The sequence below is a fragment of the Neopelma chrysocephalum genome, unplaced genomic scaffold, assembly GCF_003984885.1.
Source record: "Neopelma chrysocephalum unplaced genomic scaffold, ASM398488v2 Primary Assembly neopelma1_81, whole genome shotgun sequence".
In the NCBI taxonomy this organism is placed as follows: domain Eukaryota; kingdom Metazoa; phylum Chordata; class Aves; order Passeriformes; family Pipridae; genus Neopelma; species Neopelma chrysocephalum.
In genome coordinates this window covers 906,350-1,402,272 of record NW_020897743.1, presented here as the reverse complement: position 1 = coordinate 1,402,272, position 495,923 = coordinate 906,350, and the positions used below count along the sequence as shown (strand labels likewise).

The window sequence follows — 495,923 nt, the reverse complement described above, 5'->3', positions numbered from 1 at the left end:
AAGGGAACGGGAGAGTGCAGGGCTGGGAAAGGGAAGGGAACGGGAGAGTGCAGGGCTGGGAAAGGGAACGGGAGGGTGCAGGGCTGGGAAAGGGAACGGAGAGGGGGACAGCGACAACTCGTGTTCCCGGCGGACACCACCAGCTGATTGCTGGGGGTTGTCATGTGGTGGGAGCCGGCGGCGAGGGGGATGTGAGCTCGGGTTTCCGAAGAGAATGGGAAAACGGAGACGTCTCCCTTGGCGTTGTCCCCTACGGACATCTAACCCCCTGGCTGAAACAAGATGAGGCAGCTTACGGAGGATGGCAGGTGTTCTATAAAAACACTGTCTTTTTCCAGTTTTGCAGGTCACGGGAATGGGGATGGAGGATGAAATAAAGGATATGACTAAATGCAGATATATTTAGGCCTAGTTTTGGGATAAGCCAAGGTTAACATATGCAGGTACTTAGACCTTTAGTTCCGTAGGATCTAAATGAGTGCTTCAGCATAGGATTAACAAAAATTTGCATGAAACACTGACATTTGAAGAGTAGATCCTCTGCAGATCTCAGGGCTAGCATGTAGTTGCCTCCTATCAGTTTCAGTGTTGCTGGTGACTACCTTCAGCTTCCCAAAGCATCCTGAAACCAGTATCAGCTTTCCCTTAAAATATGAACTGGACCAGTACAATTGGGATAGCTCACTTGCAGGAAAGAAATCTGGCAACTGTGAGGAGTACATTTTGAAAGCTCAAAACCCCAATGACATACAGAAAGAATTTATTTCCTTTTAAAAAACTCAGGAATTTAAAGCAAAATTTCACAACTTGGGATGCACCGTTTTGACTCATCCATTCTCTGATGTTTAGGTTTGACAACACTGCTACACATTCTGCTCATGGTGGTGACTTTTACCTAATCCAGCAGTATATTAGCCAAAGTTCAGTGCTGTTGTATGTTTTACTGGGGAATCTTCTCCATTGGTCTTTAATACTTCTTTAAATGCTATTTGTTTCATAAAACATGTGGTACAATTTTTTAAAATTTGGTTAGAATATTAATAGTTCAAGTAGAAGGGACCTACGTTGCCATCCAGACTTGTAGAATTGATTGCTGTAGCTGGGGTGATTACCTAGTGGAAAAAAAAATCATTCTTGCAGTTGGAATTGTTCTGAACTAGATTTGTTGTCACAATGATGAAGTGTGTGGACTGATGTTAGACTGTTAAATGGAAGCAGCTAGTTTTTTTATGCACAAAAATGCAATCCTGTGCTCAATGAAGTAGGGTAGTATTTTAGCATTAATTTCATTCTGCATAATACTGCAACTTGTTTTGAAATTTATCCGCTTGTTACCTGTTGGTTTAGAAAAGATCAAATAGAAACAAGGTTGAATTTTTCAGGATCATGTGAAATATTTTTTCAATGCCATTTTTGTGCTTAAGTCTGAAGCTTTCTTTGAAAATCTAATCTGTGAGCTGGGAAAAACTGATCGTTATTTGGATCACACATATCAAAGTTTATAAATAGCAGCGGAATAAACAATACACATCAGTGTGGTGATTTTGGATCATGTAAAGAACTGTCAGACCCACTTTGTATACAAGGAAAATTGAAACACAGACATTAAAACACTTGACCGAAGCCATGAGGCATAAGTTGAATGCTACCAATTTGTATGTGCTTGAACTACAAGTATCAAACTTTGTAACCACTTTGAAATATGGAGATGTAATATTTTTCTGTCCTTTTTTTAAACATGGATAGAAAAATAATTGTTAATGCGTGTGGGTAGGTTTACTTCCTAACAACTTCCAGCTAAGGTATAACACCATGGATTGGTTTTCTTTATGTCATTCAAAGCAGAGTAAAGTAACAAGTTGAATTTGCATTTTCATTTTCTGTACTCAGCATTTTAGTTTAGCCTGTAAAACCAGAAATTAAAAAATAGGATAAACAGGATAAACAGTGCAAAAGTAGACTGCCCTCCTGTTCGAGGGCATTTTCCTTCTCTCCCTCTCATGTCCTCACCCTACCAGCTCTCATTCCCTCACTGTCTTAGCATCAAGATTCACTGACTGACTATAGCTAACTTGTCTTCTACCCCCTCAAACCAATTAGTTCATCTATTTAAGTCATGCATCAAAGAAGCCTGCCCCCTCTGAGCACACAGCTCACTTAGGGCTCAATCCGACAGCCTTCAATTTTTAAGGCAGCAAGAGTTTGCAATTGACTCAAATTATATGAGGATCAGGCTTTTTAAGTTCTGATTTCTTTACAAAAACTGTGGCATGGTGAAGAGGGTGCTGATGCCTATCACCATTTTCCTTCATCTTCCTTTAACTGAAAAACACAACAACATGGGCCAAAGTCCTTAAATAATGGAGAAAATAACTCCTCGTTATTTCATACTCTAGTTTGCTGGCTTTCTGGGCACAGGTGTTCATACATGAGGGGGACCACTTGCCCTTAGTCTGCAACTGTAGAAGCAATTGGCTCAGGACATTCAGCTCTGTGACTGGGAGCCCTAACTCAAGCAGAGCTACCACTTGCCATGTAAATATGTCCATACTGTCTTGTATTTAGCCATCTTTTGTGTTCCCCAAAAATCTTATCATTTTCATTGCTCTCCTTTGCATTCTGTCCACTTTAATTTTTCACTTCCTTTTCAGAGCCTCAGACGAGACACCAGCAAGTTTCATCAGTGCTGAGTAGAAGTTAAATACTTCCAGTGCCTTCCATATAACATTTCTATAATACATTTCAGAAAAATTACCCTGTTCTCATCAGCCTCATGCTACTGATGAGTGTGGTCTGTTATATTTGCTAAGACTATGGTACTGCTGCTTATACATTTTTAGCACACAAGTTTATGTTTGCAGAATCCAGTTTCCCTACAGATTGTCAAGACCTTGAGCTTAACATTCATTCTAATGCGCTGATGCTTCAGCTCAGCATGAGCATGAGAGCTGGGAAACCCCAGATTAAATGCTTGGACATACAGGTCATGATTGTGAATTTACACCATGGATCTCTTATGACAGATCCTGGAAGAGACCTTTCAAAGTGTGGAGATACAACTGTTACCTTCATAATTTAAAACACAGTGCTTAGGATGTTACAGAAGGCAGAGAGGAATAATTACCTGGCTAAGGAATGACTGAAGGTCTATTCAGCAAGCTCTATAAAGTGCTCTGTTATTCTTGGCTAGAATGTCTGTAGAAAGACAAATAGTCACCTTCCTCAATCTAACAGTTTTATTTGCATTGGGTTTGTTTAGGGTTTTTTTCCATTTTGTTTTGATTTGGTTTGGGGTTGTTGTTTTTTTTTTTAATAATTACAAGTACTATGTATAGTAGCAGAAAAAGAAAGAAAAACCTAAAGAACAAAATACCTACTTTCTGAACTCCAAACAGTTGCATCACTGAGAGTGTCCAATACAAAACAGCATGATAGTAATTATGACTACAGCTTACCTTTGTGTCCAAATTTTTAATCAAAATCATGAACCCATTCAACAGTCTTTTAGTGCCTATTTTAATGAAAAGCTAAACATTGCACAGATCTCAGAAGGAAGCCTTCTCCTCTTTTTGCACTCCTAACAACCTTTAACATAATGAGGTTTGACAAATCGATTTAAAATGTAGTTGCAGGAAGAAGGGCAGGCAGGCTCTGCTCTGCCTTGTGGGTGTTGTAGTCTCTCTGCAGCCTCTTTGCCTCGGCAGCAGTAGGGAGCTGGACTCTAATTCCCATATCTCCCACTAGAGTCTCCTGCACAGGCTCAGAGCCCATATGCGAGGAGGGGGTGACCACATTGTGTCTATTGTATGTTTTTTCTTCTTTTTTTTTTTTTTTTAATTTTCCCTCGGCATTTTTTACGTTTCACAGGAGATTTAAATCGGGAGTGAAAAGCATGGCAGATGAGCAAGAAATAATGTGCAAACTCGAGAGCATTAAGGAGATCAGGTATGTTTGCTTTGTGCCTCATCAGTTACACGAAGCAGCTTTTTCCTCGGGGGAGCGGAGGACATGCATCAATCTGAAACTAGCTATTGTGCTACTGAGGGAAAGAAAACTACCACTGGATTTACGATGAGAGCTCAAAATACATTTTTCTAAGCAGGGAAGGAGCATCTGCTGCTGGTAATTACCGCTGGAATGCGTAGTGAAGGACGGTAACGCTCGTGCATTTCCAGAGAAATTTCCCTGAGTGATGAGAAGGCGGAGTGATGGGAAGCACGGAGCAGCCCTAACGCAGCTGGGGGGAGTGATGTCGGGTCGCGGGTGTTGTGGTGGTTTGTTTGTTTGTTTGTTTGTAGGTTCTTTGACTTATTATTTAATACTCCCGAGGCTCTGTCTTGAATCTCTTATTTTGCCCGGACGCCCGGGCAGGAGCCTTGACGGGCTGCGAAAGGAAGGGCATGGCACGGAAAGCAGAGTCTGACACCAAAAGCCGAGGGCGGACGTGCCTTTGGTCAGGGCCGGGCCGGGCAGCACTGCGGGCACCGGCGGAGCTCCCCGAGTGGGGCAGCCGCTCATCCCCCCCGGCGGGCGGTGCCCGGGCCAGCTCTGCCCGCCGGGCATCCGTGCGAGGGATCCGTCTGGGGGACGAGAGGGAGCAGCTGAACCTTGGCGGCTTCTCTCTGCCCTGCCTTACGCTCCCGCTCGCCCGAGGGCCTGGAGGCGGCCAGGAGAGCCCCGGGGAGATCTCCCTACCTGCTGCTTTTGGCCGCCGCCCCGGGGCGCTGGGGATGGGGACACAGCGGACCGAGGCTTTTCTGCCGTTCCCTCCTGCCACTGGGCCGGAGTTGCCTCGCTCTGCGGTTCGTGCAAGGCGATACACCAGGGATTTGTATATCGCGTCCTTCGCAGGGGGAGTCACAGGATGCTGTGGAAGAGGGGGCTCCTGAACAGCCAGGCATGGTACCACACGTTCCCGCATCGGGGACGTTTTTCGTAGCTTTAGGTAGGGCATTGCCACTCTTTGGCTAAGGCCACAGATTCTGAGGTTTAGGCCTGAGTTGCCTATATTTAGTAGGAATTCATGCATCCAAAAGCCAAAACACACTACAGAGGACAGTGATTTTGAAAGTAGCTGAGGGGTGGAAGGCATGCCGACTATGGGTAACCTCAGGGTGATGAGAAGTGTTTTTGGACATTACCACTGGAGAGGGGCTATCAGGGAGAGAGGAGAGAGGGCTGGGGATGAAGGCTTTACCACCGGCAGTATATGCAGGTGGTCACAGAGACTTCTGGCTGGTAACAGCATCTCTAAGAAGCACACTTTACGCATGGAAAAAGTGAATTAGGCAGCAAAGTGTAGGCCTCAGCCTTCTTTACGCAATACCACAAAGGTGAACAAAGATCAGGCAGAAATATTTGTCTAGAATCCCCAAACTATTTGTAGAAAGACAACAAATACTTTACAGTCTAAGAAGAATGCTTTTCTACTCAACTGTTAGGCAGGCTCTGTTTTAAAATACTGATCTCGGTATGGCCTGCTACAGTTTGTGGTCCAATTATTGTAACACTTCATTTAAATTATTTTTTTCAGAGTGGTATCCTGTATTTGGAAATTCACAGTGCTCTCAGTTTTCTGATAGTATATTCAAAGGTGATATGTAAACTGCAATTAACAGATTTTTGTTATTACTTTGTGGCATAAGGTAGTGTAAAGGTGATGTTACTAGCTTAAGTGTACAAGGAAATATCAAGAAAGTTGCTTGAATGTATGTTAAATAAAAAAAAATCAATGTCAGAAGGTCAAACCTACTTGCAATATTGATGTCTATTTTGAGTCACCTTAAACAAAATCTGATCCAATTAACCTATTTATTCATCCCCAAATCTTTAAAAGGAGCTTGCATTCTGCGAAGAATTTTCTTCAAAATAAACATGAGAATTTCTTATGTTTACCAACTCACCTTTGATAGATTTAGCAGACTTTATTTTGTTCTGCTTTCCATGTATTCTACATACAGAGGAAAAAAAGTCTTTACAATCAAAATCAAAGAACTCATCCATTCCTAGGCACATTGATCTCCGTCTCTTATTAAAGGCAGCTTAGCTGGGTTTTTGAAGGGATTCAGGAATCTGATTTTGAATCTGAGATCTGATTTTGAAGACCTATATCTATATCTGTATCTATAGATAAATACATATAATTTGTAGTCAAGGGAATACTGTTTTCAGTAAATGTGTTTCATGCCCACAATGCAAATATATATGCACATGCTTATTTATATGCATTAAATACTTCCACAGAAATAACCCCAGTCATAAAATCAAACAAATGCCTGAAGACTCAGTGTTCTGGCTGGGAGGAGCTAAAAGAGAATGAGAATGACTATATTGATGGGAGATGCTAGTTTCACTCTTTAATGCCCTATTGGGACACACTTAGTGACTATTGTCATTAATGCAGTATAAGAACTTAAATAGAAGGGAAAAAATATGAGGGCAAAATTCATTAGGCAGTCTAGAGATCACACTTATGGTTCCTGTTTTAAAAATTACTGCATGTTGCCTGATGCTAACAGGAAGAGTTGTAATTTGTGTGCACTTTTTCTTTCCTAATGTCAAAAGCTGATCATTTGGACTGAAACAAGCCCCTGCAACTCATTTGTTGTAGCAATCTGGCAGAGCATGGCACCAGTGACTAGTAACAGTGAGGAAATAGATCTATTTCCATTGTCTTTAGGTGAACACATGTAATAAATACAGGAGAGGAAACGGGAAATAAATTGAGGACAATTACTCCCAGTTTCAGTAATCAAAGCTGCCGTTACTAAATAAGTGTTTTAAGTAAATGAGAACAATGAGATTTGATGAAAAGAGGGGTAGATGTTAGGTTAGTGGGATACTGCCACATGTAAAGTGGAGGGTAGAGGAGATCTCTTTTTACTGGTTTAAGTTCAATATTTACATTCAGACTCATATATGTCATTGTGTAGTAAGTGACACAGCAACTCCAATGACATTAAATAATATGATGTTGTAGCTACATACTTGAATTCTATCTACAGTTCATTTTACATTTCTCAGAATCCTGTCTAAACCTAAATTTTCTGCATTTCTCTATTTTGGAACTAGGGTCAACTGATGCAGTAGAATTCTATTGGTACCAATTCTCTGAATCTACAGTAACTTTTAAAATCTGACAAGGTTCTATTAATTTCATAATTCAGTACAAGAATTCTCATAGCATTGAAAAGCTCAGCAAAAGAGCTGGGATTAGAATTCAGTACTCTCGTTGTACCTAACCTTTCTCAGACATATTTAGTTTCACCCTTGCCTGTTGCTGCTATTGCCTTCTTCCATCTATCTAATCACATATAAAGTGACACCTCACAAAAATATGTTTCAGTGACTTACTGTTGTCTCTCTATTTTTAATTACTACTGGGATTTAGGAATAAGACTTTGCAGATGGAAAAAATAAAGGCACGGCTGAAAGCAGAATTTGAAGCCCTGGAGTCTGAGGAGAGGCACCTGAAGGAATATAAACAGGAAATGGACCTGCTGCTGCAAGAGAAGATGGCCCATGTGGAGGAGCTGCGACTGATCCACGCTGATATTAATGTGGTATGCAACAGTCCAGCTGCAGACAGTCTGACTAAGGCACAGTGGCATATGAATCATTCCACAGGCTGTGGAATTGTGCACATCAGTGAACTATCACTGGTTCAATAATCTGGACTTTACAGCACCATCCTAGGATCCTACAGAGTGCAAAGTAAATTTACTGCAGGGTAATTGTTTTTTTCCTGTGTTGGGCAGGATATTTTGTAATGTTGGCATAGTAAGCACTTGCACCAAGAGGAAAGATAACCAAGCCTATTGTGGCTATGACTTTACCAGTATCCACAATAACATCACTCCAGCAGCCCCATAGAAAACTGTTCTTCCTGTTAGGCTTTTCTCATTGAGCACCCAGAAATAGAGAAACTTTAGCAGCTAGGTGGGACTTTTGACTGGAGGTTTTGGGAAGAAAGATTTTGAGAAAATGCATGGTATTTGTTAAGTTCTTAGTAAGAACTGAGCTTCATCACTGAGTGGAACCGCCAAACAACAAGAAGCACCAGCCTGAAGGGAATTAATACAAAGAAGAGGAAAACAATTTGTAAACAGGGAAGATGAGCCAATTAGAGGGGCTAAATAGGGGATATCTTTTTAAATGTGCATTTTTTATGTCAGGTCACTTGCATGATTGCTTAGTGCCTTCTAGCTCTGAAGGTATCTCTACTTTGCACCAGAGCAAAACAGCTCCCACATTGTAAACAAGTACAAGCTGTATACTGGATGTGCAGACTGCATTTCTTTATCTCTTGAAATGTCCATTCCCCTATCCAGCTGCATAACCTCAACCTCTGTTTCATCCTCCCTTCTTTTTCCAGGCAGATTGTCTTTTTCTCTGCTGTTTTTCCCATTTACTGCAGTAAGAGAAACAGGAACCTTTCCTTGTTTGTTTGTTAACTTCTGACAGTTGGTGTTCAGATATCTTAGAAACACAGAAAATTAGTTTTGTTCTACCTTAATTTCTTTTTTAATGTCTGCTGAGAGTTTTCCATCAGTCCTCACTTGCCGACTTTATCTGTAGCCTGTCTACCTGCTTCTTCTTTGTTCAGAAGGTCATATAGGTTGAGTGCACCTTTTTTAAATGAAAATGCATCTCATATGTCACTTTCTGTTGCTTCTTCCTTGCCCAATTTTCATCCTCCCAATACCTTAACTGTTTGCTCTACTATTGCATTGTCTCCAATCTCTTCCAGCTTGTGTGAAAAAAATCCCTTATTTCTGATACAGTCTCTTACTCAATCAGAGAGGGACAGTTCTTTACAAGCATGCCCATCCTCCTGTTTCAGATGGAGAATACTATCAAGCAGTCTGAGAATGATCTTAACAAGCTCTTGGAATCTACTCGTCGCCTGCATGAGGAATACAAGCCCCTAAAGGAGCACGTAGATGCTTTGCGAATGACTCTGGGATTGCAGAGGCTGCCAGATTTATGTGAGGAGGAGGAGAAACTGTCCCTTGAGTAAGTCTCCAAAGTAAACATCTGGCTTTATACTTTCTCTCAATTCTACTGGTCACTTTCTCATTTTACTTTTGTTGGTAGGTGGAAAAAAGAACTCAAGAGGTAAGCATGAAAAACAAAAGTTAACCAAAAAGGAATGTGGGAAGACATGTATTTGATAACGTTCAGTCTGAACTTGTTGCAAGGCAAATTTAGATTACTTCAAGCTGCAAAGTCTACATATGACATGAAAAAATTCATGGTTGGCTGTCTAGATTTTTATACTGTATGTTGCATTTTCTAGCAACTTTTTTTTCCCCCTGAGAATTACTTGTTTAGCAAGCAATAGTAGGAGGTGATACAAGAGAAGGATAAAAAACAGGTATTCTTCAGTCAGTTTGTGCTGCTGCTAGTCAGAATTTTACTTTTTGCTGCCTGCTCAGGGCAATGGCATTTAACCCTAACCCTAAGACTGTCAACAAGTAAGTTTATCCAAGCTGTGGAAAAGATTTGGATAATAAATTACAGTTTCATTTTTAGGTATAAACTAGGTGGGGGAGAGTGACAGAATTAGCTACTATTCAAAGAACAATGTCCTTTGTTTAACAGATCAGTTTTAAATGCAAGGGATGTTTTAAGAAGCTTGTATTTCTCTTAATGCCCAGCATAATTAAAATAATTTTCACAGACGCACAGTTTTCAAGATTTCCTTTGTATTTCTTTAAAAATGTTTTACATTCCAAACACCCTGACACTACAAAGAATGTATTAATTTACTGCCTACAAAAGTTATTCATTTTAACAGAATAAAACAGAAAAACCATTTGACAGATTTGCATCTGAGGCTGTTAAATATATGTGTTGTCTATTTTTGATTGGATTAGATTTATATCCAGTTGTACATCAAGATACCTTAGAAGCTGACCATCTGGAATCTGGCTGAAGTGTACAAATGCAGAGAAAAATACTACTGATTCTATTTATGAACTAGTCTTAAGTGTAGGCAATTTGACTCCAGAGGAACATCATAGGGAAATGTGATCCATTGTATTTTAACACAAAATATCCTTTACAGACTAATGAAATACCCCAGAAGGCAGTTACATTTTTTCTTTGTTATTCTTCCGTCTAGCTACTTTGAAAAGCAGAAGGCAGAATGGCAGACAGAGCCACAGGAGCCTCCCATCCCAGAGTCTCTGGCTGCAGCTGCAGCAGCTGCCCAACAGCTGCAAGTGGCTAGAAAACAAGATACCAGACAGACAGCAACTTTCAGACAACAGCCACCTCCAATGAAGGTCAGGAGACAAATGTGCTGGGTTTTCTGTTTTGCCATCGGAACACATTATGTTTATGAAGTTGATTGGTATTTGCAAAAAGGAAAAATTATGTGTCCTGATTCTGATTTCCTCTGCAGTGGTTCAAATCAAGAACAACCAGTAGACTTAAAGTAGTAGCATCAGTCATCCAGGGTTAAGGACAAGAATCTTTTATGACTTAGGAGTCTCCATCAGCAGAGGTGTTAGGCAATTCCTACTTCTCTTGGGTTTCACGTGGGAGAAAGTCATGTAAGAAAGAAAAAAAAGCTTGGCAAGAGGAAAACAAGTAGCTGTTAGTTAATGCCATACGGAGTCATATTAGAAGCAATGCACATATTTTATGAGGGAAATTACTGATGGTATATATTACCAGAAAAGATTATTGTTTCTGCACTTGGGATCTTCAAGACTAACACTGAGATTAACTTAAACTAACCACAGGCACTTAAGTGACAGTTTTACTCTGCTCCTTCTGTAGTAAGAAGAGCTAAATAATTCCACAGAGGTACTCATCCTGCCAAGGTTCCAAAGAGTCACTAAGTAGGCAAACTGATGTAGATACATTCCATAGTTATATCCTTACTATCTGTAGTTAGGCAATTGCAAAGCTTTTCTGCAAGTAGTATGCTTCAGTCAAATGGAAGTTAAAGGGCTTAGTATGGAGCAAATAGGCAGAGTTCTGTACCTTGTGTTAAATAGGTGGAAATCATCTTATCACTTGCTCCTGCCTGAAATTCTATGACGTCACAATTAACCTTCACTGTAACTTCTCTGACTCAATGAGCTATTATGCATGTGAACACCTCATTGGAACATTTAACACAAAATAGAGTTTACTGATAGATGTATGAACCACATGTCTGTGGAATTGTAGTTTTAATTCAATTAAATACTCCAGTTTTTCACTTGGCCTGAAATTACTGTACAATCCAGATACCTAGATTGTATAGAATGTAGCAGTGGTTTGCCTTTGAAGGCAAGAAGACTTATTTTTGCCTGTACTGTAACTTAGAATATGGTACTCAATAACTCATGTAACAATGCCACTTAAATGTTTGTAACAAGAGGCTGCAATGTTGCATTTCAGGCATGTTTATCGTGCCACCAACAAATTCATCGGAATGCGCCCATATGTCCACTCTGCAAAGCAAAGAGTCGATCCCGGAATCCCAAAAAGCCCAAGAGGAAACAGGACGAATGAAATGGAGAAGATTGCCAAGCTGTGTGACCTGTTCCAATAATCTTCCAGTAAACTGCAAATGTGCCCAGACTTTACTGAAGTGCAGACTCAAGTGTGACCGTCTTATTGTTTTCTATTTAATGCAATATAAGCACAATGTTCCTGTTCTGTCTTAAGTTCCTTCCAGTCCTTAGGATTTGGTTTTAGGAAAGTAAGTATTACTGGTGCTACAGTTTAACTTTTCAGTTGTTCCATCTTTTGGACTCCTAAACAAACTGGAATTCTTTGTGCAAGTCAGGCTATTTCTGTTGGCCAAATGTGATGACCACAAATGCTTTTATGTTCTTTCTTTAAAAACCAGATGTTACTAAAATTTTTTTTCTGTTTTCTCCTGATAACAGGAGACTATTTGAAGTGCTGAAATAGCAGTCTGTTTGTTTCACTGAAAAATAAACAATTTGTTTTCCAGGCTGGTAAGACTGCATAGGTTTGTGTAGCCAGTAGAACTCTTTTATACAGGAAATGTTTAGGGAAAACAAGATTGGTTATACAGAAAACCAGTGCATTAAGGACACACATGAATTTTGATTTACTGGAGTTTGATTGAACCATTCCCTGAAACTTGACTTGAAACTTGGAAAGTTGATGGCTATGTGTGAATTTCTAAAAATTATGTGATTTGTCATGCTTCAGCATCTTCATAGGTTATTATTTTCAGCAGTCAAAAGACCGACTGACTTAAGAACAAGGCTCAAGTGAACTGTATTAGAGGTCCTCCTAGGCTCTATGGCCAACTTGTACATTGTGGTTCTGTAGGGAACATGCATGAAATATCCCAGATCTCTGTGTGCACAGACTGCAGCATCAGCTATTCTGCTGTCTTCCTGGCTTCTGCAGCCAAAATCTCCCTTGGCAGACTTATCCTCCACAGGAGCATAGGAAAGTTCAGTAACATGCACAGGGAACAGCATCAACTAAAAATTATGTATTTCACCAGAACCACTGGGCTTTGGTGTCGTCGTCCTCCCTTAACCAGAACTTTCTATTTTTGTGTCTTTTAATAGTCATTTGCAAGTAATCTTTACTTCAGGCCAGTGTTTTTCCTGCTTCTATGTGTGCCAAAAGAACCCTGACTAGGGCATCCAGAGTAGACCCCTCTCTGGATCCATGTCTTCACTTTGTTTCACCCAATGTAACAACAGTTCCTCCAATGGGGCGGATAACAGTGACCCACTTACAGAAACAGGGCTTAACATTTACTCATCTCCAATCCCAGTTTTGTCACTACCTTTGTTGTCTAAATTGATCTTGAGTATTAATATTCTTTTCACTAACTTCAGGAAGCAGGAACTGCTTGTCCACATTCTGCTCTCTTCAGCTCAAGTTCTTCTCTACTATTATGCTAGAGTGGTTATATTGAAAATTTGGCTTGTTAAACAGGAAGAACAGGGCACTGGCAACTGTAATAAATCCACATAATCCATTTTTGCTGGCCAAATCACGTGTGCCATCATTAATTTCCCAAATCTGCCACAAAGTACATGAGTGATTTATTGAATATAGTCCTGTAACTTATGCCAAGTTCATGAGGTATTCTCTCATTTTAATGTTTCATAGCCATATGAACATCTGTCAACAGCAGAGACAGAATGTGGACCACGTCCCCCTGAAATTATGTGAAGAGCAGATTCTGCCAGCTGAATTACTGGGATTTGGTCTCTCTGAGATAGCAATAATGGAAGATAGTCTGACTCCATGCTCCAAATGGCAATAGTGCATTATGCATGTCTTGTAGCACAGATAGTGGATTCTGCTGTTGAGTGTCAGAGTGATCACGTGCTGTGCGCCCTGTTCAGAGCAGTTCCTAGCAAGTTGAAGGGAAAATGTCCACTAAGATAAAAGTACATGGACTCCCCCAAAGTACATGCATGAGAGCAGCATTCTTTGATGGTAGTTGTACATAAATTTAAGAAGTAGTGACAATGGAGCAGGCAAATGGTCTGCAATGAAGTAGTGTGAATAGAAGGATTGATTTGTAGTAACTTCGAGTTCTGAAATAAATAGGGTTAGTCATGGTTGCTCTCATTTCACTGTTAATTTACCAGGTTCTTTCTTTCTTGGGGGATCTCTAAACTGAAGTATGCTTAAGGATGCACCACTTAACTGATTTAGTACAACAGCTTTGTATTTTTACTTTTTTAAACTAGTCTCTTGTGCTCTTGTCTTTAAGAAGGTTAGGGTTTTTTAAAACAATAGAGTACTGTGTTTGCATCAATCACGTACTAGTATTTACAGATTTGTTTGCACATCCTTTACAAAGTTCTGCCATATGAATAGCATGCATTGCTGAAAACGAGCATAACTGAAGATGAGTCAGCAGTGCCCTGGCAGCCAGAAGGGCCAGCTGTGTCCTGGGGTGCATCAGGCACAGCATCACCAGCTGGTTGAGAGAGCTGATTGTCTCACTCTACACTGCACTGGTGAGGCCTTGAGTACTGTCTGCAGTTTTGGATGCCTCAGTGCAAGAACAACATCAGACTATTATAGTGTTCTGGAGGAGGAGGGTGACCAAGATTGCAAAAGGTCTCAAGGACAAGACCTCTGAGGAGCGGCTCAAGTCACTTGGCTGGTTCAGTTTTGAGCAGAGAAGGCTGGGGGGTGTCCTCATCACAGCCTACAGCTTCCTCAAGGGGGAAGCAGAGGAGGAGGTGCTGATCTCCACCCTCTGATGACCAGCCACAGGACATGAGAAATAGAATGAAGCTGCATTAGGGGAAGTTCAGATTGGACGTTAGGAAAAGGCTCTTCTTTGGGAGAGTGGTTGGTCCCTGGTACAGCGACCCAGGGAAGTGGTCGAGGCACCAAGCCTGTCAGAGTTCAAGGAGCACGTGGATGACACTCTTAGTCATAGAGTTTAATGCCAGGTAGTCCTGCAAGGAGTGGGGTATTGGACTTGATGATCCTTATGGGTCCCTTCAAACGTGAGATGACCCTAACTATTTCAAGGAGACAGAATATGTATTAAGGGATCATGGGGGTGGGAGCAGGGAGGGAGGTAGTGTCTTTCATAAGGCAAGAGTATTCTTTTCTCTCACAGAATAATGACATAAGTTTAAGTGAAGAGCTCTTCTTGTGACAGCCCTGGGCTCTTTTCTCCCAGGCAAATTTCTCCAGAGACTAGAGGAATAATTATGAAATATTGATTTCTTCTTTTTTAGACAGAGGAGGAAGCTGTCTGAAGTACAGTTCTCACCACAAGTCTACTGCATTTTTGCTCCATGGATTTTTTGCTCTTCCTTTGTAGCTAAGGTCTCAGAGGATACTTCTTTGCTTGGCTTAAATTTATTCTAGCTTGGGTTCAATTCTCTTAATAGTCACAATGCAATCCTCCACAAAGCTTGCAAGACTTTTATATTTACTAAAATCTTGTTTAACCCTGTCTTTGTTATTCCTTTTTTAAATGGGTATTAAAGTGACAACAAAATAACTGGATTCTCTTGGTACAGATGGTTTTCCAGGATCTCATCCTGATTCCTCACTTGCCTCAAATGATAGTTCTGTTGTTCTGCAACCAGACACCACAAAACCCCCCCAAACAAAACAACAAAATAAAAACCAAAAAAACCCCAAGGGTTTCACCCTGCCACCACTTTGAGCTCATGATAATAGGATGTGAACACTGTACTGTGTCTAAATACTTTGTTGTAGAAATTTTCATACCCAAGCTGGGATACATCAGCTTTTTAAACTTTGGTGCCAAGGACCCCACTAACTATAGAGAAAATATAAGGCAAATTTTAATACTTGCACTTCCTGAATTCCACTTTCACTTTCTAAACAGGACCTGACCTAACCTGACGGTGGCTTCAAGTTACAGAAACTAAATTTGAAAGAATAGACATGGATGTATTATCTAAACAGCATGCTATTAAAAAAAATAAGACTTCACTAGCACTTTAAGTAAAGTGCTTTATTCCTTTATTTTGCAGTTTTTCAAATTCCTCCAGCATAGGTTTACATTTTAGAATTTATGTGTTTTAGCAATATCTGATGTTTTCATTGGCTTCTGTGTTTTAAATATTTTACTCCTGTGCCTTGTGGGAGTAACTGTTTAATTTGTCTGTACAGTCCTTTTTAATAAATGTTTGTTTCATGTCATGCTTTCTTCCTGCGCATCTGTTATTCACTTATGCTACCAAGAAGCAGCCATATCCCAAATGGTAAGATTCAGCTGTCTTAATTTTACAGGATGCAATTAGCCACAATTCTGTTATACCTTTATAGAAACTTTGTGAACATAAATATGCAGAAAGATCCCTTCTAGTGAGCTTTAGAAAACAGAAAGGAAAAGGAGATAGTACAACAGGTTTTAACATAGCCAAACTTCTCAGTTTTGCCTTCTAAAGTTAAATTGAAAGCAGCAATTCCCTCTCCAACATAAGGCAGAGGATAGCTGCCTTCCCAAGAGTCCTGCTTTGCCATTAGGAGATTATATCAACCAGTGCTTGCTTGAAGTTGCTTCTTGCATCAGACTGGTGACTGAGGAGTTTATGGCAGCACTCCTTAATCCAACTCTATCAGGAATGCCCACATAGGCTGTACACTGCTAGCAAAGGAGGTAACCTACTGCATGGGAATGAAAACAGTTTTGAGAAAAAATGTAATCCATTGACATAGCTGGATTCAGAGAGGAATGTCTATCCCAGACCTCACAGAGCTCAGAACCTGAGATTGGTTAAATAAAGGAAGCAGGATTTTTTTTTTCCATAGGTAATGTCTTCAACTACAGATAAACCACAAAATCTAACAACCACCATAATCTTTCCTTGTACCATAGTTATTCCAAGACAAAACAAATAATTTTGACTTCTGTTCATTTTGTTTAGCAATCTGAATTGTTCAGATTTTGAAACATCCCTCAATAATTTCTGTTCATCCAGATGCTTTTTTCAGTTCCTTAATCCTAATCCCAGCTGTAACATTACTTAGAACAGTGGTCACAAAGCTAATACACATTCATACCTTCCTAAGAACTAACTCTGAAATATTTCCTGTAACTGACATCAGCTTCAGTCATATTTGCCCGAGCTTAGCACGATCCTGCCATAAAATGAGCTGCAAAACCCTGGATCCTCCGCAATCTAATATTAAAGTGTAGCATTAAAAATCATCTAATATATTATAATTTAAGGGGGAAAAAAACCCAAAACAACAAAGCCCCAAAGCTTGTCCCATCCTATACTTGGATGCTTCCCCCACGTGTGTGGGGGAACCCCAGGGAGCCGAAAAAGCGGAGGGGGAGCCGCGAAATGTCAGGGTGGGACCCCAGAGAAGCGGGTGAGGCGCGCGCAGGAAGAGAGCGAAGCCGGGTGCTGAGGCGGTGGGGGGGGCAGCCGAGGTGGCGACGTCGGCGCATGCGCAGTCACGAGCGAGACGCCGGCGATACCGTGGTCATTTCAGGGCGGCCAGGAGCGGGACCGGCGACACATGCGCAGTGGCTCTCGTAGCGCTGCAGCGCTCCCTGCTCAACCTAAGGGCCGGTTCCCGCTGCAGGACGGGACTCGTGGTCTCCCGTCTCTCCCGAGGTGTGTGCGAGGGGAATAAAATGAAGATTTTCGAGGCGAAAGCACAGAAATTAGCGAGGGACGTTCTCCGGGGGGCACCGGAAGTGAGAGCGACCGGACTGTTTTCGACGGCGCACCACCCAAGATGGCCACCTCCCGGACCGGAAGTCTTTCGTGCGAGGCCGCACAGAAAGATGGCGGCGCCCTTACCGGAAGTCCTCCAAGGCCGCACACAAAGATGGCGGCCCCGGCCCGGAAGTTCGCCGGGGCCACACTAAAGATGGCGCCGCCAGGACCGGAACTTAGCCCACCCCACGCTAAAGATGGCGGCGAGAGGTCTCCTTGCCTCAGAGAGGCGTCAATCCTGTTGCCTGACCTCCGCCCCGACCCGGACCCCCACCCCGCGCTAGCAGCGCCGTCTCGCCGCGCTGTTTCCCGGTGCGGGGACAGAGCGGCGCGGGCGGCAGGTTCGTGGGCGGCGGCAGGCACCAGCGCGGGCAGCCGGCCTCGGGGCCGCGGCGCGCGGCTCGGGCGCGAGGACCCCAGGCAGACAGCGGGGCCCGGCGCGCCGCCCGCCCCGTTCCGCCCCGCTCCCGTTCCCGCCCCGCTCGGTCCCGCTGTGCCCCGGAGATGCTGTCGGGGCTGCGCCGCCGCCTTCCCCCCCCGGAAGCGACCCACGGCGGCAGATCCGACGTCGGGCTCTCCAGGAGATCGTCCCCGGGGTAAGCGGGGCCCGGCGGGGGCGCGGCCGCTCTTCTGCCTCTCCCGCGGCCATCGGGGACTGCAGGCAGGGGAAGCGACAGGCAAGTTTCTCGCCTCTGCGGAGAAACTTGCACCTGCGTGCCGCCGCCAGGAGAAGGGGCGGAGAGAGCGGCAGGCGACAGGGCCGGGTTCGGATGTGCCCTGGCATTGCAGTTCCCCGGGGAGGCTCTGTGCTGCCTCAGGGACCCTGTCTGTGCTGCCAGGAGAGAGAAATCCTTTGGGAAGCTGGGATGGAAACAGCAACTCTGTGAATTGCTCAGCTTTTCCTAGGTGAGGGCAGGTTTTAGGGAAGAAAGGCCCGTACTTGCGAAAGGCGCCGCGGGTCTTGCAAGGGTGGGGGGGTCCCGCGGCTGCAGTGCCGCTCCCGGCCGTGTCCGCCAGGCGGCGGCTGCGAGGCCTCAGGGCCCGGCGGTCGGGGCGGGCTCGGAAGCGGTGCCCGTGGGCAGCTGGAGTGTTTTGTCACTCACGGGCTTCTCAGAGCTTAAATCCAGAGTTCGAGACGTCCTAAGGATGCCTTGTGGTCGAGGGAGTGTGTTCCTGCTGAATTCAGCAGGCGTTCGGTGAATTTGGGCTTCTGCAGTTGAATTCAGTCTGGTGGTGTGGTTTTTTTGTTTGTTTTCGTCCTCGGGACAGCGAACCAAATGTTCTTTTTCCCCTCACCGTGGGCGCTCTGAGGAGACCAAACGTCCATAATTCTGCCGGTGACTTGGCTTGTGTTGCCGGTCTGACTCCCAGAATTGAACACGGACGAAGGTTCCTCCCGGACAAAAGCTGTTGCTGCCCCGGGAGTGCCCAGGCTGGCCCAGCCCCTGGCAATCTCTTAGTGAAAAGGGGAGGAACAACTGCGGTTGTTCTACCATTTCTTTAGCCAGGTACTAGAACGCAGACAAAACCAAGATTGTCTTTGACCTGTGCAGGGTCCGAGCATTTTCCAGCCTTCCTTAGCAGGGCATTCTCACACTCTGAAAAGCTTAAAGACTTTAACATCTGGATACACACCTGCAGCTGTGCAGATTAATGTAGTTTCTTTTATGAAATGAAGATGAAGGTTTCCTGTTGTGAGCCTAAATACCAAGTATACTCTGCTTTTTCAATTAGGTGATGAAGCTTCTGGAAAAAAGACAAAATGCATCGAGGTGAGTACATTCTACTGAGTTCTGCTTTTCTGGGATCAGTTTGGGAAAATCATGTGAAATTCTGAAAAGCTTCTCTCCATGTCTTCTAGTTGTTTTTTCAGCCTTGGTCTAAGTTTCATGTAGAAAAGGGCATAGAATTAGAACAGATAAAATAGACCTTCTTGGGAGAGATGGAAGAAAAGTCTGCTGATTACAGTTCTGCTTTTCTTGTCTTCCATTAGACTGTCATTTTCTCTCACCTACTGTTCAAAGAGGCAGCAATTAATTCTTCTTCTGAAGAGTTTGCTGTACTAAGTGTCTGTCAAATTGATGCCTTCAACTCAAGATAGCACATACTTCTTAGTAACGATTTTCTCACAGGAGATTTTCAAGCGTGCCCATAAATCTCATCACTGTTTGGGAGAAGGTTTTATCATCTGTACCAGACTAGTCACGTCATTTGCTATTGAATGCTGGTGGTAATCTAGTCAGAACAGGACCCCGTGCTTCACTAATTTTCCCTTTTTGTTGTTGGGGGTGACTTCTTACCAGGGATGTTATTCTTGACACCCCAGGGCAGATGGAGGTATTCGCCTGGTCAGCGTCAGGAACCATCCTAACTGAGGCCTCGGTGAGTGCTTTTTGTCTGACTGGCCAGTGAAGCTGTGTGTGTGAATGACCTGGCTATTGCTCAGTGTACTCCTAATTAAAGTGTCTTTTGCTCTGTGTTCCCAGGCTTCCTCTTTTCCTTCGGTTGCTCTGTGTGTGCCGGACACCTCTGGCAGGACTAACCCAATGGCTTTTATGTCCAACGTGCTGTATGCCTGCAGGTAAGAAAAGCTGGAAGTGCAGTCCCTCTGCTTTGATTGCTGTGTCTCTTTGGTAGTTCTTTTGGAGGGGAATCACAGAGTGATTTGGTTTGAAGGGGGCCTTTAAAGGCCACCCTGTCTTCCGTGGGCAGGGACACCTTCCACTATCCCCGGTTGCTCCAAGTCCCATCCAGCCTGGCCTGGAACACCTCCAGGGATGGGGCAGCCTCAGCTTCCCTGTGCAGTGTGCTCTAATATCTCTCCACTGCCATCATGAAAAATTTTGTCAGTATGTCCCTTTCAGTTGAAAACAATTATCCCTTGTCCTATCACTACAAGACTTGGTAAAAAGTCTCTCTCCATTTTTCTTATAAATCCCTTTATTTACTGGAAAGCTGCAGTAAAACTTCCCTGAAGTCTTCTCCAGGCTGAATTGCCTGTATGTTGAGAGGGTCTGACATTTCATTTACTAGTCGTACTCACTGTGGGAAAACTCCTGTCCTGAAGGAGTCCACCATTTGCCTTTTTTTCCTAGATGTGGTGGAGCATGTCTTTACAAAAATAAAGATTTTGTAAAACAGATGTTGTTCACTGTTTTAGTGCTAATATTTGAGCTAATTGTGAGAAAATTATTTGGGAAATAAGGTTGTGTCTTCCATTCAGATGGATAGAGAGTTCTTAAAAATAAATTTCCAAAGGGATTTGTTGAGACTATCCCTGTATCTTCCTGCACCAGTGAAGAGTACTAGTTTGACTTAGACAGTAAGAAAGACTGAATTGCAGTGCCAAAATCAGTAATTCTGCTCACCTTGAGTTCTGGCTGTCCAAACGACAGTTCTCTGCAGGCACAGCTACACAGAGTTTGGCTTCCTGGTGCTGCTGAAAATGTCCTAGAATCCCACCATACTGGAGGTTGTTTTCCATGCTTAGTCAGAAGTTCTGTGTAACCTTAGTTGAAATGTAAGACCTGCATAGTGACTTCTGCTCTCTGACTGGGGGACAGACGGCTGGGTTTGAGTGAGGTTTGTCTTCTCCTGATGTTTTAAATGTTCTCAGAATCCACATGTAAAACTTTATCTACAGAAGGAAGCTCAAAATAAACAAAAGAGAGAGCAGCTGGAACACTTGTGGAAGGACATGGGCAGTGTGTGTGTGCAGGGCAGCACACTGGCAGGTACCTCCCCAGGAAGATAAAGGTTACTGCAGAAGTTTTCTGAAGAGTTTGCCTTGTGAAGTAATACAGTGCTTTTTTGTCCTCACAGCAGAAGTGTGAAAGCAGCTCCATGTTAGAGGAGTGGGACTTTAGTTCCTGTGGGATCGGTCACACTTAGCTCTTCCTGTGTCAGTCATAGGTTTGGAAGAAACCCCGCGGTGTAGCTAAAGCAGTGGACCTACTAGAAATAATGAAATACTTTAGAAAAGGTGAAACAGTCAGATTAGAATATGAGAAAGCTCTGCTGTTGGGTGTGCTGTTCCTTATATGAGGCGAGTAGGTGCCTGGAGTCTGTCCTGTGTCTGGGATCCACAAGCAGCTTTCTGTCCCCTTAGGGCAGGTGTTAATTGCTCTGTTTCTGTGCAGATAGAAACCTTACCTTTAGCAAGCTGGTTTGTGTACAGCCGTTTCTGTTCCCTTCAAGGACCTGATGCTTCTGCAGTGGGTCCCTCTGAGCTAATACTAACACGAGGAACTCTCAATGATGAGCAAGAAGACAGGGAGAGTGACACTGATGACATTGACCATGAAGGTAAGGGAATGAGATCTAAAAGCTGCCTGTCTAGTCAAGAAATCCCCTCTATATTTCATGACCTGGATGGACTGTAAGGAGAGCCTAGAAAACAAGCAAACATTCAGTCACCTGACATGTCAGAATCTGTAGCAGAAGCTCAGCTGCAATGGTCAGTCTAGGGATATCACTCTAGCTTTTTTCACTTGTAATGGAGTTAAAACTGAAGGAACGGCATAAACTTGCACGGAACCATGCATGAAGACTTTTATCTGTGAACAACTTCCTCTGATAGATTTTTATTTTTCTTTCTGCAGTAACTGTTGGTCCGATGAGTTAAAGGTCTCGCAGCCAACTGACTGCACATCTGGCCATCTGCCACTGTGGCTTCCTGAAGCTGAAGGAACCAGAAAGCAGTTTCTTTTCCTGCAAATTCTTCAGATCTCTCTGTTGAGAGCTTAGATTTAGAGCTCTGACAGCATTAGCATCCAGAGTACTCACTGGTCCCCAGAGGCATCTTCCGTTTGCTGAGTGCAGTCAGGCATCTGCTGCAGCCAGGGCACAACTTGATCGATCCGCCGTTTGATGTTTTGGTTTTCATTAAGTAGATTTTACGTACTTTACGTACCTGGGCGCAGATCAGCTTCATCATCAGCGGGCACTGCGCAGAAGGTGGGCAGCGGGCCTGGGGGCGGGCAGGGGATAGGGGTGGGGGCGGGCACTTAAAAGATTTCGGCCAGGGAGCTGATCTCAGCCAGCACCCAGTCGGGGCAGTCTAAGTCCCCGTAGAAGCAGAACTGCTGCGTGGGGAGAGGCGGTCAGAGGCGCACTGCCGCTCTGCGTCCTCCCCGCTCCCGGCCGCCGACTCCCGGCCCAACACGTCGCCGCTGCTCCCCGGTCCCCCATGCCGCACAGTTCGCCTTCGCGACCTGGAACCGTCCCGTGTGCCGGTGGGGGGCTCCCCGAGGGGCTCTGCAGGGGCCTTGGGGCCGGGACCCCGGGAGTGCGGCCCGACCAAGGGCAGGGCCCCTCCGACACGGCCCTCGTCCCTCCGCCCGACCACCCGAGCACTTCCCGCCACCCGCGGCCGAGGCCCCGCGGGCTCCAAGCCCCGCCAATCCCGGCCCGAGGCAGCGTCCGGCCCGCCAATCCCGGCCCGCCTTTCTCGGCACCATCCAATCCCGGCCCGCCTTTCTCGGCGCCGTCCAATCACGGCCCGCCTTTTCAATCCGGCAGCGGTCCCGCAAGCTCTGCCCGCTCAGCCGCGGCGCGGCCCGTCCGCGCGGCACCGCCCCCCCGTTCCCCTCAGGCGCTGCTGGGACCACGGAAGGGCGGTGGGAGCTCCGCGGTCACGTCCCATCCGGGAGCTCTCCCAGGAGAAGGGGAGGGAGGCGGGGAGCGGCCCGAGGAGCGGCCCCGGGAGCGGGGCTTGCGGGGATAGCGGGGTTCTCGGGAACGGGCGGGCGGGGATTGGCTGGGCTGGCACGGGGGGCGGGGCTGTGCGGGCCGCGGGCTATAAATAGCGGCAGGGGGGCGCAATTTTTGATTTCAGTGTGCCAAAACCTCAGGACAGACACAGGACTAGTGATACCAACTGTGGTTTTGGGAATATTTACAGAAGGGGTTTTGCTGTAACTCAGTAACTTTGATTCCAAAATTGCTCTTAGGAGGTCAGCAGTGTCTGTGTTTGTGTACATGGTGAAAATTTACATAAGGCAGTTCCACTAACAAGTGTAGTGGGCTCCTGAGAGTAATAAAGAGTTGATTTATATTTCAAAGGTAAATATTACTACAAGGTAATACTCTTAGAAAGAGCCAGGATTCTCTAAAAATTGTCACATAGCACCATCTTCTGAGCAGCCCCTGAATGGCAGCTGAGCTCATGGGTTTCACTGTACACTCAAGCAATAGGAGCAAACTTGGGTACTCAAAACCTGACTTTCCAAGCACTACATGATGAGAAAATGCCGCGGTCCGCGGGGGGAAGGGAAATGGGACCGGGCACTGCAATAAGGGTTCTAACACAGTTGAGGTCTCGTACAGCAATGCCGTTTATTTGGGGGAAACAAGGGTTTAAATAACGTAGGTTTGAGGGGTGGATTCTAACCTGGGGAGGCGCAAGAGATTGACAACTCAGGGAAGAGTGTGATAGGGGGACAGGGGAAAGGTGGGCGGAACTCTCGGGTCTCTGAGGAAATGAGCCAATGGTAGCTCTCTCTGCATGGTGGCAGGTTGTGACCAATGAGCAGCAGAGGAGCGGGAAAACTGGGGAGACAGGGTGACAAACAACTTTTGGAGGGAAAATCTGAGGGAGAAAGGGAGACAATATGGAGGTAGGACAGAATTCATAACATTTAACAATAAACTGAGGTGCATAAGAATTCATAAACACACAACAATAGACTGGAGAAAAACTGTCAGTCTGGTAGGTAAATTATCAAGTAACAGGTCCCTTTAGATCCCATTTATGCTTTTCCAGGCAACATATCTTTCCCAGTCTGTCTTCTTATCCAGCACAAGAAAAGTTGTATCCAACTTGCTGAGGAAGAGCACTTGGATTATTAAGATGTGGGTCTGTGTTTAAAAGGTTCGTCTCTGCCTTGATTGAAAAGTTCCAATAATATTGAATGTAAGCCATTCAGCCCTTGGTTTATGCAATTCTAAAATATCTAGCACTGATCAGTTGAGACTGTGGTTTAGCAAAACTGTTTTATGCAAGAAATTAAAAATTATACACTATATTTTTGCCTATTTTATTTTTGTTCCTCTTTTATGCATTAATTTTATTATTAAAAAATGTTTTCTGGGTAATATCTGTGGTGATACCTTTGGCTATACCTTACAGGGATATTGCAATTTTGCATAAATTATTTGGTCTAAACCTTAGAGTATTTTCTTACAATTCATGTAAACTGAGCCTTTATTGGACTTTGACTTAGATTAAAACAGATTCATTCTCTCACCAAAAAGAAGTGGAACTAAAAGTTTCTAGTATTAAACTTCCTACTGGAATAATACACTTTCAGATATATTTTTTTTAATATTAACTGTAAAAGATTAATCTGTATTTAAAATAGCATATTTAAAAGATCATTCCTGGACAATCATTCCCAAGTGAGTAGTCCAAGCAATAAGTGATGGATATATTTTCTTAGTCATGTATGGTTGGCTGGTGAAGTTAGTACCGTCCTCTTCTCTACATTTCATAAGTATTCATGTACAAGAGGACAAGTTTCTTAGTTATTCTTGCATATTTAGAGTTGCAATGGAGCAAAAAGTCCTCAGGGCTGTGGGTCTGAGGAAGAAAAGGTGTGGAGCCTTTAAGGACTCTGTGTGTGAATGATGTAGTGGAGCTTTACTGAAAAGCAGGAGTGGTTGAACGCAGCACTTTGCTGTCGGGTTTCTTTGGCAGGAGAGGAGGTCAGAAGGGATTTCAGAGATAAAAAGAATACAGCTTTACTGGGGGAAAAGAAAAAGCAGACCTGCCTCTTTCTGTGAGGAAGTGCAGAGGAACTATTTCTGTTCTCATAAAACGCCCCCCTTTCCTTGTAAGAAGAGATGGGGAGTAAGAGGTGAGGCTCAAATAGCAACTGCAGGTGCTCTCAGCATACAACCTGTTAGAAATGCTACATCATTGTGACCATTACAGAAATTCAGTTTAATCTCTTCAGCAATTAATTGTAATCAATAAGAAAATTCACCATGGGAAGGACTCACTCTTAAATGTGCAAATAAATTCATTGCAATTTATTTAACTGAGGTCAGAGAAAATGAGGTAATTTCAGTGAACCATTTTGTTTTTGAGGAGTCAGATACTGAAACCCAGGTATTTAGTATCTATTCAGCATCATGCACCCCATCTCTGAGTCTGGGGTCACGTGGGAAGCCAAGAAATGACATAGTGTGATGACACTGTACAGAAACACATGGAGGAAGAGACAGGATTAGCCTCACATGGCACTTTATTGCTTTCCTTCCAGGAAATTACCTTGGACATTCCTTCCAGACACAAACAACAAATTGTCCCTTTTCACGTTAAAAGTTTTTTTTCACTCTTAGAATTGTTAGAGTTGGAAAGGACCTTAAAGATCTCTTGTTCCAATTCAACCAGTTGAGCCTGTACTGTAGAAAAGCTGGTTTTGTAAGTTCCTCAGCCAAGAAGGCAGAAAAAAGAGAAGGTGGCAGCCAAAACTTGTTGATTGGGGAGATCAAATATGCTTCAAATTTCTATGTATCTTGTTGACTTAGTGAAGAGAGTATCCAGAACAGTCTTAACTTATTAACTAATCTGTGTGTTGAAATAACTAGGCCTAAATATTTCCCTAATATGTTTATTCTACTGTGGCATCAGGGAAATAATTTATTTTTTCTGTGACAGCTGTAAGTAGCTCTAGCAGAGTTTTCCTGCCTTGTAGCTGTGTTATGAGGAATGCTCCAGTTGCAGTGCTGAAAGTATCATTGGTAAAGGGATTTTTCTGGGCTAGTTGGTTCTTATGCTCTTGGCCTAAATATCTCCTACTGGTAGATAGAGACATGACAATGGTTAAGCTGCATCTTTAATCTTTTCCAGAATTGATTTCTCAGGTAAGTGGTGTCCCTGCTCCCCATTGTGTTATATAAAGTATCATTGCTGGTGCAGTTCATGTAGAGATCACCCAGACCAAAGAGGAAAAAAGTTGTTTTAAGGCCCAGGACTTAAAAGGCAAGAAAATACAATGGGCAAAGAAGATTGGGGCTCAAATCTTCTTTGGGCAAAGATTTGGGCAAAGAAGAAATAGCACAACTGATATCATTGTTCCAGTAAGAGTCCTGATAAGAGGCCCAGAGCAGTGCAAGGTTGGGATGAGAGGGGATGGCTCCCTCTGGGAATGGCTCCCTCTGGGAATGGCTCCCTCTGGGAATGGCTCCCTGCCACCCTGTCAAACCAGCCAGATGTGCTGCAGCTGTCAGGGATCCACTGAGCAAAGATGCTGCACAACTATTGCACCCACTCATGTTTGCAGAACCAGGAAACAGGAAGGCAGGACACCTCATCAGAGAATATCTCCAGCACTTCCGCTCACCTAATAATGTCTAAGCATCTTCAAATTCTCTCCAGTTTGCTTGTTTTCCATCTTCCTGTTAGGTGTCTAATTTCCTTTTTTGGATTGCTAGTTTCCTTTCACGTGATTTTTCACTGTTGTACAAATAATATACGTAAAACCCCCCAAAACCTTAAACAAACTTCAGTACTAAAACCACCAAGGAACTTCTTTCTGTAGAAAATTCAATTGTGTCACTTTGTTGCTTAAATTCAAATATCTGCTCAAATTTTATGTTTATGTTTTCTAACACTCAATATTTCATCTTATGATAGTTCTTGTCAAGGTTTCATCCTAAAATAGATTATTTTGAATTAATTCATGTTTGGAGTGTGAAATATTCCTCTGATTCTTTACAAGCTGAAATGAAGTTTAATATCAACAGCTTCAAACAGCATGTGCACAACCTGATTCCCAGCTGGCACTTCCAGACTCCCAGTGTCTGTTTTGATGTGCCTCTTGCAAGTATCTTGACATTAGTTGTACATTGTTTGTATAATTTGTGTTTTAGAGTCTTAAAAATGGGCATTTGATGTCAGGGCTTTCCAAACAAGAGTAGAATGTATGAGGTTGCACTGGTTCCTGGCAGCAGGGATGTGCTTTTATAGGAGAACAGGAGAAAAGCAGGATTTAGAGGCTGAGTGATAAATAATAGTGACCCTCTCTCTCTGTCCATACAAATCCCTATTTCTATAGAAGGGTGCACATGGCTGTTGCATGATCAAAGCAGGATGGCAGCGAAGAGAGAAAAAATGATGGAATTTTTATTAATAATGTTAGAAGTTAATAATGTTTGCTGCAAAAAGATGTTCTAAGTAGGGGGTCAGACAGGATGAGGGAGAGAGAAATTTAACATCCATCCTACATTCCCAAAGCTCTTATTGTGCAGGTTCACTGTCAGTTTGGTGGTTGGCCCCTTGTGTTTGCTTCAGATTATTGATTTAATGGGAAATTAAAGTGTCTTCCTTCTCTGATGGGAATTCTGGAACCCATGACCCACGAGCTGGCTTAGGGTTTGTTCCCCATTTGGTTGGTAGAGGTTTTTATGGATCTTTTGCTCTTTTAAAGTACAAAATGAGATTGATCCTTCTGTGTTTTCTGGTTTTGAAAGGATGGAAAAAAACCCCCACAACGTTGTTAAAATATAGTCTAAATTTTCTTAGCAGAGAAAGTAAATTTTATTTGAATGTAGCATGCTATATATAAACATAATTCATTTTTAAAGTTAAAAATGTTCTTCCTTTTATAAATATGCTTATGACATTTCATCTTTAGAGGCATTCAATAGGCTTAATACTATAAAGTTTTTAAAATAGCATATTGCTGAATTCTGATAACACAGTATTCTATCAGGAAAGTTACTCTACACATTCAAAGACTTTTCATCTCTGTCTTGAATTTTCTGACAAAAGAACAACATAACAAACACTAAGGTGGGTACTGACCAAGTATTGTGCTTTACAGCATAGAATATCTTACATACATTCTTTTTCTAAAATACACTTTCAGCATTTGAAATTATATATATATAAAAAATGAAATTAATGCAAAACAAATCAAAACCTTCATTAGAAATTGGCACACAAAAAGAAAATATCATGCATGTGGAACATCATGTGGTGTTTTCCCGTTTAATCTTGATTCTTAGCATTCCCCTAATTTCAGATAAAACATAAACATGTTTATCTAAATGGTATATAATGTCACACAGTGGATGTGGTTTTTTCCTTACCATATTTCTACTGTACATGAGAGAAAGCTGGTAATCTTCAGCTGAGGTCAAAGATTGTCATATCAATATGATATAAAAATTTCATTTTGTAAGTTATATTCAAGGAATGCAATTATATGATTGTTTTAAAGTTTAATGCATGATTATTATCCCAAGAATAGTCAAATTAGTTCAGCACATACTGACAGATGGTTGTGGGCAAAGAGAAATCCAGGAATAACCTGACACCCAGAACAGCATTAAAATATCACATATCTGTGCACTGTGAAAATAATTTTAAATTATATCAGCATTGTGTTTTGACAAAAGAGATTTCTTTCTCTTGGCACATATTTAATAGCATGAAGGTACCTTAGCCCTACTATTTCTTAACTTGCATTATTCAATTCAATATACTGCTAAAAATGGATATTTTGTACACAGTACTACCAAAGCTGGATTGTAAATAACAACCAATTCTCTGCTTCTCTGATTTGATCTTAAAGTTAATTTAGTAGTTTTATTTCTGAATATAGAAATTAAGCTGCTCTGTAGAGGATATTCTGTTGCCAGTGATATTTATGAGCAAATATTTCCTTCTGTGCAGTTCTCTGCTGAATGTGTTTCTTAGTCATTTTCATTTGCTTAAAATACAAAAGCTCTTTTTATAAACATTTTCATTCCTGCCAACATAGAAAGGAAAAATGTTTATGAAACCTTTTACACCTGTTTCTCACTTTACTACTGCATTTTATAAATAACAGATACACTTTTTTAACAAACAGGAACCATTTAAACATGTTACTGTATTTTGTGTTTTAGGCATAATAAAATAATTCAGTTATGCAGAACTGTCCAATTTTTGTGATGCAGGAAGACACTTTTGTGCTCTAATAGATGGCTCAGTTATTGTCTGTGACAGAGGGTTACTGAGATGTGTGTAGTCTGTGCTGCTCTCTGGAAATGTTTCTTCTGAAACTCCATTCACTTTAGCTTTGGGATATTTATAATCCTCAGGGCAACTTCACCACAACAACACATGCTCCAGCCCTTCCAATGTTGACAGGAACTTCCTAAAAATGGAAAGAGAAAATAAAATAAAAAGGAGGAAACATTTGGATAGGACTGAAGAAGAAATTACTTCTGGGAAAACAATTTGTTTATTCGAACTGATGTAATGCTAAAAAAATTAAGATTTTCCCAGGGCTCTAAAAAACACAATTTGGGCTTTTTGACAAAATTCAGTAGCTGCTGAGAGTTACAGGAGTGTAGGGTGGTGGTGTTGCTCTTAACACGTGTAAAAGACCTTCATGTCTTTTACAACAGACTGTGCGGCTACAAAAATACCTGAAACCACAAAAGTGTTAGGTATTTCCTCATGGTCTCAGTTGTGACAATCATAAATATGAAAACTTGAAAGTGCCTCCAGAAGACAAACACACACCAGCTCCAGCCATGGCAAATTTAAACACTTAAAGCCCAAAATGATTTGTGCACCAGGGTTCACTCACCCAGGCACAGCCTCCACCCCTCAGTCTGAGAAGTTTTATTCAATTCTTTCACAAGACAGGCAATGATATTTGGTTCAAGCCCAATGTGGTATTGCAGCCTGACATGTCATTTTTCTCAACACCAGCGATAACTTTGCGTTGTAGTTTTGTTGGTTATTTGGACAGAATTATTCCTTGCTGCAGGAGGATTTCCTACTATTTCTGAGGTGATTCTCCCCATTACCTCTGTCCACTCGTTGTTCTGGGCATCGTAGGACTCCACAGTGTCCAGGTAGGTGTGGCCATCGTAGCCCCCCACGGCGTATAACCTGTCCCCCAGAGGGCAGATCCCAACTGCATCCCGAGGGACACTCAAGGGGGCCACTGTTGTCCAAGCATCTGTTTTAGGATCATACCTAGGAATGTTTGATGATCAAATGTAGAGAAATACATCATAAAAACGCATTTGAAATTTAAATTACTGATATTTGCTTATTTTCTCCTATATTGCAGTTCAGTTTATACCGGGAACTAGTAAATTGTTATGTGAGTCGATATTTAATTCGGCCACTAGAGGGGTCTTCAAGCCCATGGAAAATGTCCATGCTTTCACTTTTTGCTCTGCAGTCTCTCCATTTCGATCCCATTAAGCAATCAATACATTTTAAACATAAATGGGACCCGAGGGAATGATAACATGGCCACCAGTTGAGTCAGCAAAGTTAATTTCAATATATTATTTTTCCTTCTTCCATAAAGCTTTAGGTTTTCTCTTTCTTGTCAGAGCTAATTTTTTCAGAAAATTTCACTGCAAAAGAAGTTAAACACCTCGTATAATGGATCTAAGTTTGCCACACAAAATGCATGGCAGGATCTTACATCAATGTGGATTTTATTTCTGATCTACTCAGTCAACTTCCAGTGTCAATTGAAGTGAATTCCAGAGTAGTTCCTGCTTTACACCATCTAACTGAGAACAGAATCCACTGTTATTCTCACCAGGGGGTTGGATACTCTCTCAGTTTTCCTCTTTTGTCCCCAGATGACACAGGAGTGTCAGTGGATACCCCTGGCCCATTGAGAGCCAGAAGAGTTGCCCTCACTCATCCTGTTCCCTTCTCACCCAGGACTCAAGTGTTCTCTGTCCTACAATGTGCCAAAGCAACATTTAAAACACAACACTTCCAAAAAGAAATGTCCAGAATTTGCATTTTCTTAAGAACTCATCAGTCTCCTCATCAGAAAATATCTGTGTAGTGAGTACTCCCTGTTTCAGTTATGTGATATTGATTTTATTTTAAAATTTACCGTCAATATCAGCAAATTATTGGAGGAAGACACAACTGGAAAGCATTTAACTCTTACAATATAGGGCACACTGGGTTTAGGCTGGTTTTGGCATTTTCTATTGAGAAATAGAAAGGTCACATGTTGAGCTTTTCTTAACATTTAAGTTGCCTTTACCTGGCTCTTGGTCAGCTCAAGCAGAAGGGGGGATTTGAGGGGAATTTGCTTCTGAGGTTTAATTCTTTTGTTCTCACAACAGTATTGGAAACCAGTCATTCTGCTCCAAATATTGTTTTTAAAGAGCAGGATATATTTTGCACACATAGCATTCCAATTGTGAAGAGGTTTTATTCTATATTTCCTTCCTGGAATGTAAAAAAACCCCCAAAACAAACAAAACATTCCTTACCTTTCCACACAGTCGGAAAGGCGGGAGCAGTGGTTGGAAGCAGGTGCATCATGACCTCCCACAGCATATAGGAACCCATTGTAGGTTGCAACACCAACTCCACCTCTTCTCTTGGACATGGGGGCACATAAACTCCACTTGTTTGTATGTGGATCAAAACATTCCATGGACTTTAGGCAGGAGCTCCCATCTCGTCCTCCAACAGCATAGAGCCTGGGATAAGAACACACAAACAGGCAAACAACTTTAGTCTTCAGCCTCTTATTTTAATAGGAATTTTATTTGGTTAAATTCATTCAGAACACTTTCTAATCGTCATTATCCCCATTATTTGCTCTCCAACAGCTACGCTCTGAACTTTCTTTGGAAAAGTTTTTTGCTATTTGAACTAAGTTATGTTCTCCATTTTCTGTCCAAATGTTCAAGCAAATTAAGCTTAAAAATGCATGTCAGCTTCTTTAAAAGTGAGCCATAATAGGAACTGAATTGAAAGACACTACATATGCTTGAAATATAAGGATAATATTCCTCAGCATGGGCTCGTGGAATATTTGACATCTTAGTGTCACATTAAGTGTTTTTTCCTGTGCTGTTAAATGATAAGAATAGATCTCAAAAACATATATAAAAAATATATTAAATATGTTTTCCCCAAAGTTTATATTTAAGAAAAGCTACTGGACAGGAAGTACCATCCAGGTACCATCTTGTCTGTTCAGCCCAAAGACACTTGGCAAACAACTGGAGATTTAAAATGCTGATTCCTACAACAGGTAGGAGTGAATTGTGGAAATCCACATTATGAAATATGGGGGGGTTGTGGCTTTCTGTCAATGAATTTTACAAGGCCTTAATTTCTTTGTGGTTTCAAGGTGTCTTGGATGCTGCTGGACTGTGATAGGATGTAATAGTAGATGTGTTCAGATGTGCTGGTTTTTCTGCTCCCTTTCAAACCCTGGTTATTATTTTCTGCCATTAAATTGAATTTACTTATTGCAACTACTTAGAGACCTGGGCAACAGTGGACTTGCCCAGAAAAAGTCATCTAAACCAGATCAGCTGAATTTTCCTTCAGAAGTGCCTGTTTCATTCCAGTGACTGAAAAAGGTTTTAAATCGCTCTGTTCCATATTTTAACTGGAAGATTCTTGACCACTGCTGGAATAATACAAAATTCCCAGCTCTCTCTCCTGATGTTCCGTTGATTAAATTGAGTTTGGTTGTGCAGTTTGTTGCCTGATTAATACAAAACTTGAGGCTTTTATTTGTTTTCTTTTCACATCATGCCATTAGATACTGACTGCTTGTTTACACAGCTTTCGCAGGGAGAGGAAGTCACTGTATATACAAACAGATTGGTTGAGTTTCTTTGTTTTCTGTAGTGTGTCTATAAATATGGTATTGTTTCCCCTTCTCTAAGGAAAAGCCCAAATATAACATTATTGACTGATGTTCTCAATGAACCACTAATTGATCCAAAAGTGCTGCTCCACAGAAATGTAAAGCCTTTTCTGGTGGGGTTGAATAGAAAAAGACTTAGGGAAACAGGAAAAGGAGATTCTGCCTGGTTAGACCACTGAGTGATGGACATTTGATCTCCTGGTATGCCAGAAATGACATCACTAGACTAACAGACGTGATTTCAGCCAGGCTGGAGACAGCTTTGTATCAGGAATGATTGAGAACAGAGTCAAGCTTGGGCTGGATTTCCTCTTTGACAAAGAGGCTTCCTGCATGTTGCTGTGGAAGGTACCAACAGGAGTTTCTGGTGGAGTCTCTGCTGAGAACATTTCCTCTGAGGTACAGCAGGGACTTGGAGAGGCAGTTCTGCTCTCTTGGACTTGGGAGTTAATGATTTAAGTCATGCCCTGTTTGAATGCAGAATCCTGATGTGTATGTGAAGAAGTTTTGCATTTACAAATATCCCTTTGCTGACATCTCTGTTTCTGCTGTTTATCCTCCTCTTTCTCTGGAATTTACAGTGATCAGGGAAGCCAGTGAAAGATGTTCTAAGTAAATGTAATTCTCTGTCTGTATCTGTGGGGTTCCTGACCCCTACAAACTGTCATTCCTAAAAGCTTCCCACAGATTTAAATAAGAAAGGTTGGTTCAAGCCATGTTTTCTGATATAGGGGTATTTCACAAGGCTTTTGTATTTCCAGCACGAGACTGTGCTACTGAAGAAGGAAAATAGAATTTTGATAGGCATTCATTTGGGAATTGTTCTTCCTCACTCTGAAATACAACTGCATTCAAATAGGGATTTACAACAAGGTGTACCACTGTTCAGTACAGGTTGCACAGTAGATTCACACAGGTGTCTGTTCCCATGCAGAAGTGCTTGAAAGGCTTTAGCATCTCAGGAGAATGTTTAAATACATTAACACATGATTTCAGTGTGTTTAACAGAGGGAAGAACAAATCTGGGTAGGATAAGACTTACAGAGGGCTGTTTATTCCATACCTAATTAATAAACTTGTCTTCTTTCCCTTAAACACACCATACAGCTTTAACATTTTAAAAATTATTCTCGACTGTGAATTTGTATATAAAAGTTGTAGATGCATGCAGGAGGTGCAAAATGACAGAGGAATGACTTCATTTCTGTACATGTTCTTTCAAGTGGCACTTCCTTAGACATTCTGATTTTAAAGTGTAAATATAAATTTGGAATATTTTTTAAAGTAGCTGATTCTGTATCTCCATAAGTTATGTTCTAGGTAAAGCTCTGATATGCATGTAATAACATTTTCACATTGCTGTAACTTAAAAGGTCTGAAATATGTTTAAAACATGACTGCAAGCTTGAAATCAATTTACCATGCAGCAGAGGAAAAGCTTTCCTCTCTTATTTCAGTGCATTGTGTTTTCTCTTTGTTTTCCTGAGGTCATTAATTACCATAAGATGGAAAAGCAAATTGAAGAGGCTGTGTTTCCAAGGAAGGAAGGAAGTGAAAATGCAAAGAGAGGTTTTCCTGTTGCCATACTTGCTGTTTAATGCTGCAACCCCCACGGTGCTCCTGGGGGTTGACATGCTGGCCACGTAATTCCACTGCCGTGCCTGGGGGTCCCATCGCTCCACAGTGTTGAGGTAACTCCACCCATCGTGGCCACCAACAGCATACATTGGTCCTTCAAGCATTGCTACTCCTTAAAAGATAGAATTAGGGACAAGTTATCTCGTAATTTCAGTGGCCAATAGCGTCTTCATACTTCAATCCCCTGTGTGCAGATAAGCAACTGCAGCTGGTATTAAACTATCTGAAAGCTGCCTTTTCATTTGGCAGAATAAACAAAGATAAAATACTTCGTGTTTTCTAAATAACCATTATCTTTTGCCAAAAGATTAGAGGAAAGCTGCTTTAGTTCTGATGTTCTCTTGGACTTTTATCTCTTTCGCTTCTGCTGACCTTGTTCTGAAACAAATTTGAGACCCTAAATGAGAAACCATGCTATTCATTTAAAGGAAGGCAAAAATTGAGTCAGGCAATGAAAAACATGCCCAAAACCAACGACTTGTCCTAATTCTGAGCCTGCTGAAGCTCTGTAGTCCTGCCAGCACAAAGCCTGAGTGGGTGGGTGGCTGGCTGTCCTTGCCAGCTAAAGGACCATAACACTCTAATGCCTTTAAGGGGAGCACACTTTTGGATAAGAGCTGGTTGGTGTCTGCTGCCCTTGAGGCCCAGGAGAGTGAACTTGGCTGTGTCTGCAAAGCTCTGTGTGGACATATCCTGTGCCATTGTGCTTCTCCAGAGAGAAGGGCTTTGGTGCCTCCCCTTTGGGAGCTGCTGCCCTGCTGTTTGTTCCCTTTGTTAGCTAAGGCAAAATGTTGGAATCTGGCTGCTTAAAAGTTTTCTAAATCTGTCTTTCAGGCCTAAATATACATGTCCTGATTTTTTTCAAAAGCTCTAACTCTCCCCAGAATCACACTGAAGTTAATAGGGGCTGTGAGTGCGAGGGAGCTTTGCAAACCAGGCTGATGCACAAAGAGAAGCCAAGCTTTGGACATTCAAATTTACTGACCTACTTGTTGAGTAGAATTTTTTCCCTGAAGTTGATAATTGTAAAGACTTCAATGAAAATTATTTAATCTGTTTTGTCTTCTTTCCCTTTGCTACCTACTAGTATTTGGTTTTATAAATTTTGTGGACTAGCTGTTAAGAACCCTATGCTACACTTACCCCATCAAGAAGTGGAGAAGGTGATACAGGCCACAAGGGTTTACCAAATAATTCTGGGTCAATCTTTCTCTACTATTCATGAAAATATTCCATGTCGTTTGAACTTATCAATGATTTCTGTAAACTTTAAAGAACCCAGCTTTTTCATAAGAACTCTGATATATAAATCCTTCAGAAATCATCATATTCCCTCCATTAGTCTCCTCAACTGTAAACTTGGCCTTATTTTTTATAGTTCCAGAAATAAATTCTAGATTTCGTATTCATAGTATTCCTTCATTCTGAATCATAATAAGGATTATTGTGCACTAAAGACCCACAGATACTAAGCCATGGCAGAGCTCTGTAAAACTCCTTGTAATTACAACATTAAAACTGGTGAAGTTGTACTTATTTCCATGCTGCAGTGTTTTCTTCAGTGTGGGCAACGCCCTGACCCGAATTACAGGTGCTTGATACCTATGGGCTTACCTCAAATCATAATTGAAAAAATAATTAAAATCAGGTTGTTATTGTATTGTAAATGTATCTCTTGACCATTAAATCATGTGAAGAGCTGATTATTTTCATTATTGCTTATCTTTTGGAATTTTCTACAAGCGAAATTAACTCTGGAAAACCAATGCCAGTTTGGTGAATACTAATTAATATCACTGTCATAAAATTATGGTAATGGACAGCTCTGTCTTTGAAAAATATCTTCTACAAATATTTCTGCATGTTATTCAAGGCTTTAAAAAGTTGTGTCAGCAGCGTTTGTGTCAACCAAAATTCATTTGTATGTGCTGTAAGGCATTTGCAAAGAGCACCTCTTACCTAGGCCGTGTCTGTGTGTGGACATAGGAGGCATTATAGTCCAAGCTTTGGTGATGGGGTTGAAACATTCCACAATGTTGGAAGTTTTCAGCCCATCTCTCCCTCCCACAATATAGAGCTTGTTGTCAATCACTGCCACCCCGAACTGCAGCCGCCTGCCGTTCATGGTGCCAATTTGTATCCAGCTGTTAGTCCTGAGGTCGTATTTCTCAATTGTAGTGGTACCTGTTAAAGATAAAAGTACTATGGGATAGCCATGGGGGGAACTATAGCCAGCAGTCAGTACAACAAAATTATGATTAAATTGCAAAATATGGAAATTCTGTGTGTGGAATTTTACTGTCGCTCCCTGGGAACTTCAGTTCTCATGTGAACCTAGTAAGGAAGAAGCATTAATTGCATGCATACAAGATGGGAAAATCTATGAGAGTATGCTGGGACAAGAAGATGGAGAATTAAGTTTTGGCAATTTTTTGTAGCAATTTCAGAGATAAGTTAAATCTGTTATTCATTTAGATACAATGAGAGTAGGGATTTTGTGATTTGGTTTGGGGTTTTTTTTAATATTCCTTTTGAATATGGTACCTCACAACAGTTTACTCTTTTACCACATTTGTGCCTAAACCATTACTGGTATTAGGATTAGATATTAGGAAAAAGTTCTTTATTGTGAGGGTGGCAAGAGACTGGAATAGGTGTCCCAGGGAAGTTGTGGATTACCAATTGAGGGTGTTTAAGGCCAGGTTGAATGGGGTCCTGGTCTAGTGGAAAGTGTCCCTCCTCATGGCAGGAGGTCAGAACTGGGTGATCTTCAAGGTCCCTTCCAACCCAAACTATTCTGTGATTCTATGATCTCCAAACCAGAAAAGGTTTGTATCTCTCTGTCTGAGGAACTGGACATGCATCTTCAGTAACAGGTTGGGTATTTTTCCTTTCCTGATGGAGTCAGGCAGAGCTGTGTGTGAGTACACATATTGTTCCCACTGGTGACTTCCCTGAGGTTCCCCTTTGCAGCAGCCCTGCAGTAGCTGCTTGTCTGCTGTAACATATAAGCTGTATTTTCCATTTCTTCAGGTCACTGAACTTCTAATAATGCCTTCACAAGGCACCAGGTCCCTGCCATTCAGAACTGATGCTTTCCCATGCACTGGCTCCCATCATCACCCAGCAGCTGTAATTGCTCCTCTGAGAGCTGAGAGAGCCCAGCAGGGACAGGGCTGAGTCAGATCCCAGGCACAAGAGGCAATTCCCAGTGGCACATCCAGTGCACCCTGGGGCTCAAATTCAGCTCAACCAAAGGCAACTAGATGAGGAAAATAGGTTTTCTGATTTCCTGTTCTTTGACTGGGATTTGAGACTAGAGAAGTAGTATTTTGAAGATAACAATAGGCAGTTAGTGGCTAAGAAATTATTTACAGCAATAAAACAACCATGCAATAAAGCTGGAAAAAAAAGGTAGTGTTTGGTTTAGAGATCTGTCAGAGATCACTTGCTAAACTCCAGAAATATCTGATATCTCATGATATCTTTTCTCTATTCTACATGCTTTTGAACATGCATAAACTGGAAAAGAAACTACCAACTCTATCTGCAGTAGAAGAAAGTTCTACTTTTTCCCCTTTCCTGTCATCTTTTATTCTGAGCTGCTGGATTCCTTTGACTGTGCTTTCCATCCTGTTAGTCTGTTTGCTCCTCTTCGCTTTGATTCCTTCTCATTTATTCTATGCTAATGTGAGAGTGCCCCAAAGTTCTCCACTTCAAAGGAAATATCTCACACACTAACTGAAAAACAGGAGAAATGCAGTAAGGTATAAGTGTGTTCAGACATACCCTGTGGGCTGTAAATTTTACAGAGGCTGGAAGATTGGAAAGTTTCAAAACTTAATGTGGTTCAGGCACATCCACATTTTTCAAAATTCCAGCCCAAAAGTAGCTCTTTGATCTTCTTTTGATCATTTGAATTTGAGATTTGACTTCACATACCACCTGAGATAAGCACAAAGCCTGGCATTGCCTGGAACACCCAAGCTGGTGTGTCTGCCTTTATCACAGACAGCGTGCTATTGCCAGAGGTGGACGTTGCTCCTCCTCAGAGCTGTTTTTCCAGTGCATCCCGGTCTCTTTAGCTGCTGTTTCCTCTATCTTACAATCCAGGACAGGCTCAAAGTGTGAGTCAGAGCTGTAGAGGACAGCAGGGAGGAGAGGAAGTGCTGTTCATCCTACCCATCAAAAGGCAAAAGTTCAAACAATTGGCTTTATTCCAAGGTAAGGAGTAAAAGAGGCACCAACAGGAAGTGCAGATGTTGACTGAAATAGTCCTTTCTTTACACAGCCTTAACTAAGAAAAGGCTATTAGAAAATATTACTCTTATTTTGGTAGAATTTATCTTAAAGATTACTTTGAACTCATGGTTGTTTTATTCCTAAATACTCAGTATCACTAATGAATCTCCACTAATTGCTCCAGTTAACTTCATTTTGCTAAATTGTCCTAGGAATTAGTGTTTTTCTGTTGTGGTGGTTGTGAATGTGTATTTCACACTTTATTTGATTGCATGGAGATAGTGAGGCAGCTCTGTAAGATCTCATATGGGAAAATCCAGTCGTCAGCAGCTTTTTGCAAACCATGAAATGGATTAACTTCTTTGTGATTCTATTAAAAGTGAACTCACACAGCTAAAAGTAATACTGTTCAGCAAGCTGCAAGACTTTAAACTAATTACAGGTCTCTGGCTCCAAGCTCTGGGTTTGAAGTTAAGGTTCCTGGAGAAAATGATTTAATATTCTGCCTTCTAAAGAGAATAGTGCAATGTGTAAAGCTGTAATCTGATTGCAGTTGTGAAAATCAAATCATAAAAACTGGAATACAATTATTATATTTAACTTTCAGCTACAAACCTGAAAAAAAAAGCTGTGTATGAAGTCTTGAAGAAAAGCTGCAAATATTGTTCCGCTCATGAAAAATGCAAGTCTTTCCATCTTAATTTTTATAATAAGGATTGATAAGCATTAGCTGAGTTCTCTGTAGTTTAGTTATGCTTATTGGTTTTATTTTTTTTCTTCTTTAAAAGTTTTTCCAGCCTTCTAACTTTGTCAGAAAATAGACCACCGGTTTCAGCATTAAATTCTTCTTGAAATATTTAATTTTTCTTCGGAATCATAAAGTCAACTATATGCACAAATTCCTACAAAACTTTATTTTAAAATCACCATCTGAATCAGACTTCTTTAGTCTGCACTTCAAGATATATTATATCATTTACAAACTTCAGATTTTTGCAAGGGGAAAGAACTTCTAGCACTAAGGATGCTGTTTTGTGATTTGCTTTTTCCTCTTTTTGATCCCTAAATTGCTGCTTCATGAAGAGAAATATTTGCATAATTGTCATATATTCTCTGGATGTCTGTAACACAATTAATTAATACAATGGCACTAAGTCCTGAACTTACCTTTAGTGGCATCCATACCTCCCACAGCATAGAGTGCACCCACGGTGGATTTTCTAGGCTTGGTGCGAGGACTCTGCATCATGGAGCGTCTCTCTGGCAGCAGATGGTACTTCATGGCCTCCATGAGAAGTTTCTGACACTCAAGGTCGTCTGCAAACATTGGACTATTTTCTAGATCGGCCAGTAACTAAGGGGTGAAAAGCGAGGATCTTGACATAGATTAAATCATTAAAATTGCATGTATTTCAGTAATAGAAGTATTGGTAGCTTGAAATACTCATTTTAAGTTTGTCACTCAAGCTTTGCTGGAAACTCTGCTTTAATGAAGTAAAACTATGTAAAGGTAGGGGGGAAAGGTCTTTGAGTACGATGTCTTTGTTTAATTTTTTCCTACCTCTTTCTTTTAACTTTTAAAAAGAGTTAAAATTGCAACTGTAGTATTGCACCCTCTGAATGCAGAACTCCTCTTGATGTGAGTAAGCAAGTCTAACACAGAGTGCTGGACATCTCTGTGAATATTAGAAGATACTATTTGTATTTAAAATTAAGTGCATATAGTACTTTTTTACTTTATCCAAAGTAGAATATTTGCAGCTTCAGTCCAACCATTCCTCCTTTCTCCAGTCATGGAGATTCATAAAATGGCTGTAGTGACCTTACTGACAGTCTTGATATTACTGGATGTCTTTCTGATGAGATTTAAAAATTCTTCTATGACACAGATACTTTAGTGACACCTTTCTATAAAATAGTATGTCCATCTCTGGAACTTCACTGCTGAAATGTCTCATTCAGTCTGAAGGGATAAGTAATGTCAGTGCTCAGAATAGTCAGCAATAATTTAGGCCCTTTTATATTTGTATTGCCACTTTCTGTGGCAATAAAGAAATAAGCACTGGGTTTTATTTGTCCTGCAGTTTGATAAATCTAAATAGTTTTCTTTGCATGGTATCTAAGTTGATGTGTTATTAGAAGAAAACTATTATCGTTGCTACCCAACAAAGAAAAACTGCTTTTGGAATACAATGACATTTTTTAGAGGTAATTACACTGGCATTGTGGGATTTCTCTTTACCTGTGTTTAAAAATAATAAAGACATACACTATGCAGTTTAAAAAAAAAAAAGATAAAAAAAAGGCCACCAAAAAACTCCAGCCCTTCGTGTTCATACCTGGGGTGGAAGCAGGGGCAGTCTAATGTAGGAAAGAAGCATTCCCAGGTCTCGTTGCCGGTTTTCCAAGTCGTGCCTCACCCACATCATCAGTGCCTGGAATATGGCTTCTTCATCTGGCACGTTGATGTCATCACTAGACAAGAGCTTTGCAATTTCATTAGCTGGGAGCAAAAGAAATTCCTGGTTTTTTATTACTTCTATGAAGTGCTCCTAAAAATAGAAGAAGATTTCAATGCACTGATGATTTTCACACATAGAAATAGCTTTTTCTAAGATAATGTAGGCTTTGCATATATTTCATTCCTGTTCCACTTCACAGTATAGAGAAGTGCAATATCTAAATGTCCTTCTATGATTTAAGGGAGATCTTGGTTGCTTTTTGCTGCCTTACTCTTGCAGGACTGAAGAATGATGTTCATTTCCACACTACCATGCTGTAGTTGTGTTTGTCAGGCTTCTTGTCAGTGTGTCCTGGCTTAGGGATTTGCCACTGGCAGGTTTGTCTGTCAATATGATCTTAACATGCAGCTTTTGAACACATAATGTGTATTTTAAGAATGAATGCCAAGTGGGCATTCAAAGAACTGTGTACCCTCTATTACAGATTCAAAGGGTTTGAGCCAATTACATTGAAACCTTTCAATCCTTTTGGAATGAGCTGTGCCAGCTGTTGACTGTAGGATCTGCTCTTAGTAGCAGGAAATACAGCAAAGGAAATGCAACTTACTGTTCTAAGAGTACTATTTGGGCAATAAAAAGTTGGAAAGTCCCAACAAAGAGCTCTCTTAGCTAATGCTATGATAAAAGTCACCACCTCCAGAAATGGCCATGTATATTAAATCCCCCGAGCTTTCAAAGAATTATTTTCCATAAAAATAGTGTATTATAGAGTTGAGTTACAACAACATTAGAGTTGATATTAACATTTATTAAGTGTGCTTGCTTTTCTAATTCCAAAGGCAAAAAAGAAATTTGGTGAAGAGAGATGGGGGTTTAAGTTACTTGCAAAAAAATACATATAGGAACTCACGTCTGCCTTTGAAATATAATTTCTATTTCTGTGCCTGGAATTAATATATCTTCTTTGGAAATCAGATTGAAATAGGGCAGGTGAAGAAATTCTAGTAATTGATAACGTGTTGTTTGTTTTCAGTAGTTTCTTTGCTTTCTGTATCTCTTCGAGGATGTAAATACAGAAGTGATTAAAGGAGATGTCAACTTTGCTCTGTTATGCACATCCTGCTTTAATATTTTGTGACATTCAGAGAATAGGGACAGGAAGGCCAGTCCATTCTTAGTTACAAATATAGCACAAGATGTTTATCAGAACCAGCTCTATCTGCACAAAAAGAGACCAGGCAGGAAACTGTTAATACTTTGCATCAGTGGTCAAAGTGGTTGAAGGGGAAGGTCTCCATTGTGTCTGGTTTTGTTGAATGGGTCTGGTGTTTATAGCTCATCATCTTCTGAAAATGTACCAGTCTCTATATTTACAGTACAACTTTCCCTAAGGTACACATTTTCAAGTGGTTGAGGTTGACATGAGACAAAACAGAATGTTTTATTTATCCTCCTCCACAACACTTGTGTGTTTATGCACTATGATCTCTCATTCTCCAAAGTTATTTGTAATTTCGCTTCAAGGCTTTGAAAGAAAATTTTCTTTACATTTATTTCAGAGGTGCAGATTTCCTCTTCTGTCTCTAAGCTGTCAGGAGCTGCAAACTTGGTAGGTGGGCTTGTGGCACACAAGGTCCTGTTTCATGGCAGCATCCTTGGTCTGTGTTGCATGAAAGGTGCAGGAGGTGGTTCTAGAGGTGGTAGAAGTTGATTTCAGGAAGAAGCAGTATAAAGCTTATGCAGAGTGCTGCTGAGTGTCATAGATTCATCCTGCTCCTTCATACTAGAGAGTTCTTACAGACCCAACTGTCATTTCTCTGACACCCTCTTTCAAAGCATAGTAAAGGTTTGATTCCTGGGAAAGACTGGAGGATCCAAAGGGTTAAAAAAAAAAGGAACAAAAAAGGATCTCTTATTAAGTTATTAGGTTATTAAGTCTAAGCATATGATTTTATTTCAGCTTTGCAGAAATCTGACCCATCAATTTTAAATGCTTACAGCTGACACTCGTGCTGGGGCTGCTGGGGGAAGAGAGGCAACAGTAAAGGGGGGAAGTTTCTGATTTTGGCTGGTATAAAAAGGTGTGGAGCTGCAAGGACAACACCGTTATGGACAGGCTGAGTGAACATCTATCTTACATGCCCTTTTACAAATTTTAAAATATAAAAGAAATATGGGTTGCTGCTAAACAAACCATTCATTACTGTGACAGGAAGGAGGACAACCAGCGACCTCGATCCCCACACACCACTCTCACTCACTGCAGCATGTGGACGTGTACAATCTCTTGCTGGAGAGCACTGCACATTATTGAGCCTCTAAACTTGTTTTGACATACTACACTAATATTCCAAGCATAAAGCTGCCATGTGTCTCCTAACAAGTAGTTCTTTTTATATCTATTTAGCTGTAGCAGTTGCTATTCTTTTTGTGTTTGAAGCTGTGATAGCACATCTTGTTGCCCTGAATATTTATCCCTCGATTTGGTTTCACAGCAAGTTATCTCACTTTTCTGTTTCCCACGCTCTGAATATTCATTTCTTGCTTTGAGCCAGAGGAGGATTATGTTCCAGTCAAGGATGTGCTGCTTTTTAGCACTCCAAATCTTTCCAATACGTTCTTTATTTTGACTTTTTTATGTCTGTCTCACCTTAAAATCAGCTTTAGAATTTTCTTGGTGTGGAATAAAGAGCGTAAGAATGGCCCATTGCTGTTTGACTCTAGAAAATAGCCATGTGAAGGCCCCTATTACATTTTTTGGCAGAAATAGGTACCACTCATACTGCAAATTAAAGTTCACTAAGTATGTCTTTCTACAAGGCAAATTTTGAAAAGGGAAACAAGAGAAGTGAATATTTCTTTTCCTAATTATAATTGGAAAGCAATCAGCCTGTTCCCCTTACCATAGTGTATGTGTGTGCCACCTTCAGGAGCTCCGTGCAGCCCTGGGCATCTCCAAAGGAGCGGATCCCCAGGCAGTTGGAAGGATGGAGCTGCTTCATGAGGAAGTTGCAGCACACCTCAATAACCGGGGACAGCTGGAGAAGGCACGCTGCAGACAGCAAACTTTCTATAGTGTCTTCTTTTAACTCCAGGATACCTGTGCAGTTTCCATACAGCAAAAAAAAAATTAAAATGTTAAGTCATTTTCCTTGTATTTTCATTATTTGAAAGTTTGTCTCTCCCCAGTTCTTCTCTGGAAAGAAATGTCCCGTGGTTCACAAATTTATTTTCCTTTCTTGCTGAAGGGTTCTCTAAACATGTGTTTTAACAGACTTACAGGATTTGGTGGATTTTTCAATACAGCAGTTGGAAGTTTTTTGTTGGAACTTTAACAGTGTTAGATCTAATTTGGTTGAACAAAAAAAAGAAGTAAAAAAAAGTAAAGGTGTGATTAGAGAAAAACCTTTCCCAAAATGGGGCCCTGAGTAACCTGATCTAGTAGAGGGTGTCCCTGCCCACAGCAGGGCATTGGAACCAGATGATCTTTAAGGTCTCTTCCAACCCAAACTATTCTATGAAAACTTGTATATTAATTCATAAAAATATATGTAATAAGTCTGTATAACTTCAGAACCAGAAGCTGGGAGATCCCAGTGAGGGAGGCAGAATTACCTGTGTAGGCGTAGCGCACCAGAGCTTTCAGTGCCTCGGGATCCACTCCCTCCATCTTGATCTCCTCCTGCTTTGCTTCTCTCACATCATTAGTGAACATGGCAGCAAAGTAATCAGAAACTGCACTGAGAACCAGCCTGGAAATAGAGCAGTTTGGGACAGCAAATGACATCCTAATCTCAATAGCAGGCAGAAAATTCAGTGTCGTTATGTCATAAATAGTGCGTGCAATAGAAACATATTTAGCATAGTATTCAAGTCTTATAGCAGCAAGTAATAAAGTTAAGAGAGTAATTAGTAATCTAATTTTCTCCCAAAGTGCTTGTTCAGGCAGATTTTCTTCACTGATCTTGCTGTAGTGTGACAGCAGCAAGAAGGGAAGATGGACAATGTCAGCGGTTTGTACTTGAATTTCTTTCCATTGAAAATAAGAGGTATGAAACGTTGATTACATCAGATTATTCCACACTAGTTGATGTCCTAATTATAGCAACTGTTCACTCACAGCTAAGCAGGCAAGGCATAAACTAAGGTTGGAGATATCATGGAGATATATGGAGTTCTGGGCCCCTCAGTTCAGGAAGGATGTTGAGGTCCTGGAGCAGGTGCAGAGGAGAGCAATGATGCTGGGGAAGGGACTCGAGCACAAGTCCTATGAGGAGAGGCTGAGGGAGCTGGGGCTGTTCAGCCTGGAGAAGAGGAGGCTCAGGGGAGACCTCATCACTCTCTACAACTACCTGACAGGAGGGTGTAGCCAGGTTGGGGTTGGTCTCTTCTCCCGGGCAACTTCTCAGCAAGACAAGAGGGCTCCGTCTTAAGCTGTGCCAGGGAGGTTTAGGTTGGATATTAGGAATAATTTCTTTACAGAGAGAGTAATCAGCCATTGGAATGGGCTGCCCAGGGAAGTGGATTCTCTGTCCCTGGAGGTTTTTAAGCTGAGACTGGATGTGGCATCAGTGCCATGGGCTGGGAACCGCAGCGGTACTGGATCAAGGGTTGGACTTGATGATCTCTCTTGATGGTCCCTTCCAACCCAGCTGATTCTATGATTCTATGATCATCAAGCCACACCACCCATCCTGAGGAAGGTACCTGTGAGCTGGAATCTTCTGGTCTCCGGCGATGAGCAGCACGTCACAGAGCTGCTTCTGCTGCAGGTAATTCTCCATCTTGCGGAATGTTTGCTCGGCGTGGTTCGTGCACTGGAAATACTCATCAGAGCCATTGGAGGACATTCCCAGGGAGCTGCTGGTCGTGGACAGCCTGCCAGGGACAGAGGCCGTGAGTGCAGCACTATAAGTGCTCATTGCGTTGATTTTTGTTCAAAAGGCAGTACAGAAATCATTAAAATTATAAAGCACTCGTGATTCTGGTCTTACCGTCCCTTCTTCCAACTATTTCTGCTTCATGACTGGAAGTTTTCATTCACAAGGCTGCACATAAACTGTAGTTTACTACACTTATCTGTAGTAGGTTGTTCCACTGACTTATTTTAAGAGTTTTGCATCAATGATCATTCACAAACAGAACACATCAAAACCAAACCTGTTTTCCTGTGGTACTAAAAGCTAAAATATCTTTTGGTAGGAAATACTGGATATTACATGTCTTTGGGTCTTATTTCTCTTTCTCTTCTTACTTTGTACATTAAATTACATCACTAAATAACAATGAATCTAAAGATAATTTCATGAGGAGCATATAATTCTAGACAAATCACCAAGCTAAAGGCTGATGGAATCAGTTCATTGTATGGCCTTTAGTATCTGAATGTAAATAATGAAGACAAAGTAAGTTCTCTGCCTTTCATGGAAATGTGCAATATAAATATATTCCTCCCACTCCAGAATTCTGTTAGCTCTTCCATTTATAAATGCTCATATTATTTTTTTCCAAACACGATTCCTTACTGCCTTTTAATATGGATTGGGTTGCAGATTGAAACACCTTTTTGACATTCTCTTAGAAAAATATTTCTTTTCTATTGATCTGTTTTTAGTAAATAATGCATTTTTTGTATAAATGTATATCACACATCTTGAAAATGCTGCAATATTCACTCTATTTTAGCTAAAGATTATTTAGAAAAACATTTTCTCAGTTTAATATTGTATTTAATTCAAATGTAAAGCACCCGTATTTTTTAAATTTCCAAGCCCAAATAGGAAATAATGGCAGCTGGTTGACTAAATTTCCTGGTTGTCTTTGATACTGTAAATGCAAATTCATAAGTGATTAGAAAAGATCTCTTAATGAAATTAATGTATTAAATTTAGCAGAATATTGGATTACATCCACCATTGAACATCTAGTTCAGAAAGCAGAGAAAAAAAATTGGTAAATAAAAGGGCTAAATCAGGTTGAATCAGTATTATACTTTTAATTGCAAATACATTAAGATAGACCAAATCAGAGCTAGAAACTCACTGTCTTTCTTTTGAAGCTCTTTATTAGCAATTTCAAACCCATTTTATTTTACTTTATTTTTAAAGAAAAAGGGGCAAACCAAGTTCACCTATAATGTGTTTCCTTTGTAGTTTATGGCTTACAAAAATTAATTTGTCTCAGTGTGTTTAATGACTCTACTTTCTTATTTGTTTTCCTTCAATGCTTCATTGAAAATGAAGAAGCTGCAAAATTGGATTATATGCTCATTAGTTTTGCATCAGCTACTTGATGCCAAATTCATACTCTGTAACATTCTTGTTTTGCTATTTTTCTCTTAAGTTTTCTGTAATGGTTCTCAGAAAATTATTTTTCTAAAAAATATCTTTCAGATTCATTATATCCACTCCTAAGTGTTGTATCTAAGCCTTGATGTTTGCAGAAATCAACTAAAATAATACTCAACCATCCCTATTGCAACTAGACAGGACTAGTTGTGTGAAATCAATAATTCCCCATAGTCTGTATATATTTGTGGTTAGAGAATCATTTTCAGGGGCCTGTAAGTTTAATTATTTCATTTAGTCCTGGGTACTTTTTTCACATGTTTTGTAGAGTCACATTTAACTACAGCAGAAATACCACCAATATAATTAATTATTTCAAAGGCAATGGTCTTCAGAGACTGAAAAATACTGGAAGCAAAAGAAAGTGCTCGATTAATATTAATAAATATTAATATTATAATTGCTAGTTTATCTTCAGCAGCTGGTTCAAAATGGTAGGTAAAATATATTATGGAAGGGGAAATTAAATTCAAAGATAAATATTTATTCTCCTTAGTGTATGACTGTCAAACTCAAATATTGACCTTCAGAATGTAGTAGTGGGTACCAGTGAACTAAGGAAGTCAGAGATTAAAGTGTCTTAAAGGGAGAAGCCAGGAAATGTATCCTTGACTTTTTATGTTGAATTTTATTAGTGGATGTAGCACAAAGACAGGCAAGGGAGCTCCAAGTGGGCAGGTAGGAATCCCTTTGCCTGTCAGATCCTGTTCTGTGTGGGATGGATTAATGTGCTGGGAATGACATGTTAAGAGAACTCAAGGTTTCCTACTCAGAAAGGAATTGTGTGGCAGGTAGAGAAATATCTCTTTCTATAAAATGTGTACAAGTTTGGACAAGCAAAATCTGAATAATCTGAAGAATAAAAGTTTCCAACAGTGCATTAGCGGTATGATGACGAAAGAATTAGTTTTCCACTTAATCAGGAGGGAAAATTATCAATGAATTGCTCTGAAGAATCAGGAACCCAAATTTCTTAATGTCATTTTTGCATTAGTGTTCACTAGGACATGGAGTTGTGATAACACCATCAGCATTGGTAATAATGGCTTAAAACATGGTTTAGCCTAGAGAGAGAAATCTATATTTAGATTATTCCAAAGTAGCCAAGTTCTACGAATTTCATTTTAGGTAGAGAGCCAAGTGAAACAGTTTCAGAGTTTTCCTGTAAGGATCTGTGACGGTCTCATTTTTAAAAAGCAACATGGATTTTTGGAACAGATGATATAAACTGAAAACTTGAAGGGATACTCAAAAAGCATTAAGCATCTAGATGATAAGAGGGACATAAATACTAGCCAGCATGGCTGGTCAGAATGAATCATGTCAGAACATTGTAGGGTTTTTTATACAAGATACCAAAGCTTACTGGGAGAAAAAAAGGAGTTGTCAAAAGTCATCCTGCCTTTTGGATGACTCCTGACACTATTTCACATGACATTTTCAAAATCGAGCTGGGATGGCATGTTTTAAGTGTAATAAGTATGAGAGGGATGAATAACTTGTTTATCCACGCTTGAAATTTCTCAGGGATTCACTTCCAAAGGCAGACAGAGTGCTGAAAGCATTCCAGGCAAATCCTGCTCCTGATGCTGCTCCATAGTTTTATTGCAGAAAATCATATGATAGAAACAGGGTATAGTTGTTACATGGATATATGATAGTAAGGCATTTAAATTCAGAGGCACATATTTGCCTTTGCCTCATTGACCTTTAGGCAAATTTTTACTTTTCCAAGACCTGCTCCCACCTGTGTGTGTGTGTGAATAATTACCTAAATGAAACACAGGTGAAGAAATGACAGGTAACTGAGATTACACTGGACCCTGAGCAAGCTGGGACTCAAAAGTGATGTGCAGAGGTAAAATTTCACCTTTTCTTTAGTCAGAAGAATTAATGTAATAAGTTTTGTGATTCATTCCAGGCCTACAATTCTTTAAGTTTCTGAATTATGTAAAATTTATCTTCTGTCTTGGTGAAGTACTCTTCATTAACCAGCAGAGCACTCTTCTTTAATCAGTCTATAAAGGATAAATTCACATTTCCTCATTATTTAATTAGAACATGATAAAACATAAATGCCATTTATTTGCCATGTCCTTTTTAAAATTCAGTACGTTCTAAAGTGCCTCATTCAGTGCGACTGGGGCCAAAACCAGAAATTAAACCTTAAATAAGGGAGCTTAGAAGCCTAATATGGCATGAAAACTGGGTGATTTATTGGAGTGTTTTAATTTTGTTGTTGTTATTTATGTTTCTACGGTGATCACTTCTGCTCTTGGATGTTTGTTGAATGGGTATTTGTTGAATGTAGCTATTTAACCTCCTATGATGTTTGTGAAATTCACTGTGATCAAATAACAGTTCAGTTACTGGTGTCACTTACAGATTTGGGGTTTGGGTCACCTTCCCTCTGCACTGTCAATCCCATCAGCCACCAGCAGCAAATGGGTACCAGTGAGGGACATCAGACATCCTCCGGACTTTATCACAGCTGGAAATCCAATGTGACTCCAGCACTGTGGGGCACTGTTTGTGCTTCAGCTGTGACAAGGCCTGAGAAAAAACTGCAGCTTCATCAATTCAGTTTGTTTGTGCAGCAATATTTACAATGCAACTCATCATTTTCCTTTTCTCTCGTTTATTTTTGCTTATTTAAGAAAAGTACAGCCTCCAGACAGACAGCTCTGTCTGTGCAGCTGTGTGAGCTCTGACCCTCTGTCTGCTGGGCAATGTTGTGGGGCTGGAGACTCAGAGAGTCTGTTTTGCTACATCAATGATAGAGCTGCAGTATATGTTAGACACAAACCAGCAGCTAGCTGAGAAATTAAATATTCCAGTTAGGAAGCCATTTCTGAACACAGGAAAAACAGTGGGATAGTTGATGCACCCGTATTAATTGATGCTGATAAAATTTTACCACATCAGTAACTGTCCCAAACTCTGCCTTGACATTTCTACTGCAATTGTCTCCTTTATTATTTACTCATTGCAGTGTGAAGGTTTTAGGGTACAGGCAAAAAAACTTTGACCAAAAGAGTGTGGGAAATTGTACAATGTGTTGACAACTGATTTAACCACTTCCTGTAGAAGCCAGAAGTGTTCCCCTGCATGGTAAGATTCTGTGTCTGGCATGGTGAATCAATATTAAGTCACTTTACACTGGAATTTACCATGCAAGAAATGGTATAACGTGAACCCTGAGGAATACTCATTGTCTTGGTTAGCACAGATTCCAACAGCACAACAGCAGTCATCACTGCAGTGCATGATTTCCAATTTCACATTTGTATGACATGAGCGTGTTGGAGGAAAATTAAAAGTCATGAGGTAGAAATTCAGTAAGGCTGAGTCCTTCTTGCTCAACTTCCTTGTAGCCAGTGATAATCTTTCTAAAGAACAAAACAAATGATGTGACCAGAAGGCATGATATAGCACTATTTGGAACTGTCAAAATGTGCAAAATGAAAAATAATGGCTAAATGCTGCATAGGAGCCTGTGGCATTTTTATTTAGAGGACATAGGAAACAAAATACAAGCCAATGGCAAAAAAAACTTTGGTTTTCACTCCGAGCCTGACTATTGACAGATGAAACTAATTAACTCTGAGTTTCTTACTTCATTAAGCACCTTTCAGAAAGACTCCTGATGGGAGAGATTTTGGGGAAGAAGACCTGCTTTATGCTCTCCCCTTTTACTGCTGTTGGCTAAAATGGAACAAAGGGGAGCTTGAGAGATACATTAAATGTATCCCCACCAGTTGAAGGCACCACTTCAGGTTTTACTTTGTGACACTTACACAGTCATGCAAAATTTCAAGGGCTTGTTCCAAAATATCTCCTCACCTGATTCAGCTGATCTGTACCTTATTCCAGGCTAAACACTACTGCAATGGGGGGGGAAATGTGATTTTTAACCTACTCAGCCAGTGTGCCCTCTCCTAATTACAGATTTATTAGAAAAGAGTGACAGAGATGTATAAAGGTCTGCTCAGCCTCACAGGTAGAAAGAACATGTGAGAGGTAAATGAAGTGTTCTATTCTGCAAGGTTTTGTTTGCTACATAATTTTATCTGTGATAAATTCCTTCTTTCTCCTATTTGTGTAATTATATCCTAGTTTCCCTCTGTTATAGCCAAACATTTCTATGTGTTCATAGGTACAGACAACCTGATACCAAAGTATCCTCCAGCTCATTGTTACCTTCTTGTTTTCTGTCTCAGAAAACATAACTCAAATATAAATCTGGGAAGATATTTGAATAACTTATGCTGTTGTATTCATTTGTGGCTCAAATGAGGGGATTTTCTTTCAAGTCAGTACAATCCAACCAAAATTCAGTGAATGCCCTTCCATATTTACTGGGAGAAATTGTTACTGTTATAAACTATAAAGACTATTGTGCTTTATCTCTTCTTCTTACCCCTTGTCACTGACCTTCACTTTTTTTACTACCTGAGAATACTCATTATTATGTGCATTTTTGCTAATGTCAGGAATTAATATCCACTGAACATCTATTGTTCTTGCTCAGAAAAATAAGTTTTTGAGACAGCAGCTTACAGAAATTTTTTAGTGAGGAAACCTCTGTTCGTGAATCCTCAGCACCTTTCTAAGACTGAAGGAGAATTGTCTTTGCCACCTTTACAGATGGGATTTAAGTCTGCTTTTATTTGACAATATCAAGTGTATTTAACACTATTTCTGACAACATGTCTTAGTAAAACCTGTATTCTTGATGCCATTAGTGGCACTTATCCAATAATAGTGATAACTGCTCCAAGGAGCCAGATCTGTGTCAGCCTCAGCTCACTGAAATTGAATTGGAATAAAAACATGAAATCTAAATAAAAGTCATACACTAAATCAAAAGAAAAATAAAGGCTGAAAGTCTGTTACTGATATGAATTGTGGAAAATATTTTTTATAGTATTATTCTGACAGATTTTTTTCCTGGAGTGGTATTCATTATTCTAGGCCGGAGAGAGGCAAAATTGCATTGTAATGTGATCTTGCAGAAAATAACAGAGCAACTTCATTGCATTTATTCAATAAAATATGTCTTACAGCTTTGCTGAGGTTGTAATATAGCAATAACCAAATGAAGCATGTGATAATATGCTATAATATCTAGTCTGGAGAGAAGACACAAATCTTCCCTTAGATTGGTTTTCTGCCTCCTGAAGAAGGAATTGATTATTTAGTCTGCTTGCAATCTGTGTTGTTTCAGTGAAAATATGTTGCAAGCTATGCCTCACACTGTTCCCACGTTGTGTGATCTCCATCCTTAGAGGGTTATCAAGACCCAACTGGATAAAGCCCAGGGCAACCTGGGCTGATATCACAGCTGGCTGTGCTGTGAGCAGGGGTTGGGCTGGAGACCTCCTGAGATCCCTTCCAGCCCCAATTTTCCTATGATCCTATGGTCATGTGACTCCCAAAAATTTAAAATCTGAATGAAGGTAGTAATAAACTTAATGAGGGTTTGAAATCTAAAGGAAAAAGTCTTTAAGTAGATTAAGGTAAACACTTATCTGTTCCTGTCTCAATGCTTTAAGGGTGGTCTGAAAGCACTGATGCTCCTTTCTCTGGAAATTATTATGTTCCAGCTTCTCCTTTGGGAAGTTTCTGACACAGTTTTCTCTTATGGCTGTAAGAAACTACTAATAGTTATTTAATCTTTGTGCAATATCATATTTCTATTTTGTTGCCACTGACTGTGTTTCCCCTGGCAAGATGAAATGAGAGCTAATCAAATATCTTAGGGGTACTCAGCCTTTCCTGCCACCTTTTGCTAAAAAGTGTCCTCTGAGAACTTCTTTATTGAATAAAATTGATTTTCCCTCCAAATTCAATATGAAATTCAATTATTAAATTGAACAGGCAAAGCTGTAACTGTATTTATGTTACTTCTGGGTCAAGACCCTTTTTTGCTGGGGTTTTACCTTTCTGTCTTGCCATGAGTGTACAGACCACTTACTGCATTGCAAGTCCTTCCTCCAAGTAATTTACATTAGAAATTGGTCTTCCATTAGAGAGAGTACTTGGGGTATAGGAAAACTGAAAGGACCTCAGCAACAGTTTATAGAATAAAAAAGTAACAGATGAGAAAATTGTAAATCTATAAATTAGAAGTTTCACATTTAAGCTATTTTATTCTCCAAAATTATTTTAAATTATGGTTATGATTGAAAGCTACTCATTAGAAAAGGTAAAAAACAGTAGTTTTTACCATCAATTGATTTACAAATTGTCATAGCAGTAGCCAGTAAAAGTGGAATAACAGCCTTTATTTAATGACTTGACATATGAGGAACAAAAAAAGATGGTTTAGGAACTGTAGATACTCAAAACAACCTGTGAAAATTTCAAGGTGACATATCAGCCTGATGCATTTTGTTTAAATATGTAAGGAAATTATTTCAGACGGAGAACGAAAGCTCAGTAGTGTGTTAGTAAACACAGCAGAGCTCTCCTGCTCCATTGAATAGGCCAAACTGTCCCTCCAATCCTGATTTTGTTCTTTTATTAGTTGTGGTAAATTCAGCTTTGGATTCATTCATAACACCAAGTGGAAAAGTGTAAGGAAACTTTGAACAGCCCACGAGTAATTGAGCTCCATTGGAGTGAAGCAATAAGAGACACACAAATCTCCTGCCCTGTGGCATCCCATGGGAGCTTCATGCTGAGCGACTTTCTCAGCATATTGTACCAACAAGCCATCCTAAATTTCGTTTATAGGTGAATTTGGGATCCTTCCAGTGAATGAAAAAACGAATAAGATGAAAAAAATTAGTCCTGAGTTACAACTTTGTTCCGTGCTGTGCTTATCTCACTGATTCAGTGAGTTCTGATGGAACAGCCTGGCTCCTGCAGGATCACCAGGCTGGAGCTTCCCAGGAATCTGTCTTGCACTGCTCCTAAATCCACTGTGACAAGCTCTACCAGGAGACTGTGTTGGCTGCACTGCTGGGGGATTTTACTGGGTCAGACATCTCAGACAGAAAGATCAAAAGTCCATCCTAAGCCTCTGTCCCAGCACACAGAAGGGGGTGGGGGTAACTTATGGCACAGGAGGGAATTTCTGCCTTTACAGGGAGTTTTCTGTAAACTGAATAATGAGCTGGACAGACTGGAGACAGTTTTCTGTGAGTGACTCCTGTGAGACAGTCCTGAAAATCATGACCCAGAACAAGCATTTTCATCTTTAAATGCTTTTTACAAAGTATTGTTCTAACAGTACATTTGGTTTAAAACTCTTGATATAATCATAGTACAGCATTTGCACATGGTTTGATTTGCATTTCAGGACCCAGAAAAGCACAAAATTCCCTGGTGTAATGGACAAAATAAAGAACTTTCTGCAGAAAGCTGTAGTTGGGGTCTCAGCCCTCCCACCCTCTCGAAAAAGGGGCAGGTGCATCCCTGATCCCAACAGGCTGCAGCTGCCCCCCATGCTGGCACCTAGCTGGGCACTGAGGAGATAAAGCAGGGCACTGTGACAGTAAACCCTGCATGGAGCAGGTTACAGGATATGTTTTGGCAAGTCACATCTGCCCTAGGGTCAAAAGGGTGGCCAGGAATTGTGGTATCAGAGCTGACCTTTCTCCTTGTACTTTCACTGCGTAGATGGCAAAGGCAAATCTCTTGCTCTAGGTAGATGACTGTCTAAAACATGAACTCAAATGCAAAAACACAAAAGTAATGTTTGAACAAATATCTTCAGTCTAAAAACAGGGGTTCAATCACAAAGCTTTTGATTTATCACCGTAGTCACATCACAAACAGAAAAAACAAGCTTCCGCCAAAGACACTGAACATGACTAAGATAGAATTACAGAGATATTTTTGTCTGCCTCTGTGTATATGTGCATCTCTATTTCTTCACCTTCTGCAGTGCTCTGAAATGGTATGACATGGAGACACAGAGCTTTCCTGAGCATCTGTGCTAAATGAACACTGTAAAAGAGGTTTCCCTAGCAACACAAACCATATGTAATAGCTTAAAATAGCTTTTCTCCAACTCCTAGGATTTCTTAGTGGTTTGCTCACAATTTCCATTTAAATCAAGGTGTATTTGCCCAGTTCAAAAAGGTTCTTCATTTTCTCAACTTCTATTAAAACGAACAGGCTTTGAAAATCCTCATTTCTTGCAAGAATGCCTCCCTTCCTCTTGACTTCTAATTTGTCAGGTAAACTGAAGCATGGCAAATGGTGACAGTTGTAGTCCACTTTCTCAAACCTATTGCCTTTGTTTGCTGTACAAAACATTTTATTATAAGGATATTGATGTCTACTTAGTGTAGCAGGAAAGTTCTAGTTAAAGTCGTAGACTGATTTTTGTGATATTAGTATGAGAAAAGTGTGCAACTATATAATATAATGAGTCAGTCATACTGTACCTGAATTCCACTTTGCATCTGTGTAGCAGTTTGCAGTCAAATTCAGATAACTGAAAACCCTGCTCAGTTCTTACTGTGTCCCTTGGAAAATACTCTCTTTAACATGTGTAAACAGTGATACCAAATGGTTGAGTGATTTCTCTGAGTTAATAGAAGAAGCAGGTGAAAATTTAGAGATATAATCCATGGATACTGATTTTCAGATCCTTGTCATAAAGTTTAAAGGGTAGAAATTAAATCAAGTGTTAATATACAGGTGAGAAATCTAGATTTTTGTCCCGAGGTTTTCAAACTGAAGGAAGGATCAGGTATAAGGTATCACTTCGTTTTCCACTAAATATGTTTATTTAGCCTAAATGTGTTTTAGTTGAAAAAGCAAAAGAGCAAACTTTTAATCCTGTACGCTCCATGTGCTGTTTCAGAGCTGAATTAAGGCAGCCTCGTGCAACTGCAAATCACAGCATGAGAATACACTGCCCATTTCCTGCCAAGTATTTTTAAACTCCAGTCATTTAGATGTTATATCACATATTTCAACCTCTAATGAAGGCAGGGTGTTCCTTTAAATATTTTTAGTTCTCCTCCTTGTTCCCTGTGAGCAGCAGGCAGGTTTTGGTGGAACATTCTGATTTGTCCTAGAGAATGGAAACAGTCACTACAATGAAGTCAAAGGTGTTTTATGCTCATAATTGTTGGATGGGCAGAATTGCTGTAAAGAGCCAGGCTCTCTGCTCTTGTTCTATCTATTCTAATTCATTTTGAACTGAATTCTCCCTGTTAAGTGTTTGCTTCCAAAAGGAGGGAAGGGGGTGGGCTGGGAGCAGATTTGCTGTCAGAGCTGTGTGGGACATTCCTGTGCTGGTGCATCTGTTGGTGGAGTCACTGAGGTGGAGTCTGATGTCACAGAGGAGGAAATTTGGGTAGAACTTTGTTTTAGAGTTTTTTTTCTGAAGTTTTTCCTGTACTTATCTTAAGCTCTTTCTGTGAACTCCAACAGTACTTGAGCTTCGTTTTTGTATCTATTTTACCTGCATATCAATAGGTATGCCCTACATAAGCCATATTCTTTATGTTATCACCTGATATAGTAATTCCCTAAATATAATATCATTATTTTATCCTAGCAGAATGAAAGGAGCTAAACCAAACTGGTCTATATTGTGTTAACTTTGTTGTTTGACGGTAACTAACAAATCCCTTTAATTTTTAAAAGTGAAAGATTTCAGTAATGTTCATCATTACAGTATTTCAAAGCAAACAATTCAGCTCTTCCAAGGGTGAAAAGAAGCAGTTCCTTTCTTTCAGAACTGTCTGGCTACAAATTTCAAACCCAGCAAACCCTGTCCCCCTTTTCCAAGAATGCTTCAACAGCCATAGATTTCTTGTTGATCTTTCAATTGCATGTGCTCAGTATGTCTGTAAAAATTTCTCTGCATGGGGCACATGTGTTTAATCATCTCCTTAACTTTTTCTGGAGACATTAAGAAGTGATTTTAAGACCAGTAATAACTCTTTAAAAAGTAATTTAACAGCTGTCTTTGCTGAGAGGGAGCTCTATGGAGTGAAAATGAGAAGATAATTGAATCATAAAAAAATTGTTTTGAAATGAATGGAATTGTCCTAGTTTCTTAAATTACTATTAAATGGTATTTTTTTCCCTTGCCTGTAATAACTCATCTTTGAAAGCTAGGCATGTTAAATGTAGGCCTGTAAAATATTGTGTGTTTCTAGTAAGCCATATTATTTCTCATTTTAGCTTTCTTGGTGGGTGAATAGAGTTAGACTTGATGACATCCAGAGGTTCTTTTCAGCTTACATTTTTCTCTTATTCTATTTATGCAGCTATGAAAAAATATTTTGAATAAATATCCACTCCTTCCGCAGGGTGAATATAACATTAATTTCAAAATACAAACCTACTTATCCCTTTTATCTTTAATAGTGTTTCAGCCCACTTAGATTTCACATACTTTTTGCTTTTTCAAGTTCTTCAGAAAATGTCATAATAGAAGATGAGAGTAGGAATAAAATCTGAGGATACCTTTGAGACATATTGATTCTAATTTCTGTAGCAAAAGCTCTTGTATGAGGCCAAAGAGTTTGTTAAGTCAGAATCAATTCATTGGTCACTGTTCATTGATTACTAACTGCTGGGAAAAATGTGATTCTCCTCTTAGATTTTAACCCTGCATCAAATATCATTTACTATAACTTTATAGATTTTCTACAGTTAGCAAACATTAGATAACAAATTTTCTTGGTTACTCTCACCTATAATTTTCAACCAGTTGGGAGTGAATTTCCATATTTAATTCTATTAAAACTCAGCTTGATGTTCACTGAGTATCTCGTGTGCTACACGTGCCTTAGTTCAGTTCATACCTACAACCAAAGGGATCTCTGGCACTTGCACATGCAGCACCACAGTGATGCCAGTGGCTGTTCCCCAACCACCATTCCCTGGAATGTTCCCTCAATCCCTGCTGCCATCAGCTCTTCCACCCCACTAAATCCTTGCAGGGCCACGTGGGCTGTTCTAGCAGCACCTCTGAGAGATCCGCTACAAAATCTTGAATAATCCATTTCAAATGTCTCCAATTTCAAATTCATATTTTGACCTTCAGCTAAAGATCATTCCTAGAAGACAATTAGTTTTTCCTTGTCCCCCGGGTAGCATTGAAGCATTTTGGTTATCCACAACAGACTTGCATAAAGTCACCTTTTATAAATATACTCCTGAAATAGGTATTAAATTGCTATAAGTGCTAAAGAAACTGCAAAATTTTCCTCAAGACACAAACATAATTTCTTTTTTCTAGTTGTTAACTCTTGCCAAATTCTACAGTTAAAAGTAATTATTATTTCTAAGCACTGAGAAATAAGAGAGAAGATTAACAGTCAGCAGAATTTGCCAAGAACAACATGTCCAAGCAAAGTGAAGTGCCTCATTAATAGGTTTTAGTAGACATTATGGAGAACAGAAAAGAAGTGGTTGCCATTTATATCTTGGACATGAGAATATTATTTGACACTGTCTCAGACAGTACTAAGTTCAACCTGAAGGACTGTTTGGAGTAAACCATTATGGAATGAGTGAGAAACTAGTTTAAAATCATGCTACTAAAGTAATTATCAATGGTTCATTGATAAATAAGAAGGTAAATCAAATGGGGTTCCTAAGGAACTTAGCACTGAAGTTCCACTACAACTTCTCATAATGTTTCTAAATTACTTGAAGGGAGGAAGAAATAAAGAGAAATCTCTGATAGGAACAGTATTACAATGGAAGATCCTGCCAAGCTGAGAAGAGCTGCAAGTGTATTTGGGCATAGGATCAGAACTGAATGTTAAATCAGTAAATAAGAACTGAATATTAACTCAGCCAGTTGGAGACATTATCTGAAACATGAAATGGAATGTATTTGTGCAAAGTACTGTTTTTGGGAACAATAATTGCAAAAATGTACAGATGGTTTGGGAACAGGTCTTTGGTACATGGGCAGGAGTTTCACATGAATCATAAGCCAGTCATGAGCCATAGCAGCATGTTGTTGAGAAAAAAACCCAGAACAACAACCGAACAGGATATTCAAACAGATTTTTAGTCAGGATGACACATAAGTAATCCAGCTCTGCACTAGAATTGCCAGACTCCAACAGGAACACATCCAGATCTGTCCCCAGTACTGCAAGTGCAGACAGACAGGCTGGGGACACACAGCACAGCAATGAAAATGTCGTGCCTGTCAGACACAGGGCTTCTGAAAAAAGACTGCAAGAATTGCAGCTCTTTAGACTTACAGATATTTTCAAACATATGAACAAATTGTGTAAAGAAGGATAGTGTGGGAATAAAAGGCATAAGGGGAACAATATGCTACCTATATCCATCAGTGAAAGATCAAGGAAATAAGGAGCTTAAATTGTATTACAGATAACCAAGGAAGCACCTAAACATAGCTGATCCAACTTTGTCACAGTGCTATCTGACTAGATGTCCAACATTCTTTACATTTCTAAATCTTTTATTTGTTAAAGTTGAGATTTTTTGAAAGCTTTCTTTCAAAATGCTGGAGGTTCAGTGAAAATAAAACTGAAGTAATTTTGTTTTAGCAATAAAGGCTGCTGTGCTGTGAGATTAGGAATCATCAGTTCCAAACTTTTATTTTGTGCATCAGAGATGGTTCATGGAACTGAATTCTTACTCATGAGGGGGAAATAGTGTCATGATGTACCACTGAATGCAGCACTCTGTCATCTCCTCTGCACAGGGCACATCACAGTCCTTCCAGTCCCCGGGGCCTTGTGATTCATTGTCAGTCATTCTCATGTGTAGGTGGTAGGACTGTTTATTTGGATACCCAGAACTGTACTCTTAGTGCCAAAAACCTGCTTTGACCAGCGGTTTCATAGAATAATTCATACATTCCATTCTCACCAGGAAAATTATCACCTGTTTTCTTTTTTGGAAACTGTCTTTTGGATTGAAAAATTAGGCAGGCGTCATTTCAATGAGCATCTGCTGCAAACTTCGGAGGACTTGGTGCATGTGGAGTGTATTGGATCTCCCCAGTAAAATGCTCAAGAGAAAAAAAAACCATGACAACATCTGTCCCTGACATGTGCCACATTAGCTAACCAAAAAACCAGCAGCCTAGGAGCAAGAAACTGGGGTCAGGTACTGCACACTGAGTTTTTTTCATCTCCTCCTTTTCAGTATCTTCTAGGATATTGCAACAACTAAAAGGGTATTTTTCCCCATGGTACCTTCATTTCACACTAGAACGTGAGCCAAGACTGTCATCTGCTGCTGGAATTAAAAATAGAACTCAAGGGAGAACCCTCACATAGGGGATAACACCCAAAATAGTCACATACACGTATGTGTGTGTGCATGTCTGTGAGAGACAGTGAGGGATATAGTCTGATAGATATTTTCATATGGCTAAAAAAAAATAAAAAACAAGAGTTTTCAAGTCTTAAAGTGAACTATCAAATAGCTGTACATCAAAAATACTCACCACAGAAAAGCATTGCCTTTGGGAGGATACTCCTCCCAAGTTATCTCTTTCCATGTGCATCAGTACCAGCTGCTTGGATTATGACACCAAAAGATTCTATGACAATTAATTAGAAGTACATTTTGTCTCATATGGGAAATTAGAAACCATGTGTCTTTAACAAAACTAGAGTTTGTCCCAAACTAGAGTTTGTCAGCAATTTTTCAGCCATAAAATTAGGGGGAAAAAATGCCTAAGAGAAAAATGATGAATGGATAATCCATTCATTAGTGAAATCTAACTGCCTTTGGGCAAAGAGGAAATGAGCCTCACACATACTTCACCAGCACACATGGTGTACAATAGTACAGTTATGGAATCACAAGCCTAGCAGGGACACAGAAATGGATGTGGCAGAGTAGCATAATGTAATAAACGCTGGGCACACTCTCACATGCAAAGGTCAATACAGTCAGGCCTGTGAGTCCAGACTTTATCTAGGGGAGTAATCAAAGTAATTCATTTTCATGATTCTTCTTGTCAGGAGGCTCCAGTTCTCTGTCAGTTTGTGTGTTCAGTGTGTGTTCAAGTGTTGCACACAAGAGCAAAGTTTTTGTCGACTGTCAAGCAAAATTTAACAGTCAAATCCTCCCAGCTCGTGCTGATGTCTCTGGACACTGCCAGATCACTTTCTTTGAAAGAAGTGGGAATGCTTCAAGGTCTCCCTGATAGAGGAGCCTGAACCTCAAAAGGTTCCATCCAGAGATGGTCCTCAACAGCTAAAATGCACAATCCCCCACAGCCTGGCCTTTTAAACAAGCAGCAATTCACAGGTTATCTCCCATGTTTTCTTTCAGAGTTCACTAAGCTCCTTCTTTAAGCCAAATCTGAAATCTTTGAAGGTGTTCACTCTTCATTGACATGGCCATACTCTGCAGGTTTAGCTTTCTGATCATCCCAGTAACACCAGAAAATTTTATAGTGGGAAATACACTCTACAAATAAACAAAATTACTTGATAGCTGTTCAGGTTTTAGGCAGTTTCTGTGGTTTTCACCTGTGTAGAGGTCCCAATCCTCATTCAAGGAATAGATTGGTGAGAATCAGGCAGTAAACATATCTTGTCCACTGCTCATCTTTTTTCCAAACTATAGATGCAACTTCCATAAGGAGGCAGGTCCTATCATTTTAGGTGCTTCTAGTCTGGTGCCTGTTGAGCCTGTTCCCTGAGCATCACTGCCAAGACAGTCCCCAGGCACACTGGAAGCCTGTCCTTACCCTTGTGCCAATAAGACATTTATTCATATATTATGACCTAGCAGGTATTGGTTGGTCACAACTGGCTGCTGTTTGGACAAAACTAAGGAGTTTTGATCACTTAAGCCCTCATTTATTTGTTATTTGTCATGGGATATTATTCATGAGCAAGCCTATGGGTCAGAAGGGTTCCTTTAAGTCTTGCACTATTTAATTTGGGTACAGGAATACCAAACTGGATTGAAGAAAGCAGAAACAAGCATATTGATGATCACATATGCAAAATGGAACTGTTGTCTGGGACTTCTTCCTCCTCAATCAACAACCCTTATTTCATCAAACCCTGGGGTGCTCTCTCTGTATCACTGACAGCATTAAATCCTGGGGCTTTTAGAGAAAGACATCTCAGGTTTTCTGAAGAAATTCAGAATACTGGTTTTGTGTTTTCAAAGTTTTTTCCTAGGAAACATTAAGCTGTTAGTATAAATTGCTTTCATACTCTGCTCAAGTTGAGGAATTGGCCAGATTTTCTCTCCTTTTCTACTATTTTCAGTGTCCAAGTGACACATAGCAGTGTCCTGCTGTAGAGTCCACCTGAAAATGAGACTTCCAGAGGCAGAGGCCACCTGTCTGTATTGGAGACAACCCCTTTGAAGGTACAGTGCTTTTATGGCATAAAAGGCAAATATGTCTTTCTTGCCCTCAGGTCTGGAAGCGAAAGAGCATCTGGCTGCAATACCTGTAATAACTCATTCTGTGGTGGCTTTAGTGGTGACAGAAGAAGGATTCAGGGGATCCTGCAAATGCCTGATAGTTCAGGTGTGTTTTAACGTACAACACACACAGAAAGCTTTTACTGAAAACTTCAAAACACCCCTTATTTGAATAGAACAGTATATGATATACATATTCCCCAAAACTATTCTAAGAGCTGCACATTTAAACAGCTCAAGAGCAGAACTTTAATTTGGATGAATATGAAGGCACAAAACTTAAGGAGGTCTAAGCAGAAACTTTATATATAGCTGGAGAAAATGTCACATCTTACTTTAGAAGACTGGTTTATTATTACCTCCAAACTGAATTGATTAGGCTTTTTATACCTCCTTCTTCACCTGATATAGAACCTTATTTTGATCAATAAGTGTTCCTTATTTTTCTTCAAATTAAACTGACTTTCTTTCTAAAATGTGGCTAAAATTACCTTTTTTCAGGGAATTTTTACTATCATCCAGAATGGTGTACTATGAGAATGCTGCTTACACATTCCAAACTAGTACTCCTGTAAACATACAGAACTCCCACAGTCCCACCTCACTGCTTTTATTCTGTAATGATTTTATCCAGCACATATTGACTGTTAGGACTGTTTTCCAAATGACATTTTGGAATGCAGATTTTTCTGTTCAGTCTGCAGATGTTCCCTACAGCAGATGCACAACTTGAAAAATAATAACTGCTAAAAATACACAAGCTGCCAGCTTGGTTTGCAATGAGAGAAACTGTAACTTCAACAAAGATAGCTTTGTATTTAAATGCAATGTAAGAAATTTGAATTATTCCCAAAGACTAATGGCAATCTCATCAAATGGTGCAAATAATCACATCATAAATGCTTAATTTGAGTCCAAGGTGGGGTGAAGGTGGGGTAAAGTTGTTGATGTATAAGCTAAAAATGCCAACATAATTTTGTAAAAGAAATCATAAAAAATGCTTAATCAAACAGCTGGTGTTAATATTTTATTCTCTGGTATTCACTACTTAAAAATAACTCTTCCTTTGTGCTTTACACCTTTAAGGTCTCACAGCTGTAATGTTTTTTCACCTGACCTTGCAGAAAATATTTGTCTTAGTATACTAAACAAGCTGCGAAAGTACTGGGATTTCAAACAAACCTTTAAAAAAAGCAAATAATGATGCTTCCTTTCCACTTAGTTCAAGGTTAATTTTACTTGTCAGGAAGGCAGTGAAATAAAAGCGGTGAGAATTTTGAGAGATGGTTGGCAACCACACACCCTGTGCACCTCCAGCAGCTCCCATTTGTCAAAGTTGTACCCATTGATAAAGTCAGAATGAGGACAGGATTTCAGGAGGCTCCTTTTTTCATTGCACTTACACATAATATATCAAGAGAAAAAATTAGTATGCTAATTTGACAAACTGGCAGATTATATTTTTATGGCAGAGTTATGAAATGAGGTACCTTAAGCGAAGATCAAAATTTCATGACAATGTTTCCGTTCTTTTTTTTTAACATGAAAGTGTTCCTATTCATTTGAGTGTGGGTGTGCACATACATAAAGTGAGATTAATGCAGTAAGGAACTCTGGCTAAAAACAAAGACAGTTGCAGGGAATAACTTGGATACGAGTCTGTCTTTCTAAGAGCAGACTTTAAAACTCCTACCTCTCTGCAGATTCATCTGTATTTTCTTCTGTGATCATCTGCAACTCCTGTGAGGTTTTACTTGAATCTTCTTTACCACAGTTTTCCTCTGTGCTCGTTTTGGGAATATCCTCATTTGCTCGGAGCTGTTCTATGAGGTTTTGTTGATGCCAGGCTTGAATAGATCGGTGGTGCACCGGGGTCGGACCTGGCACGGGGGCCAGGATGTTGTGGTGGACAGGGCTGCTGCTCTTCTTCAGCCCATTTCTGTCCCGAGAGTGGTTCTTCAACCTGTTCTGCACCGGTGTCCCTCTGTGCTCATATCCTTCCTGCTGATGGCAGCCCCCCGTGCCTGTGGAGCCTTGCGAGGGGTGACTGAACCACCTCCAGCGGAGCCTCAGGATCTGCTTCACATCAAACTCTTTCTTTCCAGATACTGACATTTTTTTCAAGGAAGGAAAAAAAAAGACAAAAGCCTATTCTTTTAGGAAGGAAATGGATTCTTTGTTATCTCTTGTGTTTCAACTCCTCTTCTTAAGAAAAGGCAACAAAAGAACAAATACCGGTAGCTCTCTCCCTCTCTCTTCTGATTAATACACTGCAAGCTCTCCCAGGCGATGCTGAGCTGCTGCTAACTGTATAGGTGGGAATCCATACTGACAGGATGATGAGGTCAGACCTTAAACAAGTAAATCAGCTTAGCACAGGAAAGCAGCAACCATAACACTACCCAGCTGCCAGGCTTACACACTCCCAGCACTATAGCGCGGCTCTAATATATAACCCAGCCTCACATGATCCTCAGGGATCCGGAGCTGCAACTTAAGATGCAGGGAAGCACATCCAAATAAAGTGACAAGACTTTCTATCTACCTCGCAGCGTTTTCCATCAAGCCTGCTAATGAGCAATGCTGCATTCCACAGAAGATTTGGAGAGGATCCTTTCAGGCAGATTTTTGGTAACGAGTCACTGTGGAACTATCCTGCGGCTCGTTTCCTTAAGGGTTTGCATTTGTTTGTCTTGCTATGTAAAATTCCTACAAATGGCCTCAGTGTGGTAGCACTTACCTAAAGGAGAGGCAGCGTTTGAATACATGGTGCAGAACTGGATGTATTTTGTCACCTACAGAAAGATTTCTCAATATAATTGCAGGGGGATGAGAACAGAGGGAGGGAGCTCAGGAAAATCGGAGATGTGCTCCCTGAATGACTGTATCTGTGGAAAACACAGTTTCCTGGCTAAGTGCCTGTGTAAACACCCTTTCCCATCCTGCTCTCAATTTCTCACGGACACTGAAATGCTTGTGATACTTTTTGAAAATACCTTTCTTTGCTTTCTTTTGATAGTGTACTCTGTAACATGTTTTCAGCAAATTTACTAGAGGATATGTATTCCTTCCCATCCCTTGGTTACTAGGCAGGGCTCTGAGAACTGTTCCCGTTGTGTTTGGAAATAATGTACACAGAATGTTTGCACGTGCAAATTGAAGATAAATAAATGAACTGGGTTTTTTTATTATGTTATATTCTCCAAGGTTTACTACTGATGACCTACCCAGCTGCAAGCAGCAATAGAAAAAACTGCAACACAGAGTCAATAGAACAAGGATTCAGAGCTAAAGGAGGGTACCCCTTTCTAAGATATCTTCTTAGTTCTCCTCTTCAGACCTTTTCATATTAACTTCCTTTTTCTCTGTCTTTGCTGTGGATTTTTCTTCTTTTTTTTGCCTCAGCTCTACTGATGGCATGTTGAACCTTCAAATAGTAAAATGTACCTTTCTTTTCTTTTGTGGCTGCATATAATACAAACAGAGAAATGTGAAGTAGAGTTTTGAGGGGAAAAAAAGAGAGTATAGGACTAAGGAATCATCAGCCTTTATGCTGGGCTCTCCAGCTCCTGTCCTATTCATGGTTTTCAAGCAAATGATATGCAGCATTATGGACTGGATGCATGTGAGAGAAATTGCAGGATGAGGGAAGAACAGTAAAATAATTGACAGGTATTATACTATATAGATACATAGAGGGAAAGACTTTGTACAAAAGAAAACCTCTTTGAAGCAGTTGCCCATAAAAGGCAGAAAGGAAGAAGTTGAGGAAAGATTTGACAGACGTAGTCAATGCATATTTGTTGCTAGAGAGAACACTGAGGCTGAGCTGTGGCAATTAAATGTACATTACCCACACTTCAGTTTAGGTGTTATGGGAATAGATAGAAACTAGAAAACTTGTTCAACTTCTAATAAGTCATATTAAGAAGAAGGTACATAAAAGCCTGTTCATGCATTTCGTAGGGGGTTTCAATTTAAGCTTGTTGAGAATATAAGTTAATAAAGAAGCTGCTCCCAAACTTCAGGGATTTAAGAGAATTTATATGGAGTGAATGGATAAATAAAAAGTCTGGACACTGAGTTAGAGAGATTACCATATGTCCAGTAGTCAGTGTAAAATGTTTTTGAGACATAAGTGTTTCAGGTATTTTTTCTTGCATTACGACTGTAGGTATTTAATGCAATGTTCCTTGACTTTTCAATCTCAACCTACACACCTATGGAGGTTATTCTTTTCAATTTCATACAAGTAATGAGACAGTGGTATCTATATATACTCCTCAGGATTGCCTACCTGGCAATTTGACATCTATTTTAAGAAGGGAATCTCTATATACCAAGTTAATGAAATAATTTATGATGAAGTCTTGTAGAGGTGGACAGAGAACACGGTTTCTCGCTCCTATTTAATCAGGTCATTGAGCTATCTCAGCAGCTCTGTCAGCTCCTCTTAGCAACAGCTCTGATACATTTAATCCATATTTTTTCACCATGTCACAAAGCTTCTGTCATTTTCCTTTCCTTAAATCCCTTTTGCAGAAGTCATCTTTTACTCCAAGATATCATCAAAAGTGTTATTTCCTGAATTATACTGGAGAATGTACAAGCAGCACTTCTTTTTGTTGGATTCCTGCTAACTCAGTACATGTTTTAGCAGATGTAAAGTGTGTTTAGCTAAAATTAATATGGTAAAACTGGACATTTGCTGAAGAGACTGTCTTACTCAAACAGTCAGCTTGAGTCAGCACAGAATATGTTTCAGGTAAGGCATAAGTAGATTATTTTTCACCCAGCTTTTTACTTTTCTGGCTAAAATTTCAATGTGCTATACTAGGACAGTATAAGTGATTTGATACCCCAAAACTTCAGGCCTGAAATTATTAGAAGTGGGTATGTGGCATATGTATGTAGAAAGCTGGTGCAGCTTTATGCCACACACCCGCTTTTAATCATTTAGGTCTATGTTCTGGTGAGCAAATGAATTCCCTGCAAACTGAATTCAATGTGAGTGTTTTACTTCTTGGCAATCTTATAAATCTCTGTCATACTTTTAGGTGTATCTCTGACTGGGTTCAAGCTGCTAAATGGGAAAATTTATATGATTTTTCTGTTTTTATTATTCCTAATTTAATAACTTTGGTCTCATTTAGATGAATAGCGACCATAACAGCATTAATTTTTCCCCTTATGATTGGAAGTTTCCAAAGAACAATATTTTTCAGGGCTACGGCAAATCTAGCCAAGGCCACCAAGAGGGTGAGGCAGCTGGAGCATATGATGGATGAGGGGAGGCAGCTACAACAGGATTTGTTCAACCTTATGAAGAAAAGGCTCAGGGGCATTTTATTGTTGCCTCCAGGTACCTGATGGGAGAGCAGAGAGCTGACAGAATCAGGCTGGTTTGGAGGTGCCCACTGACAGGACTACAGACAACAGACATGTGTCTGAGTAGGTAGAAGAAAACTTTCTACCTGTGAGGGGGTCAAGCAGGTGGGAGGAGGTTGCCAAGAGAGGCTGTGGTATCTCCTTCGGAGAAAGAAGGATCTATTTAGAGTGGTGAGGCACAGGCACAGATAAAAGCTGTGGTTGCCCCACACCTGGAAGTATCCAAGGCCAGGTTGGACGGGGCTTGGAGCAACCTGGGATAGTGGAAGGTGTCCCTGCTGTCAGGGGGTTGGAATGAGATGATCTTTAAGGTCCCTTCCAACCCAAACAGTTCTATGATTCTATGATCCCAAGTGGACTTGGTTACCAAGTTATCCAAGTTAATTGGTGTAGTTGCTCTAACTGGGCTTTCTTTGAGTAGGTGTTCAGATTAGATGAACTCCAGAGGTCTTTTCCAACCTGTTCTTCAGAGACTGTGTGACACATCAGGGAGTCTTGGAGATGTTCATCTCATGGCTCTGGTAGAGCCAAGTAAAACCATTGTCAGCTGTGAAAAAGAAATACATCTCTAGAAGTCTCAGCTCCAGCTGGGGATCAAGGCAGCAAAGCATCACCACCCACCAATTGTTCATCCCACTCCTGGCAGTCTGAGGAAAAATAAGTCTTTGTTCTCTGAAAACCCTCCATTCAATGGGTACAAGCTCTTGAGGGAGATCTTTGCTCACATTAGGAAAACACATTAAATATGATGGTAGACTGGCACCCAGCAGGAAAGTGGGAATAGTTTTTAAAGGTTTCTGTAAACATGTTGAACTTCCAGATAATTTGAATGATGTGTATTAAAAGTAAAGGTCTGAATACGATTTTATAATCATTTTAATATTGCAAATGTAAATACCTAATGCTTCCCTTGGTTTAGCAAATTATAAAAGTATTTTTGTCATAAACCACCTATTGAGAATTCTGTGACAAATCATGTTTTAAACAGGCTTCAAAATTTACTTTTAGCTGCAGCTGCCTCCCAAGTACTTCTGCCACCAAAACACCTGACAGAAAGAAGTTCCCTCTCTACCCAAACCTTTTGTTCCACAGTTTGTGTACTGAGCCTCTGCACTCACGCTGCATGTCTGGCCAGACACAGAGAACAAGAAGTCGAGTATTTTTATTACCCTGTTTTGAAAATAATGCTTCAGGAGAACTCCCATTAGTCCATCCTTTGTGAAAGAGATATTCCAGGAAACATCTGCATAGCACAGCACCAGCATTACAGGAGTCAAAGTTAAATGGAAAGGAACACGAGAAAAACAAAAACAAAGTTATATTTAAAACCTGCAGGAAAGTCCAACTTTCTTTTAAGAGAAAACTTTGAATTCTACAAACACAAATGAGTTTAAGACAATCAGTTCCTTCAGATAACTCCAAACTAAAGGAGGCAGGAGAGATGATCCATTTAAGGGAAAGTGTTGACACGTTTAAATGCAGTTGCTTCCTCAAATAACTGGGAACTGTACTACAGATTGCAACCCACCTACAAAGCTGGATGCCAAAATTGGGAAAAAATCACAGCATTTCCATAAGATCCAAGGAAAAAGAATGTGAGACACGAGCCTGGTATAAGTAAGTCTGATTAACAGGAGCAATATCATCACCCTGAAAAGGAAGCCAGAATGTTAGAGTGAAATAAGAAAGAGAAAATATCCATTTTACAGCCAGCTGAGAAGGATCTCCCATGAGCAGGGGCTTGAAAGTGATGCCAGTAATGCAGCAAAAATAAGTTTAAACACAACTTGAAATACCTGTCACAGGTCGAGAACAAGATATAAAATGATAGAAAAAATGTGGATTGATGTAAAGATGTATAAAAATAGTTTGTACTGATTTTTATTCTGTTTAATAAAATTTGAGACATCTTTCTTGATCTTTTTCGAAACAGATGTGCTCAAGAAGAGTCAATTGTTACATTAATTATTTCATTGCCTACTGGTAAAAACCAGGACCACAACACAACATTTTAAAATTGGACACATTAAAAAAACATAATAATAATTAAGAATTTATTTGGGGTGTGGGAAATAACCTTTTATCATACTTGTTCTGCTGTATACAAAAATATTAAATCAGTTGCCCAAGCTGTCAAGTGTTTTCAACCCACCAAAACACACCTTTTTTTGGCTGTCAGGGACTAAGGCAGATGAGAGAGAAAAGATAATTGCTGAGAGATTTGAATAATGAACAAAGGTGTCAAAGGGTTAGAGGCAGGATTTCTCACAATTATTGCTTATTCTGGATGCCTTATTGGAGAGATATGAGAAACACAAACAGCACCTCCTAAAACACAGTTATTTAAGGGATATTGTGTTGAACAGCTAAAAATACTGTTCAGCTTAGGAAATCTTGTTTAAATTTCATCTTTTCCCTTTTTACCACGGACCAGTTGAACCTTCCAACCTCATCCCTTCTGTGATTCCGACCCTGTCCAACACTAACAAGGAAAATGAACTGAAAACCTGCTGTCAGTTTGCAGCATCCATCTTTCCCACCTGCAGGGAGGTGGGACAGCTGTACCCAGCCCTTCTGCTGGAGCAGGGACTGTTCCAAATCCCTGCCAGTTGGGAGGAGAGTTTGGAAGCAGCTCTGCTGGAGGCGGTTTTCCTTCAGCACCTTCCCTGGCTCCTTAGGAAGTCTGCAGACTGTCTTGATACAGCACATGGATCAGCACATGGAATTTTTATTGGGAGGAATTATGTAGAAGTACTGATTTTATAGAAAATCTGCCCCTTATGAAGAGCAATACTCTCAACTATCAAGAAAGATTAGCAGAGGCAGAAAAAGGCAATGTGTAATTTTGCATGTATTATATGTGGAGCAGAAACCCAGTAGGGGCATTTTGACTTCCTAAGAGCCCATTTCTAAGAAATAAACTTTTCAAGTGGGTTAAACAAGCAACTTTTCTTTCAAAATAAATTTAAATGTACTCAAGATGAAAAAATTCTTACAACCTTTCCAAAGTGAAATTTCAAACTTAATATTGATTTTCTTTTGAGGCATAAAATTACGTCCCTTTACCCCTATTAGCCCTGAATAGCACACAAACATCACACCTCCTAGAAATAAGTGCAGAGTCGAATCATAATGTATCTACTGCTGAGTCAGAAAGGGTCTGTTTGCTTTTGGTTTCTTGGTGTTTTTGGGGGTGTATTTATTTCATTGTTCTTGAAGTATCCTACTAGTGCAAGTACTCCAGAACAAGTTATTTTCATTCTTCTCTCTCTGGCCCTTTGTTCTCTTCTGCAAAGCATTTTCTATAGAGTTTGGAGTAAGCTAAGCCTTTCTACTTTAAGAAAACTGATCTGAGCGGGTCATTGGCAAGTAGCATGAACAAACTTGTTAGTCCCTCATTGCAATAACCTTTAACCTAAACCTCAAACCCAAGGTAGGCAGCTGTGATCTAAATGTAGTTTGTCTTTGTTACTGCTCATGTAAAATGCCATTTCTCAGTAAAAAAAAACAAACAAAAAACAAACCAAAACCAAAATACACTAACTAGGCAATTGGAAATGTAGAGATACACTGTGAAATATAAACTGTTGTATGTTTTAATTTGAATGCCATTCTCCTTTCTGATGGCACATATGAGGTCAGAGTAAGTCACTCTAAGTTTTATCTACTTTTGTCCTGAAAACCTCTAGGACAGAGATGTTGGAACACCTCTGGAAAACTTGTTCCAGTGCTCGACTGTCCCAGTAGTAAAAACATTTTTCTTATAACTGGTCTGAAACTGCCTTGTTTTGATTTATGCCCACTGCCTGATGCATTTCCTCCTCCTCCCAAGCTCTGTGAAGAGCCTTGCTTGGTCTTCTTGATGCCCTTCTTGTAGACACTGGGAGGCTGCTGGAACTGCCCCTTCTCCAGGCTGAGCAAGCCCTGTTCCCTCAGATTTTATTCTCTGGGAGAGTGTTTCAGTCCTTAACCACCTTGGGGACCTTCTGCTGAACTCACTTCAATTTATCAACATCTTTCTTGTGCTGTTGGGGCAGGACTGTGCAAACCCAGCAGTATTTAGATGTTTACACATATAACATATTTTTATATGCTCTGCTTACCTAATAAGCAGCAGAATGGTTGATGCAACTTGCATTTATTACATGTAACAGCTCTATCAAACAATAACTGATTCCTAGCATATGATGACATATTCTGTAACTGTAAAAGGATCATGATAGTTATGTTCTTATAGGAAATACTTGAGTTTTCTGCTTACTCACTGATAATAACTCCTATTTAACCATCAATTATTATTATTGGATATGAAAGAGAATGGAAAGGATCTGGCATACCCTCAACAAAACCCAGTATTTAGATTTGACACTTGTCAGTATAGGTCTGGATCATCTGCCATCTCAAAGCCTTGACAGAATAAGGACTTATGCCCAAGGTCAGTCTTCTCTGGTAAGTTTTTGAATGTTACTCTTGTTCATTGTCTCCTAAAAGTAATAAATGATGCCTTTAATTTCAAGAGAGGGAAATCCTTGAGGCATTTCTGTGGATCGTAGACTATAATGGTTCTTGAAAGTGGTTTTTAATCCCACAAATGTGTTCTGAGGCTCATGAAAGGTGCTGTATGTCAATAAAGGCTCATGAAAGGTGCTGTATGTCAATAAAGCCCCCTCAGAAAGTGTGGTCCTGCATCTCCCCTGAATCATTGACACCAGGGGTTAGAGAGCATTTCGATTATTCGTGAGGAAATGACCAGCCTGGGGCAGGTGTTGGAGAGGGTTGAGACAATCATTTCATGTCCTTCTCCTTAATGACTTATCTAACTTCCAGTGCACATATTGATTGGAACACAGACACACACCCAACTTCACACAACGGGGCTTGTTGTATCTGCAAGGGTGGAAACAGGCATTCTGGAATCCTTGTGTACCTGCACATTAACACAGGGAAGAGTGTAATCTTTTCCCAAGTTGAGGCTCTTACTGTTAGAGTTTATAATAATCCGTCAACCTTTTCCCTACCTTCAGTTTTCCTCCGGTTGTCATCACTTTCCCTACCAATTTTCCCAGATGTTTATCCCTCCTTTGTAATTCTGTAAGAATACAAGGGGCAGAACACTTTTTAAAATCATACTTTATAAGTGTCACAATGAAAGCTCATCTGAAAAAGTGCTGTGAACCAATATCCTGGTGATCAAACTGTCTCATAGCATCCTAACACTGTCCTTTTGGTCATGTCACCTGTAAAAGCACACAATAACTCCATTTCCACTTTGACAAAAAGCCATACAGATCCACATCACAATATTATTGTTGTTCAGCCTGGCTCTGGCTGCTGTCAGCTGCCAAAATGCCTTGAGGCTGCACTTTTACTCTGTGATACCAGCCCAGAATATAAAAACACAAACCCACATTTAAACCACTCTAGTCCTATCCTTCTCATGCACAAAACTTTGGTTCTGTCATGTTTGCAATTTTTAGAATAGTCAGACTCAGCATCTCTATTTTGGTGTGTAAGAAATTTTGAGGAAGTGTTTTCATATTTTCTGCAGAAAAAATATAAGTGTAGGTATGAGTACTGCACCACGAGATGAAAACTGAAGAGTAGATATTATAACATAGTATGTGTTGTCTTCATATGCATTTCATAATAATAAAAAAGGTACTGAATAACACAGGGATTGGATTTACAAGTGAGAGAAAATTTCAGGGAGAGAGGAATGACACGAAACCTCCAAAAAACACAGATTACTGAATAGAACATACATTATTCTGAGGCAAAGCCTATTAATGACAGAGTCCCCATGGACAAGAGATACACAGCCTGCTGAAGGGAAACAGAAGAACAGAACCCAACACATTAAATCTGATTATTAAGTGTCAAATGGTTGAAAAATCCAGTTATGGCCTAGGAGAGGGGTGTGACTGAGAATAGCATCTCTTGTTTTAGTACAGATTATGTTGTATTAATGTTTTTCAGAACTTCACCCAATTGTCTTATTTGACCCAGTCTCATATCTCCTAATCTTGAACCTGAATTTTGCTGTTATTTATGCCTCCCCAAACACCAGTGATGTGAGAGGAGTTTCTGTAGGTGTAACAGTCAGGGTTTCTGTGTTAGAACTCGTAGACAAAAACTTTAATTCCATTTTAAGTCTGCAGCTGAGTTTTGGGTGTTGGAGTGAGATGCAGATAGCCAGTCCTGCCTGGCTGGGAATGGAACAGCACTGAATTGGTCAGCAGGAATTTCTGGCACTTGGGTGATAATGTCAAGTAACACCATTTCCTGCAAGGTCCGTTGATGAACAGTAGAAATGGATGCAGGAGAGAAACACCCATCACTGCTGGGTAGGTGTGTACTGATGAGATCTGGCAATGCAAGGTGGCCCTTTCCTCTTTGATTAAGGAAAATACAGCTGCATACATTAGCTATAGAAATTCTATAGCAAAGACAGCTCTGCTGTGATAAATTAAATCATTTTGCAAATACACTACCAGAGAGCTGTTTCAGAAGAAATTAAGCCTAGCAAGCCTCCTGAAATTAAGCTTCTGCTGAAATAAATTGGTAATATCTAACTAATATAGTGCAGCATGTGTCACAAACAAGAGAGATGCTCTTGGTTGATTGTGCCAATTTAAAAGGCTATTTCATCAAATAATTTTGAGGTCTCAATTTGTACATCAGGGGTTATAAAGTACTTTACTTTAGAACGCATTTTAAGGTGCTTGGACTTACAGAGTTTGGCATTTTGTTTTACTGAGTTTCCTAAATTAAGTTACTGCTTATACCTCTTGTTAGTGAGTGGCTCATGGCTTTATGCTTTCTTAACACTTAGGAATACTGGATGCTACCACCATTTTCATGTAAAATACAGTTGGCTTTAAAGAAAAAAGTCTCTAATTGAAATGGTGTTAATGTGGAATTAATGATCACAGGCAAAATATACCTGCCAAATTCCACTGCTTTAAAATACAAGATTCAGCTAACCATGGAAACATGCAGAAAAGCCTTGGACATGTGACTATGTCTTAATCACTGTTAGCAGTTGACTATTTTTAGTGCTTTATTTCATAATTTTATGTCTCACATTAATGAAAATGTTATGGGAGGAAGCAGTGGGAAATGAAAAGCTGTTTGCCTGTCCTTACTTACTAACTCCTTCTTGCTGATCCATTGAGGTATTTTTTTCCCCTCTGAAATTGCTCTCTGTATGCTGGAACACACCTCATTGTTCTCCTGGTGACAGTCTAATCATTCTGGCTTGCAGACCCCTCAATAACATACCAGCAAGTACATGCCACAGAAAAGGCATTGCTGTATTACTGGGACATATAGTCCTCTTGAAAATAACACATATTTTATCTCTGAAAGGAAACTATACAGAAATTCTGAGAATTTGTGGTGTGATTCACATCACTTATATATTAGGATCTTTAATCACATTCTTTTCAGGGACTCGTAAAGTCCAAGGAGATTTAATAAACAATTGAAGATTACTGTGCCTGTTTTTTTTTAATACCACTACAAGAATTATTTTCTTTCTGCAACAATTGCAAAATTACAGTTGCCTTTTCAGCTCAAAAATGGAGAATTCTTTAACTCAAGTATCTTAGTCAATATTTTGATTAACACTGCAGAAAACTTTGGGTAACACTGTCGATATTTTTTTCAAGTTTTCTTTTAGTTTTTAAGTTTTACATATAATGATACCCTTATAACCCATTCATATGAAGCTTTAAATGATCACAGAATCATTAATGTTGGAAACAACCTCTTAGATCACCAAGTCCAACCATCAACCTTGCACCACTGCCATGTTCCCCATTAAACACATCCTCAAGCTCCATATCCAGATGTTTTTGGAACACTTACAGGGATGGTGACCCCAACACCGTCCTGGGCAACCTGTTCAAATGCTTGACAACTCTTTCCATGGAGACTTTTTCCTAATATCTAATTGAAACCTGAATCTAAATCTAATATTTAAATGTTGAAGAGACTTGTCCCCTCTTGGTAAGGTTCTGTGACCTGTGTCCACCTTGCTCTCCCCAGACATTAGTGACTGGGCTGATGCTTTGGCATGACCCCAGGTGTGTTCTTTTAGATTTTATTACACATCTGAGCCTGACATCATCCAGCTGAGGCCTTGTGGCTGGACCAGCCATTGCCTTGCTGCCCAGAGCCCTCCAGTGCAGGGAGTGTGTGACAGCCTCGCTGCCCCCACACAGAGGGAGGAAAAGAGGCTTCTCTACTCCTGCAAAAACCTCTCTCTGTACCACACACCACTCCCTGCCAACACACGGGTGACTCATTAATCTGGACACACAAATCAGCTTTGCAGGACCGAGAGCTGAACCACGAGAAGCTGCATCCTCGTCTCCGTGCATGAGCAGGGACGCCGCGAGGGCTTTAGTGTCAGAGGTTGCCTCCTGAAAGCCAAACTGCAGAGTCCTTGCCTGCAGGGTTGGAGCAGGACAAAGAAGGATATATTTAGAACAAATACAGTATTTGAATTCTCAGCGTGCAGGAACTAATAGTTTTACTCGGTGCTACCGTGATATTTAAGGAGAGGCTTTGCTTTTGTCACCCTTCTTAAAGCTGTTCTCAGAGCTGTTTGGAGACATTATTCACGTGTGACGCTGGTATACGTCAGCAATATATAAAAGTAAAGAGGGAATGAGGCAAAACAATAGGTCTGCACTAGTTTTTACAGATTTTAATTAGTGTTCATCAACTGCTGCTGGTCCTCAGCTCAGCTCAGGTTTTGTGAATTAGCCCACAACACCCACAGAGAGCTTTGCAGTCAAGGACACATCCCAGCTGAGCCTCTCAGAAGGAGGGAGGTGGGTTTGAATGGCACAATAAAGACTTTTCAAACCATTGGGCACGGTTTGTGTGGCACCTGAAGCCGTCACCATGCAAACAGGCTGTGCCTGGGGGAATAAATTGTGTTAGAAGCGCTGCCTGGGCCCCGCCAGGGGAGCTGTGAGGAACAGGTTTGGAACCCTTTCAGCCCAAGGATTAAAAAAACATGCTTAGAAAACAAGAAATGAAAAAGAAGAATCGGATTTTTCTGTTGCTGTTGAAGCCTGTTTAAAATGCTGTCAGCAGTGTAAAATGGTGCAAAATGGATAAGAGCTACCACCTCAATCTTTAATGAGATAATCTGAAATGGGAAGATCTCAGGCACCTAGTCCAGGTCAGTGCAAAATTGTCCTTATGTGACGTTCTCTTTAGTGAGCTTTAAAGTACTTGGAATAGATCACCCATTTCCCTGTAAAAGAGACAGTATTGAAGTAATTTTCTTCGTTTTCTGTGAACAGGCCAGCTTTAACTGCAAACTAAACTTTCTTCTTTTTTTCTGTGCACAGTTGTGCTGCCATTGCTATAAAGAATTCAGTGCTGACTTCCATAACATGACTAAAGCCTTTCCCCACTTTATTTTGTTTTAGCTAAAGGTACTTTATTTTATTCTTTATTTTCCCTCTCCCTGGTTTTCCTCAAAGCCAGTTTTTCTGTTTTCCCTGTATTATGTACCCCTAGGCTGAATGCACATTTCCCACCTTTTTAATTTAGCAGAGGAATAGAAACACAGGTAGCTGGAAATTCCTGTGTTGTGTTATAGAACCCACATAGTTCCTTCCACAGCCTACCTAATATAAATAGGACCATTTTGAGTTTGGGAGTCTCCTGAGTTCCTTGTTTTTAAAGCAAATAAACATAATATAAAAACGTTTTTAAAAAATACCTTATTCAGGAAATCATATGATCCACCAGTAGAGTCAATAAGTTTGGTCAATTCTTGTTCAGTCCTGACAAAAACCTATTAGGTTTCAGTGGGTTCTCCCCAACACATAACTCTTACCAGACATCTTATTTCCTAATTACACAGCTCAGACTGTCAGTTTGCAGATGCTGTACAGTAAATTAAATTGTCAGGAATATACAGTTAATATTTGTGCTGCTGAAGCTGTGGTACTACACTGTAAGTGCTTTTTTGGCTACTTTTTGGTACAGCTTTCATTACAGTTGTGCAAACACTTTTGGGTGGAGAGAAATAAGCATATTCAACAACTATAGAGTACAATTTGCTCTGTTTTATCAGCCATAAAAGTAAAGATAATGAGATACTTCCCATACTTCCTGGTGTTTTTAAGTATTTGGGGTAGATTTCAAAGTCACTCTTGTCTCCTTGTACCAGTACAAAATCGGGTTTGTGAGTGTGGGCAGCTAGAGATAAGAAACAATTCAATTCCTATTAAGCAGAAGCAATCTGTCTTAAAAAATGGGATTTTTCTGACAAAAAATGTCACAGTATTGTCTAGAAGTTACAATGAGATTATGTATTGGGTAATTTTTCCTTATCTTTGATCTAAAGCTCCAAGAACTTCTTCAGAAATCTTTAAATGATTTCTTAGAAAAGCAATATTCCACTGCCTTTGTTTTACCATATATAAATTAACTTCATGCTCTCTATGACTCTTCTCTCCTTAAAGCAGGGAACAGAGAGCAGATTAACTCAATAATTAATTTGGCTTCACCATTTTCCAGATCCAAGTGTGGGTGTTATCCAGAAGGAGTTATCTGGGACAGATAATATACTGACCATACCAAAAAGTGTCCTTGCTCTCATTCCAGATTCACATTCCAAAGCCAACCCTTCTCCATTCTGCTTCACTGGGTAATCAATATCCAGCAAGGCTACACCCCTGAGTAGAATAATATCTCAAAAGAAAGGAATGCAATGCAATGTTTCTGTCTCATCAGTACACTTTGGTCGTGGCACTGGGGAGAGTGACTTCAGTGGAAAGGTCTTTGGGCAGGATATTTGATTTACTGGAAAATAATGCAATGAACCAGAACAGATGAGTGCAACTGTTAAGCTACTTAAATTTTGTTCTTAAAATAAGATACTCAAAGAACTGTTCATTGCTTTTCTTTGACTAGAGTATATTTACCTAATAGACTTTTGTATTTCAGAAAATTTTGTTGTCAATCAATTCATCTGGGTAAATATCTTCCCTTATAAAAACATGTGTTCAGGTATTTTTTTTTTTTTTTGTAGTGAAATGTCAGAAAGTTGTGCAGCTTGTCAGGCTCTGTGTGTGCTTTCAGAGATGCCAATGGGAAACACAGTTCTTTAACGCTGATTTAAAGTCACTCTGAGCTATGAGAGAGCAGAAACTCAAAGGTTTTGTGTATTTTCATCAACTATTGAACTGATTCAAGTAGATAAGTGGCTACATTGAGTAACTATTGAGGATCTGAGATGCATTTCCGTTGTCTTAAGATCAGAACCACAAAAATAGAAGAGGTATTATTTTGTGTTTGTACTAAAAAAAAATAAATCTAATTTCTTTTTAAATCTCCAAAGTTAGAAGATGCTTATTTCCTTTTGGAAATGTGCCTTTCTCCAGCACTTATACTGCATATAATCTATGTGTATTTTAAAACTCTATATCTTAATCATTGCTATGCTTTGTCAGTGAGACACTGGCAGCTGATTGCATCAGTCATGGGAGAATTTTCAAAAATGCCACAATTTTAGTTCTGTGATAGGAGAGAATGGAGAGGTTTTTGCTTTGTAAAGCCAAGAATGAAATTGCTGAAATTTCTACTGATCTCTGCTCTGGAATTAATTTTTTAAATGACACTGCAGGAAATTTTTTTTGCTTGAACTCCAGATTATACTCTGGGAGTTTTTCACAGAACCATAGAATATCCTGAGTTGGAAGGGATCCATAAGGATCATCATTGTCCAAACCCTCCTGGAGCTCTGGCAGCCTTGGGGCCGTGACCACTGCCCTGGGGAGCCTGTTCAGTACCCAACCACCCTCTGGGGAAGGACCTTTTCCTAATATTCAACCTAACCTTCCACAGAGACCAAAACAAGCCTGTATTTACGGTCACACTAGTTTGCTAAAACACTCAAGCTGAAACCCCACTGTCTTTGAGAGAATTTGGCATAATTTCACCATTTTGCTGAATATTTCCAGCCTGCTAAACTGGGACAGACTCCAGTAGCACTTGGGATAATTTTTTTAACTTGGTGTGTGTCAATTTAAAACTTTCTCAAGAAGATTTAAGAAATAAAGAGGAGAGGAGAGAAGAGCAATTTAGGTTTTTTTGTGAATCTGTTCTTAAAAGTTCATTGGTTTTGAGCATCCCAGGGCTCCTCTCAGCCCCTCTGCAAAACCAGGCCCAGACTCTTCCTCCAAGATCCTGAAAACCCACCAGAGCTGTGAGAAGGATGGAGGTGGAAAAGGGATGCCCTTGGTGGGGGATTTACATCAATCTGTCCCAAAGACATTTCATTGCTGATCTAAATCTATAATTAAATCTAATAATTAATTATTTAATCTATAATTAAATCTATACTCTAAATGCTCAAAAACTTGCAGGAACCTGTGAAACTTGTGAGCGCCCCTTTGTCATTGGGATTTATAAGCATCTAAATATTTTACAAAGGTATTAAAGAAGGTATTATTTCTTTAAATTACTGCAAACAATGGGTCTTAAAAAGTCTTCTGTCATGTTGCTTGTGCATGTGGAATGTTATCCATGAACTTTCCCCCAACAATTCCAGCGTGTTCTATAATTTGTTCACAATAAGCACATTTGCAGATGTGCAGACATATAATGATAGGAAGTACAAACAAGACCTCTGTGTAAAGCACAGCACAACAGGGAGCCAGGAAGGTTTATGATTCAAGTAGTTTAAAGACTTTTTAATAGCAGATGAAGGAGATTCAGTTTGCTTTAGGAGAGTACATATAATAATAATGCATGCACTTAGTGCAGAGAGAGATGAAACAAAGCAATTATTCTGCTCTTAGCTGATGTTATTTGTATTATAAACCACCTAGATGAGGTATTTTACCAAGATACTTGTTTAAAATATTTTGTCAGGCAATCTGAATTGTAATTTATGCATGAATCAGCCAGACTTGATGAGCTTTATGGTTTTTTTCTCTCCCAATACATTGCTTTTGCGAGATCTCTCAAACATTTGCAGAAAGCTTTATGTCTCAACATGAAAACCTTAAAGGCATCTTCTTCATACTTCTTAGGATTTCATCATTCATGTAGTGACTAAATTGAATTTATCACAACCAGAACACGATACTGGCCTGTGCAGGAGGATTTCCTGGGTGCTGAGCAGTGCAAAGGTGTAATACAAGTATTTCATTTCTAGCGCGGAGAAGTGAGATGTGCAAGGCAGACCCTGTGTATTGAAATTCTGCTTGACATAGAGAGTATTACACTTGCTTGGCAGAGAACATTTTGAGAAGATCCATAGGCATGTCCATCACTTGGAGAGGTTTTGAAGATCTTTCTTATCTGAAGTGCCAGGGACTGTTAAACTGCATCTCTTATTTTTAGCTGATTCCAAGTGTGGGTCCTTTTTGAAGACAAAGTGGAAAGAGATTGACATTCTTAGGGAAAAAAACCTTATGTACTGTATCTCCTGGCATTCCCTCTCTGCACAGGATGTGTGAGTTGGTGCAGATTCCTGGTTTTTTTTTCATTGTGATGCAGTTTAAATATATTTTATCTGTTTGAGAACTTAAAGCTGGGAGTTGGAAACTCAGATTCAAATGCTTTACCAGTTGGACTATAATGCTAGAATTGTGCCATCACTGCAGTTTGTGAATGGCATTCAAGCTCTCTTATAAATTTAACTCATTCCTGTGTTACCTTCTGTATTATTAAAACCTGTTTGTTAGGTCTAGAGTTTTTTCACACTGCCCTAAGTTTCAGAAAATTAGGGCAACCATTTCTACTGCTGTTTCAGATCCTCCAGGGAGCTGGCAATTAGTTATTGTGAAAGTCCTGGTTTGAGTTCTGCTGAGGTTCACAGGGCAGTGACCAAAGGTGATTTGAAAACCCACGGTAAGAGAACTGCCTTTTAAACTCTGCTGCTTGCCTAAGAAAAGGCATTATTATCCTCTACATGTTTGAGCAGAAGTATATAAATATTGTATGCTTGATCTTAAGCCAGGCAAATTCATAGTGGAAATATAACATTTTAATATAAGAGGAGCCAATGCTGAGGTCAGAAGGGCTCTGGAAGTAAATGCCAAGAGCAAGGACTGCCTCCTTTTATATGTGGGATGGGTTTCTTTGAGAGGAATATGGTGGTGTGTTTGCTTTTCTTAATAAGAGCTTAGAGATTTTTTGGAAAAGGACCTTGGTTTGAGATCAGCTTTTAAACTTGAGCTCCAGAATTTGGCAGCAGGCAGGAATGTTGCCACGGCAACCCATTATCTAAGGCAGTGTTACTGAACCTCCTGCCAGTTCATCCACAGTTGAATGCTGAAGGCAACCTTAGAGGGTATTATATGTTCTGTCCTGAAACAGTTCAGCAGGGCCTTCCAAAAATAGACTGGGACTTGAGAACAGCTATCTGGAAAGAAGAGAGGGGAAGACTTTTCCCTTTAAAAGCTGAATGAATACATTCTATCTTGATGGTGAGTTTTCGTCATCTCAGTGAAAGTGTTGGGTGTTTTAGGGTGAGTGGAGGCAGTTCACAGGCATTCTAAGTTAGGAGGGTGACTATGAATTTTGTTCTAGAATAGCCTCTGAATTCAGGATGCTGTCATCTTCATTTCTCCTACATTGAGAGCGCTGAGCTGGGAAGTGCTGTCCTTAAGGAAGTGCATCCAGACCCCTCTCAGGGTGCCAAGCAGGTGTGGAAGATGCTCCCTGAGTTACATGTGCCTTAAAGGCTGTGTGTTGGCCACCCCTTTGGTACTGTAACTAAGTTCTGTTTATAAAATCAGCCAGCTGGTTTCAGGGAAGCATCCTCAATCCAGCCAATTTTTAACATCTACAGGCCTCAGTGTCATCTGTTCATTCTTACATTTTTTCACAGATAAAAACAATGCTGGTCACCAAAAAACTCTATAAAATATAGAATGAATTGCATGACTTGGGCTCATATCCTCATATCCTCAGGTTCCAAACATTCTGTGAACTGTTTCCTGTGTATTTGTTATTGCTTGGGAAATATTTGCCTCAATTTTGGCATTCCACTCTCCAGACTTCTGCGTGAAATTAGCCCAAACACCTTTCTGCTCTGCGTTTCTCTGACTGCTTCCCAAACTGTTTCTAAACTGAAATACTTGTACTGTGATACACTTGTCAAAATGTGCTTAGAAAATAACCCCCACTAGAAATACATGTCAAATAATGCAAAACTGACAGTTTCAGTCAAATTAATGATGACTGATATCATTTGCCACAAGCATCCAAGCTTCCAATAACATTTTCTTGCTGGCAGCCAGAAAAAAAACCTTTTTTATTTAATTATTTTTTTTCCACTTGGTGGTATGAAATGAAAAAGGTTTTGTTCGTGTTTCCACAAATTCTTTTGTTATTTATCTCATGATCTAGTTAATATTCTACTTAATCTGTTTAACAAAATATTACATTCCTCATGACAGAAACTTGTCTATTCTATGTCTGGCAAGCTGAAATATTTATATGTTTATGATATCTATAATATGTATATTAACACATTAAATATTACATTATATATATATAAAAAAATCATATAAATATATGTTTCAGACATGTCCATATCTATAAATTTCAATGTTTTAAGGTAACTTTGTGGGTGCTTTGTGTGTGGAGGAGTAGTGTTGGGAATTTATCCTTCAATCCCTACTACAAGATCACTGCTTAAAGCTGAGAGAGAGCTGTGTTATGTGTCTGAGACTGGAGCAGAGATACCAACCACAAATTACTGTCAGAATTCCTGTTTGATTACAGATACTGTTCACAAGAAGTCCGAATAAACCTTGACTTTTGATGTGAAGGTATTGCAGTAGTAGGAGAGATAGGAAATTTCATTGGATTTCACCCTTCTAAAAACTTTTAAACTAATGAAATATGAATTCCACCTGAAGTTCATTCTCGATTTCCTTCTGCTACTTGGAAGCTGAAAACCTCAGTGATGAGCACTCCTTGCCAAAACTGGAATATTTTCTCTGAGCTATTGAAGAGCAGGTGTGTTTAGTGTTTTCTTAGTTTTAGATCCTTCCTTCTGCGGGAAAAACAAAAACTGGAAGAAACATTTTATTGGTTTTTGGTGGTTTTTTTTAATGTGTTCTGGAAAATAGTGTGAAAATAGAACTTTATCTGCCTCTAAGGTATAGAGCTGCACCTCAGCTCTGCTCAAACAGTGCTGAGGAGAGGCATTAAATCCCCCTGTGGCTGCAGGGGTTTGAGCCTGCTCAAAGCTCAGTCTCCTGCTCTGGATTTGGCCAGGCTCTGTGAGATCCCAGCAGTCCGAGGGACACGCTGCCATCCTGTGACATCCACACTGAGAGTGAGGGGCTCAACAGCCAGAGCTGCTTATCCAACATCAAGGGATCTCCAGCTGACCCAGTAAGGCTTCTTACACTAAAGAAAGCAGCCAAAAGAGAAGCCAAGGGCTGGCAGGGTATAAATCACATCACACTGCTCACATCAGCCTTGCTTTATTTTTTTTTCCCTTTTTTCAAATGATTTTTAAAATGGGCTGTTTACTACCCAGGTGGAGTGGCTCAACTACCAACTACCCTCTCATAAATTCTGTTTATGTCTGTTAGGAAACTGGATGTATGGATTTTTCTTGCTCCTTTGGGCAGCTGGGGATCTAAAAGAAAGCGACAATCCGTTGTAAGCTTGTCTTCCTTTAGCCTCTCTTGAGAGAGAGGTCTTTTGTCTTAGTGAGGATTATCATATAGAGGAATACATGGAAAAAATAAATGGACTTACTGCCCCATGGGAACCAATGCAAGCCTGCCAAATTCAGCAGCTTTCATAATAAATTTAATGTATGTATGGTAAAATACAATATAAACCCCACCAGGTATTTTATCTTTTAAAAATTTACTCTTTCAGATTCTGTAGCAGTTTCGATAGCTCTGGATTTATACCCAGGGCACAGCATGTGGTGTTTGGTCTGGGAGAGTCACAGCTGCACAGATGGAAAGTAAAGGACATCTCAGTAATTGCCAAGGAGCAAAGAGCTTTCCCTCTGCACTGGGGGTGAGTAAAACACTCTGAAATACCAGCTTCTGTGTTAGAGGGTGTCCTCCACACAGCCCCCTCCAATTCCGTGGAATCACATGGAATCACACAAAAGAGGTGCTGAGTTCTGCTGGTCATGGGCAGTTTGACACATCCCACCCCTCCCTGTGCAGTTCCTGGCTCCTCGTTTTTGGAGTAACAAAAAGGAATTTTGCTGTTTCCCTGCTGAGGGGCTGAGCCAGCTCTGACACAGGGAGGATTTTCAGGTGCAATAACAGCTTTTAGAGGAGGGAAAGGTTGAGGAAAACTTTCCTCTCCTCTTGCCCACTAAGGCAGAGGGATTGTGTATTGGTGTAATATTTGCATTTCATTGTTTGAATAAATTCATATTTTAACCCAAATGCCCGAGGATATTTCAATTATTTCTGCAATTCTTACATTTATTCAGTACCTATCAGGAAAACTCCTATTAAAGACAGGAGTTAATCCAGGGTAAATGTCAATTACTGCTGGGCTACTTTAGGTCTATTATTTGATGCATTTGTAATACATTTTAATATTTAGCATCTGAAAATTAGATTGTCAGGTTTTTAATGATGTTATTGCTAGTTCAGCTGTTTTCCTGTTGTCAAAAATTAAAAACATTTCAATATTTATAATAACTATACTGTTCATTTTCGGGCATATGTTACTGCATATGTTTGTAGCTCTGTTTTTCTGAATGTGTAAGATTTTTTGGCATATATTGGTATTTCATTCTGAACCTGGGGGAATTAATGTTTATAGTCATGGTTTGAATTCATTTTAGGTCTGATTGTTAAGAGCTCCTCTGGGAGTAAGTGAAGGAATCCCAAGGAGGTATAAATGGAAACAAAGGTAGGAGAAGAAAGAAAGGCAGATGGTGGAAACAATAGCACATCTTTTTTTAGATCATTGATCTAGTACAGAGGAGACTGTGTGTTATAAATCCTTTATATACTCCATACTCATTTTTAGTAATAAAAATACCATATTTTCAAATTTTGAGCCATGAAATTTAGCTAATATAAAAATTGAATTAATTACTCCAGTTAAAATTGTCTTTCATCGTCTTATAAAAACATGAGCATCTGAAACTCCATGAAGCTGCAAAAGTAAACTGAAAGTTTTTCTGCACCAGCAGCAAATTTGTGGTGCCTTTGAGAGACCTTAGATTATTTTGTTTATTTATTTATTTATTTATTCATAGCATCTTTCATTTCTGTGGCTTGTTATTAAATTGATTCTCTTTATGTGTTTGAAACGTATCAAGTTTTCTTTCCCAAATGAACAATAGTCAACAAGCTCAGAAAGGAAGAAAAATAAGCATCCTTAATGGTCAATTGGTGAGCACTGAACGAATTGGTTTGGTTTTGTCCTGGCTCCAGTATTTTGTCACCTGTTAAATTCTGGTCAGCAGCAGTAAATCATATGGTGATGTCTTAAAACCAAATTATCAATGCACTTAACAATTTGTGTAATAAATATTTTCACCATCTTTTCCAAGTCACCTGACATGGGATCACTACTCGAAAGAGAAAGTGCCCTGTAATTAATTCAATAGGGAATTATTCCTTCTTACACCCCTCCAGAACAGAATTAAAATTTAAAACATGTACGTCTAGCAAAAATATTTTTATGTCAATGTGCCACTCAACATTCTTTGCCTGTTAATTGTATTTTTTCCAAGAAAAAAGAGAAAATCTCATAGATAGCCTTTAGCATTTAAAAAACAGATTTCAGTTTTACTTTTGCAAGCCACTTAAATGACTAAATTCCATTTTCAACAACTACATCTATATTCTGACAGGCAGAAAAGCTGTAGGTTTGTGTTATTTTTTTTCCCAAATTCTGTCTGTTCAATCAAAGGAACTCATTACTGAAGTTGATATAGAGTGGTTATTAATACTAAATGTGTCCATTTCATATTAAATGTATTATTCTGGCACAAGAGTATTTTCATCTCCAGATCACAGCAGAAGCAATTAAAATTCAAGGCATTAATTATACTTTAATTAAACCAAACCATATTTCATAGGATTGTTTTGGCAGTGTGAGGAAGAAGTCTGTCTCCTCAAGAGCTCGTGAGCTGGTTATGACAAATTATAAAGTCACTGAAGCCAAGTAGAATTGTTCCAGTCAATTAAGTGTGTCTGTGAAGGAATATCTGCACTGTGTAAGCAGAGGGAAGAATATAGTGGTATTTTAAAGTTTTTTCACTTTAAAGCAGCCATTGTTTAAAATCACAAATATTGAAATTTATTCTCATTTCTCTCCATACTTCTTAAACTTCTCATACTTCCTAAAACTGTTAAGAAGTCCATTGGTTTTGGTTGGGCCATTAATTCTGTTACCTGCTAGACATTAATGACACATTAAGTGATCTGTTAATTTAGGTTTCTCTAAATTACAATGGCTCAAAGCTCTGTTTCTCTGTATGAGAAAATGTGTTTAAAAGCAGAGAATGTGCCAAAACTTATGGCACACGCCGCTTTGAAACTTAATGGCCCTCTATTTTATTCTTCTTTGCCTTCATTGCTTTCTTTTTAAATATTTTTGCATCCAGATGTAGATGTGATCTATAAATGTCTGTGATTTTGTGATTAGAATTGAAATTATAAGTTTCATTATACCTTCAAAAATATTACTTAGTTTTGGGAGGCTTTAGGGAGGGTTTTTTTTTGGTCATTTGGGGGTTTCCTTAGGGATTTTTTTTCCAGAATGTAAGCAAGTGCTAATTGCAAAGCTTTATTATTATTATTATAGGCCAGATAACACAGCAGGCAGACAGATTTCCCAGGTCTCCTGCCATGACATAGAGGATGGGAGCAGAGTTATGGTATGTGCTGCATACAGACAGATGCTTTAAGTGCTTTCTCAGGTGCCTCTCACCTCCATCTTTTCAAGTGTAAACTTTAGGGAGCAAGAGATATAAATATATGAATTTTTTTGTTGAGATTTGTACTCTCTTTGGTTAGTTGTGATCTTTGTTTTTAAAAGACTCTTGTAATGGTTGGTACACAAATAATAGTGGGGACAGTGAGCATACTTTGGTACGGGCTGCTGGGAATTTTTAGTCAGTAGTGCAGCATTTCATGTCTTTGCAACAGGCTTAAATATTTGCAGACAAGACTTGGGATCTGGTAGTTATCCACCTTCTATCTTTACTGAATTAGTGAGGGGCATAATTAATACTCAGGGGCTACTTAAGGGGAATATCTTTCTCTTGCATATTAAAGAAATTAGATGTTACCAAAGCAAATGTTAAAATGGCAGGTTATGCAAAATTGTTTGAAGTGTGTGGAAAGTATTGACCAGGTATTGGTCAGGTCGTGCTTGAAAATCTGAGTTTAACTTCAGTAAATAGGAATATTTGAGTCAGCATGGGGCTGTTGGGGCATATCCAGCATATTTCAGCTCTCTTTCTCTGTGGTGACAGTGAAGTTATGGAGCTCAGTTTGGTGCAAATGATTTTTTTTAGTCATGTGGATGATGCTTCCTGCAAATTAGTTTTTCATGGGAAAAAGAACTGGGCACTGCCAAAGGTATTTCTTATCAGATTGGCATGGATATTTTGGAACTCTATATAAAATGATTTGAAGGTGTATCAGCCACATGTGCAGCCTAATATAGCTGTATGGAACAGCTCAAGTCACATCTGAACTTTAGTCTTCAGTGCATGATCCAAATGGATCCATCTCAGGGATCCTCCTGTAGCTGCATCAGAATAAATGCTGTCAGAAAGTCATGGGGGAGAAGGACAAGTGGCTTAGCAGAGTGTTTATCACAGCTCACTGAACACTTCCTGTTCCTAAAACTTCCGAGAAATTTCTAATTAACATTTGCATACAAGTTCATTAGAAGCCCTGCATGATGTATGACAACGGCTGCAGAGGGATTTGAGCACTGATGCTCAGTAATATGAAAGATCCCATATTATGTCATTGTAATTTTTCATATTAGTCTCAGTTATTTCCCAAGTTTCTCATACCTGAGAGTACTTAATGAGTCAATCTTGACTCTGTTCAGTGGAACGAGCTTTTTAAGTGGAAATTGCACAAAAGATGCAAATTGAAGTAAAGCTTCGGAATCTGATATGTTTTTTTTTTCTGTGAACCTACCATGTTTGTTGAACTTTGATTCAGTCCTCTTGTATGAGACCCGGATTCTTAGTTTTTAAAAAAATCTATTTTTATTTTGGAAAAGGAATTAATTAGCTCAGAAAGGCCAACATATGCTTTGCAAATTGATCAGTTAATTAATCTGTTATGTTTTAAGCTATACAGCATGGAAAAAATCATTATATTACATAATATAAATGCCTTCTCACTGCCATTCCATCCTGCTGTGTTAATTTAGAGTATAGTTAGTGAACATTTAGTATCATAGAATCACTAAGGTTGAAAAAGACCTCCAAGATGACCAAGTACAATCTTTGCCTGAATGCCCCATTACCCACTAAACGACGTGAAGTACCACGTCCCCTCATTTTTTGAACCCCTCCAGGGATGGTGACTCCACCATCAGATTAAAACCACCCAGTTTGAAAGTCCTGGTTATAGAAAATTCTCATAGACTTAGAAATATTAACAGAGAGAAAATCAAAATACACAGGCTGATTGAATATTAAGACTTTTGAGTGAAGCTTTTTAATCACGAAGAGTAATTATGGGAATGAACTTTTAAGTTTAATATTTGGTGGCTTAGTTTACTATTGCTGGCTGCTACTCTTTCATGTGCTTTTCATCTGCTGGAGATAACTCTGTATTTATCACTGACTTTTAACAACTTTTCCATTAATAATGTTACTTGTACAATGGAAACACACTTAGTGGATTAATTTAGCTTAGGACTAGTTATTCTGTTTAAATCCTGGGCTTTTTTCCTTTCAAAATCTTACATCTCCCATTTAATTCGTACACAGAACACAGAAGTTCCCATGGAAGAAAACGTTCGAGGTTGCTCTTCAAGTCTATGTGAAATATTGAACTGAGGGTTAAAGGGGAATCCTCAAAAAAGAAGCGCAGAGAGGGCTGTGAGGTCTTTGGCCACGTGAGAACAGATAAAAGGCTATTTTAAAGTGAAAGCCTTTCCAACACGTGTGTGAGAGTGTGGTAGCAGGACTGCAATGCCTCCTTGGGTATGACTCACAAAGCTGTTTCTATTTAATTAGACAGGAAAATTGTAAGGCTTTGCCTTAGAATAACAGGAGTGTGGAGCAATTTGCATTGAATATGAGAGCTGTTGCAGAAGGGAAAGTGAAGCATAAACATGAAATTATTTATTTTTTATCAGAAAATAGCTTTTTTTCCTTTTTTTCTTATAGTATGTGAACCTTTACTATTTGTTCTACCATTATTTCGGTCCTTTCCTTCCTTCTGGTTGTCTCTTTCTGGCCAAAGATAAAACCGCCTGTGAAGTCAGGAAAGCCTGTTAAATAAGCTGTCAAAACACGAACCTGGGAGCTCAGTAAGGAGGACAATTTTATACAACTTAAAATTAAAGTCTTTCAGTGTCACCTTGTCGCAAAGCCTGGAGATAGATTGCATGGAGCTCCTGTTCATTATGATGCACCTGTAGGCTATTCAATTCAAATAAGAAATGGGGAGAGAAACATCAGAGTAATAGCAAAGCCAGCGTGATAAAAAGGGAGGGTTTTTCTTCAGGAACATGTTTTAAATTAAAATGAAAAGATTACAAATGGGGTTCATAGTGTTATAGCAGGATTTGGGTAGAATCGTGTCAGGCATCTCTTGGTGTGGTAGAGAATCCTGAGTTTCAGATATGTGAGAAAATAGCACTTTGAGTGAAAACTCATGTACTTCAGAGCAAGTGTTCGACTTGCTATCTTAGCACTTCTAGCAAGGGCTCTCATCTGAAGTCTGACTAAAGTTAACTTCTTATTTGATGAGAATTTCATGTTAAATCAACTCCATGTGTAAGCTGCATTTCATTTGCACACATGATAGTGTGAGAACTGACTGAAAGGTACAAAAATTAAATACTGGTTGTAACTAGAAGAAGCAGGTCTTATATTTATTTCAGTAGGAATAGTTCCATCTTAAAGCTAAGAGCCCTGACCTTCATTTTCTTTAAAATTCAGCTATTAAAATCTAACCCTGGTCACATGGAAGTCGAAGGGCAAACTGAGAATAAGGCTGTCCTGAGTTCTTATTTACATATTTGATTTGAACAAGTTTGCTTGAATGCCTCCAAGCCAGAGAATATTAACAGGAGGTGATTTGTAAATATGTTTCTAGATCGGTAGTTCCTATGACCAAAGGAAACTGTTTGGATAATGAAATACTTGCAAAAGCATTATCACTTGGAACTGTGATAGCTGGAGCAGTCTGTCTTTGCTGAAGCACTAATGAGTACTGACATCTTAGAAATTATCTATTTATAGAGCAGGGATTCCTTGTAGAAGTTTTGACATTTGTAAATACAAATAATGTCATTTGGAGTAAAAATGCAAATGGTATTGACTTCTTCAAAACAAACTTCTCAATAGAAATCGATATTGATTTTTAGGACCGATGTCTAATACAGGAAAAAAAAAACTTGCTGTTGGCTACTCAAGGGAATGGCAGCAGAGAATAAGGGACAAAGCTGGAAAAGAAATAATGAACATTAACCCTGTGGTTAGGAAGTGGAGCAACTCAGCTTCCTAAAAGAGGGGCATCATAGCACTGAAAACTACTCCCTTTTTGTAGTTTTGTCAGATATCTGGATGCCAGAATTAGGTATCATCAAAACAAATGTGGCAAATGCTCAAATGTGGCAGGTTTTTTTCCGGAATATTTTTCAAGGAAAGGCCTAGGTAGGCTTTACAAAGCAGCAGGACCTGATTCAAGATTAGATTTGCTTTGGAAAGACATTAATCTGATGTTCCATCTGAGGTGAGAAAAATTATAATGTGACTGATGAACAGCATTGAAAGTCTTATCTTCCATCTCTAACCAGAGGAGCCTCATTTCCCATGTTTTCTTATCTGCTCTGATCTGTCATGCAGCACAGTGTCTGATTGATTACTCATTCTATCCTTACATTAAGCATGCACACAAGCACCAATAATTATTGAATCCCTGTGTTTTCAGCTCCTGCTGTTTGTTCCCAAGTGCCTCATCTGGATGTTTCCTGGTCTGCACATCCTCTTGTGACACGTGATGAGAAGGAAGGTACATAAATGGATAAATAATTGGCTAAAGTGAGAAACCAGAGGTAGGAGTGCAAGGTCATCTTTAACCTTGAGGGAAATCATTAGTAGAGTTACATGAGGCTGCGTGCTCGAAACTTTGTGTCCAGCATATTCATAGCAATCAGGTAAAGGATGGAATTATAAATTGGTAACATTTCCTGATGATGCTGAGCAGCAGGATAACAGAGTCAGGACCTGGCAGTGGAGATTTGAGCAGAAAATCAGCAAAGCCCAGTAACTGGGCAGTAAAATGGCCTGTGAGATTCAATACAGAGAAATGTCAAATTATGCAGTGATGGAATGATGGGGTCTGAGTTGTGTGTAACTGCTCAGGAGTGAGATCATGGGTTAGGATTACAGTCTCATAAAAATGTAAAAATTACCCCCCCCAAAAGATTAAATCTCTAAGTAGTTCTGAGGATGTTCAGCTGTGTACTTGCTCTTCTTTTCCAAGCTTTCCAACCTTTGGTCAGTGTGGGAAGCAACCTTTGGTCTCCCCCCAGTGACCACCCTCATGTTCTCCCACTGACAGTCCTTGCTTTGAAGGTAGGCTTGAATACAAGAACTCTAAAGCAGTGTAAGACGAATGAAAAAGAGTGTAAGAATACAAGTAAATGAACAAGTCTTACGTTTCTATCTCATTTCAGACTGAATTTATGGAGTGAAAAGAGGAACTCGCAGCAGATTTCTCTGTGCAGAGCTATTCATTTAACAACCAAAAAAAACCCCCAAACACATGTTGAATTCTTGTTTAAAAAAAATGGACCTTGTAGTTCTGAGATCCCTGGGTGTAAGCCATTTACATTTTGTGAATGCACACTCTGACAGAAAAAGTAATTAGATTGAGCATAAAGATCTATGCACAGCCTCAGTAATACATCCTAAAGCAAGAAATATATATTAAAAAACCACACACAACATGGCAAAGGAAATATCACAGGTTTCTTTATTTTTTTAAACCCTTCCCTCCTTGACTTCACAAATAGCCTTTATAAATAATTTCCCAGTTACATTGACATTGTTCCAGCCAACAAAACCAAATGAAATAGAAGGGTGGCAAACAGAATAGCTTGGAGTACTAATGCAAGAATTCCTGCTATTTTTTTATGCCTTTCAGCTGAGTTCAAAGATTAATGCTGTAAGCACAGCTAAAATGTATCAACTGGTGGAAAATTAATTATGAATGTATTTTAGTAGAGATTATTGAACTTCAGCAGTTTTTAATACTGAATCAACAGTTATGAAAATTATTATCATCATGGATGCCACAAAAAGAAAGACATTTAAAGGACCTGAAAACAGTCCACGGCTGTGACATGTTCTGTGGGTTTGCCTAAGAAAATGAGAGCCTTTTATTTCTTTTCAGGAGTAGAAAGCCATTGGTCCCTCATGGAGCTAAAAGTAGATGGGACTTTAAAGGCAGTATTTTCACTCTGAGAGGTTTTTTTTAAGTTAAATTTAGTTTTCAGTTTAGGTTCTGAGCATCACCTGTAGTTGATCTGCTAGTTGGCCTTGGTCAAACCCCTTAGGGTTGAGATTTTATTGATCTTCTTGATGAATGTCCTCCACTATAGGGTGAATTGCTGTTTAACGAATAAATACCTTTAAAAATATATTCCCTATAGTGAGGGAAGAGTGACTTTAGGGAAGACTAAAAAACTTGACAGCTTGAATGAATTTGCAAGCATTTGTTGCTATGGCTGTAATTAAAATCCTGAATGATAATCAAGCTTTTAGGCCAACTCATGCCATCCATAAAAAAACAAATACCAATTTATTTAAAAAAATAGTCTTCAGCACATTTAGTTGTTTATCAAAACAAATACTGATGTAAATACTGCATTGATTTCGTTAATTATATTCCCACCAATATACCAGAGAACATTCTCTCAGAATATTAATTTCTTTATGTAAATTAGGAGAGGGATTTAGAAATAACTTTGCTGTTGCAAACCATTAATCTGTTCTGTGGTGTACAGAGATCCAATTTCAACTGATTTCAGGACGATAATCTTGGGTACTACCAATATTAACTGATTCTTTAGAAGGGAATAAGTTTTGTGGCTTGCAAGACTTGTATTTTCAAATGGAAAATTTTTGTGTGGACCTCATTCAATAAACACTTAGAATTTCCAATCAGAACCAATTCTCATTCTTGCTTTCAGCAGTCCTGTGCTCACAGGACTCATTGTTGGGCTTACCATGCACTTTCCCATTCACATTCTCTTCATAAAAAGAGAGCTTTTGGGTTTTTTTTGACCAAAATGGAGAGGTGGCAAAAACATGATCTGATGAACAGTTCTTTTGTTCTCTGAGAAACAGTTTTTATTCCATCACTGGGGCTTTCTGTGGGCATTCATCTTGTGGGCTTATGGACTGGCATTTGTTTAGCCCATCAAATTCACCATGGTGAGGGGAGGTTTTGCTGGTCCATTGCCAGGCCTCTTCCCAGACCAAAATATTCCTAAATGACTTTAAGGTAGAAACCAGAAGAAAATGTCAGCTTCTCTGTCCCCAAACAGGTTACTTTATAGGAAATTCTACAACTCCTGCAACTATCTTTCTTTTGGTCTTTATGTGGCAACAAAGGCCTTTCTATTTAAGGATCTCTTGAACTGGAGGCTCCTGGAGCTCCACGGGCAGCACTGGCCACCTCCCGGTGTGGGAATTGGATGAAATAGGGGACAGAAGGGGATGGGGATGTAATGACTGAACAGTCCTGGGTTTTCATCTGGTTCTCATAAGGATCCTTTTGCTATATTTGTAGTACTGAAATATTTCCCAAAGTCTTAAGTATTTAAGGAGGAAAGTGTGTCGTTACCCAGAATGTCCCTAAGCAGAAGACCAGAGGTGGACATTTCATATCCATATGGATAAAACAGATAAAATTATAAAGAACAATTAGATCTCTGCACCTATTTGTTAGCATTTGCAACAAGGAAGCAAACTGTTCTCTTGGCTTCACTCCAGTGACAGATACAAACAGATTTTAGCTCTACTGTGCATTTCAAAACAATAACCTGCAGATGCTTCATCTTAATAACTGTACCCTGGCTTATAAACAGAGTTTCTTGAGGATTATGTGGCTCTCTACATAGGAAACACTGTAAGATCAACTTGAAGAATTTTTAAAAACAAAAAAAATATAATCTAGCTGTTAGTATTTGTATTCATGCCTTTGGAACAAATATAAAAGCTTGTCTAAGTTTCTAGAAGTAATTAAATAGATAGTAAGTAAAATGGGGAAAAATAGTTTTTAAAATGCAATATTTATCTAAGTTATTACATTATATTCCAAAAATTATTTATCTCTGACATGAAGGAAATAGCAGTCTATTTTCACATAGTTTAGGTTAATCTTTCCAAGTTCAAAGGTGTATAGTGGACGATACGTTGTAGAGAAATTGTTGCCAGGTTTGCGCTTTCAACACAGTGATGATGTTTGTTGTGTAAGATTTGGTGGAAAGCAAATCTATCCAATGAAACGTTCTTGTTTGAAGTATCTGTATTGCATAGCAATACAATCAGTTCAGAAATAAACCTACAAAGCTGCTGAGACAAAATTGGAGGAAGCAGAAAATTGTTCTAAACCAGCCGTCAGGAAGCTGTCGTGGAGCCTTCGAGGGAAAGTGTAAGAAACACCTCGAAGGGCCACTGAAGCACGGCTTTGGCTCTAAAAACAGGCCTGGAGGAGGCACAGAAACTCCATCAGCTTAGAGACAGGCAGGAGGAGATTTTAGGGAAAAGGATCTCCAAGGTGCAGGATGAGGTTAAGTTATTGTTGTATTGATGCTTTACATCCTTTGCCAAAGCAAGGGTGAGGGCACAGCGGGGTTGTGTTTGCACTGCAAACAGCAGCGCGGCTGAAAGGCTGGATTTATGAGCTCAGCCATGAGCTGCTCACAGAGCTTTGTGTGCAGCACATTGTGCTGTGAGCTCAGCAGAACAGAGCACATTAATTCTGGGGGATGGTAATGAACTCTCCGAGCAGGGCAGGAATGGGATGAGGGGAACCTTGGGACACACGGTAATGGTTTCCTAACCGTGGCTTTCCCGGGTCTGCGCTGTGTGTCACAAAGACATTAAAAGAGATTGGTTCTCAACAATGAGCTTTTTGAAGTGAGCGGATCTCTTTGAATATAAACTAATTTTTTTCCTTTTACAACTTAATAATACTAACAAACCTATTGACCCCTCTTAAAATATAGTTAAAACATTTATAAAGCTATTGTGACTTAACGCTTCCCCACAGCAGGAACAGCACTGGCAGTCAATTAAAAAGCTGAAGGAGAAATTAACTGTGGGAGCAGATGAACCAAACAGATGAAAGATATGTAATTATTTCTTATCTAGGAAATACTTCTTCAAACAAAATAGATTTGAAAGAAGTCACTGAGATGTTTACATGGAGAAAAAATGGTTCCTTAAATGACTGACTTCTTATTTCTTGGATTTTAAAATAAGGCCTCCAACTGTTTGATTCCCCTTGGAAGCTAATTCTCTTTCAGCAATTCAGCAAGAGATACCAGGAAAATAATTTTCAGTATCTATTTAAGCAACACCATACTTAAATCTTCTTTATGAATGTGCTTCTAAACACTAAATTATAAGAATGGAGTAAATTTCACATAAAATAGACTCCTTCTACTTCTGTCTTTTGGTGAATAAGGAAAGACAGCTATATTTTCATCATTCTTTAATTGCTGTAATTTTTATCTGACTTTGTATGCATAGAGCTAATGGCTTAACAAAACAATTCTGGGATGAGAATAAGTATCCAAGAGCCAAGGATAATTGTTCCTAACTTGCTGTTAAAGCATTTAGTGACTTTAGTAGGTTACATTATGACATGATTTATGTATTTGATCTCACTTCTAGGAGGAGAATTTTTGTTACTAGGAATGAAAATGGAGACAGATAGTGGTTTCATTTCCTGTGTTTTCCATTCTACCAGTTCTGTCCAGTCCCAATTCTGTCCTTTTGCATAAGTCTTTGTGACCAAATAAGTGAGCTCTTGCCCTGTGCATAGTAAGAGATCTCACTTTGTATACAGCTTTTCTAGTACATTAAAAGCATGTTTAATAATTAATTATTTCAAGTTGGCATATTTAAAAATACCTGTCATCAAATTATATCGGTAATACCAAATAAATTTTCATGGCCCTTTTTTCCTGACCATCTCAGATAATACTCCAAAATGCATTAGGATTTAAAGGAATTCAGTTTTAAGCTTTTTGAGGTCACGTATTTACTATTATTAGACAAATACTCAAGTTAGACTTCATAACTTAATTGCTGAAATAACTTCTTTGAAGCGTGACCTGAGTTTACTTCAATGTATGAATATTATATGAAAGGATTAAGACTGGCCTTTGGAAAGCAATCCTAGTTCTCTTACAAGACACCATCCTTTTTTCAGGCAGCTTTGATCTGCTATTCTTAAAAAGCTTTATCTTTCTTTAATGGAGGTTTTGTACTGGATATCTGCTTAGGAAACTAAGTGATATATTCAAATTCTTAATTAACATTTAGTGAAAGACTCTAATCCATAGAAGATGTATAAACAACCACATATGAATAACTTAGAATAACTCATAATGATAATAACTAACTCAGAATACTGAGTAAAAGATGAATAATAAATGCTGTGCTCCAAATGGTACAAATATTGCTGTCAGCAAAGAAGAAGAGAATTTCTGAAAAACTACTGAAACCATGTTTCAAAAAAAGCCTCCAGACGTTTTCTAGGGTTATGTAAGAATTCCTGCTTCTGTATTTCTCCCTCTGCTCAACCTTACTGTCACATGGCAAACCACTCTCATCATCTCCATTCCCTTCACTCACATCAAAGGCTTTACTGTGGCCAGGAGTTTGTAAAACTCTGAAGTGAGCAGAAAACGTGGGCTCTCTCCTGACTCTCTACTCCTCTGCAAGCTGCTTGTTCTCACTGAGGGGCAGCTGGAAAGAAGGAAAGATTTTGCAGGACTGGAAGAGAGTGGGGCAGGTAAACAGAGAAAGGCAGCAAATTGAAAGGTGTGACAGTCAGGCGTGTTGAGGGAAGGGATGCACCCAGGGATTTGGGATGACAAGGTTCTGAGCCAGTGGAATGGAAAGAATTTTTGTAAAGTCGGAATGAAGAACAGTTAGTGAAATGCTGAGAAAAAGGAAACAGTTTAACTAGTTAGGGAGAAAGAAATAAATAGGTGTATCATTGTGACTTTTACCCCACAAAGCATTTGAGTGTGTTTAGCCCAAGTCCCACTGAACAGTCATGTAGATAAAATGAAAAAGCACTTTGATGACTTACTGACGGGTGGATTAACTCAACACTCAAAAGTGCCATAGGGAAAAATTTCTAATATTCTAAGATACTTTTTCTTTATGCCTTCCAAAGCAATAATGGAAATTAAGACAGGATATAAATGTATTTCAAATTACTTGCAGGGTACATCCTCAAAGGGGCAAAAGTTCTTATAGCCATCCCAGATTATTTATCTGCTATGGGTTATCCTGTCTGCTCTACACCATTATCTCTGCCTATCACTGCTCCCTGCTTTATGACCTACAGCACAGAGTTTGCTTGCTGGATTACACGAGTAGCTTCAACATTCTCCTGGTATCTCTAGAGACTCACTGTGTGTGATATCAGCTCTCACAAGCTGATAACGGTGTCACATGTTCTTTTCCATTTTGATGGAGTGTAATACAAGCTGTTATACAAGTTTTCATGTCTCAGGCTTTTTGATACAGTACATTTATTTTGTAATTCTAAGGGTTCTCAGACACCAAAATGAACCAGAGAAGTGTTGACAGCATGAACAGTAGGCACAGGGAAAAAAAGCAAAAGCTGGAACTGAAAGAGAGAATTGGATTATAATTACAGTTTTTAGTATCTGATTTTTTTAAAGAAGACATTTTTATGAAGTTAAGATACTTAAATCCCTCAAACTGAAAGTCGAACTATTATCTGCAATGCAGCTGGGGTTTCTCTTTGGATTTTGCTGGGGTTGGGAGGTGTTGGTGGTCCTTTGTACCAAACCATTTCAGGCAGTAAATCCACACCAAATCCTCGTGTGCCAGGTTGCCTGTGAGTCACAAACTGTTTTCCTTTCCCAAATGCATGACCTGTGGTCGTTCAAAGAACAGGGAGAGCATTTCCCTCTGGTAGAAATTTCTATCAGTCTTGTCAGCCCACATCCAAATTGTGATGTTGTCTAGCTACTTTCTCCACTGTTGATAAACCAGATTCTGCAGGTATGTGTCTGGATCAGACATACAAACCTTGATGGACTAAGACCTCCAGAGGACGTTCCCAAACTGAATTATTCTGTAATTCCAAATTGTTACACATGTAATTGCAAAGATCCATGGAATAGACTGTGACAATCCAAGTTTGCCCCAAGAGACAGGACCTGCAGAACTGGTGCAGTTAAAGGGGTTTATTCCTTTTTTGGAAACTTTTGAATCCACTCATTTATGAATATTGTTATTGTTTAACAGTAAAGTTTGAAAAGAGCCTTAAAGATTCTGCAATCTTTAGTCATGCTTTGTTTACTTTTTTTATTTGTATTGATCCAGCCAACTTTAAATTGAGTTACAGAGTAAAATTAGCCCACTGCTCAGTTCAGAGCATAAGAATTCCTAGAGTTTCACCAAACCTAAGCAGACGGCTGCCTTAAGATGCTGACTTTTTATTTGCTGCATATATTTGCAGGTTATTTATAGTACAGTTATTTGTGGTGTACACTCAGAGAAGGTGCTATGTTGCATTTGCATACAGGGAAAAATGACAGCACCAGCCAGACTCTGCTGCTCTGCCAGATGTGTGTCCATGTGCTTTGGGAAGAGAGAAGGGAGAGAGGTGCCAGTTTTTCCATCCCATTGACCTTGTTCACTGAGCCTCATCTAGATCATGCTATACCAGTCATCATCCACTTGGATCTGGTTGTAAATATGATATGACATGCAGACTTTGATGGAGCTGATTTCCCTTTCTGGGTGTTTACACTCCAGTCTGTGGGCTAAATTTGGGGGCCTTTCTGTCTAAAAATTCTCTACACAGGATATGCAGTGGAGAGAGAGGAAAAAAACCCACCAAAACTCCTCCAAGGGGTGGTGTTTCTTGATATTATTATTCCTTGGACATTTTCCATGTAATTTATAGTATCTTCAGCTAGCTAATGGAACAGAACTGACACTGTGTTATTATTTGACAAGCTAATTATCCAGCATGTAGTAAACAAGATTTTACGTAAGGACTTCATATTTTCTTAAAAAAAATAGAAGTAGACAGCCCTGTTTCTTTTCTGAGCAAAATGTTCAAATGTTACACACTTAAGACTATGTAATTTTATTTCTTGATATTGTAATCAAATAATTAGGTCCTGCCTTTGAAGACCTGTTGCATCACCCTTTTGAATATAGCTGCTGAGCACATAGTAACCATAAGGATTAATTTATCCTGGTATGTTTTGTGGCCAAGTAGGTACTGCTAAACTTGTATAATAATATATAAATTTATAATAGCTATATATCATATATGTGTGTGTTATACAGAGATAAGTCACCTTTTCTGTGCCCCAGGAGTAAGTTGGGTTTTGTTCTCTAAAATGGACCCCTGTGGATTCAGTTGTTTCACATATTGTGGCCTCACTGCCTATTTTTATCTTCCATATTTACAGAGAGTATACTTGACCCCATACAGCTTTAAATCAATTATGTCTCAGCAGAAGAGGCAGAGTGTTAAGCAACCTTATTCTGCATGGCTGTAACTGTGTTAACAAGCAGCTTCCAAATGAAAACTGGACAATTCCCCAGGAGTTAGACACTTGGTTCCTGTTTCCCTGCCTCAGAGCATACTCTGTGAGTACAGAATACTTAGCAGACATGGTGTTTGCAAAAATCATACTTAAAATGATGCATTATCTTGCTCTGTGCTGAGTATTTTCTGAGGAGTACTTTTTGTTTGGTAGTTTTTTGACAGTAAACTCTAAGAGTGAGTAAAGGCAATATGTTCTTGTTGCAGTCTGAAATTGGTCAGATTTTAACAAAAATAGTTAAATCTCTTAATTCTAGGACTAAAATGCAATAAATATATTGGCTGTTTTTCAGTAGGTGGCACAATATATCTACCAATAATGATAAGTAGAAATCATGAACTGCTTAAAAACAAATAAAATACCCAGACTGGTGGTTCTTACAATCAAACCCCAACCTTCTAGATATTAATGAAATATCTAGGAAGAGGAGGAGGATTAAAGACTTCCTCATCACTGTGATATTCCCAAACTTATCCTCCAAACCTGATCCAAAGGGGGTCAGGTCTACTACATAAGGGAATTAGGTAAGATTAGCGCTTTTTATTTATGCTGCCAGCAGGGTGGTGGAGGTTTTTGAAATGAACTCTCCTGAAGAAATCATCTGAATCTGATCTCTCACTTCACACCTGTTTAGTCAGCTGTCATCACTGCCTACATAGCTGTAGGATACCCAGTGCTTTAAAAAAAGAATAAAACTATCTAATTATATATAAAAGTCATAAAAGTCGGAAGTAACTGAATTGTTCTCTACATGTATAAAGCTTCTCCCTATTTTAACTCCTTCCTCTCTGCCAAGCCATTTGACTTATCTAATAAAAAAAAGCACAGTATAACAATTACTTCAGCATCCTTTTCATTCATCCTTTTCATCCAAGCAGAGCTGTGATACATGTTGGCACCAGAGGCTGAATCCAGGCTTTGGAGCAGCCCCTGGGGCTGTCTCTCACCACGCTGCTCTCCAGGCATACTGCTTCCCTATGGCAGGAAACTGTGAGGTGTCCTGCTCCACTGTGCACTCAGGTTTCCTTTCAAGGGAGCTGTTGGAAAATAAGCTGGAACTATGGTAGTTCAGTCAGTCCCCACCATGTGCAGTGGGCAGGTTCAGGTCTCTCAGTTCTGCTTTTGAGGCGCCTCCAGGATGTGTGTCCTGGAACCAGGACTGCCAAGCCCTCTGCAGAATATCCAAACAGGACCAGTGCGTGCCAGAGATCCAGCTCAGGGAACTCCTCCCACTATTGCAGAGTGGAGCACAATGAATTACAGAAATAAGACCAAACCTACTGAGAACATCTTTAATGCTTTCTGATGTGATCACATCTCCCAACGAATTCATGCAATGTCTTTTCTCTTTCAACCAAACCCCGTCGAAATGTCTTCTGTACTTGTGTCCTGCTCTGCAATTCTGTTGCATTCTCACTGTTTTACTGTCGCATTTATCTGCATCAACCGTGGTCACTTTACCACTCTTATTGTTATCAAGCTTTTTGAATGAGATACTTTTAAACTGTTTTTCCTCACTGAAGAGACACTTTGTAAAGATCCACTTCCTCTGCTCACTTACAATAAATTAAAGCCTACTTCAGAAATGTTGTAAGCATTTAGGCATGTGAGTACACTATCTAGATGAATCCTTCTTGGTGAAGTCATTTATTTATCTACATTATAAATTAAGGAAATGGTGAGGAACACATGGTGCAGTAGTTTAAACCAGAAAGTAGTGTGAGGGGAAAGATATGGAGAGAGAACAATGGAGACAGGAGAGCAGGTAGACAAAGACAAGCACCCAACTGAGAGCAAGATTGCAATCATGCTGATTATTTTCCTTGTGTATTGCTTCTTCCTGGCTTGAAATTTTTTTATATACTCTCTTCACCAGCCCCTGTAGGACACACTCACTGTGACTGGTACCATGAGCCCTCTGAGGGCAATCAGAACTATGGCTCTAATTTGGTTGTCCCAAATCACCCTCTGGAGGAGCCTCTCTTTTCTGTTGAAGCATCTAGAGAGTATTGTTTCATAATACTGATATCTGGAATTAAACAGTGTGAATAGTCCATATAAATGAACTTCTCTCTCTTTCCCACTGTGTTTTCAGACAAGCCTGGAAAGCATCTCTCAAACCGAGGGCATTACTTTAGTGTCAGCAATATTTGATTGAATAAGAACTCAAAGGTGCCAGAGTGCAAAGGATAATGCAACACTAATTGCAGCAGTTATGATTTCTAATGTTCATTTTTAACTTTGAGAAAGTTGTTTGTTTTTTGTTTTAATCAATATGAAGGGTATAAGATATGGCTGAAGGAAGGATTGTTAATATATTCCCCCGTATAAGGACTTACTGTTGTATTCATTTGGCATATATTATTATGATAAAAATATCAGTAGTTAAATGTTAATAAACATCTATTTTTCACTCATGTAAGCAGCTTTATGACATGTAATGAAGGTATTCTTGTGATTAAGTACCCGTATAGCCAAGTATTTCGAGGTTAAAAATGCAATGTTCAGAGCACAATCTCTTTTTCTTCCCCCATACAATTTCAGTGTTGCATATGAGCAGTAGGTTTCCTCGTTGGTCCCAAAAGCTCTGCTCCACCCCTTGTCCAAACCCTGGCAGGCTCAGAGGTGACACCCTCCACAGAGGTGGACTCTGTCCTTCTGAGACTCCTCAAAAATTTTGGCTGAATCACTGGTATTTTTCTGCAGACTTTAAAAAGCCCCAAAGTCAACTGCTACAACATTTCTGAGATGTATTGTTTCCGTGATAAGCTCATGGTTTTCCTATGAGTTATTCCAAAGGCTCAAATAATAAACATGCAAATGATAGGTCAAGATAAGAACAAAATTAAGCTTTTTATCCTACCTTTAAGAAGTTTGGATTGGAAGTAGCCAGCTTTCAGATAATGGCACAATGCTGCAAACGGATCTTGACTTGTAGAAGGCTTTAAAATAAAAGAAAAGCCAACACACGAGTCTGTTTTCTCACATTTCAGTGACAGATTATTTCAGAGAACTCTCTAGCCCATTTCCTATTTCCTTTGCCCTTGGTGTGCTGAGTAATATTTGCATTTTTCCCTAAAACAGCACATCTCCTCTCTGGACGGAAATTTCTGATAAATGTTTTCTGTTGAACTTCCTTCAGCATCTACATTAAACAAGGCCTTTGCCAAGGACCATTTCCTGAGGCCTCTGCTTTCTCCTTGCTGAACAACACGTGGCCTCAAGATTGTGTTGTGCCTATCACTACCACTGTGGGGTACTTGGCATTGCAGGGAATTCTCCAATCTTTAAATATATTTATTTCAAATATCACTCTGGAAATTTTTACCTCCCTATTCTTTGAGTCTAACTAATTGTAACTGTAATGTCATTTTAATTTGCACTTTTAAATAATCCTATAATACTGAATGAAAAACCAGTGGCAATTTGGGAACTAACAATGGAGATACTTATATTGGAAAATGCTGAAAAAAGATGATGCCAGAAGGAAACTTCCACTTATTTTTTTGTTGCATGTTTCCAGTTTGGTTGGAAGCATGTTCCACGAGGATACGCTGATGTAAAAATTTATCCAGCTAGTTTTGATCTTTGGAATACTGGGCTGTAGAGGTTTTGACATCATCACTGTGACTAAATTTCTCCATGAGAATATGACACCACTTTTCCCTTGCTTCCTGTGTGAGGGCTGTAGTGTTGGTGTGCTCTGTAAATTAGTGTGGCTTTTTTTCAGGAGCAGAGGCGATTGTATTAGAAATGTGATAGAAAACTGTGTGTACCTCTGACCTTTTATACCTGTTTATTTAAAATGTCTTCTAGATTAACAGATGAGAAAGGTAAATATAGCCTTGAATTTCATCTCCCTGCTTTCTGCAAAGTATAAATCAAAAAAGTAAAGCAGCACTGGTCAAGCTCAGGGTGCCAGATACCTTAGTTTAAAATTATCAGACACAAAACTGGATTAGAAAATCTTACTGGAGCTTGTAGTTTGTTTATTTATTCCTAAAATTGTACCCAGAAGCCTAGTGAGATGAGGATTCTTTCCACAAATTTTTATTCTAAAGCTTCACGTGTAAACTGAATTTTGCAAGAGAAAATTGGTGGAAATCAGCATTTAAGGAAATTTTCATTTCCTTAAAATGTGAAGAGAATTTAAATCTTTAAAGTGAGAAACCATCAATTCCACCAGTTATTGAGTTTTGAAACTGGGATGTATATGTCTAAGCTCTGTCGATTTTTATTCACACTTTTATTTTCCAGAAATCTGAAAATTTTGATTCTGCTTTCCCTCATTTGATGTCAATACTGACTTATAATCAAGTCTCAAAGCAGAAGAGACTTTCATTAAACTCTCACCTTTTGGAGGGTATATTTTGGGGATATTTCTTTGGTGTAGTCTTTACGTTTGCAAGGAAAAAGTCAGTAAGCTCTTGGATTTGGACTTGAGGGATCCTTGTCTGGATTGAACCCACATTCAGTGTTGAGAGGAAACCTTGAAGAAATGTTAAAATCTTGGTAGAACATGAAGCTTTCTGTCAGAGGAGCATTTGCACATTCCATGGCAGTTCAGAATATTAGGATGACATCTGTGTCCAGGGGAGTTCCTGTGCAGGGAGCTGACGTGGAAAAACTCACGGCACAGCCACTGACTCCTCTATGGACCCTCCTGGTGTGCACTGGGGAGCCTTGGGAAAGGTCACACAACCCCTTTGAAAGGTTGGCCAGGTTCTGCCATCATCACATTATCCAGAAATTTATCCAGGAAAAGTTGAATTGAGCCATGAGATGTGTGAAGTACAACATTACCCTGTGTGAGTGGGAGAATTCAGTTTTCAGGTGAAATGGCAAAACACCTTAGCAAGGTACTTCCAGTCTCCTTGAAATGATAAAAATATTTCCTACCAGATAGTTGCAAATGTAAGAAAGAATAATTCTTGAGAGTTACAGATGGACTTTTTTATTTTTTGGAAACTAAGAATGTCCTTTGAGGAGCAAGGTGAAGGTAAGATGTTCTGTTATTTTATGCCTTGTTATTGGTGGGTGATTTAGTATTTTAGGAGACCAGTGAACACACTGAGATGAATTATAGTGAGGCTGTTTGATAGCACTTCCATTTATTTTACAAAATAATATTCAGCAATATCCCACCATTTCCAGCCTCCTGGAACCACTTTCTGTTTAGGCTCATTGTCCTCTGAGTCAAAAGGTTTAATAACATTTCATTTATAACATTTAAGATTCAGATTTTTATGGACATGTTTCAATGGCAGTTAATGATTCATTAGAGTTTTACTGTGAAAATAAAGTTGCTAAGTGAGCCACATCCATAATGGAATTAACTTTAAATTTCAGAATCTTTTAAAGTAATCTTTTCAAGATGACATATAAAATAATTAATATTAAGGTGGATCTTGCCTGTACTGTAATATTCACTAAAAAGGCCTGTCTTGAAAAGCTATTTTTTGCTAAAAAAGAAGCATTGCCTACAGAATAACTTTTTCCTGTTCCTAAATTTCTCATTTCTCTATATACTGCCCAAGTTTTGGAGTGTCATCGATGAATTTTATCATGAAACTTGCATCATTTTCTTCTGCAGAAAAAAAATATGAAAAATTCACTTTTAAATGTTGTCTGTGAGCACATTTTTCATTGAAGACTTTTACAAAGAATGACTCCCAGTGTAATGTATTTTAGCTCATATATTGATGCACATATTCCCTCAAATTTGTGAAAACTGATAAAAAAAATCTGTAGTGCTGGCTTACCAAGAATTGGTTTTAAATCTCGGTAATTTATCTTGAAAGACTCTATAATCAATATTATATAGCACTGTGAGCTTGCTGCTTTATTATCTTTTTTATTCAAGTGTGGAAAGATAAAGTATTGATTTTTGTTTGCTTTGTGTGCTGTAAAAACAAAGGAGAAATGTCATTTCTGAATGCCAAGGGTATGTGAGTATTGTTTTATTGATTTCAAATTAAATAAAAGTTATGTAAGGCAGCAGCTGACATTGCTTTGGGGAAAAAGAAATGCCATTGAAATAAATTTTAAAAAAGTCAAGCAATACTATTGAAAATAATTTATCGAAAGTTCACCTCCCCAGCTGATCTTTCAAACATTGTTTTGCCATCAGACTCAGAGTAGTGTAGTCCAGGTAATACTGCACAAACCTTAACATCAGTAGGGGTTGACACTACCAAAAAAGAACAGTAAACTCTCTATTTTGGTTTTTATGGTTTTGATGCCTTATTGTGATGACACAAAACATTGCAACTGACTTCTCCAAGAAGCAAACTCAGATTTCATATTTCCTCTACCCCGTTTTTCACTCCAGTATTAATAATTTATTCTAATACTTTATTTGCTAGTTAAAGCAAATTCTATCCATTCAGAAAGGCCAATTGTTGAAATCCTTGGTGTCTTGTAGGATTTAGCTCTTGAATTTTGAATACAGGAGGAAGGAAGCCACCTGCTGATGAAAGATAGAAAGTAGTGTTCTTGTGTAAAGGCTTTATAGAAAGGACAGCTTTATAGTAAAGATAATGTACAGGGAGAAATGCTATATTTAAATGCATTTGGAAGTAAATTTGTTATGCCTGTGCTATAGGAGCACAGTGTTTGATATGGTCTCCAAGCACCCTGATGTACTGTGAGTTCAGCTTTTAGCAAATGAGATATTTTCTATGTCATATTTTCTGTATCATAGAACTATTCCAGATCTGAAATGTTCAGCACTGAAGTGCAGTCAGACCATAAGCTTTAAAAAATGAGATTTTTTTTTTGGACCTATTGCTCTGAATTTGTATTTTCCTCTCTTTAACTGTGCACTCCAGAAATGTCACGTACATTTAAATTACTAGGGAGGAGTTTCTGTAACCCCAAAATGCCAAGAATTTAGCTGCTTTTACAATGGAAGCGATGTAAAACTTCAAGAAGTAGAAATGTGGATGGACACTCTTACATATATATAGTTATATATATATTTACATAGTGAGATATATGTATATATGTATGTATATATATATATATATGCACTATTTAGAGATCTTCAACTTTCAAGTTTTGCTGACCATATGCTTTCTTCTCAGCAAATTCTGGTCATCTAATGAGGTTTTCAAAGTAACTTACAAGTTATAGTGCTTTTCCCTACATGGTGATCAAAAACTCACCGTGTGTCAGCTGGATGGGAAGTAGCATTTTCCATCTGTCTTGAGGGGGGGAAAAATTCCTATATTGTGCTTGTAGATACAATTGGATTTCATTTCTTTCTAGCAGTGCTTTGGAACAGGATACAAAAAGTATTAGAAATGTGAAAAACAGAGACTGAGAGAGCCTGTGAATAAAGAACATTTATTTTTAATGTTTTAGTTTTGGTGAAACACTAAATGAAAATTTTATCCTGACAAATTATCAGAACTGTCCTGTCATAAAATAACTCTCTGCAGGCTGTTTTCTCTTATTTCCCATGTTGCTGTTCTGATACACTTATAAACTTCTCCATCTTGGCACATGTAATTAAAAAAATATTTCCCTAAGGGATTTTTTAACTCCAAGTAAATTTTTATATGTCCATCAAAAGTTATGAGAACTTGAAAGAAGTAAAATCCTTTATTCTGACATCCTGACAATCACTTTATGCTGCAAGGCCATGCAAGTGTAAGAATGTTTGAAGGAGAACTTGAGTTCTTCAGGTGACATAAGGGAATGAGTGAGAATTGCAGGTAGAGAAGGAAGGAGCTTCAAAACAGCCTGAAGAGGAAGGAGAGGAATTTTTAGACAAAGGGCACAGTGAAAGTATTATTTTGTGTGCAGGGAAATGGCTTCCCTGTGTTTGCTGTTATTGTAATATCACTGTTACATTAACAAAAATTGGGGGTTTTGTATCCTCATTTATAAACAGGTTCAAAGATACACCTGCCATCAGTTCTCTGTCTAATCACAGTAGTTACTGGATCGGGGATTTTGTCCAAAGAGGCACAAATGTAAAGGTGAGAGTTTAACCTTTTGCTGTGCAAACACCATTTAGGAAACATTAATAATGATTGTAATACTTTTTCCCACAGCTATTTTGTTTCTCAAAACCTTATTGAGTGTTACTAGGACATAGCAAAGAAATACAACCTGGTTAAATTTGTAATGAGTAGAACCTGATTTACTTTTCAATCTTGCTGTAGTACCAGAGCTGTGCTACTGCCCATGAGGTAAAATGGCCTTTTACATGTAATTAGTACCTTAGAGCATTGTAAAGCACTGGGAAGCAGACAGCACAATAAGCTCTTTTCTGAATTTGCCTTTCCAGAATGCAAATTCTGGAATTCAGCTTTATCTCATAGCTTACCATTTTTTTTTTTAGAATAAATGTTCTAGAAGCTTGGGGGTTTTGTCATATCTCAGCGTGAATAAGCATTGGTTACAATGGTTTTACCACTTATGAATAGGTAGAAATAATATTCTGGGAGTTCACAGAATCAAAGAATAAAAAGCAGAAAGTTATACAATACCAAGTTCCTGTGAAAAATTAATTGTTTCTACAACAGCATGACTGGGTAAGCTGCCATGGCAACAATTGGAAAAGACACACTCCCTGATCACATTTTCCCTCAAATTCAAGATGCATTTAGGAAATGTTTGCTGCAGAACTGTACTTTCTAAATATATGTGTTTCAGCACCAGTCACTGACAGGCTTCAATTCCAGTGTTACAGGATGAATTCAGACATTCTCCTCGGTTTGACATTGTTCTCGTATGGTCAAATTCCCATAGGCCTCCTGTTTAATTCTGAGGAAGGCAATGGTTTAAATAAGGAAGAGACATTTTGTGGGATAAGTTTTTGCTCCTGACACAGCCCTGTTTCCTGTTTTACTCTCAGGTAACATGGTACAATATGACTAGATCATTTTCTAAACTCTAATACTGACATAGTGGTATTTAGTAACTTGGGGACAGTGCTACCAGTCAGACTAAATAATGTGTAATGAATGGTAATCTTAAAATATCACAGCTTATCCTTTTATCGGAAATAAGAACACAAAAAGATATTTCATTATTGTTTTTAACCTCTCTGTCTTGTATCGGAAATATTGCTAATTTGTGTGCTCTTACTGCTTAGACATTATCTGGGACTGTGCCTAAATAAAACCCTTGTGGGTTTTGATTCAAGGGTTGTTTTTTTGGATGATTTTTAATTTTTGACAGAAGGAGTCCCTCTGCTGGCTCGTTTCATAATTCCCTGCAAAGGTTTGGAGGAGTTGGCATTATGTTTAAAATATAAGTGCACCATAAGTGACATAAAGCATTTTCTAATGATGCAAACAAATATTAAATAGTGAATACAGCTGTCTTCACGTGCTTTTAGAAATTTAATTTTATGAAGACATTTGCAAGAAAAAGAGTGGGTTTTTTCTAATGATATTTTAATGATAAATAAAATATACTATGATAAATAAAATACACTATACCTATATTTGAAGAAAAATATAAGGAGGATATTGTCTCTCTTTTAAATGTTAATGATTTTTTAGTATTCTTTTAAAAAAATCTATATTGGAAGCAAAAAAAAGAGTTTACCTGAGTGAAGTAATATCCCTGTCCTTGTTTCGAGCCTAATGCCATTTATGAGTTAGATTGCCTAAAAATCTGTCAAAGATATTTAGAAGAGTAACACACAAAATTTTAGTGTTTATCCATATTATTTAGATTTTCAGTGAATATGAGAGGTCTGTTCCAAATATGAATATTAGCACTGGGCTGGGATTTGAAGATGTAAGTTCGATTTTCAGTGGGTTTGATCAGAATTTCTGTAAAAAGCACTGAAACACCAATAATAATGCTTGAAATTATAGATAATTAGATACTGCTTCAATAACATAAGGTTATTGTGACTTCTTTAACAGTTTTATGGGTTCCCATATTAAGAATTTGAGTACAACTGCTTATAATGGAAGCGAACTAACTTTTCTTGAAAAATAGGATTATGGAATTTTGACTGAATCACATAGCAGTTTCATTCTATGTATGAAACATATTCAGGTAAAAAAAAATATTTTTCTATTTAGCTCAGCAAATTGAGCCCTAATTGCTGTTATCCATAAATGTTCAGCCAGCAATTAAAGTGGTGCAGTTCTAAAAAATTATATTCTGGCTCCATCCACAGAGTTCATTGGGACAATCACACACTGTCCCTCTGCAAAGACTTATCTTCCTGCAAGCAGGTTCTCTAATCCCCTTCCATCCAGTTTGACAGCCCGGTGTGTTATAAACCTGCCATTCCCTGATGGAGCACCCGGAGCTGTGTGTGCTCAGGACACCCAATTCCTGGCTCCATCCCTGGGGGTTCAGCTGGGCCTTTGTGCAGTTTCCTTGTCAGAGCTGCCACTTCCCCAGCAAATGATCACTCCCCAGCCATCACTCTTCTCTTTGGAGGTTTGATGTAGAGTCTCAGGAGTGTGTCAGATATATACAATTATATCCTCCTCCGCTGATGAGAACACTCACAGTGAACACATTTGTCAGAGCTCAGACGTCTCCTCAGACAAGCAATTGGATCAGGTCACAGGGCTTTGAGTAGTGTTTCCTTCACATCAGGGTGTTCACACTTTGTTATGTCCATAGTGGCTGTGAGGTTCTCCTGAATAACCACGCAGAGATGATCACAGACATTTCCACCATCATTTATTACTAAACTAATAAGGGAAAGCAAGTTCATTCGAGTCTGCTGAGAAGACAAGCTATGAGTGTAAAATGTCACCAGCAAAGCCCAGTTCTAATCAATTCCCATACTCATCTCTTCCAACCCTCCTGGGAGCAGTTGCAACAGGAATCCATGTCCATGTGAGCAGGTCTCTCCCACAGCTCACACAATTAGTCAGTCTGCTATAGGTTTGTTTGCCCCCAGGATCAAAACTAGGTGTCACAGACCTTACTAAAACACAGGGTCAGGAATTTCCATCAGATGCCATTCTGGATGAAAAAAATTTGAAAAATATCTGCATGTTTTCCCTTGGTTCTCTCTCTTTTGCAGATATGAAATATGTACAAATTGAGGGTGCATATGACGATTGGTTTTGTTTCTGCATCCCAGCCTAGAAATACTTTACAATACCATGGCAAATAATCTGCTCGTTACTGTAGAACATATGTTTCAAGATATCATTTTGCATGGATAATCTTCAAACTGAAATTACTTATTATACTCAATATCATAAATATGTAATAGGAATCCAAACTTGGTGTTTTTACTGCTCACTGCTTGATTACAATTTCAGTCAGGAGCGATGCTTTAGAGTCAGTTGTAAACGTAATCATTAAAGATAAATCAGAATAAATCTTGAATAATCATTAATTAATACTATATATATATTAACTACTACTATCATTTTCTTCACAATTGGAAAAGAAACCTAAGCCATTGTAGCACTTAGGAAAAACTTACTTTGGCTCGAAACTTCCAGGAGGAAAGTGCTGATCTGCCTTTGTTTAATCCCAATCACAAATACTTGGTTCCCCCAGTTTTAAGTGTTTGTACCTGAATTTACTGGCAGGGCAGGAACATACAAGAGGAAACAGCATCTGATTGCACAGCTGCACCTGAATCCCATTCTCTTAAGTCTCCTATGAGTTTAGATTTAGAGCTGGATCTCAAGAACTAGTTGATACTCATTAAAATGCTCCTTTGAACACTCAGCAAGGTATTGTGTGTGTAAAGATTCCTCAGCACTGTTCAGTTACACAGGAAAATGCTGCCTTTTGGGGGAGAAGCTGGGCTGGAACATCGCAGAGTACTTCTGCAAACCTTTTTGCTTGGGTATTTCAAGCAAAAAGGTGTACAAGTACCAAGGAAAATTTGTAAATATAGTAGATACTGCCTGACAGCATTTCCTCCAGCTTACCAGTGAGCAAACCAGACTCGAGAGAGGGAAAAATAATTTACTTTATCAGCAATTACAGTAGATTTTTGTAGTGTGAAACAAAGGCAGTGCAGAACAACACTTTCCTCTCACACTCAGGCACACCCAGGCTCAGCCTCACTCCTTCATTTCCAGCCCTTCTACTTTCCCCCACTCTCTTAGTGGGGCAGAGGCAATGAGGGGTTGCAGTCAGTCCATATTAGTTCCTCTCTGCTGCTCCCTTCTCCTCACACCTTTCCCCTGTGCTGCAGTCCCTGTGAGGAAATATCCACCTGCTGTGGCACAGGATCTTCTCCAGGCTGCAGTGTGGGTATCTGCTGCCCCATGGTCCCTCCACGTCTCCAAGAGCTGCTATGGACCTGCAACACCTTCTCTTCCTCCTCCTTCTCCCACCTTGCTGTTCTTCCCAGAGCTGTTCCACACACTTTTCCCCTCACTCACAGCACCTTTCCCCCATTCAGAGGGACACAGCAGCTGAGAGGGTGTTTATTTATAATCCTGCCTGCAGTGGGGAGAACATTTCTCCTCCAGCTCTGCCAGGTTGGGTTCAGCACTGGGGGTGAGCAGAGTCTGCTTGTGCTCCAGAGGATGGGAGAACTGTGCTGAATAGAGACAGCTCTAGGAAGAAGACTTTTGAGCGAGTACCAGTCCTCTTTGTGAGATATTTATTAATTGTTGGATCCCTCAAGTTTTTTCTCTTGTCCTTCTCCCTGCTGCTACAGTTTTATTGTTTAAAGTTTTGGTGATGTTGGGGTTTAGTAGTGAGTTTTGTCTGTGGGGCTTCAGGGAAGCAATTTAGTTTTCTCAGACTTCTGAGAAGATCTCTGAAATCCTAAAGGGAATTGTTAAACCCTTTACATTGTCATTTCTGTAGCCAAGGTCACGTAGCAGAGGCATCTGAGGGGATGGGGAGTGGGGATATAGAAACTGTCTTTTTAGAGACTTATGGTTCTCATTAGACTTTGCAAAGCAGGTAATTACATAAGGAATGGCAAAGAGTGACTAACAAACTGCATTGTGTGGGTTTGCCTTTGATGCAATGATTTTTGCCCAATTAACTGAATTTAAAGGGGCCTCTCTGGAGCCTCAGTACAATGAAGAACTTGTTTAGCTTCAATCATGTTCTTCAGTCCCTTTGCTGTTTGTGTATGTCAAAGTGCTGGTTTCAAACAGAGTTTCAGCACCCCATTTCAGACTTGAGCATTATGTAAAATATAAAAATGGTCTGGTATATGCCTCGCAATCCCAGGCTTTTGTCACCCCCTAAAGAAGCTGGGCACTTGAGGCAAACTGCTTCCATTATCCAATGGCATTGTCCTTGCCTTAGTCCTCTTTTGCTGACAAAAGAATAACAAACTCTGACCCAGAGAGGCAAATAGGTTTATACGTCTGAATCAATACACCTAAGTAAAATATTGGCATTTAGATTGAGAAAGTAATTCATAGTAAGTTTGGACTGAAGCTTTAAGTACTCTATAATGAGTTGCCATTTATCTGTCACTCTTGTAATTGAAAGTAGTGACACTTGTTTTCTTCTATATTATGCAGGTGGAATTGTTGTCATTTCCACAAGGACAAAATTATTGAGCAGAAAAAATATGGCAGAAAAGTTGTTGTACAGAATCAAAGTTGTATCTTTGCATAAACTACAACAGGAATAAAATTGCTGGGGATAAACTACTTCTGAGATCCAAGGTTATTGTGGTGTCTCATTTCTGTTAGTAGCTTCATTTTACACAGAGAGTTGAAGTTGTAAAAAAGTTATCTGAAACCATTCAGTACTTTGCTTCCATTAGAATATGGTGTGTGATCCTACAGTAACGGATGGGATTTGATAAAGCAATTTCAGCACTTGCTGCTCCACGGTTACTATTTTATAGGGGGTGGAATCCCCCTAAAAGTAAGTTAAAATTGAATAGTTCATGTTGCTTGAAAAGACAACTTTCTCTTAACGTTGCCCATTATATGAACAGTGGGAAGCTTTTAGGGACTTGAGCAATTTAAAGACTGCAGGTTATCACTGGCTGCAGCTTGTCAGGACAATATTCATTAGTTGTATTGGAAGTTGTTTGCAGGTACACACCCTCTAAGTTCAGTAGTGTCTTTTTGCCATGAAATATATTATACCTGCTTGAATTTCCTTGAAAAAAAACAGAAATGTTGATGAAGTGAATCTGTTGTGAAAAGTTGGTAAGTGAGGAAGTGTGAAGGTCAGGAGTGAGGAAAAAGAGGGAGCAGTGGCCCAGTCACTGAGTGCAGAAGTTGTTGGAGGAACAGCAGAGCATCACAAAGATGCAAAATGAGAAACTGTCCTTTTTTTCCCAGAGTGGCCAAGTCTAGAGAGCCTCAGAGCAAGGAGTTCTGTCTTTGAAGAATTGACCTTGTCAACTATTTGCAGGTATGTGCTGAGAGTTGACGAACAATTTGTAAAATGCAGCCCCTAACAGAAATTATATACCATAGTAATCAAATAACTCCATGATTTTCCTTGTTTTTTTGATGTTCTGTTTTGTTTGGATTTTTTTCCATTTCAACTACGGCAAGAAAATTTTATGTGACAAAAAAAATACAGTTCAATACAAAACATATAATGAAGGAGGAAATGTGAGGAATGTGAGGAAATGAGCAGCTGACAGAAGTAGTTTACTGTGATTGAGAGGAAACATTTATCTGCTTGTGAGAAGAGCAGGTTTGTAGTCATATGTCTCAACAGAAGGAGAGCAATAGCGGAATATCCCCCGGAGCAGGGGCATTGGAGCATTTTGAGGAAAGGAAGTATGGTCTTCCCCAGAGAAGTGAACACTTGTTTCTTGGCCATTTCACAGCCTGGGTTGAAAGTGATACAGATGTTCAGCACAGCTGAACGATAAATTAATAAACTGCAAAGCAAACAGGTTTTATTCGAGACAGTCTCAAATATCTCTGTGTCTTCTGTGTCCCTGGACTCTTGCAGCACCAAGGCAGTGCAGTTCTGGCCAGGCTTTGTGTCTCAATTCCCTGTACTGAGCTGCAAGAACACCACAGAGACCCTTCAGTCTGTGCCCTACTGTTGAGCACATTCACTGGCTTCATCTGGGGATTCCTCAGACGTCTGACCTGGTTCTGCAACCTTTTGGCATTAGGTGGCTTTCCCTTTAATTTTCTGAGCTCTGAACTGTTTTGGGGAGATTTGAAAGCAGATGGAGAAATACCTTTACACCCTGAAAATTCTTTCAGTTCTTGTTCATCTCACGTTCGCCACTAGAGGGGGGTAAAATATTTTCAACTTTTCCTCCTCTTATTTTCCTTTTTATTTTTCTTTTTAATGTTTGAGCTGCTGTTAAAACATATACCGATTTTTAAAAAGGCGATTTACACAGTACCCTATTCTTTATCTCCAGATTTTATAAGTTATAAGGATTTTTCCTTTTTGTTAGTAGGTCTCTCTTTGCTGCCCTTGTGTATAGGAACTTGTGGTCGTGGCAGAGGGAGGAAAAGAGGCCATAGCTGATGGGCAAACATTTATTAAGCTTTCCACGGTGGAAAATCTTTGATGATACCATTGAAAGTGATGTATTGGCATGGACAGGTGTCAGCTCCCACTAGAGGATTTAAAAAAAAAAGAAATCTTTTTACATACCGTGTTTCTATTGATGATTTTGTCTCTAAACACTGTCTGTCTTCCTTAAATATGCTGTTCCTTGAACAGTAAAAAGGACTGTGCTCTGACCATGCCCCCATCTGCTAAAGACTGGATGAAGTAGTAGCTCTCCTTCAAGTAGGTTTGTGGTGCTCCTGTAATGTTTCCCACCAAAACCACACAGCACAGCAGCTTTCAGTGGTGGGTGCTCAGCAATTCAGAGTCTCCAGGAAACCAAGCCCAATTAAGATACCTCAAAGTGGGTCTAAGAAAAGGAAGACATTGAAAAATCACAACAGTCTCTCCCAAAAATCTACAGCATGCCTATATTTAGGTTCCTGTGTGTCTGAGCATTCTGATTTTCATTAAGTGTCAGAGGATTAATTTGGGAATGTATCTTTAGAAAGTGGTATTCAATTATTCTGGCTATTACTGCAAGGGTATCCAACATGCCTTTAAGTGAGCTTAATGTCCCACTTAACTATTTTATAAAGGTAAATAATAACATCATTGAAGAAAGCATATATTGTAAACTATGTGATATTCATATTTTACTTATATTTTAGTTGAAAAAATATGGAAGTATGACTTGATGGATAGTTTTAGCTCCAGTAATTGCAAGCTGTAAGGTACTATCTGATTTTTCACTTCTCTTGGATCTTCTGTATCTGCATTTAATATCAATTATTCAAGTAAGAGAAGGAGTCCACTTCCAAAAATATTAGATTTCTTAAATTGCATGTAAAATCTTGTACACTCATGAAAAATATTTTGACTGTTGTAATGAGTTTACATTGAAGTCTTGGGTAATATGAAGGGCACTTGCATCTAAGAAGAAACATTCCACCACTCAGGTGTAATTAATCTGTTTACAGCACGCAGGAAGAAACACTCTGTGGTTCTTGAGCATTTTTTGTTACCATTTCTGTGGGGTTTGGTAGCTGGGCACAGAAGCAGAATATTCTTGTATTGTAAATTAACTTACCCTTTTTTAACCTTCACCTGCCAGAATTAGTTGTTTGGGCTTTGCTTTTTTGTTTTGTTGACTGACCGAATTTTCTTTTCTCAATGACTTCTGAATTATTTTGCAAAGCTTTTTTGACTGCTTTATCTCCCCTTTCATTTCCTTTAATATCTGCACCGGCTGGAATCCATACAAAAATGACATTGTTGCTGTGACATATTACCTTATTATAGACATCAATAATTTCCAAAGCTATTCCTACTCTAGTGATTGAAATTTCTAGGATGATATCTACGGCACTTAAAAGATCTGGAGAAGTGACAGATTGTAAAGGTTGTACTTCAGCAATCTAATTCAGTGCCATCAGGGTAGCAAATAACTCCACAGTATAACCAGGTAACTAATCTAACTGGCTTCTTCAACCTAAGTCTGCACATAGGAGGCTCCTAAATCCCACCTCACTGCAATATCTAGGATGAAAATGGAAAACAAATTAGGGAAGATTAAGTTTTAAAAAACCACATTCATTAAAATTAAATTATTGCAGTGAAATTTTTAGCCGAGGAAGGTTTTGCAGAGAAGGCAAAACAGTGCAGCAAAACTTCAAAATAAAATTAAACTCAAAAGTTTGGAGGCCTGGTTGTGCTGATGTGGTGTTTTCACATCACCAGTTCTAAGAACCCTTAAAAGTTGGGCTGAATGCTGTTTTTACTTCTTGTTTCGGCTAAGAAAAAGTACTGTAGAACTTCTACTTTATGGTCTTCAGAAATTAAAGTCTTAAGTGCTGTTAAAAGCAGTTCAGATTCTGGCCAACTCAAAAATTGGACTCTTATACAGCAACTATTGTTAAGAATTCCAGGAATTGCTTGTCAGATGAGCAAATTTCAAGTCTTGAATTCCTCCCCCCATATTACTCACATGGGACATGGTGAACATGGTGGTGGTGCTCTGTTGACAGTTGGACTTGATGATCTCAAAGGTCTTTTCCAATCTTAAGGATTCTATGGCTGCTTTCTCCGCAATTGTTCCAAATCCTACCAAACTGATCAATGGCCCCTCATCTCTTCCTATTTTTTCCCTGCACTCTCTCAATCTTTGAACTGCCAACAATGAAATTTCTAATTTCCTTCAGAGCGTGGAACCTGCAGCTGCTCAGATCACTTTATTTGTCCTGCCAAGATTTTCTGAATCCTTTAAGTATCTGATTTTCCACCATATGAGGTTCAAAATCCATTTTTATAGTATTACAAGGAGCTCTGGATGGTTCACTCCTACAGGGAAAGTCTCTGCTCAATAAGGAAAATGTCTATGCTTTCATGGCACGATCTATAAACTCCAACCCATATTCCTATCCCTGCAAATATTAAACAGACATGATCATGACAGTTACTTAGGAAGTTCTGAGGAATTCTTTGTTTTACTGCTATTTAAACATTTATTTTAATGCTATTTCTTTAAGCTCTTCCTTAGTACCCAACCTCTACTCAAGAAGTGATAATCAAATGGCATGTCCAAATCATGAAGATCAACAGAGATCAGCTTGCTAAATATTTGACATTTGCAAGTAATTTAAGTCCAAATTTTAGGTTTTAGGAAGTGAATTCTTTCTCTATGTCCCAGAAGCCTCCTGATGTACTTCTAATTCTTTTTTCCTTCATTGTTCAATTACAAAACTGAATTTGATGACCAAAAGTCATTACTCAGTCATTCCTCTAAATATTTAAATTCTGCAGTAAATGTCATTTTTCCTTATTATTGGAGATATGGAGGTAATGAATTTTCAGGAGCTTGAAAGAATTCATAGATAATTTAAATTACCCACTTCTGTGAATACCTGACCTGAAAATTATCCTGTGCTTGTGCTGAAGTTCGACTGGGCAATGTTGTGTGTTCTGCAGGCCTGACATTTCATTATCTTGTCATATTATGATATATACAATGGAAGAAGAAGAAGCAGTTTTAAAGCAAGGCTTAACTATATATGCTGTTCCACATTAATCCTTCCCTTTTTGTCCTTGTAATCTAAATTGCTGTCTTTGGCTTATGTAGGAACATTAGGATATAGAGGTATGCTAATTTTCAAAGTGAAATACCATAATTAATTTACACCATGTCCATTACTTGGTCTGCACCTTCAGTTGACCATTGTCCTCCTCACTTGGTCCCTTTATTTGAAAAAGCATTTCCAGCAAACTGTTGCTCTCTTGCACATAAAATATACTGGAGAATCAAGAAACTCATGGCTATGTATGTTAAACTTTATTTTAAAACAATGTCACAGGCAAGATTGTCCCCTTTTAAACAGGACATTATAGTATTTCTCTGTCTATAAATACAACACATAAAGCTCCTTATTACCAAATGCTTTATTAACATCAGCAGACAGTCTTATGACATGATCTATGGTTGATTGATTTGCCTGAAAGCCACTTTAATACTGAGGAAGAAGATTATTCATCTCCAGAAAGAATGACAGTCAACAATAAATCATTTCCTCCATTTTCTTACACAGTGATGAAGTTAAGGCTATCAGATGATAAGAACCTAAATCAAAGCATGATCTGTTTGTTTTTTTTTTTTAAATAGGAAACGCATAAGATTGCTTTCTTATTTTTTGATCAACCTAATGCTACAAACACAATCACTGCATATTTGATGAGCTATCAGAAATTTAACACTTAACAAGACAAACATGAGATTTTTCAACCTTTATTTTAATTTTTACTTGATCTTTAAGGTCATTTTAACATCTTTTATAATCTAACATACTTATGAAATTAAATATATTTAAGAGTTTTTCTATAATATCAAGGTTGAAAGTATGGTTTAGTAGGGATTTGGGAGTTCCACAGATCTCCTTCTCAAATATTTTGCTGATTCAATAGTTGGAATGTTTATGGAGAGGTTTTATTCCTTTGTTCTTATGGTGTTTTCCCACATGTGTATTTTTCCCTTTCTATACTTGTAACACTGAGTTGTGGCATCTCATAAATTGCCAAAGCAGGAAAGCTGCAGCAACAAGATGTTTTCCAAGAACATCTAATGGCAGGGATAAGTCAGCAGAGTCCCCTACTTTGCCTGTCCTCAGGACAAGTGGTCAATGGTGATTGAAATCCTGAATTTCAAATGGATTCAGGATTTTTAGGTCTCACACAAAAGCAGGAATATTCAGTTTTGAACACTTTGATACCTGACTGGCCGTGAGTGTGTGCAAACAACGAAGGGATGAGATCCAAGAGCAGGAAGCAAGTTCACTGATTGAATGGGAATTTTCTAGACCATGAAGATCCCTTGGGTAAATCTGTTCATGCCCTGTTGGGGTTTGGGGAATTTACAACGTGGATTGTATAAGAGACAAAGAGAAATATTGTAGTAATATTAAAAAAAATATATATTTAGATGTTTCTGGCAAAATTGTGCCTTTGATACTTCTATTTCTATTTTTTTGTTAGGCCTTTCCCCTTGCTCTGGAGTTTAGATAATCCAATGAATTGGGGACTTCTTGTTCTGGTTTGCTTTTTAATAAATCCTTATTGGTTTCAGCATTCTGGAAGCATTATTGAGGTTTTGATTTTTCCTCCTCTGCTGCTGTAAACCCGCTTTAGCATTGCCTTACCAAGTGCAACTAATTAACATCAAAGGGATATTGTTATTCATTATCACTCTATGATCAGTCATGTATACCCTATATGCTGAATTGGCTCTTTGGAATCTCATTCAGTATGCTTGCTTTAAGTTTCTTATAGATTGCCTTCTTCATTTGCACAGTATTACACAAGTTAATATGCATATGCATTTAAGTGGAAAATTACCTTTTCCTGAAGGACCAGCAGACCTGTCTGTTGGCATTTTCTATAAAATAATACTCAAATATTTCACTGCTAAGGGGCAAAGCTTGCCTATGCTTCTTTATTTCTCCCTTCCCTCTTGACTAACAAGGTCCATGATCAAAACACAACCTGCAGATTTCTGGTAGATTTAAATTAATCTCAAGGGGTCTGGTTTCTTTATACACGTGAGAACCCACAGGTGGACAAAGGGCTACAGAGATACCCTGGCCATTTTCTATTTTCCTGCCATCACAGTCTTCTATTGCCATTCTATCTGCACAGAAAATGCTGGAATGAGGAGGGAATTCCATCAATATTGCAGAAAACATTGCAGAGCTGTGGGCATCTTGAACCCATCCTTTCCTGTTTGGAGACATTTTCTTACAGTTTCCCTTTGCCATCTGCTTTTGGTGTCATGGTGTTAAATTCCTCTTGAATATTCAGAAAAAAAATAAGATTTATTGTATTATTTACCTAGCAGTATCCTCCTTAAGACATCATTTCTTTATCAAGTATTGTTTAATTGGCTTTAATTATGTTAGGTCAATCTACCTGGTGTGTATGTTGTGTAAGTCATTACTTTTTTTAACACCCTGTATGTCTATATAGGAGGTGTTTGAAGTAAAACACTGGAATAAGTTTAGAATTCATGTCAAATCATTGCTATATTAGACTCACATTCTTATTTTTCATATCAAATCTTCTTACAAGTTGGTCATACATGTGAGTGTAATCACATGTTCTGGGAAAACAGATGAACCAGAAACAATTTGTGACATATAAATGCCTGTTCCTTAGGCAAGCTGAGTTCATAAAACAAAAATAAACAGAGAGGAAATGGACAAGGAAAACAAATTTATAGCAAATCCAGCACTCAGGTTTAGAACCAGCATGAAGGTTGGATTTGGAAGTGTAAAGTCATATAAAAGACTGCAGGTGACTTTTGTGACATTATTGCAGCTCCTCAGGAAATGCACACAAGGACTAGTACATCTATGACAAGTTTGAACATCTGCAGGAATTCTACATCATTATCCCTGGAAGTGTTCCCTCCTGAAGGAGTATGGAAAGGTCAGGATGTAAAAGAGACGTTTCCCTAAAGAGGGATAAAAGCTGGTGTGATTTTGGAGAGGCTCACGGAGAGAACGAACACGTGTGTCCCCAGCTGAACATTTCAGTGGCACTGAACAGCCTGGGCAAATGTGGGAGAGGAAAATGGAGGAGATGCACGTTTACCTGGCAGGGTTGGGAAGATGTGCCATGACTGGAAGTGCAGCGGGGACCAAAGGAATCAGACTTTGTTGCTAAAACCACATGAATATTTGGTTTAATGGCTTTTCAGTAGTAAAATATGAAACTAAGCAGAGAGCAGCCCCTGTTCATATATAAATATGTATTTATACATACCTACATATATGTCTCCAAACTTTCAAAGTACTAATGTTCTGCTTAGGCATCTAAACCTAATGTCTGATTTTCCATTAACTCCCTATTTTCTCATCTTTTAAACAGCCTTAATCAAAGGCCTGGGCTTTGGATACATGCAAATCTTTGGAATACAATGGGCTTTCTGAATTGGATGAGGGTGTTTCATAAAATTCAATGCTTGTTTAAAAATACATGTTTTCAGTGGCTGTTTTATTGAATTGTTTTATTTTCTGTATTTCTATAATTTCAAAATGGTCTAGATAAGGCTTGAAAAAATAACATACAGGAAAGTGTTACTGGAATTATGGAGATTTGTACATGATGACCTTTTCTTGTTAGAGCTGTCCACCTTTGCCAAATTTCATCCCTTATAAAAATCGATATTTAATACAGCTTAGTCTAAAAGTGTCACTTAGTAATGCTTATTAACATGAATATAATGACTCCCTTTGGCTAATATATTCTTTTGCAAAAAGGTAGCATCTCACAGCAAAATTGAAAGATAGTAGAAAACTCATCTCTGTTAGAAAGTGTTTTAAATACATGAACAAAACCATTGTGAACTGTCTTCTTGTAGATCAGCTCACCTAATAGTGTCTGGGGGTGGAAATAAAGAGGCATAAAGAGGAAAAAAATATCAATTTCTTTTTATTCAGTGTAAATTTTACTTAATTTTTATATATATAAATATAAACTATCAGAACCTGCACTGGAATTTTAATAGATTACAATAAGAGTGGACATGTGAAACAGCACATGTGGCACCCCTCGTGGTCACCTCCTCTGTTTAAGGCCAGATAGACCTTTTTACACTTAAAACCAAAATACCTTCCTGATTCCTAATTTGGTAACTGTTTCACTTTAGTCATGCAGAGTCTGACTGTATTGTTTTTTGTAATTGTTGAGTTGAAATAATTCTTAATAGATGACAAGAACTCCTCCACACCAACACTGTAAACACCTGTACCTTTGTACTTGGTCCACTCACAACCTGTGCAGGGACTGCTGCTGCTTAATATGGGAGAAAGAAAAAAGTGAATCAGTTCCCTTAAAGATAAAAATCTTTTATGAAACCTGGTGCCTGTTTAGTCTTTTTGGGTTTTCCTGAAATTTGGAATAAGTCATCTTGTGTTTGGTACCGACTGAAAAATGTAATTTGACGTTTTTAAAATTAAAACCGTCATGGTATTTAAAGATGAACTTAAGCTCTGCTAATTCTATTAAACTGCAGGCTGCCAATGAGTTATAAAGTATAATTAATCATTTTGTCAGCTTTGCCTTCTGAAGCTAGTCAATATAAATTTGAATAAATAGGAAGCTGTTGACCCAGGCACCTCTGGATGTTCTGAATAAAGATGTGCCAGTAGTAAAATACTCTAACTATTACCTACTTTGACTGCAGAAATGTGGAAAGGAATTATGTCCTAACCACAGGCGTGGTGTTAGTCTTAATTTAAATTATTTATTTGTGGTGATAAATAAAGGAATATGTGTAGTCATTTCTCATGTGTTTTGTCTAGACAGTGGTTTTAAAGATAAAAACTTTTTAGCCCAAGTTTGTCGCTGACACTGCAGTGTGACATGTCACATCAGGTTGCATCAATAGAGCCATGTTATGTAAAAGTAATGAAATGTGACTGATAGAACCCAAGATACTGTAACATACTGTAACATAATGTGTCAGCATTTCTTTAATGGAGCCTTTCAGGAATGCTTTTTTTGGTAAAACACCTTAAAAAATCAGTTACAAAAAGTGATGAGGAGCTAGAAAATATCTGCACTCAGTTACTGCAACGACCACATAAGCTAAATAAAAATTATTTCCAGTCATTTCTTAAGATATGTATCTGATCTGTAAAGTTACAGTAGTGAAGCATATGCATCATCCCAAATAATTCTGTAACTGTATTGTATGAAGCTGTTTTCCTGATCCAGCACAAGAATAAATATCTGCCTGTGTTTGACACTGGATTATCAAGATGTTCTGCCCATGGTCTTGAAAGTTGTCCCTATCTAGTTAAAAAAACTTACGTTTCCCTAATATATTCTAATGATCTGGAAAACCTCATTTTCATTTAAAAAACCCTCTTTTCCTAAAAATAAAATGATTATTTACACTTACAGGGGTCGGATTGCATCCGTTTCTCAGTACCTCACTATGCTTTTGAACCTGAAAGCAGAATTGCACCGTGTGAAGGATGTGACAGATAAACCACCATTGCCACAGACATCCTTCTTCGGGGGAGGAGAGACAGTGAACTGTTTGTCTTCAGCAGATTAACAGGGAAGGTTGTTTTTGTTTGTCTGACTGGTCAAGGACAATTTACAGTTCAGTTACTCTGAAGGAAAGACTTGTTGATTTGAGAGCACTCCTATTATAGCTCCAGGTAGAGGGTGATGGATTCAGCCGTCACCGTGATAAACTGCAGCCTGTGAGCCTGCAATGCACAAAATAAATAAAACACTGGTACATCTGGTTGGTTCAGCTACTTAACAGCAAGGGCTGGCATGGAGGTGTCGTTTCTTTAGTGAGGGCAACAAGGATTTCAACATTCCCTTTAGTCCAAACATGTCTTGGGTTTTCTGAAAATATATAGACTTACTAAGAGGAAAAATAAGAAAACTAAAAAAACCCCCCAACTTTCTTTATGACTCTTCAATCCCAGTAGGTCAAAAGTAAATTTTATACTTTCTACAAAATGCTCTTACTCTCTTTACACAGTTAAGCACTTGTTTTCTCAATTTTTTTTCCTTATCTTTGGATTTCTGAGACAGGAGTTGTTACAAATCTGATTCATCCTTTGGCTGTGGAAGACTGTTCTGTGTAGAATATCCTCTCTTGGAACAACCACTGTGACAGAGAGTGCACAAATTTTCTCATAAGTTTAATTGATCTGTTAGTTCAGTTGCTTATTATCTGGTTGGCCATTATCCTTGATAGCCATTATCATTCCATTAGAGCAGTTTTGTCAATTTTTAATTGCTTATCCTTTCTTTTAAGGTATATTCAATACAGAGAGCAACTCCTGTTTTATTCAGCAATGGGAATTGTTCACTATGCTACTAAGCTTTTAACTAAAAGGAATTTTTCTGCTATGTATTTTTCTCTTGGTGACATGAGATGAATCACTGCTAGCAGTACTAATTCCACCATATCCTAGTCAATTATACCACTACAAAATTATGTTTAAAATTAAAAATCTTACACCTAAAAAAACCCTATTAAAACTGTAGAAATAAATCAATAAAAAACTATATTTACCCTCCACTTTCCTGCACATTGAATTCCTTGCTCTCTACTGCAGGGGTGCTGTATAGGCTGATTTTGAATTTTGCAGTGTATTGTGGTGCAAAAACACTAATACTGAGATATATTGTACCTACAGACCTGCTGATTTTTAATTCAGAAAATTGGGAAAAATGTATGTCTCAAACCAAAAATTCAAGGTCCATTTTCCATTAAAAGCTGATGCTGAGTGCTGCCTGTGATAGCTGAGTGTGTTTGTTCCATGTAGTGGTTACATCAAGGGTTGTCATATTCACATTTCATATTATTTTCATCTTGCAGTTGAAGCAGCAAAGCTGAGATGTAGACTGAGAGGTCGTATGTCCAGTGTCAGTACACTTTACTTCCAAAAGCAGTTCCACAGTTTTTTGTTTTTCAAGATAAGTTTGGCTTTTTTTGAGCACTCAGGTTGGCCAAAAGACCTCAGAGGTTGATGAGAGCACCTAAAGTTTCCTTCTGTAAAAACACTGCACAGATCTTTCGTTATCTTGTGTCCTTCCCATGGTGTGAATGTTATTCTTGAGGTGCACTTTTATCTATTGAAATACTGTGAAATAACGAGTGTCTGAATAGGACCTTTAAAATACAGGGAACTGGTGATGCTGCATGAAAGACTTTGACACACGAAAGGCATGTGGCATTCACCTCTTCTGTCCTCCAGAAAGGAATAAGAGCAGAAAACAACCCTTCTGCTTTGTTCCTGTCTGAGCCTTGAATGGAGCAGATAACATTATTAAAGGAAATACTACAGAGTCATGTTGGACAGTTCTTTCAGCCAGGACTCTTTGTTGGTCCTCTGAGATTATTCTCTGCTTAATATTGATATTGCATTGGTGCTCACAAAATACAATTTGATGAGTCTTCTTTTCTTTGTTATCACAAGGACCCACATGGAAAAACACCTGTCACTTGTAATAATAGTGACTATTTTAGGGAAAAGGAGGAAGGGGTTATATTGCAAGTCAGTCAGTTTGACAGTGAAGAGTAAAACCAGTGTTAATGTTGTTTTTCAGTGTGTGGTTTGTTTTTGTTTTTTAAACAAGTGTTTATAAATTGAAGCAGTCAAATTAAGAAAGCATTAGGTCTATATAACAAATTAATAATTAATAATCTGATATAAATATAACAGTAGCAGGCAATAATATAGGAGATGTAAATGCTCCCAAAAGGGCTTCAGTGAAGATGAGCTCAGCTCTGGTACACAGAAGTGTGACAATGGTTCTGATTTCTGCAGGTGATTTTGGTGCCCTATGGCATTTATTACAAGGAGGGAAATGAGGACCCAACACTGCAACTTTTTATTTATCAGCCAATCCCTACTCTTTCAAATCAAAATTTTGTGTGTAGAACACTTAGTTTTAATACTGGCAAATTTAACCTTTTCTTCAGCAAGTTTTACACAACTCTCTTCTTCTTTTTGTATAGCTTGATTTTTTTTTACCTTTTCTCTGTTTTTTAAACTATTTTTGGCTTATTTCATTGAGTTCTTAAAGTTTTACTTATCTGTGCTCAAAGTAAGCTTAATATGTTGCACTTGCTCTCCACAACAGGACAGTAATTACTGAAACTGCCAATGAAAAACACAGCTACAAAACAATAAAATGCATACTATAAATAAGGTATTGAGTTCTATTTGACTGCACAGGGCAATAAACTAAAAATTGCTGAAGAGTCCAATAAACAAGGTAAATGATGTTACTTGAAGGTGGTGTGTCTGTACAAATGTGCACAGAAACACTCACAAGTTGCTTTGTATGAATGTGAAACGAGGGGAGGTTTTAAACTTCCAAGTATTTAATAAATACATTATGATTGTTCTGATAGTAATACAAGGGAAACACCAGGGACAGTCCAAAAATGGACTTTTTCTTGACCATGTCCTTCTTCTTTATAGTGAGAATGCACACAGAGGAATTTTTAAGTAAATTACACAGTTCACACATGAGCCATTGCCTATCAGATATTCTTAATGACTTTCTTGACCAGTACCTCAAGTTTTAATGACAATGTTGAAGAATGGAAACGGTGAATAAGGATTGTGAGTGGGTCTAGAATGTGTGACTAAGCTTTGTCTCTCTGCAGTTCAGCTGCCAAACACGTATTTAAGTATCTGACTCATAAAATAAATGTTCTGAGCAGCCCTGAGTGTCAATTCCAAATTTTTCAAGGCATTTTTCCCACGGAAAATTTTATTTCATTTAAATTAGGAGACAGCTGAAAACCAGGTAGTCCAAATGCCATTTAAAACAGAGGAATTTCTAGATGTGTGAGAATCATCCTTGAGAGTTCAAAAGCAAATCAGTGTGCAGTTGGTGATAGTCAGGCAGGTTTCTCCCAATGCAGCTGACACTGGAGAATTCCCAGTGTACAGTGAGACATTTTGATTGCCCCTCCAAAAGCAAAACCTGTACAAATGATAAGATTTGAGAACAAGGCGAATTGGTCACACTGATGTGATTTTAATGGAAGGATTAGCCAGAAATGCACGTGCTGTACGAATTGCATGAAGAGACTGTGAATGCATTCTGCCTGTATATAATTTATTGCTTTTTCCTCTGTGATTAGAGAAAGCAAACAAGCCCATCCCTGCACTCAAGGATATTAAGGAATCAATTTCATGGAAGAGGCAACAACAAACAAACAGAGCCTCTACATTAGTGCAGGAATATTCACATTTACAAAGTTGTGCAGGTTAAGCAAAAAAGTTTCTTCTTTTTGTACAGCGATTTTTCATTTTGCCCTACAGGCTTTTAGTGTTATTAAATGTCTAGGTTTTAAAGTGTATTTCATCAACCAAAGCAGAATAGAGGAGCCAAATTTGGGTTTTTGATACGCAAGCAACACTCTCACTAATTTCATTATGAACTTCTCATTTATATTCAAGAAAGCATTGTTTGCCTCTCCAGTGGTCTGTTGTATAAAATGGAATAACCACTGGAATTCTAAATTTTTCAAAATAATTTTAATGTCCAGAGTCTCTGGAAAAACTCTTTCTCCCTAAAGAAAAAAAAATTAGTTATTAGCTAACCAAGACAATCTATACACTTCCAAAAAGGGATCCAAAAGCATCTACAGGGCACAACATGTTCCAAACAAGACCTGCAAATTGTAGAGAGAAAATGGAACTCAAAGCAAATCTCTCAAGTCTATGAAACATATTCCTGCCATCCCTGGACCAGCCATGAGTTACTTGCAGTGCGTGTCCTGGAGCGTGTCCTACACAGATCCAGATTCTGATCACCTCCGTGGGACAGCAGGGAAAATAGTCCATAAGTGAACAGAATTTTGTTGTTGGTGTGGAGGAAAGGAAGCAGAAGGAACCTGTTGTGAATGATGGGGCATCATCTGGCATCTGCCTTAATAATTCCAATCCCTTCCCGCCCTTTTGGAGATGCCAATCCCCAAACTTCCTGCAGGTTCTCCAGGCTCTCCTGTTCTTCATTCACATCTGGAAATGCCATCCTTAGACTGAAGCTGGTCTTGCAGGTCTCAAGCCTTTTCTGTATGACCACAGAAGACTTTTTATGCTTTCCCAGGGCATGTTACTGATTTTACAGCACAGCAAGAGGTGCAGCCATTGACCTTTCCCGGAGGAGCAGCACTTTGCTGGTGCTTGGCTTGTGGCCTGTGAAACCTCCTGCTTTGTTTCCAGATTGGTATTTATCTTATTTATCTACTTGACCATTTCTCTTGGGTATAAAATCTCAGTCACTTCCTGAATTGGAGGAGAGGACTCAGATATTTCCCCTGTTTCTCAGCATTTTAAATACCAAGTTTCTCTCTCCATAAACTTGCGGGCACCTACCAACTTTTTCTTACTTGCAGATAAAGTGAGTTTTTTCTATCTTCCGTTGCAGTGTTGTGCATGCTTTCTCTCTAATATATTAGCATATTTGGAAGAAAAATTATAAGAAAACATCCTGTTTTCTTGCTGCTGGTTTTTTTTCATACTTCATATTTTCAAAGGGACAATTTAAAAAAGAAATAGATGATACAAGCAGCCTTTGGTCACCTCTTTAAATCTCCTTTACTGTTTCAGTTTTCTCCATGGTGACTGACTGTCACAGGTTTGATATTAATTTGAAGTTGAAATAATCTTGCAGCACAGCTTTCAAGAATGCAAAAAGAAGCAGTTGCATTTGGGTCTGTGATTCTGTCGGTTTGAAGTTTTGGTTTAAAAACCAAACCAAATGACAAAAGAAAAGAGAAACAGGAAAAAAAAACAAGGAGGAGGAACTGGACAACTTACAAAATAAATTGGCAAAAGGGCATCAGCAGGTAACTGGGTACAGGTCTTAGTTCACTTGGTGCAAATGATGTTATGTCCCTGTATTTATTCGGTTTTATTGCAATTCCTGACTTGCCCAAAGCAAATATAAACAACTGGGATTTTAAATTGTTGTCACACATCATCAGTTTATTAATCCATGGTCTCTCCTCTTCTGAAGGCAAATAATGCCACCTGTGAATTTCAATAGGGAGGTTTGATCCATGATGTGAAAAGGTGTTTTTCTAGATGAAATTGTAGCTTTAAATGTCTAAATACCCTAAACTGATGTTGCAAATAGTTATAAGTAAATGTATGTTCCCATACTTACTTAAATTTTCAGTTTTGCACCTCAGAAATGAGGGCCATGTGACACTGGGTCAGACCTTCTTCTCAGTAACTGAAATTTCCTTATAGCTCAAAACTTACAAATAATTGGTCTTTGGCGCTTTTTCTCCCTCTTGCTCTTCTTAACCTTGAAATTGTGTTTGATCTCCACTAGGGAGCAGCAAATGACATAGAAATGTCTTTACTTTGTGTAATCCCACTGAAAGTAAGTGTAGAAAACTGGACTAAGACTTTTTAATTGAATAATCTGGCAGGTTTTTAATTTATTCACTTTCAATTCTTGTTTGAACAGTTGTGGGGTTTTTTTAAAGCTACATAGTAGCCTCATCTCTTTTTATTTTTTACCTCTGTTCTTTTTAATTCCTCCTGTATAGCTTATATTTCAGTGGATAAAATGGGTTTTCTTTCATGTTCAAGATGCTGTACAAGGGTTAACGATGGACCTGGATGCTTTAATTTGCCTCAGATGGAAGCTCAGTGTGATTTCTCCTTTACTAGATAATTTTTTAAGTAGTATCTTTGTTACAAAACAGTTTGAATTAAGGAATATATACATATATGTATTGTGAATATTTAAAATTTAATTTTTTATGTTATTCAATTCCTTATCTCCTTACTTGTCTTTGCACCCTGAAAAAGAAAATGAATATTCATTTGAGAGTGCACTAAAAAGAAGTAGATCACATTCACCATTTTTGGGCTGGTTAAAGACCAAACACATGAGATAATATAAGTAGAGTCTATATACATGAATTAAAAGAGCAAGTATCTGAGTTGGCACAGAGTTTCACCTGGAGTAATGGGATAAAACTTAGGAAAAATTAATTTTTTTTTTGTGGCTGTCAGCCACTAAACTAGGGAATCATTTTCCAATAAAAGTGATGAATGCTCTTTTTTAGAGTCGTTAAGAGTGGACAGAGAAAAGGTCTAAACAATATACTGCAGAAAATATTGCAGTGACAGCAAGAGAGGCTCAATGACCGTATTTCCTTCTCTGATCTGTTCTTCCTTCTTCTGCCACTTAACTGGAATATGTAAATGATGGATATTGAAAACGGGAGATTTGTGGAACAGGTGTGTGACTTAAGTTTTCATGTGATTCCTTGGTTTGAGAAAGACATCACTTTGAAGAAATGACAAAGGCATGAGTATATAACCAGTGCTCTTTATGGATTTACTTTTGCAGTGGATATTCCTGGATGTTAAAAAGTGCCTCCAAAAACTGACCATCTTCCCAGAAAAGCATGAAATGCTACTTTTGAAAGATAGAATTTTTTTGTCTTTTATCGAATATATAAGAAGGAGGGAAAAAAACCCCACAATAACTTTGGAAACTGCTTCCTTTTAATTCTTTGTGGACTGGAAAAACCCCGTGGAATGCATGTTTTGAGTATCAGCACTTCAAAGGTGACATACCAGTCCATGAGGCAGCGCTGATGGCACATTTTGTCCTGTCTCTTTGGTACATTAGGCAGCCCTAAGGCAACTGAAAAGCCACTTAGGATCTCATCCACTTCACCTTCCTGTTTCTGCTCCTTTCTCGTGGCTGTCATACACCCAGGAAAATCAGATCATTTAAATGTTCCAAAGCAATTCCAAACCTCCCTCTGTTTCTATCCTTTTCTGCCCAGCTTAACTACTTTGACTTAACTAGAGTCCACGTCTTTAAAATTGCTGAACATATGGCAGGAGCTATATGTAGAGATCTATTTTGTCTCTGAGTAACGAGCTGCCCACCAAAACGAGAGCGCTCAAGTAGTGAGGATGCAGCCAGTTTTACAGAGGGTGCAGACAGGGATCACAGCTTGGAGACTGTCAGCTGAAGTCCCCTGGGAAAATCTTAATCAGCCAGATTGAATCCAGCCCAGAGCATCATCTCCCTTAATGGCACAGCTCCTCTCAGCCCCCACAGCTGTGTGCTTCACTTTCTTCTGCAGGAGAGCTTTGCACAGCATGTGAACCACGAGTGGGAACTCCAGGGTTGGGTCTATAGGATGAGCGTTATCCAGAGCACATTTCCTTGGGTGCCTCCACCTTGGATGTGGAGAAAGAATGTGCTGCAGCGTCACTGCTTTGTCTGCTGCGAGCTTGTTTGTGTGCAGGCTGGGGAAAGGGACAGATAACAGAAAATGAGAGTACTGGGAGTGAAAAAAAGAAGTAATGAGAAGTTAGTGAAAGTATTATCAGTTGATTCTTCACTGACAGGAAAAAGACATTGGAATTTCTCAGTTTTCATAAGCTACGCAGGAAAGTGATTGGGATAATTTACGTTCACACTTATTTTGATAGACAGTGACTAGATGGGTAGTGAATTAAACTTTTTCTCTCCAGCCATCTGTATCCAAAAGCAGGAGCTTTAGGAGCATGGCAGATGATTCTATTTGGGATGCACCTGTATTGCAATAGAAAGGTAAATACCTGGAAAATACCTGGAAACTGACCTTAAATTTGAGGATTCATTAGGACTGCAGTGAATATAAGCTGTTGAATTCCATTTAGTCCATTGAATTATTTATGGAGTTCCAGGACATAAGATTTCTGTCATTCTGTTGACTGTGTTATAATTAGAATAACTCTGGCATCAGCTTCAAGTTGCACACAAACCAAAAATAAATAAGATCAATCATAAGATCATGATATGGAGTGAAAGAGCTAAAGTATGAGTCCCTAATATATGAAAAAAAAAAAAAACAAACCAAACTTCAGCTGCTCTGTTAAGACAGAATGTTGAAGGTGTTGGAATTTTTCACTGACACAATGGTACAGATTTCATAACATATTTAAATATTTTATGCTTCTTCCTTGTAAATCTAACATGGAATCATCAGTGGTTATTTTGGTCAAACTTACACATTTCTCAGTGCCTCTGAGTCTCCTCCATTACTAAGCTGCTCAATCTGATTAAAAGCAGTCTGGACTCTCAGGTTCTTCAGTAGTAATCTGCTTTAGTCTCTTGGACCTTACTCTGTAACTAAGGGTAGAATTTTACCCCAGCACACCTAGTAAAAGCAATCTGCCATCACCTTTTTTTTAATGGTTTCTAAGTTTCTTTAAGTTTAGAAACTAATCTTGTCAAAAGCTTTTCTAATGCAAACCTCTGGCCTCAAGAATTTGAATGGATTTTTCATCCCTCTTAAGTAGTCATCAGTTTTCCTACAACCAGTCTCTGTGTTTTCCAGGATTACTTAGTGTCAGCAAATTTCCATTCTTTTGATTTGCTTTCCTAAGTAGAACTCCTAGTAGAAATAAATTACTCTATAACTAATCCAGCTTGCATATTTTATCAGCATTCTTTCCATCATTTGTTTTCCTTGCATTTATTTTAATCTTGCCTGTTAGAAATAATGTAGTGATTTAAGGATCCATCCTGTGCAGAATTATTTGTGCTACTGAAAGGTAATATCTGTCAGAATATGGAAGCAGGATGGGAGCCTTTTATGCTTCATTTTACCTGAGGTTATTCCCTTTAAAAAAAGAGCATGAAAAATAATTTGTGATACACACCAATGAACCAAACCCCAGTTCCTTTTTGCACCCTGTAATCGGTTATTGTTGTTTCATATTCTAAAGAAGAGAAAACATGGAGACCTTAAACTGGGATTTTTAGAAGTGCTTTATTTTGCCCCAGTCCTATTTAGGACCCCAGTGAGGTGCCTGCAGTGGTATGACCGTGCTCTGAGTACTTATATGAACTCAATATTTTTGTCCACATAATGAACATCTGGTGACAAGACGCTCAGAGCAACAACAACAAAAAAGAAAAGGGGAGGAAAAAGAAGAGGAGAAGGAAAAGCAAAAGGCAGTAAAATCTTTTGCATGCCTGCTACTTTTATGGCTTAAAATATTTTTCCTTCAATCTGTGCATCTAGGGAAACTTTTTTTGATGTAACAATCAATTTTTAACAAGGAAAAAAGTCTGAACTCATAAATATTGTATGTATTAATTGTGAAGCTTAATGGAACACTTTGTGTTTCTGAACAACTCGTTTACATAATTAAAATCTCCTTTGATCTGTGAGTAAATGATTTAATCTTAATGCTCATTAGGCTAAATGGGTCTTCTATTCAATTGTATCAAGATGGTATGGAAAATTCTCAGACCTTTAGAAAATATTTGTTAGTTGTTAGGTAAACAGCAACCTATCTGTGAACAGATATCTTTTATCTCTACAAAAGAATTTGACTCTAAAACTAATTCAGATTAAAGCTTTTTTTTTCTTTTATCTGACATTTTGGTTTCAAGAGCAGTTCAATGAAATATGGGAAGGGGTTGTTCAATTTATATTCATTAACCACTTCACTACAGAAAGAATTTAGTGCTTGAAAATAAAAAATGACATTAAAACAAAACAAGTACACCTCCAGCTGAGGTATGAATTTTTGTAACTATAGATCACTTCAGGGAAACCGATATTTTCTTGTGGGTCTTGCTCAGAATTCCCTGTGGGTGCAGCAAAGCTCAGTAACATCTGGGAAATACTCAACAAGATTTTTCATCTTCTTTAGGATTCGTGCAACAACTGTAATGCCATGACAGTCTTTATCTGCCAAAGGTTGTCACCTTTAAGTGTTCAAGATGCACAGGATCCTTTCTTCCAATCCTTTCTCTCTTAAATACTGAGTACAAAAGCTCTCACCCAGTACAAGGTGCTGGGGAACTTCTTGGAACTTCAGGCCCTTGTCTGACAAACCCATTTCCTTATGTCCTAATTCAGACAAAGAAAGCATTCAAATTGGACACCAGTGTCACTACACTCATTTTCTTCCTCAAAAACCCTAAACCAAATAATTTATTTTGAAAATAGTCTTTTTTCATTATCCCATCTGTAATTTTTTTTTTTAAAACCACTTCTCATTCCCACAGGGAGCTTTTTTCTTTTTTAAAAAGGTAAGAATTTTAATTAGCTCAGGTGGTGCAATAAACACAAACATCTGTGTCCCTTTATTAAAGGCTGTTCTCAGTCCCTTCCCTCTCTCAAGAACAAATGTATGGCACAAAAATACTCCAGAGTCACCTTGCTGAGAGTGGAATGACTGGTGTCCATGGGCTCTGCCACTGGGTCGCACCAGCCTTTCCCTCCAGCACTTGGACTAGAGGGGATGTCTTGGAATACTTTAAAAAGCAAAACAAGCACACAGACACTCCTGCCTTGTCCCCAGGGACACTTCTAGCAATCTGCAGTTTAGGGACATCTTGAGCCAGAAGGTTGTATCCATATTTAATTTCTCTTGAAAGTGTTATTTTCCGTGAAGTAATCCATGGAAGACACATTAATTGTGCTATTACACAGATGCAAAGGCAGTTGGGATGAAATGCACTATATTTAAATATTGGAAATGAATGTTTGTTTAATATTTCCTGTGTAAAATTTGTTTGATTTTCCTCTAATAGGGTTTGAGCTGCTGTATTATTTGTTTCATTTACTAAAAGAAGTAACCCAACCCCCCCAAAAAAAACCCTGTCAGGATTTCATTTGGAATTTCATTTTCACAGTGTTGTCTTAAATTACAATTGCCTGTTTTCAAGAGTCACCTTATAGCAAAGTGAAATTTTGGGTTTATGATACTAATTCAGTCTTTAACAAAAAACCAAAATCCGTCTTGGCTATAACCTTGAGTTAATTGCACTGTTACAGAGCTGAGTTCAGTATTTAATCTGGATTATGTTCTACTGAAATTTCAGATTTAATATTTTATAATTCTAGAAAATGTGACATGTCACTTTACCCAGTATTATCTCATTAGAATTCTTTCGTATTTGTAAAAACTACGGGCTACAATTCAGTCTATACACAAGCAAAATACCTATAATTTAGTGCAACTTCTGCTTATGTAAATAATTAAGGCTCGGGTTTAACAACTGAATTTTTTTTTTTATAATCAAAACAAAAATTATCCCTGTGATATCAATTTCAGCTGAAAGAAACAGGTTGTTGGCTGTGAGAATTTGTTGAGAATTTACACAGCCAAGTGCAAACATCCCAGAAAACACACCTCTGTCCCTGGAAGGATTGGTGTAATATATGTGCAAACAGAGCAGGAAACACGGATTTGGCACGGTTTGCTTTGGCATCGCCGGGAGGATGTGCAGCATTTTGGGAATCACCCAAGGGATTTGGGCTCTTGAGAGCTCGCTGTGGAAAAGAGCACCAGTGATGTGTGTGGATCTGCAGCAGCCAGGGCTGCTTTGCGGCTGACAGAACCCAGGGCATATTTTGGCTGTTACTTGCTTTTAAATTTGAAACAGACAAAGAATTTTAATGTGGAAAATCGACGTGAAAGAGGGTTTTTTTTTTCCCTTTCATGTTTTTGTAGCTTGATTAAGTCTTTCCTCTCTCACTCTATTATCAGTAGTTTAAAAAAATGTGAAAAAACCGCTTGAGCGTCCCTCAAATCATCGTGTGGACTATGGGGTGGGTATTTCATTTTAGAAATATAAATACAAAAGTAGCCACAAATACGGATGAAGTTCAGTTATCCCAAGTTACTGCCTAGGATTTACTTGCAGGGGTTTATAATATGATAATATGATCATCATGTAACTTTGGGAAGAAAACTAAAGAATTTGAACTCTATTAGACTGATTAAAAAAAAAGTGAAAAAGGCTTTTCAGCAATAGTTGGTCGGTTCTTAATTTTTGTGCAAGTAAGTGGGGTGCAGTGCTTTTTGACTGATTTTTTGTTGGTCAGAGGATTTTGCAGTAAGACATCTGGGGTGATGAAATGTTTTTGAATAATGACATTGAAGTTTAGATTTCTGTGTGTGGCTCAGTCTCCGTTTCAGATGCCAAGTTACAGCACATCTCCCATAAAACCAGCCTAATGCTTGTTTTAAATGCTATAAATGCTGTAAAAATGTTACAGAATTAACACACAGGCATTTACAATCAGCCAATTGAAACATTATCTTGACTGATTTGGATCATGGAGAGGTTATTCTGGAGTATATTTGTGCTGAAGTCTGGTGACCAGACCAGAATATGTTTCACACTTTAAATAAGTGCATAATAAGTAGTGAATTTTAGTAATGCTGTATTGATGCAACATCCACGAGTTTTCACTTCTAGCAATTATTTTTCAAATCATATTTCTTCTTTTAGTCTCAATGAAAAGTTAAATGCACTTAAAATTAAATGCACTTTGTAAAAATATTCTGAGTGAAGTTCCACTCAGTCCACACTGCAGAGATGGAATTCATGGAGCACAGATTAAAGAAATGCATGTTTCAGTAAAATAATAATGTATTTTCACTCTGATTATATTGGTCTTAAATGAAGTCAGTTATATTTGTAAAGAATTTTAAATATTTCCACTATTTTACTGATTTTTACTTACCTAAATGTCTTGAACAACCTTACTACGTGATGGATGATTGTCAGAATAATGGTTTGCTTTATTGAAAATCATGTGAAAGATAGGCATGCACGTTATTTCTGTGTACCGGATGCTGGATTTACTTTGAAAGAGCAAATTAGAAATTTTCATTTCTGAAAAACTGTCTGTTGGCCAAGCTGTAGACACACCAGTAGTTTTAAAAAATTATTAAATTTATTTTATAAAATTATTACGGTTCCATCAGCAAAAGAAAAGATAACTGGAGAAAATCATCCAGTCCCTCAAAATAAATTAGTATTTCTACATTTTAAGAAAAAAATGTGTAAGAATGGGCAAATATGACAATATAAAGGAATAGGTAGAATTTAGAAACTGAGCTGCTCCAGAGGTTATAGTCAAAGAGTGCCTTGTAGATAAAGTTGGAGATTAAAGGTGTTCTTGTCCAAATTTGAAGGATTTTTGCAATAAACTTACTTTCTGAAGTATTGAAGCTAAAGTGTTTTGGACTTTAGGAAAATATTTTCACAGGAGATTATGACAAATACAATTTTTATACTATTTTATAAGCAGTCATTTGAATACTTGCTCTTTGGAGATCTAAGGCCAGGGTTTTTCCCTGAAGAACCAGAAAAACAAAGTGGCCCTTTATGTAAGAACACTGGTTCATTCAGGAAGAAACTAAATATCACAGGGAAGAGTGTCAGCAAGCTGGCCAGTAGTCACAAGGAAAATAGGAATAGTAGCAGAGAAATACCTTTTATCTGCCTTCACAATTAATGTTTAGAGGGGTTGAGACACATATTCTTAGTTTAAAAAAAACTTAATCATTGTCACTAAAATTTCTGCTTTCCCTCAGGATTTTCCTGTTTCAGAACAGGTTTGTTTTTGGCAACTGAAGGGCACTTTGGAAGGTTGGAGCAGTGTCCATAGTGAGACTACAGCAAGCCCACACTGACACTTCTCCAGAGTATTTTCATGTACCAGAAACTGACTGTGTCAGATCCACGTTGTACCAAATTCTCATAGCATGGTATATCCCACATTCCTGATCTGCATCATTCCCAAATTGCAATGCCAGCCTTATTTTCTAACATATCATTAGAATATCTCATTATGTTACCTATTGCTGTTTACATTAAAGTCCAAATTCTGATTAATTATATCAATATTCTAATTGCTAAATCTGAATTTAATGCTTACTGAAGGAGCTAAAGAAAAATGAAGTTGCTCAGCTTCAATAACCAGAAGAATATTGGAATTTAGTATTAGGAAAAAATTGTTCCAGTCATTATTTCTTTACATTATTTCTTTACATAATTTTAATGTAAATTTTGGACTGCAGTTATGGAGCAGATGTTCAGCAGAGCAACTGGTAAATATTAGAGAAGGAATGTTTTAACTTGCTACTCATCATTCCCTCAAGAATGTTGGAGATCTAACAAGGTACTTCAGATGCTCTCACCTCAGTGGGCCCAGGTAAGGTACCTGCTATACTGATGGCCCACCAGGTCATCTGATATCCAGAGAAAACCTCTAAATTGGCCCCTGAAGTCATTGCAATTCCTAAATATTCCTAACTATGTGCTTTCCTGCTTGCACCCTACAAGGTCTGTCCTTTCATCCCTCCATCCACCCCTTATTTTCCTTTAATTACTCGTAGAAGCTTATTTTGGCAAGATAAGAAAGGATCTTCTAACAGTATTTTAAGGTTTCTAATTCCCCATTCAGAATTAAAAATCATAATTAACATTCTGAAGTAATTTTTATGGCTCCTGATATATTAAAATTAGTGATCAAACTGTGCTTGTACACTGCACTGTCAGCCAGATTTTGTCTCTGGTAAACAGCTCAGTAATTAGGACTTCATGGATCACAATAAGTCCCAGATTTTACTTACGCATTTTGAGGCTGATATTTCTTCCTTTGGTTATAAACTTATGTGAAAGGAAAGTGTGGCATTACAGGTATAAAATTGAAATGGGAAATCAAATTTCCTAAGACTGCAGAGTCAGGTGTCGAACCCTGACTCAAATACAGGAGGTCCTGACTCCCACCTTTGATGATTCCACAGGCTGCCTCATGATCCAATTGTTCCTTATAAACTGTTTAGAAGTTGGAATTGCAGACTAGAATTTTCTCTATTCACTTGCATTTCAAAGCTGATCAAATATATACATAAAGGTTTTCTTTTATTACCTCATGAGCTGCATTTTGGTCTCCAGACTGTGGTGTTCCAATAGTTTTATTATGGAAAAGAAAATTTTTTCTTTGTATTTTTTTCATATTAATGTGGTTTCTAAAGCTCTTTAAACTCCCTTATATTAGAATTTCAAAGTCTCTTGTCTTCTTCAAAATACCAAGGACACCAAGAAAACTTTGAATGTAACTGAAATGGAACTATGTATTTTTCTAATGCATAGCACACTATTAAATGAACTTGCAATTTTTTGGGGGATATTATGATAAAGTATGGACTATTTTAGATAAATTACTGACATATCAACAACTGAAACACTGAATTTCAGATTGCTTTTGAATATACAACTATCTTTAATCCATAAAGGCAGGGATTATGAAGGACAAATAGCTCTAGTTGACACTGTATCATCATAGGTTGCTCCTATTACCTCTCCTAATAATTCATTCTTTTACAAATGACACCTCAGACCACAACATGTCTATCAGTCAACTTGACCAGCAAGGTTCATTTCTCATGTATGGATGGAAAAACAGGAATTAGATTACAAAATGGTGGTAGGAAATGTTTTGCTAATATGAGAACCTTATAAAAGCAGCTGCCTGGTAAAAGCAGCAGTGACAAATCACAAAATAGAAAATGGGCGATAATTTGCCATAAACGAATGGGAATGTGTTGAGACACTTCAGGAACACACTGCAAGATTTGTAGCAAAATTACACTAACACTTTTAGCTAGCAGGGGATGTTGTTTAAAATGTGACAGATCGAGGGTATAACCAAGAGGGTTTGGGGCTTTTTTATGAAACCAATATATTTGTAATCACTTCCCCTTTTTTTAAATTTAGTCACAGTAACACGATTTCTTTTCCAGGCAAGTTTGCAAGGGGATAGAGTGCTGTAAGTCCCTGGAAATATTCAGAATAGTGTTGGTGCAGGTTCTGTTTGTAGTGACAAAGCAAGCCTTTCCCTTTGCCACTGGAATACCTGGAATCCCTCGTTCCTGAGCCCCTCAGCTCCCACCCAGGTCCTGTGTGTAACACAGCTGTCAGTGCTGGCAGAGGGATGAATCACCTTGACACTTCCACTTTACTACAAACCCTAAATCAAAGGCATCTGTAAGGGGAGGCTGTAAACTGTGTGTCACCTCCTCGGGAGAGATGGGCAGTGAGGGATGCAGATGGCACTGACATTTCCTTCCTAAGAAAAAGGAACCCAGGTAGACCATGTTTAAACCAACATGTGGGTGAGACCTCACCCAAGTTTCCTGCCAGGATTCCTGCCTGCTGAACAGCTGCATTTCTCCAAAACTCCTGCCTCTTTTGATTCATCTTAATGCTTAAATAAGACTTCATTATAATGGCTAATCTGTAAATTACTTCAATTCAATACCTACCATTTTACTTAAATCAGAAAAAGGAGCCAAAGGAAAAGAACATCAATATTTTAACAGGCGTAGAGCACAGAAATTTCATAAATAAATGACCCCTCGGTACACAACAAATCCCTACAGACTGTATGCTGGTGTACAGCTTTACAATTTAAATAATTGACTAAAAGAGCGTTCCTAAAATAAAACAACCTTGCTTAGAGGAGTCTAGAAGCAGAGATTGAATAAAAAAAAAACCGAAGTTTGACTACAAGCTGTTTAATTTAAAAAGAAAATTTCTATTCAATCAGGCTTCAGAGACACATTGAATTCCAGTCTAGGTTTATTATGTAAGACTGACTGTGCAAATTCATATAGTACGGGATGTATTTCTTTTAACTGTGAAGTATTTTAATGTTAGGATCAGTATGGGAGAACATTTATATCAAATCTGTGTTTGTTTCTTAAGAACTGCTTTAAAGCTGAGAAAGTTGTTTCATCTAAAGCAAAAATATTTTGTCACTTGGATATCTACCAATTCTGCTTAGGAAAATCTTTTTTTGCAGGAGACCAGGTAGACTACAATTTTCTTTTTAATTCTTATTAGCCTGTGGAGATTCACTTCTTTTGTATTTGTCAAGTGATTGAAAGAAACTCATTACTATTTACCCAGATTCACAGGAGCTTTTATGTGATAAAAAATGAAACACCTTTCAAAATAGAAACTTTGGAGCTTTCCCTTGTAACAAAGGTATCAATAGAGGTTCTGTAGGAAATTTGAATTTTTAAAGAAATTAAATGGGCTTTTTTGTTTGTTTTATTAGAATTCTCCCTATCAGGCTATAATTCTTTCTTTCTAATATTTTATCCCCAGGACAACAGAATCAAACCAGAACCACCTGTGCAAAAGAAGGAAATATATAACCATTCCCTAATCCTCTTTAACAAAGGAGACCTCGGAAATTTTGTCAGTCTGTATCAGGGAACTCTAAAAACCCACAGTTCATCCCTGTGGAGGGAACAGCGCTGTGTGATGGCTCAGGAGGAAAGATGTGCATAGTATGGTCGTGGGAAACCTGTTTGATTGAAAAACAAAGAGGGTTGGAACCACAATGAATTTTCCTGGACTTCACAATTTGAGAATCTGTTTCCATTATCAAATTTAGCATCTAGCTACAGGGAACAACACGTAGGAAATTTACTGGAGCACTCAAAATATTCAACAGATTAGTATCAATCCTCATTATGTGCCGTAGCATTTTTCACCTCCTAGTAAGAGTCTGTCAGAAAGAAGGAATTACTGATTGTCTTAGTTTATGCAAAGAGAGTTTAGTTCCTTTGAAAACTGGAGGAACCATTTAAAGTCTTAGAATCATAGAATCATAAAGGACCTCAGAGTCCACCCTTTGATCTCATATGCTTTTGAAGGTTTTGCACTGAAGCTGCTGCTGGGCTGAACTTGCTTCAGGGCTGTGCCCCGGCATGTTCATCACAGCACAGAGTGTGTGGGTCCAGGTTGGCACTTCACCAGGTAACCATGGCAAGAGAAAAGAAAATTACAGAGAACAAGCCCCCAGACAAGGTAAGGAAAAGTCCACGGAGTGGGGAGAGGGTTAGAAGACCTTATTTTATCTCTACATTGATTAAATCTTCCCATCAATGCTATTGACCAAGCAGCAGGTATAGCCTCTTTTACTGCACAGTCTCTTTTTAGTTCTTTGAGGTCACATGAAAAAGAAAAATCAGCTTCACTGGTGCATGTTATTAGACACACAAAGCACTTGTTAACAGAAAATATGAGATAGCTCACATTTATCAAAATTATCCCTGACATTTCCTTTTGCTCAGCTAAAAACAATATCTTAAGCTCCCAGAGCAACATGTAATGTGTGAGGGAGGGAAGAACAAACCCACAACAATGCTTATTTCTTATAAAGGACACCCAAAGGAATATGTGGTGAATAAGTTGTGTTCATGGTAAACACCAGAGTTGTCCAAAGAGCCATATTTTATACGTGTTTATTATAATGAAGTGGATTTAAAAATTTTTTATCTCTACTTCTAATATATTGATAGCTAGAGACTCTCATACTTCTGCAAACATGAAAATCATAATCCTGAAAACTACTCTCCTATTAGTGACAGAGTAGACATTGTGCCATAGGCAAGGGAAATACAAACGTGGCCATTATTCTCCCATCTGTGATATCAGCCCTGTGGCAAAAGAGGCTGCTTTTAGGTATGAACAATCCAACCTCAGTCAATTAGAGGTCCATGTGCTAAAACTCCAAATAGACGTGTGCTTTAGCAACAGTTTCGTAGATTGTTTTGTCTGTTAATTATTTACTGAAAATTCGGTCTGAAAGAGACTTTTTTCCTCCCTTGAGACCGCTATTGTGATGCTAATAAGTATCTGTATGTACTTTGTTTGTGTGTTAATTAAATGCTGTCACTACAAAATTTAACTTGGATAGCTCATTCTCAAGATGATGTGTATCAATAAATAAAATATGGTACCTAAAACAAAAGCAGTTTTAATTGCAGAGAAAAAGAGAAGACGAGCTTTAAAAAGAAGTCATTTAGTAATTGCATGATTTATTAAGGCTAATAAATCTGCTTAATTGTCACATTTGCCTTAAATTAATAATTTATATCAACATTTGGTGTGGGCAGATATGATGAATATTTTTATGTTGCGATAATCCTGGAAAGTGGCACTTTGAACATTTTAAAAACCAATTAATTGCAAGTCCTGTCTGGTTTTACACATTTGTAGTAGTAACTGAATAAACAAAGGTGAGAAAATTTCACAGAAACCAGTAGGCAGGACAGAGCTTAAATCCATTAAAACCCTCCAGTATATTCGTGGCAGTGATAAGAGGGATGAGTTAATAACGTGACAGGTTGGGACCTGCTATGGCTGATCATCAACACGGACTCTTCACCTGGAGAACCTGACCACCTGTGGGCTTCTTGGTGGCCAGGTCCATGTGCTGCAGGAAAGAGGAAATCTTCTCTATTTGACACCAGTGTGTCTTTGGGAGCTGGTTAAATTCACTCCTTTAGCTGCAGTGATGCCCCCGTTACACCCAAACCTCCTTGCACTCTCTCCCCGTCTCCTGCACTCACCACAAACATGCTGCAGGTCCTTCTTTCATGTTTACATATCATTTAACATAAAGTAAGTGCAATACTTCAAAAATAGTAGTTTGTTTATCACGGGTTTACTCAAAACCTGGTTTGACTGGTTTGTGCGTCCCTGCCCTTCCTCGGTGCTGCCCCACGGAAACTCGTGGCTCCTCTGCTAAATGGCCTGACTCTTCTCCTGCTGTTCCCATCCTCCTCCACCTCACTTTACATCTTAATGGTGTACATCTGTTACTGGACAGATTGCACAAGATGAACATAAGGCACTCTTTTCCAGGGTCAGCTAAATTGCCAAGCTAGGTCCACTTAGGCTATTGAAATGTATGTGCAAAATTCCAGAAATTCTACTAATGACAGATATCTCTGTCATATTTTGCTGCATAATAATTATACTTATGCAGGCCTGTGTGAGGTGAGAATAAAAACATTGTTTCAGCATCGGCTATATATTGTTGTGCCTTAGTAATGTGTGTAATAACGTGGTTTTTCTTGTGATTTCAAAACTGGAGATTTTAAAATTTTCATGTTCAAACTTTGCTTTAGAATAACATGAAGTTTGGGAAGTTTGGAAACAGTAGTTTTGGGTTTGGGGTATGTATTTCTTGAAGCGTTAGTCTCCAATGCTCTGTATAAAGAGTCAACAGATGTTAACAATTAGGAAAAGACAAAAAAACCTGTGGTACCTCTTGGCCCATGTTGTTGTTCTTTGTATACATGGGTTTTCTAGGATTTTTTTTTTTAACTGTGGGATTAGTGTATAGTAACAAGGCACTGATTTCTCTTGATTCTGCTCACTATGGAGTCGGACAAGGAACTGTCGCAACACATGGCTTTCAAATGAGTTGATTGTAGACATATTGTCTGTCAGTCAAAACTACAATATTGTAATTAGAGCAGGCCCTGTCTCTCCATACGTGCTTCAGATGGCAATGAAATAATCTCAGGAGTGAGCTATGTGGATGTGCTGTTCAAAGCTTATATCCTCCTGCACTGTAAGTTTTGACTAATTCACAGTTAGAATTACGAAAATCATATTTCATCCTCTCATTTCTGAGTCTTCGTATTTTTGAAAGCTAAAGAATCAAAGGTATGATCTTTCTCAATAGCAATATATTAAATACATGTGCTGGAAAAGCCTGAGATGTTGAAGAAAGCAAAGTCCTCTCTGCCTCTGATTCTTGCAACTGATTTAGTTGGTCAGTCTACATTAGATGGAATTTGGTGCTGGTGCTGCTGAAAAACTGATTTTTCATACTACAGTTTATATACTGGAAGGGAGAAAGCTTACACGAGTCTATTCCAAACGTGGAGGGGTAGGATATTCAGAATTGTCAATGCAATACACTAAATATGTAAGAGAAAAGTATTGTCTGGATGGCCCAGAAAAGAAGCAAACTTTGGAGAAGAGAGGAAATTCTGATATCACAAAATGAGGCTCTCTGATTACAGATGTTATCTGTTTTATTCATTGTTTGGTGATTTATTATGAAAAGCAGATTCACTTCCAAATTCTGTCTGACTCTGGACCCTGTGAGAATGGAGATGGAAGGAAAATTTTTAATTTAAATAATGTCATCTTACTTAAGCAATTGGTACTTGACCAATAGAAAGTAGGAGTGAAACAGCAGCATTGCACTGGTACAGCTGATGCTGGTGATGTCCCCATTCCTTTGCATAAAACTTACAGAAAAATGCCTAGATTGGATATTTACTGGATCTTGTACTCAAGTGGCAAAGAGCCAGCAGGGAGCCAAGGAGTTCCAGAAAAGACATACAAAATAAAAGCAACCCCTTGAGAAACTGAGAAAAACAGAGGGAAAAAGGGGGGACACAGAAGGAGAATTGAGTTGCTCCCAGTTTACACTGGGCACTTAATGGGACATGGTACCTTCTTTGGTTCTGAGAGGAGCCTGAATTCATGTCATGGACACAGTCAGTGGCATTGCTGATGAGTCAGACTTTTGAGATTTGTGATTTACAGGGAAGTTGTTTGAAAAGTACTGCCATATGGGATGATGCTTGATTTGTAATTCTAAAAGTTAACGATTCAGTCTCCTGCAAATCCTGAGTCTGTCAGGGATTTCTCAAGTGATGTGCAGCATCGAAAATGTCCACTTTCATTTTTCCATTCTGAGGTGCTTTATAGAAATCAGCCCTGGGCTTACTGGTAGAGGACATAAAAGAGCAGGGAGGTACCAAGGAGGTAAAAGCTGTCTCATTCATTGTCAGCACACCTATTCCCAGGGTGTTCTCCCAACACAGCTCCATCCCCACTGATCAGGGTTGCACCCACCCCTGCAAGCCAAAGCATTAGTAATATATTTTTTAATCCTTGTATGATACTTATGCTTCAATGTTACCACATTCTGCATGTCTACATGCATTATTAAAGAGTCAAACCTTGATTTAATACCTCTGCAATAACACCCTTTTTTCTCTGTGTTTCCTATGGTAGGGCAAGGCCTCCATCAAACACTGCAATGAAAGGAAATTCTGTTTTCTCCATAAAGGCAATCATTTCAAAAGCAGTTTTAGGCAGCCAATATTTCTTTTTTTAAGATATTTTTGAAAACAGAAAGCACTTGAAGACTTCTTGTTTTGTTTTAATACACTTATTAAAGTTAAAATTTTAAGTTTAAACTTTTCTTGGCCAGATAATTGACTTGGAAATCCAGCTTCTCCTAACAGTCTTTTTCTTGGTGAGAAAGAATCCTTAGTCATTTTTAGTCATTAAAATTGCGTGAATAGGGGTTCTTTAGCCCTGCACTTACAAAATAGATGTCATCTCTGGTACTCTGAAAGTATATTTGATGTCAGAACTAAAACTGTGGCTCTGCCAGAGTGTGGTGGCCATGAAGCAGGTGGTGGATGATGATGAGGCAATCTCCATCCCAGTAAAAGCTCAAGCTTCCATATTTGTTTTGTATAGATATATGCCTGCATGCTTTAATGTATTTAGCTATCTAAAAATACAATTTTGATCTAAGGAATGAAACCTTGTGTCCCCAGCCTGACTCAGTGTGTCCTATGTCCACAGCAAAAAGCATCTGCTGCTGAATTCCCTACTGGCTTCTGTTGCCTAAAGACACTGCAGAGAAAAAAAGACTCCAGGCCAATTTAGTGTATAAGGTAAGATAAAAAGAGCAGGTCCTTTAATCAGGCCTCAGGCCTAGGGGAATACACCCGACATACACCCCAGACAGTGGGTGTACTATATGACTTTATAGGAAGGTCCATCCAATCCCAGATCTGTCCACCCCCCAGTTCTGCCCATTTCTGACATGCCCCTTCGGGAATCGGGTTTAGAGTCTTTGAGACCCCTTCTTCCTCATCTTCATCTTCTTCACAGCACTTACAGTCCTTGGACCTTCTCCAAAGTTCTGGGCTTGTAGGTTGCTGTGTCTGTGTGGTATCTTCTGTTCCAGGCCTAGGGTGCCATGTTCTTAAGCAGAGGTGTTTTTCTGCAATTCTACCTCGAAAAGAAGACTAAACACGCCAATGGAATTTAGAGGAACTGATATGAAATGGGGTAATAGGCTTGGGTATGTGAAACTATTATGCTAAAGGGTAAGGGACATAATGCAGCTATATTAAAATTTACGTTTACTACACAACTACTTCTAAAATCTACTAAAGTTAAAAAGTCGAAAAAGCTCTCAGGCATCACTTTCCATCCCTGTGGTGGTTTACTCCTGGAGTGATAAGAACCATTTCGAGCCATTATCGGTTGTCCTAATTGTTCCAGCCTTGTGGAGTACTAAGTTTCATTGCCTGTTAAAGCTGCCTCTTTTGCTGCTTTGCCAGGATTAACCCCTGGTAATTCCCTACCAGCACAGCGGGAGGAGATCAGAGGTGGAGCAGACACTGCCACTGCCACTGGAACAGCCACAGCTCTTCACAAGGGCATTTTCCAACCTTTATCAGTGCTGCCAAATAACCATTTCTAATTCTCTCTCTTCTCTCTTATGTTTTTTTTCCATCTGATAAGCATTGATTTGTTGTCTTCTTTCTCATGGAGCTTGAAATTACCACTGGTAATGCCAGTGCAGAACAGGAAATGCTCATGTACACCTTGGTGATACAACTCCATTGCCATCCTGGAAAAGCATTCCTTAATAATGCTGAGGGTAGAAATTATGGGGGGAAATCCTTGACAGTGTTTTAGAAGAAGATTTCTATCATCAATTATGTAATCAAAATAGGACATTTATGCTTTTCTCTCCTAAATTCATAGTTGGCTTAAGAGTTTCTGCGTTACCTGAAATCACTCCTTTCACTGCATCTTAGCCATTAATACTTGTTCACAAGGGAAATGCAGAGGTTCTTCTCAATCTCAGCATAGAAACCTTACCTCAATTTCAAAGTCAACAAGAATTTAACTATTTTTTAAAAGTATCTTTTTTCTTACAGCTATTTTTTCAGCTCTCTCCAGTTGGGCTTTATGTGATGGTTTTAGACATAACAGCTTAAGTTAGACTTGCCTCCCTTCAAAGATTTGAAAATGTGCACAGATCCTGATCAACATAAATTAGCATGGCTATGCCTTCTGTTATCAGTTATTTCAACTATATGAAACAATCTGTTTCTGTCTTAATATAAAATAAGATGGTGTACACGTTTACAATACATATCACCACCAGACATAAGCGGGAATACCTGTTGAAGGGCCCTGTGAGTAAAGACAGCCTGTTAAGGATCTTTTTTATGCATGAGAGGAACATCCATATAGTCACTGCATTTGCAGGAACGTGTGTTACTGGTTGGGAATGCAAAACAATATTTCTGCACTGTGACATAACCATTTATTCATCTATTTATTTATTTATTTATTTATTGCCGGGGGGAAAGGTTGAAGTGGTGGTACCATGTAATTATAATCCACAGGATTTTGACTGGAATTCAAGGGATTCATATTAAGGCTTACACTGGAAACAACACAAATGGAAAGGTAACCAAGAAGTGTGTATGTGGCTACATTGGAATTGTCTGTCCCTTTTCTTTATAGAAGTCTTGGGAAAGGACTTCTGCCACTATTATTAATCTTTATCTTGTCTTGGCTCTTAGCTATCAGGATGCCTCTGACATTTGATGGGGTCTGGAACAAATTCTTTTGTTGTAATAGAATTTTTATGTCTCTGACTAGTCAAGGAAAGAAAGAATGAATTTTGTGAGCACAGAGTAAATATAAACCAGAACTTTTATTTTTCTCCAAGTTTTATTTTGCTTTTATTTTTGCTTTATAGCTAGAGGATGTCAGCAGCTCAGAGCACACTTTTCCATCACTATTTTTCACTTTGTTTCAAATCTTTACTTCTGCCTGTGGTACAAAATTGTTACTCCATGAGGTGGTGTTACTGATCACTCTCTGCTTCACAACTGAAGAAGTGAGGTCTGGAAGAAGCTGTACTTTCTTAAGATATGCCAGGATGCAAACTAGACTTTGCCACTGCAGGTGGGAGACAAGGATGTGGGAGCAGAGGGAATACTTTCCTTTTCTTCTCCTTTTTCATGCCCACATGTAGTTAAGCCCCAGGAACGCACCCCAAGAGGGTTTCACAGTAACTGAGTGCAAATCTGGGAGAATGATGGGAGAACGACTCAGGATGAAGGGAAAACACAGATCCTGTCTGTTGGTGGAGGACTTAAAGCCTTGTGTGGGGAAAGAGGTACGAGTATGGTGGGCACAAGATTCTGAAAATTAGGCCATGTGAGTGCAAGGAGAACACAGAGGTTCTTTCTCCTGGATCACCTGCTTTATCCTCATCAGAAACAGCACATCTCCCGTCACTAAACAGGTGATGTTACAACAATTGACAACTATTAATAGAGAATAATGTAGACTTATAGACTGTTCTATAGATGAATATAGCCATTAGTAGAGTCAACTGACTATGTTACAAGGTTTTCTAAGGCAGATGTACATAATGGTTTAAGGAATGCTCTAAGGTCATGCAGAATAGGCTGTAATGGTGAGGGAGAGGATAATCCACACCCACTGCTCCACCAGCCTGTGCCAAGGACAGAGTGAAGCCCATTCACCTCCCTCCCCCACCCCAGCCTGTGACTGGGCCTATTTCTGTCACATTGCTGGAGAAATGCAGTATGGAAATCATTGGATAAACCCAAGGGAATTGGTGGGGAATATAGTTGGTAGGACTGAAACACTGCTGTAGCTACTATGAGAACAAGGAAAATAAATGTAGTTGAAGTAAGGGTAGAACATTGTGAACATTGTGTGAACATTGTGAACATTGTAGTATTGTGAGTAGAAGAGAATCTTTTCCAGAGTAATAAAGATGTATATTATTGCTATAATTAGGTCAGTGTGTGAATTCCTAAACAAAAAGGAGGATGCATGGGTTTGTATGCCTACACATTCCTGTCTAGATGTAAGGGGTTATGTTGATTGTTCATTAGTTTGGGTATTTTTAATATTCCATACAGGAGAAGTGTTGAGACATGATATGACTTGAGCTCTGTTGGTAAATGAGTGCACAAAAGGATCTTTGTGCTTAATTTTTTTTCCTTCTCCATTTATTTTTACACCAGGCCCCAGTGGAGGCACCTGGAATATTACAGTTAAAGGCAGCCACAAAAATCTGATTATGTTTAGCAAATCATTGCTATGCAGTAACAAGGTAAATTGGGTCCACAGAAATAATTTTCCTGGTATTTAGGAAATCTATTGGTAGAGCAAAACACAAAAGAATAATCTGCAAGGTCTGTAATTTTGATGCTTTATAGTAGCTGAGGTATGTGAATAGATAAATTATCTACTGAGACATCAAAGACAAAGGTATTTGTGAGTGGGTAGTGGCTTGGGAAAGAGGAAAGTGATTAGTGGAGTGCTACAGGACATCAGTATTAGGACCAATTTTGTTCATTTTATAAGCCAATGGTCTGGAAAAAAGAAAAGACCATGCAGCCAAGGGATAGCACAGGCTTTGGTTCCTCTGTTGTAGGGGAGTGGGAGGCCATGAAAAGGTCATGCAGCCAAATTCACAAAGATTTATACAAGATACAGAGAGATAAGCAGCTATCATTTCAGTTGAATGTATGGAATTAGTGTGGAAAGATATGGGAAAAGCAAGGAAACGAGGCACAAAAAGGCTGCAGAAGGATGTTGTGTCACTAGGCAGTGTGGGTTAAGGGAAATATTTAAAATCATTTTAGTACTTTTTAGTGATTATGATTTCTTTTTGGTTTATTTCACTTGTTCAGTCAGGAAATCAGTTGCTTTAAATTCCATAGATTTAAAAGCATGGGGAAAAACTAGATTGAAATGTGTTCCTATAATACAGTATCTTCAGCTTTCAATTTGATTTCCATAGACAGAGCCTGGGAAAATGGATAGGGAATCCATAAACAGGGGACTGTAATATTGCTGGGAATCACCAGCCAGGACTAATGCACTATCCCAAACTCTGTACTGCTGAACTAACCATTCCAGCAGCTGGATGGTCTGCACTGAGTCATTGAGAAGTGTTTATTTTCTTGTAATTGCCCGAACAATGGTAAAAATATTTCCCTGCCCATGTCTGTTTGACTGTGGTAGGTTCTGTGGTAGGTGCAGAATTTCTTTTCTATGCCACACAATAAAGGAAAACTCAACCAGTGGATTGTTTTGGAAGGCTTTGCACAGGCAGGGGAAAGTCAAGGATCCTTTAATGCTTGTAGGAAAAAGCAAAGCAGCCAGAATTGTTCACTTTAGAAACATGAAGACACTTCAAACAGATCTTGTAATGCTGCTCCCAAAGAGTATTAACAAATGTCTGCAGAAGGGAAACTGCTTTACAGGTCACTTTCATAGTAAATATTGCATTTAGGGACTAATAACTTTCAATTATTATGCTGTTGAACAATTTATAGTATATACCAAATACAAATCCTGTCAAGTTACACATAACAGACTTGTATACTTTCAGGTTGTTTGTAGATTAGTACTGCTTAGTAACTGTCTAAGGAAATGCTACAGAATTGTTGTTGTCATATTCAAAGGCAATATACCCAATTTGGTCTCTGTGTGTTCACTAACCAGAATATTTTGACGTTCTGGAGCTAATTTAATACGAGATTTACTTTTTAAAATTATATATTATATATTGTTATAAATACCATATATTTATGTATACATTTGAAAGATTAAACAAGTGGCATGTAAGAGCTTAGAAATAACTAGAAGGCAGACCCTGGGTGTTTACTGTCACCTCTTGTCTCATCCAAGCCCACGGGACCACGGAGACAAGGTCATGCTGCAGAAGGGGCAGGAAGGAAGGAATGGCTCTGAAGGGTATGTGTGATGTAAATACTGAAATATGGATAACTGTAGCGGAAAATAAGGTATTTGTGGGTATTTTAGAGAGATAAAAAACAGAAGTGAGGTATATTATGGAGTGAAACCAGACTCAGCTGAAAGGGAGTCTGAGCCCTGCCCTGCTCCTCAGCGGGACCACACGGCACATCCCTGGCGCGCCTCGTGTTTCTGTGGCCGTGGCTGAGTTTAATTCATCGTTAGTTGAGTTTAACTGTCTCCCCGCTGTCGCGCTGTCGCGATAGGGGCACGACACGGGCAGCGCTCCCGCCGCAGTTCCCCGGCCCGCCGCCAGGTGGAGCCCTCGGGGGGTCCGTTTTCGGTTCGTTGCCTGAAAACTTAATTCAATTTATTGTTAATTTTGAAATTTCAGTCTTCAGCTTACTCAAGGGCTTTAGGAGGTTCCAGAACCCAAAGCGTGTTTACTTTTACTCGAACATTAGTGAAAATGGCATTTGCCAAAGAGCACAAATGTCTCTGTTTCAATTAAATAACAGAGCCGTCATTAGAGAAATATTAAACTCTGAGCCTACGACATTTCTTCGCTGAAATAACATCATCTACAAGCTACTGCTGTAATATTTTGCTTTAATCTATGCAAGAGTTTATTATAACAGAAATTCAATTTAAAAAATAATCTCTAAGCCAAGTACCCTAGTAAGACTCCACCATACTACTTGAGGAGATAAAATAAAACTAACACTGTCTGAAATAAGGACAGTTTAACAGAAATCTCCTCCTGAGAACTAAAAAATCTCAGCAGTTATTCCATATTTTTCCATTTTTATAACTCTTCCCCCAAAAGCTTCACTTTTGGTTTAGAAAGAAATATTTATCTTGGGTAACTCATGGGTGATGGGTGATCTGCTCTTATTAAGCTCTTAGAAGCACAGAGTCACATGCATTTTACTCTGCCTTTGATTTTTCTGATAATTAAACATTTACATAACTTTTTCAAATTACTTGCTTCAACACAGGATTTCTTCTTGTATTTATAAGCTTGAGGTATATATATTAATGCCTGGAAAGATTTCAGTCATAAGGAAACTCAAACATGAAAATTAAGCTCATGCTTTGGAGAATATTGAAAATTTGATCGTGAGAATTACTGCTTATTCAGTTGTGTTAATTCCTTTTTAAATCAGTACGAATGGGAAATGCCTTAATTATTAACATAGTTATTATTTTTTGGAAATGAGAAAAATATTAGCTCACTTTATATTGCATGTCTCTCATAGTGAATAAAGAAGAATCCACAGAACTAAATAGGAACAAATACAGTTGCCATGTTCTGTGAGTTCCAGTGCCAATGTCCAATTATTTAATGAGTGTTATTGAATATTGACTGGTAGTGAAGAGTCATTGCAGGTGACAACGTCATGACAAGTCATTTCATCTTTGTCCAAATAATGGTGCATTTTGGTTTGGGTGATATCTGCCTCTGGAGGACAATAAATGCCTTTCCTGGTGGGTGGATGTTTTATGTGAGACCGTGTATTCTCCTTGAGTTATGTGGTATTATCAAAGAAAACCAGAAAAGTGTATATTTTCCAGAGAGGCGTGTAAAGGTTTGTAATTGTTTTCATCTTTTTTTTATATTTTTTCTTCACCTTTGGAGCACTATAAACTGTGATGGTCTTCCTTCAGCAGAGGTTGAAGGGATCTGATTCATTTTTAAACTGTTTTATTTCTTATTTCCTATCGGAGCAGGGGATCAAATGGGGCTGTTATGGGATATTTTTCCTGGTGGCATTCACTGCCTTTGAACTCCCGGTGAGATGAGTGGGCTTGAGGAGCTGGAGGGTGCAGTCCTAGTCCTGTATGGCTGAAGGCAGTGAGAATCCTAATTATGAGTGGATTAGCAGGGATCTCCTGAAGGAGGGAAGTTAATCCATAGAGTGTCTCTAGTTAAAATATGTAGTGTCTTCAAAATGCAATTTTGTACAGGTCTTTCTCAACTTGACCAACATACAGCATCTTTAATATCTGTGTTTAAAAATTTGGAGGGTTATTTTTAAAAATTTTTTCTATGCATTTTAAATTCACTCCTGTGCCTTTGGGAGTGTGAAACAACCTTCTGAGAGTTGCATAACCCCATGACAGTCATTGCATAGTTCGTGCAATGTTAGTTGTATATTAACCTAATTAATATGAATATTAATTAGACAATATTAACACGAAATTCTTTTTTTTTTTTTGAGAGGAGAACTCACTGCAGTAGACTACAGGCATATTTTGTTGTAGAAGATGATTCTGAACAGTTAACACTACACAGTGGAACTGCCATGAAGAAAAGGCATCACTCCCAAAGGATGTCTGTGGCTTTTATACTCCAGGACTTTTCTCCAGCCGTGTTTCCCACTGCTGTCATTCCCAGTGTGCTGTTTGGCCAGAGCTGCCCAGGAGATGGGCTCAGCACCAGGGACTGCTGGGGGAGTAGACCAGGATCCTGTTTCTAGACTTCCTGATCCACAGTCACATTCTTCACCCTTCCTTGAAAGTATTTAGTATCTGAAGGTTGCTGTTGATTCCAACAGTAGAAGGTGGATATACTGGATCCCATCTATCACCTCTTCTCTTTTCCCACCATCCTTCTCTCTCCCCTAAATATGGGAGCTCCAGGAATGTCAATGTTGTGCCAACAGACAGAACCCTTACAACCAGGGAACGCTCTTCTGGCCATTGTAGGTCTCCACTCGAATTCCAAACACTTGTGCCAACCTGGAGAGCAAGGAATCCAGGGCCAGTTTGAGAAGGTGACCTTGGTTTTGTTTTTGGCATGTTGCCATTTTCTCATGTATTTCCTTTTATGGAGTTTAAGATGGGGAATAAAAAAGCTGTCTACATGTAGGTTCAATTCTGTTAACAGTGTCACACTGAGGGACAGGTACTAAAATATAGAAGTGCTTTGCGAGAGAAACGTTCTGGGTTTAATAAATACCTGAATAATTATCTTTATAATGAAAGATACCCATGAAAGTATGTGAAAGTGGCAGGATTTCACTGTAATTCTTTTGAGTTAGATATGTTTGCATTTGTTATTTGAGTACTTGGAGGTGTTGTGTATGAGAGTAACAACATAAAAATAATTTGACTCGCTTGTTCCAATCATTATTGTGCTTTCCAATTTTCCTAGGTCAGATTTTGCTCAGGTTTAATATGTACAGTGTGGTTTGGTTTAATTTGCCATAATCTGTGACTTGCAGATGAATTATTTAATTTTCCCTTGTGAAATAAAGCAGGAAAGTGTATGTTGACAAATAAAACCTGTGAGGTAAAGCCAAACAATCCCGATGTACTTGTGCTATCTGGCAAGGTGCACGTGCTGCCTTTCACTGGTATCCTACGAAATATTGGGCAAAACACAACAGTTAGTGATTTAAAGAAAAATGCCCCCAGTCTGCATGTCCTGCTTTGAGATCCGGAGTGAGATATCTGGAACTGGGTCTTTGATTTTTCGTATGTTCACAGCGCCCCAGATACAAAATAAAACAGCATTTCAGGGTGTGGAAATCAAGCTTGGTTTAAAATTAGTTAGCAGCTGCTTTCTCTGTTGTCTTTGCTACTTCCTTTTCCCTATTCTAAATCATAATTTGTGCACTCTGAGGCCAGCTCTGTTCAGAGCACTGGTTTAGACATCTTTATTAGCTGGGAAATGCTATTGATTCTGGTTTTCTCTAAAACATCCAGCACTCGGCATTCAGGTTTCTCATTGGCAATGAGATCTATATTATCTGCAGTGTTGCAGCATCAGAGTTTGGTGAAACAGTTGTTTTGTAGCGTTGCAAGAACCGTGGAAAATTAGATGTTTATTACGGAGTGAGGCAACACTATTACTCATTTTATAGTGGGATGAGGCAATGCAACCTTCTGATTTTGATGCAGAGTTATGGAGTCTAAAAATAACTCATCCCCAGTACAGAAAAATATGAGAAAATATACAGTCTATCCCTTAAATCCACAGCATTAGGTTAAATTAATAGAAGAACTTGTACAGTATGTGATTGAATCCATGAGGGATATAGTGTGATATTGTATATTTGCCTAAAAGCTCACTCTGACAGCAAAAACAATGTACCACAGTATGTTTCTTTCTTATCTAATGGAAAGAATAACACACAGAGGCTCAGTTCTTGTAATGAAAACCCCCACATTAATTTTATTTTTTGATGTGTCATTGTAATTCAAGAGATGCTTTTAATCTCAGGATTGCTAGGGCACAATAAACCATTTAAAAAGTATTTGGCAAAGATCCCTGTGCTTAGCAACAGCTCCTTTCATTTAAAACTGTTTTTTGAACCAAGCTATTCAAAGCTTTGTTCCACTTATTAAAATAAAGTATCTTACTTCAAACAAGTATTTCAGAGAACATAATCAAGAGGACAGCATTCACATACAATGCACAGAAAACATAAAAGGTAGCAGCATGAAAAACTCAAATATTTTGTGCATGTTTCCTTGTTTTTCATTAAGAAAAACTGTATAAAAATATACTCACAATCTGATTTCTCTTTGTGCCATTATGGGATACTTAATACTACATTTCTTACCACGTTCTGAAATTCATTACTAGATCTAAAGCAAAATGAGCTGTGAAGTATTTTAGTGAATGAGATATTGAATTAAGGGTGTAGTTTTTAGTAATCCAGGTGATATAAAACAGCAACAGAGAAGCTAAATATAGAATAATATCTATTCATTCTGTCTTGGTTTTCCTCTACTGTGAACTATGGTGTTAGTCCATGGTGCAGTAGAACTGTAGAAACTCTGCTTTCCAATAAGGTATAGAATTGTTCAGCTTCATTATACAACTGTACATTGACAATTTATTTCAGATTTTTGTGAATATCATTTTCACTTTGGTTTAGTTCTGCCTTAATTTTGTTCGTTTTTCATAGCAAAAGCATTACCAAGACAATAATGGCTCTAGGAACAATGCAAATGCAGTTTCCCTTTATCAGTGAATGGAGATGGTTCCTTCCTCAGTGTTTCCTATTTCACCTGCATGCTTTGGAAAACAAGGAGGGATGCACCATGCCAGGATCCCTTTCTCTGAAGAGATTCCCAAGTAGGGTTCTATAGGATGCCAGGTGCTTTTTAGAGTGACCTAAGTGTCCTCAGTTTTCTCTGAAGTTCAGAGAAGTTCAAGTGAGGGCAAGAGAGGGCTGAGCATAAAGAATCATTTTGCTTTGTGGATTTTGCTATGATCAAATTATTTTTTACTTAGAAATGAAAACCCCAGACCTGAAAAATTTCCAGTCAAGAGAAGGCTCTGGACCTGTAGCTCTGGCTTGAGTTCTGACCTGGTTCCCCAGGCTGTGGTTCTTACGGTTACATAGCCAACAAAACCTCTACCCTGGGTTCTGCCACATGGGTTCACAGGAAACTCTCTTGGCCACTGCAGATGTAACTGATAAAATTCTCATAATGCACCAGAAGTTTGGGGGTAAATACCTGAAAAGGAGCTCTGATAGTGGTAACTCTGCATAGATCATGCTGGATAGCTTTTTCAAGATGGCAGTGACTGTAACACCAGTGCAATTTTTAATCTCCCGTTGTGTGGGCAGAAAAATGGTTATTTCCAAGATGTTAAAAAGCTAATCTATTCTGTTAAGTTTTTGTATCTTGCATAGATATAGCTTCTTTCTGTTTTGTTTTTTTTTTCTTTTAATTTTACAGACCAAGTTGGGAGCCTTGACATTTATTGGGCCCCCATATTTTTCATTTATATTCTCTCTAGTCTTCACCATCTGTTATGACAGTAAATAAGTTTCAAATAAGCCATATCTTCCTCAGCATGAGTTGCTTTTTCTGCAAAAAAAAAAATTAAAGTTGCAGTTGGATGTGATATTTGAAGTCACAGCTTGTCTTCAAATATTTAGTAGCGTATTCCTGTGCCAAGGGATATCAATCTGCCATTTGCCTTGCTTACAGTATAATAAAGATTATCCAGTCCCTTCTTTCATAGATATGTGAAGGCTTTTAATTACTATAGTTCAGGAAGTAGCTCTTTCCACTATTTTTTCCATTTTTCTTTGGCTTCATATTGTTCCTTCTTATCTTTTTGTACATTTAATTCCAAAAGAAGAATATAGGGTCTGACTTTGGTGGGTTGAGATGTGATCTTCTCTTACAAGTAAATTCCCTGGCTACAACAACAACACTTTTGCTGTTGTAAAAGTCAGTGGTTGATGGATATTGCAGATGTTGGTACCCAACCTCAGGAAATTTTGCAGATAAGTTTTTATTTTTTGTCTAATATGTGTAGGTTGAGGGTAAATTTGAGGTAAATTTATTTTTTTATCTTTCTTTCAGGCCATACAAGAACACTCCAGTGAGAAGGGATGTGACTCAGAAGTCACCTTTGTGCCAGCATGCCACTTTGATTCCCTAATTTATGTTTCCTTGATTATGAATGTCACGTCACATGGAGGAATTTTTTTGTCCTTTGAGATTTTTTGAGATTTTTATGACAGTTTGTGATTTTCATTCATTGTCTAGTAAACTACAACAAAGGTTTCCTTGAAACTTGCCCAAAGGAGCTTCTCTAACAAGGAAATGCCCAAAATTGAAAGTATTGCTAAGGACTAAACATTGATGTTTCTTATAGACTGTCTTTTTTTTATAGTTTCTTAAACAGTTCTCCAGGTAATTTCCACCCCACGAGCTGCCCAGATGTGATTGCAGGTATCCTATGATAAATCCAAAGTCAGAATCACAGAATCACAGAGTGGTTTGTGTTGGAAGGGACCTGAAAATCTTCCCATTCCTGTGGGTAGGGACACCTTCCACTAGCCCAGGTTGCTCCAAGCCCCGTCCAACCTGGCCTTGGACACTTCCAGGGATGGGGCAGCCACAGTTTCTCTGGGCAACCTGTGCCAGGGCCTCCCCACCCTCACAGGGAGGAATTTCTTCCCAATATCCATCTAACCCTGCCCTCTGGAAGTTTGAAGCCATTCCCCCTTGTCCTGTCACTACACTGCTCCTTCTTCCTTCCATCCCTCCCATTTAAAACTCTGTGGTTCCAGCCATCCCCATACCAAAGGATCTTATTTGCCCCCTCCTTTGGTACTTCTGAAGGCTGTACATGTATTTAGTACATGATTTTAAAATCTGCATCTTCCATCAGTGCCAATTGGTACTTCCAGAATGGGCATCCAAGAAAATATTGTGACTGAACATCAGCTCTGCAAAACAAAAGCAGGTTGGCAGCAGTGTGATTTATGGGATAATACTCAGGCAACTTCTGCAACAGCCATGGCATTCATTATGCAAAGGTACTTTTGAGTAAAGAAAGAGGTTTTATAGCATTAAAATAATGTCCATACTATAGTCAAAACTGATGCACGATTAAGATTAACCCTTTTGTTTGGAAGGGGATTTTGCTTTCATTTTGATATTCATAAGCTTCTTACTATAACAGTAAAGCTTTTATTTTTATGTGTGCAATTGTTTTTCCTTTTCACCTGTAAATAGAGTAATTGCACTTTTTTATGATTTTCCAGTATTAGATTAATTTTATAGCATGTTCTGAAATTTCATTCTCTTTCAGCATCAATCTTTGTTTTGTTTTTATTACAGAATTATGCTTACGAATAACACCATTTCATAACAATAAACGTAAAAATATAATGCAATATAGCAGTTACAGGTTTATAGAGTAAACATTTCATTTGGAAGAAAACTGTACTTGCTTATGCTACTATTTCACAAAACCAGCAAGGACAGAAACTCTGAGAGTTAATAACAAAGCTGTTTATAAAGTAAAAAGGGGGGACAAATATTCAGGCATCAATGACTACACTTGTGAAAAACATAGAAAGAAGATATTTTGTCTACAGCTTAATTTTTTTGGAGAAGGGGTCTTGGATAAAGAACTGATTTTCAATTTAGAGTTAGTGTACAATGTAGGGTAAATTGTATCAAAGCCAAATGATATTCCACAAAATTAAATTTCCTTCACCTTGGGTTGCTCAGTGCCAGGTATTTCAAGAGAATTAAAAATTTTCCATGCTACTTTTGCAGACTAAGCACACTTCCAGATAGCACAGAAAGATGGCAAATATGGAGCCAGAAGATTAGTGCGAAGAAGGAGTTGTTTAAGAAAAATGTATTTTACTTAGAAAAAGAATTAGGAGAATTTCCAAAGGTGCAGAAGGGAATTTGTGATCAAAGTACAAAAGGAAATAACCATCAGGAGATTCAGAGGTAATTTGGACTAGGGAAGGGTTTTGCCTTAGATGAAGACGTGTGTGATCTGGTCCCTTACCAAATCCTCTGTTCACTGCATATAGATTTACTTACCATAAAACACTGTGCTGGACCAGGATCTTTCTCTGGCTTTCTTTTATAGCAGTTGTAATATTAAATTAGAAAGATTTTGGAATTATATCAATGTCAAAAGGTTTTGTCACTTTGCAATGTAAAATGCAGGAAAATTTATGCTGAAAATCTTTTAGAATTACACAAGTCTTAAATGAGTTTTGTCTCATGGTGCAAGCAAATGTTGAAAAGTTAAGACATTTTCCAAGAAAATAACTACAGTTGCCAGCTCCACTTCCTATAAACAGAGCATTTTTTGTAGTACCTCCTTGAGCTGCAAAAGCTGTCACTGCTCCTTTCTAAGAATTTGGAGACCAATTCGTGTTTTATTTCTTTTACAACACACTCGAGTGTGTAAAATCTCCTTGTTTTGGCAAACTCTTTTTGAGTGATTCTACCAGCATCTCACAAAAAAAAAGCCTCACCCATCCAATTTTCTTCCTCTGGTATTCTGTAGTAGAGAGTTATCATGATAAATGCACGTGTTCTTTATGGTTGTATGCAATTTTGCTCTTTGCATTGCTGATCTTGAAGTAAATACATAAAGTGTTGTCTTTTAACAGAGAAAAATGATGCAAGAGAAGAGGCCAGTTGGGGCAGAACTCTGGAGTGCTATCCTTCAAAGTCGGGCTCTTGGAGGCTTAATTCAGCTGTAGGAGCAGAGAGGGCAACCTTATAATATTTGCCCTTTGAAATGCTATCTTTCATGGCTGACCTTTAAGCTAACTTGGGAGTCTGACAACCTGGGTCCTCAGCACGAGACCCTTCTCCCTGTCAGCCTCTCACAGTTGATATCTTCTCTGCTTTTGTTCAAAATAGTATCTCCTTCCCATTTTGCCTGCCTTGCTTCATAACTCTCTCCCAGCCCAGGCTATCATTCAAGTCAAATACAGTTAGCAGACTGTTCCCTTTCTCTTCCAGGTACTTCTCTGAGTTTATAGTTCTGTTGTGTTCTTTACAGACTTTATTCCTTCCACACTAAGTATTCTTCTCTCCAGTAACAAAACCATTCAAGAACATTGTAGTACTGTGGGAAGATCTGCAGTTCCACAGCACTGCAGTCTCATTTTGGAACTTAAGCAAATGTGAACTGTGAAGTTAACCAGGAAAGAGCTCAGACACTCCCCTAACCTGGCAGTAGTAAAATAATAATGTGACAGCACAAAAACTTAGGCAAAACTATATTAAATTATATGGATGCTCCAAGAACAGAAGAGTCCCCACGATTATCAAATCATCTTTAGCCATGACCATTGTCCAGGTGTGCTCATGTTTGTCCAGGCTGTGACTGATGCAGGTGTTTCTAATAGCAGCTTTTAAGAATTCATGCATCCATTTCCATAGCTTTCGGAGTGCTGGTCCAAAGTCATCCATTTTAATATACGAGCTACAGAACTTAGAAGGCAGATTCTTACATCTGTAGTTGAAAATTCAGTAAGGATTTTTGTGATAGACCAGATCCATATTACATGTTTCAGTAGTTATTTTTAATTTCTTTAAAAATGTCGAAAAATTAGTTTTGTCCATCAGTCACATCCACACTGCTCCTAAGGGCTGCTTCACGGAAAACTCCTCAAAGGATCCTGCTTTGAGCTCACACCTTAACCCCTGAAGACACTTTCCTGGTGCATCAGAAGTGCACGTGTGTGTGGGATGGAGCTGTCCAGGGCACGATGCTTTTCCCTACAACTCTGGCTGCCAAGGCCCTTCTTCTACTCTCTTTCCCTTGATTCATCTGCACTGTGCAAAAGCCATGACCTGAGATGTGCCCCTGGTTCCTGAGAGCTTGTACATCTTTATCAATGAGACAATCATGGAAGGAAGGGCCTGGAAAACCCTCTGGGATTTTCAGCTTTGCCTCCTGCATTTCTCCAGTGCATTGCTAGGCCCTGTCAGCACTTTGTCCCTGGTTATCTGGGAAGCTGATGGAATATCACTGCTATCTCTGTACTTCTCCACACTTTTTTGTGGTGTATTGTGTTCTTGCCTTGTCAGTGTTTTGGGTTTTTTTTTAATCTGTACAATTGTTTCCTTGGTTGACTCTGGTGTGTTTGTTTTTCCAAATGATAGCAAAGCTGGTATTTGGGTGTACTTCCATATTACTCCATCAATCACTGGAAGAGGACGTTGACACAGTGTTAGGTTCTTTTGAGTAAAACAAGGCTGGTTTTATTATTTTGTTGTGTATTATTTTCCACTATTCCCAATGGATGGGGAAAATTGAGTTTTCATAGGCCTAATCTTCTCAGCTAATGTTATGAGCTAAATCTAAGTAGCATTTGTTGGAAAACAAGAAGTTCATTTTGTGCTCAGCTCATTCTTTTGTTTGGCAGAGATGTAACAGATAATGTGTATGAATTCAAACTTGGGGTTTTTTTCACTGTATGACTCAGGTTCTATTTAGATGGTTATTAGTTAACTATATTTAAAATGTTATGTTTATTTTTTTTATGAGAAAATGGGTAAATTTTGACTCAATATCTATAGTTGAAGTAGTGCCATGTAATGCAGAGAAAAAATTTGTAAGAGTTGTGCAAGATGACATGAAGATGAGATAACAGGAAAGGGAAGCAGAGGATTTACACAAGATAAGAACAGAAAGAACCTCTACTTTGGCCAGGAATCGGTCTCTGACCATCAGATATGAATTAATTTGTTAAATGGATTAAAGGCTATGTGAGGGTGAAAAGAAAGTGGGTGAGATGAAGTCAAAACGCTGTTCTGTGGAAGTTAATTCCACTGTTTAACATGCTGGAGATGGGCAGTAAGTTTATAAACTGAAAGGTGATGCTGGGGTTGTAATTAATAGTATGAGCAGTATTTAGAGAAAAGAAGTACAGGGAGTTTGTGGTTTCTGTTCTGGGAAAGAAAGAAAGCTGCCAGAGGAGAGGATTGCTGGATGTGTGAGACCATGGATGGAGGCTGGAGAAAAGTGGGCAGGTGCAGACTGACACATTCAGAGTAACTGTAGATTCCCGGCAGGGTTAAATACCAATAAATAGGAAAGAATACACGAAGAAATGGGTTCTGTTCCCCAAAACTGACATAGATATATCTGAGAGAATTTGAAGTGCTGAAGGGTTATGATGATATTACGTAATAATAATATCATAATAATCTGACTGTATTATGATGTAGAAGAGAGATGAGACAGGATGTCTGTTTGGGAAATCCAAAACAAGGGAACAGAGGTACTAAGTCTGTCACACAGATGATGTAGGCAAGATCAGCAACTCAGTGGAAAGGAACAATGTCATATTTGGATATTCTTCCTGAACACACAGGAAAGAACTCTACTTGTTCTATACTCACCATTAGGGAGTGTGAGTTTGGTGTGATGCATCCTTATTCATGGCTTTCTGAATTAGACTTTCTAGTCTTTTCAAATTCTCATCAGGTAGGAATTTTTAAATGCTTCTCAAATTTTTACAACATCTTTCTGAGACCGTTGTTACAGACAAGAGCAGAACCTTTTTAGGAAATAGCGTACACATGTCAGCACTACAGTTTCACCTTTCTCCTCCATCATTCTATAATAACATTTTTTTCTTGAATACACCTGTGCAGTTGTGTTGGATCTGCCTCCTGACAATTATAAATCCCTTGATGCAGCTGATAGCATTAATTTAGAATTGGGTAAAATCTATGAGTGGAACTTGCTTTTTGTTATAAAAATATTAGGATAGCTAGCTAAAATAGGGGATACTTATACAAATGTAGTAGATTGCAGATTTAATGTATTTTATATGCCTTAGCACCAAACCATGGTGAGAATTGACCATTTGCTTCTAACAAACATTTCCAACTCCTTAGACAGTCTTAACACTTGTAAAGAAACTTTCCCACTTATTCATCAGTATTTTCTTTAGTACATGCTGATGAAAACTCACAATTTTTTAAACCCTATCTGACTATCACAATCCATGCAACTGCCGCAACAACTGTTGAAAAATTAACAAAATTTGTGGGGATTTAGTGCAATGCCCAGTGAAGGGTATCTAAAAGTCTGACTTTATTCTTATACAGACAGATCTGGTCATGGAAAGCTCAGGTACCTCTAGTTCTGAACCAGGGGAAGCCCCAGAGTGCTGTGGAAACACTGCGTGGCAGGAGTTTTGGGTAGATTTTGTCCCCTGGGATCCGTCTGGTGTTCCTCGCGCGCAGCCAACTCCCTCGGCTGCTCCGGGGACGTGGGGGGACTTCGCTCGCTGAACAAAGATTATTCTTCATGAGTAATTTTCTTGCCTGTCGTTTTTTGGATAAGAAGCAATTTTTAAAATGTGTTGTCAGAAATCCATCCCTTATGCAATAAAAAACTCAAAAGCTGTGCCTGATGACATACAAGATGTCCAGATCCGCATTGGCTCCTTCTCTGCAATCTGTTTACAAAAGTTAAAAAATGCAGCAGAATGAGTTGGTTTGTAAAGGTGCTTTTTTGAATGCTAAATCATATCTGCAAAATTGAAACGCTCAAATTTGTCTCGTTTCACTCCGTGAGAGTTTTCTGAAACAAGTTTCAATTTAAATTAAACTAAGATGACACAAATAGAACAGAAGAATAAATTACTTAGAGCCAATTTTTCTCTCTGTCAATGGAAAGAATTCTATGAATTGAAGAAATATCATATTTATATGAGGTTTCTATAGTAGTTTATGTTTTTTTTTAAAAAAATTAATCTGAAAATTACGTGTGCAATTATTATTATCTTTTCCAGTAGTATTTATATTAAACTGTCATGTTGTAATGTTTGTCTGATTAAAATCCCCATCAAAATGCTTTTGAATTTACCCAAATATTAATCACTAATACATTTTGGATTTTTAAAATGCTTTTGCCAGATATTTCAAAGCTGCATTTTGATCCTGAATGAGTAATCTGCTTTTTAGAGATGTGATGTACCTCATTTACCATTGATTTAATGCGAGCTAAAAGGCTTAGCATATCTGAAAACTAATTCAATAATTTTATGCTTTTCTTGAGATTTCTCTAAGCCTGCAGGGAGTTGGAAATTCCCAAATAGTGGTTAGGAAATACTGCAAAAGAAATAATTCCTTCTGCCTGAGGTTTGCAGAAATTCCAGTTATTAGAGTGTGTGGAGTCATATATCTGCTCCCTCCAACCACTAGGAAGGGTTTTAGCCACGCTAAAAAGCTCTGAATTTCTGGAACTATATGGCAGTTGAGCTCACTCCATCATTTTTAGTGGATTTGGGTAGTTTACCTTTGAAGGACAGTCCCTGTTTCCCTCCAGCGTCCACAGGGAACATCCGGGCACCAGGATACGCAGCCCATGAAACGCCTCAGGATAAACTCCTGGAGATCCCTCAAGGAATCAGCTGCTGAGGTGCTGTGCTCATGCCTATCCTGAACTCCTGGAGATTCCTCAAGGAATCAGCTGCTGAGGTGCTGTGCTCATGCCTATCCTGCTGATTAATAGTGCCTTGATATTTCCTCAGAAGTCCCTGTCTGGCTGTGTTTCTGTGCAATCCCAGTCGGAATCACTCCCTGCTGCTGGTTCTGTTTGTCAGCACTGAGAGCCTCCCCTACACCAGGGCAATAAAATAATAATAATTCTGATTACCTGGACGTGTTAAACAGTTACCATGATTTTTAAAAATTATTTTTTAAATATTTTAAGGGCTTCTAAGGCTTTCTGTTCTGCTTCCTGCCCCGAGTGAGGATTTGCAGGCAAGTTTAAGCTTCTGAGAAATACCTTCAGTCTCACTGTGCTCCATCCAGCCCTTCTGGTGGGTGAACAAGTGCCTGCAGGTGGGCTGTGCTCCTCTGCCTGACACTGTCACTTGTCCCCAACTTCATTCTCGTACTGCTTGTCTGCAGTCTGTGTCACAGGAAACACAGGCTCTAAACTTCTGTCTCCTTATTTGTCACATTTGTGTCCAACTCTGAGACATAAAGAAAAATTCCCCTTCTTTATTATCTCAGTAATAATGTAATTACTGGTCTGTGAGGGGTTTTTTGGGTTTGTTTGGGTTTTTTCTAAATGTTGCATGACATAGTGCTATTAGTGTTTCTATGGGGTAACTATGATGAAAGAGGAAACTGCATTCCAGTGGCAGGTCACCTCTAGGTTAACAGAGGAAAAAATAAATGTTCTCTGTCATAATTGCCTACCATGAAAGCAATAGGACCTAAAGATTAATGTCAAGCATTTTGTACTGAGTTGTCATCCAAAATATACCCGGTACAAGCCCAAAAGTGCACAGCAGGGTACAATGCAAAATTACTTACACAAAGATAAAAGTATATGTGGAGGTAAATGAGTCATAGACTCTGGGCTACAGATACATATAAATTCTGTGTCCTGTTTGAGACTTAAAGTTTACATTATTACATCTGCTAATATTCATATGCAGCTGTCATGATTTTGTGAGCATTATGATATCAAGATAAGTTTCACAATCAATGATGTACAAGTCAGTAATAATTTTTTATTTTATAAACAAGTACCATATATTTTCACCATATTCTTCTACAAGTGTATAAAAATGTGGGCACAATGTTGACATACATAGAAACATGATTTTTTTCTTTAAGGCAGCTAACCTTTCTAATGTTTTTTGAGAGGCTGTCTAGAGAACACTATGAGCAGGAAATTATCATTTCTACATATCTGGCATTGTATAATTTAATCCTGTCTTCTCTTGACTCACATAAAGTACACAGTAATGGCAAAGGTTACCTGTGTGATCCAATCTATTGAAAAAAATAATTTCTATTTTGCTCCCTTAGCCCAGGATGCTCTTGCTTGTTTGTAAATGACCACATTTCAACTCATCATTAATGAAAATATTTAAAAAGCTGAAAACAATTATATTAGTCTCATTAAGGTAACTTTCAAGTTCTAGGCATGTGGACTGAATTAGGGAAGAGTATTTTTGTACTTCTGGATCTCAAAGGAAATGAGTTACACTCGACTGGGCACTAAAATGATCTTCAGAGAGCAGTATTAGGCTGAAAATATAAAGATCATTAATAAAATTTTAAAGAAAAGAGCTCAATCAGTTGGTTCAGGTTTGATTTTGTACCAGAAGAAACCTTCACTTTAAACAGGAAACACTTTGAAACATTTCTCTGTTTTCTAAAGAGCTTGAATTCTCACAGGTCTAGTTCAGATTCATCACATGTTCTGCTGGTTGTCTGAATCAAATTCCTCCAAAAATGCAGGTGTGAACTTGGAAAAAAAAGAGTTTCTATGCAAAATGTGTAGTCTTTGGTGTTAGAAATGAGTTCAAGGAGCCTGTCTCTCAGTCTTTGATGGTTTCCAGCTCCATCTGGGCCTACGGGGGCAGCTCCATTGATTCATACAATTATGCCTTTTTGAGTGATTGTTTATTTGATGGGGCACTGAAAACACGTGTATCAGCTAATGCAGCTTGGGGAAGGAGTAGTGAATGACTCTTGTGAATTTTTAATATACCTGAAATATTTGGTGCATTGTATCTTCATGAATTAGAATATTTTAGTTTTGAAGATGACATTTGTAGCGTCTTCATTATGTTCCATACAATATTACCTTCTCCAGAAGCAATATCACTCAAAAAGATAAAAATTAATTTACTTGCGCTAATATTTAGTTCTTTTCAGCTCTAAATGTTTCATTTCTTCAACTAAAATTTAATTTATCATAAGAAGAACTTTAAACAAGCTAAAATTGCTATTGACAAAAATAACCACCCTGATTAGATTAAAATCAGAATTTCCCAATTTGCCTGTGGAAACATATTAATGTAATAGATTCTGTTCCAAGCTGGATGATAGACAGATTGATGTGTCAACAGAGAAAAGAGTTATAACCATCAACGTGTCTCTCATTGTTTGACAGTGATTTGCTACTGTCCAAAAGTCTGTTAGCTCAACTTTCAGACTGAGTTATTCAGACTTATTCAGAGGTGTCACCCCCGGAAAGGCAAGATCCATCAGCCCCCTGCTTGGGCAGGGTACCCCAAAGTCATCGTCAGTCACACGTGGTACAGTAATTCAGGGCTTAGTTTTAGAGTTCAGAATATCCCTTTCAGAAACTCAAAGCTGCCTTTGCTTTTTTATCCTTTCATTTTTACATTCAAAAGGCACTTTTTCATATTAAATGGAAAATTCTGATGAACACCCAAATTCTGTAAAACCTGAAAAATTCCAATACGTGCACAAGGCATCTGCATGATCTTAGAGATGAAACGTCTGCAGAGTATTTAATGCATGGGTAGCCCAAGATTTGAAATAGAGTTAGTACAATTTTACCATCTAAATATAAATTCAAATTGTTTTATGTCCCAAGGTTTAGCTAAGGCAATGGTGAAAGCCTGGGGATCCGAAATCCTCGCTGAATCCTTTTTCCTTTCAGCTGCTTCAGAGTCAAAGCATTAATTTTTCATTGTGTTATTACTGGCTTTTTAGAACTTATTGCAGCATAATATTTTAATTTACCATTGATAATTTTTGTATTCCCAGTTTTAATTGCGTGTACCTTTATTTGTGAACTGATAAACCAACTTTGCTTTTAAATCTAATACAAACAGAATGTGGTTCTTTACAGATTACTAGTTTAACTGTCTATTGTTCACCTTTGTCTAAAATAGTTTGCAAGCAGTGTATTAAAAAGTAAATATTGCAGTCTATATAACACTCATCAGAGTAGAGAGATGCTTATCTGGTTCCTGGTGTAATAAAGAAAATAGTGCAAGTGCTATTTTGAACTTTCAAAATTAATAACTTTGAAGACATTTAAATACCTTCAAAAGAACGCAGTGATTTTGATCAGAATGGACAAGGCTGCAATTCTATCTTGATTTCTTGCTTTATTATTTTGGCACAACTGATATATCCATTACATCAGAATAATTCTAAGCATGTTTTTCTACTTCAAAGCTTTGCTTTTTCTGGGCTGGGTTTGAGTTAGGCTTGACCAGCCATCACAATTTTACATCACTTAGAAAATCATTGTGTCCTTGGGCCTTTTTACAGTCATGTGGTAATTTTCATGGTAGTTTTCTTTAATCTCTGCTGGCATTAACAAAGGACATCCTCGTGTCCCTGACTCTCTTGGCTTGAATACATGCTGATAATTATATTTCAATTGAGAAGTAAACTTAAGGGTTCAATACATACACAGTTAATAGTGACTTAACTCCTGTTTGCTCTATCATCCTCTGTTCTTGAAAACTCTTGGTGTCTTTTAACAAAATAAATTGGTGCTTGAATAAAGTTCATCAGCCCATCATCTAAATGTCAGTGCTCTGCATACACAGCATTCCAGAGGTGCTGAACTGGGGGTTTCATTCCTACAGCATGTTGATTTATATGATCAGGGCAGTTTATAATTCTGAGACAGTTTAGCACAAAGTCAGAACACTGAATTTTGAGGGAGGGTAGGGATAGTGAATGCCTGCTTTAGAAGACCTTGAAAATAGAAAAATATCATATTAAAGTTCTGTACGATTGAAATAAATAGTTTTTATTTGGAGGGGGAATTCAAAACTGAGGGAAATGCATTTTGTGCTCACACACAGGCATTTCATGGCACAGGGAGCAGTACCAGCATTACCAGCAGAGCTTAAGAAAATTCTACAAGCTAAAAAGTTGTTTGTTGTCAAAAGTCCCAGTATCAATTACTCTGACAAAAAAACCACGGTCTGAAGAAGAAATTGCAGTTTCCCTCACACGTAACTGCTTCTATTGTAATTCAGCCATCCCATCTGCTGGAGCAAAATTGAGAGTTTACAATAGAACATATGTGACTTGAGCAGTGGGTTTCTCCCTTAATGTGCCTGAGTGTTAGAAAAACAATCATATTTTGTTGCTGTTGCTGTAGTTAATACCAGGGGGTTTTATTAAATAATATGTATCATATGAAAACTATTAGGTGATAGCATCATTTTCCAAATTAATGAAATTATTTGGGAAAATATATGTAATTTCAAGACACTGAAGAGTCTCAAGCAGCTTTGATTGTCCATTGAGTTGTGTTTCAAGTAAACCTTGGGGATTCCCTTCAGCAGCAGCTCAGCTGTGACAGGACCAGGCTCACACTGTACCTTGTAGTGACATTACATGTTGTACCTCAAACCTTAATTTCATTCACCACCCTCAGACCACAGTTCATTCAGTGCTAGAGAACACGGCACTGAAGTCTCTATTCTGATATAAAATCTTGAAGGAATTTGCTTTTTTCTTGTTGTATAATTTGTTTTCTGACCGTCAGATTCCTCAACCATAATGCTGGAACACTTGGCCTAGAGGAAACAAAACCAAAACAGTTATACAGTCATTTTTTTATTCCCTCCTAAGCTACATTTTGTGGTGCTGCTTTGTTTCATTTTGTGTTACTTATTCACTTATTCTGGAGTTCAGACTCAAGTGATAGTACTGCATAAAACAATAATTAAAAATAGGAATTCAGTTATTCTACATCCTTGACATGAAATACTGAGATGTGAACTGACATATTTCCTACACACTCTTCATTTGTCATGTTCCTTATATTTTTCCTTACATGCTAGTTGATCTTCAGATTTACTTTATTCTTTAGAAGGGAAATAATACTCAGGTGTGTTTCAGAAGTGATATGGAACCAAATATATCAAAATTTGTGGTCTAGTTGTGGTAGCTGTGGAGTCAGGCACAAGTGTCACTGCAGCACCCATAGTTTCCCTTTGTGTAGGTTGAAAATTATTAAGCATTTGATAGATATTTATTGTCAAGATCTTTTTGCTTAAACATCTTTTTTTTAATATATATTAGTGTCTTGCCAAATCTTTTCCTTTTATTCTCTCTACTTTCTGTAGACTTTAAAACTATTGCCTAGAGGCTTTTCAAGGGAAACAGACTTTTTTTATAAATTACCAGCAAAAAGGGTAATTTTTGGCATTAAATTAAAAGACAATGTATCACTTTTTTTGCTGTTAAATTAATTATCATCAAAGGTTTCATTAACAGCCGATTTCTTATCAGCAAAGTCAACAACAAAATTGGAAACTGTACAATTTTCTCCCATTATCAAAAATGAAAACATTTTACAGCCCCTTTTTTCTCATTTTGTCCTTTCTGGAAGACTGACTTCAGCATGCAGAGTGGGACTCAAAAGCCCTCAAATCTCTTCCTGCCTTCTTTGTTTTAACTGGAGTTGGCAAATATGATATCAAAATACAATCTACATGTTAGTCTGATTCAGTCTGAAAATCAGCTTCTGTATATCATTAATAGAGAAACACTGAGTTTAGGATAGTGTGTCCATTTTAAATAAGATTTTTTATTTCAATAGTTATCTAATAATCATTCAATAATTATCTAATCATCTACAATTATCCTTCTATCTGCTAAACTTTCCTTGACATTTAGGTGAAATTACTTTAAGTAATGTTGTTTGGCTGAGTTCAAGACATTTGCCTGCTCAACTGAAAATTGGACTGTTCAGTGTTTTAGCCATTTAATGAGGAAAAAAAACCCTAAACCCACAACCTCTTTTGTGCTTGTTATGAATTTCTGTTGTTCCCTTTTAGAAAGGGGATTCAGTGTTCATAGTAAGGGAGGGTGTTTGCAAGGAGGGTCAGCACTAACGTAGGGCCCTTGCTAAGTTTCTTGTGATGCCTTTGGAAGGAGGGGAAACTTGTGGAATGAACTGATACCCTGGGTGGGATTCCAAACTTTCAGATAACGTGGCAGCATTCCTTCCACAGCCCAGGGCACACAGACAGTGGAATGAGGTGGAGCTGCCACATTATCCCCTGCACTGGGACAGATGCAAGGGGTCTACAAGGTTTGTGGGCTATAATTATCCTGAGTAATTTCAGAATCCATTCACCTTCTGCAGATGGAGATACAGTCTAATCAAATACAGTGGTAAATCAGCCTTTATTAGCCTCATTCTGCAGGCTATTATGTAGGTGTTAACATTTAAAATGCTTCTGTATTAAAATGCTTCCCAGGTGAGCAGGCACGGGTTTCAAAGGTAAAACAGAATTTTGCATTAATGACCAACAAAGTGCTTTTTTCTTTAGAAATTGGGCTACTTTGAACAAAGACTGGATATTTACAATCCACATACTGTGGTCACTCTGTAAACCAAATGTCTTCTTTTGAATTCTTTTGGTTCCTTTTGCAAATTAGTAGCTGAAGTACTGATTTGGTCAATAATTAACCAAACATTTTAGAGCTGAGCATTTGCAGCAACGTGTTTTTCTATTAAGAAGGCAGCCTCCAGATTTGCTTTTCATTACTTTAAGTGAAGGGATGCAACCCCAGGTTACTTTGTAGATCTTTGGAGGTGTGTGAGTTGAACTCCCTTTCCATTTCCATTTATGTGTGCTGAGCTCTAGTTTTGGGAACCTCTGCATTAACATTATATTTAAAATATAAATGCCTTATGGGATTTCTCTTATTAATAGTATAGCAAACAGATCAGCCATATTGCACTTCCAAGTTAGCCCAAATTCCACACATTTTAGTCCTTTCAAAACAGACAGCTCTGCAGTAGAGGGGCAGTTCTACAGACTGGTAACAAAGCTGGATTGGTGTTTATGGATTCCTGTGGTATTTGTATGAATTTTTGGTCTGTAGTTATCACTAAACCCATAATTTTCTAAGGCTTTATAATCCAAATATAGGAGTATCTGCCTCAAAGGCTCAAGGTCTGCAGAGGCCCTGTGGTGATCTCAGATACCAAGTGTAGCTCTTTCATGGCAGCTGCTTTGGCTGTTAACAGGATATTCCCACTATAAATTTCAAAAACGTATTCCTGACATTTCATATAATTTTGTTTGGTATATTAACTGTTGGGAATCTGACACCTTTCTGACTTAAAATAGCTTTCCTACCCACATTTTGAGGGTGGGAAGTAGAAAGGTCCTTCCAGTCCTTCGAGGATTCAGTCTTTGAAGAAAGGATTATCCCTCTGTGCATGAGCAGTAAATCTGGCCTGAGGTATATCACCTTGCATTTACTGCAGACTTCTGTGTTTAGTGACTTAAAATAATATTTATTGTGCTCTGTTTGCCCCTGGTTATGGCAAAGGCACCTGTTCAGCAGGTCAGGACAACTGGGTTGAGCTGTTTCTAGTTCACTGGACACAAAAATCATGGAAGGTTGTAGATGGCAGCCTACAGTGATGATAATGTGTGTGATTGGAGCCAGAGAAAAAAGGTGGAATTAAAAATAACACTAGGTTTGAGAGGTGCATTTAATTTTCATATTATATATTTAGAATTAAATCATGGGTGCAATATGATCAGAATTTCTTCTCAAAAGCTCAGTGCTGATCATCAGCGCTGGTGGATTTATCTATTAGACACTCACGACCCTCTCGATGTCTGGTAATTGTGAGTTTGGCTTACTGCAACTCTTGAGAAAATAATAGAAATGGAAATAATGCCAGCTGGCCTTTTTGTTCCAAAGAATTAAAAAGAAAAGGAAAAGCAAACGTACAATGGTGCTGATAGTTGTTTGCTTTCTGGGCAAAAAGCAGCATTTCATTTCCATTTGCACATCCCTCACGGGGATAATGCTTTCAAGCTTCACCATGTCCAAAGGCTCAAAATAGTTTCTCAGTTAAGAAGTACCACAGTTGGGTTTCTTGGGTAAAAATGAGAGCTTTTAGCATCCATAATCTGGTGTCCTGCTAGAGTTTGTGTACAGTTTTGCATTTGATGTTTCAGCTTGAAAGGTAGATGTGATGTGGCTCAGGTGTTCTGAGGTAGCATATTTGGGCAATAAAGTGCAAAATGCAATAAATGCTTCACTCTTGCAATCCAAAAAATAAAGGAATAGAGTTGTTTTAGACAAACCTTTCTTTCCTTTTTTAATGCTGATACTGTCAGTGATAATTCAAATAGAAATAGCAGGTATTTCCTAGATTGTGGGGTTGGCCTCTACGTAGTAATATCTGTCAATGAATCAATGACTTTGTGTAATAGTTTATTCCTGAAATAAATATTAGAGTTAATATCTTTGTTGCATATGTTTATTTAAATTACCAGCTTTTGAGCAGTTCTGTGTTTTAGAGGTAAATGGCCAGTGGGAATGTCCTCTGTTGTCCTCAATGAACTAAATATTTACTAGTCTTTATTTTTGCTAATAACATTAAAGAGTGTCAAATAAGGGGGGTAAGGATATGAGAAAATAAAGACAGTGAAATGGAATTTAATTCTTCCTGACAAGATAACAAAGGATTCAAACCACGAATGTTAAGATTCCTAATAGATGATGATTATAATAATAATAATAATTACAGTAATTCTCTCTCTCATAGCAATGGATTAGAGTCAGCAGCTGTAGGGATCACGGAGTGAGTTGTGTAAGTAGAGAGGATAAAAACCCATCATTTCTTCCACAGCACCTTGAAAGCACTTCTGGCAGTACAGCTAAAAGTTAGCTCGTGTTTTTGGAGGAATTCACTCTGATTCTTTGTATCCCATCCTGTCTGAGAGTAAACCGATTCCCAGCTTCTTTGTTTTGTTTGATGCACTGGATTCTGTGTCTTTTTCCCCTTTGTATTCATATTTACTACAGTTTATTAGTCTATATTGCCCATAAGACTTTACATGTTACACTCAAATTTCTTCCCACTCCCACCTACAGTCGTGGCATTGGCTGGTTTAGGATCGTTTTCTCTGTCTTGTAAAACATCTCTTTCAGTAGTTCCCATATTATGGTATTGTGTCTGTGGAGATTTTGATTCTTTTTATCTTTAAACCAGCCCAACATGTTTGCAGGATTTAGCACTGAACAAATTCAGTAACTTTTTTTGTCAATCTTCTGATTATTTCTTCCTTCAGGTGAAATACAAATAGAGTGAACAGCTTATTAAAGTGTTTCTGAAAGCTCTGATCCTGTGCCATCATCCTCAGGAATTTTATAGACATGTTTTTTCATAACAAAACAAACAAAAAACCCCCCTAAATATGTCACCTTTTCTTCCATACTTACTGAAAATCCCTTTTATATGGTACTGTTATATTGTCCCAAAAAAGCCTCAACCTGCTGTGTCTAAAACTATTCTATTAGAAGCCTTTGCTCTGTGACACAATGTTTGTTGGAGAGGAGATAAGAAAAAGAAGGGGCTTTTTGCAAAGATTGTTTATTGTGAAGTGAAAACAAAGCAGTAAAACAGAACACATAAAAAATGAAAATTGCTATATAGTTTAATGAATATTTTGTAAAAATCATTTTCTATTCTCCTACAAATTCATGATAGCAGCACTGCTGGCTGCTTGTACATGATTTATCATGTCAGATTATATTGCAGCAAGCAGACTATATACCCTTTGACCTTGAAGACTCCTACTACACTGCAATAAATTTTGGGTTCTTAAAAGCAGAGGGGGGAAATGCTCTTTTAGACAGTTACTGAGCTAAATACCTAGCAAAAAGAGAGTTAGTTCTTTTTATTCTGTTTTGTGTTAGCAGATGATATTTTTTCATTCTGAATTTATGTGGAAAAATATTTGGAATTTTTTGCATCTCTGGCTTGGTGTGTGTGTGTCTACAGCTAAATGTCATTTTCAGCACAAGTATGTGAACCATGTTAACAGAGCTTTTCCATGACAGTGTTTGCTGAGCTGTGAAAAATGTGAAGTTCTCTGTTCAGCTTCTTTCAGAACCTGATTTTTAAGTATTTCAGCTTAAGCTTTGTGACAAACAATTTATATGGGATGAAAACCTGGAAAGACACCTTGTGGAACAAGGGAGCCTGATTTCTTGTAAATCTGTTCCTACATGCACAAAACAGAAGACCTGGACCTGAAGCCCAGAACTGCTCCTTTGTCCACCAACCCACGAAACGGTGTCAGCGGGCTCCAAACATTCCTAGAAAACTGCTAAAATACACTGTTTGGTGAAACAGAGCTCTAATGCTGAACTCTCAAGCTCTACTTCTGTGGGGACAGTGGTTTTCCTCTCAAACCGGGGATTTTCATGGAATCATGGAATGGTTTGGGTTGGAAGGAACCTGAAAGATCATCCACCTTCCACTAGCCCAGGTTGCTCCAAGCCCAGTCCAACCTGGCCTTGGACACTTCCAGGGATGGGGCAGCCACAGCTTCTCTGGGCAACCTGTGCCAGGGCCTCACCACCCTCACAGGGAAGAATTCCTTCCCAATATCCCATCTAAGCCTGGCCTCTTTCAATTTAAAGCCATTCCCCCTTGTCCTGTCACTGTTCTCATAGTTCTTGAACTGAATTAAATTTGATGAATGGATCCAAAACTCTTTATGGGGGGGGAAGGGCTGGGTTGTTTCCAAAATAAGCAAAAAAATAATAACAACATCTATAAAATGTATTGTGTTTAGTTAAGAAGTAAATTTGTGGTGTAGTTGAAAGGAGCCTGGTAGCCAGTTCCCATATTCTTTTCTATAACAAAGTGTATTTTGGTCTTTAACACCATCAAAACCACACTTTGCAGGACCATGTCCTTCTTAGGACATGCAAAAAATGTGTCTGCTAAATACATGTTTTATAAATACTCTGTTAAATAAAGAGTTCAGCATTGTGTGGGTTTTCATCTTCTGTTCTTTAATGTGATTCTTAAATTCTTCCATCTATGTAATTAAGCTTGCTCTTGTCTCAGCCTGTTTAATCACAGACAGCTTAGGTTAATGTACACCTCATCCACTGACGAGCCCAAATTTCATGGCCACTTTATTTTGCTTTGTGGTAAAGGTATTTAAGAGCCTCTTCAACTAAGAATAAAAATAAATAAATTGCACATATCTCTCTGAGCGAGGTAATTTGTGCCCTAGAGCAAGCAATGAGACTCCAGTTAGAGGATGCTGCCTTTGATCCTGGGAATAGATCTGTGACAAGAGGGTAGTGAGGAGAATTGTGTAATAATACAGTAGCTGCATCATTAGTGTGAATTAATGCATCATTTTTGCAAAGGTGTACAACATGTTTCCACAGCAGAAGCCCGTGTGAAACAGGCAGACACAGTTAGTTTTGCTGTTCAGCCCATTCTCTCTATACTGAATTGGAGGAACCTTCTGTAAAGGACAAAGAAATTTCAATGTCTATGTCACTTCTGTCACATTCAGGGTATCAAAAAGAGGATCAGATAAGGACAACTGAATGAAATAACTTCTTGTAAACTGAACCGTAAGAACCTCATTATTTAATTCTGATAATACAGGACAGTGGACCTGAACAGCATTTAGTGCTGTTAGCAAGAAATTTCCATTCTTTATTCCGTGAAGATAAAGAAATACAGGCTTTTTACTTTCCTTTTTCTATTTTCCTAAGTCCTTACATTTTATTAACAACATCTTAAACCGTGCAGACTTCTGTATTCAGTACTAAGAGACTTGTCAAAAACAAAGTCAAGAATCAACACTGGAAAAATTACTTTAAAATGAGAAGCAGAAAAAAATCCAAAACGGTCATAAAAATTGTATTGAAATTATTATAAACAGTGAAAATACAAATATTAAGATATATAAAGTAGAACTTCATGTGTAAAAATTTCATATGGTAAATAGTAAAAAAAAAAAATGATAATAATACAGGGAAAAGCAAAGAGCATGAATTCAGCCATAAACCACCTCCAGTGGTATCACTTATGGAGGAGTCCATGATTTTAATACAGATGGAGGAGTTCTAACTTTTTGTTACACCCCAAGGAATTCTATGCTGATTAAAAAGATCCACACAACTTGAGTTTCTATTTTTGCTTAACTAATACTAAGGACAAAAGACATGAAGTCCTATAATTCTGACCAGGTATTATGGTGGGATTCACTTAACAGAATCATGCATACAGTAAATTGAGTAAAACAAAATGTAGGAATTATCTGTCATGTCTGTAAGCAGCAACTAAAAATACCTTTAGGAATGAAATGGATTTAGGGAACTCTCCTGGTTTTTAATTTACTCACAATAATTCATTATCGTGCACTTTAACCTTAATCGCCAGTCCCCACAGGATTCTTGTGCTGTGCCAAACCAGATTTCTCAGAGGCAAAATTAATTTTCTCCAAATAACTTCCCTATTTTTCCTAATTCAAGAGCACCAGAAGGTAGCACAGCTTTGGTGATTTGATCTCAATGCATAAAATTTCAGCACTCGTTTCAGCCCATATTCTTATGGATTGAATTTTCATTTTTAGACTGCTAAATATTGGGTGTGACTTACAGGAGGATATGATTCATTTTGATGGAACAGCTTCTAGGTATCTGTATTGGTGCTTATTAATTACTTTAGCAGAAGTGTTTTGTTCCTTCAGTTCCTCTGGAGGATTAAATACCACATAACATATGTTAGATTTTGGCAATCTTATGTTTACAGAAGTTTAAAAAATATTTTGAGCAGTTGCGCATGAAATTATTTAATATCCCTCCTGAGAGGAAATGCTAACAATGTTAAACCCAAATACAACTGCTTTCTATGAATACTTTTTTCATATCTCTTGAGAAAGTGCTGAATGGAATATGAAATTTCCACATTTTGAGCTTGGAAAATCGAGCCAAAAATGATACCTCAAAACAAATATTAAGAGAGGAAAATGTAACACTGAAAACAGTTGAAAGTAACACATATTGGTCCAGTTACAGTCCCTAAGAAGAAAATAAGGTAAATTTGTTTCAGAAGTAAATTTAAGTATTTTAGAGCCAGATTGTAGTAGAGAAATACAAATATATTAAGAATGCAGCAAGTTCTTAAATTTTCTTTATTTTCTTTAGTGTTTTACATAATGTTACATCCACTGCTGGTTTTAAAAGGGGACCAAACCCCCTCTAAAAGAAAACTGTTCCCATCTCCCCTCTACTCTCCCCTGGGTTCCTGGATACTTAGGTGATCCCATCACCACCAACACTGATGATTTCCTTTCCCAACATTCCTTAATTTGGAATGTCAGACACACAGGTGAGCAATTTGCATCCTCCCTCCAGCAGCAGTTCACGTGTTTAATTGTTCTGGTTTAATTTCATGCTTGCTGCTGCTGCACTTGAGGAGAATTTGCAGTGTTTCACTGCTCCCTTATCTGCTTCACAAAAATAAAAACAAGTAGGAAACATTTTTGGAGCCTACCTTTTTCTGCACTCATTTTTTTCTTTACACATTTTATTTAGGAAGATGACGATGATTTCTGAGTGTTAGTTTCTGTTTTACATATAAGTGAAGAAGGGCATTATTTGTTATTGCTGGCTAAGATTCACTTACTCATTCACACCCAGTGGGGAACCTCTAGAAGAGATGACCTGACTCTTGGCCTTCTTGCTCTGACTTTTGCTATATCTCATTCCCCCCTATACACAGGCAGAGTAAATATCCCCCTCTGTTACCCACAGGACTTCCTAGGCCTGCTTTTTGGAGCCTGAAATGGGACTCGTAGACAGAGATCTTCACCAAGGAAAGAGAAAGAGCTCAGACGTTCCTCACAGGAGAGCTGGTGGTGAGCAGGGGGACACAAGTGAAAACATTCCGCTTCTAAAACGTCTTCTTGCCCTTCTCAAGAAACTCCCCTTTCCCATGCCTTTATTTTTGCATTTTCTCTGAGCAGCAAACTCACCTCCTGTCTCCTTTGCCCATTTATCCCACCCAATTCCCTCCCTGCCACTGTCCCAGAGGTGAATGTTTTCCATATGGCACAAACCTTTAATGACTCTCTAGAAGGCTGTTTTCAAACTGTGCCATCACTGAGCCAAGCACTGAGTTTCAGTGAAAGCTAATCAAATGTACATTATCACTACCTGTACCCCTGAACACAAAATCCATCCCCAAGCTTCCCAACAGGAAAGAGGGTTTCTAAAAAGTGTTTACCATAGAAATCACTGTGTTTGTGGAAATCACTATTGGCAGCTGTAGCATATTGCTCTCCTGCTCTGCTGACGTTACCTGTGAGATCTTAAGCAAAAAGGGATTGCAGGAGAAAGTGATATTTTCTTTTGTCTTCCCATAGGACTGAAATGGCCTTTCTAAATTAAACACTTCCCTGCAGAGGAGTGGCTTGGTTTGGCGTATTTGACACTGTTATGATTTGTCAGGATAAGTCCCTCCCCACCAAAACTCTCCTGCTACAGCAGATTCACTTTGCATCCCTTCATAGCTGTTTGTTGCAAGAGTAACAGTGTCAGACCTTTGAAGATCTCTAAATATGAAAGCTTGAATCGACATTTTTACTTGGGTATATCATGACTAATACCCACTCTTTGAAAGCGATGGTGCTGCTGGTTGGGCTGTCACAGTGTAAGAGGATTCATTTCTGTTGTTAGGTGACTCTGCGTAAGCTGCCAAAAATCTACCTGGATATTCTAAGGGTGTTCTTTAAAATAATTCAAAATTTGAAAAGCAGAGTTGCAGAAAATTGGCAATACCTGAGTGGACCTATCTATAGGTTCTGACATGAAACACTGTGGGCACAAAGACCTGCTGTAGGTTTTCCCTGTGATGTTTTCCACAGTTGCTCCAGATCACGTTATCTGTTGTTTGTCATTAGAATGTGGTCACAAGGAGCCGCAAGGATTTATTTAATCTGAATTACAGGAGTGAGATAATCATAACAAACTCTATAAAATTTAAAGTATTTTCAATTTGTTTATATTCCTTTCATATCTTTATTCCTTTTTTATATGAGTAAAACTCTCCAGCTGTGCAGTCTCTCAACGTGGTCTTTGGAGAGGAAAAAAAAATGGCAAAACCAAATCATGTACCATTCCCTTTTGAGCACATTTTCAGTCATTCAGCACAAGAATTGCATTGTTCTGACAGTGCAGCAAGACCTATAATAAAATAAGTGATAAAAGAAACTTCAGATTTTTATTTTATTGTTAAATAATTAGATAAAACTTATTGAAATCAAAGACACCATTAAACTTGAACATTTCTTCCCCCAATCCCTCAGTGAGACTGTATGAGTTTTCTTGATTTCATTGTCCTTTTCTGTCTCTGTGAAGCACGTTGAGCAGTTGCCTTGTGTTGTCTTCATGTTTTTTGGAATGATATAGCTGGGAGTGTTGGATTTCCTGTATATCAGCTTGGATGAGGTTATTTTCCAATTTAGCGTTTTTTTGGCTTTTGTTCTTTGGCCTTCAGAAGGAAAATAATTTGTAGACAAACATGTGCACCTGGTGCTAAAACAATAGGTACTAATACATTTATAGAGAGGATGGAACTGGAACCCTCATACTCTGGGTTTCCAGGAAAGCAGTCAGCCATGACTTGCTCCATGCCAGTAAAATCCCTATTTTGTTGTTTGCACTCACAATCATTTTCCCTTTTTTTTTTTTTTAGCATAGAGATTAATTACAAACAGAACACACAAATAGCACTGCAATTTTTAAATGCTGGTAGGGGCAAGAGCTAAGGACAATCGTGAACAAATAATATTACTTTCTCCTAAAATAGTGTAAGTTTTATTTTGTGAAAAAAAATGAAGGTGAAAGACCTTTGTTTATTCTGCTAGAAAAAGCAAAGCCCTCTGAAGTTATATGTCAAGGAGCCTGGCATTGTGGAAGTGACTGAGACAAAAGCATAATGACACCAATCACAGAATTATACTTTTGTCTAAAAAATCTGAAGCAAATTACATTAGCAACCTAACACTAAATTTGCATTGCTTAGGTTTTTATGCATTGAAATTAATTCAAGTGAATGTCATCAGACCCCATAATTTGGTTTAGATAGTCTTAATATAACATCTAATATTTTTACAGCAAAACTTGAATATTGATCTCTGTTTTCTGCGTGCACTTTCCTGTCCTACCTATCTAACTCCCAGCTGAAGTCTTACTCAAAAAGCACAGTGATATGAAACTCTGGTTGGATATTATTTAGAATATTTGCTTATGTTTTCATTTTTCCTTCTTCTTGAACTGCAGAACAATTATTCTCAAAATATAATCAGACAAGTCTGGAAGAAAATCTACCAAAAGGTACAAAAACACTATGAGAGACATATGATGAGTGGGTGGGTTTTCTTCAGAGTCCATCTGTAAACCATTTTTTAAAAATGACATCCCACAAATATTTGTTAGAGGGAAGGATCAGGTCTGAGATGTTCAGAGAAGACAGTTAATGGAATTGTGACAATTTACACTGACTGGGATATGTTTCCAAGAAATATGTATTGAAATCTGAAAATAATAACGTGTAAGAAAGTAGTAGCACCTTGAGCAAAATAAAGGAATAAATAAAAGGAAATAAAAGGGACGGGTAGAATTAATTCCTTGGTCCAATGGAGTATTTCAACTTATATTTAACTAAACTTAGTGGGCCACTACTGAACTGGGAAGGAATGCTGTGTAAGAGACCCCGGACACGGGTGTGAGGTAAAGGAAAAGAAGAATGGAATATGTATTCTGGGACTTCTACTGATTTGGAATAAGGAAAAAGAACAAGAAAAGCTGGAATAAAAACTTGAAAGGGATGTGCCAGAAGGACACTAGAGCTCCTGGAGGGCACAGGGCAGGGTGGAGGCACATTTCTGTGTGAGGGAGGGAGGAACGGGATGGTCAGCGAGGGGAAGAAGATTTCAGCTGGGATGAGGAGATTGATCCAGCAAGTGTGAGTGGGGAATAATTCTGTTTGCCTGTGGGTAAACCAAATCAATTCAGGGAGGCTGTGGGTTGGATTGCTGCTGATGGTGCAGGCACTGAGTGGTGCTGAGTTACAGAGCCAGGGATTTGAATATGGATGTCAGCGTGAGGGGAATTGGCTTTGACTGGGGAAGACAAAGCGACTGAGAATTGATTTTTATTGTGGGAGGAAATTGATCCAGAGAGGAGGGCAAATCACTTTGGTTTGTGTGTAAGGAAAGCTCCAACAGCGGTAGAGAACTGGTGACAGAAGGAATGGACTTTAATTTTGGTCAGGATATGATTTTGAGCATGATATTTGTAGCAGTTGATAAGTGTCCTGCATGAGATAAGATTATAAGTTCTGTCCTGTGAGATGGCACAAGTAAACTTCCAATGAGAAGAGCGCTAATTCATATTCAGAATTCATATTTGAGCCAACAATACTAATTTTTGATAGAAGAATTGACCAAAAATTAAAAATAGGAATTTTATCTTGAATCATTTCAGTCTATTCCCAGTGTTAATTATATTCATGACTGTGCTTAACAATAGAATATCCATTAAACATTTTTGTCCTCCTAAACCATCTTGTCTGATGGAATGTGGAAACCTATTTGAGTGAAAAGTGATGTCGTTCTACCCAACATGAGATCTGTGTGTGGTGGTTCAGGTCAGGAGGTGAAATGAGGATTTTAAAGAAAATTAACCAGAGGTGGTAATTTCACAGGTAATTGCCTTTAGAAATCTTGATTCTTCTGTTTTATTTTTACAATAAAGATGGTCTGGGCTGTTTGAATTGTCTTGGCTTGCATCCAGGGAGATGAAACATTTATTGGGGCAAGGCATAAGTAGAACTAAACAGGAAAACACCAACAGGCATTTCCTTTGTTATCCTTCTAAGCAACAGTAAGAAAACTGGTAAACCTGACTAAGATATCCAGAGGTACATATACCAGTTGATAAAGCAGAGTGTTGGAAATTGACTCACTCAGTTTGACAAATTATCAAATAACTCAGATTTAGCTCAGATAAAACCACATAACTGAGATTGGCCTTCAGGGAGGGTATTATGAACATGATATTATATTCTGTGAAAGATCAGCAAATTCTTATCAATTTTTTTAATCCAAAATTTCAAGTTTTAGTTTATTTTTATATTTTTGAAAAGTTAACATGCTGATTTATTTAGCATTTCTGTTGACATCTGCAATCAAAGGAAGGTTGGTCTCAACAAGGCTGAAAAATTCAAAAAGAAAAAAAAATTATTTTAATCAAGTTTACCTGATTTCTATTTGGCATCTGGCAGAAATCTTCCTGCTATCAGCAATTATTTTAATGTTTGACTCTGGCTGTGAGACTCACAGGTGGGATTGCTGCTTTCTTCTTGAAGGCAAGGAGGATGTGGAGAACTCTGGGCCTGGAAAAATTAAACTGTCCTGAAGAAGTCTATGGAGAATGTCCTTATGGAAATAGTTTTCAGGTACAAGATGGAAAAGGAATCTGGGTTGAACAGGAACAAATCACACTTGACCAACCTGATTGATTTCTGTTCTAAAATAAGTGCCTCTCTGTTCTGCCTCTGTTGATTACAGATTGTTATTACTCTGTTGGGTTTTTTGCTGTTGAGTAAATATTGGTATTTCCTTGAAGAAAATTCTTGAAGAGAATTAGGTTCTAATACTTATTTTATCAGCAGATTTCATGCTGCTTTTTATTATCAATATTTTTCTTTAAGTTAATTTTTTGGTCCTTAATTAATCCCTCACAAAAGCTTAATTTTTTTTTTTTTGGCTATTACCTACTGCCCATAGGTGTTCATTGAATTAAATATCTAGTAAAGGCACTTTTTAAAAATTAACTACTTGAGCGCCCTTAAGTTTATGTGTATGAGTTCATATACATATATATTTAGCTTTGGGCACATGAATATCTCAATCAAACTCTTCTTGTTTTTAAGCAAGTGAATATATGGACAATTATGAGTGAGCTCAGCATCCTTTCTTTGCCCCTGAGCTGTAATGCAGGAAATTTCAGTACACAGAGCTCATGAAAAGCGAGAATTCTGCAAGAGCTTATGAAAAAAATAATAATAATAAATAATTCTTTTTCTGTGACAGAATTTTTATCTCAAATATTTTACAGAAAGCAAACTCCAAGGTAATCACAGGGTGTCATTTCAAAGGTAAAATCTGGCTGGAACCACAAGTATTAAAAAATAGATGGACAAAATAGTTTAAAAAATGCAGTGATGAGTCACCTAGAAAAATTCCACTGCTTCTGTGCAGGTGGCTCATAAATACTGTCATTGTGGGGAATTTTGCTCTCCTTCTTTTCAGTTTCTCCTGCTCCACTTATTTTGGTCTGACAGAATTACCTTAGTTTGTTTTAAGAGAATTAGCTCGTGACAAAATATTTTCTAAAGTATAATGGCAAAAAATGTGGGGAACTTAAATACTTAAGCACATATTTAGTGAGTCAAAATCAAACAATTCACAATTACAGTCAAAGCTTCACTGCTGGGAGGTGAACTGGTTTGTTAAAAGCCTTACACTTATCTTTTAATGGGTGAGTTCAACAGATAATAAAGATACAAGGTAGTACATGCCAATTCCAAGTTCAGGAAAGCTAAGAAGAGGTTCAGAACAGGCTAGTCTTAAACAAAAAGAGATAAAATTGAAACAAGTATTATGAGAAAGGAAATTATTCTTTTTATAGAGGTTTTCTTTCATTAGGTAATATATGGGATGTAATAGGAAATATATAGGACGTAATAAATCAGAAAAACAGCATAAGATTTTTCTCGGAACTTTAGAGGGCTGTGTAGTACATGGTATTTTATAAATATTAGGTACTTAATTGTCTGTGTGAGAAATAACTGTTATTTATGGCCATTTTACATTTAAACTAAATTAGAAGCTGTAGCCAAAGATCCAAACTCTAGGATTTATACACTTGTGTCTAGATCCATGTGATGTATTTTAACCTATGTACATATTCATTTAAAAGGGGGTTTATCTCCTGCTTGACAATCCTTATTAACACAATAGACCACTCCTGTATCCCCTTTCCATCCATTAGTCAATATATCCACAGCAACCAGCAATAACCCAGCAGCAAAAAGCACACTTAAGTTCTTTAAAATCTCCCACCTGAATTGCTGCAGCCAGGAAAAACAAATGGGCCCAAATATGTGTGGCTACATTTTTAAATGTGCTGAGCACCTGCAGCTTCATCAAAAGATGCTGGATGTCAGCACTTCACAATTTAGTCCACCAAATTAAAAATATTAACCATGTGAATTCATAAAGAGCACGGTAATCTCTGTCAGGGCTGCCACCTTCCTAGGAATCCATCCTCAGTTTGGGATGTTTTTCATGCCATTATGGTCAGTTATTTTTGTGGCTATTTGTCCCATGGATCCAGCTCATGCTGTTGAGGGGTACCTTGGCTCTAGAGCCACCAGCAGTCGTGTCAGCAGCTCTGAACTGCTTTGGGATCATCCCCAAACCCAGAAGAGATCAATGACTATGGGTTTTCAAGACTTGGTTTTGAGTGTAGTGTTGCCACCCAGGCCAAACCCCTCACACTTTATCTCTTGCTGACACTTGTTCACATGTTGGGGGTTGTCATCCCAAGGAGTGTAGACAGAAATTGTAAAAAAAAAGCAGGGTTGGTGTTTTTCCAAGATCCATCACCTTTTATATGTCTACAGAGGGTAGCTGTGAGCTTGCATTTTTGTGTCTGGTTCTCAGAGGACATTACTTTCTAATAAAAAATAATTAAATTAAAATCTCATAAATATTAGAATACAGTGCTGTAAGAAATGCAGAACTGGAGGATCATGCTGAAAGGATTTGCAGAACACTCAACTTTTTACTGTTGCTTGATAGTATATAAGAAGTTTGTTTCAATGTCATAGACCTGGGATTTTCCTGAAAATAAGTCTGTAACGAAATCCTTTCACTTCTCACAGTCATGCAGAAAAACAAGTATATTAAATAAGGAGAATATGTTCTGGGTTGGGGGTTATCTTTTGATACAGTTTTAAATTGAGCAGTCTGAGCATTTTAACAATCTTCCTACTGCTATATGACACCTTAATAATACTATTTAAAAGGTTTGAATTGTTATTTTTGATGCTGGGTCTAGAAACATGGATGTCTACCTCCCTCCCTGCCTCTCTCTGTTTCTCTCTCTGTAAACATATCCCTGGTTTCCCAGCAGGTTCAAACACAGATGGCTGCCTTATTGCGACAGAAGCAAAAATGCTACATTAATGTTTAAAGAGATTAAAAATCCTCTTGGCAGCAGTGGCATATGTTACCAGTTAATTGTAGCACTGGAAGCTTCCCTGCTGTTTTAAAACATGGACTCATTTTCCTTGCTTTCTGCAGAGCGGTATGAAATGTCAAATTTGTTGGTATAAGTTTTGAATCCAGTCTGACAAAAATGAGTCATAAAGACAATGTTGTTGTCCTCTCTAACATAGTTTCTGGATCCAAATAATGTTCTGCTCCGCTGCCAGCTCTGGCAGAAAGCTGGCTCCCTGCTCCAACCCAGCGCTCGTGTGCATACTTTATGATTTCAGCAGAGGGTGTTTGCGTTGGGAAGGCAGTTTTTAGCTCTTCACCTGCATTATTTCCGCTCATTGTCATCTTGGCCAAAGCTGGCTGCTCGTTTAAATTACTTTAAAGATGTAACTCCAGCTTTTTCTGGCGCAACCTGCCGTTGGAAACAGGATAGTCAGAGCCACCCTGTGATAGCCTGGGAGTTTGTTTCCCTGGGTTTTGTTGTGCTGAAGCCATTTTTAACCGCCGTGGTCAGGTGATTAACACACTGCTGAGGAACATCATTCTTCCCACATCCCTGTTCACAGATTAACCATCCTCAGCACTGCACTGCTGACAGTGTGCAGCTACTCCATGCTGCTTTTTGACTGGGGAAAGAAATAGGAAAAAAAGGCGTTGAAAACCTGAAAATCTCTGTCATTCCTTACTTTAAATTCTATTGCTGTGTTTGGAGGTTCTCCAGTTCTTCTTAGAGCAGGGTCACATCAGATATACATCGGGACAAAACAAAGGATTCAGACTTCCTCACTAGCCTTTAAACCTCAAATGCTGTTCACAGAACACTTTTGCTGGAGAATAGGCTGCTGATAAAATTCACGTTGCTGCACTGAATGGCATCACATCACCCTGGTGTGCATTTTGACTAGAGCTGCACAGGCTTTATTGGGCTTAAGTTTTCTAGAAAGTAATTGTGGCGTAAATACACTTTCATGTTGGAAAGGTAAACAAAACTTAGCCCCACGTATCGCCTGTGATCCTTTTTCCTATTTGCTCTTTGCCATATGTGCACATTAGGTTTTACAGACAAGAAGATGTGATCCCTGCCCCTGAGGGGCTTACAGTCTAGATTAAACATCACATGGAGATGAGACATTCTCGTTGGTATTCTCAGCAGGGAAGGCCAAGTGTAGGGTAGGCATGAACTACCCTGGCTTGTCCGAAAAACACACCTTTTAAATCAAGGCTGGAACATGTCAATAGGAGGGAGAGAACAGCTAATTCTCATTTCTTCAAAGGATTTCAGACTGCACAGTACGTCCCTGATACCCATTTCTAGCATTGACATCTACATTTTGAAAAATCTGTGCAAACCCAGATGGTTTTCTCTGGATTCTGCTCAGTCTCATTACTCTTAACTCCATGGTTCCTTCTCCTATTATTTTTTCAATCCTGATTTGATTAGATCATAAGTTCAGAATATAAACAGTGAAAAACATAGATGTCTAATTAAAGAGCAGCTTGTTTGCTAACACGGCAGAGATTTGAATTCCCCACATACCACACCATGGATTCTTGCTCTGTGTGGCTGATTGTTACAGGACCCATTCAAGGGTTATGGAGTTACCAGAGGAAATTGTCTTTCCTGAGCATAAAAGGTTCTTTACTGGGACAATTTACAGTTACATAAATTATATTTGTATGCTAATTAATACAAGCCTTTCAGGATAGACCACCAGATATTAGCAGGAAATTTTGCTTAATTCTGAAGAGTGGGACACTTTGGAGAATGAAAGCATTTGAGCAAATGTTTGTCACCCACTGTCTCTTGCTAATGAAAAAACTCAATCCAGCGGCAACACGTTCTTGTTGTACTGAAATAGAATATTTATTCTAGATTGCAAAACAGATCATAACTCTGAGCTATTTACAGTAGAGCAGACACACAAGAAACAGTAATATTGACTACTTACTAGGCATGAATAATAAGTAAAATCTTCAGATAAGACATTAATATTCTGGAGCACTCTATTAAGTCTTGTTTACACCTTCCAGTCGACATTAGGATGCACAAATTGTATATCATTGATCCAGTGGTTGCAGCCAAAAGTATTGTTATAAAAATTATTTTAGATAAGAGATACATTTTTTCTTGGCTCAGGCTTTAAAATACTTATTTCAACATTCAGTGCCTATCAAAACATCTACTTTCATAAAATATCACACGAAGTATCAATTCTAGGGATTAGTGTTAAGAATGCTAGCCTTTCCAAAAATTAGGGTAATAGTTTATAAATCAGTAATCCAGAAAGAAAGCAAACTTCTTTTTTTCCAGACATTCAAAGTCTGAAGCATATGACCAAAATATTATTTCAGGATGGATAAACCTCAAATTCCTTTTCTAAAGGTAGATTGAGGATGGAAATTGTCTTCTGTTTTGAGGGTACTTGAGATTTAGCAGAATTTTTGCTTCCCTACTTACAGATATTCTTTGTCAAAATGCTGAAAACACACACACAACCTTACATAGGCAATTGGAAAACATTCTGTAATTTTCTGTGGTACAGTGATAGACATAAAACTAATACTGGTTAAATTAATATTACTGGTGTCCTATTATTTGTTTACGGTTTTATTGGAGCAACAAGATGAATGTAGATGCAGCAGCAGTACTAATTCCTTGGGATTTACAGATGCCCTAATTAAATTATTTTTGTACATTTTTTCTGCAAATGAAGTTTGCAGTTGAAGAAGAGAGTGTTTTTAACCTTCTTTTCTCCTATTTGTGAACTTGTGATTGTAGCATAAAACACTAAAAAATGAGTCATTAGCTTTGAAGCTATAGTGAATCTGCTAAATACATAAACAAGCATATTTAGTTACTTTGCATTATTCATGGAACTGGAAAAAGATTTGCTCTGGGCAGACAATTACTGTGTATTAACATCTTGCCTTAGGGCAGTTGAAATGGTTTTTAATGAGGTGTTACCAATCCTGAATATCTTTCACTCGGCCACTCGACCCAACAATTTATTTTTTGCTGGGACATCTTGACATAAAATATTTCACTTTATTGAAGGGATTTTGTTAATCATACGCCATACTAAAACAGAATTTTTACTGTCTTAAAATGTATTTATTAAATTAATTTCTATTATTGTAAATAGTGATAACTAGTACTTTTGGATTGAAATTAATCAGAATTGTCTGAGTATTCAGATCCAGAGCCTAAGAATCACACTGCTGAATTAGTATTCGGGTCATGAAAACAACTAATGAGGCTTCAGACCTATAAAAGTCCACTCAAACAAACATCTGCCAGTGTTTTAGAGAATATTCTGGCCCTGGCATCTGCTATGACCTGAAGGGCAGAGCAATATGAACTTGACTAAGACAGTATTTCAGATAACTTGAGATCTGGAGACCATAGCAATAAAGAGAAAATAAATGGCTCTTCCACCAGCATGAAGACACAAATATCTGCTGCTCAGTCACACAGCAGCAGGTGGAGTAGGAACAGGATTTCCAAAGTTATTTTCTTCAAATAATATGGTTCAGGTGCTCGCACTGTGCCAGTGGGACTGAGTCAGCTCTTCCCTGCTCTCACCTCCATTGTTTGCTCCATCACACAGAGCAACACTCACAATAAAACCAGATTGGATCCTGAAGGATATAGAAACTTTTCTCAGGCTATTCTTATCTTAGACACAGTGCAGGCATCTTTTGATCCTTCCTTGCTGCCACACTGGTATTCCCATGGCACAGACCCTTCCATGGCACTGCATGGATGCCATCAGCAACTGTAAGTGGCAGTGCAGGGCTGCAGTAATTAGAAGCCTTTTTGTGGTCTTTTACAAGGCCACAATGTGGCTGAGTTTGGCCCAGAATCACTTGTCAGGAAAGGGGAAACAGACATAACATAAATTAATTTATAAAGAAATTACAGCAATCAAGACTAAGAGGTTGACCACTGCTTCGTTTCTTGCCGGAGCATATGGTGCACAAATATAATTCATCTTAGTGATTGGGAGGGGATACAGGGAAACAGGGAATCTCCTTGGCACATACACCAGTACAATGCCAGTTACTCTGCTGGAGTCTCTCTCTCCCTGTATATGTAATCTATGTTGAATTAATTTGTAGTTGGCTGCGTTTCAAACACATCAAGTTCGTTTTCATGTATGTTGATGGGATTTTCTTTTGGATCAGTTTCTTATGATAATTAGGCCCCCATTTATGCTACATTGTAATGAGGTTTAGCAACTCTGCGTGTGCAAACCTGGTGGGAAATGGGCTGGATGTGCACAATTTCAATTTCTGCCATTGCCTGGTTTCGATACACCACAGATTTTCCTGTTTCCCAAGTCATGGACAGTCTTGTGTAGGCCAATCTTTTCTAGTTTTTCAAATGAGAGGTTTTATTTGTTGAGGAATGTAAAGCCCAATGGATTAACTTGCATTTGAAAGGAATGAGGAGTGGTTTTAGCTGAGAGACTTATTGGTTCTTCAGGTCTTCAATGATGAAGTTAAAAAGAGTAAATGGGATGGGTTTGTTATGGTTTCCAGTCAGGCCTCTACTGGGAGGGGCAGTGCCAGATATTTAAAGATTTCCTACTCAAATATGGAACAGAGAGCAATGCAGGCAAATCTTAAATATCTTTCTTTTTAGCAGAACAGAGACATGAGTTTTTTTAATTTAAAGGAACTTCCATGTGATCTGCTTTGCTCATCTGTTCAATACCTAAAAAACTTCTGATATTTAAAAGCATTAATCACTTCTATTTTGGGTTATGTTATTAGGAGCCAAATTCATTTAAATTCATGCACTTGAAAATCAAGACACCTATTTGTATGTCTAAAGACTCAGTAGGACCCTTTTTTCAAGGTGCTGTTTTTTATAAACTTCTCTTTCAGTGCCCCTGTAGAAGCAGCATTGGACAATAAACCACATTGGGGGAATGTCTGTAGCTTTAGGTGGGCATATAAGAGAACAGAGATGAATTCCTGTTAATTCTAAGGCAGCTAATGGTAATTCCTTCTAAAAAGTACAGCAATACAGAGAGCTCCTCTTCATCCTCCCCCCCACCAAGTGGTCCTGGCTGTCCATGAGAACAGACAAGCTGTTTTCCCTTCACAACAAGGTGGAATTATTACTAAAAGAACTCTTTGGGGGGTGAGGAGTATTGGATATGCCTCAAGCTTTTTGATATGCCTGAGGCATAAATATAAGCTCAGTCCAAAAATCTGAGGGAAAAAAATGGATATTTAAACTTTTCCCATCAGAAGGATAGGATGATGCCAGGGTGAGCATGACCTTTGTGGGGCAGAGAGAAGTCCTGTGTCTCCGTGCAAGCAGAGCCCCAGCAGTTCAACCACACTCGGGATATCAGCACATACACAGAATTTTGTTGGCACAAATTCCTGCTCTGCCCACGATCCAAGAGCAGTAGAGCAACATGAGCATGGCCAGTACGAGCTGAACCTCAGTGGTAACGCTGGGCCCAGTTTCGTGGGCCCTGGCTTTTAAACTCAGTGATAAGTCATCTCAGCATTGTACCAAGGATGTTCAGCTGGGTTTTAGTCCCCCAGCTAAGCAGGGGCAGAGCCAGCCTGTTTCTGCCTGTGGAACACCTCCTGCTCACCCTCTCTGTAATGCAACAACCTCAGCTGAGTTTGGCACTTAAAAGCTTTTTCCTGCAGGAGCCCGAGGCAGTAGCTGTAAGTGCCAGTTCATAAGTAGCTTCTTCAAAACAAAACCTTTTTTATTCTTTCTCCCATGCAGCACAACTGTTAATGGTGTAGAAGCTAAGAGCAATTGCCCATTTTTGCCCTTACAACTACTTTTATTTTCCTTTATAACAGCAAAACCTTGTAAGCACAAGTCTCTCTCAAGCAACTATCTTCCATTTCCTTTTGAACACAAAAATCTTTATCTCTCTAAATATATTTGCATAGCAAAAATACTCCTATTGCCTACTGAAATACCTTAAAACATTTAGTATTTTCCTACTATGCTGTGGTGGAAAAAGAAAATAAATCTAGGAGACATGGGTTAGACTGTTCCCATTTCTCAAAAGAAGTTTGCAATAAATATTCATCCTAACCTGAGGCATTGTTGTTAATATTCAAACTTGGGCTTTTCAGCTTCATATTTTAAAGAAGTGCTCTGGAAGTTTAAGAATGGACCCTCCCTCTAAACAAATCCACACAGAGATGTATTTTTATGTGTATAATTATCAATAAGAATTATGAACTTCATGTTCCAAACCTTTTGTTCATTCAGCCATTTTGGTGTGAAGTTATTTATTGTGTTGGAACATGCCTAAAACTCTTCTCATTTAAGGGAAATAAACTGTGTAGTACCAGATACAGAATTTCTCAAGGTATTTGCAAGATGTCTTCCCAAGTGAGTCCTGAGAAATGACATAAAAAGAATTATATCAGCACTGCCTGTTACATAATCTGTAAGGGGAAATTATGCCTCATACTCTGTTAAGGTTGCAATGATTATGAAACAGGAGGAGAATTGAACCTTAGCTTCCCCAATAAACAGAAAACAATCCATACACAAGAGATTTTTTTTATTTGGGATAAGGCTTGTCTGCTTTACCACAGTGAAAATTGTAGGGTACACAAAGAACAAGCACTAGATAAATAAGAATCATTGGCCTTTATTGGGACATTTTAGGAGGTTGGGTGGCCAGTGCAGTAGAAGCATTTAGTTGGCTCTGGGAACCCATCCAACTTCAGACTGTGGTCAAATGCAAAGATGACTGAAATCCCAGCATTTCCTCAATTTAACCTTTTAGGAAACCAGAGCCTCAATATATAATTGAATATGTCATTCCTTGGGGAAACAAAAAAGCATCCTTGCCTATTACATTCAGTTCTTCAGCTCTGTGGTTCTTGCAGTGTTTTAACTAAATCAATGTGAAATGGAGAGAGTTTTGCAGTATTTAGTTGAATGAAGTAATTTTTAGAGCATGCAAAAAAAAAATCACTCACAAAGGGGTAAGACATTCGTAATGTAAACTTTCTCAACAGAACTTGCTGCATAGTCACACATGGTCAAGAATCTAGAGAAGAGAAATGTGTAAAACAATTTGCAACCATGTATTGCACCAGAATCCAAAGAAAAAAATCAGAGCAAGTGGGCATGCATATGTGAGCCTCATCATAAATAAATAAAGCATGTACTTACATCATTTTAGTGTGCTTAACTGTTTTGCTAAACTAACACACTAATGACTATTGTCTTTTCACAAAGAAAACACTGAGCATGAAGCAAGACTTCAAAGAAGAAACTGAAAACACTGCTCTTGGCTGTGGGATTTCAAGGGACCTTAGAGCTGGGTGTGATGTTCTGTACAACTAAACCTCTTGAAAGTGTCTTATTCATTGCTTGTCTGCCATCTAATCCAATAATCTCTTAAACTACCCAACAAAGCACCAATTCTTTGCTGTAAGCACACGTGTGTAGCTGAAGGATGCACGTTCTGTGCCCTGTTCATGATCTACCCCATCCACTGCTGCTGCTACACATCACCCTCATTGTCTGTTTTAACGATCCAGCCCCAAAGGGACACTGTTGTTCCATGCCTACCTTTAGGAGCATCACTGAACAGATGAAGAGATGATGTGATATGAACACAGGAGCCATGCAATAGTCCAATATATTTTCCTCTAAATAACTGTAGCTACCGATGTGTCCTTGGTTTTCCCCGCAAGGACGATGATCCCTGGCAGGGCACCATAGCAGTGACAGGGATTGGTCTCAATTGACATGTTTTTTGCCAAATTTTTATAGGACTCTTGATTCTTCTCCTAAAAAAAACCCAAACAAACAAAACTAACAACAACAAACCAAAACAAACAAAGCCCACAAAACAAAAAAACCCCAAACAAACAAAAATGCACACAGACAAAAAACCTAAACCAAACAAAACAACAAAAAAACCCCAAACAAGCAAAAAAACCACAAAAAACCCCAAACCCAAAACTGTTCCAGGATCCCTCACAAGGGGACACAAAGATAAGGATTTGAGGAAAAGCCAGAGCAGTGCTCACAGTTACCTGTTCTCCAGCTACACCCACCCAGGGAAAAACAGAGAGAAGCCCAGTTGTCTGAGGACATAAGGAGGACCTGCAGTGTCTCATATGTCAACTAAAATCATAGAATTATATTGATGTTTAAGTTAGAAAAGACCCCCAAGATGATCTAGTCCAACCACTCCCCCATGTTCTCCACCAAACCATGTCCCCAAATGCCACATCCACACCTTTTTTGAGCCATTCCAGCAGATGGGATCAGGCTGTGACCTACCACCATCCATTTAAGGGTCTGCTTGCTTTATTCTTTCAAGAATAATTTGATGCATATTTGAATAACATTCCTAAAAGTACTTGTGAGTGGTCCATGATGGCAAGTTTTCTGACTGCCAGTTCTAATTTAAAACCCCCCTAATAAAAGACCATGGCAAAAACCTTTTTTAAATAATTGTAAACTTCATTGCAGGTAAGACTGTACCTACAGAGGTGATTAAATGCAGAATCTGGTCTGTAGACATTACTAAGGAAAAGAAGATGAGATCAATATATATGGTATGTACTACCTATACAAAACTCTTTGCAATAGAGTATATTGCAAGCTACTGAAAACTGATTAAAAACAGTTTGCCTATATTTACTTTGGCTGCCTTGTAAAGAGATTTTAATTTCATAATCACATATAGTTTACCATTTTTTTTACCCAGCTGCAGTGGATGAAAACACAAAGGAACAGAATTAAAGTTTGGAAAAATTTAAATGCAGCATGCCTTATATTTTCAGTGTTTCTCTTGGCAACCTAAATATTATCTTAACTTGTGGTGTGATTATATATTGGCTCACATAGGGGAACTGCAGAACTCTGCCTGCTGAGCATCATTAAGCACTTTGGTGCTCGGTGGGAGTTTGTTCATTAGGAAGAGTGTGTTATGAATTTTACTGTGTGTGCATCTTTGTCTTTGAGAGAGAGGGAGGGAGAGCGAGGCACTGAGAGGAAAATATAAGATAAATCATTAAAACATACAAAATAACTGAATATAAATACTTCTATTTAAAAGAAACAGCAAAGTATTGCACAGAAGAAAATAATCACCCACACAAGGGCTGTGAAAGAAGTCTCCTGAAACCTGTTGCTTCTCCTGTTTGGAAACTTGGATAATTTCCTCAGATTTTTATCTGGTTGGCAGAGATCCACCAGCTGCCATGTTCTGCCTTTTGGTTTATCATTTCCTTTTAGGTATTAGTGCTTTTTTTTTTAATCTTGAGACATATAAAAGTAAAATTGTTTAATTCAATTTATTTTAATAAGTTACCCATACTTAGAAATTAATTCTACTAGCAAGAAAGAGAAGACAAACTGTAAAGACGTAAAATCACATGACTTTTTACCAATTTTATAAACTGAAATCAAAATTTTTCACAGCTGAGAATAACCTATAGAAAATTATTCCTTAAATCATTTTACTAGGTATCAAAGAACATGTGCTCAGGGAGTGGGATGCTGGAGTTTGTGAAAAAGTTTGTGTATTTTTTAAGGTCTGCAAAATGCATTTGATTTTTCACCGGAGTATCAAAAAAATGAATCACTGGCCTACTTTTGTATTCACATGGGCCTTATTCTAATGCTTTGTGATTCTGTTGGCTTCTCCTGTAGCTGTTTATTTATATCCACATGGATGTGGAGGAAAATGAGACTCACTGTTTTGCAAATGGCTTTTCAATGCCAATACCGTGTTATACCCACTTGGCATTGTGAAATTCAGGGAAATTAATAAGATTTTCAGACATAGCTATTTTAGCATAATATGACTTTATATATAACACTTTTACCTTTCTATTTCCATTAAAAACAAAGAAACAGTTATTGAAGGAGGAGAGAAATGTGGAAAATGGATAATATCTGTTCCTTTAAATTATGTCTCCAAATATTTTTCCTCTATGAAAGTAGCAAGAGCTTAAGCAACTCCTGCTGTCTTGTTGTTCGACATCCACTACTGCCCATCTGCCTATTGATTGGTAGGAAACTCCAAATGGGAATTTCATCTCATTAATCATGTCACATCACAGGGATTAGGACAAAAAAAATCCTTTATGCTTCACAGCAGCCATCTAATGCCCAGTAAGACAAGTGAACGAATATGATATGGATAGAATATCTTCCCACTAATTAAAGGTCATCTGCTAAAAACTGAGTCAGGCTGGCTCAGAACGTGCCTGATCTCAGCCTGCACACACTCCAGCTTTGCAAAATGAAAGGGACAGTAAATATGTATTTATAATTCAAATGCAAACGTGGCTCGAGAATAAAACCCATCCATTACAGAGCACTGCAGTGACAATACTTGCTGTAGTGGTTCTCCCTGAGTAGCTCCTTGCAAAGCCCAATCCCATTGATTCTCCCCTATTCCCCCCTCCCACCATCATTAATATCCATCCACGTGGCGTTTCCCCACCGACACGCTCTGTAATCCTCTTACACCGCCACCAAAATTGTTGCTGTTCTACTCATAACCCACATAATCTGCATTATAAGGTACTGGGATTTTTCTAAGCCTGTTTGGTACTGTAACGAGCAAGAAAAAGCAATTAAAATTGCTGAGATGTGCCTGAGCAGGTGAGGTGAGGCTTCCTTCCAGTCAGGGCACTATGGCAGATGAGAGGGACAGACACAGCCTTGGAAGGAAGCCAACTTATTAATGGAATTTGACCATGCAAAACCTGTTGAAATCCCTCTAGAACATCAAATGCCACATTATAATATCTTTACTGAGGTCCCTGCCATTCCCAGGAAATCTTTAATTCCCTTTTAAGAGTATGATTTATTTTTTTCAGCCATGCTTTCCAAAGCAAGATTTGTGGGGTGTATTTTGGTTTGTATTTGTCTTTTGCTTTGTCTCTCACCCATTAAAAGCAGGTAGGTGGGATCTGCTTTTTTTTTGTTGGAAAGAAACCTTCAGGAAGTTGAGGCTTATTTTGACAGAACTAAACAAGTAATTATTTTTTTGCTTTTGAGTTAATAAACTATTCTAAAGGCATAGATATCCTTGAAAACATTGCCTATGATATCGTATTTAAAATCTTACAGATCATTTTAGTCATGCTAATGACTTGAAATGAAGGTTAGATGATAACACAGATATATTTTAATTAAGAGACTCGTTAATGTGATAAGGTAAAATAAGTAGCCTCTTTCAAAAACCAGCAGAATAATGCTGCCCACTGCCAGTGTAAAGACTGATAAGAGGTGGATTTTTATCATTTAGTATTTTCATATTGAAAGTTTATGAGGCTGCAATTATTTCGCACCTTTTTTTCTAATATTCTAACAAATGATTCAATCTCTGAAAGCGTTTTCCAGGAGAGAAATTGCTCACCAATGTTTACAGCCATTAGTTTTAGAACATTAGCAGAAAGATTTGAGTTTTTCCATTGACTTCCATGCTTAGAGAAAGTTCATGCTGAAGCCTAATGAGAGATAAAACATCTCTATTTTTGATATTTCCAAATCTCTAGGTGGGAGGCATAGGAATAAGACAAATATTTGACTAGTAGCTGTATTCCTCTGATGAGTAAACTTAAATATGCTTCTCTTCCTTCTTTTTTTCCTCCCCTTCAGACTTGCCTCTTGTCCTGATCTTTAACAAATCCTCTCACCAGACCTGGTTTTCTTTCAGCTGAGCAGCTGCAAGTCCTCACCTGATACCAGGCCTCTTTTATTTTAATCAAACAAGCTCCACCCTCTCCTCTTTCTCGAACTGCAGCTCAGTTTACCCCTTGAATTTCTGCTCCCCCCTTTCCATTCACAGCTGTTCTTTATTTAATCCTGGTTCTCCTCCCATTCAGGCCACATTTACCAGATTACTTAATAAAGGGTTTGGTGACCCTTCCTGTTATTCTGCTTTTCACCCCTCTGCATTTGTAGCAGATCAGGTGCCCTCTCTATTCAGAATCCATGGCCATTAGTAACAGGGTCAGTGATTCCAAAGGAGATCCAGGCTCCCTGTGCATTGCTCCTAAAGCTGCACCCCCCCCTAGCCTGGAGCAGCTATAGGAGCAGGATTACACAAGGGATTGGTCATAAATGTCAGCTTTTCAGAGGTTTTCTGAGGATGAATATGCATATGCAGGGAAAACAATAATTAAAAAAAACCATATAATTTATTTTTTACGGTCTTTAGGTCTACATACAGGTGTACAGCTTCATGTTAAATGTCCACAGTGGCTCAGAACGAGCTGATATGTCAGTCCAGCATAACAGAGAATTATTTAGGCTGTTTCCAGTGCATTATTAGAACGTCCTGGTAGGGCTGGGTGATGTCATTGGAGAACACAGATGTGACAGGGACCATCCCCTGCCACTCACCTGCTGGTGTGGGCACTCTGTCTTCTCCTCACAGCTGAGACCAACAGGTTCCTAACACACAGAAGGTCTTTGCAATGTTCTGTGTGATGCAGGCACATATCCTTGCAGGCTTTGAATTTTGATCTTATAGAGCTGTCAATATTATTTACTTCTTGTGCAGTGACAGGCAATCACCTCAAACCTGACAAATATTGAGTAATCCACTCAACCTTTTGCCATCCAGAGGGGAGCTGACAAATCTCTCCTCTTGGCTATCTTGTTTGTAGCAACTTTTGTGAGCAAAGAACAGCACTTTTTCTTCAGGCAGCAGAAATCTTCAGCCCAAACTTGCTATGACATTCAGCAAGCAAGTCACCCGTGTGCAGGAGCCCTTACAGTTGCAAGTGCCATAATTCCCATTTTTCTCCTCAAACAATTATTTTACATTCGTCTTACAGTGAGAGAACAGCCATAAAATGGGCTTCACGCTTGAACATTACAATTTGGTCCAGCATTCAGCAAAACAGATTTGAATGAATTGTGAGGCATTTCTGTTACCTGGTGCCAAAACCACCTGCTTTGATGTTAAGATAAAAACATCCTGAATCTGCCCAGCAGGATAAGGAAAACAAATTTTATGTGTTGCTTACACTCTCATTTACTCCTTGCCAAAAAGACAGTGTGTTAGAAGCTATTAAACTATTTACCTTTCTAACTTAGGGACTGCACTTGGTGTTTATAACCTTTATATCCTGTTCCTGGTTACAGGGATGCTATGGTTCCTTTTTGTATCCTCATTTTTCCATGTTCACTCTGTTTTTATAAAGGACAAAAAACTTGTGGGTTCAAATATTTGTTTTTCCTGATTCCTCTAAATGTGTGCATTTGTCTGTGATCAGACTTCTACTACCTAATGTGTATTTGCTAGTTTTCTTCACATTAACACATAATTTTGCTTCTATTTTAAATAAGAACAGTCCTCTCCTATTTAAATTATAGGAGAATCCAAAGAAGAGAGCTGCTTGTGAGGTAGGAACAGCCTCTGTGGTTCGTAGCACATATTGATTTCTAGCGTTTCATGGTAAGCAAAAGTTTAACAACCATAATTTTATGAAAACGACAATTGAACAGCACATCTGGTGAGAATTCATTTATGCTTTTTACATTTTTAACAACCTGGCTATTTTTACTCTTCTCACCCTCTCAAAGGGAGTACAATGTAATGAAGCATGGAGCTGGAACTAGGCCACACCTCAGCTGGAAAATGTCAAATTCTATTATGCCATCCTCAAAAGCATAAAACATAGCTGCACAGTTTTAAAGGTATAAATGAGGGAGGGAACAACATAAAATATTTATTTGAATTCATGCAATGTATTTATGGTACAGAATGGTAGAGTTATTATTTATGTAATGCAGAATTATACCAAATATTTAAAAGTTGAAATCTATGATACATAGATTATCTCTTCTGAGAAACCCCTTTGAGCATTGAACTTTCTTGCATTTAATTTTTTCTGCTTGCCAGCTAACAAACTAACCTGCTTAATGTCAGAAACTATTGGTTCCTTTGTCCCCTAAACCCCTCATTTCATATATTAAATAAGTTTAATTGTCTTAAGTTTAAGGACATACTTATTTAGTATAATATCTAGGGGCCCACATTTCATTTTTGTTAATATTAAATTGTACCTTTCATGCACTGTTTCCTACATTTCATTGGTTAAATTATACATGGGGAAGAAGTTCTGTCTCTTTGGCAGCAGCAATACCACAGTTCATAACTATTCAAATAAATAAATAGCATTTACTAAGCACTTAGGAGGAAGAAGGAAGATGGTTAAACTCACTCATTCTCACTCTTCCTGTTTTCTTCAATGTTCCCGGTGAAAGCAGTGCCAATTGTTTCCTCAAATTTGGCTCAGATAACCCTGGATGGGATGGGGCAAGAAGACAATAAATATATATATATATACATTTAAACTATTTGAACTTTTCATTTTCTTTGCTTAGAAGCCCATGTGGTTTTTCATGACATTTTAGAGAAAGATCTTGATCCAAATAATGTTGACTGATGTTATTTAACTTCATTTTGTATTGTATGTTACCAGCTTATATCCACACAATGGTCTTGTGCAGTAGATGGTTCAGTGTTGGACATTTGAAATCTTGTCTACCATTCTGTTCTGATTTAATCTCCTTGGCTTTAAATAGTCTGTCTGAAGTCACTGCAGAAAGGATCAAGAGGGGAGCACTCAGCTCATACTGAAGAAGGTTAACAATCTATTCTTCCTGAGTTATTCTTAAGAGGATTTAACCTATTCTTAAAATTTTAAGAAGCTGTTATTAGGCTGAAGGGTGGCAAGGAGTAGTTTAAGATTAAAAGTTGAAGCCAAACAGTTTAAGAATATTATTATTCGTCGTGCACAATATCAGCAATAATTTCTTTTCCTTCCTGACCACTTGAAGCACACAAGCACATACCCACTTCAGCCTGGGCAACACAGCCCTGTGTGACAGTCACTGTGGAAACCAGGGACTGAATCAAAGTAGCTTTAAAAAAGGGCTGAGGAATTTGAAGGAAAAAAAAGAAAGGTGGAAGTCGGGGTACAAAAAAGCTGACAGGGGGTGCTGTTCCCTGGTGCTGAGCAGGCTCCCGGCATCAGTGACTGAGTCTGGGGACACAGGAGAGCAAAGGGCAGCCCTGCACAAATAACCAGTGCTCTGAGCAGCCAGCAAAGGGTTAATGTTTGCTGTCTTTGCTCAGCCCTGGGTAGACATGCTCCCGCTAATTTTCAGCTCTCCTCTCTAACACTTAGCTTAGAACTCAGCAGAACTGGGTTTTGTAGTGTTTGAGTAGACATTTGGCAACTTGTGAAGTGTCAGATGAGCACTGGTGAATTTGAGAACGAGGGTGAGCGCTTGTGTCAGAGAAGGAAAAAATCTTCGCAGCAGAAAGCACTCTCTAACCTGAGACTGGAGGTACCTGAAATAAAATAACTTCAAACTAGTCTGTTCCAATTACATTAAAAGCCAAATCCTGCACTGCTGACACTTTACAAACTTTACAACTATTGAAATCTGGCTTCAAGAGTCTGGCTGCACACTTGAGACTTAATCAATATAAACTGGATGTGGTAAAGGTTTAAATCATGGCCTAAATATAATTTACCATGAGAGAATATGGCTGAAAAGTCCAATTTGAAGGGCCAGCAAGGGAAAGGGGCCAGCTGGTAGGTTCAGCAGAGCAGGAATTCCTCCTCTGGAGAGGAGCCCCAGCCTGTGGGGTGGCCTGTCCTACACCAAGGCTTTGAAAGGCAGATGCAGTGAGGATCCTCCTGCACTGATTCCTGGGTAAAGAGCCCCTGCTGTGGGGTGTTACACTGCAGAGAAATGCACAGGTGCAAGTGTTCAGCTTTCCTGCCTTTTTTAACACCACTGGGACATAGTCCCTTCACTACACATTCTCATCTACATGATAAAACACTTGGTAAATCTAAAACATTATTCACTGGACTATTGTTAGGGAATTTTAGATTTATCACTGCTTCTACTAATTCAATTTAATCTATTAATTTACCTTCTATTAATTTATCAAAGCTTTCTGGGTCGGGTGGGTTCTTTTCCCCCCTCATCTGCAAAGTGTTCAATGCTGACAGTGACGGAAACCTCACAGGAAGCATTGACAAGGTTTGAAAAATAATTCTGGAGCCCTTGTGTTGCTAAGGAAGCTTCATCAGTAGAACCAACGATTTGAGATTGTTTTCTCAGCAGTGCATGAGATAAATGAGAACTATTTCCAGATTCAGTAATTTTGAAATCTGAAGAAACGATCTTATCAGTCTGCTGGCCACCCTGAATGGAATGAATCAAGAAAGATTAATAGGCAACAGGGATACCTGTTTTCCTTCAAAGCAAAAAAAGCCCTGCAAAAGTATTTTATGCAGCTGTTTTTACCTACTCCATTTTGCATTAAATATAAAATCTCTATGTTTTATGTAACCAGCTTTTCATTATACACTGCTAGGACGAGCAAATTGGTTTACAAAATGAAAAAAAAGGTGAAATTTATTTAATCAGAATAGAAGACCCTGTATGAGGTCAGATCTGGTAGAATATTTAATGTATGCTTGGGTATCTTCCAAACTTTTCCCAGAGGATAAAGGAATCTCTCAGGAAATCTTCGTTTACACAGTTTTAACCTAAGATGCAGCTGTTTTACAAGTAGAAGGAAATCTTCTTTTTCACCAGCTGCAAAATTTGACTGTTTCTAGATTCACCATCCTCAAATATATGATGAAAACATTTAGGACTGAAAATACAAATATTTTAAACACAAAAGTCTATGTCTTAATACAAACATCAACCTTTGTTTGTTGAGTCTCTTCCCTATCTATAGTAAGCCCTGATTATATTTATTAAATATGAAGTATTCCACTTCCTTAGGAGCAGGACTGGGTCCATGGAGCAGTAGTGGCAGGTGATATTTTCCTGTAGCTGCAGCATTCCTGAACCATCCGAGGGGAATACATGACACATATCTGTGTAGCTCAATTTAATGTGCCTGGTTAGACAAGCACAAATGTTCATGTGCAATGCATTTGCAGCATGTAGATATTTGTGTCATAGTATCTTACACAGTACATATTTGAAAGGTAATTGGAGTGTATGAAATCTTTTAAATTGATCATCAGAATGCGTAGAATACTTTTTAAACAGAACAAAAATCTGCTTGTTTTTTAAGTTCAGAAGTTTAACTAAGTTACACAACAGTATATTTTGGTAATGATAGTTACTGAGTAATTAAAACAGTTTCTCAATTAAGAATCTATTATTTTTATTAGAATTATAATCTTTAATTTTAACTTCAAATCTTGTTTGTACAATATTATCAGTCATAATCCCATTGTAACAGTAATTGATGTGGTGTGCTATTCAGCACTTACCAATTTTCAAAGAACATTTGACTGAGTCACAAATAAAACGTCTCCAGGTTGAAAGTGTTTGTACCCTGTGAATCTGATTTGGAGAGTTTAGGTGATTTCCTTTGCCAATAAAAATAGATCACATTTATTTTTGGACTCTCAACACTACATTTCTAATTCTCAGACAGTTCTACGAATCACTGATTATATTTCTAAGTCTGAGCTTCAAGAACACACAGGCACTGGGCAGCTCCTCAGCTGGTGTAAGTCGGCAGAACTCTGCCCTCAGCTCAGCTGGCCTTGTGCAAGAGTTCTCTTATGCTTTTAGGCAATTCTCTTTTTCAATGCTTTGATTTCCCTTTGCTATTTCTCACCTCTCTGGAGTAATTTCAGACTACCAGTCCATGAAGGCCTGAGTTATTTTGGGGGCCAGCTTATTTGTTACTCACAGTTTTTTCCCCCCGTGGGACAATATGATGTAGGCTCCAAGCGTTGGTTTGCTTTTATATAAAAGAATTAATCTGATCAAAGTGCTCCAAATATGCTCTGTGCAAACAAACTCCTATAAATCTCAAAGCAGGACTTAATCTGTGCCCTCCTTTAGCTTTTTTCTACCCCTGGTTTGTAGGTGTGTTTTTCTCATCCACATTTCTGTCATGTGGTACTTATTTCCATACGTAAACACGTGTATTTTTTTCCATATAAATGATCTTGGTGTATGAATTCTTACATATAAACTAGTCCACAAAAACCTAAATGGGAAGGTTCTGATAATTAATATGACAGTAGATGGCTGTTTCCTCCCTTTGATTGCAAAAGAAATGGCCAATTCTTGGCCAACAAATCTCCTTCCCACGTAGGAGTTATCTGTGTGTGTGTGTGTGAGCACGTGTGTGTGTGTGTGTATTTTGGAGTCAGTCACGTTCTTTAGGCACTGAAAGCACATCCTGTTATGATGAGGAAACAGCAATTTGATTGTGTCTTGAAGCAACAATACATAATTTTGGAAAACTTTCAGTGACAGTCACCAACAGATTATCAGGCAGCGCTTCCCTAAAGGCACACACACAGCCCGGCCACAGGATTGGAAGGTTTTCAGAAATCCACAGTCCATGGAGAAATTCGCCCACTTTATTACATTGTCACAGGAATTTGCCTTTTCTTCTGCAGTCCCAGACTGGTTTGGGTTGGAAGGGACCTTAAAGCCCATCCAGTCCCACCCCCTGCCATGGGCAGGGACATCTTCCACTAGCCCAGGTCACTCCAAGCCCTGTCCAACCTGGCCTTGAACAATTCCAGGGATGGGGCAGCCACAGCTTCTCTGGGCAACCTGTGCCAGGGCCTTACCAATAGCAAGCTTAACTTTAAGTGAGGTTTAAGTACTCTTGCCTAAAGGTTGGAGTACACCTTCCTTTTAGGATGTAGCCCTTTGGTTTAGGGGTACATCTTGGGGTACAGATACATTTCTAACCATCCTCTTTTATTTCCCTTCCCAATCCTACCTCCATTCTTTTCATTAGCTTGTTTGGGGGGTGGTGTGTTGCCAGGTTTCCATTTTTGTCAGGTACTGTCATATAAAGAAAAACTAATGTAAGGTAAAAAGTAGATGCCTTTAAAAAGGTAACAATAAATCATTCAAAGTCTGTCAGTTTGCTGCACAGGCTGCCTGAAGAATAGATTTAATGGATCTACATACAACAGAGATTTTCTATATTGCTGAAGTTTTCTTATCTGGCAGAGCTTTGCATCATTTGGAACCAGTTCTATATCGTGGGTAGACTCTACTGATTTCTGTCAAGGAGTACTTTGGTTGTGGGGGAGTCCATGTATATATTCTCTATAAGTGTTTCTTGATATATATTTTGAGACACAAAGCCTAAGAATACAGCACAGAATGTGACAATGCAGAATACAGAAAGAAGCTGTTGGTTACCATTTGTATTTTTAGACTCCTCATTTCAGGAGAATGCCAGAAGCAAAACTTCAGCAGTCAGATCCAACTGTATTATTCCTCATGACATATAAAATAGTGAGACAGTTTCACAAACTAGATTAAGAATCATAGTTTATATTGCTGCATGAAATTGTTAAAATCGCATAGAAATCTGTACTGTGGATCATAAGTTAATGTAAAAACTCCAAGCTATTTTTTTTTCACTTTGTCTGTTTAAGCTACCGGGCAAGTTGTTGCATGAATAAATTTATTTTCTTCCTCTGAAACTGTATAATATTAAATGCTGTGTTGTTGGCATAAAATATAAGTTGATCAGACAGACAAAGATTATTATTCTGACAACTGTATACACAAGGGTATCGTTGTACATTGAATTTCAGTGTGTAATATGGTATAAATCTTCATGAGAGATTCAACTTTTATTGGCTGCACAGAAGGTGCTTTTCCTTATTAAATACGGGAGACGGTCCCAGGGGATTTTTTTAGAATATCTTTATCCATTTTTTTTTTCAGCTACTCTCTGGGCCCTGGAAGGCTGACAGATACAGCGGGGTAAGCAATTCCCTTTGGAATGCCTTTGGAATGCTTGGCTGTAGATACAGTCGTGCTTTAGCACTGAGCATCTGTGATGTTTTGCCTCAGCAGAACCCAGCAGATCCCACCTTTCCCATTCCATGTGTGTCTGCTCTGCCTGCAGGACACCAAAAGGCACCTTAATTCAGTGAAATATTACCAATGAAGCACTAAAATAACTGTGGATCTGCACTTCCAGCCGACTGTTGTCAGTCTCTCGTTACAACTGCTGAGGGTTTTCGGGGCATGGGGACCCTGACAGACCCTCTCACTTCTGGGCACTGCACAAAATGAAGGCATAAGGGCCTAAGAGCCCAACTTCTTGAATTTAAACTACTTGGACTATTTTCCTGGCCAATGCAGGTTTGTCATCTCTTCTGTGCCTAGAATTCCATAAGGATGTCTGTGAGGATGTCACAAGCCAAAGGCTGTATCTGTGTGTTTAATCACCCTAGACAGCCTAATCTTGATTTATTTAGCTGTTCCTTATGCAGATTATTCAGTACAACCTCAAAAGCTTAGAATTAAAAGTACATTTTTCTAATGTTAAATGATACTTGATTTGCAGTCCTTAATTTGTCCCTGTAGATTAATATGTTTCATTGTCAAGAAAGACACCACTGCAGAGTTAAAGAAAATTATGACAATTTCCACTGTCTTTTTCTAGTTTATTCTCTGCCAATAAAATCACCAAATACATTATTCCCATGGCTTTGACCTCACTTCCATTTCACACATGGCCACTGATGTAGGTGCAGAAGTCTTTGGGCAGGAGGTGGGAACAGGTGACCTCCCGAGACCTCATCAATGTGAATTATTCTATCAGTGGGTAAAATCTAGAGTAATTTCCTTCAGTGAGAGCAAAAACATATATGCATAATTATAAACCTGTTTAAACCTGCTTTTTAACAGGCAAGCAAATGCCACCACAGATTTTCTGCATAGACAAAGCTCGTGAGTTTTCATCAGAGCCTTCCTCTCTATGGAACCAGCTCTCCAGCACAGCAAGCAGGACACTGAGCATTTCTGTGCTCCATTTAATCCCACAGCCACTTGGCCAGGAGCACCAGGCTGGTGGCCAAGCAGTGTTTGTGGTTCAATGCCGCTGGGAAAACCTGGAATGAGTTTGTGGTGTCCTTTCCCCACTCCACCTCCCACCAAAAGGACATCGGGCTGATTGTTTTCTTTTTTTCCTACCTGGTGAAACGTGCTGACATTATTTGTGAAATGAATAAGTGATACAGGATAGCTGTAGGTTTTATGTAAGAGGCTGAACATCTGCAGACAAAATAAAAAATTTTATTTGTCTCCCTCTGGCCTTGTATAGTTCAAACAGACAACTGTGCCAGGATTTTAATATTTCCAAATATATGGCGAAAAAGGCACTTACCCTAAATCACACAATGTGTGAGCAGGAGCACAGACAGATCAACTCACGCCTGACTGAGCAAACAAATCAAGAGCATTGGGCTGGAGAAGAGAACTGGGAGCAGAGGCCTGAAGAACATGGGGAAGGAAGAGCAAGAGGAAGAAAGTTCTGGGAGTTGTGTCGGTGCTGGGGGAAGAGGCGGCTGTGAGACCCCCCAGTGAACTCCCTGGTCTTTGGCTGGGCTGGAACAGCTCAAACCAGCAGCAGCTGGACACAAACACCCGAATTTTCCTGGAATCACTTTGTGGACAAAAGCATGGGATGGTGATTTTGCTCAGCCTGAAGGTGGAAGTGGGGAGAGAGCACGAAGTGGGGGGGATCGCTCGGCTTTTCTGCCCCGTTCCCACAGCCACGACCCAGAGAATTCCCTCACAGCAATGCCAAAGGTTTGGGCTGAGGATCTGCACTGTTACAGAGCCAACTGTAATCGAAATTTCAGGGCAGGTTTTGGTGAGAAAGACCCTGACCCCCTCAGCTCTAAGAACGAAGAAAAGCAGGCTTAAAAGCAAAGGATCCCCTATGGTGCCTCCAAATGTCCAACAGCAGTTTATCACCGCATTAGAAATTCTAAGAAATAAGTAGCAAATAATGAAGACTTCAGGTTTAGTGCCCTCCTAGATGATAAACCAGTTTCAGGAGTGAAGAGAATATTTTACAAAAAAAACCCTCAAACTTCAAACAACGGCATCACCAAAGAACAAGTACCAATGGATTTGTATATCCAGGAAAATGACTCCAGAAGGAAGACTTTCTAAAATTACTCCTAGCTCTGTGTAATTCAGGGAGATATATGCATATGCCCATGAATTGTTTAACTGTAGAAATGTCTTTTATTCCTGTATAGCAGATGCACAAAGGGAATGGGAATGTTTTATAACTCAGGCTTTTAAATAATAAATAAATGCTGACATTCTCACTTGAGACATCTTGATTTTTGCGTACTGTGTAATACTGAAGTATACAAATATTTCTTTAGAGAGAATTATTTTCCCCTTTTTAAAAAGAGTATAAAACCTCAAGAATATGATAAAACATCACAGTTGGCTTCTAAATGCTTTGCATCTTAATATGGTTGAAGTTAAGGCAGTAAGTAATTTCTGAGTTTTTCCCTTGAGCTGCGTAGTTCTTTTCATATGTAATTATTCTCTGAGTGCATTAGATAATGCTATGGTTCCCACAGCTGTATACACATCTATAAATCATTAATGAGGCAGTTAACTGAAACAAAACTATAAAAGATTTGCATTACCCGGCAGAACCCAGCCTTAATTGACTTCCAGTTATTTACAATTAATTTTTCCATTTGGAATAATGATTTCAAGCAACTTAGGGTTTTTTACGACTGAGGAACGAGATGCTGACTATTCATCAAAAGTTTTTACAGAGGGACCCTGTCAGTGGACAGTAATGAGCTGGAGGTAATCTGATTTTTACACGCACATCCACACCCCCACACTGGCAGAGGAGACAGGGTGGGAGGGGGCACGTGCTGTAAAATGCAGTAAAATGCAGACAGGAGCCAGCACAAACTTTTTTTTCCTTTTTATCACATACCTAAGTTTAACAACAATTAATTTCCTTTCTTTATAGCATCCAGCTGAAAGGCAACATGATGCACAGAGCTGGCTACAGTTCTACACAGAATAAACTGCATGAATGAAGAGTAAATATTTATTTCTATCTTACAAGACCGTAAGATAGACACAGAGGAATAAACAATGCAAAGGCTGTCGAGTAAATATTATTCCATTATGCTATTTAAAAATTACTTTTATAGAGATCTAGAGCACAAAGTAAATCCTCATTAAGTTGTCATTGTTTGAGTAAGGCCCAGGATCGGGGCTGTGTGTCAGAACCCTGGACAAGCACAAGGAAAAGATCTGCTCCCTGTGCCATGTAAGCATAACTCTCATTGACATTAATGGCCTGGGGATGTGTTCATCAGGAAGGGATGTCACGTTCAAATTCCTAATAAAACTTAAGTCAAAAATCACCCGGGCCCATTTGTAGCAGCTGATGTTATCTTCATCCCCCTGCAGTCCTCCTTTTCCAAAATGTCTGAGCACATAGGGCCCTTCAGTGGTAATTCCTGGTTGTTCTCTGGTTCTGAACCACAGCAAGAAAATGAGTAAAATCTTATGTATTGGGATGCCCTGTATTAGAACTGCTATTCTTGCAAATCAATCCTTCCCTGAGACTGAGCAGATGATTCCCCCTTGCTACCCTTACTGGGTACAAGCTACATAAAATAAGTATTTGGGTTGGTTTCTGGTCTCCCCCTCAGATATAGCTGTGGTGCTGAGGAAGTAAAATGACCTGCTTTATTTTCTTGTTTAAAATAACTAATTTTGTCGTCCTTTTGAGTTACATTTAACACTGTCTCTCTCCCCTCATGAAAATTGGCTGCTCCAAGGCAGGACCTGCAGGTGAAACACAGGGAGGGCAGTGCCAATGAGCATTAGGAGCTTGGATTTCTGTGTACTTGGTGTAGACCAAGAGACAAACACTGGTAAATATGGGAGAGTTTAATTCTGAGTGACAGCAAAGCTCTCTGCCTTATCAATGGGTGCCAAAAAAAGGCCACTCCAATTGATCCAGGAAATGTGGCCCCTGTGACAATGCAACACTGGTAACCTTGAAAATCTTGCAGTCTCGTGCTGAAGTCATTTTTCCCAGGTTCTGTTCCGCTGGGCTGTGTTACAATGTGTAAAGTAACGTGACAGGACTAGACATGGGTCATTCAGTCTGTCAGTAATTCCCAGCTTGGCAAATTGGTCCTCCCTCTTCACCAGTCCATGAACTTCACAGATACTTAACTTATTCATGCTACACTGGCTGCTGCATTATTTTAGCTGGAAAAGCTACTTCCATGTGTGAAATCGGGGAGGTTTTTTCTTTGGAAATTGGGCTGGTACCAGAGGAGCAAACAATATTATTATTTTCATTAAGATATCACATTCTGTCAACACATAACATTGGCAATTGCATTTCAAATAATAGTGTGCTTGACAAATTGTACAGTATTAATTTAGACTGTGCTTTTGCTGTGTCCACGATCCTTCTTACTGGGCTTGATTTCCTGGGGTGGAAAAGGCTCTTTTTGTAAACTCAGAGCTCCAGGAACTTTTTATGCACAGAGGTGATATTGCTAACATTGATTTTCTTTTTTTTCAAAGGGTGCAACTATTTTAATAATTCTAAAACTGAGGAGTCCATTGCATTTCAGAAAGTATTAAACTGATCAACCACTTTCTATACCAACTCTGATCAGAGTGTGTTACTGTCTGCCTTCAAACAGTGCAAAAGGAATACCCTGGCTTCGGAGCTTCTTGACAGTTTGCTTTGAAGGAGCCAACACCAATTTCAGTAAAAACAGAACTTTCATTTGGTGGAAATTTCTGTTCATTTGAAAAACTAATAACTACCAAAAATATGCAATTTACTTACCAGCTCTGTTTTAAGTCAGGAACCTCAGTCCTGCAGGGTTTCTCCTCAGAGTTCTCACTTTGCCGTGGCTCCTTGAGGCACTGGGTTTGGTTTGGTGTCAGAGCCAGCACCTCTGAATCTGGGCTGTGAATTAAACACAGTTCCTTTTCTCTTCTTCCTTTATTCTTTCCCCCTACCCCACATTAGTATGAGCTGACCATGACATACTAGAAAAAAGAAAGAATTACAGTCGGGGTGCGAGGAATCAATTTTTTCCTTTAGAATGGAATCTCGGTATTAAACTACCAGAAAAAAAGCCATGAAAGGAATCAGTGGTTTTTCCACTGCTTTGCACATTGTAGAGTCATTTCAACATTGTAATACAGGTGTCAAACGTTAATAAATCAGCTGTCAGATGCCATCACACACTTACTTTGCACAGGTGTAAATGATCGCATAAAATGCAAAGCACTGATCTGACACCAAAAATCTCTGTGTACCGTTTCTGTCTTCAGCAGCTTTATAGAACCATTAAGAAAATGTCCAATAGGGAGTTTATTCCTTATTATTTAAGTTACCATCTTTTCTGGGTCTACTTTCTTACTTTTAGGAATGTGGTTTCCCCCCTGCCCCAGCTGACACCAAGGAAGAGAATGCAACGATTTGTACGGAATTGCTTTGGACTGATGTACAAAGAACAATATTATGTTTCATAATTATGTTCCAAATGATAAAGGATTTTTCCTGCCAAAACCTCTCTGTAAGTGCCCCAGCATCATCAACTGATGGCAGCACAGCTCTGGGAATAAACAGACTTTCAGCTAATGGCAGGAATCGTCAGGGGAAACAGCAAACAGGTATTTCTTCCTGATATAGAATGAAACATATGATTAAAGTTAAATGCCAAATCCTACTGGCACTGGAGCGAATTAAGGCTTATTTTTCATTCCTGTTTATTCTCTGCTCTCTTTTTAGCTAATTCATCTTGTTTCATTTAATGCCAATGGTTTTTCCTTTCTATTTGGCCACTTTGGTGGGAAGGGGGGGCAATTCATTTTGGGCATGTGGCTTTGGGTAACAAGATTAAAGCTTCAGGCAAAGCCCAGATCCTAAAATGAGCACTCCATGCTGTATTCAGCCCTCCAAAGGAAGGGGGCAATGCACTGTGACCCCAAACAGTTCTTTACCACAGTTCTGGCACTGTCCCAAAGGCGTCTGTGCCCTGGTGCTGTGGTACACCCACATGCTGTGACACTCAGCTGCTAATGCAGTGTTTAAATCAGGCTGTTTTACAGCAGAAACACTCTTAATAACCTCAATATAAGGTGTACTGCACTGCAATGTTTATTATGAGGGAGCTGTGATGCAAACCTTGTTATAATGAAACCGTGTCTTCACCTAAGAATTCAAAATTATTGAGTTTCTCTCCATCATCTTATTTTAGACTTTTTTTTGGTGAAAAATAAATATGTCTGGCTTACTATGGGCTGACTGGGGCACACAATGATTAATTAAAGCTGGACTGATTTTGTATAGTTCAATATGAACGTGTCACTTCTCTGGCTGGTTCATCTCCATCTTCCCTCGGACCGGCCAAAATTTATTCCAGAATAGTGGGCACTTGCTCTGTTACCAGGAGCAGCAGGTGTGTAGATATGTCTGTCTGTCTATCTATCTGTCTATCTATCTATCTATCTATAACCCATGTAAGACTGTTGTTTCAAAGATAATGACCTTAAACAAGGTGCTGTCCCATCTGAGTTGACAGAGCTGGGTTGCTCTTGCAGCTCACGTGGCAGAAACACCAGCCAGGAAATTCCTGTGGGGAGCTTTGAGCTCTGAAAAGCGAGAAATTACATCTCAGACAGCAAAACTCTCTCTTTCTCCCACAACTAATCCCTCTTGGAGACAGCCAAAGAACTGGTAGATGGTAAAAGGGTATTCACTACTGCCCAGGGAATACACATTTCAGTGTAGTTTTTGAAAAAGCTGACATGCATTTTCAAACATGCAAGGCCAAATGTACTTTTTAAAAGAGTGTAACTATTATAAAGCATCCAATTTGTAAAGTATCAGTTATCATAAGAACATCTTAATATATGGCGTTGTATTTGCTTTATGTCAACAGAATCATAAAATGAAGATGTAGTAAAACCTTACTATACTTTTAACTGGAACTCAGAATAATGAGAGTCTTTATTTTTATAAAATGAGCTCCAAAAAGCACTTTTTTCCCTTCCTTAGATTCCCACACCCAAACATTCACGCAAAGGATGGTCTGTTCCAACAGAAGATCTGAACAGGTTCAGGTCTAATGGCAAGGGTGGCTGCAACCTGCAGCATTTGTGCTCTGCCGGCACAATCAAAGAAATCATTTCAATTGATTTCTTTGATGTACAAATACAAAGCAGTAGCAAATCATTATCCATCTAGAAATACATCATTATAAAAATACTTTTCTTCCCCTCCTCCTCCATCCCATCTTCAATTCATCAAAGACCTCCCTATTTGCATATAGAACTAAAGTCAAACTGTTTATTAACAGTGATTTTAAAAGTGCCTAAACATTTGTAGTATGTGTTAAAAACTATGAGAGCACATGACCTGGCTTAAAAAAAGCCCCTCTGTGAATTCATTTCCCTCTCTGTCCCTCCTCACCCCATCCCAGCAAGGACAGCAGTGCAGGTGGACGCTGTGGGACCGCAGCTGGAAGCAGCAGTAGGAAAGTGGGAAGTGCCTCCATCAGCATCGCTGCCAAAGGTAACAGATCCAAGACCAGGCTGGGAATTGTCCCGTGTGCATTTAGGGCTCAGTCTGTGCACAGGCACAGGAGTGGTTGTGGACATCAGCCGAGGCTGTGAGGGAAATTTGCAACAATTCAGGTTAGCCCACATTTTGTCAGGGTACCAAAAATCGTCCGTAAATACATTTATTATTGGGCCACTTACTTGTAGGTAGCAATTACTTAGAGCAGCGCTCAGGTTTTAATGCACAGCCTGCATTTCCAAAGGAGAGCATTCTCACTGGGCACTGCTATAGATCCAGCTTCACCTGGAGATTGGTCACTATTGATCCTGCTGGGGTTTATTGTGGCAGCAGTTTGCATTACACAGGATTCACAACAGGGCTGCAATAGTGGCCATTAACCTGCCTGTGTTTAGCCAAGATCACCTTGTGTCCAGCCACCACCAGCTCTGCTGGCACCGAGCCATTCCAAAGGCCATTCCCACACAAGGAGATGCTTTGTAGGGACCCAGAGCTGCCAGAGGCAGATGCAGAGGGGCTGTGGGTGCTGCACCCCGACCTTGGCAGTGCCCCTCAGGCTGCAAACACCCCCAGCTCAGCTGCCAGCAGCCCAAACCTGCAGAGGATGGGCTGTCAGTGTCCCTCTGCTCCACGTCCAAAAACAAACCCAAAAGCCAAACCCTCCCAGAGGTCCTGTCCCTCCCTGGGTACCAGCACTGCAGCAGCTGAGGCTGTTCAGCTCATGGCCTCAGGTGAGGAGGAGTGTGGTGGTGAAGGCTGAAGTGCCTCCTGTCCTGCTCAACCCTGGGATGGCTTTAACATGATCCTTCCACAGAAAGTGCTCGTCAGACTGTGCTCCTTAGGCTGAGCTGACACCAAAAACCTCAGTGCTTTGGTCTGTCAATACTTATCAGGAGCCCCCTAGTAAGGACTGAACACGTTCAGTCTCTCAAGTTTATGAGTCTCCTAAACCTCATTTGTCAGTACTTTGATGTTTAAAACTAGTCTGTGATGGGCAAACCAGAAATCAACACAGGCTTTCAATGCTGCCTTGTGTAATGTGTACATCAGCCACCAAGGAAAAAAGTGCTCAAACAGCCTTTATGGAGATTAAAGAAAAGTGCAAAAATGCTGGTATTTTAAAGAATGAACTATTTAGTTACTTTAAGTCTTTCTAAACTCACGATACTTGATAACTCAGCAAAGACCTCCCTTCTCAGGAGCAACTACCAGCACCATCAGTCAGAAATGCTGCAGCATCCCAATGACTGTTTCAACTCCTTTTTAAAAAATAAGATTTAGACATAAGGTCCAACCCTCACTTCAGAGAATCACAATGGAATTGAAACTAAAATTAATATATATTCAAAGGTGGAGTTCAAGTTTGGGTGCTGCAGTGTTTTAGTCACACATGAGCTTTTATTAAGGGTCAGGAGGACTCACAATTCCTAATCCTCCTGTTTCTTTGCATTATTCAAGTTTTGATTGTTTGATCAATGGCACCGTGATTAATGCAGTTATTAGAACACGTGCTATAAAATTACTGTGGAACAAACCAATTCTGTACCCTGAAATAATATTCTGATTAGTCCTTTTATCACCGGTAAAACAGAGGCTAATATTTTCTTGAACTGACACTGGTTAAGCTAAAAGATTTCTTTTAGGAACAAAAAAAAAATCAAGTGATTCTATTCTGCTGTGTCACAGAGCACAGTCTGACTGCAGAAGTCTGCTAACGAGAAAAAAATGTAGTGCCAAAAAGAAAAGAAATTTTGAAAATTATACATATAGATGTAGTCAGGAATAAACATAATCACAGGAAATAGATTCCCTATTGCTCTATTTAAAGGTACTTTTTAAGTGACAGAGATTTAATTCAGGGTATGTGCGTGTAAACATGGAGTTTTTAAGTAAATAAGCATTGTGCCTTTGACCCAGGACTGAAAGTAAAGAGGGAACAGGTGATCACTTAATTCCACCTGACTTAAATCACCTTTCAGTCCCATGTTTTGAGAAGGGAATGTTTCAGTTGCAAAGTTCAGAATTTGGAACATACAATAATTAGGAAAATGTTTAATACCAACCCACCCTCTTTATTAAGTCATTTCTTCAAGTATTTTTAATAGTGCAAAATACTGGTTTGCATTAGTACAGTTACTATGGGAATTCACAGTCCAAAAAAAAAAAAATCTTAAAAGATTTCCAAAGTCAAACAAAAAACTTTTTAATACTGTATTTTTAGCAAGAACATTTTTAACAAAGAATGTGTACTTTAACTTAATATGGTACAACAGAGAAACCATACTTAAAAGTTTCCATTATCTAACACTCTACTGCATATTCATTTTTCCATCTTAAAAGACCAAAAGCCAAGCTGAACTGAGCATTAAAAAAAAAAGCATCAATTATAATCCTCATATTACGTCAGCTATTAGGGTTTAGCTCACACTTTTGAATTGGTCATCTAATGAAAGGACAATTTTTACATCGTTCTTTTAAAAAATGTACACACATTTCTTTTTAAAACGTAATATATATCGAGTATCTGCTTCAGTAAACAAAGCTTAATTTATAAACACAGTCGAAACAGCTCCATGTTGAACAGTTTCAGTGATAAACTGGACTTGTTTGATGTACAGCCAGTGCAGGACCGGTGTGGCTTAAAATCATTGTGCCTTTGCTATCCAGTAAATAGCCACCTCCTAAGGAAAAAAAAAAAAGTTCTTTTTGGGATGGGCTGGGGAGGGGGAATAATTCCTGTATGTGCTTAAAAATACTAAAACTCCTTTCTATCTCCGGGGACCTAAAAATGATCTGTTGTAACAGGCTTGGTTTGGTATGGTAAGCTTGTAAAAAGTCTCAGGATGTCTTAATACGGCAGTTTTTCAATGCAGCAACAGTAAATTGCTTGGAATTGTCCTTCAAGTTTCATGCTACAAATCCTGTTCCTCACACAGTACTGAAGGCATCAAAGGTTGGAAGGGACATTTCTCAGGAACTATATAGTCTTCAGATAGTGGTCATTATACATTTTTCAACAGTAGGTGGTTCCTTCAGTACATGATGGTCGGTTTGATGTATGTTCTGTTTTCTGGAGGGGAAAAAAAATGACACAGTTAAAACATTTTATAATTAACTGACACTTTGGTGGCTTCCTCACTTTTTTGTGGACCTCTTTTTAGTTCAAGCCAGATGATCAGATCTATAAATGATATAAACTCTCCATCATGTGAGCATGTTTTATACAAGAAAAGGAGGCACTGGGTGACAAAACCCAGCCAAGCCCTCAAGAGATGAATGTTTGGCAGAGAAATGAGCTGCCTCAGGGCACTGGTCACCTCCCAACTCAGGTGCAGGTGTGGGTACTGAGCTGGGCCCAGGATCCACCAGCCCTGCTTTTCATGGTGTTTTCCAAGTCAGCAGCTGCCGACTGCAGGCTCTAAATACCTTGATTTGGATTTTCTTCCTTTATGGCTTTTGCTTTTAACTGAACACTCATTTTCCTCCTTTTTTCCAGAAGGCAGCCCGTGTTGGATTGCCTTCCTCCCTAGGACAGACCGAGTAACATGGCACCAGCTTCACAACAGACCCTTATCACATGCACAGAACCTGCCAGGGAACAGGGTGTTAAACCAAAACTGCAGTGCTTTAAGAAAATGTAAATCAAGATCTGTTCTTAGAAAACTGTTCTTTCATTCACAAACCACCACGTTTCGTTTAAAATTCTATTTCTTTATTTAGAGAATGAAGTAGAAAAACACTTATTTCCTTCATAAATATATTTCTACTTATATTACCTATCAACTGTGATTTTTCACATTAAGCAACTTTAAGCCCAGAGAAAAAAATAAATATTGAAATGCCCACAGAAACTGATGCTAACAAGAATCCATATTCCTGTTCATTATACAATGAATCATGAATCCACCCAGCTAAATCTGCAAGTACTGATCTGGAAGATGATAGCAAAATGATAATATGGAGAAGCATTTTGTATAATGTTGACATCTCTCCCATTACTGTTTTACATATGCCAATACTGAACACTCCTAAGGATCGAGGAAGTATTGACCTGCTAACTGACACTGATCCTCGGAGCAATCTCCAAGTTTGCCACATTTCAATTTCAAAATGCATTTCAGCTATAATATGAGTGATTTATCATTTAGCAGTAGCTGTCAAAGTAACCTCCTAGATAAAACAAAAACATCTGGAACCATAAACAGAGGAGAGCAGTAGCTGAATTTTAATCCAAATCCGACATGTTCACTTCATTAGGAACAGGAAACAGCTAATTAGTAATTGAATGTTTTGTGGTTTTAAGGAGGCTCAGACTCTCCAAACCAAGATGATTTAATATGTCTTTTGGACGTAAGCACAAATAAAGATCGGAAGAGCCAGGGACATAACAGCTCCAGAGGAACGTTTGGGAGCATGGGAACCTCCAAAGAAGTGACTCAAATTAGTTTCAAGCCTTTGGCTGATGAAAATTATTGTCTTAAACTTAGTGGGGGAAATACTGAAGCCTGGGGAGGGGGTGAGCAGAAATGCAAGTTTTGGATACTGTGGGGTTTGGTTTTAATTTCTCTCCTTGTGATCATTAAGAAGCTGCACTTGACACCTTCCCAGTGCAGGCTGTTCTTGATATTTTTATTATATTTTAAAAAATATTTTTCTAGCTAAGGTAAGAGGTGGACACTGAGGGTACTGAGTGCTGAAGGACTGACTAAACTTCAGAACAGGTTTCCATATTTCCTTCCAATTCCCTTTATTCCTCTAGGAAAGTTCAAAGGAGGTATCTGGAATACCTGTAAGAGAGAAAGTAAATGCCACAGCTCAAGCCCAGTGCAGCCACCCAGGGGATGTCATTGATCAGTGAACAGAAAGTGCACAGTTAAATATTTCCTTTTTTACAATGCTCTCAATTATTCTCCAGAAATTAAAACACTTTTTTGTTGCTGTGCAATAAACTGAACTCCATGGCATTAACCACGTCACACAGCAACCACCTCTGAGGAATTAACGTGTTGGGAGCAGCTGTGCCCCCACTTACACAGGAAAGACAATGTGATGTTGTCAAATTAATCTTTTCTGGAGAATATTCACCATCTCCTCAGTGCAGCTGACTGCAAGCTACAGACCATTTTATAGCATTTTACTGTATTATATAGCAAAGATTTGAATAAATCTGTGTGCAATAAATGTATTCTTTTATAAGGTTTATCCCTTAATCAAATATTCATTTATGTGGGCTTCTTTCTATTAAAAACCGAAATTATACAAAGGTGAGCAAAAGCGTAGATTTACAGTAGTTTAAAGCCTAATCTCATTCTCTAGGGGTAATACTGACAATATAAAAACTGTATAAATGATATTCCCTAACACTAAATATGCTTATGAGCCCCCTGTGCATGTTACACTGCTTTACAGCCTACAGAGCAGTGCATGACTGGCTTAATAAGCAAGACATTTAGAAGGGATTTTTTTTCCCCTTCACGATGTGTAAGACAAGTAAAGATCTCAGAGTTCCTTGGTGAGCCAAAGCCTGTGTTAATAATTACTGGAATTTTCCCTCAGGATGGCGTTCTCTTCCCTGAGTTGTTAGTCCAGGGTACATTCAGCTCTTGCACTCTTTTTAGCCACAATATCATCGTTCAAGGCTTTAATGTGTGTATAACAGAGAAATCCAAAGGCAATAATCATCATCTGCATATTTATTCACGTTTATTTTGTTTTCTTTTTTCAGCCTATTCAACATCTCCTAATTTTCTGAATCCTTTTTGAGGCTCTGGTTGTAAGATCTCTGTTTTAAGTTGAGAATTCGGCTGTATTTCCATAAAACTACTTTAAAATCAAAACTGTGTACCCTCCCAGTGTGCCCTGGCAATGCTGGTGTGCAAACCCAGTCCAGGCTGGGGAGCAATGCACCACAGCTACACCCTGGGATTGCCAGGGAACTGTGGCACACTGTAAACTGGTGAAGGGAGGAAATTTGGGATCTGTTTTGTAATGAGAAAACCAGGATAAATTTGTTGTATCAGTAACTGTAAATTACACATGCAGATTATAAAATACACCCCAGCACTACAGGTTGTAGAGACGAAATAATAAACTGGAAATGTCACTTCGCCAACTGAGCTGGAGGAGGAGCTGGGAGAGCAGCTGGAAAACAGGGCAGGTGGAGCTGGGACCTGGCAGTTTCTGTAGCCAGAGAAGGGGAGAAGGCAGCCCTGTGCCAGACTCTGCACTCTCAGAGCCCTTGCACAACTCCTGCTGGAGGGGCTGGATCACCACAAGCATCCTACAGGACAGGAGTTGATCTCTCCACCCTTGCCAGGCTGTGTGAACAGCACCTCAGTTAGATCAGAGCCAAACCCAGCCCTGGATGCAGCAACACATGGGAAATAACAATAAATTAACTTGCAAAGCGGGGGCTAATTAGTTTGAACCAGTCCCTCATTTTGCAGAAAGAAAAAGAAAAAATGAGAGAACAGTTTGGTTCTACTGTGGATCACAGCCCTCAGAAAACTCTCTTTCCCTAACCCTCTCAGCAGACAGGAGTGCTGCCTGCCTGGAAGGAGGCTGCATCCAGGCCTCTGCTAGTGGGTAAGGGCCACAGCAATTACAAAACACAGCAAAGGATCCCTTCACTACCACGATAAAAAAAAGACCTGGCATGCAGCCAGCTCTCATGGATTTGGGCTGGTCACTCAGCTGAATGACAACAGGAAAACCGACTTCTTTGCCTGCTTATTGGTTGTCCAGTAAAACTTCTCCCTTCCTTTTATCTGCAAGTATTGTCCAAACTGAGCATCAAAAAGTAACACACGTTGAGCAGGGCATGGCTTCCTCCAGACCCATGGAAAACCTGGATAATAAATGGTGCTTCTGCAGCACTACTAACCAAGGTTGGTTTGCTTTCTTTTAACACCTCACACTTTCCTATGGCCTCCTTCCACCCCTGCTGATGTGCACTCTGATGGCCAGTGCTGCCTGGACATCTCCTCCCTACAGGCAGGAGACCCTTGCCTGACCCTCCAGTGCAGTTCACTCACAGACCTGCTGGTTTAGGCTTTCTTCCTCACTTATTTTGTGCTTGGGACTACCCTGTCAAATATTTCCACATAAATGTTAATAGAGCTGAAAACACTTGTACTAAAACCAGGATTTCCAGTAAGTAACAACAGCCAAGGACAAGTTCCCCGAGCACAGACCATGCAGATCCTGGATTGCCACAGTCAGTTTGAGCAGACAGGGAGGTAACACAGTGGTTAGTGGTTCCTGCTTAGGAAATATTCAAGCCTACAGACACTGAATTACTGAATAAACATTTCAGCCCTTTTTAAGGACAGACAGGTCCAGACCTTCACGCTCAGTGGTCTCCTGGGGAAACCTTTACCCACCTTCTGTCTCACGTAAATCACAAAATCTCAGCGCCCTCCCTCATGTATTTGTGTGTACAGGCTTACACAGAGAGAGACACCCCGAAAAACACTGTGTGCCAAAAGGAGAAACAGCACTGAGACTAAAATGACTTAGCCAGGGCAGGAACCTCACGGTTCCTCACTGAACAGGGCCCTGTTCTTGGGGAGCAGAAGAGCAGCTCTCAGCCACACTGGCTGCTGTGTGCACGGGTATCACACTCTGGAAGCTGCATAGGAACTTGAGAAGAGTTCTTCTAGAAACACTGCACAAGGTAACTGCTAAGGGTTTAATAACACAGAGCATCCAGAGCAGGACATGCACCAGGGACAGAGCCCAGCTTGGGCAGGAGGAAGAAGAAAAGGCCCAAGACTCAAACAAAGAAGGCTGGATTTAGAAACTGACTGGTTAGATCAGAATATTGAAAAAATATGGCCCAGTTTTCTTCATTATAAAACCCCAAATAAGTTCCAAAAATCCAAATATAAAAAGTTACTCACTTTTTAGTAACTGAGAGGTTTTATGCCAAATCTCTGCCAGATTATTTCACAAACAAAAGCAGCAGCAGCACCTGCCCTGGGTCATCTCCTGTTGCAGGTACAGTGAACCATGTTCTCACCTCACCTGCCTGCCTGTGCTGCTGCCTCCTTCTTGAAATGCAGAGGATTTTATTTTTTTGTAAATTGTTATCATCAAGTATTACAGTAACATCTAATTTTTAAGATTTTAAGCTAACATTGCTCTGCTGATTGTTCCAATATCCCCTAACAATGAAATATCGTAACACAAAAGTTAACTAAGGTATAAACATGCAAAAGGAGAAGTCTCCCTGCGATCATAAAATGATGTTATTTTCTGTTCAGCAGTTCATGTTACTGCTGTTCATGCTAATTAATTAAAGGAGCTGTTGCTGTAATGTGCAAACAGGGAATCTGAGAAACTGAGAGGGCTTTTAGGTCTCGGAGTGAAGTTAAGTCAATCTGGGCGCGGGCAATCAAATGTAATGAAATCACTTGTCAGTGCTAAGCTTGCAAAAACTGTGAAGTTTGACTAGGGAGTAAAAGGATTATAATTAGATTTCCAATAGGATAATAACTAAATGGCAGAAAGCAGTAAAGAGAAAATATTACTTTGTTAGCTAATGGTGCTGCTGTTCGGTTTTAGTTTTTATCAGCACACTTGTAGTTGTGCTAATTTAATTTGCTTTTATCAGCAAAAATGCACTACTCGAATGGTACTTGAATGTCATTTGCAAAAATCATTGATCTGAAGGTGCACTTAATGACACCCAGTATGTTTATTTTATGTGAAAGGGAGACTGGTTGATAAAATGCTTGATGCACTATCGTGCTGGCCCACGAGTGAGCGATGCAAGGGGAGCAGGAGGGTGTCTGTGTGCTCATCACCCGCTCCTATTCTGCAGGAGTTTCATGACCACTGCAACTATTGCTGTTCTCTTCTGTCAGCTAAAAACCTCCCAGATCAAGTTCTGAACTAGAAGATTCAGTATATTCAGGATGGAGGTATTAAACCGTAAAGTACAGAAAAGTTTCAAGTCTCATCTGTGTGAAATTTCCGTTCAATTAATATACAAAGCAGAGAGAAAATGAGTCAACTAAATGGAAAAGATTTATAATGCAGATCAGAAATGCAGTACATGAACAGCTTGTGTTAATAAAATCATTTTAAGAAATGAGCATAAAATATGATATGACTTAATCACTGTGAAAGGTGGCTGTGCAGTAGTTCTGTAATTTTCCTTTAAACCGTCTTAAGGAGATACTGGCAGTGGAACTAATTGAATTTCAAAGGAAAGGCACCGTGTGAATGATAGATTTCTGTCCAGCAGAGCTATTGACAACAGAAAAAGAAAGGTCTGCATTGATGCTAAAGCCTTTTTCTGTGCAATAGAGAGAGATTTTGGAAGCTTGGAAACAGCTTTGTATTAGGGACATGTGTTTTGACCCTTCCTCCTCCCAGGGCCCAAAAAACAAAGGTGGCAAATGACGGGGCAAGGAGGGAGTGTGCTCGAATTGTTAAAGCTGGCAGTGCAATCGTAGCTGTCAGGAACACAAATGGGAATCAAAGGGAAAGAGAATAAAAAGTTATTACAGTATCAGCATTAAAAAAAAAAAATGAAAGAGATGGTGCTACAGGACAGAAACACTTTGAAATCTAAACAAGCTCTACCGAGAGCTCTTCAGAAACCTTTTTATCAGCTGAGATGTGTAGTGACCAACTGGCTCAGCAGCTCCCACATTTCCATATGAGCAGAGAGGTCAGACCACTGGAGTTGCCAGTCCCTGTGGTGGGAAAGGAAGGGAAGGGAGGCTTTGCTGTGGAGGGACATGGGACAGGGCTGCAGTTCCCACTGCACAGGTCATGCACTGAGCCCACAGACACTGAACACTGTGGATACACAGCTGTCCCTCTGGCCAGGCTTTTAACCTGAACAAACACTTCATGAGCCAAAGCCTGTTACAGCTAAAGAATGATGTTGTTGGGATCAGATTAAAAGAAAAGGGGAAAAAAAAATCCCCTTAAACAACCTGAAATAAAAATGGTAAAATCACAACATTTTCCTGTGTATTAATAAACTACTAAAGGTAATATAAGAGAGTTCTCTTAATTCCTTTAAGTAAATGGTTGTTGGAATTGGCTATGCATCACTTTCCTCACAGTATTTGTAATCATTTTTGATGTGAAAACACATTTGAGCCAAGTGTAATTTTTTTTCTTCAACTGAAAACTGAAATTACCTTTCTTTTCTTTACAAGAGTCTGCCCAGATGTACCTTTGACTCTCAGAATTGTTTTGGAAGAGCACTGAGCACTCATTCCAGCAGGTATCATGAACAGAGCAGAAACAGGAACATTTTGCCTGTCAAATTTAAACACATGTGTCCCAACTGCTTATCCAACATTTAGACTATTTCTGGCAGCAGCAATTTTCCAATTGCAAAATTTAGAGCACAACTCTAATCATCTGTGTACATATATATATACACACACATATGTTATATGTATATATAGGCATTACACTAAAGCTGTGATTCTCCTTCTCTGTAATACAGAGCATATGAATCTCAAATCACAAAAAAGAGACAACAGTAAAAATATTTGAAAGCTTTCCTGTGTGGATGACAGATGGACGACAGATGCACACCAGAGGTATGTGAAGTCAAGCCTTCACCAGTTGAGAAATGCTTAAGTGAGGTCTGTGTCTGTAACTGCACTGCAGCCCTTCTTCTGTCTGCACAGAAGGGACTGTCTTTAGTTACCTCAGCACGGTATTTTTGCACATTACCATTACATGGTAGAAAGGGTGGAATTGCTCTTAGAACAAGCAGATATATTGAAAGAGGCAGCAGCCAGCACAGAACTGAATGGTCTGGAAAGAATATGGCACAGCACTGAAGGGAGAAAAAGGCTGGTTTTACAGAAAAGCAACTCTACAAACTGGACTTTCTCCAAAGTTACAGAATTTCAGTAATTGCTCAGATTAAATTTTATCACAGGTGACTGTGTGGCTCAAACAGGCTTCCAATGGTACTGGGAATATCCCTTAGGACTTTATAGCTCAGCTCCCCCAAAGGATGATGACACAACTCCTTACACCATGACACATTTATTACTCTTTGGGAAGCACTCAGACGGTGCATGTTGGTGCTGAACAGTGAGGAAAAAGGAGCACTGGTTAACTTAGAATGTGAACATGGCTTTCTTTCTTCATCTGCACTTCATATATTTTTTGAAAACACCTGTGATCTTGATAGGTTGGTAAGGATGACAGGTAAAGTATTTTAAAAAGACATATCAAATATAACCCCCCTTTTGAACTAAGAGCATATATATCTGATAGATAAATATGAGGTTCTCACACCTGTACTTAAACAAAGTTGATTTCTGGTCTTGTTAAGTACTGATCTTCCACAGTTTTCTATATCAAACAGGAAAGCAAACTGAAGTTGTATAATTCACATTTATCTTACAGCAGAAAAACAGATTAAAAAACTATTCTGCAACACATTTAATTTTTACTGTGGCTCACAAAAACCAGGTAGGTGAAGGACTGTGGTACATACTGCACCTTGCATTGCTGCACTGTCATGTTGGGTTCCGTTGTGTTCTATTTCCATATCTGGGATTCCAGCATCTGAAAGATGTGAGACTGAAGATTAATGCATTCCCCTTTGCCCCTCTCTCATGCATCTTTAGAAAAATATTTATAGCAAACTAGGGTGATCTCTAAGTTACAAGGTCTTGCATAAAACATTTGGTCCTCATAGAATTTTCAGTAGTAAATTGTTTCCAAAATGTGCAAACATTGCTGGTCTCACAGTGAATTATTTTTAATGTGCTTCACATTTGTCTGACGATCAGATAATAACCAACACGTGGTATTAATATGTCTGTAAAAGCCTCTTGGAGAATGAGGGCATCTGACATATGAAAAATAGAAGTCAAAATTAAACTGCTTAATATTAAAATACATTGACTCTCCTATACAGCCAAATACCTTCAAATTAAAGAATTTAAGAATACAGCCAGTGCCAGGCAACAGTTTTGTGTATATGTGTGTATCAGTTTGTGTGAGTGCACGTTACAGATAAGGGCTGTGCAAATTGCATTTAAAGCCTCAGCTCAGGCTGTGTAAGCACGTGTTACCACCCAAACCAAAACCACATCTGTCATACTGTGTGAAATATTCCCTGATTTCTAAGAAGAGCGTTCCAAAGAGGACTGTGACCTTTCCTCCAAGTTGAGAAGGAGTCTCCTAACGATACTCACTTTGGAACTACTTAATTTCATATTGATAATACTTCTGTCTGCACAGTCCTGGGGGGGGGGGCGGGGGCTCCAACACCCCAGGGTGTTAGGATAACAGATGCCATTATCCACCTTGTGCCAACAAGGATTAGCATGAAGGGTATGTGATTTGAATCCACGGCACCTCGAATCCTGGAGAAACATCTGCTTCCCTTATAATACAGCACTTAGAAATCACAGCAAGGAAAAACCCACACCTGAAAGGGAACTGTGTGTACAGTTTGGGAGGTTTTCTGTGCAAAAGCCTGTCCTGGGCTTTCTCAAATAGAGAATAACTGCACTGTTGCTTTTGCAGATCCCTTTAGTTGGAGCGTCAGTATCTGTCACAGGTGACATTTTGCTGGTCACCCCACAGTACCAGAGCTCTGTGTCAAGCAGAGTCCTTACAAAGTCCTTACACAGGAGGGTAATATCTTAATAATATATGAGTAAATGAAGTATAGGTCATGTATGCATACATAGCTATATAAAAATATATGATTAAAAAGTAATATTTTCACATATATACAATTTTTTCTTATAAAATTGCAAGTGACTGCTATTCCATAGGGTTTCCCTTACTCAGATTCCTGTTTTGAAGGAAAGTCCAGGGCACTGATCTATCAGTCTGAAAAGGTTCTTTCTTTTCAAACCCTTCAGAGTTCATGTTGTATATACAAAAAATGACAAAGTCATCTGTAACTAATAACAGCATCTGTTAAATGAGACAGACCGTCAGAGTTAAATCAAAAATACTCAGAATAGCCCTTCACATTTTGTTGTCATAAAATTGTACCTGCAATTAAATTGTGGATTAAGATGCTAATGAGCTACCTGATTTGCATGTGCAATCAGATTAGCATGTAAATATCAGCCTCTTGCAGGCACTAACACATATATGACTACCTGAGTGTGCCTGCAAATCAAACTGTTACAGCCAGGCCCACACCAGCAGATGTAAAGGTGTGTTAATCACACTGATGGCACGTTGGCATCCCTGGATTTGTGGCTCCAGAACTGCTGGGTGCTCCTGACTGGTGTGTGAGCAGCAGGTGCTTCCCTGCAGTGGCCCATCTTCGCGAATGAAGATTTGGGGAAAGGTCTTTTACCTTTCCAGCCTGCGCAATGGATTTTTTAGGTGAGACACAGCCTGCGCTGAACTGAGCCCACCCTTTAATCCTAAGGTTCATCTGCCGGGGCCAAGCAAGCTTGGACAATGGCAGTGAGGTCCTCAGGACGTAGGTTTGTTTAGAGTGTCCTTCTCATAGATGGATGGCCTCACAGGGCTAACGGGTTCCATCTGCCCGGGAGGGACTGGGAATTGAACTTGGGTTGCAGCGGTGAGAGTCCCGCATGCTAACCACTAGGCCACCAGGAGTCCCTGCAGTGGCACAACCTGGGTGAATGACCTTACAGCACATCAGGATTTTGGCTGTTTTCTGACATTCATCTCAAGGTGCTGGCTCTGACTGTGGATCCAATGTGGGCATTTGTCTGATCCAGAGGAGGAAAAGGTTTCTGCTGGCTCTGTCCACCCACTCTGCCCTGGGTCCCTGTCCCCCATCGTGGTGCGACTGCGGCTGTAAATCCACACCTGGATCAGCCCCGGGCACTGTCAGGGCTCCAGGAACACCAGCCAGGCCCTGCTCACAGGGATGTGCTGGGCTGGAAACCCCAGCAGATGAGGATGGCTCTGAAAGATCCTGCTCTCCTACTGAGTTTCTGTCTCTTGGGTGCTCCAGATAAATCACAGCTCGCAGTCCACCACAGAGTGAGGTGCCAGCTCACAGAGACAGCCTTGCCCTGACTCTAAAGAACAGTGTGGGCAGCCCTCACAGCTGAGAACCCCACACAAACTACAGTCAGCATTGTCACTCAGCAGTCTGGGCAGTTTTTGGTTGCAGGCTCTAGCAGTGCCCAAAGCAGGCAGCACAAATTAACAGACAGACCACAGGACACACAAACACAGCAGAGCCTGAACATCCCTCTGATTCCTGAGCCTCTGCAGAGACTTCAGGGTAGGGATGCACAGACTAAACCTTAGATACAGAACCTGAAATTAATTAACACTTAACTAGGTTCAGTCTTAAAGATTCAAAGCAAAGCTCTAAACTTTGGCCAGAACCATCTTAAGCAGGAGAGGCAAATCCTCCCAGTATTCAGAACATAATCACTGTGTAGGAGATGAACTGATTTGCTTTTGTCTCAAAAGAATATTTGGGAAGTATTCAAAACCCAGTCAGCTCTGAAAGCTGATACATATTTAACAAACTTAATAGGTCCTGAGGCTGAGCAAACTTCAGCCAAATGGCTTTTAAAATGAAGCTCAGCAGTTCTAAAAATGAATCTGCTGGGAGAGAAGAGTTCAGAGAACCTTATAGGAACCAAATTTCACATTGTCTTAGCTGGCACTGTAACAGATTTCTCTGTAATATATTCAGCATTTCTTGTCATCTCTGTGTAAACTGCTCTGTCTGTTTCTCTACTTGCAGACTTAATAATTTTTTTAATTCATGACCCAGAGCACATGGCCTGAAATAGATTTTTTATTATTTCAGGAAAGAATTGTGAGTTTTCATTCTGGAATTTGCTCTGTGCATCATCTTATTTTTTTTCCTCCACTCAATTAAACATCATTTTAAGCTGACTGTGAAAGGCCAACTAAGACATTACCATTTAACATCCTGAGACCGTCACCTGATGTGGCCTGTTTAAGCGCCTGTTCCACTTGTTCTCTCCTCTTAGATTCAAATTCCAAAGCTTCTTGCAATTTTCTCTTTGCCTTCTTTTCTTTCTTCAAGCGTTTCTGAATTGTTGCTGAAATGTAAACACATTGTAAGAAAGGCTGTTAAGGCACAATTAATAGATGACGGAGACAGTAAAAAATCTGTTTATGTTCAATATTCAAAGGCCCAGTTCTAGCTCGAGACACTGACACTCCTCATGGATGGAGGAAGTCTCATGAATGTGTCAAATATTCAGTTTTAGGTATATCTTCTAACACTAAAAGGAAATGGAATTTATTTCTGTAGGTGAACTGTCTGTGTGCAGTGGAAGAGAATCGGAATCTGAGAATACTGAGGGTGCACAGAGTGAAATCCCAGGGAATAAAGTGGTAATTTTGGGGGTAAAAATGGAGCAGCAGTTGGGTTAATTTTGAAGCAGAATAACTGAAATACCAAGAACCTCCGCCCAAGATAGAAGTCAGGTTAAGGCCACTGACAAGCTGAGTTAGGTGGGTAAATATGAAAGATCAGATGCACAGAGAAGGGGGGTGTCAACTCATCTTCTCTCTTTTACCCATGGAAAGCAGAACCAGTGCCTTGACAAAGACCATCCTCAGGCCCCTGGTAGTGCCATGGGAGACTTGGCAGAAAACAGTATTCCTGACTAATCTCAGTCTTAAAGCCAACTATAAAGCTAAAACCATAACTAGAAAATTGTACAGTATTAATTGTAGCCAGATGATCAATATCTGCATTGGGAACTGCTGACATTGGCTATGATTGTATTCCCTCACCTATATAAACTCAAGCAATAAAATGCACCTTTTAAGCCTTTTCCTTTTCAAACTCTGAATCTTAATCACATATTTAACCTTTTTTTTTTTTTCTCCAGTCCCAGGTTACCAGTACTGCCAACAGCCCCCCTTCCTGTGCTCCCGTGGCTGACGGACTGTCCTTACTGTCTTTATTAACCTGTCTTTATTGGTTTCTTATACTTGTTTTTTCTTGCACCACTGCTGCATGCACACTCTCTTGTGTCTCTTCTCTGCATGACCTGCACCTCCCTTCCCTGGTAGGATCTCTACAGGCCCATCACCACACTTCTGCTGAGTCTATCCTGTGTTCAGGAAATACTCTCCTCCTGGGAGCACCCCATGTTCCAGGAGTCTGTGGTCAGGTGGCACGTCGGACTGGCACAAGGAAGATGAGCTGGACCAGAAGGCTGATGCCCACCTATGTTCTCAGAACTAGGAGAACATTTTTAACAAGGTCTGGAAGGGGTCAAAGACCACTGAATTCTTACTGACTTTTACAGAGCTTTCTGGATTTGTGAATGCTCTAGGAAAAATTAAAGGATACCATCGCACGAGAAATCTCTGAGGGACTGAATAAATGACGAATGGCTGAATGTGATCCATAGAACCTAACTTTGGAAAATTGGCCAGCCCATGTGAAAAAGCCTATCTCTGACATATATTCTGTAACAATAAAGATGTGAACGTGGCGATGACCTGAATGACAAATAATTCTGATGATATTGATTATTGGTGAAATTCTCTTTCAAGTCAGAAGCCAACAAAGCCTGTGAATGCCTTAAGGTTTTTGGTGACTTAAATGTGACTCAGGACATGCAAGTGTGCTGTCCTAAGTTTTGGTTTACAGAAACACACAGTGCCATCCACACTTACACTGGGGTGATGCAACATTTCTGGACACCCACTGCAATTTAAAACTTTCAACAGTATTTTCTGACCCATCACTACTCAACTGGGAAGTGCCCTTTGGTGTCTCTAAGCGAGACCTGGGCTGCAGACAGCTCTGTTCCACACGCCTCATTTCCATTCAAAAGGCACAGGAAGATAGGACTTGGCACCTACATTTTTAGTCTTATCTAGTTTTATCTTTCTGATTTCATGGATATAATCTAGAAGTAGCTCTTGGCACATGAAGTGCTGTTCCCTTCCTTCAGATGCAGATCTGAATTTTAAAAAGAATACTGCCTTCTTTTCAACAGCACAGCGAGAAATTCAGATTTATCAATTTAATTGCCTATTATTATCAAAAGCTTCCAAACAGTCATGGTTTTGTCTTAGAAGGCCCCATTTGGGGTGTGCTATTGTACCTCACTCTCCTGATGGCAAAAAAAATTACCTAGGGTTATTTGCTTCAGCTCTCATACTTGGGCAGACAATTTCTAATAGTTCTGTCTATTTTACTGCACTGAAGTTCTCTACATGACAAACTGACTAGCACTGAAACTGCAGAAATGTGGGCTAAGGAAGTAAGTAGTAACGTGATGAAAAAAATCACCTAAAAACCCAAATTACAGCCGTATCTTCCTCACAGTAAGACTGATTCTCAGTGCTTGGAGGATAATAGCAGAAACCAAAAGAAATAAGGGATGTCAAATGAAGAAATCAGGTTGGGAATGCCTGGGCAGAGTGATACTAATATACCTGAAAGCCATGGAACTGCTTCAGTTTTACTCCTCAGAACCCACCAAAACTCTCTGCAGCCACTTGCCCTCCAGGAAATAATCCTTCAGCCACTGTTCTGTCTGCTCACAGGAAAGGGTGCTTCATTCTGGCTTTATTAAATTTAAATCTTTCATTACCAGTGCTAGTCCACTGCTGCAGTGCTGGAGTGTGTCAGTTAACTCCAAGTCCTCGACAGCTCCGGCTGGAAATGCCAAAGGGTTACACATTTAATAGATACCTAAACTCCATTTTTCATTCACTCACCTCTGCTTTGCAGCTCAGCTGTGAGTTGCCTTTCCAAGCTCTCTCGTAGTTCTCGCTCTCTACAAAGCTCCATCTTTAACTCTTTCTTTTCCTGCTGTATCTGCTTTTCCTGGACTCTGGCATTGTCCACAGCCACTTTGAGTAAGCCCTAAAACACACACAAACACAAGCTCTGAAAACACAATGTTGTTGCAGCGGTGACAAAGTTCATCCATTTGTTTCTTTTACATCCTCTAGGAAAACAGAAAAATTACAAGCAGGAACCCACAGACTTGGAGCACAACTGGGCATTTGAAGCAGGTAAAACATGAGGAATTTTGTGGCATGGAATCATTTGGTTTAAGTTTGGCTACTTCATCCTGCTGCTGTGGTTTGTTACAAACACAGTGCCATGCCAGTGCTGACCTTGTTCAGCTGCAGGGGGAATACAATAGAGGAATAATGAGACTGGTGAATTTTAATATGACTATTATTGCCAATTATGAAGTCAAATAGACAATGTATGAAACCTTTCACAATCAGTCAGGGAGTGGAAATCTAAGCATTATGTGAAATAGAAGAAATGAGAATTGCAGATACAAAATAGTTCCTAAAACTTTTTTAAGAGAGAAAAAGAAACACATGTTATCTATCACGACACAGGCAGGCCCTGTACAGAATAATTTACCTGAATGTTGGTTAATAGTGTTTCTACTGATGAAAGACCATCAGCAAAAAGAAATGGTGCCGGAAATCCAGGAGGCAAGGCCTGTCCAGCCAGTTGGACTTTATCTAAGGTTGGTTTCATTATTGGAATGGCAATTTGGACCTCTTCTGTAAAGATAGGTTTAAAAGCAACATCAGAAAGCATTGGAAATACAGGTGAATGTAATTACTAGAAACTAGCATTCTCTTTACCTGGAAGTAAATACAAGTGCATTAGGAAATCGAAGACTGTTTCAGCCTTTGGGCAGCTGGGATTGTTGCCAAGGTAAGTTTGCAAAATAATACAGAACAATAATCAATATACTGAGACTGTAACACAGCTGTAATAGAGTACAGACTATTATATCTCAAATTCTACAGAATTATACTACAGAATTATAACTGTATTACGCAGTTCATTAAACCTGAATGACCTTTATTCATTCTATCACATTTGCCACTCTGCGATGTGCTTTTCTTGTTGCTATAACCTTGGCAAAATTCTAATCAAGGAATGTATCACATCTCTTTACTCCTTTACCTTTACCCTTCCCATGCCCAGCAGTAAATAATCTCCACTGGGTCATCCATCCCCTCCCGCTCTGTGGTGTCAGTACAGTGTCAGCGTGGGTTCCTGAACAGGTACCTGGCTGCTGTCAGCCTTCCTAGTCTCTGGCAGCAGCCAAAAATGCCTTGCTGAGTTCTTTCCAAGGCAGGTAGAGAGAGAGCTGGGTGGTGGTAGTGTCACAGGAGTGGCTCCTACTCTCACTACACAGAACCGGTGTATCTCTTACAGAGTGTAAAACCAGGACCTGGCAGCTTCTCCTTCACCCCTTGTTTCAAATACATCGTGTTGGTATAGATCAAGCTGTGCTCAGACAGTAGAAATGTGTATCCAGAAAGAAACAGCAACATCAGTAATTATTTTTCAAAAATCCTCTAAATTTGGGGAAGAATCAGTACCATCACCTATGAACTCGCATCCCTGTGAGTACTTCTTCCCCCGTATTCATTTTAAACATAGAGTTAATTGCTGAAAACTACAAAACTGACAACTAGCAGTCCCTAAAGCCAAACTCGGTATGTTTCTTTCACCCTGAAATATAAAAGAATATTTCTGTGTAATATTCCATGAAAATCCAGTCTCTATATATTATGATCCTGCACTTGTAGAAATCACGATGAATATCTCCTCAGCAACTGCCTTTTAGTAAAGCTTGTGCCTACTGCACTGACCATGAGTTCACGATGCCAGTGCTTGCTCAGGGCAGCTGCACACCAGCCCTGATAGTTTCGTCTGTCAAGTGTTTTGGTCATATTATTAAAGGCCAGATTTGCAATTAGACCATATCATATGCAAAAGGTCTCCTTCTCCCACCCCTCTTATTTAAGGGAAAAACAACTGAGAAAGAATCTGACAACAATGAATTAACCCAAGGTGTCTCCTCAGCAGCACATTTCCTCTTGTAACACACTCCAGGAGCTTCCATCAAGCAGCACTTTTTGCTGTGTGTCTAAAACACCCACCTGATAACAAACCAGGAGCATTAGTAGTTTTCAAGTATTCTTTGAAATCTCTGTTTAGGGAGTATTTGGTTTTTGCTGTGTGAGTTCATTAAACAGAACATCTTCATAATGATTCTTCAGGACTAATAACAAAAGCCAGTAACCTCTACACATCCTCAGAGCAAACATCTTAGATGTAATTTAAATGATCCATTTAAAAAATCCCAACTCCGGTAACATGCTCAGACCACGGAGTTTGTGCTGATTCAGACACACCATTTCTCATATTTAAATATATCAGTGGCAGAGTCTTTAAAATAAACTGATTAGTTGTCGCATATGATGCAGCACAGAAATAACAGCTAAGCCATGGAGTCACAAAAAACTAAACAGAAGTGGCATTTGAAAAAGAAGGTAATACATGAAGTATGCATAAAAAAACAGGAGCTGCCTTAACACCTCTAGAAATCTCTACTATTTGGAGATGAAAGTAATAACATTAAATTGGCCGAAAGGAAAATTACTATTGACTGTGAAGACAGGTTGCATGGTCTATGGTTTGTAATGCTACTGTACAGCAGATTGAAGTTTCAAAATAGTATTACTCTTCTTTAAAGAGATAGACACAGCTAAATTAGGTGCTGCTTGCTGCAGTGAGGATCAAATGCAAAAAGAATCATATTTCATCAGACCTAGTCAACACCAGGAAAATAAATAGAAATATAAGAGGTATGCAGGCAATGATTCATTTTGATAATCTGGCCCAAGAGAGACACATAGAGACAGCACACAGATCTAAGCTTCTACCAAAAGACAAATAGGACACAGAGGGTGGGAATTGGGATGACAGTGTAGCAGAGGTCACATCGATTTTCAGCAGCAGTTTTCACACAGATGAGATAACCCTGGACTCTATTTGGCCCATTGTTCATATCCTACCTGTCCCAGAAGCAATAAATTTCCAAGTCCCAGAAAAAGGGCAGTAAAGAAGAAGGATTCTACTTATGACTTCTTATGATTAAGTTTTTGTGCTAACCAAACATGCTTTGCAGACCAAGGTCACATTGCATGTTAAAGTCTGTAATAGCTGAGACTAGAAGCAGCATATTATGTTTTAGCGTATATGGGTGGAAACTGTCAAACCATTCATCATTTTTTTTTTCTGATTGAAATCACACTCTGCAAAGATGAATGATAAATGCATTAGAAATCTATTTCAATCTTGTAATAGGTCTTCACATCTGAACGGTGTCTACATCTCGCCCATACTCTGAATAAGTGCACAGTTAGGCAGGAATTTATTAGCTAGACTTGAGGAATCATAATTGGTAAAGCAATTAAAAATGGCATGTGCTGGAAGCATTTCTTGGGGATTGTATCAAATGCATCTCTTTAATGGAGAAAAAACAACGTTGATTTAAGGATTTTAATTTTAAACACCACTAAAAATATAAATGCTAAAAGCTGCACTCACACGCAGAATACAATAGAATAAGCAAGAAATAAAGCCAAGACAGCTACAGCCTGATCAAGGACACAAACAACCTTTCTGATTATTGAGGCAAAGTGGGAACTACTTTTATCGAGCCTGTTTGTTAAACCTGCCATGCTTTATAAAAGCATTCAGGAATCCATTTAGAGTGCAGCCTTTTTATTTTAATTTCTAGCTGACATCCAGATGAATAGACGAAAGCAAGAATTATATTGCAGAGCAGAGAAATACACAGTGAACACTAACAGTGAGTGGAACATCATCCCGGGAAAGCACACAGAAATCTGCCAGCAAGTTTCTTGTTCTTAATTCAATATGCTGAAGTATTTCATCTTCTGTCTTCTGCCTAAGTTGCAGAAACAGGGATTGGCAAATGAAGCATCAGCCCAGGGACTGAACACAGCACTGAGAACAGGAGGAACACGAATCGCTCCCTCCCAACAGGGCATGGCCCAAACCAACAGGCACTTTTATTTGCCAGCTGGTTCATTTTCTTTCACAAGGCATGTTTTTAAACCCATCAGTCACATACCTGAGACACTCAACATGTCACGTCCCTCTCAAAACAAGGTAGAAATATTAAAGGTGCAATTTACACCAGTTAGATCACTGAGTTATTTCTTCACATACACTTCAGAACTTTATCTACCTGGACCTGTATAAGCATTATTCACCTCAAACAGCTCACAGGATATAACTCATGCATTAAATACATATGTGGCATATGGAGAAGACAGAAACAATTTATACAAAATTTACAGTTATTAATCTATTAGTTACTAACCAAGACATTTGATCTGAGCCTTCAGCCAGGGTTAAGAAGATGTTTTTGGACATAGATGGCAGCTGGGTTACTCCTTTTCCCTGGCTGTGGCATAAAATTTAGAAATCTAGGGACGGAAATGCTTTATTGCAATTATAATTCTTTGAGCTTCATACCTGAGTGATGGGGATTACATTTAATGCTCCATAGTTACAGAACAGCCTGGATACTCTAATGGACCTCTTTGACTTTTAATAAAATAAGGCAGAGGATCTGCAACATCAGCTGAGTTGTCTGTGTGACTCATCTCTGAAAGGTACATATTTGAAAAAGCATTATTTGCCCAAATATCTTACAGAATCATCCAAACTGACATATCTATAGCGGCAAGAGGTCCCTTGACTTCCAGATGTACATTTACTTCACATCAACAGTGATAGGCAGCAGTGTCCAAAGACAGGTATTTTGACAGAATTAGGGCCCAAATTCTAATTTTTTTCTGCAAAAGGCAGTTTTCCATAAAAGTGAGACTTCTTATTTTGATTTTAACCCTTGGCAATGTCTACATTCTTAACTACAAACTAGTATATATTTTTCTTTTACAGCAAGGTCAGTACGAAACCCAGTAATCTAAAGCACTTTTTATTTCAAATATTTTGTATTTCTAAGTCTGCAAGGACAGGATTATCTGTCTTCCAAGTCTTAATAACTCTGAAAATCCTCCATAACCCTCTGCCTGCCTTTTTCTCCCTTACTCATTCCTTCTCTGCCAGGTGCCGAGACTCCTGATCATCAGTGAGAAAAGAGATACCTCCTCTGAGCCTGGCACCAATCAGACTTTGAAATTTACTGCTTTAACCTTGTGATTCAAGTGCCAAACTTAAAGTCACTGCTGTTTTTCTCAATTACAGTCCCCGATGATGAGGGTCAATGAATGCAATTGAGGAGTAGCTGATTAATCCAGTCACCAGCTTTAAGTCAGACTTCATTTTCAAGTGACTGATACAACTCGATAGCACACAAGCATTATTCACTGCTGAGCTTTGCCATAAAAAAACTTCACTTTAAGAACAGTATCTAATCATTATATATACATTTCCTATACACTGCCAGGCTGCCTTAAAATCTGTAGAAACTCTCACAAAACAGTAACATCAGCTATGCTCTGCTTCATGGAATCCATGTCCAAGCAGCTTCTCATCTATGTGCTCCAAAATCATTGATTTTGTCCTGAACAAAAAGTGTTTAATAAAACTTTTTCACTGTTTTCAACACAGTGGAAAAATGCAGAGTCATACAATTATTGAGGCTGGAAAAGACCTTTAATATCAAGTACAATTGTTCCCCCAGCACTGCCAAGGCCACCACTAACCCATGTCCCCAAATGCTACATCCACAGGGCTTTTAAAAAGGGATGGGGACTCCACCACTGCCCTGGGCAGCTGTGCCAGGGCTGGACAGCCCTTTCCATTAAGAAATTTTCCTAATACCTAATCTAAACCTCCCCTGGCACAACTTGAGGCCGTTTCCTCTCATCCTGTCCCTTGTTCCCTGGGAGCAGAGCCGTTCCCCCCCCAGCTCCCCCCTCCTGTCAGGGAGTTGCAGAGCCAGAAGGTCCCCCCTGAGCCTCCTTTTCTCCAGGCTGAGCCCTCCCAGCTCCCTCAGCTGCTCCTGGTGCTCCAGACCCTTCCCCAGCTCTGTTCCCTTCCCTGGACACGCTCCAGCCCCTCAATGTCTCTCTTGTCTGAGGGTCCCAGAAGTGCCCCCAGCACTGGAGGTGCCCCAGCAGAGCCAGCACAGGGACGGGCACGGGGCCTGTGGCCACACTATTCCTGATCCAATCCAGGTGCCAGAGGCTTTTCCATAGACCTGCTCTCAGGAATGATGAGGGAGAGTTCTCCTGAAGGACGTCATAAAGCAGGTACTTGGCGTTTGAAGAGGAGAAGGGGGCAAAAAGCAGAGAAATGAGAATTTCACTAAAAAAGGCTGAAATTACGGTTTACAAATTGCCTTTATCTGCGCACTCTTTATCAAGAGGTGCATAATTATACAGCTTTGACATTTTCATCAGTGTACTCTCATTAATAACAGAAAATTGTATCTATTTATAACTTCAACATATTTACAATATACTCTGATGTTCACGTGGCACTGGCAGTAAAAACACCTGAAAATATTTTATTAATTTAAGCCTTAAAAACAAGGACCTGAGTTAGAAGAGATACTTGGTTTGCAATAACAAAAAATGAAATTAAGAAGTACAGCAATTCACTGGCTTGACATGAGAAATGAAGTGTTTCTCTGCACATAACTTCATCCTAAAGTTGTACAGATTAAGAAAAACAAATACAACTGATGTCACCTGGTTAAATTCTGTTCATTAAGGAGAAGTGCTTCCATTAAGGCTCCTAATAAATATATAAAGAGCCTTCAAAATGCTATATTTTATATTCATAACAATTACTTGCAGTTTGTCTATGTTGTTATTATTATTATTATCATTATTCCTGCTTTCTCCTATGAGCTGCTCCTCAGACAGGTTTTGGTATTCTGGATTCCAAAATATTTGAAGTTGTTCTGTGCTTTAAATTGCTTCTTATCTATGGAGAAGCTTAAATACTATTGATCTGCATTTTCCATATGGCAATTTAAAGTAACTAGTTATGTTCAGCCAGTAATAGTACCTTGTCATTCCTCACCACAACAAGGACTATTTCTACTGACAATGGAGTGAAGTGAAAATGTGAACTTTTCAATAAAAGGTTAGTAATCAAATTATTGTGGTGTGGAAGAAAAGAGGAAAATAAAAGAAAATAAGCAAAATCCTCCTCATTGTCATTATCAGGAGCTTATAAATTTTTCTCAGCTAACTCTCCTATTGATATTCACAAAGGTTTTTTTCATGGTGATTTTTAAGCATCACTGTAGTCTGACTATTCTTCTACTGAGATTTTAAAGTGTCAGATGAGGATGGGTAGGAGGAACTTGCCAACAAAAAAAAAAAAGATTCTTCAATTTTCTTGGCGGATTCAGCTTTTCCCTATTAATGTTGAGATTATTTCTTCAACTATTTTGTTGCAAATATTTATGACTCCATATGGAACAACAGATGTTGAAGAGAAGGGATAGCAGAAAAGACTTCATTTTCAGCAATTACCCTGCTACTTGTTGTCATACTGTAGGTGTTCTTAGTGCATCTATTTTACACACCACCCTGTCCTTTCACACACTGCAAAAATGTCAGTTTGGATAATTAATGTAATAACTGTAGTCCAAATCATTTCCACAATATTCATTTATGAAAAAAAAATATAAATAGGATAACAGGAGGAAGAAATCAAGAAGGCAGGGGGAAGAGAGGAAGTGCTTTAGCAGTTCTTCTGGAATAACTGGTGAGGAATCAGTTTGCAAAGCTGCATTAGGTCCTTAATAAAAAACCTTTCTCTTTGGGACAGATTCCAGTGACTGCCACCAAGAAGAGAAATCATACACGAAACAGAAAAACAAAGCTATCCAAGAAGCAGTGTAATCCTGTAGGATTATACACAGTCAACACCATACAGAGATGACAGGGATGTACTGATTTATGCCAGCATAGTAATTATGACACGACACTTACACAACATATGCTAATATAGTCATTATGACAAGATACTTAACCTCTTAATATATTTTAAAATAGTATCAAACTAGTATCAGTATTATTCCTGTTAAGCTCCATTTCTTAAAGTACATGAATAACCAGCAGTTAAGCCTCCAAATATTTGAAGCAGGAGGAATACTCCATTTCTTGGATATTCCTGGATAATTATTCTTGCTTTATTAAGGTTTATTTTACAGCTGTGTAAAATAGGTTATAAAGGACAATTCTGCTATTATGTCCTCCCCTGCTCAGGCTTAATAAATATTATATTCCACACCATCCATTAAAGCCAAGCAGTGGAGAAAATAGAAGTGGTAGTAATCTCCTCCACAGATGTAAAATACCTTTAATAAAATAAGGGTGTATAACAGTCAAGAACAAATTACTGAGGTCTGCTTTAATAAAATAGTACCCTTAAAGCAGTATTACTCTTAAGGCTCTGACATTCCCACTGGTGATGCAGTGTATCCTTTCAAAGCAGTGCAGCTTGTTAAAATGGCAAGATATCTTTTTGCAATAGAGTGTTTGTGTCCAGGCAGATACAAGGTTTGTATAGAATGCATCCAGGGAGCCATAAAACTGGTGGGAAACATATTTCTCCGTGGTATTTTAGTACTTCGAAAAATTCAATCACTGGGAAAAAATGTTTTGCTGTAAACATCTGAAGAGCATTATAAAAGCAATGGCTTCCCACAGCACCTGCTTAAATAATTTTAAGAGGGAGTGAGTATGTCTTTGCTCGTCTTCTAAAACTTGTAGAAAGCTTCTCCTATTAATTTCCCTGGTGCTGTCAGGCCAGGGCACTTTTAATCAGCAATAATTATGAGTGCAATTGGGGGATGTTCACGGGTAGGATTTTTTGCACTGTAGAAATAAGACAACTTTCAAAACTGATCGTTAGGAGAAATATGATTAACGGGAAAATATACCCAGAGAGATGATCACCTGAGGAGTCTCCCTCTGAATGAATTAGGAATTCTTCAGATGTCAATAAAGAAGGACTCTGCTTATATATCCCAGAATTCAGTTCACTTACACGTTGATTTTATAAACCCTGATTATCAAGAAGCATCAGAAATCCATCCCTTTTTAATTCACCTGTTTTCCACAGGTGAGGAGCAGCTCTGTGCTGCAGCTGTGACCAGTACAATTCCTGACAGCCCTCTTGTGGACCTCCCCAGAAATCTTTAGCCTTGCCCCAGCTCCAGAGCTCTCCCACCCGCACAGAGCACATCCCTGGTCCCACCTGTGTGCCCAGCACTTCCCAGTGCCACCAGTTAGATCGTGCCAGTACCTCCTGCAGGTACCACAGGGTACAGAGCTGAACCCTAACACAACCAAGCCTCTCCTGGGCTAAGAAACAGCCAGAATTTGGCTTATCCCTGCCCTCCTCTCCTCATCAACTAAGAGGGCAAGCAACAGCCTCTGTGACAGAAATGCTGCCCTGGCGCATCGATATTACCCCGCGGTGACAGAGGGATCAGCCTCACATACATCAGCGTTCCAGCAGCTCTCCGTGTGGAGCAGCATGTCCATGGCAACGTAGCACAACTCTTCGCCACCAAATAATTACATGATGCTCTGGGGAAAGACAAGTTTTCCTAGCACAGAGCCAATCTATCAACAGGGAAACCTCTCCTGACCCAAATGGCAGCTGCGATCGGGGTATAAATGGAAGCTAACCACCAAGTACTCCACATCCACTACTTTGCAGCCTAATAACTGTGAAGTCTACTGCTGTCACTTGTCCTGAGCGCTTTAAAAAGATCAAATACTGGGGAAAGGAAAGCAAGAGGAAAACTTCGTGCAGAAAGCAGCAGCTATCTCACATTAATCTGCCATGTTCCTCCTCTGGATGAGCCCAAGCTCTGGGTGGCTGTGGGGAGGTGCTCTGAGCCCCTCAACCTCTGCACTGAACACCTCGTTCACAGTGACTCCCAACACACATGGGAGAGAAAACATCACTTGTAAAAAATGTGGGAACTATTTAACAGAATCAAAAAATAGTTATGATTGGAGAAGACCTCTAAGATCACCAAGTCCAAATGTCAACCCAGCACCACCACCATGCTCACCACTAAACCACGAGAGGCTCATTCCAGGGCCATCTGTTTCCCTCTAACTGGTTACCAGTACAGTGCAGGACTACAGCTCCCAGCACCTGGTCAGTATTTTTCCTCTCCTCTTTGCCCAAGACCTCAAGCACATGTGCCACCAACCCAGAACAGCAAAATTCATGAAGTCATGCTCTGCTACAGCATGCACATAGCAAAGCTGGCAGCAAAGCCCTGCTGCTTGGCTACTTTCATTATAAACGAACTTAGGCAATGCACAAAAGCTGAAGGTAATGCACAAAAGCTGGAGAACTGAGCAATGAAGATTTTTGTCCGTCACAGCCATGTGTAGGTGCAATCCCATTCCTTCACCGGTTGCAAACCAATCACCAGGAAAATTTTCAGAAACTTCAGGAACCTTTTGCCTCCAAATCACTAGAATTCATAGTAGACTTCAAGACAAACAAAAAATGCCAGTGGTGCCATCATTACTAAATAAAACCTACTAAACAGATTTTTTGATAAATCCCTTGGATTTATATGCTTCTTGACTAAACCAATGTACAAAGCAAAACAAATTACAAAGGAAACCAGTACTAGAAATCTCTGGTGCATTCACAGATTTCAAACCAGCCCTGGATCTCACTGGTGGCTGAAAAAATCCAACTTTTTCATAGACCTGCCACTTTGTATGGCTTCTCGATTTGGCAGCCTGGATGATGCCTGGAGAGGTGGTGAAGGGCCACAGAGAGCTCTGCAGCTGGATCCCAAGGAAAAGCAGAGGGGAGGAGAACAATACCTTCTAAAGCATCCTGCCACTGCAAACACAGCAGTTGAAAAATCAGCCCTGACCAAAACCTTGCCATATTCAGTTAAAAACAAAAAGTGAATAACTGAAAAGTAGCAGTCTGCACATTTTCTTCCAAAGGACAGGAATGAGGCTCCGCAATCCCTCAGCGCATCTGTCCTTCCAGGGGGACTCCCACCAGGCCAGCCAGGAGTAGGAACTTCCTGCTATTAAGTCATATTATAAACTCCATAAGCATAAAATCCTTTAGAAACGTTTAGGTTTTGATGACTGCTCCTGTGACGTACGGCTTTTAGCAAGCCAAGCATTTTCCTTTTCAAACTGCCTCACTCTCTCTGCCGGGCACATTATATTTTCACTTTGGCTTATTCTACCTCCTCGCTTTGAAACCCTGCATTACTTGAGAGAGTGGCTGACATCCCCATTCATGATAGTGCACAAAATGAAGCTTAATGAATCCCCAAAGCAATGTACTTCATGTGCTAAAATCAATGTACATTGCCTGCTACAGTATCTCCCTATGAAATGGAGGCATTTGCTCAGAAATTTCTATCTCAACAGGGTCTTTTCTCTTTTTGTAGCGTTTAGCTGCCTTTTGTCTGCTCTTGTCTCCCTCCAGTGTTGCTCAGATGGCAATCTTTTATTCCTTGTGCAAACTCATTTGGAAAATGCTGGATGGGCTACAGCTGTGTACTGCTATGTAAGGTCTAATCCATGTCAAGCAGTGCTTTATACGTGCTGAATAAACACAATGAAGGAATGTTTTAATTGATTATTAAAAAGGCAGGGTTCTAGGGTGAAAGTAGTATTTAAAATCAGATTTAATCAGCTAGTTTTGTACAATTCTGAAAGGTAGTGATGCTGTACATGCTGCCATTCGAGCCCTGAAGTTCTCACAGAGGTTCCTGCAACCCAGGGGGATGAAGCTATTTCTGGGAGGTTTCAACATGCAAGCCCGTGGCTGATGGAAAACAAGCAGTGGCTCAAAATATTAATGAACATGAACCTTTACCTGGGAAGGTGTTTTCCCACATAGCTTCCATGAAATTAAATGAAATACATGTTTTTCAAGAGTCTGTTCAGGTGCCGGGGAACCTTTGCAGCTCGGTTGTTCTCAAACAGTCAAATATGTTTCTGTTTCATCATCTACAGAGTCTGGATTTACATGCTCTAGTAGTAAATATTGACTTCATATCAACCTGTATTGCATCTGACAAAGGTATCTAACTTGGATGTGCCATCTAGAACCATAAAAAGTCTCTTTATATTATTTGCTTAAACTGACATCTATCAGATTGTGCAACTAAAATTTTTTCAAAGTCAGAAATAATAACAGTAATAATGAAAGGTAATTAATTGTTAAGCAAAACATTTGTGTATCAAAAAGAGGTGCCTCTGACCTTGCACAGGACACTGCACCTGGGGAACCACAGATTTCTGAAGGACTACTGGAAAGTTTGGGCAATGATTAATGTGAAATGAAATCTACAGTCTAAATTTCTCTTTATTCCAGTAAACATTCTCCATGGACTGTATTTCTCTGTGGCACCCCAGGAATTTGTGGGAAAAAATCCACTGTGAAGCAACTAGGGTTTGGGGTTTTTTTCTTTTTCCTTCCAATAAAAATACCAACATTGTCCTGATATTTAGGTTGTAAAAACTGGTAATGTCTATTAGGTGAAGAATCTTCATTAGCTTGAAGTACATGAATTATCAATCAAATGAGAAATAATCCTGAAGCAGCTGAAAATGGCAAACTGTTATAATTACAAATGATGTTTTGTGCATGACTGTGTCTCAAGAATTGTTACAGGATGCTGTGGAAAAAAAAAATCATTTGTATCCACAGTCCAGAATAATATGGTCCATTACAATGATGTACTTTGGAGCAGAAATGACATTTTTTATGTTTCGCATTGCTTCTGTTTTCTCCACTGAATCTATATTTTGTTTTATTTTTTAAAAAGGATGAATTCACTTTAGAGAAGTGACAGCTTATATGAATATTTTAGTTTTGCTTGCAAGTAACAGGAAAAAAACCCCATGGCATAAAACTCAAGCCCCAAGTTCCCCAGAACGCCTACTGAGAATAAATTCTATGTTTATTTGTATTTCATTTTCCTTGAACAACTGCCTTTCCCTTGGGTATTTATTAAAAGCATAAAAAGAATGAGCCAAATTCACTTCTCAATAACATCTATTCAGCATTGTTGAAGCTTGTAAAATTGCACTAGACTAGCCAAGGGGAAAATTTTACTCCCTATTTAGTAAATATATATAATTTTTTTTTCTGGTTGAGAAGATGTATTGTTTAATCTTTAAATTCTCTGCTCACTCCTGTTTATCAAAGGAGAAAAAGCAGCTGTTTGGTCATGGATTCGTGACCTCACACAGGGGTAGATATGATGTATAGGCTCAGCTGTGGGTTACTTGGGGCAGTCCTACACGGAGCATTTCCCAGTGCATGTGCTGGAGACTCCAGTAAAGTTTCCATCGACTCCCCTACACAAAGAACTCGTTGCATTTTCTTCTGTCCTATTTGCCTGAAGATTCCCATAAATAACCTTATTTGACCTACACTCTAAAATCCTCAGATGGAGGCGGTGTTAGTAGGGGAATGGTTTAAAGTGAATTTGGCCATTGGGAAGGTCTGTTCTCAATGGGAGGCTGGAGGAGCATTTTTATAGCGCAGCCGGTGCGTGACAGACACATCCACTGCTGCAGAAAGCAAATCAGCAAAATCCACAAAAATGGAATGAGAGAGAAGGTGCTGCTTGGGCTGTGACCACAACCGAGCTGCTTCACGATGCAGCAGCCAAGTTGCCTCCACGTGTCCCTCCCACCTCCTGCACCAAGTTCACATCAGGTGAGGCTGAGCTGCCCAGGGTCGCCCTCCACCTGCTGCTGCCGATGTCTTAAAACTGTCTTTATACCATAAAACCCAATTCCCGTTATATAAAATCACTTCTCCCACTGTGGCTGACCATCAGCAGGGGTTTTGTACAGTTTGGTCATATCTTTTTTAACCAGAGCTTGCAGAAGAAGTCATTTAACACCAGTAACTACGACTCCTGAACGGAGCACGTGGCCCAGGCAGGGGTTAGTGTTTCTTGTCCACTGCTGCCCAAGAAATTACAGTTTATAGCTTTGTTAGTAGAAAAACAATGTCTTTAAGATCTAAGCCAACGTTTTCAGAAATATCATGGATTGTCTTTATAGCCAGCATAACAACCCCCCCAAATATAACAGCAAGTAATGTGACCATTGCCCTTGGCAGCACCATTAAACTGGGCAGTGAACTACTTCAAATAGCAGCGAGTGTTAAACATTAGTTCTGCCTTAAGTAGGTTGATTTTAACAGTCAAATGTGCACTGCAGTCTATGTGAACATTAAAAGCACCTTTCAAACTTAATTTTACAGAAATGTTAACGACCAGAACAAACTACTGAAGGCAAAGAAGAAAAGTAATTATTTCAACAGATGAAAGGAAACAGTAAATTAACACTCTTGTTTTAAAAGGGGTCTCAGTAACTTATCTGCTTTAAGGAAATACCATTAACTGGAGGGTACTATGGATATTTCACTTAACATGTTTATGGTTTGGGGTTTCTTTTCTCTTCTGACCTTTAAAAATGAGGTCTGAGGCAAAAGGAGAGCTGTAAATCTTTAACTGAAATACAAGTTCCAGAAACGCTGTATCAAAATCATACCAATATGTTCCTAGAGATCTACATTACATGTCATGTACACACACATCCATGCAGTGAGAGAAAGTTAAAAGAAAAGACAGAACAGAACAAAGCCATCAACAGGACAACTTTTATGGCCACAGAGGCCTCTAAAGACTAAGGAAAGGAGAAAGACAGAACCAGAATGACTCAGAAGTATTCCTAATATACCAGAAGTGCCTACGTGCATAAAAAAACTAGAGACAGCTAAACAAATCCTATTATTACATTAAAAAATATCCAGGGAGAAATTTGTCATAGTTTAGAAAATGTTAAGCTATTTGTTATAAATACAAACCACACCAGGTTTTGTACATGAGCTGTTATTCAGTGCAACTTTGAAAACTGTTTAAAAACAGTCACTGGCTTGCAAGCAAGATTTTCTTACCATATGTGTTGCAATATGGAAGCAGATTGTGGACGTTTCCAAAGGAATTTCAGATATATATTTTAAAAATGTTTACAGCAAAATTTAGGTGATCGTTAGGGTTTTTTTTGTGGACATTATCCACACAATAAAAAAAATGTACTGATGTAAATGTGGGGTTTGAAAATAATTTATTCTGCATAATCAGCATGGTTACATATGCTTTTCACTCTGAAATCACTCATTTGCAGACCTCAAATGATGAAATGGTAATTATTCTCGTGACTTATACATGTCCACTTTAAAAACATGGTCAAATGCAGAGTTTCTTCAACAAAGCTGCATTGCTGATGAAAGTGGCTTTAATCTGGGCTTTTAATTAATAGTTTTTCCTAAAGGATACTTTATTAAAGATATTATATTGTATTGCCCATGTATCAATCTGAAAGTGTTTATGTAGATTTCTATAGATCCTAAATGCTATATACACACCCATTCACATAAGACATATGTGACCTAAGAGGTAAGGAAAGAACTGCACACAGAATTTAGCAATAGTGAAGTAAATTGAGAAGCAGAAGGTCGGGAAAAACTGATGATGTCGTCTCAGCAAACACTGGCTTTGACAGGAAAGCCAATTTAAGCAGTTCCCACGCCCTATAGCACAGCTCAGCAGCCCCTTCTGTGAACATCTTTTTGATGCCTATTTTTAAACTGCATCATATAAAGAGTCTCTTCACTAACACCTCTGGATGATGTAGGATTATTATTTTGGGGAGACATTTTCTTGCTGAAGGTATTTTGATGTGGAAACAGCCACAATCTGGTTCATTCTTACACATTATTTAAATCATGGCAGTCAATGTCATATCACCCTAAAAATAGGAGTGAGAGTTAAGTGGGTTTTTTTTTTCTTTTTTTGCTAAATGAGCAAAATATCTTACTTTGTCCAATTTAAAGAAGACATTGAGGAAAGTGTGGAAAAGTACCCACATGAAAGGAGAAGTCTACACCACAAATTAACTCTCCCTTTAGCACCCTGTGTTCATTTGAGGGTATTAAGGGGACAACTGAAGGAACAAGCAGCTGAAGACAATCCTTCAAGATAGTATTATAAGCTGGAAACCCTTTAAGCTTTGTTATCAGACTCACCCAGAAACTGCCAGATCCACTACCCAACCCAAGCTGCATCCTGCCATCTCTGCATCCATCACCCAGTTGTTGGATCAATCATTATTTGGTATTGAGATGTGATAAATACCACCACACGCTCAAGCCTTCAAACAGCCACTCCTTCAAATCCACAATGACAGCGCTGTTGCTATAAACATATCTGCATCAATCATTAGGGTAAGAATTATTTTTGAGCCAGCAGTCTAAAATCATGAGTTTTAGCTGCACACAGCAAGGTATACACTTATTTAAAAATAAACGTGAAATTCAGTCTTCCACAAAAGCAGCAGTGTCATGAGAAAACTCAGGCTGTAAGTTTTGTAAACGCTGCATTTTCAATATTAGAGTGTCAGTCTTCATTCACTCTCTGACAAGGCTGTCAATCAAACAGCAATCTAGTTTTGTAAGACTTTAACCAAAGATCAAAGCAATGATACTGCTGAGTTCACATTACCTACCCAGAGATAACTACTTGAACACTCTCCTAGCGCTGCATCGATATTAACTTTGCTCCGCTCCTTCCAAGCAAATAAAACAGGACGAAGTTTGACAGCCCTGCTGGCTCGTGCCCTCAGCCCCGATCCAAACTGAATCCCAGGCCCATCCCCTCTACCCCTTATAGCTCCTCCTGGATACTGAAGGTGAGGATTGAAGGACTTGCACTCGTTTAAACTTCAATTAAAAGAAAACAAAATGTGCTTTCTGTCTCCTTTGGGGAACACGTCGAATGTCTTTTCCTCAATAACAATAGTTGGGCAATAAAAAGATGAGTGAGCAAAATGTGGTATATCATCATTTTGCCTTTGACTTCAGCCCAATGGCAAATGAAAGGCATCCAAAATCAATTTCAAGAAGCTAATAAATTCAGTATGTGAAAGCAGTGAAAATATAACTTTTGCAGCCTCATCATCAAGCTGATTTGTAAGCAAAGCTGGGCCCAATTCCTGCACACTATGGCACCCATATTTTCAGTTTCATGCAGGTAATATACTATTTCTACACAGTTTATATTCTCAGGCTAAACACAGAGATATATACATATATATCTTCTTTCCACAAACATATGTCCTGGTAATATCGTAATAAAAATCTCAATGTGCTCTGCCCAGGAAATCGTGTCGATCTCTATCAGGTGCTTCCTCCAGTAACAGTGAAGGGAAGGTGAAGGCCAATGCTGCACCAAGGGCACTCCTTCCCACAGCTCCAGGACTTCCAGGAGAGGCCTCTTTATGGCAGCACAGGGAGGGGCTGTTGGGGTTTTTACCTGCTTGTTAGCTGAGCAGTTCACCAGACCATGCCCACCTACAGGCAAGCTTCCAAAGGGAAGAGAATTGACCATAATCACAATTTAACACACTCCTTGAACAATGCTGAGTACCTGCAATGTCTGGCTTTGGATCTTAGTAGGGAGTAGGACAGAGGACTTCCACTTACTCCAAGCAATTACTTCACATTTACAGGAGAGGAAAACCTGATCCACGGTTTCCATCACGACATCAGAAACTCTGATTCAGGGTCAAGTCCATCCAAGCAATTCAGTGGCAACTGGCCTTAAGAGCTCTCTGCCCTTTACTGGGGGCTTCCTACGAGACGTGACTTTGCAATGCCACTACAAATAAACTATTTAGAAAGGGAGGGATGGCACGGATGGACCTCTCCTGGCTTGTAAGACCAGGACCAGCTCCTAAAGAGTAGTGATGGTGCAACATCTCTGGTTACACCACAGACTTGCATGAAAAATCACCAAAAACTACAGAGCCAAGGCATGTGAACAACCACGTGTCCAGCAGGCCTGGGAACCGTGGGGCTGGATTGGAAAACTGATGGAATTTCTGAGAGCAGTAGTTTGTATTTCTGGCACAGCCCATCTGTGCCATGGTTGATCTCAACCAGCTGCACACAGCAATAGTACAGGAGGTACCCTACACTATTTAGAAGTCATTAACAGTGTTAAAATTTCCTTGGGATGTGGTACTTACTTAAAAAGAATAAATAAATTAGAAAGAAAAGCAAAACGTCAAAACCAAAGAGGTTCCTGACCTTGGAGAGTTCTACATTGATATACAGATTTGTTTCCCACAGAAAAAAAAAAAAGACATAAAGACAAAAAAGTGAAGGCAGACAAGCTGGTGCTGGATAGAGCTTGAATTGGCAGGGTAAAATGTGGCTAGAGACTGTAACTGAAGAATGATGGAATATATGGACTGAGGACATGTGTGAGGTTTAGAAAACAGCAGGTGGAGGAAACTGTGGAACAGAATTATATTTAAAGGGGAGAAGTTAGAACTAGGTGAGAACAGTAAAGGAATCACACTCCGAGTGTAAAGTATTGCTTTGTCACTTAGTTCATACTGTGAACATGTCCAGGTTTTTCCTTCCAAGACAGCAGCAATGGGAAATGCTGTTCTTTCTTACTCTATTTCTTCACCAGGGCATCACTCTCCTCAGATGGTGGCAGCTTTTGGGAGTCTGGACTGTTGTTACAGGACCTACGTCAACTATTTCCTCACACTGAGGAAAATACCATGCTGATTTTTTGTGTTAGAAGTATCAGATCATTTCCTCCATCTTTACTCCAGGATTTTACTGACCAGATGAAAATTAGTAACTATAAAACCCAACTCAAATCTGAGTAACACTGTAAAACCCTCTTTCTTCTTTATTTGCTGTATCTCCTTTACCTGTTCACCTCTCATGTTTACAAGCAAGAAGAAATAATGATTTTCTAGCCTCAAACACCATTTCTCCAGCTGAAGGATCTGTGCCATGCCTGCTCTCCACACTTCCAGCTTTCTAAACCACATCCATCAAAAATCTGAAAGTCTGAGGGATTATGCTGCTGATATTTCTGTAATACTGAACAAGCACAAGAGTATCTTTCAAATCTCCTTTGCAGATAAAGCAGGTTATGAAGTGCGTGTGCATATCTGCAAGTCACCTTTAAAACAACTGTTGTGTGCGTGTGGAATGAGTCACCTGGATGTTCCAACACTGCTTTCATGTCATCTGTGCCACTGACTGCACTGCCCTACCCCACCCAGCACAAACCCACGGGTCTGTGACCATACCAGGCTGGTCTGGATGGCAGCAGAATGCTAATGCAGGCAGGAGGCACATGAGCACATATGTTTTTATGTGAAACAGAAGTCGAGCTGTGAACACAAAGCATCACCCTGCAGTGAGGAGCTCTGGGAAGAGCAAGTCCTGTCCCCCTCAGCTGAGCCCCTCACCACATCTCTGCAACCTCGAGGCAAGGACACGGGGGGGTCCTGCATGTGCTGGGGTGACCCCTGCTCTGGGGGGACTCCTACACACCACGTGTCTCTCTCCACTGCCCAGAGGAACACACAGCTAAGATTTGATGGACTGTGAACCACAGCAACATTGCAAAGGCCCCTCTTAGGTGTTCAAGTGGTTAAAGAGCTCTACATTACAAGTACCTGTTCATAAAACATCTTTAAACTGTTTCTGTTGCTGAGCAGCCTGATCTGAACCAACTGCACACAGCAAATCACAGAGCATCCATTACACTCAACGTACTCACAAGTCATTAACAGTGTTAAAATTTTCTTGGGGTGTGGTACTTACTTAAAGAAAAAAAAAACACCAAAACCAAACAGGTTTTTATACAGCACCACATTTCAAATAGGTGGTGCTGTCCCTTCCCAGACCACTTGTCAGGCTTTGCTCAGCACATAGTGATTTTACGTAGTTTTAAGCATGAATTACCTACACTCAGCCCTTCTTGCCCCAAAGGATTTTAAATTAATTTTCAAAATCAAAGTTTAAAGAAGCTGAACTTTTCTGTTTCCTTTTATCTTTGATAATTCCTCCCAAAAATAGTTTCTCCTAAATTCTGACAGTTTCTCCTGTAAAGACAGCACTTTTATAAAAGCATTAAAAAAACAGAATCTACTTAAATATAAAAATGCCTAACTGTATCTATAACTAAGTCTTCATTTAGTTAAAAAGTTTTGATATTATCTCTTATTGTTTATTCTTCAAAGGAGAATAGTAATTAGAAAAGTTCTGCAAATTTGCACTAATGAAGCAGAAAAATCTGCTATGAAGTAATGAATTTTATTAATCACCATGTAAGCAAATAATTAAAAAATATTAAAAATATAAGTATACCTAGCCCATTTTTATGAATTTTATTGTAGTTTATGTAAAATTACTTACAGGTTATTTCACAGAATGGTTTGGGTAGGAAGGGACCATAAAGCCCATCTCGTTCCACACCCTGCCACAGGCAGGGACACCTTCCACTAGACCAGGTTGCTCATTTTTAAGTCTTTCTAACTTGAGCTGGGAATTGTAATATTTCCTAAACACTGAAAAAGAGAGGACACTTAAATATGCAGCAAAATTACACAGTTGAATCTGAGCAGAAACAGAGAGTGCTGGGATTCGACAGGACATGGAGATCAGGGGTCTCTTAACCAAACTGGTGAGGTTTTACTGCAGCTGCAAACCCACATCAACACCTTCCCTGGGTTTTCACTGTTATCAATTGGCACTTGAAAGGAAGCCCCAAGTCCTTGTTTTGTTTACACCTTTCTTCCCTACCCCACAAGGAGCATCTTTTCTTGCTGTCCTCCTGACATGTCTCTAAATCCAGGGGAAAAAAGGATGCCATTAAACTGCCTCACGACAGCACATGTTAGCACCATTATATGAAATAATTGCTCCTTGGGAGATTCTAGACAGTCAATTAACCCCCAATTCACGACTCAAGTGGCAGAGCCGACACTCGATGAATAAAGGGTAGGGGTTCAATTCTCAATTAGGATGAAATTTTTTCCTTAATAGTTTAATCTTGTGGTCAATTAAATTCCCCAAGCGTTGTATTAATTATTATATGAATTCCAGGCAACTTCTCATTTAAAGGTTAGTTTATGGTGCACCACAACTGGACCAGAGTCCAGGGCTTAAATTTTTCAAAAAGCCTATTCTACCTTCAGGGCAAAAATACTCTTTTCTGGAAAACAGGAAAAGAAATGTCTTTCCATTGTGCTTTCCTAATCTGGGATACTTTAAATGTCTCCTGGATTTTATACCGGAGCTTGCATTATGTCACAGATCATTAGAACCCTGTTTACTGCTGCACCACATATTCATATCACCAGTTGTATTAAAAAGGATTTCTAAACAGACTTTTAAGCATTAACCTCCTCTCCAATTGCTGAGCTTTATTCCTATATTGTTGGGCATAACAGCTTGGAATAGTAGCTTACTTTTCCATCTGTTAGACATATAGAGACTATCAGTTTGTGAAGTACTTTCTTGGTACTCTTTTTGTTAGAATAAAGTCCTGGATTTCCTCGGGGAAGCAAGGGACATATGCTGATGCTCTATGGTTTCTGAGTTGCTGCAGAGATGAATTTTTCTTGGCCAGCTTTCTGTTGAATAGGTGCTGGAATCATATAAAACAGCAACTTGTGAAAAAAAAAACAACAGTAAAATGGTGAGTTCCCCGGCCAAATCAGTGATCTTTTTTCAACTAATTATTTTTCTTGCTCAAAACGAAGACAGTTTGTCTTTGAAAAGACTGTCTATCATTAAAAAAGAAGAGTATTGAAAGTTTTTGAAACTACTATAACAGATGTCATAGCAGTTGAAAGTACAATTAGAAAGCACAACGCCGCAGAAATAAAACTTCAAACAAAAGCGGAAAGAGTTCTTTGTGCACATCAATAATTTAGAATGATTTAAGAACTGTTTTATAGATGCAAGTGGAGCTCTTTCTGTCTATATATAAATCGAATGTGGTCTTTACAGGCAAACAAAAAGGGAATACAGTCCTTTTAAATTATTTTTAGGATAATTGTTTCCACAACAAACATCATTATTTATCAGTTTTGAAAAGAAGCCAACTGCCAACATTTGAAACGCACAAACCTTGGCACACAACACAGAAAATGGTAATCTCCCCCCCTTATCAAAAACCAGTTTTGCATTTATTTTACACATTTGTCAAGTTCTTATCTAAAAGCCCATGCAGTGTTACCTATTTCTATCAGAAATCATTATATTTTATTTCTAATCACCTTCCCGTAGCTCATTTTGCAACTCAGGAAGGGAAACCTTTATTGCTACCAGATGCTGTTCCCTTCCTGCTCACTCACATATTTCTATAAATTGATTCAACAGCCTGGAAAACAAGGTTTAATAGGTATTATTATGCCTTCTGGATTTCTTCTGTTATAATCTCTCTTTTTAGATAAACAGTCTCATTTTAGTGATGAAAACATTCTAAATGTACACTGCAGCTACTTCACGTAGTAACTCCTCCAGGACAGCTGCAGCATGTGCACGACTGGCTGCACTACTGAGGGCCCTGTGCCAGCAGGACCTTCTCTGTAGCTTTATTTCCATGTGTAAACTTTAAGGAAAAAAGAAAAATTGGAAGTTTTGTGTATAGAGAGCTGAGATTTTCCTTTTTAGATAAGAAGGAAGATTTGGGAATAAAAGGCAGTCGGTGAAGCTCTAAGTCTGACTAAGAGGAAATGGAAGAGACATTCTTTCAGCATCATGGAAGAAGAGAAATCAGTCCCTCAACTGCTTCTATTTCCATGTTTGAACATCAGAGCACACTGGAGTCCACCAGCATTCAAACGGGGAGGCCCCAACCCAGCCACTCTGCTGCTTCAAACAGCAACACCAACTACAAATTGCAAACTCTGAGACTTCAGTTCTACCATTGAAACTGATTAACCCCCATATCTTTGTAGGTTGGCCCTCATAGCTGAAAAAACCCACAAAAATCCTGCCAATTTAGCTACCACTGTTCCAGAATGATAATCATACTTTGCAGATACTTGGGACCATTTAGCTTCAGCATTTTATGTGACTGACGATATATGGGCTGCTAGTTCTATAAAATTAAAACTCCAGCCTGATTTTTACTGTATTTAATACAGGCCATATAGGCAGTGATGTTTACAAAATACTAATCCTAAACTATGGTGCTGAAAAGTTATCTTGTATATTAGAGAGAATTCTTATTACGAATCAGACTATAATCCAGAAGTGCCTGACTTATTTTTTGCTGAGATTTCCAAACGTGTGTATGGAGAGAAGTTAATAATGAATGTTCTTGGAGCAATAAAACTGCCTCTCAGGAATTCATTTAATAGTTTTTGAATATTGGTTATTTGGTTTGCTGTTTTGTTTTTTTTTTTTAATTCAAAAGCTTCATACAAAGAGAGAAATTATGTCACGATAGAATCGTTATTATCATTATTATTAATCCTGGTGACTTTACAAAAATATTAAGCTTTCTTTATATCAGTTAAAAGAAAATTCACTAAATATAAATATACTGTTTTTATAGAGCAATTTCAAGCTCTCCTTTCTACCTAAATCCCTTCTGCCTGTAATGCTGGAGGCGATACGACAAAAATGTCAAAAGTCAAACAGCAGCTCTGGCGACTCCTCCTTTAATATGTGAATTTCTCCACACTTTTGCCTGGAGGGCACCTTCATTACAATCACTTTCTAGATTTTAAAACCAACAAAAAACAAGGCAACAATAACAAATACAGGCCAGTCTCCTAATTGACAGCATCTAAAAAGTCTCCAGAGGTGGCAGATGTATAAATAACACGTTATTTTCTGAACAGTCCCTATTTCATGACCTCTGTGAGTAGGCACGTGCGCACACACATATTCCATTTTCTGCTCCAGCTCAGCCATCTACCAGAGATGCTCCATCATCCAACATATTCTACATCAAAAAGGCATCTCCCACCACACCAGGAGAGGCTCTCCACTGAACTGTCATGAAAATTTTTACAGCTCTGTATCCCCTCCCTGACAACACGCACCCGAATAAGCCACGAGATATGTCAGCAAATTCACACAAGCCAAGTCAAGCTATCAAAATATCACACAGCAGTCCCAGTGACGGGTAAAAGAGAGAGATTCAAAACTATACCATGTTTTATAGATTATAACATCTCAGAATACACCTGGAAGCAGGATTTTATTTATTAAACTACTTGTTATAGCCTGTCATATTCTGTCAACTAGAAGAAAAATCTGCTTGGGAAACTACTGTCATACAGACTACAAAATAGAAGAAAAAAAATAAATCAGTTGGTATTTTGAGATCAACATGAAATGGCCAAGCATGACCAGAGAAGTGTGCTGGGGAATTTTGTATTGGGATAATCATTGTCTCTTTAGCTTTGTACTCTCATCCAATTTCAGAATTCACAGGTGTCTCTCCTTCCATCTTTTTTATCAATCCTAGAGTACCTGACACAAGAAGGATATTCACAGCTGGGAATCTTCAGCAAATGTAAGCATTCTCCTCCCAGTCTGGTGCAAGGATGACCAGGCAGCCTCTCCTGTGGGCTCTTCCCAGCGCTGACCAGTTGGCTCACACAGGTACTGATAAAATACTTCCATTAGTGTAAAAAGGATTACGTCCTCCTTGTTATTCTCATTCTGCTATTTCACAGAATCATGGGATGGTTTGGGTTAGAAAGGACCTTAAAATCCATCCTGTTCCACCCTCTGCCATGGGCAGGGACACCTTCCACTATCCCAGGTTGCTCCAAGCCCCATCCAACCTGTCCTTGGACACTTCCAGGGATGGGGCAGCCACAGCTTCTCTGGGCAACCTGTGCCAGGGCCTCACCAACCTCACAGGCAAGAATTTCTTCCTAATATCCAATCTAACCCTGCCCTCTGTCAGTTTAAAGCCATTCCCCTTATCCTGTCACTAATAACATGAATAGAAAAAATACTTGAACACAGTCTAGAAAAACTTGAACAGAGTCTAGAAAAAAAAATCATGGAAAGAATTGAAAATGGGCCATTTTTCTTCAAAATAAAGTGCTTCTTTTAAAATAGTTGAAGTGATACTGATTAATTACAATTGTGGGCTCCCACTCTTTCAGGTACAGCGACGAATTTCCAAAGTACAGCTGGTAATGTGAAAAAGCTCCTGACAGAACTGTCCATCCCCAGGAACGACTGTGGCTGTAGTAAACAAACACCATGCACCATACAAATACAAAGTGCTGTAGGGGTGTCCTCTGCCCCAACAATCAAACATGAAACCTGATTTCCCTGTTCTGCAGCCCCAGTGGGTTCTGAGATCAGCATATGGGTCATCTCAGCTCTGCTAACAAGAAATCAGGTGACTTTATTGATGGAATTCATCACAATGTCTGAAATATAATGAAGAGCACACTTATTCTGGTTTCATGACTACACATCTATTTCCAGGGGGTAATAATTTTCTATTTCCAGTTTCAGGTTAGTTCACTACCTTCTATGTCCACTAAGGGTTTTTTATTTTTTATTATCAGCACTATTTGTTCTAAGGCAGCACATACATAAACACTTTAGAGATGCATATTAATATATGGTTTTGTCTTAACCTTCCAGTCCCTAGAAGCCTCTGGGCAGCAAATCCTCTTCAACAGGGAAGAGAGAACCTTTAATTGCCACCTTTAGGTGACTATTACACCAAAGGAAGACACAGTCCACAGAGCGACCTTAGATATTCAAGATCAAACTAGAAAAAAGTCCTGAACATAAAAAAAAAAGCTACACAAAATACCATCCACCAGTGCTGGATTTGCTCTTCAACAGCAGGAGCACACACTACTGTCACAACCATGAGCATTGTGTTTCACCGATCTGGAACATCCAGCTGTGGGCAAGAGGACAAACTCTAAAGCCTAGTTAACTCTAAAGCCTAGCTCACTGTTAGTAAACCTTAGAAAAGACAACTGTGTTTTATGAAGTGCAGCTTCTATGAATTTCTTGAAGGTCTTCCTCAGTCAGAAATACCGCCAAACTTTCCAAATAACCAATTTATTATAAGTTTTGATGCTAATTTAAAGATTTATCTGTTCACTTGCTTTGGCTTAAACCAAATGCATGAGATAGGCCAAAAATGTTGTTTCCTATAACAAACACCTGCCTGGAAAGCAGAAATGGCTGGCTCTTAAGCAGTGTCCTAGTGAAGAAGTGTCTGATGGCAGTTTTTGGTGTCCTTGCTAGAAATGACATGGTTTTCCAGTAACACTCACTGCCTGTACAAAAAACCACTTCAAGTGGTGACAGTCTGTTTATTGGATGGGTTCAAACACAGAAAACCCTCTTCCTTCCCTACGTGTAGGCATGGTTTGGACACACAAACACATGAGCAAAGTTTTCCAGGAGCAGGTTTGGTGCTTCTCAGAGCACAGGCAGGGGAGGCTGAACCCCTGTCAGAGCATTTCCCCAAGATCTCCAGGATTTCTGTAACATGAGAAAAACATTCAGCAACCTCTCAGGATGCATATTTTTCAGATCTTACTGCTCATAATGAGGACTGAAGGCAAACTTATTAAATAACTCACAGACATTAAGAATGCCACCAACTGCAGGTCTCAGGTTAATGACTTTGCAACAGAGGCATCAACAAGCAGTTGAATTCAAAGGGTCAGCTTTAATACCAGTACTAACTCCTAGGGAAAGGTTCCTGGGCCTAATCCAAAACTTTTCTTAGGTCACTGGGTGCCAATCAGCAATTTTTCTCCTCGTCTTATGCTTTTCAAATCTGATATAGTTCAGTAAGATGGACTTAAATAAAAAAAAAAATCACAGCATTATAGGAAAAGTGAGAATGGTAACTCAGAAGCGACAACCTGACTTTGGAGAGTGGCTACCTTAATCCTCTCTTATTTGCCCATTTTATTGCACACAATTACATGAATAACCTTACTAAAAAATTTCATCCAAAGCCTTTTCAGTAAAGAAAATTTCATTTTTCACCATGTTTATACGGACTCATAATATGTAGTGTTTAGAAAGCAATACATGACTGAAATCTACTACATAAAACATATTAATAAATTATATATCAATGTAAGAAACTGCCTTGGTCCATCTGCCAAGATAACTATGAAGCATCTTCAGAAAAGATGCATTCATAAAATAATTCTGCAAATAAAGATCTAATATAACCCTAATGTAAAAGGTGTGACCTTGGAGCACTTCACTAACATCTCTTGCCTAATTGTCCTTATATTTATAAACCTTTCAGCAATGGTTATGCACACAATCATATTTATATGAGTCCAGACACTTTAAAAATTAAAGCTTTACCTTTAGTGTCTATTTACATTTTGTGACTCCAAATGTTAATAGAGTTTGCCTTGCTTTCATGGGTTGGGGGTGGGGTTTTACTGACAAAAGATCAAATTACTCTTAGGCCACCATTTTAACAGTTGTCAATTCACTTGTAGGTTAAATTTAACAACCAAAAAAGTTGTGGAAAATGCCTTTACCCCAAACAGAGCACTTGGCTTCTTATACTTCTGTATTATCAGTGGACAGAAAATGTAAAAATATCTCTGAATGATTCTCATTTCCACTGTGTATGTCACTTAAGGTTTTAGGAAAACAAAACCCTTGCAACCTTTAAACTTGCGTATTATTGCATCCACTGCTGACGAAACAACCCCGGGGTCTCCAACATACACACTCAGAAACCAGAATGAACCAGAACTTCACTTCTAGTTTGGGGAGTTTTTCATATACCTCAAGAGGAAACTCATGAACACATTTGTCAAAAAAGTTGCCTTTTTCTCATTATATCTTTAACATGCAAGTATTGATACGTCAAGGGAACAGCATGGGGAGCATTTGAAGTGTTGGCACCTATCGCACACTTTGCATAGAGGCTGCTTGGTACAGCTCTGAGCTCCTTGTTCTCTTCCTTACTCCTTCCCCTCTCCATCTGGATGCTTTCAGATTAATTGTTGGGAAAGTCCTCTCTCTGGAGCACAGCCCCCTCCGCAGGGCCTGTTGCTGTTTCAGGTGTTCTGCACCTGCTCGTTCCCCTCCCCTCACATCCTGAGTAACCCGGTCCTTTGGCAATGCTTAATTTAAACAGCATAAAACCTCTTTTCCGCTAATGAAATACAATAAATAAATACTGTTATTCTTTCATTACCGTAGTCCGTGGCCAGCTGAAAATATTTCACTCAGCTGACAGCAATGATGCAAAACTCCCCTCTCCTTCAAGCAATAAAGGGAAAGGTGTTCTGTAATAAACAGGGAAGGGAGAGCTGCCAGATGCAGAGGTTGGGAACTACTATCTACTGAAACATGGGACACAGCCCTGGAGCCTGGATTTGTTGTCTGGAGATGCCGATAACTGGACTAAAGGAGGGGACATCATCGCTGAGAAATGCAGAGCAAGTCACTTTCTCTGCAAATATAATCTTTATTTCTACTGAAACACTGCTTGAGCAGTGGGTAAGTCTAACAATATGGGTCATTAATGACATTTTCCTATGAAATTTTCCTCTGCTTTGCTTAGGGTGGAGCACAGCACCCAAACACCCATGTGACCACATTGTCCATGTCTGGATAACCAGCAGTATTAGTTGGGGGAGCAGCTTCCAAAGGATCAGACTTTGGCTAAACTGTTCCCATTGGAGACACCATGAACATCCCCATTGATTTCACTGTGGCAAGAGCTGGGCCAGTGCCTTTTACTGCTCCAGCCTGTGTTAGGAGCCTGAAATATTTCTTGTCATGCAGTCAAACAGAATAATTGTACCAGCATCTAAATCCAGCTGGAAGGCATGGCCAAATTCTTTTCTGGCTCATTTCACCTTCCTAATGCCAGAATTTATATGGAGGTTTCCGTAAAGCCTACACAGGGCTGTGTCAAACACAATCCTTTCCCATACAATGCGGATTTTTTCTGGGATATATACTGAAGCAGATGAATTTAAAACACAGTTTCTGTGAGTAATTGTGCAGGTAAAACGTGGGGCTGTGTTCTGGGGGGGGGATTTTGTAACTGTTTCCTAGTGATTCCAAAATAAAGTGCAGATTACTCTTCATACGGTTTTCACTCACACTCCAACAGGCAAAATGCTGGTGTGACATAATGGTTAAAGACGTTTCACAAAAATATAGTGTGGTATGTAATAAAAATAATCTTTATATAAAAAGCCCAAACGAAACAACTGCAAACTTACAAAGATGTTGACTTGGTCCTCTAATGTTAACCCTGACCATACTTCCTAAAAAGATGGTGAAAGGATGCAGAGTAATTGAGATCCAATGGCATTTCTCCTTCAAAAAGCTTAAAGGTATGGGCTGTAACTGGGCTCTAACCCCTCTACACTGAGACAGCCACCAATTCTAGGAATTCTGCCCCACCAACATGTGCAAATAGATCAACACAATTGGAACAGCCTCACATGAACTGTTTTTTAAAGAAGAACTGTTGTTAAGGCATATTCTCTTCAGCCCTAATTACCTTGAAATTATTTGATGAGAACAAAGTGGTACATTTTTGTCTGGTGCTGAGATCACTCAAAATGGGACACGGAAAACAAAAACTGTGTATCCTGAGGGATATCACAGTATTTGTCTATAATCACTAAAATCTTTATCATTTTTTATGCTAAGATTTCACATGGGTAGTGCTGCTGATAAATTGTAGTTACCTAATTTTCAATTGTTGCTATCTTAATTGTTACAGAGAGCTTAGCTTTCTAAAGTTATGTCAAGGTGTATAATACAAAAACATGTTCAATATATGCCTTCAATAATTTCTTTGTTGTTTGAAAACTTCCAACTTACAGCAAAGCTGGCATTTTATGGCCTGCAGAGCTATAAATCATTTTTAAAATCATGATGATATTACTCAAAACAGATGTGAAAACATATGTTTGCCACGGTTGTATAAACCGCTTACTTGTCATACTTAATAAATGTTGATACTTTTATTTTAACTACATTCCTTCTTAATAACTTTGAAAATCTTTTCCATGGTAAATATATTTTCCCTTAGTAAAAGTAATGGCAGGTTTGGAAAAACAAAGCTTGCTCTGTATACAAATTACAGGTATATTTTTTGCAGAGCAAAGCAGCACAGATCACACTCTTCAGTGACTGTCCACATCTGACTCTACAATTCAACATAACTGAGGAGCACCAGAGCCCAAAATAATAATGCACGAGAGAATAATAATAGTACTGGGAACAAGGAATCTATACAGGAGTGAGACAAATCCTTGAGGAATAACCTCAGCGGTGTGGGGTGACAGAAGGGCCCAGCACACACCGGCTGGGGACTTTCAGACCTGAGTTCTGACTGTCCTACTTGTGCATTTCCTTCAGTTACTGGGTGCCCATATCCTGTAAAACAGAGATTCCTACAGCAATACAGGTCTGTCACACTGCCAAATGCAAAATCAGCTTGGAATTGCTGGACAAACACTGTTGGTGCCTTTAAAATTTCAGCATTTTTCCCACTAGAACACCATGAAAAGGCTCAGGTTCTGGAGCTGGGGGATTACTTGAAAACCCCATCTTTACTTGACAAAAATAAATAATTTCTCGTTCTTGACCCATGCAGACCAAGCAGAAAAGCAGAAACTTTATTCTATCCTTAAACATACTCTAACACATCTTGTGCTTTTGAAGCCCTTTTTTCTGATGCAGGTGAGTCTCAGAACACTAAATTAATCACGAAAATATGCCCTAAGTGCATGCAGAACTAACACATGTATAAAGACGTATTTCCCAGTACCTAATTAATTAAAGAAAGGTAACACTATGCAAAAATGTAGACCAGGAAATGAATAAACCTATACAACTTCAATCTTAAGGTGATTTATGGTACACAAATTGTCAGCATCAGATCTTTGTGATTTTATCCATGTTACAAGAATACTCAGTGATCTCAGGAGCCTGGGAATTGGGATCACAGGTGGTGGGGGTTCAATTATTTTCACGCTTTTGAGGATTTCTGAATTATCTTTTCAGATTCTTAAACTGTGCCTTCCTCCATCCATCCTGAGTGGCAGAACTGCTACTACCAATAACTACACGATTTGCATCTTTGAACCCCACAGGATATTGAATTGTTTCGCTGAAAAATGACTGAACATGTGGCAAGAAACCAGGCACAGTTCAACAAAATTAAAATCAACTACACTTTCAGATTTAGATTAAATACTCACTGTGTAATTACCACAGAAATGTAATTTTTAAGTCTTAGGAGTGAAGGTATGGCTGTTAACTGTAACCTCTGGTGCTGGTCCATAAATGTCAACAGGAGTCAAGAGGGAAGGATTTAAGCATGATGATTCAGAAAGCAAATTAACTCAGAATGGCACAAAAGGGCTCTTTTGGGGTTCATAAGGAAAGTGATTAAATACCCAGAGAAACCAGTGAATAGAAAACAGCTTCTTCTGCCTTCAAGGAGAGTTGAGTGTGAAAATACAAAATATAAGGAGGAAGTTTCAGGGTCTTCCTACCCAAGACTGGATCAGACACAGATCTCTAAGGAACAGAGCTGCTGTCTGCTGTACAAAAATCATGAAGCTCCTCAAGTAATTTTATATAACTCTGGAACCACAGGGCATGTAAAGCCTCCAAATTCTCTTCTGAATAGCTCATAAAGTTGTCTGTACCTGCCTTTTTATTCTTCTCTGAAAACACATGAAAATTACCTCAACTATAATATAAATCATTTTGTTTTCATTTACGATAAAATGATAAACATGAACATTTGCAGTAGACTTACAAGTACATTTAGCTTATTTTGCCTCCTCTTTCTTTTCTTTCTTTTCCTTTACATCTTTTTCACTCTAAAACCTCCATATCTCCCTCACTGTATCTCACTGTAGTATTGATCCAGAATTCACTTACCTTCAGTTCTCCTTTATCTCTTTAACTATATCCCATCTCCTTTTTTTTTGCAGGCACACATTTTGCCTGGTGCTTTCTGTACCTAATGCCAGAATGAACCTCTCATTATTGATAGGATTGATTTATTATATTTACAAGGAAACAAAACAGCTGCTGCTTCTGCTCACACCTGAGTATCCACTTTCTTCAGTCCCCAACAACAACTGCAGGGAGAACCAGGGAGAACCAGCAGAGGAGACACATCCCTGCCTACAGACAGGCCTAACATCACTTTTTCCCTTGCTACCTCCCACTTGAGAGGTAATATAATATCATTAGACACAAAAAATGGCTTATTTCCCTCACCCACAGCATTAGAGCACTCTGCACACACACCCTCTGGAAGCAAACAAACAATACCATGTGACTAATCAAATATTTGCTAGGAACTTCTTAAATAATTGAGCCAAAAGACCAGCAAAACATTACCCTCATACTACATAAACAGAGAAGTTCTGATTGCTCACACTTTCATGTAAATCCACTGGATACATTATTCATTGCAATTAGGAACTTAGTTCTCTTAAATTAATAATATGATGTCATTGCATATGCAGAATACTAGAAAAAGGAATAAAACACATAATAAGGGCAATTAAATGCCCAAGAAGGAAAACAGTCTGTAATTTTACCTTTCTCCTTTTGTACTTTTTTTAGGCTGGTCCCAGTTTCTTGGTCAATGAGTTCTCCTTCCCTGCTGTTGGTCAGCATAGCTACAAGAATCAGAGGGCACAGTTACATAACACTGTCAGTAAAAAATTGTTAGGAGAAAGGAAAATATTAAATTGTATTTCCTCTTAGTCAGTGTTTTGGTATTTTAACACTTGGAGCCAAGTAAAATATGCAGCAAAAGCAAATCTGCTCAAGTTGATTAAACAAAGATACCAAGACAGAACCCAACTTACTACTGAGGGGAATGTAATTTCTTATTAAATGTTCAAATTAACTAATTAAAAAAGTACTTTCACAGAAACCACTTGGGCAAAATACATTTAAGGATTTAAGTATTAATAATTATTTATAAAGCAACAAGATTAATAAAATCCACCAATTGACAGATTGTACCCCAAATTGACAGGTAACAGCAAAAACCCAATACACTGTCATGCTCAAGGAAATTCTTTATTTAACATCTGCAGGATCAGTGAGAGGTGTGAGGTTTATAATATCAAGATTCCTATTTTCTTTGTTCTTATTTGATAAAAACACTTCCTTCTCTGCAATCAGCAAATGACAGACTTTAGAGTTGTTCCAGTGAGGACACCTGTTACAAATTTCATCACCATATTTTAGGGAAAGCTTTTTTTTTAGTTGCAAAAGTTACAAAAACTTATGTATTTATATTGATAGAAAGTATGTCTACGTATCTTTACAACGGTGAGCACTAAACCTTGACACGGAGACATCAAAAGTCCCTTTTTCACTGCTGCTACAGGAAGTTACATCTTGTCCTGTGTGCTTCCAGCACTATTTTAGACTTGAAAAAGATGAGGGGAATCTACTTCCTAGTCTCTACCCTGTGTGTGCACGTGTTTAGGCAAAGAATTCAGGTTCCACTGGCCACTCTGTGCAGAGCCAGCTGTGCTGTGGTGCTGCTGCAGGGACCAGAGTCAGAACTGCAAAATCCCAGGAAGCAGCTGAGTGGTTACTGGATGGGAGTGAAGTCTGCACTGACTTACATGGACTGCTTCTGCAGTTTACATCTCGCTCAGCAATGTCTGCATGGGCTCCAGGCCCTGAGAAGAAAATGGTGTTGACACACACTGACGTGAAGAGACGTTAATTGACTTGCCCTGGATCCCTCTTGGAAGAACCAAGAATAGGATCTTCCTCTAGACTGAATTAGCATTTCAAATGGCAGATCTATAGTGCACAGGCTGTGAAAGCTGTGCTGGAGACACCAAAAATCAGAAAGCCCTCAGCCTCGGAGTGATGAGGGAACGTGTGGGTGCAGGGAGGTTTTTGGAATGAGAAAGTCATCATATTATCTGTGACTTTTCTCACATCCATATGAAGAAAAAGATATCTTGCTCTTTTTGAATTCCAGGTGCCTTCAGCAGCACTCTCTCACCCCAGCATGGCAGAGGAGCTGGTTGTGCCAGAGTGATGCCTTCTGGGCATGGATGGAGAGTGGCACAGGAGGACTGTGAGGGGCTGGGCTTTGCACAGGGACAAAGTTAATGAAACAAACTACAGTGATGCACTTGCTGGCTATTTTTTAGCAAGTGAGTGCTTTCCTGAGTATCCCAGCAAACAAATATTTGCCTCAACAAACTCCCCGAGTTGCTGAGATGCCTGTGAGGAGTGTGAGCTGCAGAGCACTGACCAATTCTGTCGGGGGTGTTGTCCAGCTGGGAGGGGGAGCTGGACACGCTGCTGCTCTGGTGGGAGGACGGGTGGCTCCCGGGGCGCTGGCTGTCCTCCAGGGACGGGGCTGGAGAGGGGCTGTCCTGGATCCTTTCCTTCAAACACAAACAAAACAAGGTCTGTGCCATTCAATTCATGGACTTCACTGAAAAAAACAAAGTTGGCTTAAAACAACAACAACAACTGGTCTTTCGCAGATCAACAGTGAACAGAACTCTCACCTAAAGAGATGCACAGTTACCTGTGTCTGAGCTTGCTTATCGTTTTTGCCACCTTTTTTTTTTTGTTGGTAACTTCTTATTTTCTAACTTTTTCACACATAGGAACATACAAAATATTCTTTCATGTTGCCTTCACAAGCTACTTTTGATCTACAGGTAGTAACATTGGCATATATGAGTCACATTTCAAATGAACAACTCAGAGTTGTGTTAAACTGTCACTAAAATGCAGTCAAATTTGTAAAGTCAAGAGAATCTCTATCTATATAAATTATATCAATACCTTCACAGCGTAGCACCCAGACAAATGACAAAAGCTGAGGCACTGGTAAGAACTTCAATTTTGCATGAAAAGCACCACTGGGTAACCAAAGTAAGAGTATGCTTGCAAATTCTTGTGTGTATATTTGTACATGAGACTTTGATACTAACCTCTAATTTAAATATACATAGCACTTGAGGTAGGGAGGAAAAAAAATGGATAAGAAATTTAAAAAAAAAGAGCAAAATGAAATTCTGCAGTTCTGTGTATCTATACTGGTAAATTATCTGAAGATGCCATGGAATTTTCATCAGTAAAAATCTTTAGGAACAGGTTAGACCAGTGTGGCATAAGTAATAATTCATCCTGTCTTAAGGCAAGAGATTGTAAGAGCTCTTGAGATCCCTTCCAACTCAGTGTTTCCACACATATACTTTTTCTGAATTAGTTAAAAATTCCAGTACCCTTCATTCCTGTTCCCAGGATGAACAAAAAATGAGAATCTTCTGGCCTGAGATACTCTAGATATTTTTATCTTAGAATCCCTTCTGTGTTTTAAACCTCTGTTACAAGTCCTTGAAGGTGCAGTTCCAAGGGAGAGACGTGAACAAGGAGATGGTCGAATTTACAGAACTCCAGAAACTGCCTGGACTTGTCCCCATCCCTCGCAACCAACTGCTCCTTGTGGAAACTCAGAACTGAAATATTACTTTCTTTTACTAAAAAAGGGAGATTTTCTTGCCCCCACCTCATTAAAAATCACCATTTCAGTGTAATCTGGGAAAGTTGTCTCAAAAGAACTTTGCCATTTTTCCTCCTTTCTAACCTGTTCTAGAGATGTTTCATTAGGAAAGTGCAATCTGGCAGCTTGGTGGTGATTTACTGTGGGCTTTGGAAAATCAACTCAGTAGCATCTGAACTTTTTATGCAGTTTGCTAGACAGTATCCTAAATCAATAACTTAGCTTTGGGAAGAGAATGGTGGTTTCTAATAGTTTTTCCATTGGAAATATCTGATATAAAAGCTGCTGTTCGGAACATGCTGGGGCAATTCATTAATTACACTGGCAGCAAGATCAACAAGAATATTCTATTACTCATTAAAACCACCTATTTAGGCCACACTCACCTTTGTATTTACAGAGAGATTTGAGAGTGACACAAAGGGAAGGTGAGATTGGATCCTCCTCACAGCCTGGGAGGGCATTTCCCTATTCCAACCACACCAGCTGAGCATTGGGTGTGGGTTTAAAAGGATAGTTATTGTAACTTAAATAACAACTGAACCTCAAAATCACATAACATGTATCTATTACACAGCTGTTAAACCTCAACGGAACAGTTCCACTCATTACCTGTTATTTAATGAACATACAATAACTAAGAAATCTCTAAGGGAGACTTTTAACTGCGGCATTTTTGAATGCTAATACTTAACAGACATGAGTCTATTATGTAGAGTCACAAGTTTTTCAAATTTTGAAAACTTAATGGGTTTATACAAACAAGTTCTCAAATTCTGGTGATCTTAAAAGCCTCCTGTGCTTTCTTCATCTCAGCTTCCAAAGAGGGAGTTCAGAGGCTGCTGAGATGACAGAAAAGAGAGACAGGACTTTCTCTGTGGCTGCTGATTAAATTGCTTTTAAAAGTCACATTCTTACCTCAAGAAGTATTGCCCTAAATCATGGTGAATTCTATACTTGCAATCCTGAGCATATAAATCCTATATGTCTTTTAGTTTCCTGTAAATAATAGCTTCCAAATAGGTTCCTGTTAACAGGCTACTGTAATTTCATTTGCCTGGATTTCAGTTTAACAGTCCTCTTTGGCACTATTTCCTCTCCTTTTACCACAAAGAGCACTCAATTTCCAATTAAGATATCATTTTGAAATGATTAATTTTACAGAAGAGTGCATAGTTTAAGTAAATTTCATTGTCTATTGCAACCATGAAAATGAATGGCCAAGGAGAGGACATGCCAACTGTTCTGCAAAAAAACCCTATGAACAAATATGACTATGAATTAACACTTAGATATCACACAAACAGCCATATATGTCATCTTAAATGGGAGTTATTTGAGTAATTCAAAAGCTGATGATTTGGAAAAGCAAAGTATTCGAGCTCCTTCTGGTAACTGCATTTCCCATTGTCTCTCACTATAAAACAATCTCTGCTTCGAGGAATTTGCCTTCAAACTCAGGGCCGTGGTTCAAAATGTTCATGCACAAATAAAAGTGTCAAATAATAATGTAATTGTTAATCACACAGTGAATCACTTTCTAAGAGAACTGGTTGATTATGTCATCTAATGTTTTACCAGTTACACAAATGGACACACACAGGGAAAACACGGTTTTCCCTATAAGCAACAAAGGAGCTGAAATTCTCTCTGTATCACATGTACTATAAATGAGGGTGAGGTATCACCATGTGAGACTGCACAAGGATCAAGAAATTGCCTATTTCTAAATATTTGTGTAGAAATGTGGTGCTGAATTCCCCCTACCACAATGAATAACACTATGAACGGACTCTTCTTTTGCTGGTAAACAGCTCCATTTTTCAGTCCTGTAATCAGCATGCATCTATTTAGCTACTTAACAGCAATGTGCTCTGGTTCATTAGGTAGCTACTGTTGTGTCTCAGCCTAGTTAAAATTTCACAGCAAGTTAATCTATTTTATTACAAATGAGAACACAAGTGATAATGTCCTCACCATTTTCCAAACACAGGGTTAACAGTATTTGTAACAAATCAATGAGGGCATTTAAATAGGAAAATTGCAAATCTCAAACCTAAACTTTTTTTTTACACATTGATGACTTCATTTATTTGTCACCTATGTATTTTACAACCTCGCTACTTTTCATATCTTTTTTTATTTTTCCTCTTGAAAATGGCTCCATTCTCCCCAGCCTGGTTCCATATAAGGTAAACTCACAGTAAAAGAGAAGCATTCCTAAAAAAAGTAATATTTTCTCCATTTGTATTTTTTCCTATTCATAAATTTGCAAGATTCATATTCCAGGTTATAATTTAATGAATTATACATAAAAAATGTACATATTGTGAGAATTTTATGAAAAATGAAAACATTTCTCAAGATCTCACCTATTTATCTACCTATGGTACCTACTTTATCTTATCTTTTTTCTTTCCTTTACAGAGCTGTAACATAAATTCTGTAAAAGGACTTTTGCAGTATTTAATTCCCTTGAAGGGTAATATATTTGTCTCACTAAAGATCAGTGTCTTGCTCTGCCTCAGAAAATGTAGCTACAAAGCTTGACATTGTTAATTTTAGTTGTGATTTAGGTTAACGGCTCTGAAGTCATCAAGTCACCCAATTTCCAGATACATCCTTGATTTCACCTCAATATCCCCTCTTCTATCCCCTGTGAGGTGGTATTCCACACAAATAATATGAAACACTACATAACAGTTGCATCCACACTAGTTTTATTTGAAATATATATGAACAGCTTACCTATTTTTGACATAACCATCTTGACCTTAATTCCTTACCTCTGATTTTTTTATAGTATTGATCTTCATTTTATGTCAAGAATTTAGAGAAATGATGCTGCTGGATTTTCCTTTATTTTTCTTTTTTCTTAGTTCTAATGTAGCTGTAATTACTCTTCCAAATGTTAATCTATTAATGAGTTCCTAGAGGATTTAATGGCATTTCACTGCTGACAAGCAGGTTTGGGAAGTTTGACTGAATCCTGGATATTTTATTCAGACATTTATCTCAATATTTCATATTTAATTGAGGTGCTGCTGCTCTACTCTACAAGGCTCTGCAGTGGCAGGAGAGCTGGAATTCACCTTCACTAACAAAATGGAAAGGAAGGAAAAATGGGGATTCTGCTGTTTTTAGGTCTAGATTAGGGTTTTCAAGTATTGTGAGAAAGATTTTGAGTTGATGGCCATGTTGGAAAAACAGAGTTCATGGGTTGAACTCTACCAAATTCACTGCCAAATCACCATTCATATTCTCAAAGTTGAGAATATGACAGCACAGTTACAAACAAACTCTAGAAGCCAGGAGGTTTGTCTGGAAGTGTCTGTGAAGCAGGAGCAGCAGACTGGATGCAGCCTCCTTCACCTCCAACCACAATTCCACGCTGTTCCCACCTCCCTGGCTCAATTCCATCCTCAATAAGTGAGAAGAATAAGAAAAGTTAACACAATTCACAATTTCAGTTAGCAAAGAACTGAATTGCTAACACTTATTTTTTTAAGTTAATACCAACACAGATTTCTTTCCAATTGACCTTAGTTGATACTATTTGAATTCTAATAACAAGTACATTTTTAACAGCGTTCTAAAGTTTACAGTCCTTAACTCATGCATTATGGAGAAAAGCAACATATAACTGAAATTTAGGCTTTTCCAAGAAAAAGAATAATCCTGACAGAGTGAGCAGGAGCTGTGCTACACCCAAACTGATGCTGGGCAGTGGCCAGCAAGAAACAGGATGGTCAGTCACTGTTTCTGGGCTAGAGAAGAGTGCTTTGGTTTGTATTTTGAACCATTTCAGCCTGGAAATGAGCACACACAAACTATGGGTGACTTGTTGGTCTTCCGAGCTACTTACAGTACCTCTGATTGCTGCAGGAACTGGAGATGAGCAAGGTAAACAGCTGGTCTAAAAACTAAGATAGGATCTGTGTGTCTGAAAGCCAGCTGGATCCCATTCATCTTTTGCAGTGTATTGGGAAGTCATTCGCCTAAAATACGTACTTTGTCATTTAAAATGCGAGGTTTTTTGCACGGTGTACATAGAGTTGTTTCAGTTGTAGTCAACTGGCAATTATTTTCCCACCGAATTTAAGAAATCATAAAAACTCTCCTACGTTTGCTGACTTTAATACCAGATGTTCCCTCACTAATCCCATTACCTCGTGACTACTTCCTATCAATCCATTAATTGCCAGCTGCTCAGCCAAAGAAAGAACTGCAGCTAATCAGATGGTGTTGGGAAACAGCCAAACAGGAGCTGCCTTCTTCCCCATTTCTTAAATTAGCAGTCAGTGGGACAACCTTCAGCTGTGTACTCACATCTTACCTTTACATTTTACTCTGAACCTGAAAGCACAACAGTGAGTAAAACTGGAAAGGATCCCCACTGGGAATTTTGTGCTTCTACCCCTTCTATGAATCCTTTCACCCAGTGCTGCTGTGGAACGGAGGAAAGGCACTCCCAGGACTAATGATGATAATGCTGTATCTCATCTACCTCAGAGCTTATATTAGTTATTAAGGACAAATGCAAATGACTAAGCCAATACTAAAAAGATCTGAGCCAGAACTAAGAGCTAATATGTGCTTGGCCTAACAATTTCCCCTTGCAAGCTCTGCAAAAAAAAGAGATATCTGTTTCTTACCGTTGCTTTTTTCCACTTGGAAGTTTAAAATAAGTATTTAATGCTTAAAACCTATCAACAAGGTGTGTGGGTGTGAGGAGCCAGGTATTCTTGGCACTGCAGGGAGAAGGATATACCTCCCTCCAAAGGAGGAGATGAGAAGGGCACTTAATACAATCTGAAGGGATCTGAACATCTCCCAACAGAGCAGTTTCCCTGAATCAGTGAATAAAAGGATATAAACCTGCACAGTCCCTTCTCCATCACCTCAAATACAGCCACAAAAATTAAGAAGCAAACAAACTCCTCTGTCTCTAACACATTCCAGTCCCATTTCAGCAACAAGCTGCCAGCAATGAACATGTCCTGTGAAACAGGGCAGAATAAATCTAATAATGAGAAAAATAACGTACATTGTACAGAAGTTTAATTTTATAAATGCTGTAATATTCTGAAAACAACTCATAATGGACTGAATGCACAGAGAGATGTGAAATTAAAGATGTTACAAATTCTGAAATGGGAAGTGTTTCTATTCTGAGAAGAATTGTTTCAGAGTATTCTGAGATGGCCACATTTTTCTGGCTGTCAGGTAAATGCTATGAATGTGAGTTGTACAGCACACAGAAAATAGCACCTCTCAGCAATAATTACACAGCCCATCTGTATTCTCTTTAGGGAATTTAAAATCATGTCATATACATCCTTTTCAAATGCCTAAACAATCTCACAAAATCAGGAGAAAAACAGAACTCAAAGAGAAAGAGACTCAAAAATCTCTACTGCTTGTCTAGATCCCACTGTACTATTACTGCTTTGTTCTATCAGACTTGTTTCTAAGGTACACTGGGGTCAAATTCTGAAAGAATTCTGAAATAAAAAAAAACTAAAAACTTTATTTTGTGGAGTTTTTCGATACAAAGCATCTCAATTACATTTATTTTATCTTTTCTCCTCTGGGTTTTCCAGCTGCATTCAACAAAAGAGCCATTTACTCCTAACTGAGACCTGGATAAGAGCAGAAAGAGTAAGAGAAAAGTAGGAATACAGCAAACATGAGGGGATGACAAGAGAAGAAAAATGGACAGCAGGAAACCAATTTTCAGAACTTCTCCTACTCTGGAGCAGCACATCCCTCAGCAGCCCCAAAGAGGCTGCTGGCCAGAGGGAAGGGAGGGAGCACAAGGAGAGATGGAGCAAGAGGAGGGTGAGATGTGAGCAAGAGGAGTAAGGGATGTCCAAAATATGGGGGTGAACAGAACATAAAACAAGGAAAATTTTGGAAAAAAGAGTAAAAGAGTCTCAAATCCTTGGGATAAAATTTTGCCTCATTACTCTCAGTATTCTTTTTGTATCTAACACAACAGGGAGCAGCTTAAAGCCCCTTGGTTTGGGTTTGGTTCCCTCAATTTCAAGCCCAGTCTAGCCAGAGTTATCTCCCACCAGCCTGTTTCCAAGGACAGCTGGGAAAGGGGCCTTTCTGTCAAGGCTCTTCTGAACTTTGCTTCTGAAGACCTGAAAATATTGTTATCGAGTAGATTTTTCTGAGTTTCAGGAATAAAATTACTGGATGACAGTAAACTGCTACATTTATTCACAGAATCATAGACTGGTTTGGGTTGGAAAGGAGCTTAAAGCTCATCTAGTTCCAATCCCCTGCCAGGGGCAGGGATGCCACTCACTATATCAAGTTGCTCAGAGCCCCATCCAACCTGCCCTTGAAAATTCAACACTCTTTTGAGCCTAAACCATGCCTGAAGTGCAGTTCAGATAAGTTCCAGCCCAGACTGGTCCCCATTTGACACCTGTGCCAGCAACTGGACTGCAGAGTACATCCAGCTGAAGAACAGCTCCAGAAAAAAAAGAACTAACAGGACAGCGGGCACAAGAGGGAGAAGAGAGAAGGTGGGGAAGTCAGTATTACTGTGAGATTTTGCTTTTGCCATATGAGACTCTCAATTACACAGATTCTTCTGAGCCAAGTTTCCAACAAAGCAAACTCCTTCAGATGCACAGTAAATCCCTGAAAGTAAATCCCTGATTTATCCCGGAGACACTGCCAGAACTGCAGCCACAGTGCTGCTGGTGGGTGCTGCTGTAATCACATCACATCATGTAATAGATGGCTAAGGAGGTTTTGTGAGCCTGGCCATTGTGCCTCCCTAATTTATAGTGTTCCTGTCAGGAAGAAATCAAGTTTCATAGTTATGACATTTCTTTCTGGAGCACTAAATGTTAACTTTGCTGATCATGCATATCTCGGTAGAACAGCTTATTTCTAAATGGCAAACGTGATATAAAAAGCATAATGACTTCATTCAAAACCTTTATAAAGCAGCTGATTCTCACACCTATAGAAAACAGGCCAAGTGGTATTTTAGTCATCAGAGTGTGGAAACAGATACACACTCAATATATTCGATTCATTTCTCCCATTTTAAGTAACAACATGATACCGGGATTGAAAACTAGTCATTTTTTGTACTTATTAAATGCACTTATATAATATCCTGTAATAAAAGTAATATCACTGACAGCAGCAGCAGCAATGCTTTTCTTTCACGTTTCATTTTGTACAAGGATTTCATGTTAACTGACATCATTCAGCACTGGCTGATTGCACTTAAGGGAAGGAAAGGACAAAAGGAGCCTCACACTGTAATAAAATCCATCTACAGGTTCAGCACTCAGAACAAACAAGAGGAAGATGCAGCATCACTTGACAGCAGTGGATCCACACTCCACCTCTGGCACGTCACCTACTGGTGTATTTTCCTCTACAACATGGAGAGGAAATAATTCCCACCAGAGTGCTGGCCAAACCTACTGTTGCTGTGGAGATTTTGTGTATCCTCTAGTGCAGGTGTTGGACAAAAATAGCTGTAAATGAGGAACTCACATCAGCAAGGGCCTGCAAAATAACACCCTGAAACCAAATTGCTTGCAAAACCTGTAGTTTAAATTACAAAGAACTGGCATTGTTTACAAATACAGATTTAATCCTCATTTTGACACATTGATAGCATTTAACATGTAATCAAAGCTTCTGAAGTCTATTTGCTGCTACAAATATTCCACTGCTGCATTTCAGTTATGGTTTTCTCATGAGGTCTCTGAACAGGTAAAGACAAGGTTACAGAGTGAAATGAATAGAACCTCAACTAATTTCTAACAATTTAGGTACTTGCATTAACTAATGGACAGCTGAACATCAGAGATAGCAGATTTTTCCTCTCCAGCAAACAACTCTGCAGATACATGGATGATAAGAAGTATAACATCAAGTTTGATTTTAAACAACATTTCAGAATACTTTTTGAGCTTTCACAGATGCAGCACAGATCTTCCTCTTGCCTCTAGAGTGTGTTAGTATCCATTTCTAATTACATTACAGATTTGTTGATAGATCAGAGCAGCTGAACTCCTTGGCTGTTGTGGTGGGCATTTCCTCAGCCTGAGGCACTCCCAGGAGCAGCACACCAGGTGAGCTGGAGGCAGCACAAACTCGCTGCCTCTTCGTTATTATCCAGGAGAAAATCACCGTAAATGCTTTTGTAAGCCACAAAGAGCTGGTTTCTTTTAAATTCTGACTTACCTTTATGACAGAGGCCCCTGCCCTGGAGAGGGGACTGTGCATCTGTGCAGCTGCTGCCATGTTGGCAATGGTGTTGAGGTGGTTCATCTGGTTCATGGCCATGGCCACGGAGGCGGGGGGGAGGCTGACGGGGAGCAGGGGGTGCGGCATCATCATGAACGGCAGGTCTATCCCTGGAAAACAGCAGGGGCAGGGCCTGGGTCAGGCACTCGTTTTACACCCCACCACCTCCATTTTCACAGCCCATGTTCCACTGGAAGGCTGACTGGTCAAACCCAGCGCCATCACGGGTTTGGAATTTTGATGCTTCTCAGGGAATGGTTGCCTTTGCATTCCAGGAAAGGTTGGTTTGTATTGGGGAAAGAAAGTAAGTTTGTATTGGGGAAGTCATATTTCAATAAATATATAACAGTGCACAAGTTCAGTGATCTCTTTGTTAAGTGAACTAAAGACAAAACCCCCACAAAACATAAAATTTGTGTGTTTTCCAATACATCAGATGAGTATTTATTACTAATTTTAGCTGATCATACACTCCTGCCAAGTCCTCTTACTATTATCAGTTCACATACAGCAATCTGAGACCAGATTGTTATATTAGGCCTATTTCTTGAATCCAGGACGGTGTGGGTTGGACTACAGACACTAGTGAACTATTGTACAGAAGGTCTGTGATCTGGAACATGTAATGAAAGGTTAAAATTGTTGCCAGAGGTTTTAATTTTCAAGATGTCACTTTAAATTGTCTTCTGCTATGGTTATAAACCAATTTAAGAAGGTGTGAAATTCATTTGGACCAACTTGGAGATCTTGACATTGCCAAAAAGGTGAAGTTACTTCTAGCAAGAATTGGATTCTCATACTTCATTAATATCCATTTCAGTATGTGTATTACTTCTTGTATTTAGTAATGACAGCAATGGAAAGCAAGACAAGACACCAATTCACTGAAAAAAATTGTTTCAGGTTATTGTGCCTTCAAGAGTTCTTTAGAGGGACCACTTTAAGATAGCTACTTTTGGGCATCCAAAATTATTTTTTCAGAATAAAAATAGGGCTCATTTTGCCAGACAAAATGTCCTATCATATTTCTAAATGAAATTTAGATTAGAAATTCTCATTTAAAAATTCAGGGACGAGTATTAAATAACACAAACATATAGCTAATTATCACCACATGCTATTCACACAAATCACTGCTAAAAGGATTTTAACTTTTGGCTCTATTATAACTATTTGAAATGAGAAGTCCACTCCCCATTTTGGTGTATGACAAAACTAACAATAAAAATTACCACTGACTGACATAGCTTATGTTATTCCTATATAATTTGACTACAGTGGGATAAAAACACCACAGTGCCCACCAGGAAAGGCAGAACTGCAACATCCTGAGCTCCCACACTATTTCTGTTTAACATGAGTATATCATGATCAACAACTGTGATGTCTAATGATTCACTATATATTTTATATGATGATCCAGGCCAATATTAATTATGATAGGCAATAAGCAAAGCCCACATCCATCTCCCTTCCCTTCAAACCACATTGACAGTGTCTGCATCCATAAGCCTTTGTTCCCCTGCAGATCTCCCTTAACAGCCCAATAATCTTCCCTCATCCTCTATAGAGTTCCAAAACTCCCAGACACCATCTGGCCACATTGAGTTGTATGTCTACTTAAAGTCCAATTGACATGCAAACTAAATGCAAACTACAAACAGAATTTAACAGCACATCACCAGTTTTAAGACACAATCCGTCAAACATTTCAGAGGACTATGAGGAAAATACATCCTGCACTTGCAAATCATTGGGCATAATGTCTGACATTCAATAAAGCCTTTAACAGCCTATAGACATCAGCCTACTACAAAATACCTACTAGAAAATACCTTTAGGAGCAAAGAACACAATATGCCTGCATGTAAAATATATTCAGGTATTGAATTATGCAAGAATATAAAATGAAAGGTTGAACTACAGTGAATTTGAGTCCTATGGCCTGGTGATTTTTAGCTACTGACTCCTAAACCAAAATACTCAGGTCCACACCTTCCCATGCACAAAGCAGGCCCTTCTTAGAGGAGTCATTTCAGTAACTCTGATTTGTTCATGTCTGGGGCCTGACAGAGGTAGCAAGGAACTAACTGCTCCTAAAATTGTGTAATCTCATTAATTAATCGCAATTAATCTCATTAATCCACTAAAACTAAGACTAAAAATCAACTTTCATAACTTTGAGGATGAAAAGCTTAAACAAGTAACAAAAGTTCAGAAATAACGAGCTTTTCATTCTTCATCCATCATCAACAGTTACAGTTAACTTTATTCCTCAATAACTTTTAAAATATTAATCCTGAACATCTTTCTTGGAATATATTTCCCTTCCTTTTCTTCCCTCTTTGGGTACAAAGAAGGGGAACTGCTGACTTCCCACCTGCCCCCTTCCTAAGGGAAAGAAAATAGATGGCTTTAAAGAGAGGTCTAAGTTTCAAATCCAAACTGTCATTTCATTCGACTTTGCCCACATCTGGCAGGTGCAAGGCAAAACAAGGCAGAGGGATTGCTCCTGATCACTTTTAACTGGTCATTTTACATTTATTCCTTGCTCTCATATTTGCATTTTGTGGTCAGCATTTTCACCTGGAATGGAATTTTCTAACATAGCTAAAGCTGTAAGCAACTTTATGATTATTTTTCCCTTCAGTCCAGGCCATGGAAATGTCAATTTAACAGTCCCAAAGCCAGCAGTGAGTTACTATTCCAAGAGGGTGACTTGGACATGAGGCACAAGTGCAGCAGACAGTGGGAGGACTGACCCTCCCGTTGCTCCAGTGTCTCCCATCACCTCCCCACCTCCACCAGGCTGGGAAGGAAGGCAAGCCCAGCCCCCAGCAGGGCTCCAGGTACCCTCTTTTCCCAGTAAGAGCCCAGTACATACTGTTGGTGAGCAGGTGGTTCTGCTGGAGAGGACTGAGCGGGTGTGCACTCCCAAGGCTCGACTGCCCTGACAGTGTGGGATGGCCAATGCTGTGCTGGGATCCCGTCGTAATGGGAGACTGGAGCTTCTCTTTATCCCAGGAGGATTCACTCCCACCTGTAAAACAGAGCAAACCAAACCATGAATGGCATACACTGTTATTTAGAGACATTTTTCTCGGTTAGCAATGGGCTAATACTCTTTACCATGACACAGGCACAGCATCTGAAACCTGCACCTGAGCCTTTCAAAAATAAATGAATAAATATGCATCAGTCAAAAAAGAGGATCGGAAACTTTCAGCAACACCTTCTTCATAACACTAGTTTCTGGGAACAGGAAAGCTAAACGTTTAAGGATAAAATCATACAAGTAAACATCAGTCATGATTAAGGAAATAAACAGAAATGGAACATCTGAGACACTAAATCATGATCTCCTGCTTTCACAGGACATGAGGCCACCCAGTCCCTGCCACAGACTCGTCCATGTCCGCCCTTGGGCTCCCCAGGTCTCTCACCACTGTCAATCTGACTGGGCCATTCCCTCCCTCCAGTTCTCACCAGCATTCCAGCTGAAACTTATCCCGAAGAGCTCACAACAACTTATCCTTCCACTATTTTACCTCTGAGCTTCAAAAGCTTCCCCTCCACTGCTGGGTTTGACCCTGGGGATGTCTTAAGTGACACAGTTTCTTCACTTTGCTGGGTTAAATGAGCCAGGCATAGGCTGGGCTTGGACATCATTAATATTCAGGAATTTAAATTTAGGAGTCCAGGATTTATTATGCATAGTAATTATTGTCTAAACCAAAAACTAGAGAACTAAGCACTTGTGGTCTAGAATCTCTGTTTGGTCTTCCAAAGAAGCAATTTTACAGACTGTAGTTTTTTTCAGTGTTACACTTCCACACTTGAATAACAAATTCCTTTTACATAGCTGTTAACTAGACCATGTTAGTGAGTTCTAAAATACATCTGGTCCCCGACACAAACCACCAAAAAAAAGTTATACTGAACATTTCTAAAGGAAAAAAGGTATTTTAAGTTCACTCCCTTCCCGAGTGCACCCTACATTCTCAATTAAATTACAAATTGTTAAAAACCATGTAACTGCTGCATTGACTTTGTCACTTTCATATTCAATTAAAATGGTTTTTTTTTTGCTTGCTGCCTTTATCTGCTGCACCCTGGTCATTTATTTACTTATTCTAATTGCAATTCTTGTTCGTGACTTCAAAACAGAGAAATTCCATTCTTTTATGACAACACTTGGCTAATAAGCATGATTAATACTGCTAAATGCAAAAGTTTGAAAGATCAATGATTGAGAAAAAAGGAAAACACTCCATCATTTTAGCACAATGTCCAAGTATGAATTACCTTCCTATGAAAGAGCTGTAATTTGTAAAATGGTAATACATTGACAGAGAAAGACACACTAAATTATGCCATGTGATGTAATATAACATGGCCTAGTGCAGCAATTAGAAGAACTACTACAGTTAAGGCTGTGTCAGCATCTTTGCTATTTAATATACTGTATATCAGCTCTTTCAAATAACATTTGACTGCTACTTAGGATAGAAGTTCTACATTTTGACCATTGTTAAACACAGGTGGTATTATTTGGTAAATTATTTCTCAAGTTAAATGTATAATTTATAAAGCAGTTTCTGTGGAAATGCTAAGCATTTGATTTTATCAAATGACTTTATTTTTCTCCATGTGCTTTTCCAGCAAATTTATCATTCACACTTTCTTCTTCCTCAAAAAATATGACATGTACCTTAGCATGAATTTTTTGTACCTGTAACTTTACGTATCAGGGCAGTGGCAAAAAAACTAGGCCCAAGAGTTTATCAGAAATTTCTGAATGAAAACTCAAACCGAAAAATGGAAACTAAAATCTTCATCTAAAGTCTCCCTCACCTCTTAGTTCTGGTCCAGACTTCCAACCCCAGCACACACAGTCTAAACTCAGCTCCTTTACTTATTTCTGGAAGTTTCTCTTGTCTTTCAGAGCCTCGTGCCCCTACCCTGGGTTGCAGTGTCAGAGCCCTGCCAGCTCTCTGAGCCCAGCTCTACAACCACTGCATGTTCCATAGGAAAATACTTCTATTCTTGTTTTACAGATGGAGAATTGCACTGGGAAGAACAGGGACTTGTCTAAGGAAACACAGGAAACCTGCAATGGAACGGGAAACTGAATTTAAATCAGTACAGTCCAAATCACTGGACCAGTTTTACTTACAGATGGAGACAATAATAACTTTTTTCCCCTGCAAATTCCTCTTGTAAATATGCTCCAGTGTTCAATGCCAGCAACACAAGAATAAATTGCAATACACTTATCTCTCCAGACCACTCCTGTATTCTTATGTTCCCTATCACTTCTCCTTAGAGAAAGAAAAAAATACAGCTCAGTGTATGAGGTATAATAAAAGTGGATGTTAAATGAAATGTAGCCTGCAGCCTGCAGCATCCCACAGATAACAGCTTCATCTGGACTGCAGTTACTGTGGAGTAGCAAGTCTCTTGAAAAGAAAATAATAATTAGAACAACTTCTTACCTAGAACTGTTCAGTTGTGAAGTGTTTTATAAGGGCACTGATTGGCTCCAATGGGGAAAGCAGAGGTGCAGAATTACAAAGCCAGTTCCCCATTTCCTGGCTCAGCAGTGGGAAAACTAAACTGGAAGAGAAGTCAGGGCTCACAGGTCCTAATCCTGTGCCCTGTGCCACAGACACCTCCAGTTCATCCCACCTGCAGTCCCTTTGCACAGCTAAAAAATAACCATTTTACAAGAAAATTTGCATTCTTCTCTTCAGTATCTATTCCCATACAGTAAGATTATGTATAAATTAATAGCAAGGCAGAACTAGATTCACAGCATAAACCAAATATGTGAAAGGAACACCTGTGGTGATATACTCAGCCCTTTTACTGTCATGCAATGTTAAAGAAGTATTTATTTTTGAACGTACAGTTTTCTTATTTAGTAACACAGTTGTCAGCATGTTAGATCAGCAAATATATATCTGACATATATACACATCAGTGCATACTTCCAAATTCTTTGTTACCATAACAATTAGAAGTGAATACACCCATAAAAAGTAAATCCTTCTTAATACTTCAAATTCAGGTTTAACCACATTTTTTCAGGAGATTTCTGTTGGTTGACATTCTTTGTCCAAATAGGTGCCATCCATAAGGCAAAAATGTCACATTTTAATTCTCCATCCTGTCTTTGGTATGGTGAGCTTACAGGTGAAACTAAAAATGAAACTTTATGATATGAATCACACAATACACCCCAGAAAAGTAATTCTTTTTTTGACTCATCATATTCAAAAGGTTTGGTCTTCACAGAAATTTGTATTAGGGAAAAATAATTTCTTTGTCCATACTAAGCTAATAAAGGCTCTCATTCTTTTTAATACAGCAGATAAGGAGTCTAAAATTAAACAATGATCCAGACCACTGTATATAGAAAGATGGATTTCAAGTAAGGTATATATGAAACAATAGAGGAAAAATTATATGAAAGAAGAAAGCAAACTTACAACACTAAGGAAAACAAGACAACAGGAAGTAGCATTGGGACTTAACTCTTTTATATGAGGGGAAATATAGCTTTTCATTTATTTTACATGAGACAGAATGTTTCATTTTAAAATATTAGTAACTTGATTCATAAGTGTCATAGGAATATTATCAGAGCACTCAGAAGTCTGTTGATTTGTCAAAGTGCCAATACATCATTTATACACTTTACCAAAAGCTTTACATTTAACTCTCCTACCCACTCCTCACATGACCTTCCCTCCAACAGATAAAACTAAAGGACAAAAAGGTAATTTTTCCTTATCTTGTTTGCATTCTAGTCGATCTTGTCCCAGAACAGATTGTACTCAGCATTAAAAACAGGCAAAAGAGACAAGAACCTCCATCTTCCAGAGCTCCTGGAGCTTGTCAGGTTCAAGCAGAGATCCTGGTTTCCTTACCAGAGCCAGGATAAAGTGGGAAGAAATGTCTGGCCTGCTTCAACCCCCCAGTTCAGACCACGCAGCAAACGTGGGGTGCACAGCTCTGCTTTCAGATTTTCAGCTAAATGCACAATATATGGATTAAAAAAAACGGCTGGCTGCACTGTACATGGAAATGTGCATGTTTTAGATGGCACAGATAAAGATGGACTCTATGTGGATTTGCTGAGAGTTATTTATGATCTACTTAATATATTTAATAATGAAAAGTTTGATATTTACCAGTCTTAACAGGTTATTTATCACTGCATGAATTACATACATGTTTAACTAAGCAAAAGCAGAACTGATGCAACAACTCCAGTCAATTCTCCAGTAAACATTTCCTCAATGCCATTGGACAGCCCAGGAGCCAAATTCTGTATAATTGGCACATTCAGGTGAGTTCAGGAGTTAAATTACAGGTACCATGAACAGACAGGGAAGATCAGCCCAAGCAATCCACACACGTGCTGTGGGTGACACACCTGCACTCCCAGACCAACGTCACTGATGTACAGTCACGTACCTGTCTATAAACAAAGTGCCTCTGTTTAAGTTTCATTTTGTTTAGTTGAAGCAAATGCAAGTGATAAGCTCAGCTTCAGTTTTCTGAAAATGCTGCTACTTGCCCATCTTTGATTTTAGCAATTTTATAAGATAACTCTTAAGGCCACAAGTCTTCCAGCAACAAACCTCCCTGTGCGCTTCTGTTCTTCCAAACAAACCCCAAAAATCTTTTTTTTTTTCTAGTGAAGATATATTTAATTAGTTTCTTGGTTTTAGGTATTGAAAGATCTCCAGAAAGTAATCCAAGTTCAATTCGGTGACAGTTTCTTTTCATTTGGTTTCAAATTCATTTTATCAGCCTTAAAACTGTCTGGTTGAGCTAAATGAAATCCCCTCTGTCAGAGGCACCTCCAAATTGCACAACCACGCTGTTTCAATCTCTGTCTGTCATTTTATTTTTTGTTGTGATACATTCCTGAAAAATTGAACTCCAATTGTGAAAAGCAATGCCATCTCCGCTGGTCAATTTTATTCTAAAATTGTTTTTAAACACATTTTTCATCCTGTTGGGCATACTAAGCATAACATCAGCTACAAAGAAAAAAGTGTTCAGTGCACTGCTATTTCAGCACTGCTAATTCCAAAGTGTTTTGCACCCCTAACTTCTTTTATAAGTGTCCAGCATACACAAAGCCTTTGAAGTGTTTTGGCTTACCTAGAACCCCATTACTCCCAAAACAACACAAGTCTATGTTTGTCAGCACTTTCAACCCCTGTGTTTTCAGGTGTCCCAGACTATTTGCTTTTACCAAAGTCCCAATCTCACCTCAATACTGGGAAAAACTGTCACTTTTTTGGTCTACACAGAAGATCCTCTGCAAAAACATTTCAGGCTGCAATTCTCAGTCAGCTCTTTCCATGGACAAAATCAGGTAGAAAACAATTTCTGACATATCTCATAAACTGAGCAAGGTCAGCAAGAGACCACCCAGGTCACATTCCTGCTCAATTGTCACTTTCCTTTCAATTGTCACAGAAACTTATGGTCAGAAAACCATAAAACTGTTCTGGGTCAGGATTATGACCCGTTTAACCCCAAATTCTGTGTCTCCTGTTGGCAGCAGATGATGTTATTTACGGAGGCCACGCAACCGTGGACACTTTCTGTGGTCCCTTATTATCCACAAACAAACTCTTTAACTTTAAAAAGGAAATGAGATTTTTAATCAGCCCCCAAAATCATGATACCCATCTGAAATCTACATTTACAATGCATTTAGAGCTTTTATCCATGGATTTGTTTAGCTGTGTGCATTTGGCTACATCAACTTCTGGACTCTGCCCTACAAGAAAGCCATGAAAGTGTGTAGGATAAGATATTAAAACTCAAGAAATCCAGTGATGGCTTTACTGGGCTACTTCCAAAAACTTATCAAGTGGTTCAGCAGATGTAATTACTGCTTAGCCCTGCCAAAGCTTTGAAATGTGCCCATTAATTCAGCAATTCCCAATCTGTCCATCAGTCAGTCATACTTAAAAAATATGTCTGTCAGGACTTAGGTGAAGTAATCTGTTGATAATTACACAATAAGAAGACATCTGAAATCTGAATATAATTTCTAAACTTTTTGAAAAGTCTTAATGACAGCAAAATCAAAGTTTATTTCACAGCAAACAGGACATTGAAGATAACTGGGAATGTGTCAGAATATTGATGCCAATTTAATTAAGAACAATTAATTCCAGGAAGATACTTTTTGAGGAGATAAAAGCAGAGATGAAATATTTATTTAGGAACCTAATCATCCCTCTTGAACCATCAGCTGCTTCTTTTAAAATGAGTAGAGACAAAGAAACAAGAAGGTGGTAAATGCAATGTGTTCTGACATTCCCACACGATGACTGATGATGATGGTGCTAAAGCACAATACTAGAAAAGTCTCCTTATTGCCATTAATGTGCAGGGAAAAGAAAGAAAATGCAATGTGATTTAAGGGACTGGTTTGCTAAAACCACAAACTGCTCCAAGTATCTTCAGTTAAACTCAAAACACCAAACACATCTCAGTGGTTCAGCTGATTCAACTTATTCCACCACTGCACCCCATCAAAGTCACATTTAGCAAGATGAAACCTCCTGTTTTCAGAAAGTTAGACACAAACTGTTATAATAAGTGTCATTAAAAATGCACTGATATTCACAAGCACCTCTCAAAGTTACCTGTACCCATTCTCCTCTTTTCTTTTGCTGATTTAGTCATGTATAAATATTAAACAAAACAAGTTGCTTCTGGGCCAGGAAGGAGTATGACAAGCTGGAGAAAAGCTCTGATAATTAATAAATGAAGCTTTTTCTGCCTTGTTAACCATGGGATAAGGGGCAGGGGGGGAGCTTGCAATCTTCATATCAATAGTTAAAGGTATTTATGGCTTCCTAGATGGAAATTAGCCATGATATTTCAGGAATAATGGCTCCCAGAATGACTGCATCCAAACCGCTACAGGCCAACCTACAGTGACAGCTTCCCACAACACTCTCCAACAATTCAGGCACTAGGAAATGCCTGAAAGAGAGGTATTTTCCTTGAATTTAACCACATTTAATAGACCTTTTTTTTCCATTTAATTAAACAGATGTCAATTTTTTGCATCCACGACATCCTGTAGCAAGGAGTCCCCCAGCTTGCCTTATGCACTGTATGAAAAACTACCTCATGTTACTTGTAGGTGTCTTTTGGGGGGTTAACTTGGCATTTGCTGCCTTCCTCTGATGTCTCCCAGTTCTTGTAGTGGATGAAATAGTAAGTTATAAAACCCTATTCTCCTCTACAATGTGCAGTACAGTTATTGCTACCATTTTATTAACAAGCGTGTGACTTTATTGCTATTTATTTTTCTCTACAAAGATAAGAATGCTGTACTAGAACAAGGTATCTCTTGTGGTTTAGAACCATCAACAACAAAATTAACTGTTTCCCACTGCAGGACCACAGTCTGTCTTCAGAAACACGTGCATTTCTCAGAGAGAAAGAAGGTCAAAATTCTGGTCTGTCATGTTTTTATTACTGTTGATGATGCACAAGCCAGAAATAAAACAGCTTAACTTTCAGATCTTGAACACAGTTTGTAGGGCTGCCTGCCAGAAAGGATAAACATACATCCTTCTAAACTCAACAACGGCAGCCAGCAAGCACAGAGCTGGGATTTGTATACCAGGAATGATCACACTGACACCTTCACTCACCACAACTAAGCATGTTCTGCCTCTTTTAAAAAATTCCTTAATATTTTCCCATATTTAATGATTTACTGAAAGAACCAGTGAGATATATGTACAGTATATTTTTACCATGACTGTAGCTAGACAGATAATTTGGTTTGATTTTGAGAGGCTTTGAGAACATCCTGACATCCATGGCAGATAGGTAATGCTATGGTACAAAATCAAGTTATTCAAGTTTCAAAGATTCATCATTTACTGTTTGTTTGAAATAATTCCTAAGAACAGTTCAAGTTACAGATTGTAGTCTTCTGAGTTCATTTCAAATGACATTAATGGATTATGTAATCCTTTCAAAAACACCTAATACCAAAAGAACTCCATAAAGTATGGCTTGAAAAAATTAAATAAAGTCTGTGGCCTTTTACGTACACACCTGGAAAATCTTCCAAACCTCCAGCATCTGCTCCAAACTCACTGGAAATTTTACTAGGGAATGAGAGGTTGCCAAGGGATGCTCAACATCCTTTTATACAGAAGCTGAATGACTGTGAAAGCTCTGCAATGACATTTACTCCCACAGCCCATGTTTCCACGAAGGAGGAGTAAGTGCAAACACTTGCACAGTTCCCATAAGCTGTGTCAGGGTGGGGAACACTGGGAAGGTCCATCCCAATTCTGAAGGTGCTCCATTTTTTTATATCTGGCATTTGATCCCTTGCACTAAGTATTACCGACTTCCAAAATGTTTAGAATGCTGCCAAAACCAGGAGAGCCTGTGAGTAAACCCAATTCACATAAAAGGTCAGCAGTGACATCTGCAGTGTTTTAGTTAATGCCAGTCTAAAAATAACACACAAAACCCCCTTGAACCACGTTAGCAGCCAACTTTGTACTTCCTTTAACAACTACTTTCAATTTTGCTCACAGTAATATCTGAATAAACTCCTACCACAGCACTTGGACATCTTACATGTTTAATCCATCTTTGACTTTGAGAACATTTCTCTCATTCAGCAAGCCCAGCCCTTGGCTACTCTCATCTCATTTCTAGTGCAATTCTCCTAAAGGAATATCAGTGGGAGTTTTGCACTGGCTTCTCTAAGGAGCAGCAGCAAACCCCTAGAAATGACCAACGGTGTCAAATAAACCATTGAAGAAAATACATCCTAAATTTTTTAAAGGATACTCTATGTCTTCAAATTAATAATTCTTTCGTGCTATTAACAACCACTACTATCAGAACAAACATTACTAAAAGGTTGACAATAACACCAGATAAAGTATTTCTTCAGAAGAAAAAGTGAGAAGCTTCTGCAACAAAATGGAATAGCACAAGTGCCAAGCTGAACTCAACTAAGCTTGAGGTTTTGGACAGGATTCATTTCAGCTTGTGGTATAAGTATGCACCACCTTGATTATCATTTAAAAAAATATTGACAGCTTGCCTTCTCATACCAATGCCTAGAAACAAATTCCAAATGTTTTGTCACATTTCTTGTGAGCAATGCCATCTGCCAGAGGTGGCATTTCATGGCTGTTTACCCTGACTCCCTCCAAGAATTCATCTGCCACTATCTAATGCCGCCTGAATAAAGGGGATTAAGGCTCTGATGCAACAGAGACTATTGATAATTTGGTATAATTGGGAAGAAATGAAGATAAATGAGGTTGAGGATGGAGAGGCAATTAGTTGAGCTGCCTGTACAGCTGTGTTCTCGGCCTGGCTCCCCTGGCCTTTTCTTTGGTGAGGTATGTGCAAATTAAACATAATGACAAATACACTCTTCCCAAAGCTCTTCAGTTTGGGAAGCTTGAAGATCTGTTTTTCACTTCGGAGATTCTAGGCAGCTTTCAGTTTAAAAAGAAAGAATACAGAGGGTCATCCTCACTGCTGAGGTTTTTAAAGGGATGCCCTCTGTCCCAGCACACCCACAGCTCAGTAACTGTGGGTCTGGCACCCAGTTCGGTGTTCCCAGTGGAACAGAGCCTGATGCTGGTTTGGGGGTTTGACCAAAAGGAGGAAGGATTCTGCCTCCCTCAGTACTACACAGAGGTTGTTCCACAACTCATGACACCTTTGCTTCCTCTCTTTGGTGTCTTAGTCCGTAAAGATCCTTCTGTTGGTGAAGCAACCACCCCAGAGCATGATCCCCCTGAAATATGGGTTTGTTAAAGCCCCACATTTTGCATCTGAACCTCCGCTTTATAAATTGTGCCAGCTTTTAAAAATACTGGTCAAAAAACCCTTGAAACTTCTACAATACACATTTTTCTCTAAAAAACATCTTAGAAGTGATAGATTTTTTCAGCCATAATACAAAGACAGCTACCCAGATATAAGCCTTAGTTCTAAGTTATATTATTCAGGTGAGGCCAAGTAATCAAGCTTGAACACCATGAAAGATATTTAAATCCAAAGTGAACATGGTCAGACTACAAACCTCCAAATTAGAAGGCACAAATCTGCAGTCTGATTTGTAGTTCTTATTTCAAATATATTGAGATACGTTCATACATATACATGTAGAAATGTGCCTATATACGGTTTAACACAAATGTAAAATAACATACATTTGCCACAAGAAATGGCACTACATGTTTCACATATAATTCTAACAGGTTTTCATAAATGTCAAATAATGCAAGATCCCCTTCAGAAAGAAAACCAGTATTTGCAGAGGCAGCTCTGGCTTTACAGACATGTTTGCCCAACTACTCAGTACATTTCAAAAGCTAAACCAACCACTTAATTACAAAGGTAACTGTGACTTCTCAAAAGTAAATCCAGAAGGTAAAAAGAAACAGCTCGAGAAGTATTTCTGCAATTTGTAGATGATTAAATTTTGAAGGTGAGATGTTGTATAACTGAACCAACCATTCATTAAGTTGACTTGAAAACCTGTAATTTGTGGTTTATTATGGGGCATTTGCCCAGAAGAGCCACCACAGAGCCATAACTGATGATCAGGGATAATAGCAATGGATTTCAACAGATTTTCAGAGCTCCCTGGTATATGCTGAGAACAACAATATCAAAAGGTTCCTCTCTCCAGCACTGCTGGTGTCAAGGTTAATGAGCTAAAACTTGTTAAATTGATATTACCAAACTAATGACTTTTTTATAGTATACTGCATGGATTCTGACACACGGGCTAATGCAGAATATTGCTGCTCTTAATTGAATTAGAAGTTATTGCATGTATACAATTAAGAGAACTAAAAATGGAGGAGCTGTGAGGGAATTTTCTTTCCAGACCAGGCTATTGTCACATACCCCATGTGCTTCAAATAATACAGAATTATGGAATTCTACAGAATTATGGAATCCCAGAATGGTTTGGGTTGGAGGGGACCTTAAAGTTCATCCAGTTCCACCCCCTGCCATGGGCAGGGACACCTTCCACTATCCCAGGTTGCTCCAACACTTCCAGAGGTGGGGAGTTCACAACCTCCCTGGCCACGTCAAACTTTTAAATATGAAATTATTTGAATATGAACAATATGTAATTAATAGATAATAAAAAATATACAATATATTTATATATTATATAGTATATAAAATATATAAATAATAAATATGAAATTATTTAACTAATATGAACATTATTTAAAAATATTTTCACATCAACCACACCAAACATTAAGGAAGAGGAGAAATAAATGCCTGGAGTCTCCATCCAAAATAGATAAACAAAAAGCAGGAAAAAAAAAATTTAATGAATCATATTAAAAGGGAAGGAGCTTATGAAAAATAAATTGCATTTGTAGATGATTAAATTTTGAAGGTGAGATGTTGCATAACTGCATCAACCATTTATTTCAGTGCTATAACTGCATCTAATAAATAAAATACTTTTTTTAATCCAAACTGAAGATTCACTGCTATCTGATGACTTGGATTTTCCATTTACATAGTACAGGGGCAGGGTTTGGGCTGTAATTATTCAAGGCAGAAAGAAGAGCTGTTAGTTAGTCGGAGAGAAAATCAGTATCAGTTGTGAGCAATAGGACAATGCAAATATTTCTTTTACTGACAGGATCCCCGAGTTTAAATTCAGAGAGGCCCAATAGAGATTATCCTCCAAAATATAAGATACCTACAAGGTTCATGCAAATTCCCTTTTGTTTCAATAATATTTTTGCATAAAAGTTCAATCTCTCACTGACACAGAAATGTCATTTAACATAAAAGACATACCCAGATACACTTGGTGTTTAAAAAATGAAATGAAAAATCTTACTCATGCTATTCTGGTGCTTTCTAAAGGACTTTTCTTCCTGGATCTAGGATTTTACAGAGAAAGGCAATAAAGTTGGACTCGACTTCCAAAAAATGCCTGCTTTGTTAAAATCCAGAAAAATAGAAGAGGTACTGTAAATGAGGGGGAATATTTCTCAAGGATGAAATGCCAAAATCCCCTTCACATCAAATTTTTAGAGAGAGTCAATCAACAAGCAGATCCATAGGAACTTGTAAGACACTTCTTCCTACTACCTTTCCAATTTCCATCTGAAATAGGGGAAAATAAATCACAATTTAACTAATATTATATGCCTTACAGGAAAAGGGGAAAAAGCAGCCTCTGATGTCCCATGACATCAGTAATTGAATATACAGCTCTTACACAGTTTCACCAGTCCCAGAGTTTCACTGTCTCCATCCTTAAAGCAGCCTGAGAATCCTCTTAAAAAGAAGAATCTATTCTCATTTTTATATTGTACAAATGCAGAACAGTCACAAAACCCCCCAATTTTCAACGTTTTAAATATCAATGCCTGTCTGATCTTAAAGGGAAGCTCAACATTTATGTCTTGTCTTGGTGATAAAGTTCATGAATATATAATGAGAGTGGAACAACTCTGCTACTGATTAAATGTCAAAAAAGGTTTTATTGTCAAATATATTGTAAATACAGAAGATATACAACAAAGAGCATTAATTGCAGATGGCTGTGTACAGCTTAAAAAATGCACAGCATCTAGACAGGAAATGCTGATTTTCAGTTTCAACTATCAATTTTAATTTACCTTCAGAATGTACCTTCAGTCAATGTGCACAGATGGAATAAACTATAAAATGGCCAAACTCAACTGAACAAAACGTTTCACGTTCAAGGGCAGGTGAGAGTCTCTATCCTGCATACACAGCTAAATTAACCAACCTATCCAAAACTCTGGATCTGTATTAGAAATTATCTAAACCTTTGTGAAGATTTAAGAGAGATACACTATGAAAATTTGGTGAGGGCAGATGAAAGACTGGAATAGCATCACAAACTCAGAATGGGGTTTGACCACCTGTGTAAATAAAATAAGTAGATAACAACAAAAAAATCATCTAGAGGCTATAGCAGACTGTGGGTGAACACAGGTCAGCAGTATCCTTGTTCCAGGAAATGCCAGGAGAGTAAGTGGCACACATTGATACAAGATCACTGAGTGTACAACTGGGAGAAATTCTTTGTCTCTGTTCCACGTTTGTGCACAGAGCTCTGGCACAGCCTTGACCGAGACACTGCCTGGGGTTGGGACCCAGAAGGATCTGAATCACCTGAAGAGAGGCCAGAGAAGTGCAGGGAGAGCTGACCAGGGAATGGGAAGATCCTCAGGATGAGTCATGTTCAGAAGAGCAGGTTGTTTAATGGAGGGAAGGGACAACAGACAGGAGACTCACTAATAGTCTGCACTAAGTAAAAAACATGTTCAGTAATAAAACGGAATAAACCGTTCTCCATACCCACAGGACAAGAAGTAAGGAAAGACTTTAACAAGGAAGATTTAGGGAAAACTTTAGGAAAAATGGCCACGATAAGCAAGCCTATAAAACTTCTACAATTAAGCTGGACAAGTGTTAGTCAGACATGAGGCTGGCAGAGCTCCTGTGTCGCTGGAATGTGGACAAGGAAACAAGCCTGAAGTGCTGTTTTCCTATGACCCTAAACACCACAGACTGCCATACAGAGACCACATCCAGAGGCAGAGCCACCCTGCAGGGTGGAACAGCCATCATGAGCTCACCCTGCCACCACTGAACTGACTTAACCTGAGCCAGGTGTGTGCACTGGGATCCCCCACGCTGCAGGTACAGACTGGAGTGTTCACCCCAACACAGCATCACTGTCCCACCCCAGGGAACCTTCTTCAGCTGCAAGAATGGTTCAGCTGAAGCCTTACCTACTCTTCTCCTCAAGAAAACATCAAAGACTGAGAAAATACTGCTGTTCTGAAACCATCAGGTGCTGCTGCTGTGCCTCCCAAAACAAAACATGTGTCTGCAAAAAGTAATGCAAACTAAAATACATATTAGTTAGTTATCAGATAACATAATATTGGTTAAATTTCCATAATAATCAACATATTAAGATGGCACTTGAAACTGGTACATTAAAAATCCATGCAATTTTCCTTTAGATTATGGACAAATTAGTAGCTTGAATTATATGGTGCCAACAATATTTTCTTCTCCATGACTAAATGAACCTATTTTTAATACTTTTTTCGTGATCTTATTAATTTAATTTAACCTTCTAACAAATTAAGAATAAGAATTTAATTTGAGAAAAAGAATTTGGAAATTAAAGGCTCTGGTGATAAAGGTACATTTACTCTTGGTCTGAGACAACATTGCTGGTCTTTCCTAATTGTAACAAGAAGGATCTGATAAACTGCTGCTCTTGTATACAGTTAGGAGTTGGATTTTTTTTAAAGGAGCTAAAAACACAGACTACCCACCTGTATCTATTTTTAATTTGCTAATGACTGTACTTGCTAAAATTCTACCAAAATGTCACTCACAGCTTTGGATTCCAGCTTTTTTTAAACAGAATATGGAGCAGAAAGCATAACCTATTATGCAAAACTGTCAGATGCTTACTTTAAAATCACAGAAATAAATGCATAATCCTCATTTTCTCATGGATCAAAACTTCATTAAAGGAAAACAAAACTTGAATCTGATTGCTCCAGAGAGCCAAGGTATTCTATAAAAAGGAGTAAGGTTGTGATCTGTGTATGTCCTGCATACCCACACAGCCCCTACTCCAGCACTGAGGGATGCCTTGTACTCTGTGGGTGCAAGGAAAGGCAGAATTACTGGAGACCACGGTGACTTCTGTCTCATCAAATTCACAAATCAGCCAGACATTTCAACAGCACCAACTGTTGCAAGGAAAACTGCTACCAAATCTCAGCTGCAGAAATGTCAGCTCAGGGCACTCAGCACAAACCTAGTGCTGAATCCTTAACTAAAAACCCACGTTATTAAAAAAAAGTTGGAGGGGGGGATTTATGCTACATCTTTAAGTGAGAAAATATTCCAAATAATCACACCACAAACATTTCTTGCCTCAAACATAAATTAACTGTATATTAGGGGACTTTTTTTAAAAATCTGATTAAAATTGCAATTCATGAGACTCCTGCTGTTGGCAGCTGTATCACTATCAATGACATCCTTTGGGGGACTCTCAGCATGTGGCCCACATCAAAGGTAATATGCCAGTTTTCATCCTAACTTATATATGCCTTACCAAGAACAAGAATGTTCCGGATTTTACAATGTAATTAAAATATTAAAGTACTTTCTATTGTTAAAATATCATTAATGTGAGACTGAAGTTGACTCACTAGTATGAACAAAGGCAACTATCACTAATTCTTTACATACAGGATTCCTTAGACTCTGCAATGGGAAATTAAACACTGGTTAAACATCCTCTTGCATCCCAGAGTTTAAACACGTTACTTTGTGTAAAATGATCAGCAGGTGAGATTTTGTGGAAACAAGAGGACATACAAGGACCTGAAAAAAAATTAAAAGGATGTATTTGACACCTGGCACTTCACTGTTCTTATTCTTTGGTAGCACTGTGGAAAACCTGCAAATCACTGAGCGTTTCTGGCATCCCTAATTGCCAGAGTTCAGCTGATCACCAGGTCATGGTTCCTCCTACCAGGGCTGCTTTTGCTTTTAACCAATGATATTTTAACAAAGAATTCAAAACACATTTCAGAGGGGTAGACCTGGACCAGACTTTTTTTTTCCTTCCCCTTCTCACTAAACACCACCCAGGAAGGCAGAGGTGGCTCCTCATCCTCCTGTTGCCCCGAGGGCGGGACAGCCTCTCCACACTGTGTCCTTCAGCAGTCACACAACCCTACTAAAACGTCCAAACTGGAATGATTTTTCCTTTGAAAGTGCAGAGCATCTAATCTGTATTGGTCTCCATAAAAATTTATATGGAAAGTCCTAAATTTGGTGCATTTCTGATAAGTCTCACTCCCCACAGTCCTCTGGCAGTTCTGTGCTGTGCAGAGGAACACGAGACCTTGTCAGAATGGGGGACACTCTACAGGAACCTTATTCCTTCAGCAGGTTGATGTTGACCACGAAATCCAGCTCCTACCAACAAAAGTGAGAATTATCACCAAGGAAAAGATGTAGCCTTGGCTCTACAGTGGCCAAAATGATTTATGACATCGAGACACAGTAAAGACAAGTAATACTCTGCAGGGACTGTGTGAGCTCAGCCTGCACTCACATCTTCTGTGCCCACTCCTAATTACTTCATTTACGACTGTAAAAGTGTTTTAAGCGACAAAATTAATTCTTTTGAATAATCCTTCTGAAATATGATATGCATTTTAATTGTATGCACCCTGTCATTAATTAAAGTTCCCTACCTTTTGGCACATTCACTCAAAGATTTTATCAGTGACAAAGCAACAATTTTAGGAAGACTGTTTACTAAAATTAAAAATGAAGTTAAAGGGTTAAAATACACTTGTGATACACTTAAAGTAATGCTAAAATGTTTTCATTTGAGTTTTTACTAGACATTATTTTTCCACTCTTTAAAATCAATCTCTTTGTTCCAGGAACACATTTCCTGTCAATAAAATGAAAAATGATATAGATTTAGGAGGATAGTGGTCTCAGCGTAGCATCTCTCATATTATTATTCCAGTATCATCTGTTACAAAGTAAGACCAATTCCCACATCTAATTACAAACAGGATTTCAGAGTCATTAAACAAAATACATTTCCATTAGTGCTGCTGTAAGAAGATAGGGGAAAAAAAATGAAGATTAGTTCATGCTGCACCTCTGTTTTTCAAGCTTTGAAGATTTAGACCTCTGCACTCTGAGACTATAAATTTGTAAAGGATCTGAAAGGTGATAGACATGTGAAAGCTCTCAATTCCACGCCGTTTAGCCATACCATTTGCATTTTGTCATTAGTTTATCTTGTGCTGCACTTAGTTCTGAGAGCAGATATGGCAAGAATCCGGAGAGGTTGTTTATGATTACACTGTGTGCACCCAGAGGGATTGGATTTGGCATTAGCAAGTTTTTTTTAACAGATATGAATCTTGATTTTCTATATTAAATTTGTTCCAGCAAAAGTTAGAAATCATTGTGAAGAATTTTCTTTTTTTTCTTAATAAAGACAGAAAAGTTCTTTGTGCCCTGGAAAAAAGGGACAACAGTTCTTTGACTTCAAATAATGTAACAGCCAAAATATACCAAGGAAGCAGATTGTGTGATATGTTTAATTGCAGAAATATAAACTTAACACAAGTATATATATTCTCCATTTATAAACACTTAGTATCTAATTGTCATAAACCCATTTAAAATATACCGTTGAGAATTACCCACTCAAAAAGCATTCACACAACCCAGAGCTTGAACAGTTAATAAAAACTTTTCTAAAAAGAGTTCTATATAAGATAAAAGCTAAATTTGCTTGATCTTCAAAACAGTTTACATTAGCTCATGATGTTATATAAACACAGTTAATTTCATCATGTGTAAGATAAGCATCAAAAATCTGAACCAGAATTCCTCTCACTGAAAAAGATGCCTCAGAGTTACACGGAAGAGCACAGAGATTTTAATTTTCAGAATTCATCTGCAGTTGTATTTCCATTATTAGTTCTCAAACTACGCCAGAGCTACTTCATATTTCTCAGAGTTGAGTGTCAGTCAAGCCAAATATGTAAATACAATTGACTAATCAACACATGTGAATCATCATATACATTTACTATACAATATTTATGTTCATGCTTAAGCGAATATTTTAAAAAAAGACAGCTAAATTATTCACATAGGTGACTGTTTAAGAATCTAGCTAAAGTGGGACCTTAAAATAGTTTGTAGATAAGAAATTCACTTCTGCACTTCACTGAAACTGGGATTCATGAAAGCCTCCTAAAATTCTTTTTAAAGCCCCAGTGTTACGTGAATGTTTTAGTTCCTTCACTCCATTTCCACTGAAAAACAAAGGCTACAACTTCTTTGCCCTCACTTGCAAGTGGGTTCAAGAAACTTCCAAGAAACCATCCCTCCAAGGCTATGTATGGAAGCACATCCTGAAAGCCACTGAGTTTCATCACTACATGAATTTCCTTCAGGCATCATGTCCCTGGAGAAACAGCACAGAGGGCTCAATTTTTAGGATAAAATGTTTTAATATATCTGCAAGGGCTGGAGTCAAACAAGTCTAGTTTTTGGATGAGACAACACAAACCCCAAAACATTAAATTCTCTCTTACTCTAAGACTCATATATTCCTCCTGGCCAAAGGACAATTTAAGAAAATTAAATGTATGCTTCATTAGTGATGATAAAGATAGTAATAGTAGCTTTGACTGAATGTATTTGTAAAACTGCATGTTTTGTGTTAAATAAAATTATTGACTTCTAAACAATAACTCTCTGCTCAAGTAACACACAAATACTTGCTTTAACACCAGGAAAAATGACTTCATGGTATCTACATGGTACTCAAGGATTAAAAAAATCACATTCTCTGGTCCTGTCATTTTTACTCTCACAATAAAATAACAGCCTCGGCATCCTGCTTTTTAGAAGAAAAGCCCTACCTCTTTTGACTTTTTAAGCACTTGAAAATTTTAAAAGAGAAAAACTCAAAAATGCTGACCGTGTAATAGCTGGGTATTCGTGGTGGGTGGAGAACATGAAAGGTTACAATATGGATCTGTGCCTACGCGTTTCTTTTCAACTTGAGCAGCATCCTCCTGCTTCTGCTAACTCGGCAATCATACAGCTGACAGATTTCTGGGTTTTCTAAATAATGCATGGGATTTTCTTTTAACATGTCAGTGCAAAAGTATCAATTCTGCCCCTGTGTCGTTTGTGATGCTGATTTTCCTTGACAGCATTCCATTAAACCAATGAGTTTTTTCCCTCCTGATGGTTCCTTAAATATTCCTCCGAGTGATGTATTTGTGGTTTTTTAAACAGATTGTGAAGGATGTTTGCATTTGTGAGAAAACTGCATGGCAGGTACTGAAGGGAAAGAAGGATAAAAAGATAACACTTTTTTTTCTACGGAGAGCTTTTTCTCTGATCCTCATATGCCAAAAGCTGGGGTGTTTTTCCTTTCTTTTCTGCCTAACTTAGCTCCTTGTCTGGAAATTAAGCAACAAGACTCTACATGCAGAATAACATTTTGACTTCCTAAGGAAATACCACTGAAACACTTAGTACTGTTTGATATCTCTCTGGGGAAAGCAAAACACATTTCTTAAATCATGCATGGTAACTCCAAAAGCCACCAGAAGGAAATACCTGCTTTATTCTTTGCTGGGAGGTTCTGTACAAACAGCTGCTGTCACGATTGCCAGGCACTGATCCTGCCTTGCTCATGCAGCTTAAAGGATGTCCAGGTAGTGCCACCAACCCTGTATTTTGCAATCTATCCTATCACACACTTGTACAAATTACCTGCTGCCGTGCTATTAAAAATAAAAGCTCTGATTTCAAATAAGTTTCAAATTTCCCTATGCAATTATACAGTAATTTCCAGAATACACTTAACCCAGTTCTAGCATTGCATGATCATGAAAGAGGTGATCTTTACAAACACGTCTTGTGCAACCAGAGAGGTTTTGTGTCTCTCATTTCTATAGAACAACAAAATTGATTACGTGGCTGGGCTTTGAGAGCTGCACACACAGCCAGAATACCTGGAGGCAGCTGCCAGCTGCTCACTCCTGATCTTACTCACTTCCCAAGTGGAACAGGAAAGGCCACAACACTCCTGGCAAGTGTCACCAGCCTTAGCTCTGGCAAACCTCTGCACTCAGGGAAACCTCAAGTGCCACCAAAAAACCACCTCATCTCCACTTGGAGTAGCCAAAAAACAAGGAACAGGATCATGCAAGATCTATGTCCAACTTGGATTCTGATATTTCAGAGGGATGAGTTTCTCCCACATCCACCTACGTCCCAAACCATCTGGTTCTCTGAATTCAACCTTCTCTCCAGGATCCTACAAGGAAACAGAACCAAAGCCACCAGGAACAGCCAGCACAACTCAGCTGGACTGTGGGGCCAGAGAACCTACAGCATTGGATTAAAGAGGAGATTTTCAACTGCCTGAGAAGTTCTGCTTCAACACTTCATATGATGAGTAGGAAGGTGCAAAAAAAATCTCTTTCTCTTCTGCAGGGAGAGTGGAAGGAGGACACCAATGCTCAAATGTATAACAACATTCTTCACATTCTTCACAGCACTGTGAACTAAGGCATTACTTCAATTAAAAAAATATGTGCAAATTAATTTTTTGGGAAATTTCCCCCCCCACACACGTTTTCAGTCTTATCTCTTGTAGCATTTTTATATTATTTACATTATTTAGAATATTCCAGCACCAAACTCCATCATTACTGAGATTGTTGTGTAACATCACAAAAAGGAGGTAGGTAGTCCAGCTGGACTAGAAGCAGGGAAAGAAGTGGCACATTTACTCCCCACTTTCACAGATGCACTTTTAAGATTCAATTCCACACCTGTAATTTCCTGGAGGACAATATAATATCTAAAGAATCAGGCAGTGATTGTGTTAGACCGACTAAGAGTTCAGATTTTAAATGGATAGCAGGAATTCTGGCTTCAGACAGAGAAATTCTGGAAGAATTTCCATCATCATAGGTTCACCCACAGAGGAAGAAACTATAAAAGTGCCAGTCTAGGTAATAATAAGAAGCACACCCAAAATTATTTCATACTGAGTTCAACAGATACAGATGGAGGTTGAAATGAATATGCCAAGACATCCTCAACAATTTTTTTATTATACTAATGGCCTGTATATAATGACACACTTCCAAAACATCTGGCAATAAAGCTTCAGGACTTAATGCAGCTCAATTACATTTTTAATTTAAAATAAACAACAGCAAAAAGAGAGTATTCCACTCATCTATCAGACTATGGGATGAGGAAGAAGGCACATATCCTGAAGTGAAATATTTAGTGGCATTGTAGGAAGTGAACATGTAGCACTGAGGTAAAAAACCAACAACCTCTATAGTTGTTTTTTTAAGTAAAACTGCACAACCCTTCAAGTCTTTGTTACAGTAAAAAGAAAAAAAACAAAGGAAGCAAAAGGTCCTCCGCTCTATATAACTATATTTCTGATTTGACAGCTACAATTATAATCATTCAGACATCTATTTCCCACAAACTCTCCACAGCCATAACCTTTAGTGATTAATTATAAAGTTCCAGGAGCAATAGTACACAGACTAATTTCCTAAAACAATAAAAGACAGAATTTCTCATTTGGAGCTAAATGAAACACGAACAGGTTGTTATTCATGCTGAAATCTAGATGCAGAGTCATGTTGCAGCCATTACAGAAGCTATTAAACACAACCTCAAATCAAAGAAACTGTAGGTCTCTCTCCTAAAATAAAATGTTTTTCTCACTTATGAGGCTTCTGACTCCTTTGCTCTGTTCCTTTTTACCTCTTCTTGGTAAAAAAAATTTCAAAATTCAATTTTCTTTCTCATTTCACATCCCCATTTTGTTTTTAATAGCCATTTAAACTGTAAGTCTAGAGCAAAACAAACAGTTGGTGAAGGTTTCATGCACACAGAATTATCCTGGTGTTCCCTTCACAGCGGATCAAAGTTACAACGTGTGCATGAACTTCTAAACGAAATTCCCACTCTCTTCATGCCCCACCTCAGACCCCCAGGGGTTTTCTGCAGTGAATATTTGATAATTCCTTAGTTATTTTCAGTGGTGAAATGTATAGTCAATCTTTACATCCCTTTCATGTTGGTTTTCCTTTTTGCCACATCCTGCTGTACCTGCTTAAAGCAAATCTTTAAAATATGACCCTCCAACCCACACATTACCAAAATGAGCCTAACGCTGGCACTGAGGATACTAAAAAGAGGGAAAAGTATGATTTTTAGTATGATTAGCATTATTTCTTTCTGATAAGGATTTCTTTCTCTGTCTGCAAAGCAACACTGATACTTGAGCCAGCAAATTTGCTCTTGGCAATTTTACTGAATTAGGGAATGAAAAGGGGAAAGAATTGAGAAAAGTTCTTTACATAACTGCTCCCATACCCTTGTCCTTGGGCCCTCTGCAGCTTCATGAAAATCAGTGAGAATTTCTCCAAATATTTAAACCAGTATTGAGCTGGTTGTAGAACTCACTGAATTGCTAAAAAGCACAGAGAGCTCCCCAGTAACATGTACACCCCTTGATCACTGTCCAAAGGATGGTAGGAGAGCTCCTCAAAAAAATTCTCAATACCTAAAATAATCACATTAATGTAGATTCTCCCCACATGAAGGGCACAAATTTTGTTGTATCAGGTAACACACAAACACACGAACACTGAGATCAGCAAACTTTTGTACAGCAGCTTTTAAATCCCTAATACCAATCCTACATGTTTTAGTGTGAAGCTTCCTTGCTCTTCCGTAGGAATTCTATCTGCAGTCCTATTTCATGGCACTCAGTGAAAATTCAGAATTCATTCTGAACTACATACAAGAGTATGTATATATAGAGTCACATAAGCTAAATATGCTTTTTCAGTGCTTTTTTTCTGAATTCAATATGCACTAATTGATCAGGGTCTGAGAGGGGAATAAGAAATACATATCCTGCAGAACACAAAGCTGGGGAAAGGTTTAATGCATGAGGTAGAAGCCAGATTTCTTCAATACAGATGAGTACACAAAATTAGCAAAAGGCAATACCACTTTTGGAAAGACTGCTTTGTGCATAATTTGTCATGAATTCAAAGTTATTCCTTTAGAAAATGAGTCTAAGACCTCCCAGCTGCTGCTTTATTGGTCTAATAAATTACCATTCTGATGGCACGATGGGTACACACTACACACCAGGCAGGCTCTGCCTTCGGAGACGCGGGAATGCCGACGGGAGAGCGGGATGTGACGGGGGATCACACAATGCCTCTTCCCTTCAATTGATAATGAAAACAAACCATGAATGGTAGTGTATCATAGCATCATCTGTGCCAAAAAAAAAGTGAGACCAAGGGAAACTGCCCTTACTGTAACAGGTATCAGAGACAAAAGGGAGCTGCCTTGTTCCAGGTTCTCTCACTATCCAAGTAAAAATCTCTTCTATTCACCTGAAGACTTCAGAATAAGCAAAGATTTCCTCTTCACAGGAGCCATTTCTGACTTCACCTTTGAACCCTGTTCCTGGGAGCTGGGACTTGGGGAACTTCATTCCAATTTACATTAATGCTTATATGGTACAGCCTAAATACGTGTTTGGTGTCAGGGCCTTCCCCCCAAGCAGACCCGGTCAGGCCACAGCAAAGGTTCATCACAACCCTCCTTCACAGCTGTGCTTTGCAAATATCCATCCAAGGAAAGAACAAAATGCAGGAAAGCCAGAAAGATGGTGATTTAGCACTCCCTACTTTACCTTTCTCCAGTGAACTGTGGAACTCAGTATGAATTACAACAACCTGACGCTTTGGAAACTTTCCAACGTTTACAGGAAAACTCTGGAAGTAACTCCACTATTGGCAATAGAGAAATCTTTTGTTACCACAAATATATTTAGGGGATAGTTTAAAACATCTGTACTCTAACATAATGAAAACAATCCTTCACCAATAGGAAGATATCTGTTAGGAGTGAAACTGGAGGAACACTGGACAAACGGGTGCAGGAATTTTGATTTGACACAGGCAGAGCAGAGCTTACAAAACAAAAGAGCACAAGAATTTGAGACAGATTTTTAATTCTGTTTCCCAAACACAAGCCCAGGTGTTCAGAGTATCCCTCACCTGCATTAGAATTGAGCTCTTCGTTCTCTGACTCGGTTCCATTCTGACTCCCACTTCCATGGAGGCTGTTCATTGCCATGAGTTTCATTTTCTGCAGCTTCATGGCCTCTGCCATGGCAGCCGCTGTCAGACCTGGAAAAGACAAATAAATGAAATGCAGTATCATACCATACACTGTGGCACTGAAAAGCCTGAATAAAACCTCTCCTTTCAGGAGGAAAAAGTCACATAAATTCACTGCACATTCTTAGTCCAGTTATGTAATGCTATCCTGAACACTGCCTTTATTTTAAAGTCAAGTTACTTCAATACACCATTCTAAGGACTTAAAAAAAAATTCTTTCATGTTTATATTTCTTTTTAACATAAAGAAATATTTATTTAATGGTATCCCTTTTGATTATACTTTTAAATATAATTTCCTGTCACTTTGATCACCTTGTCACTTTGATCACTTTCTGGTTGACTTAGTTAGCTGCTACAAAATTTCCACACACACAGGAAGATACAGTATTTCCTAATTTCAACAGTTCAAAGCCAATTAACATGGAGCAATCAATGCTGTACTATTACATTATACATCCAAATATTATTTTGTTTCTTTCACAAGTCTCTTGGTTTAGATTAACATTATTGTTACAGGAAAATATTACATTGAAAATGTGTAAAAAAATACAATATGGCTAAATACAAACTCAATCCCACCTTTAAGAGACCACTAAGATCAGAATTAAGGGAGGTTATTGTTAGAAGATTTTCAAGTGACTAAAAACTAAATTATTTCCTGTAGTAAACCAGAAGAAATAGAGCAGTATCAGGCTACAGGTCTCCGTAATTATCATAATTAGTTTTATTTAGGTTCCCAGTATCTTTTTTTTTCATAAGAGCAAAGTTTTTTATCATTTTGACTTGGTCAGTAAGTAAAAGACCCAATTTTCTTCCACACAGTATTAAATTGCTTTTACTCTGAGCAAGATGTGACTGAAAATCCCTCCTCTGAATTCATCTACCTCACAGGAAAATTCAGGGTATGCAACCCCTTAACCGAAAAGATCTCCACAGGTATAACTGTTTATTCATTCAGATATGGATTAATGAGTTTACTGGCTTCCTCCTGTATAGCATGGCATGGTTCCACAAAATCACTGAGCTGCATTCCCCAAAAACCCAGGAATTTCGTTTGTGTGCCCACAAAGATATCACACATCCAACCACGATGAAATAATCTGTTTCTGGGAAGTATTGCTTACTGACAGATTAGACACCAATGAAGGGGAACCCAAAATGTTCACATCCTATACAGCCACACATCCACAAATTAAAACAGTCTTCTAAAAGCAGCTGAATCTGACACTCAGATTAGATCTGCTGCTCCTTTAATGCGCTTCACAAAACTTAATTTCATTATTAATATACACTAAATACAAAAATGTGAGTCCAGAAAACTTCATCGATAATTTTGTCTTTTAGGTCCTTTAATCACTTGGTACAGAAGGCCACTGCACTGTAATAGTACTCACTTTTTATTTTAAAATATTTTTTTTTCTAACAGCCTGTAGAGTTCTGCAAATGCTACAGGTTTTTTATCCAGCAGATATAAAACGCCGATGTTTAAACTCCTGTTTTTACAAATTCTGACATCACTCACACTTAATCCATCCCAGAATAAATCTTCAATGATAAAACTCTTCACACAGTTTCCAGAGAAGATGAAATAGTCTATAAACTTCCACTTTTTTTCCTAGGGAAAGGAAGTGGGATTGCTCTCTGAGTGAATTTCACATGATTTTCAGGAAGTTCAAAAAAACCAAGAATCAGACCAACTCTTCTGAGGAATTTACTGCCTTCAGGATTTTCAGGCACCTGCCTGCTTTTCTGGCCTTTTCATCCGACCAATTCCAAGTTATATATAACCATCACTAAAACATTTTCAGAACTTGTACCCACCCACAGCAACCTCTTTTTACTTTATATTTCTAATCTATTTACAAAAAAAATCATATTCCTTTTGATGGTTATAAAAATATAGGTCTGAGCAGGGAGTTCTTTATTATACCTTTATATCACTTCCATGAACTCAGGTATGTATCGAGGAACCAATATCCCAGTAAGGATTTTCATCAGGGCCAGTATTTATACAGGTTCTTGGTATGGACTATAAGTCATAAAATTTCATTAGTTTAATTACACAAAATAGTAAAGAAACTATTCATAAGGAGACAGACGGGGAATATAAATTCATACCTTCAGTAAAATGTTCAGAGAAAAGACGAGAAAAAAATTATACAGGGCACTGAATTTAAAAAAGGGGAAAAAAAACAAAAACAAAAACAAAACCCCAACAACAACAGCACAAAAATCCCCAAAAACCTTCTGAACAGTTGTACAGAAGCGTAACAAAGGCAGAAAGGGTACCAAGGAACAAACAGAAAATAATAAACACAGTCCCAAAACCACCACGCTGCCGCCTGCAGAAATTAAAGGTAATTATTGTCAGGCGTTTCTGAGCTCCCTAACCAGACACAGCTGCCATAAGGACACCAGCCAAAACACAGTGATGGATCAGAAAACTGTGCTGTGCCATCTGCCACACCAAAGTCACTCCACTTCAGCATTAAAAGTTTAAAGAGTAAAGCACGGTCCTAGTGCGGAGAGCACTGAAGATCCTGCACAGCCTTGAAGCAGACCCAGCCAAGATTATCCCTAGCTCAGTGCCAGCAAAGTCTTCATGGCCTCACTCACCACTCCCCAGTCTGTAGAACTTCTTACTTGAACTCTGATAGCAGTAGAAGCCCCAAAATGTGACTGTATGAGGCACTGTAATAACAACGCACTAATTCTTCAGCATTTCTGAAGGATAATAAAATTGAGGCTAAAGGAAATGGCTTCAGCAGTAAGGGGGTGCCACTGATTGAAATGATGGAAGAAAAGTGCAGCAAATTGCCCATTGGCACAGTCTTCAATTAAGGTACTGCCGTGGCTAACGTTACTGAAGCTATTATTTAATTTAACTATTAATAAAACTCCCTTCTTTAATTGACTCAGCTCAGGCTAGCTGTAGCAAAGAGGGCTATTCTTCAACTGACTTATCTAAGGACCGACAAAGAACTGAAGAATCATTTCTATCCTCTCAGATGAATCATTATCAGCAGCAGGATCTCACTGAGAGCACCTCACTTTGAAAAATGTCCTGGAAAACTGTTGTAACGTATACATCTATCCCTCTACTTCCCTCCAAAATGAAAGGATCCCTAGGAAAACCGACATGCTGGATCACATACTTCAAAGCTCCCATTTTTCCCTCTCTATTTACACTTGAAATTTTCCTTCCTTCAGTTATCTTTTGCCAGCTGTGATCAATCACTGAATGCCCAGGAAATAAACTGCGGCCCATCTGATATCAAACACGTACAGCCTTTAAATGCAACAACAACACAGGAAGAGTCTCAGCACAGCTGAAATGGTTTCTCTGCAGAACTGCCACCAGTAGCCCAGAACCCCCCAGCTGCCTTGGCTGGAAGGCAGCAGCTCCTTGGAGAGCTGGTGGGATCTCTGAGAGGGACACGGCCGCACCCACGCCGAAATCTGGGAGCAGCGTTCAGGGTCAGCTCCCTGCACATGAATCTTGATTACAATTGCATAACAGCTTGTGGTGGTCAGGTACACCTGCACCACCCTGCATATGGCAGAACAACCAGCTGCCATTAGTAACCTTCTTCCTATGACTTTGGTCAGGACACTGTGTACTCTGCCTCTGACGAGTCTGCAGAACTCTGCTGCACAACACACCAGTTCAGCCCCCAAACAACCCCTCAAGGACACACAAACCAGCACACTTCAGGCACAGGCTGCACCGAAGCAAAATTCTGCAATTGTATTCTGAGCCACAGTTAAAACAGGCCTAAGAACCAAACAGTTCTCAAACAAGGGAGCTGGATGCAAATGAGGGCCACACTCAGCTGACTCAACACGGCAATGGCATTGCTCTGGGGAGAACTCAGGGCTTATGGGGTGCTGGAGATGGAACAGATCCGAATGTTCTGTGAGGCTTTGGCTGCTCCTGGACCCACTGAGCACATCCTCTGCTCCTACAGCCACGGCCCCTGTGGTACCTGACAGGGTACCACCACCAGAGAGGCTTCTCCATCCCTTGTCTGCATCCTATTAAAGCCACTGGTTAATTGTTTACTCAGACATCCTCTACACAGACAGACAGACTACTGAAGGTTATTCCTCTGGGAAGTCTCAAGAACTATTTCAACAGAAGCAGCATTTTTACTGCATGGCCCAAAGATCACACCAACTCCAGGCCATTTGCAATGTCCCCCTCAAGGCCAGGCCCCCGCAGGGCAGTGCTGAACCAGGTTACAAGTGCATCTTGCCCCCAGCAACATCACAATTTACTCATTAGCAAATACCTTCCTGGAGACATAAAAAACCAAAACTCAAATCCATTCCTACACTGAGGTACCTACAGTGTCTTGCATGCAAGTGAACCCTCCACATTTAACTAATATCCGGCCATTGAAAATTAGATTTTGATGGTGAATACAAGGACTCTGAGCTTTTTTAGGTGACCCTGAGTATCTGCTAATCTCATACTCTTGCTACAGCTATTTTTTCCAGTTTCCTGATTAGTCAGACTGTGCCCCTCCTTCATATTAGTTTGAAAGCTTTTCTGTCAAAACTGTGAACAAGTAAATTAACTAAAGGAGAACTATGAGTAATCAAATCTTGAGGTTTGCAATTAATTAAATGAAATGGTGAGTCAGTGAACTGAAAAATGGTTTTATATTAAAACAAAACATTTAATTAAATTAACAGTCAACACTTTGCAATTAATAATATTCAAAAGGAAAAATGAAACCCAGTTTAGCCCTGCCATATTATTTCAGTTTAACAGCCAAGCATTGTGCATCAGCTTGTTTGTTATTTGCATTCAAAGCTGCCATGGGTCAAGCACGATATGCTAAAACAGCAACGATGAAATATGTGATAGTATGAAATGTTAGTATGAGAGACCATATTGCAAACAGTGGAAACAATCCTGAAACATCCAACAAATCAGGCTTTGGAAGGCTGGAAAGGACGTGCTCACTTTAATAAAATTAATAAAAGAAAATACATATAATGTACATTTTCAGAATGTCTATGACAATTTACTTATTAATTTAAAAAATCAAGTTAGAAAGTGAAGGCTTTCTGTAGCTGAAACGAATCATCCTTGTTTAGTGATAAACAGGGAGGTAAATCCCAGCTACTACACCAAGGACAGTGAAACCAACTTCTTGAATAAGAACAGTAAAATGCCCCAAGTGTTAGAGCAGCCTGGAGACAGGTCCAAACTAATTTGTCTTATTATTGCAGATTCTTTTCAGGTTTGTAAACTGGCTCAACTGGAAATATAGGAAAGTTTTAGCTCTAGTGCATGTTATGTTTCCAGTGGCTTTTCAAAGATACCTCCTGCCACTGAGGACTGGTCACAATAATCCATCCAGGTGAATCATCTGAGAGATCCAGGGAAGGAACTCAGTAAGGGACTGGAGGGGATGGTGCTCAGCTTTATCATGAGCATCACCCCAGGCCCCGGGAGGACACTTCTGAGCCCAGGCTGAAATCCTTCTGACACCCATTTGACATTGCCAAGATGAAATACAGTCAATGGCCAAGAAATGTATCACAACAGTGGAGCTTCTTTCATCTATTCTTACACCTCAGCCAGTTGTCCTGATATTACAACCATATTTTAAAAATATGGTCTTGCCTGTTTTGCAACAGGGAAACATCCCAAAAAACATTAAGAATTTATTTTTAGAGTAGAAAATCTGGCAGTATTTATACAGTATTTATCATGCTACATGATCAAAGCAAAAGAGAAAATAAAGACCCCTTGCTTAATGTGGACAGGGCTTGGAGCAACCTGGTCTGGTGGAAGGTGTCCCTGCCCATGGCAGACGTTGGAACAATGGTCTTTCAGGTCCCTTTCAACCAAATCATTCTGGGATTCTCTAAATATGTTCAGTTAATGAAAGTTGAGAGACTCCTGAAGATCCTTACCAAAACATTTCAGATGAGTTAAACATTTTGAGTGGTCTAAAATTATACCACCTTAAAATGTCCAAAAAAAAAAAAATACCATGTGGCAAAAGAATCCTGCTGAGGGAAGAAAAAATGCAAACAAATATTATGCATATTTGTCAGGAATTGTGAGGAATTAATCCTCCACAGAGAAGCTGCAGTCAGCTCGAAACCGTCGCAGTGTTTTCTTGAGAGACTTGATTCTCTGCCTTTGTGCAGTCCCTGAATATTCCCTACATAACTTCCCCTTCTGCAGCAGATAGATAGGGACAGACCCACAGACAGGTCTCTTCATCACACAACCCTGTTTCCCCCACAGGTCAACTGATGCTCTGTCACCAGCCAGGCAGTGATGCTGGGGAAAACAACAGTGATAATGTCATTTAAAGACTTCGGCAAATGCTCAAGGGATGAGAATTAGCTTTGCACAAATGTTCCTGAATTTCTCACGGCTTGAGTTTGCAATCCTGGTAATTTCTGTTTAACGTGGTGTGCTTGCTCACCTTATTTTAATTTTAAAATATGATTTCATGCAGAAATTCACATGAACATAAACAAGATTAAAACTTCTAAACATCAAAACATCCCTGCCACTCTGTGGAATATTCCACAGAAGCAACAGGTTGTCACTCTCTTATTTCGCACATATTTAGACAGTAGCAAAAGTCCTGATACTTACAAATCTGGGTGTTCACTTCACACATGGGGAGAGTTTGCTTTCCAGATGCTTTCATCCCATGTCTGCCTCTATTATTTAGGCTTCTCACACCAGTTAAAACCTCTGTCCTAATCTTATCCTCCCTAACATCCATCTGAGAGACTGGAAACATTTTTAACATGAACATCTTCCATCAAGTCCTTGTACCTGAGATATTTCATATCCTCCACCCACACGAGATGATGACCAAAGAGCTGCCAGATTTCTTGTCTAGACCCAAGGGGCTCACAGTTCGAAATAAAGAAATTTTAATCCCAGATTTGTGTCTAAATATGTAAGATGAGCACTCACATTCAAGCTGATATGCATATTTTATTGCTGACTTCCTCCCCAAAAAGGCAGCCTTCTGTCAAACAAAACTGCAGCTTCCCCTATCGGAGGGACACAGAAAAACCAGAACTACCAAAAGCACTGAGAGAGTTACATTACTTTTTTTGCCTTCATTCTTCCAGTGTGTCTCCTGAGAATTGATTAATTTTGTGACATTTTCTGCTCTTTTTTACAATCCATGCCATGAACATGATTTGTCACAGCTTTAATGCGTAATACTTTTAGTAGCACTACTGTGACCTTTACCTTCTTCTGTATATTTGATTGACTGACCACCCCACTTTTGATCTACAGGTTTCAGGAGATGGAAGCACGAGAGACACATGCAGCAGCCATTGAATTATCGTGGAAAAAATCACAATCACTTTATAACTTGGATGTTCTCTGGTGCATATCTGATGCAATTTTAGTCATGCCATTGAAAATTTTCAACATAAAATGTAAACTTATAATATGGGTTGTATTTAAACAGTGTTTTCCTACATCAAAAGAGTGACAAATTCATTCATTAGGACTCTGATTCCAGTAAGGATAAGAAAAGTTAAACTAATGCTCATAATCATCCAAACTCTCAAACTATCCACTTTCATAATGCTGTCACAGACTAAAGATTGCAATTCTCTGAGATAAGGACCTGAAAAATTAAAAACTAAACCAGAAATATGTTAAATTACCTGAGGCCAACATATAAAATAAATTCCATTTAGAGGAAAAAAAATATTAACTCCAAAGTGCTAAATATTCAGAAGCCACAGGGGAAGAATACAGTGGTGAAATCATCAGCATTTGCTTCTGATTGCAGGACTTTGTTATCCTTGGATTAGAATATGCTTGGATTCCCGGGAACCTAAAATTATGTTATCAATATATTAAACTTAATACTCCTTGTGTTCACCACAGACATTCTATAACTTCACTATAATCACAGAAGTCTGCCATGGTGCGTGTGCTGCCACCTGAAATTAGAATTAGCTGTTGTTATTTTTTTCTCCATGCTTATTCCTTTCCCATTAAATCAATTTTGGAGATTTAAAGCACTTGTCTGTAACTGGTAACGAAGGGGTGACTGTAGAAGTTTCTGGAGGTGCTTTCAGCTAAGTATGAAAAGGTCTGAAAGCTTATCTGGAGTTGGCACAAATCTCTCGAGTTTGTAAAATTAATTGGGCTGGAAGGTCTCCTGAGAATAAGGATATCTTTGGGAGTGATTTCAAGCTACTTCCTACTTGTGACTGGAAAACACCATACAAATATTTGTTTTGTAAAAGATGGCACAGCTCAGCTACATCCCAGCTGTCTCAAACCACAATTTTAAAATGGTGTATTTCAAGGACTTTAAGTGAATACTGAGTTCCATAAATTCATCATGCTACAGTTTTTCAGATGAAACCAAAATTATTTAGAATAGACCATCACCCAGGGTGGCAATCAGAGCTACCTCAGATGACAAAATTACAGCCAATCTCTATTTACACAACTTGTAGAATCATTCCCTCCATGGTATTTCTTCCACATCAGCAATTTTTCTGCCAGAATAGAAAGTGAATGCTGTGATCACACAGCTACCACTGCCCTGGGTACCTAAGGCTGACAAATCTGTGGCCACTTCAAAAAACCCACAAAAATATTAGGCTTATTTGAAGCACAACAACCTAAGCAATGAAAAGAGGGAGCCCAGGCACTCCTCTCAAAATGGCATTTAATTAACACAACCTCAAAAGACTCAAGTTTGAAAGCTGCCTCGCTTAGGAACAGAAATTCCTGGAATATTCTTCTGAGACTTATAACCACTTTCCAATTCTGGCTGTTGAATTAAAGCAAAATATTAGTGCTTTCAGATCATTTGAAATACCACAACTTACACACAGTGAAAAATATTTGGGGATGGTATTAGGGGTTCTCCAGCTTTAAGCAGAACCTACCACATTTGAATTATCATCAAGCTGATAAAAGATGTGGAACGTAGTGCAGAAACATGACTTTAATTTTCTTGGAACAGCTGATTCCCAAATGAATATTCCTTTAATTATTCAATGTAAAATAAAGTAATACTAGGGGGAGCAAGGATTAGACTTTGGGCCTCTTCCTCTTCAAATGAGGACTCTACCTACTGCTACTGGATGGACTCTTGGTACACTTCTGGCATAACGAGATGTCTTGAGTTTCTGTTTTGTTTTTCAATTAAGAGAGTGGAAAACCACATTCATCCAAACCAGCTACAGCCTGATGCTTCACACAGTCCTCAGGAATGTAGCTTTTGCTACCAAGCCCCTTTCACCAGAGTTGGTTGTTCTAAGGATTCTGTGGTGAGCTGGCACTCACGGCGTGTCGTGGCACATCAATGCCATGTAGTTCATTTTGAGAAGGAAACGAGATATTTTAGGTAAGTTCATTTCTATTTCAGCAGGGATTGGACAGCAATCTGAGAGCCATACCTCAGGAAGGACAAGCTTTCATGTAACTCTCCCACTTCCACAGCAAATTTCCGAGGCTGGAGCAGCCCCGTCCTTGGGGCAGAGCTGAGCTGGTGCTTTGGGCACCTCTGTGAGTAGGTGATGGATATGTGAATTTCCAGCACTGTAAAGGGAAAATGAGGAGGCAGCCCAGGGGCTGGAGAAACCAGATTTAACTTGGAGCTACGTGTACACCACAGGTAAGGAAACACAACGAGCCCGTCTTCCTCTGGGGCACAAATTAATGACTATTGATCACACGGCCAGAGTGTGGGGACCACAAGCACAGGAGGGGGTACCTTAACTTTCATTTTTTGCCTCTGATTGTTCTGATCTCTCTTTTTAAGTTGCTTTCATATAGTTTTGTTGAAGCTTATTCATGCACATTTACTCACCCAAATAACAGGGGAGACAAGTAATTTAGTCCCAATAGGTTGATATCGCCTTTGTTTATGAAGTTATGCCAGAATAGCTATTTCCATTTTACGCTATGCAAGGCAAAGAACATTTTTCAAAGCTGAGACACTGACTGGAAGCTTATTTTCTTGTTCCAGGTGGTGAATAAAAATAACACGTAGAAGATGAACTACACCATTTTTAAAATCTTAAAGGATGTGTCTCTACTCATTGGTCAAGCTGAATTAACTTGCAGTCTCCAAGCCAAATGCAGGCTCAAGGAGGAGAGGAATAATTTAGTCACTGAATTGAAACACTGAGTAATCTAAAATTATGCATATATTCTTTTTGCCCTTGCAAATCTTTACAGATAAACTCTACTGGTCCTCACTCCCGCGTTTGCATCAGTAGAGCAGTTTCATTTCTTCTAGAACTATGGCAACAAACATTTTTAGCTCAGGTTTTGTGCAATTATTTCAGTAGTCAAAGTATGCTCAGATTTTAAAATAGATTCTCAAGATTTCTGAAATGGAAATTAATTAAATGCACTTTAAAAATAAAACTATATTTAATACAAATGATGTCCAAGATGTACTGAAATCTTTTTATCCAATTCAGAAAAATACTGCAGGTTTCTATTCATCTTGCTTTTCCAGAATTCTACATTATATAACTAACCCCTTGCAAGCATTGTAATTATTATACCCTTCAGTCCTCAACCATTTCTCAAATTAATACTGTACTTTTTGCAGCTATCTTTTTAGAGCTGAGAGGTTTAATTCTACTTTCCCACACTGATAGGTTGAGTATTATATATTATTATAAACTTATCTAGGCAATATTCCAATGCATTCCCAGTAAGCATTTAGCTCTGGGTTTAGAAGAAACCTCTGTCAATTTAAAGTTTATTAAAAACACAAATTCTGCTTCTTCTATAGATATTTCTTTCAAATAAATCTTTTCAGTATTTATCTACTATATCCTTTAACTGACATTTCCCTAACAGTAGCACTACACTGATAAGACTAGGTTTAATAACTAGTACTTGACCAGTTCACAATGTTAAATATAAATCTTAACTGTAATTTTATTCCTCTGTATATTTTTAGGCCTACTCACTTCAGTCAGGCTGAAAAGTGGGTGTGAGACAGGCTCCCCTAATGTGAAGGAACTTACAGATGACCAAGAAATGTATTTATGTGCTATTCAGAAAATAAATTTGTCCTTATTTCTTTCAAAAATCCACCAAACTGCTCATACTGGAGAAGAAAATTAACCTTTTTACTGATTAATCATTAGGCAGCTTTGACTGTTGAAGAGAAAATTGTATTACAAATGAACAGCTACCTGTTATCAAATTACAAGGCATTTTCATCAAAGGACCCAAAAATGCAGCACATTGACCAGTGAACGTGTTTCCACTGACCTGGGGGAGATTTTTCCAGTTAACAGCTTCTGAAGAATGCTTCCTTTTGATTCTTGTCTCTGACACAAAAATGATTGTCCCATTTAGCCCCTGCTCTATCACATACATCAGAGAATCCTATTTACTCACATGCTATTGGAACATTAAAATACAATAGTGTGATTGTCTCTGGGAGAAAATTTTAAAGATTGACTTCTTTCTTTTTTTTTTCTTTTTTTTTGAAAGGGAGTAAGATCAAAAGCAAACTTTAATAGATGTTTGACTAAGGTCACACTCCTAGGAAATGGAACACTGAAGATGAAAGAGAACAAATAGATTTGGTTTTTGATCTCAGTCAAATGCATTTGGCATTGTTTAGCTTTTATAAAATACTTCGACTTTAGGCCATATCATGATTAAAATGAATTGGTTGAAGTCCTGAGGTTTAAATAGTTTGGTAAGACTTTAACATATACCAACATTTGGAAAAACATCTTAAGTATTTGGCCAGATTTTTTTCTTACTGGAATGAAGTCAGGTCGGGCCTAAATACTGTTGCTAATGCCAGATGAATATAAACAATTTCAAGAACACATCTTCCTAATCATAGGTAATTTTAAGAGTTACTATCCACTAGTGCTGTGAAATCAGGACCAATGGTGTTCCCAGCAAGAAACTTTAGGGAAGTGCAGAGCACTGAGAAAAGTCATTGGAATCACTCAAATAAAATGTGTCCCCAGCCCAGAGTGTGTCGGATCCCTTTACCAAATTATTTCACAGTTCTTGCAGATGTCCACATTTGTAAATTAAACAGTAGTAAGACAGGAATGGATTACAATCTACAAACTATTACTTTCCAATTTGTCAGCAATAATGGTGTTTGCTAACTGAAGACAACTTGCTTAATTAAGGGAAAAGATGAGATAACACTCATTAAAGCAACAGGCTGAAATCATTACTATTGTTACAAAAAATTAATTATCATTAGCCATCAGAAGCACTGCAAAAACCTATAAATCACTCCATAGGCTACAGTCAAACTTTCCAAAGGAGTTCCATGAGCTCAGCCTCCATGACAGAAATCAGTGATGGCAGGAAATGCCCCAACCCCAAGCTTCAAAAATGCCTTTTTAGAGTTTTGATGAAAATTAATGATTTACCCCACAAAATATATTGCAATAGAAAAGTTATGCAAACATTTGGCCTCAGAAACTCTACAGAAATGGTACACAAGGGAAGAAGTTCCTGCTCCTACTTTCAAATTACTGTATCACTGTATTATAGCAATGAGAAAGAACTGATAAAGAGCTGAGAATTTCCCAAGACACAAGGTCAGGTGTTCATCATCACTAAAGGAGACACAGCTGACCACAAGCCCTAAAGGTAACCCAGGGAAGGGAGAGGTGATTCCCATGTACTTCACTTCTCCCAATACCTTTCTCAAGGGCCACTTAAAACACAACACAAAGGAACAAGATGCCTCAGTCATTATTTGCTCTCCAACATTCAGCCACAAATTTAACCACACCAAGCAATAATTCACTCATTCCTTCTTTATACAGATTATTTCTTAAAAAGGGGAAATATCACAGGTTCCCCCCTCTTTTTATTAGAAGGACATGGCCTATTACACCTTTTTGTATTATTTATGACTTCCATGTACCACATTTCTGCTGCTGAGGCAATAAGTGTGATTTGCTGAACCCACCTGGACACTGAAGATCTGTGCAGACCAGAAAACCCAATAAGCTTAGATCTGACTCTCCCAGGTACAGAACACTTGCACCCAGCAATATTTTAGCTATGCCATTCTCAAATATTACAACTATGCACCTCCCTTTGTCCCCTAAACTTACCTGCAAGACCCTGCCATACATCACAAATAAACCTGCTTTGTTTCTCAGCACCTCAGTTCACTGCCACCAAAAAACTTACACCTGCAGCTAAACTGGAAACTTGTCACCCAACTTCAGATGCAAGTCAGTACTGATCTATGCTACTGCAAACCTGATGCTTAAAAATCCCTGCCTTAAACCAGAAGGATTAGTAATGGACAGAAAAATAATAAAAATCTAAGAAGGCAACTCATTTTTACACCAATACAGAAAAGCTATTTGGAAAAGTACTAAAACATCTTGTTTTCAAGGACAGAGAACACACACTGAGAATGGAAGCCACTGAAGCAAACTGGATATTTGCTTAAGAGCAAACAAGGGCATTTTAGAAAGAGGCTGCTTATCCACCCCACATGGAGGGGTTTTTAACATATATGCAATTAAAGCACTATATATAAAGAAAATACATATGCTATATATATATGCTTTCATTCTCAACAGTTTGTTGATCAACAAAGTGCAGCCAATGTGGGATTCAGTTTCTGTTTCTCCTATTAGTTATATTTCTCCAGGCACTGAAAACTTTCTATGTTTCTTGAAGCCATGAATGTTTTCACTGCTCTACTCTATTTTCACTTCTATACTCTTAAGACATTAAGCCCACAAAATGTCAATAAAAAATTTCCTTTGTTTCAGCAGCTGAATGTTTGCTATTCTCCATATCCCTTGTTTTTCTTGAAGGACACAAAAACTCATAGGATTAATTATACAGCACATTAGGCATCACCAAAGCAGGTCTTGGTCTCAGCCTTTTCCCTGTCCAGCAGCACAAATCTCCCTCTTCCTTTTTATACATTTCCCAGAGAAGGTTTATCTGCAGATTCAACTGTGGAATGTGTTGTTACTGGAATTTCCAAAGAAAGAAGCTCAAAAATCAGAAAGCTTCTTTATATGGAATATATAGAAATGTGTTCAATGACAGAAAAAAAAATTAGAATTAAACCAATTAGTAGAATACTATACAACTAATTTGGATGTGTGGTAAACAAAGTTATCCCTTGAGTCTTCCAACTGTTCTGCTGGTGGGCTCAAGTTTCAAAATACTGTGCCTCTTAAACAGGGAAATAAATAAATTCTTCATAATCTTCAATGTCTGGTTCTGTGCAAGAAAAGGAATTTATTAAAAAGCATGAGTGTATTTATGGATAAAAATAACTTCTAACAAATAAAACCCAGTAGAATATGAAGCAAAAATTAAGTAAAATAGTGCTTGATTAATTTGGTCCTTAGTAGGAATATAAAAGGACCAGCCTGTGGAGGATATCATAAGACTGATTTATATTATGAATACTGAACTATCGAGGTAGTTGCTTATATATCACGTTTTATAAGAGGCACCATGGGATCACACCATCTGGTATGGAGACATCAATAACTGCACCTTTTAAAAAATAACAGCCAGAGACCAAAAATGAGCACTGTGAGGTTTTCTTTTGTTTTCTTTGTAACTAGGGAAATTTTCCAAAGGAAAAACAGGAGCACAGAAAGGTGCAGCAGGACTAAAGGCCAGCCTTGGAGGGGCACAGGAGTCTTGGTGTTCCCACATCCCTGCACACACAGGCAAGGGCAGATGCAGAGTGTCTGTTCTGCTGGTTCATTTATGCTTCAGATGAACTGCTGGTCTTCCTAAAAGGTATTTGGTAACATCACAGACGAAAATACTTGATTAAAATACGTTACCTTTTTTTATCCAACAGCTGTGAAGTCCTTTGGGCTGAACAGTGACAAAGAGACAACACAGGTGCCAAGTCCATACGTAACTTCTGCTGTCACAAGCAAAACACTGACTTAAAGTCTAACAGTAAAACTACATAAGATCATAAGACTTTGGGTGTTGTGACTAGATGATCTTTAAGGTCCATTCCAACTCCTTAACATTCTGTGATTCCAAAAAAAGTGTAACCTGTAACCACTTTAACATGTGCCCCTCTTGTTATTTACTATAAACTATATTTAAGGTGCTCCAGGAAAAGCTCTTACCTTGTGAAAAAACTTGCCCTGAACAATTTTAACCAAGGGTAAAGAGACATATTCCTATGCACATACCAACAGAACTAGTTGTATCTGTACAGCTGTGACAGGTACCCAGATTTACTGAGACAGCATTAATTTACTTTAGTCCAGATGATTAAGTATTTTTGTTCTTGAGCAAAAACAGTTGTAAGTGCAGAAAACAAACTGTCTCCAGGAAATGAGTTATCTTCCCCTCCCTGAAAGAACTCATAATATGATGAGCATAACATCCCCAATGGTGAGATGAAATGGTGTTGTAAGCTGTAGAAATAACAAATCTATTATGAATAATTCCCACTAGAAGTCCTGGAAACTGGAAAACCTACGGCCTATTCTTACTTTATGTAGTGAAAATAGAAAATAGATCTGTACTACTGGATTTCCATTGGATTAACCCACAACTTCAGCTGCATTCACTCACAGGTGACTAACTGTTGTCTCACATTCTTGTCTTTTCTATTTGGCCAAAGTGAACAGAAGATGCAAAGATGTCTCCTGTCCCCTGACACATTAGGATTCATTATGGGGAAAAGGAAATGAGAACTATTTCATCTTCAAAGCACTTTCCTAAGACAATAACATCTAATAACAGTATTAAAGTCACATTACAGGTCTTTAATCTGTGCAATAATAATGCTGTCTAGTTCAATAAAAATACACATTAAAATAAATATTTTGGCTATCCACTTTTAGGAGTCTGCAAACAGTATTATTACAAGTTGAAGACACTTTGGAGAGTTCAAACTAAACTTTAAGAGCAGCACTGTTGCAGTTACAGCAACTTGCATCCTTTTCCTTTCTTACCCATGCTATCCTAGAGAGAAATGAAAACTATTTCATCAGGATTTCTTATGTTAATACTTTTAAAAAAGGAACAAACACACAATAGAAGTTGTCAAGTATCTTGAAACCAGTAACTGAGCAAATAAACACAATGAACCGGAGCTCAGGAATTCTGCACATCTCCTACAAACCTTATCTGCACAGGTAAGGCCATGCTCAGCTCACTCCTGAGATATTCCTCACCAAATTTTACTGGAATTCTAGGAGAGGGACCAACTCTATTACCAAAGTGTAACATGATAATTGCTGTTTAATCAGGAAAGCAACCTTTAAAGCCCAACCAGAGTGGCACAGGCTATTTGTCACCAAATCTGGCAGGGTTGGAGGAGATCCTCTGGATACACTGACACATTTCACGATACAATTTACTGGTGAATATATTTAAAAGTTAGTGAATAATGTTTATTGCTGTAAGAGCAGCCCTTTTAATTTGCTAAGGAGTTTGAAAAGGTATCATAACTTCTTGCTGGTTTACATTTACAAAATTGAGTGTCAGCTTCAAAGTTTTGGGAGCTCCAGCCGTGGAATGTGAACACATTCATCTGCAACAGTGCAGGCACAGCATTGGCCAATAAGATATTAGTTAATTAAGCTGTTTACCAAAAATAAGAAATAAAAAAAGCATATTTTTGCTGTTGGCTTCACAGAGAGTGCAATCAGCATTTTCAGACTGCAAAGTAGTCTTTCTTTGTGTTTGTTTTTGGCTGGCTGATGACATTCACTCGCCAATAATGTGTTAACTGCTTGCTCTTTTTTTCAGAAATGGCTAAATTGAAATAATTGAAAGGCTTCTAAATAATATTCCAGCACTCCCTTAATAGCACATGAAACACTTAGGAAATGGAATTCCCCTAATTTTGTTCCATAAGCTCTATGGCTCCTATTTACCCTTTTTTTTTCCCCACACAGCACCTCCACACAGAGGCAGATGACAAGGCAGATAATCCCAATTACACGTGATGGCAGATGAGGTGAGCTGGTACAAAGAACAATGTCTTTCACCTGAAATTTCTGCTCTCTGTCTTTCTTGGAGAGATCACTCCTGTTGGCCTGGACTGGTGCATTTGATGGATGGGTCAGCAGCGAGGGTCTGTATGAGCAAATGAGTAAGATGCACATCCCATCCCTCAAACCATAATGAAAATCTTTATGAGATTGGATTCATGCTTTGAGATGACCTAAGAATATGTTCCTGGTTTTTTACATATCACAATTTAGTTATCCAGTGACAGGATGAAGATGAGCCAGCACCAGGCACTCCTGAAAGCTGGGAAAGTAACTCACGCTGGGGTGCTCTACTTTAAGCAGATATTTCATACTAAATTACTTTTAAAACCTCCATAAAACAGCAGTAAGACAAACTTTTCTCATCATACATGTCCCAGTAATCTTTCTGAAGCAACACAACTGCTGACAAAAAAGCTGAAGATGGAGTTTTTTCTGAATTGCCAGAAGTTGCTCAGTCGTATCTTTTTTTTTTAATTAGCACGTAATGAGACCACAGAACTAATCTGCAAGTAATATCTGTATAGATAGGAGAGTAAAAGACAATATTATTTATGCTTTATACCTGCACACATACTCACACCTCTGTGCTGCCAGAACTGACCATATTTACTGCAGGTGGGATCTTCTTTCTTTAAACTTCACTCCTGCAAACTTGCTATTAACTACAAATTGTAGCTATAGTTAGTACAATACTGAAAAGTTCCCTTCACACCTTGGGAAAAGGATCAAGGTAGGTCTCGAAAACATCTGTTGTTAAAGCTGTTAGAGAAGTCCCCCCCCAAAAAAGTAGTTTGTTAACACCAAAAAAACTATTTCAAAAGTTCTCGTTGAGTTTTTCACAGAAGATTAATACCTCTAAAAGCTGCTGGCTGAAGATTTAGTGACATGAAGTAAAAATTATTCAGGAAAACCATTCACTTTCTTTGCTCAACCCACGTTGAGTTTGCTCAAGCTTGTGTTTCCTCAGCAAGGCCATTAACTGACAGAAATGATATTTAGCAGGTAGAGATTCATTCCTTCATTCTCTCTCTTTCATGATGGAAAAAGATTGAATTTTTCTTTCAATTATTAAAAGCCAAGAATAATGACATCTGAGAGAAGGTGAAAAAGTACAACAAAAATATATATCAACTGTTACGGTCTGGACAATGAAATACAAAAATATGAAGAAGAATATCCACAATCAGCACATAATTTATTGATCGCCCTTTCTCAAATGAAGGGCCATCAGCTAGTTTAAAAGTAAAATTACATACTAAAATAACAGCAGAGAGAGATAAAAATTATGAGGGTCATGCAAGGGGAAAAAGATGTATTTTCAGCAAAGATTTTTAAATGAGATGGAGAGTCAATGAGGCAGAGAAATACAGGAAAGCCCTTCCATGCCAGAAAGAATTGCAGAAAAGCAGGTTCTTTTAGCATTAGTGGTGAAATGTTGAGTGGCAGCATGGGAAAGAATGCAAGAAAAAAGCAAAGTAGACACTCCTGAAATAAACTGCCCTAATTCTGCTTTTTAGAATGTATATTAATTACATTAGCATAATGGAAGTTGTCTGAAAGGCCAGACAAAGTGGGGAGAAGAAAATAAATGGCTTGCTAAAAGTGTGCTAACAAGTTATAGGGACCTTAAACCAAGTTTAAATTGTATAGAAGTCATGGATTGGATCACTTTGCTCTCTCCTGAGCACACAGCTCTGAAATCCTCCTTCCCAAATCCCAATCCCTGCCAGACTCCACAACAACTTTTGCTCCCCACACCACTAATGTCATTTCTGTTTCTGTGTCAGGGACCTGCACTTTCCCGGGCACTGGGGACATCTGCCACCAGCTCAGTGCAGTCGGGGTCGAGGGAGGGAAAAGGCAACAGGTGAAAGAAAAATGGCAAGTGCTTGACCACGGAGATAAAGTTCAATGGATTTGCAGCAATAAGCAGAAAGTTTAACATAAACTGGGAAAAAAAAGGTCAATTTTTAACAGCACAAATAAATAAACGCCGGGACGATTTAATGGGTGTGGGGTGCGTTCTCCATCTGTGAGCTGGACTGGATGTGCTCCTCAGATCCAGTTCAGCTGGAAGCTTCTCACAGGAAGAGCCTGGTGAAATTCCATAGCCCAGATAACACAGGAGGCCTGTACACATTACCTGACTTTACTGTTTACTCATGTGCAACCCAAGAGCCATCCAGGTCCACAGGCTGCCACTTGCACAGCGAATTTACCCCGCTGAGTGTAAAATTCCTTGTGGGACAGTCAGAATCATTGCAGGTGGTGAGCTTTCAGAATATGGCACGGTTTTGTTTATGTGCAGTGTGGATGTAAACAGATTGTTTGCACTCAATAATTAGGTACACACTCATTTTGGTTTCTTAACGTGAAATTTTAACTTTTTAAGAAAAATTATTCTAATGGTCTATTTGTTTAGTTGCACATGGCCTCTGCAAAGGTATCTGTTCTTTAGAAACACACATTTAAAACAAACTGGTTAAAACCTGTGCCCCGGTGGCCAGGGTTTTTCCACATTTTTATATATATATTAACAAGTTTAACTGTGCCTCATATGGAAATCAAGTTGTGTCCTTGAGGTTATTTTTATGCAAACTGAGTGAGACTGTGATACTGGGGGTGAGTAACCAGCTGAAGGGAGTTTATCTTCGTGTCCAGCGCGGATCCCCTGGGATGTGCCCACCAGCACCTCCCGTGCTCCGTGGGCTGCAGGAGCCACAGTTCCCCCTGACCCAGCAGGTGCTGCCTCTCTGTGTGCTGCCAAGGCACGTTAGGATGATGCAGAACAGGATTTGTGTTGTTAAAACACAGCATAATGACACCGGCGCTGTCACCTCTCACGTACTGACACGGTGCACCCCTGCACGGCCTCGCCTGGCTCAGCATTGTGGAGAAGGAGAGCCCACCTTCGCAGAGGATGAGCCACCACAGCAGCTCTTTGGTGCCAGTTTATTATAATCCACTCACACGTAAACCACAGCACTGCTGAGGGGGGCACAGAACTCCCTGGACCATCTCCACACAAGGGACATGGGAGAAGCCTCCTCATCCAACTCTCCAGCCCGAGACACACAAGGCAAGACCCCGAGTCTCTCCTGCAGCCTCAGCCCTCCCCAACTGCATCCTACACACTCTATTTAAAATCCTAAATACTAAACAAGAATTTAATCTGCGAGAGGACCATCCTCTTGCAGAATATTCTATTAATTTATATATAACTTTCCACAACAACCTTGCAGATGTATTTGAAGGACAGGCAATGCGAATACCAAACTGAATAGTTTTTAAGTGTTTCCTAAATGGTCTTCCTCTGAATTATGAAATACAATTAAAAAAATACAATTTATTCAATTATGGAATCACATTTAAATCCAAGACTTTCTCTGGCCATTAGAACACCTCGGTCCAAGCTACACTGCAGAGCAGTGTATAATTTCAGGCATAATTTCAGGTTGATGCTAATTCAGCTGAAGCTGCTCTTAGCCTGCCCTGGCCCTGCTGTGACCACCGTGATGGCAATGGGAGGCCCAGCACTGCATTAGCAGGGTGTGAGCAGCTGATGAGCTGTGCTGATTCATTTCCAGGGATATCTAGTCGGAAATGATTGGGTTTCAATCCTTGACCTACAGAATTTTAAGCATCACTTCACTCATATTAGAGATTCTGTACATAGACAAAATACAAATTATGGATGACCATTTCAGCAGGAAAGAAAGTCCTTTACAGTCAAGATTATTTATTTTGCTGAAGATTTGTTTAAAAAAATCCTTCCTAAGCTTAAACTTGGTAGACCTGATTGTTGCTAAGTACGCTGAAGTGGGCGTGGGTAGCATAGTTTAAGGGTTGGTATAGTCATTCAAACTAAAAATCAGTATTGAAAGTAGGCAAAATTAAGAGTATTATAAATAAGGAAGAATAACATTTATAAGAAAAAAAACTCCTGCCTTGTCTAATCAGCACTAACAGAAAAACTAGAGCATGCAAGTATCTCACACATGCTAAAAGTACTAGTTCAGTTCTAAATACCTGTCTGCCTCTGCACTAACCCCAGAAAACTCAAATTGCTTGTGGAACTTGTGGAACAGAACACCAGATCTGTAATTGAACTATCACTGGAGTCACTGTCTTCATCTTTGTCGCCAGCTCCGACACCTTCATGGTGACACAAGAGCACAAGCCTAGACCTTTGTTTTGGCTTTTCAAAGTCAGTCTTCAATATTTATCCTTCCTCTGCTTAGAATAATTAAAATAGCCCCACAATTTTAACTTTGTATGTATTTGTTAGCAATGGTTATGCCACGGAGCACATCCCAGCAGGCATTTATTTTCTTTTCCCAGAAGGAAGTTACTCAAGTACATCAATACTGTAAACAAATGTTTTAGGTGACAGCAGAAAATCAAAACCACTCGCCCCTGGTTAATAACCAACAGGTTAAAATTATGCCACGCATTTTATATTTCAAGTATGAGCACTCATATGATAAAATAGATCATTTAATTTCATGTAGTTAAGTTAAATTGTGATTACAGTGTACTGACTTGTCCTTATCCTTACTATGACATCCCTAAATCGGTGACAATGGAAAAGTGCTAAGAACACATCATGTAAGCTGACCAGGGAGGCCACCCAAGAGTCAGAAACCAAAGTAAAAAAACCTGGCAATACTTAAATATTAAGTTCGAGTTCCCTAGTGAGAGATGCCATGATTGTTCAAGAGCAAATCAAAATAATTCTCAGAAATATCATCCTGGGATCAAAGAAGAAAAGTTACAATAAAATATATTTCTCATGTCTTTGTACAGATGAATGTGTATGCATATATACATATATATATGTACAGATGAATGTGTATGCACAGATATAAATATATATATATATATATGAATGTATAAATCTGATCCTTGATTTTAATTCCACAAAAAGAGAAATGGAAGGAAAACAGATTTCAACACAGCTGAGGTCAAAAGAGCCACACAGCATTTATGATCCCAGCATGATATTTTAGCTCATGAGATCCAAAAGTCTGTTTCACTTGTGTTACAGAGAAAATACTAACAAAATACTAACAAAGTACTAAACAGTGCACCCACACTGGCTCACCCAACAGTGGAATTACACCCAGACCTGTTTGCTCCCTGTACCCCACGGTCTCCTCAGTGCATTAATCAGACAGACCTTCACGCAGCAGAACATCCTGGGTTAGGAAAGGCACACCTGGGTAGCAGGATGAGGGACAGCAACTGGAATTGCTTCTTCCTGTGGAAGTTGTACCTCCAGCCCCTCCAGCTTTATACGTGACTTTTGCATTTTCAAGATTCCATGTTACATCTTTAATTGTGGGCATTTAGCAGACTGCCTTTTATTATTAAGATACTGCTGACTTTTATTGTCAATGTGGCCACAGGACAAGGCTAATAATTACCAGCACCAGAAGCAGCTTGTGGTTTTATATTACATTGAGGTAAATTACACTGGAATTAGAGTGGATTACTTTTATCAAATGGGGAATAAGCTGTTAATTAACTCCCCGCTGTAGCAATCTTTTTCTGAGCTTGCAACTGTTATTAGCTCTAGATTAAACTGTTGAATTAATTTCCCACTTACTTACTATTTCAAGAGTTTTTAATTTACCTGGCAGCAGTTTTAATGGGAAATTGTATTAGTGAGCATAAATTGTTTTTGGGGAAGGGTAAACAGTTTGTGATAATGTTTATTAAGTCGTTTTGTTTGAGCAAAAATATAATTGCAGTTTTAATTAGTGCATGGTTGTTGGAGTATTAGGTTTGAGATCCCATTATGGCATTCTGAGAAAACAATTGCCCAGGTAATCCCAGCATTTATGAGGGACAGTAAAGGGAAAAGCTGTGTCAACACTGCTCCATGTACACCCCAATACATGGGTGTGAACACACAAGAAAAGCATGGTTAGGAAAGGGATAGGTGGTTACTCTGCTCCCCCTGCTTGCCAAGTCCCCTCTATTATCCCCAGTGTAATATAATATCTAATATTAGATAATATATTCTATATAATACATAATATATATTATATATAACACAATATTATACAATATATAATACTATTTATATTCTCTATAATATATTATGGATATTATATATATTATCTATTATATAATAAAACTAGATATGGAGGACACAATTCAGCTTAGAAGTGACCTGGCAAAAATAAGTTACCTGTGTCAACCAGCAGCCCAATCTCCAGGTGTTGAACTGCAGCAACTCACTGGCTGCAAGGCTGAAAAAAGCACTTGCTGATAATAGTTCTGGCTGAAGAACCATGATGTAGAAATAGATACAGGCATTAGCAACTCCATTACAGCCATAAACACAGAGCCCAATTAACATTTGTGCTTTGGGTTTGTTTCCCTCCATCAGCACTTTTTTCCTCTACTGCGTTCGAGGTGTGGTCAATGTTAGAAACCATTAAATGTTCTTCAAAAAGTCCACAATATGCTTTTTTTAATCCAAGCAGAAACATAAAAATGTTCAACTGAAGTTTATTCAATTAATTTTAGTTCTCAATTTATAAAGATTTTACTATTCATGCAAAGGAAAATGAGAATTAAGATGCGATGTGCTGACACTGAGTGGAGTTTTACAGCCTTTTTAATACAGATGTAATTTTAAAAATAATAGGTTTAAAATAGTAAAAACCCAAAAACTAATAGTTTTGCTAAATTACCTTTTTATTACATGGTTTCAATTAGCATTCCCTCATCCTCCCACCCAACGAGCAGATTGTTCGCTCTTTGGTCTGAAGGAAATTATGAGATGAGAGAAGTACAGAAGACACTTCAACCAAATTTTAGAGCCTCAATTGAAAACACAAGTACACAGCATTCCCAGAATGATTTGTTGCAGCAAATTCTATAAAAGTTAACAGTTCTTAAAGATGTATATAACTTATGAAGCATGGTTCTTGCATGCAGCCATAGATTATCCTCCTAAACTCATCGGTTATTACATTTAATATGCACTATGCTAAAAATTACAAACAATAAAATGCTTTCAACCTGAATGTGGCTTCTCATGTCTTTGAAGTCATCAGAAAGCCGTGGTGGTTTTAGTTAAGGTATAACTCTGGAGCATGAGGAAAATGTTATGCTACAGGTGCAGAGAAGATTTAATCCACATGCTGTGAGGTTACATATGGATATAAACAATGGATTAATCCTCGGTTCCCTTCACTTTTGACTCTCCCAGGTCAGAAGAAAAATGGATTAATTCTGAAACTGTATGTTCCCTGTGGTAAAAACACCTTTTATTTCATCTGCAGAAGGTTCTGTGGGACAGATCCCAACTGATCATCGTTTAATCATCATTTATAAAACTAAAGATCACAAAATAGGTAGAAATATCCATACTGAGAGAAAGAACAGAGGTCACTGCTGCAGACATTACAGGTGAACCCAGTACTACAAAAACCACTCAGCCTTGCCTATACAGAGCCCTGTAACAACAGTGCATGGACCAACTGCAACCAGACTGAGCTTAGGCAGCTCAGGTACTCAAACAGCACCCCAGAGGCAAGACTCTCTAGAAGAATTCTGTAAAAATCTGAAATCAAATTTCAAGATGTTTGAGTAAGACCAAATTTAATATGTGCTTGAGTTCATGAAGTATTAATTCTCTTTCCTGACTTAATGAGCACAGCTCTTAATGCTCAAGCTTCTGCAGCAAAAGTTCACCTCTGGAAACTCCAAATGCTTTCTCAATATCTTTTTTAATCATTCCCCTCTTATGGTATAAATATTTTACCCTAACAAAATCAGTCCTATTTCCAGAAAGATTACAATATAAACACACTGATATATAAAACTACAGAGCTTAAGATTTCCACAAAGAAATGTTTGTCCTGTTCTATGTTCTCAAACGTAGGAAAGGACAGTCATGATAAAGAGCGCTCAGAGAAAGGGAGCCTGTGCCACAATATATGCAGAACTGGAACGCATTTCCAAAACCAACTTACTAAGGGACTCAATCCACGTAACTCTTAAACACCTGTTTCGTTTATTTTTTAAGAAAAAAGAGCAGTCTAATTAGAGCAAGGACCTTAAATTAAGGCTTTCTTTGAAGAGTTTTATATTTATCTATCAACAATATGTACCATTTATACCGTCTTTGTACCTTATTGTCTATGATGGTATTCCTTAAAAAGGATATTTGTCAAATATAAACCTGTCAGGCTACAGTAGATCTGTGTTCAGATTAGTTCTCTATTCCACACCAGATTCATCGACCTGAACCTGCTTGACATACCTATTACAGGACTGGAGTTAAGAACACAAACAGGTTCAATAGCACTGTCCAGAACATAAAACCAGAGCTGCTAGATGAAAAAGTCTTAATCTCTTTTTTTAGAAACCTCATAGAATAGAAATCTATTTAGAGATTTATGGAAATCTATAGAGCTCAGTTTGACATGATGCTTTTTAGGTACGTACACACACACCCCTAAATCAATGGAAATCAGTGTGTATCTTCCTACTAAGTCAGACAGCAATTTTATAGTTGTGATTCTCACATCTAAAAGCAGCAAATTTTAGACAGCTATAGGAAACAAAAGGTAAATACAGCTTAGAACCAGGGCCAAAACCAACCCCAGGAGATATAAATAGCAGTAAACACCTTGGATTTGAAGTCTCAAGCTTTGCTAACTTTATCTGGGTTTCATTAGGGAAAAAAACAAACTTCTTAAATCTGGAAGAAAAGAACACTATTAAAAGCACATATATGCTCCTAAAACTGAATTTAACAATGCAAACTTCGATTTATTGCTAAGTGGGGAAAACAGGGACCATTAACAACATAAAAATCCTTAAAAAGGTTAACAAGAAACAAAAGTTCAAATGTTTCCAGTATGTTCAGTCACGTTCAGGACGTCCTGTGTGTGCACCGCGGTGTCCCCACGGGTTAGGGCTGCCCTCAAGGAGAGTATCAGGCATGATGGACCAAGCACACATTCTCCAAGGAGGCAGAGTGAAGGTGCAGAGCTGTAGGGCTGCTTCCCTGCTCTCCAGAGAGCTGGGGATCAGCAGATCCCCGTCAGAGTCCCCGTGACAGGGGATCACAGCACGGAGCCGCCGCGCCGCGCGCTCGGCTCAGCGCGAGCCCTGTTGTGGCTGAGGCAGGTACGCTGTAAAATTTCAATGATGCCTTTAAATTCTAATGGTTTCAAGCTGCTGTAAACTTCTGCAGCCATCAAAAATAATCTGTCATGGGACTAAGGGGTATGAACATCATGTCAGAGCCACTCTGCTGTTAGATTTATTGGAGGGTAAAGCATGTCATTTATGCATCAACTCACAGGAGAAAAAAGCAATCCCTATGAAGTTAATCTAATAATAGACTGGAAAGCAATGATTACTGTTTCATGTGCAGCAGCTATTTGTAGCAGGAGTTGGCCTAATTCAGCAGGCCCTCCCTGTCAGAGCTCTGGGATTAGCAAGTGTTTAGATGAAAATCTATCAGGAAACATCAAGAAATGGTTTAATGAGGAACAAAAGTCTTCATGGCTACATTTAATATTTGCTGAAACCTTTTTATTTGCACCACCACATTTCTAAAAAGCTTACTGGAAATGACATCCCAAATAGAATACAAATGTTGAGGGACTGTAACTTCAATTAATCTATCACAGTACCCTGCAGTTTCAGTGCAAAGTCTGCTCTCACCCTTCTTATGCGGGCAGAATGCCCTGAAGTTGTGTGGAAGATTTTTTTAAAGACATGACTAATCATCATGGCCTCACTGTACTACACACATTTTCCACCCTCTAAATATTTCATATCTATTGACTTATCAACCTCCTCAGTCCCCACATGGCATAATCCCACTCCTGGCAGTTTTGGAGGAGTGGAAGCAGGACAACAGCCGTGTGACAGCCAGAACCCAAACATACAGAAATGGTACCAACAGGGACTAGAGGTCAGAAGATCCTGAGTGAGCCCCCAGATCATCCTCGTGCCAGGAGCCAGGCACTCCCACTAGGAGATGCCTCAAACATTCTCAGTTTTTGAAACTATTTAAAAAAAAGTCTCAAGTCCCTTAATTAGGTTCAAGTTCTAATGTTAAATAACCCTGGGGAAGAGGCTGCCTTTCATTCACCCATTAAGCAAAAATAAAACTAACCTAGGGAAGATACTTCAATTCCCTTTCACTTATAGATATTGTTCATCACAGATCACAATGAAAGTCTCAAATTGAGAAAACAAGGTTCTCATTTTCCTGGGCATGCAGACATCTCCAAATGGCCAAACCAGCAGAACCCTCCTCAGACAACGAGCAGCAGCTCCTGCCATTTCATCTAAATCTGCAGAAACAGGCAAACACAGCCCACTTCCCCTGTAAGTACTGACATGGTTACAAGTCTAGACTGGCAATACCAAATCAACCTACTCTATCTACTCAATTTAACTCATTAAATTTTCAGAGTCACAGCTAAACCAAGATGAATCAACATCTTGCACTTCAGAAAAAGTTTCATTTTTAATCTGGGATTTAAAGTAAACACTAAGAGGAAGATATTTATCTTTTATTTCAACTTCTTGTTGAAATTACTCTGATCTTGATAACTCACATTAGACACACAAAAACAATTTCTCCAATTGCTATTGAATGGCATCCCACAAAATCCATTGCAAAAATTCCATTTGTTACTTCACAGATGTATAAAAGCAGAACTTGATGATTCAGAAGATACAAGTATTGCAGTTGTACTACTGGCTGTCATTTAGCAAAAATACCTGAGTGATAATATCACATGTCACAGTTTACGCATTCTTTTGAAGACCAATGTGATCTTCTTGAGCTGGAGAACAGGAAACAGAGAAAATAACCTCACTACCATGACCAGCTAGTTCCTCAATTAATTCATCTTATCCTTTAAAAATATGCAGGTGGTAAATCCTAAAAATAAGCAACATTTTACTATCTAGTAAATTACTTCTATCTCATTGTAACTGTCATTGTATTAGCCCAGAAGTACTGGAGTTACACAAATACAGAGTTGGACCATTGCTGCTCCAGAGATCAGAATGCGAAAATCAGAGAAATACCTGAGGAATTATAACAGAAAGAGGTAAAAAAGAACAGAAAGCAGCCAGGGAGACCAAAGGCCATTCTTTTATGATAACACCACGAACTATCCTCATCTCTGTCTACCCACAAACCTAGACCACTTCCCACTTGCCATGAGACAGCAAGGTTGGTTAGTGGCTGTCAGCACGGAACTTTAGCCAGAGAACAAATTCCCACATGGAATGGGGACAGCCAAAGAAGACTGTCCAACACCTTCCTCCTCCTCAGTGTCCAGCATGAGCCAAACCTAACCTGCTGTCTGACCGTTATCCATCAAACTCCTAATTCTGATCCCTGGCAGCCACCCTTTGGATCCCAAGAGGTTTGCTGAACTTTCAGGGATGAGATTTATCTCTCTCATCCTAACCTTTCCTAATCCTCCTCTTTTGTGCAGGTGGCACAGACACCGCAGGCTTGAGCACAGGAAACCGACCCAAAGTGACCCCATGATTTATGGCTTCCCATTTCTACCTCTTTTGTATCACTCCTCCTCTTTACTGCCTGGAAATAAACACTAACTTGAAAGGAAAAGAAAAATGGCCACGGAGCATTTTCTAGGATGGCTCTGCTTTTCCAATCAGAAGCTCAGTGTGGAGGATTTTGGTGTGGGACACGATACCGGAATGGCTCAGCTAATTGAGGGCAACCTCAAGGTCAACACAAATTGTGGTGTAGACATAAAAGTCAAGGGCAGAAAAATAAAAGAGGAAAGGCAGAGCACTATGATCCACAGAAAAGTGGAGATCAGGAGAGACACAACAGAAAGGGAATGAAGTGCCCATAGCAGTGGGCAAGAAAAACTCTTCTCAGGATATTTTCCTGAGCAAAATCTACAGTGAAAACTTTCGATCAGTGAACACAAATTCTCAACAGGATTAGGACCCATGTTTAGCTCATACAGACTGATAAGCCACTCTGGAAAAATATTATCTGTAATTAAAAATTTTAATGAAGCGGTTCCAAAACAGGAAGGCCAAAACAATTCATGGTACATCTCCTTGATGTTTAATAGGTTTGAAAAAGAGATTCTGGTGACAAGTTTTTAACAATTTACCCCAGCTACAAACAAAAAACAGCCTTCTGAAGCTTTATACAGACTAAGCTGATATATTTCAGGAAAAGAATCTGAAATCAATATATCCATATATTACACAGGACTCCACAGAACAAGGGAAGTACTAAACCCACCATCTAAACAGCAAAGCCCTCTGAATTGCCATTGAAAGATGGCAAAGCTTTCTGGGTCAGCTGAATTTGAATAATAGGGTGTTCTTAGCCCAAATAACCTATTGACTTCCATATCTAACAATATAGAGAGACTCTTTCAAGTGCCTCCCAGATTTAGCAGCTGTTGCTCTGACACTGTCAGTGATGCATCCATCTTAATCACAGTGTGAGCCTTTCAACTTTCCTTTTGGAGGCTCTGCTTAACTTCCTTCCACCCTTCCTTCCACTCACCAGCTCCAGGCACAGTGTGAATGTGAGTTAAAACAATATTTCTGGTCTCTCCCGTATCAAGCCCCTTTGTTTTAGTATCTGATACACACATTTTTGTATTACACATGTAGGAAGCCTATATTTGGATGCCTATGGGAGGTGCCTTCAGGCTATTTTTGCTTTGCTATTGTGATTCACTCTGCTGTAGCAACTCCCCTGTAACTTCCCATGCCCATCACCACAGGCATTTCACTTTTTATCCTCATTATTCTTTTTGATTTTTCTTTGCTTGAAATAAAAGACTCCATATGTTTTGCTCTTCATTTATTGGAAGATGTTAATGCTGTGTACCAGAGGGCACAGTCGGATGAGGGATTGCCATTTGGACAGAATTATACACCCAATTACTGCCTAGGGTATATCACCTGTATGAGTGTTTTAAGCAGATCTCAGCTCTGATTCTGCCAGAACTGAAGGCCATATTTTACTGTTGAAAACAATATTCAGTGCTTTCCAAAGGAGTATTTTTTTTCCTGTCAAACTCATTCAAATTAACCAGTATGTAATGGCCTACAATTCACTGCAGATATATTTCTAGTTCTTAAAAATATGACCCATCTGAATTGTGAGTGCTTTTAAAAGAAAGCTCAGCCATATGCACTTTCAGTTCATTTTAAACCGTATTCAAACTCTTCTCCTCATTCAAGTTCTCAACTGAAAAAGTGAAATATTACTTTAAATGCATAGATCATAACAGAGTCAGGAGTGCATTAAAAGGAGAAGGGTCCTGTTTCACCAGCAAAGCATGAGAAGGCTGCACACCTGGAACAGCTTTAGTGGACTGGGCAGTTCACATCCACTGCAATAGCTGCAATAAGCATAATAAATGACAGAGAATAAAATAAAAAACAATTTCACACTAAATGAAGGCTTGACTTATAGGAAGTGGCAGCTCTGATGGCCCAAGGCAAAGAATTAGTTTTGCCACTCGATAATCTGACTGATTCACTCGAGTGGCCAGAAGAGGACATTTTCTGCCTGATTTCAGTGTAATCAAGTCACCTGCTCTGTGGCTGCCAGGCCAAGCCAAGTGCACCCTGCAGCACCAGGAAGGGCCTTCTGCACATGTGAGAACAACGGGGAGAGTTAGATCCAGCTGTATGTCAGTGTACTTTCATTTGAAACCAAATATGCAACATGAAGATAACCTACTCAGTTAACTCCCTCATTCACAGAAAACTTGGGGTAACTGCTGGCACATCCTCTCAGTTCTGTTACACATCCCCTGCTTTACTTTAACAAAGGTGGTGACAGAGGCCAAGACACAAAAAAAAGTAATTCCAAGAATCTAGAAAGATGCATGACATTTTTTGTCTTGATTAGGAATGATTATGAAACTCTTTATGAACAATTACAGCAAGGTTTTGTGTTAGATATCTGTAACATCTGATAAATATAATTTTTCTCCTCATGTATATTATATAAAAAGACTATAATACACATGCAGAGATCTGGGGGTGCATCTGAACAACTTGCATGACATGATGTCAGTTTTATTCCTGCTTTGCTGAACTGGGGTCACACTGGTAAATGTAATCTATGGGCTCATTTTTAAGCATATGCCCAGTTTCAATGGTTATTATTTACAGTTAACCTTTCAGGGTAATGATTATATACTGCATGTCAAAAAACAGGATTTTATATTGCTATGAAAGAGAATATTTTCTTCCCTTTATGCAAATATTAGACTGAGATTGACCCAGTCAGGAGAAATAATCAATTTAGAAATATCATTATTATTAAAGCACATGGAATCAACATGGAAATGTGAAAAACAGTAATTAAGCATTTTATTTTTTACAACTGTTCAACGGTAAAAACAAAGATGTAGATGTAATGTGCATCAAAATGATTTAACATTTTACAACCAATTTTCTACTTGACATATGTTAGTGCATGATTCATCCACATTTTTCAGAATCAAAGTCCATGATCTGGCAAACTAATTCTGTTAATAAAACGAAAAGGTGACCTTGCTTAATTTAATAAGTCTGTGTAGAAATACTCTTTCAACATGTTAAAGAATTACAAAAAGGTTATCATAGCTCGCTTTCATGGGAGAGTACTCTACCTTTTCCAGCTCATTTCTCAGACTTTTACTGTAATTCATTAGATTACATAAAAACAATGTAGATCATTATATTTTAATAAAGGCTTTCCTTTCCTAATAAAATATCTGTCATTTATATTCAGGCACGTATTATATAAAATGCTTCTCTTTCTGAAAAAAACCTTTTCATATTCAAGTCACAGGATGCTTGTAGCTCTAGGAATTACTTTTCTTGGCAAGGGTTTTTCAGGATGGATTTGGTTTCTAGACTGAATCCTCCAGAACTCCAGTCCTACATTTATCTCCAAAACAGGTACAACCCAGTTGCCACCAGCACAGCTCTGCAAAGAAGAGGCCTCTCTCTTCAGCAAAGGACAGTGTGTGATACTTCACTCATTAAGTCAGCTTGTTTTTCTTTACACCAATTAATGCTGACTGTGATAAAATAGTTTAGACAATACAAAATACATTTCCAGTGAAATCTTAATAGGGTCCCAATCACTTAATGAGAGTGATCAGACAATGAAATCTATTTTAGTTCCGCTTGCTTCCAAATAAAAACGTGAGCCTCCTCAAACTGCTCAGGAAGAGGTGTTTCCTGTTCATCACAAATCCTAATTTGTTGCCAGCACATGGCATCATGTTTTATTGCCTGGGAAGGGCTGAAAGAAGAGCACATTCTTCTTGTGCAGGAGGAAACACCAACTGCAGCTGCTGCACCTTCTCTGAAGGGAAGGTCTCATCCTGGGAGATCAGCAGCTGCTCCAGAGAGAACAGCAAGGCACAGCCTTCAGTGCTGAAAATGCATTAAAAAAAGGCCAAATTCTTCTCTCCTGGATTACCAGGACAGTTTTTCACTACTTTACACAGACCAACCCAAACTGGCCCCTCCTGGTTACACTCCGAGCTGCTCAATGTGGCCAAAACAGAACAAAAACCCGCCACCTTTCAGGTGAATTCCCAATCAGCAGCCATTTTGTTATATTTTTTCCCAACTTTTTTTCAAAGCAAACCCCACTCCACACAGACAGCAGAAGGATGACACCACCAGGACAACCACAAGGGAATATTGACCAAGCACTTACTGAATTCACAATTTTGCAAAAGAATCCTTACAGAACATATTCTCCAAAACACCACAATAAGGAGCAAAACACTTACGTTTAAGCAACTAAGTAATCCAATCCAAATCAATGGGATTATTTGTTTGCCTAATTTTAAAAACATACTGAAGCATTCCCCTCATTTAGGATGTAGGACAAGGACCAGAGCACAACAGCTGCTAAATCACATTTAAAGTGCTTAATACCTGACCAGAATTGAAACTATGGAAATACTCACATTTAAGTACACTACATACATACTTCCTCAGATTTATTCCCTTGTTTTCTGCACAATTTGCACCAGTGTTGTTACACCAAGAATTTTGCCACAATACAGCTTTATAAAGCTTTCCTTTAGGAAACCACACTACTCAAATCTAATCCAGATCTGCGTGCTGCATTTGAAGAGAATATTACTTATACAAATGCAGTAGCTTTTAGCATTGCAAATAGATGATGGATCAACATTTTTCTGCAACCAGAGACCTTTTACCCCACCAGTTACAACTGCACCTATTTAGCTAAAGACAGATCACAAAAATAAAAATTTATGTGTGTGAAGATAACTTGAGCTTAACAGGTCTTTTGAAAACCTGCTGGATACAGCTAAAACTGAGTAGGGGCATCAGCAAGGACTGATGTTGGTTGTCTTTGATGGTGTTTGTCACAAGGTTCCAATTTCCAGTGTTAGCATAAAATATGCTTCTTTTAAAATGAAGGATCATGAACAGCCCTTATGACCCTGAAGGTGACAGTCCAGAATCTGAAGATGCTCCATTTGCCTGCAGGAGAATTATCACTCTACAGTGCCCCTGATGAGCCTTGTAACCAGCTAAATCAATAAGCCATTCCTCAGCAGCAGGAATGTAAAAATTCTTGAATGACAATAAAACTTCAGTTGTTATACTGAAATGCAGGACTGTACAATGTGCAGTCTGGGTTCCTTATGCTCTTGAGACATTTAAATACACTTGCCTGTGATACTGGTTAAAGGTACTGAAAACAGTAACTATTTGTTCAACTTTATCAAAGTTTTTGTAAAGGGAAATAATACCTAACCAAACCTGTTCAATAACAATAGTATTGTTGCCCAAACAGTCCTCCAGAAAACAGGGAGTGCTGAAGATAAATCTTTCATACCTCCTGATGCTATTTTTGACTTCAGGGTATTTCTTAATGTTACTTAAAAGAGCTGTAACAGTTTCAAAGTCAGTCAAAGATGTGATTGAGAAGCAGACAGGTATTATGATCACTACAGACCTCGGTGCCATCTGACAGGAGATGAACAGAAAAGCTGGTAGTAAAGAATGTCACAGATTATAAAAACAGACAGATGAAAACTCATTGGTTTCGCCAACTCTGTGACACTTCAGCCCACTTTTTCAAATGGTTCCTTTCCTTCTGAAAAATCAAGATAAACTCAGAACAGACCTACCCTGAGTGTCAAGATGATACAGTCTTAATTCTCTCAGTGTGACCACTTTGGCTGAACTTTGTCGTCACAAAAGATGTATGAACTCGGTAGGATCAAATTTAAAAAAAATCTGTACAAATGCATAAAAGTGAAAGTATACTGCTGAGTTTCACACTTCTTGGACAGTAATTAGTAGCTGAGGCTATGTGTAAATTAAATTTACAACAAGGTTAACCATTCAGCAAAATCTCAACAGCTTTAGCTATTCATTTGTCAAAAATCTAATGTCCCACCCAGATAAAGCAGACACTAAAAATGGATCCCTAAAGAAAGATAATATTAAAAGAGAAAAGGAGTGACTCACAGCCACCAAGTATAGTTCTTAGATGATCTGAACTCTACTGAATGGCTCTATTTTAAAGAGTAATGATATGATCCTGCATTCCTCATTCACTCCAATTCATGCTCCTTTCAGCACAGAAATTTGCTGGCATGAGATGGGTGGTACTCAATCATGCAGCACACATGGTCTTTAATTTTAAAATCCAGTTAAATAGATGTTCTAACATCATTTTTTATCTAAGAACATTTCATGATAAAATAAAAGAGCCCGCATGTAACTTATTTGTCAGCTTTACTGTGTAGTGAATAACTTTCCTCTGTTACTCACATGAGCTTTCATTTCCCAAATCCATCTGCATTCATTATGACAGTAAAAATGAAGAGTTGCTAAAGAGATGTATGCATTTTTATTATTGTTTGAAAAAATAGATCTTTCTGCAGTCCTTTGAGCTTCTGAGTGTGTGATTTGTATAAAATATTTCTCATTTTGGGGACAGAGCAGATGGAGTGCAGGGCACTGTGGGATATGCCATTTATCACAATGACAGTGCGTAGGTAGCACTGATCCTCTCACCACAGGGGGAAGCTTGAGCTGCAAATGTGGAGCAGCATTAAAAGCCCGACGAGTGGAGTTTGGCAACACTTGTACTACTCATTAACTTAATCATATTAATTTATTAGCCATATATATCAAAGTAATTCACTACTGAATTGTCACCAAGAACAATTTATAAACTGTTAACGTTTCCCATAGGCAGAAGAGTGTTGTGGCATCCTTAATCAGTACGTTTGCCTTTGATTAAAAATAATAATTTCTACCGAGCCAGGTAATGCCAATGATGACAAAGTCCTGCATATGTTTCTCATTATAAATGGAACTTTGAAATGACATCTATGACAACTGGAAAAAAAAAAAAAAAGGTAATTGTGAGCAGCGAAATGAGCCACAGAAATAGGATGTAAACACACAAAAATGTATTCTGGGAAAGAAAAGGGTTCCCTTAATGCTACAATACTCTGCTCCCAGAGGCTCCAGACTCCTGCCAGCCCCAGTGACCCCACATTAAACACCCCAGGAGGTGGGATCAGTCTCACTCATTCCTCTAACATGTATATACCAAATCCAAGTGCCTTAAGATTGCAGCAAATACTGTTTTATCCTGCCTTTCCTATAGAAAGACTAAGTGGCTTCTTATACCACTGATGAACTGAAGTAACACGTAAAGTTATCATAATCTTGTGAGCTATTTATTTATTTGGATCCCACAATGATGTGACTTGGTACAGCTATTAAAATATTAACTTCACTAAAATATTCATTACCTGAAACTATTAAGTTCGCAACAGCTTCTTTTAACTATTAATAAGACAAAACTGCACTGAAAAAAAGTACTTGTACCTGTACAAACAGGTCAATATTCTAATTATTACATTCTTAAAAGCTCTAGAAAACAGCTAATGAGACAGTGTCTATTTTAACTGCTTATAGGGAAAAAAAAAAGATCACTTCAAGGAAACTCATGTAGAGTTTCCAGCTCCTGCTGCAGGATTCCCAGCTCAAGTGCAGTCAGAGTGATGCTTATCCTACCACATGAAAAAACCTGACCCAGACAGCAGGTTTGTGCCCTGGACCACAATCTAGCAGAGTTCTAGTGACAGGATGATTTTCTTCACGAGTCACCCTCTCCAATACCTTGAAACCATAATGAAGCAGCCTCCAAAATGGTTTTATTGAAATAACAGCAGCCATTCTACAAACTCTATAGAGAAAAAATTGCAATGAAGACTTCATAGAGCGGTTTTCTAACATTTTTTTGAGGACAACCTAAATGAAGGGTAGGAGGAATGAAGTTGCACAAAAAACTATCAAAAGATTCAACTACCCTTTCAGCTTCATTCCATATCAACAGTTTGCTGAACTACCGCTTTAAATCAAGTAACAGATTTCAGCTTCTCTCCACACACAGGTTCAGACCCCAAAACTTCCTTCCTTAAAACTTCTCAAAGCTTCCTTGAGCATCTGTTCCATAAATAAGTCCCAACTGTCTTCTTAGGATACACTGAAGATAAAGACTTGTACATTAATAGGAGATAAAGCTCTTTTTTGTTAATGTCACTTCATCCCACGGCATTGTTTGAAGGACTGAGCCTTTGATGCCCATCCCTCTGTGACATGCAGGTTTTTTCCTTTGCCCTCACAGCAGGCAGGGGCACCACGCTGATTTCCACATTTCCTACTCCAATACAAGAAGAAAAACACTTTCTCCTAAGTTAACATAAAATGGACAGTAATTAAATATCAGCTCTTGAAGGATGAACTTAGGGCACAGTTTCCACCAGCCCTTCCATGCATCCCAGACACACCACCTCATCTTTCTCAGGCACAGCAGTAACCCGAACGTAACCCAAATATTCCCATTCCCCAAAGGTGGAAAGTACCTACAAACACTTAAAAAGGTCGAGGCTTCTCTTACAGCTCCTTCACAAGTTACTTATGCATAAGAGTAGTTGTAGCTGGCTTTGCCAAGAGGTCAAAAAAATACACCCTGCACTGGGAAATGCAGTGTGCCTAATTTAACTACCTGTTTATTATGTGAAAATGACCATGTAAACTGAGCTGACACAAACCAAATGGGTGATGAAAATAACAGCACATTTCAAGGAGTGGAAACACAGATGGCTCGGTCGAGTCTGCAGGAAGTTACTAATCATCACTCTGTAATACCCCCTCCAGACAGAGCTGGGAGCTCTGCAGCCAGAGCAGCGACTTCTTGAGACCCATCCATCTCACCAACGACAACTCCTTCACTTTAACCTGACACAGGACTAAAGAGGAGGTAAAAATGAAAAAATGCAATGGATGGCTGAATCATGCTGCATTGGCTGATGTGGAGCCTGCTACTAAAATGAGTTTATCTGAAGAAAACAACTCAGTTTGACACATTAGAAAATGAGGGAGCAACATAAGAACAGTGAGTGAGGGTTTTTTAATTATAATAATGTAGGCAGATTAACATAAGCATCTGCATATCTGTGCTGCAGGAAGAACGGGCAAGATCAGACACAGGGGAGTATCAAGGATTGGACAAGAAGACATTCGGAAGAAATGCTTTTGGTAATTACACTACAGATAGAGGAAGGAAGGAAGCAAAGAAATCGCCAAGATGTAAAAAGTCCTTCTTGCCTCACTATCAGCATCCACTCTACTGGAAGGAGTGGATCCAGCCCTACCATGCTGCAAACTCTCCTCAGTCTCTGTCCTCTGGTCCTGCTCTGTGCAGAAACCTCCACTGAGCAGGGACAGCCAGGGGCAGGAACAAATTCAGCTTTACACACAGACTCTGTGGGCCAGAACTCTCAGAACCACAGCAAATTCTATGCAAGTGAGATCATAAACATGAATTGATGTCTATGGTCTCACTTAGCCAGTAAGCAAGAGGTTAATAACCTTGCAACTTTTATTCCAGTCTATTATCCACCACTCGGAAGCCTGGAAGAAAAACCTCTGTTCTGTGAGAAGTTTTAAAACCCATTCTGTTCTTAGTTCAGCCAAAAGGAAAGAATCAAATCGCAGTGTTGAAGGCACCCAGTAATTAAGTGTAAATAGGTATAAATAAAGCTAATGGGAGCTTCTTATCCCGGGTGCTCCATCAAGTTTACAATAGCTCAAATCCCCACTGTGTTCACAAGTGGCTCTTTGAGCACCTTTCCTTACTCGGAAACTCCCTCAAATTTTACACCATTCTTCCCTCATAAACGAGATACACCACCACAGACCCCTGCCAGGAGCTCTGACTCCTGATTGACAAGGCCATGGGGCACCAGTGGAGCTGTCCTGCCGTGGGCTGGCGTCAGGGCCGCCCCGGCTGCGGGGACCCGTCTCGCCCGGGCCCTCGGTGACACCGGGATGCTCTGGAGATGGGCATTTTCTCCCGCCTCCAAGCTGCTCCCACAACTCCCTTTCAGCTGCTCCAGGCACATTGTCTGGGGCTGTTGGCGCTGGGTCACACACAGGTTTTCTCAGGCAGCTCCCAAGGTCAGAGAGGCCTCGGCTGAAAGAAACCCCCCCAAGTCAATCCTCTCCTGTAACCCGTGTGCTAAACACAGTGGGACACATCCTCCTCGTCACTTCAGACTCCAAACAACCTCCAACAGCCTAGAAATTCAACTTAAAGATCTTTTACTCAAAATATCTGTGAGACACAGAATGTGTCTATGATATGACTTTAATGCGCACACCCTGCACAGTGCATCCTAAAATATTACCCAGCTTAAAACAACAAGGCAGTCTGTGTAATCTCATGTCCTATTTGCAAACTCGCACAGAGTGGGAAAGTAATACGGAATATTCTGGATTTCAGAGAAGAAATTATCAATGCAAGGTGGCTCTTGTGCTTTCCTAACAGTACTAACATCAACACCGAATCCATGAAATCCCTGAGTTGAGAACATTACAGAGATACAAAAAATTACAGCTCTTCCCTGTGTTACCCCCGTGAACACCAAGACCACCGAGGCCCTTGACTGCAGTGCAGAGGTTCTGCAGTGTCAGACGGGGACAGACATCACTGCACCCCTAGAAATAATCTTTTTTGATTCTGCATTTCCTGTAACATATTCTACAACTTTTTATTCTCCTAAACACTTCACCAGGTTTGGTTATTACGGAGTTACAATATATTTAGACTGGACTTCGACAGTAATCTTAAAACTCCTAAGCCTGCTGAATGTTTAAGCAATTACTTTTATGAATACAGTCTGTGAATATAGCTTTATTATGAAAATCAACTTACCTTTAGCATACAGCAATTAATAAAAAATTAAAACACTCATCAGGATAGCACAAGATTTAATTTAAACTCTATTAATAAATTAATGAAGTGAAATTAAATACTATGCATTAGATTATGTTTAGGGCTTGTTTATAATTCCACATATTTTCATGCTACTTTTTTCGTATTATGTTACTGAAAGCAGATTATTAAGGCACAATCCACTGTGGCAACGTGGACTTATCTGCTTTTCAAGAGTGTTTCTTCTCTAATTCGTACAAGCATTTCTCTATCTCCCAGCATACATTAATGGTGTTACAATACAACACACATTAGCCACGCTGCTCATATCCCACGAGAACTAAAACACACACATTTCAAAGGAAGAAATGCTGCTACAGGGCTCTGAGACAACAGTTCATTTTCTCAGTTTTTTTTTTCTTTTACTAAAATAACACATTTAATGGAGTTTCCTGTAAGGAAATTACAATTAATAAAGAACTAAATTACAAATCCATTAGATTTCAGTCACTGCAGCAACAAAACAGAGTTTTCATGAACACTCAAAAAATCCAATAACGTAACCTCTGGTAAAGCCTGAAAAAGCCCTGAAGGACAAGGCAGTTAGATCAATATTAGTTTATTTTAACTGCTGTGCAGTATGAAGAGATGAGGCTGATCATCTGATGGATTTTATTACCTGTCGGAGAGATAAGTCCTGGTGATAAGAGGCCTGGAACTCCGTGGGGCAGGAGACGTGCATTTTCTTGTATGGCAACTCCTAGGGAACGCTTGGGGGGTCTGCCAGGGCGTGAGCTGATGAAATAAGAGCATAAATGAAAACTCGTTTTCTTTCGGAAATATTTGCTTACGACACAACGGCATCGATTTGTATAAAACATATGAACCATCAGTGATACAAAAAAACAAATAAAAATTAGAAATTCTTGCCTAAGAAAAAAGAAAGATAATTTGATTAAACACAGAATTGCACAGATTTCAAAGGAGCTAACAGTAAGCTCTTCCATTATCCAGGGCTTCCATGACCTTACGGGTGGCTGGTGTGGAGAGGGGTCACAGCACTAGCTGCTCCAAGGTCTGGGCCATGCACCTGCACCACAGAAAACTAAAAGCTGTGATGCTGAAAGATGAGAAATTGGAACCCTGAATGCAACATCATCTCAAACCTTGCCTTGGGAATGATGGCAGGTAACTGCCCACTTTTGAAGGGGCAGAGATAATTTATCACTGAGCTGTGCCAGAACTGACCACTTATTTTCACAGATTATGACTGGTGGTTTTCATTACTACAGATTAAATGAAGAATGTCAACCCAACCTGGCAAAAAACTCACCACCCCTTGACCAGTTTATGAATAATGGCTGCAGATTTTAATCCAAAATGTTAAAGGTCCATTTACAGACTGGTTCTATTGAACTCTTGTTTTCTACTACCACATTTATCCCTTACATCAGTGTGTACATGTAAATCCTGCACAGCTGCCATCATAATACAGATTTACAGGCCAAAACCTCATTTGAATCGACTCTTCCCCAAGCCAGCTAATAAAAATGCAACCTCCTCATGTTTGGAAAAGCATTGCTGCTTCTCTTTGGTCAAAACAGATTTTACTCTGTTGAATAATGGAGCTTTTGACAACATGGAGTGAAACACTGTATAAAATAACTAAGCTGCGACAATGAATGAGGTTTGAATAGAAAACATTTCCAAAATGACTTCTAGCTCACAAAGAAATTTAAGTTAAACTTCGCTCGATCAACTTACAGTGGCAAAGCCCTCCATCAACATACAACAAACTCTGCATTTCAATGAAGACAACTTCCAGCAGCACCACACAGAGGTACCATTAACCTGTTCATTTTTCACACCGTGCTACTGTTATTTTGTTTTACTGTACGTCAAAGTAGCACAAAATCTTTTTTTTTTTTTTGGTTTATTATTTTATCTCTATAAAACCATTCCCCCCTCTTTTAGTTTCAGGTTTGTCCATTCTGTACTTCATTTTATTCAGTACTTTTTCCATTTTTTCTTTCTGATGCTTTCAGTTGTTTATCATCCTACGATGGCTGTGCAGTAAAGCTGGTTACAAGAGCCTCGACTCGCTGGGTTACAATAAAGTAAACCTAAAATAAGAGCAGTTGATTTCCACGGGAAGTCTGATGCACATGTGCATTTTCTATTAAAATCACCTGCTGAAATCATCCCCTGCTCAACAATATTGTCTAACAGACAGTATTAGGCTGGTACGTGGGGGTTTTAAACAAACAAGAGTCCTTGTTCTTTTGAATTACAGAAGTCTGTGCTTATCCACAGGCATGTTTAAGTGCTTAGCTGGCACTTATTGTCTCTGGAAAAAAAAAACAAAACAACTACAAACCAGCTAAAATTAGCAGCTTTCTCCAACAGAAGAAAAAAACAAAACAAAACAACAAAACATTCTCTACTCAAGCTCAAACACTAACAAATCTTCTGCAGAAAACTCCATATGTTGATATTAATCTCAGAAAAACATTTCAAAATTCAACAAACACCTTGAGGAGATTTTATGAAGAGACTTTTTATTTATGATTTGTGTTTTCAGAGGACAGGGAGGGGGGACAGTGGAGTTTCACATCCCTGGTTATGCAGTTTTTGCCCTGACAACAGTTCGTGTGGATGGCTCTGCTGACTCCGAGCCCACAGGTTCACCAGAGCAGATCTTAAGGTGTTTCTCAGCATTATACCACAAGCAGACATGAAGAAAAGTGTACTTCTAACCTACTCAAACCCTTTTAGTGACTATTATTATAAAGCAGCAACTCCTAGAGGCCGGATTCTGGGCTTACTTCTACAGCTGCAGCCGTAATAATTTGAATGGAATTGTTCCCAGCAGAATCTGTTCAAATAAAATCTAAAGTCCTTTGTCTCTAATTTAATCTCAGCTTTTAAATGAAAAACTCCAGGCTGGCTGCTGCTTACAGATGACTTTCACACACCTGCAGAGGACCCTTTGGGTCTTTAGCTCTGTGTTCTGCAGTTTACATGAGAACACCTTCACTGCCCCGTGTCTGGTTCTGACCCAAGGAAACAAATCCAAGAGCTCCCAGCACTGCCCAGATACCCTGCACTTCCAGATGGATTCCCTGGAGATCACCAGAGACATGTCACCCATCATAAAGGAAGACCTTTAGCCTGGGAGGACACCAGAACTCACAGAAAGCATCTTGGTTCCACATCTGAATCCAAACAATTCCAGTTTTGGCCACAAACAAATTTTCTGGTATTTCTGTTCAAACGTGAAACCAGAAATTTCATAGAAACAGGACACAAAGGTCTGCACAAAATCTTATTTTTTAACAGATGCACAGAGGAAAGAAAGCATTAGTAGATTCCAGGTTTCTGTGGGATTTACTTTGTGTTGTGGATGCACTGATGTGAGGGTCAGGGCTGGCACCACCAAGCAATGGAATTTCACTGCTCTGTCTCAACACTCCCAAATATCCCCTCTTGTCGTCTTAGGAGGTCTAGGATTCCAACAGATTTCACATTTACTGTTTAAAACACACCTAACCCCCACAACTGAGAGAAAATTGCTAATGCAAGCACTGAACAGCAACGCCAAGGCAAGCAGAGTTATCATTTTGGGAGAGTAAGACATAATTTGTGATTATGTAAGTATTAGCATATAAATGTTAATAGCATTAGCATATAAATATTAACTTTATTTAATATCATTTCTCATCATCTTTTGTCATCCTGTTCCTTTATTGCATTTTCTTTTTCACCTTTTCCTTTATCTCATTCGAGAAAGTTACACATTCGAGAAGTGCAGAAAAATCTTTTCCTCGCTGGTAACAAAGGAAGCATAAACAGGAACAATCAGCTTCAAACCCTTTTAACAGTGTTTCTTTGAGGGTCTAAAATCTCTGCACAAATTTTATATTTGCCATCAGTAGGAATGATGTGAATGGAAAATTACTCAAATCTAAACTGATGTTAACGCAGTCAGAAACTCCTGGTTTCTAGATATCTCTTAAAAACATTTTAAAATACAAAAGTTATGGTCCCAAGTGAAGACCATGGAAACTAAAACAGATGTAAAAACTGTTTTTCATTTATAACTTCAGGAATCTTATTCTTTTTACTAAATAATGTCAGCTCAAAGTCTCTACTCATTAAAATTCTATTAGTATCTCTCAAAAAGAAACCCCAAAAACTCCCTGGGTCATCAGTTACTCGGAAATGAAGATGACTGGAGGTTTTGGGGTTTTTACCTGCATTTATACTATATCTGTAGTCATTCTTCCCATCCTCTCCACCCCACCCCTGAAAAATCACTAACTCTTGAAAGAGAAATATGAACTGAATGCTGTTCATTTTTTTTATTTTGTTTGAAATTAAATTTGCCAGAAAATAAATTACATCATAAGCAGGATGTCTGACAGTTAAAATTTATACAGTAAAATGTTGTGAAATTGTTCATTAATGTCTGTTTTCTTCTTTTTTTTCCTCTCCTGTTGAGATCTAATTTTATTATTTTTCCTCTCAAAGTTTATATATTCCCTAGATATCCCAAGGATTTTTAATTTGAATCAAAACATGAAATTAGGTTATTTTTGTGATTTTCTTAAAATTACCAATCAGCTCCATCTTTCATAACTCTATTTTATGCTCATTATAGACAACTATATTTCATAAAATCCACAAATTCATCAATGCTTTGTGAAATTTAATTAATCAGTGGAAACACAGAGCACATCACTGTTGATGTATGATAGTGCTCTACTTTTGTGCTCTTAAATATAGGAGATTTACTAGAATCAGAAGTGAATTTGCATATTAATCAACACAAATAAACATGTGGTGATTTAACTAGGAAACTGTTATTTGGATGACAATTTAATCAGCACAGGTTGAAAGGTCCATCACTGCAGCATCCTGTTTCTGTTAAAATATTGATTGCACTGCTGATTTCAGTAATGCTTTATTTTACAGGGCACAAATAACCATGTAATTACTCTTTAATTGAATGGTAATTGCTTGCTGGCAATTATTTGTTAAGTTTTGGAGTGTAATTACTAGGTTATTTGTGTTTTGTGAAATAAAATGTTATGTATTAGTCGGCCAAAATATTATCTGTCTGAATGGTCTGCCAAAACTAGAAAAGTAAGTTATGATGGTATGAGTTTGACAAATAACACTACAGGACTAAAACTATAATTAAAAGGATCAGATGAACCTTTGAATGCTTCCCCTCTACAAAATTAACATTAGATGTAACATTTGTGAGATAAATGGAGGAATACTGTACCACAGAAGCCTGATTTCCTCTGGGGTCTAGTCCACCATTTAGCATAATTTATCCTGATGTTTCGCTTTTCATTCTCTGAGCTTCTTTAGAGGAACTGAAATAGTACCCTACCCTCTTGAGAGCAAAGAATAAACCAAGTAGAAATATATTTCAACAGTACTTCATATTCCTGCAAGTGAAGTGGATCCCACCAGCACATTATCTTAGCAGCCTATAAACTCTGCAGCCTTGGCAGCTCGGGAGATAACAAGGGAAAGCTTTCTGTTTTGCAGTGTCAATGAGATATGACACTTTCTGTGATATGTTTATTCCAAGTTGTGATAGATGAGGTACCCGATACTTTGATCGTTAAGATCTGAATTTTACTTCTACACTTTTCATTTTTGTCATCAACTATTTATGTATTGGCAGGAGCAGCCTGGCCAAGACTGCTGATTTCGGGGTTTTTTTCAAAAGATACCCCCAGTTAATAAATTAATTATTGATTTCATGAGGCTTGAGCTATTTGGTATAAAAATATGCTAGGCTTGTGATTTAGGAAGCTCTCATATGTATCACAGATTTCTTCAGTAGCAACATGTTTTATTAGGCTTAAAGGAGAAATACACAAGTTATATATGACCTGCTGTGTAAATTGCCCTGATAACAGCGGCAGCAACTGGTGCAAGTGCTCAGAAAAAAGAAAACGCAACAAAAACAACACTTAAAAACTCCAACCACAACCCTCCCCCCCAATCTTAGTTACTTTCCTGAAACTGCAACAGGAACCACAAATTCAAATTTTTCCACTCTCCAACGATCATTAAATACCCCCTAGTGATTGTGAAAGGAACTTTTTGAAGCCTTTACCAGTAAAATATAACATCTCGATGAGTTAAAATTCCTTCCCATTATCTTCAGATTTTTAGTTGTAGCGCGGACTTAAAATAATCTCCTTGCTTTGGCATTTATTACAACATTTCAAAGATGCCAATGGTAGTTAAACTCTACTTGACCTCTCAGTGTTTAAGAAGAGAAGCAAACCCTGACCTCGCAGCAACCTGATTCTGTCTCCTCTCCGTGCTGGCAAACTGATCACTTGTCTAACCATGGCAGGACATCGGATCACCGGCCACATCAAAGGCAACAGGAGCCAATTCAGCAGCAGGAAAAAAGCCATCCATGCAAAATGGGCAATTAACATTAATCATACATGAAGTTCTTGGAGCCCACAGCTAGAACCTGGCCCCTGTGGCAACTCTCCAAGCCGTCCCCACACCGCAGCGCCGCAGACAGGGCTCACCTTCCACGGGCTCACGACAGGAGGAGATCGTGGGGAAAAGCTCTGACACTCCAACATGAAACCTTCCCACTCCATTGTCCCGGGATTTCAGTGAGGAAGGTCCTCAACACCAGCCTCAGTGAAAGCATCAGTGGAGGTTTGTTCCTAAAGCATCGCAAATCTGAACTTTGTCATTACTGAATTGGTGTTGAAAAAGAGAAGAATTCGTAATAGCACTGAACTGTTCAGAGCAGGACTAAAGTGGAATATTACATCTCTGTAACTTTACCAGATGTCTTACAGATTTATCTTACAGATAAATGATAGCCCACAGGACCTTTTGGCTATTTACTGATTTAGTTACTTATTTAAAACTTGAGTTGGGGGCTACAGTCAGAAAAATTACCCGAATTCCTATTATTCAATTGTCACCGTAGTCTAACTGCAATAGAGAACAAGTGATTGGTTCTTACTAACTGCTTACTTCTGAAATCAGGCATTTCAAAATAAGTTAAAAGCCAAAAAGGATTCTTGGTTCATTAAGATTTAAAACTTTAAGTAACTCTTTCTCAATTACTTATCACTGTGCCTGCAGAGAGAAAAGTACCTCAACATTCCTGGTTTTACTTTTTTACTGTCAAATAACACTTGCAACAGGAAAAAGGGGAATAAATCACCAAATTTCAGCATTGTGGTGATTCATGGCTGCAGCCAAGATGGAAGGTAAGCCACATAACACTCTGCACCAGCTCCATTTGGGGATATGTCAGTAATGAAATTGGAAGTGTGACTACAGCACATGTCCATATACACACAGTAATTTAATATAACTGCATTAAATTAGTAACTGTAGCAGCGACGGTGCAGTGGCACAGATAAAATATAGTTCATTTAGCAACCTGAGATCGCACCCAGTGGGACAAAGTTCCTGCTGCTCTGTCTTTACTACTATTGTTCCCCACTGTATCTCCATCAAACCCAGCAGGAGGGGGCCTGTCCCTGCTGGAATGATGCCACTAACTACACACCCAGACCACAAATTCAAATTACAGATTTGTTATCCAAACAATGCTCATCCACAATGTCCAGCTAAACCAAATGTGAAAGTGCAGAGATATTGCCAAGTGTATAACGAGCCTTGCAAACCTTGGCTCAGATACTCGGGTAGTTCCACTTGGATTCTGCATCCAGTCAAAGCTGGGACTGAACCCTGGACTGTCTCCTGGGAAAAGGATCAAGTGAGGACCTCACAGTGACAATGAGCAGTCTCAATCTCACCTACGCTGAAAATCCTTGAATGACAAAATCTGCATAAAATCTGTATTTTCTCCAAAGACAAAAAAATACATAGTAACTGGAAATGGAATGAGAGAGAGCATGAGGAAACTCACTCTCACTGAACATCACAAGTACTGCAGTGCACAGTCCAACTCACTGCAATTATATGCCATGAGGTTGAGAAGCTTTAATCCAAGTTAATTTAGCACCAATTTTTCCAGGCATTATTTCAGTTTCCACATAAATACTTGTACAAATATTTGCACGGATACTTTCCAAGCAGGGAATCCCCATCTATTACAACTACTCATGATATGTCGTGTCTCTGAATTGTATCAGACCCCTACAAGTTTTATTTTTGACCTGTATCTGAATTCAATGCCAATTTAGAGGAACATTATTACAATGTTTTTGCAATACTGCTGTTTACCACTGAGCTGTATCTCAGTAAGACTCAATTCAATGAAACTTGTAAAAAATGTGGCTGTTTAAGCCTATTATCTATGGACAGAAACCCACTGGCAAGGCTGGACATATTTCCAGCCCTGAGTATCACATAACCCACCCGAGCTGATCCTAATTCCCTGACAGGGGGGCATTGTGCTGTGGGGGTACAAAGCTGTCAGAGCAATTTGCTCTCTGATGCAATGGGAAACTACTCTTGCCTTTACTGTTTTCAATCTCTGCATCACAAGTTTGAGTGTTTTCACAATCTCGGCAAAGACTCTCTTCAAAGTTCGAAAACTGAAATTCATCTTTCAAAGAATAATAAGTGGAAGAACACAGAAACAGTTCTCTGTACCACCTTTTGCACCCATATCCATGCTGAAAGGAGGAATTGTTCTCAGCAATCCAAAGGAGCCTCTATGATTAGGTGATTGTATCCAGGAGTAAACATCTGAGGGTTAAACGTCACTACACTGAAAATACCCTTTAGTTTGCTGGTGGTCCTGGAACAGTATGAAATGCAACAGGCAGTAAATATAAGAAAATAGCTCCACTGCTCCACCTTTACCTTTCCAGATTTTTTGACTATATTTCACTTGTTAGCTACAGAGACAGACAAGGTTATTACTTCTACTGGAGACATACAGAAAGAGCAGGATTTTTAGGAAGGAACCTTTAGGACCGTGAAAATATAAGAAGGCAGAAGGATAATTTTTGCAAAATTAATATGTAGGCAGAAGGATAATTTTTGCAAAATTAATATGTAGTCTCTCTCATATACAATTTGGAAAAAACTGGAAGAAGCCAACTACAGAAAAAGCCAAAATCAGTTCAGGGTACTGAAAAGTGGTCTGAGTTATTCCGAAATTCAGGTATTTCCTGAACTAAAGTCTGTCCTAGAGTAGATACAATGGTTGAGCAGACAACTCATACCTGCTGTTGATCTTTACAAGATTTCTGTTCAGACCCAAAGGTTTGACTCTCCCAAAAATTACGTGTATGTGAAAGTTACTGGGCAAACAGAGCCTTGCCACGGACTTCCACAGCATCACAGTCACACATCACATGCACTCCCTGCTCCTTACTAAAGATGTTGTTTTAAAAGCTGTTGAAAAAGACTGAAAGAATTCAAGTAAAAGAGTGTTTGTAACCAGATTTCCTGGAGATAAATGAAAGACATACGTTTCCATGGCTGCCAGCCTACTAAATTTTGCAAGCATAAATATTTACCTAGGACTGGGGGGTGGGGAAATCAGGAAGAAAACCACCATCTAGACCCTTCAAAGTTTAAATGCTGTAACACAGAGGTCATTATTTATAAATAGAAATAGAGAACACATCTTTTCTATGTATATTTTCATCCCCTCCATATGCCTTCTATTATTACCATTCATACCCCAGAAAATAATTTCTCTGTCACTTGCTCACCCTGTATGTATTCATTTTCTTTAGGCTTTCTTGTGGTTATTGATTTCCTGCTTTGTTGAAGTGGCTTTGTTTCTTTCGCAGCAGGCTATCCATTTTAAAACAACACTTGTTCAACAAATAAAAAAAATTATATTCTAAAATTAAATTAGTTTTATCTTCACTTATTTTTATCTGAGTTAAATGCGAGTGACACATTTCCCCTAAAAAAAAAAAGGAAATACTTCATGCCTCCCAGCATGCAAACTAGTAAATAAGTACATTTTTTCTTTTCTAATAAGATGTATTTATTTTTATGATTGGAAACATGAAAGAAAAAGTGTAGTATAAATAAAGCCTCTTTTGTACTCTTATGTTGTAATCACTTCTGTGGCCAGTGTTTTAACATCAACAAAAGAGGATTATCTGGTCCAGAGCCAAATTCATTTAAGTCCTATCTCGCTACGCTCAAAATAGGTAAAAGAATCCTTTTTTTTCCTTTCAATGCAAGTGGGATCATGAATTAGTTTGCTGTCCTCCTCATTGGCCAGTCTGAGATACACAGCCTGTATACAACAACTATTAACTCCCATTTAATGAACTGCAAACCAAGGGAAACAGCATTTTTGCAGCAGGCGACACTTCGGACATGGTGCAACATCTCATTTCAGTGCTGTTTGTTCCACAAGTGCCAGTTCCAGAGTTCTGGACATGTTTGCTCCCTTGATCCCCAACGTGCTCATTAACTAACTCAAGAGAACAACCAGGAAAAAAGTAGGGAAGTGCACAGACACTGTATGAAGGCAGAACTTGTCAGGTTTCTTGCTAAAAGCACACTGCCAAGTGCCAATTATTAGGTCACCAAAAGCTCCTCTACATTTTTTTTTCTCCATGTGCTCTAATAGATCCTCCTTGAACAGCAGGAATTTGCTGTTCCAGCATCATCTTCCTTACCATTATGCCATAAATGAAAAACCTTGCATACTCCTGCTCATGCATGACAATTCTTTTCAGAAGTTAATGGACTTTATGTTCTTCATCCAGTTATTGAGCAAAAAATTATAAAACATCTCCAATATTCAACGTCTTATTCTGTTTAGGGAGGAACAATTTCCTGAAGGAAAATGTTTCCAAACAGCAGACAGAGGATTCTTCAAATGAGGTGGACAGAGATGTGGGAGTTAATCTTTCATGGCCAAACTGGCAGAAGAACAAATACCAGGACAGTTGAAGATCCAGGTGCACCTTTACACTGGGATGGCACAGGAACGATCTCAAACTAATTCTGTAGGTTTGTGCCAAACGAAAACCACTGAGAACTTTCTTTTTAGGCTACAGCTGTGCAAGGAGAGAAGAGAAACAATGGTAATCCCCCAAAGAGCTGTGTAAAGCAATATTCTGCACACTGGAAAGGCTGCACACCCCGCATTCGTTTGCATGAAATAGTCAGGTATCACCTGTCCAGGTAACTCGGGATCACAGGAAACATGTCCTGACTCCCTGGAAACTCAATACACAACTGTGCAACACCAGAAGTTGTTGCATATCTGTTATCTAGGAAAAAGCAACTTATATTGAGACACAATCCCATGTCGAGGGGCCAGGAAGACAGGGCAGGGCCATGACCAAGAGGAAAGGGTCAGGGCTGTGAATCCTCCACTGGATCTGCTCTTTACAGTCACGTTATTTGCAGAGGAGCGAAGGATCTGACTTCAAACAACTCGCCATGTTGTACAAGGCTTAACTGACCAGGTAGCAAATGATGCTATTTTGACATGAGAACATCTGATAATGAAGTTACAGCAAGTCAGTTCATTAAGATGAGGAATTTTTTGTCAAGCACAGACATAGAAGAAAACAGACACATCCATTGAAGGAAGTGCTTTCCATCACCACGTGCTCTGCATCCCTGCAACATGACAGATGACAGCAATCCCTGTTAGATATTTACCACCTTTTTAAACTGTCAGAAATCTTCAAACCTAAGTGGTGAGCTCCAGAGCTGTGTCATTTATCCTTGCAGCAAATACATAACAGCAATAATAATAATCTAATATACAGTAATTTCGTCTGTAGAGTTCAAAGTATTTTCTAGAGATCAATGTCATTACAGACAGGGAAATACAGAGCTAACAAGGTGGAAATCACCCTGAACTGCAGGGAGAAGTTGTAATCCTGAATCCCCAGCGCCTGCCAGTTTGTCATGCAATCAAAGTGATCATAATTAGGATATTTGTGCACTATCCTGGAACTTGGATCTCTCACACACTCCAAAAGAATTCTGCAAAGATGATACTTCAGAAACGTTTACAGATGGGCAAACTGCAGTGCCCAGAGAACCCTCTCCTACTCCTCTGCTCAGTAACTGGTGGAGAGTTTAGGAAATCCCACATATGAAAAACAGAAAGAGCTGTCTAAGTCTGCAGACTCAACTTTTAAAAGGAAATAGGTTTTCAAAAAGACTGCAGGATATAGGAAATGAAAAGAAAAACTGTTTTCCTTCAGTTTCCTGTTTAGATGTATGGACAGATCTGACTTCAAATAGATGAGCCACACAGAAGTTTAGTTTATAAGGGTCAGATGGTAACAGTTTCTGTTTAATCCTTGATTTACATTAACTTACAGGAAAATTAATGATTTTAAACAGGCATCAAAGTGAGGCTGTTTTTTTCATTTCTCCAACCTAGCTTGAGGAACAATTGTTTCCTTTATCTGTCTTCCAGAAAGTTAGTGATTGTGTTTAAGTTAAACTACTCATTTAGCCTTCAGGCACAGCATATTATGAGTTGTTTTTCAGTGAACATTAGCCCCTTACGAGTGCAAACTCTTTGACAGCTCTCTCAGATTCTTGCGCTTACTGGAGCATTTCACAAAAACCACTCTTCACAACTGCACACATTATAATTTACACATTAAAACAGCAGGTTTTCACCTTAGGTCTGTTGCCAAGAATAATCTTTCAAAACTCTTTTATCTTTTTGTAAGAACATAATTATAAATGTGCAATTAACAGCCAAAAAAAGGTCTTAAGAAAACTCTTATAGCAATATTGCCAGTTTTAATGCCTCAACCAGATGGTGGTTTAAAGAAAGCCATTTAAAGAAAATAAATAAGAAGCCACATTTTTCAGTCTGGAATGATATGTAAAGTGTAAAATTTGAGATATTAAAGCAAGAGTGTTACTGGTCTGTCTAACCACCAGAAATGCTCTTAATTCTTTTGTTGTTGTTCTTTTGCTGCTGGACAAACAAAGCAGTTGCAAACATCATGACTGATATGCATCAGTACAAAAGCACGGAGAGACCAGATGCAAAAAGAACTATTTGTTGCATTTTTTCCGTGAATGGAGCCCATCCAGTGACTGATTTTCCCCAAGGATGAATAATACGCTCATTTTTGTCTTTTGTTACAACTTGAATTTGTAGAGTCTAATCCTGGAGTCTTTTCCTCTAAAAATACAGGTGCTTCCCTTTCACTAATTAAACATGAGTACTGTGTAATTGTTGACATTCTCAAGTTGGTGTAATCACCTTGGAATAAATGGCTCACAGAAATTCCAGCTTAGCCTTATTCCAGGTAACACTCAGATATTTTTCGAAGCTGCAGAGAAATTACATACATAAGAAGACTCTCCCATTTGAAAACAACCCAGCTGCATTATTTTACAGCCAGGCCAAAGTGCTATAAAATACCTGCTTGGAACTAATTAATTTAGGAGAATTTTCACATCACACAATAAACTGATTTGACAATGAACTCAACTGCTTAACTGAATTCTAGAGTGATGGACATCCGGACTGCTCTTGTTCTCATAATTTTACCTGTCCCACTATTACCAATTTCTACAATTTTCGACAAATATTTCTTTACTTGAAATTGAAGAGTTTTAAAGTAGTTTTGCTCTTTTTATTTTTAAAAATTCAGAACAGAAGCTTCTTTCGCAGTGTTACTAGAAAAAGAAAGTGACACGAAACACAAAATTTATTGAATTTACTGAAGTTGGAAAGCACTTCTCAGCATCAAGAAGTACCTGGGTTGTCTTTAAAGCCCAAATTGCAGAGACACTTACAATTACAAACAGAAAACTCCACCTTGCACTGCACCTGAAACCATGAGGGTTCAGCTTTAGTCCTGTATCAACAATACATGAAAACAGACTCATCACCTCAGTGCAAAATTTACAGAAGAAATTGTTTCTAAATAGTGTTTTTAACTAATAATTTTCCTTTTTATTAAAAACAAACAAAAAAGCAAAACCTGAGTTCAAGAAATGCAATTAGTTTCCAGGTCAACAAGTTCGTTTCCCTTAAATGTTAAAAATAGCTTTTATTGAAAAAATACTTTAAAGGAGCTCAGATAAGGAAGCATGAAAATCTGCTCTATGTTTGTGTCCAGTCTGGGTAGGTCCAGGTAATTACTGACCTGGAGAAATAACTTCTGCTTCTGATAAATAGTTAAACAACTATAAAGAGAGTGATCTCAGGCTGATGACAGCACAGGGCAGTGTTGCCATGAGGCAGAATAAAATCCTTCTAGAAAGGCAGTTGCAGATTTAATTGATATATGGGGGAAAAAAGAAGATGCAATACATTTATACTGCAATTTAAAAAGAAAAATCAACTAATTAAAAAGAAAAATCAACTAACAGAGTGCTCTGTTCTAATAAAAGATGAGTATGGATGTAAACATTCATGGACCAAAAGAAAGCAAATGATGTACAGAGAGAAGCTACCCTGAAGATTCAGCAATAAAGTGATTTAGCTCTAATATCTCCATAAACATTCTAAAAAGCGAGTAGAAAAGTTTAAACAAAAGCTCACAGAAGAGGCAGGAGAGGAGAAAGATTACAAACCCCTTCAGCGAGATCTGAGTGAGCAAAAGCAGCTTAAAAATTAATTCCACTTTTTCAAAAAGCAAAATTAATGAAGTGTGAAAAGCAACGAAAATGCAGCCCTCCAAAAGAGAGGCAACATCTGCAACGTTAATATGCTGAGAGACATTTAGGTGTTATAAAGATTGCAAATTAGGCAGATGTGATCAAACGGGGAAAATCTCCAACTTTTTGCCGGGCTGCAGCCTGGAAGCATCATGTGAGGGAAGGAAGAAACTGCCCAAACTCATGTGCTCCTGCATGGCTGTACCTGGAACTGCAATGTGGATTCCTAAGCAACCTAATTACAAGGAAGATATTCCCAAGATGGAGGGAACTGAAAGCAGGGCAGTCCAAATGATTAAGCTGTAAGAATGAGCTGGTTTCAAATGGAAGATTAAGATTTACATCGCTGTGGTCTGTGTGGTAGATAGCAGATGGGAAAAGAATGTTCAACATAAAACACATCTAAGCAGATTCTGACACACACAGCAGGAACAGCACAACTTTTTCACTGGTCCAATGGCACCGTAGAGATCAACAATTTTTAAACGTGAACTAGTAAAAAGGCACAGAATGCCCCAAATTCCTGCAGATTCCCTGTGGGGCAGAGCTGGGACAGTGAAGCAAACAGATTAAGGTTTCACTGCCCTGATTAAACAGCTCTGACACCCAGCCTTTGCAGAGATTTCCCCACTCCACACTTGATTATTTCAGATGATTTCAGAACATCCAAAGAGGTGTTTCACATTTCGAAGAGGCCCAGGGCGTTTCACATTTCAAACAGGCCCAGGGCAGAGTTGTGCTCTGGACACGTTGTTTTGTAAGGACGTGGAACGCACTTGGTTTCCTCCTGAGCACAGGGATGCTGAAACCCTCTCAGTTCTCCCCCTCAGCATTGCTCTCTGCTGCTTCCCAGCTTTAATTGCACAGCTTTTCCTTGAGCAAATATTAACGACAGAACAAATTCCTCAGCTAACTGAAAAGGTTATTTTCCAGCGATGCTTAAAAGAGCACAGTTATTCCAAAGCATTATTCTACGATGACTAATTGACATTAGAAGAAGTGTAAAGTACATAACTTGATTCTTTTTCAAATACAACAGAAGACATTTCTTTTCCAACCACACAAAATCTGGCTGGGATGAAATTCTGCTTATGTTGCACTGCTGTAATCTCAAAGGAAAAAAGCACAAGAACACTTTTTCAGTAATTTCTTATAAGCCCAATTTTTTTGTCTTCATGAAATCTCCAAGTTTGGTGCCTGGTAAGCACGTTCTCACTGTGTTTACTTACTCATTGATTTTTATTGTTATTGGATGTAGACACTTACTGGGAAAAAAAGACCAAAAATAAAACTTATGAAGCTTTGAATTTTTTTTCCCTGTTTTCATTTCTTAAAACACACTTCCCCAAAGAAGAGGACTGGACTTCCCTTTTAATCTTGCATTGCTGGAATATGATCATTTTTTATCTTTCTAATATGTATAGCATAAAAATTATTTGAAATTACTCAAATTCAAATTTTTCAATAATAAGGTATCTCCGAGTCGGTTCAAAATAGATTTGGTGCAATCACACACTTCAGAAAGCACATCCTTTCCATTATGGACCAATCCCTGGCTACCCCTATGAATCCCTCACATAGTACAGTTTGGCAGAAATGTTATTTACCTGAACAAGTCTGACCTTAAAACATCCTGCAACCTCCAAGCTCCAGGGAGCAACCCACGGAAATTCCCTTTGCAGGTCTGGGCACCACGTAAGAACACCAGAAATATCCTTGTGTGCATTTCTTCATGGAATTTATCTTAATCATAAATTAATCAAATAGGCCTAATTAGAATACATGCAAACAGACTTCTGTGTTGATGCTGAGACTGAACCAGTTAAATGCATCAGACTTCAGATTCTGAAAGTCTTTGGAAGAAATGTCCACTTGTGCCTAAACTGGTTTCATAATCAGCTTTATCAACACAGGATAGTAATATCAGAGAAATTAAAAAAAAAAAAGAGCATCTGAGAATGATTAAAAAAGCAAAAGGAAACTGGACATCAATTCTAACTTTAAAGCCAAAAAATACCCCACCAATGGCTGATGTGCACATTAAAGTCAAGAAAACTTCTGCCATCTCTTATTTGTGGTTTTAGTAAAGACCTTTAGACCTCTCGTACTGCACAGGAGCCTAAAATTTCTGTTAATTATCACAATTCAACTGCAGGTTTCCCAAAGCAGCAGCACTTCACCCAAATTGCTTCCAAGCTAAAAAAGACATTGGGCAAAATTAAACATGAGATAATTAACATAAAGTTGCTCAGAAAAAAATGCACAGGCCTGTTCTCTTCTCTGTATTTGAATTTTACCTTGATATTTATCAATTCTACACTTACATATTTAAATTTTCCATCACCGGCCTTTTTATGTTTTAGGGTTATTTTTAACTTGACTTTTTCAATCTTGTGATTTAAAATAGCTCTTGATCTTTAGCAACATAAACCAAAAAAATGCTCAGAAATAAACAGAATTCAGTGCCAATCTCTTATCTATACAGCTATTTTTATTGGAATTTTAGATTGTAGCTTTAAAGGCTGGAGTTTTAAATGCAGGCATAATTACAGGAAACATTCATCCAACAAGAACAGGTCAACATAATTTAATAAGGCAGTAATAAAATATCTAGCAAACCTTATCCATCAGTGTCCAAATAAAGAAGATTTAATGATGTACAGAAAAGACTTTGCCTTCATATATTCCCCACAGATCTCCCCATGTAAGGGAGATACTGGGAAGTACAGAAGGCCCAGAAGGGCACAAAAAAGGTGACACCTATCAAAAAGGTCTACAAAAACCCCCCAGTAAAACCATGACAAACCATTTTAAACTTACAGGCTGCACCACTTAATGAGATTATTTCTTGAACTCTCTGCAATTCCTTCCAAGCACACTTGTGGTGCCCTACTTGGGTGATGGTTTTCCTCAGCAGTTTTTTTTTGTTTCTCTTTGAACCAGAAGTGTTTCCTCACTGAACCTCAGAAATCTCTCACTGTTGTCTGGAGCCTGCAATCCTACTTCAAGAAATTCTTACATCTTAGTCTCAGTAATAAAAAAGCACCGTATCTAGAGCTTTTACTTGCTTTTTGGCATTACAAAATATTGCACTTAGAGCAACTGTAAGTTTGTTCTTTCATCTGTTATCACGGTTTATGCAACAGCCAATACTTTCAGGCAGTGAGCTCCAATCCTGATAACCAACCACCCCCCAACTGCCACGTGCCACACACAGGAACTCAAAAAAACAGCTGACCAGGGGCTGTGGTTAAGGATTTGCACCAAAAATACTGAAAAATGCAGTCTATCGTGTGGACTGCATTCACCAGAGTGACCTGTTTTGCGACAGTACCACATTAGGAGCAAAAATTAAAATTAAGGTAGACAAAAATGAAGTTATTTCCAACCAAAAAGCCTGTATAAGACTCAAAAGAAATTTTTTTCCCCATTATTATTTCTAATCAACATCTACCCTAAATGATCAGTATATTTCACAATGATTTGCCTTAGAATATCCTCCAAACTCTGTTCTCGCCCTCACATCTGCCACAACTACCTCAGAACCTCAAATCTATTCTCCCACTACTTGGGATACACCTCATCCCAGCCACTTCCCCTAGACCAGTATTATGGTATCAGATAAATGAAGAAAGTCAAGAATGACCTGGAAATGAAGCTCCTGCCCTTTCCTCTGCTCCTCCCTGGATGGAAAGAGTCAGCTCTAACACCTGCACGCCTTCCCAAAAATTCCTCCTGTAGGAGCTGATGGAGAAGGGGAGATCATTGCTCTGCCCCTGCTCCAGGAGCTGCACACGAGGTAGGGCAGTGGCCAACCCAAAGACAGTTCCTCACCCAAAAAAGAGATCTGGAACTTCTGGTCTTGTTGCCAGGATCCAGCTCAGTGGTGTGAGCAGAGGAGCAAAATGCAAATGGAAATACTACAGATTAATACAGAAAGGGCATCACAGAGTGCTTTGGGTTGGAAGGGACCTTTAAAGGTCATCTAGTCCAACACCCTGCTGTGAACAGTGACATCTTCCTTTGGATCAGGCTGCTCAGAGCCCTGTCCAGCCTGGCCTTGAATGTTTAATTTAACAGGGATGTGGCATCTACCACCTCTCTGGGCAACCTGTGCCAGTGTTTCCCCACCCTCATTAACTATTTCCTTGTTTAAATGAAAGAAAAGGCCTTTAAGACCATCACGTCCAACCATTAACCCCAACACTGCCAAGGCCACCACTAACTGATTAAGCCAGAGAGGAAAGCTATTTTCTTGAGTTTAATTGCCTCTTTTAAGACTACAGTACTATTTAGGTCTAACTATGACTTTATATACACTTAAATTCCAGGTAAAAATCTCTTGTTGTCTTCTTACATCCTCTTCCCATCACACTGGTTTTGCTTCTTCCAGACTGATAAGTTTGGTCCAGCAAAACACCAAAATACTAATTAATACTCCCCGTGGTTCTGCTCCTGACTGCTTCAACTTGAGCCCCTGCTCAAGTTATCTGCTGGGTTCAGGGCAGGATAACCTGCCCCTTCCAGGAGCAAGGGAATTTGGCACCCACTATTTACACCCTGGTACCTCAAAGTCCTCTACCCATGTAGATAATCTCCCGCAGCTGCTACACACTGGCTGAGGCAGCCAAGCTGGATTTAGCTCTCATTGCCCTAATAGAAATAATCAACTCACCACATTTGGGGTAATGATGACAGCAAAAATGGAAATAACTGGTTTTAGAAGTTTAAGGTACTTCTTGAATGTGAGACATTAAATTAAATGTTTATAGTTGCTTTAACTTGGACACTTGCTCATTTTCAACAGAAAGGAACAAGTGAACCAGTTGCACTAATTATATCCATTCAAACAAGTGTCACAGCACTTTGATTTGATTATCATTACCATGGGATTCATCTAACAGTCCCTAAAATATATGCATCGATACATATATATATATATGTAGCTTTTGTCCAATGTCTATTTACTAAACAAACAGTAAATAACACATTTCAAATTAGGAGTTTGTCACCTCCTGAACTCTCACAAAGCCAGTGGCCAAAAAACCGAGTAAGTCAGGGTGCCTTTGAAGATATTTAATTAAAATCTAATCCCACATTCTTAAGGGCTCACATAAATTAAGCTGTCATTCAGGAGATTTATGCATTCACATTTGCATATTGCATACAATTCATCAATTACTCATGTTTGAAAGCAGAGCCGTTCTCGGGGAGCCGGGGCTGCCAAGAGGCACCCGGGGACGCTCCGGCTGCGCCCGCCGGTGCCTTGGAGAAGCCACTTCCATATGGCTGATCCTCCTCTGCCGTCACACACCGCCCCAGGCACGCCCAGGCACCTCCCTGGAACTGATGGATTCCTCTCAGCTCAATCTGTCAGCCAGGGATGGACATTTGGGGAGTCTTCGAGCAACCAAATCAGAGTCAATATTCCAAACCAGAGTCAGTATTTCAGATCAGAGCCAACAGTCCTTGCATCATGGAAGGAAGTTTAACAGCACACCCAGCAAGTCCACCCTGCTGGAGGAAGCCAGGCCCCTCTCCTGATCTTCTCAAATGGAATCACAGAACCACAGAATCATTTACACCTATTTAGGTCGAGCCCAAGGCCACCACTAACCCATGTCCCCAAGTGCCACATTTACACCACGTTTACATCCCTCCAGGGATGGTTTCTGATTGCTGAGTAATAATAAGTAATAAATACTGCCTGGAGGCATTTCTGGTTCCTTTGCTGCTCACCAGACTCCCTTTGTATCATTAAGGGCCACACTAAGTTAGACCAAAACCTATCCTTAAACTGTTCAAAAATATTTAGTCAAGTTTATACATCTGAATGTATTCAGACCCAGGAAATCTTCCCACTAATTTTCTACACCTTTTGAACACATTCTTAGATAAGCATGATTCATATATATATGTGTGGAACATTTTCTTTTCAAAGCATCATTACCTTTTCCAGCTAAATAAGAATGTATCCATAACTGCTTTATACTCCATGAGCTGGTCCCAGCACATTCAAGTGCCCAAACACGCATCTGACATTCCCTGGCCTGTCTGAACCATGTTCCCTCATCCCAACAGCTTTCTCATGGATGTCTGTACATCACAGCCCAGTATCACCTTCCTTATTCACACACCTGCAGTGGGTCAGTGACAGGAGAGTCAGAGCTTTTATGAAGAACTCGAGAAACCATGAGAACACAACCAACATGCAAACGACAGGCTCAGGAACCACAGGGAAAAAGCATCAAACTCAACACTGACTCACATATCCTGCTTCTACCTCGCATTTATAGTCTTTTTTGGGGGGCTTAAACAATGATCTTTAGGCATCTAACACTGGGAAGACAAGGTAGTTTATGACTTGAAAATTAATCCATGAAACAAACACACGTATCTGTAATTGGATTAATTTTTCCATGGCTTGTCACGATGATGGGGAAGGCTCAACAGAACCTCCATTCTGCATTTGTTTTGCTCACTGAGTTTATCTTACTCTGGTATTTGCAGACCACGCAGTCTCTGGAATAAACACCCCTGTCAGTCACTGGTGGTGATTTCCTGCATATGCAACAGCCACAGCAGTGGCTTCATGGAAGAGCAACAGCAAAATGTCACATCCCTCTGTGGCTGTTTTTTCCTAGAAAGGTACTTTTATTTTTTGTTTGCATTAACATACTGATTACAAATGTACCAAGGGACAAAAATATCAAGAAAAGGTGGTGTTTTGTAACATCCTCCCACAGCTCTGGCAACTCAGCCCTGACCTGCAGCACGTCAGCCAGCCCAGCCCGAGGCCTTTTAAGGCCAACACTGAGAACTGCACCGACCAAAATGCATGAAACCACTCAACTTCATTAACTGCAGCCTCAACCAGGTCTTAAATTCAAATCTCCAAAGGTGAAAGGCTAATGCAATAACCACTTGTTAGAGTCTTGTTAGTGAGCCACTGCTCATCTCTTACACTCACTGAGTTTTTGCTCCACTTATGGTATTATTATATTCTTCATATATTGTTAAAACTAGCCTACTGTTTATGTTCGTTTGCCAAATGTTTTAAAAAATGACTTTAAACAGTTTGTTTCCATGTAGCTTTTAGCTGCTATTAAAGCCACTGCATAAATATAGATACAAAACAATTTAATGGAACAAAGGATAAACACCCCAGCTGATGTCAGCACCAACTTCTCAGCGACTCTCCAACCCATGAGAGGTGACGTATCACAGCTCTGAAACCCCTCTGGGAAGAGCCAAGACCTGCTGAGGCAGCCATGGAGCACAAGGTCATCCATTTATTAACTTCCCTTTAATAACAGAACATTTCAGCATGCTTCCAGCATTTTCAGAAGTACTAAACTCATTTTTACAATGCGAAGATATCCCTCTTCAAAATTGTGTGCACCCTATGGCTTGAGAGATTTGTCCGTTCCAAAGTAGAATCAGACACAGGTTAAGTCCTTTTTCATAGACTCAGACGCTTTGTTTTTATTTTTTTGAGGTGTTTAACGTGCTTAATTCTCATACTAGAAGCCAGTTCCTGTCTCTTCAGGAAATCTTTTGACAACTAAAGGGGATTCCTAAAACTCATAAGAAAGCAACCCTGACACAACTGATTGGCAAAGAGATTTTCAAGTTTCCACTTTACAACAGCCTTGATTTAACTTTGTGTCTTTTGTTAACTCTCTTTTAGCATGAATTTTAGAGAAACTGTTGGGTAGAGAAGGGGAGGAAAAAGAATTGTTTCACCATCAGTCATCACTTCAAAATTATATCTCAGTGAAAAAAAAAATCTACAGATTCTATAGTATTTGTGTAATAGTCCGTGAAAAAAAAATCATATGAGATGTCAGTACACAGTACAACAAGTTTTTTTCAAGAAACAACTTTAAATAGCCACAAAGGCTTGAAATCCCCCACTTGTGACACACCAAAGGTTTGGAGTCTCGTCCCTATGCACTGCTCTGGGATCGTTCCCACCTCACTCCGCATCCTCCCAGCCCGTTCTCTCCAGCAGGTTCTGTCCCCACTCCCTGCAGTGACTGACACGTTTTCCTTCCCGGTGTTTTACAACACTCTGTGTAATAACCCGTTTGCCTGGGGGCTGGGCACTCCCCTGTGCTCGTTCCATGATGACTTGTCACAACACAGGAGGGCACAGTCACACTCCCCACCCCTCCCCAGAGCTTCATCTCGCACGAGATGTTCCTGTACAGCTCCGTGGCTCATGGAACATCTGCACCGAGCACAGAATCTCAAGAACTTGGAATGGAAAGGCAAATTTCTAACAAATTGGTATTATTTCCCTGTATAACTATTCAAATGTCACTATATGTACTGCATGTAAGAAGACAAAACATATTCTAAACTGAATCTGTGAGATGATCAATGTGCACAGGTGACAAATACACCGGGGGCAAAATCAGCAGTAAAAGCTACATGACTTAATATATAAATAGATTTAATAATATTGACTGTCCTGAAAGTCTCCCTTGTCTTGCTGTTGTACAGGTCATTGCAAAAAACCCTCAAGAACATCTGACCTACAGCAGTGACTAAATCATTAGTTTATTTTAATTAAAGGTTGACACAGTTTCTAAAGCTGGCACACGTGGGAAGTTGGCAGAGAGCTCCATTCCACCCAAACTAACTGGACTTTGTGGATTGTGCAGAGAGCTTGACATGAAAACTAAAAACCCGTGGCTCTCAAGTGATGTTAAAGACAAAAACCATGGAGAAAGGTCACTGCCCAGCAACACTCAGCTTGCAGCAGCCCCTGAAAGGAACCCTGAGCTCAGCACACACTGGAGCTCCATCCTCATGCCCCCTGACACCTCCAGCTCTGACCACGGCATTCCCAACATCACTACGAAATAGGTTTTTCCATTTTTCCCAAATAGTCACATCTTTCCTTCTCCTACCCGAAATAATGGATTTAGGAGGAATCCTCTCCTCGTGCACTAACTCTGCTTTGGGCTGCCCTGCCCGGCACTGAAGATCAGACAGCTCAGTCTGGTGCTTCACCAAACATCCCTATCCCCCAGTCAGCACTACCTGTCTGTCCTGAACTCCTCCAAGAAGCTGCATTAGGAGCAAATGGCATCGACCATTTCTCACGGACCAAATCCATCCATGTGCCACAGCCCCCTGGGAATTGATCTTTCTCCAGGTGGAGTTATGCAGTGTTAAAAGAGGGGGGAGAAAGTCATTTCAGCACTCATTAGATTGGAAGGTGACACCAACAAACATCTGGCAGCAAAACAGAAAATGAGAGCTGTTCCAAATTAATAGCTTTCCATACGTTAATGCACCTTGGATTTTTACTGGATAAACATTAAACTGAAGTTTTAAAAATTCAAGAAATGTTAAACCATATCTACAATTTCCCTCTGATAGCTGGAACAGACAGATGGTTCGAGCCATAACTTCATGTCAGAAGACAGTTCCTCTGGTTCCTCAAGTACATCATCCTGGAGTTCTGTCAGGAAAAGCCTTGCTGGGATTCACCTTCAATATTTCTCTCTCAGGAAAAAAATATGCAACTAATGCCCCATGGGCACCCTTCAAAGTAAGTCAGCAACCTCACATGTCCAAAACCACTTGTCACTAAATTACCTGTGTCTCTTACCACAACAATTTATACAAACGTGGCATTTTACCTGTATAATTGTGACAAGAAAGTACATTTGTAGGTATTTCAATTTTCTCCACATTCAAACAAATTACACTTTACATTTTAATTTTCATTTTTCAATTAAAGACTAAAGTCTAGGCCAGCTATAGATTTCCACTGAGATTTTGGAGTGGCTGGCTGCCAGTTCAAGCCATCAGTATCCCTTTCTGCTGAGGAAAAACACCATACAGTCATTTTTAGAACAATTTCTACATTTTTAATGTATAATGTATGCAAAGGATGTAATGAAGAAAGTAATAAGAAGACACAGTAGAACTACACATCACTCACAACTACACATTCATTTTACTTACTCTAGTAGCTGAGAAAAATAAAGAATTAATCTTTACTATCTTTGAAAATCACTTGCTTTTTATAAGTAACAGAAACTAAGTGCAATAGGAAGACACTGCTCAGGTGGGATTTTAGAGATCAAATTCTCTTTTTCCCTTAAAGAAAAGTTAAGCTTTCAGGATCAGGCACACCCACGATAAAAAGGAATTCCCACCACTTATCTGTGCTATAAGTAGTAGAAATATATGTGGTCAAACACCAAACAATAACACTGCTTCAGCAGCAGGCAGCATGCCTTATCTTTCCCCAAATCAGTCATGAAAGAATGAAAAATTTCCCTTAAATCTCTGAACCAATACTTCAAATGAAAATACAAGGAGCCATAGAAGAAGCAGAACCATCCATATACTGAAGGCTTTTGAAAACAGAAAATGCTTTTGGTTTTCCTTCTGTGATTCCATCACTCCCTTTCCTGCAGACCAGCAAAGCTCCTGCTTTGAACACACGGAGGGGTTACTTTGTGGAGGTTTTTTTTTAATTTGAATTTATGTCAAAAAGTGAATTTGTTAAGAAAGATTCTTAAGAGTTTCACAGAAGAACATAATGACACGTGCAACACATCCTCAGGAATCACAGTGCCAAGGAAGGAATGGAAAATAAAGTATAATTTTATACTGGTCGCCTACAGGCCGCAGTTTCTTTGCTTTTCTATTAACAGCTCACAACTCTCTGTGCTGTGAGAGCACAGAAAACTGTAACTGCCAATTAATTTAATGATATTTGCATATTCATTACCATGGTTATAAGAAACACCCGCACTCACTGTGCAGTGGGATGCAGGGATCCAACTGGCAGAGAGGCGTTTGTCTGGCAGGGCAGGACTGGGAGAAAACTGAGGGAAACGGAGTAATTATAACCAAGTGTGCAACACCAGGGCTCCTCTGACTGCCTGTGCACACTTCCTACAAGATGCTTACCTGTAAATTATTTGTTATATAATCCTGTCTCCTTTGGTAATTCCTGTCTTTATGCCTTTTGCATTACCAGTGAGCAATTAATAACACCAGTGTGAACCCTCAAACTCTCTGCTTTTTAACTTCCAGCTACTCACTGTATTTTTTATGATAACCATATGCTAGATTATTATTTAATTATGATCAAAAAATAAACTCCCAAATGTAGGTTAGTTTGGAATGACAGCAGTTTACAAATAACTCAGATCCACTGCTTCTCTCACAGTTCGGTCACCAGTTACCTGTCACAAACATGCTCACCTGAACTCGGGAAATCTGCCATTTGCATTGAAGTTCATGCAGACACACACACACTCCCCTTCACACAGAACTAAATTCTGGTCCAAAACTTTTCAATGCTTCTTCCAAAAACACTCAAGTACCTTTTAAAATCATTTAAGTACATCTGCAGTAATAGTTCCTTAATCAGGGCACTGTGGTTATTACAGATACCAGTATAAGCCAAGGGCTTCCTGGAACCCAAATAAGGCTGTTCTTGAGCTTCTGATGTCAGTGTTACTGTTCATAACAGGAAAAAGTCTTGTATTTCCATAGAAATTCCAAAGATTCTCCATCTCCCAGACAATGTCACAAAATTGAGGCGCTGTTGCAGTACCCTGTAAATAGCTAATACTGTATCTCCAATAAACTCATTTTAAATACATACATCATATGAGACATATGGATCTACATATCTGCTCTGAAAACATAAGGTGTCTCACAAGGAAATTAAAAAAATGGGGGCCAGGAATGGAAGAATGAGATCCAGGGAAGTGGGTGATCTGACTCCAACCTCTGTGCTGTGCTCAGCTCATCCCCTCACATCTGGAAATGCATCAGCACACAGGAGTTGATTGTTGTTCTCTCCTTCAGTTTCATTTTGTGTCTCCCACTTCAGATATTAAATTTTTCAATCATCTTCCTTTGATGTTGTCTTAGTTTAATTTAAAAGCAATACAAACATGTCTGATTTACAAGATTTTTATCACCACAGTATCTTATCACCTCATTAGAGTAATTTGCAAAGGCTTTTGTCCCAGCTGATACCAGAAAGGATTTATTTTCAACTTGGGGCTCTTTTTCCTTTCTCAGTATGTTTGTGAGCTGTTGTACCTCATCTTTGGGCACTGTGGGAAGGTCCTGCCAAACAGGGAAGTTTTGCAATACTATAAAAACCATGGGGCTTGAGCTCACACTCTGCTTGGCTGCTGACCAAAAATGTTTTTATCTCCAGCTCTCATGAACTTCCTCTGGAGTTTTGGTCACGAGGGTTGGTTGCTTTGGGTGGTTATGAATGAAGAGGGGGACCCTGTCTAGGCCCTAAGGTGTAAATGAGGTGGTTTGCACTGAACTGGGATGAGAAGCAAACCTAGGATGGCATGGACACACACATACACTTATCATTAATTGCTGGTTTATATTTTTCCCCCTTAAAATGTGGTGGCTCATCACACCTGAACATATAGAACAGGGCAGCTGCTGCAAATAACAAGCCATAAACTTATTGTTGCAAACCTTGCGGACCCAGAATATTATCTGTGTCTGAACACCCACCAAAACCACAAAGAACTACAAATTGCAGGGTTTATGATGTCACATTACAATTTTTCTCGGGATGAATGGTGAGCCACTGAAGGTTGGTGAGCCCCAGGAACTGCCATGCAAGACCCAAGGGCATTCCAAGGGCTCTAAAGAGCCCCAGAAGTCACTGTTTTCCTTGATGCTGGCAAACAGTACGTCAGGAAAGAACAATAAATCACAACAACAAGAACAATAAGTCAGGAATTAGATCAAAAAGGTGACCCCAAAAATCAGTTTATCAGAGGGATCCCAGTAGAATCTTCCTATTTATTTTTAATTAACTGTACTGAAGCCAGAAGCATGGCATTGATATGGAGCTACCAGGTCAACATCTCAAAGAAACTTTCTGGTGAGGATGCACTGGTGGATTTGTTTTCCTAAGATTAGCAGCATTCTTAGGGGAGGTAGCACCTTAAGGGAACCTCAACCTATTTCCAGCTCCTCTGATGACAGGAGCTGCTTGAATAAAGCTACTTTATTCAGACTCTGGTTAATTTGCTATTATTTTTTTAGCCAAATTAATATTCTTCTTCTGAGAAGTGAAATTAGAAATTTTTTTAATAGGTGAGAAACTATTATCCACTGTAAAAGCAGCCAACAGTAAAAGCACAGTATGTCAAGACAAATCTTGATCCTTCTCCTCACTCCATAGCACGATGTCCAAGAAAAATCACATAATACTGCTTCTATGAATTTGTAATTTCATCCCAGAAAGTAAAGTATAAGATAAACATTTTCTGTTTGTTTTTCACTTTCACAGCAACACCATCCTTACTTGCTTCTAGATGGTCACATTTTGCTGACATTTACAAACATTTCATGTTGATCTTACATGGGTCACATCAATCATCTATACAGTTTCAATGACACTTTGTTAAATAAACTGTCATGAAAGATTTATAGAGAATTTGATAAAAGTAAAGAAGATGTAGTTTAGCTTTTAAAGATGCATTACCCCTTTTCTGAGGTGTAATATCAGCTCTAAAATACCATTAAGCTTTTCTGGCAGGAGATGAAGTGAGAAAATAAAATGCACTCTTTCATCAGCACTCGCTTATTTGCATCTTTGTGCTCCTACAAAACGCTGTGAGAACAGAGCACCTGGAGGGAAAGGGAACCTCAACCCCCAGTCTGTGTGTTCTAGTTGTCTCTCCTAATGCTTGGCAGAAGCCACTAATGCTCTTAACACATTATCTGAGCAAAAATTACCTCCAGATTAAAAATGAAACAAAACGAAACTCTACTTTCAGATTAACATCTTTCTGAAGGTAAACTGATATTCCCAAACTCCCTCTCTCAAAATAAGGAGCGCAGACAAGCAACACACTTTCACAGAAAGCCCTTCTTCAGATAAACATGGCCAGAGCACACTCATTAAGATGTATTTAAATTTGCAGATTTTCCTGTCTGATACCAATTTAATATTTGAGAGCGGCTAACAATGGTCTCACTGTTGGGGAGGGTCTTAATCACATTTAGTTGGCCAAGAAGGATCAAAGTTTGACAAAACTTTTCATCAGCTTTTCACCCCTGACTGCTCCAGTCCCAAAAGCAATTATGTGTTACACCTTCCAGTTACCTGCAAAGTCAGCTACTCCACAGCAGCTCTGCTTGTTACGGAACACCACCAAGGAATACAAGATGGGAAGACTTCTCCATTTCACCATTCAGCTTGAGAAACTACAAGTGATGAATTAACACTTCCAGACAAAAAAATAACAAGATCAGGAATCTTTCACATTTCCTAAAGAGCATTAATTTTTGCAACCAAGAGGACAGCATGACACATTCCTAAAATACTTCTGTATTTTTGAGTCTGACGCCTAATGACCAGCCCTGTCACAACCTCTTACCTTCATGTGCTTACTCCATCCCAAAAGTCTCACACCAAAGGTCAAACAGTGGATTAATCCACTGTTTGGGCAAATAATTAAAGAAAACCAAGTAATATTTCAGCAGTGAAAGTGTCCTAACAAGAAAAAATGATAAAATTATATTGGATTCCCTACAGAATATCTGTGACCAAAAGGTTGCAGATGTAGGAGCAGTGGTGTAAGGCACTGAAAAAACAGCCTTGGCAAATCAATCTCCCACTAGTCTGTGACAGTAATTTCCATAAATATAACACAGTTACTTTGAAGGATTTCTTCCTCACTATTTGCCTCCACCTTACGATTTCTGCATCAGTAACATAAATACAAAACACACGGCCTAAGTTCACATCAAGCTCGACACTGAGAGTGCACTGTACCTACATTTATGATTATCTTACTATCTGTGGCCTTGAGACCTTCCTACAGATACCTTCAACATGTGTCAGGATGAAAAGATAAAGTGCATTCTTTACCTGGCACCAGAGGGCTGACAAACCTCTGACAAACCAACACCCTCCACCACCCCATCCCTCCAGCCCATTAATTCCCACATTAACCACACCGCATCACCCCCAATGCTGGGACAGCAACTGCATTTCAGGCTGCTCAGGTCCTGGTGTCTGATATGAGGACCCTGAGTTCATCTCTGCAGCCTTTATGGGAAGAACACATTGATATCTGGGCTGCAGTACTTGTTTTTTCATGAAGAAGCAAGGCAGATGCTCCATATCCATTCTCAGTGCTGTGCAGAGAACTGGCTGTGCCAGTCCCACTCATATCAACCACAGCCAGAATCTCTGGAAGGGCCCAAACACCCAAAACTACTCTTCCAGCAGGGAACACCACAGATCTGACTCCTACAGCATTTCCCAAGCTCACTTCCCTCTCAGCAATGCTTATTCAGGGGGAATCTGAATCAGGGATTTAAAAAAAAAACAACAACACAAATCCAATTGCAGCCAAATCACAACAGTAAGTGGGATCTCAACTACAATAATTTGTGGATATTGTAATGTTGTGTTACCAGCAGTGTTCTGAGATGCTGTAAATTCAAATAAAAAAGGCTGGGAGTTTAAAGGCAGCAATTGACTCAGTTATTCAACACATCTGTCAAATATATTACTGAGTGGTAAATGAATAAATATTGGATTTCAATTGCTATGACTGGAAATAAATGGGAGCCATTCTCCAAGCAGCAGCACAGTAAGCTACAGGCTTTCAGTGAGGCTTATTTAAAGAAAAAGCAGAGTAATTAAAGGAATTCCTATGTTCTGAAAAAAAACCAGTTTGTGAAGTGATAGATTAGACAGCTAAAGCACAACTGCCTCTTCCTTTTACCACACACCATGTGATCTTCAGGAAAAACAACACACTAACCCAAGGAAACCATATCCCAAAGATATCTTAATGGTCCAACACTTGAGGTCCAAAGATATACTCCTTGTTGAAGTGAATATTCCAAATATTACAGTATCTTGAAAATAACTTACATGCATTCGAATCTGCCAGAACTAGATGCAACTTAAATGTTCAGATCATACACTAATGATTGCTTACTGTGTTAGATACTAAATTATATATCTCTATGTATATACACTACTTTTATTATTGTTCTGTAAAAATTACTTGAGTCAAATTTGTGACTACTGAAAATTAGTTAGAAAAATATCAGCTATCACAAAGCAGAACTGATCCAACATGTTTAACCGCCCTGCAACCTTCCCATTGAATTTTCTTCCTGAAAAGCACTGAACTACACTGACAGATAGAGAGAAATTAGTGTCTCTCGCCATGACAACAGACTCGGGAGCTGTTTTGCTGAAGTTTCCTTCAGATCTGTAACAACTTTAGAAAACTGTTGTGCGCTCAGGAACTGCTAATCACGCAAATCACCCACATTCTAATGAAGTTCAGAGCTGCAACATGAGCAGAGGGAGCATCCTCAGCCTCCCAGGATGGAATCAACACGTCTGTGTCACAGACACACAGGACATGCTTTAAACACCCTTGTGGAGTGACTCTATTAGAGAATATTGTCGTAAGCAGCAGACAGCAGCAGACCAAGCAAGCACCTGGCTCGTCTCCATTACAGTAACAATTAATACATCAACTTCTTTGACTCCAAAGTCTTGGTTGCTGGGGACAGACAAAGCTCTACTTCCCGAACAGACCTTCCATCCTAATGCACAGGAACTCTCATAATTCTAAATTAACTACAGACTCATTAACTGTTGCACCACAAGCCCCAACTTTACCGATCTAACTGGTTTTTGGTTTTTTAAACCATCACCTGACCTATGGTTTTATACCTAACTTTAGTATTACTGGAAGGACTTAATAAAAATCTTAAGATGTGCATAGTCTTCAAAACTATTTCTGTACCACCCAGAATTTGGCTAAACTGTGTGCACATTGCAGACTTCACTCTGTGTGCTCTGGCAGGGCTTGGCACAAATGATCTAACCAGGTGTAACTCCTGCCTGCTGTTGCCCACCTGCCTTCAAGCTGATCCTCACTGGGCACGAAAAGAAGGTGATTGAGGCATCCCTTCACTGGGCAAACAATGAATGCTACTGACAACAGGCATCTTTCAGCCCAAAAGCATCATTTCAGCTCAGATCCAGGAGTTAAATCCTCTGGGCTGCTTCTGCCACAGCCTCATGGTCAAGATGATCGGTGGCCTCTTAGTTTGACATTTCAGATTTTCCCAGTCTTTATCAATGTGTGTTACAGGCTGCTGAGGGAACTACATAACAGGATTAACTAATGGCAATAACCCTCTTTTGTCAGAGAGGATTACTGTCACTCAGCACTGGGGGAAACTGAAAACCAGGAGTTCCTTTTGTGGTATTTATTTAATATTCTACTCTGTAATCTGTTTGCAACAGTATTAGTGCAAAATGTCATGGGAAGATGTAAACACTCACCAGATTCCTTTTTTGTACCTACAAACAAACCGAAGGAAAAACAAAAAACAGTTTGTTTCCTGTCGCTCAAGCCGTTCCAAGATCCTGATACTCCATGTTATTTAACGTTTTCAGCTGACTTTGGGGACATTGTAGACTGCTCTGATGAGGCATGTTCCAGTGTCAGCCAACACTTTATCCCTGGCACGCTTGTCAATCAAAATAAAACTAACAGACGGCTTCCTTTGTTTCAAATGAGCTTTCCCTGGTCATTAAAATTCACTTTTTATTACAAAAAATGCCATTTGGAGAGAGCAAATTGAAATGTTTGCGGTTCCTACTGAATCAGTTCCTACTGAAGTCGATTGTTACAGAAGAAACTTGAAAATATAAGAAATGCATTATTTCATCACCTCTGTGCTACCCGTTCTTGGCCTTACTATGGCATGGAAACTACAGAATGGTCACTTCATATAAACCCTGTAACTAACATTTTGGCAACAGGATGACATGATTTCCTTTAGTGTTTCCAACAGCAGGACATAAAAATCTAGAAAATTAAAATTTTCCTAGGACTGAGCAGCAGGAGCTGAGTTAGATCTCTTTAAACAGCATAAAAATATACTAGTTATTAAAAACATTGGGTTTCCTATGCTAAATATTGAGGAAATGATGCTCTCTTTGATTACATTTGGAAACTTATAGCAAAAGCATATAAGTCAATAGCAAAATACATTTAGAATATGTATTCCTGGCAAAATAATAAAGTGCTTCCAGCAACACCAACTTAATTTTGGGGAGATAAATCAAGAAGCTATCCAAATACATCCTGACAAAAAGCCCTGATTTCCAACCAGCCTTTGTGCCACAGAATGCAGCCTGATGATTTGTAATGATGTACAAATCATGCAAAGGAAGCCATGATTTTATCTGAAGTTCCCACATGAGTTAAGAGTTTAGACCGCTGCAAACACCAGATTTCCTTTTCCTTTTTAATAAAAGTATATTAAAAAGCCCAAACAAACACGGTTTTGAAATCATTATCTTTCTTCTCTGCAGGGAAATTGTGCATATAGCCTCTAATTTTGTCAATTATGAGCACGTGGGATCTCAGTTATTATAAACACACTTTCCTTCCACTGACAGTGATCCAAATCCCACCCCACAGACTGATCTGCAGCCCTTAAAATCAGACTCTTTCTTTTGTCAACGAGCACCATCCTCTGCAATTGCCCTTGGGATAAGATGGCAAAATGATAACGAGCATCTCCTCTTTTTACATCTTCTGCAGACCATACTTTAAATATAGAATGTAACTACTGTACAAAAATAACTGAAATGGTCTAAGGTACTGTCCTGGACGACACAACATTTCAATCTAAAAACATTGGCTGTCACTTGGAGGAAAAGAAGACAGGAAATTAATGTCCAAAACTGAGTCCAGGTGCTGAGTACAAACCAGAATCCTCAGGCCACAACTCAATCCCACATAACCGAGCACAGGAGGAAACAAAAGCCCAGAGAAATTCCCAGTAATTGTAAAAAATACCCTGCCTTTCTCAAGCTGATTTCAGTAAGAACTCAATTTTACCTTTTCCATGCAAACAGCAATATTTGGGTACACAGCCCTCACACCACCCTGTCTCTAATCAGTGCTGTTCTCTCTGCACTGCAAACACATCCACATCCATTTCAGCCCTAATAATGATATTTATGAAATGCCGCGTTTGACACAAAAAGAAAAATGCAGTTTGGTTCCCAGAATTCATAATTTTGGAATGGAAATGATTAAGAATAAATTACAGCTACAGTTAGACAGACACACATAACATTCCTGTCCCACCAGTGGGAGGCACATCCTGCTGGACTCACCAAGCTCTAGGACTGGCGGGGATCTATCCCAAAAACATGGGGAGAAGCTCCTACTTGTTCTAGATCCTTTGATGAAGACCTGGCAAAGAAACTGGCCCTCAAACTCTAATCTACACCCAGGCATGCCCTAGGGACAAAACCATATTAACTGAAAACCTTTATTAAGTGGAATGACTCCTCTTGAACGTTTGGCAACACAATTAGCCAAGAGAAATAACAAAAATTATGTATTTCCTAATCAGATACACTGTTTTAGCACCTTGATAGAGCTGCATTTTCTGAATAAAACTCCCAGAAAGAACAAATTTGCCAGTTTTCCTTGATGTACTACTTAACACAGTCAGGGATAACATGCCCTGTGGTGGACAGTGAAGCCTGAAAGAGGTCAAGAAGAGGGGGAACCTCTCTTTTTCCTTTTCCTCTTCTTCACCCCTCATTGGTAAAGGCAAATTAAAGACATCTAAATGCAGAGCAGTTTTGAGAGATCACAAACCCCATGCCCTTGGCATTGGAGGAAGAAATCCCAGTCCTGACAACCAGTAACAATGGGCATAAGGAGCTAAACTGTGAGGAGAGAATAGAATATCCTCATTGTCACAAAGAGCAAAACATCAGAAGGGGAAATAATACTCTAATTTCAAATTACTACTATATACTCAAGTTCTTTGGAGGCAGAATTCCATACTAGTTAAGAAGTTAACCAGTAAAGGTAAACTTGGAAAATCAGACACAAAATTTTAACTTGTCCCTCCCTGCAGATGCAATATTTAATTTTACAGCCCCCAGAGCACTTTGCCATCAGCAGACTCCCAGTCTGCTGGTCTGAATTTGGGGTACAGCACACTGACCATCCACGCAGCTGCTGTGCTCCCAGCTCTTCCCCCGAGTTTCATTTGGACAGAGTACCCATAAATCCTCTGACAAGTACAGTTTTCAAACCTGGTTTGCATCTCTTAGTTTCACCTACACTGCATGTCCCACACTCTGAGACAGCACCATAAACCTTCCTGAAGCGCAGACACGTGACACTGACGGCTTCACCTCTGTCCTCCCTGCACTGTCACTCTTTTGTAAAAGGAAACTGGATTAGTTTGACATAATTTTCTCCTGGCAAATCCATGTTGTCTGTTATCTCCTGGGCACTCACAAACAGTTTGTTTATCAGTTGCAGTATTTCTCTACTTGAGTGGTCTATAATTTCCAAGCTTCTCCTCCTCCTTTCTTCTCTCTGCTCTCCTGGTACCTCCCTCGTCCCTCCATGACTTTTCAAAGTTAGCCATTAATCACTCCGACATCCCATCCACCATTCCTTAACTACATTATTCCAGACCCAGCTGATCTGAAAACATCCAACCTAAACAAGCTTTCTGTCACACTTGTTTTCTCACTCAAGTTTCCATCTTGCACTCCTGTCACTGCTATTAACTGTGTCAGACATCCAACTGCAGGTGACCCAGAGCCACGAAACTTTTCCAGCACCATCTGTTGCTTCCCTTCCCTTCACACTGCAGCACATCAACCCTCGTTTTGCTCTTCCCAAGATGGACATGTGGAATGATTCCCTCTCACTCTGGAAGGCATCTCTGACTGCATCTCCCTGTTCTCTGCCCCTTCTCATCCTGTCCCACGTGCTCGTGCTGTTCTCTCTTCCCAGCTGCCTTCCCTGACCTCCCTCTCTGCCACGCTGAGCCCCCGACTGTCAGAGAACGATTCCAACTCAGTCAATCTGACCTCTTCCTACAGCTGCTATTTTTACCCCTCGAAGGAATCATTTGTATTTATACCCACATTAATTTAAGGAACCTCAAGGTTTCTTAAAAATTTTTACCCTTCTACCGCCGTGGAGCTCTTACTTCCCAACCCCAATACATCAGTCTGCGTTATTTTAAGGCCCTGATTTATTTATTTCTTCTACTTGTCATGTGGTTCACAAACTCTATCATTTCATAGCCACTCTAATCCAATTTCTATTAGATTTTGACATTCTCAGCTAATTTTTTTTCCATAAACTTCCCTTTAAAGTTGCTTTATCTTATATATGAATTAAACCAAAAATCTTCTATAAAGCATTTCAGAACATGCTTGTTATGTGTCTGAACATCATATTCAGTACTCCTCTCCCACATCATCTCCCTCCACAGCCTGGACCTTCAAGCAAGTGCGCATGCCCTGTTTTAAAGGCAACATCTCTTTCTTCTTTAATTGCCTTTGCTTCCTGAACAAGCCATATCCTTTACATGTGAATTATCTGACCAGTTCTTTTTCATAACAACGATAAATTATGACAATATACTATTTTTTTGTTATTTCCCTGTCCTACTGAGATTACAATATGACTTTAGGGTGATCTGGAACCAACCCACCAGCCTGTTTCTTGTACCTGCTCTAAACTCATTAACAGTAACCTCACACCTCTGTTTTTTTAAAAGCTTGACCAGTTGTTTTATCTACACTCACCCCCAAGCCTTGCCATATCATTCTAATTCTAACCTAGACACTTTGTGATTAATTAGCAAGTTAATATGTAAACACACACATCAACTTTTTCAGGTTGTGCATTCCAGTGAACACATTTCTTTCACTCTGGTATTAACACTTCTACTTGTCCAGAACAGGTTAGAAGAGCAAGAAACCAGCAGAACTAACAAGCAGTTCCTAAATCACACCATCAGGAGAGTTCCTGATCCACTGATGGGGATAAAATCCCCCTGTTTCTTGCAGAAATAATTGGCAACAGCCTGTGCACAGTCTCACTCTGCATGGGAAACGCAGCAAAATCCAGTGGATTCAAAGGTACAACCACCTTATGTACAGTTTGTTAAAATCCCTGAGTGAAGTGATAACAGCTGCTGTACGAAAGCAGTGTTACCTTCCTTATCTTGCACCTGCAAGCCTGAATCCTCCTGTTTCCCTTTACACTTACTCCCCTTATCGCCCCTCTCCGTTTTCATACACCACTCCAGACTTTTACAGGCCCGGTTTTCCAAAGCAGCACATCCAGAAGTTTCCTGCAGCTCTCCTTCACAGCACAAAATGACATAATGCAATATTGATCCAGGAGCAGTGCTGCTGTCACGCAGCTGACACTGTGATATAGTGCTCCAAGTCAGCAAGGGGCTACCAAAAATTGTGTGGAGCTTGTGTGCAACGCAGCTGCCAAAGGACTGAGGCAGCACTGGGTGTGCTCAGTCAGGGAAAACATCTCAGGAGTGACACAGATCCCGATCCATCAGAATCCCAGGATCAATTATCACAATTGTTTACTTTTTTTTTTTAATACATCTTTCTCACTCTGTTTATGACCATTTTGTTTAGTTTCCCAGATACTGCAAAATTCTAGTAAACAGGAATTAGAAATTTGTCTTGTCCCAGCTATGTTTCATTACAGCCATTCAATCAGGGAGTTGAGCTTCTCTAATGATTTACTTTTTTAGGCCATGCTAAACTTGAATGCAGTTAAATTAGGAACATTGCTTTTACCCAAATAAAGAACAGAAGAAAGAGACCAAATGTTATGCTGCAGGATTTTGCTCTGATGCCACAAATATGTCCTTAAAATTGAGTTTATTCTGCATGATCTTTTTTAAAAAAAAAGTCACATTTATCTACAAATTCCTTAGAAACCCAGGACTTTTTATAAAGCTACTATTTTTTCATCCACAGAGCTCTGCCTTGAAATACAGATCATTTCATTTGTGAAGTAATAATAATGCTGTAACACATAATACTATTATTCTAACTAAACCAAACAATAAATATTTCTATTTTGTACACCTTGGGCAGGCTCAGTTGCAGAGTCTCTTATAGAAATCATACAAACACAAACTGTTGATAAGACCTCACTGGATCATTCTGGAAAAACAGCAAGAGAAAAATACTGTAATTTGTTTTTATAATACGGGTTCTTTACATATAATCCTTTAACACTCCCATGTTTCATAATATTGATTTCTATGATGCAGGAATAGATTGCGTCTGGAGCACCCTCATAACATCTATTACTTGAAAAGTTGTCAAATTTTGAAAATCCGTATTTTCTCAAATTTAATTGAGATTCTATTAATTGAACTGTCCTTTTATTAACATCCTTTCCCCATTCTCAGTATTACACATGTGATAATTAGAACTGCCAACCCCCTTTAAATTTTTACAGCAAAGCCAACTGGGGCCTTCCCTCAAACTGGCTTAAATTCCTGCCTGGATCTCCTCCTATCCTAAATTATTGCTCACATCAACAGCAACCCCACAGCCCAATGTCACTTTAATTTTGCCTTCCCCTTTTTCTCCAAATCTATTCTGGTTTCCCAGCACCATCCTTCCTGTCTGAAACACAGTTTGCAGAAGAAATGGAACATTTCGGGACACTGGGGAACGATCTCCTACTCCTGCCAGCCTTTCTGAGGCACCAAGAAACCAGAGTTGTGCTCAAGGCGAGCAGCTGAAGGAAGTTGTGTGGGGCTAAAACTGGGACTGGGAGGCCAAATCTGATGAGAAGAAACAAATGATGAGGGCATGTGACTGAAGTGAGGAGCGGGTGCTGAGCAGAAAACAGAGGGGAAGTCGTGTGAGCTGTGAAAGACAAGCAGGAAACGTGAAGTGCTCTCCAAAGACAAGTGCAGCTCAATATTTCCAGTGCAGCTCCTATCCATGAACAGCACTGCCAAAGGCATCCGGCCCTTCCCAGTGCTGGTTCAGAGGGATGGCTGCAGCCTGCTAGAGTTCCAGGTACTTCATCAGTCCCACAGTGGGTCTGGACAGCCCAGTACCTGCAGGACCCTCATGGGTGACACTGGCTGCCAATTACAGGAGTTTCACAGGGTTTGACTGAATTTTTAAAAATCTCAAGTAATCACACACACAGTTATGTTAAAAGACCACTACTGAGAGGACCAAGTACTCTGAAGTGAGGTAATTTCAGGATTTTGGCTGCTTGTGTGGCTCAAGTTCTGCTGTCCTGTTATAGCCCAACTACTGCCCTTCCCCCTGATCCATCCTAAGGACACAACCCCGGGGACGGACACCGGCGCTGTGAGGTTGGGCTGGCGAGCAGCCTGACCTCGCATTACTGCTCTGCACAAAATAAAACCATTTATGAGCATTTAAAGGATCATTTCCCAACTCCCCCATTGGTAATGCACATAGATACACAGCCTGGGATATAGGATGTGCTGTTAAACACAGGATAGATGGGGCATGGAGGTACAGGGAAGGCGCCTGTCCCAGAGTGATGCAACAGATGTTGGATAAAGTTCTGGATTCAAACAAAGCTTAAAGAACTCTGTCTCAGAGAACATGGAAAAAATGCTCATTTGGAAGTATAATTCATATTAACATTCTGAAGTAAGACTGAGAGAAGTTTAAAAGAAGTCAGTGCTGGTTTTGTACATTCTGTGATGCCACTTCAGCTCCCTCCCTGTCCCTCGCTCACCCCGTGGCAGTGGCAGGAGCACAGGGAGAGGGATGGAGTGATCCAGCCTGTGAAATCTGTAACACAGCTCTGCCTGAACCACCAGCAGACAACGTAGACAGTTCCAACTAGAACGGCTGTTATTTTCCAATTAAAAGTCACAAGACCAAAATATTAATTTATTAAGCGAGTGTTCAGTTCACACAATCACAACTACATTTCCAGCAATATATTCTTTTTTTTTTAAGAGAGGCTGTCAGGATGTCTCTGGCATAAATAATTTAATGTGACAAAACAGTTTATTGTCTGCTGCTGATATGCAAACAATGCTGCTCCATATTGTGAAATACTGGCTTAGTATGTAAAGAACTGTAAAGGATTTTCCTTTGAGGGCGGAAAACAAAATTTGTTGACATTTTTCCAACTGTTTTACCTAGTAAAGTATTAGCTGAGTTAGGCTTTGAGAAAGATTATCTTCTGCTATCATAGAAGCAAGTTAATAAAGTGACAATAACAAACTGATGTATCTGTCAAAGTTTATAGATAAGGATGTCAAGCTATAGGTTATCAGCCTACAGGACTGACACTGTTCATATATCACAGCCCCCCAACACACACTCTGTCAGCATTGTTTATTTTCAGTCAGGAGTTAAATAATGACCATGTACTAAAAATGCCTTTGGGGAACTGCTTTGTCTTACATACTGTTCACCTGTTTACTTCAGAGTAAGTTTGGAGTTGCTTTTATTTAATTTTCTGTTTGAACAGCTGGTATTTATCAACTTCAAATGGACTTCAGGTCAATACACTGCAAAAAATTGCACAGCCATTTCTACACTTGGTGCACACACAGAGCTTGTAAAATGCTAATGAGAACAGCTCCACACCCAGCCCAGCTCCAGAGGAACCCAGAGAACATCCTCAATATCCTTGAAACCACAGCAGAACTGGGAAAGGAACATATAAAAATAGAGGGGTTTTTTCAAGGACCCAGCCACAGGAATCATACCCACTTTGCCCTGTACATCAAGACCAGCTTTTATTCCTTCCTCTTCTTACTCTCTGTATTTTCTTTACAGTGTCCAAACATGGTTATCCATAAGTAGGCAAGAAATGTTATGGGGTTTTTTGTTCGTGTTGTTTTGGCAAGAAAGAGAACAGAAGCAAGTTCTGCTGAAGTCAGAGGACACAGCCATGGAGAAGGAAACCACTGAGTTTACTTGTTTCCATGAAATTTCCATTTTTTCCATTTTAAATAAATTAATCCTATAAAAATGTTCCACAGAAAGTTATAGAAAGATACATATATAAGCATATAAATAAATTAATCCTATAAAAATGTTCCATAGAAAGTTATAGAAAGAGTTAAATTAAGCAATGAAAAAAGGAAAAAAAATCAAAATGTGAACAAAAAAGATATAACCAGTAACAACATAAAGGGTTTCCACCTATTTATTCTTTTTTTCCTCTCTATCCCAGGCAGGGTGACTGAAAGATACAATTCTACCAGAAATCACTTTCTGGAACTGACAGCTCTCACTGTCAGATTTGATGAAGTAAAAAAGAATGGGAAAGATCATGAATTTCTAATTCAAACAACTTTCTACGACTGTTTTTGGCACCCTTGTCTGAGTATGGATCTGCAGATACAGGTAGAGAATTAACATATTACTCTCAGAATGCTTTTTCTAATCAGTGGATTTTCCCTGCTACTACAACACATTTTAAAAAAGTGCAATAAAAGGGCACATTTAGAATCTCCATTTATAAAAGGCAGGAAGAGGGGAAGAAATTGGGGAGATCAATGACACCACCTCAAGAAGAAATTCTTAATGAAAGTTCTCCCTCAACATTAAATTGGCCATTCTAGGTACCAAATTTAGGGACTTCAGTTTTATAAGTGATACAGAACCAGGGGATGAGGGTTTTCATGCACTCCCGTCCTGTTCAGAAGAGCAAAAATATGGTTTTTGGACATGAAGACATTAATGCTACTCAACCTGATACCTCCTAGTGCTGTATTAACTTCAAGCAAGACTAGAGATCCTAATTCTCCTGAACTCAATTTCATCAGGTGGAAAATACAGTAATCTGAAAAAACTAAAAATTTTGTTTTAACATTCATTTATTAATGTAATGAACTGTTTGTAAATAAAAGCCTTTCTTTTGGAGTCACTTAAGTTTCATTCCAAATAAAACATCACTTATTTTAGAATAGTAAGTTTAACTTCTACACCAGAAGGCACAAAAAGGGCTGATTTATGCAACTAATACTTTTAAATACAACTATTAGATGGTAGACCCTGAAAAGCCAAGAGATTTGGCTCAGCAGAGATTTGGGTCCCTCAGCTTCTGTCCCAGCTTGAACAGCAAATAAAAATTATCCGTTCTCTTAAAACGATTTAAATTGAAACCACTCGATTTTGATAATTATTTACCCTGCTCTTACTTCAGTCCCTTTACACGCAGGATGACTGCAAAAAACCCCTGTGACATTTGCCAATCTCATGGAGTAAGAGGCTCCCAGACCTCCTGAGCTCTGCGCTGGAAACTTTTCCACAGGAGCCCAAGCCATTGTGTGAGAGGAACCAGGGGGTGCCGAAGGAGTTGGTTGCTATGGTGGCATCTCATAAATCATCAATTATCGTCTGTTATTATGAAGGTGACAGCCTCATAAAGAGATTTGCATTTTCGGCTAATTTTGAGATTTTTTTTTTTTTCCGCAGACATCATTTGCTTTGTAAAAGAAATGTCATGACAACCACGGAACACTTAAGCTCGTTATCGGGTAGTCAGGCACCGCTTGGCCCCCATCACTTTGGCATTTGAGCACCGGAGTCTCTTTTGCATTATTGAGTAGTTTATCTTTACAGTTCATAAATATATTTCTGAACGTGGGGACGGCAGAAGAGGAGGACGAGGGGAAGCGATGGAGGGCTCCTGGTTGCCACGGCAACCTAAACTGATCAATTCCCTGTCACTGTTTTAAAAGAGGCACCACTCTCCTGTGGCCCCGATGCTAATTACAAATGCAGGCCCTTCGCTGGCATGTTCAGCTTCCAGATTAAAGCAGTTCATGCCTAATTTATCATTTAACATGTCCTCCCACATTTGTAGTGCCGCGCGGAATGAATAACAACTTCACTTGTTTACAGCGTTTTCAACTTAATTTCACTAATTAGTTTTGCAGTTGTAGGAATCCGAGGGGGCGGCTGCTCCTCCGGGATGCTGGGCACAGGCAGGGCATGGGCAGGGAATGGGCAGGTGGACAGGCAGGGCCACCCTCCCCATGCCAACTCTGGGATCTGCCCCCCAGGACCCCCACACTCCCCTCCAAGTGTGGCAAACAATCAATGCATTACATGTTTTATCCCTCTGTCTTCAAAAATTATTCAAGTGACTGGGAGGTTTTTTACGGGAATGTAAAAAAAATCATGGAAATCCTGGGTTTGTTTCATAGCAGAATAGTTCAGATTGTCCTGTGCAAAGTTTGAGATGAAAATGCTCAGTTGCCCTGGAAAGTGGACACAAGTGATGACACTCTGGTGGCCACTGACTCTGCCCTTCCAATCAAGCTTCTACTGCTTCCTTGAAGGAATCTGACCAGTTTCTATCCAAACTGAACTTTAAATGCATGTTTAAACACAGCATTTATCACATCTCAAACTCGGGCCACTCGGACCGTTCTTCCAAATCTTCATGCCCAGCACTCACAGATGCCTTGGAAAACTCTTTCCCACCCTCTGCATTCCATAACCACACAGGACACAGTGTGACATCTCTATGAGGAAAACCAAAACGTGCTGGACCCAAAAAGCTCTCAGCCACAACAGCAATAACTACTCAGACATCTAGGAAAATAAACCTACTTAAGGAAGTCAGCAGTGATGAAAGCCAAGCTCCAGCATCCTAATATCTGGAATAGTCTCTGACCTTTCTGCTCCCAAGAATGATCTTTTAAAGTCTGCATAGTCCAAAACACTCTGTAATTTGAAATGGCAAAAAAGAAAGCCAGAACCTGTTAGATTCACCTCTGGTGATATGAAGAGTTTCATGTTCAAGCACTGCCGCCCCCAGGGAGCCGGGATGAGGGAAGGGATTTTGGATCCTTGGTAATGTTTGCACTATTGCAGTCACAAAGGAGATCATTTGACAGCCTCTGCCCCAGGCAGCTCCTCCCTGTCATCAGTTTTACAAAAGGGCTCCTTCCCAGAACTCCTGTTAATCAACAAAAATTATACATCCAAAGGAAGTTAAAACCCTTTAGTGGGTCTCGGGGGGCTCGGCGAGAGGGAGCGCGGAAGCGCTTCCAACTGCTGCTCATCCCGGCAGCTGCAGCCTCGGCACTCCTGGGGCCCCATCCAGCCCCACAGTCTGTGCTCACAGGTGCTCCAGGCTCCAGCACCAGCCTGTGCAGCAGGATTTCTGCATCACCACAGTGTCAGGGGTACAGCTTCCCTGATTTCCAGGGGAAATAATCAGCCTGGAGTAGTGAGAACTAATCCGTGTTCACCAACCAGCGGAGCATCCACCCGGCTGCCTCCAGCTGGATGGGGAGTCACACAAAGGCGGGTTTTAAAGAAATTCTTCTGCTTTGCACAGCTCTTCAGTCCAATTTCACATATTCAGTCAAATCATTCTGTTCTACCAGAGCCAATATAGAGAGGACATGGATGCACGAAGGAGTACATGGCACAGCCCAGGCAGTTGCTGTTAAGAGTGGAAGTTTGTTTCTTAAAAAAAATAAAATAAAATAAACACACAATAAAAAAATCCATAACAACAAAACTCATGTATAATCTCCATTCTCTGTGATTTGCATTTGTTTTGTCTTCTATTATTTAGCCCCTAATACCATTAGTGAATACTACAGGGCACGGCTGGACCTCTGGAAATCAGCAGCGTTAAGCACAGCTTAATTCTACAAAAACAACCTGAGAAACAGCAAGTCTACATTCTTTTCCCCGATGAAAGATTTAGCACTTTATTTTAAATTCTCAAAATGGCTGGAAACTCCACAGGAAAGAAGAATTAGCTTGAAAATTATTCTCTATTAGCCCAGCCCCGGTGTATGTGTGTGACCACAAACATCCCACTGACAGGACGACCACTAACAATTTGTTTTCCTATATTCATTTCATTCTTCATAATTTTGAGATGACTTGAAGATGACAGCAGGGTATCCTCTTGTCTTCCCCCCAGGCCCAATTCCCATGGAAAAGCACCACTTTCAAGGAACATCTTTCAAAGACTGCTGTAGAACTGTAGGCTGTGCAATGGTAGTTTGCAGCCTCCTTCCACAGAGTACCCTTAATGCCAACATCCATTCTTTAAAATCCTTATTAATACACTGAAAGCCTCCTTTCCCATCCCCTCTCCACAAATAAGACCAAGTCCATTAAAGGTAATTGCATCATGCTGGTATAAGTAGAGAGAAAAGCTTTTCTGTGCCAGCCCAAACCAACACCAGCTATCAACTCATTCCTCAAGTGCTTCTGCCTGTTTGTACACCAACATCACACACCAGCAGCACGTGCTTTTTAATGTTCAGATTTCTCACATTTTCTTGTAAACTTGCATTTTCCAGTCCTCGTAGAACCAAACCTTAAACTTGAACTACATAGTAACAGTTATTAAAAAAGCAGTTCCAAATAAAAGCACATAACCCCTCCAAGAATAACCATTACATCTGCTGCACTCAGTAAGATGCAAATCCACAACTTGTACTTCAAACAACACTAAATCACACTGGGTTCTCCACCTCTGCTTCTGAATCCATCTATCATTGCTGGCCACTGAGCACAACAGTCCAGAGCCCAGGCAACAGGAACATGGGATCTGGAGAACTCTCTGGGCTCTCAAGTAGGAAAAGGAAGAGAGCTCTTCACTGAACTCTGGTTTTGTCTAAACTGAATTCTTTCAGCTGCTAAATAACCTGTTTCTTGCTTAAGTAAGTCTGTAACTGTGTTTAAGACATGCAGGAGGCTATGCACTACTACTTAGTGTTACTCAAAGACAATATATTAGGAATAATCATTCCATGGCTATAAAATGGTTACACACTGCTCAGAAGAGAACGTGACAAACCCTTCAGTCTTTGTGAGGCACGATAACTGAGTGATTTGCCTTTCATGGTTATATCCTCATTCCAGTTCTCACTTACTTGGCTGAGTCCATAAGGCTGGTGCACTACAGGCTAAAAGGTGGGATGGTTTGAACACTTCAGGAACAGATTGTTCCAGTCTTGCAGTATTTAACACTCCGCTCCACTTACTGGTATGTTTGCCATGACACAGTATGTTTTATTACTGTCTCATTCCTACCATTCCTGTTATTTAATGAACTTTAGCCTTTGTCACCTGCAGAAATCCCTGGCCCAGACTATACCATTAGATCAAGATGATGGGACAATCACTTCAGTTTTGTTTCACCTGCCAAAGTATAAATTCAAAGGAAGATGGGATGTATTGTCAGCGCTGTAACACTCCATGGAGCACAGAATTTCTCCCAACCTGCTCTGAATCTGTTTGCTTTCACTTTAGGATAACTAAAAGTTCCCTGAGAGTTAATACAGCACCTTCAGGTTATTAAATGGAACACACAGAACATTACATTATTATGCTGCACATGGCTAAGGAATTTTAGTATTCACAGGATTATGGTAATTAAGTCTTCCTTCACTTTGGGTGATGTGACACTTGCTTGACTATAATGTCACTCCACTTAAAGTCTGTGTAAACAACATTATCTTAGTCACTCTGCATTACATTTCCAACTGTGAGCAAAATTACAAGGTCAAAGTGGACAAGAATGTAGGTAATCCCAAGGAAACATCATGTAAATGACTCGCTCAAGGTTCAAGCTGGGTTTTCAAGGGTGGTAAAAGGCTTATGTACTACACTGATATTTTAGTCCTGTTTTATAGAAGGTATCACTGGCAAACTGCATTGCTGTTTGTAGGGACATTCAGCTGGTCAGGACACTGCAAACTTCTTCTCTTTAAGGACTCTGCTGCCAAAGATACACATGGAGTAAAAGAGAACTGGTTTTGTACAAACCCTATATGAAACCAGCAGAATATTAATTAACTCTATAAGTGACAGATGCAAACAAAGAAATATATATTCCACTGACATCATTAACTAACACAATAAAACCTCCATTAAACTGTCAGTCAGAGAGCTGGGAAAACATATTAACCTCACTGTTATGAACAATTTTTTTTAATTCACTTAGTTGAAGTTGGTTTACCTTTGAATATCCAACAGGAAAGCATTTACACTCTTTTTTGTGATTTCAACTGTTTAACAGTCAAATGTGCAACTGAATTTCTTTTACCCCAACAACTACATGGTAAACTCCATGCACACAGACATGTTTCAGTGTCTGTGTATGTATATATATATATATATAAAAAAATAAATAAATATATACAAACACACATACACACACTTGTCTAGTTCTCAACTACCCAGGATTTAGTTGGATCTTAACCTAAACAAAAAGACTGCACAGGTGAGCAAGCTGCACTCCTTTAATTAGGAGATAACAACCTACAAATCCATCAGCTCTGTGGGTTTGGAAAGCACCAGCTCACCCCTTTCCAGCACTATAAAACTCACTAAACAGCAAAAGTGTTCTTAGCATCTCCAAAATTGTTCAAACACTGTAAATCCACAAGCATTCAACCCTAAATACTTGGAGACATAACAAAACCAGGATGGATTGGTGGGGTTTAGCTATCCCTATCAGTAACAGGGCTTTAGGAATTCCTGGGAATTCCACCTGTGGAGAAGTGGTACCCAGGGACGTGTCACTAACGTCCCAGATCCTTGGAAATGTCATATCTATAACAGCAGCTGTGGGAAATTTCACTGATGACAAAACTAAACTGTTTCACCTTCTCTCAGGTAGGAATTACATTCAGAAGTTCACTGACACAAACAGGCCTTTGCCAAAAAGCTACAGGAGTCAAATCTGCCCACTCCAGCTTTCAGCTTGTTACTGTCAGGGATGGAGCTGCCAGCAAGAGCCAAGAGCCTGCTCCTGGCTGACTCCTCGTGTCCTTCTCCCAAAAGTCAAATTACAATATAATCTGAGATAATCAACCTTTAATTTATAGTGTATAATCAACAAATACACCTGTGACAGATGAATACTAACAATTACAGGTAGAACAACACACAAAGGAATCTTTTTCCCTTCACACCACTTTCTACACCCTGTGTGAGACACAAATATGTCCCTTATCTTTCTTCTTTGCAGCTGTTAACTAGGATGGCCCCACAGCTTTCCACTCTGAAAACACCACGTTGAGTATTTCCCTGGCTGCTCCTGCAATGAGTTACAATGAGCCACCAGTGACAAAACTCCCTTTAGTGAATTCCTCAGCATGAGGTGCTTTGAAAGTAAGAAACAGGGACTGCTTTCCCACCAAACCCAAACTCAGAGTATAACTCAATCATGCCACTGATTATACATCATGAATTATTTGCAGCTTTTTTACAGCTTGCAGCCACAGATAATGTCACACCCAGTGCTCAAAGTCATGATCCAAAACCTGTGACAAAGTCAGGGAACGATGCTCAGCATGAAGGATAAAAGGTGTTTCCCAAGAGAAATCATTTGCAGACCTACAACCAGAAAAGGATGCGCAGCAGATCTGCTCTGGCATTAGTGAGCACTTCCACAGGAACTTACTGCTATGCTTGAAAAAAATGCAACTCTTAGATCCTTCTGCAATGGCACACACAGGTATTAGAGGAGAGCAACATCATTTAAACTGAATTTCACAGAATTCAGTCATTTTAGCCCAGTCATAGGTGGTTATAACAAGCAGTTCATTTCATATTTGAAATATTTCAGTATTCCCCAATCACACTTGTTATTTATCTTGCATGTCAATGATACTTGTCACATTTATTATAACTTAGTCTTACTACAGGATTTAATGGAAAAACAAATAAAAACTAAGTGCATATAATATTACTAATCTAAACAGGCAAAATATCATCAAGATCAGTGGCTTGGTGTCTATTTTGGCAGGAGCTGAATTTGGCCTAATGACTTCTGGTTCTGATTTACTGAGGGTTCCCCGTCATGTACGACTCTGTGACTTCTTCAGTATGTTTTCTTTGAAAAGTAAAGGTTTTCTGTATGAGATTGGAATTTAATTGTTTCCTTTTTAGACAAATATGCTTTTGGATGGATGCTGATGGAAAGGGCAATCAGATGTCAAAAGGGCAGCAGTACAGTGAGATTATGTGCCGAGGTCTAGGGCAGGACAGGCAAACAAGGGGGATCTCAGATCACTTGAGCAGATCCTTATAAATAAAATCTCAGATAACAGGCTTTATTTATTCTGCAAAAATGCCTACCAGTGGGTCAAATCAACCCCTGTTATGTTAACTACTTAAGTTACTTTCTTATTAACAAATATGCCTGATAGCATAACAGAATTCTCATCTGTGAGCATCTGGAATGCAAGGAGGGGAAAAAAAAGACAAGTTTCAGTAATCAGGAATGAGATATTCTGCATCTAGAAGGAACAAACTGTCCTCTTGCCATTTGCAAGAGGAACAAATAAATAAACTGCAGTAAGAGAGAGCTTGTGTGGTGACAAATGAACAATGCTTAAATGGTATGGAGAATGGCCAAAGTCACTTTTCAATTTTTTAATAATTTTCTTATGCATTTTATTACAGTTCTGTCAGCAACAGCACTACATTCACTTTGTTTTCACATATCCTTGAAAATATCTTTATGCAACACTTACCTGATGCAATACTCACTACAAAGAATTGTATTGTAATTAATCCGAGCTCAGTTTTTAACTGGCAAGTGTCACCCAGTGCTAAGTCCTGTCTCTTGGTGCAGGAAGCTCTAATGGAGACACCCCCATTCTCCTGGAACAGAATTACAATCCACCACTTTTATCTGGTGAGAATATATGTTATTTTAGTTCTTTAATGTCAACTGACCATGTGTGACAAGCTGCCTCTTCCCAAGGACCCCCAGCAATTCCACTTTGCTTTCCTCCTGCCTTTTAGGAGGCATTCTGTACTGACTGAGGTGCATTTAGCCATGATCCCACACCCTAGCAGAGCACCTTTCCCTGAGATTTTCACATCACTTATTCCAAACATCTGGGGAGAAGGGGCAAATTTGAGCACTTAGCAGGAAAACCTCATATAATCCAAGACCAGCACAATGAGCTGCTACCTACCTACCCAAAGCTGTATTTGTTATCCCCTGTGGCAGCCACACAACACACCATCTTCATGGGATTCAAAGCACACAGTGCCCAAATTCCCTCCGAGTCACTGAGTGCAGGTATTGCAAAATCCTACATAACACGGGATTGAAATTCATTTTTAGACTTTTTTTAGTCTAAATAATACCATTTTTGAAACCAGAAAGTTCTGCAAAACATTCTCATTTAAACATATTTGGGAGCACATTTCAGAGGCACTTGAAGAAAAATGGTTATTTTAGTCCTTTACTCCATTAAGAAAAAATTTCCCACCTTTTTATCCTCCCCCAAAGAGCTTCTGTTCTAAAAGAAAACAGAAAGAAACCAGAAAAATATTCAAAGTTTGAAGTGGTCCAATGTTTAAATAACAATTTACAAACTACCTTTCTCAGCACACTGTAACACTGAGCTGCATCTCCTCTGTACTAATGCTGTGTAAATTATTCAGGGGCTACATTCTGCAAATGCATCTGTGCAAGTCCAATTGTGAGTCAGCTCTGTCTGTCTGACTCTTCCACGTGTAGAACATCCCCAGAGGTCACCTAATGAAAGTGATGCTGAGCAAGAATCACTGCTGGACACATTGGTTTTAATGGAAAAGTTTTCTGGGTTAGAATAATCCTTTTTAATATTTTTAATATTTCTGATGCAAGCCAATGCAAAAGCTACTAGTGAAGACTGTTAAACTCTCTTTTTCATGACTTTACAATTTCTGGTCCTCAAAAATATTAGAAAAAATATCTCTGTGTGTGTGTGTGCGTGTTGGAAGACACAGGACAGTGAGATTTGTGCTTGTCCTTCACCCTCCTTTGGCACAGAGTTTCTCAGGTCACCTATCCGGCACATAAAATACAAAGTATGATCCTGTTTTGCTTGCACAGAGACTTTTCAATGCACTTTAGGAGCAAAATATCAAGTAACTGTGTTCAGAAAGAAGAAAGAGTATTAACTTTTATAAATCCATTTCATTATGTGTAACACCAGTTTACTGAAAAAACAAAGAAAGAAAATGAGGAGTGCAAGGAGGTCAAGAGGATTGACAGGAAGCCTGTGGGTCAGAGAACATGGTCAGAGATCTCCAAAGATTTAAATACTAAAATGATAGTAAATCTGCAAGTTATTCTCCATCATGGAACATTACAGCAATTACCAATGCCTTTCAAAAAAAGACAATAAAAAATAATGTATTCTTAAGATAATGTCATTTTTCAAGCCTTCCTGAACCTAAAATTACACCGAGCAAATTTAACTTAAAGATCATAAGCAAAGCTGAGAGCAAGAGTTCCCAGGGAGTGAAACAGCATCACACACTCAGGGGAGCCAAATAAAAATCCACATTCATTATTCAGGCTGTTACACAAATCAATGGGGATCTTTAGGCAGACAGAGTGTGATCCTGCTGGACAAGGTTTAACCACGGTGGTGTTGCATTTACTGGCTTTGTTTTCAAGCAGTCTGTGAGTGATCACAAATTTCCTCCTGTTTCTCTCAGGAGCAGATTTCATGGCCCCAAGTAAGTGATAATATGAGGAACAAACTGGCCAATAACCCAAGCTCAGCTTTCTTCCCTTCATGTCCCATGAAGGAACTGTTTCTAAGCAGCTTGATGTCATTTCCAGAACACTGTACAACCATGCCACAGGTCTGACCAGCAATGGACAGTGTTTACTGACTGTCCTGCACATCTGAACAACCCTTGGAAACCCACTTCCACTCTCAAAATCCTCAACTAAATCCTGTGGCTTCCAGTGTTAAAAACACACAAAAAAGTGCTTTCCTTAAACTCTCCTCCCAGCCATAAAACTAGTCATACATGAAAGACATTTCTTTTCTGAATTTCAACTCTCCTCTCCTCAAGAAGAATACAGGAACCAGAAGAATTTTGAGGTACAAACATTTCCACTTCTTTTTTTTTTTTTTTGAATTGCTGCAGTTTGCCTTCATCATGTTATAAAGAGCTTAAACATGTTCTGTGTTTTCCTGAGGTTACTTTGGTCCTCTCCTCAAAGGAGAAACACATCCATGAGCTGCATTTTTACTTCTGTCTGTAGTATCTGCTACAGCTTCTGATAACCCAAAGTTGCAAATGTACTCCTGCCAAAAAGCCAAAATTGATGTGAAAGGATGCAAATAATGCTCTCAGACTCAGCCTGTAAAGGCTTCAAAAAGCTTAATGATTTTCTCAGATGTGCTGTAACAACAAAGAATCTCATGGTTCAGTGTCAAATGTCTGCTAGAAGCCAATGTTCATCACAACTAGACTGACTTGTTCATCACAGATTGCATCAATAATTGTTTCAGTGTGTGAATGTGATCAATGTCGCCTCATCAAGGATAAATCAAGCTCTGTATTTTCTAACAGGAATTCAGCATTCTCATGGATCCTGCTCAACAGTAACAGTCAATCAATGCACGAGCTCCAGTGACCAAACATCTTTCTCAAAATGGTAGTTATTTACAAAAACAAAACAACAAAAACATCCCAATGTTCTTGGCATAAAAAGTTTAAATAATGTGCCTCTGAACACTGAAAGAGGCAAATAAAGTGACTGTTCAGCTCTGGATCACATCAGAACTGCATTAAGAGCTGCCCAGTTTAAACTCAATTAACAAGGTTAAATTATTATATCTAAACAGTGACGTCAGTGGGAAAAACTCAATTAGATCAAGAGTACAAGAAACAACATTTATCAAAGATAAAGGGAAATACCAAGTCTATCCACCTAATTTCCTAGAAAAGTAACTCCACTTCTGCAAGTTAATGGCAAAGTTCAGAAGATTCACTTCTTTTTTGGTGTCACTGGTTGAGCAAAGCCAACCAACACGAGAGGTCACACTGCTGCTGCTCATCTCCCTTTACTTGGTTCTTCTTTTCACCAACCACTTCAAAACCACGGTTCTGGGATGAGCTGTGACAGACACAGACTCAAAATCTGGGTATTTTACCACAAATACTGTTCTCTTTGGGAAATCACAAAATATTTTTACATGTGAAAACCTTGAGAGTTCAAACTCCCAAACCTGAACCCTTAAATTATAAACATAAGGCCATAAACATGTCTTTTTTTCTTGAGTATATTTGTTTTCAAAGATTCAAGCACCCTTGATTTTAATCTCTGCAGTGACTAAATAAAGCTAAAATATTATATAATTAGAGAAAACATTGAATAGGATAATTTTAAAATCTCATCTTAAAAACAATCTCAAAGCCTGTTTATGCCTGTAATGAGTTTTAAATTAAATGCTGTATTTTGGTAATTCCAGTACAGTTTTAGGATACAATAGTGCAGGCACAGCTTCCCCCACATTTGGTTCCTTTCCCGCTGCTATTTCAGAGGGAAAGCTCTGCCAGCAGACAGATCCAGCCATGGTGTGTGAAGAACTTCTGCTGAGGAGGTAATGGTGGGATCCAACCATTCAGTGGGTGTGGAACCTCTCCCTGCCTTGGGAACCTTGAGGAACCAAATCCTGAAAGGTTTCCTGAGAAGTTATACCATGGTCTCTGTCAAAGACCACAAGATAATTTATTTATGGGCACAGACCAACCACCACAGAAAGCTCGGCAACAGCCATGGGCCTCTGCATCAGTCCCAAGATACCGATGGCATCCACTTCACCCTCTGTCCTTGTCCTTTCATGTCCCCCTGGAAGGAAAACACCCATATTCCTGCTCTTACCATGTGTAAACAATACCCTCGAGGTCCCCTGGTACATTTTTGGCCCATCCCCAGTGTTTGTGCTCTCTTCAAAAAGACTGAAGAGTCCTTGCAACCCCCTCCAGCAATGATCAGTAAGACTGTCTGAATACCTGAGAGCAATTTCAGGCTTTTTCAGATGGTTTTTTTCCCCCCATTCATTTAACAACACATTTTTGTATTTTCCCAGTTCAGCTCAGACAATGTTAACAGTGAAAAAGAAGCCTGGCTTCTTTGCGGGAATGGCAAAATGAGCAGGCACACAGAGGTTGCTCAGTTCCTTCCCTCTCAGCTGACATATACTCTTCCTTTTATAATAATTTCTGATATAAAAGAAATAGAGTTATATATTGATATATAATTCAGGAGATTTTATATTTTCCAATTAAATGCCTTTCAACCTTTGCTCTTTAAAGGTTATAGAAATTCATGATTTTAGCCTCTCCTCAGAGTTCCTATCTTTAGTCATAAGGTCAATCAAATTCCCCTTTTCAAATGTTACATCTTTAAAGAATATGGTAACCAGAACAAAAACAATATCCTAAGTGAGGTCAGAAGATTTCCTAACCTTTACATATATTCCTTACATTCTTATTCTATCACAGGCCATCCTACCCCTTCTCCTTTCTTCCTCTCTCTATGTCTCATGTGTTTTCAGCTCTTACTGACATCTCTATAGTTTAAAATTAAAAGTAGATCCAATCCCCTTCAGCTCTTTTGGGGCTGCTACTTTGCTGTAACAACTTGCAGAAGAATTTCCAGGCTCTTTCCTTCCCCTGTAAATACTGCTGATGAAATACCACTCTGTTTGATGGTTCAAAGCTATCTGAAGTTTACTTTTAGAAGGGATTACACTAAAACGAACTCAATAAACTTGCATGAGTTACACTGGCAATTATTTCCAAGTTGTATATATCAAATTCAGGTTTTTGAAAGAGCCACGTTTATTAAAACACAACCTGAACCAGGAAAACTTGACCATTCATTTAAAGAAATTCAATCAAGAAACCAATTTTAAAAAAACAAACCACTATTGCTCCAAACGGTCCCTCCTATATCACTGGTGTCTAAATTTCTAATCTGGTTAACATATTTTGCTGTCAGGGTTAAGATAAACCATCTGGACAATTCTGCTACAAATTCCTTCTTGGCTAAATGTAGTTTTTATTGTAATTTGCCTCATTTCCTCCTAATATAACAACAGAATGTTGCTGTGTGGACACACTCCAGTGACCTGACAGACCTTCCCAGCGACTCCAAAATGTCTCACAACATACTCTTTCTTGACTTCAACATCACCATTTTCTTCTTATTTATCTTCTTAGAAAAATGTGATATGGGAACCAGCTGCTACAAAATGCCAATTCCATCAATGTCCTGGAACTGGTAAGGAATTATTTTTTAGTTCATTCATTTCAGAAAACTGTCAGTTGGCTTTTCAGCCCCCACATCAGAGCAAGTGGGGACTCCCTGAGTTTTACTTCTCTTATTGTACCTCTCCAGGGTCTCTTCTCTGTTACAGAAATTCAGAAATACTCTGACTGTGATCCAGTGACTTCACCTAACACTGTAAATTCATTTTTTATTCCCATGTTTGACCACACCAGCATTTACCTCTGTCTGAGCAGCCACTCGAACCAAATATTCTCACAGCACCAACAGCTCCAGATACAAAGAAACAGCCTATCTTTATTCAAAAGAATCTTTGGCTATTTTTTGTTTCTATTACTTAATCACTGAAATTGTTCTTTATGGTGTCACTGCTGTCTGAATGTTGTTCTTCCCATCCCACCACACAGAATTCAGCAAGTTTATTGCACAGGGAACATGAGAAGTGCTGAGTGTTTGGGAATCACTCCCTTCTCCCAGGTTTAAGGCAGTCCAATTAACATCACACACAGGGTCATGCAAAGACAATACAGATGGTGGGACACTGGGTCTTTTCCAAAAATAAATATATCAATAAATCAAATCTTTTTAAATCTCGTTAGTTGGTTGTTTTGCTGTGATTTTGTTTTCTGCCCTTCCAAACTGTATTAAAACCAAATTCACAGATCAAGGGAGGGAAAAGAAATTAAGAAAAAGAAAAAGCTCTGCTCTTTCCATTTAAATGTTTGACTAACTAGAGACTGAAATTCACCTTTTCCCCCTAATTGCTAGGCAAATCAAATTTCCTTCTAAAATGCAAATTCACTCCATAATATAAAAATGAACACGCAGAGGTAGAAAGGTTTACATGTCAAATGGCAATTTTCCTAAATGGCTCACACTTTAACTTGTTTTCTTTTTTCATATCTTAGCCATGACAAAAGATTTAATGGCCATCATTACTCAGATGTTTTGTCAGCATACCATGATGAATGCACTCTTCCTGGGTGTTATTCAGAGTTACCTCACCAGATTTCTCTTCTGTGTTACATTAACAACACCCTTCATACTTAACAATTTGATCTATCACACATTTGACTAATGTTACCCATTAGAGTTCTGTGCAAAGACTTCTTGATTCAGGGAAAGGTAGTTATTAAAATTAAATATATCCTTGCCTCTTAAAAATGTATTTTCTTAATTACTAATATACATTAAATAGGAACAATCCATTAGGGTAGATATCCCATATGTTGTCCGTGCAACTAAGTGTAAGGAGAATGTGTCACCCATCAATTATAACCCTTCTACCTGACCTGTGGAGGTGGTGTTACCTCCTCTCAAAACTCATGACTGGAAGAAAGGAGACAAGAAGAAGGAAGGAAACAGGAGGAAATGCCAAAATCCTGCTCAGCTCCAGGACACCCAAGGAGCAGTGGCAGGATTGGGTCCCAGGAGGCAGATGACACACACTGCAAAGCTTTAGCTCCTCCAGTCTCCCAAATCCCACCAGACACACATAAACATCCACAGGGTCAGACTGTAAGGGACTGTACCCCAGGAAAGCTCCAGGACTGGATGAATTAGGACACGAAGGATCAGAGGTGCTCACTCAGGGCAGAACAGCCCAGCAGGAGCACTGAAAACCACAAATCTTTACACTTCAGAACCCAGAACCTGCACCATTGCTCTTTAAAACAGTCATTTTTGCTTAAAAACTTAAACTACCAATAGATATTAGAACATGCTTTGGACACTCATTCAACTAATGATTGACTTTTCAAGTAACTCCCAGCTGACTGTGGGAAATCAATATGGATTTTTAATGGCACCTATACATCTTGCTGCATTTGACAGACCTTGCAAACAGATACCAACAATCTTCAAGAAACTGTTTTGTTTGATTACAAAGTATGTAAAGAAGACAAATAACAACTATTCAGGCACCTCCACCATTCTGCACTTCACTCACTTGGAAGCCTCGACATCACCAATGAATTATTTAAATTTTTTTTACCATTTTTGTTTTAGTTTTACAGAACCTAAATGATGGATCTACAAATAAGCTGTTCATTCTAGTCCAAAAGATTACTGAATGTTTTATTTATAATTTTTTCCATCAGTGTTTGTATTCATGAGTTTTTTCCAAAGGGTCTTCAGAACTTAGTACATATTAGTTGAACTGAACCTGCATAAGACTGTTTGAAATAATACATCAAAATGTACATTATTTAGAAGAAAGCATCTTTCATACTTTGATGCAATATCATAATATCTTTACATGGAACTACTTTGAGCAGAGGGTTCTTAGCTTGAGTTGAATACCCCTCTGAAAAAACACCTTTAATTGTAGGTTACATTTTACTTGCACAACAAGCAATAAAAAACAAGATGAAAATGTAGTAACATTCCCTAGAAAACCCCTAAATACACTATTTATTTTATATTATCTATAATTAAAGATTATAGCATAGAAGCACTGACCACCTATGTTTCCTCCTGTCCTGTTCACAGTGTTTATTTTCCCTTTCTGTCCTAGGGGAATCGTTTGCACAATTAAATCTCACCAAGATCAGCACAAATTGTTTGCACAAACGCCAAAAGCTAGAAATGAGAGTTGATAAAAACCAGCTTGTTTTATCTGGAGAAAATGTTCCACTTTTAACATACAGGTGAGGGCCTCAGTCATTCCATGTGACTGCAAACAGGGCACAGACAATGTCCTGCTCTCATGGAGAAAGGACCAAAGCTGGCAAAATCACACCTATTTCAGACCATCACTGAATAACATAAACATTTTAAGTATTAATGTTATTGTTAGATTACAGACAAAACTAGAGACACCAGATTTTTACTGTATTTGCTTACAGCATTATCTATGGTTTGCTCATTGAAGTGTCTGTATTCCAGTTCTAAAAGCACAGGAATTATTCAGAACTTGAAATCCAGCAGGCAGAGCCCATTTGTACTGACGATCTTTACAGAGACATGAATCCTTTCTGGCTCACCCTCTGAAAGCAATCAATGGCATGGGACAAAAATGCACATTTTAGGGGAGAATGAATCCTTTCACCTTTTTCTTTGGAACCACGATGCAGAGTCCTGCAGCAGCAAGGGAGGCATCTCCAAAGGGGGGCAGCTAAGGAATGACAGAACGACTGAAGCTGCAGCACAAGAAAACTCTGCCTATATTTTTATTATCCAGGTCAGCATGAAGGGGGGGGGGGGGAAACTCACTCTCTGCCACACTCCAATGTATGTGACAAACTGGATTAATTCCCACATGTCAACATCCATTTCAAACCCCACCTCGAAGCCAGAAGTCCATTTCCAGAAGCAGACAGCTGTCTGTAGCCACATCCCAGCAAAACCCGCCTGTCACACACACACCCAGCCCTGCAACCACAAAGCCACTTCAGAGGAAAAAAAATCTGGGTAAAGTTTTGTCAGAAGGAAAAAAGGGGAAAAAAACCCAAACAAAAAATAACTTGTGAAATACCATTTCTTGCTTTCAGAATTTGTACCAATGTCACATCAGTGCTTAGCACGAACAAAAATATTTATCCTGGGAACTGCAAACACATGAATGTGTTTTAGGACAACTTCCTTTTACAGACCCTGAGCTTATTTCTGGCCTGCATCATTTCTGGGGAAGAATTTGCTTTCTGTACAGTGAAAAAAGTTAGGTGTAAAATGCTACCAAATAACCCAATAAATCCACTTGCTCACAAGGTTCAGACCTACAGAGCCTTTGCACCACAAAGGGTGTCTGAACTACTCTCTCTAGGGATGGGGTGCAGCTCCCAAGTAGGGAAAGGTCAGTGGGGCTAAGGGGAGAGGTGTTTTTTATAGAATTCTCATTCCTAACCTCTCCACAAAGATTCCAGAAACAAGGAAGCATTCGTTGGTCTGCAGGGATCAGCACTGAGAGGAAGAGGATGAACAGTTTCTCCGCTCTCCTCAGTGAACACAAACACTATTTAGGGGCAAATCAAGGAGCATTCGCTGTATTTCACTAAAATCAAATGCAGTGGTTCCCATAATGAAGGATTTGATGTGATTTCTCCCCACAGCAGAGCTGTGCCCAGGAGAGCCTGCAGTGCAGCTCCCACACTGATCCCGAGCTCCATTCCCTGCCTGAATTCCCAGCCGGGGCCTATCGGCCATTCATCCACCCGCAGTTCATTTAGAACTAAACTTAGCACAGGAAAAGGACACTTCAAAGCAACTATACAGAGTATTGTGAAACACTTCAAGAGGTTTAGGGCATTCAAGGAAGAATCATTCGAACCTACTAAAGAGAAACATCATTGACCCAAACGCGCTTTGTTCGGCTGTCACTGGTTTTGTCAACTGTGCGAGCTCAACAAATACAAGAAATTGTATTTATCTCCTCTGCCCTTTTCCCATTTCCATAGAATCCGACAGGCTTGTAATTAACAGCCTCGCTGAGACTCAGCTCCTGAAATTAAGCAGCAGAAAATGAAGAGAAGTGAGGAGTTTGTTGGAAAGAGAAATACCTACGAGAAACACAGCGAGGTTTACACAGCTTAGGGCAGACTTGTTGCAATCTAAAAAAATACTACAACCATGAAATCTATGATGAGAATGCTCTGTATGAAAACCACCACAGGATTAAGTTCAAGAAAGGAATTTCTCATGCAAACTTTGCACTCTAATCTGAACTTTTACTGTAAGCATTCACTTTCAGTTCAATTATATTTCAGGGGATATTTAGCCAGATACTCTGGAAAATTTGACTTGCTCTTGTCTACTTTAGGAATTAGAAGGGACCAGAGATCACAGCTGTCTGGAACAAGATTATGTTTGTAAAGTACAAAAATATTAAAGATGGGAATACTTTTAAAACAAACAAACATAAAAATCTCAAAGCAAACACAGATATCTTTCATCTTATTAAGAAAACACATGACTATTTCCTTTTTCATTCTGTAGAAAAGAGTCTTATTCAATGGTATTAAAAAACCCTGACAAACTCTGATAGGCTTTCCTCTTCCACATGAATTTCTAACCAGTTCTGCTAAGTGTACATTGTGCAGCAAAGAATGTTTAGGGAATAAATGATGCAGTAGTAAAATAAAATGCACCGATTCCTGCACGGCGAGTTCTTGAAAGAATTCCAAGATTAAAGGAACATAAAAAATGAATTACCCTTTTTCACCTCTCATGAGAGTAATCCTCCAGGTCAGCTTTGAGGTACATCTGAAACAAATGGTAAACTGTTTGGTAAACAGAAGGATTTTTCAGCAGCCCTTTTTGAAGGAATCATGGGAAAGTTTAGATCTAATCATAGCATAAAGATGAGTTCAAACTAAGGTTGGATCTTTTTTACACATCCTGCCTATGAAGCACACTGCATGGAAAATCCAGGGGCTCCAAGGGATCCATTCATATCAGTGACCTACTGTCTCTGCTTTTACTTTTAGAAAGCACTTTGGTTTTTTTAGGAACAACTTTTAACATGCTACTTATAATTCTGTATCTCAAATTAGCCCCAGTAAGACAGACACTGGCATCTCACTCAACATCATTTCAGCAAAGGGAAAGAAAGAAAGAAGTTGAAAGTCCCAGAAAATAACTGAAGGTTTTATGGTTTCCAGGAGTTTGTGCTGAGGGGTCTGTGCTGTCCCAACCCCAGGCAGGGAGGAGGCAGATGGTGATCCCAAAGCACTGACAAAACACCTCCAAATGCTTCTCGTCCTTATTCTCTTGATGCCCAGTTCAGACCGAAATATGCTGCTTACACACTTAGTGAAGAGGTTTACCCTGAATCCTACAAACACGAGGATTGGGAATTCTCAGGACTTAAAAACAGGCAGAGCTTGGACACAACCCCTTGTGCTGAGCTGGTGTGAAACAAACCCACAGAGAAGTTCCCTTTTTTTATCCCCTTATTAACATGAGCGATGGGATCCTCCAGGAGCAGCGGCCGCGTCGCTGACAGAACCATCCCACCTTTGCTTAAAACAAAACCACCCAACTCTCTCAGCTGCAGAAACAGCATTTGTATTTCTCTGAAAAGGGATGGCGAGTCTTTAATTATTAAACCAATTGCATTTAGCAGATGGTCAAAGAAAAGTACTTTTAAAAAGTTGCCCAGAGGGTTATAAAAACGAACAAGCTCCAACAGCTGCCAGCTGGTGCGTGAAATCAATAATGAGAAAACGAGTCCGACTGTATCTTTGTGCTCATTGTCTGGCCCCAGCCAGCGAGGACAAGGGACAGTCACAGCCTGGCTGAATGGATTACGGGGATCTAATTAGGGGAAGACAAACATCTGAAGTTGGGCTGTAAGGCAGGAGCCCGCGTGGATGCAGGGATGGCCCGGGAGAGGTTGGGATGAGCCCCAGTTTGAATTCACCCACGGCCTCATCCAGCACCTGGTTCAGTGGCCTGGGAAAAGCCACGTTAGGCAAACACATGGAATGTTTTACTGATTTTCTACAACTGATATAAATCCTAAAAAGTAATGAAAATGCACAAAATGACGACGTTATAACGTTAGGTGAAAGCTTTTCCAAATTTTAAAAAGTGTGGCTAAGGATATAAACTTAAGTTTCAGTCTCCTGAGAGCAGCAACCTGGTTATCACTGATTTTTGGCACTTCAGACTACTCTGTGTTCAAATTAGAATTTTTTAAACCATGGGCCTCTCATCAGCTTTAAAACAATACTGCATTTCTACAATAATACGTGATAAAACTTCAAACAAAAATTCAGAGGAAAAATAAACATTACTAAACATTGCTAAAAATTTAGAGTAAAAATAAACATTTAGAGGTAAAACTCTGATCAATTCTAAATTTTGTTTTATTTAAATCAACTTAAAAATAAAAACTTACCATAGGAAGCTAACTCCCTTGTACATAAAAACAACAGACAATTTACTGGCTGAATACCTCATTCCACAGCCAAAATCTTTCCCTAAATGAGCCAAAACCATCAGTTTAGTTCAGCAACCCTTAGGGCTGGGGTTTGGGTTGGTTTGTTTTTGTTTGGGGTGGTGATTGGGGGGACTTGTAGTGGGTTTTTTAAGGTTCACCCTGGAGAATGATGGGTTATTTGATGAAGAAGGGGGTGGAAGAGGGAAACAGTCACACACAAAAGTAAACAAAACAGGATTGAGAAAAGCACTTTAAGTAAAATTTCAGCTGCAGTAGCAGTGTGCTTAAAACAGAGAAACACCTCTCAGTTACAGAGTGTATCAAATCCCAGCATCTTACTGACTTGTCACAGCGGTTTTTCCAATGAAGATCCATTGATAAAAAGACAGAAAAGCAGATTAAGAAAGGCAGAATAAATTATTAATTGCTGCTCAAGACGGCCAAGATAACTCAACACAAAAGCATTCCAAATGTTATTTTTAGCATATAAATAGTACACTGTGTTTTAACTTACATCAGCTGCTTTCTTTATCAGATTGTTATCTGAAGATGGAAACAGCACACGTCGCCTCAGCTCCATCAGCTGCTGCCCTGGGAGAGTTTTATCTCGGGGAGAAAACAGTGCCTGTGCTGGAACTCAGCTGCTTTTCCAGTTACTCTGGGCAGGACATATTGAAAACTTTTCTAGTGCACACAAAGTCCCTGGTTCGTATTAATGCATGGAAGTGACACTTCCTGGGGACATCCGGACACGGACCATGCAATTCCATCAGCCCGCTCGGTTTATGCTGCTTTTTGCAAATAAAACACTGGTTTTAGTCCCACTCCCAGTGACAGACAGGCACAAACCAGCCACACTGTGGGCAGAGTGGTTGTGTCTGCATGAACTGAGTAAATATGATGAACAATTATATCCATTCTGACACATATTTGATGAAAAAGAACAGGGGTGGCTTCTTGGATGTGCCCAGACCTGGATTTTCACTGCCATCACAGTTTGGCTTGTGTTTTTAAATAAAAACCCCTGGATTTGTAAACAAGGTTTATTTTCAGAAGCTCAGTTTACCTTCTGTTATCACATAAATTCTGTATCAATAAAGTGCCACCGTCATTTTTCTTTTGTGCTGCTCAGCAAGGCTTCCATTCAATCACACCATATATAAAATGTAGATTGCTGGCAGTGAGCATTAATTCTGGCTGTTCATTTATTTAGGAATCCTGAAGTAGGCTCCTGAAACATTGCTTACAGCAGGACTGTAAACTAAAAGGCACTGGAATAATAAAGATAAGGCTGTCCCATTTAGAAAGGGAAATTTCTACATTCTTGGGTAAACAGAGAGCTCTCATAAATCGAGCTGTGCCTTTTAGTGCTGTCACTGGGACTGGAGTCTCCATGGCCCATTGTGTTCCCTAAGAAACTTACTTAAAATATTTACTGTAGAATTGTTTTTAGTGAGAATGATGAATAAATTTAACTTTTTTTTTAACAAAACATTTTGTTGAAAGTATGCTTTTCATGAAGTTCTTTTTAATATCTGGATAAACACATGAGTGTTAAGAATCGTGGCTTCCAGGCTCTGTATTTGCATGTGTGTACAAAGACTACAAAGACACACAGATGTGGGTCTTATTCTTACTCTGAAACTATGAAATTTATAGGAATCACTCTATTTTAATCAAATTCTGCAATATTTACCTCCCCATACCGTTCTAGTGACAGAGTCACACAATGTTTTTTGCCCTTGGTGAGATCAACTACCAGTCCTGGTTAAAAACTGTGATTAGTTATGCTTGATCTTCTTTATTTGCATATCCCAAAAAATGACACAAGTTTACAGTAAAGCTTCAAGGCACAGTACCACGATGTGAAACACTGAATACACAAGACTAATCTCTGAAAAATGCTATTATCTAAACCATTTTACTATTCACTATTATGTTTTTTCTTAACCTACAATAAACACTTCCATAAATACATTCTTTTTAACCAGGTAACTCCTATTCAAGCTGCTAATTTCGCTAAAAAAAACCCCATTAAATTAATCTTAAAGCATGTGTGTAACTTGAGATGTGGCCATCTTTTCTGCTTTACTTTTATTAGACAAAAATATGCACTTTGTGCAAAAAATTTTTGTTAAGATATAGGAATTTTCAGCTTTAATAACAAAAATTACGTTTAGCACAGCTAAATAAAGGTATTTAAAAGTCACTGGTCATTTAGGTTGTTTTACAGCATAAACTGCTGTTTTCAAAGTGAATTAAAATGGAGTTTTCTAAATGATTTTTTTAAATTATATAATTATAATTATTATATATTAAAGAGTCTCAAGAGTTAGTTATGGCATAACATGCTATGATTGTCATGGAGAAATGGTAAAAAGACACTGATGTGTGATGACTTTAATTCCTTTTCAGCACCATTCATAGAAAGGAATTTATGTAAGAATAACCTGCTCTGTAATGAACAAAACAACTCTTCTGCACTGTAATTATAAAAATACAAACAGCCTGGCATGAACACAATGACCTCGCTCACCTTCAGTCCAACAGCAGCCACCCCCTGCCTCATCTCTTGAAGATAAATGCAGGCAATTACAGAAATACATGGTGAGTACCAGCCAAAATCCAGGCAAAAAGCACCATAAGGTAAAGCTAAAAAAATCAGGAATGTTTATCAAAAAAACCCTAAAACTTTTCACAAGTTATAATTATGAAATATTTATCCTTGAAGTGTTGTAATTTGAGAAATTCGGGGATTATCTGCACCAAATTGAACACACTGAAGTGCAGTTTAAGCACCCTGAACCCTCTCCCCCAGTAGAAGGGCTCAAGATATAAGAACCCTCAGGAGATTGGGGGTAAATAATCATGCATTTGGCAGATGGAAATTTTAGGATACTGGGATAAAAAGAAACATTTTTCAACTTAATTATTCTCTCTCACACAGTAAGTGTTGGGGCCCATTGTGGGACACCCAAAAACCTGCCTTTAGCCAAGGCCAAACCTCTCCAAGGAGTCCAAAAAAGCTCAAAAGGTGGGAAACTGAGGTGGGGAACTGAGAAGCACTTGCTGCTGTATTAACTCTTTTCTCTATAAAGGTAAGAACAACATCATATACTGCCTCTGGTTTCAGCAGGAGAAATGGGTTTTCTTTGGAAAATCCAAGCCTATCTCTGGTGATTTTTGACTCAATCCTGCATCAACAAGCAAAGACCACTGTCAAAAATGGCACCTCCAAGTTCTCCATGGTTTCACCTCAAAGAAACCAACTCACTGGCATTGATGGTTATTTTTTAAAGGTTACGTTTCTTTCCACCAGTGAATTTCTGAAAGGAATTATTGCCTTTTGAGGGCAGGTCCAGAGCTAAGAGAATGTTATTTTGTTCTTCAGGAAGGAATTTCAAAGAAGGCAGGAGCTAAAACCAGGAAGGCCAAGAAGAGTAACAAAAATACCAGTAACAATCACCCCTGTGTTACTGATCTCCTTTGACTGGGCCATGCAGGAGGCAGCAACAACTGCACCAGGTTGGGCTTTACCATCAGTGATTTACATTGTAATTCAAAACCTTTCTAAAACTGGGGGTTCTTGCAGGTCTCACAAGAGGCAATTTGCCTGAGGTTTCATACAAGATCTTTTAAACTGATCTTCATATGTTATTAGTTCATAATCCCGAAATTCAAGTATCTGGCTTGCTTTTCAAGGTTTTTGATCACGGTGACGTGCACACTACAGCTCTACTGAAAACTGGCTTGTCAGGCCTTTCGGGCAAATTATGACACCAAAACCAGTGAATGCAGGTCAATGTTCCATGATGAATCAGTACACTTGGAAAATAAACTTAAAATTTCAGCTGAAGGTTTCTCCAGCTCACAATGGCTTTGCTGCAGCACTAAATGAGATCTCCTCTACCCCTTTTCCCTATCCAGCTATTTCAGGTGTTTGCAAACTCAGGGGTATTTGCTTCATAGAGATGCTCTGCACATATATTCACATTATTTACATCTGTTTATAGTTTAATAGTTTCTAATTTGGTAATTTCAGGCATTTGTTGTTGATCAGAATCCAACACGTAAATGTACGGAGCTGCTTCCATTAATGAGGATCTTTTCTTAATAGTGACTTCAGTAGGCAGAACAACAGACAGAAAGACCAAATTCCTCTAATATGGTGTCAATCATCTCCTTTCCTCTCACCTTCTTCAAAAATCAAGGTCTATGCCAGTGTAGTATTTTACTTTCTCGTAAATCATGCTCAGATCAAGTGCAAGTAATTTCTACGTATTTTACTGATTTCTCTTAAAAACAAGTATCCAATCAGTAGAGAGTGGAACTTGGGTGGCACTGGAATATAAATTTTAAGTCCTGGTCCTTGTAAAAAGCAACCCATGTACCTTTACCTCTAAGTGAAATTAAGTTTCCAGGTGTACCTGGGTTACCTACACTGCACTGCCACATTGCACCCTCTAAATACCTGTGAAAGGAGGGCAAACTGCAATTCAAAATACAGATTTCTACTAACCAGGGTCCAGTTTCTGACTCTCTGATATAATGCACAATTCTGTTCTTCATGCAGCATCTTTCTCATCATCTAATAAAAGTAAAAACCACAATGAAATACTGCAAAACTCATTTTAGAGCAGCAGCATCCCACTGTACAGCAGGGTAAGGGGTAAGATACCAGTGTCCTCCTGTGATTACACTGCTTCAATGCCCAGTTAAATAATTTAAAAATTGATGAAAGATCTATCCCTGTCTTGGACTGTTTTCAAAACTGGACACTAATGAGACTTGATCCACTTGGCAAATATTCCTGCCTGCAATGAGAACAGTTGGTACTGAGGGCTAAACCAAAGGGATCAGGAGTTTCAGGTAGGAATCCAGACTTCTATAAAGAATAAAAAACCACGTGTGGACTTATGGCCACATCTCACTTTCTGATTTATTGTAACCTGTATTACTTTGTAATTTGCTCAGTAAAAACCAAGACCTTTCACCCTGCTACTGCAAGAACTCTTTAAGAATCCACACTTAAACAACAAGCATTATATTAATCCTGGCTACTCCTCCAGAGGAGAGTTGTTCCTTCTGTACTTTCAGATCCATTAAACTGAGGGGAGGCAGCCAAGAGCCCTTCTGAACCCCTGGGTCTCCCATGTACCTCTGAGCTGTAAATATTTTCCATGCTCAGGGTTCAAGTAGCAGCAATCCTTAACAAAAAACTGCATTCCCAACCGCATCCTAATGGGATCTCCCAACTTGGCTGCTGCTGGGCTATCAGCACATGAAAGTCCCATAACAAGAACTGGAACAACATGATGGGTTGCCATTGTCCTTGAAAGCTGCCTCCTCCTCCGTCCCCTTTGTGAGCAGGGCGCTCACACAGCCCCGCTCCAGCCCGCCTGCATTCACAGCTCACCAATACTCATATGCAGCAAGGTCAGAAATTTTTTTTTTAACATTCTTTGATTAATGCTGAGAGCTGCAGCATGTTTAGACAGGGTCGTGACCCCAGGCATCCATTTAATCAAATTTCTCTGCTGCTTGTCCCAGTGGAGCCATCGCAACAAGAAACTCTCTCAATGAAAAAAAAAAGGGAAAAGAAAAAGAAAAGGAAAAAAATGCACATTTCACATCTCACATTGTTTACATGCTGTTAAGTAATTATTTCACTCTTCGACCCCCACTGGCCATCAACAGACAAGTCACCTCCTTGGAGATTCTGAAAAGCTTATTCAGCTGGATATAATTCATTTTGTCTCTTCCCTTCATTGTGGAGCTAACTGCTTAGCTTAAAGACTTCTTTGTGAATACTTAAGTACATGGTGTCCATGCTAATGATCTCACTAATTATAAGCGTATTTATCATATACAAAGTGTTCTCAGCTCCTCTTTCCCAAAGCCATCCTACTCCAGCTCCACCATCCCGTCGTTTCTCACCGCGTATGTACCCAAACACTCCCGTGCCCACACTGCACTGCCATGAAATCCTGCCATTACCTGAGTGACCCAGCAAGTTGCTCAATATTTGCTCAGGAGTTTTCAATAACACTCTGATCTTTTATGCAGCTCTTCTCCGGGGCAAAGTGCAGAAATGAGCCAGGCAGGTAATAAAGAATTAGTTTGCCTTTATCTAATGGCTCCATCAGTCAGAGTAATAGAGTTGGAGAAAATGGTCACCTCTTCACCTGGGTCTTCTTAATTGCTACCCTAGGATGCAAAAAGTAAGGGCAAGAAAAAAGTTTATTTCTAATTGCAGTTCAGGAATTAAAGGTGAATTACTTGAAAGCCAAGGAAAAGCATCCAATATCCTCATCTTAGAACTCAAAACTGACTGGAGACAGCATTGCAACCACCAAACTGAGTCTGTGGGGAAAAAAGGAAGGGGGGACCAGTCTTGGTTTGAGGCAAAAAAAAAGGGTTTACTTTACATTCTGGTTTCTTTTTTTTGTGTCTTCCTCCTTCCAGTAAGAAAACTATTCACATTAACTGGTAGAGTTATGTATGAGAAAGGTGGTGACATGATCTGTCCTGCTGATGATTTGTACACCCTCAGTGTACTCCAAGGACCAGACTTTTCACACTATCACCAAAAGCTGTCCACCTAAATAAAGGACTCCATGGACCAAACAGGACAGAGAGAAAGGGAAATTAAACCAACAAAACAAGAAAGTGACACTACAAGGAGATACTAGAAGATCAGATCAGATGGAAAGAATGTGAGTAACAAGGATAAAATAAATCACAAGTAAAGCAATGGATAACTATAACAACTGAAATTCTACCTCATCTAGAGCCCACTCATGTGCACACAGCACATGACAGAAACAACCAGTTTTTGACAGAAAGAAGCAGTTTCTCACCTACAATGGAACAGAATTCTCTATCTGTAGATATTGGTATCAGCAATACAACATCATGTCCTCTATGTTTCTAGATAAACATTCCTGAGCAAGGTTCGTTTCTTCCCCATATTAAATGAGAACGTTTAAAGCAAATGTCAAATGTATTAACTGAAAGCAAATTCCACAATTAAAATCAAAACACACGCTTATAGAGCCTTCAAAACTGTACAAAAAAACAACTGGGAGGAAAAAGAGGTAAAATATTACTGAATGTCTGTACGTGCATCTGACCTTCGATTTGTTCAGAGCTTACAAAAATCTCCTCATTAAAATTTGGGTGAAGCTTTCTGTTTATCTCCCTTTGACAGGCCCCTTCTTACAAAACATTCCGAGCACTCTTGCAATGTCCCTGCTAACTGCTCACTGGGTTTCTTGTGAAATGGAACAACTGCAATAACAGGGCTGGGCAAAACCAGCAAAACATCACCTTTTAAAAAATAAAAATGAAAAACAATAAGGAAACTCATCACACCTGAAATGTGAAGAGCACTGTGCCCCTGAAGTGGCTCTGGAATGACCCCCAGGCAGAGCAGGATCAGGCCACAGCTCATGGGAAGCACCCGGCAGCAATGCCCATTTATCTGCCACATTCCTTTTGGAACCACTGTGCCCATGGAAAACAAAACCAAACCCCACAGCAGAACAGGCCACTGAACCAGACTGCAGCTGCTTAGAGCAAATGCTTCTGGCTGGGATTCAATACAATGAACCAATGAAACACGAGGCTCAGGATGTGCCCGTGTTCCAGGCGCATCTCCTTCCACACACTTCGGTGTCATCTGGAATATGGAATGTCGGTATTCCCAGTCAGGAATTCCCAGTTAGGGGTGGGTCTCTTTTGCAGTCCATGACATCCCCTATGGTGGACTCTGACACAACACATGGGCTCTCACCAACTTGAGGCTGAACTAACACCTGAAAACTCCAAACTCCTTTGAGTGCAGACCCAAGGAAGTCCTTCATCTCCATGGATATTGGTGCAGGTGGGGCCCAACACCTGTGAGCACAGGAGTCAAGGCCATGGAAAACTGTCATGATGACCATGACCAGCCCAGTGTATTTAACAATTCAGCCTCACAACAGCATCTAAAAATACTATCCTATCTCCTGAGTGAAGTCCTTTCAGACACAAATAAATCTCAGGAGATTCAACACACTTCTCTACTTCCAAGACTCTCCTGACTCCTGAAATTTTCTATTTCTCTATGTACACATTTGTAGATATCGCTGCACTGCTGAATTTCTTTTGAACCCAAATTATCTTTCAAAAAAGGGACCTTTCACATTTAAGTTTTGTTGGAATAGGAAATTGTCACTGATACAAAGTAAATTTAGGAATAACTGATAATTTAAAAATAAAAACTTTCCCCTTAATCTCACAAATTGTCCATTACTAAAGAGAAACATTCTCAACTGAATTATTTGATATTCATCACTATCTCTGAAGAATAACTGACATGAACAGTAAAATAATAATTGTATTGAGTAAACTGTACTTGAATTGTTGAAATATATGACTCATGCAGATTAATAAATTAATGAAACATTAGTTTTAACTTTTATTTTCTTTGCATTCTAAAATTTGTTGAGCTAAATATTATGGAATTTCTCAGCTAACATAATACTTACAACTCATGTAACTATTCAACATTAAATTCTCTTGTTTGTATTATGTTATCTAATTCAAAAAATGAAGTATGGGTTAGACCCTTCCAAGAAACTTATTTTGAAGTCATGAAAAATATGTCAACTCTTCCTCTGCAAGTTCACCTAAACACAATCAAATCATTTAAGCTTTTGAGTCAATCTGATGTTGTAAATGTTAATCATGCAGTATCTAGATTATCAAATTTTTCTATAGAAATCAGTTTGTATTTTCCTTGCTAGGTTACAGAGATTTTAAATCAAAAAACCCCTGAACCCAAATAACAGTACTTTTTCCAAAGAGTCTTGTAGAACAGCCTGGGGAACAGGAGCAGGTAGTGCCACTTCCTTCCAAGGAGGTTCCAAAGGAACTCAAAACAAAGGAAAAAAGAAGTATTTATGATTTATTATCTGAAGATAACAGCGTCTCACTGCAGCTGTACCCTAAAACTTTACTTATGGTTCCCTAACAGCACTGACAATGACAATACTGTGCTGGTGAACAAAGAAAATCTGGGGAAGAAGCAGAAGGAAAAAGGGAGGGTAGAATTGAAGCAAGAATGCACCCAACTCAAATTAACCAAACCACCACCACAGGTCACGAAAACTGGTGGCACTTTCACACTCTGCTGGAAAAAGAAAATAAAACAAGGAAAGAGGCTGGAAATAAAAGCTACACAGAGTTTAATCCACAAAAAACCAGAAGGTGGAACTTTGAAACAAATACTGCACATCAGGACAACGTTCTGCAGGATCTGGGAAGAGGTGAAAGGCCTCAACCTCCACATCACTGGAAGCTGTTCCCAACTACAGCAAAGTCACTGTGAAAACATGGGCAAAATCACAAGGGACCCCAAGAGCTTGGGTGGACCCTCCAGAAAACCAGAGGAGAGAGTGCTTGTCCCCAGTGCACGTGTCCCAGACAGGTATTAATTTTAAACTGACAGAGAGATGTCACATTAAACCAGAAAAAATTCTATTAGCACCAGAAGAAAACCTGCTGCTGATGGATAAATGAGTGAAACTCTGTGCTGAGCACGGTAATCTTGTAACTTCTGAAGGTCTACACAAACTGAATGTATGGGGAGATATCAGACTGGAAGATTTCTGATTTCCACCACTGCCATGGCAATTCAGCCACAAAATAAGAGCAGCAATATCTTGACCCCATCCTCTTTCCTTGTCCTGTCCACACATATTTTACCCCAGTCTACAGCCGGTCTTTAAAGATCTGAATAAAAAAACACCATGAAATTCCCTATTTACAGAGGCAAATGAACATTCCTTGTTGGAAACCAGAGGTATCACCAGTTCATGGAGCAATACATTACATCAGCACAGGCTGACTTCACTACAAGTACAGAAACACTGGTCCTGTGCTCAGGCTGATCATGGAAGGTGTGATGAGCCCTGTTCCACTCTGACCCACAGTGTGCACGTAAACTTTGTGTGGTTTAAGTTTCTTTTTATGAACTGAGAAGCAACAGTTCAAGTGTCCATGTCCAATCCAGGTTTTTATCCAGTATTATATCTGATAAGAGACACTGTATTTTCTCCAGGGATACTGCTAAAAAAGGAATTCTAATATTTAATTACCGTTGAGTGTGAAATTTTTCAATTTCACTATTTATTTTTTTTAATCCATAAATGTTAAAAACAACTCATGCCTTAAAGCATTTCCAACTGTTACTTTAACTGCCCAGGCTTTCAGAAATTTCAGGAGCCGCTACACTCCTGGACTGCATTGGGAAAATTTAATATAACGTAAGATATGCAGATAAAATATGAATTCCAGCCATGTAACAAAAATGCCGTTGACAACATGTATATTATGCAATTATGACTGTCATTTTATTACTGTTATTAATTTATTAGTATAATTGCAATTTTTTTCAATGTCATAATGTGATAATAAAGGACTTGTCATTACTATGTTAACCTCGGAACATCTCTGACCTCAGGGGAGGGAGCTGCAGGCTTTCAGTCCAAAATGAGCTGTCAGTTACCACAACGAGATTTTGATGACTACATTATCTTGTAATTAAATGTCTCAACAAACTTCTCCTTTTGATTGACAGGTAGTTAAGACTATCTTTGACCACAGGGCAGTTTCTTTATTTTTCAAGAATAATTTTTCAGCGGTGAAGAAGAAAGACAAGAGTTTAAAAATTAAAGTGTTTTGAACTATATATTAATCTATATTTGGTACTTAGAAGACAGTGAAAATTCCACAGAATTTCATTATCCTTTGCCCAAGCTACAGCATTTCAGTGACAACTTTGATTGATTAAAGGAGTTTATGCTTTTCTTTATTAGCATTTAGGTCTGAAAAGAGATAAATTGGTTTGATTTTATATTTTTTCCCCTTATGCTCATTTTTTATTCTTAAGACAACAACAATGCTTAGAATCAATACTGATACCTATGATGGGATCCCAACAGTAAGAATGGTTAAGGAGATATTCATAAGGGTCCATTTGTGATGGTTTGGACCATCTAAGGACCCAGAGGACTCAACAGAAACTGAGTTCATAACAGGTTTAAAAGAACAGGCAACAGAAATTATCATCTACCAGAACAGATATCACCTCAAACAGGAATTTTTGCCACAGCAGACCCTCAGTGACACTGAGGCTGGAGGATCATCAGTGCCAAAAGGATCCCAAAAGGACACCAAGATGAGAAATGAGACACAACACAGAGCAGCAACCCTGGTCTCTTCCCAAAGTGAAGGTTTTTCAGGAGGAGGGAAGGTGGAACCACCTTTCACGGACAATCCTCTTGAAAGTGGTCAGAAACATCCATGGCCACCACTGCCATCCACAGCTTTGCCCTCTCATGGGATGGTGCAACAGGACAGACCCATCTAACTCGGGCCCTCTCTGCCTTGGCAGCCACTGCTGGAGCTCAAGAGGACAAAGGAAGCAAAGTGAGGATTTTCAGGCACCCAAATCAATTTTTCCCCCCTCTGCTTAAGACCCCATCGTAAAGTTCAACATGAACAAAGGATGAATATCATCATCCTTTCCAAACACAAAATTGACACGAATAATACAATCCTCCTCCACCAAATCAAATTTCAATAAAACATAAAGTCCTTCAAAATGCAGAAAATTGTATCAATAGTGAAATCTGATGGTAATAAAATAAACCTCGGGCTTTCCACAGCAAGGAAAAGGTCACACAGATTGGGTGCACCTGAAGCATGTCTTTAACACAGCCTGTAGTGACTAAATTCCTCCCCATTTGTGCCACAATTAACATGAAATTATTTAACGGGCCAGGGCAGCAATTACTGACACAGAATTGTCACTTAAACTGCCAGGCCTGTGGTTTCATCTCTCAGGAAGAATCCAGTGAGTCAGAAGTTGAGACCACAACACACAGGCACAAGCACAAGGAGAAGGTTGCACTTATCTGCTGATACACTCTCTGCTTTCAGTATTTCCCAATTTCCCCCACGGGTGGACTGTTGAAATCCAAATCTTATCAAAGTCCCGTGTTCCCAATGTTCAGAGGTTTTTCATACATTTCACACTGCGCAGAGTTTATAAAAGTTCTCAGCTCTAAGAGTCATGGACATGTTTGGGAACCAGCTTTCATTTGGAGAAAAAGAAAAAAAGCAGAAGGCTGAAAGCAAATAAAATCTTGATTTGTAGGAAATTTATGCATTTTTAAAACTGTGTTAATTTATTTGCTGATACCCAATTTTTTTAACCTCTCTTTCTCTCACATTGCCTCATTTTAGCAACACATCCTCCTGCAGACTGTTGGACCCCAAGAGCTGTATTCAGATATTGAGGGCATTTAATAAACAGCACAAGGAAAAGTTGGGACAAAAATCTGAACTAATAAGTTGCTGCCCAACGTGTTATAGTCACTTCTGTGGAATAATTTCTGAGGTTTTATACTGTATTTGTAATTCCCTCAACTGTTCAATAATAATGGCAATGGCTACACTCGCTTGTATTTTTGGGCTGAATTCCATTTGCCATCAGGACAACTGGATTTCTTGAAATGTGTTCCATACTTCTAAATTTATATTTTAAAGTGGTTTAACTTTGCAAATATCTGTTCTTGTAGACATTACATTAATTAGCTATGCTTGCACAAGGAAAACCACTACTTATTGAATGTTGCAGTTGCAATTGTTTTATTACTAATTACTGTTCTATGAAAATCAGACACCAAACAAATTATGGGAATGCACAGTATCACAGACATTACAATGCTTAATGTTTTCCCTAAGATTGAAAATTTTGGCCCCAAGACTTAGTTGAGTCAGTCTATATTTAATAATACATTTACACTCTTGATAAATATGTCAGCTTTTCCATATGTAGAAAAAAAACAAGAAAGCTGGCTGTAAAAATTATATTAAAAAGATCCCAATATTAAGTATTTTAGATACATTATAAAGTGGATATACACACAAATATATATTATATATATTTTTATATATTTGTGTGTATATATACATATATAATATTAATATATATATTTTTGTGTGTGTATATACATATTATATATATAAAATATATATTTATTCTAGATCAGCTACAGGTCAATGTGAACCTCCTGACAAGTCATTTTAAAACAGATCTTCTGAAGTATAATGTTTTCATTTTAATTTTCTGTAAGTACAATTCACTGTACACATATTCTACATATCAAACTGAAATTAAAAATATTGAAAACACCTAGAATGATGCACCTTAAAGGACATTCCAGAATGAAGTTTCTAAGAGTACTTGCTTTTGAAAGGACATTTTAAGAGATTATTAAGTCAAAATATATTTTGCAGCCCCTTAAAACTTGCAGAGGATGTTGCTCTGGTTGCTTATGTAAAAGGCTAAGAGATAAAACACAGAACTACAACACAAGGTTCTTTATTGTGCCCCCCCTGGTGATCTCGAGCTGCCCTTTGCAGATCATATTCCCAGGAATACTGCAGGAATATCTGCAAAGCCAAGTTATCTCCTTCAGTGTCCCTCTGTCCCACTGAGCAGGTCTGGAGGGCTCTGTAAGAGCATTACTTCCAGCCTGAGGAGCATTTTTTGGGAAGGAGATCTGGCTTTGTTTACAGTCAGGTTGTGTGTTCTGCTGAGAAGAACAGTGTGCCAGGAAAATCCACCTTGGAATACGAGACCAAGTGCTGTCCCTGCAGCCTCAGGGACACCCTCCCTGAGACTTCCAGTGATTGCCACCAGGCAGGTCCCCGTCAGTGACACCTATTTTATCATAACTGCGTTCAGTGTACCCTGCGTGCAAGGGGCAGGACTTCCAAACAAAAAGGAGTGGGAATTCTGTTACCCCCAACAGCTCTGATGCACCAAATTCAGGTTTGTATTTCCCCAAGCCTGGGAACAGCGTTTCCTCTCAGTTCCTCCAGACTGCATCAGTCAACAGGCACAACACCACGAGCTGCCTCCGTCTAGAATATGTTCCCTTCATTTAGGAAAGTGCAGTAATTCATCAGTGATTTAACCTATAGACATTTGAAGGTTGGAGAGCACCTCAGAGGGGCTGTTGACCTTCAGCAACTGAAAGAATTGAAGCTCCAGCCTTAGTCAATATATATTTATCTTTCTGTTGGGACTATTACAACTGTTCAAGTAATGCTGACCTTGAAACTTCTGCACACCATGCACTAGAATAATGATCCCTGAAGGAAGAGTATAAAAATACCTAAATAGGATATCTAAATCCAAAACGCACATAAAGATAAAAGAAGGCATTTCAAAATGTGAAGTCACTTAAGAAGAGGTAATATTATTGAGGCTCCTATTAATTATAATTTGAATAACACTGCTAAAAACCATAATTACACATTTCTAAATATTTTAATGATAGGATATAATTTATGTCAAAGACCTTGTTTGTTTCATTGTGAAATCTTTGCCTATTTGTAATTAATTTAATGTCTGACTGACAGCCTTGTAAATCGAAATCATCTCCAACTTGCTCTGCAAGAGCACAAAGTCTTTACCCTGTTCCTTGTGCTTTTGTAACTTTGCTGAAGACAAAAATTACAAGAAATAAAATTGTTGGTTTCATGCAATGTCCCAGTTTCCTGTGTCCTCACATTCCACACAGAATTTTCCCTCAAATTTGAGATTCAAACCAAAGCCAGGACCAATTACATGAATAAAAAATATTATGGTACTACAGGTACTGATAAAGTTAACCCTCCCTGAGGTCTCCCCCTTACTAATACCTAACAGTGACAATTGCAAAGTCTTTCCAAGTAACCCATTCTTGGAGACGATTTCTCCAAACAGAAAACCAACACCCTTTTTGGAGGTGGCTGGAGTAAAGCCAGGAATCACCATGCCATGAGGATGAGGACCCAGTTTTAGGCACAGAATACACTGTTTTAGTTTCACATCCATTCTTAACACAACCATATACCATACGTAAAATTATAGGGAAAAAAACCCAAAAGACAAGCAATCCCAAGTATTTAAGGGGGCTCTTTGACTTCTCTTCAGGACATTCTGTTCTACATCCACACAAAAATCCTTCAAATTCAAACTGCAGATACACACCATCCATCAGTGACCCACCTGAGCTATTTACAGGCTTTATTTTAAAAAACTGCCATTTCAAAATTCACAGCAAGGACAGTCTGTTAGATTTTTATATCCACTGCTCACCACTTGGGCTCCTTCATTCGCTGTCCTGGAGAGCCCAAGGCATCAACCCAACACTGACCAGTAGCAGCAGAGACACCTAAAAATGCTGTTCTCAAGCAACAGTTTTTTGCCTCCTGGTACAGGGCCCTCCTCATGCCCTCCCTTTGGATTGCTCCTCGCACTTCAGAAGACCAACAACCACTTGAGGAAAAGCATCTCACCTGCACACTTGTTAACAAGGAGTAACTCGTTCTCGAGTGCGTAGGTGACCTGAGTCACCTACCAAATGCATCAACTAAACGTGTCCACATCTTACAAATGCTTTTCCAACCTCACAGAGATTTCACCACTGTCAGCTTTCTGGCTGTCTAGAATTTTCTATTTGCTAAAAGCCTCAATCATCAGAATTAGCATTATTCTAACTGACCTGATAAGCTCCTGTTGTTGAAGAGGGAGAAGGAAACCCATGATCTAACTCCTTCTCTAATTCAGAATTTGGGATATGTTTTTAATATGCTCCCAACACTTGCAGCTGCCAGCATGTCAAGAGGGTAAAAAAGCACTATAAATTAGTAGTAGAGTCTTTTTGTATTTAAGTCCAACTTGTGAAAAATATTTTTGGTTGAGTTAAACTTCCAGCACAAACAGTAAGCTCTTCAACTGAAGATCACTCACAAAACCCCATTTGAACACTGTGGTTGGATGGACACAGACACCACCACCACAGAGAGCATCCAACAGCAATTACACAAAAGCTTTTCTGTTCAGTGCATTTTACACAGACTCAGGAGAGCCAGTACCATTTTATTTTGCCTGGTATTATCCCAGATGTTGTTGTGTGTCAGATTTATTTATGCATTTCCCATTGGAATACAGGAGTTTGCAGGAAAATCTGATCCCTCAAGCAAGTGTCGCTTTTCCTGCTGCAGTCAATAAAAGGTACCTTGGAAGAGGAAAAAAGGTAAAAACTGCACCTATACAATGCAGCTCAATGTGGCACATGGGGTTTTATTTCGTCCATATACTGCATAATAAAATTTACTGTTATATTAACTCTCCTCTGTGATATCCACTAGATTAGGGCTGCAATAGAAGTGGGTTTTTTAAAAAGAAACCTGCTGGGGTTTGAAAAATGAGGCTCAGACACAAGAACTTCTACAGCTTTGTAACTAGTCCCACATCAAACCTGTTCACAGCATTAGTCACTCACGTCTGAGGGTTGTGCTTGCTACAGTGAAGACAGAGTTTTGGACACCCTCTGCCCAACAGCATCATCATAAACTCTGCCTCCAGGAGATCACACAACCCTGAAATCCAGAGAAAGGTCCATGCAAGCACTGCTGCATAGCAGGATAATCTTCCTGGATGGCCTGGGAAGAGCTACTGCAGAGCCACTTTCTGACACAGAATTAGTCACTGACTGAGCAGGATGCCACGACATCAGCAGACCTGGGTGCTCAGGGACACCAGATCTGACAGACTCTGTCCAGATTCCTCACAATCTCCACCAAGAGGACCGAGCTCACCCAGGATTGTGCAGGCTCAGAGAGAAACCACCAGGAGAACAGCTCAGAGCACTACAGACATCACACCATTCAGCTGGAGCTTCATCCAGGTACGGAATCGCTGCCACTCAGAGCACAGAAAGAATTCCTGAATGTCGTCTCTGAAGAGACAAAAGCAATTTCTTGATACCACCGTTGGGAAATATCAAGCTAACTTCCCAAAAATCACCCAGCATGCTCTCAAAAGGCCAATGTTGCTTAAGCCAGGACATAAATACTAATTTTTTTTCCAAGTGTGTTCTCATTATCACATATTTTATACACAATAAGTATAGTCTCTTAAAAACTGTGAACAAGCACCTTACATCATTTAGCCTGCAGAATACCTCACTTCTTCCCTCTGTTTTATTTTAGCTTGGATGGCAGAGGAAGATAATAAAGTTTAATGTGTACTATTACTCAGTTGCTCAAAATTCAAGGTCAATGGGACATCAAGGGCCAAGAAAAAACCTGCTGATTGAAAAAACAAGTACATAAACAATTTATTGTAATTGCATTTCTTTTACTGGACATTATATTAGAACTTGATGCAAAATGTTGACTCAGAAGAGCTAAATATAACCAAAAGTTTCCTTATATTCAGCATAACATATTTTAATACTACTTACAGAATTCCTCTAGCCTTGCTAATTTGATAATGTGATTCTCCCTATATATTTTAAGCTTACACACTGGTATAGGAAGCTGGGATAGGAGTTACACTATTTTAATTTCTCAAGGATAACAATCAAAGCTGTACCAACATACAAACTATGTTATACTGAATTTATGAACAGGGAAAAGGTGACAATGAAGATTAATCACCACACACAGGCCTGTCAAACTCCTCCAACTCCACAATATGAATTTATTATGTAAAAATGGCTCCAATACGGGAAATTTACTGGCTTAGAAACAAAATGTCCCTTAGTCAGCAAGGCTTTGGGAATATCCAAGGATCTTATTTTAACCAAAAGCAAAGCAGTTCAGAATCCGAGCAGCACAGACCTTGTTCTGATATAAACCACAAGAATTACTTTCAGCATTGGTTGCTGAGGGATTCCTTAGTTCTGATGAGAACCAACTATGGATGGAGATCCCACTCCTGGTCTGTCCCCACCTCTGAGCTGGTTCCAAATGACAGTCCTCCCACCTTCTCTCCCAGGCTGTACAGAACAGACCCTGAAGCACAATCAGCTTCAACAGCCCCGGTTTCCCTAAACTCAGAAATCCATGGAAAAGCAGCTCCATTTAAAAAAAAAAAAATCACACAGTTGTGTAACCAGTGAAGGGAAAGGGTCCTATTTCCCAAATTTTGCATTTGCCCAACTTCTAAGAGCTTTATTTTCCAACCTTAATATTTTGTTACCAGATATAATTTTTTTTAATTGGGGAAGATGCAATATTATCTCTGTTCAACTCCAAACCGCTTTGGAACATAATGTTTTAAACAAAATTCCAACCAACACTGTACAGATGGTCAAAGGCTCTCCACCTTTACTGCACCAAATCAAAGTAATGTCCACTCTCCTGAGGAGTTATTCAGCACTCAGATCCCAGGAACCACCTTCCCTGCATGGTGCTGGAAGGTGTCTAGAACTCTTAAAATGATATTAGGGGTTAATTCAGAAGCAACAACATGGAAGATACAACAACTCACAGGTGTCATGGAAAGTTAATGGTGAGGATGTGCAATAATCAAACCAGTAGCAATCTATAAGCAGCCATGTGAAACTGGCAAACAAACTCCTATCAGGTTTTTTGAATAATTTTTTTATTATATCCTCAGCAATGTACAAGAGATCTCTAACAAATCTTCAAAGTTTCTCAGTGAAAACACTGCTCAGAGAATACATCAGGAGTGCTGTACAAAACTCCAGGGAATCCAATTTCTGCAGCAGGAACAGGCTCTGTATCTCCCCAATCAATTTCTTTAGATGTATCACTTCCCAAATATTTTGAAAATAGCCAAAACAGGGTGGACATTTCCCCTTCAAAATACATATACTTTTAAAACTATTTTTGTAGGCAGATGGAACAAATTATTTTCTGTAGATTCCAGGAGAGAGTTAAAACGTCAACATTTTACTGGCATATCATGGCAGAAGAACACTCTTATTGAGAAATACTAATTGGCTTTTTTATAAACTATAATGCCTTGGCTTGGCATACACAATATGCCTTTCCTCAAGGAAGGAACAGGGAAGAAAACAGTAATTCAGCTAAAAACAGCATTCAAGACACATACAGAACCGACATCCAAAAGTAACAGATTCATAAATTAATAAATTTGCTTTAGGTTTGCCATAAATCTGAAGACAGTGGTATTCCATTCTTGAGTGCTTCACAGAGAAGCATTTGGGGAGAGGCAGGGACCCTTGTTGCCCCTGACAGCCCATTGCTGCCTACTGGGCTCCTCTCACTGTAGGGACACTCCTGCATTAGCCCAGGGAGTGGTTTTTGCTAATCCAGGGTCACCAAGGCCCAAGATCCAGCCTGTACAGCCTCCTGCTTGATGAACATATACAGAAAACACCATTTCTAAAAATGATACTCTCTGTAAAACTGTTCTCCTCTCCTCTGTTTTGCAATTTGAAACTGATATAGAGCTCATAACAGATTCATTTCTTTTATTCCTGACCATTCAATTATTTATACACTGTAAATAAGACAATTTGCAATATGCTTTCCTCCTACATTGTTTCTGAAGCTATCTCACATAAGTGAGATAAGGTCCCATTTAAAACACTGGCTCTTTAGGTGTTAAACACAAGTAGTAAATCCACTTTGTCAAATTGCCCCATTTATAATATTTAATCTTCCTTCTGTAATCAGGAGAGCTGAAGTACACATTCAGAGTTGCTTTCCTTTGACACAGTTCTCTTATTACTGTCTCTTCTCCTCACATAATGTCCCACAGCAGCTGTGCCATTATGATGATGCTTTCTCTTCTCTCTTTTTTTAAACAGCCTCTCTAGCACAAATAATTAAAACATGTATTTACCTTCCATCACTTGGCTGAGACTAAGTGCACATTTTGGGGGAAAGGGGGGGCAGTTGTTTGTTTCTTTTTATTTTATTTCTGAGCAGTGACATATTGATGTTTCAGATAATAAATCATTCCAATTTGTTCATCCCTGCCAACAATGGTTTTAATCTTCATTTACGACTTGCAAAGTCCGTTTTGTTGGAAGCGTTTGATAAAATACTCAATTACCATTTTTTTTTTTTGCACTGCAGTTCAACTGCTGTGCTGATAAAGGCTCCAGCTCAGAAGATAAACTGCAAATAATTCCTGAAGAACAAATGTCAGAGGCAGTTTACAATGAATGGGATTTTTTTTTTGAGCAGATTATTCTCCCACCAAAGTGACAGGGCAGCTCAATATTTATTTTGTTGAGGATGTCATTTAAATATTGTTTGACACCTGCTCCCTGCAGTCAGTACTCAGCACACAGCACTTTGGAGGGGTTTAGGAGTGAGGTTCCAGCTCTACTGCATCTATAACATATTTCAGGGACTCAGTTTAAGAAGCAGAAATGGCAGTTTCAATACACACTTGGTAACTCCTCCCAGGTAAATAAAGGGAAATAACACTAAAACATGTGTGCTGCTCACACCTGTGTGCCCAGGGATCCATGAACATCACAGAACTGATGTGTCACAGAAGGGGGGACCTAAGGAAGACTCAAGTTTTCAACTTCTCCCCATGAAGCTTCTGTGACAGTTAATCCAAAAAAACTGATTTCAGATTACTTTTCCTCCTAGGAGAGAAGGTATCCCGAGATTTTGGTGGGATCTTCCCCCATGGATACAACCCTGTGGTGGGCAGACCCTGCCTGTGGTGAGTTCATCACATGGTGCCTCTGCCTCTCCTTCCCCTGCTCCAGCGTGGGGTCCCTCCCATGGGAGACTGTTTTCCGTGAATTTTTCCAACATGAGTCCTTCCCAAGGGCTGCTGTTCTTCACCAACTGCTCCAGCATGGGTCCCTTTTCATGGGATCAGACTGAAGACAACTCCCACTGCTACAATTCCTCAAAGCAAAAAGGGATTCCCCCCTCCCAGCTGTGAAATCCAAGTGGTTTGGACTGACAGTGGTTATTACACCATCACCAAATTATCTCAAAATAAAAGGATCAGCCATACATTATTTTCACCTAATCAGCAGCTCTTTCAGTCCCTTAAAAAAAATCAGAGCATTCTTCCAAAAACAATGTCCTGAAATGCCTGTGAAGGTGCAGGGAGGATGGCACAGCACAGTCAAAGATGTATCCAGAACATTCCCAGGGAAAAGGTCCCTGGTCTTTTCAAAAAGCAACTAATAACATGCCATTTATCTTAATGAATTAAAGGCTTAATGAATTATGTCTTTTGTTTCAAGTTCTTAATTTGTTTCCAACTACCCTGGTTTATTTGCTTCAGTAACGATTTATTTTTTCTTGTGCTAAATCAGGGATTCTCTGGAGGGATTCAGAGAACACGCTGAAGGTGGAGCCTTCCCCTTGTATCACAAAAGATTTGGAGTAAGAGGCAGGCAGGATTCACACACACAGTACTGAGAGGAACAGGAACCCAGCACAGCGGCAAAATACAAGATATATTTTAATTCAACACTGTTTGAAGTGTATTAAGTCCATCTAAAGGCCATAATCTGCTAAATCAGGTCAGAGATCTACCTGCACTTCAGAGACCTTTATACTCACAACAAGCAGCAAGGAAAATCATATTAAACCAAAAATATGCTTTAAGTTAATCAGTCACCATATCAAATACATGTGCAAGTGCTTTAGCTATAAACCTAACTAGATTTTCAAAATACTTCCTAATAACTTATCTATCCATGTATCTACCATAGCCAAGTATAAAATCGGAGCATGCATTTTCTGACGTTCTCATCTCACCTAGGAATACTTTGCTCTTCTCTTCCATCAAGCAAAATTAAAACTTATGGATAAAAAAATAGAGAAAGTGTTTTTACAGATAAAATAATACTCATTAAGCTCCCTTTTAAAACTGCAGTAGAAGAAGAGAGAGCCATTACAAATGATCTGACCACAAGAAGTGTAGATATCTAGACTTCAGGAATACAATAATCAGCATACACTTAAAATTAAGCACACATGCAAGTGAGTTGGAATTAGAGACAATCATAGGACACATGCAATACCAACCCCAGAATGAGAAGGTGGTGACTAATCTTCAGGCTCCCTGGATGAACAGAACAGGGCACAGAGCACTATCTAATGATAATATTCATTATTACAGAGACAAGATGGAGTATCCACCCTGTGGGATATCCATGGTGTGTGTGTATGTGCATGTGTACACGTGTACATCTATAAACACCTGCTTTACAAACCTATTACTGCTCTTCACTGGCCTCTCAAAAAAGTATTGAGATTAATGAATAACTGGGTTTCCAAATCTCTCCCTGTTCCTCTTTGCTGCTGTGGCTCAATGCAGACATCATTACTACTCCACCAGAGTAGTGATTCTGCTCGTCATGCCTGAAACAACTACAGCACGGAGATTAAATACAATCTATATCCACATAAATCATTGAATAAATGAATCATGAAATTAATATGTAAATTGTGTGTTTAACCTCTATTTATACAGCACTGTCTGTCACCATGTAGTAAATCTAAAACTAATTGCAAATTCACAACTCTGCAAAAAGAACACCATGGTAAAAGCTTGACATATTTATTAACTAAATGTTGAACTACATTGAGTAAGTAATTAACAGTCATGCCAGAACAGGGAGAGGAAATTATATTTAAGCACAGATGTCACCTGTATGAAATGGCTAAAACTATTTTAGATTAGATTTTGATATTAATCAAAGAATACTCCTATTTAATTTTTGACAGACAAATCTGTTTCCATTTATTCATGATTCCATTAAACACTCCGTTTTTAAACCTGAATGTCATGTCCATTCTCAGTCTGATGTTCCTTTTAATATGTCTTAGAAGAAAATGTGAAGAAGAAAGTGGTAAGGTTAAATGGTAATAAAACCTTTCTACAGACTAGACAAAACCCCCTCAATAAACCAGAAAAATAACTTTATATTAGGTTAAATTCCCTGATTTATTTCTTTGATACATAAAGAACTGAGCATAAGCCTTAAGATACCATATCTAATTTCATTCCTACATATTTCCAGTGCTTTCCAATGAACAAAAGGCACCTCCAGTTGGATGATCATGGAAGTTCCCTAACTGCATGCACCAACACAGAGATCCTCCTTAAGTTTGTTCTAGAATTACAAAGTATTTAAGACATATAACATCAAAATAGATGCTGTATGAAAGCACTTGTGCAAAGGCATTTAAAGCTTCCAAACTAGTCAGTAAGGTACTGACATGGAACAAAAGGGAAAGGAGACACCTTCCCCTCAGGCAGCCAAGACAGACACATCTATCCCATGGTATGAGGTGAGTGATGCTCATCAGAAATACCCACTGCTGCCAAACACATACTCCATTGTGAAATTCAGAATATTAACCCTTTTTTCTTAAAATTCTCTGCTGTTCAAACTGAACAAATTCCATAAGAATCAACCAAAAGTAGAAGAAATTATATTTGTCCATGAAATCAGACTGGCCATGTGTTCTCTGCCCCCTTCAACAGGTCAATACAGGTACACTACCTGTACAATTCCCAACAGGATATGAGCACAAGCCAGGGTCCCAACTGTGGAAAAATGAATCCTTGCTGAATATCAGAACAGCAAAGAGAAATCGATTATATAATAAATACGTACTTTAAAACACAGAAATTGGCCCACTGGGCAAACCTGCTTTCTTAACAGGCACTATTCATTTGAAAAATACCCCAAATAAATTCCAGTGGATTCCAACAGAAAATGCACACTGCAAGGGAAGCAAGTCCAATTCTAGGGCAGGAAAAGGGTGAGATCCTGAAATAGCCAAGACTAATGAGAAAATTCACACAGAATTTTATGCCCTTCTGTTTCCAGGCTTTTAGTAAAGCCAAACTCAGATTAGCAGATAAATTTCACTTTATATGGAATTTATAGACCTAATCTGTCCCCTCATGGCAAATCCATCCTGCACATATCACTCCTCACTCTGTGCCTGATGAAGCCACATGAGCATTAGGATCCCCATCTCACAACCTGCACATCAGAGGCACAAAGAGATGAGGTGATTTGTCCAAGGTCACAACACGAGTCATTTCCAGGGCCAGCAATGAGACTTCAGTTCCTCAGCTCCTGGTTCCAGCAACCAGACCATGATGCCTTTAACTGTATTACAGCAAACACTCCCCTACGCCATCAATCTCGGATCCAGGAGCACTTCAAATCACTCGAGGATTATGACATTTTTATGGGAGGACAACACTTCATTCCTGACCTGAAAACTTGGGGGGAAAAGCAGGAAAAACTCCCAAAGCTGGTGAGAAAGGAACTGTGTAGCAGGAGGGCTGAGCAGCTACGAGAGGTTGGGGAACAAACCAGTCCAGATCTGCTTTGCTTCAGAATTTGAACAACCACCAGCTGTTTGCAAATCTCAGAAGTTACATTAATGCTTGGAAAACAATTGTCTATAAAGACTAAACATGACAACTGCTGTTTACTATTCACTATTTCTTATCCACTTACCTATCTATTTTCTCCAATTTTTAGCAGTTTCAGGCACACAGGGAACAAAGTGGACAGTACACAGGCACTTTAAAAACTGAGAGTTTGAACAGATTATTGGAATAATTCTGAATGATAAATCAATCACTGCAATCAATTATAACTTTCCAAAGTCTTAATTTAAGATGTTCATATATTTTCACAGCAGGTAATTTCATTGCATGCGACTTAGAATGTAGAACACAAGAACTGCAGGAAAACAACACAGTCTAGTCACCAAACTCCAAGTCATTCTTACAGGGAGTTTTCAGGCCTTTTTTTCCTGACAAAAAAAAATCGTACAATCATTTCAACATTCACTACAAAATGCAGGAGCAATACAGTACAGTATAGTTACTCCTTGAAAACATGAAAAAAGAAAACAGGGGAGAGAGAGGTTACTATCTTCATGGGGCTATTCCTCTCCCATGAGGTGTTTGAACTACATGCATTGTCAAATAAATAAATACTGGCAATTAAAGAGAGAATAAATGAGGTATTTTAATGAAGCTCTCCAAAAGCCATCTGGACATGGTTCTGGGCACCCTGCTTGAGCAGGGTTTAGACTCTATGACCTCCAGGGGTCCTCTCCAACAGCATAAAGAGCTAAATCTAATTCCAGGTAACAGGAATTATCTAGGTAAGAGTGGAGCTTCTTGCAAAGACACAAGTATTGATGACTTTGTTCAGGACACTGGCAAGGCCCTACCTGGAACAGCTTTAATCATCTCAGTTCTAAAAGAACCAGAGCTCTCTCTCACTTGTCTGCACCATTCCTTCTCTCGGCCTCTTTTAGAGGCTTTTAATCAACTCCATTATTTTGCCTGGTCTAATGTTTCAGATTTAACAGTCATCTTAAGTGAATTATTGGCCTTATAATTTACTAATTTCCATCCCATTTCAATTACTCAAGTCCTTCAAGTTCCCAAATTGTCATCTTTAGTCTTCTATATATTGACAATATCTTCTTACATTTGTCATCAGCAAACTGTATTACCACACCCCCACTCTGTGCCAGGGCTGATCATTAAAGATATTAAATAGGATCAGCCACAAAACAATCCTTGAAAACTCAATCACTAACTTTAAGTCTGATAATTTCAAATTACCTTTTACATCCTTGAGCCATTTTCCCCATTTTTACCACCCTCTCCAGGAATTTCCTATACTAACTCCTCTGCAGAAGTCCAGATAGCAGTGGCAGCCTTACTTATGTCTTAAAATAAAAATCAGTGATCTTAGCAAACACAGCTATCGAGTCATCTCAGTACAACCTACCCATGGAAAACCACATGACATTGTGTCTAACTATCCACTTTTTGGCCTGGTTCGAATTATATTCAATAACAAAATTTGTTTCAAGTTCCCTTTGCCATTTAGATAAATGATTACCTCTGTATTTTCCATATTTCCTACCATGAAAGCTCATATAAATTTGCCAAGATAAATAAATTTATGTTTGCATATCTGTCCTTACTGAGGAATAAGGAGGATTCAAAGTACTTCCTTAGTAGGGCAACCAAAACCTGTAACAGTTCACCAGGTTTGCCTCCACCCAATAACAACACAACCAGAAGCAGCATTTGCAGGACTCCCAAAGCATTTTGAACAAAGTCAGAAGGATTTGAAGTAAACCCTTATGTAGAGGTTTATCATCATCATCATCATATGAAACCACCCAGGATGCAGAAAGGGCAGCGAGGATGGGAGGGGGCAGAGAGGAAGCTGGTTTGCATCCATTGCCAGCTTCCACAGGCAGTGCCTGTGTGCCAGGGGCCGACCCTCAAATGTCTCAGACACCCCAGCAGATGAGGCAGTCCCAGGCAAGCACATGCCTGGACCATTTTTTACTGCTCTTGGGTCTTCTTTGGAACTGCTGACCAAGGGTTTCCCTTCTGGTGGCAGGGAGGACTGGCCCACCACACCTTCCCTGCTTCACATCAACAGGAATCACCAGGTCTGATCACTACCCAGCCCACAGCACCGAGTGCCTCGTCCAGTCTTTCCTTTAACACCTCCAGGGCCAATGACTCCATCGCCCCCCTGAGCAGCCTCTTCCCAAATTTCACTGTTGCACAGATGGCATCTCCCTGAGCTGTCACCACCTTGGACCTCCCTTCCCACGCAGAAATTGAGAGCAGCCCATCCCTGCAGCCCCCAGATTACAACCCCCGAGGAGGGGCGAGAGGAGAGGCCATAAAGCAGCTCGTTCCTTGCCCCGCGCGGGGAGAAGACGGGCACAGCGCTGTTCTTCAAATCACTAACGGCTCTGATACCGCTTCCACAGGAGATTTATGTTAAAAAGATAACTTTCCTCACTTTTGGTTTTCATTTCTGTTCCTTTTTCTCCCCGACATTTCATTCTGGGCAGGAGAAAGAGCGGCTCATTTCCGCGGCGGCCCAGAACAATCTCAGATTTATGGCACGTGCGGGCCCATCCCGGTGATAGAGCAATCCTTCCAGGAGACATCTCCCCATTACCGGAGCTGCTCCTCCTGCCCCGCTGCCACTGCTGGACGGATCTGTCAGCCCCAACAGGGGGGCTCCCGGCCCCGCCAGCCCCCACGCACATTTGTCATCTTTATCTCAGCAGCTCCTTTTAAACAAACTCCTCACACGCAGCTTCGCCGCTTTTTTACTTTTTAAAACAAAACATTTGAATGAAACGGCACATTTTCAACTGTGACTTTATTTGCTGTCTGATTTTCTGCTGAAGTTATTTTAGTTTTCATGAAAGGAAATAATGGGGAAAGATGAAGGCTTCATTCCACTGTGCTGACAACATAGTGGGGGAGAAATGGTGCAGTTAATAATGTAAACTTGATGTATGTAAGCACAGCTGGTTTGGGAACATCTTTTCAGCAGCACTAATTTATACTTTGCCTTTATTTTGTGTTTTGGTTTATGATTTTGATTAGCCACTAGAATGAGCTCTCTTAATTGCTTTCTGCTAAAATGTTTAAAAGAAAAAAAAATGAAATCATGAGACCTTTCTTACTTTATTAGATTTTTACTAAGTTACTAGATTAAAAAATAAACACCCGATCTTAAAGGTTGTCAGATACCTTCGGGGCTCTGAAGGAACAGGAAGAAGGGAAAGGAAATCCCAAATCCTCCACAGCATTTGCTCATTAGCCATTTTCAATCCTGTGTCACACACTTCTTCCAGTGATTTAGTTTACTTTTTGCATCTTAATTCAAGGCTTTATGTACAAAATACACATTACTACCAATATTAAATAGCTACTCCTTTTATTTCCTGCCCTCCCAGCACTCCTTAAATTCATTATGTATTTACTTATCAAAAAAGGCAAACACAGTCAAGGAAGAAAAAAGAGCAGAAGAGTGGGAGATGCCTTTGAGAGTCACACATTAACACAGCCTCTCTGCATTCCTGAACACTATATAGATTCAGTATTTACCTCTTCTGATAAAATTGCTTTAAAACTATTTTCTAGAACTACCTTTATTGTAAATTTAAATCTCAAACTGTTAAGAAAGGCTTTCAGAAATTTTTGCATTTTATCAGAAACACAGTAATCAAAAAATAAGACACAGGCAAGCTCTTCTTTTTGTTAAAATCAAATAATAAAACTTTGGAAAGACACTGAAAAGTATGGCAACCTACCAAGGCTATCAAAACTGACACAGTCTTTGCAGAATTCGAAATATATAATTAAGCTAAAACAAAGATTTCCACCTGTAAACATGATTTTTCATTTAAAAAAATACTTGCAACACTGAAACCAGGCCTTACCTTTTGAAAGGTTTCTTCTCAACACTTTTCACCCTAGAGGTGCCCAACTGGATATTCTAAAATCATCATCACTCGTTCTTTTCCTTAACAAAAGGGATGGATTTGACATTTTTCCTCCCTTTTCCCTGTTCCTTCAGATCTCCAAAGGTATCTGACCACCTTTATGACTGGGTGTTGATTTTTGAATCTAACAGTGTATTAAAAATCTAATAAGTAAAAAGGTTGCACGGTTTCAGTTTTTCAGGGTGGGGTTTGTTTTTTCTTTTGGTGGCAACATTCCCAAGTTAATTTTCCACAGACAAAACACCACAAACATTTCCAAAACCAAGATGTGGAAACATTCTACTCCTACCTACCTCAAACTTATGTTCTGAAGTTGGTTTCCAACACAACAGCCAAGAAAAGGCCGGAACGCTCCTCATGGGAACCCACCTGAGAAATGCTCAGCAACTGGAAAAGTCATGTCACCGTCACGGCAAACTCCCATTGTCTGGACACAGCACAATCTGTGCATCTGCCCTTTGCTGAAACTCTTCCAGCCTCAGCACAGAGAAGCAAGTTAATCACCTGATTTAAAGGTAGGCTGCTCTTTATATTATCTCTGAAGTAAACTCACAGTCATTAGGCTTTTACAGTGACACTGTGATGATCAGTGTTGCAGTCTCAGGTGTTAATGCTTCATCTACCTTTAAAAGCAAATGTAATAACCCAGAAAGATCAATAGTATACGTTTCTTATTCTGTGTTAAATTACTGCGAATTCACCGCACTCTTACAGAATTTCAGCAGTGGCATTAACCAGAGTCCAAAAACATTAGTGTCAAACAGTGCTGTCCTTCCTGGGACAAAGAACACATCAGACAAGTGTTCTGGCAAAACTGTTCTGCAAAATTCCACACCAAAACAGCTGGAAAGACCGAATGGCTCCAGGCAGCGAGAACAGACCAGTGTCTCACCTCAGAACAGAAGTACCAGTGACACTGTGAGCAGGTTCAGGGGAGAGCAGGCAGCACATCAGGCTGTTCCTGAACAAAGGGCATTTGTACAAGGATTCAAAGTATATGAAGAAAGAAGAGCTGGAGACCCCAACCCATGCACTACTTGCCTACCTTCCCTCAGCATTTCATTATTCAAAATAAAGTACCAGTGGTACAGTGCCACCCCACAGCCTGGTACCACTGACAGCACTGTCCTACCATGCCAGGGGCTTGCTCAGTCTGTAGAAAGCTTTTATTGATTTTAAGTCTTTTTTTTTTTTTTAAAGCATACAAGTATGAAATGGCTCCGGTCTCCCAGCAGGAGCTGTTCAGAACATCAGCCACAGCTTTCAGCTTCAATGAAAACTGGGAGACAATCTGGTTTAATGGGTCAGATGTCCTTCACCTACAAAGAATCAGGCTGGAAACCCAACTCATGAGCTACTGTTTTGATTTTCAGTATTTGTCACAGATTCCCAAAGCCATAGTTAAGCCTAAAAACATACACTCTACTACTGCATTCTTCCTACAGCCAAATACTCTTAAAAGGGTTCACACGTGTTGGGGGAAAAGGGCTCTTTTAATAAAGAACAATTCAAATCTTTTTTTAAAGAGAGGGGGAAAAAAAAGACATTTTAATGTAACAATCTATTTTGCAGCCAATTCTACTAAGTTCTGCAAGAAAAACATTTAGTCAGTATTAAAAAGCAGAAAGCACCTTACATTTTGATTAATTTGATACTCCTGTATTATGCATAAAGCCACTCATTCATTTTGCCCTGCAAACTATTCTTATCCAAGAACAGATATGATCAGAGTGAAGCAGTGAAGGATTTTATTAAAGTAAACACAATCCCAGTGGAACATGCTCGTTATGGAAATACACCAGCACTCAGTAAAAAATGGGCCATTTCATATGGATGTAATAAATATTTTCATGGACACATATCTACTGTTCTCTCAAGGTTTTAAATGCATAACTATTAAAAAGCTTTTCCTGGTGCCTGTCTAAGCAGATGTCAGTCACCCACCACTTTTTAAACATTTAAAAAGCTTCCCAAGTAGGAAATAAGAACACTGGTATCAAGCCAAGGCAGCAGGAGTGTGTGTAGACTTCTTCCCACCTGAACAGAGCCCATCCATTTCTATGGAATCGCACTGTGATCCTCCCCATGGATGGCAATGCATCTACAAATACACACCTTACACATTAACTTATTAGGAAAGGAAACCACTAAAAACAAGGCCAGGTGCAGCAGTAAGTGTTCTGCAGTAACAGATGGGCAATGCCAGAGAGCAATTCCACAGCAAGCCACAGGGCAGGAGTTAATCCATCTCCTAAATCTGATGGATGAACTTCCTTAACACATGATAAAAATATGAGTGCTGCTCTCTATCAGAAGTTGGCCAGCAGCTTCATTCTTGTGAAACGCTCAGGTTACAACTAAGATTCCTCGTTATACTCCCCAAACTACTCTTTTAATGAAGCTCCAAGGCTTATTGTACCTGCTGCTGGTAGAACTGGACAGGTCATCCCAGCACTATCTTTGCCTGTAAGTGAGAAGCTAAAACCAGTTAAACAGCAATTGAGGCACCTGAAGTGGAGCACTGCCCAGTTCTCGTGCTCACACGTGCCACATCTGCTCACTCTTCTGTGGGCCCCAAGTTGGACTTGGGAGTTCGATCTTTGTTCACAGAATCCCAGAATGATTTGGGTGGGAAGGGACCTTAAAGCTCATCTCCTTCCACCCCCTGCCATGGGCAGGGACACCTTCCACTAGCCCAGGTTGCTCCAAGCCCCATCCCACCTGGCCTTGGACACTTCCACGGATGGGGCAGCCACAGCTTCTCTGGGCAGCCTATTGAGTAGCCTACCTCCAGCAAAAGATGGCAGTGGGTATGAGGGATGGCTGGCTCCCCACCCAGTATGGAAATACTTGCCCACTCTGGAGATGAAAAATCCCTCTCTGGTGCCACCCGTCCCAGCAGAGTCTCACAGCACAACTGTCCCAATGCTGATGGGCAGATCTAGACACCATAACCCAGGAGCACATCTCATCCTTCAGCTTGGTTGTCATCCCTCAAAGGAACAACAGCTACCAGTTGTTAGATGCTTCTCCCACCCACCTTTCCCCTGCCCCGAGTGCAGAAAATTGCTTTGACGTGTAGTATGAGAAAAGGTGAGGGAAAGGAAAGCCACCAAGAGAAGGATGGTGCCCGTTTGCTCCAGCAGGATCCGTGGAGGGGAGTTCACACGCTGGCAAATACAAGAAAGGCACCTCACCAGCTCCAAGACAGGCAAGCTCGATCCAGCCAGGATCTGCCTCTGGCACAGCAAGGACAACAGCGGGAAGCAGAGAAGCCTCTTTGGAGCAGAGACACAACAGTGCATGTTCTGGGAGCCACAAGGAGAGCTGTGACACTTCAGAGATCCCAACCTGACAGGGACAGCCAAGGAGAGCGCCGGGCTGGGCACTGCCAACTTCTCAGAGAGACACAATCCCAAAAATCCTGAGAGCCACAGTTCACTAAAACCCTCAAAACTGAGCTTCCCAGAGTCAGGGCTTTGCTTAATTGAGGGACAATAAAACCAGAACTGAAACTTTTGTCGTTTGGAAAGTAACCAAGTTCTATACTCTTCACTGCCTAAAAAGATTTCGCTTTCTATTAACACATAATGTTCTAAATCATCTTCAATTTTATAGTCTTATGCTAAAGTTTAAAATAAAAGAAAAATTAAAACCAAACAAAAAACACCCAGATGTTTCACGTAACATGAAATAAATAACAGCAAACGTCCACTCCCACATTATGGAGCCCAAAGCCCAGGCACATAAACTTTACTAGACACATTGTGAGTCCTGTTTGCTTCTAAACATGCTGCTAGTAGTGCACACAGATATATGCGTGTGCACACAGGCAAAAATCACCTCCTGCTCTCAGGAAAATTTCTGACCCTTCTTTCCCAGTGTTTTTGCAAATACTGCCTTTGTGAAAAATGTATAAGAGTAATGAAATTCCTGGCCCAGGCTTTAATCTCGAGTCACTTCTATAACAGGGGGTGGATCAGAGAGTATAATTTGCTGTTATCACACTGCTCATCTCCTGTGTTGACAATAGAAATCCTCCTGTTAGTTTTTCTTAGACAAACGTGACCCCAACCTGATATGACACTTTATTTTTTCAGCTGTGTAACAACAGTCTTAAACCAGGTGCTTTCTAAGCTGCATTATCCCATTTTGGGAAACTTCTGTGTTGCTATCAGCAAGGTAACAAAAAAAAAATTGCCTAAATTTGTAGATTTATAAATTAAATTCTGTACACCAACTTCTTGACATTATCCCATCTTGCCATTAACAAAAATATCTGACAACTTCATGCTTTTCACACTTTTAATTAAAGTTCTAAAGTATGGATCACCAGGCTTTTAAGGAAATATCAGTAACATTCTAGCATAAATTGAAAACGTTATTATGTTTTAAATATTTTTCTCTTTTAAATAATTGATCATTAGTGTTTTCTGGAGGTTTTTTGGTAGGGAATATATATATTTTCTCGGGTTTATGTCTGCATATTCATCAGTCTAAAACAATTTCAGACCCCAGCCTCTTTGGTATTGTGTTTTAGCACTTGCTAGCACTAGGATTTTGCACCATAGCCCTCGATTTATAGCCCTCATTTAGCCATCATGCTATTCAAACCCCTGACTTTAAATATCCGCCACACAGATATGAGTAACAAAAAGAGACAGAGTATAGCTATTGTGCCTTCAAAGAAAAGCAATAAACCATTCTGCTTGCTCTCCTTCATGTTCTTTAATTCATTTCATTTCATTTTAACTACCCAGAACAATTTCACCAGCCATTAGCCTGGAATGAAACCTTACAAAGGCTGATTGTTGTTATAAAGATGGGTCCCAGCACTCCCTCCCCCTCCTTTTCATAAGTTTTAGGACAAATAGGCTACTTCATAGCCGCAGCTTTGTTTTTTAAAAAAGAGAATTCTTGCGAAGCAAAGGACAGACAAACTGCTTCACATCCACATTCAAAGGACTCCAAAACAACATCCACACTGAGCTGGGCTGGCTCGGAGCCCTAAACCCGGCCGTGAGGAGGGAAGGGACAACAAAGGATGGATCTCGCGGATTTTCTGCACGAGGTGCACCAGAGTCCACCCAACACGCAAACACCGACGCTCCAGCCCTCACATCTCTGGGAAAGGCTGGGGGAAGCACCAAATGCTCAACTGCACTACGGCCAACTTCAGACATGGGGGAAAAAAAAAAGAAAAAGCATATATTTTATGAGCACATTTTTCTATTTTGCAGAAATAAGCCTTTGTGAGTGTCATCTCTGACAGCCTACGCCAAGAAAGAGCTGCACTTTTTTGTCTCGCTGTATCCACGTTTGGAAAACAATCTTAACAAGGGAAAAAATAGAGACATGCTATTTCTTCCAATTTGTAAAGAACTGCACACCTTACATTTAGTATCTTCTTGGAAAGCCGTGAAGAGAGATATTCATTCTAAAAAAGTGCTCAAGTGCTGGATTCTGCTTTTTCTAACAAGCTGGTGGCAGTTCCCCAGCCCTGGCCAGTCCCTGCTCAACGTGGAGGCCCCGAACCCGTAACAGCAATGCCCCAATTTAGAACACATGTATATGTAGCAACATCCCCACAAAACGTTCACAGCCCTGTCCAATTCCGATGTATTTTTGATCCTTCCCAACAAACAGATCAGAGAAATCTTTTCCAACAAAGTGTCAACAAACTGTCTGCACAGACAACTCCCTCCTCGGTTGGTGTATTATGTGGTTTGTATTATTTTTATTCCTTGGTTAAGTGTCACACTTGTCAAAAGAGTGAACGCCACTTTTCCATAGTAACACGGTTTTGTGATGGAAGTTGTGAAACCTTCAAGGCTTACAGATATTTCCACAAATATCCAGTATCTGCTCAAACACTATCACCGCGAGCTCAGAAATCAAAGGAATGGATTTCTGTGTTTCCTTCTCCAGAAAGATATCAAAACTGCTCCTGAAATTCGGACATTTTCTGCCTCTCCCCAAAACAGATGAAGCTTAACTAAACAAGTGGTATTTCTTTCATCATACCGCAAGAAAAAAATTACTTAAAAGAAATTCAAAGTAACAATACAAGCCCGAAATTACTTTTCATGTAGTGACAAAAAACTTGGAACATGAGATTATGTTGAGTGTGAGAGTGTCTATAAACAGAGCTGCTTTATCCCATCTGAGCTGTTATTGGTGATGCCAATAATCAGAGTTTAAAGATGAACTCTGCAAAACTGCATGTTTTACTACTCACTTCCAAATTATGTAAATGAACATCACATTAAACTATACCATGTTGGAGGTAAGCTTGGCACCCAGCACCTTCTACAATATTCCTTTATGCCCCATCACCACTAAGTTAATGTCACTAAGGCATGGCTTTTCTGCTTCTTTTAAATAAAGTGGAAAGGATAAATGATCTTTCACAGCTTGTAACAATTATCAGTACAACACCAAGAAAGAACACCAAGCACAGGCTTGTACCTCTGGAAGGTACATGAATATAATCTCTGTAGTATTTTAAAAACAGAGGCCCCTTACAGGTAACAGGAGAACTCGAGCAGGGCTGCAAAGCCAATACCTTCAACAGAAACAAGAAGAGAGCTCCAGCCTGAATGCAGATGGACCACAAACAGGCCTTGTGTTTTTTCACAGAGCCATACCTGATGAAATCTGATTGTCATAAATACTGGTTACTGACACAATTTATATAATGCTATAATTATTGGCTGTGTTACAGAAGTCAGCATCTGCCAATGGAAGCACATACAGCTTCTCAGTGAGATCAATGGTTGAATGCTTCAACCCACCCTCCACTTGGCAAGGTCACTATTCCCTTCACATGATAAAAATCTCGTCTAGTAACGATGAAGAAACCACAATATTTCACATTCGACACCGTGTTGATTCTGATAAAATATTAACTAAGCAGAATGTATCTAATTTTATTAACAGTGCAAATAAAAGTATTTGGGAATTTCTACAAAACAACTACCCAGAGAGCAATAAAACACAACAGGACCTCAGGTACCGCTGGAAAGCAAGCAGCATTCCTGCATCCTTTTCTGAGCACATCCCTCACAGAAATCACTGGAAACCTTGACAAAAACAGAAGACATAAGTTTTATTGTATTAATTAAAGTACGAGTCAAACTTGCTCTGTTCTACCCAACTGTGGATTTGATAAAGCACCAGTGACTTCAGAGTCACTGCAGGACCAGCTTTACGTGAGCGACAGGACAGCTCAGCTTCTCATTTCAGAGCATGTGGCACCGCTGAATTAGAATGTTTGTGCCTTATTACACTGTCATATGGTCCGAAAGTTAACATTGCAAGATTAATTACGACTCTTTAAAGGAAGCACTGCTATGCACATCTTCAAATGACCACTTAATCCTTTCCCTGACATTTATTTAAATGTGGACTTTTCACTTTCATGCTCCCCCGCTCCGCAGGACGTTGTTAGTGAACTCAATTAAGCAGCATCGGTACTTCTCATTCCAACCACCTGAACTCTCACCACTCTCAACAGGAGAAAATACTGTTTCCTGCCAGCTTCACAGTTTTCATGTAACTACTGAGAACTGTTAAAACTGAAATACTGGTTTATCCCATAGGATAAAGGGATCGCCAGGAATAACTGCCCTGGAACAGACTGGCTGTTCACACTGAAACAGCACTGTGCAACCTGCCAGGTAGCAACAGTTCAATGTATTTTAACATCTCCAGCTTCAACACACTTGACACGTCTTAATTTCTGTTCTGAGGCTTCAGCATTAAGGAGCACAAATGCAGAAACTCCCTGTACTGGCTGTGTGCAAGTGGCTGAAGCTGAGACAGGTCCATGATCTGCCTTGCTCTGGGCAAGACCTCAGTGTCTGTGAGCTAAATATTCAAAAAGGGCACATCCTTTTCTATCTCTAGACTGCTTTAAAGATGTATTTGTGTGTATGATTGCATGTAAACATTAGAAAAATAATCTAACAAGATACGTTGTGATACATGTTCAAATTGAATAGTAAATCAAGCATTTTTGAAAGATTTTATAATTTGTAATAGAATCTTGATGTCTCTTTACAGACTGTCTTGCTACAGAGACATTCATATTGCAAATAACTTGATTATCTGCCTCACAGGCCCTCTGCTGCATCTGCTGCATCCTGCACGTCGTCCTGCAGCGACAGCAGAGGCAATTCAAATATTAAAGTTTACATATTGCTGCACCTCTCTGCACAGCCTGGAAAAGAGAGGACTCTCTATACATTTCTGTATATCTATACAGATATAGACAGACAGATGTACTGTCAGCTCCTGGAGCCCAGAGCAGCACAGGTCTGCCAGGAGATTTTAGTGGGGTCATCTCAGTATCACCCTTCCACCACGCACAAAAAACCCTCAAAAATTAAAGCACAGCACTCCTTAAACAGACACTCCAAGTCAGATCCAAGTTTGTATTTCCCTCTCCCAAAAAGAGCTCCTGGTTCCACAGGAATTCCCAAGTTTCATTCCTTGCTGAAGCCTCGGTAAATCCAGACAATGAAGCCGGAGGAATTAAACACTAATCACAGAGCGGCCACACAGGGATGAAAGGGGAGTTAAGGCAGCAGCTCCCTCACACCAACAGCCTGGATCACAGGTACTGACACAGAGTAAAATGGCTTTCACAGGAAGGCACAAAATCAGGAGAAATCTCAGATAATTTACAATGCCAACTTTGTAAAATTATTTTCACACACACACAGCTATCACAGAACTTCCCCTGTGAGAGCAAGAAGCAATTCAGCAGCAGACTGTAACCTTAAAATAAGAACAACATTAATTATCCATGAGGGGGGAAAAAAAAAGTTAAAAAACTGTTCTAAACAAGCAGAGTTCTTATACAACAGCTTATTTGTCCCTTCCATCCTTGCTACTTACAGTGACACAAAACACAGATTGGCACTCGGGGAAAGCAGCAATAAGGAATGTGTCTTCTGGAGCATTGTTTCCAAGTTCAGCCCAGTCCCACAGAAGCTGTAAAAACTTCCAAGTCTGCTAAATCTGTTATATTTATTGTGCATGTTAAGATGCTACACAAGAAGTGCTTTAAAAAAAAAAAAAAACAAATTTTATAAATAGCATTGCAATTGCTTTGGATTGTGGGACGCAGCCATCTCCTGCTGTAATCAATGACCAAAATCAACTGACCTCAGCAGCTGCAGGTCACCTTCCAGACCTAAATTTGGGCTTGAAATCACTGTATGAAAATGTCCAAATCCTTGTTCAAAACCCGCACAATAGACATCCCTTCACTTTATTAATAATAACAAACCCTATGTAATATTCTGAAGTCCGTCCCACAAAAAAGGTGGAGACAGATTTTTTGTTGTTACTTAAGTAAATATTCGGTTTTACAGCTGAAATACACTTATTTGGTTTAAAAACTGCTTTTACAAAAAAAGACCCAAAGCCAGTAAATCTGTAAAATAGAACATTATTTAATACTCTTATTAACTGCAGTTTGCTTAATTGTTATATTTAAGTCATGAGTAGATCTACAATTGTCAGATGCATTTAATTGAAATACTATCCCTAGAGCTAAACACTGTGTGTTTTTATAATAAGATACATGTTATTCATAATTAACTAACTGCTCCCTTTCCATGGAAAATCCCACAGAAAAAGCAAGGGGAGAGTAAGGGAGGAAAACTGTATTACAGGGTAGGGGGAAGGGGAGGTGTTTGCTTCACCAGGGTTGGGCTTTTTGGTGCGTTTGGTTTAGGTTTTGTCATCCTGCACTGAATCAAGAGATCTTTGTTCCTTTTTTCTTCTCCTCTATTATCTCAAGAAGTTATGTCTTCATGTAAAAAATGAAGGAACATTCTTCCTCTCTTCTTTCTTCTTAACTCTCCTCACCTTTCCTCCACCTCCAATTCTAATCTGGTTTGGATTAATATGAAAAGTTCCAACAAAATTCAAGTAAGTCTAAGAAACACTAAAAAACAAATAAAAGTACTTTTTTTCAAAAATATTTCTTGGGTTTAGAACAAATTAAAAACCCCCTCATAGTACCAGATTCAAGTTCACTTTGGTGGAAATGGGGCAAGTGAAGGGACTTGATCTGGTGCCTACATCTCCCTGGCATACCATAAAATTATCATATATACTCATCATCTACAAAATGCTGAGTCCAAATAGTTTCCAATTTAGCTTTTGTTAGAAAAATATTTTCCTAAGAGCAAACAGTATACAAATACAACCTGGATATTTGTATACAAATACAAACTGAATATTTGTATACAAATACAAGCTGGAAAACATCTCTAGTACCTGCACACAGTCCAGAGAGAAACTACTTTGATTTATCCTGATAATTTAACTTGCAAGTGTAGCACAGAGTTAAAAGTATAATCACACAAGTCAAAATGAAAATTCCCACTGCATGTACAGATCAAAAGCTATATTCTAAGGGAGAAAAAGTAAAATAAGTGTCTAAAAATAACAGGTATTTCTATAACTTCCTGCCCCACAAATAAATCTATCCTGATGAAAACTTAACTTCAAACTAATTGCTGTTTCAAATAATTAAGACAATATGTCTACCTAAAAAAAAAATAAAAACAGAAAGAAAAAAACAAACAGGAAAAAAAAAGCTTTTCAATGCTTTCTATTTTTTTCCCATTCATGGTCTGTAAGGAATATCAGAAAATAAAAGCCATACATGCAGTATAAGATAATGCAGCTGAAAAGCTGAACAACCCAGTAACACATCCTTGGTTCATTTGACTTTTTGTTATTTGCTTTAAGATCCCCACCACAAAAGTTCTACTCAAAATATTCTTGCTAGCAACAATCTGCACCAGAATTAGTGTCTCTCAAGTAGCAAGTGTAGCATACACAACAATCTCAATGAGAGAGGCAATTAACAACTGCTGCAAAATATAATTATATATAAAGATGGTTTGAAAGACAATACTCTATCTAAAATGACCTCGCTGTATTCACAGCACTGATAAAACAGTTTTCCTTTAAAAAAATGCTGCTTTTTTTATTCATCAAAAGAGAAAAGCCCCAAGGTCACCTGTCAATAACAGAACAAACCCTCAGTAAATCACAGTGCTTCACAAATAAATTCCTCATCAGTAATTAAAACCAGGCCTCTCTGGCCCTGTGTTATCAGCTCATCAAATTCATTGCTCATCTAGAATAACAGATCCACATCTGCAGTCATTACAGCATGCCAGATAAATCAATCCTCTCAATGATGCTTTGAGCCATCTCTGCTCCCTTTTAACCAGCCCGATATTTATTTCCCCCTGACACTTCTGACATTCTATTTACTGTAGGCAAATGGAACTCATACGGCACCTTGTAATGGCTTTACCAAAGCCCATTGTGGGGCATATCTTCCAAGACTGATGGGCGCAATAAACAAGGTTTTATGGTGTAAGTGTGAGCTTCCAACTTCTTTTTTTCCAGGAATTTGACTTCTGCAGTGAAGATGGTTTATTACATTTGATTGCAGGTGGAAAAAGCTATATCCACTTAGAGACCTGTCAGCTAAAAGCAAGCGGGAAACTTTTGAAATAATATTATTTTTGTAATTTTATTTTCTCATTGATAACAATACCGAATAAAGCATCTCCCTGTCAGGGCTTGGAAAGCCAACCCATAGTTTATCATTCCACCTCCGCCCTCCCTCCCACCAAATCAAACACAGGGCTGCTCTGTAAACTTCAAAAAGGTACAACAGCAATATATAACCACCACATATGTACAAAGCACATCCCAACCCCTCCCCAGCATTGCTGTTTCCATTCAAACCTGAGCTGCGTGTGCTTAGGCAGGGACCCTCATATTAACAGATGAGGTCAATCATCTCTTGGGTGGCATCAGAGCCCAAGAAAAAAAATCACAGGCTTGTTAAATTTACTGCACAAACCAAAACTTTTCACTGTTCAGTGCTTTCTTGGATAACAGACTGTTGCCTTCCAAATGAGAACAGAAATTGTTTCCTTGAGAGTGAAACAAACAGCACAAGAACCGCTTTTCAGCATGAATTTTGATTGTTTGTACACTATCACAGCTGTTCTACTTACAGAAATTGGGTGAAAAATCTGTTCAAACGAAAAAGCGTTTCTAGAATCTGAAAGTCTCCCAGAATATCACACGTGTAAACGGCTCCGAGTTCAGCGATTTCCAGGACGTGAGCAGATCCCCCCCTTCCCACGGGAGGGTGGTGTTTCCATGTACATATGTACATTTATGTGGGATATGCCTAAAGCATATGCCAGCCGTCCAGGAATCTCACTTTTGTCCTAGAAATCTGCGACAAGAGGAATTACACTGGGTATAATTTGACCACAGAACTGAATTTCCAGTGTGGGAGAGCAGCCTGGGCAGCAAGGCAGCCCAGCTCCCAGAATTCCAGCTCACCCCCGAGCCAAGGCTCTGCACCTGGATCCGTGTGGCTCCACACGAACCAGCCTTGGGAACGAGCAGGGCTCCACTTCACGCCTCTCATTATGCACGGCTCCAAATTGACTTGCATTAAATTACTGTCACAGTGCTAGTGGAGCTCTCCTTTAGCATAGATTAAAATTGTATTTCTGCGTGTCAGCGATGCCTCCCTCACAGCAACACGAAAAGGCTGGTAAAAGTCCTTTTTTGCAACAAAAATAGTGCTCAAGGCTACAGGAGGCTATGAATTCTGAGATCCTCTTTCCAACACTGATTCAAAAATGACAGGATATAGTCTTTTCCTTAATGAAAAATCTATATTTATCACTCTATTGTTCTTGTGTACTGATCCTACTGCTCTCTGAGGCCAAAGTTTGAATATATTGGATTTTGAAATAATAGCCCAAGGCTCCGAGATGCTGGGTCATGATACATAAATGATGAGAGGGTTGTTCCCTATTTCTCTGCTTCTCACCACAAAAACAAAATACAAATTCCAGGGTGAAAATCTTCAGAAGTCTACATTATCTGTAAAGTGCAAATTATGTGGGATATTCACAGAACTATAAACGATAAAATCAGACTATACTGAGAAAGATGTTCTGCCTGCTCTAGAAATGAACCAGTAATTTGTTGCTTTAATATCACAAAGTCCTATTTTTATATAACCATAGATGTGACAAGCTCAACTTGTTTGGATTTTTTAACCTTAATTCCAATTGAATTTGCTTATAATACAGAATCAAATGTTTGAAAACATTAATTTAAGAGAAAGGGACTGAAATCACTAATCTGTTATACTTCACCCTTTGATTCTCAGGTATAACAGGGATTGAAAAAGAAGAACCCTCCAGCTATAGCCTGTTGGTACTAGGAGAATAAAGAGATAAAAAAACCCTTTTTTTTTTCTTATGGCAAAATTTAAGGCTGCTGTTATGATGAAACAAAGGGGAGAATCTGGAAAGTATTTTTCCCCTTCATCCCATAATAAAATAGAGCTCCTAATACATAGGGTTCTGTAAAGCTGCACCTCTACACCACTATATTTTCAGTGTATGAGGAAGAGCTGCCTCTCCACATTTTGTTTCTTGGATTCGTCCAACTTTGCTTTGACCTTGAGTGACTCTGGCGTAAGTTTTCCAAACCAGCCACTGAAATCCTCCTCTTGCCCCAATATCCACCGGAATCTCATGTGACCCTGGGGATATCTGATCCTCATGCTTTTTTTCAATTACCTGAAAATTAAGATCTGAGATTTCCAAACTCCTTGAGCAGTTTAACATCCAACACCACGGGAGAACGAACACCTCGGGGAATTCCTGACATTACCACAACACTAAGTGCCATGAAAATGCAAATAAAACTTAGTCATGCTTAATGAACACTCTTTTTAAAAGGTGTTAAATTTACATTATGAATGATATGTGTATATAGTATGAATATAGTTCATATATATAAAAATAAAACTTAATGATGGGGCATGGGTTGTTGCATGATAAATTATTATTTTTAGTATTTTTTTGTCCAGGCATACTGCATTTCTGGGATTTTTTACATGTAAATAATGCTTTTATTAACAGAATAAAGTGCAAGCTCAGTTCTGCAAATCTTAAAGAAGATAATTCCATGAGTCTTATTTTACAGCACCAAGCGAGACTGACTCCAACAAAACCCCTACCTCCTGGACATGGCACCTCTGTACAAGGGTTTTAACCAAGAATCAACCCAGTTCCTGCCCAACAAACAAACACAACAACCCAAGGTTGTTCAGCCCACAAACATGCCTTCCATGCACCTTCCCACGAGTCTCACAGGGCAGCTGCTCTGCTCAGGAGAGTAGATGACTTACAGTGACTTATTCTCTCCAACTGTCTTCAGTAAAATAACTTATCTGAAATTTATTTAAAAAAATATTACAGGGAAATGCTGTTCCCCTTCAAGTTTTTATGTTGCCATAATAAAAATATTAGTACGCTCCTAAAAATTAATTTTTTAAGTCTGAACTGGAATCTGGGTACCCTCCAGCCTAAGAAGACTGCATTATTGAATATACGTTACTTTTCTAGATTATTATGCGTGTATTATATATTTTACACACACACACACACACACACAGAGTGATTGTTTGGTTTGATTTTTTAAGTAACTTTAATGGCTTACCCAAGGTGAATATATTATCCTGGTAAAGGAGCATTTTTTTCAGTGTTGGCAGGTAACAAAAACAAGATGACATGGTCAATGCTCCCGGACAGCTCTGCTCCCATTCCTTCAAACTGTTCCCCCAACAGTTTCCAAGATGAAAGTGCCTCTTGAATTTACACAGTCACATTCCACTGTTCTGTTTTCTGTTTGTTCAACACACTTTCCCAAATAATTTCTAACAATTGCTTGTTAGGAATCACATTGCTGCAGGTTAAGAAATGCTAAAAGAGGTAATGCATCTTGCCAAATATTCAGATACACATTTTTACAGGCAGGTTGCCTACACAGGTTTAGAGACACAAGTCTGATCTCAAAGGTAAAGAGACAAGATCTGGCTGTGATCTGTCTAATACCAGTGTTTTCTGAATAAAGGTAACTACATAAAGAGCCCTCAGGCAATCTGTTTATATTTAAATGGATCCAAAGTTGATGTGCCCTGTTACTATTTCATCCCTGGCAGAGGGTTGGAAGCTCAGCAGCGAAGTAAATAGAAGCCACGTGTACCAGCACGCTCCACAAAGGGGAATAAATAAGTTCCCTTTCATAATGGATAAGTTGAGGTGCCCTCACCACCCCCCAAACTATCACTGTGCCCACTGCCAAAATTAGACATTCATTTCCTGAGATATTAATAACAATATTAAGTATCTTCTGCACAGAGAACCACTAAATCGTACAACTGGCCAAAGAACCCACTTGAAAAACACGAGATTAGCACTTCCCCAGCCCTGCTGGCCAAGATACATGACTGGTAACAAGGGTTTGTAAACATCAAAGCCTGCAGAAACAAGAACTTTTCCTGGAAAAGTATTAACCCACGTGTTTGTACAGCCCTGAAATCCCAACTTTACCTTCTTATGCTTCACTAATTACTTTAATGACTGCTTATTTCTCCTGACTCTTAAAACAAGCAGAATATGGTCAAGAGAGATTCATTTGGCAGAATACACACTCAAAGGGTAACCCATGTACAACCTCCACAGTTTAAAGGGGACATGCACATCCTCCCAGTATTCCCACTGGTTTTTTCCCCCCCTCTCCACTCTCCCAGACTTTCATAGAGCTGTAATTTGAAAACCATTGCATATCCCAGCTTGAACAGCACTGAGTCATAGACAGTTAATCACAGGCCCACAGTAAAGAGAGTTGACCTCTTTAATGTTTGTAAGTCATCAAAAGTACAAGTTCAGCAATTTCTGAAAAACCAAGATCAAAGATTATAACTTTAAAGAAAGAGCAGAGCCATGGAAATACATTAAAATGATCACACAAGTATGCTCAGGGTGTCACTTCACACTCATGCACTATTAGGCTCTGAAAAAGAGATGAAGCAGTGTGTCCTACTGCTGTGGGAAGTGGGAGACTACTGCTTTCAGTTTATCAAACTCGAGTTTCACCCATATGGGTGAAGAAAGATTGGTCACATTATTCTTGTGAAGTCAAGGAAACCTGTCCAACTGGGCTTTATTCCATATTACCCACGATTCCAGAAACTGCACCCCATACACTGACAGGCTGGAGCCTTGAATATCTAAATGTTCTACTATTTCTTAATATTTGCCAAAACCTCAATCCAATGACAGGATTATACATTTCTTCAAAAATATTCAATTACCCCAACCCCCAGTAAGACCACAGAAAGGAATTAATTTGGATTTCTGGACTAAATTCATTTGAAATTAGCAGCCAAATCAATAAGACCACTCCTCTCTAAGAACTCTCATTGCTCCCAAATGTCACAGTTTAGACCTTACCACTGAAACAGGAACTTGCTTTAAGACCATACTAGTGAAGGTGCATAATGGTTTAGTATTTTGTGTATTAACTTTCTTCCCTTTTACTTGGGTATAATCCTTTCCTTCATAAAGCAAAAGACCAATTAGCAATGCTAATAATTGAAACACACTTGCCTCCACTTTCTCAGTATGTCATGCATGGCCCATAGGCAGCTTTGAGAACATGCAGAGAGCCCAAAATTGGCTAAAAATCTCTCACATTTAAGAGACTTCACAATTTGAAAAGGCTGCTACATATTTTAGAGACCATCATCTATCTCAGCAGAGAGAACTGGCCATTCTATGTTAGCCCAGCACTTAAACCCACCAAGAGGAACTCAGGGGAGTAAACTTAAATGATTTAAAACTTTCTGAACACAAAGAAAAATCATGAGATGGCTCCACTACTGTATCTATCAATTGTGAAGTCTCAGAAGAATTCTTTCCAGTTCAACTTCTTCTAAGACCAACAACTTAATTCATAAAATGAGTGGCTATTTACCATCTGTTGTCACATGTCATTACTCAATGGCAACTGCCCAGTGCAGAGATAAGGAAAACATCTGAATGAGCAGCTGGGTGAGATAAAGCCCTGAGCATGTGCAGGCACAGCAAATAAGAGAGATCCGAGTCCTTCCTACAGATCACCTTCTTCCAATCTGCCCAAGCCTAACAGGTGGGAAATTCAGGCCACAGATCCCAAGGGCTTTTAGATTCCTCATTGATGCTACAACTTTAAAGATTATCATCTACAAATGGTACCTCAGCAAATGCCCATCTCTGACATCCTGACCTCAGTACCACAGTCCTTCCAGAATAAAATATCTCAGCCAAAAGCCGTGAGGGTTGGGAAATTCAGCCACTTAAAGAATGGCAGCTGGATGTCCACCACGCTCTCCACTGAGCTATCACACACCATAAGCCTCTATTTTTATCTCTTATTGTGGTATCTGCATCCAGCCAATCTAAAAGAAAAAAAATTAAGTAGTCTATGACTATTTGCTCATTAATTATCAGAGAATCTCCCACACTAAGAGGAAAACAGTTCCACTGGAAGCCCTCACTGCGATTTAAACCTCCGATGGATCCCAGAACCTTTTAATCCCATAAGAAATCCTGTCTTTTTGAGACTCCTGTAATTTTTACAAAATATACTTAGACCTTGTGTCCTGGAATTAGTTACACACATGTTCTTGCACAAATACTTCGTGCAAGAGCTCTTCAACAAGGTCTTCTCACCTTTCCTTTTGAGAAGAATTTGGGGGGATAATGATGAAAACACATGTAAAGACAGATGTGAACTGATTAAATTCAGTCCTATTGCTGGAAGGTACAGAAAGAAATGCAGCCTCCCCATCCATGAAGTGTTTATGAAAACATTCCACCAGCAATTTATGTGTGTGTCAGACAAATGGAAGCAGTGTCAGAACTTGCATCCTTTACGTCGAAACATCCAAAAACAACACAGAAAAGCCAAATCATCCACCTACCCCGGTCAGCATTTTAACTGCTTTCAAATTTCATTTGCTTAAGGTTTTTTTTTTCTTTTTAAATCCCTATCATACACCTAAGCACTAACAAAAGGATTATTTTGACATCATTGCTTTTGGCTTCTCTTGGGGGATTCCTACCTCTAATAAAAGTGTTTCACACCTTCTCCTCGGATTGGATCAGTAAACTTGTGTCTGACAGACACAGGAGCACGAGCCCTACACACAGGCAGGGAACCTGAGGTTCCTTATGGAATGAGGCAGATGCTGTAAGACATTTTTGGGGACTGTGGAACCTACTGCTTATCTATATATAGTATCCTATGAATTAATATATTCCCTGCATGAATACTTTCTCACAAGGAATTGAGACATTTGTATATTCATACATTAATATACACAAGAATACCTGAAATTCCAGTTAGTCTCTAGAATATTCTTATTTTATTGGTACACTGCATGCTACCTGTGTACAGCGAGTACATTAACAACTGAGTAAAGGGAAAACAAGAGTAATGTATCACCAAACTCTCAGGGTTATCACCCAATACGAGCTGGTTTGTTGTACCTCTGGCAAGAGTAATAACACACATAGTTTGAACCCACTGTGGGCAAGTGCTTTAAGCAGGAGGAGCTTTTTATAAAGGCACCATTCACAAAAAAAAAAAAAACCACCAGAATTTGCTTACAGAGTAGGAAACAGAAACACAGTAAATCAGGTTGTTAGCTCTTCAAGAGGTGAAGACATGCTTCTTTTGTATAAATATGCTTAAAATATGAATTTATGATTATTTAAACATCTAAATTTAAGGGCTTTCAATCGTAACTGAAACAGAAACTCCCCAAACTAGGCATAGAACACGATCAAAAAGATGAACATTTGCTTTATTTGGGCACTTGCATTTTTACATTAAAAGGCAATGTTTTTAGTTTTCTTTAATCAGCTGTTAAGTATGCAAAAAAGAGAGACTGAGATACATTAATAGAAATACCTGACAGGCTCAGGACATCTAGCAGTACAATGACAAGCACTTTTATAAAAAACAAACCACAAATAAATGTGTTCTGTTTTTCAAACATTCTACCAGTGAAGCCAAATACAAAGACACTTGCACTATCTTGTTTACAAGAACTAGAAGATAAAGTACTAAGTGACTCAATTCTTGAACCTTAATAATTGAATTTAAAGTTAATATGGAAAATTATGGGCAAAGATTGGACAGAAGAATTATCCTCTTATGAAAAAACATCACTAAAGCAGGACTAGAAATAGCACAACAAGGCTTTATTATTGCTTTTTGAAAGCATACACAGATTTATCTTGTACCACTACAGTACCTTCAGCAGTTTCATTGTCAGGTCCCATTTTCTGCTTCCTCCATTCTCCCCTTCTCCTGATTCAAAACCATCCCTTTAACACATCATTCCTAATTAGATGATTAGTGCTTGGAAGGGCAGGAGATAAGTCATTTGCATAATTTAATCATAAAAAGAAGTTAAAGATACAGATTTTGCTGTTCGTTTGTACAATTATCTTCACCAGCCTGGGGGGCTGAGATATTAATGTGATTAAACAGTATTTCTGCAAACAGGCAACTGTGTGTCCTCTATTAAAGCAGAGCTGGAGGCAAATGAAAAATTAATTTTAGAAGACAATCAATTTTATTCTACATGACTGTAATAAATAACAGCCCATCTGCAGACAAGTCATTAGGCCCTGGGAGGCTACATGTGTCACAAAGTCTAAATGACACACAAGGCCGAATTTTCCACCAAAACCAGAGTGAGCAATAAATAGTCCACCAAGGGTCATTCCCGTTCAGAGGGTGCAGAGGATTCCCAGAAAAGTCAGGTGCATGTGTGAAGTCCTGCGCACTGACCATCATTTCAGCTCGTAGAGTATTCAGAAATTCAGGTACTTGGTGGTTTGCCCTTCATGTTTTCAGTCTTTTCTGAATTCTACATGCAACAATAAATCAAGAGCTTACTAAATAGCCAGGATGCTACTTATGATACTGTAAACTTTGAAATGCACATGCTTATTAAATACATCATAATTAACAGTTTACTACTTTTTAAACTGTTAAGATGCATAGCATTGCTTTTCACTACTCTCCAGTCACCTCCACTTAGACTATTAAACTCCCCTCAACAAATAAAAATCTAGACAGTCTCAAATATACGAACTATGATTATGCTTAAGTAAGGATTTCTGAAGATCAGCAATGTAGAATATATGCAGAGTAATAAGTTCATAGTATTCACTCTACTGAAAATATTTTCCATTTATCACCATCCCTCAATGGAAAAAAGAAAATATTCCTATGCAAGTTTGCACAGAAATCCTGTAATCCTTCAAAAGAGTTTACCCAGCAATGCAAGTATACATTTATTGGCTTTTCCTACCTCTAGCCTATGTAGTGCCTTTTATTATAAGAATCCAAACACACAGGCTCTTTACTGGAATGGTTTGGGGTTCCAACACATACTTCCTCTATGTTTATTTTTTGTATAAGCACTTAAAAAAACCCCAAACCTATACAAATGTGAGTTTAGCTAAATACAACCGATTTCTCGCTTCCAAATTTGCACAGAACATTTCCTGACATGGACCAAGGCAATTCACAGATTGATTCCTGGATGTGCACTGAGGTTTGGATGCTTTCTGGGCCGGTGATTCAAAACCACTGAACTCAGTTGAAAGACTCTGGTCCTACAACAGTTCCACTGCAGAATTTAACCTGCAATGAGGTCAAAAGGACAAAGCAATCTCCTCCTTCATGGAGATCCAAGCCCTTCGAGTTCATTCAGTCTCCTCTGCAGGACTGCACAGAAAGCAAGAGTTGGGTCCATTACTGACCACTGCTATTTGTTTTAAGACCGTCAACAACATCACAGTGAATTGAATAGAAAAGACTCTTATCTGCTCAGAAAAAGGACAGTTGAAACCACAGTTTCAGAATGGGATATTGTGAAAAATCAACAGAAGGAAAAGGAAGTTTCCAGTGTTGCCCACAGTCAGACAACAGAACTAAGCAATCAACAGAAGCACTTAAATAAAACTGCTCTTTGAAAACCTACTGCCTGTAGATTTGTTTACTATCACACAAGTTCTGATAGCACCAGACTTCAAAGGGGATTATTTTAGAAACAATGTGACATCATCAGATAAACAACTTCATGTGCATAAGATGCTAAAAAGAGCTTCTAACCAAAAAGCAGAAAAGTGAACAGCAGCACCAAAAACCAACCAAACACCAATATCAAAATATGCTCAAGAATCTTAAACTTCTTGAGTTTAAAAGACACTTTTAAAACTCAAAGACAACTCAAAGACCATTAAACGCAGCAAATGAAACCTGCAAGTGGTGCCTGTTATTTGGGTATTTAGTTATTCTGTTGTTATTGTCAATGACAGCTCAGTCTGGATGATGGGAAAAGTACCTGTGACAGCAAAGGATGGGGGGAAACAATTGTCACAGAACAGGTCCATTCAGACCCTAATACAACACGCTATTTAAATCAAATGCTGGTAGAATAAGCCCCTTACCTGCCTTTCCTGAGCAGCAGAGATGCTCATCTGTGCCAGGCATTTAAGGTCCTGTTAATAGCCAAGTTTAGAAAAACAACGAAAAATATGGAGTTTATACTATCAGGAATTTCACACGAATGAATGAAAAAAAATTCTTATGAAGCGTTTCTATCGGGATCAGAATACACCAGCATTAAGAACTCAACTGATCTTCATTAAGAGAATATGAGGTCTCAAAAATGTATTTAAAATAATGCCATACTCTGAACTACTCTCGCAATCAGTAAAGATGACCACAATAAATAAGTCACCAATATTTTTTTGGTTTGCTTCCTCACCAACATGAATACAGATTCTCTCAGTGTAATAAAGAGTTAATTTTTCAGTCAGTAAGATTAAAAGCTAAAATCATAAACCTTTAAGGACTAATAACTAAGATGGAACAGTTTGCTAGAGGGCTGCTGGTTAGGGGGTTGGAGGGGGACACAACACTAAAACTTTGAAGAGAGCATATTAAAAAGGACAAGGTAAGGTAATGACCAGAAACTCCTCTAGGTTAACATGAAAGAGAAGAGGACTTAGTTCATGAAACTGCAGAACAGAAACATTCCTGAGTTCCAGCAGGGAGAAACAGATTTGTTTGAACCAAAAATCAGTTGTTCAACAAGTAAGGCAATTTATAGAAAAAGAGCAGAAAGAAATGACAGTGATTCTGGTTCTGATGTGAGACAAGGAATCTTAGTTTCAGTGAAGGACAGCAGGATCAATTAACCCTCCTAAGCACTGCTGACTGTGAGAGTGAGCCAGGTTTGCAGCACATTACAGCAAGAATTCTGGCCAAACCCCTTCTGAGATGCTCAACTCCAGGTACTTTGATAAGTCACCAATCAGATACATGAACTGCCATATAAAAAAACCCCTATTTACAATTAAGCTTTACAAGGTAAAAACTCCCCAAACCTACAAATACATCTTCCAGCAACAAGCTCATACAACAGAGGGAAGAGAACACAGAGTTCATTACCTTGGGTCCTGTTCCAGGATCCACACTCTGCTCTCCTCTGACTACCAGCATTTTACTACCTGGCTCACTTTCAGTCTTTTGAGGGGAGAGAGTTTGGAGGAGAGGTTTTGGTTTTTCTTTTTTAAACATGTATTTTAGGTCTCACTGGAAAGACTTGACTTTTTTCTTACTTTATTTTTCAGTATTATCTCAGAAGCTCTTTAGAAAATTGCCCTCCTTTAGCACACAACAACATTTAGAAGCAGGAGAGAAGAGCAGGCAGCTGCAGACACCTGCAGCAGCGAGGAGAGATGCCTTCATCAGCCTCAAAAAACAACAGGGATAAGGTTTCACAGACACAGGACATTCTCTGATTAACTGTCATCAAAACAGTCTATGAGCTAGCACAGAAAACTCGTACTAGGCAAAAACTGCTACATGTGTAAGAAAAAGCGTCATGTATAACATTTTAAATATACTGATTAGAGGTTCTAAATGAAGCTCAAAGTATTTTTTTCTTTTAACTAGCTTTATCTTCTTAATTAGCAACTCTTAAATTACTGTAACATACAAGTAACTAAATCCCCCTACTGGCACCACGGCTGTGCCAGGAGCTTTCTTACAGCCACCTTTTTTAAATTTTTTTAATTACAAATATACAAATTCTTCTTCTTGGGAAGCAGTGGGGAATAAGACAAATCTAATCCTCAGGACGCACACAAGATTTCAGGAAATCATTTGAGAGACAGAGATGGCACAATCTGAACATGACATGGTTGATTCCACATGGACCTGCCAAGGGACCACGGCAGCGGTTGCCTGAGACACCTACTCCCAGCTCCAACAACTCCCACGTCATCCAGTCATTCCAATAAAATCTTCCTTCCACAGCACAGTTATTTCTGTTCTGCAAAGTGGTTGCCCAGAAAGGCTGAGAGTCACAATCCCTGAACTACTTAAAATCTATCAGACAACAGCTCTGGACAACCAGCTCTGCCTGACCCTGCTCACACAGAGGAATTGGTCCAGATCATGGAATCCCACAACAGTTTGGTTGAAAGGGACCTTAAAGATCATCTCATTCCCCCTCCTGCCATGGGCAGGGACACCTTCCACTAGACCACATTGCTCCAAGCCCTGTCCAACCTGGCCTTGGACAATTCCAGGGATGGGGCAGCCACAACTTCTCTGGACAACTTGTGCCAGGGCCTCACCACCCTCACAGCCAACAATTCCTTCCCAATATCCCATCTAACCCTGCTCTCTGGCAGTGGGAAGCCATTCTCCCTTGTCCTGTCACTCCAGACTCTTGCCCAAAGTCCTTCTCCAGCTCTCCTGGAGCCCCTTTAGGCCCTGGAAGGGGCTCTCAGGTCTCCCTGGAGCCTCCTCTTCTCCAGGTGAACACCCCCAGCTCTCCCAGCCTGGCTCCAGAGCAGAGGGGCTCCAGCCCTTGGAGCATCTTTGTGTTCTCCTCTGGACTCACTCCAGCAGCTCCAGGTCCTTCTCTTGTTGGGGCCCCAGAGCTGGAGGCAGCACTGCAGGTGGGGTCTCAGGAGAGTGACACAAAGCAGGAGAACCATCTCCCTCGACCTGCTGGCCACAGTTCTTTGATGCAGCCCAGCACATGGGGGGTTTCTGGGCTGCCAGAAACATTGTTGGGTCATGTGGAGCTTCTCAGGCATCAACACCCCCAAAGCTTCCTCCTCAGGACTGCTCTCAATCCATTCTCCACCCAGCCTGTGTTTGGGATTGCCCTGACCAGGCACAGGAACTTGCCCGTGGCTTTGTCAAACTCCATGAGGTTTGCACAGTCTCAACCTTTCCAGCCTGTCCAGGCCCCTCTGGATCCATTTTTTCCCTCCAGTGTGCAACAGCACCACACAGCCTGGGGCTGTCAGCAAATGTACTGAGGATGCCCCCAATCCCACTGTCCATGGCACTGGTAGAGATGTTTAACAGAGCCAGTCCCAACCCCAAGCCCTGAGGGCACCAATCCTCCCTAGTCACCACAGCTCTGAGTGTGACCATCCAGCCAATTCCTCATCCACCTAGTGGTCCATCCATCAAACCCACACCTCCCCAGTTTAGAGACAGGGATAGCCACGATCCAGGTGCACAAGGACTAACCCAAGAGTGCTGACCTCAGCAATTCTGAGACTGCAGAACATGTCAGATTTGGAACTCTGTACACATACAGTGTGAAATAATTTTGATTAACTTTTTTAACTAAAAAGTGTTCTCTTTAAGCAGGTTTGGAAACAGGAGAGAAAAATGACTCAGAGTTCTGCTGATTTAAGGCACCACAAAGGCATCCCAGGCTAAAAGTTCTCTTGCCACAGACTGGACAGAAATCAAATTACAATCTGAGAATGTTACTCACTTACATGGTTGTGAGAAGTATAAAAAAATTAAAGACTTTTAGTCAGGACACCAAGATGGCTCCTAGAGCCCTGTCAGTTCATTTAGCAAATTTAGTTCATGTCCATAGCAAATGCAATTTAAAATAAATTTCTGGATTATTCCAGATCTTCTCTCTCTTATAAATATCTATAGCAAATTTTCAAAAAAAAAAAATCAAAGTTGATTTCCATGGTTAGAGAGGCACTTTGGAAAAACTCAGAAATTTAAATTGCATTATAAATATATATACTTGTATGTATGTAAATATTATTATTACACAACATGTGTATAGGTGTATAGTAATTGCATAAATCCTACATTACATCTAAATTCCACTTTTAATTTGTAGAGTAGTTGAAATGTGTTATCTGACAGAATATAAAAACTGTGATCAGAGGAGCCTATGGCCGGGGACAACAGTGAGGAAGATGAAGAACACTGAATGCAAAACAACGTGGAAAAACAGCATTGAGACTCTTTCAACTCAAAATCAGAGTTACCTCTGCTCAAAATATTGTCAAAATACTACCAGAGACAAGAGGAATGCAGAGGTGGCATTCCAAGGGGGAAGCACAACGTCCTGGCATGGAGCACATTTCTTTCTCTGAGCACAGGAAACCCTCAACAGTCCCAAAGCTGGTGAGATGTGTCGGGTTGAGTCTTGAATAGAACAACTCTAAGTGCTCTGATGATGCACAACATGACATATTTCAGTGCATTTGAGTCATAACCAGCACTTACTTTTAGACCAAATAAAGAGGTAACATCTTGATTCTGAAAACATATTTTTCCTCCAAAGCCCCCAAGGTAATTTTTCCTGTGTTTCTCCCTATTTAACCATCAGATATTCAGGAAAATAATCTGTTTTGTAGAAAGAGCAGAGGCAAAAAAAAAAAAATTAAAAATCATTACAGGAGGTGACCTCAAAATTCCAGGTCTACCCTACACTTCGTATGTCACACACAACTATACAAGTGTTAAAGGCAACTGAACTGTTGAACCAAAGTGGAAAAATATTTCAAAATAGTTAAGATTTTCACCTGATTCACTGATATGATACATCACAGAAGGTACCCAGCTCAAGAAGGACAGAAAAAAAGTTGAATTGCAGGGAAAATTCTGAAGGAACATTTATTAAGGATCTTTTTAATACTTACATTCCTATGGTATACTGTAAAATTCATTTCAATACTTCAGTACTATGTGCCAAATCCTTAACTAATCCTGTCACTAGAAACCTTCAATTAATGGCAATATTAATGGAGCTTTATGTAGCATAGATAATAAACCAGATGCATAATACAGCAAGATACCTCAAGTTTTACACATTACTAGTAAAAAGTCCATTAATAAAGAATAATCCAATAAAAGCTCTGTTTGTCGTGGCATTACCATACTTTTTAGTGTAAGAAAAAAAGAGTCTCCCTCTTAAATAACTATTAAATGCTTGGGGTTTTAACATATTGCTGCAAGCTATAATGGTTATAACTGTTAATCCAATACACCTTTTATACAAACCCATAAACACACGAGTGGAAAAATAGCACAGATGTTCATCTCTAATGCAATTTCCATCCAATTTCCTAAGTGCAGTCCCTGTGTGCAAACTAGCTTAACGTTATGTTTAGCTTGCAAATTCTTTTAATAAATAATGAATGCAATAAAACTGGTAGATCAATGGCAAGCTGAGAAATCATAAAAAAGCCTTTTGTGCTCGTGCTGTTGCCGATTTCAAACTTTAATCCAGCGACAGATCAATACTACTTTTTCTTTTTAACCCATCCCACAGATAGCAGGCAGACTGGATGGAGGTTAAATGCTGGTACCAGATATCAATTTCCAGAAACCTGATAACATCAGACACAATTGCAATTGAACATTTTATACCTTATCATATGAACAATATACACTGCTGAACATCACACCTGAAGCCGCTGTACAGTAATAAAGTGAGCACTTTAATTGGGTTCAGTTCTCACTTTTTGGAGAGGAGGTATTTGTGAGGGAGTCAAGAAAGGCTCTGACACAATCTATTTTAATGAGCAAAATGGGCTCAGCAGGTCAAGATGTACTGACAAGGAAATATAATCTCCCCACGCCTGCCAGTGACAATAAACTTTATATGCACACACAAAACAACAACATGGCTGCGCTCCCAAAAATAAAGGAAAGCAAACAAATTTCTGGTTTACAGGACTAGGATATTGGAACCTTCTGGGGCAGGTATCAAAGTGCATTAGTTAGTAGGTATCGGTGTTTCTTACTGGAGGCTGGAAAGTAGAGGGAGAGAAGAAACCCTATTACTGAGTCCCTTTGGGTAACCCTGCTTTTCCAAGAGGGAACAAAGATCAAAAGCGTGTACCCTGAGGGACAGTTCTAATATCAAGCAGGATAAACCTAAATCACTAAGAATCAGTACTAACTAACACACTTGTGCTTGGGAATGCAGGGTTAACTGTAACCTATAAAAACCCTGCCTTGGCTCACACCAAAGGAACACACCACAGACAGCAGGAACTCTGAAACAGCCTCGTTATGTTTGGGTTTGTTATTCGTGTTGTTTATGTAAATAATCATTAAAATTATGCATTTCCATACACCCACAGGCTTTCATTACACTGATAATCACACAAAGGACTTGCAAAAGAAACCAGACGGGAACGTTCTAAGTATTTTAAAGATCTGGATAATTTTGTTCCCAACTCCAGAAAATCCAAAATTCTGATTTCTGGAAAAGGCACAAAAGGGATTAAAGATCCCACGTTCAGGAAGTACAAGATCAGACCCAAAATGGCAGTAACGCATAATTCCTTCAGTAAATATGTCCCACCTGTGAGGAGAAGGGCTCAGATCCTAGAAACATTTCTAAGTTCTTTGCCCTTGTTCTGGCAAACTGCCCCTGGCATGAGAGGGAGGTTCACCTCAGCAAAGTCAAAACAGGGACGTTACAGCCCAGATTTCAACCCCTTTTTAATATTGATCCTGACAAACAGCCCTTACACGAGGCCAATTCCAGCCTGTGAGTAAGGAAATAAAAAGGGCAATTCTTCAAAATAGCTCATTGAAATATTTTCTGCAAAACTGCTACAGTAGGTAGAGACCAGTTTCTCACTCCAAGGCCACTGAAATACAACAAAACACGATCCTCTAATTCAGTGTTTTCTCCTGTGCTCCTCAGTCCCACCAAAGTTGATTTTCACTGCCTTTAAAAGCAGTGCACAACCCCAGCGTGAGAATAACTCCCCATCCCCAGAGCTGGTCCCTTCTGGAGCCTTTCTTAGCATAATGCTATTGCCACACATTGATATATTGGTGAGAGAAAGGCAAATATAACAATGCTAAAGCTTAAACTCATTTGAATAAACTGTGAATTTCTATTACATATATTGTTTCCTTTATCAAATTGGAACTACTGGAGCAAGAATACCAAGAATGCCAACATAAATCTAGATCTGTTACAGCCAGTTTCTCCAATTTATTCTCAGAAGCCTTAACGACAAAAAGTCAAAGTTCTTCTGTTCGGGGGAGAGATTAGAAAAAGGAACACTCCTCATAGTTTTTAAAATTAAAATAAAAGCGTCACAGAAATCAGGTTTAACAAAATGATTGCACAAAATCTTGTTTTATCCTCTGAAGAAAAAACAAAGACTACGAGTGGTTTAACGAACACTACTGAATAAAGCCAATAAAAACTGTGTATAGCCTATGTGGGAAATAGATCTTCACTATTCATGGCAGAGCCCTTTACACTTTGTGCAATGTTTTCTAGAATTTAAAAACTGTTCCACAAAGACACATTCCAACCTTCTTTATGATCTGTGCTCCACAGGTTCTGCTCCAAGATAATGGATACCAGACTGAACCGATCCAAAATTAACGGTGATCAGCAACTTTTCTAACATATCTGGCCTTAAATGTTAAGTAGTAACAGAAACATAATAAATAAGTACTTGAAATCTAACAGATGTCGAATCCAGACGTATTTAACTTTAAAAGAAAATTATTAATGAGGTAAAAAAAAAAAAACCAAAAAAAGAGAAAAAGCCTTACTTCAGCCTGTAATCAATTTGGACACAATGATATTCTATTTATAGCAACACTTTTAACATGTTCTAGTCTTATATTATTTATTCGGATCATTCCTATTACAATGAAATATTAATGCTGAGAAAGTGGTTACTCTATTAAGGAGCTATCCTATGTTTAGATTTTAATATTGATCTCCACTATTTGGGAAGAATTAATCATTCTCTAAGAAGCTGCATTTGCCTGACTTTGTGTTATAATACGATCAGAAGTTTAGCATCTTCCCCCACAACGATGCCACGATCAAATTTATATTTTGACCTATTCCTAAAGGCAATTTAGTTATTCCAACAGAAGGGGAAAAGGGGATACCGCCACTTTAAAAGCTTCAATCTCTTTGACATTGCTGGCAGTGTATGGGAACATTAATGCATCTGTCATGATAACAAGCTAAGAATAACATCTAGACATCAAACCGAGCAGAGAATCCATCTGAAGTGATTCATTCAGATCTGTCTCATTGATTTATTAAACACAGGGCAACATCTGCAGCCTCACAGAGCCGCTTGGCAAAATTAATGCAAGATCAATTCAAATGGAAAAAAGTGCAAAAGAGATAAATCAAAACACAATTTGCATGCAGTTCCACAATCAGGCTTATTGGGTGCAAATGCTCAATTTTCCTCCCAAAGCAAATGAGTTTAAATGTTGTTTTATCTTCGTAGAATTGTGTGATTTGAAGTGACAGTGAAGAGTTCTGCAGGTTGAAATGGTGAAAAGAAAAAAAGGAGAAGAAATGCTTGCAAAGACCTTTTGAATATGCAACAAGAATATCATTAATACCTAATTGTTTAGCTTTTTTGTCTTTGCTACAAAAACACAGTATTTTTCAGTTGTAGAAGTCTCAGTAGAAAATTACATATGTATTATGCATATCCACATGCAGGAAACACACAAATACTCCATTTTAGAGGAAAAGCAAGTTACACTTCAAATGGGGAGAGCTCTAGTGCTACGAAGAAAGAAGGGAATTTTAATCAAGGGTTCTCCACATCAGATATGCATCTGATGAAAATATTCAAGCTTTTTAGGAGTTTTGAACAAGCACAGACTTTCAAGGTGTCCAGAAAGAAAGAGGGATTTTTCCAAAAGTGTGACTACCCTGCTCAGAAAACAGGAAAATTCCTTTCTGCACCTCAAGCAGAATCCACTATGCTACTGAACTCTCTCCAGAGTATTTGAAGGGAGCCTCCTCTCCAAGGAAGAGAAGGAAACTGAGCAACTGATCTTTATTTTAAAATGCTAGCACCTCCAAAATTCACAAGTTTGGCCAAGTCTGAATGAATGCTAAATATTTACTTGGTCAAAGAAGTTTACATATGATCAGATGTCCACAATGACTATCAATATACAGGAAACTCTGTGCAGAGCTACACCACCGGATTGCTTTAATTATAATCTTGACATCAGTCTCCTAATAAAAGACAGAGTATTGCTGACTATAAGGTAGCTTTTAATAGACAACATGACTAGACCCTCCAAATCTCATAAAATAAAATGTCTGCATTTACTGCTTAAATTAATTCCTAAAGCCTTTTATTGTTTGTGAATAGCCAAAGCAGTACAAAATATGAGCATAACTGGATACTTTAAATCATAAAAAATACACTATGCACTGAAATGCTGTTTTCTGGAAAGTATTCTGACTATTCACTGAATAATCCAGACCAACATTATGCTTTTTCAGTGGCCAGCAGCATCCTCCAAATACAGAACCCTGTAGAAGAGGTTATGATCGTACTCATATAATCCTATTTTTAAGGACTGACATATTTACAATCATAAGTATGTTCTCACTCCAGTTTTAAATTTCATTTTTAAATAAATCCTCATTATAGTTTTTTTTATTTTAAGGAAATGTTATGCTTTACTACCAAATTTAAGCATGTGTCCCTAATTTAAGTAATCTTGTAAGGTATTGCCAATCAGGAGCCAGATTTTGTCAAGATGTTGTACTCACTACTCACTGGAAGGTACGACCTGGAATGAAATGAACAGTTAGTTTCAGTTTTACAAGCCTTGCTTCCCAATTAGACTGCATGATGATGGCTAAACATTGTAGGAACATTTTGTTTACATGTGAATGAAAAATTAAACAGTAAATGTGAACGTACTAAAAAACCACTCAGGTCAAAGCTGCTGGATACAGGTAACTGCTGTTACACTCAGAACACAAACACACCAAACAACTTTCGCTGACGGGAGTATTTCTCTGCAGACAAACTCAATTAAAAAAAAAAAAAAGGGCAATAGAGTAAGCAGGGGAAACAGAATTTCTCTTTTTTTCAGTTATACATAATTGATGGTTTGCATTTCAATTAAAAAAAAGCTACAAGTGTACACTAACGTAAGACATGCTGACTTTTAGAAGTCAACTAACAGTGAAAATAATGATACCCAGCGTTTCTTATTGCTTTTTCTAGCAGCTCGTGAGTTTAATGCAGTATTTCTACAGTATTCAAATACGTACATACAAATCCCCAGAGATTAAAAAAATATTTATTACGAAAGCAACATAATATTCCTAATTGAAAGTAATGCTTCTGAAGATCACATTTTTCCAAGTGTTTACTTTCCAGGTACAGAACTAAATCCTGTGTGCACGGCTTTAACAGTTCTACCACATCTGATTTGTTTGGTAACACCGCAGTGCTTCCCAGGTCACTTCACAGCAAACACAAATAATTAGATTACTCGTGTAATTTAGCTGTTTTCATCCAACATTCTCTCCAGTAAGTATGGACTGATCAAGGGAAAAAATAATCTGTAAGTAAAATGACGTACAAAAAGCATTTAATTAGCATGATGGAACACAATTAACGTTAAGTCACAACCCCTGAGCGAAGTTTCAGGTGTGCTGGTAACACTCTTCATGCTTCACACCTGAAACACTGAATGCAAAACACATGGGTATCAGCAGGTTCCTGGAACCAGTGGCGCTTCCATGAGACATAAACAAAGGCTGAGTGACGGTTTCAGTAAATATTTGGGGAAATGTACCAGGATTTGTTTTTCTTGAACAGGTAAAAATACAATGTTTTCAAAACAGGGCAAGAAGAGCTTGTGCTTAAGCACATTCAACACGTGTGTTCCTCAGCTGAGAGCTCTGGCTCCGCTCAGACACGTTCCTGCCCTGGTAGAGCCCCCTCACACTCCTCCTGCCTTATCTCCAGCCTTTGGCCTGGGCTCTGTTCCACTCACTGCTCCTTTCAGACCCCCCAGAGCATCCCTTAGTCCCTCACCTGCCTCCCTCCCCACTGCTCCCTGCCTTACCTATTCCCTCGTCCTATCACAGCCATAACTCTTTGTCAGAGGGAGACAAAACAAGAGTTGTGAAACCCAAGTTTTAAATATTTACCACTTCAGCATTTCCAGATCCTAAATCACTGGTTGTAAGGAGAGCAGAAACCATCAGATTTTATCTACAGGCTGTATCATCAAATCAGATCCTGTACTTCCCTATAGGAAAACTTTGGCATGGTCACAGAAATTAAGGAGATGTATTTCTTTAATCGTCAACTTTCATACTAGTTGAGTTTCAGAAACATTTCAAAGAAGCATTTACATGTTAAACGTGTCCCTGAGTAATTAAATGTATTTGAATAATATTAATGTAAGTCTCAGAGCTTACTTATAAACCCATCACTTGAATAAAGCAGTAGGTGTGATGTCACCGAAGTGCCTGACATTGAAATGGGCAGCGGGAGAAGGAGTTACAGAAACAGAACAGGAGCAAGAAAAGAAACACGTAGTTCGTATTAGTATATCTAGGAATTAAGTGCATCTCTAAAACGACACCTGTAATATAAAATGATTTGAAACAAAGGAAATACTGCAATCAAAAACGGACGCCCAGTCTGCTCCTACTTCAGCTCACAGCGGCGAGAGCAGGATCAGGCCCCAAATTAGCACGAAATCAAGTTGTTATTACAAAACACCCACGTTCAGTGCTAAGCAATTCGTGACATAAACCCCAAAGTTATTGCAGATTTGCACGCTGCAGGTCGGATATCGCACCCAAAGCTCGCTGAAAGCTCTGCACAGAAAGTTTGCTGCCACAGAAAGCAGGAGCACGCTGGCAGGGAAATGTTTCCGAGGAAGTCCCTCGCCAACTGCTGAACCAGGGAATGTCATCCCCAAACTCGCTGCCTTCCCCTCTGCCCCACGGCACCAGCGTTTTCACCGAGCCCCGAGAGGGTTTTGTGTTTATTTAGATCATTATCATTTCTAAAGGCAGCAGCCGCGAGGTCACAGACCAGGACCGTAACCCCGGCTCTGCAGGACCCAGCGGGGATCTCCGGGCTCGGCAGGGCCGGGGCTCGGACCGCGGGGCTGGAACCGCTGCGGGAACGGCCCCTGCCCGGGGCACCGCCGAGCGACGGGTCCCGGGCAGAGCCGCGAGTTCCAGCGGGAGAAAAACAGCGGAGAAAACTTTCCGCTTTGTTTTTTTTTTTCGAGGAGTGCTTTCGGGAACTACCCCTGGGGAAAAGTTTGGAGCCCCGCGCGGAGCCGCTCCGCTGCCCGGCGCTCCCGGCACCGCGGCGCTCCGGGAAGCCGGGAAAGTTTTCCACGCCGGCCCCGCCGCCCCCAGCCCCGCTCCCCCGCATCCCCCCGGCGCCCCCGCACCCCTCACACGACCCCGGCGCCGCGGGGCGTGCGCTCACCTCGCGTTGGTGCAGTCGTTGTACAAAGTTTCGAAGTCCTTCCTGGTGATGAGCTTGCAGCGGTTGACGCCGGGCTGGATGGCCCCCAGCCCGCGCAGGATGCGGACCTGCTCCACCGTGCACACCACGGGCGATATATCCAGGCGCTTCAGCTTCGTGTAGACCGTGTGCAGCCCTCCCACCAGGTGCTTGAGGAAGAGATCAAAGACCTGCGGCAGGCAGATCAGCTCCTGCCCCTCCACGAGGAACGAGGCCACCTTCACCCCGTGCAGGTCGACCATCTTACACTCGTTGCCGCCGCCGCCGCCGCCGCCGCCGCCCGCGCCGGCCCCGCCGCCGCCGGCCGAGAGGAAAGTGTTGACGAGGCTGTTGGTGAGACGCGGGGACTCCGCGGGGCTGGAGTACAGCGGGTCCGCCCGGAACAAGCCCGCCGAGCCCCCCGCGCCGCCGCCGCTGGAAGTGGCGGCGATGACGGGCGGCGCGGACACCGCCATGGCCGGCGCGGCTCCCGCGGCTGCTTCAGCCCCGCGCTGCGCTCCGCGCGGAGCCGCCGAGCCGCCCGCACGCAGCGCCCAGACCCCTCCCCAGCGCCGCCGGGGGAGACTGACGGCGCCCTCCAGCCAATGCGCCCCGCCCGCCGCCGGCACCGCCGCCGCCAGTGGCTGCGGGCGCGGGCGGGGCGGGGCAGCGCCGGCCCGCACCTGGGGCGGGGGCGTGAGGGGAGCCCCGGCGGTAGCGGGGACCGCCCGCCCCGCAACTTGGGGCAAAGTTTCCGTGGGCGCTCCCCGCGCTGTGAGAGGGTCCCGTGGGGCTCCCCAGGACGAGAAGGGGTCCCGTTTCCCGGGCCTTGAGGGGGTCCCACTGCCCGGGACGCGAGGGGGTCCCGCGGGGCTCCCCGGACAGCAAGGGGGTCCCGCTGCCCCGCGCTCTGAAGGAAGGGAAGGGAGCGGTCCCTTCCCCCGGGGGCTGGAGCGGTCGCTGCGCTCTACCCCGTTCCCGAGTGTTCAGACACCTGTGCCCCGCCGCGGTGGGGAGCGGGGGTGGCGGTGCGGGGCTGCCTTTGGGACGGGACACATCGGACCCGTCCGGACTGGCGGGCGCGGCAGCTCCGCGCAGAGCTCCGGGCCGGGCACGGGCGGCGGGACAGCGGCAGCGCAGCGCGGGGGGGTCGGTGTGCAGCGAAATGAGTCGAGTCCAAAGCCAACTCAAGAGCTGAGCCCCTCCCGAGAGGGGCACAGGCAGGACGGAGGGAGAGAGCTGTGAGAGATGAGGAAGTTTGTGATCCCTCGCACGAGGCAAAGCCCGTTCTCAGGAGGTCTGAGATGTAATTGCCTGATGTTTCCAGGCTCGACGCGGCATCAGTTGTGGTTTAGACACAATGGCCTCGGACCGCTCCTCACGCCCGACTGTGCGGCCGCACCAGAAGCACCATCTGGTACTTCAGTAAAACCCCGCGGTCCCGGGAGCCGGGAGGATCCTGTGGCTCCCCCACCTGAACCAGGTCGGTTGCCACAAGGACTGCCAAGATTTGTGCGCCCCTTCTCCCTGAACAAGTGGAGTCGAAAGATGGTCAGACAAATTCTATAGAAAGGAGTCGAGTGACAGAATCACACCCAGCAGCAGCCAGGACACGCTGGCTACACTGGTTATTTGCTTATTACCCTCCCCCAGTGTACGTACATTACATCTCTTTTAAGCTCTTCCCTTTCTTCCTTTGTTCTTCTTGCCTTCTGTTTGTTTCCACTGTTTTTCAGTCTTTTATCTTTCCTTCTTTTCTAGTCCTTTAACTTTTTCACTCCCCTCCTTTCTTTCTAGCTTTCTCCTAAGACATTCAGTAAACAAAGCAAACAGTAAAGTATAAACAAAACTTTTCCAAGCAAGCAATACCAACAGAGCATTTCAGCTATTTCCATGATTCCATCTTCTCCTTCCTTTTGTCAGGCTTGCTTATTTAGGCACCTTTTCTGCGAAGTTGAATATTTTTGCATTATGAGTAATGAGGGAAGATGACTGTGTGCTAACTAAATTGCTATATTTGTGAACATAAATTATCTAAATTACACTCTGAAGGAACCTCCCCTTCTCCCCATTGATTTCCTGTGTGTTCTCAGAAGCCTGGCCACTGGTTTTAGGCCCATAACCTGACTGCCTGAAACTATGGCAGAATTTTCACATAAGTTAAATGAATGCTTTTCAATAAGAGTGCTCATATTTTAAACTAGTTCATGCATCTGTTTAGGATCCAAACCTTAGATTGGAAGCTCTGCGGGGCTGGGACTATTTACCTTGGCAAAATGTTTAGTACAACAGAGCGCTGAACTCATCTGCAATTTTTATATACTGGGAATCATAGAAATAATAAATAACTGGCTTCAAATAGAAACTTTTGGGCGTTAATTTTCTGGACATAATTGCCATTAGGAGATCTAATAAATCAGATTCAAACACTGCCTTTTTAAGGACTTTTTTTTTTCATTTGAGATTAATGTGACAATCAAAATCCACTGTGAGAATTCTTTTTCCTTTTTGACTTTAATATCTTCCATAAACTAAACATATTTCTAAATAAGCCTGAATTTTTGCAAGGCCAGAGGAAGCCTTGCGCATCAACACCCAGCAAGTTGGAGTGGCATGAAGCAATATAAAATCATAAAGGCTGTAGTAAAAGCAGTACCCTTGAGAGGTGACTGTCCATGGAGAGAAGAACTGCTCTGAAACTTAGAAAATGCTCAAGGTTTGAGAATTAATGCCAGGCAGCTGTCCAGTTCGACTAAGCATGTGCAAATCAACTATATCCATGAATATTATTATTTCCCTGTAATTTTGTTAAAGACAAGGCAAAGTTACTAAAGCCTAACAATCATACAGTAATATCTTGTCAGTTATAAAGTATCCAGATGGTTTATTTGAATGGAGTCCAGCAGGATGTAATTTGAATGGGTACAAACTACTAAGCCTCCCTATAGCTGAAATAAGTATTTTAGAATATTACTTCAAAACTAAAGTTTTGGTATTTTTGTTCCTTTCAGACTGGTATGCAAAATGTTTTCTTAACACTGGCAACTATGGTGATATTGGTGCATTAATCCTATATGAAAATTGGCTATGTTTCTAGGGTGAAATGTCAAGCAAAAGTTCTATTTGTTTGGGTTTGGTTTTGTCGTCATTGCAGATGCCCCATTGGAGGGAAAGGGGAAAGAGCTCTTTCCTGATGCAGGAGAAGAGAGAAGAGCCATTCCAGGCAGGGCCAGTCAACAGCATTCTGGAATTCACTTCTTGCCAGCTGGCATAAACATGGCTCCTGGTTCCCAGGGATCCCATAGAGGAAATGATGGGTGACACAATTGACTAGGAGGAGACAATGATAAAAATTAATGACAGCTTTCTAAGTGAGCAGTAGGATATTAATTAAAAATAATAATTTTGCTTATAGAAGGCTGGAAAGCTCAATAGTGATGTTTGTGTTTTATCTCAGTTTACTGTAGCCAAACATGAGGCAAGACAATAAAAAAAAGGAATTCAGTGTAAAGATTCCTGGTGGATTTTTTTTAATATAAAGAATTTTTTCTGTAGACTTCATATAGGTATGTCCAAGGGAGTAGGTTGTAGGAGAAGATGCTCCCTGTTAGTGGAGATGTTTAGTGGTCCCTAAAATAAATGTGAGTGAATAAATGTGAATATAGAGTTATGAGGGTCAGAGGTAACTGTAGGCCCAAAATGAAGGATAAAAATAATTGGAAGATGTATGTGCAATGCACCCTGGTCATAATGAAATGAAACACCACTTTTTGCTGAATTCCAACCAGACTGGAGCCCAAGTGACTATGATATTCTCCTCCTCCTTAAAAATGAGATTTCCCAGGCCCAGTCTAAAGCTCTCAACATGCCCCAGTGATTTCTGAGCTCGTATCTTGAGCATGCAAACCACTGATGGTGCTAATTCTGAGTAAAGGCTTGAAAAGGAAGAAAAAACATTATTAATTTTGTGCTGGGTTAGTGTTTAATGCCTTGGATTACTTGGCAAAGACTAACCACGATTATATTAACTAATGTAGGCCACTGACGTGAGAAAGAGACTGAAATTAGTCTGTCATTCTTAGTGCCCACATTTTTCTAGACGCACTTGTACTTGACACTTGAATTCAATTTAGTTCTGACATTTCAGTTGAGGTTTTTTTGGAATTGTGGATTAAAACTTCCCACCTAAACATCAAAGATTTTACATAAAACTGATGAATCTAAAAGTCTAAGTATCAATAGAAAAATGATCCCTTCTCTTAGGTGATTAAATGTATTGTATTAACGTGTGCATAATGCAGAATCAATAAATAATGAATTACCACTGATTGTAATTGAATGTTTTCATAATTTTATTGTCAGCCATGATAAATAATCAGTACGTTTATACTGCATTAAATTAATTAGTGTGTCATTTCTATTACATACATCAGCAGTGAAGTAATGCAGTGACATCTGTTTCTAATGTTTTAAAGATGTGGTATTCCTTATTAAGTAAAAGGAAGAGTTATTAGAGGTATTTCCTGTGATTGGCAGTTATACTGGTACAGACAAAGGGATCAAATAAAGGAACTTGCACTCCTGGCAAATGCTGCATTTCAACCCCTAATGGCAGCGAGTTACAATGATTGGAGTGAATTTTGCTTCTTCAGGCTTTCTGAAAATCCTGCCCACCTTTCTAGAGAAAGTAAGAACAGATCTTCTCTCCCTAATACCTAGGGAGATTCTAACATGGAAAATAATTAAGGCTCTACAAAAGAACGGAGCATCCAATCCATTTCTATATCCATTTTTCTGCCCCAGCCCTCTGCACATACAAAGGAATTCCCCTCATTAAAAAGTCTCAGATAAAGCCTTTTATGGCCGTGATGTTCTTACGTGGAAGGATCTGGACTACTGGGACCTTAACCTTTCCTTGGAAGTCAGACTAATTTGATATCTCAGCACTTTGATGCTGTTCATGTACGTTACTTGTAAAGGAAATGGGAAACCGAGGAGATGTTGCAAACATGGGAATGGCAAAGTGAAGGAGTCGAGTAGGAGGAACAGAATAAATGGAAGGAACACACAGCAAATAAGCACAAATCAAACTGTGCCAAAGAGGGCTGCTTTCTAAATGACCCCAGGTATTATAAATGGGGTGACCACCTGGGAGCAGAGTGATAGCAGTAAAACACACAGAGCAACAACAGTTACAGATTCCAACAGAGGTCCAGGATTCCTGATTAATGCTGTCTTTTCCAAGACACTTACGGACATCCTTAACTTCTCTGTACCATTACATCATCTTTTAAAAGAACAATTGGAAAGTCTCATGTTAGAGCTTATCTGACCAGAGTAATTCATCCATAAAGCAGCCCTTAATTTTAATCTTAAATTTTTCATACTACCAATGTACATCATGATATTTAAGTCCTCGACAGTCCTCCACAGACACAGCCTTTGAGACAAGTTCTCAGTTCACAGAACTGCCCTGAGCTCACAGTTCAAGCTTTACATGAGGCAGGAATGATTGGACTATTTACTACAGGAACCTGAGATAACTAAAGCACAGCCATGACTCTCAAAGAAGGTCCCATCTACTTTGCCCATTCATTAAAATTTCCCTTGGCTGTTCTCACTGAGGAGGGGTGACCTGCCATCCTTAGACACCATCGCTTTTTGTTTGACCAATGTAAATGCCTTTCCCTGAAAGCAAGGAGTGCATTTGTCATATAAAAATGGGAGTGGTAATTCTAAGCTTGTTCCAGTGAAATACATGAATACGAGATGCAGTTGTTGCTAATGATTCCCTACTTTAATCTGGATTTTGATTGAGGAGAGAGGGCAGCAAAATTGCAAAGGCAGGACCTTGGTGTAACAGGGCTGTTTTACGAGATACAATCATCATTAAGGTTCAATGTTGTTTGCATCTTTTCTTCTTCAGGAAGAAAAATTAATACTGTTAGATGTGTACTGAAGTTAAAACACACTTTATAGCAAACCACTGTGAACACAATTCCATGTACTTCAATATATTCAGTAAGTCATTACACCCAAATGCTTGTTACTATCCCCAGAGGAACAAGATTATCCTCATCTCTCACTCTCTACATTTGCAGGTCAGCTAAGGAAAGCAAAAGTTTTGCTGCTCTGTCTGTTTGAGCATCTCAGCCCTAATCTGAAGGCACCACCATCTAGTGGGACAAGAAGGTATTTAATTTTCTTTACCTTTTTTGGTATTTTTAAACATGGACATCACATTCTACTCCAAGTAACCAAAAAAAGTAATCTCTTTTTTTGTATATTTATACATAAGGCTCATGTGGACTTTTCATTAAATATCATTCTTCTATTTTAACTGCAAAGCATTTTGCAATCAAAACCTTAAGAGTCGTTTCCTTGAAAATAAGTTTTCGTAAACAGAATTGTATCAATGAGAAAACAATTTATAGCTATCCAGGCTCCCTAGAAGTGTAATTGATTTATTGAATAAATATTTTCAGTATTTTATTGAATCTACTTTGTGGAAATCCAATTGGCAGAATTATTCATATTGTGAAAGTAATTATCTTGAGCTCATCTTTAAAACCAATATGTATTTTAGACAGTAAAGATCCATCCTTGCAGTTTTCCATGGAGCCATTAACTGCACAGCATTTGGTTGGAAGTAGAGTCTGACCATTAAGTCCCATCAAAGCCAAACTTCCAACCTGAATGCACAGCATTCCTTTTACCTTGATCTAAGAGTGACCATTTATTGTACTTTGCTTGTGCTGATACACTGACTGCTCCCTGCTCTGATTTGGTTTTCCTTTATGCATTTACAGTTGGGCAGGATAATGGCAGGGATTTTCTGTGGGGGAGGGAGAAGCATCAGGGTGAGCAGTGTGTGTTCATTTATTTTTTACCAGGGAATGTGTGCATCTGCAGCTGTTATCCTAAGATGCCTCCTTGTGTTCAGGTCTCATTGATCTTGTTACAGCATTTCACACACTCAGTGATAATTGATTTACAACATTCAGGAGTCCAGGTCTTTTATAAGCATGAGAGTAAATATTAAGAAATTACTATATTTTAAAATTCTATAGATATTTTTGGGGTTTATATCTAAACCAGTAATGCAATAATAAAGAATTAAATACTTCCTTACACAGGTAATATTTTAGTATGCAGGATTTGAGCCTGATTCTGTTTCCATGGAAGTGAATGGTATTTTTGCCTTGGATACAACTACACATTTCAGTGTTTTACTACCCTCAAATTATAGAAATCGTATCGACAGAAATGGGGATCAATGGGTATTTTGCTTTGTACATCAATTTTATGATCCTCTCTTTTAAAACACTACCTTTCTTCTGAAAGCCATAACATAATATAAATCTGTGCTGCCAATTCTTACTGAAATCCATCTGGAGTTCTGAGTAAAAATCAATGGAACTGGTCCAAACTGGTTGAGGTAGTAAATGCCAGTTTGGCCCTTTGATCCCTAAACCATGTGCCTGAGAAGGTTTGAAGCATTTCATTTAGAATGAAAATTTAAACAATTGTAAACCCTTTTGTTTGGGATACTGTTTGCAGTTGATCAAGTCCAGGATGTTCTCCCCTACAGGAGCAAAATCCTACCTGAGTAAGAGGTGTAGGATGTGTGGGGAGTTAAGAGTCTGGGATGTACAGGGACATGTACAGGCCCTGATCTGTACAATTGCCCACTCCTGACTTCACACAGACTTTGCAAAAGCCTCTCCCTCAGATTCCTCATCTCCTTGTGAACTCCCCAAAGAGTGAGCCTGGTCCTGAGGCCTCACTGCCACTGTCTGCCAACTCTCAGGCAGAATTTTTCACATGCTGAAGAAAACATAGGGAACGTAATGTTTGTTTGTTTTTATAAATAAAAGTAAATATTTAGTGGAGTCAGTCCCAGGATACTGTTCTGTTCTCTCCAGGCAGGGACAGCCCTCACTGGGGACTCGTGCAGCTGTTTCAGCCCCGTTCCAAAGCTGGACCTGCAGAGGCTGAACCCAGGACAGAACTGAGGCTGAGTCTCAGTCACAGGAACACAGAGTGGGATCAGAGGCAAATATTTAAGAGCAGGTTTTGTTTTTAACCTGACCAATCTCCGTGCCTCAAAATCACTCCCAGTATGTTCTGTGGACTTTTGGATAAAGTGGAAAACAGTCACATGAAAAGAAGTGTCTCTCTTCATCTCCAGGCAACATTGACTTTATCAACCTTTTTCCTATTCCTATTCCTTTCCTATTCCTTTCCCATCAAGTTTGATGTGACACACATTGATAACCTACATAGAAATATGGAATAAACCTGGCTTTATATGCTTTAACTTCATTGACTTTCTGATGGAATTACTGGTGACTTGTGGAGGCATAAGGATGATCAGGCCACGAATTTAAAGTACAGGTTGGAACACCTGTGATCTTAATTATTTAATGCATAACCCTCCTGTAGTCTGAGTTTTTAAAAATTCTCCTTACTCGTATTTACAATGCCAAAACCTCTTAGTGCCCTGTGAGACCACTACTAGATCTGTATTATGAATTTTAGAGTATTTTGTGCTGGGGAAGACTATAAAGCAAAAGTATTTATTCACAATTTTTTCTAAAGGGATGTCTTAGCACTTGATTTCATTATCTCTATTATTATTTTAAATATACTATGACAAGATCTTCCCTATTTTTTTAATTCCACAAAGTCTACAAATATAAAATAGAGCACAGTTTAATACAGACCTCGGAATGTAAGTATTTTTTTCCTAAAATGTAAATGTATGATATAGTTTTAAATACAAAATAATTTGGACTGTGAGTTCTTTTATATTTTAGACAGTCTTTAATTTGATATAAGCAAAAGAATCAAAGAAAACTGTTGAAAATCAAAAAAAATGGTTTTTTGTTTGGAGTGACAGAACTTCAGACACCAATTTTCCTTGCTACTTTAATAATTAATGTTGATTGAGCACATTGTTGTCACTTCAGTGCATGAAGTTAGCCAGGAATCCTGGGTTTGATATTTTCCATTAAGAGAAACTTATTTGACCCCAGTATCTTGCAGTGCAATCCTTTTGTATACAAAGTAGATGTTAAAAATCCAAATTCCCGGACATAGTGAGGAAACAGAAGACTCCCAAAACTTCAAAGTCTGTCTTTTGGCCAAAGGTGTTGTCTAGCTGTGCTGCAACTCATCAGTTGTCAGTCCTTCTAACAGGACTTCAGGGAAATCCTTACTACAGGTTCTTCCTTACTCAGTCCAAATCTTGGACAGAGGCACCTAATCTGTGAGTATTTACAGCTCAAAGCGTGTTTTTTAAGAGCTGCTCCTGTCTTTCTGTGTAGTGGCATGAACACCTTCTATTCATCCCAAGAAAATAAGAAAGAAGACATCATCATTTTATTTAAAAAGCAAATAAGGCTTCCACTAGACTATATATTCCCTATTCGTATTTAGGGAATTCCTTGTCACATAGGAAACCATCTGAAAACAGACTATCAGGAAACTGCCTTCTGCAAGACTGCAGGGAGCAATTGTTTCCACAAGGCACAGTAACCCTGGGCAGACACAGATTTTAACACTTGGTTTAGTAGCCCGTTTGGAAGAGTAAAGGAACCAAATAAAATGAACTCAAGCTAAAGGTGAAGTTATGGAAGATGAAGCCCTGTTTGTGAGAGATGCCAGGTATCAGGAATTGCAGCTATCACACCAGCTATGATGATCCCTCTGTTGCAAAATGCTTTTCACAGTCATTTCAAAGCCATCAGGGAAATGGGAATTATGACACTTTTTTGCTATGTACAGTATAAGGCCTTTGTAGTCCTGATTGCTCATCTTGGGTTTGATGTGATGCTCAGTAAAAAAGAAACTGCTTTCACCAACAGATATTGTGGATCTGAACCCTTCATAATTGCCAATCCCGATAAACTCACACAATATAGATTTATTACTGAACACACAGGTTTTACTGTAGCAGCATTAACAGGGAATACAGAATATCAGCTGTATCACTATACATAGTATTGAAATAACAAACTATTAGTAACTTTGAGAACCTTATGGAGCTCGATGTCTACCTACAGGTCCAGTTTATTAACAGACTTCTTGAGTGATATCCTCATCTGGATTCACTACCACTTAAATGACTTCACCTACTAATTTGTAGGCAACTGTCCCAGTTTCACCTCCCTTGTCTGGTTAAAAAGGCCAGATTTAGGTAGCACCTCACTATTTATAATCTCTTTCTGAGGGGCATTTCAAAGTGCCTGTACAGTTTGATTAAGTTTCATTGAAAAAATAAAATGTACATATGTGGTACTTCTAGATTTGACTTCTTTTGAAACATTTTTCCACCTTTTAAGAAAATTACAATAGCTTCCATGGAAAGTTCAGACTGAAAAAAGCAAATGAAAAACCCCAAGCACTAAAGCACAAAACAGAAAAGAATTGCACTGACATGTGAAATGTGTTAAAAATTCTTCTTTGAATCAGTCATTTAGACATACAAAGATAATGATGATGATTATGATGACAATAATTATAATCAACTAAAATTTAAATTCATCCATTTTCTCCTATGCAAATACCAATTATATTTCTTTTCTTTAAAATGAATGTGACCATTTTAAGTAGTTATTCTTGCAAATCTTCCTAATAATCTGCCTCAACATTTACAACAGCACAGCATTCTTCTGAGTTGGGGGGGAAATTCTGTCTCTTCTGGCTTAAGGGAAGGGTCGATATGAGGGTCCACATCAACTATCTGGAATTAATATTCAGATTGCACCCTCCAAGTGTGAGGAGCTACAGCCTATCCTTTTATCTACCTAATCAAACCGAGGAGGAAGTGCTGCTCATAAGGTGCTAAGGAGGTGCAAAAAGGGGGAGTGGACACTGTGCTCCCGGTAGTTCTTCGTTCTGGGATCTGAGTCTCCCACAGAGCAGAAGTGAGGTGGAATGGCTCAAAGTCTCCTGGCTCCCCTCTGTCTGTGGTGCAGAATGGCTGAGGGAGATGGTTGTAGGAACAGTAATAGCAACAGGAATAGCTGTTTTGCTACTGGAGAAATTGCCCTGTCAAAGAGCTGTAGTGTATTGTGGGTCTGTGATCTGCTAGGGCTGACAGTGACCAAGCCAACATCTTACTTTAAAAAGATGATGCTAAGACTAAACAAACAAACAAAAAAAGCCTTCTATTGAGTACTATGCGTCATGATTTGTCACATTCAAATCTAAGATTCTCACTCACACTACAAGATTTGACTTCTTATTGTTTTCATTTTACACAATATCACTCTAGTAACACAAACCTGGAGAATAGCCTATTATCAAGGCAGTGGGGTTGACAGTCAGGCTGCAGTTATGCTACAATGCTCAGTTGCATCATCCCCTGAAAACAGATTAAAACACAAATATCTTAAAAAACTTCCAATACTTTAATATAGGTGGCCCACATAGTGTTTGCAGTAGGAGCATTCTTTGCCTAGACATGTACAGTTTAATTGAAGTTCAGTAAGTGCAATGTGGAACTCTTCTGCACAAGGAAAGGCAGCATTTAAATGGAGGGTACTATGTTTGGATTAATGAAAAATGGATGTTAAATCATAAGTGTCCATCCTGAACTCTCAAAAGCATCACACATACATGCAGTCTGGCATTTGTTTCCACCACTGCAGCTGCAAAGCCCAAACTAAGTCTTTGCTCATATGCAGAGCTCTTAGTGGAGCAGTGACAGACCCAGTGCGTTGGGACTGAGGCAAATCAACCTCAAGCACAGACCTTCTGGAAGTAAGAATAATGTTTGCTTTATCAATTTATCCACCTGCTTACAGAATTTCAAATGCTGTCATTGTACTTCATCTTTTAACTTAGTGTCATCACTGATGCTCTGCCTCACCTGAAAGTCAGTCCCTGGCTGTTACTCCCTCCTGACTTTTGGATGTCTCTTGGATACAGTTTCGTGTTTGGGTCCTTGGTGACATGTGTCTTCACAAGAATCTGAGCTGGCAAGAACTCATTTCTTCTGAGGCCTTTATAGTCTTTTGTTTATGGTTTCTCTGGTGAAGTCTAGGTAAAAATACTGCATATGAGACACATCAATTCACATGGCTTTATGGACTACTTTAAACCCTTTTAATTATATGAGAATATTTATGGGGAGTTTCCTAAGGGACCTTTATCAGTTTCAGAACCCAAAGTCTTGGTTTATCCTTTCTTTTAATTTTAGCCAGGTGCCATTTATGATTTTCAAGACTTGAGAATACTGCTTTTTAAAAAATTACTCAAAAATCTTGCACTTGTCATTCTCCTCAAATAGGGAACTAGAGCCTTCCACTCTGTGGCTGGTTGGGTTTTTTTTTGCTTCCTATGCTCTATCATCCATCTCTCAGATCAATTCCTGGGTTTTTTTCAATATCTCTATGGGCACATTTTAAATATACAGTGAAATGAGATAATTACTCCTCTCTCCTGTTTAAAGCAACATACATTTCATCTCCAACTGTAATTATTGTTGGTTAAACAATGAGAAAAGGCCAGGATGTAGAGGCTGAACTTTGCATGGTAAAACTTGTGCTAACTGGAATGAAGTAGGAATATGCCCTAATGGCTAAAGGATCTGTATCCATAAACTGGCAACAAGTCAAGAGAAATGAATAAAAGAAATGCAATACGAAGAAGAACACAAATAGTTCCAGAGAAAAGAGATTAGTTTCTTACATAAGCCACAGTCTCCAGATGTGCTGGAAAAGGTACAGTTTTCCTAAACCTGGAAAGCCACAAGTATGAAAACCTTACTATGCAATAAAACTGCTCCATGTAATATTGTAAATTAAATAGGGTAGTAAATGAATATCATGAGACACACTTGTCCATCTTTACTTAATCTTGATTAAATCTTAATAAATCTTGATTTATTGCCCAACTTTATACAGCAGTCCCATATATCCAATCCGTTTCTTTTTTCTGGTGTTTACTGGCAATTGCAGAAATACCATGATTGACCAAGATTTTTAGATGCTGGAATATACAAATAATGGAATTGCTAGGACAGAAAGCATTAAACTGTTCTGTAGCATCCTGGTTTACAATGGCATAATTTCAGTAATTCTTCCCAATTTATACTGCTGTTATGGATACCACATTTGGTTATAATGCTGTCATTTTCAGTAGATGAGAAGGAATAGAAGAGATTGCTTATTAAGAGTATTTAGAAATGCCAATCTTGGAGCATGTAATTTAGCCATATACATACTTTGATACATATACAAAATGCATTTATTCTCTGAGAGTTTATACTTTAAATCCTTAGAGGGTCAACTGTGGTCATTATTTTAGTGACCACTACAAGAGAAGTAATCAAACCAAATAAACCCATGATTGACCCCATATAATGTACATAATAACAGGGGGTTAGCTCACTGTAAATCAAGATACAGTCTGATTCTACCACCAGCAGTTCTCCATGTCTCCAATTCCTAAAGTAAGTTTTCCTTCACATTTCTGAGAGACAAGCAATGAAAACTGCAGCATATTAGTCATCCAAGGTTCATCAGCTATTTTAAGATTAAAGATTATCCTGTAGCATAAAAAACCCCTGCTTTTTGAGGCTGCTGCAAAGACAATCTCCCACATCCTGCACATCTGTAGTTTTAGGAGACCTGGAGACCTGTAAAACCCATTGGTAATTCTCAATTTAGCTGGAGTGGAGCTTTCTTTCCATCCTCTGCCATCTATGCTGGGCAGAGCAGCCTGATCAAAGCCACGACCCTGTTTTTTCTCTCCTCTGTGTTCATTTTGTACAAGAAAGTTTTGACTGCCATGAGAGACCTACAGAATTGTTGCAGATTGTCATTAATTGAAGGTTGGAAAAATAGACTCCTTGCCTTGCCTGCTTACAGAAGTGACATGTAATTCTCTTTCCCCATGTCCCTAAACAATCCTATAATTTACCCACATCTTAGTAAGCAAAAGGGCAACTTCAACACTAGTTCCAGTGCTCCTTAGTTAGAGAATGTGGGTTTATTATTCAGAGTTTTTAAGCTATGTTCAGTTCACTGATGTACCAAGGCCAAGATAACTGTATCAGAGGAATATTCATCCCATCCATGGGAACTGAGTATCTACATCTCACTGAGAATTTGTACTTTAGGGTCTAATGCCATTAATAAAAGACAAGATTTGAGGGCACGATTAGGACTAACTACAGGAAGAAAGAAAAACTCAGTGGTAACCAAGAAGGAGATAGAATAAAGGTGTCTGGGAGTTTGGACTAAATTTGGAAACAACTAATTTTTTCCTAAACATGCTTGAGCACTGAGTGGCTGTTCCTGTGGTTAATGAACAATCCAGTTGGTTCATGCTTGAGCGAGGGCCAGTTGTACAACTGCAAACTCCATATGAAACCCACGCAGAACTGCAGCAACACACAAACATTTCCCTGCTGCCTGAACTAATGAGCCATTTCGTTGGGATAAATCGGGTTATTCAAGAGATGTTTCAAGCAGTTAATAGGCCCGATCCTGCTGCTGATCCTTATTCAAACTGGTACTCGAGTAGAATTAAATTCTGTATCCATTCAGGGAATAATAGAATGAATAATGAGATTTCACACGTGAAGTCACCGCAGGATAAAGAGGCTGTAACTCGAAAAAATTAAAATTCATCATAGGAAATATGAAGCATTTGCTGTTTGTTTTTGGAGGAAGACACATTTGATCAAATGATCTGAGACTAGATCTTGAAATAACTGGAAACTCCATCATTCTAATGCTGATTCTTGCTGATTTTCTTGAGAGCTTCAGTGTTTCTCCCTGGGAACATAAAAACATGAAGTTTTGCTCAGACCACTACATTTCTGAGATGCATTTTGATGGAGTTAAATGCTAACTACACAGACTTTAAAGTAACAAAGGTACTTCTATGAATATGTGAAAATCCCAAATAAAAGTTATAAAGCAAAACACCATGTTTTTTGGAGAGATGTTTTGCTGGAAATCAAAGTAGGAAAAGTTGCTCACAGAAAAAGTATTTAGAACTGCTAAAAGTGGAATCTTAAAACTGATCTTTTTATGTGTCCTTCTGAATTGTTTTTGCTAAAAATGCTGTATAAATCCCCTGCAATATACAGAATTGTGAATTACTTCATAAAACATAGGGGAAAATGTATTGAATACAAATGGTTAAAAGAATTACATTTAGTTTTTCTGTATGCATTTTGGAATGCATTTTGGCAATTCTAATTGATGAGACCTAGTTTAACAAAATACAGGGAAATTCAGTAATCAGGCCACAGGATGTGCAGTTTAATTATGTTGGTGTGCATTTCTATTTGTTTCTAATGTAGAGGATCTATTGGTAAAATGAATGCCCATTTTGTGGTCTGTTATGCAGAAAATGTTTAATCCAGTGTTTGATTTACTCTGTTAAATCTTCTTTATTGAATGTGTTTATTCATCCATGCAGAATTGGGTATGCTGCTTTCTGTTAATATGACATTGCAATTAAATAGCTAAAGAGAAAAACATGGCAAGACATTTTCTCAAGGTCCATGAAATTCTCATAAAAATTATTCATACTTACATATTTCACTTCTACATTTGCTGATATTAAAACTGTAAAGTACAGAGAAATATTTTTGTGTTGTGTGGGACTGACAAACCTTGCGGTTAAAGATCCTGAATAATCATTTTTGTCAAATAAATAGTACTAAGGAGGATTTCTGGTCCAGTGGATAATGACTGTCATCATGAAATAGGATTGCACTGATTGCATCTTATGAATGAAGCTCACAGGAACTCACAGCACCAAACAACAGCATTTTGTGGTGGGATAAATACTTAAGCACTTGAGAAACAGTAAGACATTGACAGTGAAATAGCTCTGCTCCAGCGCAGTCCTAGAATTATGTTAAACAATAACAAAAGGGTTTCACCATGATGTTATATTTTCATGAGTGTGCCCTCCCTCAGCAGGAAAAGGATGTGCAAGGGGAATTTGTCTTATCTGATCTAACCAATATAGTGATGCTTTGTTCCTGAACACAAGACATTTAGGTCAGGATGATCCAGCACTGTGAGAATTCTGGAGCTAAATTTCTGCGTTGCAGGTTAAAAAGTAGAAATGACAGCTCCATTCACAGAAGTGCAGAATGGAAGTTTGAATCAAAATCCCTGTGGGACAATTGAAAGCATAAATATAATATAAGATTTGATCTTACTCCTATCTGAATTAATAACTACTCATTTTCTCTGATATATATTTCTCAGTGTAGTAATGAAGTACTGATGTTTAAATCTATGTATTTTTTGTTCTTCTGTTGTTTGGTGTTTCCTGCTAGACCATTTTCTGTGCTGACTCTGCTGTAGCAGGTCTGGCAGTACTGTGGGGGTAAAGGTGGGCTCTGGTTTCCATTAGTCACTTTATACTATTTTCACTATTCTTTTGCTATGTGAACAAGGAGCTTGTAATAAGGTGTTAACAGGCTGCTAGCTGGTTTATTGTTATTATTGATTTAAGGTGTTAAGACTTTAATATAATCATACACAATGAATAACATCAAGAGATTAGTTTAAAGCCATATAAGCCATTAAATGGAAAATGAAAAGCAAAAGTTTCCAGAAATTTCCAGAGTATTCTGGCACAGGTGTTCTGCCTACATTGCTGTATCTGGCTTTTTCAAATATGTGTTTTTATACTTGCTGTTCTTTCACTCAGACTGGTGATACAGGAGGAGTTACTCTGGACCAGTAGATCCTGCATTTCATTCAAGATTCCAACTTCTTTTCTTTGTAAGGTGCAGGAGGAGGCAGAGTGTTACTTTGGGCTTTAGAGGGAAATTAAAAATGAGTTAATTGATGCGTTGAGAAAAATAGAGAGGGTTTTGCATGCAGAGAACATAGTACAATCAAACATACAATATGGCTGTTAATTAACAAGAAAGGGCGTTAGATTAACGACTCACTTTCTAACTAATATACTAATAACTAATGCACTTTTTAAATCTGCATTCAACATGGTGGCTAAAGGAAAAAATTATCGCAGTTGGGGAGTAAGGGAACTTTTTAAAATAATGAGGGAAATACTTTCTTGGATATATTAATAAAGAGCACTAAGCAATGAGATTGAAGAAACAATAGGAATTTTTTTGGAAACAGCACATATGCAGGGGAAATAAGAAAAGTGATATCTGTTGTCTCTGAAGAACTGGTTATCCAAGAAACTTCAGTGGAATTCACAAAATCACAGGATGGTCTGGGTGGGAAGGACCTTAAAGCTCATCCAGTCCCACCCCCTGCCATGGGCAGGGACACCTTCCACCAGCCCAGGTTGCTCCAAGCCCCATCCAACCTGGCCTTGGACACTTCCAGGGATGGGGCAGCCAAAACTTCTCTGGGCAACCTGTGCCAGGGCCTCCCCACCCTCACAGGGAACAATTCCTTCCCAATGAAGAATTTCTTCCCAATAATCGACCCACCAATCATTAAAAAAAACGGGTGTTTGCACTGAATTTGGCTAAGCAGGGGGAATGCCGCCGTATGGCTGTATTTGCGGAGTTTACTCATGGATGCTCGGAGCTTGTGAGCCTTCACCGCCGCGTCCCACGACATCCCTGTATCCCAGGTAAAGGCTCGTTCTGCGGATGAGGAGAACAGCAGAGGGGCGAGGAATGGGAATGGACGGGACGGCGAGGCCGAGGGGTGGCGGGGGCTCCAAGGGCTGGCAGGAGCGCGCCCCGCGGGTCCGTGAGGGCGGTGCCGGGCTCGGGGCCGCTCCCCTCGGGGCCGCTCCCTCAGGGCCGGCCCCGGCCCCGCCCCCGCCGCGGCCCCGGAACCCCCCGGTGTCGGTCCCGCCCCTTCCGCCGGCGCCGCGTGACGGCGGCTCCAAGATGGCGGACAACCTGCCCTCGGAGTTCGAGGTGGTGGTGCTGGGCACCGGTACGGGACGGCACGGGACGGGCCCGGGGGGCAGCGCCCGCACGGCCCCTCGGCCCTGTCGCCGAGGGGGCGGCGGAGGGGGACGCGGGCGGAGCTGGAGGCTGAGGGGAGGCAGCGGCGTCTGGGCAGGGCGGGCTGAGGGCTCTGGGGCTGCGAGCGGCTGCCGAGGTACCTGCGGGCACAGCTGCCGGGACAGCCGCCCTCACAGCGTCCCCGGCAATCGCAGCCCGCCCCAGGCCTGCTAATAACACGTAAGTGTCCAGCTGTGCTGAGAAATAGAGGTGTGGCGGAGGTGCGGGTGGGGCCGTGTCTGTGCGACCCCCGGCCCTGTGAGCGGGCACTCACCCGGTCTCCGCACACCTGAGCCAGGGGCTCCTTCGCTGCCTCAGGAAGCCTTGTCTGACTGACTCTGCCTCCCCTGCCAGCCCTTTTTCCCGAAACACCGTCCTGCTGGGCAGGTTTGCTTTTGTGAGCCGAAAACAGCTCTGAAGAGCTAAAGCCCATCTCGTTGCAGTATAGGTGGTATATGTTGATAGTATATTTGTTTAATCATATCCTACAATACAAGAACTTTCATACTTAATTTTTTTTTCCCAATCTCTATGCATGCTTTAAAGTAACAAAAAAAAATTTGAGTCCTTCTCATTAAAGCATGTTTTTTAGTCTATGAACGATTGCACACACCTTAATTCTGAACTTCCTGCCCATTTTATATCCTGTACAAGTTCATCCTGTTCTGGTCAATAATGATGGAGACCTGGAAGGTCTCACTGAAACAAACCACAGTGTAACTACTAGGGAAATTTTAAAATACTCCTTCAGAAGTAAGATTCTTGCTGCTTGTGGATTTAAATAATTTATATGTATGGAAATAGATTTCTGTGTGTAGAACCAAGTGACAGTGACCTGGTTCAGACTGGTCTTGATAAGCCGCCCACCTTAAATTCAGGATTGAGCTCTAAACTAATCTTAAAATACTCCAAATGACCACTGTTTGTAGGTCCCAAATTTACGCCTGGATTTTGTTTGCCTTTGTGAAGAGCTCAGGGTGTCGGTCGGAGCACAAATGGGAAGACGCTTCTAAATGTTCTTATTTTCCATGTGAAATCAGCAACTCTGTTTTTGGAGTCCACTAATCTGTCAAATTGTGTCCTTGGGATTTAAGGTTTCCAGTAATTTGGAATAGAATGAGTGGGTTTCTTAATGTAATTTCAGTGTTTAGCAGAAAAAAAGCAATTCCTGTGCAGCGTTTGTGTAATTGCTTAAAGGATTTCTGATTTATTTACGGAGTTTCTGAAAGTTAAGAAAACCTATTGCCCCATTGTTGACCATAACTCTACTAAAAATGCAAAATTAAGGTTATTGAGCAAATGAGGAGATCCCTTCTGTGCTCTTAACCCTCTTGTATGGAGTGGAAACCCTAATAATGAGCCTGAAATTTTCATATGTCTGCAGATTTGTGAGTATTTTGGCTGTATGAGAAGAATAGTTAATAATGAAAAGCTAAAGTATCAAACTGTGAGGGTATAATATTAAAAATTGCATAACCTCTGTGATTTTGGAGGATAACCCATTCTTTACTGCCATGAAGGAAACAGTGGCTATGTACATCATGTAGAAACTCAAAGGTTTATACAAATTATGTTAAGCTATTCAGCTATTTTAGCCACTGGTATTCAGGGATGACTTTTTGCCCACCTGTAGAGAGTTTTGCTGTAACCAATCTCAAGATTTTCAGACTTCTGCGTTTTGGGAATTATTTTGTCTTTTCTCTGCATTCCTTTTTACTCAGAACATACGTAAATGGTGACTAACACCATTGACTGACTGATGTTTTTAAAATCTCTATTAAATTACTCAGTATGGAAGATTATTTAGAGTAAAACTTTAATCTGTCTTCTCTTTGGGAAGTGACTCCTGAGGGAATATCTTAGCCTAGTCTTCAACTGTGTTTTGTAATGCTGTAACCAGTGCTGAGTGTACCTGTGGATATTTAATTGTCATATGTAATAACTAGAACCTTTGTGTTAATGGTATTTTTAATGCAGAGTAGTAATTGTGTTCTTTTCTGCGTGTGTGGCCTTTTCCTGGTTTTGTAATTTGTACATCTGTTAATTTTAGTAATTAGATTGAGTGGTAAGGTTAGATTTGAATTTTATTTCGGGCTCATTTAGCTGTTTTAAGGTAGGAAGCTTAGTGCAAATAGAACCTCTTTTTTTGTGAATTGATGCTTGTTGATTTTTATTGTCTAAAAGCCTGTAGGATCCAAGTTGGGATTTGGGAATTCAAGGTGGGCATTAGTCATGTTCAGTTAAGAGGGTTCATTATTGATCAGCTTTTGCGGGGTCACTTTTAAATATTGCAGGGATTCAGTAGTGGTACATTGATAGCGAGAGGGAACAGGAGGAGTTCTCTGGAAAATATCCCGAAAAATAGGCATCTGTTTGAGAGGGACACACAGAGCTGGGAGTCAGTGGCAGAGCTTTTGTCTTCAGGAAGTTGTCAAATAGGAGAATTCACGGGCAAAACATTCAGCAACACTGAATTTAGGGCAGAAGCTCCTGTAAGTGCAAAGATTTGCAGTGTGTGTGTGCACTGTGCTGTGGATACAGGTGCAGGGTCATCCTTACCTTGGGATTTCTTCAGTTCATTGGGCTGTATCCAGTCTTGACTCCTTAAACTTGTCTCTGATGCTCCACAGGGCCTGGATTACTGCTGGGCAAGTTGTAGAGGAGATGGCTCTTTAAAAGGTGTTGTATTCACAAGTTTGTCTGCCAGTAATTCTAATTTTTTTCTAAAAAGGAGTTATTTTTTATAAAAGCAGTCAGTAAATTTTCTAGTTCTATGCAATTTTCTTTCCATTCTGGTTTTCAGTGGTTATAAATAACACATGAAATGACTTTCAAGGTAGAAAGCAGGAATCCATTTTGAAATATTCTATAAAATAAAGAGTGATTTATGGTTTCATATGATTTTGGCTGAAAGCACTCGGGCTTTGCCAGGTCATCAAAGTCCTGTCAGGAGAATCTATTATTTATTGTTCGATATGCTGGGAGTGGTGTAAGTACTTTATGTTTATCTTATGTAAGTGTAGTGTTAGGAAAAATCACTTCCAGATACTAACACTATTTTTAAAATACACCTTGAAAAACTAACCTGAATATTATGGATGTGTGTTTTGAAGTAAACATTGAAGGTTGATTTAAAAAAAATAAATAATTCCTAATGTTTTTATTGTTGCAGGATATTTTTAGGACGTGCCAAAAATGTTTTTTAATACATCTTTTAGGCTGGTATTTTGGTTACATTACTTTATATAACTGCACAGTCTTCAGTTTACATCAGCAGCTATTTAGAGTTGAAAGCTCGATGGCAAACCAGCTGAAAGTGGATATTTGTTGATGTCAGTGGTCATTGTGGACTAACACAGTGGCACTGACTGGTAATGGTGATGTCTGGAAGGAGGAAATAAAACCACATTTTTATTATCATTTGTGAATAAGTCATTGCCTGTGCATGTGGATGTCAAACAAAATGAACACTGACTCACCGTCCTGTCCCGTGTCCTGTGTGTCCCCCTTTAGTTTTTTTAGTATTCTCCAAATGTAAACATGCCTTTATCTTCTTTCTGAGTTTTTTTAACCTAACTAAAATTGAAGGATTGTGTTCTGGCCTGCTTTCCTGTCTGGATTTTGGAGTGTAGCAGAGATGCTGTGATAACCACCTTGGAGGTCTAGGCTCCTACTGCTGCCTCAGAGAGGTTTCTTTCCCAGATCCCGTGCAATGTCCCTGGCTGCTCTTGGGAGAAAACTCATTGTTCTGTGAACCCTTTGTTGTCCTTCTCAGCCTGTTTATGTTCTTCAGGTTTTCAGATTATATTGCTGATCTTACAAAATAAGAGATTGTTGGACTCCTGTGTGCCTACTTTGAAAAATACAGAGTAGGTCATCTGCATATCAAGGTGACAAACTCCTTTAGAAAAAGGCTTAGCAAAGTTCTGGGCTGAATCAGGAGCAGTTGAAAAGACACATTTGTCTGTTCCACTAGGAAATGTCATTCCTTTCCTAAATAACATTTATTTGTACCAACTGTCAGAGTCCCTGGTTTGCATTGCCAGGTTCTCCTGATGGGATACAGATAACTATATGGAATTACAGGGTAGGAGAAGAAACTCTTTACTTGTGGCTCCTTCCTTGACCAGTTATGATTTTTCATTTGTCTCAGTGGATTGGAATTTCTATACCATATTCTGTAATGTAGAAATATTTTCTGATAGTGTTCTGCAATATGAACACATATTAAAATTAATCAAACCTAATATTCAAATTTAATTAGCTATCTTTAACTTATTCTGTACAATAAATATTTTAATTTCCAATTACATTATGAAATGCCTTTAAAGATCCACTCATACCAAAACCACACCATGAAGGTGGTGTACTGAGCTCCTCGAGTCAGCTGCTGTTCTCTTCTTAAAAGTTCAGATGCAAACAAAATTTATTGCAGCTGGTCAACTGTCTGACTCCAGAAGATTGTTTTGAAATTGTCTCTGTTCCAGCATTTTTAATATATTTTCCTTCAACTTTTATATTATGAAAGAGCCACTTGTGATTTATTTAGTAGATACAGTAAAGCAAATTAAACATTTAAGCCTTTTCAAGATGAATCTCATGTAATTCAGTAAAAACTTATCAGCTGGATGACTGGGAAATAGTTTGCAGTGAACAGCTTAGGAACCAAGATACTTCCACACATATGAAGCTGTTTATAAATTGCTCAGGGCAGTGACTGTGTCCATTTAAAGGCAGTGCATCACTAGAGCAGCATGTACAGCTGCTGAGCAGGAGGCACAGTGTGTAAGCCTAAAATTAATTTTTGATTGCACAGAGGTGAGTTATAACTTTGAATTATTTTGTAAAACTTTTTAAAATTAATTGGCTTTTAAAGCTGAAGGAAAAAGTTCTGTAGCTCAGCAGTTATCTCAGATTTTAATTTTGCTGTGTTGAAACTAAAAGTAGAATTGGTTTTTTGGTAACTAAACAATGTGTAACCCATTCCTCTATTTCTTTTTTACTTCTAAAACACTATTCTTGAAAGTGAAAGCACAGTTGATTTTGCTTCATAGGGAAGCTCCAAAAATTCATGTAATGGAGATTATCTTGGTCAGAGGTTGCTGGAAACAACCAGATGCAGAATTCAAGGTCAGCTTGCAGCAGCCACCTCTGTGAGATTTATTGGGATTAATGTGCCTGTTCCATTTCCAGGAAGGTGTGATGGAGACAGTGCTCAGACAGTGGCAGGGAGAGCGAGTGTGAGCTGAGGGCTCTGTGCTCTTCATCAGAGGATTGTCCTGACCCTGTGGTTGTGCTCTGGGCTTCCTGGGTGCCTTCCCCCCGTGCTGCAGCTGGTTCTGGTGCAGCCCTGGAGTCTTTCACGGCAGCTCCCAGTGCCTTACACACAAAAACTGGTCCTACAGACCAGTGTTTGTTAATCTAATTAGAGCCAGTGTGTTATGATTCAATCTGCTTGCCATTCTTTTGCTTTCTAAGCAAGAGGTCCAAACACAGGAGGGCAGGTGTGTAGTCAGCATTGCTCCTGGACCAGTCCTAGGGACTCCAGTTGGTTCACTTTGAGTTTGCACTCCTATTTCAGTGAGGCACCGAATGCATCTACTGCTGGATGGGTATCAAGTACTACCTGTGAAATTCCACCTGTTAGAACATGGTAGCAATCTAGGGATCACTAATAAGTATAATCACTCTTTTTATATTTATATTTATATCTGTGTGCAGATGCAATGTCCAACCTCACTGAAATTTTAAATTACTGTTTCCCTGACAAGGCCAGAGAGGCTAATTTAATACTGCATCTGATAAATGGGGGGTTAGTAAGTGGAGGAAGAAGGCAGTGGCTTTAAGGAATGATGATAGAGATTCCAACTGGCACTAACCAGTCCTCCTTCTTGAAGGAAAACTCTTTATCTTTGTTTTTCTAGTAAGAGAAATGAAGTGCATGACAATCTGACATAATGTGAATATTTCACATGTAAGCATTCTAAAGGGGGATATGAAAGGGCTAGGAAACACAGAAAGTATATAAACATTTCTTGGTAGCAAGCACTGCTATTTCTGAATTGATTCTGCCTCAAATACAAAGAACTTCTGAGTCAGCACATTAAATGATACAAGTATTGTATGGACTCCTTATTCCTCCACATAAATCCCTTTTATGCTGCCAGATGTTTATGTATAACACACTGAAATCTGGATCTGGTGCTGCTTTCTTGTGGTTGGATCATGCAATTCCTACTCAGACTTCTTATTTCCTGCTAATACCATTGCAAATCTAAAAATTGTCTGGATTTGAACCTTATTTGAGGAAATGTTCTTTTGCAGTAGCCCTTTTCATTTCAGATAGAATTAAATCTGTGCTGTGCTTCACAGTAAGGAGTATGCATAATAACTTGGTAGAAACATATTGGTTATTACTAATTGTAGCAGAGGGCAATGATGATTCAGTAATTTGATTACTGATTTTGATAGCAGTACAATCTTAGAATTCTTTAGTAGTAATCTAAAAAGAGGTGTAGATTCTCATTCAGATCTTGCTGTTCTTAGTGATGCAAGTTACTGGATCCAAATCGTTACTCAACTGCCTGTTGAAACACTTTGTGAGTGGTACAGGTTATAGTGCTAAATCCTGCATCCCTTGAGATGACCAAACCAGCAGATGCCTGTTCCCCAAGAAGGATAAGTGGCAGGAAGTGTTAAAAAAATCCTCATGAGGAAAACAGCCTGGAGATACCCAGCTTTATTTACTCATTAGGCATAAGGGAAACTTCAGAATCTGGACTCTGCTCTGCCCTGTAGCGAGGGTCCGAACACATTTCAAAAGCTGGATATAATCCAGTTTAGGGTTTTTGACAAATCAAAGTCCAGAATAGAAAGCTGTTTCCAAGTAGGAACAACTCATAAAAAGATGGTAATATTTCTCTGTTATTAGATCATCTGGAGGGGACCTATTTTGCACCAGTCCGTGAGCATTTAGTAGGAGACAGTTCAGCTTCCCGTGCTGTCATTACATAAATGACCATGTCTGTGAGGAGGCTTTTCCTATTTAGTTTTGTCCTACACAGAGAAGGACTATCTGTACCTATATGACAATGGTGTGTTTACCAGAACATTCTTTCTTGGAAAAGGCTTTTGTCCAGTAGCCATCCTGCAGTCCAGATCCCACGTAGGAGTAACTGGCACTTGACAAAGCTGCCTCTTTCCTGTGTGCCTTTGTTTCTGTTGGAGAAGAGAATTCAGAAACTGGTGCCACAGCACAGTCTTATTTCTTGGCTTTACTGAGGTTTTGTCACAGAACAATTGGTGTCTTGCTCCCTCAGGTTGTTGGAGAGCCTCTCTGAGAGGAGGAATACACAGGCCTTGCCTTTCAGCCTCACTCTATTCCCAGTGGGTACATGGGGGGCCACGGGATCTGAGAAGCAAAGGGTTGGTGCAGAAAATTGATGCCAGCTTTCAAGAGCAAGGAAGCTAATTCAGGGAACAATTTCATCCAAGGTTAATGGAAGAACAGACCTCCAACACAGTATCAATTGGATCAAGCTTAAAGCAATCAGTTATGCCCTGGTAGCTATAACTCCAGCCCAGGTCAGCCAGGCAGCACTGGTGATGTTTTACAACACTTTCTCGGTGGCTTTTATCAATAAGGAAGGAGAAACAAGTTTCTCAATTCCATTTCTAGAGTAATACTCTCTGTACCCCATTGAGGGAAAGAAAACCTTTTTCAGGAACTCCCAAGAAAATAGTAGTTGTAGATTCTATTCCAGATAGTTTATAGAGGGAGTGAAATGGAACGTGTGTATAAGTGGGGGGGCAGCTGAACGTGGAGCTGCTCTCACATGATCAGTGTGTGCAGCCAGGGTCTCCTGTCAGTTCTGAAGGGTGTGCTGCAGTGGAATATTTTCTCCTTGTTCACAATGCTCTGTGTTTTCAGTTCTTAATTCCAAAAATTCAACTGAAAAGGTTATTGGCCTTTCTAGGCTGTGAAACAAATGTCCAAGGAACTGATGTGATTGTTCATCCCTCTTTCTACTCCCAGAGGTTAATTCCATGGTCAGCCTTCACTGCTGTGGAAGGTCAGCAACGCAAAACTATTGTCACTTTTTCTGCTTTATCAATTCAGAAAAGGATTTTCTCCATCAAAAAAATATTCATTAAGCCAGAAAATTTGAAGGGAAGTTGTAGCTATTTTCCTGGGAAATTTGTCATGCATGTCCTAAAACCTTCATTGTGTTGATCCAAGCATTTATGCTTTTGGACACCACCATGGAACTGCTCTCCCAAAAACTGACCCTTTGCTTGATGTAGAAGGAGGTCAGGAGTGGCAGAAGATCAGGGCCCAGAGGTTGAACCTCTTTATTTTGATGTTTGTGTTTGCCTTTGCTGGCTTAAAGGGTTTGTGAAACTATGGTCTAGTGTCTCTAAGTCCCACGAGGTGTTTCCTAGGCTGCATTTCAGGTTCTAGTATTAATAAAGGTTAGCTTAGCCATTTAAAATTATTTATTCGTGTCTCTGTGAGGGCTAAATTGTGCTTAATATCCCATTAAAGTCTAACAGCTTCTTACTCTAAGTGAAAACTGCTGCCTTACAAGTAGTAGGGAGTTATTCAGTAACCTTTAACTATTGCATTGTGTTTTAAATGAATCATCACATTGGTAATGTCAGGATTTATTTGTTTGTGAAGGCAGTATTCCTTCTGAAGAAATTGACAGCTGGAATAGGCCTGGAATTCTGCCAGAGATGATTTTTGTCATGAAGCAAACCAAAAAAGACTGTGCTCTCCCACCCCTGATTTTTCCACTTGCAGTTCTGTCTCTGCAGTTGCACTGGAGCAGCTGCTCCTGGCGCTGCTGTAAATCAGATCAGCCACAACTCCTTTCACTTTGTTTAATCTCATCCCTTAATTGAATACCTGGCCTAAGTGTCTCCTAATACCAGCCCCTTAGAGTTTTAATCTCTGTTACTGAATTACCTGCTTAAACAGCCAATAGATCATTTAAAAAGAGATTCCAGTGGAGTTAGTGCCTTGCAGCTCCTTAGCCCATGAGCTGTCCTGCAGCTCCTCAGCCCATGAGCTGTCCTACCCTCCTGAACGTGCTCAGAGATCCCAGTCATCCACCTGGGCCTGGGAAATCTGCTGAGTGGTAACAGGCATTACAGAACAGCCTCATTTATTTATTAGAGTTCCAAATGGGATCCTGTGTCATCCCAAGCATGTATTGCTGGTAGAGGAATATCACTAGCCTTTTGGTGTGCTTTTTTACTATGTATTTTTTTCTAAGTCTAGTGAAGACATATTGATTTGACACAGTATAATTGCATGACGTGGGAGATTTCCGCAGGGATATCACTTTAAGGACAACCACAGTCTTTGTGTCAGACACTTGGAAGTGAACAAAAATACACAAAAATGCCCTTGGGTAATACCTGTCTGCATCAGGAGGGATGCAGTTACAGAGCATCCCACTAAAATTTGGGTATCAGTGTGCTGGCAAATGCTCAATCTGTTTATGATCACAAGGTTTCTAGAGAAAACACTGGTGCCAAGCTTTAATCTGTAGTGTTTGCAAGTCACATGTCATACAGTTACTAAACAAAAAAGTTTCTTGCATTCAAGAGCATCATAAGAAAATGTTAACACAAAATAGTGTTCATTATTTTAGTAGCACGAGACTTAAAAATGTCAGTGACTCACATTGTAAAATTTCTGTTGTTTGAGTTGCCTGCTTCTGACCAAGTTCTACTTTTACTTCAGTTTTCAATATATCTTGGTATACTAAGTTCTAAAATCTGCCGGTGTCATTCCAGGTTTGCCTGAATCCATTGTTGCTGCAGCCTGTGCCAGAAGTGGCCAGAGAGTTCTTCACGTGGATTGGTAAGTGACTCCAGAAATTCCTCTTTTTAAGAACTGAACTGACCAGGGGGGTGTCTGTGTCTGGGAGTGCTGCAGGGCTTCTCTTGTGTTCGTCTGGCATCGAGTAATGTTATGCTTCTGTCTCTGCCTTATTTTGGGGTGTTATTTCCATCAACAGAACAGGCAGTTTTTGCCTGCTGGCTCAGGAATTTGGGAAATCAGTGCTGTGGTGAAGGATGCTGCAATTGCTCCTTCTTTGGTACAGGCAGGAATGGTCACAACTTTAGTGCCCTTCATTCTCATTCCTGACACTAATTATCCCTTTCTGTTTGGTGAGAATAACTTCTGTTATTTCAGCATTTTATTTTCATTGGCTATCAAAGTCTGTAATAATATGAGCCCCTGGATTTCTTTCAGCATGCCTGTTTTTAGCTTTGATGGAGAGCTTTCAGAAGATTCACAGGAGCAGCAATTAGAACAGTGGAATACAGATTTTGTTCATTGCTGTTTCACTTAAATGTGCTTATTTACATTCGCACATGCTTTTATAATGAAGTTCTCCACATTTGATGCCTTTCTCCTGTGGAGTTGTTTCCCAACTCTAGTGCAGGAAAAGGTGTTCTTAACCAAGGTGTTCTTCCCTCTTAGTAATAGCTGCCCCTTTAATTGGTGTATGTGCTTCCTGGATCATGGTCTAGAATCCATACCTTGGCCAAGAAAAATAGAAATGTTTAACTGTAGAGCCCTGGCCCCATAAAGAGGGAAGCGTTTCAGACCATCTGCTTTTTGTGTTTAAGTGTTCTTGCAAAAAAAGCCTCCAAAACCAACAGAAAACCAGCACCCGATGCCATTTGAATTCTAAATGAAAAGTTGAGTCTTGGAAAGTTTGCCAGAGATTCATCTGAATTAAAACATTTTGTTGTTACTTACTTTGTCTAGTTTAATATACTCGTTTCTAGATGAATTTTCAAATTTTGTTTTACGGAGGTAACAGTATAATTGAAAATTCATCAACCAAAAAAAGCTGTTTATATTGAGAATATCACTGTTTAACAATGTATGATTTTCCTTCTTTAAGGATCATGAATTTAAAATCTTCTCAGGGTACAAGGAAATGAGATTTGGGTTACTGAAATGCTTGTGTTAGGTGTGCTACTGTGATTAATCTGTTGTTCCCTACAAAGCTCTGA

General features: G+C 39.2%; 6 protein-coding genes and 1 long non-coding RNA gene across 16 annotated transcripts in view; 5 read left to right on the top strand and 2 right to left on the bottom strand.

Moving 5' to 3' along the window:
• The first annotated feature begins 150 nt into the window (after positions 1–150).
• ZC4H2 (zinc finger C4H2-type containing) lies at positions 151–16,682 on the top strand. 4 transcript variants are annotated; one of them, XM_027690512.1, is made up of 5 exons: positions 151–308; positions 7,391–7,562; positions 8,843–9,015; positions 10,127–10,289; positions 11,398–16,682. In XM_027690512.1, exons 1-5 carry the CDS (start codon positions 283–285, stop codon positions 11,509–11,511), a joined length of 648 nt encoding a protein of 215 aa, XP_027546313.1. In that variant the 5' UTR covers positions 151–282; the 3' UTR covers positions 11,512–16,682. The 4 variants fall into 4 exon arrangements, with proteins under 4 accessions (XP_027546313.1, XP_027546312.1, XP_027546316.1 ...); XM_027690511.1 differs by lacking the exon at positions 151–308 and adding an exon at positions 3,615–3,945; XM_027690515.1 differs by lacking the exon at positions 151–308 and adding an exon at positions 3,952–4,122.
• A 517-nt stretch (positions 16,683–17,199) lies between these two features.
• Positions 17,200–20,070, top strand: LOC113970974 (translation initiation factor IF-2-like). The gene is made up of 5 exons (XM_027690418.1): positions 17,200–17,383; positions 17,505–17,857; positions 18,915–18,952; positions 19,484–19,562; positions 19,667–20,070. The coding sequence occupies exons 1-5, from the start codon at positions 17,200–17,202 to the stop codon at positions 19,763–19,765; spliced, it is 753 nt and encodes a 250-aa protein (XP_027546219.1). The 3' UTR covers positions 19,766–20,070.
• Positions 20,071–22,368: 2,298 nt separating this feature from the next.
• LOC113970973 (proline-rich protein HaeIII subfamily 1-like) lies at positions 22,369–22,905 on the top strand. The gene has a single exon (XM_027690417.1). It carries the CDS (start codon positions 22,369–22,371, stop codon positions 22,903–22,905), a length of 537 nt encoding a protein of 178 aa, XP_027546218.1.
• Positions 22,906–27,825: 4,920 nt separating this feature from the next.
• KLHL4 (kelch like family member 4) lies at positions 27,826–104,289 on the bottom strand. 2 transcript variants are annotated; one of them, XM_027690572.1, is made up of 12 exons: positions 104,203–104,289; positions 64,594–65,008; positions 45,892–46,062; positions 44,800–44,936; positions 44,088–44,284; positions 41,062–41,274; positions 39,890–40,076; positions 36,440–36,664; positions 34,430–34,592; positions 31,443–31,655; positions 29,991–30,162; positions 27,826–29,329 (listed from the first exon to the last, which is right to left on the bottom strand). In XM_027690572.1, the coding sequence occupies exons 2-12, from the start codon at positions 64,629–64,631 to the stop codon at positions 29,270–29,272; spliced, it is 1,776 nt and encodes a 591-aa protein (XP_027546373.1). In that variant the 5' UTR covers positions 64,632–65,008; positions 104,203–104,289; the 3' UTR covers positions 27,826–29,269. The 2 variants fall into 2 exon arrangements, with proteins under 2 accessions (XP_027546373.1, XP_027546372.1); XM_027690571.1 differs by lacking the exon at positions 104,203–104,289 and adding an exon at positions 65,641–65,759.
• A 103,966-nt stretch (positions 104,290–208,255) lies between these two features.
• LOC113971046 lies at positions 208,256–214,072 on the top strand. The gene is made up of 3 exons (XR_003535416.1): positions 208,256–208,283; positions 211,324–211,396; positions 213,770–214,072. It is a non-coding gene; the product is annotated as an uncharacterized LOC113971046 (long non-coding RNA).
• A 4,031-nt stretch (positions 214,073–218,103) lies between these two features.
• Positions 218,104–467,404, bottom strand: DACH2 (dachshund family transcription factor 2). 5 transcript variants are annotated; one of them, XM_027690399.1, is made up of 12 exons: positions 466,880–467,404; positions 344,338–344,453; positions 304,223–304,354; positions 280,315–280,470; positions 277,368–277,540; positions 267,873–268,008; positions 266,179–266,259; positions 234,269–234,414; positions 233,602–233,749; positions 230,808–230,951; positions 227,416–227,481; positions 218,104–218,995 (listed from the first exon to the last, which is right to left on the bottom strand). In XM_027690399.1, the coding sequence occupies exons 1-12, from the start codon at positions 467,371–467,373 to the stop codon at positions 218,958–218,960; spliced, it is 1,830 nt and encodes a 609-aa protein (XP_027546200.1). In that variant the 5' UTR covers positions 467,374–467,404; the 3' UTR covers positions 218,104–218,957. The 5 variants fall into 5 exon arrangements, with proteins under 5 accessions (XP_027546200.1, XP_027546201.1, XP_027546202.1 ...); XM_027690400.1 differs by having other exon boundaries at positions 230,832–230,951; XM_027690401.1 differs by lacking the exon at positions 466,880–467,404 and adding an exon at positions 431,804–431,856.
• A 17,321-nt stretch (positions 467,405–484,725) lies between these two features.
• Positions 484,726–495,923, top strand: part of CHM (CHM, Rab escort protein 1) — a 55,933-nt gene continuing 44,735 nt past the window's right edge. For both annotated transcript variants that reach the window (XM_027690397.1, XM_027690396.1), the window contains exons 1-2: positions 484,726–484,812; positions 494,688–494,754. In XM_027690397.1, the coding sequence (XP_027546198.1) occupies positions 484,764–484,812; positions 494,688–494,754 (116 nt within the window). In that variant the 5' untranslated portion in view covers positions 484,726–484,763. The remainder of the gene's footprint in view (positions 484,813–494,687; positions 494,755–495,923) is intronic.

Coding starts and splice junctions, on each gene's coding strand:
- ZC4H2 (XM_027690511.1), top strand. CDS start 3,893: ATGGCAGATGAGCAAGAAATAATGTGCAAACTCGAGAGCATTAAGGAG. Junction 7,563..8,842: donor TCCACGCTGATATTAATGTG/GTATGCAACAGT, acceptor CTCCTGTTTCAG/ATGGAGAATACTATCAAGCA. Junction 9,016..10,126: donor GAGGAGAAACTGTCCCTTGA/GTAAGTCTCCAA, acceptor TCTTCCGTCTAG/CTACTTTGAAAAGCAGAAGG.
- LOC113970974 (XM_027690418.1), top strand. CDS start 17,200: ATGGCCACCTCCCGGACCGGAAGTCTTTCGTGCGAGGCCGCACAGAAA. Junction 17,858..18,914: donor GCAGGCAGGGGAAGCGACAG/GCAAGTTTCTCG, acceptor TTTTTCAATTAG/GTGATGAAGCTTCTGGAAAA. Junction 19,563..19,666: donor CCATCCTAACTGAGGCCTCG/GTGAGTGCTTTT, acceptor CTGTGTTCCCAG/GCTTCCTCTTTTCCTTCGGT.
- LOC113970973 (XM_027690417.1), top strand. CDS start 22,369: ATGCCGCACAGTTCGCCTTCGCGACCTGGAACCGTCCCGTGTGCCGGT.
- KLHL4 (XM_027690571.1), bottom strand. CDS start 65,668: ATGTATTCAAACGCTGCCTCTCCTTTAG. Junction 44,937..45,891: donor CAGAAGATTCCAGCTCACAG/GTACCTTCCTCA, acceptor CTCTATTTCCAG/GCTGGTTCTCAGTGCAGTTT. Junction 30,163..31,442: donor CTTTCCGACTGTGTGGAAAG/GTAAGGAATGTT, acceptor AAACATTCCTAG/GTATGATCCTAAAACAGATG.
- DACH2 (XM_027690403.1), bottom strand. CDS start 467,373: ATGGCGGTGTCCGCGCCGCCCGTCATCGCCGCCACTTCCAGCGGCGGC. Junction 280,471..304,222: donor AGAGCTCAATTCTAATGCAG/GTGAGGGATACT, acceptor TCTGTTTTACAG/GTGGGAGTGAATCCTCCTGG. Junction 218,996..227,410: donor GTGCAGCAATGCAAGGTGCA/GTATGTACCACA, acceptor TTTCCCCTCCAG/AAAACAGAACATACATCAAA.